The sequence below is a fragment of the Helicoverpa zea genome, chromosome 9 (assembly GCF_022581195.2).
Source record: "Helicoverpa zea isolate HzStark_Cry1AcR chromosome 9, ilHelZeax1.1, whole genome shotgun sequence".
NCBI classification, from domain to species: domain Eukaryota; kingdom Metazoa; phylum Arthropoda; class Insecta; order Lepidoptera; family Noctuidae; genus Helicoverpa; species Helicoverpa zea.
This window is the reverse complement of record NC_061460.1, coordinates 3,340,856-3,756,756: the sequence shown is the minus strand read 5'-3', so window position 1 is coordinate 3,756,756 and position 415,901 is coordinate 3,340,856. Positions and strand designations below refer to the sequence as shown.

The 415,901-nt window shown below is 36.6% G+C and overlaps 10 protein-coding genes and 1 non-coding gene across 19 annotated transcripts; 7 read left to right on the top strand and 4 right to left on the bottom strand.

Annotated features, from left to right (window-relative positions):
- Positions 1 to 2,418: 2,418 nt before the first annotated feature.
- On the bottom strand, positions 2,419 to 8,933 carry LOC124633049. The gene is made up of 8 exons (XM_047168144.1): positions 8,797 to 8,933; positions 7,555 to 7,719; positions 7,020 to 7,167; positions 5,831 to 6,719; positions 5,655 to 5,741; positions 5,204 to 5,290; positions 3,309 to 5,121; positions 2,419 to 3,013 (listed from the first exon to the last, which is right to left on the bottom strand). Exons 1-8 carry the CDS (start codon positions 8,817 to 8,819, stop codon positions 2,848 to 2,850), a joined length of 3,378 nt encoding a protein of 1,125 aa, XP_047024100.1. The 5' UTR covers positions 8,820 to 8,933; the 3' UTR covers positions 2,419 to 2,847.
- Positions 8,934 to 13,872: 4,939 nt separating this feature from the next.
- On the top strand, positions 13,873 to 288,725 carry LOC124632966 (caskin-1). 5 transcript variants are annotated; one of them, XM_047168012.1, is made up of 11 exons: positions 14,718 to 15,011; positions 168,637 to 169,202; positions 280,615 to 280,812; positions 281,292 to 281,488; positions 281,872 to 282,051; positions 282,397 to 282,609; positions 282,984 to 283,091; positions 283,484 to 283,627; positions 284,813 to 284,938; positions 285,423 to 285,986; positions 286,374 to 288,725. In XM_047168012.1, exons 2-11 carry the CDS (start codon positions 168,662 to 168,664, stop codon positions 286,659 to 286,661), a joined length of 2,559 nt encoding a protein of 852 aa, XP_047023968.1. In that variant the 5' UTR covers positions 14,718 to 15,011; positions 168,637 to 168,661; the 3' UTR covers positions 286,662 to 288,725. The 5 variants fall into 5 exon arrangements, with proteins under 5 accessions (XP_047023971.1, XP_047023968.1, XP_047023969.1 ...); XM_047168011.1 differs by lacking the exon at positions 14,718 to 15,011 and adding an exon at positions 149,960 to 150,216; XM_047168015.1 differs by lacking the exons at positions 14,718 to 15,011; positions 168,637 to 169,202 and adding an exon at positions 13,873 to 14,385.
- Positions 132,519 to 132,598, top strand: Trnal-uag. The gene has a single exon. It is a non-coding gene; the product is annotated as a tRNA-Leu (tRNA).
- Positions 288,726 to 289,519: 794 nt separating the features above from the next.
- On the top strand, positions 289,520 to 305,163 carry LOC124633225 (synaptogyrin). The gene is made up of 5 exons (XM_047168398.1): positions 289,520 to 289,780; positions 291,729 to 291,963; positions 300,235 to 300,371; positions 300,895 to 301,072; positions 301,477 to 305,163. Exons 1-5 carry the CDS (start codon positions 289,679 to 289,681, stop codon positions 301,506 to 301,508), a joined length of 684 nt encoding a protein of 227 aa, XP_047024354.1. The 5' UTR covers positions 289,520 to 289,678; the 3' UTR covers positions 301,509 to 305,163.
- A 1,606-nt stretch (positions 305,164 to 306,769) lies between these two features.
- LOC124633222 (histone acetyltransferase KAT8-like) lies at positions 306,770 to 310,737 on the bottom strand. The gene has a single exon (XM_047168394.1). The coding sequence runs from the start codon at positions 310,664 to 310,666 to the stop codon at positions 309,338 to 309,340; it is 1,329 nt and encodes a 442-aa protein (XP_047024350.1). The 5' UTR covers positions 310,667 to 310,737; the 3' UTR covers positions 306,770 to 309,337.
- A 617-nt stretch (positions 310,738 to 311,354) lies between these two features.
- LOC124632986 (ras-related protein Rac1) lies at positions 311,355 to 343,543 on the top strand. Its single transcript, XM_047168042.1, has 6 exons — positions 311,355 to 311,681; positions 336,368 to 336,439; positions 337,110 to 337,290; positions 337,955 to 338,089; positions 340,002 to 340,183; positions 340,657 to 343,543. The coding sequence occupies exons 1-5, from the start codon at positions 311,647 to 311,649 to the stop codon at positions 340,155 to 340,157; spliced, it is 579 nt and encodes a 192-aa protein (XP_047023998.1). The 5' UTR covers positions 311,355 to 311,646; the 3' UTR covers positions 340,158 to 340,183; positions 340,657 to 343,543.
- Positions 343,544 to 344,247: 704 nt separating this feature from the next.
- Positions 344,248 to 360,312, top strand: LOC124633524 (dihydropyrimidine dehydrogenase [NADP(+)]). The gene is made up of 22 exons (XM_047168776.1): positions 344,248 to 344,411; positions 346,073 to 346,183; positions 347,818 to 347,988; positions 348,768 to 348,929; positions 349,317 to 349,504; positions 349,880 to 350,006; positions 350,604 to 350,754; positions 351,139 to 351,308; positions 351,573 to 351,650; positions 351,943 to 352,075; positions 352,493 to 352,680; positions 353,142 to 353,348; positions 353,826 to 353,990; positions 354,429 to 354,581; positions 356,653 to 356,773; positions 357,150 to 357,233; positions 357,828 to 358,006; positions 358,378 to 358,554; positions 358,880 to 359,122; positions 359,405 to 359,469; positions 359,713 to 359,805; positions 360,123 to 360,312. Exons 1-22 carry the CDS (start codon positions 344,370 to 344,372, stop codon positions 360,211 to 360,213), a joined length of 3,099 nt encoding a protein of 1,032 aa, XP_047024732.1. The 5' UTR covers positions 344,248 to 344,369; the 3' UTR covers positions 360,214 to 360,312.
- LOC124633527 (alpha-(1,3)-fucosyltransferase 10) lies at positions 360,228 to 364,294 on the bottom strand. Of its 4 annotated transcripts, none has more exons than XM_047168783.1 (3): positions 364,277 to 364,294; positions 363,588 to 363,661; positions 360,228 to 362,078 (listed from the first exon to the last, which is right to left on the bottom strand). In XM_047168783.1, the coding sequence occupies exon 3, from the start codon at positions 361,619 to 361,621 to the stop codon at positions 360,296 to 360,298; it is 1,326 nt and encodes a 441-aa protein (XP_047024739.1). In that variant the 5' UTR covers positions 361,622 to 362,078; positions 363,588 to 363,661; positions 364,277 to 364,294; the 3' UTR covers positions 360,228 to 360,295. The 4 variants fall into 4 exon arrangements, with proteins under 4 accessions (XP_047024739.1, XP_047024738.1, XP_047024737.1 ...); XM_047168782.1 differs by lacking the exon at positions 364,277 to 364,294 and adding an exon at positions 363,860 to 364,149; XM_047168784.1 differs by lacking the exon at positions 364,277 to 364,294 and adding an exon at positions 363,860 to 364,224 and having other exon boundaries at positions 361,738 to 362,078.
- Positions 364,295 to 364,348: 54 nt separating this feature from the next.
- Positions 364,349 to 371,508, top strand: LOC124633525. Of its 2 annotated transcripts, none has more exons than XM_047168778.1 (8): positions 364,349 to 364,518; positions 364,625 to 364,843; positions 364,982 to 365,141; positions 365,800 to 365,912; positions 366,337 to 366,477; positions 366,877 to 367,048; positions 367,439 to 369,201; positions 369,538 to 371,508. In XM_047168778.1, exons 1-8 carry the CDS (start codon positions 364,489 to 364,491, stop codon positions 369,973 to 369,975), a joined length of 3,036 nt encoding a protein of 1,011 aa, XP_047024734.1. In that variant the 5' UTR covers positions 364,349 to 364,488; the 3' UTR covers positions 369,976 to 371,508. The 2 variants fall into 2 exon arrangements, with proteins under 2 accessions (XP_047024734.1, XP_047024735.1); XM_047168779.1 differs by having other exon boundaries at positions 364,350 to 364,518; positions 367,439 to 369,114.
- A 1,567-nt stretch (positions 371,509 to 373,075) lies between these two features.
- LOC124633526 (multiple inositol polyphosphate phosphatase 1-like) lies at positions 373,076 to 391,539 on the bottom strand. Its single transcript, XM_047168780.1, has 10 exons — positions 391,409 to 391,539; positions 390,332 to 390,491; positions 383,151 to 383,296; positions 382,342 to 382,518; positions 380,046 to 380,165; positions 379,744 to 379,842; positions 378,997 to 379,125; positions 378,511 to 378,661; positions 375,012 to 375,216; positions 373,076 to 374,598 (listed from the first exon to the last, which is right to left on the bottom strand). Exons 2-10 carry the CDS (start codon positions 390,486 to 390,488, stop codon positions 374,346 to 374,348), a joined length of 1,437 nt encoding a protein of 478 aa, XP_047024736.1. The 5' UTR covers positions 390,489 to 390,491; positions 391,409 to 391,539; the 3' UTR covers positions 373,076 to 374,345.
- A 4,621-nt stretch (positions 391,540 to 396,160) lies between these two features.
- Positions 396,161 to 403,511, top strand: LOC124633172 (eukaryotic translation initiation factor 3 subunit B). Its single transcript, XM_047168309.1, has 10 exons — positions 396,161 to 396,343; positions 396,551 to 396,866; positions 397,396 to 397,582; positions 397,895 to 398,121; positions 399,787 to 399,963; positions 400,280 to 400,859; positions 400,960 to 401,078; positions 401,476 to 401,629; positions 402,061 to 402,169; positions 403,075 to 403,511. The coding sequence occupies exons 1-10, from the start codon at positions 396,217 to 396,219 to the stop codon at positions 403,167 to 403,169; spliced, it is 2,091 nt and encodes a 696-aa protein (XP_047024265.1). The 5' UTR covers positions 396,161 to 396,216; the 3' UTR covers positions 403,170 to 403,511.
- The last annotated feature ends 12,390 nt before the right edge of the window (positions 403,512 to 415,901 follow it).

The following is a 415,901-nucleotide window of genomic DNA, read 5'->3' as shown; positions in this document are numbered from 1 at the left end:
CTAAGATAGTATTATTTAGATGCTCGACGCTTTATTAATTGTGGCTGACTTAGTAATTTAGAAGGCAACATACATTTTTGGGGGCGAATAATGATATTAAAAAGAAGCCTGTTTAATTAGCACCCCTTTTATTTTATTTTTAAATATTAGTTTGTATTTGAAGACAAAATACCTAACTGTATTTTTATAAGAGTTATTTTTATATAAATTTAATACTTGAAGAATTTTTGAAGAGCATTTATTTTATTTAACTGACACCTCTATTTCATTCCTAACTCTACGGGAACTCCATGGGAACAGAACGGCTGGTCGTGATTGGTCGATCTTACAAAAAGACTGACCAATCAGAGAGAGCTTTCGGACAGTTGACAATTTGACAATTTCTCATCGATAGATTATAATGCTCCTGCTCCACCTGCGTCTTAACGCGTAAAATTTTGGCGTTACGCAGATGTGGCCAACGTTTTAATGGCATTTTATACAAATGGCATTATTAATAGCATTAAACGTTAAGCGATAACTCGGGTGTCGGTTTTTTGGACACATCAAAGGGTTTTAGTGCGTAGCTTAGCGCGCTCAGTGATGTTGGCTACATTAATGCCATCTCATTGCACGCATGCAAGGACGAGTGTAGATACTTTGTTTAAGCGGTAACTGCATTTTACGAGCACGATAATGGAATGGTCAAATGAGAAAGCTTTAGTTTTTAGAATTATTTTGTGTGCCTAAGTTTAACCTCTTTAATGAGTGTTAACGCGTTACTTCATGAGGGATTAACTCTTGCGGCATTGTAACCTAAGTGTAGCCAACACTCATTTTTAATGCAATAAGTAACGTGTAGTTGGCCATTGACATTAACGTTAACGCTAACGCAGGTGGAGCAGGAGCATAATATAGCGAAAAATAATGCGTTAAATTGCAATCAGATGTTACGGTTCACAATAATTCGACAGTTTGCAATCTTTCGAGATAGATTGTAATCTAACGATGTTTGTAATCTTACGGTAACATATATAACATATTGATATACATAACTCAGTGAAAACAAAATTATTTTGAATACTTATACGTATAATAATTAACAATTTAATATTTTTGCGCTTTGTCAGTGATAAATATTCGACCTCATATACTCGATCCTACAGTCCATGTGATACCTATTGTTAATTTTAAATAACATAATTAATATGAATGAATATGTATTTTTTTTATTTTTCGTCATGGCTAAGTAGTATTGTTATGTTAAGTTTTTAAAATATTTTATTCCATTGCGAGTTACCAAAAATAATATTGCATAGGTATTTTATTCAAAGCTATGTTTTATTCGGGTAGTTGCAAACTAGTCTAGTTCTAGTTCCTAGTCAACATTCCTTACAAGTGTTCCATTTAATATCATTTATTAATCGCTTCATAATTTATACGATTGTGAAGTTGTATCCTTATTTGTATGTATGGTTAGCAAGCTTAATTAAGTAGATACCTAAAATGTATGAGATGTGACTGCTGAAGAAAGGCTTAGTTAAGACGCATCTGCCTAAACTTGAAATACAAACAAAAGCGGAGGGGAGAAGTTTTTAAACAACGTTTTAACTTTCGTCTGCGGCCACTCAGTACCCTCCCCTGGGCTAAGCAATTCTATTGGTTGTTTATGATCCTCTCCACTCCGCTTTGATGGTTCAAATATTCCCGATTGTAAGTCATTTTTGTTTAAAACTGGTATACTTAGATATTAATTTATTTTTAAGTAAGTGGTCAAATATTGATCATCATTATCATGAATTACGCCAAACAAAAGTGAAAAGCTTTTAAAAATATCATGTATCTATATACTTATTTAAAGTCTTACCATTAATGTAATGCATACGAAGGTTGTGTATAATGAACGAATGAGAGACAGAGTAATATATAAACGTGCCATATATCGTAGGTAGAATAATTTATGCTAATATAAGATAAAAACTTTGTAAACAAAGTAAGATATAATGCACTCTCATTATTTAACTGTGTTGTTTTTAGTTTTTTACCTACTTATCTTTTAAATTGATATCAATGTTGAGTTTGATAATAATTTTATTGACAAAAAGATACATTATTTCAAAGAAATTGTATATATTTACCGATTTCAGCAAATTATTTAGCCCTATTTCGCAAAGTGAAAACTCATAGTCGACAAAACAAGCTAAACAGATTCCAATGCATTATTTTAAACAGGTCTCAAATACCAATTATTTTAGTTTAATTTATTTGAGTTAGGAAATCTAAAGATTAAAATAAATAATTTGTATTTAAGTATTAGTTCTAGGTATATTTGCACCGAGCCCTCCAAATCACTTGTGCCATATAGCTGCTTAGTAGAATAGATAGCTACAATATCTAATCATAAGGCTGTTTTAAATTTATTTAAATAAAATACACATATAAACAATCAACTGGTTTTATTGGAAGTTTTAAATGACATCTTCAATATTTAAATTATTTTGTGAATATTGTTTACTGGTTACTAACATTATAGAGAAAATAATCTATGATGGGTTTGATTTCAAAAAATGTTGGTAATAGTGATTGGCTTTTTTCGTAACCAAAAGATACAGATTACAATATTGTACTCAGAAACCAAACTGAAATTTTTGAAGATATACTATTTTTATTTTTTCAGTATAATGCCTTAATTTATAAACAGTCTTAAAACAATTAACTTTTATTCAGTTTTTAAAAGCAATGATAGATAAAATAAACCATAACATTGACTTAAATTATGCACGAAATATTTTTAATATTTTACGGCTACATATTTCTTTATGTATAATAGAATGTTTGTACAAAATATACAACTTACCGCTAAATAGTTTATACAACATCGCTATTTGGAACATATATGGGTAAGTCTATGGGATTTATTTGTAGGTAGGAAATGGATCCTGTATCAACTATGGCGAAAACTATTGCTACGTTATCTTCATATTTTGAGTGAAGGGCCATTACATCCACTGCCGAAGGGAGACCCGATGATATACTGAAAATGGAAAAAGTATAAATTAATTTTCTATAGGAAAAAATATACTTATGTGTCAACTTGTAAAACTATCTTACTATTACTGGTTTAAGTTCTGTGTTTTTCGCACCATCTGAACCTTCTTGGCCAATATACAATTATTATTAATAACTAAAAGAAGAAGGAGGATTCTCTATTTTTAACACATGGTGGGGTCATACTTAAAAGTGCTATCAGCCAATTTAGTCTTTAGGACCATAATTTGCAGATAGCAAAATAACAATGCTGTGTTTAAAATGAATTAAAATCAACTTACTCAATACAAATAATTCTGAAATGCGGTTTTGGCGGACTCCTCTTCCTAAAGTTCTGTACATCTCTGTTGTACACATCGAAATCTATTCTTAGACTAGTTTCTGAATCAATATCTTTGTTATTACTTATGATTCGTAATTTTTCTAGCACAGAGGGCATATCGGAACTGTCGTCAAAATCGATTAACGGTTTCAACCCTGAATCACACAATTCGGAATCAGCCAGAATTTGCGCCTGTTCTTTTTTAAATGCATTACTACTTTCTTCTAAATATTTCAAAAATGATATTTTAACTTCAGCCCAATTTTCATGATGTTCTAAATGGTCCCTCAGAAAGTCAAACAAGTATTGTTCTTTATTGTTATGTATAAGTCGAGAATTCATGTAAGCTTTTGGTACGATTTCTGCTCTTCCAAAATCATTTTCGTTTGGAAGCCAAGTCTCATCAAAGACTTTATTTAGACATTCATTATACTTCTTGTGATCTTCTTCAGAAATAACTTGGTCAGATACAACTTTATTACTTTCTGAATTGCTATCGTCTTTGCTTGTACCAGGGTTATTTAATGACTTCAATCTCTCTGACCTACGTTTAAGAATATTGAATGGATTCCTTAATCTTTTTCCTTTCTTTTTATTTGCCTCCGCTTCTTCTTCGACTATGCAATCGGATTCTGAACTGGAATCTAGTGTAATACATCTTCTGTCTATAACTTCATAGCTATCTTCATCTAAATATACATCAGCATTGTAAGACTTGTTGAATGTTTTGATTGCTTTAGAAAATGCTCTTCTATGAGTAGCCGTTGCTTTGTCCTTAGTTTCAAGATCTCGTAATCTTAATGCTAGCTTTTTAAGCCTATACATATTTTCATCAAACTTATCTTCTTCTTGTTCCAACCTAGGTTTTTTGCTCTTAGATTCTTCATCATCATCCAGTTCAATAGTTTCAACAATCTTTTCTTCATTTATCACATCGAAGTTTTCAGTTAACCTCAGTCTAGATTTGTATCTCAAATTGTAAGAATGTAGTAGAGCGTGAAGAGATTCTAGGTTTCGCATATCAGTGTTGCCAGATATGAGAGATTGTTTCAATCTGACAGCTAGATTTTTAATGCCTTGAAAATGAGCGGTTTTACCACTCCTCATTCTTTTTCTGGCGTTATTGCTAATGTTAGGATTATTTGGATTGAAATTATAGGAAGACGGCCTTAAAAATGGATGTGCCCTTTGATGGAACTGAACACGGGTTTGGAAGAACATTAGTTGATAAAAGTTCATGTTGTTTTGTGGACGCCAAAATCCATATGGTCGGAATTGGCTGGTTCTAGGAAACCGTATGTTCGGAAAGAAGGTTGGATTTTGAGGAAATTCAGTGCCTGAGCTACTTCTTATTCTCCTTATGTTAGCTCCATTAACTTCGTCGGAACTTGTGTAAGAGGCTGCATCAGATGAGGCAGACCTTATTGATCTCTTTTTGATATTGTGCAAATTTAACACATAGTTAGAATTATGCACAAATATATTTTTCGGTATAAATTGTTGATCTGGTACATTTACAGTGACCACACATTCTTTGGAAAAATCTGATATATTTTTAAAATGTTCCTCTATTTTTTTAGGATCACTTGGTTTTATCTGTCTTTTTGTTATTTTGTCTATTTTTCTCAAATAGCTGTAGTCCGTGTTATTATCTTTAGGGTAACATACTGGTGATACTTTTTCTGGTGATGTGCAATTGTTTTCACCAGTTTGGTCTTTGTTTGTTTCATCTTCTAAAGATTTATCGCCGTCTTCTTCTATATTCTTAGCATCTGAAGGAACAATCATATTTTTATGTAATCAAATATTAACAAATACTCTAGATAGGTATAATTATAAAATTTAAATTAGTACCAGCATCAACAACTGCATCGCCTGCCATTTGTACATCCACATCAGAGCTGACATCTTTATTTGTGTCATCAGTAATGACTTCAGTCACTGAAAAATTAAATACAAAAAATGTATATATATGTTAAAGCCTGAAGCGAGGTTTCACCTAAGTTTAGTCGGCTACAGCTGGGTGTGACCGTCCATATGCAGCAAAACTTAGTTATATCCTCTTCGGGTGTGCGACTGCACATTGTATAACTGTTATGATGAAGGCTACACCAAGCTCTAACCGGAGATAAAAGGATGTCACTAAGTTTAGCCGGTTTCACCCAGCTGTTGCCGCCTAAACCTTAATATCTGTGAAATATACAGTTCCACACCTAAATTTATATATCACACTTGTAACTAATCTTTTGTATTTGAAAGTACTTAAAAAAAAAATAAATACATACAATAAAATTAAAATACTTACCAGCATCCATAACGTCTGACGTAACTTCTGCAGATGCTGTAACCTCAACATCTTCATTCCCATCACATTCATTCATTGCTACAGGCTCTGAAATAATCAAACGAAAAAGGTTAGATCCAATTTTTGTTTCATGCCCTTCACAATAAAGTTCAAATTACCTTGTTCATGTTTCGTACCTGAACTAGCAGCTTCCCGAATTTCAGAGCATATCTCCATATTATTACTTTCAACAATTTCTGTAACTGTTGACGATACTTCTTCAATACTCTCATTATTGTTATTTGCAATCTTTGAATTAACAACTTCATCCACTTCCATTATATTAGCTGTATCATTTTCTTTTGTTGAAGAATCTTGTCCATTTGTATTTTCTACATTCTCATCAATGTTCTTATCGTCACTTGTTTCAATATCATTCTCAGCCATTTCAAGTCCAATATCTTCACTTACTTTCTCTTTATCAGTTTTTATATCTATTTCCGAACTGACGTTTTTATTTTCATCAACTGTACCTTTGGAAGCATCAATATGTTCTGATGCAACAACTGTATCTTCTAATGGAATAGGAATATTTGCATCACTAACAATATTTGCTGCTGGTGAACTGATATTCTCTACAACTTTATCGTCGCTTTTAGTTACTTGAGAATCTACACTTTCAGTAGCATTTACATCAGTTACCGCTGATTCAATTTCTTCAGATTTATTTACTGTTTGAACTACAGGAGAATCAGTATTCTCAGACTCATTTCCTGTACTAATATTTGGCGAATCTAAATAATCAGATTTATTTGTGTAAGCAGCAGGTGAATCAACATTTTCAGATTCATTATCAGTACTTGTGATTGGTGAGTCAATATTCTTCAGTTCAGTAAGTCTGCTGAGTTTTGGCAAGTGTCTATTGCCGTTGGTTTTAGGACCTTTGTGGCGAAATACTTTGTACCCGAGTCTACTGAGTGAGGCATAGACTTTGTATTGAATCATTGTTGTAGGCGGTTGAAGGAGCAAAGAGTAAGCTTTTTGTAATGATACTGTGACTTCATTGTGTTTTAATAGAAGGCAGTTCTGAAAGGTGAACAATACACAATTATTTTCATTATTTCTTGAGGATGCAGCTAACATTTTAACGTTGTTACTTTAAAGTCATCAACATTGTCTATGAAGCCTTTTAGGAACTATCTTGAAGTTGGTGTTCAGTATAGCTAGATCTAGCTGGGTAGCTAGCCAGTAGTTAAGAAATGATATTTTATCTATTTGTGCCTGGGCATATAAAAGGCTTATAAAACATCTAGCATCTGTAAGCTAAATTAATGATGAATGAATATTTTTATATGATATACAAGAATTACATAAAGTTCTACTTACAACTTCCATTAAGAACAATGCCTCTTCAGGTTGAAGATACAAAGTCTTGCCAACATTGTGGCCAAGGTATTGCCAATATCCACCAACCTTCTGTGTCACTTCAGCTAGCATCAGGTCATCTCGCCATTCAGCATGACTTAGTGTGCCACTAGAAAATATAATAAGATTTCTTTGAACATAAAAAGGATATTGATTTAGAAATTCATTAATAAACAACAAAGAAAGACGTTATTGCAGTCTGGTGGTATTCTATTAATACCATTATTGGTATGTCATCTAATACCTTTGTGGACTGGACAAGTTTTAATTACATAATAGAAGCTGAATTACATGAGAAAAAAAGTTTTTTTTTTAGGTAATCTATTTGTTTCCATTTTGTATCAGAGAACTATTCATAATACATTTGTACTAACAAAATTATGAGTTAACCTGTTGTATTTTGTTGCACAGATACAAGCACTCAAGACACTTGATTTTCTATTGTCTTATAATAGCTGGCACACAAGAGATTAAAGTGTTACTCAGTTGTACATACCATTTCTCAATCCTCTCAACCTCAATCAGGTACTTGCGAGCTTCCAATGCGGCTTGAATCTGCTTCTGTTCCAGCCAGGAGCCATTTGGTGCGACATCCTTCAAGCCCACCTCGGGTAGAGAAGCATCTATCTTGGTGATGCCTTTTGCTACTAGAGCGTGTCCACTGAAAATGACAACAATAGTTTTGTTTTATTGTGATTTGACAATATGTAACACACTAATGCCCTGTCTTTCTCAGAAGAGTTGTGTTCTAGCATGCAGATATATATATATATATATGTATATGAAATAGACTAAAAACAATGTAGTATCTTAGAACATAAAGGGTATTCTTATACATTTGCTTTTCCTGCATCAAGTATAGTTACATATCTTGCACTTGCACTATTGTCTGCACTATGCTTTTACAGTAAAGCCAATATTGATTGAAATTAACTATTTAGATAAAAAGCTCCCTTTGCTAGCGAGAAATAACTTCTAATTTGTGAACTGTCAAGTCTGGTTCAAAAATGAAAATTATGATTTTATATGATATGAGGATAATTATTAGCAGGTAAAGGAGTATATATAGGGCTGCCATCCGTCCGGGTTTCCCCGGATTTGTCCTCGTTTGGAGGCCGTCCGGGGGCCGTCCGGGCGGGGTTTCAAGAAGTGTCCGGGGAAAACCCGGACACTTTTCATGTAAGGAAGCACCTCATTGGATTTAAGTATGTGTTAATAGTAAATGGATTACAAATTAGGTATTATTTTGTTTAAAAAAATCGTACTCCTTCGGGGAAAAAATGCGATTTACGCCAAATGTCCGGGTTTTTTTAATGTTTGTCCGGGTTTGGTGAAATTCGAGATGGCAGCCCTAAGTATATATGAAGGACGGAGATAGGACGTAAAGAAAACATTGCAGCGAACTCGAGTGTAGGTACTTGACTAGTGTAAGGATATGAAAATGATGAATGCTTTCTGACTTGTATCAGCTGATTATTTCTTTCTTTGTCAATATGTTGCAAAATAAATTTTAGAGGAGTAGGTAGGTAAATTGAGAAAATATGAATTTTCTTTTCATACCAGTGTATGTACCATAGTTATGTTACGATATTTTGCACGAATGACAACTACTTTTCCATGAAAAGTAAGCGGTATCGGAAACCTGCACCGCAATATGGAAAACAGAATAATTATGGTGTAAACAAGTAAATTGAACGGTATTATCTGCGTGGATTAGTTCCGACATATTTGTACTTACGACAACACTCTCGGTGTCTCCATAATTAGTTTAAAAACAGCACAAAGTAAGCATTTTCATAATTCACTGCAATTCCCGAAAACACAAGTCGTGTTTTTTCTCAAATTGATTTTTGACGTTTGATTGAAGCTTTCCGTTTGACACTGACAGCGCGATGAATGAAGTTGTAAAAAAGCTGAGATACTTGCTAGCAGTAACGGAATGGTGTGAAATATAATAGAAATCAGAAATCAGAAATTTTATTTGCTAGAAACATGGTATGGTATTACAAGATGTTACAGTAGGTATGTGTTTCACATGTCTCGCCGTTTAACCGGCATGCAAATATTGTTATGACCATTATCATAATGTGGAATTAAAATTTAAAAAAAAAAATAAAATAATGTTGAATATTAAAACAAAGTCTCTAGGCATATTTGACAAACCAAATTATATGTATATAAATAAATGCGATTTAACAACAAAAGATTACAAATAACGTTCTACATTTCTCGACGTACAAGACATGAATTCAGCTATTGAATAAAAACATTTGTCAATAGGCATGATGACAGTAATCAAAAATCATTAAAATAATATATTTATTAAATTAAACTTGAAGCTTGGAATATAAAACGCGCATTGTTTTCTTTATTAATAATGTGATTAATATGTATTTTAATAAAATAAAATTACGAAATAAGGCAATCCGCCATGATATCTTGAACACCAATCAGAGCTCGTGACGTCATTTCTCAAAACAACTCGCGCGAAAGCGCGCGAACGTCACATTTCGTTATTGTGAACTTCCACTGCGATCTTTGTTTTTAATTAATTAATTGTTTATAACACGAGTTATGGAGCCCGGATTTATCAAGGCAAACAGCGCTAATTTGCCTAGAATTGATATCATAATGCTGGGAAAGTTTTTGGCATCAAATAAAGATTTTTGTTCAGCTGAATTTAGAAATGTTAAAACTTCCATGTAAGTATACTAGTTTAATTAAAAAACAATGAGAGATGAAACCTAACCTCGAAATAGTTATTTACATTATAAACTATGCTAGAATCTAGAGAACTATGTAATAACTTACATCAAAGTGATCTTCACAAAAATAAAGTTGTACCCTGGGCAATATTGCTTTTGAATCTCGCCTTGCAAGTTTAAGCCACTTGTTTCGTATTTTTTTATTGTGAGGAACGTACACAAATAACTCATCAGGAGTTGTTTTGGATGTGTTCTTACACTGGGGGACCCCACAACACCTATGCCCTTTCGAATTCATATTTAATAACACAAAAAACTTAATTATTGCACGAGCGTTGTTTACTTGCGTCTTATAATTTCAGTCGTGACGTCACAAGTGACGACATGACACTGACAAGCGTTTTCGCGCCGGATTCAAAGTGGACAGAGAAAAATGCAATTATTTGATAAAAAAACTTCGCATTTTCTTAAAATTAATAATTTTTCATATAAAATAGACGTATACCTACATCATACAAAGGAATTTAAAAATTTGTCATCATGCCTATTAGCCATTTCTTAAATTTAATTTTAAATTTTGCAAGTGTCATCCGTCATCTCTCGGAAATGTCTGTGAATTTTATTATAAATCTGAACTGCCATGCAACTGCAATTTTTTTTAACAGAGTTGTGGATTTACCTGGGACCATCAATCTGGTGGGATCCCTTGATGAATATTTTTTATTAAGACTCGCTTTCTCAAAAAGATGGCCATGTTTTTTAACAAACACAGCGATTTCATAAATGTATAGACCAACAACAGTCTGAACTTTTAGTTATTTAAATAAGGGCCTGCAAGAGTCTAGTGGTGAAAAAAGTCGTGGTGGCCTAGTGGGTAAAGGACCAATCTCTCAAGTATGAGGGCGCGGGTTCGATCCCAGGTTAGGCAAGTACCAATGCAACTTTTCTAAGTCTGTATGTACTTTCTAAGTATATCTTAGACACCATTGGCTGTGTTTCGGATGACACGTTTAACTGTAGGTCCCGGCTGTCATTGAACATCCTTGGCAGTCGTTACGGGTAGTCAGAAGCCAGTAAGTCTGACACCAGTCTAACCAAGGGGTATCGGGTTGCCCGGGTAACTGGGTTGAGGAGGTCAGATAGGCAGTCGCTTCTTGTAAAGCACTGGTACTCAGCTGAATCCGGTTAGACTGGAAGCCGACCCCAACATGATTGGGAAAAAGGCTCGGAGGATGATGAAGAGTCTAGTGGCCCCACCCCATATATTGCTCGTATGCATTTTTTCTGAGAGATCAAAACCCTATTTATGTCCGTCGAATTACCCCATAACAAAATACCGTAATTTAAAACAGAGCCCACATATCCATGATATATGCCAACAAAGCCGTTTTGTCACTTGCCAATTTTCTTATTTTTCTAAGGGCATAGACAAATCTGTTTATTCGTGTACACACATTATTAACCCGGGCTTTCCAATTGCAATTTTTGTCTAATAATATACCCAAAAATTTTGTTTCATTTACTTCTTCTATACCTTGCCCACAGTGATCTATTGTTAAACTTTGATGTGTACTTTTGTAGTTACGGAATTGTATAAATTTTGTTTTATGTATATTTACGGTTAGGTTATTTTCAGCAAGCCATTTTGTTAATATGTTTTCTACTGCACTTTTTAATATTAGTTTATAGTTATCGATGTCATTGTAAGGATCGGGTATAATGACTGATATGTCGTCTGCAAATAACGTATATTTGTATTTAGTTAATTTTGGAATGTCATTTATGTAGATCAAGAAAAGGAGTGGCCCCAACACACTCCCCTGGGGAACTCCAAATCTGTTAAATTCGTAGGTTGATCCATTTGAAGTACAGTTCAAGTTACTATTAATGCCAGTAATCTCCACACATTGTTTCCGGTTACTTAAGTAGCTCTCAATCCACTGTAGAGCATTTCCTCTAATCCCATAACATTCACATTTTTGTATTAAATATGATCTACGAAATCGAACGCGCTGGACATATCAAAGAATATTGCTGAAACACGCATCTTTTTATCGATCGATTCGATTACACTTTTTATAAGCGAAAATGCGGCCAGCGTGGTAGACTTATTTTTCTGGAATCCATTCTGTTAAATAAAAACAACACTTGCAAAAATAAGCATAGCTGGATTTGAAATATATTCAACAAATCACTCTTACGAGAACTAGTTAATTAATCTCGTTCTTTCTGGAACTGACTGGCAACGGTAAACTAATTATTGATTTATTAAACAATCAATAATTTAGCATGGAGCATTCCTCGATAGTCATAAGAGCAAACAGGAAATGGTAATTAGTTATAGGTAGGTATTTCAGTGTCTTTGTACATAATATGTACGATGTTACACTTTAAAGTTTTTACAACTACTGTCACTAGATGGCGTCCATAGTCACGTAGAAAAATGTGTGTTTGAAAGAATTTTTGTTAGTCAAATTTTTAATTCTCACTAGATAATATTTTTTAATAGACTTCTTTTGATGCCGACCAGAATTAATGTCTACTTGCGATAAAAGTTTCTTGTGCAGATCCTATCGCTGGAAAAGTGATACCTAGGTACTTAGGTAAGTACCTAGCCACCTAGGTACCCTAGTAAGTAGACTAGAAATGTAGGTAGCGGTTCTTCGATAGTTCTGGAATCGACTATCCTGTGTTTACAACAGCATTTAAAATAGGTAGGTACCTACCTATGTTAATAATTTAGTTACTAGAATATACGATAGGTACCTACTAATTATAACGTAAATGAAAGTCTCTCATGTATTAGCGAATAGAATATCCTAGAATAACTAAAAAGTAAAATTGATTAGGTAACTTATTTGTATAATCCAAACTGCCTAAACTTCTTCTATAATTCAAAATCGTTTAAAAAAATGATTCATCTAAGTAAGAATGAAAACAAAATGAAATGAAACGATGAATAAAGGAACCCATCCTCAATTAAAAACTAATGACCAGAAACTGATTTCGAAATCAGGCCAGATTGCAATTAAATACGACGGCTGAAGCTGTGCAGATGAATCAACGTTCAATTGCCATGAACAATTCAATTGAAAACTGTTCACATCAGCAATAACTAAAAGGGAACGTGAACTCAATTCCCAACGCCGTTTACAATCACAGTTCATCAACTAAAATGTATTATACATCTGCATTGGTGCAACTGCGCAGCGCTACGACATCGGCCGACTGCAAAAACAATTAACCGGAACAACACCACCTAAAGATGTACGGCCCGACAACCCCACTCGTAGAGTCAAGTTCGCTGACTTTTTAATTTAGTTGGGTAACAACAACACAACCGTAGCGTAAGCTACAAAGTTGTAGACTCGCGTAGTAGCTACGTTGTATCGTAGCACGTCGGTAGCATGCCTAACGCGTATCGATTAGTCTCCCGGAATTACCCGACGACAGACGAGCGCAGCCGAACGCTTCCGACTTCGCCCGAGATCTACGTCCATACATAGCGGAAGTAATGAAATGTACAGAAAGATATGAACCGGAAAAATTGTCGCTCTCTTTTTCTTCACGTCGCGTCTTATCCGGATCCCTAAAAAGGCTTCCTTTGTCGGTTTTCCCTTTCAGCGCATTTCGCCTCCGGGCTGTAACGAATGGATATTTATATCAAAGATGACAGAGGAGTGATGACATTGCATTTAAATTCCATAAGTTATTTACTTTCTGAATTCAGAAAAATAGAATAAAAGATTAACATAATAATTAGGGAGGCAGGTTTGAACTTTTCTCTTTCGAATATCAATAGACAAGAACAAGTCTTGTAAAATTTAAAATTCCCTTTCATACTATAACAAAGACAGTCTATTATAACTGCCAAAGCTACCCAAGTTCTTTAATGGAAAAGCGTCATTAAAGTTGTAGTTAATTGGCTGTATGGTGAGAGCCTAGTCGGGATGTCGCCGGGAAGTTCCCGTCGCGTTACGACCGCAGTCGGCGAGGGCTGGAGGCGATTTAACGTATTGTAATGTGAGTTTATACGACGTTCCTCCCCCTCGGCCCGACGCCTTGCAGCTAATACCATAGCTCAATGATAGTCGCCAGTACTCGCACGCTCAACTCCGGCCGGCATCGATTTAAAGAATTTAAAATTTGAACTTTCAATATTCGAATCGAAACCGAACCTTCTGTTTACAGACGATCGAAGGGCGGGGATGGGGTGGCGCACCCCAAATACGTACCATGTTATTTATGGTATATTTTGACGTGCTCGCTCGCTGCTAACTTCAAGTCGCGTAGGATAATGGGGTGATGGATAGTGTTATCGGTTGCTATTCATGGTGTTCCGTGTTTGACTCGTGCATTTATTATTACAGTGTTTGTGGAAAACCCCATATTTGACTGGAAATGTGTCGCACGGTGTTTTTACAGTGATTTTATAGGTTGTAGTGGTTAGCGACCGGCATCTCTCTCAATGCGGATTTTAGAACGGGATAAGCTGAAACTATTGGCGTACAGTCTTCTGTTAGTTCTTAGTAGAATTAAAGTGGATCTTGTGACAAGTGCGGTGGAGAAATAGAAATCTTTTCTACCCCTGAATATTACACATCATTATTGATATCATTAAGGTAAGTTTTAACCTCATCTTTAAAAATGCTATAACTTATATTTCAGGAAAGCTATGAAATTCTTGTTTTTACTATTAAATAAGTTGTTATATGTAGGAAACATTAAAAGTATTAGACTCTATGTAATCATGGCAAAAATCTTATATATAAAAATGAACATGTGTTTGTTTACTATTTCAAGTACTGTTGTAATGGTGAAAATTCTATCGTCGTTCGTAGGTAAACACAGTGTAATTTTCACTATTTGAGTACAGCGCCATCTGTGGGCGGAATTAGCTAACTACTGTTAGTTCACGCTCCTGCCGTCACTGGTGGCGCCAAAGTGTCAACCGGCGACACGCCTCCAGTCACGCGGCGTTGACGCGCGTCGCAACATGTTTGCGTGGGTGTAGATCGCATCGTGATAAACAATTTGTGTGTTTTCTTCCTTATCAACTAATCAAAATAGTGCACTCAAGTTGTGTGTGTTGCCAGTAAAACAAAATTGATCTACGAATGTTTACAAGAGTGTATTGTGGAGTTTTTGTTAGTGTTTCGTATGTGTGTGTGTTTTGTTGTTGCCGATACCGAGGGCAGGATTTTGGCCGTGCGGTGAAGGTCTAGGGCCGGCATGAGGAAAATAAACGGTGAGGACACTAATTTTCAAGACGCTTTGAAGCATGCTAGCAACGCATAAGCACAACCAACTGGACTAATAAATAGAGATAAGAACCATGTGGAAATGTCACCGGCTTGCGTCCGACGATAACGATAAATAAATTAAAGATCAAAGAAAAATCAGTTTGATTTAATATTCAGAACTAATAAGAAAATTTAATTTTTAAACTTTATCGCAGTACACTGTCGTCCGTAGCCATTATGTCAAGAACATGGGGTGCTTGTAATTTAATAGGGGACCGGTGTGCTGCCGTAATAATAATAACTGTAGGGTTCGCACTTTTGCCCTTGAATTTATCATCACCCAACATTAACTTTCATAAAAGTACTTAATTTAAAATTACCAATTCCGTCTTAGTCCATGAATATTTCGTAATGCAGAAGAATGAGGCAAAGAAATGATCATGATGCCTTAAAAAGTTATTAAGTATCTGTCCCGAAATAGAATTGCACAAGAGACGGAGGAACGACCGAAAATCATTAACCGTAGCAGATCCCATACAAATGGTCCATAAACGTAATCCGACAATGTTTGATGGGTTGCCGGGCCGGGCGGGCGTTCGATTGTGAAACCGGCGTTCTGTGACTCTTCCTAGACAAAACTTGTGTGGCCAACACGCATTGATCAGAACTTTATTAAAGAATTAATAGCCTGATATTTCCTACGATTGATTGTAAATTCGTAAAACAAAATTCAATCCCCAGACATGCGTGGTCAAGGTCGGAACGCGCAGATCGTTAAAAGATCATCTATCGAGGACATAACCGATGATGTAATGGCCAGAGCCTCAAAGGAAACCAATAGCATTGAGCTGTTTACTTAATATTCCATGCAGAATCAAATTTAAATTTTCATACATAATTTACAGTTTCATTTTGTGAATGTGACACATTGTGAGGTCTGCGTTAGACGCGCTGCGAGATTTATCGTTTAATGATTGCGACACAGACGCTGCAGAACATCTATTTGTTTTAATAACATGCTACAGCGGAGACACATTTATGTAACATGACAACTTGATGGCCCCCAGTCGTTCAGACGGAGCTATAAAGGCAGTTCCAACTGATGTAATGGCTAATTAAACAGAATCCATCAAACTTTACCTGCCAATGAACAGAATTCGGACCGAGTTAATTACATCGCAACCTTACAGTAACGTGGTGCGAACATCAAACTTGCGGCAGTTTTACGAGCACAAGGAATGATATAGCAGAGGGGTCGTTGACCGAACCTTAGTTAATATGCTTGCATGTACGGCACAAAACCAAATAAACAGTCGCTTTCATCTCCGGTTTATCGGCGATGCACTTGGTAGCCTTGCACTTTGTGTGTGAACAACTGTTCAGTCGCGACCATTACTCAGACATTCGAGGTTGCCGACTCAATATGCAAATATCGATTATTTAATTTGCATTGCCTGCCGACCATAAAAAGCGTACACTTCACTGGCATTTCCCTCAGGGCTTGATTAAAGTTTTAATTCCTTTAATTGTTGAGCAGTTATCTTGTTTACCTTTAATGAGCTGGGGTTAATTTCTTAAGGTAATAAAAGCTCGCAATGAGTTACTGGAGTTTCATGTAAGACTACAATTGTGCTGCGTCGTTCTTACCGCCCATGTGATTAATAAGAGTCTATCTATTGTCTTCCGAGTGCACTGTATTCAAGAACATGTATTGTTTGTTATTCATTAGCTCATAAAACAATTTCTAGCCATCATTCGTCTAATAACCGATAATGCCTCTATTGATTTTGCCAGTGGCTCGGAACAGCACTCCAATATTGACAATGAGCGGTAGTTTAGACGCCACTACGTGCTTTGGGAGTTGATGAGAATGGTACGTGATTCCCAGTTCATTGCTCCAGTTTTTTTTGTTTCTTGATCTTGTGAATGAGTTTGCAGACCTTGGCTCGAAGACAAGGATCTTAGGCGGCAGGATTTATAGCTGCAAAAACACTTTACGAGTGCCCGGACTAGCTCTGTGCATACCTACTCACTGCCTACTTATTCAGGGAAATAAACGTTTTAGTGGCACTACAGTGTAGCTGAGCGCTGGCCTCACATTATAATACAATTGGCGTTATTGCGGAACGATCATGAAACGTTGATGAGTTTGTGTGATAACGTTGTCAAAACGAGTTATCACTTTCGGCGACATGATGTAATGCTGTGAAATCAATGAGTGTAACTAGGCGCGTTAGTGCGGTGTCGACGCCATGAATGCTGATTTTCAATAGCATCGCATTAGGAGTAGTTGTGGTGGCGCCGCGCGTGATTGCCATGTTGATTGAGATCACACGTATGTTACAAATTGTCGCTCCAATTCGCGTGTGACGAGAATACGCACTTATGCACACAAAGTTCAACATAACCCCAGATCTTCATGAATTCGAGATTATTATTTCTGTACAGTTTTAATATTGTGTATTACTTGTTAATGAAGATACCGTTATTTACGTGCTCAATCTAGAGCGCAGGTAAACGAGTCTACTTGGCTCGTTTACCTCGAGAGGGTGGTGTGATATATTCAGGGCCCATTTAAATATTCCCAGGGGTGATAAGGGGAAGGGATGTGCGCCGGTTAATCAAGTAACGTGATCCATTTATCTGGAGAGCACTCTTGATATGGTGCCGGTGAACTTTAGAATATTGTAGGCTCATTTTGGGGTTAAGATTGAAAACAAAGGAGATAGGTTGCTCGTACAAGTACACAAATTATATAACAGAGTCTGTCTCTTATAGAATGCAGTAATTTTCAGTGAAACTTAGCTGCACGTAGTTACTTTACAAGGCAAGTCACATTCGCATTAGCATCTAGCTTTACTCTCACATTGTTGCTCAGGAACAAGACTTTTAATAGCTTAATTAACGAGTGGAAAGTTTTCTAACAAATGACCAGACCAGCCCCAGTTACAGTCAGTAGATAAGTGCTACAGGTATTGAAATATTTCCTTTATTTCTTGCCGTAATTACTTACGATCCGGACGCAACCGTTTTCTACGCCGTCTGGTGCTTATTGACATCGGATTTATAAAGTTGTCTGTATGAGCTTATTATGATTTTCTATTAGGTTATCAGTTATTGTTCGAAGAGTAAGATTAACGTATGAACCAAATTTTATTGTTTCAATTTCAGTAGTGGAAGTAATTAATTGAAGTGTAGTGCTATAGTTTCTCTCTCCAGAAAATCAGGATATCCGAAGCTTTGCATTTTCTCCAGCAGACAGAACATTTATTGGTATCATTTAGGTAGTATCTCGGCGATATCGATTGAATTCCATTGATCGCACTGCAGTGAAATTGGAAACAGACGTACGGTGGGCCCAGTGTGTGCAACGTTCTCGGTTTTACTGCATTCGATCTATTTACGGGTTTATGAACGTCGATAAACTTGTGGCGCGTTGAACCGTGCACCCGTCAGCCCAGTGCCCAATAGATACGTCGGCATACAAATTGGCTTCATGTTACTATCATGGCCAATAGAACAATCGATGCTCGATAGTACTTCACTTACGCTCTGTGGGCATCGATCTACGACTTTGATCTATCTTATATTGGACGTATCTATGTTCCATTTTACTCGATATTGTTTATCTTCCGTATATTTATTTGGTTTTCTATAATTTCTTTTTTTTAGAACGGGACCTTAACAAACTGTCTCCCTTTTGCACCAAACCGCCTTTAAAATACATGTTTATTCCCAAGGCAGTCTTCCGATTTTTAATCATTCCTGCGGAATACAAAACAGCGAAAGAAACTATTTTTTCGCAATGCAGTCAAAGTTATGGCAAACTTTATGTTAATTCAATTTGCGATAAAGGCGAAAGTTGAATGCAAATGCAGGGTACACGTCTGCGACCAACAGTATCGATCTTCCGCGATCCAGCGTTGATGGTGGAACTGGTTATAAAATTCACAATAAAGAAGGGCACTTAAAACTCTCGTTTCGTACGCCCACATTGACCTTTAGAAAATTGGAAAGCATTAAACTTTGTTCCCTCCATGATCCCGAAGGAATGCGATCGGCTTCGGTGTTAAAATTAGTACGTTAATCGTTGAAACATTAACTTATGTACCAGTTTACACTGCTAGTTATCGCGTCGAGTGCCTTAGCATAATGTAAGGCGTTCATCGGCCCAGGAAGTGACGTCACCGTGCGGCCTCACACACGTTTCCTGCCCGTCTTCTCGACCTTCACCTAAAAGCCTTAGAATAGCCTTGTCTCTTTTGTTCAAAGGGCTTTGATTTGAAACTTGTCACTGTGACACGCGTTTTGAGGTCGAGATGTCACTTTGACATAGCCAACATTATTTTCTACACAGACTCTATTTTCCGTTCAAGAATTTGCAAAGCCTCTTCACACGTCCAATATCTATATCTACACACTCATTGCTCTCCGGTCACGTCCATGTAAGTATTAGATGGAGCGACTTTCTGTCCACCGCAATACTTCAAGCTATTAATCCTCTTCATGCATCCACCTACGCATCCTCCGAAGTTGATGTATTTAGCAGATTTCTATTGTGTTGCTTAACAAAAATCAATGTCACTTGGAACAATGACACCATAGTTCACAGTCTAGCCTTAGGGCATCCTTGGGGTCATGTTCGACAAATAAATAAACATTTTGTATGACTTTCTTCGCTGATTAAGCGTAGGTCGTGAGTCACGAGGTTGTCTGAAGCCATCTTGCTACTGAGTTCACAATGCGATGTTTGGTTCCCGAGTCTAACAATGTGTGTTTGGACTTTCGACAAGGAAATGTCCGTTGTGGCGACATTGACTTCATAATATTTCATTGAGAGACGATGGTCGCAGTCGACTGTGTCTTGTACGAGATGTTTGCATAAATACTGCAGAGCTACTGTTTGCTGCTACATAATTTGAGTTGCATCTCTTTGGGAAATGTTTGAACTTTCCGAATATTCATACGGCAAATAGAAATATGTAGGTATGGAATTAACCTCCAATGTAAATATTAATAATATTGTGTAAAATTATAAATAATGATATCATCTATATATAACAGCAAGAAGGATATAACAATAGCCACGACATAAATCACAACGTCTACTGGAAAAACTAGACAGATCATGGTGAGAACTATACTTTATACTTAAATAATAAAGACCAGTAGAAACTTGTAATCCTAGGAAATATCGTTTGTTTCTACGTAATAAAGCCGACTACGCGTTTGCTAAACAGGTTTAGCTAAGCTTTGTTGACAAACTCACTCCTGCCAGGTGCAAGGATCGCCCACAAACCACGTCATATTAAATGTACGATGAAATTATCGTACTTTGTTGCATAAACGTAACTTTAAAGAAAGTTTTGGTGGGCCTTTGTGATGATATTGTGAAGAAACAAAAGCTGTTGATAAAATAAATTAAGTAAATGTTTAAATCATCACCCCTACCCATCATCTGGCAAGATAATGAAATGAGTGTAAAGTACAACAATTTATAGAATTTGCAACAATTTCTTTGTATATGGACGTCAGCTTTGGCAGTTGGTTCACAGTTTCAATGATAATGAGAGAGAGCTGGTCTGTCACGTATATTTCAAGCGACAGCCCACGTGGTACTGCCGGCACGGTGGGAATCGCAACACAGCCCCACTCACATAACCGCACCATACCTCACTACAACTCCACAAAATCATTGTGTTCCTATCTTAATAACCTATGGATCCTTACATTATAAATGGCGGCGTTTCGAAGCTCTGTTCCACGTTTCGTAACATTATAATCTCAGAAGTTTACTGGAAAGACTATTCTGTAAATCTTAGGATTAAATGATTATGTAGCAGAGATTGTATTACTCAAAAGTAAGGAATAATAATCTGTTTAGTGTTATTTGAGTAAAAATAGGTTGAATAACACATTCAGCGGTAGCAGTTAATCTTATTTGATCCACGCGTCATGAGTTGAAAGAGTGTTATTTATCGGCCGTATCGAGGTTTCGTAATAGTTATAATTAGGTGTTATGTATTTGCACAGAGATCCGTATTGATCTTGCCCAATGAGCATGATCAAGGATCAGGCCATTGTCGAAGTTAATGATATTCCAAATTTGAATCTACGTAGAACCTTCTGCACGTTGGTAAACTACGAATTAAAACTGGCCGCCAATTCGAAGTCTTCTATTTTCAAAAGCAGGGACCACAGCGAAGTCATTCAAAGTAGTAGTCAATGAGACAATGGCAGCCCCCGGTTCAAGATCACGACCGCTGCGCACGGTGGCGCGCCGTCATCGTTGTCTTACGTAAAGGCGCAGGAAATTTTAAATTCAGCCTTATGAAAGTCCGTGTAGACCACTTGATAGGTTGTATGTCGCTGACCTTTGCTTTTATTTGGAACGCCACAGGATTATCGTATTACGCTTTAGTGTATTCTATTACGTCGTTTTTATTCCTTTGAGAATCGATTGACGTTAAAATGAAGAGAGATGACGTGAAAATAGCTTCTAATACAAATGCAAAATAATCATGTGCTAGGAATTTAAAACTGTCATACATGACAATATGAAAAACAATACTGGTTGTTTACACATACACATGCTTTATTATACTCTAAGAGTAAAAAAATAAAACTAAGAACGGCAAAAACTAACTTAAAGCAAGTTTATTCAACAAGTAGTTAAAGTAAGATAAGTTATCTACAGTTCTGTCTTCAGACTTTATTTATCTCTGAGCAGTCGAAAAAGGCAAAGGGGCAGCTCAGTTGCATCATCTCACTTACGAAAAGTGGTGACCCGAATGACAATGTCATTCCGAATGACTTACGAAGTACAATAATACTGGCTGAATGTAACCTCCGTGGTTCCATTATAGCCTCGTTGGAGACTAAAAAATAAATGTTCTAATTTTGAACAATATGTTTTGTAACTATTGCTTAGCTCAGCTTATCAAAATGTTGTGACATTCACGAAATTGCTTTGGGTCCCACTGGTAGACTAGGCACCACTGAAATCCCTCATAGGTTTTGTCTGTAGTCTAAAAAAATGAAACGTACCTATGACCAAAATAGTGTTGCGTCATCCCAATATAATTGAACCTTTCAAACAAAAGAAATCGAAAGTACCGTGATTAAATCGATACAATTTATTTTGAAAGAAAAAATAAAGAACAATGGGTGCCCATTACAACAATGTCATCCGGTCATTGAAAGAGATGTTTCTAAATAGATTAACGTTACCGTCAAGTTATGTCGACGGAGCCTAACAAGAAGCATCAAAAGTGACATTAAATAATTTTGATACGGATAATGGCGTAGGTAACAACGTAAAAGTACACCCGAGAACAGTCTATTCGAAATAAATTGGAGCAATGGGAATTGGAACGGAAACACAAATATTTTGTATTCCGTCATGGTGGATGATTTTCAAAGAAATACTATGATTAATGTTGAAATAGTGAAGTTTCATCCATCCAGAAACTGTTTAGATCGTTGAAACGAAATTGTTGGCATCCGAAGAGCCGCTAACAGAAGGCTATCAATACAATGTCACACGTCATTATCGTTCACGGGGACTTGTTAAATTGAATGTTTCCAGGTTTTACAGCCGGATGCAATTTGCACTTTTATCTCCGTCTGTACGTGTAAGTTGTCACTTTCGAGTCGTGACTCACGAAGACAACAACGAGCTTTCGTTGCCTCCATCTAATGCTAGGGTCACTTTGCTGTCATAAATTGCGAATAGTTAGCATTTAATATTCTAGCACCCGTGTCTTAAGGTACAAATCGTATCGTTTCAATTAGCTGCGGTTTCGTTTCTTGATGTATTGTGCAAGTGCTCTAATTAATAGCAATCTGTGAGTGTTCACATCAATATTCATACTGCTGATGTAATGCTTAGTGTTCATACGTTTTGTTTATGTATGCGTGTGTAAAATTCTGCGAGTTACAATGTAAAGATGGTCTATTTTATTCTGAGTGACGAAATAATTGTGAATGTTATTAACGTTGGATGATGAGTTTTGAGCAACGTTGCAAAGTATCGATCGGTTTGAGCAACATTGATTTCATTCGGTTTGAAGAAAAGAATGAAATTATTCAATTCATTCAGTTCAATGAATGGAGACCTAATGACGAACTGCGTAGTATTAATATTGAAATATTGATCTGTTTGTCGATGTTTATTGATTCGTTCCATACGATTTATTGACTCTCAAAACTGATTTGTTAGCAATGCAAAAGTTGTAACGAGCAATTTCGGTCACGTTTTTATCGAAACGATGTTTGTCCCCCAGTATGCCGAGTTATAAAACTTTCTTAATCAGTACCTTCTTTGCGCGGAGTGCGAAATAAGAGTTTTCCGTAAATAATTTCCAAATTCTATCTTTGACTTCGTAATCATTTCGTCGCCATTATAATGTGACACCAATTCTTTGGAAATAAGGTTCGATATCCCGACTAGGGACAGTCGAAATCCGTAAAGTACTTAATGTTTTCAATTCCGTATAATCGGTTTAGAATTTCCGGAGTTCCGCGCCAGTAATTGGATTGGACGAAGTTGGCTGCTCCTGGGGTGAATTTTTCAACGGTTTTAACCGCAAAGCTTACTTAGGAATCAATGGTAGGCAGATTGCGTCTAATCAGTATTTGTATTTATGTATTAATGGTTATTAAAAATTGTTTCTGCTGATTGTACGGTAGCTCGGTGGAGAACGAAAGTTCTCAAAAAAAATACGCAGACAATACGTTCATTAAAAACGTAGTTCATTCGCAAAGCTAATGTGGCATTTCTGCTAAGCGCTACTGTTTTGTCTATCGATTCCTTTATCGCTTCTCCGTTCTCCGGGAAAGAAATGTTATTCTTCAGGTTTCTTCTATTTGATCTGGTATCTAGGTAAATGCAAATAATATAATTCTATTTGAATTTCTTACTATTCTTTCTCGTTAATAATAGAGCCAGATTTTAGAGACAAACGATCTACCATATGAAGGTATTACCAGTGTACATTAGTGAATAGTAAATACATTATAAGGTATGAGCTCATTGCCATCTACATATTTTACTATATTTACCTCTGTTCGGAAGGAAACATAATAAACAGTAAGCTGTTTAGAATTTGGCGCGTGACTTGTACTCGACATGAAGATGGCAAATATCTCGTACAAGGATTATTGCTCACGAGCAAAGAGTGCGTATCACTTTCAATACACATTCATAGATTCAAAACCGTCATATTTGCCGCCAGACGACGCTTTTTTATAAACTCGCACTTTGAACAACTTTTAATATTGTAGGGGGAGCAGATGTTGAAAACCTTTTATACGTTTCGGGCTCGCTCACACGTCACAAGGGTACGGCCTAATGCACGCGCCACGCGTTCTACGACAAAATGTTGAGAGCACCACTCCATATAAACGTTTTAGAAGAACGTTTTTCTTGATTTCCACTCACCGACGATCAGTCGAAAATGTATTATCCCATTTCTGAATTTAATATAAGTTCTGGGAATAGGGTTAGAGATCAAATATACTGTGATAATTCTTTTGCCACTTTGAGGGCTCTGCTTTCACACATTATTTTCGGAAATACCAATATACAGGCTTGGTACGGCTTTACATCTTTAAAGGTTACCAATATTTCCCTCTTGGTAACAAAACCGTATCTAATTCGCATTCATACGGAAACTAGGTTAGGTACAAATATTTTCTTATTCATGTAACACAAGCGATATGAAAAGGCTGAAATGGTGTAGCCAATGTTGCGTCCCCGATACCCATTCTAGCCTCGCCGAATGTGCTTGAACCGCGGCTCGCGACCTTTAGCTTGACATTCAGCACTTTAGCCGTTCAGTTTATAGGCTCTTAACATTGACAATGGTGTATAGAATAGCACAGAATTTAAACTATGGCGAGAAACAGCCCGAGTGGTTTATGGGTGCTTACTAATGTAATATGTATGCTCGACTAACGGCTCTGTCAGATGTAAATTGTAAAGGAGTTGTAAAAGGCCGTTTTATGCCACCTGGGTCTGTAACAAAATTGCGCTTTAAATGGCAGGATAGCTTAAAGTTTCACGACTGGTATAGCCAAACAAATACTAGGTATTGAGGTTTCCTCATTTTAAGTCATTACCTAACGTGACGCATTCACCAAAACTCCGTTAGCTATGTTTGCCCTATATTAACATTGATTTCATGGAAAGAAAAATCTATCAATGAAAAATGTGTAGGTCTAGTTGTCACTCGTAGTGAAACATTTCACACTCGAAGATATTGTTATCGATTGGTCGCAGGAAGCGGAAACGTCGCGAGAAATGCTCAGGGAGCCGTTTGCGGCTGTCGTACGTTCACCTCGCGACACTTTGTTGAAAGGAGTATGATCATGTACTTATTTGTCTGTCTGTACTTTGTTTTTTGTAGTTCTATCTCGGATATCGCGAAAGTTTTTGTAGTTGTTATGTAATTTGTGTTCAATAAAAGTAATGAGAAAGAAATCGAATGTTTTTGATCAAAAGATATGAACAACGACTTTTTTTAATCGTTCTCAGTTTGAAACCCTACATAAAGTAACAATTTTAATCGATACGCATAATCACTTTACAAAAGAAGCCTACCTAGTTTGAGGCTATCAAAAATTTACGCTCACTTAAGCCCCAAGAGATAATAGCGCCTACTACAAAGTCTGGAAAGTTTGACGCAACTGTACACGACCCCTCAAAACACGGATCTATAGTTCTAGGCCTTCTTACCCTCAAGAGCTACTCAGAGTTCCAAGCCTTTTGAAATATTACCGTCTAATTATAGTTGGTGATAACCTTCAAAAGGGCAATTGTACTACGCTCCAGGCAGCACGTTTGAAATATTCAGAAGTATCCCAACTTAATTAGGCCGGGTACTTTTGCACAGGAAGGGAATTTATGACTGAAGGGGGATGTCGTCAGGCGAAAGTCATGGGCGATACAACTCGGCCGAATCGAGTGAGAAGTGTAATGTATGTAAGGGCTCAGCAATAAGTGTTCTCCCTTCTTGACCGGATTGAATTACTGGCGCCATGCCATCTAGTGCTGACCGCACCTGCTTATCGATTTTCGGGACACCCTCATGTGAATTCGTGTAATTAGAATTGAACGAACACGCGAGCGTTTCAAATTCGTGCGAATGAAATTTAATTAATATGAACAAGGGCAGGTGTAGGTACCAGGTAGTGTTAAATGTTAATTGTTTGAGATATCTCTAAGGCTCGACTTGTTCGTGTTATTCGCTTGATAATGCTTTCGTAACGCCGAAATGTAGTATTTCGCTTTTATTAAAAGCGATTAGAACTAAATAGGTGCTTTCGTAGAAGTGTCCCACTTTTAATTAAGTATCAGCAGCTGTCTTACAGTTACGAGATAATAAAATCTCCTTTTGTCTAGTTTATTGAAATTGGAATTAGTACCTAGTCTTAAATTTAATTTAACTGGACGTGCCATAAACTCTGGCTCTAATAATGTCAAGCGTTGAAAAAACGTAGAAGTTTATTAAATGTTTGTTGACCCGAGAAAATTGGTACGTTCAGTCAGATCAATTTATCGACATCGTATAGATGTTGCCCAACACTAATAAGAGCAAATGTCCTCTGGTCTGAGTTATACGGTCCTGAGCGACTGCCCGTCGCAGGCTATTTCCTCTTGATCCACTCAACTATGGCTGCGGTTTCTATTCCGAATATTTTCCTCCCCTCTTTGCAAATGTTTTGGATTTTACGACAATTTCTTCCATTACTGCTAGTAGTACTGCTCCTTGCAGAAAATTAAAGGCGTTTTTCTTTTTGCTTGTTTTGGAAAAAGATGTATGATCTTCATTAGCTGAAAATGTGTTACATATTATTTGCCTTCAATCAATCAAGACGCGGCTAAGCGAAAACATAGCACCTTGAAACGCTTCATTGAAACTAATATCTGAGGTAATCAGAGATCTTTAGCATTAATAGGTACTCGATCGTAACAGAAACATCTTAGAAGTGATATCAGTTTCAATCAGGATTTGCTTTCATTACAGAGAAAGCCTATTGGTAAGATAGACGTAGTTGATGTTTAAAAGAATTAAGCCTCTATAAATCTTCGTTAAGCACATAAAATATCGCTAGAACATTTAAATTCCTACAATGTTCGTGAGATGTTTGACATAAAAAAAACACGTCAGAATGTGTACCTACAACATGTAAAGCAAAGTTGCAAGCGACACCAATTCACATTTATGGCATGTACTTTAACTTGAACATATGTTAAGTGGACACCCTAATGAAACCGGCTTGGCAAACATGAGTGAAATCTCACTTATTTGTAGTTGGCAAGAGCCATCCTGCGAACCAATATGGACGTCAAATATCGACTGGATAATTGACAAGTTCTCGACATTTTAAGCCCTTAGGATTGGCTTTTCGCAAGAGATTAGGGGCCTTGTTAAAACCTGTCAAGGATTATGGTATTGGCGAAAATAAAATGGCTGTCTAAACAGCGCAGGGATGAAATGCGGATCATTGTCGAATTTTTGACATCAAGCAAAATATTTTATGACGCCTTGACCTTTCCATACAGAAAAGAAGGAGGAATAAGTATATTTCGTAAAAATATTCTTCTTGATTATTGTTTTTCTATTTTTAACTGGGGAATCAAATATCCAGAACCTTCCCTTTGGTGTTATTGTATCCGAATGTCTGCTCATCTGTTAATACCTGAACTCCTTGTTGCTTTTACGCTCGAGTTATGTTGTGACCTCACAAAAAATTCTTATTTCCATGAATTATTTACTGAGTTATCAAGGACTAGAAGTTGAGACGTGACTACGGTAGAGGTTTTGACTCAAATCAAGATTAAGGGGAGCACTAATTGAAGATATCCGTTGCTTTAACACTAATTATACTTGATGAGGTACTTAGACAAGGTTCTTTTGGCACGATCATTCTGAAAAAACTGTGAAGAGGGTCTGATTCAATTAGGCAGAGCGATTGTTGTCTGGAATAAGTTCGTAAAGACTTAGGATTATAATGCTGTTGTTACAGATAGATACTGTATCAAATCATCAAATGAAAGCTTTTGTTGTTTAAAACAAACGGCTAAAGACTTTTAATCCCAATATAGATAGCATCGAACAATGGTCCTAACACGAATAAAAAATAAGTATTTTAGCGCAACAAAAAAGCGTAGACAACAATCGAATTTATTTTTAATGTCTGGGAACTCTTTTGTGTATGAAAAAAAGTTGTTTGGAAATAGTAAAACGACGAAAAAAAAATCAGCACGCGTTCACTTTCAAACAATGGTTGGCGCACAATATTTGCTATAGGATTAGTGTGTTTGTGGTTCTCAGGCCGTTCAGTCGGTCAACCGATGTGTCTTAAGCCAATATAATCCTTAAACATTGTACAAGGTTCATTGTAACAATACAGAGCCAAGAAATATTTATTTTAGAGCATATATGTAATAAAAATACTACTAAATCGTTTTTTGTCAATCGGTTCTATGCAAAAATGCTATTCATATTTGAATTTCATTTAAAATGCTATCAAGTTTTTATTTAAGCTGCAACGGTATTCTAGTCATTACTCAGTTGGCTAAAATGTGGATTGATGACATTTTTGCATGTTTATCAATACGAAATTTATGAGTTTTGGTTGATATATTTGGTAACGTTATAAAAAGTTAAGCGAAGTCAGTGGACTCCTTTTACATTAAGCTCTCTCTAGAGTAGGACAAATGTTATGAAGTGATTTGCTTAAGATTAAATTTTTTTTTAATATGATTCTGATAATGAAAATTAACAGTTAAATGCGCCAAAAACAAGGGGAGACAGACACAACAAACATCATCTCGTTGCTACGCAGAATGACGTACCTAAAAGGCGGTTGTGTGAGGTACTTCTATTTATGTAGCCTCGGAGCGTAGCTTAAGTCTGAGATCCGCCTCAGCACCTATTTCAAGTCTTACAAGCCATATCCCTTCATCACATCCTCAATACGAAGTGCGTGCTCGTTCCTCACGCGACATCTTATTAATGGGCGACAACATTATCTTCAGCATCTTGCAGGCCGGTACCTGTCTGACACGATCAGTATCTTCTGACACCTGCGTCTAGCTGGTGGCGCATTTGTATGTGCCACATCTGAGTGGTGAAGGCTCGTTTAATTACTGCATCGCTGGTATTTGTTTGTGGTTCTACCGGTTTTTAATTTATGGATATTGGTTGGGTTTTATAAGTCTATCTGATGATTCATTTTTGGGTTCGAATTCTTTTACTGTAAGTTGAATCAGTGCCGAAAAGTTCTAATTTTACATCAGGTGTAAAGTTATGGTGCCAAGGAATTCAAAAAGGGTATAATAAAAGTAATCATAAAACAGAGGCGGCTAACGATAATGATGATTGCAACGACATTTGTTATATAAAATTACTTAATTTTTAAGAGCTGACTCGTTGTAATAAGTTATTATAGTAATATAAGTTGTAATAGTTTATTATGGAGTTCACCTGTTGTTGTAACTTCCGAAAATGCTTCTGTCAGCACGTAATTATTGTTGTCGAAATCAATTCCATCTGTCAGGTCGGCCATTTTACGTTTTGCACATTGCGTGTCCACCGGTACTTCTGTGACACGATTCCTATCTGCTGACACCTGCGTTTACTTCATTTAGCTTGATTCGTTCTTATTTCTTTCCGAAAGTTGCTGTTTTTGCAATTAGCGCCGCTAATTATAATTAAAAAGCGTTTTTGTATAAGGAAAAATATGCTCTCATGTCATGAATGAAAGTTGGGGTTTGAGCGTTTTTTTATTCACATGTTTTTATTAAGACCTAGATTTGAGGATTCATTAACACCATAAGTGTGCAATACATGCATGCCATGTTTTGGTCATACACCCACTTGAAGCCCAGCTTTCAATTACGATTACATTTTATCTTATCAATGAACGATTGTTGGCCAAAATTGCCTCTGTTATCTTGAATTTCATCTGAATACAAACACTTACAGAGGTTCACGGAGCTCTAAAAAGCTGGCAGTACAAAGTGGGCAAAAATTAAAAAAAAAAAGCTCAAAATTTGTTGCTAATTTGTTGCTAATTAGTTGCCAAATAATCGATTTTTTTGCTTTTGCCGATTTCGAGAAATCGTCTACAATGCTAACTTCACCATAAGCTGGCATGGATTATAAGATAAAAGTAAAGGTAAAATAAACAAAATCACTACAAATTTGTTGCTAATTTGTTGCTGTATAACCAAAATAAATTTGAGGTGCAAAAAATTTTTTTTTTTCAAATAGAAAATTTTTATTTGCTTTGCGCGCTTGAATGTCAATTGTTTCATGAAAAAAATATGAAATAAATTTGTTGCTCGTCACAGAACTGTTCCTTGTCACTTAGAGAACCAGCAACTAAATAGACACCCGACGATCGGGTGTCTTGAACTTCGGTGACTAACAAACCGGCCATGCTGGCTTGAATGTCGATTTTTCCGGTGAAAAACGTTGAAATGAATTTGTTGCTCGTCACAGAGGTGATTAATGTCTCTCAGAGAACCAGCAACTAAATAGACACCCGACGATCGGGTGTCTTGAACTTCGGTGACTAACAAACCGGCCATGCTGGCTTGAATGTCGATTTTTCCGGTGAAAAACGTGGAAATAAATTTGTTGCTCTTCGCAGAACTATTAGGCATCGATCGGAGAACCAGCAACTAAATAGACACCCGTTGATCGGGTGTCTTGAACTTCGGTGACTAACAAACCGGCCATGCTGGCTTGAATGTCGATTTTTCCGGTGAAAAACGTTGAAATGAATTTGTTGCTCGTCACAGAGGTGATTAATGTCTCTCAGAGAACCAGCAACTAAATAGACACCCGACGATCGGGTGTCTTGAACTTCGGTGACTAACAAACCGGCCATGCTGGCTTGAATGTCGATTTTTCCGGTGAAAAACGTGGAAATAAATTTGTTGCTCGTCACAGAGGTGATTAATGTCTCTCAGAGAACCAGCAACTAAATAGACACCCGTTGATCGGGTGTCTTGAACTTCGGTGACTAACAAACCGGCCATGCTGGCTTGAATGTCGATTTTTCCGGTGAAAAACGTTGAAATGAATTTGTTGCTCGTCACAGAGGTGATTAATGTCACTTAGAGAACCAGCAACTAAATAAATAGGAGAGCTCAAAATAACACACAAGTCAAATTGTTGAGCTCTCATGAATTGACGAGCTCAAAAACATCGCAACAAACGGCAACATTCAAACGCTTAATGTATCTAGCGGGAAGTTACAGGAATGGCCTTTTAGGGTCATCCGATTTCGAAACAAACATTCAAGGAAACATAGCCTGTTTGATAATCATCAGCTTAAAGGAGACTTGGTGATTGGATGTTTATTTAGTTGCTGGTTCTCCGATCGATGCCTAACAGTTCTACGGAGAGCAACAAATTTATTTCCACGTTTTTCACCGGAAAAATCGACATTCAAGCCAGCATGGCCGGTTTGTTAGTCACCGAAGTTCAAGACACCCGATCGTTGGGTGTCTATTTAGTTGCTGGTTCTCTGAGAGACATTAATCACCTCTGTGACGAGCAACAAATTCATTTCCACGTTTTTCACCGGAAAAATCGACATTCAAGCCAGCATGGCCGGTTTGTTAGTCACCGAAGTTCAAGACACCCGATCATAGGGTGTCTATTTAGTTGCTGGTTCTCTGAGAGACATTAATCACCTCTGTGACGAGCAACAAATTCATTTCCACGTTTTTCACCGGAAAAATCGACATTCAAGCCAGCATGGCCGGTTTGTTAGTCACCGAAGTTCAAGACACCCGATCATCGGGTGTCTATTTAGTTGCTGGTTCTCTGAGAGACATTAATCACCTCTGTGACGAGCAACAAATTCATTTCCACGTTTTTCACCGGAAAAATCGACATTCAAGCCAGCATGGCCGGTTTGTTAGTCACCGAAGTTCAAGACACCCGATCGTCGGGTGTCTATTTAGTTGCTGGTTCTCTAAGTGACAAGGAACAGTTCTGTGACGAGCAACAAATTTATTTCATTTTTTTTTCATGAAACAATTGACATTCAAGCGCGCAAAGCAAATAAAAATTTTCTATTTGAAAAAAAAAATATTTTTGCACCTCAAATTTATTTTGGTTATACAGCAACAAATTAGCAACAAATTTGTAGTGATTTTGTTTATTTTACCTTTACTTTTATCTTATAATCCATGCCAGCTTATGGTGAAGCTAGCATTGTTGACGATTTCTCGAAATCGGCAAAAGCAAAAAAAACGATTATTTGGCAACTAATTAGCAACAAATTAGCAACAAATTTTGAGCTTTTTTTTTAATTTTTGCCCACTTTGTACTGCCAGCTTTTTAGAGCTGGTTCACGGAACATGTTTATTCACAGTATGCAAAATTAATTACAGAGACTTAACTCAAATAACTCTCTCTGTAGTTCATTGTTAGCTCCAAAAGCTTATTTTCCGCCTCCTAGGCTTTATTCTGATGAAGATATTTTAGTAGGACGTCGAACAAAGCGTGGACTACTAATGTGAAGATTATGTAGATATCTCAGTGCGTTCATTTGGAAGATTTGCTGTAATTTCTGGTTTTAGCCAATATAGCGCTTTCATATCTTTCACCGTAATTACAAAACCTGTTTTAAAAAGTTTCTGAGCGTTCTCGGAATCGAATAGAGGGATCACTTTTTCGTTTTGCGAGTACATAGCAACCCTTCAGTTCTGGGAAGAATGGCGAGCTCGTGACAGTTGAGTCGAGCGCTTCCAAAAATGGTAAGACGACGTCTGCGCACTGCGATAGATCCGCAAACACTTTCAGGCCACAACTCTTCGCATTACTTACAAACTTTTAATCTAATCTCAAGAAGTCTGTTAACGGTCTTGACATAGCGCGATTGATCGCTTCGGCCGGCAACAACTTAATCCAAGTTCTTAACTTTCGATTTAGTTAAACATTGTTAACGGAAAGTAAGACAGCGATGAAAATATTGTGACAACAACGCTTGAGAAACAAAATATCAAGTGACGTCACATCATCCGTGTACACTTATTTGGACAAGTGCGTGAATGTAGTTCACAGCTTGCGTATGTTTGTGACATAGTTGTTTTAATTGTATTGTTTTAATCTTGTACAAATATCAACTGTTTGTCTGGCTTTTCTAGGTATACTGTGAGCGAAGTATCGTCTGCTATAGTACATAGAAACAAAAACTTCAATTAGGGTCAAGAGGAGATTACAAAAACAGCAAAAATATAAACACGATTTTTGTTACCATTACTCTCCAAAGACTGGGTCTCAGAAGAGTAAATGACTGGACATTTCATCATACATAACTTCTTGCAGTATATTTGATCTGTCTCCATAAAAAGACTAGCAGTAACATCTTAATGATGTTCCCCGTTCAATTAGTTTATGCTCCCGAGAGGTCTTGCGTGTTAGTTTTACAATTTACTGTCTTGCATCGGGGCTGCGAGCAAAGTGTACAATAACATAAAATTCAAGAAGCAAATTACTGCCTGGCATTGCTCTAGTGGCCTGAACATAAGATCCTAGATTCATGCGCGAGGAAGGAAACAGATGGCTTATTCTATGTAGAATTTTTCAGGTTGCAGCTCTGTTTGGGTTAACGTCCGACAGAAACAGAATCGAGTCGACACGAGATTTTTTAATATAAATGACAAAATGGATTTATGTTATAATTATGGTTTTCCAAAAGAGTAGTTATTATCAAAAAGTAGCGCGGGAAATATACAAGACAGCAGGTCCCGTGATCCGCAGCAATAATCGAGGATGCTACCTAGATTAATGCGTAGATGATAAAATAAGAGTACTTACATACAATTTCTTTGCTTGCTTTTCGAAAAATGCATTTTGTTATAAATAAGTAGGAAATATTCCGATTCATAAATTAAATTATCAAAGAATAGGACTTAAAATATCAAACACAGTACATAAACGTACCAGTACCTTAACCTGCGGTCACGGCTTGCGCGTACGCAGCGCCTTTCCGTGTCAGTGTCGCCTTAAAAAATATTGCCTAGCAGAAAATCTAGTTCAGGTTCGACCCAGTTTATAGGCTTACATTGTAGTGGTCCTATCGGGGGCTAGTTAGCAGCAACTTGAAAATGTTAAATTAAATGCTACAAATTGTTACGCTTGTTTTGTTTTTAGGTTCCTGTTTATTTTGTTGCTTTATAAATTAGATGTTGTGTATTGCTTGGTATTCATTGTAGGAAGTGAAACTATACTTTTCAGACTTCTTTTTGACCTGCCAAGGAATTGGAAGGTGGTTAATAATCCAGGATACTTGTATGTGGAAGAATTTCATCTGTCTTGAACTTCTAACCTGAAGCAATATTTATATGGGTGTCACAAAAACCACGTTCACTAACACATGTTTGAGCATAATAGAGTATGTAATAACTTAAAAGGTTATTTCCTTATCTATTAACCATACATATCATCTTCTAACTTTCTAATGTCTTTTACCATTATTTAGTCAGGAATTCTAAAGTTAGTTTTCTTATGTCCCAGTTCCGACACCGTTGTCTTATCATAGTGAGATAAGAAATTTGACATGCCTAATCTCTCTTGACAAGAAACGCTTATGAAAACAGAAACTTAGTTATGTTAGACGATAGTACGTCTAGAGTTCAATTAGTCCTTTGAGTATTAGAGAGTATTGTTTTAAATTGAGTTAGAAATTATCTGAAAGCTTTCTAGTCTTTGACAGAAATATTGATAGGCTTTTTAGTCACAGACATCGAGATGTCTTTGTAAGTTTTGACACGAACAAAGTCATAGATAATGACTGAAAGACAGTCTGATAGTCTGCTATTATTGTTAATGATGTAATTAAATGTTGAAGACACGATGACGGCTGAAAACGATTTAGGGATAATGAGATCAGCTGACACTGTAATTGTACAAATTAGTCGTTGTCCGTCAAAAGATTTGGGTCCTACTTTTTTATATTCTTTTGGAAACAAATGACTATTCGATCGAGACGCACGTTGATGAATTTACAGACTTTCTTCTTCAGTTTCATAGCCGTCATTTTCTCTTCTCTACTCTGTTATGTTCACACTTTGTCGGCATTTTCTTAACGTCTGTGACCCTCAATAACGTACGAAGATAATGAGACAGCGTATATGAGTCTGGTATTTTCTACCATTAAATTCAATGAGTAACTTTATACATACATTAATTTTGTTCGAATATTTATGTCGTTAATAACTTCTTTGTGTTGAAAAATTAATGGTCAATATAATATAAAGTGATAATTAAACTTCAACGAATATAATGGTATGTTGTCGATGCCCCATTACGGGCTAGTTGTCAATGATTGATGTCGGCTCAATGTCCCACGGTATTAATTTCCCTCAACCATACGATTCTATTTAAAGGAACCTTTCATGTCATTCCAATTTCACTTTTATATTTATGAGGCTAAGGTATAAACTTGACCGTAAGACTCAAGTACCTAGTTAACACATGTTAAGACGGTATTTTTTAAGTATTTTAAAGATTTTTCTGTATAGTACTTAACTGTAAGTGGAATGTAGTGGGAACTTTAAGTGTTAATGGGTAAATTGTTATTGATATGGTTTTCGAAACTTTATCTTCAAGTTAACGGTTCACGCTTGTTAACACTGCAATGATAATGTGCGAAGTGTAATTAATTGATGATTTATTATACTCGTATCGGCTGCTGTTATTTTATGATAATTTACAACGAAAATGTAAGCAGCTGTCAAAAATATTTTTCGTATGGCATCACTAACAAGCGAGATGAAGTGTCCAAGAGTGTAAAAAGTTTAGCTACTAATGTGGCTCTAATAAACGCTAACATCTATACAAAGCCTCCACGTTTGAGACTTGACCTACTAAACGGAACATTAAATAAAACACGGCGCAAATCCCCCTCATGACAGCGTTATCACGCATATTACGGCTATGATGTATACAAAACAGATATTTCAAATCGTGCGTGCATTGTTTGTGCGAAAACAGTGTCTCGTTTGCAAGTTCGTCACGCAATTTTCCCCCTTCACGTAAAAATAAGGGAGCTGCCAACGTGCGTCGCCATCCTTGCGATCGTACACGTAACACGTCATTGCGGTGACGTGTTACCCGTTCATATAAAAATTTACGACTGTACCTCACATGTTAATATGTGTGCTGATGGCGTTCCCTCGTATAAAAGGGAAGGTATTTTGTGTATCGCTAACAACGAGATACTATAGGGACCTGCGTTCGGAACGAGAGATGCTCGTGTTCCACTTAGCGGTGCCGCGTTGACAGAATTTTCTAATTTCTTTTGTGCCAGTATCCGAATTTAAAACCTCTTTTAAAAAGCTGCTTTTAAAATTGGGCGGTGTTCGATCTATGCTCGAGTTGGCAAAGGAATGATATCTGGCAAGTGAGACTTGACATGATCTGGAAAACGTTGGCGAATTTCATGCTGACCAGTTCGATTTCAAGCCAAGTTGGAGTAAAGAAAAGAAACTTAAAGTTTAGGAAATAAAGGACCTCTTAGCTTGGAAAAGTTTATGCATTTTAAAAAGTTGAAATTACAGATAGTTGAGTTGCAAAAACAAGTAAAAATCGTTGTAGTAGTGGCATTTCATCTTAACCCGAGCAATACGCGGCATTGATTAGGCTCAACTTCACTCGCTCAAAATTCCTGCCCCAAACCTGGGCATACAAATAAAATTGTGAGTGAAAACACTGAATGAAAACATCAATCAAGAGCGTACGTAGTTGAACTGAGGTGCACCGCTATCGCTATTGAATGGGATTGGGACCGTACGACTTGTGAATTGAACGTGATTGAAGCCAGATGAACCGAGATCATTACGTACTGTTGCTTCGTCGCTGTGTGCTGCAGTTTGATTGCTTGCCGCTTTGTGATGCCTTGCTTGAATTCAGATAGAACTGTATTATGGTGTTTAGTATGCTATGTTACTTCTCTCTGGTGTAGTCATTGGCAGAGGTAACTATCCTCATGTTTTGTTTAGGGTACAGTAAAAATACTGCATAAATTACCTCAAAAATCACGCGGACCGTAAGCTGAACTATAAGCTGTTGAATTGGTCCTGATTTCATCGTTTCCTCGAGTAAAATAATTAATTAGCTAAAAGAGATTTCCTTGATTAAATAAAACTCTTACATCATAACCAGAAATAGACTTAAAGTGGAATAAATTCTCGCTTCTGCCATTACAGTCATTATAACGCCTGTCACGTCGTCCTATGCTTCAAGTATAACAGTACTTCAACACAAGTTTCTACAATAAATAAGGCTTTTACGAGCAATGCTTAGAGGCACCTTGGTGGCGTTAGGCCTTGGAGTAGTTAACCAACCGGAGCTGCCATGAACACAAAGCCCTACACGATAATCCGCTAATTTACACCCAGAGGGCGAGGCAATGCAAGAAATTGTGATACTTAGCCCGCTCAAGCATTTTGGCTCACAGACAATAAAATTTTCAAACACAATCATCGGCTAGACGGAATAGTATGAGCGGTGGTTTCCTCCCTTTGCCGTAGGGGACACGGCAGTAACGGCGTCTCCAGCTACTTATGTTCTAAGTTCATAGCCCGTATTCGCTTCCGCATCTCGCATTATCGAGAGAGCTTTACCAAAACGGTGTTAGCATTCGCGCGGCGGCGTTTTTGCGGTCGTCTGTAGGTGCACTTATAATGTGTCATGCATTATGTATTTTGTGTCTCTTGTCCGTTTGTTACTTGATACTGTGAGAATTGAACGCGATTATTGTGCGGAGATTGTCGCTAGTTAATATTTTATGGTTCACAGTTTCACAGCAATTTTTATTGTTTTTGTTCTAAAATGGATTGGGTGCTTTGGTGATCAGTTTTCTCTCTAAAGTAAATTTCTTAATAGTCAGTACCTATGGCATATTTGTTTGCACTACGTAAAGATTTTAAAATTAAAATTTTAATATTGATTTCTGACCCTTACGCGAATAAACGTCGGGATTAAAAATATCCGCTATAAAATCCGTAAAAGTAGTTTTATTTAAAATTTTCATTTTCAACAGCGAGACTTTTTGCGTCACTTTCCTCTTCCCACATATGTAAGGTAAGTACAGTTTTAAGCCATATTTATTAGGATATAAGATCATCCTTCCACTTTGTCGGTTCAGCGCTATTATTAGAAGCAGGAAGGCAGTAGGTAACTTAACTTCCTTACCCCCACTTAAAGTTCCCTAAGTTTTATGAGTTGTGCAGGCGATAAAAACCCGAAGTACTAAGTTTAAAGTTTTTAACTTCTCTCAAACGTCCTTTGTGATTTCAGTGCCAAATGTGCTGATTGAAATAATGGAGAATTTCTGGGTACGATAAATAAAAATAGAAAGTGTGCAGCATATATCAGGTGTGTCGTTCACAATCACATTAAATTAAATGCGTTAATGTACTGGTTAAAATATGACGATTAACACAAAGAAAACAGAAAAATACGTAAGAATAAAAAAATGAATTTTTCAAACAAAGTAAATACAATAAAAATGTGCGAAAATTAGAACACCATATAAAAGTCAGTCACTACAAACAACTGAAATTCTCCCTTGAAAACTGACAGCTGTCAACTGATCAAAACATTCGATATTCCTAACTTTATCTCTGCTTTACACATGATGTTGTAAATTATAAAAACGAAAAATGAATCCTGTGGTTAAACCACTGAATGGATTAGGTTATTTTTTTTTACAATTCGCCATAGAATATCATAACGTATATGCGATAGGATTTAATGTGATTGTGAACGACACACCCGATATAATCTTAAATATGAAAAGTAAATTAGAAGCGATAAAATTTTTGGTTTTTGTGATAGATAGATTTGGGTACGTGTTTAGAATGGATGTTGTGAAGACGTTGAAATTTTTTTGTCATAATGACGAGCGTGCTTATCGACCGTTTGACTAAATTAACTTTATGCAATTTATGCCATTCTACCATTTTTTTAAATAATATTTTTTTTAATCTCCCTAATGCTAAATTACAATGCATAAAATCCTTTCATATTTTCCTGCTAACCAGGCCTTGATTCAGATCCGTGATCCAGATCTTACTATTTACATAAAGCAATCGTCAATTTTCACTTCCCCACAATACACATGATATACTGCTCGCATTGTAGTCTTCACAAAAACTATCTCCGAAGAAAAATAAACCAGAATTTTTCGGTTTGCCAGAAAACTTTATCTAGAACGTTCGAAGTGTTACAGAAATAGAATTTTCTTCTATTCACTAAGTTTCCACCCGTATAAGTTCTAGCCGCGATTGTGAAGGAGTATGTGGGCCAAACTGGGTTATAAACTGTTTATTGTAGAAGCCGTGGCACATTTTCACAGCCCGCATGCATCAATTAACTTTCAATAAAATAGCGATATGTGAGCTGTCAGTGGCTCTCAACTGTGATGGATCGTATTTCTTGTTTATCTGATGAGTTGGCGTTAGTATTGTTTGTGATAATTTTGGTAGTTTCATTGACCGGTTCAACATTAGTCAGAGGCTCAGAAATTTTTTGGCGTTTCCCCTCTCTTGACTAACATTAGATAATCTGATATGCACATATTTGCACATACCAAGAGACCCGAAAAAAAAATTGTACTGACACCCACCACTAGGCCAATCTTCATTCTACAACTTTTCTTACTCCCTCAGATTTGCATTCAATCAGCCATGCAACCTTTTAACCCGAAAGCTACACTCAAGGCTGTAAAGCTAACACGTGTCCAAGCGGGGTATAAATAAATAATCAAATGACGCTACTTCTGAACTTGCGGTAAGCGAATCAGTTACTGGTTCCTCGTGTTTCCACCATCATAAGTAAAAGGTCGTAAGTGCTACTTGCACCTGTATGACGATACGCCCTTTTAACTTCGGAAGGTAGGGTCTCATAAAGAACGCTGTCTATAAGTTCTATCCAGCTGATTTCAACCAGCTTCCTCCACTTGACGCTTACAGCTTTCTCGAACGATTATCATCTAATACATGCTGTTTTTCTTTAATTAATGGCCAATGTAAGTGTCGGACTATGTTTTATAAGTCGTAACAACACTTTATTCGCAATTTTCCGAGTCGGTATAACGGATTCCTGTAGTTTATGATGTTTGATTAATAGTTTAATCTTAAGTAGTGGTTTGGAACAAAATTATCATATAATCTTTATTAATACTTTGGCTAAAAAACATTTTTCTAATATTAAAATTTACTTCGAGAATCCATTTGTGGTCGTAATAGTAAATCCAAAATTGATATTCTTTGAGTCGTAAAACCTGCATTAGTGAGACTACTAGATCATCAAGCGTGGTCTAGATTTGCTTCTGCACCTATCTTTATTGCTCTTGTTATTACTTCAATTAGCTTCTTAGAAATATCTTCTTGATGTGTTTTTAGTGTACTTGTATGGGTTAGTTTGATGAACCTGAGTTTATTGAGAACGTTCATACATTATGAATTTGTTAGCGGTGATGCTAATGCTTTTAACACGCTTATTAATAATTTAATTATAAGATCGAATAGAGAGCAGATGCTGAGAAAAGTAAAATTAAATTTGTGAAAATATATTAATAGGATATCCTGGTGCATGAAATAATTTCCTCAGAACGCTGGTAAAACGACGACTGTTTCTCTCATAGATTTGGAAAATAGGTTTATGATACAGTTTTGATTACTTTGGTGTATACTTGTATAATTAAGCTTAAAATAGTGTAAGTACATGTGTTTGATGTTGAAAATTAACATAGAGGTTATGCTGATTTCTAAACAGCTGGCTGAAGATAACTAGGATGAGGAGATATATCTAAGTATTCTGCTTTAAGGCTAACGATATTATCCAACAGATGTTGAGGATTAACTTCCAATTAATTTTGAAGTACAGGTAATAAATAAAGATTAAGAGGTCCTAAATCCGAGTACTACGAAATATCATCAGATTTGAGAACTTTAGTGTACTGAGCCCGTAAACGCCCACAAAATGTTAAATTATTGTCCCGCCCTCGTGAGAATTATCGGTAAACCTCGATTTCACTTATTTTAATATGTTCTAAGAATGATTGGCCAATAGTGCTGTTCCATGAAAAACTTTCAGTCTTTTATTACTTTTCTTTATCACGTCTTCTGAGGATCACAGCACTAAAATACTTGGAAATAAATTATTGTAGAAAGTCCTCAGTCATTGGATTTATTGGAATTTTAATCATCTGCTATGCCATTTCCCGGATTTTACCGAATGCAGCTGAGTACTAGTGTTTTACATGGAACGAGTCTGATCTAATCAAAGCAGTTACTTAGAAAACCCTCAACAAGATAGGTTGTTAGTTTTCAGGCTTCTGAATACTAATTGTCAAAGATGTTCAAAAAGAAAGACGAAGCATTGTCCTCTAATCTTTAACACATGGATGGGTTTCCATAAGGCCCATTTCTTAATCAGTCTGGCTCAATAACGCACAGTTGAGATAAAACAAGAACTCAAACTACTCAACCGACTAACAGTAAGCGTGATAACAAATGACCTTCTAATTTGAAAGCAGATATTAAAGTCACGAATACTAGTGTAATTGCAGAAGCACCTCATGAGATTTATAGCTGGCTCCACGAGTAGCGTTCGAAGTTTGAACGTTTGAACGGCACTATCGGGTGTTCGATCGGAATGATTGATCAACTCACGCGCAGCCACTGGTGTGGTCCGCTGCCGTGACGCAATAGCACAATGATGGGAATGTTGAACGCTGATGCTGCTACAATTCTAATGATCGGTTGCCATCTTTGTTGGGTGTCAGTCACGAATTTGCATCTTTTTTGCAGGACAGAAAAAATGGTAACGAAAGCTTATTTTAGAGTCTATTGTAGTAGTTATCGGTAATAATACTTTCAGAGCACTTGAGAAGCTATTAACCTCCTTACATATTTTTTAAATATAAGTACGTGCAGAAATAATTGGACACGAGTGCAAACCATTTACTCTTTTTTACCAACGATACTGGCTAGTGGCTATGCCTTGATAAGTTTTCTTCGAATTCCAGTAAACTGAATCGTAACCACCGTTACGAATTATTTTGAATACAAAACTCCTTTAAACGATAACGAGTTCTCACACAACTCAAACGACTCGTACGCACTTGACGTCATAATTTCCTCCCGCTGCGATCTACTGTTGTTCTGTAAAAGCGGTTCTGTTCGATTTATGTGCACACCGCGTTCCCTTTATATACTCAAATGGCTGTAGTTTCAAAGAAACTATTTACATGTGAGTACGGTCAAGGGGTCCGAAGTTACCAACTGTGGGCAGACTGTTAGTTATTCTGAACCCGAACTAACCGCAACTGTTATTAACTTCATAAGTTGAACGCTTATTTGATGTCATTATGTTGGTTCACTTTTGTGAGATTGAAAGGAGTTGGGGTTTAATCGGTTGGTTGAGTGTTGTCGGATTGGTCAGCCCATTTGATGTTTGGCATATTTTATTGTCATTATGAGGCTATTTGGACCCTAAACTTTAGCTTTTCCATTAGTTTTCATTCGAGAGAAACGTTTAAAGTTGTAGCACATAAAACGACTTTTACTAAGTCTCTAATGGATAAAACTGCAAAAACATTTTGCATATTTGAAATCATGAAAGAGCAAACAATTATTACTTTCAAACCGTTCAAAAACGTGCGCTCAGCAAAATTAATAGGCAACACGGCGTTTTTTTATGTAAAATAAAAGTACCTTGTCACCGCCGATTCAATTTCGGGGGTAAAAAAACTGCACTACAAAATGGTTTTGTGCGAAAATTGTAAAATTAAATGTGTAACAGGAGTCGGGTTTGTGATACTGGTAAAAAAACTGTCGTTGGACAGACGGTGTTGCCAGATTTACCGGCTGCCAGGATTAGTTCAATGGTCGTATGTCGCTGTTCGATTGAAATCGTACTCGGGTGCAGACGTTAATTCGAAGCGTCGGATTGTGATCTTTTTACTTAGTACCAGTATTAGTTTCTTGGAATTGTAGTTGTGTTACTGTTTATGGCTAGTTGAATATTAGAATCGGAATATATTGTTATGTGAAGGGTTTTACATAACAATATATTCCGAGAAGATTCACTTCAACAACAGTTTTGCTTTGCCTATTCTTATGAATAGACACCAATCTGCTACTGAATATCGTAGGACAACTCTTATACTTTAACCAACCAGGAAATTGAATTCAAAACAAATGGAGCCTACCTATGGTAGGGTCAGTGTGTGTGTTATAACTAGACGGACAAGATAGCAAGAGAAATCTGAAATATTCCGAAATGAATGTTAAAAAGACAAAGATTGTCAGTCACGGTCTATTTAATATTAAAGTTCGTTACAAAAGGCGACCTCGAGTTGAATTTAAATTTATTATTCCATCGCAATTTATCCAGGTTCCGTCTAGACTCGCTAATACGTGTGTATTCAGCGGACAAAGAGTAAAGTTACCCTGCGAAGTTAATAAAGAACCTGTGCCGCGTACCGTGACCCATAGACAAAGGGAAGTTTGTTTTATATGCGCGTCATACGCTGCTTATTGTTGCCAGAGTAAAAATATATTCCCAGTAAACAGAGCGGAAAATATCATTATGATATTTTTGTTTATTGCATTTTTGTATCGCCAAGGGATGGATCGTCCGTTTTGGGATCATACGTAATTCTGTTTTTCTATTAAATTTTATTAAGCGAATCATTTTGTTGATAAGTTCATGTAATATTCATATTATATACTTTTTTCCTCCTTGAGAAATATTTCTGCGTTATTTTTTATGGTTGCGTTAAACGACGAAACATTAAGCTTTATATTATTTTATTTTATTTCTTTCAAATACTTACTTGAAGCCTTGGTAAGCTTAAGCATTTTGTAGGATACTTAAGTTATAGAAAAATTACAATTATTTATGAAGGAATCTGCAATGTCAAAAACGATAGAGGCGTAACTTTTTTATTGTTTCACAAACGTAAATATCAAATACATTCATTCAAAAATAGTTACGTAAATCTATCAACAAATGATCAATCCACAGGCTTCGTTCGTGTGGTCATCACATCGACACTCAAGTTACTTCAAGTGTGGTCTGAGGTTTTACACCGATATTTATTTTTGATTACGTATTTACTATACGTACTTTGAAATCGATACTTTCTTATACTTATTTGTTTAATGAAATGGAATTAGTTACCTGAGTTTTAATTTTAAAGTCTTTAATGTGTGTTGAGAATATTAAAACATGGTAATATTGGGGTAACTACGATGGAGATCTGATAGATAGTGTCTATGGTAATAGTTTTCGTGTTAGGTATGTGGTAGTCATGTGAGGTTAGACAAGTAATTTGATTGGGATCTATTGACATAATGGTCTGTTTAACTGTGGTCCTTCTGAATACCTTATGTATCAAAGCTGTTAATAGCGATCGATTTTTTTCAGTAAATCAAACCTATATTATATTTTTTGTTATGACACATTATTTCTGACACCTTTCGTGTTTATTTTTAACATATTTGCATATCTACACAATCCTAAAAGCAATAAATCAAACTTTTTACGTAACAAAAAGGTTTGCAATCATGCAGCCATCGCCTTCTTTCTCAAGTTTTTTTTTCTTTTATTACCAGCTAACGTATTCTGCCATCAAATTATGGCGTGTCAGCGCCCAATTACGGGCTTAATATCGGTATTTTGTTACGTTATAAATATTTTAACATAATATTAATATGAGGTATCGTCCAATTTGTCATCTTTTTATATAAAAAGGTACTTAATACCCCGATATGCTGTTAATGTAAACTGATTGTGACAGAAATGGACCTTCGATCATTTTCAATGTCAGACCAGTGTTTGTATCGAACGTATTCATATTAAAATGAGATAATATTATATGAATATGTTGTCTGCTTTTGTTTTCTATTGTTTGAACTTCGTAATTAATGTAGACTATTAAGTTCCAGATCTGACAGAATTCAAATACCAAGTTATTTTAATATGCCTTAGTGAAATCGACCCTAGTTATCAATATCGTGTAAAATTAATTTTGATTAAAACCTTTAATTAATAGTTACACGAGGCGCACTTCTAAAAGCTAATATTAAGCATTCATCTAGTCATTAGTTGTGGGATGTAATGACAGTCCCCCATTCATGCAAAATTTATCTCTTAACTAAGCAAATAATTCAAGCCAAACCTTCCCTTTGTGAGAAATTCAACGGCAGAACAGATTGTATGTCTATGACATTTATAATTCAGACGAGGCGTCATGCTGGGTAATATCCAGTGTGACCATAAAGTGGAATTGCTCCGATGACTTCAAACCAGCCTACTGCATATTGTAATAGAAACAGCTGGAGAGCCACTTGATATACGCTCCGATGAAATTCCACAAGTTTCTCACTCTATCTAGAACTTGCATTAAAACATAGTCTATTTTCCTTGGGTACATTTGAATATTATTTACAACAGTAGCGTAGGGAAAACAGTGAATAATTTTCTAATCTGTGTAAATCTGTTCGGATCTGCAGTCTGCAAGACTGGTGGTACTGGAAATGCCGCCTTGCTAACCCATATAGTGATAATTGTGAATTTATTTGCATGTTTTATAAATCTTAGCAGGAGTTCCATTTCGATTAATTTGTTCGGTAGAAAGGGATACTTAATGAATTTTCTCCCGGAGTTGGTGTTGGAAGTTATCTGAACGCGTTCAGTGATGATTGATACTTGCAAGATTAGTTCAATGGCTCTGAAGTGAACAAGAAAGTTTATAAAGAACAGATTATAAATGGAAATCACTTTGATTCACTATTATGTAGTTTACACTGTCATACAGAGCGTCTACATTTCAATACCGTAGCTAAAGTCGTGATCTCAAAAAAAAAAGCAGCTGTATTTTATTTTTGCATTTTCATTTGTTTCAGGTCAGTACAAACTTGCGAAAAACAATCCGAAAATTGCATTTACAAACTAAAAATCGCAGAAGAAACAATTTTCTCGATCGGTAAGTTATTTTTTGTCATAATTGCCTTATTACTTACTGGAGCATATCGTTTGACGGCAGACATATTTTTTCATCACCACAAACCAATTGGTAATACAAAGAATTGATCGGACCACTTCGACCGATTAACAAAAACTTATGTCATTGTACGTTTGCAGCTGATCGTTTTTGCTAGTATTTCGCGTCCGGTATGTTTCAAGCTAGACTGAAATTACTAGGCTGAATTTGATTCGGTTTCTAAAAGATGTTTTGTGATATTTTTTTGTTGGATGGTTTGGCAAACAGTTTCCTTATTTGCGGTCTTTATGTCGCAAGGACAGTATTTGTTTTAGCAGGAATATCTTTCAAAATAGGTTGACAAATTATATATCATACCTTCGTACATAAGCTTATATATTTAAGAAAAAACCGGCCAAGTGCGAGTCGGACTCGCGCACCGAGGGTTCCGTACAAATCCTGTATAGATAAAAAGCGAGTCTCGCGCCAGCCGCAACTTTCCACATAGATAGGTTTGACTGCCATTGTGGGATCGATAGCAAAGATCAGATATAGTTATGGGAACTCCTTTACAATTTATAACGTAACCTTGTGTTGGAGCTTATTTTATTTTAGGTGATGAGAATTCACTACTAATGGGATCTTTTATTTTTGAGGGATTAATCACCTAACGAGCCCCAGTTTCAGGTTTTTTTCGAAACTGCCTGACGACTTGTAACTGTCGAATTGTAACAACGACTGCTAGAGAGTAGGATTCGGGGCTGCTGGCTTTATGTTTCTAGAGCCTTGACAAAAGTGTAATTCTGTCCCTTTCTTTGTTTTATAAAGTCGGCTTTATTTTATTTTGTAGCATTTTACAAACAAATCCAACTTCAAACATATAAAAAAGCAACAAGAAAACAAAAGCAAGAAAGAAATTAAAAAGATGTTAGGTGCATCGGTCTAGAAGTCGGTGTCTAGAGGATGCATTATATTTATTTTAGCACCGAGATCTAGACCGATGCATATAAACAGTTTTCTTGTTGATTTTAGAAGTTGTTTTTTTTTTTGTAAAAAGTTTTTATTTTTAACTTTTGTGAAAAGTTCTCGTCAATACGAATAATATAAGCCCAAACACGACGTTACTAAATCATACCGTTGAGGAGTTCTCTCGACTTTCTCACGTCTCCATCATCAAGAAAGCTCTAAACCTTCACTGTTTGATAGTATCACCAGACATACATCTGAGAATCAAGTTTTAATCCTATGCATGCCTACAATTTCTGATAGTTGCCCTCGATTTCTCAGGATTTCCATCATCAGATCCTGACCGAATGACAATGGAAATAAACGACGAGTATACTCTTTTACTAAAAAGAAATGATTTCTCAAATCCGTCAAACTTGGTCGTTTAAATTCCCCATTAAAATGAGGAAAATATTTGATTTGATTTGATAATATTTTAATATTTTATGTAACTTCAAATTTATCATTTTCGCAATTTTTCCTTTATCTGTACTATATAACGTTGCTTCTTGCCGAATTTCAAGATTCTGAGTTCACGGGAAGTACCTTGTAGGTTTTGATTCCCTAGCGTGTGACGGAAATTCGTCCAAGGTGTCGGTATAACTGCTGTATCTTTTGATCGCGTTAACTTAGATGTTTGATTTTTTCACTGCCTAAAGGGACAATAGACCTAGGTATTTGGTATAAATTTCAATTTGATACCTTTATTCGTTCGTGAGAAATAAGGTAGTAAGTTTCATTTTATTAAAATATTTTTTTTAACATTATATAACTGAAAAAATGAGATTTTCGTAATTTTTCCTATATTTGCATTATATGACAATACTTCATGCCAAATTTCAAGACTCTGAGTTTACGGGAAGTATCCTGTAGGTTTTGATTCCTTTGCGAGTGTCGAAAATTTGTTGAAAATATCGACATAATCGGCTGTATCTTTTGATTGGCTTGGCTTAGAAGTTTGATATTTTCACAGCTTAAAGGGACAATAGACCTGAGTACTTCATGTGAATTTCAGCTTGATACGTCCACGCGTTCTTGAGATAAAGGGTCTTGACAGACAGACAGACAGACAGACAGACAGACAGACAGACAGACAGACAGACGGACAACAAAGTGATCCTATAAGGGTTCCGTTTTTTCCTTTTGAGGTACGGAACCCTAAAAAAACGTTATAAACAACCTAAAATGCCTAGCAAAGTTAAGATTCTCCAAAACGTTTTCTAATTAAACGGTTTTATTTAGCTCACCCCGTTTGTTTTTTAATTACAAATATTAGACTACACATGTTTCCAATTAGGCGAATTCTCAATATTTCACCATTGACCCGGTCAACCTCATCAGTCGTGTTTTATATTTACACGTCATTATCATAATTAGAAGTCATTAATCGATACATTTGTATAAACAGCTATTTTTAATGAGAATTTAAGAGTATTTCTAGGCTGTCTTTCAAAGATGAAGTTCAGTTAGTTTTAGAAGCTGGATTCTACAACGTTCATGAAACCTTTGAAAATTAAAATAAAGTCGATCTGTACTTTGAAATAATTATCTTTCAATACAAGCATCTAAGCAGCCGGCTTTTTAGGTATCGATCAATAATCATCGATATTTAATTGCTATGCCTTCAACTAGAAACGCAAACGTTCGTCTTCGAACAGAACTAAAGTTAAAATAAAGTAGTTCTGTAGTTTCGAATATCTTTCAATACGAGTATATACATACCACCTCTTTGATACATCGATCAGTAATCATCCGTATGCCTTCAACTAGAGGCGCGCCTCGGATCATCTTGGGACAGTCGTCGGTTTGACAAATGTGTCAATTGCCAGCACCGGATGTTGGGTCAAGCGATGTCCGACAAATCGCATGTGTCAGCCCTGACAGCCGCTCGTTTGTGACCGTGAAGGGATACCGTTTGTACTAGAATCTGTTTAAGGGTTGGCACTTTGTGAAAAGATGAAGAAATTTTATTTTTGGCGCCATATAAGTTTTTCAGCTACAAAAAAAAATGATATAGGCATTACGTTAAAACTAATTTCTCTATTATATTGAGCTCTCGGCGGAAGAGTGGGGATCGCTTTGCGCACTGTACACATAAGGCAATAAACCAATAAATCGTTTCTGCGTAGGTGAAGGTCAGGGCTCAATATCCGTGCCGATAACTATACCTATTGCCTACAACATCCTACCAAAATCCGAGACATTCGGAGATATCATTGGCATATCAAACGCACAGTTTTCCTAAAGAGTGCACCAAGGAAAAACCCCTTTTTACTAAGAAACTCGGATGATTCAAAGTGTTTGTTCACTTGTCAATAAGCTACACAGTCACGCAAAAAGTATTCGGCACATACTCGACACACAATGACATTCTTCAATATTGTTCCTGGGAACATAACGGAGATTAGCAAATATTATTTTTACACACAAGTATGATTATTTTCCTCTATGGTATGTGCATTTTGTTTATCCACTAGTTACGTAAGTAATAGAAGAAAAGTCCGCCTTAGGAAAAACAATTGACAATAGAGAATAGAATTTGTGACAGTAGAGTGACATTGCACAAATTGACTGTCGATATTTTTTGGTATATCAAACACAAATAACTAAAGGAAATACATATCTTTAAGGTCAGCTTCTTGAAAATTTGGATGGATTGACATTAATCGATCCAGACTTCTTAACACGAATTTCCGCATTCAAAGTATTTAAACCAATTCCATCATCTCCTTTTTACTCTTCATTATTTCTATCACTAGCTACAAATGATGGGACTTTCTTTTACATCTTAATTTTTTACTCTGAGCAGCCCTAAAAACTTCATCATCAGCGCTGTCAGGGTGTTTACGGCCGGTTTATTACGAGACGGATGTGTCAAATGGAGGGCACACAGTTCACACGATTATAGGACCCCGCTGATCGCCAATGTATAGATTTTTGTGTGAAGCTGTTGGGGCCAATATTTGTACCAAGCCTGAGGTAGTTAAATTGTCCAGATTCAGTTTTATCAAATCTTAGCTTCTGTCATTGCATATGAGCTACTTTTCAGATTAATTAAAGTTAAAATCAATGCTGTCATTTGATTCCCCTATGTGCTTTAATTAGAGTCGGGGGATGATTTTGTTCCAACGTTGGCCCTGTATTAACTTCCTGTGCCACTAGAAGGACGAACAAAGTTGGGCCAACATGATGTCTCTCGAATTTGTCACCCCTATGGAACGAATTGATATTAATTACAGCTCGTTACTGATTTGTGCTTAGAAATAAGTATGTTATTGAGATCATTTAGGATTTTTAAATGTTTTGTTTGTGCGTTGTGTTCACTTTCGATAGGTATAATATGTGTAGCACATTTGTGTTTAATCCACAATTTATTTTTCTTTGCTCTGTCAGAATATTTTGCCTTATCTTCTATACATAATATTTTCAAATATCAGGTTGCCTTATACCTAACCAGGTCTTCGGAGAAAACTTGTGTGATGTGGGAGATGATGAACTGTTTTCTAAAGCTGTAGTTAATCTAACAAATTCTACTTTGATTAGATTCGCTTGGCTAGTTAGGTATAATCTGACATTTCCTTAGATAACTGGCCATCTAAGCTCTCGCGGTGTTTCTCTCTCATTAACTTAAGCAAATAAGCATGCTTTACATCAATTAAGATTTACCGTAACTAATCAGTTTCCTGATCATAATATTCTAATGGAAAAATTTCCATAAGTTCCTTCGAAACGTATCAAATGAACGATGTTTAGACTCCACTATGATGCATTCTTGTTGGCGCCATTATATCTTGACACTTTTCTATAGCATTGCGTATTACAATTTGTATGTCCTTTACAGGAATTTTAAATAGCTCTTTTAGCTAGCATAGTTCAAGATAAACTGGTTACAGTAAATAAGCCCCGTATCACTCAGCAACTGTGTTGTTCGTAATTGATCCCTTCATACACCATTTCACTGCTTCACTAACACTTAAACTGGTCAATCGATTTTCTACTTTATCTTGTTTGTGTAAAGATTATTTTTCATTTGGCGCTATTGCTTTTTTGGGTCCTTTGCTTTCGAATTTCTATGATTCTAAAAAGTTGCGTTTATTACTTTTACGTGCTTATTGGGAATAGTAATAGGGGATTTTTAGTTATGGGAATGTTCTTAAAAAGCTTTTGAAGTTTGAACACGCTTTTCGAACATAAGCAATTGATAAACTTACTAACGCTCCCTTCTAGTGCTCTTATAGGCTTATAGTTATGATATGTCATAAATAAAGTTGGTCGGTAATATTATTGTAATTTTAGAGTGGTCTCTTCTTACCCTATATGCCTTTATACATTATCAACAAACTTCATATAAAAATGGTTCACAAACATTTTCCAAGCACGTCTTTCATACGAAATTGAGCGTACAAACATTACATATCTAGACACACGGCAGTGTGTCCGCCAAGTTCGAGCAAAAAAGCGACACACCGGCCGTGGGTTATATTACACGAACCATTTCGGGCCAAATTCGACCCCCCTGTAACTCAAAATCTATTTTATTTACGCATATCAAATTTCTAGTATCTGTTGAGACCCCCTCACTTATCTAAAATACAAAATTTCATTAATATACCTATTATAGGTCTTGAGATATTGACGTCAGAAAATCGCTATTTTTACTATACACTTATTCACTTATTCACTGACTCACTCATCAAAAACCTAGACCACTTCCAATGGTCGTATTGACTTGAAATTTGGCATGGAGGTAGGTCTTTATGTCAAGTTAAAGGGAAAAATCTGAAAATGGCCAAGTGTGAGTCGGTTTCAAAATAATGAAGGTGTTTTATACCCGGTGTAAATTTATTCCCCTAAGGAACTAAAACGAACTAAATTTATCTATATTTATATAATATATCTTCGAATGGTACAAAGGTTTGTATTTAGTCAAAGTAAAGTAAAAATCTGAAAACGGCCAAGTGTGAATTACTTTCGAAAATAACGAATGTGTAACTTTGATCCACGAACATAATATATGATAACATGTCATGTCAGTCAGTTGGTAAATCTAGTCCATTTAGTTAATCTAGTTCATTTCTTTGTAAGAAACATAGTGCATATTAAAAAATCTAAAAAATAGTATAAATGAGACATTTCTTTAACTAACTTCATCATAAGAAAAAAATAAAATAAACAACCTTACAAAAATAAATGAAATCCCACCCAAAACAAAAATGTGAAAGACTGCCAAGTTCGATAATATGGGAATGCTTCGCCTATAAAAGAAGTGAGATCTGAATAAGTACCAAGTTCCATACACATACCTCAGTTAAAAATAGTTACTTTTTAATGATGATTACTTGGCAAGTTTTAATAGAAAATTAAATACTTGATTCATTGCGTTTAGTAGGTTTATAACAAGGTGTATGAAAACTTGCCAAGTAACATCATTAAAAAAGTAACTATTTTTAACTGAGGTATGTGTATGGAACTTGGTACTTATTCAGATCTCACTTCTTTTATAGGCGAAGAATTCCCATATTATCGAACTTGGCAGTCTTTCACATTTTTGTTTTGGGTGGGATTACTCGATTACGGCATCATACTCGTATAATTCGATAAATTGACGTTTGTATCTTGTGTCTAATTTGACAGGTGAAGCCATCTTGTTGATTCAATAAAGTCGCATATGACAGCTAGATGTCGTATCGTCAATATGCGCTGTTTTGTTGCTCCTGCCTTTTAATGGAAGAATTTGTGGGAAGAGTTAATTTAATTAATTCTTGAGTGGAATAACATTGTTTTGGATCGATATAGAAAAGGTTTTTAATCTAGTTGATGGTAAAAATGTATCAAAAAGTTATTAGCATTTTGGTACTGTTTACCCTTTAATTTCTTATTGTGTCACTAATAATAATGATTAGATGTACGCTCAGTAGTTTTTCGTTCATCTCGAAGATAATTCCGTAGGCATAGAATGAAATTCGTTCCTTTGGTTTGAACCCTTGGCTGTTTATTTATGCATGTGCCTATATTAAATAATATCTGCTTAGTAATGTGTTTGTTGTCTGATATCCGTCACTTGGAACCCTTATTTTATATTCATCGCGCAAATCTGCGGTGTCAATGAATAACAATAGGCCATTATGGCCGTTTTAAAACAGTCTCCGCTGTTTAGACAATAAATCTGCCAACATTATCATATACATATCTTATTCATAATCCATACTGCTATAATAAAGAGGAAACATTTTATTGTCTGTTTGTACCTACCCTAAAAGCTCTAAAACTACTTAACCGATAATACTATTAATACTATACTATACCGATCTGAAAAATTATTTCACTGTTGGAAAGCTACTCTACACTCTTGCCGAGTAACATAGGCTATATTTTCTCCCGGTACGGGCAGTAGTTTCCACGGGACGCGGGTGCAACCGCGGGAAAACGGCTAGTTTACAGTAATGTGTTAATATTATACATGTGTCTAAAGAGGTAGTGTCAGCTAGAGTTATATAAGAATACATAACTTTATTGGTATGACAATAATTATTTTTCTTGCGTCTTGTAAATTTACATACAATGCGATTGACGTACATACGCCAAAATTCCGAAGACCTTCATATGCACATTATCAGTTAGAAAAGAAAATGGCTGCTAGACACTCGAAGCAGCCAATTTTGTCAACCAATAGCTGTAGTATGACTGTGCTCAGGATCGCTTTGTGAGCTAGGCTTTTTAGCTCTAAACGAAGAAAACTGTTGAGAAGCATTGGTACATATAATATAATAAGTACCTTTTCAGACATTAATTGCTAGCTGACATGTAATTTATGAAAATCTTTGAACTCACTTATTCAGTGAGTAAACGTTCGCACAGTTACAACATTACACCCGTCTAATCCCACAATATGCAAAGACTTAAATGGTGTTCATCAGTATGAATGCGCGTAAATTAATTTAGTATGTAAATTCGACTCCATTCCTTCATTCTTCTGGCATTACGTATCAGACTGCGAGGTCGGTATCATACATTTTGTTTGTTTATTGTCTATGTGTTTAATACAATGTATGTTTATGCTGCAGATAATCAGGATTTGCATATTACATTAAAATTGTAACAAGATTTCACTGGGAATTTATCTAGATAAATCTAAAGAAAGCTGTTTGGTATCTCTGACGCGATGTATATTGGAATATTACTGTTTAATACTATGTAGTCTTTCTACAATGAAAGTACGTGTTAATATAGACATTGAATTTCAAAAAGAGACATTGTTAGTTTATCTAGCTGCAAAATATAAGCCCTGTATATTTAGACCCCTATTTTCACGGTGAGAGCTCATTAACTTTACTATACCGAAATAAAACATAACTTTTACGAGGGGTTAATTACGAAATAATGACGACCTAATTGCGATGGCCATAAAGTTCAGAATAGCCATGTGAAAATGATTTATTGTTAATCAAACAGAATTTACATATGTGCGGCTATTAATCATGTTTTCTCTTGTTTTAAGTGTTGACGTAAAATGAATTATGCTCATAATACCAATTTATATTTATGTGGACAGTATTTCCAATGTTTGGATGATGGGATATTCCTTTGTACTTTGTATAGGTATAGGCTGCTTCTGCAGTGACCTGAAAAAAAAAAAAAATTTTTTTTTTATTTCAGCTAATGTTACACTTGTACCTATTCGAAGTTTTCCCTCTTAAGCCGTTGATATAGACAAGTAACCAAAGCAAATATGAAGAAAATAAACCACAATATTTTTTATTTTTTATTTTTTTTTTATTTTGATTTTGAACAATTTTATCAGATCGCGATGTTGCTTAAATCCAATTGGAAATACAAGAATACAAGACAGATAAATGTTTTCAGTTCTTTAAAAACGACTCAAAACTACAACGCTCATACCGTGGATGTGTTCGCCTAGCGTACCAACATAAATGGTAGTTGACAGACTTCCTATTCCAGACATAATTTTTGCTATATGTCTCTTTCTAACATATTGAAAAATCACCTGAGTGAAAAGGATAGCGGCGTTGCACTACCTATTTGTTATGCATCGTAAGAGTACCCTACACACTACGAACTTTTGGTCGGCCGATAGTTTGTTTGGGCTCATAAATCAGTATGAAGATGAATGGTAGAACGCACATTACAATTATCGGATGTTTTGTCGGCATCAGGCCGACTGAAAACATTGATTGGATTCAAGACTTACTTACTTTAAAAAAAATGACAGCCGTCTGGTCGACTGTTTAGTCTGCAGTGTGTGACTACTCTAAGAGTCCTGCCTCACTAAGACGCCATGGCGACGTCGCCAGCGGCGCAGGCCTGGCTGCTTTTGGCATCCAAAGGTCGCCAATTCGAGTGGCCATAGCGTCTTGGCAGTCAATTGTTTACGTCGTCGCTGAAGAAATCGCACGCTGACTGGCGACCACACTGGCGACTGAGTGAGGGAGGTGCACTTGTACATATTAGTGGCAACGTCGCCAAGCTGCCAGAGTAGCCAGTAGCCACGTAGGGAACTGTAGCTCGTGGCCACGCTTCCAATTTGGCGACGTTGCCAAACCGTCGCCAAGTGAGTTAGGTTCCATACATTTCAATACTAACTGCTTGGATACGTAGCCGGCGACGTCGCCATTGGCGTCCTAATGAGGCAGGGCTCTTAGAGAAACATTGTATTTCTTTGTTGTATACTTTTATGTATGTGCTATCATGGCGGTATTTAATATAAAATATTAATAGCTTTATTAATTTTGATAGCGGTTGTTTTATGCACTTGCCTTGTATAGAACTGTGTTTGTTTACAGTTCATATAAAACTTTATGTTTCGTTAGCGTACACATAAAACTTATGTAGGCTTCATGGTTATTCATCATGAAAGCTTTAATAACTGAAATGGCTTAATTTTATTGTAAAGATAAAGTAAGAATAGGTACCTTTCTCATCACTCAATTTCAAAGATAATTCGTAAAAGATAAAAATGTTAGTTGTTTCATGTCTTAAAGCTTTTAGAGTACCAGCCTTATATTTTTACTTCTCTTTAACCTCGTTCTACTTCGTTCTTTAACTATCTTCTAGAAAGTTAGTCATGTTCTTCAATAAACCTTGAAGTTACCTTCATCATCCTTCTTCACCACCTACACAATGACTTACCTTTACTTTTCTGCATCACCATTCTTATCTGCCAAACACAGTGACGCACCTTGCCTCGGTACAGTCGATCACGAAAGTGTTCAGTGTAACAGTGTACAGTGTATCAGTGAAACGCATGCCGTGACCTCACCAGCCGTCATTCATACTTTGTTTTGCACTAATATAGTGAAGCGGTATGTTTCAAGTAGGTACTACTAGGAACTGCTACTACTGTTACTGTTTACTGCCTCGTTGGTCTAGTTGTCGCAAGTGCGGCTGCTGAGCACGAGGTCTCGGGTTCGATTCCCGAGTCGGGCCGAAATCGCTTTGTGGGTTTTAGAAGACTTTCACAAAGCAGCCCGGAGCCTGGAAGTTGGTGATTGATACACCCGTGCATCGGAGAGCACGTAAATGTCGGTCCTGCGCCTGATCTCTCTCCGGTCGTGTCGGATTGCCGTCCCATCGGGCTATGAGAGTGAAGGAATAGGGAGTGCACCTGTGTCTGCGCAAATGCTTGTTCACTATAATATGTCCTGCGCAGTTGGCTAATCTCCTTACATGAGAACAGCCGCCGTAGCCGATAATCGGCTAGGAGGACATCATCACTAGGAACTTATTGTGTTTAAAGTAGGAGCGAGTGTATGCCAACTTTTTATTCATGCTTAGTTTAACTTAACTTTAACCCCTTCCGGTTATATCATTTTTTGGGACTTGTGTTAGTTCGACTACATGTCTAAATAAAATGTGTTTAGCATAACACAAAGGCACACTAATAGATCCTTTTCCCCAATATTCTTTATTTAAATAATTCAAAATCAATATTATAAAATCTGTTCGAATGTCCCGAACATCTCGATTCGTCGTCCAAGTTTACAGTTCTAAACTCAAACATAAACTTCACCAACTTATTAAGTGTAGCCAATTAAATCACAGCATGACGATCTTAAGAATACATGCCAAATAATATTCCAGACCAAGCTAATAGTAAACGCTACCTCTCTAAAATTGTGCCTTCTCGTCGTCAGACGGGAGTACCAAGGATAATTTGCTATTTGCGTCGCCTCACGCCACTTTCACGAAGAAGCCGTGATACAATTTCAGAGCACGATGCTAGAATAAAAATATAATATGTTTCCACAATATTGAATGAGACACCTGTAACTAAAGTTCCTAACATTCTTAGAAATTCTTCAAGTTTAGCTCGAGTATATCTTTGTCATAAGTTGTCTTCGCATTTTTACTTATGTTCCATTTTTAAATTCAGAGGTTAGGTTTCTGTTGCTTTTGTTGGCTGTATTGAAAATAGGAAGAAAAAATATTGACATATAAAGAAGCCCACAGAGTGTTTTGAAATTAGAACTGTCATATCAGCCAGCTGTAACCTTGAATGAAACCTTATTGGTTCATCAATTATTAGCGAATTGATGAAAGTTGACTAAAGCTTTCCGTTTAATATAGAAGTGTAGCACCACCGAACGCACGCCGCGCGCGTGCGCACTCACACTGTGTCGGGACGGGACACAGACGCACACTAGCTCGCCGCGCCACCTTTATAAGGAGCCACCGAGCCATCGATCGGCAGTCTCTGCGCTAGCGCGCCGCTGTATCCACGCATTGGAAGAGCCCGCCTAGCCTGAGCCGCCCCTGCCCGCTCGCCCGTGGTGACGTATCCTGCTTGTTTCGTGACGTCACGACACGAACTGGCCGGGACCGTACCGCGCGTCGATTCGTATAGAGTTAGTGTAGTCATACGAGTGTAGAATTAATGTTTACACATTTGTTAGCAAATAAATTGCCTTGAAGTTTCACCCCAAGTTTTTTTATTGAAGACCTTAACAATCTTACAATCTGGCGCCCAACGTGGGGCCCGGAAGCTGGCTAGCCCAAAACAAGGAACACGTAGAAGAATAAAAGAAGAACTGCTGAACACCATGAGTTTGTCAACCGAGCAATTTGAAAAGTTACTGTCAGTAATTGGTAGTAATCAACAGCGACGGGGTTCTTTTACCACCTGTAAGGTTACATTTAATGGTGCTAGGGACACAGAAACTGTGGAATCTTTTCTGGCTGCGGTTTCAGTGTTCAAGTCTGTGGAACAAATCCCTGATGAAGATGCCATTATGAGCGTTCCCTTAATTTTGAGAGAAGAGGCAGCTACCTGGTGGAATGGCATAAAGGAACAGGTAAAAACCTGGGAAGAATTTATTTCAAGAGTTCGCCACGCCTTTGCCCCCAAGAGACCTGGGTACCAATTATACCAGAACGTGGTGAACATTAAGCAAGGTGAAGATGAACTCACAGAGGTGTTTGTTGCAAAGAAGAGGGCGCTTATCGCACAAATGCCAGAACCACACTCGGAAACTCAACAAATCGATATGATTTACGGGCAGTTACGGTACAAAATCAGGGTAAAAATGCCACGCGACACCGTCAATACCCTTGACGCCTTAGTGAAGGCAGCCAGGGGTATAGAACAGCTCTTGGTTGAGAAGAAGATCCCAGAAGAAGGGACAAAGAAGGAGGAAGAAACAGGGAAGGTGCCATTTAAAAAGAAGCGCTGCACATACTGTCGATTGCCTGGGCATTCAATCGAGACATGTCGGAAGAAGGAAAAGAAGGATCTCGCTTCTGGTACTTCTGATGCTTCTGTCGCGAAACCTGCGCCTAAAAATGTTGCCATGGGTACTCAAGCACCATCGCCCTCCACACCAACGTTTGCATGCTACGGATGTGGTACACCAGGAGTGGTCCGTTCAAAATGCACCACCTGTGCCAACGCTAAGCCGAAGGTGGGAAGAGCTGAAGTAAGTTTCTGCTCAATCAACACGGCAGATGTACGCGCTCGGCCAATTGTGGGTATTGCTATAGGCAAAATAACAGGGAACGCCTACGTGGACACTTGCGCGAAGACAAGCGTTGCCTCATACGCGCTGTACAAATGCCTGCGTAGACTTGGCTTTGCGTTCCAGACACAACAGCTGATGGTGAAACTGGCTGATGGCACCACTACTCAGAGAGACGTATTAACGGTGGAGGCCCCCGTTAGTATCTGCTATCGTGTTGTACCGACGACTTTTATCGTCTTCCCAGAAGCTCGTGAGTCTCGCACACTGTTGGGTATTGGGTTTATCGAGGATGCCAAAATGGTACTCAACGTACCTCAGAAGACATGGTATTTTGAGGATCACCCTGGAGATGTCTTCGACCTCCAAGACGAAGATGCTGAGGAGATATCACTGGCCAAGATGGAAGCTACGCCTATTCATTTTAATCCTCGGTTACGTCCTATACTAAAGGATGTCGAGATGCCTGAATTTATTTCCCCTCTGTCAATAACTCCAAGATACAATAGCATACGAGAACCGGCGCTGCCACGATCCAGTATATGCACACCAACAACTGACTACCCATCCAGCGGTGAACCAGCACTACCAGAAACAAGTGCCTGCTCCACACATGCAATGTCATATCGCGTAGTGCCAATTGCGCTGTCTCCCATTAAAAGGAAGCGAACATTCGATGGGTATTCACCAAGATTCGTCGACTTTATGATCCGTGATGCCCAGATACAACTTCACGGTGCTACGTGTGAACTATCTCCACATTCCAAGGCACTTTTTCCTAGCGACCATAGTCATAGTAGCACTGATGATGAAATTGGATCTTTGGAAGTGGTTGAGGTCTCATCGGATACCCTAGACAGAACTCAAAAGCAGTTTTAGTGCAGGGGGAGTCCGTTTCTACACAGTGTATCAGTGGTCAGAGGGCCCTGCGGCGAGTCCACTTCCGCCGCCAATACGCCCACTGAAGAAACGCGGGCGTCCGCCTAAGGCCAGGCCTACTGAGGACTCCACTCCGCCCTCTCGCAGACGGGGACGGCCACGGCGACACGCTTCGTCCTGCCCAACATCGTCAGTGCAACATTAATTGTGACTGGCTACTCGTCGGGGCGCCTTCGCATCCAGAGGGGGAGCCTGTAGCACCACCGAACGCACGCCGCGCGCGTGCGCACTCACACTGTGTCGGGACGGGACACAGACGCACACTAGCTCGCCGCGCCACCTTTATAAGGAGCCACCGAGCCATCGATCGGCAGTCTCTGCGCTAGCGCGCCGCTGTATCCACGCATTGGAAGAGCCCGCCTAGCCTGAGCCGCCCCTGCCCGCTCGCCCGTGGTGACGTATCCTGCTTGTTTCGTGACGTCACGACACGAACTGGCCGGGACCGTACCGCGCGTCGATTCGTATAGAGTTAGTGTAGTCATACGAGTGTAGAATTAATGTTTACACATTTGTTAGCAAATAAATTGCCTTGAAGTTTCACCCCAAGTTTTTTTATTGAAGACCTTAACAATCTTACAGAAGACTTTTCTCTCATTCTTTTTAGATTGTGATTTTATAAGTAGTAAAATAACTCTTCATTCTAATAGGATTTGTTGATACGACAAAACGCTTTCTAAATGCAATAATAAACTTAACAGTTATACATTAGTTCTCCATGAACAACAAACATAAACAGCAATCGATACAAATAAACTGGAAGCGGCTACCAGCTCGTATTTCTACACATAATTAGCTATAAACCACACTGCTTTACTATACTGATTACTGAAGAGATACAATTCGTGTTATGAGCTCTCACAACTATTTATTTAAATCAATTTACGTTTAACAGTTATGCATTGTTTACATTTAAGTACTGTAGGTCCCGGCTGTGTTAACATCCTTGGCAGTTGTTACGGGTAGTCAGAAGCCAGTAAGTCTGACACCAGTCTAACCAAGGGGTATTGGGTAGCCCGGGTAACTGGGTTGAGGAGGTCCGATAGGCAGTCGCTCCTTGTAAAACACTGGTACTCAGCCGCATGCTGGTAGACTGGAAGCTGACCTCAACATAGCTGGGAAAAGGCTCGGGATATGATGATATTATTTACATTTAAGTAGGCAAAGAATGATTATTATTATACTCTTTGTGGGATTGTTTGAAAAAAATAATGAGACCCTGAAAAACAATGGGCTCTAGAAGGAGGTCTGTATGTATAATATGTACCTAAAAATGACGGTAAATAAATGTGTGCGAAGTCACGTACGCACGATGTATGTTATTTATTAGATATTTACGAATCATCAATTTTGCTAAGCGAAAAGTTTGCAGACGAAAGTCTTGTCATGAAATATTATTGTTGGTATTCATACTATATTTATTGTTGATACTCGATAGATATAGATTTGATTACTTTAGACAACTTGCTTATGTTGAAATAAGGTTTACCTATACAGGGTGTGTCGTTTTCAAATAATTTTCAGTTCATTGTACAAAACAAAGATTTTTTTTTCATAAAATCTTTAGACAAAAATGGTTTTAAAAAATCCTCGGTGGTATTATATTATATATTTTCAAGCAATTTGCCAAGGCAAATACAAAATTGTATAGTAAATATGTTGCAAGTTAAGCCAGGATTGTAGCTACGAAATTCTGCGAAGCAGGCAGGGTTCAAATTCTCATGCAATCCGGAGTGGAGTCGGATTTCGGATGAAATTCTACGAGTCTAATACTATGTATATACTTACTATACCTATAGTAAATACTCCACATTGACTATGCTACAAATGTAAATCTGACATTATCAAGTTGAAGAGTTTCTTTATTTGAACGCGTTATTGTCATAGAAACTACTGGATTTGAACTTATTTGACTTATTTCAATGTTACGTAACCCATGTATTTAAGAAGACTGTAAAATTTTAGCAGGGTGCGTGGTATAGTTCCCACGGGACACGAAAAGTAGTGGAAATTATAAAGTTACTTCGTAAGTAAATAGTTGAATCATAACTTTAAATATAAGTAGAGGTTTGTTATCTTGAAACGATATCCGTTCCAAATCAGCTCGCAGCATAAATAAAATATATTAATGTCCGATGCAAAATAGATGGCCATAATGGCATAAAACCAAGTACCCTACTGACTTTCCCTCAACGAACCGTGTCCGTACAATTGGCTTCGCTCCTGAACTAAACAGCTTTCCTATTCTGCCGTAAACTATAGCAAAGTACACGCAACTGTATAAAGAACCAGCTACTAGTTTTCCCGCGGTTTCACTCGCGTCCTGGAGAAGGGAAAGTTCTTCCCGTATCCGGGTAGAACCGGGTAGAACGTAACCCATGTTCAGCAGATAGTGTAGCTTCCAAACGGTGAAAGAATTATTGAATTCGATTCTGTAGTTTCGGAGCCTATTCGAGTCAAACAAACAGACAAACAATCTATTATTTCTTCTTTATATATAAGTATAAATACAGGTAAGTAGGAGTATAGGTATCTTGTGTATATTTTCATTTAAATGAAGTCCACTTTCTATAGTTAAGGATAATATTGATAAATGTGTGCTATTGGTTGCTTGCTACCGAGAACCGTGAAAGTTTATAGGAAAATGGATTCTTGTTTTTCCCCTATACGTGTTTTTTATTATTCCTCTGTCCTTATCTCATTTTTTTGTATGTGTACAATTGTACACACTATTATTATATTACTTGTTCTTAGAATATTAAAAGAAAATCACTTCAGCTGAAAGATATTGCTATAACTGAGCTCAAAAGGGCAGAACAGATCATTAATTATCACACTCATGCATTCGTACAATGCAAAATATTTACGTATCTTGCAGTAAACACCACATACCACCAGTTGTCTTCCTTCATTCTCAACTCAATTTAACATACCTATATAGTCTAAACCAAATCGTACCAAGGCATCATAATTTACAATTGTTGTATATTTCTGAGGCCTTTGTACCCAGAAATATATGTAATGCAATCTTCCGACTTCGTATTATTATCCTGCCATAGAACAATTAAAATTAAACTATGGATTTAGAATGTAGGAAAATTACTGTTTTCCTGTATTTCTTTAATAATTATAGCATTATTGGAGTATTCATAGATGTTATTTTTATCTTTATAAACATTAATAGTTTATCCAAAGCAGACGTGGGAAGTAGCTAATACATTCTTAGTCAGTATATAACGTCTAAACATAAACTTAAAGGAAACATTTACTTTATTCTTTTTATAGATGAAATGAATGATGATTGAACACAGCTTTCAATGGATAAGTTATTTTGTTTACGAATTCATTCAATGGTGTTTATGTTCGATTCAAAGGAGCAAAAAACGAAGTGCAGAGAAAACTATGGAGCGGCATGAATTCAAAAGGCCGGAGTGTTATGTTATTTACTTTTAAAAATAATTTCAATATTTTCTGTCTGTAGTTTACTATGTACTATTGTTGATGTTACAGCTTCCTTTGCAGGTGCTTTATGATTTTTTCCTTCTGCACATAAAACTATCTAACATTCGGACATAACTAGTCTTTCACGGTAAAGAAAGCTTGGGTATACAACAACCGTGGGACTTTTGCAATCTTTGTTTTTAATCAATCAACCATAGACCATGTTTAGTGCAGAATAACTTTCCTAACAATTGATTGACACGTCCTTTACTGACGAAACTCGTAAAACAGATTTCTATAGAAAACATTTTACAACTGAAATTAATCTTACCGCAGATTCCATTAACAAAAGGCGAATTGAATTCACCATTATCCAAGGGTTATCGTGATGGATTACAACGATTAATACTTAGGCCACAATGAGATTTATACGGTATAAATCACTAATGTATTCAATTAATGTGGTGGTGCCATGTAAACCAGTCGATTTACTAACTTAGGTAGGTTGTGGCCTTGCTAAGCCGAATTTGATCTTCATTTTAGAATGTTTTCTTAGTCAGCTAGTAGAGTTTAGTGTTACATTTTATTGTTTAAGTACTTTGAGAGTAGGTATTTTGTTGTATGTACTCAGAAGTAATTTGAAGCAAGTATAGACGTAGGTAGGTACGTATGGCATTTTTTTTTACATTCAATTGATTACGGTACGGTGTGATTACACAGTAATTGGAGAATCGGATTTTTTTGATTAAGATGCATCGACAACAGACTGTACAATCTATTATCTCGTACATTGAGAGATTTATTTCAAAATTTTATAAAATGTTACTTATTAAAAGCTTAATTAAATCAAATTAGAAGCTTTGAACTAAAAAGACCGGATCGCGGTCTATCGCATTCAATTCTAACGACAAAACAGCCAATGAGTAACATAGGTAACCGGATATTATATACAAGACCGAACATTCCTATATGTATTTATTTAATTGACCAGCCATATTGTAGACAGGAACCAATGAATATGGATCGATAATAAAACTGTTCCGCTATTAAACATTAATTGATTTTCTTTCAATGTGTATGTATGTGACAACGCAGCAGAATACCTGTTTTTTAAAGCAGGTGAATTGTATGTTTATTTATTACGCGATTAATTTAAGATTTATATTTGTTTGACTGAAAAATTCATTTACTGTTTTTGTCTTTCGGTTCTGAAAGGGTGTAAAAAGTTGAACGGGTGTAGAACACATAATAATCGTATATTCATCGTATATTTGAAATAATTGATTATACAGTATCGATCTTGAATCGTCATGCATATAGTTTATAAGAATATTTGAATAACACAATAATTTATCATTTAAATCTGATGAGAAATATTAGTACTAAGAACCTAAAAGTGCAACACCCTTTACGCACATTCGTCAATCATAGTCCGCACTTATCAACTGCCCATGTCAACAGGTCAACTAATCAGCAGTCTTAAGGGCTTGTAATTAAGTTATTATTTCCTTGGCCTCGGCTTCCAGCTTTCCTTCAAAAGCTATGATATATTGTTCCTGAATGCTAGCGCAGTGAAATTAATAATATTGTGCTCGGTTGCGCGGTCACTGACTGTGTGACCTTGCCCTTAACGTAATTTATGGAAATGGGAAAGTATGATCGTTTCAAGTTTTCTTTCTTTTGTTTTACTTTTTCGCTAGTGTAGCCTGACACGATAATTTTAGAACTCCCTTGCATAAAAGACAATAGAGTACCTACATACCTACAATAAAATTGCAATTAAGTTGTAAATTGTAAGATACCGCCTAAGTGGGGCCGTAATTATTTCATTACTAAATCAGAACGAGTTATTGTATCGACAATAATACAATCATTATTAATAGTCGATAAACGCCTTGTACGGGAAATTGCACTCATAAAGTATGAGGCTCACTGACGTCATTTGAGAGTACAGTCGGAACGAATATACGATTGTAATGGATAAAACATATCGATATGGCACTACAGTTGTGGTATGCACTATCTTTGCTGAATCTCCATTTATCGAAAGTGAATTCTTATCATAAAGGCGTGTCGACTGTCGATGATTGGATGATCTTAAGGAATATCACTAGAACATTTTGGGTCAAGCGTGATAAATCTCACGTACGCAGGAAATATTTGGCGGGAGACGTCATGGAGACTTGAATGACGTCATAGTACTGGTCTTACAAGTTAGAATCTAGATATGTGCTAACCTTGTAAGGCCAACGATAATAATGAATATAAAGTTTATTTAAATGTCTATAGCTATATATGCCATGGCGATTGTTATGCAGGTACCACGGCTATAAATGTGACTATAAACCATAAAATAAATTATAATGTTAAGATAGCTATATGGTCTGCATAGGTAAGCATAGCTGGTAACACTCGGTAATAATAAACATATCAATGAGAGATTTTCTCAAATCATGACTCTGAGATTATCTCCTACGAATAATCTCACTTACAAATCCATCAAATCACCCTTTCACTCTAAGGTTGACTGTAAGAGAACCCAACACTGGGTTAAGCTCGCCGTTGTACACAATCTCTCTGTTATCTGTGTGTCAAAATGTGTTTATGTGTACCTAAGTATGTTTAAAAAATATTGTTAATTGAACATAGACACAACATAGATATAAAGTTTCCCAGTTCATGCATAGACATACCGATTCCACGTGACTATCAAGCCGAGCCTGTGGGTGTCATATTAGAAGAATTCAATAATGTAACATTGTATCCCATGGTTGTTAGTAATTATGAAACAAAGCCTTATTCAAGTAACGGTCGGTTTCTGCACGTTCGCAAACATGAGGTTGATGGCATATACATCCTCCTTTCTTATGTACCTATTCACGGTGTGTCCATAGAGTATTCTAGAAACTATATCCAAAATTACAGGCTTGGGTTTTGTACCGTATGTATAAATAGGAAACTAACTGATAATAATAAACTAGGTATAATAGCGAAATTAAAAATAATATCATCATTTTTAAAATAAAGACGATCAATCAATTGAATCAAGATCATAACAACAAGCAATTATCAACATATTTTCACACGATTAATTAAGACCGTCTTGTTCCAATTGATAAAATTGCAATCTTGCTACATTTATTTTGGTTGCACTTGCCGATAAGAGAAAGCGAAACCGATAATGTTTTATTGCAAAAAACCTAGAGGATGTTATTAACCAGAATTTCTATTGAAAAAAAAAAACTTAAATCTTCGATTTGCAAGAATATCTCATATTATCGAAATTATTTTTCTAAAATGGCTGCTTAAAACACGATCAAATCTTTTATGCCTTTCGCCAAATACAAAAAATAGGTGCAAACTCGTACACTTCTTAATAGCTAAACAAAACAGAACAACATACAACAAGACCTACATAAAGAATCTGTATCACACCTCAATTTTCGTAATACAAAACAAACGTGACACGACATCAAAATAACTGGTCTATAGCTATACCATCACGAAAATGGCTTAAATAAATAGTGATATTTAGCCAGCTTATTACAATGGTACGCTGCAAGTCCCCTGCAGCGAGGTAATTTGCACAAAAAGCTAAGTTCTACGATCGCTACACCGGTTGAGACTGATCCTTGGTGTACCTAGTGGTAGTTCGTGGTATGTTGGTTATTTTGTTATAATCGTGATTAAAGTTGTGGATATCGGGTATTGTGTGAGTTACTGGACAAGGCTTTCTTTCCTAACAGGTTTTTACGTGAAAACCTATGTATGTACCTCTTAGGGTCAATATCATAAAAGTTTCTTTAAAACAAAACAAAATTCTTCTAATCCATTGACTATAGGTATCAGGGTGGTGTTGGCTAGTTGAGAAAAGGTGAGACATTCCATACAGTACGTACTGAAAAGACATATTTTCCAATATTCATCTTTTTGTTATCCTTGTAACCTAAGATCAAATCTCAAGATCCGCGTGTCTGCAAACACATCTCAAATACGTAAGCTTTTGAAAATTTTACCCACAATACATTCTCAAACTTGGCAAAGAACTTAAAGTTACTATGTGTGGTCTTGTCTGCCCATAGACTATCGCCATAGACCACCCATCACTTGCCGTTACCGTCTAACTGATGGCAACGTACCAGGAAGATAGGGAGAAACCTCCTTGCGTACTAATCAGATGTTAGTGCGAACGCAAATCCTGGCAAGATGTGATTATGGCAACACTGGGATATTCATTGTCCACCTTAATGGTTATCTCTCCATCTATGGGAGTCCCATGTTCTGTAGACCTCTGTATTTATGGGCTGTTAAAGTATGGCGGTTGTGTTACGTTGTCTTTGATTTACTACATTTAATGTCACTCGCTTTCAATAACCGTTCCTCTAGTTAATTAGTATTTGATTGAAAAAGATGATGTATTGACTTATACTTTAACCTCATAGAAAAGGTGACAAAACACTTGACTGCCTTCACTTTCTGTTTTCAAACTGATTGCGTTGCTTACTTGAATCGTACATCGCCCGTGGCGAATCTATTTGTAGTTGTCGCACTAAAATCTCAGTTTTAATTGCCTCGTACTAGCAATAAGTTAAAAGTTAATGTAGTTCAATTTCTGAATATGCTGAATAGATGCTATCGTTAAAGGAAACTAGTATATTCACGACATTGCAGAGAAGTCAGATCTTGAGAGTCTGTGTGAAATCTTGTAGTCACGTAGGTATTCATCTTCAAACGATTTGTTCAATGGTTAAACGAAAACAAAAGATAGTTTATCCAATTCTAAAGCAATATTCTAAGCAAACGAGACGGAAAAACACACGAGTTGTTTTTCAATTATTCTCACGCAACCGTTTGAAAAATCTAACGTTTACTTAGCAAGTCAAATAAATCTAGTCGACCCCAATAACTACACTCCCGTTAAATTAATAAAACATAGCGTAGACCAATCTTGGTTGGTCGTACATTTGTCCATTGCAGACAAATCGCCCCCTAATGGCCGTGTCGTGATAGAGCAGCGTTACGTCACACCAATCGACTGATAATACCGCCGATTTATCGATTCATTTGCAACATAATCGAGTATAAACGTTTTGTCGATCGGCCACTAACTTTGTTATCGTCGGCAGGATGTTGTGACATCTCTGTAATAGTTTGAAATGCACGTTTATTTTAATATCTTCTTGTTTATGCAAAGGAATTATAAGTGCCCATTAAACTGGGAAATTCTTCATGAGAAGCAATTAAGGTCGATTTGAAGTCTTAACTAAATAACACTAGACGATATTCTAATTCGTATTCAAATCACGACTAAACCGTTGCAGAAGCAACGTTCCTAAACAAATCTTTAACAATAAAGCTCCCAAAACAAATGACTCGCTACATTAGATGAATTATAAATATAACTTAAATCGCACCTGAACCCGAGATTAATTCCTTGGGGTAGAACAAAGTTCCCTATATCTGTTCTTGGTCCTTCGGGACGCCGAGCCGGGCGGCCCATAGCGGCATGTTGATCAAAGCTAACAAGATTTACAACCAAGACGATATATAAACCAAATGTGCGGAAGAACTGGCCCGCCTAAAGCCGTGAAATTCAGAACGAGTTAAAATTGGTCTTCAAATGAAACGCTTTGAAATTTGTAGACATGGTAATAAAATTATTTGTTGGACTAAAGTCTGGGATGTTACAATTTGCTGGTCTCCTATAATGGTTTGTGTGGGATTAACGACCGTGTCATTGCTGTTAAGGTTGACTAGCGAATAATTTGAATAGTTTTCTGCGTATTTAGAACTTTATAAATGCTTGGCCTCTGTAGTGTTTGGAACTGCTCGTGACATAGGCGCCTTTAAAATTAGATGACTTAGCTTAACCCTTAGAGCTTTTTAGTTTAGATTGTAAGATATGCATTCTGAACTAATTTAACCGCATAGTTTGAACTACGAAGTATGCGAACAAGTCGAAGGTTAAGACTATAATACGCTTACACTTTTGTTGCTCTCAATTCCAAAGCATTCCATTAAAATGTTCCCTCATTTTATATATCACTTTACAAGCTATTATCAAGTACTTTTATTAAAAATTCTTCGAACTTCTAACAAAAGAGAATCTTATAGAAAATGCAAAATTGTTTTAGATGTGCATGAGATTAAAACTCGTCTTGACTTTGTAATAATTTACCAAAGTAATGCTATTATGAGCACAAGTGGAACAGAAGGTCCTCACGTTAACGCAATAAATAATAAGCGAGGCGACGCCGACGCCACAAAATTCCCTATAATATTTATTAAACTATGGCCAAGTTCGAGTGGAGTCGATGAAAGGAGGTTTAAAAACAAAACCCCTTGTGAAAGTAAACTTATGCTGTGATCGCCAATATACCCTTCCCGAGCTTCTATTATATTTTCAAGAGCGTTTTTTCCTCGTCTTTGTTATAGATTTTGTGGACCAGAATTTTTACGTCCATTGGCATTTGGGGTCTTTTCATCTAAAGTTGAATACCTATATGTATTTCACATGCGAGCGGTGAAAATATTTCAGGTATTCTCTGCTAGCGAAATATTTTCTGATTGATAGACGAAATTCTAAAGAAGCGATTGTGTTATCATGATTATATTTCGAATCTGAATAGTTGAAGTCTTACCACAGACTTTTAAGATAACGTATAGGTAAATAAGGTTGTGTTTAAAAACATGTATAAAATCTCGTTCACTATTTTCAAAACACCGGGCGGTGCTTGATATAAGATTAGCATAACAGTTGGTATATCAGGAGCAATGTTTTGCTTCCAGTTAGTAACAATCATAACTTAATTTGTAGGCCATGTCAACCGCATTGTCGGAACATAATTAGCAATTACAATTCAGTGGATACTAACATGATTGATTCATGTCGCAACTTGTTTTAAGATTCCCACTCCCTCTGCTGTAACTGCGCATTGGGAATTCAACGTAATGAATAGCAAATCAAAGCAAATCTTGCATAGTAATTAGTAAAAACTAGAATGTCTGACAGTATCGTTTTTATTCAATTAGAATGCTTTAACAGAAGTACACAGACTCGTGTTTGAATTGAAATGTTTTTTCTTTTATAAACATTTTTGTTTATCAAGCGGATTGTTTCCAAATAGAAGAAATGAACTTCATAGCAGTGTCGGAAAATGTGAGACCCCCGAGGGAAATCAGTATAACCGCGTAACAATGAGTGGCCATCGGTCACTCGTAAATCACGAGACCGAAATGTGAATTTGAAACGGAATCCGAAAATATTCGCGTCATCATAAATAAAACTTCTATGGAAAGTCATATAAAAAAATAATAAATTGCAAACATGGTGCATAGCCAAAACCGTTTTGCGCGTAATATGTAGAGCAGGAGCCCTGATCGCTGACGCATCGGAAAAGGTGTTTGGAACAATCAATAACACAACCACTTTCCCAGACCCCTCCTTCAAACTCCGCTTTAATAATAAATTCAGCACTTGAGGAGTTCGTGAGGAGTATCGGAGATCTCCGTCGTCTGGTCCTCAGCCAGTTCTCGCACGTCACTTGCTATAATCCGGTCAATAACATAAATTTCTTGGAGGCACGCTTCTTTATTGGATTTGTCGTTGGCGGCGAGCCGTTGAGCCCCGCTCATAACCTATTCGTGTAAGGAACTATCGAAAATAAAATTTCGGTCGAAAGCAGGGAAATCTGTAGACGAAATTGGGGTGAATTATTGCAGGCTTTTGGCAGGTGAAAACTTCATTCTAGCTTGTACGGTTATGTTACTTTGTGTAGGTAGTAAGTATACATATATGTTCGCAATTCGATGAACCTTGCAATTATTGGTACCAGATCAATAGTCGGTCGTCAATTGTCGTCACATTAGTTACGCAAATCTTTCACGTGGTCGGAGCGTGTGATTGTTAATGGAACTGATGTGTCTAGTTTATATGCCCTTGTTATGTGTGGGCCATCGATTTATTGAACGATTGTTTCGTAATTAATATTGATATAGTTCGGCCATTCAGAGAATGCGTTCCTGACACGTCGCGATTGAACTGACGACGTAACTACATTCATTGATTATTGATATAATAATGTTGTTTTAATGCTCCTCAATTGTTAAAACGGTAAACAACCAGCAAAAATATTTTTATCGTAACTGCAACGCCATTGCAAAGTTACGTCGTCAGTTCAATCGCGACGTGTCAGGAACGCATTCTCTGAATGGCCGAACTATAGTGATTTCAATAATTATATGTTTGGACATTAAATATTAGGGGCGCGAATAATACATGGAATATAACGTAACAGGTTCTTTGAATGCAAAATGCCACAGAAGTTTGAATTGTGTCAAAAGCACGCAGCAAGGTGTATATTTTACAACTCTTTTGTCAAAACCATGAATGTGAAAACTTGGTGGAAGTTTGACAAATTGTATGCACTGGAGAAATGTACAAGGAACATTTCAACACATGTCTCAGGAACTCATGCAAAGCACCTCACTCGCTGTGAGCGTTTTGTCTAGACGAATGTTCAACATAAATGTTAGATATTTTGTTCCTGTCCCGACCGGGAGAAGTTGCCGCGTCGGGGACTTGCATGCCTTTCAGTACAAAACTTTGCAGACCGCCATGACAAATTTCCAATTAAATGTTTCTTTGCTGATATCTAAAGAGGTTTTAAGAGAAGTTTATCTCGAAGGTTCCCATTCCCCGAAGCAATATCTGTTTCTTTTAGTGTTTCTTTCGCATGCGAATTGTTACAGCTTCCTTGACATCGGCCGTTAACGGCACATGTGTGGCTTAATTACGTCCATATATCAATACGCATATTTAGTAAGACAGTATACGAGATCGGCGTCTCATCCGACGCCCGGTTGCCGTAAAAGGATCGTCAACATTTTTCTTCGTCGGGAGAAAGTTTTTGTATGCGCGCCGGCGACTCGGTCATCCCTGGCCTTTTAAAATATTTGCATTTCTTTTGCATACACCGTGCAGATAGGTTTTTAAGATTCTTTACCCAGGTGGGTATAGTTCGAGCACCGTCTAGCATACTAATACAGGGGTCGATATCACACAAATCTTTTGTTAGTTTAGTGAAGAGAAAATTCTTCGATTAAGAGCTTTGGATGTCAGCCAAAGATCATAGCGGGATTAATGGCCAGACAAGATATAAACCGAACTGTTTTCACAAGGTTTTTATTTTTATTTATATTCTATCTGTGGTTTTTCTTATAGATGTCTGTTGTTTGTATAACTTTACATATATTTTGTGACAATAAATGTTTGATTTACGTATGCCCAATTTAATTCTAGAGCATTTTCAAAACCAACCTTTCCCGTCTTTTTACGTCACCTACATTTCAGCGGTTCAGAGGCACGTCGTACACGACAGGACTATTATAATATCTACAAAGTGAAGACAGCACCCGTGTCACGTCAGCGCCTACCTGCGCCGGGAACAATTAAAATTCATCCATTGTGGTCCAACACGCATTGTCTCCACCCTTTATCCGTTACGTCATAACCCTCCACTCACTATAGAACGGTCTAATTAAACCCTCTTTAATATAACCGGTGCTGTGACGCCGTTGATTGGATTTTAAGGTGCTAAGGAAACGCCGATTGAAATTGAATGGCTGTCCTAGAAAGTGTTGAAGCCTTGAAAAGATAAGGATTTTCAGGATAATTAATTCTGGATCCGCTTTCAGTGAATCGGTATTCATTATTAAATGAGCTCTTAATTTTTTTGAGTAACTACCTAGTACTTCACAAGGTTATTCATTATTGTTGATGAACTGTTAAATTATTTAATCTACAAGACAAAAATTGGTAGCTGTTATAAATCAAAAAGCTTTCTGAAAGTTGTATGATACTTGTCAAGTGTTGTTACAAATCCTTATATAGCAACAATTTCACACCTATCAAAGTGCCACTTACAAAGGTAAGTCAACAAAATCGAGTAACTAACAAAGTAAGGAACTAAGCGAGTTTTATAGTGTACCCCGTAAACGGAGCAAATGTGAACTGTTAGCAAACTGACGCGTTTGTCATACACTGTAACCAGTAGATAATTACTTTAGACCAGTGGCACTCAACCTTTCAATTGCCGAAAATAAATAGTGATTTAGTTTTTAACCTAAAAGATTTTAATATGAACTGAAATTGACATTTTAGTGTTTTTATGAGTATCTAATCTACTTATGAATTGTGATGTTAAGTTTTTTACTTTTAGTAACCCAATGTTTCATTATTTTTTGGATTGAAAAAAACTACGACAACATTTTTCGAATTAACTTGATCTCAATTTAAAACTGTATTGAAATTGTAATAATTAGATTTTTTTAATAAGAAATACAGACATGTGTTGCCTTTGGGCCACTTCTTCCCAAAAATAACACGTTTTTGGGACTGTCTCATGTAATTCTAATGTGTGAAAAGTGCTATTTTTTAGCCTACTTTGAATGAACGATGTTTGCTTGATTTTATAAAATTTCCTGACTTCCTGAGCTAAGCTTAATTTAATTCCCCGTACAAGAAAGTTTGAGCCCCACTGTCCTATACTCGTATATAGGTCGACTATATAGTCTGTTGTCAGTTTATTGTTGTTTAACGAGTCAATTGCAACAAGCGAGCTGTTTCGTCAGGAATTAATGGGGGGCTCCAGTAATTGCATACCGATGACGATTCAGATTTTGTGGCTCATCATTTTACATTGTAAAGGTGACTGTAATATGTATTTTCGATTGGTATATTATGTAGTAATTGCAGTAGCAAGTGTCCACCTTGCCTGACTGCGCACTGGTATAATCTTTTCCTTCTCGTCTCAATCCATTCTACGGTTGTCTAGAAGAGATCGCTCTTAGCGATAAGATCACCCATTATGTCACCTAATATAATTAGGTCTAAGAGCTGTACTTAATAAAGCATATATTAGTAAAACATATATCTATCTAAGTATGTACATATTTAAAAGCTCTAATTTTGATGGTATCTCTTGTGTAATGAAGCATAATTTCACAGTACAGCCTGCTGCGAGTTACCCTGTATATTATGTTCACTTCTTAGAGCAATCCATTAAATACAATTTCAACGCTCAATATTTATAGCCTGTTACATGTATTATAATGTTTCCAGCCTAATAAATGATGATAACAGTATTACCACCCAATTAATTCCAAATGATACATTAGTATCAAGCAATTGCTAGATTCATTGAAAGAAGCCGGGGGCGTGTGTCGATAAATTTCAAAAGGTTCATTGACTGCAATATTAGAGCACTTAACTAACTGGAGACACCTTCGCCAAAGATACGAGACCGCCCGCCTGTCATATATAGTCAATTTCGTCAGGTGCGTGAGTAATGCGATCGAAAATGCATGAGTGCGCTATCACTATTTGTAGCGTTGTCTTGCCCCTCAATGGGCAGACATTCGCATAAAGATTTGTGCCCAAGGCAGATCCAGTTGGTTAAGCACTCTAAGACTGCAATAGAATTCCCGGGACACTAGATAGAGTTAGTTTAAAAACACGTTACGTTCACTAATTGTCGGTAAAGTGAGTGATCGGCAACTCGTCGCCTTAGGCCATCAGTTATTCCTAGGAGATTTACTGGTTTCCTGGTCTCTTGAGTAAATGTTCGTGTGGAGCTGAAGGTGTTTCAATCGGAATTAGAATGTGCTTTGCCAATGCAAATTGTAATGCGATTTTTCAGTTTGAAGATTGCATAATAATTAAGTTCCTTGTATACCTAATATATTCCCAAAATATTCGCAATAAAACAACAAACAAGTTCGTTTATGCAAATCACATCATCACAAGCATTTAGGTAACTTTTCACTCCACGTCTAGTTTCAGACGCTGAAAATCAAAAGACAAACAAGATCGATAATAACATGCACGAATAATACACCAAACTGTGAGCCAACATTGTTTCTAAAGCCGAGAACAGATTAGGCAGTCGGGTGCGGCTAAAAACCGCAACTCTCAATACGGAAATACGCTTATACGCTTAAATGATGGAGGCGTCTCGGCGGGGTCGTCGATCTTATACGTCATATCTAAAGCGCGACACACATGGGGCGACACGCGAACTCGCGCGTAAACGAATTTCGGGTTATCGGGTTCATAAGGTGCGATGTTTCCGTATGGACGGTAGTTGTATCGACTGATAGGGTAAACTGTGGTGCATAGTAGATTAAGGGAGGGTTGTGGATGCGAAAAAGGTGTCTCGTATGAAAAATATTAGATACCTGAAGTACCGTTTGCTTTCAGCAAGGGACGTGTGATGTGAACTTGACTATACATAATTATGGCAAAGAGGTAATATTGTAAGTGACAAAGAATAAAATAATACATTATTATATTATTGAAACAAATTCTAAATTGAAAACATAAGAATTTTACAAGATGCAGTAAACTTTATTAGACGGTGTTTTGAATTTTGTGTCTTTAAACTTTATCGCCACACTCTCAAAATGCAGTACAAGCTCTTACATTGAAAAAAGCAAACCGCCTGTTTCACAAATAACCCTTCATATTATTCAATATCGCCTGTCCCTCAATGTGTGATCTGCCTAATACACGGCGGGTGCAAGATGATAAATAGAGCCAACGTATCCATACCCACGTGTTTACTGCATATTGATAGCTCCTGAATAATTAGGAAGCCGACTAATTAACGGCCATACTTAATAATGCATGCTTATGAATTAATTACTTGTTTTATCAAGCTCCGAAAGGTTGTTACGTGGGCGTGAGATCGGATAAAGTGTTCCATATTGTTAAGTTAATTGATAAAAAAAGAACAATGTTGAGGGAACTAATTATGACAGTAACTTAATTATGTTTGAAAGGTCTTGTCGGTTGACATTATCTTTTACTTATTTTTAATTAGTGTCCTAATTAAGCACAGATGTGAGGGTAAAATCTGTATTTATTATTTTGAATATCGAATGTCTTCCTTATTCATATACAATGATCCACAAATATTTGATATTCAAGACTCTTATCGAACAAAGAGGACGAAACAGTAAATCATAGACTATATAAGTATTTTTCTGATCAGCCAGTTTTATTATTATGTAACTAAGTACATACTTTTTTCTTGTCAAAGAGCTATCGATTTTCTTCTTCCTGGCTACACTCCAATCTTTTTCCTTTGCCTAATATATTTGTGAATAAAACTGCGAGGTATTGCGTAACGAGATGGCGACCTATGGGTTTTGCTGGCCATGTATTTTTTCGCCCTAAATTAGAGTAACGGTCTGGGGAAATAGTGATTGATGATCTACTATCTAGGCTATGCTGGCCTATCGGAAATAATTTTACTTAAGCGGTATTGTTTAAGTGTAATAAATTTGGAGATAGTAGGAGGAGCGTGAAGTCGTGGTGGCCTAGTGGGTAAAAGACCAACCTCCCAAGTATGAGGGCGCGGGTTCGATCCCAGGTCAGGCAAGTACCTATGCAACTTTTCTAAGTTTGTATGTACTTTCTTTTAATTTTAAGTTTAAGTACCTTTCTTTCTTTCTTTTAAATTTAAGTACCTATATCTTAGACACCATTGGCTGTGTTTCGGATGGCACGTTAAACTGTAGGTCCCGGCTGTCATTGAACATCCTTGGCAGTCGTTACGGGTAGTCAGAAGCCAGTAAGTCTAACACCAGTCTAACCAAGGGGGTATCGGGTTGCCCGGGTAACTGAGTTGAGGAGGTCAGATAGGCAGTCGCTTCTTGTAAAGCACTGGTACTCAGCTGAATCCGGTTAGACTGGAAGCCGACCCCAACATGATTGGGAAAAGGCTCGGAGGATGATGATAGTAGGAGGAGCGTGTGGTAATTTAGGGAAGTTAGCAATATTTTTGCTAGTGAAATATCTTATAATTTAAAAATAGAAACGTTGAGTTGACAGTCTACAAAAGTGTAACACATTTTCAACAACTTTTTTTCGGTTTACACGCAGTAAAAAACTAAAATAAATGAAGGTGCTATGTGCTAATAAAAACAGGGGATTTATTCCATACAAACGTGAGTAGGAGTAAGAAACAAAGCGGAAAGTTTGGAAGACTGCGGTCAAATCATAGCCCTCTTGGGACCATAGTTTCCTGGAAGTTTCCTATCGCATCGGATTCACCTTAAGGGCCGGGCCCTTCGGTAGCGGACAGCGAGTAATGAGACGGGAAATATGAGATTTATTCCCTTTTTTGGGGCGCTCATAAGCAATAGGATTCATACTTTTTTATTGGAACTTTTATTCACGACTTGGTTACGTGGACTTGGGATATTGGTGTCCGTAGTTCTATTGTTTTTAATATCAATTCTGCTTTTTGGATAATCCAGGTAATAAAATCGACCAACCATATTTAAATGAAAAAGTCGCAATAAAATAAAAACGTGTAAGTTTGCCTCAGGCATGTCCGAAATAGCTCAAAAATCAAGCTAAAATTTTCCGAACCGAAATAAAAAGAGTTTCAATATGTTTTTCCGCATGGCAATATAATAACTTGTGGTATTTAAAACGCTTTCGCCTGTTACATAGCCAAACACCTAGATCGGCGATTCGATACGATCCTGATGTAGCTTTGCAATAAAAGTCTGAAATAAGTTCGAGTAGTACGTCCGGCCCGACCACGATACACATTTATTTTGTTTGAATATTTCACCGCTACCATTCCGTTTAAATTTATTTAGTCTGGCAACTTCATTTGCTAAATTAAAAAGCTTGTGATTTGGTTCTATATTTAAAATTTGCTGTGAAAGATCTTGTTTATGCCTATCCATTGTTTGTAATTAACTTCCTTTGAAAAGGTACTCGTTAAGTTGCAAACAGACGAATTTTATTTGAAAAGTAAGTTAAAAACAGTTTTCTTAAACAAATAGTGCACTCAGTTAATTAGTTGAGAAAGTATTTTCATCAGGTTTACAACTCCTTACTTAAATTACTCCAATTAGTCAATAACAAATGCTTTATTGAATTCTGAACGATTTACTCCGATAAAACATTCATATCACTGTCGCCACAACTTTGTCGTCGATGAATCCACAATTTTTTCAAAGATCCCACCCCGCGGAATACTTGCAATAATCTTCAACATAAGTTTAAGGTATCCGCATGCCTTTACTCTAAGGTCCCTTGAGACTTGGGGCCAAGATGTTGGTTTTTAATTTTCAAGTCTCATCGTGAATCCGGTGGAAGGGAAGAAGTACCCGGGGAATAAACTCGACGACTTTTCGGACGCTCAAAGGGAAATTTTGAAGGTATAAAATATTGTAGGTAAAGGTATTTGTGATGATGTTAAAAGCTGCCTTTCAGTTTTTGTTTAAAGGATAATGTTGAAGATTGATTTCTTCTGGGAATTTGTATTTTAATGCTATGTTGTTAAACACCTTACAACAATGTTGTAAGGTGTTTTATAATGATGATGAGGAGCGATTCCTGGTTTAGAATCCTTACGAGAACCTAATTGTAGCTATATATTGACGTCTGTCCAACTTATTTTCAGTTTATGTAAAAAGCTGTAACTGAGAATAAAACTTATTTATTATGTTTGTTTTGTTGCAGGTAATTAATATTTTCATTATTGGGTGGAACAAGTTGGTAAAGGAGTTTTAAGGTAAGTTTATACCGAAAACGCTGTTAGGGAATTAGGTAAGCCGCTGAAATTCAATATTAATATGAATATAATCAATATTAATATGAATATTCAATATTAATATGAACCTACGGAAAGAAGAACTACAGCCACAGTTATCGAAATTACTTAAAGTCGTGATACTATATTTACGCTTGTTAAATCCTCTTAAGCTTTACGCATTCCTGTCAAAAACTAGCGGTAACGACATCAATTTGTCACATTATGATAATGTTCGTCATTAGTGACAAACTGCCAACCTAACCTCGCTAATCCAAGGCGACAACTGTTCGCAAACTTCACCGTAACAACATTAGCAGTAGCTATTACAGTTAACTTGTTCAAGAGTTGGCATATTGATTTTATCTTTAGACCACGTAACAAACAGGAGACGCCATTGCCTTGCCTTCTCCTTTACCGAAGGTACAGACACAAGCACATCATGCTATCAATCTGTCAGGTTTCCTTTAATACATTTTCAACTCTATCTGTAAACCAATCAAGGTTTAATGTTGATTGAGGAAATTTGAGCTTTCTTGAAGTGTAGCGTCTATACGAGAGTGCCGCTCTTTCTATCTATTTACATGTGTGCGTTATGGTTATGCTTATGTTTGTCAATTTTATTGCGTTAGTGCGTGAAAATGTGATCGAAAAAGCACGAGTGTGCTATCACAATTTTTTGCGTTGTCCTGGCTAACTTTTTCACACAGAGGTTTATGCTCATGCCAGACCCCGGTCAGTTTAATGCTCTAAGATTTTACCCATAAATACGAGTAACAACGACTCGTCTCGTCCAATTCCTGTCAGTGAGATGTCAGACTTATTTAACACGACAATAAACGAAGGTGATGATGTGAAGACCTTTGTTGAGGAAAATACGATGAATTGTTAATGCAGTTTATTTTGAAATAACGGTATAGCTTCGTAAGATGTCAATGTTTGCAAAAATCTGGGTCAGGTTATTGACAAATTGTTATTCTGACTATGCTAACATCATCAACTTAAGGGTTATGAGCATTTACTTATTTACTAACTTAGGTACAACAATTAACTGTTTACATAAAATGCCATTATGATATATTTAAAAAACTTACCTTAAATGTTCGATTACAATTTTAACTTTGATAATTTGATATAATTTCTACTTACAAGTATTTTGTGGGAATTACAAAAGTTTATGTAATGACAATTCTCGCCTTAGCTACTTAAATCTCATGAGGTAATTTTAACCTTGTCCAATAAAAATGTAGATGAATTGCTTCTAGAAGTGGCTGCGACGACGTAAAGAAAGAACGCTCATACACATGACACAGAAACTATAACTGTGTGACTTGACATTGACATAGTTGACAATAATACGCCATTGTTCGACTGGCAGTCCGTTACAGACATTGTTGGAGAATAACGTTTCTAGTTATGTCTAGCTCTGTGTTTATAGAGAAATGTTAGTGTAGGTCAGGACTGTGATAATAATCATGAGCTCGTTATGAACATGCACATGTGATGGTCATTATCATTTCATTATGTTTCATCATACAACTGTCATTAAAACTATCCTTTGCAATCGGTTTCGACCGTTTCCCGAAGGAACTACTAAAAGTAGCTTATAGCCTCCCTCATGCCTCATGCTACAAAAAAAATATGATTAGAGTGCAACCTGACAGGATTGTCATGTCATTGGTGAATGCTTCAAATGGCAGCGGGAAATTCAAATTAAAATGGTTTTTGGATGTTTACCTAAGTTAACATTTGAACGCGGACATTATATGTATGTACTATACATACCTCAATCAAAGCATTTTTTGATATCCTTTTGACGTGACAACGTCTTATAAATCGATGAAGCCGGCTGCACGCACGAAAAAACATGACTCATGCGGCGTTACCACGCTCTGAGGCGTTCCGTTTAAGGCTTGAAGTGCAAGCGAGAGCACGCAACGAGCGACAAAGAGGCACGATCGGCCTCCGCTTTCGGCAGCGTTCGACATCTGACGATCAATTTCTTATGACGTTGTCACGTTCGACTATCGTCAGTAAACCGATTTTACAGACAACCGTTTTTTTTACTCAGAAAGTTCTTACAATTAAAATGGAATCTGCTATCGATAAAAGTTATCATGAAAAATCATAAAAAAAAAAATGCATAAACCAGAAAATAATTCCGACTACATTGTAAATACTAAGCTTTTAACTTTAAAGTATAGCCGCCATGCACTTCGACAAGCACGGTTGAGTTTGAAGAGCAATAAGAAGAACCACTGAAGTGTTTGTTCGGATACTCAAGTCAATTAGACATAAGTTTTAAGAAAGTAAATAGTTTGGTCATACACATGCACTACAAACTCGTATGTAGGTAACTTTATGTTTAGTTTTTAGAGCGGCTACCTAACTTTCGGAAGTACATTAACTAAGACAAACTTAATGTTGCCTGCGACATTCAAAGTTCATCCATCTATATGTAATCTGCTCTAGTCACTTTAGACGAAATTAGAATTAAAGACCGGATCTGCCCAAAAAATATTTTTGTAAGTTCAGTAAAAAACCTTTCATGTTATTGCAGACAGGTTGTTCAAAAAGACACAAAAGAAATATATGATCGTAAGTGAAATGCTCTAGTCCCCAATTTATCCAGTTGATGTCTCGTATCTGAAATCTAGAATAGGCGGTACATAAATCTAAAGAGCCCTTAGACATAAGTAGCTCTTTTTATTCGGGTCAAAGTCTATTTTAGGCCGGATTTCTTTTTATGATATGCTCTCTCAACGGATATTATGGACCAAAAGGCTTTGCTGTCTGTTTCTGAATGTAGTTTTATGTCTGCATTATATGTCAATCTTTTTGTACTTTTGTTATGAGCTTGAAATGAGCTAGAGTGCTGCATTTCAGTAGTGAAACATTATGTCTACTCTAATGCACGTCTTGTACGTAATTCAAGAAGAATTCGTTTGCTGCAGTTTTCTCAAATCAGCCTGATCTTCATATACACAAATTACATTGAAATTCTCGTTAAGCTATAGGTATCATACACCTCAGAATATAAGTCACTAGGCAATGAAGAGTTATTAAACAATGTTAAGAATACCTTCGTAAGCACATTTCTTGCGTTCCAAGCAAGAAATACATCAAAGTGTACAAGTGCCACTGAACCGCCTGAAACCGGTGAACATCAAAAAAGATTTGAAACTCAATAAGCCTCAATAATCTTGTGGATTATAAGCCTCAATTCACTTGGGAGCTTTTGAGAAAATAAAACAATTCTTGGTATGAACATAAATGAAATAGGTAAACACAGTTGTTATAAATGAACTTGGAATTTACTAGGATAAGGTGAAGTGCGGCAGGGGTAGGATTTTGTACCTAAGCACTAAAACAAGTAATCCAGGTCTAGTGGATTTAAAGACTACATTAGGTTCGACCATCATGCAGTAATACGATGATAAAGTAGTCCAAACTCTGGTCCTAATTAGTATTTGTGTTAAACTTTTAGTAAGCTTTAATAATACGCAATAGCTTATTGAACTTCTGCAATAACGTTAAAGAATATCCATCATGAGTTTAGAACAATTGAAACCATTAGAACGGATTGCAGAGTTTCAATCTTATTACCAACTTTGGTTTAAACATCATTTCTCATAAAAGCTGTTATTTGTGACCTATAATTTCTTGGACATAGACTTTGTATTAAATAATAGGTATTCTTATTTACGACCTTTTTCTTTTGTGGTTTTATAGACTTATATCGTCAGCATTCTTTTATGGTTCAATTAAGAATATTTTATTAAAAAAATCTAAGCAATTTGGTACAATTATGCTATTATTTGGTATTATTTAAAAAAAAAATATATATACTTGCAAAGCATTATACGAATGTCAAGTTGCAATATGGCTACCACAGTCTTTTACTTTCTTTCACTACTTTGTTGTTGTTATCACATCACTTCCTATGAAAATAAACAGCACCTTTCTGTCACTACTTAGCTAAGCACGGTAGGAGGCACATTAGAATTTTACAACAGCCAGTTCTTAAAATAACTTCATCAAAGCCAGACTGTTTAGAACCTACTTTACGCATTTCATAACTCCTTTATACATAGTTAGCTGAATAAAACAGGCTGCATCTCGTACAATTAAATTTTCCGCCAATTCAGCGCCTATCGTCAAGTTCGTAAACCTTGAAAAGTTTTTATAGCAGCCTAGAATTAGTGTTTAAGTGGAATCGTAAAAAAGTTATTTAATGATCCAGCTCGGCCCAGTTTAGGTACCAATTATTGCTAGAATAATCTAGAATTGTCTTAGAAAGCATTAAACTTGCCTAAGACCTGCTCATTAACTATGTTAACCAAGGCGAAGGGTATAACACAATAAAAACAGAAAGAAATTGGAGGGACAAAATAAAAATAACCACATTGTTACGTTAGAAGTCGATTAAAATGACCACTAGCTAGGCACCGATTTCCAACAAAATTTAGGTTTAATAGAATTATGACAGAGTATCCTTCCTGTAACCACCGCTCCAACCAGACAATCTCGAACTTTATTAATGTTCTATCTGTTTATTACAAAAGCATAACGACCTAACATTGTTTAGTATGCTCCAACATCTTGAACATGTCACAAAGTCGCTTACATCACTTAGAACGTGGGTTAAGCAGTTAGAATTATGACATTTCTCTCCGTTACCCAACCACAGCACAATAGTGGGTACCTAAATAATGTGGCTGGTATAACTTACAGCTTGAGTGCACCACGACATTTTAACTATTACAACCGACAGGGTATTGGACGCGGAACAACTCAATATCCTCAATAAACGTCAGTGTTCCATCCAGGTGTAGTCACACGGAAATCAATCGCTTCGACATTTGAACTCAGCGGCATTTTCATTACTAATTAAACTCAAATGTGCCTGTATGTTCACAGAACACAAATTACCTATAGAAAATTGGTTCACTTTTGAATACAAATGTAGCGTTTTATTGTTTGGATCGTAACTATAAAAACGTCGGAGCTCGGTGTTACGTTGATAGAAGTCTGGTGTTTAGGGCTGATACAATATCGCTTTGTGACTATAAAATACGTGGAGTGATATATGTAGATGTGTAGCTTGGTTGGGTTATCGAGATGTGGACCAATCAAAAAGAAAGTGTTAAAATCCTACAAACAGGCTTATTCGGGTTACTGTCATACCCGAATCTTACTTACGGCGTTTCACTAGCCCTCCTTAAAAGGGATCTTTTCCTTTTGAGTGTCACTTTTCCGGCCATTCTGTACACTGTCATAAACTGTGTTCCATTTAATAAAACATTAGAGAGAACTGACCACCAAGGGAGTCGCAAGAATATCTTTTGAACTAAATATTTCTTCAAGTTTTAGCTCATCTTTATTAACCATAAAGTTCATAATAGCATTAAGCCGTGTTGAAATCCACATATAGGCGTTGTGTATTCTACATTTCCTTGGTAAATGGGTCTTATTTACACTATGATATATTAGTTTTCATAATGGATCAAGTAAGATTTAATGGCGTTTCTAAATCCATCATTATTGCTCTCTCCGACGCTTCCTATTTCCTATCATTAGCTAAGCAAATGTAAATATTAGTTTTGTTGTCTATCATCGTGATGGACACTTATGTTTAAGTACTCTAGTTATGCATTTTACAAACAAGCAAACAATTGACGAGTGATTGATTGATGAAAACGATCTCACAACGATTTGGTTAATTTTTGGAATATTCGTCATAAGTCCTCTTCAGAGATCGTAACACAAAAAATATATGTAATATTATATACGCCCATTTTTTACTGACAAAATTCTCAGAAGATGGACAACTTTTAGGTACTTGTCCAAACACTTTTTGGAGTACTTCACTTGAAGACTCTGACTTTTTTCTTGTTTGGTGCAAAGTTGAGCTAAGCTGACAACTTGAAATAATTGCAGAGAAACTTTAAATAAGAGGCACAAGTTTCTACGTTAAATACGTACTCAAATGTACAAAAAAGAACAAAAAACCTTATACCTCATCGATCGTTTATTTTATTACTTACAATTACAGATTAACTCGAAAGCTATGAAACCGTTTTATCACTGAATTAAAATGTAATCTTTTGTCTGACGCAGTTTCGGATCTGCACCTTTTACTCTATTTTCGCGTTTTATGGGGTACACTGACAGTTTGTTGCGTATGCAAGTAGGACAATGCCATTAAGAATGCCAGTAAGAATAAATATAGCTACTTGTTTAGTCTTATAGTTCTCTCAAAACTCAATGGCGGTCCGCTACTAAATTCACAGCACAAGAAAGCATTTGTGGCTATACTCCTACCTACCCTACCTTCGTCACTATAAAAGAGACGACAACAATTTTGGCGAGGTTTGAAAAGGTCCTTTATCTGAGAAATAAGGAGAAGCAATTGAAACATAAGTTACCTATGTATAGGTGAAGCTACATTAAAAGTAAGTTTTCACTTTCAATAATATTTCTCAGTTTTCATAAGTTTTCCCTCTTTTTACACTTCTTATTTATGCCATTTTTTTCAATTTCCAGCAATTTGAAGTCCATTTTTATTACTATATGGATACTTCTTGGATGGCACACGTTGTATGTGTGACACATAGTGCGTCTTCAAAGAATTATCGTGGGCGTGTTTTTATAGGTTCTCAACTACACAGATTGTATGAAGTGCGGTGAATTTGTGACCATTTTTATGACTTCGCTATCTTTTAATACCTTTGAGATATAGGTTATTTCAAGTCTTTTGACCCTGAATGCAATTTGAACTTATTTCCAACATCAACAATATAATAGTACAATATGCTTTTCACGTAAGAAATTGTCCAAATTCTGAAGGTTCATTTTCCCAAAAAATATCTCTATCGATCTATCATGCACTCAAATATGATGTTAATGTTCAAACATCAGTTGGTCCATCGATACCCTCATAAATCGACGTTTGACGGGAGCAATCTTACAATAAATTGAATACCGTCCGGCACATAAGCCTATCCTATAACATGTACCCGCTGTGCAAATAGCCAATTTATACATCGACAGTTACAACTTAAGGCGATCTTATACTAGCGTTTTTTTTCAAACGTTTTTTCGCGCGTTTTAGGTGCTATGTTTCTTAATAAAAAAAAAACCCGATAGGCGTTGCTACGTTGTAATTTTCTGTCGTCTTCTCTATTTTGTGTCAACCTGTTAGGAAGTCTTGGTACTTTTCTTACTTTGTTCAGATTAGAAAAAAACTACTGTCAAGTAGGTATAGGAGAGTCAATTATTTGTAAATTGAATTACAATAAAACACAAGAGTGCAAAATAAAGATGAATTCAATTAAGACTTGATACTCAACGTCTTCACATATCGGGTGTGTCGTTAATAATCACATTAAATTCTATCACTTGTACTTCATTATATTCTATAGCGAATTGTAAAAAAATAACATAATCCATTCAGTGGTTTAGCCACAGGACTCATTTTTCGTTTTCATAATTTACAACATCATGTGTAAAGCAGAGATAAAGTTAGGAGTATCGAATGTTTTGATCAGTTGACAGCTGTCAGTTTTCAAGGGAGAATTTCAGCTGTTTGTAATGACTGACTTCTATATGGTGTTCTAATTTTCGCACATTTTTATTCTATTTACTTTGTTTGAAAAATGCATTTTTTTATTTTCACGTATTTTTCTTTTTTCTTTGTGTTAATCGACATATATTAACCAGTACATTAACGCATTTCATTTAATGTGATTATGAACGACACACCCGATATATGTACCTAGGTATTTATTCCAAGAAACAAGATCATCAGACATCAAGTAATCTTATACATCACTATAATTACTGTATATGACATACCACATCGCTATTAGCCCACTAATTTAGCTTCCTCCATTACCCCACTAAGGGCTAATAGGTACGCATGCACCGGTAATTAATCCACTTCGGCCGCTCCTCCCACAGATTAATTAGACTAAAAACTTATGCTTTTTAAGTAGTAAATCCTACGCCTCAACGTGCTGGCGAAACTTTGATGGTGTGCTGCGAAAACGCTATTTTAAAGTGCAAGGTTTTAGTAAGTGTAAGAAGTGTACAAAATGTTGCATTATAAAATCGTGTAAAAATATTCATTAACTAGCTATATGTATAACAATAAACTTGAAGTCAGTTTCATGCTTGCTTTTTCGCTGGTTTTATAAATTACACCACCTCTTTATGAATTATTGTTAAAAAAGTATATGAAAGATCTCAAGTACTCATCTACTGCTACAAAAACTTCTTAGGATAAGTTGTTCTTTCGAGAGCGGCATTTAAACAAACACTTCTCAATTACCGCATTACTTTAGGACAATAACTAGTAGATCATCATCATCCTCCGAGCCTTTTTCCCAATCATGTTGGGGTCGGCTTCCAGTCTAACTGGATTCAGCTGAGTACCAGTGCTTTACAAGAAGCGACTGCCTATCTGACCTCCTCAACCCAGTTACCCGGGCAACCCGATACCCCTTGGTTAGACTGGTGTCAGACTTACTGGCTTCTGACTACCCGTAACGACTGCCAAGGATGTTCAATGACAGCCGGGACCTACAGTTTAACGTGCCATCCGAAACACAGCCAATGGTGTCTAAGATATACTTAGAAAGTAACAATAACTAGTAGATCGAGGTTTCAAAAGTCGCCCCACCTTTGTTCCTTGTAGAGTCTTCGGTGTTCCAGGGCCGCGACAACTCTTTCGAACAATCTTACAACCACGGCAGGTCATAAACTATTCCAGCTTCAACATGACCAATTCCATCTCTTTACATCATCATTCTTTATATTCCAAACTTATTCTCCCAAACATCGACCGTATAAACTTTACTAGACAATAGTAGGCCACTATTGTTACACCAAGATTGACTGGCCATTACGCATAAATTCCAGGTCAATCCGCAAAACACTCAAATGGCCAGCAAATAAGTTCCCAGCCAAGTTTATAGCTTTGCATTATTTAAATAGCATTGCTGTTTGTGAAGATTATAAGTAGGATATAAATCTTCGGTTTAAGTTCTCGTCCACAATAGATACTAGGCAGTAAAAATGGCGCTCGTAATGAGAAATGTCGTTGAGATTATAGTGGTTTATATTCGACTGGGTATATTATTATGTTTTTGATATTACCAGTTTTTATTGTCGTGTATTCCTTTGTAAAAACTCTTTCATTTTCGTAATCTTTGAAACATTTTGCTCATAACAATCACATACCAATGACATGCTTTGTGAAATAGTGTTCATTTCATTTTAAAATTAGTACAAAAAAAAAACACTCAAATTCAAATATAGAACTCCAAATAACTCAGATGGAACGAGTCCCGATCCTGATATCAAAATCGTGTGGGCAAGTTAGAGGACAGCTTTATAGAAAGCAGTTAGCTATACAGAGTGGCTCCGATAGTGCTGCGGGTGCAAGAATCCAGTCACAGTCAGTGTTGCCAGCATCCGCTCACAAATCACTCGACGCTTAATTGAACACCGACCGGTCTGGACACGCGACTATTGTCAGTGGAGACGATTATGAAAGGAGGTTTGAGGATTCTATTAGACGTCATTTGTCTATGACTGGAAAAGGCGCCATTTTGATGAATAAAGAAATGCGGATAATAAAGCACTGAATAGAAAATATAGTATTCATGCGACATGCAATGCTATCTGTATTTAATGGAAATACATTTAAATCGTAAATACCGATAGATTTAAAGCCCAACTAGCGCCATTTATCCAAAGGAATTTCTCAGAGGCATCACTGTATTCAAAACTAAAGTTAATGTAGAGGAATACATGTCATTCCGTACATGAAGTGTTATTGTTCCAACTACTTATGGGCTTTGTCGCTCGTTTCACTTCTCTGTGGCCAATTTATTGCTTCTGCGTCGAATAACATCGTCTGTTTATGTAAATGAGGACCATCTACAGTGTTTAGAATCTCCAGCGTCGTATTAGAATTAGGTTCCCTATTAACAGTAAAACTTGCTGGTTTCCCTCAATCAAGATAGTTCGGATTGGTAGAAAGTTGAATAGAAGTAGTGGGCAGTTAAGCTATGTTATTGCTAATTTTAAAAGCTACTCTGGTTATAAATATTGGAAACTATTCGCGTACAGCAGATAAATTGCCCTCGCATCCTTTTCCGTTATTAAAAATACCAGCAAGGAGATGTTACAAAAATGCAAGTTGGCTTGTAAAAGTTCCACATTTTTGATAACCGGTTGGGATGAAAAAAGTTCAATAAAATAAGAATTCCGCGCGGTCTCCCGGAGCATCAACCGAATATTGTAATAAAGTTTTTGTCTCTAAACAAGGCTATGTAAAATACTCGTCGTCTGACACAATTCTTGTTTGAAGTCGTGTATTCAGGTGAGTGGTATCGCAGTGAGCCAGAGTTTCACCGCGTGGGCTTCCACTTTACGGTCCTCTTGGACGCATTACCGATTTGTGTTCGAACCATGTCACTGTTACAACACGTCCCGACGTCTATCTATGAGAAAACGTTAAGTAGACCAGAAATGGAACACGTTCTTGATTGGTTGTCGTTTATGGCACGGTTCGAGTTCAAATTGTTGACAGCAAGTATGCCGAGTTTTGGAATGCGATGCTGGATGTGCGGAATGTTTTTCGTAAGCTCTTTGTACGGTAGGAATTAGGAGAAAACGCAAAGGACTTTACATACGCATTTTTGACTACGTTCGCGGAGGTAAAAGTTTTTTTTTTTTGAAAAACATTACATTTTGGTGGGTTTTGTAAACAACTTTAAGCCAACCCATTTACCAGTTACTTATAACGCAATGGTTTTAGATGTCATTCCGATTCCCAGTTGTATGAGCAATCTTTTCAGTAATAAAACAATGGAAGCTATAAACCGTGTAACAACGCGGCAATATCGTTTAGCCTCACAAGATCGCTTCACCAAGAAAAATGTTCAAACTTCACGTAACGTCGACGGAATTTGGCGCGAACTGAAACCGATTTTTCGAACAATCGGCTTTGGAGGAAGATTTTATCGTTTATTGGGATGATAAAATGATAAAATCACTTTATTTCATAAGCTCACCTAGAACGTTTAATAATTTCATCCATTGTAGCGATAACCCGGCAAGTTGGGCCGTTGGCGGAGATATTCCATGCGCTGATGATATACGAGCCATTTCGCGACAATCCCGACCAGGGTTACCAAGTTTTGTTATTAAGAGATTACCGGTAACCTTTAGTGCAGAAAATGTTCCTTAACTTATCAAGTAATTTGGTTAAAATTCTAGAAATTCCGAAATTAGTTTTTGTGTTTAATCTAATTAAGTTATGTTTTGTTTTGAGTACTGTCCACGCTGTGTGGTCGTGGTAAATAATAATTGACATGCTTTTGTCGACCCCCGATAACTTGGCATAAGTTCATCACCTTATCACACCTAAGTTATGTTATGACGTCAAAGCAATTTAAAACATTAAAAAGCTCAATGACATTTATTTTTAAATCTGCACATCACGCCATCATATGTAGCTGTTGCCATATTAAAACTGGCATGAACAAAAAGAATGTTCCATACTTTTTAGACACTAGAAATGAGGGTAAACACTAGTGCCTAATTGCAAGGCGTTCTATCAAAGGATTGTGTTACGGGAAAATGACGTAACACTTTACAGGCAGCCCTAGTTTCCCCCTCCTCTTACCAACCTCCTCTCGTCTGTGACACTCCCATGTCTCAGCACTTGATTTTATGAACTAGCACTCTCTTTTGTAATTTGAATATATCTCTGATGGAAGGAAGTGCTTTAAACACTTAGGCTGCGAAACTTTGCATCATTAATTTGGTAGACTGATGACATTTAGAACTATAGGCAAGCCTATTTGTTGAGAAACGCGTATTGTTTGCAGGTGATAAATGTCCGCAGTAACGCAACATTGGAGAATATAGTGGTCTTAAAGTTTTGATGATCAAAAGATTTCTTTTAGGTTTCTCGTCATAAATAACTGATTTCGAAAAAGATTTCTTGAGTTTCGCTTTGAAATGGAGAACAATATCGAAGAGTAAATTGACAGTCGATCGTAAGAACAGAATTTCATGTCTTTGTGATAGAAACTCCGTCGGCAATTGAATTTGTTTTTGATATGGTCCATAAACTAGACATTGACAGGTTTAGTGCATCAGACTGAAACAACATTCCTAAGTTAATTGAATTCTATGAATAATATAATTAGAAGACCTTAATTGTTCAAAAGAATCTAAGGTGTAGACTTAAGCCGAGTTCGTATTATATTTTAAGGTCGCTTATGTTTCTAACGTTCTTTGTAAAATAAAATTTTATACAATATTATAGTTTCTTAGTTTGTCGAATACACATTGGGTACTTCAATGAATCAAAGAATTCGACTGAACACAGTTCGAAATTATTCATAATGCCGAAATTTTATTTAGGGCATACAACGCTTTGCACTTAATCAAACATTGTAATTACTCACTAACGATGCAAATAAGAACAAGCACTTACCTTAGCTGTTTACAAAACGTACTCCAAATATTTTGATAAACCACGTGTTTGGTTTTCATAGGATTAGATTATAAATAAGTATAAACCAATATTGAATCATGTTGGAAAACGTAATGACATAGATAAGCGGCCATGTTTACATTTGCGCGGGAAATGTGACAGCTGTCACTTGTCACTTGCAGTTAACATGGCGCCGATGAAATAGTTTTACTTTTTATTGTAAGAAAATGAAAATGTGGGACATCAAAATAGCGCGATTCAAAATATAAGTATTAAAGAATGGTCAGACTTGCGATTGTGCGAATAAACACAACATATAATTTTTGAGATTGAATTATGGTGATTCGGCTATTCTATTTATCGAATGGCTCTGGCATTGAGTCTTTAAATGCACAATATTTAATTCAATTCACTAAATTTTTTATTGACTAATTTTTATATAGAGTTTATTATTTGTTTTTTTTATTTAATTTGTGTTAAACCTTACGAGGCTGGCATAACGCAGCAGCGTTTAAGCCTCTACAAATAAAAGATAAAAAAAAATACATTCTTTATGTAAGAATTCTTGATTGCTGGATTTTATGTAGGTTCTACTTTTCTTCTTGATACTGTGTATATTTAAACTGTTTTTTTTTTTTAATCCATATATTAAGACATTGACTAAAGTCGTGGTGGCCTAGTGGGTAAAGGACCAACCTCTCAGGTATGAGGGCGCGGGTTCGATCCCAGGTCAGGCAAGTACCAATGCAACTTTTCTAAGTTTGTATGTACTTTCTAAGTATATCTTAGACACCACTGACTGTGTTTCGGATGGCACGTTAAACTGTAGGTCCCGGCTGTCATTGAACATCCTTGGCAGTCGTTACGGGTAGTCAGAAGCCAGTAAGTCTGACACCAGTCTAACCAAGGGGTATCGGGTTGCCCGGGTAACTGGGTTAAGGAGGTCAGATAGGCAGTCGCTTCTTGTAAAGCACTGGTACTCAGCTGAATCCGGTTAGACTGGAAGCCGACCCCAACATGATTGGGAAAAAGGCTCGGAGGATGATGATATTAAGACATTGACTTTTTAAAATTCCATAGATTTACTACCTCTAAAAAACAACGATTAAAAACTCATCAGTATCATCAAAATTGCTCTTCGAATCCAAAATTCCTGAGACGGTTACCAGATAAGGTATAAGTAAGTACTTTAGGTAATAAGATAAGGGTCTGTAGTCACACGCCCGTCAAACAGATAGCTTGCTCTCATGATGTATTTTGTACCTGCCTGATAACAGATCGTTGAACTTATTGGCGATAAACTTTAGACGTAAATTAAGGGCCTATATTCTTCGTATTACTTGGGTTGGGGTGGAACAAATTGTCGCCTAATCTTTAATATTTTTAACAAGATGAACTTGAGGACCTACTGGAGAGTAAATTTTAATGTACTGGTTGTCTACCTATTGTTCTTTACGGTTGAGAGTCAGGACAATTATGAGCATGCCACAAAAATCCATGAAGTACTGTAGGGAATATTTTTCTGAATTTTAGGGTTCGATGTTCTTAAGCCTGATTAAGAATTACGTTTTCATACGTTCAATGCAACAGGTTTACGTAATTTCCTACAAACATCATCAACGTAATAATCTTTGATTGATGCTAAGACTTTAATGATTGACATGAACATTATCAATCCAATCGTTTCACGGTTAAATATTTTCCTCATTAGTTGTTACAGAATACATAAATTATATTGCCCAAAAAGTGAGCTTATAAGCGTAATATTTTTTTAATAGACCACCTATCAAAGTATGATTAATGAGTTGTTATTTATTTATTAAAAGAAGATCTTCATTTTATTTGTAGTCATAAATGTGTTTTTTGGGTTTTAAGTATGACAGAGACGTCACACGCTGACTTGTTAAAATTGTGACTTGTATTTTTGACCAACTTCGCCAGAAGGAGGTTTACGTTGTAAGCTGATTTTCTAGGAAATACTTAGTTACAGTTCTTACATAAAGATAAAAAAAATGTAGCTGTCGTTGCTTTATTTTGCTACAATAGTAGAAGCTGGGCTACCCAGACACCCCAATATTAAACAGCGATATCCGATCCGTCCCGTGCCTATATATTATCATTTTGATTATTTTGATTTTGATAATGATAAGTGATAAGTGCATAATACACGCACATAAATTAAACAGTAGGTAAACCCAGCTTACTAGCGAAAGTCAATAAATAAACATCAGCAAATACTAGTTCCTGCTACCGACGCTCGATACAAAATTAATCATACCTACGAACAGAGGTATGTGTCCGCCTCTAAACTGATTAAAATTACACCAGTTGCTTATACCGCAATTACACAATCGCATATTGATCATTAAAACTAGAGGCCGATGACAGCAAATTAATATGTTGCTATCGTTGTTAATTATAAACCTCGGCTTTATTGATATTTGCAGTAATTGAGCAATTTTTTTATCAATTTTGTTGTTTGGGATGTTCAATTATTTTGAGTCTGTTTGTGTAATCTGATGGCTGATGTTTCTAGTTTGTTTTGAGTTAGCCTGTTAGACGAAACACTTAATTGTACCAAGAAGCAGACTAGACAATGGATAAATGATCCTTCAGTGTCTGTTGACTTTCAGTGAAGATTCCCCTTACTGAAAACTCGGTTCTGATTTTAATGAACAGATTTGTAATAAAAATAGTAGACAAAACTAAAAAGCTTGAAAATAAAATCAATTTCCCACAAAAACACCGCAACTACAAATAATAATACTCATTTTTCATAAACACGATCAAAACATTAAAACCGAGTTCCGAACAACCTGAATGCATTAATACCAGTAGACTGAATAAATTATTTTCAGAACAGCGCTTTACAAAGCCAAAGAGAATAGAAAAATTCTCGCTTACAAATTAATCTTCCGCAAAAACTTGACTAGGAAGAATGCGTCCACCCTAACCCTATAAAACGCAGGCGGGTCGTATCTACCCGAGGCACGCGACGATAAATCAGAATTTAATAACGCGTTACGCTGCACTAATACTGCAACGTATTTGTAGAAATATTACTATTTATTTCCGCATGTGTGCCAAGACATAACATAATAGTATCATAGTTTATGGAACTTGTTTTGTATTCATTAGAAGAATTAACATCGTTAAAACTTTCATGCAGCTTTGTGCGTCATACCTTTACGTGTAGTGCATTTGTTGCCGTTGGTTTATATAAAATAAGACCTACTTATAGCTTAAACCTTTCACACGATTGTTTAAGTCTTGGTTACGTTGAAATGGGTATCCTATTTCATAGAAGCGTTCAGAGGAACGGCATACAAGGCAATTTGTAAAATGAAAATTAGCATGAACAAGACTGCGGAGGTGCTTCAGACAAATAGTTGTTCCCGTGTTCTCGAGACGATGCCCGTTTCAAGTGTACCGGTGGGTACGTATTTATTATGCTAATGAACGTCTGACTCCAGTGCTCTTGCCAGATTCTCTCAATTGTTACTCGATGTCTTGTGTTTTCTTTTGTCATTCATCGTTTAATTTATTGAGATTTTTGTATAAATGACATTAAAGATAATGGATAATGAGAACAAATTACTTATGTGTAAGTCATTCTTTTACTATACACCCCACAAAAGATTGCTTAACAAACCAAATGTTTTCCCGGGAACAAATAATGATCTCAATACACGAAAATAGTGTACCACTTAAAACGACATCATTATTCTTCAAAAGAAACGACCCCAAAGCGTTTACACATGAAAGAAAAATTTACCCTACGACACACACAAAGATATTACTGCCTTCGTAAGACGTAACAACTCCATTCGAATTTGTCTGAGAAGAAAAATTGTAAGCACCTGCAACTAAATGCATTGGTGGGGTGTTGGGGGCCCCGTTTGAAGTGCGCTCATTTCACACGCGTCTGGGGGGTTGACATGTCGTATCATTACGGACATGTGTCGAGGGTGGCAACTTTGTGAGGATAATTCGGATGTTTTTAGTGCCTCGTGCATCTTTGTGTCGTAGTGAGCACTCTGAGGGTTAAATTGCACGCAGCTGTGCGAAACACATTGTCAATATTATTATGTACTATTTAATTGAGTCGGGTTAATTGTTTTGTGAAAACAGCTTAAACTTGTAACTAAAATATTTGAAATGTAAAGTTAACCTAAGTTAATGTGGCTATAACCATAGAATAAAATTTCTCTCCTCTTTAATAAAGTAATGAACATACCATAACAAGTAATTAGCCTCACAACACTAAACCCTAGTCACGATTTATCTTAACGAGATGATTAAACAACATTACTTTCAGAGTGCTAAAATAATTAAACTCGCTAATATCTTTAGACAAAGAGTTTATCCAACGAATTAATATGACATTATGCTAAAAGTTGGGCGGTTGTTACGGTTATGACGATGCAAGTTAGCAGGAAACTCAATGGAGTTTACCCCAGTGTTTTATTGGCGTTGTCGGCTAGACTGGCCGGAGAGGCCGCTAAATTGTTTCGCAACATTCAAACGATCAACTTTTCCGTACATTCTTATCCTACACATGTTTACTGTGAATTCCTTTGTCTGCAGCACCAAAGCTCGGAATTCATGCACTTGTTTTCAGAATTTAATCGAAATTCAAAATTTTATCTTTATGAAGCAGATTGCACAGCGGGTATGCAGCGACCGTAAAACAAGAATAATGTCCAATTGAAGACAATTGAGGACAAACATTATTTTTATCAATCATTTTACTTATGTGACAAATGATTTTGTTTTGAGAGCTGACGTACCACAGTGCACAGAATTAAAGGTTAAACAATTGAGCAAAAAGCTAATAGAAAAAATACCGGTATCGGATTTCGGAGTTTCCATTTCTGCGATCCCTTTCGTAACACATAGTCCCGAATCCTTTTTTATCTCCCTCCAATGATATAACGGACAATGGGCTGCACAAATACGAGTGAACAGCTAGTGCCGTCAGTGCACATGTGACGTATGACTGGGGTGCTCAGAGTCCCGGGGTCTCGTCGCACCCCACACTAAGTAGTCGCTTCTTATTGTTATTTACTTTTTCCCACTCGAAACACGTCACTACAGTGTTTGTTTTTCCCGTTTGTTTTGATTTAGAGTAGTGGGAGCGAGGTTTGTTATTTTTTTAAGTAAAATACGCCTCGAATAATGAAAATAGGAAAATAAACAGTTTTTCATTGTAGGGAACTAAATATTTGCTCTTTTGTTAGATTTGGAAAACATTGTAAAGCCTGATTGATTGTAGCACAGTATAGACCTGATATAAACATACCACTGTAGTATTAATATTGTTTGTTAAACAAACGCAGTATAGCACAATACACATTTTTCCTCAACTTTCAGCTAGGATATAAACCATAAAAGCTTACCTAGGCATCGCAAGCAATAAATAATTTTGTGACGAGACACGGAAGCCATCTTTAGTACATGTCCTCAAAACTTTAGATTTATAGGGAGTCTTACGAGATTTATAGAGATTTTTAAAGTGCAAAAAACTCGCAATTCGTATTCCATATCGATTTTGACATTAGTCGCGGCAGAGCGCGTACATTTAACGTTTCCTTCGGCTTTGCTCGCAATAATCTTCTTTAGAGGAATAATTTTGCTCGTTTCATTTCGGTTATTGGATTTTCCGTAGAGTCCCGAATTCGGCTCCAAGTTGATATTTGTAATAAATTTTTATATTCCCTTTAACGTGGTCTTTAGTTTTTATTGTTCGCTTCATTTGCATTTATTTTATAAAGATTTGACCTCTTTTGTATTAGCTTTAAAATATTAGTTGATTATCCTTTAAATGTTGTGTTAAAGTTCAACAGACCGCCATTGTTAATCCAGATTTAAATAAGAAAAGGGATTTTCTCATTTAGTCGTTCCAGTTAAAAGTCCTACGACTTTAATATTTGTAATTGGTAAATATCACACGATATTTGTTTTAAAACTTTTATGTGCCTATAGAACTGGTAGATAACCTCAGTGAACGCAAGCTTAACCTTCATCAAACTGCGTAATATTTCAAACTTATTAGTACCTATTGTAATGTGATGTAAAATTAATTTAAGTATCTCAGAAAGGTTATGATGAATTTCAAAAGATGTCAAGGTTATAAATATTAGTAAATAGCTCCTGCTGAAAGCGAAACGTCTAGAACAAGTCTATTTATTAACAATTAGGACAGTATATGTATGTAAAAGTTTCAGTGCGGGTGTGATTCGCAGGCAAAAATTGACACTATTATTAAAGTGAAATGAGTGGAAGTACAGGTCAAGTCAAGTCAAGTCAAAATCGTTTATTGAAAATAGGCTAGATTCTAGCACTTTTTCACGTCAAAAAATACAAAATGACAGCACCCCCAAAACGCCCCCCTTTCACCACTTCCTAGTGTTATGGCTGGGAAGAAGAAGTGGTGAAGAACAAACTTCCCAGCAACACAGCTGTCTATTACAATTTAATTATAATTAAATTACAATTATACAATTCAGTATTAGTCACAAAAAATATATATATATATAAAACACTTGTTGTCCACTTCAGAGCTGCCATCTGCGTGTATCTGTGAAATAATCATTAATGTCATAATAAGCCTTTTTAATCAGAATATCCTTAATTTTTATTTTAAAAGAACTGTCCGTTAGTTCTAGCAAATGAACTGGGATTCTATTATAAATGCGTATACAAAGGCCCACAAACGAACCGTGCACTTTATGCAATCGATAGTTAGATGCGGTTAATTTATGTTTATTTCTAGTGTTGAAATTGTGCACGTCACTCTTTTTACTAAATAACTCTATGTTTTGCCTTACATATATTATATTGGCATAAATATATTGAGACGCCACAGTCAGAACACCAATATCTTTAACAATAACTTTTACAGTAGGTAATAGTGCAGTAAAAATAACTTAACTTTAAAAAATATGATTTTGTTTGATTAGTTAATCGAATTAACTGCTACAAAGACAGCTATCCTAAAAACGATTCTAATCAAATCGAACCTACTCGATATTCGAGAAACAAATAACTACCGCCACCAGGAACACATTTCCTCGTTCATAAAGCAACTCATTAGGTGCTAACCTGGGTCAGCACGCGACTTTCCCTGCTGATCTAATATCAATTAATTCTGACTCTTACTTTATGTTTATCGAACGTGTAATTGAGCTCGGTAATTATCGACTACCGTAATACGCGCCACGCCTGTACACTTGCGTGCATAGTTATTAGCTGTTTAGTTTAATTTTGATAGTAAATTGGCGATTTGTTTGTTTTGGTGCTAATAATATTTTTTGATCGTTTTTTCTTGGGTGGGGATTTCACAGCAGTGGGATATTCACCTGCCTAGCCTTTTCCAAACTATGTTGGGGTCGGCTTCCAGTCTAACTGGATGCAGCTAAGTAGTGTTTTACAAGGACATACTGCCTATCTGACCTATTCAATCCAAGTTTTTTTTCTTTGTTTTCTTTTTTTTGTTACGATTAATACTTAGAATTCGTAATGAAATGTAAAAAAATATTAAAAAAAGATTTATCGCTTATTATCGAAACGATAAGAGTTGTGTGATTCCCGACAAAGTAAAAATATAAGGGCCATCAATTTATTATAAACGTGTCTAATGTTCCGTCGTTAATTATAATGAACTACTGAAGTGAGAGAATTTGAATAACATGAGATAGGTAACTATCCGAAATCACTTCACTATCAGAAACTCATCCACTATCGACCAATAAAAATCGTGAATAAATTAAAATAAATTATTATTTAACGATTATTAATAAAGTACAGTCCACAAATTACACGAAAAATGTTAATGTAATTACGTTTTATAGAATTTATGGATATTGGACACTTTATTTTTGAAAACGATTTCAAAATTGAAATGTGGTGTAGGATTTTTTTTTTTAATAAAAAATAGACTGTTATTGTAATAATTTTGTCACTTCACATGATAATTGATTCGTCACGTTATTGAAATGTAGAATAGTTTATTACATATTAAAAATAATGAAAAGTCTTACACACTAAGAGTGGATGGAAAGCTTTTGCTAAAACTTTTCGTTGCTTCATAAAGAATGAAACGCCAACTTAAATTTCGTTCCGTTAACCTCAATTATGTTTCACATTGCAGTGTTGCGGTATTTTCACGGCACAGAAAAGCTTTGTTTACCCGCTACTAACAATTTATAGGCAGTGGCTCTCGTTGCATGCACTGTAGTGTACTTCTCTTTGGGCATATTATGTCCACAATGGAAACTCAATACATTAGGTTTCGAGTACCGTTTCACTTCACTGCTTCTCATATACCTGTGTGTTCATTTGTTTTAGTTAAACTGTAAACTGTTTCAAAGATGTGATAAAGGCTGATGTTTATCTTTTTAAATATCCTCGTGAAATCCAATTCTTGAATAACAGACATCCTCATTTTTACTCGAGTGAGTGCCGCAAAAGAGTCTATGTATGTACTTGTACCTTTGAAACACTATGGAGACTAAACGCCTTTGCCGATTTTTTAATGACGTGATGACGATCATTGACATTTGCAGCCCTTTTATTTTAAACTCAGATTATGCTTAACAGTAAAAATCGATTAGCATCACCGTTACTGCTATAAAACTCTTCAACATAAAGCAATCTGATCTCCAAATCATTAATCTCAGCATCAAAAATTAATCAATGATGTATTCTTCCCCTAATTATTATTAACTTCCACAAGAAAAGACTGAACATCAATCTGTCTGCAAAATACCTCGGTGAATGGAAAAATGTGATTCTCATATAACTCTTTTAGGTCGGGTCTTGAGATTTATGTTCAAGGAAATCGGTTGCTTTTCCTTCTTCGACTACGTAAATCATTTTCACATCGCAACGCTGGGCGCGGTACTATTCGCTACACATATTTTGTACACTTTCTGCCTGAGAAAGTGTGGTACAAGTACAGCACTAAACGGATAAAGGGCCGACAGATTAAATTAATACTGGTTTCGTTCGTTATCTAGAGTGGGATAGTGAGTTTGTTTTGGGGGAACATTTTTCTTATGAGTACCTACGTTAATTAATTGATTAGCAAAAGATTATGAATAAAAAATGGTCTGAAAAATGCTACTTTTTCGTGCGAGTTTATTTTGGGGTAAATTTTTTAAAATTTTTTTAGTTTTTATATTTGTTATTAATATGTTAATTAATTGATTAGGAATGCTGAATAAAAAGAAAATCATATTTTTAAATAAATTAAATTGATCCTAAAACTGTGCTACTTTTTCGTGCAAGTTTTTTTTGGAACATAATATTTTGTTTTTTTTTTTTTTTTTTTTGTTAATTAATTGATTAGCAATGCTAAAGAAATCACCACATTATTTAAAATAAATTAATTCTATCCAAAAATGTGCCACTTTTCCGTGCAAGATTTGCACACGAACACGTCCACGGGACTTATTTGCCAATTTAACGTCTGTTTCGCTAGAAAAATCTAGACGATTTGCCTTGCTGCCTGCAAAAGGTCGTGCATCAAGTACGAGAATTACGTTACTTTGATTTTATTTTTATTTTCTTGTAAACTGGTTCTTGTATGGATCGTTAGCACCAGATTTCTGAGATTTGAAATTCGTACCTAAATACTGAACGGTGGGTAAATATATTTGTAAGATTGTGTAATGGCGTGTTTTGGTATATGACTTTAGAAGAAATATAAGTTTAAAAGAGTTTTTTTTTAATGGGCGTTGTGAAAAAGAGTAATAGCGTCAGCTGGGTAGGTCCAGCTGCCTCGAGGTAAGCCAGAACTCGTCGACCTGGTCTGAATTGACGATCTGTCAGATGTACCAACTTTATCCGTTGGTAATAAGAACACCAAACTAATATTGTTAATATTATTGTTCATGAGATGTATATAATATTATGTTATTTTGATATTGAAAGACCACACAAAAGTTTCGGTGTCTAATAATAATTTCTTAGTTATTATTGAAAATACTTTGAAAGTATTTTGTGATCCATCTTATTCAACCTAACATAATTTCGAAGTTGAGACCTCGACACTAATTACGTCTGCTTTTTCATTAATTTGAGCAGTTTAGAATTTCAATTTAATTAAACTTAAGATTTCTGTATCGTCGGTACAAATTACTTGAGCGAGAATTTAATATAAAAGATTGATTATAAGAAACACAATGAATGTGTTATTATTTTTCATGAATTAATTAATTAGTCTCGTAAACAAGATGAATTTTGAAATAATTACATATTTCAAAACGTATTTGTATATGTATGTTCTTATATGCAAAGTATTTAATTTGTAATTTCTAACCAATACATACTATTAGAAATGATAGATTATTCCGATCAAACAAAAATTTTCTTCCCTGAGTATTATTATTTAGTACATACTTTCTTATCCAGACTTTCCTATACTAAAAGAATCTCACAAATTGATAAGGGATTAATTAGGATAATCCGATTAGAGATGATAGCGCTAAACTAGTATTTATTACGATTAGCCATTTGGGATATTCTCGTGGGTTATGACAACTCTTATAAAGATAAGAACTGACAGATAGGTAAGTAATGATAAGATTCTTTTGACCTCTTTTGGAGAAATAATGTTTTGATAATTTTCTATATCTACTGGGCCAGTGTCAGAAAAGATGTTTATTTTATTTCTTTATATTATTTATTTTTTATTTAATTCATTTTTATTAAGATATTTGGTCAACATTTTTGCAACAAAGTGTGACGATGAAGATTTAACATTTTATACCTCCGGTATGATTAAGTCTACTCAAAACACTACATTCCTTACTTTCCTCTTAAATGGCATCACTATCAAATGATGATGTCCTAAATAAAAACCTGATCATTTACTTACTGCGCCCAACTCGAAGTTCGCATGACTGTCACCTTCAGACTATTGTCACTAAATTATGACTTAATAATATAATTTGTCGACGTTAAAACCGGCAGGATGTGCGGTCCCTTGATTTATGTTATTATCATATATTTTTTATTATGTATATTATATCTTTATGATACCTTTGAACGCCGTTACTCAGTGTAAAATATCGCCAATATGAATTTATTGTTGTAAGCTTTATTAAATTAAGCTTTCTGGTGGCCTGTTGGAGGTGAACTGTGACTAAATTGTATTTTGGGGGGTCCCGTGCAAGTTTGAAACGATTTTAGATTTGCCATAAGTTTTTGATTATATTCGGATGTCATTTGTTTACTTAATGTTTTTCACCTTATCCTTCATTGAAATAATATCTTATTACAACTTAAAATGCCAGCGATTTAGAATGATCTATCGACAATCTATTTTCTTAAACCGCTGTAGTATCTTTTACAAATAATATTGACCTGCAATCTCAATGTTCCATTAAATAAAACATCCTATACAAGAGGTCTAGAATTCTGATTACGTCATAATTCACAGCTCCAGCACAGACTCTCGTAAAATGCTGGCAAGATACAAATGGCTATAGGATTATACGCCAGAAATATGTTGCTAGCATGGAGAACAAAATGACTAGCGGAGGTGCCATAGCTGAAAATCTCCTAAGAAAGCAGCGTGCCAAAATGCGGGTGTGCAAGGAACGAGGCACGTTACGGTCTTCACCCTCACGCCTTTGGACCCGATCATTTTTTGTAGAACCAAAATTTGTTGACAGATGTTTCAAAGAACCCGAACGCCTCTTTAGTTCAATCGTTCAGTCGTCTTGGTCATGCCCACCGTACGTGTTTGACCTAGAAGAAGGCGCTTGACCTATTTGCATTATGGCATCTCTGCTCATATTTCCTTACTCCATGGTTGCTAGCCTCTTGTGAGGCTATTATGCTAGCTTTATTATTAAAAGAGGATCTACCTGTATTAATTGCGTTATATAATTCAAATTTATAGAATAGCCTTAAGTTTGTGCTACATGTTGTTTAAGTTTAATAATAATTTTATAGTTAGCGTTTATTGGGATGTTAACTGGTAATAGGTGTTGTTATTACAGATAGTAGAAAATTTGTGGCGTGGGAACTTTAGGAAGAGTGTTAGGCGTTTCTGCCATAAATAGATATTTGCAATTTTTCTAATAGGTACTGTTAATTAAGAAATTAAATCAGGATTTGATTTACTTTCGTTCATTGTGGTCATTCAAATGTTTTTTTGTAGTAATGGTTGTGACTTATTATTAAACGCCTTTACGTTTTTATTTAGATTCTTAACGAAGAAAGCAGCCTTATCTCTTGCCCTTTTTAAAATTTTAACGAAAATATTGCGAATGATGTAATAAACTCTTTTTATGTGTTCAAATTATTACACATTATTTAAAAAACTTGATCTTTTCTTCATTATTAAAAATTAAATTAAAAATTCATGCCCTTTATTTCACAACCAAATATTTTTTTATTAAGTAATTAAGGTTGAAAAATAGTGTTCATTTTAAAATCGGTGTGAAATATTGTTAAGCCTTTTCTCGAGTTACACATAAAATGTTAATATTAATAATTATTATTAATCTGTTGCAGGTAAGTCACGTCAAGCGGCGAAACGCGTCGTGTTTGTGAACACAATGTTCATAAATCGAACGCTACGTGAGTCCATCGTTTAAATCCGCGTACGCTTCAAAAGGATTGAAAACTTAACTGAGGTTTGTTTAAGACCAACATTAAGTTGATTGCAGTTTATATGATTTTTTTTTTTTATATATAAGATAAAACGCTTTAGAAGATAATGCGGGGCTGTACCTACTTTCTAAAATGGTGCCTGATTCAATTTAAAAAGAGATGGATTTTATGACTTTTTCAACTGTATACCGGCTATACCATATGTTAGGTACAGGTGAGAAAGTCATAAAATATAGAACCTAGTCTCTCAATAAAGATTTATTTGAAAACATTTACCAATGTTTTGCCATTTAATTGTCAGTTACATTTTCCCACACTCATAAACCGAGATACGGTGATCATTATTTTCTCTGGCCACGATTATTGCGCCAACTTACTTATTACAAAAACTTTTAATATAAAATTCTGTTAAACGATTTGATTGCTGTACTTAACCGCAAATACATCGAAAGTGGTATTAACAGCTTCACGCTGATTACTTCGTCAATATATCGGTCTCACAACTCTTGTAATTAGCTGTGATCATGGAGGACGGAAAGATAGCGGAGATGCCATAAGGAAGATAGGTCTCTTGTAGGTCACAGTAACGTACGGTAGGCGTGATCGTATACGAAAACTAACACGCCGTTCGGGTTCCTTGTCAAATCAAAATCAATCTGTCAAGGATTGGTCATGATTGATTGGTGATCTTTTATTTTGAAAATAATGGGCGGGTTACATAGAGGGCGTGTAAGATGCTAGTTAAGTTCTTCTTTCCCTGAACACCCGCATTAAGGCGTGCTGCTTTCTTAGGAGATTTTGCGTTATGACATCTCCGTTAGTAGTTTTATTCTCCGTGGCTGTGATCAATTAAGAAGACTTACTTGAGCAACGAAGATATTACCTGATAATAGGGCTGGCGGTTACCTACTATTTATATCTATCTATAGATAGCAGTTGTAGGTTATCTGGATATATTTGATGGTTGCTTTATCACGATAAAGCAACCATCAAATATATCCAGTAGGACAGGTAAAGTCACGACTTTATCGTAGGCATTCTTAGAGACATGCAGACAAATATTTTGATGCTCATAGAAAGTGACTATTATATGATACTTTTCATGATTACTTTAATTAAAGTATTTAATGATGTTTTATAAAGAAATAGAATGGGAAGACATGTCAACGCCCAGAACATTTTTAACGCTGAAAGTTTAATGCTAATTTATTCACTTCCATACGGGAAAAATACTTTATTCGTACTTTTGAAAGAACAATTAGTTAAGAGCTTCATCTAAACTAACCTGTCTTGATCAGCTGACCAATAAAACTGTGAAAATCAAGTTTGTCTAATTTATAGCCAGTGGTTAAAGTTGACAGAATAGATAAAATTAGAATTATTGCAGACATTTTAATGTTTCTTTGCTATTTCTAGATTTTACGCCAGCTTGTCTTTTAAACGGCTTGGGTTAGGAAAAAATGTGGGACAGTAAACAGTACCGGTACCTATTAATTTATTTCCCAGCTAGATAAAATCGAAGGATAAAAATATCTATGAAGAAAGTTTTATATTATACCCTATAGTATTGAATCTTCCAACTTGCGTAATTGAAATCATCTGGATCGAAAATAGAATAATCACTTGAAGCCTTCAATAGATAGCAAATGAAAGCCAAGTTCATATATAATTTCATTGTCCAGAAACAGCCCCGTCCTAAATCATTATGGCCACAATAAAATCTTGATATACCAAAAACAAAAGACGGCTACACAAATACCGCTCTGAACTTAGACACAGCCCTAAATGGTCAACAATTGAAGGGAAACGAGCATATGGCAGCCCTGCGCAGCCAATATATTTCGAAATAAAACCCGCCACCACCATATTCGTTAGCGAAAGTTGACTCTCTCGCGATGCAAAATTTCGCTATATTTGTATTAAGAGCTTGGCGTGTCATAAACTTTATATCGACACAAAGTGTTCATAAAACATGCGCCTGTTGATAAAACTGTAATATAAAATTTTCGATGCGGTTACTCGATTGTTATGGTACCTCATTTTCATGCAACTGGATTGAAGTGGTGAAATAATGACTCCATCTCCAGTCTGAACCGAAATAAAACTTATTCTCGAGACGCTTTTGAAGTCCACATTTGAATAAGCATTTAGTTCTCAGTATATTCGCTGATAGCTGAAGTAACGACTATTATTATACATGAGGTCAATGATAATCGCGTTAACCTCTGCTGTATCGCATGATAGATAAACTTTCGTGAACTTGCTACCATAACCGACTAGGTAAAGTATGGCGTTGACTGGCGATCGAGTGTCGTGAGCTAAACCCTGCTCCATTAAACTGTTATGGCGATCCTAGAACTAGCATATTCATCTTAGTTGGAGAGCTTGATAGGAATATTAATAATGTGCACCAGCCGTAGCATGAGATTGGAACTGTGCCCAATAAATGACAAATAACTCTCCCTCTTCATTATTCAAGCCATCTTTGACCTTACATTCGGGAATATTAGTCGTTAATATTTTATTATCTTCAGTGATACAGAATGATCGTGTAATAGCAATTCATCAACCATTAACTACATTATTGACGGCCATTGTCGGATAGCAATTATGTTATAATTACTATCATAAACTTACCATAAATTATAAATCGAACTTTTACAATCTATAGTAAAGGGGAAATTCATGCCAGCTCCGTGAAAGTTTCCCGCCATTTCCACTAGGCTGTATGCTGCTTTCCTTTGGCGCACATTTTTCAATTGACGCAGATTTGTTTATGCGGATTTCGTTCGGATACAAGTTTTTGAATGGTTTTTGTGCGGCCGAAGTTGGCTCGGGGATGAATAATGATTTTGTCGCTGCTGTATTGGTCTCAGGTGTGAGCTGCATATGTGTGGGTCTCGTAGGAGTGCCAACTTTTGTTAATATGAATGCGGGACGCGGACCTTTTGAAATATTAACAGCGAAAGCCCGCAACAATTACATGTTCGGCTTACTGCATTGCCATTGAAATAGGGGATTTGAGGAAATAAATACGGCTTCATTTTTGGGTTTATTTTTGTTGATAATCCAAAGCGACTAAAACTTTATTGAACGTGGCATTTTGTACTGTAACCGTCATCCATATTTTTAGATTAGATTTTAGGCTTTAGCAGCTAATTGAGCTTAGTTTTATAAATTAACTACTTACGTCAAACTTATATCCGAAGATTATCCACGATATCACTAAACGCTTGGCGTCCCCACTGGGTATATTCGTGGACACGTCCCTTTAGGTTTTTTATCGAGTCTAAATAAATAAGGCACGCAGCAGCCGCGCCGAAGAGAGCCCTTTTTGATTTATTTATACTTTTGCTTGGAGGGGAACGATTTCCTGATTCAATTATTGTAATTGTACCGGGTCGGTGGCTCATTCGAGAACTCGAGAACTCGAGATGTCGATGACTGCTTGCTTTACGATTATTATCGATTATTGGCGTTTTCTTCCGCTTGCCTCTTGTTCGCACGGTGAGTGTTGACGAGAGCACTTACTCTTACGTCACAAGAACTACATTATTTATTATCAACATAACCTTGTTTCTGAACGTAGCCAATTTATTACGTTGAAGGATCAACGGACTGTATATTTCGACTTATGAGACTTATTCTTCTCTTATTCCGAGGTCTTTTATTTTAAATTATGTCTGGGATCCTCTGGTATAAAGGTGCATCAACGAGCAGTGGGAAGATGGACTTTAATGCATTACTTTACGTGTAGACAAGATCTCGTCCATATTACTCTGATCAAAAAAGCAATGCGCGCGAAAAGACCACGCTTCATTTCATTAGTCAAGAAAACAGATGGATTCATGAATATAAATTATTTGGCACTGTAAGTGAATAAATAAATTCAGGTTTTGTTTAAAACTAACATTCAGAGAAGCTGTATGAATAGAAGCTCTTTGTATTTGCTCTTAGTTTCACTTCTAGGAGCATTTGTTTTAAGTTGTGGGCCTCTGTTCGAAGTATGTATTTCCAACAGCTTTGTGAAAGCCTAACAGAAATATACTTAGTGAATGAAAGTTCAGAAAAGGTGACAATAATTTATTTCAAGAAAATATTCATTACAAACAAAAACAGTCTAAAATGATTTTAGTAACCTTCCACATGACACAGTTTTAAACCATAGCGCACTTCGGAACTAACAATGCCTTTACCTAGTAGTTCCGAATGCAGCATTGGCAATTTGTTGACACAATGGTCTAATTCAGGTTTAATATAGGTATTCTGGGTACCGACTGACAGACTGATTTCAAATGAAAATAGCCTACAGTTTACGTAGATTTCTGAAAACGGGAAATGAGTATTGGAATTAGACTTCAATGATGATACCAATCCGTATACGATAATGATATTACATGATGGTAATTTGTTTTATTATGAATGCTATTAGTAGCTTCCTGTTTTTAAGGTTACTGTACAACAAAAGGTTGAATCGGGTAACGCTTACTTATAGGCCTCTGTGTCCGTTTTTCTGTCTATCAACTGGCTGTAACTCATGAACCATGATTTTAACTGATCACTTGTGATGTATTTCCAGCACACAAAAAATCCTCATGGAAAAGTCCTATATTATTTTACATTAAAATCAATAAAATATATATTTTTTTTCATGTTGTTTATCTAGCTCGTACGAATATTACCAAGATAAACATGTTTTTCTCCATCCCAACTTACGTAAACCGCTTAGCAGTTTCTATAAGTCATTTTCATACAAGTTTTTATCAGCTACTTACTCGCAATAAACACCATGTTTATTGGTAAACCCCCATTCATATTATATGCCGTCTACAAAGTTTACTGCTTCGTCTAGACTGAAATCCTTCAGCCTTTGTGCCACTGACTTTGGCTTACGGCAGTTACGGCACTACGCTGAATGTTGAACTAATGCCGTTCAACCACGGAGTATGGAAAGGTGAACGAAGATACCATAATGAAGATAGATCAGGCGTCTTGTTCTAAGTCAAATATGTACGGTGGACATGACCGAAACGATCAGTTAAGAGTGTACTAACGAGGCGTTTGGGTCGTTGAGACATCTGTCTACGATTTTTGGTATTACAAAAAGTTATCGGGTCCAAAGAAGGCATATAAGGGTGAAGACAGTAACGTTCATCATCCTCCGCATTTTGCGGAGCGCGCTATTTTCGTAGGAGATTTTCTGTTATGTCATCTCCGCTAGTCATTTGGTTCTCCATGCCGTTTGACCTTACGGCAATGTTTGCGTGAAATGCCTCTAATACTTCTGTTAAGTTTACTTTTGTTAAGTTGTATTTGCTGAATGGACTAAGCTTTCTATGTGTGTGTGTGTATAGTGTGTAAAGGTTGCGGTGTATGGTCACGGACAATTTTTCTGGGTTCGTTTTCCAGTAATGAAAAAGCTTATGCTATTTGGTATAAACCCATCAATAACCACGACTCTCTCTATAAAGAAATAAAGTTCTTGATATTCAGTTTTTGTTCTGTGTAAATGAGCATAAATGCCCATAAAATAATTCGATACCTCCCACGTAAGTTGTTGTAACCCACAATATGCATGTTTTACGTTTTTTAAACCAAACCGCCTATTTTTGCCTACTTTAAGCGTTAAGAGTAAAAAAAAAATAAAAAAAAATTTTTAACTATATTTACCAGACGTATTAAGTTGTATCATTATTACAACGGCGGCGTGTAACATTGTATCTACCTCCGCAACGGTTTACGCAGGCGAGAGCGCGGGGCGCGTTGCGCGCTCGCGCCGCGTATGTATGACATGCGACAGTTCACGCCGGACTTCATGAAGAGTGGAGGTCGCGCGCCTATGATCGTCGATTTTTACGTAATTAATAATTTATAACGATATTTTAGAATTATGTAGTTTTATAACGACAACAACCTAAACTGTTTTAAAGATTACTTACAACAACTTACGTCGCTTAGAAGATACCAAATCAGCGTTGTTTAATCACATAAAACACTTTACGTTGTTGAATAATAACAAATTATATGTGAAGTAATACATACAACAGTTTACGTCTGAATTACATACACAAATAATTATTGGATGTTGACATAGTATATTTTACGTTGCGAAGATATTTCTTTTTTTAATGACATACAACAACATAGGTAAAGGGCTATTGAATAACACCGTGGATTTTAGTCAGTACAAGTCTGACAGTCCCTCCCACTCTGCTCTGGATGCTTTTGATGATTTTACCACGCTCTAAAAATTTTTGATTTAAAGTTCTGATGATCATGGGCCGAATTTAGTTCAGTAATCAATAGATAATTATGAAATTGATACCATTACATTTTATTAGAGATTCTCCGTTGCCAGTTACTTTTAATGAATCTGAGATGAATGAATTAGCGAATATGATATCAGATGTTGACATTTTTGAAAATCTGGAGATAACAAACACTACAAATTCTAATGACTCCATAATTCTTGAAACAGCTCATCCTTCACCTACCTGTAGCATTAATCATTTGGACTATGATTGTGACAATAACTTCTGCCCGTACTACATAGAAAAAGAAAAGCCTTTTTCCCAATCAAGTTGGGGTCGGCTTCCAGTCTAACCGGATTCAGCTGAGTACCAGTGCTTTACAAGAAGCGACTGTCTATCTGACCTCCTCAACCCAGTTACCCGGGCAACCCGATACCCCTTGGTTAGACTGGTATCAGACTTACTGGCTTCTGACTACCCGTAACGACTGCCAAGGATGTTCAATGACAGCCGGGACCTACAGTTTTAACGTGTCATCCGAAACACAGTCCATGGTGTCTGAGATATACTTAGAAAGTACATACAAACTTAGAAAAGTTGCATTGGTACTTGCCTGACCCGCGCCCTTATACTTGAGAGGTTGGTCCTTTACCCACTAGGCCACCACGACTCCGACCACACGACGAGAAAAAGAAAATTCATCAGTGTTGGATATTGTACCTCAACTATCACCAACAGCTACTTGCATAAAGTAGCTGCTCAACTCCACAAGCAAATAGTCCACCGTCCGTAATATCAAATAGTCCGCAATCTATAAACTTGATGGATCTTTGTAACAGTGGGCTTATCCCAGCTACATATCATGACTTCTTCAGGAGTCTGCCAGTTGTGGTAGCAACGCGTTCCGATAGTGAAACTTCTGATTCGGAGTAGTAGAGTTTCTTAAGTTTTTTTTATTATTATGTATGTCTTTGCCAGACCTCGGGACTAAAGAGTCCCGGATTTTTGGGAGGCGAACGTGGGGCCGAAGCCAACACGCTGAAGCCCTTTTGAGACAACTTTAATGAAATGGTGACACAAAACCGACGATTATCCCTGTATACACTATAGAAATGTACCCAAGGACAATCCCCGGTTCTGTGCTAAACTATTGCTAACTATGGATGAAAACTACTTGAGCTATTGTGATGGGATGCTAATAGACTAGGAATGGGAAAACTACGGGAACTATGGTACCTGCCGATGACAATGTATTAAATACATGTAAAAATGGCAGGTGGAGACTCGCCACCTCACTTACTGGGCCCCCGGGAATCAGTCGCTAAATCGCAACAAGAGGGCAACGGGTATTATTATTATCTTGTATGTCTCTACTCGACCACGGGACTACAAAGTCCCGGATTTTTGGAAGGCGAACGTGGGGCCGAAGCCAACACGCTGAAGCCCTTTTGAGACAACTTTAATGAAATGGCGACACAAAACCGACGATTATCCCTGTATACTATATAAAAACGTACCCAAAGACAATCCCCGGTTCTGTGCTAAACTATTGCTAATTATGGAATAAAACTACTAGGGCTATTGTGATGGGATGCTAATGTAATGGACTGGGAATGGGGATAACTATGGGAACTATGGCACCTGCCGTTTTGTATACGTAAAAATGGCAGGTGCAGACTCGCCAACTCACTTACTGGGCCCCCGGGAATCAGTCGCTAAATGGTAACAAGAGGGCAACAGTTACATGAGCGGCTGAAGGGTGAGGATACCTCGGCGGACTTTAAACGCAGATCACGCGCTCCCTGTGGGTCCAGCATCACCGGCCCACTCGCCACTTACCACGAGGCACCTACCCTCCGAGCAGAGCTGCTAACCCTGCTCTAGCGAGGCGGGAGACCTATCCCCCGCCATGCTTCACTCCGGCAGGCCGGAGATGGGGGACAGTATACTCTCCCTGGAGCATTCGGATATATAGCCCCGCGGGTTCGCTACTCCCCGTCATCCACCTCTACAGTCAGTATTCTTATTTTAATACTTCGTTTTCAATTTATTTATTTTTTACTGTTTAAAGACTGTTGTGACAGGAGGTATCACACAGTATTTCATCGATACCTTATTTCTTTTTATGTTTAAGTAACTTTAACGGAATATAGGTATCAAGGTTTTAATAAATAAAAGACTGGAATAATTAATCTTACTAATAATTAACCTAGAATCTTGATTGTTATTTGATGTCAGAAGAAACTGTTTTTTTTAGATTTTTTAATTATGTTGCATTGTTACTATTTCAGAGTTACTTAAGAGGATTAAATATGGTTTTTTACTAAGCCCTAATTATATGGAAGTACACATACTGCTACAAAATATTAAATTTATATCAACGTACACTATAGTATTTAGCACATACAGTTAAATGCAAATATTGTTTTCCACTGTAAATGGTTGTAAGTATCCTGTACAACATTTATGTAAGGTAACACTACAGTCTAGAATGTTGTATGAACAAAATCTCAAAAACTAAAACTATTGAACAAAAAAATCGTAGGCAAACATTGAAAGCACTTTAAAATATATGTGTATGCAAAATTTGAAAAGAATATATTGAAGCAAGACTATTTGACGCGAGTGTTCCTCTTTAAAACGCTGTAGTGTAAAATTACAATTTTGAAGATACAACAACTTACGTGGGAGGTATCGAATTATCAGACACAAACAATAACACAATACACATGAAATCTTAATTTCCCCACCACAACAAACATACCTCACAATTTCCACCAGGTTTTCTATTTCATACCAAGCTCACCACCATTTTCAATGGCGGAGGACATTACAAATTGCATCTGGCGCGAAATCCGGAAGCCGGGGCGAGTGCGGGGGGGGGGAGCGACGCCGGTAGCCTGACCGCGGTGTGCGAGCGCGCCCTAATGTTCTAAGCTATTGTGAAGCCAGACGTTATGCGTGGTCAAAATTGGCGCCATTATTTTGGTTTGTAATGCTATTTTAATTTAGGTAATTTTTCAGTAGGTTTTCAGGGGCTTTCCGTTAAAATAGGATCGTGCTTCTCAGTAAGTAAATATAATTTCTTCACACGCATCTTTCATGTAATTTGGCATTATTGACTGAAAGTGACGGAAGCGTAGTAAAGCGGGTCCTATTTATGTTATGAATGGCTCATCTTCAAAGTCGTCATTTCAGAGTCCTTACAACATCTTAATAAGTGATGATGATGATGATGATGATGTCCTCCTAGCCGATTATCGGCTACGGCGGCTGTTCTCATGTAAGGAGATTAGCCAACTGCGCAGGACATATTATAGTGAACAAGCATTTGCGCAGACACAGGTGCACTCCCTATTCCTTCACTCTCATAGCCCGATGGGACGGCAATCCGACACGACCGGAGAGAGATCAGGCGCAGGACCGACATTTACGTGCTCTCCGATGCACGGGTGTATCAATCACCAACTTCCAGGCTCCGGGCTGCTTTGTGAAAGTCTTCTAAAACCCACAAAGCGATTTCGGCCCGACTCGGGAATCGAACCCGAGACCTCGTGCTCAGCAGCCGCACTTGCGACAACTAGACCAACGAGGCAGTTAAATTCTTAATAAGTAAATAGGTATTCGCAATTATATATGTAGTTCAACAATAAAAAGATTTGAGTGATGAATTCTAATTTCTTACTTGTCGTTTTTTCGCATTACATTGTCTAGCAGGCGTCTGGCACAAGATTGATTGCTTGTTTGACAATCATTCGTATGCGTTCGCGTTTTTATGACGTAAATACCAGCCAGCTTCATCTGGGGCAAATAAACTGTGCCAAGTGAGCCAAATGAGTAATCTTCCTTGTTTCAAAGCCATTAAACCGTTTAAAAAAAGAAGCAATTTGAACTGTTTGAAAAAGGAACGAAGAACGTACCTAATTAAAACTTGAAATAGGAACAGTTGACCAACTAAAACAAAGACAAAATAATACGAAACATCCTTTAGTTATACTCGTCGTTGAAAAATGTTGAGTTAGGAACATCACAAACCGTCAAATAAAGGAACAACATTATTATAAGCTCTCGTTTTTTGCGTCACGGCGTCTGAATACCTAAGCTAATTCGCCCTTACGTCGCCGGTAATCACAGGCAAAAAGCTGAGCTATGTTAAATTACCTAATAAAACCTTTGTAGAGGTTTCGTGACAAACTCTAATATACCTTCGTCCTAAAGGCTGTATGCTTTATCCTTAATTGGATGGCGTTGTCCGTTAAAAGAAAAAAAAACAACGTTTGTAAAAAGAACGCTTGACTAAATGACTGTTGATTATATTAATGAAAACTTTGTTCGTCAGCGGCGATGCAAAAAGTCTTAATTCTTTTAACATAAAATGTTTATCATTATAATTCTGGTTCATTAAGGCAGAGCAGGAATAAGCCGCAATTAAAAACTATGTAAATATGCGTGTAAGAGCCTTGTACCTCAGTATCGAGTAGTTTTATATTCCGACGCCTACAAATAGCTTGACTCAGGGATTATTTCTGTTCATTCGAACAGTTATAGTGCATCGTCGCTCATATAAACTCATTTCCGTTCGCAATTGCTTTTCGTACAATAAAACTCTGTGGAGGTTTTAAATAACTGTAAGCAGACACACCTTTGCCTGTAAATTCATTAATCATCATCAGTCAAAATGAATTTATTCTGCACATCGCCACATGCGACTTTGTTCCGACAGACTTTATTTTACGTATGTGTTATTCAGCGACATTAAATATTTTCAATAATTATTGAATATTTCAAACTGCTTAAGGCAGAATCATAGTATACACCTTACGATTTGCTTCTAACAATCTGTCTTTCAATTCTGATTCAGTGTTACGTACATAGATTAAAAATATCATATAAGAATCAACATTAAAGAAATTTTGGTCCTTTGGACGCATTGGTCCTTTTAACAACCGTTTTGCAAAAGTATGAAGTTCCAATGATTTCTCAAAATTAGAATATTAACTTGATCTGTGATTCCCACCTCCTAGTTCAATGCCTCTATTTCCCCCTTTATCTCTTGTTTTTGTTCTCGCAGTAATTTGGCTCATGTCAAGACTCCAATAAGCGTCTGTAGGAAGGTTGGTGCCACATTAGCATCACAAAGTCGTCGTCGGAATGAACTACACCCATAGGACTTTTGATGTACCTCTGCGTGTGTCGTACTTATGTTGTGTTAATTATTACGTTGATGAGAAAGATATGCAAACAAATGTAATGAAAACGTGAATTTTTCAATTTAACTGTGGCAATTTTTATATAAAAAAAGTTTTCATTCCTAATTTTATTGTGGGCTCGATATCGGCGCTTAACAATTGTAGAGCCTATTCACATGTTATAAAATTAAAGTTAAACGGAATTTAATCATATTCAATATCCATAATTGTATTATTCAACTATCTCTGTAACAATCCGACGTAATAGCGTGGAAATTATACTAAAATCATTGTAACAATTTGCAGCGTTTAAGCCGATTAGTAGCGATTCAGATCGCATTAGCCAAATTAATATCTGACACCAAACACAATTAGTATAAACTCGTCAAAATGATATTATAATTTTATTCAAACAATCGTTTCAAAGTTTACTCCGTCACGAATGAAATTTCTCAAATTTCCTAACAGCAAAATGCAATTTATAAAATCGGCCATTTTAAACCATATTGTGTTAATGGGTTTTAGGCGTGGTGACGTGAGAAAGTCATCTAAGTCTGTTTAGAAGTCAATTTATTATTTAAAAGGCTACGGAGGGTATGTACTTAGAAGGGTACGTGTCACTTAGTTATCTCAGACGGATTACATTATAGAGATGAAAGCTGTTTTTACAGGCATGAATTTTAAATTGCGTTTACGTAATGCGGTGTACCTTGACAACGCCGCCATTTTGGTTTTGTAAACAACGCTGTTTGGAAAATTTGGGCGAGGCGGTGCACCCAAATTAATTACAAGAAAATAATTTATTGTCACCATTTATTGATCACGGAAATTAAAATAGTGGACGACACGGCACTGTTTTTAATTTTGAATAAAATGGTTGATGGTATGTTGTTTTGGGAACAACAGTACTTTAAACACGAATTGAGCTAATCTTAGGTACATACTGAGGTTTAAATAATGAAGAATGAACGTATGATATGTACTTGCCTATGAAGGTAACTGACATTGGTACATTGGTAAATGACTTGTAACCTAAAAGACGATAATGAATGAATTTTTGCAAATTTTTATAAACACTTAAACAAAAGGTGCTTATCCAGTAGGCATAAGATTTCACTTGTTTTTCTTTATGCATACCTATGTCATTTAATTAAAAAAACCGCTGTTAATTATGTAAAGTCAATAATTACATGTAGATAAATGTCAGTGTATTGTTGGCACTCATTTAAATTGATGTTTTTTTTTTAATTGTGACAACTAGGTCTTAATTGAACTAAATGATACCATAATTATTTAGATTAATTGTAATTATTATAGTATTTTTTTATTGTCTTAGAAACATCTAAATTACCACAATTAGATAATATAAGGTGCTTTAATCTGCCAGGACTTGAATGGGGGGTAGTATTGCGTTTATAGATTACAATAGTGAAGAAATTTCGTTCCCCGGATCAGTCAATTCAATTTGAGACATTACGCGTACTCAAAAAGACGCCAAAACAACGACACGATCAATAAACAAAACATCTATGTTTAAAGGGACTACTCCAAATGGCGCCAATGTTGGTGCCAATGTTAATATCACAAGTTTGGCCCAACGAATATTTGCTTGGTTTTTTCTGTTAGTTGGTGGTCTGGCAAATATTTTGACCATGTAACAAACTATGGGTGGCTTTGTTTTTTAAGTACTTGAGTTATTGCATTTTGTCTGAAAGGTAACCGCACACACGCCTTTTCTTTCTTTTCAAATTGTAGAGGGTCCAATAGCTATCACATGTGTAGTCTAGTCGCTTAAAAAGTATTGTGCAACAAACCGACGATTTAAACTTAGTCTTATAAAAATACCAGACGTCGAATATTTAATAAGTATTCTTAATTCGACATATGAATTAGACAATTTTCACAGATCATCCTAGAGTGTTATACAGTCTCCTTCCGTTAATCTAGTAACACAATCCTATCAGGTAGACTGCTAAGTAACCAAACTTAACTGGTATTATCTGGATGCTCCTAATTCGCCTGTTTCCAAATCTGGCTTAAAGCCAAGGTCAATAAACCCTTTTGTTTATCCGTGCATACCTTAAACTTACACAGCCTCTGTGCCGCAGCATATGAGAACCGATTGCAATCGAATTTGAAACTTGCGCTCGAACAATTAAAGTTCGTTTTGGGGTGTAACCGTGTGTATGTAAATAAAGAGGGATGTATCCTAAGCAAATATACAGGGTGTCGCGCGGTAGCTATCTGCGACTGCGATTGTGGGCTAACCAATTTGAATTGGTCTGCGGAACCCCTCTCGTGTTCCTTTCGAAGCGTGCATTACAAGCACACCCAGGCCTAATTACACTGGTTACAAACAAAGGTTATGATTTTTTAAACAGAACGTTCGGATTAAATGAGGGTGTACCTGAATATCTATGTTTGTTATAAATCTGTGTGAACAGCCTGATAGCTGAAATTAGCTCTTGCTCTCCAAGCTTTAATTATTTTTTTAGTCAGACCAACTATTGTCATGTTAACAATATTCTGAAGGGTATTTGTGGATAAACAAGATATTGTTGTACAAGCTAACTTTAGCTGGCAGCGCTTGCATGCAAGACAATACCCAACGGGCGATGTGCATGAAGCTATTAGATACGATCTTCAGATAATTGTGTAGGAACATCGCTTCTTGCAATTTAGGTTTCGGAGAGTCGACTCCACTTCTCCCGGGAGTTTGTGGTAGCTCTAGAATAGGGTAGTACCTATTAAAGATACTGTTACCAAAGTTTGACCTGGTTCAATATCCATTCCTTATAAGAATTTGTGTGTATTACAAACTCAAATTAACTTCAATTTACTTTATACGTAATAACTTTGTTATCACAACGATATCACGGTTCTTATAGCATATAAAATTGAATAATTATCGGCTGCTAAGTGTGTGAAAAACAACGACCTTCATTTTACAATAAAGATCAATTCGATAAGGAACACCATACACAATGGCCCTAAGTAGTAGATTCCTCCAAGCAAATATCAACCACTGCGCCAGGGCTCAGGATCTATTGCTCCAGAGCATGGCGGAGTGGATGATCGACGTCGCAGTCGTCGCCGAGCCGTATTATGTGCCACCTAGGGATGACTGGGTGTGCGACAGCAACAGTTCGGTGGCGCTCATAGCAAGAATTGCTGTGGACACACCATCCTTTGAGGACGTCACCCGGGGGCGGGGCTATGTCACGGCAGTGTGGGGTGAATTATTAATCGCGGGGGTGTACTTTGCCCCCAGCCTTTCTCTCGCCGACCTCGAGGTGATCATGCTAGAGTTGAGCACGGTTATAAGTCGTAGTCGCCCGCGACCCGTTCTCGTTTTGGGGGACTTCAATGCAAAGTCCACTGCCTGGGGTTCCCCGACTACAAATGTGCGGGGAGAGTTAATGGAGGAGTGGGCGGTCGAGCAAGACCTGCTTCTCCTGAACCGGGGTTGCGTGCAGACGTGCGTGCGACAACGGGGTGGGTCTATAGTGGACCTCACTTTCGCAAGTCCTGTGCTCGCATGCCGCGTCCAGGGTTGGCACGTGTTGGAGGGGGTGGAGACGCTGTCTGACCATAGGTACATCCGTTTCAGTATCTCCGCTCATACCTCAAGCAGGCCGGTTCAAGCGGCACCGGTGGGCGCTGGAGAGGGCCCGCGCTGGGCACTTAAACGACTGGACCGGGATGCTCTCGTGGAAGCTGCTATCGTTAAGGCCTGGCTGGACCATCCGGACAGGCCTGCTAACATCGAAGAAGAAGCGGAGTGGTTACAGGAGAGTATGTCGCAGATTTGCGACAGTGCCATGCCCCGAGTCCATCCGACACCATCTAGGCGCCAGGTATACTGGTGGTCACAGGAGATTGCACAGTTGCGCATCACATGTGTGGAAGTGCGCCGCCAGTATGCCAGGTACCGAAGAAGACGCCGTCGCCCCTTTACAGCGACGGCCGAAGAGGCGGACCTCTATGAGGCCTACAGGGAGGCAAAGAGCGCTCTCCAGCTGGCCATCGGGAAGGCCAAAGCAGAGGCTCAAAGGGAACTACTGGCGACACTAGACCGTGACCCTTGGGGTCGCCCCTACCGTATGGTCAGGGGTAAGTTGCGCCAGTGGGCTCCCCCACTGACTCAGACTCTGCAGCCACAACTTTTGGAGGATGTGGTTGGCGCTCTATTCCCCCTAAGACCGGAGCATAACCCACCCGCCATGGTTCCGCCTTGGAGCATGCCCAACGCAGAGGTCGACAACGACGACGTGCCTGAAGTGACCCAGGTAGAGTTGAGAGTGGCGGTCGCTCGTATTAAAAACACCGCCCCAGGGCCCGATGGCATTCCAGGACGAGTATGGGCTCTGGCCATAAAGGCTCTCGGGCCCCGACTTGCAGGACTCTTGAGCGCATGTCTGCAGCAGGGTCAGTTTCCCCACCAGTGGAAGATCGGAAAGCTGGTCCTGCTCAAGAAGGAGGGACGCCCCGCAGACTCACCATCTGCCTACAGGCCCATTGTGTTGCTGAATGAGGTGGGAAAAATCTTTGAGCGAATCATCGCCGACCGCCTTATTCAGCACATAACCGGAGAGGGGCCGGATCTGGCCAACAACCAGTATGGTTTCCGCAAGGGGCGTTCAACAGTTGACGCGATCATGCGCGTGAGGGTCCTGGCGGAGGAAGCAGTCGCCCGGGGCGAGGTGGTCTTGGCGGTGTCGCTCGACATCGCCAACGCGTTCAACACCCTGCCCTGGAATACCATAAAGGAAGCGCTCCGTTATCACGGAGTGCCAGGGTACCTCCGTCGCATAATCGGGGCCTATTTGTCCGAAAGGGCTATCGTGTACCCGGGTCGAGAAGGATGGGGTCGTCGTGAGATGACGTGCGGTGTTCCTCAGGGGTCGGTTCTCGGCCCTCTCCTGTGGAACATTGGATACGATTGGGTCCTGCGCGGTGCGCTTCTCCACGGCGTCAGCGTGATATGCTACGCTGACGACACGCTAGTAACAGCACGTGGGAAGACGTACCGACAGGCGGCCATTCGGGCCACAGCCAGTGTCGCGCAGGTCGTGGGTAGGATCCGGCGTCTTGGCCTCGAGGTGGCCTTGCACAAGTCTGAGGCCCTCTGCTTCCATGGGCCGAGGAAGAAGCCACCTCCGGGGTCTAGCATCGTAGTAGGAGGGGTCACCATCGCTGTCGAATCGACGATGAAATACCTCGGTCTCGTTCTCGACAGTCGGTGGGACTTCGGGCCGCATTTCCAACGTCTCGCTCCCCGATTGTTGGCCGCAGCTTCTGCGCTCTCACGCCTGCTGCCCAACCTCAGGGGACCCAATACCTCCTGCCGGAGGCTCTATATGGGGGTCGTGCGGGCGATGGCGCTCTACGCAGCGCCAGTGTGGGCGAACACCCTGATGGCCCGCAATCTTGCAGTGCTGCGAAGACCTCAGCGAGCGATGGCCATCAGGGTCATAAGGGGATACCGTACGATATCCTTTGAAGCGGCATGCCTCCTAGCCGGATCCCCACCATGGGACCTAGACGGGAAAGTCCTCGCGTCACTCTATACATGGCGCGAGGAAGCAGTGCAGCGGGGTGAGTGCCTCGTGCCTCGACAAGTCGAGGCGCGCAGAGCAGAGCTCCGCCAGGTGTTAATGGTGGAATGGGAGCAGCGACTTGCGCGACCCACGGCAGGGCACGCCGTTGTCGCGGCGGTCAGGCCCGTTATGAAGGAGTGGCTGGAGAGAAGCCACGGCGCCCTCAGCTTCCGCCTGACACAGGTTCTTACCGGACATGGGTGTTTCGGAAAGTTCCTGTGTCGCATAGGCCGGGAGCCCACGCCCAAGTGCCACCACTGTGGGATCTGCAGCGAGGACTCGGCGTTGCACACGTTGGTGGAGTGCCCAGCATGGGCAACGCAGCGCCGTGACCTCGCGGCAGCAGTAGATGCTGCGGGAAGTCTTTCGCTGCCGGCTGTTGTGTCCTGCATGGTCGGCAGCGAAGAAGGGTGGAACGCCGTCGCCTCCTTTTGTGAGGATGTGATGGTTTTAAAGGAGGCGGCGGAAAGGGAGAGAGAAACTGCTTCCTCTCTCCCCGCCCGCAGCAGACGTGGTGGGCGTCGCAGGGTGGCTGATCTCCGGCCACCATAGGGCGCGGCCTGCGGGCGACAGACTAGGGGCGTCTGTCGTCCGATCAGAAACAGGCCTCGAGACGGTGGCGTTGTGTTGCGCGCGCCTCTCTTAGTGGAGTTTGCTGTGGCCGCTGGGTGACGGCCACAGAGGTTGACGGGGCCCGCCTTTGAACATCTGGCGGGTCAATACCTCGTGTGTCGGGGGTGCGGAAGAATGCTTTGGCGATACCCGTGCCCTCGACAATAGGTAAGGTAGAAGGCAACACTGGGTGGGTTTTTAGCCGGTAAGAGTCCGGCACACCCCCTCCACCGACCCCAGGTGGAGGGAAGTCCATGAGGATTTTCCCCCTGCCAAAAAAAAAAAAAAAAAAAAAAAAAAAATATGCATTCGATATTTATAAACCCGTGTTTAGGCATTTCGGGGTGAACGTCACCTAACATACACGGATAATGCACGCTAAAAGCACCCTTATATCAAAGCAATAAAGGTCGATATATCATGCAATTTATCACCGTAGTTTTACAGTAAGTGAAGCATAAAGAGGACCATTCACGGGCCGTGAAAGCCTGTCGCATAGACAAGGGAGGCACAGACGCCGTAAAAATGATTTATGCCCGTCTACAGGGCTTATCTATGGTTGTCGAACTTTCAAAAATGGGTTGATCGGGCTTTAAGATAAAAAGCAGTGGTGTTAAATTTTGGTGCGCTTATAAAATTTATACGGTCGTCTGGAGAACGAGGAGAAAATTGAAGAGTATCTTATTTAGATAGTAAAATAACAAAAGGTCTATAACTTGAAGAAGAACAAACAGGAGTTTTTTTATAGGAAGTGCATGCATAAAAAGTAGAAGTAAATTACTAGAACATGTTTTGTTTCTAAGGAGCACTGGATCAATTTATTTAAATAAAGATTCGGTATGAGAATAAATAAACTACGGAGCAACCGCTCTAGTCTACTTTATTCTGTTGAATAGGGACCGAGCAAAGGATATCTTTTATCTTTGAAACCATGAGAGAACCTCTTTTGAGATACTTACGGTTGAATCTTGATTAACAGTATAAAATCAGTAAGCCAGTGTAAGTAAATGCGAATAGTTTATAAAATATATAATTGTTATAAAAATACATTACAACTTACTTTATTTCTTATATTAGGTATACGTAAGGATTTATCCTTGTAGTCTATTACTATCTTTGATATGGTCGAAGCACTGAAAAGCTGCCAAAATAGATGATAAAGTCCGTAAAAACTACAAAGAAAATGAAGATACCCCTTATCCTAGCAGTAGTGTTATGTTCAAGTATTTTTATCTTCATGAGAATATGAGATAAAACGTAAATCTTACCCACAAGCACAATAAGAAAATAAACTTTTATTAATATCCCTTATCTTTGTAATTTATATAGTATGTTAAAGGGTGTAAGAATTTCCGAATAAATTCCGATAAATCATAGCAATATAACAAATTGTCGTGTATATTTTGTGTCGTGAATGTTTTATAATTTTTTACCTGTCTGTTATGACTATATATTTGTTTTACAAACGTGAGAACCAGTCAATGATGTGTTCATTATGTTGTAAAAATATGAATAACTTGTCGTATGGTGAATTTATTCACAATCATTTTGAAGATTTCACCACTGCCTTAAAGGAAGACTATATACCAATGCTTAGTAATGCCACATTAATTATGTTTTACTGACCGGCTTTTACGCCAAAATTACAGGACTGATTTGGCTGAAATATGGTAAACAGATAGTCTAGAGCCTGAAAAAGGACATAGGTTAGTATGTATCCGGTTGCGGGAAGTAGGTTATTCTCTCGGGGCGCGGTTGGAATTGCGGTGCGAGAAACATCCTTTAGCGTTCTTAATACAGCCATAGCTTCTGCAACCTTTCACATTTCTGAGACTAGATCTTCAATAACTTCTCAAAGATGGCTTGAAAATAAAGCTGTCCGATGTCCCGTCAGTTTCAGTCCATATTTGGCTATTTGGGTCCGTATTCCGGCTAGCAAGACTGCAGATATCGAACAACTAATAGGTCCCTAAACTGTTCGCTATATCTACCGACAGATTTGTTTAAGTAATCACACGGGAATGTCGATCACAGATACGCGTGCTACAATGTGGACACACCGACTGTTTGTTTGGCGAATAAGTTGGTTTCTCTGTACAAAATAGTACGTTTTTAATAGGTAAGTTTCACTATAAAGCTGATGTTATATTTATAGTTAGATTTTGGTATTAATGAAATGCTGACCATGTAGCTTAACTATTTAAATTGTGAAAAAATAAATTGTGTCCATGTTGCAAGCGGTGAAGTGAATAAACACACATCATGATAAAACATTGAGAACGGTCATGTATTTGGGATATACCTATTTATGTAATACATAGTATGACCTACTTGACCCAAGCTCACGTCGGATTATTTTGAAAAAAAAAGTATTTTATACATCACCTTCTCGTTAGGTTTCGAAGGCTCGAGTCGAGACGTTTAGATTTCAGACACAAAATGGCGTGGCCAGCAGTAAAAGAAACCGACGAAAAACAACCCGACTTGCTCATCAACCTTTTCACCCGTATATCAAGAAGGGGCGGTCGAACAGTACCGATGTGATTAATGACGGTGACCCCACGGCATCGCCAGATATCAGTATCTACGTGAGCCGCGATCACTCTTGATTGCCCCGCATTGTTTGAGCTTATACTTAGCTACTGTATCTGTGGGTTTGTATGGATGTGGGACTTTGTGTAGATAGTGAAAGAGTGTTTTTATTATCACTGGATGTAAACTTGTGTAGCTGATTAGACAAATCCTTAATTTCTACTTACGAGTAAGTTCAACTTGCAGGTGCAGTCAAATTGAATGCACCAGAAGGCAAATGTGCGTAAAAGCTGTTTGCTGTACGATTTGAATAAGAATTTTAACATGACTGTAATATCAAGGAAATAATGTCTAAGCGCGATATGTGTCGCACGCAGACGCTCGGTTTTTAAGTGTATCAGTCAGAATGCATGCAAATGCCTCTTGTGTAGTTACAATACACAGAAACAAAACACTATCATCAGAACTAAAACCAGACAAAACACACCATAATCTGCAACTTACAACTTCAAGTAAAATTAGCGAAAACGGTAACAAAGTCGAATGCAAGCCAATTACCTCTATATACGAACTAGATGAAGCAACGCTACTCAGTTCTTTGAGATCCTTGTCTACAAGTGGTAACTGAGGTAATACTAACGTATTCTCGTATGAAATGGTGCGCTGATGAGATTTTGTACCGAAATTGTGTTTTGTTTGTGCAAATTAACTTAACTACTTTAAATGCAGAAAAAGTGTTCGTAATTATCTGCAAAGCCTGTCTTATGATAACACGGAAGACCTACTTAAAGTGTGTAAATGAAACTGCAAACGCAAACAATAATAAATAAGTATTAGGTATAAGCAAAGTATGTATTTTAATCGATGTTTAGCTATTTAATTTTTTGTATATTAGATTGTCAATTTATGTTGTCAAATTAGCAAATAAGGTCTCTTTTCGCTTGAGACACAGGTTTAACCTAGTTCAAGCAATTATAATGTTAGCACATATGTTTAGATTTTAAGAAATAATGTTGTTTAATGTGAACTTCGAAAAATGAATAAATGATTTGATTTGATTTGATTTGAATTATGGTTGAGATGGAATATTTTTAGTAGAACTGGCTGTGAGCTTTGAGTTTTGTGTGCTTCTAGTTATACAATCAGGGGCCCGATTCTCCTAAGTTAATAATGTCAAAATCGAGTAGAAATCGACCAATCGTATTCGATTAACATTTGATTGGTGTGCGATTGGTCTGCTATTTTGGTGATTTTGGTCCATACGGTAGTTTGCTGTACAATCATTTTGCAATCGTAAATCATTTGCAGACATTATTGAATGACAGAAAAGGATAAAAACGTTTATTTCAAAGAAAAAAATAGCGGAATGCCACATACGCTTCAATCGTAATCGAGTCGGGATCGGATCTCAGTCGAATTGAGTCGAACGTGAATCGTATGACGCTTAAGTAAAATTAGGAGAATCGGGGCCCTGATATAAATAAACTAGCTTCCGCCAGCGGTTTAATTGAAATCTCATGGGAACTACTACGCGTACTGGAAGCCGACCCCAACATTGTTGGGAAAAGGCTTAGGAGATGATGATGGGAACTACTACGCGTACCCGGTAAAAAAGTAGCTTTCCTCGATCAATGGGCTATGTAACACACACATTTTTTTTTTAATCGGACTGACAGTTCCTCTGACAGGCGCGTTCAAACGAACAAACTCTTGAGCTTTATAAGATTTATTTAAAGAAATTTGAATGAAGCCAAAGCTCAGCCATTAGTACACTTGACAAAATACGTTTTAATGTAAATTTCATAAATACAAGCAATTTAATTTAATTTATTGTTGCTTTATTCGAAAACTGGCTTATTTATAACCTGACCTTTAAAAAACACTTATCTAAAATTAAGCATCCTTGGCACTTTAATTAAAATAAAATGGCAATAAAATAACAATGACAACAAACCTCTTTCACTGAATCTCACGCATAATTTTTCTATTTTTTACTCGTGCAACACTCGAGTTGGTTTGTCAACGTTGGCAGAATAGGATATTCCGTTGCGTCGGGGTGTGCTAATGATTTTTTAACGTAATAAAAATGGCGACGCTTTTGTTGGCACTGTGAATGAAGATGAGCACAGTGAAACGTTGCGCGGAAAAAACTTAGTACGAGAAATGTTTTCAGGGATTTTCGTGACGTATTGTTAGGAGATAAAGTTAGACATTGAATAGACATGCAGCTTTTCTGTTTAACTGTTTTAATAAGCAGGCATTGTATTAAGTGTTCTTCGAATCGTCATTAACTTAAGGGTTAACTTAAAAACAAATGACTCCCTGAAAACCCTGGAATGACGTTACACGTTTGTGTTCAAATGACGTCGTCATGTTGTTAAATCTATCTCTTTCATTCTCCTGAATGCACGAGGGACAGGAATACTTCTACTAATGTAGTTACCACAAAACATTGAAGTGAAGTTCGTCAGGTCAACCCGGGGCGTGGTAGTCCCCATTAGGGTAGCCGCACCTAAATCCGTACTTATTTTAATCACTTGTACCCCGCTGGCTTTTATCATGCGTGTTGTTGATGGCCTGTTCGAAACACAACCAATAAACAACCTTTTAACTTAGAAATAAGGTTCCTTTTGAACTGAGGCGACCACCCCTATCTACAGTTGAAGGAGGAAAATAAGGATATAATGTGGATAGCAAGAAAAGCTACATCATGAGGCGAATTGTTCTTGTAGATTTTTGCGAAGAAATTGTCTAAGCGTCGTTTTCCGCTGCGTTTTTTCTTTGATTTATGAAAACATTTAATACAAGACATTTATGTGAAAACATAAACATTTTGTTTAAATAAACTTTTTCATTTATTTTCTTAAGTCTTATAATTAAAGATGTAAATGTACTACTCAGTTGTAGCAAACTGTTCGCCAACGCTTGAATTACACGTACCTTAACCATGTGAAGTACTATAACGTTCTCAATAAAAGGCAATTCTTAATTGAAAATTTTGAACTGATTCATTAAAGCCCACTAAGCATCCTAGAGCACGATTTCTATACCCATATTCCTTAGAATTTGACATAGAAATCTGGAAGTCAACTTTATAGAACTTAGAGGAAATATTCGTCATACTAACACCCTTGGAAAGGGCAAATACAGAACTCGGAAGTGAATATAATAAGGGGCAATATATCGCAAGGGTCCCTTTACTGTTCAAGTAAATGACTTATTGCAAAAGTTACTGCCGATATGATTCAGACGGCATCATCAGCGAAAGATGTAGAAAGAAGGTTCACTGATTCAATGCATTAGAAAAAGGTTACTGTCCTTTGGGTTACATATGCTATTCTTGATAATGGAAATGATTGCTATAATCTATATACGTAATCCTTCTAGGCAGACCGGTAAAGATATGTACTGTAGGACCGGGAGACAATTAGATTGCTCAAAATGAAAAACTGATTCAATATCACGACGTTTATTGTTCGGGCTCGAGAGGTGAAGTCACATACTTCAATATAAAAATCCTAATCTACTATTTTTCATAGAACGCATTTAAAATGATTGTCCGGGCAGTATCAATTATAATGAATAAAACCTTACCATATATATGAAAAAGTTTCTAACTAACTACATTACAGTACCATTTATATAAAATTATCTGGCAAATGAGTTTACTGGTCAACTTGTTTCTTGTAAAGAGCTGGTGTAAATATAATTGGTAGCAGAGCGGTTGTCTTTTGTTATGAACTGGAGCCGAGCTCTCTGGATTACTGCCCTTTCTCTCTTGTACAGGGTGTAATCCTGAAGTTAATGTTGTCTTGTCAAGCAATTGTTTCTAGCTTTTCCTAAATAACAAGCGACTTTTTCCCAGATCAAGATGCATCGAGTAACATAATCGTTATTAATTTTATCATCTACTAGCCTAGGAAAGCAGATTTATCCGCGACATGTAGGTAGGATCCGAATATGTAGCACTGAAATAGTTTTTCGGACTTTGGTAAACGCGTCAGCTATATCATACGAGTATCAGATTATTCTATGGCTGGTCATAATTTTATATATTTATATGGTGCTTCTGCCTCGTCTCCTGCAACATGATCCATCTGGTTAATGCAGTGATTTGCGTAAGACGTGGTGTGTGTTTAGGCGTTAATATTATTTCACATAATTGACTGTCATTATCCACGTTTACCGCCTAGTTTTTGCTTAATCAATCATGATATGTTGTGCTTAACGCGTGTTGCTTAAGGGTCAGTTTACTGTACTTAGTCACTTGATTGACTATGTGTAAATAATGTCGGAAATAAATTGCCTTAGAAAAGTGGCGCCGTGGTTTTTGCTGGCACTGCTATCTGGTTATCTATTCTGGGGCGTTGAAGCTTGATGGTCTGTAGATATATGGCCTTCTTTATGTCTTATATTAATATTCTCAACTGTTATCGACAAAATGCTCGTCCAAACATTGCGATATCTCAAGCGGAAATCTTGATTGGATGAAATCCTCATTTTCCTTTGTTACTTCCATTATATCAAAACCATTTAACTAGAAACAACTTCACACGCCATTCAGACAAATTCAGCGAATCATCAAACAGATCGGTAAACAATCGCCGTAGAAATACCCCGTCCGGCTAGTTTATAAGCCGGTGGTTAGCGGGGATTATCGCGCGATTCGGAACGCACCCTTTCGGGGCGTCGACCCTCGTTACTACCCACGGCCTGTTAGACGAATCTTTCCTCCAAAAGATATCTTTGCAAAGTTACGGAGGTACCCGCTGAATGACAGTAGGTTTTCCATTGTATTTGTGTAAAGGTTGCCTCCATATACGACGTCATTTGGGATGACAATGAGAATAGAATGGTTTCGTATGGAATACGATTTATTTTTGGTTGACAATGCCTGACCTGGACGGAGCAAAAAAAATCACTTTGCGTAAAAGATGATTGATATTTTGGGTCTGTAAGAGCTGTGATAGTTTGAGAATACTTCAAAGGTACGTAGTATTATTTGCCTTCAATTTCCTCTATGCCGTTTTATGAGGACACATCACCCTATCCTTTAAAATAGAACAAAAACATAGCGTCCTCAATTTAAGTCAGCACGCCAAGTTGACAGTGCAATTTTTACAATCCCCTAAAAAGTCACGGTGCTCATAACTCGTAGAAACTGCTTAACTAAACAAATGGGCACCACGGGTGGTAAGAATTTTTTACGAGCAGCTCGGACTGTCACAAAAATTCGCCCCCGCTGTTCATTCCTAATTCGCGTATCTCGGTCAAGTCTACACAGAGGAATTTATTTAAATATCAGTCACCAATATGTTATCGATTTTATTTCTTTTCGCCGTTAGCCGATTTTTTATAATGCGTTTAGTGGGCATAGGTGATCAACTAAATTTTAATGACGAGTAATTTGGGTTGAAATATTATCTATATTGTAAATCATTTGATACATTTCGGTAATTAAGTGTTCGCATTTCATTTCAAACATCAATTATTTTAATGTCTAAATTAAGAAGTGAGTTTAAAACACCTGAGTCTATAAGTAGCGTGTGGCGTTAAGTATATTAATTACCATAAAACTGAACATGTTTACATTTTAAGGCAACATTATGAACATGATATAAACTCCTCGAATATTAAAAAGTAATCAATTCTTCGAATTGGACCTTTCCGGTTATTGTGTTATAAACTTCTATGATCAACGGAAAAATGAATAATAAAATCTCATCGTTTTGGCGCGAATGAATACTTTGGACTTTTTTCATACTTCACCATTGAATTTTCTTCGACAAGACAAGACGACTCAGCTTAATCAATTTTTCTGAGTTCGTTCAACTGTCTGAGATTTTCCAATCAAGTTGATTGTTCTTAAGATAAAATGATATTCCACTTTCATACTGGAAGGACTCGTCTTAATTTTTGCATGCATTTCGTTACTGATAACGCATTCGATACAAAAAAAGTCGATTTAATTTCGATTGAATACCAAATAAATTAAGATACACTATAAATCACACCGTTAATTATTTTATACGATCATATTTTATTAATTGAAACCAATCGAAAACAATTCACGAAACATGATTTAAGTCACCGTCGTTAAAAATGTTCAAAATGGTATCCTTTATACGCACTTAAATAACTTTGATGATATTGCATGTTTACAGTGTCGTAAATCTGCTGACATTCGAGATTTATTGTTATAGGATGCTGAGGCCACAAATTATGTTCGACACATTTCGGCTTTTGTCTGAATGGAACGATTTTTCTGATTGCTTTTGGAGGCGGGCGTTATAAGTTAGGCTAAGTGTATTGTTCTAAGAATTGTCTTAGATATACCTCCTATAAGACTTTATAGTGGTTTCGTGGCACAAAGACATGCTTAGCTACAAAATGTAATAGAGTACCCATGTAAGAAAAGTACGTTTGGTGAATTTAGTAACAAGTTACCAAACGAATCAATAACTTTCGCGATAAATTCTTAACGATCGATTTGATAAAACACAGAACATAATTAAATTAATATCCGATGCTAAGATAACGAGCTAGCTTGATCTGTCATCTTCAAACAACGCAAGTGCTTAAACAGCTAATAACAGTCGTAAATAACAAACGATTTATACATCAGATCCTGATGGGCGTACGTAGGAAGAAGATTCTAGGAGTTTCGTAGCGTTACTAAATGGCACTGACTCATCACACGTACAAGGTGAAGATGTATTCCGTACAATAAGACAAAGAATAACTAGTGAAACCCTGTATTCATAGGGCTAAATTGTCCTATTGTACAAAAATTGAAAAACATAACCTCCCTAAGAACCAACTAAAGTCCACACAATAATTCACATCTCTCGTGGTAAGGATTGGAGTCAAGTGAAAATATCTATGTTTTATTGCAATTTATTTTACTTACTTCTTCTTTAGCAGCTTCAAAATAACTACCAGAGTTCGAAAATCATGTTCCTGGATTCAAAATCTCCATAATACATAAAATCCGAATCATTTCAGGCAGTTTACTTCGAAGGCAAGCAAGTACAGACGAGAGTAATTTTAGTATTTATACCAGACTAAGTACAAACTAAATAAGCCAGTAATTTGGAAAATTAACATTTAAAGAGCAGGATGTCAAGCCTATACTCAACTCAACACAAATTAACTATAGTAAATCGATAATGGCGGATAAAAAAAAAGAAAAAAACATACAGCCCATGCATATCCTTGGCGTTTAAACCACGTAAGTTTGTAGGCGTACCCAGGCTAGGGCCAAGTTATTATCGTGCATAAATCCATAATGATTGGCCGTCTCGCGAGATAACTGCCTATTACAAGTGATCGGTGCAAATGAGGTGCGTCACTCGGATTTAGACCTCGTTCAGTGTCTAATGCGTTGGCAGTAATGAGAGTGCTGAACTTCGTCAGATTAACGTTTTTAAAAACACGGAGGAAGTAATGCAGCGATGCCATAACCAAGGTAGGTCAGGTGCCTGCTTGTAGGTCAAAGTAACGTACGGTTGGGCGGTATCAAAACGATCAGTACAACTAACGAGGCGTTCGGGTTTCTTGTCAAATCAAAACCAATCTTTCAAAAAAATGTTTATTTTTTTTAAGAGGAATTCATTTTTAAAAAATGGGCTGCTTCCGTATACTATAAGGCGTATGAGGGCAGAACTAGTAACATTCCACGTACCCCGAACACACTTCTTGGTCTTAGAAGATTTTGCGTTATGACATCTCCTCGTCATTTTGTTCTCCGTGTTAAAATCTCATACTGTTTATAATTGTTTCTGTATTGCTTTAGAAATGGTTTGTAAATATAGTGTGTGAAGTAATGTATGCAATTGATGGTATTAGCGAAATGATGGCTGTGACTGGCTGTCTGTGTTGTCAACTAAGTATGGGAAACAGGTTAATGTGGTATGGGCTAGTGAGCATACTAATTGATCTTTAGTACTTTCTTATTATAGTACTACCAAGTTACAAGTGAAAAACTAAATAAAACGTTCAACTATTATAAACACATCATTTTCTCAAGGTTTCAATCGATTTTTGCTAATGTGCCCAGTCTCTCAGATTAAGTTTAAGTTTTTCGGTACCTCCTATGACATACATGTACCAATTCACACTACTTATGTATGAAGCTACGTACGCCTAGTAAATAGGTCGCTAATTTCGGTTGCTCTCACAGAAGGCAGCGTGGCCGAGTGGTCTAAGGCGCTGGTTTTAGGCACCAGTCCGAGAGGGCGTGGGTTCGAATCCCACCGCTGTCACATAACCTTTTGTATTTTTTTGGTTTATTTAAAAAAAAGTATCTTTTCTCCTTTTATATATTGTTTGTTCTAGTTGTATTGTTTCGAATTATCCCATTACTAACAATGTTTTTATTTTTTACAGGTACGGTGTTTTTACTTAAGGCAGCGGAGATTTAGGTGGTAAAGTATAATAATATTCATTTCTCCAACGGCCCTAACCACATGACATTAAAAGAAAAAGAAAAAAACTGCGGTCACTGAAGGGAATTTCCCAAATACCATAGATAAAGCTTGCCATTTTGCATACTGTATTTTAAGCAAGGAAAAATGTGTTCTATTGCCTAGTAGATAAGGGGTAGGTTGAGAGCACAATTAAAGTTGTCGCAGCAAAAAACGGGGCCAGAAATCTGTCATTGCATTTGTCAGTGGCATGCCATGGACAGGGTGAATCGATGGGGTTCCACCATTCCGTAATGGTATTATTTTTTGCTCTGTTTCAATATTTATCTTGTTTTCGGAAGCGTCTAATTATTAGCTCTTATTGTTGTTATTTTATGACTATTAAGTTTTTGTAGTAACAGTTTTTTTCGTGACAAACAATATCGTATTATTTAAGTTTGGGAGTGTCAACTTTGTGCGTTTAAGGTTATCAAAATTAAACGATAACGAAATAATTTCATAACATTGTGAACCATATTTTTTTAAGGTAGTCATTTAAATTCTTATTTACATTATTTATAAATACCACAGATGATACTGTATGTTAACATTTAGGCACATTACGAAACATCGCATTACATTTAATTCCAAAAACAGACGCTTATTTTAGGTTGTCCCATCATACACGCTGTACCAAGTTCAGCAAAATAGGAAGTCAATGTCACACAACTACTCGACCAACCATAATTAATGATAAAACAGCTAAGTACCGTCTACATCATCAATTCCCAGCACATTCTCAAGAGGTTGTATATTATTCAGCAGTTGTCGCGTTTTTCAAGGGCTTAATACAAGAGCCGTTGTTTCATGCCTGTTAGGCCCAAGAGTGTTGACATTGACGACCTCTTCATATGAAATTCAAATTCCTTGAATATGGTGGGGTTAGGATCGTTCGGCGTATGTAAATGTGCACTACACTACACATAATGAATTTGGTTTGGCAGTTCATCGGGTCTTGATGGATAATTAATTGGATTTTCGAAGTTATGGGGAGCGTTTTTGGGTTGCAAGACATTGATCTTGTAAAGTATAAATCGAAAATAGGTAACTATGAAATAGGAGTCGTTCCTTGTAAATCTCTGGTAATCAGTTACATCCGGTTAGACTGGAAGCCGACCCCAACATAGTTGGAAAAATGCTCGGAGGATGATGATGGATAACTATGAATAGAAGTTAAACCAAGTGAGTGGTACCAAAATGATTATGTTGGCATTTGTTAACGAGCTTAATCAAATAAGAACAATTGTAACAAGAATATTTTAAAAGAAAAGGAATCCCAAAAAAAAATGAATCTGAAATAGGCCTAAGAAATATTATCGGAGACATAAAAAAAGAAAAATTCCAACGATCATCCATAGATTAACACTAACAGAAATCCATCGCGTTGTCACAGCAACACCGATCGGTCTCACGGCGAGCCCGTCAGCCATTGATTTGCGCCAAACTATTTGTATGCGAAGTACGAAGCGGCGCTCTATCAGTCAGATGCAGCAGAATACAAGGAATTCATAGTGCGTACTGTGTTAAGCTGAGGAAATACAACTCATTATGTGCTGACTTACAGAAGGGAATGGAGACGAACTTGAGAAGACAAAATTATCGTTTTTGAATAAAGGATTCAAAAGAAAAATTTTAATGATGAAGGTATGCCTAATCGTCGTATTAGCCATGCTATAATTGACGGAAAAAGTAAAGAATTCAGAATGCAATCAAATAACATAACTTAAGAACGTTGTTAAACTGATCAGACAGGTAAAGCATACTCATGGTTTTAAGACAATTCTGCTATGAAAAATAATCCACCATTGAGCATATTCACCAAGCCGTATGCAGTTACAAACTAACCGTACAAGCCAAGTATCAACAAGTCATAGATCTTTGTTCAAATCCATTAGACATTCTACTTGCAAACAACATGTTTGTTGATACCCAAAACAGTGTGCAGCTAAGCTAAGGAAATACAAGCCATTACGAGGACTCTATATATAGCGGCGACGTTCGTCCGTCGGTCACGTTCGTACCCCATTAATACTTGTAACTAAGACCGGGCAAACACTGAACTTGGGCTTGTTCAACACTGTGAAACGTTAAAATTAATATGTGTGCTCAAAGTAATGCCGTTTGTGCGAATTGTAGTTTCGATTTCAATATTGAATTGCGAAGCTTTGAGGCTAAATAATCTCTTATTCAGCGTGTTGTGGGAGTATTGTTGACTACACACGAGTGTTTGCTTTATAAACCGAGACGGTCCTTTACTGAATTTGGTTAGAATCGTACTTACGAGTAGTTTAATGGTAGTACTCTTACTGTAAAAGATTTGTATAAGACCAAGTAACTTCTTGGGCTTGGAATATCTTTAAAAATTTATTATATTCAATCCTATACTATATTTGAAAATTTTCTTGACAGTGTTTACTTTATAATTCTCTCTGCATGTTATAGGGAATTCTTTCTGTGTGGTCCAGTGTGCCCCAAGACTTGCACGCACATTTCAAGATCTACATGTCGCCACTGTGAGAGATGAATGTGGCAAAATATTGGGCTTTTAAAATAGTTCGATTGCCATCGGCTCCCAAAAAATAAGAAGGGCTTCGGCTACCATCTTGTTACCGAACCACAAAAACTTCACAGCCGTCAAACCATTTCATAGCTTATTAACCCCAAACTTACCATAAGGAATCACCATTAACCCATCAAATAGCTTAACTACACCTTATTAGTCTTCGTTATCTCGTCACTCGACTGTCGTCATTTATAATAATAAAACGAAGCTGTCGGCTGTAAAACAGACTCGTGTGAACTGCAATCAGTGCTTCATGTAAACATGAGATCCTTGCCACATGTGTTGATATAACTTTAGAGGCTGTCGAACGATCAGAAATAGACGCAATGTGGTCGGATTTGGCGGACCTTTTGATTGTTTGAACCATCGCTGAGGTTCTCGCAGATTGAGAAGTTCAATGGTAAGAGAGTAAGTATTTATTAGCTCTTAATCACTTTCTTTACTTGGCAAATCAGTTGCATGCACAAATTGTTCATAACATTACATAGATACGAGTGGATGCCGAAAAATAAGGCCCTGCCAAAGTCAGGTAGCATACCAGCAATTTAGTTAAAATGTACATTGAATATAAATGATTCACTAAATAGTAACCACATGCTCGTGTCAATCATAAAACCAATAAAGCTAACGGTGTATAAATATTTCCTTACGAATGTACATATACCTCAAGGTAAAGTATCAATTAAAACAATTCCTTCTAAAGGTAGTTTTTCTTCATATCAATGTCGTGTTCAGTTCATATTAATTCGATAAGAGACAATACCTTGGGTGGACAAGCTGTCAGAACTATTGGCGGTAGGTGATGGATTGACATGACACTATGCTGAGAATTTAAATTATTCAACTTGTGTTATTCAAGTTTGTAAGGTATTTACTACCTTTTACTGATTGTGTATGCAAGAATCAAAATTAGGCACATTATTTAAATCTGGACACCTGGTTACGGTATTTGTCAGTACTAAGATGTCTCTCTTAAAAATGTTCTTCACATTCTTGCTTCGTATTCATTTGTTTCACAGTAATTGTTGTTATTCGACCTTCAGTTTTTTGCCTCCATAAAAATATATCTGTATACAAATCAATTACCTGTTAAAGTTTAGCAACACGCACGGAGCCATCCATCTTTCTCAAATCAACAATTAAGCCCCGCATTCTTTTGCGAACAAACAACGGTTTTTCGTAGTCCTCCATTTTGCAAACGAGTTCCCACTGAATTAATGTTTTGGGCAATTAAAATTTTAACTCCGCCGACCTTCAGGTGAATGTATAAAAAAGCAACAATTATGGAAGGCCGTACGTTTGCAGCCTTTGGTCTGTATTCCGGCGATGCATACCGTTTTAACAGCACCGAATTTTGTGTTTTAAGCTTTGATCACTTTGTAATTAGTCTTTTTGTCTGTTCGTGTCGTCTTTGTGTTGTTAGACACGGCTTTTATAATTGCTGTTTTATAATGCTGTTGGTATTTTTGCTGTGGTCTGTGTCCGCCATGACAGATTGGGTTTTCACAGGCATTCTGTTATGCAAGATGTTTATTTCTTTTAGAAAGAAAATTAACCCTAACAATCTTAATTTGTTCTGTACAATCTAGATCTTAGCAGCTGTAACATAAAAAAATATTCACATATTGAACACGTGCGAAGTACACATGCTATTGAAATTCTATATTGCTCTAAGGAAGTAAAAGTAAAAAACACATTAGCTTGACGTCAAGTCAAATTAAGGGAAAGGTGCTGTTTAATGAGGTTCTCTGATGACGCACTAGTGTAGGCACCTGCTTCTGCATAATGCATTGTTACCTTATTACTCAGTGTTATTATTGCTACCACAAGATTTTCAAATAAACAGGGTACTTACATATGAAAAAAGTTCATGACATCAAAAAAGTTTTTGAATTCTTTGGTGGAGTTTATAGTCAACTTTTTTGGGAATGACATTATTTTTGTAGGTTAATAATTATATTCACATCATCTACCATCTGTTTGTTACTAACACACTTAACGTATCCTGATTATCCTCATAATGTCCAGATACCAGCAGCATTTGCAACCATTTGCACAAAAGCAGCAGCTAACATTACAAAAACAAAAAAAAATCTATTAATTATCAAGACAAATTTAATTTAGACCACAGTTGGTACTAAATAAAACGTTCCAAGACTCCAACTACGCTTATACCCCGGCTTCATTCAGCACGTAACATTTATTTTGTCTTCATTTACCGGTGTTTTATTTCTATTTCCTTCGTAGGAAACGGGGAATGTTCGTTTGGTGTCGTAAAAATAATATCCATTATTATAATTGGGTAGCCCACGTGCTGCCTCTATAGTTTTACGTCTTGTGTCGGATTCTTGCTTGCTTCCTCGTAATGGTTTTCCTTTGTACGAAGTTAATTGAGAGCATTTTTGGGGAATTTTATTAGTCGTCCTTTTGATTGGTTTGACTTTCTATTTGTTTGTGCCTTTTTATCTTTAGTTTTGTTGTTTAAGTAAATTAGAAGTTTGTGTAATACATGATTAAGTTCTAAAATCTGTAACAACTCATTTTTGATTTGACAAATAGGAGTGATTATTATGGTTAATACTGTAGGACATTATGTTTGCTATTTAATTAAAAACTTTCTTGCTGTAGTTTTAGTTTTTTCGATAAAACGTGTTAGCTAATTACTGTTAATTTAATGTTGCAGGAAAACATTGTTGAGACCCTCCATGTAGTTTTATTGCCCCTTCAAGTTTTTATTCTCTTGAAGTTTCGTAGTTAAGCGGGCTATGTATCTTATTTCTTGACAGGAATGCAATTTTCTTTCCTCTTAAATTAAATTGTTAATTTGCAACAATGTAAGTATTAGAAAAAGATGAACTGATGCTTTGGCATAGTAGGTCTCTTTAGCTAAATAAAGTCTTTCTGTCAATTTACTTTGTCGTAATAATCTTTGATATTAAGCGATGGGGAAAGTTTAACGAACTACGATCATTAACTTTACGATACGATTATTAACAGAAAGCATGTGTGATTCCCGTTATACTTAGACCATTATAGATAGCTTCAATAGACTTTATGAATAACTTCTTCTTCTTAACGGTTTATCCTCGTCTTGTAAAGGGGTCCTTCTGTATCTTCTTCTTCCACTTCGCTCTATCCAGGACATCTTCCTCTTCCAGGAATATGTAATATGAATACCTTATAAATAACTAACTACGAGTATTCATTTCCCTGTTTCATTATGGTAGAAATCTGTGCTAATATTATAAACCTCATTTGTTTGTTTCTCAGGAATTTCTGGTCCGATTTGAAAAATTCTTCCATATAGCCCATTTCTCGAGGAACGCTATGGGCTAAATAGTTTTCACGGTAAACTTGAAAAAACCGCTGTCTGGAGCTATTGCTAATTATGAGTTGAAAGTATACCGATCGGATACCAATAAGTTTATAATAAGGAAGTACAATCGTTGAGATACAAACAATTCCATAGAACCCTACAATAAAGTATTTTCCTGGAAAATCTAAAGTACGCACATAACAGTAGAATATGACTAGTTGTAGTGCTCATCTGAAGGGGTTTTATCAGGAGTGCATTAAGTACTCCATTTATCTATGCACCTCGAATGGTATCAAATACTTAGGGGAATTTACTCAGTTCATAACAAAGAACTTAGTCATCTAGGGCTAAATACACGTGAGAGCTAGCTCATAGACCTCGCTAAATACTTCATCCTAATAAAAGTAGATAAACACAAAACAAACTTTTAGCCGGCCGATAGTTTGTTTGGGCTCATAAATCAGTATGAAGATGAATGTTAGCAAGCACATACCAAAGACCAGGTATTTTGCCGGCATCAGACCAACTAAAAGCTTTAAATGTATTCAAGATTTTCTCAAAAAAAAAAAAAACCCACCATCGATGCAACTGTCGGTTGACTGTTTACCTCTAGTGGGCGGTTAGGCTTTCTATGAAACCAAAACACATCATATTGTGTACAGCTTCTAAAGCTATAAGCTTCTCTGTTACTTATCTCTGATGAAAACTTTTTCATAATTCGCTTGCGTCAAAACCTATGGTATGATTACTTGTGTTTTGTATTACAGCCTATCTGTAACTTGTATATCCTAATTAACACCTTAGATTAGCCAACCTAAATCCTCAACTTACAACTACCACCATCAAAGAGTCACCCAAACTTCCTTTCGTTCCGCCCATCCAAATACCGGAATAATTGCTGTTATTTTTATCACAAACACGGTCATAAATAATTCATTCAACACAAGCCATATGCCACGAACACATTAATTATAAATTTAGATTCGGCATTATACGCTTTAGAAGTAAACGCGCCAGCGAAACGTGAAATTATAGGTCGGTAAGCGAACTCGCGTATCTTTTATCTCTGTCGTTTGTTATAGTGGTAGAAAAAGAGGTGTAATGTCGAGTGTGGTGTTGTCACGGTGTGTTGGGCAGTAGGGAGTAGATAGAGGTGATTGTTAATGATACACTATGATAGACAATACGATAAATTTTAGTTAGGGATCGTGGATCTATAGAGTTATTTTCTATACCCGCGTCCCGTGGAATTACTGTCCTTACCTGGATAAAATATAGCTTATGCCACTCGTGACTCTTCTGCAGTCAGGCTAGCCAGTGGCGGGGAGATGGCTAGGCCGAGTGCCGAAAGCCGACCGCGTAGCTTTTATCTCTATCGTTTTTTATAGTGGTAGAAAAAGATGTGTGATGTCGAGTGTGGTGTTGTCACGGTGTGTTGGGCAGTAGGGAGTAGATAGAGGTGATTGTTAATGATAGACTATGATAGACAATACGATAAATTTTAGTTAGGGATCGTGGATCTATAGAGTTATTTTCTATACCCGCGTCTCGTGTAACTACTGTCCTTACCCGGATAAAATATAGCTTTTGCCACTCGTGACTCTTCTGCAGCCAGGCTAGCCAGTGGCGGGGAGATGGCTAGGCCGATTGCCGAAAGCCAACCGCGACCCAGCAATGATTCTCGTCGCAATCAATTGCTGCAGCATGACGAGACGAGAAATTATCCAGCAGTAGACCAGGTGTGCGCTAGAATTCTGGAAGATACAGTATGATCCATAATATAATTAATGTTAGGTAATTCCATAATATTTCTACTTTTTCATTCAAAATTCAGCAGTCGACGACTTTTCAGAACTTGTTAGTAGTTTTCATAAGACTGCATATTATGAGTGCAGCTACGTGCATGCAGTCATGTCCGTTCATTAACCACGGAAGTGTGACATATTTTTAAATAGATAAAAATCTAATTAACATAAAATTATAATTTTACGTAAGTAGTCCAGGTTTATCACTCAATGTTGGCTGTCGATATCTACTATAGTTCGGCCATTCAGAGAATGCGTTCCTGACACGTCGCGATTGAACTGACGACGTAACTTTGCAATGGCGTTGCAGTTACGATAAAAATATTTTTGCTGGTTGTTTACCGTTTTAACAATTGAGGAGCATTAAAACAACATTATTATATCAATAATCAATGAATGTTATTACGTCGTCAGTTCAATCGCGACGTGTCAGGAACGCATTCTCTGAATGGCCGAACTATAGATAAATGATCTACATAATTACTATAATTAGATAAAATCATCAATCTTGATACATATTACCGAGATATCTGATCTTTTAAATTAAACTGTAATGCTAGAAAACTATCTTTAAGTCCATTTACTTAACAAGTTGAGATGTAAGGAGATAATGTTATCAATAAATGCTACCCTGATATAATTATTGAAGGTCGATAAAGTCTACACATAACTTCAATGGAATTTGAATACCTTTATCAATTTATAGTAGGTATAAATATATTACGGTAGATTGGGCCCTTCCCCAAATTAATAGGCCCCTATCAATTGAGCGTTAAAATATGCAAATAAAATTGACGAAAATAGCCCCACGCTGGCAGAATGACACGCTGTAGGAACACCACGAGTTATGGCATTTTCTTTGTTTTTATGTGATCGTCAATGTTTCTTACCTCGTGAGGGTAGAAAGGTTACATTCCACTCCAAAGCACTTTTTTACATTAATCTAAAATACATGTTCTTACACAAATATAGTTTTGTAAGGTTGTGTTTTATGTTACTACTTAGTAATAATGGCGCCCAGACTGATTTTCGGCAACGGCGACTGATTCCCAAGGAGATCAGCCAGCTATACAGGACTTATCAAGCACAGGTTCACTTTCTATTCCTTCTATGTCAAAGTCCAATGGCATCTAAGTAATTAAAAAGACAAAAGACAGTAAACACATAAAGAAGTGCTCCAGTAGGACAATCGTCCACAAAAACGTTGCAAAATTCACAAAAACCATTGTCATCCTACTCCGTAATCCTATACTGAAGCGTTCAGGCAATTAGCGGGCTCGGGAAACCCGGTGTCTAGTTGCGGAGTTTTTGTGTCAAATGAGATGGAACGCCATACCACAGCTACACTGCAACAGTATTGGGTGACGTTGAGGAAATTTACATTTAAATGCTGATACTTTTGAGTTCCTGGACTATGTTGTAATTGGCGATGCTGGGAACTGGAAGGAAGGGTCTCGTCAAATGACTTTCGTTTATTCTAGTGGTATACGGTACCGAAACGGTGTTCCTAGTTAAATACTGTGTAAAAATGTATGACCCAAATATAATAATTTATTACGGTTACACGATAAAACAAATGGCTGACTAAGCGATAAAACAAATGAGTGAAAGCTACTTGAAGAGGGCTATCGTGTATTTTTATTTCAAGTCTTTATAATTATTGGTAATGTTTTTTATTAGACCAAAGCTAATTTACAAGTTCGAAGTTATTTTACTGCTAATTTGAATCTGAAATCTGACAGGCAAAAGCTTTACCTATTAGCACTTTGTGGCCGACGAAACAAAACTTAAAAACCTTTCTGTTGTTAAGCCTTGGTTCTCGTTAAGTGGTAAGTGGGTTACTGACCGCGGTATAATAATGATAACAGAATGTAAATAACAAATAACGATGTCGTAAACTGGACACATACTCGTAATGAAGTCACCTTTAACTTCACTACAAAGAATTTATTTATCAAAGGCGTAAATAGCGTGGAAAGAATTCCAATAAATTATCGATGCGACTATCAAAACAATGATAACGATGTAGGTATCGATCAATCATGAGTATCGATTGTTGCTTAATGCAAACAATCGTTTGTTTGCAGACAGGACGGCACCGAGGACTTGCTTATCTGTCCTACTGTTATGAAATGTTTTGTTTTTATCGAGTGTGATATGTCGCAGTAAGACAAAGTCCAAAATGAAGTCTACTGTCAGTAGTGTGAAATATTTTCTTCGACTTTGGAGTAGTTGATGTTAGCTTTGACATAATGAGGTAGAAGATAGACAAGAAGGAATTCGAACTATTGATGTTCAGATTATATTCCGTGCGTTATTGATACTTAATATAATTTTCGGTTCATGCAATTTTATAAATTTTTAGATTAGTTAACATTGTTATCCATTTTTGGGTGTAAAGACAGGTGTTTTAATTCAATATTAAAAACAACGTAAAACTTTCACCTGCTCTAAAATCACTTGAAACAAAAAACAGGCAGTCAAATCTGAGTAGGTACCATTATCACTTATCTTTGGGCTTACACATGTAATTGGCCGGTGGCAGGAAGGCCGCATTTACATATAAAATACCTCCCAGTTCGTAATGTAAGTGTAGCGGAGTAATTACCTGCGCAGGAGTGGCCACGTGAATGGACGGGTGCGTAAAATTAGGCACGGAAACAGTTGGAGTTTTTATGGTAGCCTGAGTAAGGTTAGGGTATCTTTTACTTTAATTAGAGGTGTAGAATGACAGTTTTGAATAACCGTTACTTACTTAATTTTTGGAGACCGAAAAAGTAGCTACTTACTTGTTTTTATATTTGTGTTTCAATGTCACTCTTCGATTTGTGCTCTAAAGTAACCAATTCTGGTATCACTAACACAAGAGCTAGTTGCTTTTGATTCTGGGCGTAAATCAAATTAGGTACTTCATTACAAAACCCTGATTGGCTGACACAAGAAGGCTTTATTAGTTCAGATTTCTACGTATAAGGTTCCACAGTCCACATAAGGAGTTTCGAAACGAGCATCCAATCCACGACGATACGTCATTTTCACTGAAAAACATGACAGATGCCACTTGGATTTCCACAAAAAAGGAGAAACTGGGATTAAATGGAATCAATTTAATAGCTTATTTTAGACCCAAAAGGGCATAACAGGGTTCAGGTCTAACTAGGCTGCAGACTGGTTTGTTAACCATTCATAAGTCAAACGTAGGTGGAAGGAGCAACGCCAAAAATAAATTCCTTTGACCGCAGAAAACAAAAATAAAACACACATCACAAGCAATAACAACCCCTATTTCTTACCACATAAAGATAGATTTACTAGTCCTAGTAAGAAGTTTGGTGTAAGTCATTATTTCTTTGAATTAACTGTTTACTTCGTACCGTTTTGCCAGACAGTAAAGAAATAATTAGAACCTAGAAACTGAAAAATGCACGGTTAATCACCGTTTATTTAATTAAGTTGGTAACAAATTCTGTTAAGTCTGTACATCATTCTTACAGTGTTACAGTTATGCGGAATTTCTACTTTCAGAATTATTACTTTTTCAAAAAGACGACTAAGTACCTACTAACAAATCTTATCAAAATAAATCCTGTAATTGTGTCAAAAGGAATGTGCAGATTAGATTAATTATAAATGCACTTCGTGACTGACAAATCACGATCATGACTGCAATGAATGCTGAGACACCTTTTTTTTGGACCCTTAAAGCTCCAGAAATACATAAACGACTTGAAAAATTCTTATTATTGAAAATTGAAATCTTTGAAAAGCTACACTTTTCCCGAGTAAAGAGGCTATATTTTATGTCGGTTCGGACAGTAGTTACGAGACAAACGTAAAAAAACGCCATTTTAAATTCTGAATTCACCCGAAGGACCTACTCAAAGTACGAACGTCATTAGTAACCAACTAGAGATTACAAACGTATCAGTAGATAAATCGTTCTTGATATGAAACATGTGTGTTATGATATCATGTTTAATAATATGTATGATGGGGTCTTGCTCGTTAAATTCATCATAAATAACAATAGTTTTCAACTGTTAAAAATGCACTAAAATCTACACACTCAGAAAGGAACAAGACGCAAGATAGACTTTATCAGGTAAGTACATCTTTTTCGCTTTCAAGAGTAAACAAAAATTTGGTCCATGCAACACCAAAAATCTTCGCAATGATATCTCAGCATACAATCTCGACACTATCCGATAATGTTACTAGGGAATGCACCTATTTGCCCATTTTAAGTCGCCTGTAATTAAATAAATGAGGTTGTAAGTCAATCCATTACGGACAATCAGCTGAATGAGAGATCAATTAAAAAAAAGGCCGAATAAAAAATATGTGGAAAAAGTCTTGTTAATGAACACGCCGAGTCGTACATTACGGACGAACTTGACGTTTTAATTATTATTTAATTTATATCTATAGTCGGCTTACACTATCGTTGCTGAAAGAGACATTTTATAGCCAGATTGTCTCTTGTTTTGGTTTGTTTATCCCACTCGTGCCTCGATAATAACCGAACAGATGTTTTATTTGCGTTAATAACTTAGCTGTCGTACCTTTTTTTTGACCACGTAGGTTGTACTTTGTTTTAAGCACGATTGCAATATCTGTCTGGCTGGAGAATAATTGCAGTTTACGAAACAGTCGTGCAGCACATTTTAAACGTATATCAATATTAAATCAGTGTAAACTACATGGAGGCCATGTCGAATTCGTTCTTAAAAAAAAATGAATTTGTAATTAGAATTCGAATCTTTAAATAACGTATCCGGTATAAATATAGACGATGCGCCGTCGTCATTTATTGGTCCTTTATTTTCGCAATATCGAGTCCAAAAAAATGTTAATGCAAAGGGAATTGCCGATGGCGACAAAATGGTTGCGATTATGATCTGAATCTCCGTAACCTGTTTGTATAATGAATTAAGATACAACTCCTCCGAAACCTGCGAGTCGATCGATTTCAGGATTTGTGTTTTAAAATTGAAAAACTAAAAGTAAACCTGCTTAAGAAATTTTGAATTTGAATAACTATCCTCTTTGCGGAAGATATATTTTTGTAACATATCCGATAAACATCCACAATTTAAAACTATAAATTAAAATGAAAATACCTAAATAGATAAAATCAATATCAATGCTGCTGTAGGTCATCATAAATTTTAATACAATAAGCATAACATTTTACATAAACTATCAATTATGAGATTACCGATAAGTAGTGTTGCCCAAATTCAGTCTTGGTCTTGCAGTCTTGGTCTTGTTCTTGCGTTTTTGCAAGACCAAGACCAAGAACAAGACCGCGTATTTTTAGCAAGACCAAGACCAAGACTGACCGTGCAAGACTTGAGCAAGAACAAGACATAGCCTGCAAGACTCTTGCGTCTTGCAGCTAGGACTTAGCGCTATTTCACTGAGTAGTTAGGTGTAACAGTTCGGTGTATAGGTAGGTACGCTTAGGAATTCTATGAGACGCAAAAAACTGTATCAAAGAATATGAAAAACTGGACCTATGCGCATTACGACTAATACCATAAACATAGCGAATAAAAAAATATCTATTAAAATCAAACTGAGTGCATGCATAGTTATGTTTTAACCATCAGCACTTTGATAATGCGGCATCAAAGGTTTTGTACTTACTTCTCAAAGAAATTTGCCGCTTTTCGGAAGTACATGGTTATGATACACGCGCCGGCGGCTTCTTTTGAAATCTACAACAATCGTTGCCGCCACGCCGAAATCATAACATTTGACACTATTTGATTGCCGCCATAGGGCGTAGGTATACTCATGCAAAATAATTTCCTAGTAGAGTACCTACAGGTGTTCCAAAGAATAAATAAGTTTCAGAGTGCTTAGAATGAAAATGAATACATTATACTGATCACGCAAGTAGTATTATGATTAGGATAAAATGGTAAGGATAGGTAGTAGATGTCATATTAATTCATTCTAGTAAGTATATATTATAATATTGATTACTTATATGGTTTTAAACTAATTACTTAGGTACTATTATTGTACATTTAGTCATTATATTTCTTACATTTTTTACATGTTTTAGCAAATGTAAGCTTATAAATCATAAAAGTTTATTAAGAAACAGTTACTTCCATGGAAAACGACATATAGGTCAGTTGATTTTTCGAATTTCTTATCAAATCTTCAGTTATTTATTAATCTGCTTGATCTTTACTATGGCTATGTTAATTCAAGCTCACAATGTTCCAATTCTAATACGTTTTTCTAAGATTTAAAGTAAACTTTAATAAATAGTAATAGACTAATAGGTAATTGCAAGACTTGCAAGACTCTTGCTGCAAGACCAAGACCAAGACCAAGACTGGGAGCGCAAGACCAAGACCAAGACCAAGACCAGGTGTATTGGCGCAAGACCAAGACCAAGACTGGCTAAGTCTCGTCTTGTTCTTGCATTTGGGCAACACTACCGATAAGCCCCAGAGATTACAGATTTTGACTTTTAACAGCAGCAACGTCATCAAGCTTGAAAAAAAAAATAACAAAAACAAGAAGGATCCCGCAATTCAAGTCTTTAGAATTATGTCCTAAGATCCGCGAACTAAAAACACTTAACAGGACTTAACTCTTCAAAACAAACACAGAATCCAGTAGAAAGTAGGACACCCAGTACTAGTACACCATACGTCAACAAAAGGAACGGTGCAGACGGAATGCGTGGCCACATGACAACTGGGGCTCCCAGGAGCGTAGGTAGACGATTATGAAGCCAGACGATGAAATATTGTTGCGCCACCATGAATATTGTAAGAGGAAAAAGCTAAAAGCTCTTTCAATTTGTACTTTCTTGCTGAAAGTGTTGAAGAAGAATGGATGGTGAAATCTGGTAACATTTTTAAAGGACTTCGTAAAACCTATCAAAAAGTGAATTGATGATAGTGTACTTTTTGATCAACAGTATGAAGTAGATCTCCTCAAATGGGAATATAAATTTTAACTAGCCGATCCAGCAGCTGGTAAATAAATGTCTACGAGACAACATATTTGCTACCAACATACTTAATCAACTTGATATACGAGTATCATATCCATATAAATAATTATGTTCTAAAACTTAACGAAGCAAAGATTAGTATCTGAAGGGAACGGAAATTAAATGTCATATTCGTATTTACCTTACATCAATAACGTTATTATTATAGAATATTTTACAATGCTCTAGTCAATTAATTTAATATTTCACTGAGCTTATAATTTTGATTTCTGAAAGTACAGATTCTTAAGTATAATTTTCCATACGAACGCAATTAAGCCACTCATTATATCATTCTTTCAAGTGTTTAACTCGATAAATTGCGAAAATTTTACAATTCTGTCTTTCCAAGTTTCTTTTCCATTCTCCATCGCAATATGTAGTTTGAAAGTAACTTCAAGTTGCAAAAAATTCGATCCAATCTCAAATTCTTGAAACGCGTGTCTCGGTCCCTTTCGACTGAGTGCAACGACCAACGACACCGGTTTTATTAGCTAATTATCAGTTTTCGAAAAGATATTCCTAATTACGCGATCAGAACTGAAGCTTCACTTTCCATTCGCTCAGGTCCCAAGCAGCCTTCATTCATTGGCGAGCGTAAGATTAATAAGATTAATTGCAAAAGTTAAACTTTAAAGAACAACTTGCTGAACTAATTAGAACTCGTTTCTGTTAATCCCACACAAAACGCGAAGTTTTAATATGAACGTCTAACTGCCATCTACTAATGTTAATAATAACGGGCGAGGTAGGATCGTGACCCGTCAGACGTCCTTGAGGTCCGACCTTCCCAGAACTTATTCAGAAAATAAAACTAAAAGTATAGAGCCCCGAGCTGATAGACGGCTCCGATCCCAAACTAGTTTCACAATTTATCGCTCCTGTACAATCTCCACGTCGAGATGGGATTATGTATCTAATTACAAAGTGAAAGATTCCCTTTTTGTGAGAGGTAACATTTTGGGCGAGAGATTCCTCTTAAAATTTAATTAAATTTGAAATCTGAAACATAGGGTACGCTTTGATTTGATTCGCAAAGAAAGGATTATGATAGATGAACGCGTGAGGTTATAATAACAGTCTGAGTGAAAGCTCTTGAATAATGAATCTGCGAGCAGGTACCTACAAGCTTTGTTAAATAAATCTTCATAAAAAAGCTACTAATCTTAAAACCCATGAGGCTAACAAATAAGTCAAAACTTATTTACAATGAAACGAACTTATTAAGTATTCGCCGCCTTTACATAAAAGCTGCTATCTGTCTTACACATAAACAAATATTAAAATCTGAATCTTACAACAAACTGCTGACAAATAGAATATTTAGAATCCCGGTACCCACAGTTAATACTTCCTTTGCACAAAGATTCTCAAATTTTTTATTTCCTTATTTATACAACAAAATCTGTAAAATCTGTAAATTTAAAGACGACACGGCGCGCGTAATTCAATCAAAGGTTACAAAATATTTAAATGATTTAACATATAACGAAGTAGAACAGCTACTAAAACCCACACGGTAAGAGGATGTCAATTTTTTGCACATTATACACACACACACACACACACACACACACACACACCCTCAAACTCACACACCTCGCACACAAACACACACATTGTCTGTTTGTTATAATTACTTTTAGTCTTGTACTTGTATTTTGATCTCACTAGTCCTTAAGGAAACCGTATTGTTGATAGCCGCGATACAGGCTTTGCCTAGTGCGGTTGTCATTGTAAATTATTACTGTATACTCTGGGATGCCTAATAAAGATTTATTATTTATTATTATTATTTTAAAACAATCTAATTAAACAAAATATAACATTCTCTAGTGATATGCAATAAGTCATCTACGATTGATGATCTCTAGATTCCGTCATGATTTATAGATTGGACCTTTCAACTTAAAAATGTAATCAATCTTTATTTATCTGAGTACACAATTTATAAGTTCAAGTATTTCTTTGTACATGGTAATAATGTTGTATAATAATCACATCTGGAAAAGTATTATGATTGTTGTTACGAGTGGTCCACATAGTATCTATGAGATCATCTTTCACGGTGTTATGGTCGAGTGTGGTTGTGTCATTGTGTCACATCGTTATCGATGCGCTCGACGCTGCCGCTGCACCGCCGAGTGCCACACGCCAGATAACGGGCTCGCATCGTAGCTTAGATAAATTTTACAATTTCAGTTTATTATATTACCAAACTGGCTTTGCAACGGCATGGCAGTGCAGCCCACACGAGCGTATCGCACCTCCGTCAAATCACGACCTACTCAAACGAAATCCCCGCGTAAAAACGAGAAGAAATTTCATACAAAGGCAGGTTTCGAGTCACGACAGTTCCATCGAGCCATCGTCGGATTTGTTGGATGCAGTGTTCGGGTTCGGCGAGAGCGCGGGAAGGGGGAGCCACCGCACGGCAACGCCGCCGGCCGCGTCGCACCGCGCGTCGCCCGGCCAGTCTGCCAATCGCTCAGCGCAAGGACGGACGCGCGTTCGGTAGTGCTACTTTCAGACGAGTGTTTAATAACTTGTGACCAAACTTAGTGCACTCCGATTACGAGTGGATCGGATTATCTGCAGTGTTTGTGACGTTCGACTACAATGAATGTGTGTTTCTAGTGCTGGAACTATTTAATAAAAAAGTTCTATAAACCGAGCCGATGGTCCTCTTGAATAGTAACATGAAAATTAATGGTAAATAAAGTCTTCCAATAAGTTTTTGCATGTGTTCTTATGGATATGTTCACTGTCACTGTTGGTATGCTGTTATTTACCTGGATGATCTGATGATCTTGGCTTGCACGACGCACACCCCATTCGTTCACATTACGTGGTGGCAGCACACGGGAGATCTGGCACGGGATAAAGGATTCGGAGAGGAGCCAGGGTTTATTTATTAAAATATTCAAATGAGCGCGGTGATATTCCATCCGGACCACCAAAACGGCCAAAACAATAGCAGACCTTGTGTCTGTCAGGCGACATTGACTCTCCGAATGTAAATTCGAGTTAGCGCGAACAATCGAACCTAGTGAGTTTAGAAGTCGATATATTATGAATAACAGCTAGTGTGTGTGACCGTGGTGCGCCTACGGGACCAGCCGCTGTGGGTGGACGGCATAGTTCCGAACCGCCGAGAACGACAGTGGGTGTTTGAATGGAGCCAGTTAATAATAATGGTGAGATTTAATCACCGCCGTAGAGGTTACACAACAAAGCTATAAGCATGCCCATGGCTCAATTTGTAGATGAAAAGCCCTTTATAACATATTCTGAATAGTCACTAACAAAGCTTTCGATAAAGTAGCAAATTTTGGCTTGTAGTTTACATAGGTACTAATCATTAATCCGAACTTAATGTTTACTTGATAAAGGTATCTCAATACACTTCAATGCAACATCTCTAAGAGACTGTTCTTGAGATGCGACCGATAAATAAATTAATCTTTGTGACGTGCAGCATTAATAAAGCTATAAAAACGTCCGACGTTGAATAGACCAGGAATCCTTACAATCTCCAACATCCTGTTGCTGTTGACGAGGGACATAAATTTCGCACATGTTACGGAATAGACCTCAGATGTCGACTGACAAAAAACAGACACCGTTCCGCACATGTGTGGCCCAAATTGAGCCAAAAGAGACTCACACGACAGCACAACCTTCCTAAATGGAATGGAAGTTTCAAAAATAAAAATAATTCAAATGATAAACAAACCAAATGACGCCTACGTAACGCAATCAAAACAAAGGGGAGAAGAAATTTAATTAAAGACTGAATTACCCAAGGTAACTATGTTATTACTGTATGCATCTGCCCGTGAATGATGAATGCGTTCGTTGAGAAAATAACAAAAAAGCTTAAGAGAAACCTGCGCGGGCGAGGGTGGCACGTGGGCAGGCAGATGTGCAAGCGCATCCCGAGGCCTGTCATACATACGGTTCTTTATCTCACAATCTCGCCGGGTTTGCTTGCAGCTGAGATTTAAGATCCATTATTCTGCAGTTAATACTGTTAAGGGCTTCGATACAATCTCACAAAAGAAACTGCCATGGGTCACGTTTCTCCTCCTAAAAGAACTTGACACTCACCAAAAAATACGATAAGTATCTTTTTTGTAAATCATGGTACAGAAGCTTGATTTGAAGTAATGGGTGTCTAAGTTCCAAAGAGGTCAAGTCCGGCTCGTAGGACCGAGTTTTTCCATCGATTATGATCGCCTGTATCTCGTAGACGGTCGTCGCCTTTTACGGCAACCTGCGCTCGCGCCGACTTAGTACTGACAACTGTGGGATAGTCGACATCACTATCTAAGATAACTATCGACTCTCTAGGTGTTTTCATAATTTCTCTATCCTTACTCGAGGCACGGCTGTTGAGAATATCGACGGTGACTATGCGCTTGATAAAGATACCCCAGCGGTTAATACGGAAGATTGGAAAGCTCATAATTCTTAGATGCATGTGGTACATGGTGACACATAGAATTGCTTGGTCATTAAAGTTTTGTCTTACACTGAGAAAACGATCCCGTGTTATGTCTAGTTACAACTCTTTGTGCAGTAAGCAGTGAGTCGTTATGGTTGCGTTAAGCAAAAAAAAGTGAGAACAAAAGTGTACAGACGAAAGCGATGTTATTGTTGGTCATAATAACAAGCTCTTTCAAAAAGAAAACAAGCAAAGCAATAAAGTATAACAATTTTACGGATCACTGGAACATAGCAACGAGCTTAAACATAGTTTGTAAGTGGTAAAATGTAATACAATACTTCCATTTGTTTCTGTAGTGGCTGTAACTTGGTACGGCAAACACATTGTGGACTTAAGCAGTTCTTAGGCAAAATGTATCGAGTAAACTCGACTCGAAATAATGGCTGAGAACGTTTTTGGAATATTAATTTGAGGCAAATGTGTGAGCAGAAAATTATAACAGATGCCATTCGTCTTAGAATACGTTTTGGCATAAGAGGAATGTAAATGCTCTTAAAACAAGCTTCGTAAGTAATTATTTTGAGCATGTTTCTAACGAGAATCTGCTTTGAATAAATTATTAAACGTAATGTTTTTCTTGGGTGCAAAATTAATGACAAAATATCCTACTTGTGATGTAACAAATATGAATTCAGTACATAATTTTAAGGCACTAAATAAGTTCTTGTACTGGAGTAAGAATTACATTTTAAGATCTGTACAAGATAAAAAAAGTTACCATTAAAGACAGATACACAAACAACTGAAACGAATGCATTTGTTAATCAAAACAACAAAACTGAGTACAATAAAGATGTAATCCTTCAATAGCGGGCACGTACCAACCACCTGCTCAACAGCTGCTCGAATTTACATCTGACTGTGAAAAGTGACCCTCAAGCACACCCCAACAAGTTAGCAGATGTTTTAAAATCATGCTGTTCAAACCACACGGGCAATTTAGGGATTTCACTAGAATGCTGCTTGGGTGAAATGTAGTCTGAACCGAGGAAACTCGTTTTGATAATTGTAATAATTGACGGTAGGGAATTGATCGCAGTATCGATATTAGAGATTAGAGACGATTTAGAAAGCGCATGAAAGTTGATATGAATAATTGTATCAAATTGTTTTGATTCGATAATTACTATTGTTGAACAAATATAAGAGATGATAAATCATACCTATCATTATATCTTTGAAAGTAATAAAACGAACTCGAAAAAGATTTTATACTGACAAAGAACATTAAAAACACCAAAAAGGTAAAATTCGCAATAAGCTTTTCAAGAGTTGCGAACAAAAATAAGTATCGTAAAAACTTGATAAGAAAATAAAAATTAATAAATTTCGACCTCAGCAAAGCTTTTGACAATGTAAAGCGTCTCCATTACCCACGGTCATAAAAAAACATTCCACCTTAATTTACTTCAAGAATCTTGACGGATTCATTTATAAAATTAATTCCTTGAAACGCACCCTAAGAACCTCTTAACCGAAAGTGCGAAAGACGAGCGAAGTCTTACACAATTAATTTTATCCCTCCCTTAATCCGCTATTTCGAGCTTTATATTATGTGGACCAGTTCTATCATTTTCTTCACCGTTTACATCGAAACCTTGCGTACCTCTATTAGGCTCGTCCATGTGACTACTACTTTTGTTTTCATTTACATACATATGTGTTACTCAATTCAATGAACATGTTTTTGCCTATCGTATACTAACCAAACATACTATATTCGTCCTACGCCTAACACCCACATTAACGACTAAGCGACGTATCTGTTCAGTAAAAGTGGTATCACATCTCCGCCGTTGCGCCTGGAAAGGAAATTGAGCTCAAAATAAATCGCCCTTACAACGAACTTATACTAAAATAGTCGAACATTCGACGGCTTCCATTTCTCTGCCACCATTACCATATCCTGTGTTCCGATGTGTTTGGCTGAGTGCGCGAGCCCATAACACTAAGTTTTGAACATTTTTATATTGCTTTATATTCTAGAGAAGTACCTAGCATCGATGTTTGAACTCTTTAAAAGTTGAATTCTCGAAAGAACTCGAAAAACGTGTCCATTGACTTACTCTCTTTACGTATTATGGTTTAAACAGTTTACTATATCTATTTAGTGATTTAGATACTGCGCGATTTCTCCGACCTTATGTAATAACGGTTAATTATGGCATGGAAAGTAATTTACTTCACACCAAAGCATTACAATATTGCTATTATATAGCATGACTTGGACATTGTGGGCTGACGAGGGGCGGTCCCGGTGACATTACATCGTTAATCACTCTCATTCTTCATAAAGAAAATTTTGATTTTCAATTTGAATGGCCCACAGTGATTACCAAATCCAATACTTGTTGATAAATGACATTGGTTAATTAAAACTTGCCGATAGGTGCCGCTTTCTTTTATTGTTACAAGTTTATTAATGGGTGAATTGAATGTCGGTATAAAAATACAGTTACACATTTCAAGTTCTGCTTCTCTGCATTTAAGCGAAAACTATCGCTGTCACTGCACGAACCTATTTATTTAAATAATATCAACAACACATGCATCTTTAGACTTCCCGAACACGTGAGATACCTCGTTACTTTTTTTCTCTACTAGTTCACCTTCAATCACCGTTGCTCTTCCAAATTCTAAATTAAAATATGTTTCAAGGTCCGGATGTGAATGTTTTTTTTTCCTTACTTTCCCATAGGGTTGTGCTTTTTATCATCCTGTTTGAACACAATTAGGTCGGATTTGGTATTAGCTACAGATGTCAGTTTTTTTTTCTTTTGCTTTTGTTTTGACAGTTTGGGGTGGTTTTTTGTGTGTCATTTGTATTTTTCCTAAGTCACTTTTGGTTAAAGCATGTTTGTTTGTTTGAATCAATATTGATTCAATGTGTTTGTCTTGTCCTGGCTGCATCTTCATGTTGCTCTTTTTAACCCTACAATAAGAATGCACTGTTCCAAAACCCTTACTATTTCCCATACAAAAGAATTAAGACCGCAGATTCAACAAGTCCATTAAACCTGATTCCGTACTACAATATGTATTTTCTTTTTCATCTTTTAATACAAGCTCATCTAAATGAGTAGACATAAAAACATTTTTTGTGAAACAAGATGCCATTACATCTGCGTACATTTTTACGTTGCTTTTCATCTTGCGACTGTAGAATGACTTCATTTCACAATAATTCTTCGTACTCTTGTATCATCGTGACTCAATTGTTTTATTTTGCGATGCGGTAGTTTTGTGAACTTAGAATTGAGCACAACTATTGTATTCTATAGTAGGTCGATTTATCCTACAATTAACGTTATTTATATTAAAATTCATTGATCAAAGACACATAATAATAAACAAGATAAAGTCACGACTTAAAAGGATTATATTAAGAAAAACGGATGTTATACGTCGTCAGTTCAATCGCGACGTGTCAGGAACGCATTCTCTGAATGGCCGAACTATAAGTAAAACGACCTTGTAATAAATAAGTTAATTCTTTTTGCACTACAGTTGCGTAACAATCTGACATTTACTTAAACCTAATAAATATTACACTTTATGGTACCAAGTTTAAAAGGGACATGGGAGTTACCAATGATGATTGTGATACTGTCAATACAATTTTAGTTACATTATTATCCTCTGTGGCTTAAGAAAGTGGTGTTGTTTCTTGTGAAGAGACAGAGCTCTAGTCTAATACCCTTCTCAGTGTCATCTCGTACAGTGCTCGGCTTGAAGATCTCACACCTGACGAGATGAGTGTAAATTGCAGGTGCCTCACTCTGATTAATGTCCTGGCACGCCGCCAGACCAGCTTGCAACAAGTCTGCTCTGTCTCCAATAGATTTTTACTTGGAACTATCGTGTTTTGTAAACAATCTTGGTAGAAATAAAAGAAATGGACTTTAAACTCGATAAATTGAGATCATCGTTTCAAAGAAAGCAATGTAGATATTATGTTGGCACATTGCTGCTGCTTTCATATTATTCTTAGAGTGCCTGTGGAGCAAATAAATTGCTGTTTATCTTCAAAGGAAGTGTGTGAATCACTTCAAAACTGATTATTATCTGTAATTTCATGAAAAACGTTATCTTTGCCAATAACTAGGCTCTTTGAATCATTATTACTATTACTGCAACCAAATATTTTTAGTGCTAACACTTTTGTCCCGTCGCTAAGTAGAGCCACATTCTTACCATTGTTGTAACAAAAATAAATATCATCATAGAACAGCTTTCTAATGTCTAAACACACAGACACTAATAGTACACTTGTACCATCACTCAGACATTTTATCTCCCCGCCAAATCCGAAGACGTTTCTTTTAGATTAAATCTCAGATAAAAACCTTGTCCATTTGCGTAGCACCTAAATTAAAAAAGAAAAGATGAGGTGTTTGATGGCTGATTATTATCTACACCACGGAATTTTATTGTATTAGGATGAAATGTTTTTATAATGTTTGTCGTTAAAATGTTGTAATTTTGCTTAATTATCATTGGCCGCGCCGTTTTCCTTTGTTCCTCTCGATACTTTATCACGGTTTATTTTCTTGGTGCTGGCAGGTTGCCGAAAGACATTGAAAATGATGGCAAACTTTGCGGTTGCTATAAAAAAATATAAAACCAAAAAATGTTATGCAACCACTGGCAGTTTGGCTGAAATATTTTACAATAATAAGTTCATTGAAGTGGCAAAAATGTCGTATAAAATAAGTGGATGTCATCACTGGATAAACGCTACACGAATTCACGTCCATGTCACAGGTGGCGTGTAAAACGTTTTTGGATATTCAAGAAATGTTTTTAACTTTTTTATGGTCTTGTAAAGTTAACGCATGTAAATGTCGCTGCCTCACGTTCTCAACAAAAGTGCATGTGTCTGAAGAACTTCGGCCCATTTGTTGTGTCGTGTCGCGATTAGTCAAGGTGTCCATTCCAGGCCGCATCGCTCTCATATTAAGCAAAGACACTTGGTGTAATCTGTGTGCCATATTTGGCACCACAATTAGCTGTCTTTTCATTTTCTTTGCGCACGCTTTATCTGTGTAATTGTATGACGGATGTTTTGGATTTCTTTTATGCTTCGTGCGTGATTGTATGTTCCATTTATGTAAAGTTCTGTATGCACTTGTTTGTTTACGATAGTTTATCCATCAGCATGAGTAAGGCCTAAATGATTAACACCATTTCTCTTACTCACTTTAATTAAATTTATTAAATTCTCTCTCGTATCTAAAACGCTCTTGATATATGATGCCGGTTAGCTTATCTTTACCATGAGAATTGACGGCACCATAAATACTGTTAACAACTCCTTTGAAGGGAATAGAAAAAGAAACAAAAGCAATCGATTAATTCAACCCACGATTATTCATTCGAACCTTTCGAAATATAAGACAAGATCTCCAAACGATTTGTCAATAATAAAATAATAAATCAAGTGCATTCGTCGAATTTAAATGAGCTTCGATTAAACTGCTTCACCTGTACGATATTTATCTCAAAATATGTAAATATGTTGTTCGCTTTGTGTATGATAACTTCGTAAATTAGATATAATATTACCGTTCGTTATGATGCAAATAAGCCGACCAATCGCTTGAATAAATCGTCAAAACCATGAATTAAGCATTCGTTACATGATTGATCTGACAAGTTTAATTTCTGTGATAATTCACAGAAATTCCTTATAATGCGATGCGGAACCAAAATATTTAAAGCACAAAGAGCTTCAGTGAATTCACGCGTCGACCCCGGCTTCCCGGTTCGTCAACTACCAACTCAAGACCGTCATAAAAACTAATTAAACTGTTACGAACAAAGGATACGAGAGAGCACATATAACTATAGAGTTATCAGCCGAACAAAGGGCCGATGTGTCTAAGAAAGCCGTTTTAATGACTCCATAAGCTATACGAAGCGTAAACAATGACAACGGGAAGGTAGAAACATACTTAGATGACGGTACTCCTTTTAGGGCAAATAGCTATCGAATCTAAATAGTGGAATGTTTGGTGCGGCTGGAAATGTTTTAAGCTGTGAAACAACGCAACAAGTTTATCATAGAAATGGATCCATTATTTACAGAAATGGAAAGATAACAATAGTCTTTGCTCCTGGCTCATATCTAGAAGTCTCAAAGGCGAATTAATAATAACACTTAATTAAATTAACAGCTAGAAGCACCAGACAGCGACATCCGCTGCAAACAATTATCGATGTCAACAGCTGTGACGTGTTCATCAGCGCAAGTTTGTGTGTCGCACCTATCACCGCATTGTATACTTCCAACGATTTATATTCCCCGTGTGACGCCGTGAATACTCAATTTATTTCCACCGATAATGTCAACCGCTAATCAATGATTATCATCAGCGGTATCAGTAACCCCGCGGTAACGCGATACAACTATCTGTCATCGGGGACACAATTGATTTTGGTTTGTTCAACCTCGGTCACCAACGTATTTGTCATTTGGTGGAATTCTTAACACATTTCTATGTTCTCACGGAGCTATACATGCATTTGTCAAGTTTTCTTGCCTTGTTAGGACGGAATTCGTATTAGAATTTATTATCAGTGTTTGTTTCTAGTTTAGCAGTATTGATTATTCTAACTCTAGCACTAATATTTAGTGGTGTAATAACGTTATTATTACAGCAATCACTATTTGCTGTTTCTAAATATTAACAGCGCTATTACGATATGAGTTTTACCAATTTCCTATAATGAGTTTCTGATCGTTCGCATAACCAAACATGATCATTAATTGAAACCCATAATAAAAATTAAATTTTAGAAATTGGACAACGATACAATAGAAACGGAGGTGACTACGCTTGACAGGCCAATCCATCATACGACGCTTGTACTATGGGTACAGTTAAACCACCTCCGGTCCAATCAGAGTTTTTATTTGATGTCAACGGCCGTTCAATAACGAGACGCGAACATAGAATCATGCCATAGACACACACAATCAAAGCAAATAAAAATTATATTAATCACTATCTTGTACAATAGAGGTTGTGAAGCGAAAACGTTTTTTTACCACAACTAGAACTAGTTCGTTTTTGCATGATACGCAATTATGACTAACGACTCTAATATAAGTTCAATACGTTTTCGCCACGTGTCCATTGAACGCATTTAACGGTATTAAGTATCCAGCTTTCTAATGCGAGCATTGTCGTGAGGCTTTGCATTTGGCCTAACATTCGATATGTTTATCAGATTTATCGATACAATAATTATGAGCATGTCATGACGGTTCACAAATTTCGAAACTGCATAATCATCTCTGACCTAAAGTGCGTTCGTGGAAATACAAATCGATAATGTCTCCCGTGTATGGTCGGTGTTCCGTTACGTATTGATGATCGGTGTAGCGTCACTACGTTAACAACTGTTAACAAGCTTCACATCACCACATCGTCGTGTTATTATGACTTCCTCGTGAAATTCCACGTAACACCTTAAAAATACATCTGACAAGTCAAAATATACATCTTCAAGTTTTTAAGAGGTCCTGCCGCGACCTCACGTATGGCGCCCAAAATAACAGAATACATTCACAAAGAACAAGAGAATGTTTAAATAACTGTCAGAGCTATCGTGTTTTTGTCAGGGAAATCTCGTTAAAAATTGAGAGGAATGCATAAAAACTGGCTTTCATTTAAACAGCTGTCCGGTCAAAAGATAAACTAAAGGCCCTCCCAACGTCTGTGCACTCGAAATGCAAACGAGACGACAGAGATTGGCAAAATTTTGCCACAACGTGCGGTGCGCCTGACATTCCCAATTTACGTCCCCGCTCCACTTTATATTCCAGAAGTGAAGTTGTACATTTTGACGACGATAACTGCATTTGTATTTAGTTCTGTGGCATTATGTCATCGTACAATAAATTGGATGCAAGCAGCCGCCCATCAATCTCGTTAGCTTCAGTAACCTGTATCTACGTCAATGTCAATGGCTCGACAAGGTGAGGTCGTTTACTATCCATTGACGAATGATTTGCAATTTCGTCGGCGGTTCCTATATTTTGTCGAGTCTTTATAGCCGGCCGAGTAACGATGGCCTTACTCGTGGCCCGGGGTAATTTAGGACTATCAGTTGGCCCCGCTTTCACTACTGATGAATGACCCGGGTCTCGCGTCCCTTCACACTTCATGACGTGCTATTGAGCGGCACAAATCGCTTCCCTTTCATCGCTCTCGCTGTCTTGTTTACAAGAAATTACATTTTAAAGGCTCTCGTTAAGGTGTCAACAGCTGCGGCGTCTGCTAGGAGGTTCCAATATGAATTTCGCTCGGCAGTATCAATTTCGCAACCGGCAATTGCTCTGTCAGTCGCGAATTATCAATGCAACAATTACGGCTTTCGATGTTGATCTGTTATTACCATACGTCTGGTATCCAATGCCCGGGGGACTCGGCAGATTAATCGATTGGATTGTCACTTTCTCTCGTGCCGGGGTCAGGTATTGTTGGCGCTAATGTGACTGGCGATCGGCGATGGTCACCACGCGAGTGGGCTTGTTGTTTACTACATTATCTGATTGTGAATTTCTTCACCGTATAATAGATGAGTAGGAAACGCAATACCTATGTCCCTTTCGCTGTCCAATTAAACGGATGCATTAGCACAATAGGATATGTTTTTTGCCTCCCAATTCGAAGCTTACGTGATCGTATGCTAAAATATTTAGAGTAGCTGGTCACACTTCTAAGTCATGCGATATTTTAGCGAACAGACCGTAACAGTTTAGTTCAACACGGCTGTTTATTTAATCAATTATTATGGAGCTTATTTTATCACTAGCCGGCCGACGTCTCGCTTGCGCGGTTGATGTAATGCAAATTCGATTTGTAAGCACTGAAGCAGGTGTTGATAAATACTTTAGTAATTAGAATTATTAAATATAACTACCTGGTATTACAATGTATCGACATCGTTTAATGCACTTATTTGAGTTTCCTAGAAGTTTTCCATAATATAAAGCGTACAGAGGAAAAATGTTTCTTCATATAGTTTTATCGCTACACGTGCAGTATCTATGAAAACTTTAGCCATTTAGTTTCTCGCGAGATAAAGGAAATACGACTTGTTATGAAACTAGGTAATCTCGAAAAGGCAACGAAGAAAAAGCAACATCCTACTGAGTTTAATACCGTGGTGTTAGTAATCGCTTCTATTTTCTTCTAATTAGAGTTGTTAATTAGACAGCAATTGTGGGCTAAGCTTTCTGAGTGCTTTCTCTGGTTTAATTAGCACTATCAATTGTGAGAAGATTGGTTCTTCTTGTTAGTTTCAGGCACAATATAAACTGGACAAAGCTTTCAAGGTATCCAATAGACTGGAATTGAAATTTTCTAGCGCTATTTGCTCTACACATTACATATCTACACATGGCATATGCTTTTTTATAAAACTCCACAAATCTCAGTAATGTTTTTCGTACTCGTGTGCATATTACGTTCATTGATAGCAACTGCTGAATTCGGTTTGCTATTACACGTATCGTGGATTCAGTCCATTTGGGACCTAATAAAATTTTGCCTACAAAGTTCATTAATATGAAGTAGATACTTAAATATTTGGGTCATACTTATACTGTTAGCATGTAAATTGATATTTGAACATCAAAATACAAGAAGGTAAGGCGCCCGCAATTCTGACCTTGAGAATTAATTCAAATTATTACATTAGCCTGTCAAATATTTTAACTATAAGTATAAAACACTAATTTATGCTAAAGATCTTATCGTATATTTTACGACAGATACAATCCATTTCATTTGCAAAAACGGCCATTCCTATTTTGGGAGTCGGAGACACTTCGAACAATGTTTCCGAAAGAAATTTTATTTGCATTTCAAATACTTGTGTTGCCTTGTAAGTTTCCTTTGTACTAACCGACGCGATAACTTAGTTTACTAACAACTATTATTGCATTAATTATATTATTTATTATTTAAAAGATAAATGTTGTCAACACGGGCTTTGTACGGTGATGTAATTTACGTTCGAATGTGCTAATTATCAGTGACTTACACCTACATACATGAGGCTGCTCTCGATAGCTCAGTGAAGGTCATTGACCATAGATAATTGAATTCTTAGACTGTTTGATGTCGTAGTGGGAAGTCCGGCGTTTTCCTCCTTTTTTCTTGAGGCTTTATTGTGTTTTTATGGCTGAAAGTAGTTATTAAACGACAAAGACATTAGTGCTTTCTTGAGTAACGGTTTCAGGGTATCATCGTAAAAAAAAATAGTTTAGATTGATAGCCTGACAAAATTGTAGGACGATGAGCCGGAAAATTACTATAGAACTACTACATGTCCAGATTACAAAAACAAAAGTTTCTTTTTCTTTCACACACAATGAGTCCACACCAAATAGGTTACAACCACAATAACCAAAAACTATAAACAGTGTGCCAATGACGCCGATCTTGAAATATACAGAGGGCGAACGGTTATATTGCACAGGGTGTAGCCATAAGCCGCAGAAGCCAATTAGCAATTCTAATAAAAGCTGAGGCAAGCTATCGCAGCACTAGCTCGGGTGCATCGACTATCGATCTTGCTAGTAGGCTGCAAAATTATATTATGATCATACCTTTATTGTACCTTGCAGCAAGAGTTATCCTTTCTTAAACACTTTATGGATAGCGTTCTGATTTTTTAATTAATTTTAGAGCAGTGATCTATGGTTTTACTAGTACCTAGTATAAAAAGAGTAGATACGTTTCTATGGATTTTAATTTGTCTACAATCAATTGCCGAGAATTCGTCTTTTTACTATCTAAAAGACTGCAAAACCTGAGTGCTCTAACTGCCAGAACACTCCCTTTTCTAGAAAATTCTATCTCGGTATGTTTCAGTATTCACCTCCTTTCTAGATCTTAGTATCTTTAACACAATCTATCGTTGTCTAAGTCTGTGATCTATAAGCGGTCGATAGCACAAAAACTTTTACATTTCTTTTGTTGACAATGACAACTAATCAACAGATACAATATGGAAAATAAACCGCGTTATCAATCCCGGATTGGGTGTGGCTGTCTAGATAGGTACCTATTGCATGATGCATAAATATTATCATATAAATTGATCTTAGATTGTGAAAGTATATTTAGTATATCACCTACAATTTTGCGTAAACCAACGTAAGTAAAGATATCAGCACAGTCTTTTGTTTTAGTACAGAAGGATTTCGCAATAAATAAAAGCGCTCCATAATATGAATTATTTAACCTTTTATACGTGTGCCGATAATCTCTCCATTACACCATCTTACATATCAGGTAATACATAATATTTATAAACAACTAGCCGTTTTCCCGCGGTTTCACCCGCGTCCCGTGGGACCTACTGCCCGCAACGGGATGAAATATAGCCTATGTTACTCGCAAATAATATGGCTTTCTAATGGTGAAAGAATATTCAAAATCGGTCCAGTATTTTTTGAGTTTATTCATTACAACCAAACAAACAAACAAAGTTTTCCTCTTTATAATATTAGTATAGATTAGTATAGATTTACAAACGAGTAGATTATAATATGTATGTAAACACACCAATTTTAAGATAGGCAAGTGTACTAACATTGAGTAATTTAGTTGCAAACAGACTGCATATCATATGTCATTTCATATATCTAATGTTTAATTTGAAATCCTCTCAGCTAATGTTTCTATTCTAGGAAGCTTGATAGATTAGCATTTGTTATTTAGTGATGTCATGACTAAAGTGGGCATTTGATGACAGAATAAATGCAATATTTTTAAAGAATATGTACCGTGTAATCATGCTTGAGAGTCCTAGAGGTTCGTTTCTCACTTCTGATTTGGTTTCCATTTGTTTTGAGTGCACTTCGTGTTACACGCTACTCCTTGACTGCATTATTGCATCTACCTGAGTCTGTTATTTCTCACCATACATGCATGACCCATCAAGTGCATAACTGTGACCGAACATTATTGTAAAGCCAATTTTTTTTTTCTTTATTTATCAATCAATGAACATCTATATTTTGTCACGCACTTTACTATTGACTACAACGCAGTACCATGAAAAAATCTATCATATTCCGGGTGTTATTCCTCTCCCGTTGTCCCATATTTGGACCATGTTACCCAACCTGCATGCATCATAATATATTACTGTCTTGTGTATGTCGTAATAGCATGGCGTGTTTTACTCCATTAACTGACCAGACCATTTACGACTGTTCATTAAAATGCTTAAATAATCCTCAATTTAAATAGTTTTTTCTTTTTTCGATTATTGAATCCTCAATTGCTTCGAAGTGCTCTGTCGACAGTATTGACGTTTAATTGACAGTTAAGATTTATTTGTCTCGATAAGTGGCGAAGAACAGAAAGTATCGTAACTTGTCAATATGTTTGTTTATTAAGAAATGTCATTCGAACAGCGAAATTAATATGTTAAAACGTTGTAATGGATGCAATAAATTTTAAGATAACTCACTTTACTCTCAAGGGTATCCGACTGATATTTTACTTGACTAAAACCCTTTTCGCGGGAATATTTATACAATATTGTTTTAAGACCTTGGACTAAATTACAAAACTAAATGGGCGATCAACATCTGCAAACTAAACAATACAGTATTAAAAACATGGTTCCTATTACGCTTCACACAGTTGTAAACACAATTAAAATTACAAAAGAACATTTTAGAACTACATAATCAATGGGTTTCGTAAGCGACGCGACGGTTTCCGGCGCCCAAATCTTTAAACCTCATTCATTTAAGAGTCGGGTAAGTGCCTCTTACACTTTAAAAACTATTTTTAACGCCAACCGATTTCGAGTGGCACTCCGAATTGCCGGTAGTTACTGTACAACGTTTTTTGCTTTAACTACTGATTATATTTTGCGATAAACAGTCTTAAAAACAAAGAGATTACTCGAGTTTTTTTAAGTTTCCATACTTATGATTATAGCGTATTAAAATATTCACGATATTCTCAGCGATGTTTGCAAAAAAATTGTGTTGAAAAGTTTTTTTCTAAATTGTTGTTTTTTTAGAACTCACATCCGCAATGAGTGGCGTGAACTAGATTAAATTATACATGAAGTTTCTGAAAATATCTGAAAGTTTGCAAATTATTATTGCAATTTTTCTTTACCCGTCACTACTTCGTACGCTCATATAATTTGCCATTTTGATACAAGGTCAAAGGTCACTGACTACTCTTATAGAAGATAGTGACTATGACGCAGCAATTAGTTATCTAGAAGAGCTATAATAGACTTTACGGAGCCGTAAAAGTATTCGCACTACTTACTGCAAAGCGTTGCAGAAAGATTTGCGACCTCTTTATTTAGCGGCCTATTTTAGAAGGAAACGAAAGAAATTGTTCTTTTGTTTTATCACTACATTCTTATTTATGGTTTAGTTTCTGAAAATTGGCGAATATTTCAATTAATTCCATAATAAATAAAAATGAAGTCAGTTTGAAATTCCAATTGAAATTCCAACTGCAGTTCCAATCCCAATAAAAAATTCCAATTCCCAATTACAACTTAGTTTTTGTCATATAACGTATCAAAACGTCTTGTGAAATAATAGTGTTATTTTCATTATCAGTGTTCGCGGTTCATTTCACGCGCGAGCGGCTACTGTGGTTCGTTATAAAATATCTCCAGGCTACCAGTGGTAGTAACTAGCCGTGATAGGTGAAAGATGTTACTTTCATAAATTGTGAAATGCTTCATTAAATTCTGTCTTAACTGGTGTTAGGATTACTAAAACTATTCGAAATGTTAAGCCTCTCTACGCTAGGTTAATTGTTTGAAGGTATTCGAAAGTGGAAGATGTAAAGTTTAAATATATTTTCATCTAAAACAATGATGTTAAAACTAGAACTATAAAGAACAAGATACAAGAACTGATTCCATAACTAATATTTATTTGCTGCCTTTATCGTTCTCTCGCTATGAGGTGAATAAAGATTCAAGATAGAAGTGGACCGCCCGAAGGCTCACAAGTATTTAGCATTGAGTTATTGAAATATTGAACATTAATATTCAAAATGTTGTTCCAAAGGCAATTTCTAATTGCTCTGAATATTGGCAAAAGTGGATAGAATTAATGGCTCCGCCCGCAGCGATACACACGTGGTTTTCGCCGTTGAATAATCTTTTAATTGCCACTGAATTCACAAAATCGTGTCCCTATACAATTATCTAGTAGCAATTTCAAAAGTGAAAGCCCTCATTATCTAATTCAATAAAGGTTTTGTTACTTTCCAAATAATTGGTATCAAAATCAAGTTTTGAGATCCGAATCAAAATTCTATTGATTTACTTTTCAAAGAAGATAAGTAACACAGGAGCATTGAATTGTCTGGTAAACAAAACAGAAGCAAGTTTCGTCCAATCATAAATGAAACAAGCCGAATGAAAAATGAACGATGAAAAAACTGGTATTATTCAGTTAAAGTAAGATAAATTATATGAGGAAGACCACGTAGGCGAATGATGCAATCTTTTAATTTTTATCTGTTCTATGCTTTAATAATGATAAATGCATTCAACTTTATGCTGCATATGTGTTATTAATGACTGTGAAGTATCTGGTTCATTTGTTGGAACCAAAACCGGAGAAAGTTCGTCAATCATATGTTGAAACTTTGATGATTCATCTGTGACTTCTGAAACAATTTATATAGTTATTTTAGTATTTATCTCAATCTACACTTCTAATAATGAATTTTTTAAACAGTGATGCCCAAAATATTCTATACTGATTAATCAACTGACACTCAATCAGCTTTCTCCATCAACCCTTATTGAATTCATACAGTCCAATCATCACTATTAATCTCCTCTTTCTCTTCAATTACAAAGTCCTTTTCAAATGAAAAAGAGACAGCAACATCGTTAAGAGTTCATTAATGAGACTAATTGACATCACTTCATTCAGAAGCTTGATTGCCTCGTCGGGTCCGTTAATTGGTATCAAGGCAATTACAATTTATCTATCATTTACTTACATAATCATCAGATACACTTCAATGAAGATATGTCAAGTGCTTTATGCTTTTTTACAAGGAGTTGCAAAATGTTGTGTATTGAGTAAATATCTTGCCAATTTTGTGTTAAACTTCTTCAGTTAGTTTTTGGAAGCACTTGACTTGCTTTTGACGTTAATTTTTTATGCAAATTAAACATACTTTTTGATCACTTGACCTCAATTATGAAATAAATTTCGACATCCGCGAAACGTATTCCGTAGTTTGCTGTATACGCTCAAAAGTGCGTATACAGCAAACTACGGAATACGTTTCGCGGATGTCGAAATTTATTACACTTAAATTCGGGACACACTCGTTCAATAAGGATCTACTCTATGTCAAGTGTCCAGAAGCAGGAAATGGTACCTAATTCGATAATTGTTCGAATTCCGTCTCACTAATCGGATAGTTTCCGTGGACAGTACTGGCCGCCAGTAGGCAGGCGAGTGCAATTGTTGGTAATTACGTGTCGGTCATTAGCCACTTGAATTGGCGGTCGAGTTCCACTAGCTCCCAGTGTGTTTATCACTTGAGACAGTCGACGTATGTTAACGTTTCTAGGCGAGACTAAACAAGTTTTTAAATGTTTGGATTAATGTGGAATGAATGAGATTTTATTGACAATCTCTTCATTCTTGTTTGTGCGAACGTGTTCTTTTAAGGTCAAAGCCAATGCTTTTACGATAAATTATTTAACAGTGCTTGATTTAGGTAAACTTTTACAGCTGTATGAAATATGTTTTACCAAAAATAAAATACGACCAAAAACTTTGGTAGTAAGGAAAGTAAGCATAAACTGAACAAATGATTACCCGTAACAAACGTAATAGTTAGTAAAAGAAGTTTTTTTTTCCATGAAAATTAGGCCTGGTAAGGCTACCGGCGCATAAACGTTCCGTGATAGTATCAATAGATTTGAGTTCACCGGCGTCGGGGATGGTAAACAAATTTTATGGGCATGTAGCTCCCGAGGTGCGCTAGTCACGGCATTGTTCAACTGCTGCCTTACACGCACTTAACACTATGTGGCCCATCGCTTGTACTTGCTCGAATAAACCAAACGCAAAACATTGTCTCATAAAAAAGTTTAAAGAAATAAAACTAAAATGCTTTCTTTTTTAGTTCTAATTGTTGATTTTTAATTTTGATTGATCAATTCAAGTCATCAATGTAATGTCCAAAATGAGATTCACAAGGCTGCATGAACAGTTCTTTGACCTATGACGAACTATTTTAAAATATTTACGAGAAAACCTCTTTAACAGACACTCGTGTTAATTATATTACCACAATATAAATAAACCATTATATGGCGTCTTATAATGAGTTCCCCAATTAATTTACAGCCAGCATAACTTCTGACACTACATGTAATCATTAACATAGTCGTGATGTGTACACGTTGTCTGATTGTGTGACTGCCGCGCTCACTGTATCTGTTGCTTGTAAACTGTGTGCTGCACCAGTGTTGTCTTCACCGAAATCATCTTCACCTGTGTGAAAAGCTTCGTCGTGCAAACCAGGATCACAATTTGAACACGATATTCAAATTGGTCGTTTCTTCGTCAGGTCGCTAATTGGACATCAGGTTAAAATGACGATTGACAGAGCCGGCCGGCCACCAGCGCCCAGGCGTGCTTCCTCAACTTACAGAAGCTATGATGAACTAGGAGTCATCGACCGCGCGAAACCATTGAAGTACAGACACGGAGGCATTGAAGACCTCACTGGAATAGAACAGATTAGAACTTACAGGACATACGAACCGCAGGATATGGACGACATAACTGTTATTAGTTCTGAGGAAGTTCCGAAGCCAAAAAAGAAAATAGCTGAAGGTTTAGCTAATGGTTTTAGAAGAACGTTTTCTGTGAGAAGCCGAAGGGAAGAACCTGAAGGGATACCTTTGGACACTTTCAATATGAATTGTGAGGAGAACTTTGCTACTGTTAGAGGAGCGCCTTTCGGAAGGCGTCGGTCGTTGTCGAGAGATAGAGGCTCGTCCCTGCTAGGCAGGAGCTCTTCGGAAGGAGACGTGAGGATGGTTCCCCCCCGCGCCCCGCCCGCCACCCCCGCGCCGCGCCTGCACCGCTGTCTGCGAGCTCTTGGCGGCAGCTGGAAGAACCTTTTACTATGTGAGTTCTCGAGATATGTGGTTTCACTGCTTCCTTGATTAATTCTGTATATTACTGGCGACGGAGGATTAACCGCTAAGCAGCCACAGACCACTGTAATTAACATCATCTATTAACCGTGTCTAAAAACGTAACCAATGCGTAAACATAACTCTTAACCTTTACGAATCCGGTTTCTTCTCTCATTATTTTGTTATTTAAATGGTAGTTAACCGTTTACTGCTCTCGCCTTGTCTGGGTTAATTATTGGTGTGACGGGTACAAATGACCACTAGGAGCTTAGTTAGTTTAAACCTGTGATTAACCGCGTAGCTTAACCGAATTAAACGCTTTCTTTTATGTAAATTAACTGATTGTTTGTACTGCCAGGTAGGGTGGTAATTAATCTCGGATTAGACAGTGTGGCTATATTTTATTGGGAAATGATACCGGTTTATTAAGTTCGACATAATAGCCGAATTATATCGATGCTTCATTAAAGTTTATTGTGATTCATGGCCCCCATGGCGATGGCGCCTGCCTTGACTAATTGACCATAAAATTTACTACTGAAAAGAACTAATTAGGAGATTAATCTTAATTTTGGTAAACAAACTATTATCGAGTTTATAATTTTAGGCCATCAAATGAAAGAACAAGTTATGAAACTCCAAACATTGAGCATGTTCGCTCACATAATCGTTATCTTGACTCCGCGACGCTAGGGCATAACTTCCTTTAGCCTTGACACTAAGTGTGCTCTCCACAATGTTTACTTAGCTTTATCGTCGCCATTTAACTTACAAAGTATTCCTTATGCCATGTCCCACGTAGGTGGCACTCTTGAATCTAATTAAAAATTCAGAAGCCTTGACTTTACACATACTTAACATTATCACGTTAATGTACCAATATCCTGACCATATTTTGACTTCAAATTGAGGTTTACGCCTCCAACATCGCCTACATAACCAGTGAAGGAAGCATATATCACTTACAAAATTGTATATAAATGGTTTTATGTGGAAATTATTGTTTTATAAGCCTATAAGGCGGATTGGGTGGTAATTTTATTACTATTTTGACATTTTATGAATGCCCAATGACGGTTCAATACAAAATTCTTCCTTTATGGTTGTGCAGCAGTCTATGAAATAGTGAACTATAAAATACGTATAATTTTAAACAGTTTATCATATCATATTACGTATCAGTTTTTAACATAAGTACCGGATACAATCATTGACATTACTAAAAACTTTCTTAACATAATTACATTGCAAACAAGCTTTCACTAGTTTATGTGTTTTAATTTAAGTTTAATTATATAGTCTGTTAAAACATCTGTTACCAGTGAAAATAGAGCAAAAAATGCATCATAAAAGCCAGGCAATAAAAATAGTACAACATGTATGAACATAAGCTATTTCTACATGTAATCGGTTGTTATCTCGCGTAGCGTCGCGTAAGCTACCAACCCCACACTGCGTGGTCTCATTAAGAAAATTGCCTTTTTAATTTTCCGTTAGGCTGGCCTTATAGGCCCCCTGTCGAATAGCACGGTTAAATAACAACACTATAACACTTTAGTTTTGTTGTAAACATGTACAGAAATGTGTGAAAAATAATTATGATTTTCGAAACTAATAATTTCCGCCGAAACACATGCTGCTCAAAAGACGCTAATTGTATCTAAATAATAAAGCACTATATATAAAGTTAAAGTAGAGGTAGTAAAATATTATATTGATATTTTTCCTACAATTTCTATTGTAAAATATCAAATTAGAAATAGCCATTAACAGCAATATTCGTAACCCATTACCCTCAAATAACGATTGCTTGCTGTGTGTCAAAATATGGCATTAGGCATAATAAATGTGTAATTATTCTTTAGACGACTTAGTTGCTGAGAGAAAAATACCTGATTTCTATAAATCTCGTTAAAAATTATTGCGTACTAAAGTTTCTCGTAAACCGAATAACGTCAATTGCAATATTCATAACTGTTGTAAAATTGCAACAAGAAATAATTTGACTACAGCTTTTAAATGACGTGAGAAATCAAATGTAATTTGAATGTCTACCATCAATAACAGAAACACTCCACACATACATTCTCTAATAAATATATGTAATAATGAGCTTTTATATTATTTCTGATATCACATATCAGGGACATTTGGCAACGGAAAACACTATCCGTATGTCAACTATACGAATAAAAAAATATTAATGTCGTCTATGTAATCTGGCAGAGTTACAAATATAGGTACCTTGTTTACCCAAATCATTGGGAGCGAATCTTACAATAGGTCCAGCTAGATACTTGAAAGGCGCACCAACTTTTGCCATACCTTTCTATTTGATTAGTACCATTTATTTATACAATTCCATTCGTCTTGTTTCGTTCGCTCATCTGGCCAAAATAATCTAACTAATAGGCACCAAAGATGACATTGAAGGGGACAATTCAATAAAAACAATTGCAGATCTACAATGCCAAAGTAATTAATCTTCTTGTCTACATCCGGCTACAATACGATTAGCGAAGTATCCCTTTGTGGCCGAATTCTAAATATCCGTCTGACTAATATCACGGATAGTACGAGGGGGTTGTCAACCGAGACTATCCCTTCGGACAACGCTTGCTCGCGGCATTTTAGCGAAATTACTTTTTTCGTATGTTATGTACATCGGTTGTGTATTTTAATTGATGGTGTATTTTCTTTTAATGATTAATTTGCATATGTTTTAGTTTAATTTAATGCATTCTTGTTGAAAGAAAGCACAGATCTGCATACTTGGACCGTGCGTTTAGATAAGCTAGCGCGCGCCATTTTGGAATTCTCTTTTAAATTCGAAATTATACTTTAGTTTGTTTATTTTTTTTTTGGGTCAAAATAACCTTATGATAAAAACGTGTAATGATTGACCTTTAGCGAAGCGTAAACATCTATGGCCTTACTACAAAAACTTTAACCCCTGTTTTAACTCTTGTCTAAAAAAATTGTGGCTGCAAAATGAACCATATGTCAACGTCATAATTTGACATTTTTTTAGACGAGTCTTAAACTGACGTTTAAGTTTTTGTGGTAAGACGGTTAGCGTAAACAAACACGTAGCGTAAAACCTATTCCTCTCAAACTTTTCCATCATCATCATCATCCTCCGAGCCTTTTCCCAATCATGTTGGGGTCGGCTTCCAGTCTAACCGGATTCAGCTGAGTACCAGTGCTTTACAAGAAGCGACTGCCTATCTGACCTCTTCAACCCAGTTACCCGGGCAACCCGATACCCCTTGGTTAGACTGGTGTCAGACTTACTGGCTTCTGACTACCCGTAACGACTGCCAAGGATGTTCAATGACAGCCGATACCTTCAGTTTAATGTGCCATCCGAAACACAGTCATTGGTGTCTAAGATATACTTAGAAAGTACATACAAACTTAGAAAAGTTGCATTGGTACTTACCTGACCTGGGATCGAACCCGCGCCCTCATACTTGAGAGGTTGGTCCTTTACCCACTAGGCCACCACGACTTCTCAAACTTTTCCACACCTTAATTTTCTCAGATAAATAAACTAGATTTTCCTAAACCAATTATCTTTATTGATAACTACAAATAGCTAACTATTCGCCACTCCCACCATACTATTAACATGATAATTATCCATATTAACACCCGTTAACAACACGGAAGCCAGTCACAAGCTCATAAAGTAATAAGTTGCACAAATAATAAATATAAAAATAAAAATTAGCTTAACCGACACGCCAACAACAAGAGTATTAAGACTACCCTCAGATTATTAGGTCAGTGCAAACGACACTGAGATTGTACGGTGTCGTACTGCCGGTAATAGGCCGCATGGTCGGTAATAGGCCATATGGCCGGTAATCGGCCGTAAATGCGGCCAATAACCGTCCAACAGGACCGCTAGGGTACGTGCTGCAATCTTCAGCATGGTGTGATGGATATTATGAAGTAGTCAGAGGCGAAACTGGTTTTATTTAATGTAATTTTTCAATTTACTGTTAGGTTAGCTTAATGTGATAAATAAGAGTGAGTACGTAAGTTTATAATCATAACACTAAAAAAAAATTGCTGTTCGACATTTATCTCTAATTTAATTCACTAAACACTTTTGATCGATAGACGATTACGATAGAGATACAAATAAATTGATCAATTTTAAAAAAATGTTTGCAAATGACTCAATTCATATTTTTCTCAGCACTTCTACCATCATATCACTTAAGTATATAAAAGATTAACTTAGGAAAACATTGTCTAAACCCCTTACAACCGCAATCCTTCATTAAAACAATAGCAAACCCATTTCTCGTATCAAATTCCAACCAGAGCGGTTAGAGAGGCCTAAATTCATAACGATACCAATATAGTTGAACTCTGAACGCTAGTAATTAATAATAACAACCGTGGCAGGCTTGCTCCTAATTTCCGTCTTACTAGTAACATGAATTTCATCTCGAAATACATCAATTATAGTCCTAGGTTGAGGGAAACCTGGAATTCATCAAGTCAAGTCAAATATTAGGTATATTTAAGATTTGGTAGGCAGGTGACTAGGTAAATTGTGATTAGTGCAACACTTGGAACGTCAATTGTTAGCTTATTCTAATTTAAGTTTCTAACCTAACCTAACTTTCGACAAGATTATGCACTAAAACTTGTATTTTTAAGTCCACGTTTTATAACAGTGTGGTAAATGTTTTAAAGAATGCATATAAAGTACTACTTAAGACAAAAAACAATCTCTTTTTTTAAATTAGTAATCCCATATTTGCAGAAACTGCACTAAAGTCAAACTATCCCGTATCATATAGATCTTCATTTGTTTGAAGCATAACGAAAGGTCACCTTGTAAACAATAAGTAGACCATTAGGTACAAGCACCCATATGAGGTCAATCATTTTACACGTATCTAACAACAAACAATTACCAACATCAACAACATCATTAGCTTATGCACTTGGTATGCAACGCAGTCTATGTACTCGTAATAAGAACGAACGCGATCAATTGCCCGCTGGTCGGCAAATGTCAATTACAAAGCAATCAGATATGAATAGCATGTAATAACGGTAAATCACTGGCTTGTTACTTTACAAGGATTTATTTATATTTATTTACTATGTGCACAGGCTGTTTAATAATTTCAGCTGAATATTGTCCAACGTTGGGTTAGAAATACACCTGTTTGAGAGGACCTCATGGCGTTTGAATTATCGATTTTACAGTACCGACTCTGATAGTAGCTTAATGCTTAATTTATTTACCAACCATAACCTGTTTTATTTTCTCTGTATCATAATTTAAAATAACATCAAAATCTTAAAATAATTTACACATTTTCTAATAGACACGTTCTAAAATGAACCATTAAAACGAAGTAACAAATCATAATTATTCTGAACCACCCTATATCTCTTTACCTAACTGTATGACGTAACGACCAGCCATGTTTTGGACATTTCGACTAAGGGCCGGTATACACTGTTGTAGTGTTTATGCCCCACAGTGTGAATGAAGCCGTAAATTGTGCACACTGGGAGTAATATCGGGTTTTCCGTTTATGGGCAAAAAGACACCGTTAATCTAGTTATGGTGAGTTAGAGCTACATATTGTGTCCATGTAGGTTATATACAGTGTGGTTTAGAGTTGTATTGAAATTGACATGTATGATCTATGTGTATGGCAACATTTCAATACAGCTCAGAATGAATGGTCTTATTACGAGAGGGAATGTCAGACTTACTGACGAAAAGCAGTACGTTCCTTCTTGAGCCCTTTAATTTAGTGCATTGCATAGCATACATATGTAGAGTTAACAACTTATATATACACATATGTAGTTGTATATTTAGCATATTAAAATGTATGAATAAAAGCTGTACGAAAATACATACTCGTTCATTAGACAGAGGAAAGTCGACAGAAACGGTATAAATTAATCGAATGCCCCGTTCTCAATATCCCAAAACGTAATCTTGCAATCGCTAAAGTGTCCACACAGTGCATTGTCTTCAGATGTTTATCTCTTGTCCCACTTACAATTTCATGTAATTTCACACTCATGAAATGTACAGGTCCTATTGTTCTCACACACGTATAAACTGAAGTTAATTGACATACAGTATGAAAGTAACGGGTGACTTCCAATTATATGCTGACGATATATTTCGGTAAGCTTCAGTAAGATATTGGAACCGAAATAAAGCGATTATTTTTGATTATGTGCATTTTAAAATTTAATCAATTTATTTCGCCCCTTACGTACGTTATCAATAGGTAGTTAAATAGGTAATTCATCTGTAAGAAAAAGTTTTGCCATATTTGTATATGAATAATGACTGGCTATTTCCAATGCTTTATGTATTTTTAAATTAGAATCTTTATTAGGCTTTGGATAAGCATTGCTTAGATCAAACAATTATTTGATTAAAAAACCGACTCGAATTAACATTTTTAACTTCAACATAAACATCCAAACACAAACACTAATAATTTCATCAAGCCCCCCGTCTATTACAAAGAGACATCTCAAGCAACAAAAAGTTGACAATAGTTTAATAAATGCCCGCTTTTGTCCTAAAAACCGCCCCTCGTTGCGCTCCAGACGGACAAAGCATTCGTGCAAACGTTTATAAAAAGTTAAGCATTTCGTTTTTCTCGGCACGATTGTCCCATTTAGGGCGTAACAAGAGGGCATTTGCATGTAATGGATAGTCTAGAGATATCATTTCTGGACTGCAATAGGTTTAAATAAGCGAAATAAGTTTTTTTTTTACGCAATGCTAACGAACAGGATGATTTAAGTTAAATTTGGCGCCCGTATTAAGTTTGGCCAATTTAGACTAAAATAAAAACAAGTCACTATCCCTCTTATTATAAAACGCGGTATCAAATAAGTATCGGCTTTTGTACTACCTTTAATCCACCTTTAAGTACGACCTTGAAAAAACGTTATTACAAAACGCAGTTTATCGCAAGTCCTATTACTATCTGTAGTACAAAAGATAAACCATCGAGCCCCCTAGTTTAACTGCAGTACTTAGTCGACAAACGTCAAATTCCGACATTATTTACTTTTGAGGTTATTTGTTTTGTGATGAAAAAAACGAAAGTGGATATAAATATGTGTGATTTGGAATACTTGGATGTGTTAGAATACTATTGAGAGTGTCCGGGGACCCAACAGAATGCGTCATCGACAAAATCTCTTCAAATTACCTGACGACAATTTTCGATATAAATATCGATTTACGTTTTTCGAAATAATAGTCAATTGAATGCATGATGATAATCCAGGATGATCCTATGATGCTCAACTGGGCTCGCCATAAAGTAAGTAGCCTTTACAGTGCAAGTAGGTTGCCAAAACATCCTAATTAATTGTATAAGCAGCGGCGGCCCTAGCCATTGCGAGGCTACGTGCGGCAGGTCTATGCGAGGCCCTTTGTCTTACGTGAAAAGTATGTGTTGCGAGAGTAAGCTGGTGTTTTGATTTAGCTAAACGTCATGTTTGAGGAGAAATGCTCAAGTTTAAACAAATTAATACAATTTTATTTTTACTACAGTTTATATGTCTTGTGTCATCGAATTCCTTAAACATGTTGTAATATTTTTAAGCCTCGAAGAACTGCTTTTTCGATATTATTATTTTATTATTCGAATTCTCAAGACTATTTCGGTAGTGGGATAAATTTCAGTTAAATTATTTTCTAATATATATTTCAGCACCGAGATAATATTCAGCTCTTCGTATTTCTGATTCAGGGCCGACAAAATAAATTAAAGTACTTAAAAATCGTGTACATATGATTCATGATGCTTTTTTCTAGGTTTACCATAAAGAAACCGGAGACAGATCACTGCAAACTTTTAAAGCGCTAGCGAAGCGAGCCCGTAATTTTTGAGTTTTGGAACAGTATCTAAAGTACCAAAACGAATTTAAAAGAGGTCGCCGTAGGTAAAGAAAAAAGGCGCGAGCGTAGCGAGCGCGAAAATACATATTTTGGGACGCAATGATACCTAAAGATTTAAGAAAAAAGTTACTGAAAAGCGCGAGCGCAAAATTTTTGAGTCTTGGAACACAAAAATACTCAAACAAGTTTGAAAAAAAACCCGTGGAAAGTTCGGTGCTTTAACTTTTTATTAGCTTGAGGACTCAAAGAGTAAGCGCAGAATAAATGAGAAATTATGAAAAAACCGCGAGCGAAGCTAGCGGTTTTTTTTTATAAACTTTGAGGAGTTAATTTAAGTAATCATATAAAAACAAAAATAAACAAGAAAGAGATGGGTGACAGCCGGACCGCTCCCTCCGCCCTTACGCCGCTACTGCCCGCCCGCGAGCATAGCGACCGCAAAAATTTTTGAGCTTTGGGTCACTAAACCACCTAAAGTTGTATAATAAACAACAGTGCAGGGTGAAGTCGCGAGCGTAGCGAGCGCGAATTTTTTTAAATAGTTTGTTTAAGGACTCTCAAATTAAACTCGGAATTAAGCAAAAATAAAAGAATCCGTGACTGGACCGAGAGCCAGTTGTTTTTGTTACTTTGGTGTTTCAAGTTTTTGTTAAATTGAGGACTTAAAAAGTAAACGCAGAATGAATTAGAAATAAAGAAAAAATGCAATTTTTTTTTCTTGGACCAGATGTATATACACATTATATTTTTTTATATTAGTGTGGGTTGTAGCGCGAGGCCCCCCCAAGCGCGAGGCCCTGTGCGATGGCACAGTTCGCACACCCCTAGGGCCGCCACTGTGTATAAGAGTCAAAGTTTTTATTATGGATGTTTGTTTATGTTCCACGCATAAACTACCACATAGATTTTGATGAAACTCTGAAAATATATCAGATTATCATACAGTCTATTGTTTATTTACAGATTCAAGACTATTTTGGCGTTTTGCACGCCGTATCTCTGCAATATGCAATGTTTGTAAAAGACTGGAAGCTTGCTAAAATGTAGAAAAATGCCTAGATGAGAAAGGGAACAAGATTGTGTGATGAAGAACAGTGTCCAACATGTATCAGTGCATTTGACTGTATAAATAGACATCGGAATAAAATATAATTTTCTACTTTTATGTTGTTTCAAATGTTTCATTTTCTTTTGGTAATTTAATGCACACGATATTCTGTGTGTAAGTTATTGTGCACTTAATTTTGAAGAGGTTCTAATTAGATGCACAACGTCTTATTTAATCATTTAAATCGGGATGAAAATAATCCAAATTATTTCTAACCTAAAAACAAAACATAACTCGGAAACGCGCGCTGACGTTCCGTTATACGCGCAAACTCGATAGTTGTTTAAAAGAGAATAATTGGATCATATGTATATCGTTAAAAGATACTAGAAATATAAAATTACCTTTAAATAATAAAAAGTAATATTTTCAACTGCAGAGATATTTTTTTTATTATCATAGTTATTTATTTTTCATCAAAATAGACTTAACAAAATAATGTAAAAAGGAACTGCGCATAGAATTCGGAACGATTGAACGAATGATTTAAATATTTGTTGTTTATAATCTGTGGATATTATTTGAACCATAGACAAATCGAAGTACTAAACAGTCTTCTCTTAGTCTACGTTTTGTAATAAGGATGTGAAGACTATCGTAAGTACCGTAACAAACCAAGACGTCTTCAGTCGGGTTTAAACCACTACTTGCGGCAGTTTTTATAATAAGAGGGTATATGTTTTCTGCTTAGATATACTAAATATGTCCGATTAGATATTCGTATCTCCATAATTAATATGCTGTTTCCTCAACAACGATAAGAATCAATTAAATCAAGACTCTCACGTGAAATATGGTCATAAAAATAATAATAGTTTATAGAATCGTTTCTCAAATAAAACATTCGATCTAAGTATATGAGAAGGTCGCTTTCAATATCAGCTATTCAAATGGCCGCTGCTTTTACTTTTTTTATCGAAAAAATCAAACGGTTTGTTTCGCAAGACGACAAGACCTTACAAAAAGTGGGACCTCGTATAAATTCTTTGGGTACGTCGACTCGGATTCTCTGAGCTATTATTTGAAAGCATGTGCCCTTTCCAGACTGCCTTCAATACCTTTATTGTTCGTCCCTATACGTGCTGGCCCTTTGTACCTACCAAGTGGCGGGCAAACAGCAGAACTGCTTAACTACATATTTCAATTTCGAGATATAGCGTTTCCAACAAAAGAATAAATGTCAGCTTTGAAATAGTAAATAGTGAAAATACAGATGAATGTCATTATGTGATTTCACAGTTCAGAGAATAATAATATTCTTTTCATCACCCTTTTCCTCGAGGAATCTTCCACAACATTCGTTAAGGAAACACTTGTCGATATTTTTTCTAAGAAATACTTTATACTGTTAGATGTCAAACACATTTTCTCTAAATGGCAACGAATGATTTCACGACCTGGTAACAAAATATAACAAGAAACTTCCACGAAAAATAAGTGAGTACGCAACAAAGTGACGATATTTGATTTACCTCATTCTGACTGTCAGCCGTTGCTTTGTGTGCGCTGGAAAAGTGGTTTTCTGCTTTACTGTGTGTGAATAGGGTTGATTTTCCTTTGTGCTGGTTTGAATACGGTTATTAGGCAGAATTAGCCGAAGTTTCGCGACACACGTGCGAGCGATTACAATGGATTAAGAACCTCATCCTCTCTATACAAAATTTGATCTATTGAAGTGTGGAGTTGGGAAGTTTGATAAATTGACCTATTAAAAGTGGATAATAATATAAAGTTTGTGTAGAACGGTTTATTTATTGTTGTTTTGTTTTTGTTTCAGGTGAGTACTTCGAGCAGTTAACCCATTTCCTCTTCAGTACGTAAGTGGAGTTTTAGAGCGAGTGTTTAGACGTTACTCGTTTGCCAAGTTTCCAAGTGCTTCTAAATTTGATTCGGTCTTCGGAAAATTATGTGAAACAAATTCGCGTGTCGGGGAGTCGGAGTGCTAGAGCGAATTCGCACGTTAACTGTTGTTGATGTGCGAACTAAAGCTCGACTAAATTAAATAGTGTGAGTACTTCTATACGGCATACTTGTTTACCTAATGCTCAAACTACTTCGGGTATTTTCAGTTAGGATAACACAAAGCTACGCATATCCAACTGAATGAAATGAAAATGGGGCTCAATTTAGACGCTAAATCTGTTCCTATCAACAGCACTAAACCCATGCTGTGGCTTCAACAATTTATACACAGCATCCGGATGTATTACCCAGATAAGGCTAACTAATCGAAAGTGATTTAGAAAACAATTATTTGAGATGTGGGCCGCGATACCTGCAATATCGGCCGTCAATCGCTGCCACCTGACCCGAGACGTAATCACTGTAATTATTGTCTGTTTAAACATTGTTTATAGGCAGGTTATCGACCCATCTAGTGTTTAGGAGATGTAGGCGCCGGATATGATGATCGAGGATGGTGTAAGATATAAGAACTTATCCTTGGCCTGTATAGTTGATGTGCGTCCAAGGTCGTTGACAGATCTGGCAGATGGCCCATGGTGACGGATAATGACGTCATGGAAGACTGTGTGTTCAAAATAAAAAGAAACGATGAAAAGACAACCTATCACAAGCTTGAACAAAGAATGAAATATGTATTTTTAAATAAAAAAAATAATATCTCGCCTTTCTAATTTATCGTATCCAATCAATTCGGAAACAATATAACACAGCAATTTCCTCAAAGATAATATTTTGTTTCTTTTTTTAGAATCGCTTGACCGTCAAACATGTTTGAGTCTATGGTTTGCCCAATTCTATTTCTTTAATGGTTTATAATATCGCTCTTAGCTTATATCTTTGCCCGTAACTACAATGCTTGGGGCGAGAGTACCCTCCCGACTCTGACGAGCTCCAAAGATGGATCCGACCAGATAAACATGTCCAGTCTATGAAAACTGTTTACTTTGACGCCATTTGGGCGCGTTTGGTCCCATGGCCTATAATTCGTGGGGCCCGAATATATCGGCACTGACGTGTTATGTAGTATTGAATATGGATGTAGGATACTATTGATCAATAATATCGTGTATGAGTAGAAGAGTAATTCTAAGTATATTAGACACCTTTGACTGTGTTTCGGATGGCACGTTAAACTGTAGGTCCCGGCTGTCATTGAACATCCTTGGCAGTCGTTACGGGCAGTCAGAAGCCAGTAAGTCTGACACCAGTCTAACCAAGGGGTATCAGGTTGCCCGGGTAACTGGGTTGAGGAGGTCAGATAGGCAGTCGCTTCTTGTAAAGCACTGGTACTTAGCTGAATCCAGTTAGACTGGAAGCCGACCCCAACATGATTGGGAAAAAGGCTCGGAGGATGATGAGTAGAAGAGTAATGTTACGTTGTGATGAATAACATTAGAAGTGCATACAATCTTATGAATGAGACTGACTTCATCTAAATGCTAGTAACATAGTGTGAGGTAATTTGTAGACGTTGCCAAGCAAATATAGTAGGACAGATTGTAATCTTGAACTTTTCTTTATTTATCACACACTGCAATGCTAAATGTTGCCTACTAACGGCTAGAAAACACAACCATAAATAAGTTAAAGTGATCATAACTTAAGTAATACATAAACAACAGATAAATATCGTTGTCTACAAGACAGCGTAATGCTATGTTGCTAAACTGCGTATATTTGAAAAGCGCCGAAAGACTATAACAGATATAATCTGGCTATTACATCGGTCTTGTATGTCAGACAATACGAAATAAGCAAACGTAACTTTCCTTTGTTTGGTGCAGTCCTAATGACGGGTAATCCTGCCAATCTCTTATAAAAAGGAAACGGTTCCCTAATTCCTTCCAACGCAAGTAATCCACCAAGACTTGTTAGTAGTGAATGGAGAGGAAAAATGTACGTCCAGCTTTTCTTAACATACGTGAGATGAAGGAAAACGCCAGTGGTAATGTTTATGTGGATTTAATGGCGTTACAGGAAATAAAGTATTCAGCTATTGTCCGTATTAATTAATATTTTGGGTTTGATGCTATAATTGAGCTGTCAGATACATTGCATGGTTATGAAACTGTAACAGCTACATACAATATTTTATCGTTGAATGGTTTCCGTATTTGAAAATAGCGATAGAACTTACTCCATTAAAACCCATTTTAATGAAACCTGCTCATTGAACTCGTCAATAATATTAATAGAGAAAGTCCAGCAAGTGCAAGAAATGATTAAGAGAAATCGTAACTGGAAAAGAGATTCACAAACAAATTTGCACTAACCTACAGATAGGTACTGAATGATTTTATGACCAATTAGCGCACTGGAAACCGCCATAGCAGATTAAGTTTGAAATTCAAAGTTGTAAAGTGGACTAGTTTTTAATCTTAGTGTCTGTGGAGTTTATCGCCGTGTAATTCTATATCTCCTGCTTTGTAAATGTCAACGGCGTATAAGCGTTTAGTTTTACCTGTTACGGTTGTTGAATCAGCTGTCTTAGGTTTTACTTCATCAGTTTCTTCTCTTTTATTATTTTTCACTTCAACTAAGTTAGAAATGTTAAGTAAACTATCTTCTTTCTTTGGCAGTTATAATGTATTTCAAGTTTTCTTACCAATGTCAGTTAAAAATCTCACGATGTCCAAAAAAGTAATATTTATTTAAATGTATTCAATATTTGCTTTCATGTTTAATACCATATGTAAGTCTTATCTTTATGTTTGCCAACCCTAGGAAGATACCGACCGTGAGAAAGTTAACTTTACGATCGAAAATTTGTTATAAAAGTGTGCTAAATTACATTTTAATATTTTCGTTTATAGGCGTGAAGTGATGTCTTATTCGATTTTATTACTTACTGCAAATGTGGGAATGTCGGAGATTTTAGGCAAATTGGTACTTGAAGTACTACCGTTATTTATGATAGTTACAACAACGTTCTAATTTTACATTTCAGTTGGAAATTGTTGTAGGACTTCTTTAAGATGTTAACCTCAAAGTTAAAAGTTTATTTACTTCCCTAGCCCACGGGTCATATGTGATACACATCGATTGTTTAACCATTGTGTCTGCATCGTGGTCAGTGAAGTGGTTAAATATATCTTCTATACCTAGAACAATCCTTTCTATTATACAATGCTTATAAAAGTTGATTTTATATAACTCCCTACACTATCCAGTTCGGTTTCCACATTTTATTAAAAAAGCGCATTACTTACAATATCACCGTTGCCTTAATTACGAGAAACCAAAAGATCTCCTTATAAAGAATATCAACCTGCAGTTGCAACATTGATTGCAACACAAATTACTGACTGACGAATGTCCATCACGTATGGGAAGTTTTAATTTCTTAATTTAAGTTTAATTTGGCTTCAATTTCCGATGTTTTTGGGTGAAGTGCGAAAGTGTCACAGAATTTATTGGTTCCTTCATCTTGATCAAAATGTGAACTGCTTCGTTTGGTGTAAGTATTATTCTGTTTGGTTACAAACCTAAAAGCCTATTCCGGTAGGCTTTTTTACTTATAACTGAGTATATTCGTCATGAAATTTTGACTGTATCTTTATCCTTCAAGCAGTTTCTATAGCATAGACATCTTTCTTATTGTCCCTTGTTTCAGTCGAAGCTTATTTTCTCAAAAATCGCTATCGCTGGCGTCCCCATCTTAAACCTTGTCTTTACCTGAAATCACGACGACAGGCGCTCAGATTTCTCATCAAGTAATTACATAACGTGAATCAGTACTGAGTTATGACTCTGTAATTGCAATTTTATCGATGTACTACCGAATCCATCAGGTTTCGACCCCGCCAATAATTATAGCCCAAGTCGAAATTATGTATTCTTTGTTTATTTTAAAGGTCTTAATTAAATTTTATTTGTGTCGTAAATCTGGAATGTAATGGAGAGCCCTACAGTCGCAGATGAAGAAACGGGTGTTTAATGGCCTGTGATGATTGGGCTAATAGGTGTTTGCAATAAAGTGGCGCCTACATCTTGAGCTAGATTTTATGCTTTATTACCTTTTGTATGTACCGTTTGAAAATTCTTAGCTGTTTTTACATTAGTATCTATACACCACCATATATAAACCATATGCCATAAAGCACTTATGTGTCCAAAACAACCTAGTTTTTCAACAACATGCCGACCAAATATTCAGTGCATAATCTCATGCCTAAATCTAAATAGTTCCCACCCAAATGATTGCTGGTTCAATCATAGTTTGACACTTTAATATCTGTTTCATATCAGATGCCAATATGGCTGTAGTATTAAAACATTCATAGGATACAGTTACAACCTTGTTGATACGATAACTCTGGCTGATAAAGAGGATGGTGAATTAATTTTTATATCGAAAGATTAAGTATGATTAGAATCCCTTGAAAATTAAGACTAAATTATGATTAAGAAATCCAGCCTGCGGTAGCCAATCCAGCGAATAATATTGCTTACCTGGGACCTCAACTAAACCTGAAGTCTCACTGATAAAATTTGCGAAAACAAAACAATTTTTTCTTCCCAAATTCGTCCCATTTTCAACCCTTCACCAAACATCAGTGGGCCACCTGATTTGTTTATCGTAAACCAATAAAAAGCGTTCGTACCTCCCTTATTGTCACAAATTCTGTTTCTACTAAACGACAAACACAATTTTGTGTCCCTCCCGTTACTAGTACACTTGTATCTACTTGTTTATATCAAACAGCCTTGCACACGTGCTTTATCTACATATATCTCGGAATAAAATGTGTACAAACAAAAGTTGTTTTCAATCTTTTGTGGGAAGTAGGTTGATCTAGAATCGAAGGTTATTGAGATTGAGAATAGGACAAAATGATTGTTTAACTTGTAAGTCAAGAGGACTCTGATATAGATGATATGATATGGCGAAATGGAAATACTGCTTTACATCAACCATCAACGTCGTACTGATCCTTATAGAAAATCTGTTGTACATTGTGCTCTTTGCGATGTCCTGAAATACAAATAGCTTACCCAAAGGTGCCAAGAATAGGACAACCGCGGAAATCGGTGAAGTGACTCACACACAAAACGCAACGATGAAAGAGCTTCGCAGGCTCGCACCCACTCTAAAATCAAATAGGCAAATATTGATAAAATGCAAAGCCGATAAACTTGGCAGATGTCTCAGTGTTCAGAAGGCACCCTCCCGTATAATTTAATGTCGTAGGGGGATCACAATAGCTATCGATTCCTTTGTGCCCGAGGGAAATCGCTTCTTCATCCACGTTTTTACAATGTCACCGCAAAACAAGCGAGCATTGTACAGCCGGCTGGAGGTAAACTGTACATTATTATGCATTAAGAAGCTAGCGAGATAAATTACTGGAATATTTACTTACGCACATACATATTTATAACATTTGGTTTTACGATTTTCTGTTTTTGCTGAGGTTTGCTCAGTTTCAGTCCGCACTCGGTGAATAATTGCTTGTTTTGTTTTTCTTTCTCCTGGCACAGCTAGCAGCGTACAACTCTTTTTTAAACTCCAAAGATTTATAGCGTTGCATGGAATAATTAAAAAGTGGTCAACATTTTAAAAACCAAAAATTGTACCTACAAGTTCTCCTAAAATATGACCTGCGTAATTAACATACATTTCTGGGTCCCATTCAACCGTTAACATAAATCTTTCAGTTGCCCACCTGAAAGACAAAAGCAATAAATTAAAGTTGGTTACATCGAATCATCACGTTCCCAAACCACATTGTTTCCACCTTCATAATTCTAATTTAGGAAGGGAAACACTTGGGGCTGATTCACAGGGAATCGGTGCTGAATAATTAATGGAGTTCTGGGGAACCGGCCCGCCTGAATGATCGTTCATGGCAGATCTATTGGCCCTACTATAGAAAACCAACTCGATAAATTCTAGAACAAGTGATATACTTGTGAGATGACATAAGTCCTATAGCATTAGTTGCAAAGGCTACTACTGAACTCGATTTTTTAAGAGTGCAGAGTTTTTCAAGTCATAAAGATATACATTTCCGAGAAACAGTAGTTGCTGCTGAACTTTGGTTCCATAAAGTGTGAGTTACTAAATGTCGCAGTGATATTTGGTATTATTGTCGATGAAATTATAGATTTAATAGCATCATTGTAAGTAATTTTCAAGGAATAAAGTTGTTAAACAAAATTACGTATCGGATCTTTCTGATCATTGTTTTGATTGCGAAAATTCCCTAGAGCTGTTTCGATGTAGTTTTGAACTTTACGAATAAGAAAATATTATCAGAATGTATTTTATACAGGAAAATTACTGGATTATATAGGAGACTATGTAAACGTGTTGCTCGCGACTCAGGTACAAATAACTTGCCAATTTGGTTCATAGTACAAAATAAACGGTTTCAACGCAAAGCTGAAGCGAAGGGGTTAAATTAGTATTTCCGCCAACCTTTGTCGTACTCCACGCGTGCGGCTGGAATACTAAAGTTTTTCCACGTTTTATAGAGCCGATTGTGGAACAAGCGAGATTCGAGACAATCTCTTCCACGCCTCAGTATATTTTCTCAGTTTGTCGACTACCTTACCGTGTTATTTGTCGACCGACTCGCAAATCTCTGCATAATATAAAATGCAAAACCTTTAGAACTCATTTTGAACGTGAGAAGCGGAGGAGCCGTTTTGTGGTGTTTACATTTTGTGTTCTGCTTTTGTTTTTCTTAAGTTCTGTTTGTTAAGTACTTACCCTAACTGAATATAGATGCTTCTTAAACATTTTCGTTGAAACCTTTGTCAATATTTTGAAGAGAACAAAACAGTTTATGATAAACCAACAGTACTAAAACGACAATGAGTAGGGGCGATAGTAGAATGGACACGTTGTTACCCACTAATTTAATCAGCAGCCGTCCACAAAATCTCTTACTATGATTGATCTGCCTTCAATATGATTGTACCCGCAGCGGCATTTTCTGTCCATCTTCATTCATCATTGACATCATCAATATGTATTAGATTTGCTTTCATTCCTCTCAAAATATGTATAAATGTAACATCTGGAGCAAAAATAAGTACGCAACAACGCAGACACAAAATATTGGAATTTCCAAACAATCCAGACAAAGTAATTTAGGCTGCTTCATTACGAATTACGAACAAATTTTTCCAACTTGTCCCCACATATTTTGGATTTTCAACGGCGAATAATCGGAATATTTTTCCTTAATTTTTCATTCAGCTCAGTGGGGCGCCGAATCCCTCGGGTTTGCTTTTACTTAACGGAAACCTTATTTAAAATAAACAGGCTGGTGTAAACGGCCGACGTGCCTAAAATTCTGAACGCGTCGATACCGGTGTATTATTTTCACTGGCAATAAAATGAACGCGACCTAAAATGCGTTTTTTATTTGTTTTAACTTCTTTTTATTTATTTTGCGGTGGTGATATTTAGACATGTCGATTGTATCTATCGTGTGTCGGTTAAATATTGAGTTGTCTTTTTGCTTGGCATGATATCAAGTTGGCGGCACTTGTTGATACAGCTCGTGTCACTTTCATTTTATATTTCAGTATTAATTGAATGTAAGACGTTAATTTCTCTTTATGCCCCAAATATTGAAGTTGATGTTGAATGCGAATGGCGTATGATAGTGTTGTGTAAGAACTTCAAGTAACACCAGGTGCCGTTCACAATTCTGTGAGCAAGCTTAAGCAAATTGATCTAATTCAATAATTCCTTTACGAGGTTTCAGACATAATAAAGTCGATCGATCGGTCGCTGGTTGCTGACGCGAACATTATCTGGACGCAGTAAATGACGCCTACTGGCAATTGAGGCGAGCAAATCCCGGTTTATGAGATTGTAACGAGAGAAATATTTAATTTTACAACACGGTTTATGATAATAAAGACGTAACCAGACTAATTTATTGGGAACACGTTAAAGATTGGTCCTTTAAGTTTGGGTCGGCAGTACTAACTGTACATACATATGTTTTGCTTCAAGGGTGATATTATACATTCGTCTTTAGTTATAGCATATAGATATCTTATCAATAATATCTTATACAAGTAAAACTACTATTTGCCCCAGAATCGCTATTAAAAACGCAATATCCAGATAATTTAAATTTTATTACTAAAGTTAGTTATTAGTAGACCTTCATCCTAAAAATAGGTGTTAAATCAATATTCAAATTTGTTCAACAATCACTGACAGCTGTTAACTATTCAATAATTGCTATAGTTTCAAGAACAAATATTTATCAATCTCGACCATCAAGTGTTTGGCATTTGCAATGCACTTGCTGACTACAACAACGTTATTAAGATTGTATATCTAATAGTACTTAAAAATGGAGTCTTTGATATTAATAAGTAAGGTCAACAAGCATTTAATAATCTGTAATACTAAATTGAATTAACAAGTTCTAGTGTTAATCAAATAATTACTGTTCCAAAGAATTTGTGCTTATATATCGAAAGCCCTAACTTATAACAATAACGTTATAGATTGATTAACCTTATTCACTTCCAGTTTTCCAAAAGCCATTATAATTTGAATGAACTTTAGTTGCATCCATAAATCTCTATTACGTGTCACTATAGTAGCTTATACCAAACTTATTATTCGTGTGGGTAACCAGACTGAAGTTAGAAATGACTGAGTTGTTCTATTTAATAGTTCTAAAGCAGCTTTAAGTCCATTAGACTCTCGGTAACATGTCAGTGCCATCAGTCATGAATTACAAATCGCTGATAGAATTAAACATTAGACGCTCAGTCTGAATGATTGTCAGTCAAGCAATATACTTTGCTGAGAATAAAACTGCTTCGATAGAAAAGCTAAGATTTATAGAAGGAACTAGTTTTGTTCATTCTGCTTTCGATATCTTCAGAAAAGTTGTATAAATAAAGCGTCTATAAAAATTGTCGTTACAAAAGGCTGTGGCACTGGCCATCATTTTCTGTGCTGCTGATTTCAATTTGTGTGCTGCGATTTTCGGGATCCCAAAATACAAATTATTATGATTGTCTTCAGCACCTATTTTATGCACCAATTTCATACGTTACTTCTCCATACAATTATTCAGCTTCGATTAAACTTCAGTCCAAGCACAGCCTTAGCTAGCCAACAAGTGGAGCTAAGCGAGGAATGACACAGCTGACCATTCGCATTATATGTAAAGTTATTCGTAGCAAGCGCAGGTAGTTCATCCCACACAGCGTCATGGCGGCGCCGGCGCACGAACCTATACACTTGATCTAAACCAATCTAAATGCTCATTAAAATTGATGAATTCTCTAAACTCTTGTTTTGAGGTTACCATATTTATGTTTTAACATAAATTCCGTGGCTTATTTGTTGATAGAAGTTTCTTGGCGATTTTAATTCAATGTTTACATCTTGTTCCTCGTTAAAGCTTTTGTTTATGTCTAGAACGAAATTTATGAATATGATGTCATAACTTTTATCGAAGTTTTATGTTTTGATTTCACTGTTCTTTATTTGGCATCCTTTAAGTCTTAAGTCATCGACTGCTATTGTATCTTCAACCATACCATCATCTCTCTCACCATCATTTTTATGCAGAGCACATTTTTCCGTCTTAAAATCCCAGACCAATAGATTCCAATCTTCATATCCGCATTGATAGGAAAAAATCTAGTAGCAATTTAGAATTCCTAAGCAAACTACCGTGTGCCGTGTCTTTGTTCCAATATATTATTGGCGTCTACCGTCCTTTGGCGAGCCATTAAGTGGACAAGCAATGTACCTCAGTGCTACCTAGTTAGCAATAGACGTCGACCGACAGACGCCATCGGCTGACACGTCGCGTCGTATCAATCATGTTGCGCCGGTGTTGCCATGATTATAACATTTTATAGCTTTAGAGTTTTTAGAATTCTTGTGTCGTCTGAGAAAAGTTGATCTGTTAGTTGATGTTAGAGAGGATAGGTTTTTTGTCGTGGACAAACCTCGGCATGTACCTAATTTATTTTAAGCTAAACTCCTTTTTAGATTTATGAAAACTATTGCAATCTGTATTCTCGTCATAGCGCTGGACAGTTTTAAATGTCTCGTGTTTATATTTTTAAACAAGATGCTTTACACTACTTTATTGTTTCCGTTTGTTTATGTAAGATGTATTTATACTCATAAATCACACAATATTTCTGGCAACTCAGAGCGCATGCGCGGCCTCAATAGCAACTTATCGAGCCAATAGCCGACGATAATTGAGTCACCGGAGCCATATAAATGGCGCCTTTTTATTTAATAACACACCGCGTAATTGTAACCAGGCTATGACGGTGACTACTAATGAAAAATGGGGAAATAATTGTAATGGCAACAATTTAAATCATTTTCTTTACAGGCAACAATTTAATTTACAGTAGCTAGACAAGCGAGCGAGTAGCGAGACTATCAAAATGGCGAACATAGCTTTGTTAAATTGGATTAGAAATCAGTTGCAACTGCAATGAGCAATAACAGGTTGAATTGAGTTCGCATGCAAGCTGTGTGCCTTAGTTGACGGTAATGATTTGCAGAACGCAACGCTATGAGATCATTCATGAAAAGATGTTGTAACTAAAAGACAACTTGCATGTTAGAGACTTTCAGAAGATAGATACAAAAATGCTGATGGACGTGGCTCTCGCAATTTCAATTAAAAGTAAAAGCGTAATGTACACACGGCAAAATTATTAGCTGGGCAGGCAAGTGGCTCCACCCGGCGCGGCGCGGTGATATTGAGAAAAACATACATGTTAGTGTGCGTAAAGCAAAACGTGTTTAACTTCGCCTATTCATAAGTCGCCGCGCCAGTGGCTCCACCCGGCGCGGCGCGGCGTGGTGATATTGAGTATGTGACTCAATAGTTTTGCTTCATAATAACACGGTGTCCCCACTCAAACATTTGCAATATCTTATGCCTCTAATGATGCAGGGAATATGACGCATAAATTTGGCGTTCATAACTATCGTTTCTATAGCGCGTTGGTCGAGCGGACAGAAATTAAAATTCTACGCCGCTGGGGCCGTAGGATCGTATCTCGCTTACGGCACAGCGATTTTTGTATGTTTTAAAAATAAATATTTTACATTTGTTTGTTGAATTCATTGCTTTAAGTAATAGTAAGTCTGCGTTGTATTTTGGATGGAATATATTTACCGTCTACCCTCTAAAAATAACAAACCATATCTAAGCTAATTATTAGTTTAAGTTCACCGTCATAAATTCATAATGCTATTGACTAGCGGGCTTTCGATACGTTTTTAGACATTATACCAACTATTATAATAATCTGTGATTATACTTTGCGTTTATTGAGAGAAGAGTGCTTTTGTTTGTCAAATCAACATGAATCATTTGACTACACTTTTAAGAGCAGAAATCATTGTTTTGCATGAGCCAAATGTATCAATTAGTGAAATTGCCAGACGTTTAAAGTTATCGGTGAGTAATTTTATTTTATTATTATACTAATATGTAATTTAATAATATTAAATGTCATATTAACATAATATATTTATATATACTGTGATTATTGTTATGTGATTATAATATGAAGTTTAATATTATTAACTTACATATTATATATATGTAATATATATATACAATGACCATTATATATATTATATACATATAATATATATATTATTATATATATATATATAATATTATGTTACTTTGATTTAGATTTGTATGTAATGTAATCGATTGCTGTTATTTATATCAATATTTAATTATTGTTCACAGAGAAGTACTGTGCAATTGTGGGTTCATCGATATGCCGATACGGGAAACATTGATCCTCGCCGACCGGGACCGAAGGCTGGATTTGCATACACAGAAGCCAATGCGCGGCACCGTGATATAGTTTCTGCGCATATGGCTGAGCCTTTCCTCAGCACTCGTTCCATGGCGACTAAACATGATGTGACACTACAAACTATAAGGAACCACTTGCATGCAGCTGGTGTGAAATGTCGTAGGCCAGCTAAGAAAATTTTACTATCCGACATTCACAAACAAAACCGGGTACGCTTCGCAAAAGAATATTTGGATTTTGATTGGTGCAATAATATATTTAGCGATGAAAAATGTTATAAGTCGGACAAGGATGGTCGCAAAATACTTTGGCGAAAGGATGGTGACCGCTATAACTCAAAAAATTTTCTTCCATACAGGTCTAGTGGCGCACCAATTGGCTATTAATAAAAATATCAGGGGGTAATGAAATTTGTTTTATGTGAGTGATGTTATTGTTAGTAAGATTACAATTTAAGATACTTGCATCTTAATAATTATCTAACTTACTAACATGTTTATTCATATCACTAATAAATTAATAATTACCCACTGAATATGAAAAATAACGCTAATTCTTGTCCGACTTAGAATAGTTTTGTCATACATAAAACTTATTAATTTGTGATTATAATATAAATAAACCTAGTCAATAAATATTGTTGCTTTCTTAATACAAATGTTGTTGTTTAATTTATACTTCCTTATTAAAATCTAGATTAATATTCGTATTTTATTTACAATAATAAAAAAATACATAATGAAAATAAAAAATGGTTTTAGTTATGAAAAAAGTCTATGCAGATGTGAGACTCGAACATAAAACTTCCGAATCGCTAGACGAACGCTTCTACGCCTCGGCTACGAGCCTTCATAGTCTTGTCATTAAATTTTAACTTCATATTCTCATCAGCATAATAGTGAAAAGAAATTGCAAGTGTGTGCGTGCACAACGGGTTATTGAGGTTTGTATCCAATAACCCGTTGTGTACGCACATTAATAAACAGGCGAAGTAATACACGCGTGAACTTTACGCACACTAACATGTATGTTTCTCTTAATACCACCGCGCCGCGCTGGGTGGAGCCACTTGCCTGCCCAGCTAATTATTTTGCAGAGTGTACCAATGTATCTTCACGGTAAAGAACGCTGGATAACCACAAATAAATTTCACAAAAGAGTCCAAAAGCGCTGGCATTTATCCCGTAAGGCTTACCGCTTTTGAAGCCTGTGTCTTACAAAAAATCGACTTTTATAGTTCTTTATTCTCCTCAGACTAACCGTAGTCATTTCCAAGCCATAAATTGCTATTTATAGACATTTCGTCCATTTTCTTGTCGACTCGCGTATTTATTCTCAAATGGATTGATCGTAAATTGTGACAAATTACATATTTGTGTCAAATGTTTTGTTTAGGTGAAACCACCGAGGTTCGCTGTTGAAATTCATTCAATACGAGCTTTCCACTGACGTTTAAGTTAAGAAGAATATAGGGAGATAAAGATTACGCATTCAATGGATGAAGAACTCAAATAAAATCCATCCATAACATAAGTATGATCGTAGCGATGGTATGTAACGCAGTCATAAATATAACATGGACGGCGGTACAATGCGTGAATTTTACATCGTTTTTATTTTACGATGTTCACTATAACATTTCGGTCTCTTCAATAAAATAGTCCGTGTTTTTACGACACCTGAACGTGAATGCGCGTTTCAAAGTGATTTTCGACCAATACGGTGGAGTGTGGTGTGTTAGTTGCCAAGTCTATTACTTATAAATCTGGACACGTAACTAGCTGGCGGTGTTAAAGGTTATGGCAAGCGAGATCAGCATTGTTTACAGCCATTAAAATTGGACTAACTTCTGCCAACGAGGTCATGATGTTTAAGACTGGTGTTTCGTCATGTTGGACATTATTTAGATCTGCTTTCTGAGCAAGTACATCATTGTGGGTGTTCTGTGCAGAATTTTAACTCTGGCTTTTAACCGTGATCTAATTTCCACCAGAATTTCCAAACGAGTATTTATTCAAATATCATAAATCTATCTGAACCACAACTCCGCAACAGTAATGGTTGTTCCATGTCCGTAATACGCGTCAATAAATAAGCTCCGCAGTGTAATGTTACCATTATTTCATATAAACCTTACATTCACATCCTGCGGTTCAAATTGTTGCCACTTCCAATAAGTAAGCCTTCCTGTTTAGACACAATTGACTAGTTAAAACTATTTCGCTTCCTTGTTCAAAGTTTCATTCAGGTTACCAAAAAACCATCCATGTAGAGTTAAGAAACTTGATACCAACTCATTTATTCTTTTCTGATAACTGTAACCCAGTTGCAATTCTTTCTGTATCATGAATACTCTCATACATTCCATATCATGTGATCTATGTTTTTAAAATATATTTTTTGTTTTTTTTTTATATGCGTAATTACTTAGATTGAGAACAATGAGGTGAGGTTTTTTCAATCAGCAATGCGGGATATAAGTAAATTATCCTCAGAAGGACTGCAAACATATCTTTGGATAACTACATATTTTAGTGACGACGACTTGAAGTTTTCAGTAAGTGAAACCATAACACGTGTAACACTCCGCCTCACTTCGCCAATAGATTCACTACCTTAAGAGCCTGCATCATGTACTTAGGATATTAAACAGCTCTGAAAGCTATAAAGCAATCCTACTACTGGTCTGATATCAATATATTTGTCAACGGTATCAGAAATAGCACGGAGGATTATGAAACTTGATGTTTTGTTGTATTAAATTACGAGGTGGCGTAGGTAGCGCATTCCGGGTGTAGGCCCGAATGGCATCTATTATATTGTCTCCACATTCCGAACTGAGGTTAGGTTAGGTTAGGTAAGATATTTATTGCCACATGTGTCACTTGTCCTTTTGAATTGTAATTTGATTCCTGTGGCTTCCTGACCTGTCTCATTTTTTCTTTATGTGAGCTTGCCTTTATTTTGCATAGTATTGTAAAGAGGTTGAATATTCTTTGCACTTTCTACGTGAAGGGGAGTGTCTGTCACTTTTTGTGTCTCTGAAACTTATCAGGTTTCAATTCGTATTATACTGAAGATCCGGCTATATCGTTTTTGTCATGCAGATAAAGAGATCTTAACAATCTGATTTAAATTACTTTGCACACACTAATTTAGTTCTCATTTCAACTAACACTATCTGGCCGGTAACTGATCGTATTTTATTTAGGTAATTAGCTTAAGTGGCTTTAATTTTATTCTTAAAACACGGAACTTCCTCAAAGTTGATTGGACTACAGCAACTTTCTAAAAGGCAAAAAAACGTCTCTGAAGGAAACGTCCAGTATACATTATCTGTAGCAAAAAACTGTTTTCAAAATGCTCATTGTTGTGGCAGGCAGTTTATTTAGAAGTCTTTTGTGACGTAATAATAGGATCTTCTAAAGCGGATTGTAGTGGACTACAACTAGGTGTTAAAGTCTTCGTAATCGGTTTATGTTCTTGATGTCACGTGTCAGTATCTAGTGCTTAGAAGATTCTAGGTGACCTGATCATCTTAATGAATAGATATGAGGAATATGAAGGAGAATAGGAGGTTCTTCCAGTGTCCAAGTACTGCAAATTCTTATTATTCTATTCTGAACATACCTAGACGATTAGGACCGAATAGAAAAGAGGGCAACCTTTGTCAAATGCGTTGTACCATGTTATATTTGACTTCAGATTTTTGCAGTCTAACCCTTCCAAGAAGATGTAACTCTTATGCAATATTTCGCTGACCCAGCGTATGAAAAATAAAACAAAAGCCTTATTCCCTATAAATCTTACAATACTTTTTTCTCTCCTTAATCTACCGCCGAAACTTATTGTGGACATTCTCGGCTTTTAAGTTTAAGAAAAAAAAGAGAACCTTTTGTGGGACAATGTCGGTTAGTGCCGTCGTCGCCGCGATGTCGGCTGATAGCAGGTTCGAGTCCCGGCTGCGAATATTTGCGTCTAATTACCTTCGCTTTGGCTGAAGGGATTAAGGCTTAGTATGGATAGATAAGCGCTGCTGTTTTATTTGCGTATTTAGAATTAACTGCTAATTCCTTTTATTTAGAAGCTGTGATTTTGTTACTTCCAGTTACAGCAATAGATGTCAAATAAATAATTTTAAACCAAAGGATGGTTATTTATTTATTTATTTTGTTTTAAAGAAAGCTTACAGACTAATTACACCAATTATTTAACAAAGTATATAAAATAATTGCTAATGACAAGCTTCCACATGTTTACAGAATTATATTTTTAACAAACAAACGTGTTTCACTTGCTTCACTTTTATACTTAATTCAAGTAGGAATAGGAGGATGGGAACATTTTAGCAGGAAACAGGTAAATGAACTACATGCGTCTCCCATCAAAATAGTCCGTATTCAAAAATTTTCTTATTTTTTGTGCGCTAGTGCAGAATAGATCAATATCCAGGTGAGATGGCAATTTATTAAAAGCTGTAACGCTGCGTATGCAGAAGGCATTACCCCTATAATTTGTTGATGCGTGTGGTGCCTGTAGTAGAAGCCGTTTTCGTAATTTGTTTTGATTGGTACGAATAAATATTTTGCTCAGCAGTTCGGGGCAGTCAACAGAGCCATTTGCGATATTTGTTAAATAACATATGTCATTAATATTACGCCTTAATTCAAATGGTAAAAAGTGGTATCGCTTACAACGGTGCTCATAGTCGTCAGAAAATTGCTTGGCTTTGTAATCTAAGTAAAGTAAAAAAAAAATTTGTAGTTATAACGAAAATTGTGATAATACCTTTAAAATGTCATGCGATTAAGAACAAGAAAATGCAACAGTGTACTAGAAATACAAATACCTCTATGTGATATAGTTTCAAACATCACAAAAAAATTACTGTAAATGCCAATATCCGCCAAAAATGACATAAAAAGTATTATTTCAGTTACAGTAAAACATAACCAAGGTGATATAACTGCACATTGGTCGTAAATAAAGCTATTGAATAATAAATAACAATAAAACAAGTTAACGTTATACTAACACGACATTCTTGACGAATAGCCTCCGAACTTTATGTCTAAGTAGTGTTTTGCTCCCGGCTTTATATCCAAAAAGAACAGTTGGCTGACCTTCAAAATGTTATTGGGTTTTCGTGTTTGAATCTTTATAAAATTCCTCAATTCCGTTTCGGGTAAAAACTAACTTGAGGTGATTGTATGAATTTTATTAATCTTGTATTTTTTCTGTCTTTTCAGGTAAGTTTCTTGCTGTAGTACCTTCGTAAACATCTGATGTAGATACTGTAACATGTAAGGGTAAGACATCATCATCATTTTGGCTAAAGATATTTTCAAAAATAGTTTTTAACTGTCCATATAAATAAAACTTCGTGAAGTACTCTCGATAAGAACATCTCGTTTGCCTCTCATCTTCATAAAAACAATGACAAACAAGTTACCTACACTAAAACATCATCGCTATTTGTTTAACTATTTAGCAGAAGCAAAGCTCACGTCATTTCTAATTAAGGCTGATAGTCCAACCGGTGTGACCAGTCTAACCCGTGACGTGAGCTTCTAAAGACCAGAATGTCTTGACCTTCCAAACCCCCCTCGGTTGCCATGATGTGGAACATTGTCAGATGTGTAGACTGGAGTTCAGGGGTCTTTTAAAAGTGGTAGTTCATAAGTGCAACATGTGTCAAGGTTAGGTTTCTGTTTGTAAACTTGATATGGATCATCGTTTAAAAAGCTGGACGTGTGTCAATCAATGGAGATTTTTGCAAAAAGGTACATATTGTAGTCCGTCTTCTTATTCTACTAAATAATACTGTACTATCATATAAGACAGCAAGGCACATATTACAAATGGTGTTTAAATGATGAAAAGTAATGGCAGATAAAACATGTGTATGTTGACATCACTTTAATGATACCTCTGACGTCAGCTTACAATGACCTCACGAAACCATACGTAACTTTTTATTTTGTAGTGTAAGTATATTAAATACCACTTTTATGTTCCTTTTAATGACAATACTGATTATAAAAGTGGGATAATGCGATGCAAGTAACACGAGACTTGTTTGTTTTTGTATTTAAAAAGCAAACTTGCTCCAACCAACTTTCTGTCTCGACTTGCGACAAATTGATCGCATACTGCTCCGAGCTTCCTGATTTAACCCGAGCATCCAAATATGTCGATACATTGCAAAATATTCACAACAATTAATATGTAAAAATACTTTAGTGGAGTCAAATAGCCGCCATTATCCGGTTCCTTAGCCGTCACACCAACATTCCCAATTTGTCGCCTTTCGCGTTTCATCTTAAGACCATTTACTTAATTTTAATTCTTATTACGAAGTGGTAGAGCTTTAATTCGCTTGGAGTTTGTTTCGTTATATTGTAGTTAAGTCTGCGAGTGTATAACGGTGCCGCGCCATGGAGGGAAACGCCAAATATGGCGTGTTCCTGACATTCGATTTGTTGCAGTTTTATCTCGCCTCTTCCTCGTATGTTACTATGCTGCTCGGATCTTCATTCTGATAAAATCTTACTCTTTTAAAGCTTCTTTGGCAAACTTTTGGTGTGAAAATTTTTATGCTCCATTTTTAATTAATACTCTGTATTCATGAACTTATACGAATATCGATTGCACACGAAAACAATCGACTCAAATGAGGTTCATTATATTCAATAATTTAATAATAATTGCAGCATTTAATAATCTCATTGTCAAACTAAATTAAAACGGTGTTGATCAGCGAGTTCTCGGCACGAATCGGTTTCATTTCGATTAAGCGACATACGAATACCGAGTGAATCGATATCTCGTTTTATAGTTCCGTACAATATATGAGAGCAGGTTTTATGACAGGCCGTAAGCAACTCTATCACGTAATTGGCTTTAAAAAAGTAATCCATGTTAGCGGTCAGTATTTGATTATTGAGTTCACTATTTAGTTTATCTCTGGCCATCTTATTATAGGTACGATTAGAATAAATTAAGTATTCAATTATTTTGGCCTCTTGTTAGAGTTCCTGCAGCTTTATATTATGTCTAGCTATTATTTGCGTTGGCAATAAATAATTCAGTGCAAGTTATTAAAAAGTATACTTACTGATCTAAAATTATAATTGCATGTCAGCGAGTCAAACAAAGAACAAACGGAATTCTAAACTTAAATTCGGACATGTTATGACACAATGACAGGGTAACTATTACATAATAATAATAAGCTGTCATTCATTCGGATACACACCACGATCACTTTGCAATACCAATTGTTCCGTCTCAAGGCTGTGCGCCGGGATCTTTGCCAATTTAGATAAAAAATAGAATTGTTATTTATGAATGAACAGAAACTGGTTTGAAGCGAGACATCCTGATGTAACTCGCTGACTGCTTTTATGATTTTAGAATTTGTTTAACGTCGCTATAAAAACTTGAAGATGATGAATGATTAGGTAGCTAGTTTTTGTGTTCCAAATTTGAATAAATGAGGTTTAATATGTTAGAGTACTCACGATAATTACCGTAACAAATTATACTGGAACTATTTCATTGATAAGTGTAATGGCATCCTCTGAATCTCGACTCGCGTCTCGCTTCAAGTAAAAGTAGTACTCCAATTTGCGTATTCCACGCAAACGAAGTGGTTTGCAGTTATATGATACCAACTTAGAAAGTCCGTGCTGATTAAATCAAATTGCTTCATCAAGTTCTAAGATTACAACAATCATCAACGTTATTAACCCGCGTCTTATACATGAATCATATTAAGCTCTCGAGTAAAGCATTCCTAGCTTATCTTAGCGGAACTTTATTAATTTCTTTAAGAAACTTGTTCAGGAAGTTGGATGCTTCATCTTATTACGCCTTGTTACTGAAAAAGAAGGTTTTTGTTCATTTAAAAGTTATAGTCTATGGTGCGTTCTAAAAATGGTGAATCCTGACACGTCAGAGAATTTGAATTGAGAACGATTATCATAGAAAGAGGTTGTAGTTACGCATAAAGTCGTGTTGTATTGGAAACAGGACTTATTCTAAGGAGTATTGCTGATCACGTTTCAGTTTTCTTGCCTGTCTCCGATCTGTTGGGTTCTCGGAACTGCTCTTATGTCAGCCGGCGTTTTTGCACCATTATGGAGGGCCGTGACTGCGCGTGTGATTGTGTTTGCATCTCACGTCAAACGCAAGCGTGTGGTTGCACCATATGCAGACTACACTTGGAGAAAATGGATGGAAAACGTGTAGCGGGAAGTTGTTCAGCTTTTTAAGTATTTGTAGTACTGTACATATACCTTAGTAGATGCGTAATTGATAGAAACAAGAAAATATGTAATAAAAAAATCGTATTGCCAAAAAAATTAGTGATGACTGTAAAACAATACTCTCTGTGAAAGCGTCCTTTAATCAACGTAACCAGCAAAATTCAATACACATAACGACTTCAGGAAACAAAAGGCCTGAAAAAGCTCTGAGTAAATTCAGTATTGTGTACGTGAGCATTTGTGACCTAGGCATAGCCCACAGACTGCGGAACAAATTAAGCAAATAGACTATCATCATAAATTAATATTCATGGCTTCCTCAACAAATACTACAATAAACTACAGTTAAATTAACAGTTATAAATATAAACAACAGTAATGAAAGGTCTGAGATTTAACTGGCCAGCTTTTGTGTTAAGTTATAGTAATTGCTATTTTATAGTGATTTACAGTTGTCTTTTGTTAGCATCTTTGATTGTATAATCCTAACTATAATATTATAAATGTGAAAGTAACTCTGTCTGTCTGTCTGTCTGTCTGTCTGTCTTTTCTTCACGCCTAAACTACTGAACCGATTTGTGTGAAATTTGGTACAGACATAGTTTGGAACTTGAGAAAGGACATAGGATAGTTTTTATTTCAAAAAAAATAAAAAATAAAATTTATTCCGGAAATATAGCGCCATCTATTGGTCAAACCAAAAATATGCCGGAAGTCACTATTCCATGCGAACGAAGTCGCGGGCAAAAGCTAGTATTCTATATATTATCAACTATAGTATACTCATAATGAAAAGCTATATAATACATGTTATACCAATAATCAAAAGCAATAAAGTTTCATTGCCAAACTTAACACAGTCAGCCATTTAATTATTTCAGACTGCAGCGGTTAGATCAAAGCGACCGCTAGTCCTGTCTATATGTTCGTGTGTCAATGTCTAGGCTAAATAGTTTAGATTCTAACGTTGATTACTTCCTTTAACAAACGTTTGAATGGAAGCCATTATTTATCTTTACACAAGGCTTGTTGTTATTAACTAACTATTGCTTCGAAATCAATTTTTGTTTATTGCCTATAAAATATTATTTTATTGTGCACTAACTTTACTTTTAAGTTGTATGTAGTAATCAAAAGGGCAATTTGCTTTGTTACCTATGTTAGGGGAGTCTCAAACTTTCATATAAAACTATTCGATAATATTGTATTTATTGTATCTAAATATAAAAATAAATTTATGAAAAAAAAAAACTAATTTACTATATACCATCCGGGATCGGGAAAAAGTTAGTATAAAAAAATTAAGGTTACTGACAAAATCAACCCAAAATAGTACATTTTCCGTCTTATATACTCGAAACTGCAAACCATCTTATGATTACCAGCCATCAAACTTATTCACAAAGTTCATATTACTTTGCACATAATACAGTCGACATAAAGTGTTCGTTTTCAATAGCGGGAGATACCCATAACTCTTGGAAGACAAGCCATACGGAATTGCAATGTCAATGGTTGAATACTGAACTGCCTTCTGCAAGACGAAGATTTATTCCGATATTGATGTTTGAGTAATTGCTTTAAGGGTACGTCAGAGGAAATTAACGTGTTCATCTTTTAAGTGTAGGTGCATACTGTAGACTAAACTGTCAGCCGACTTCTGGCCCAAGTACTTGAAAAACATATTTCTGAAAATCGCGAATTCAATCAAAGTTTTTTGTCGGTCTGAATCCAGCAAAAACCTGATCGTTGTTACGTGTGTATTTCTATTCGGCTGCGTTCAAACCAAACTGACTGTCAGCCGCCGAAAATCAGCGTCTATGCGTATAACTTACGGCATTATTTTATAGTTTATCTTCGGTTAGATGTTAACGATAAAGTGAATGTGTATGGAAATACAATAAACTGCGTAACAGTCTGACAGTCAGTTTGGTTTGAACGCAGCCCTCATCTTCATACTGATTTATGAGTCCAAACCAACTATCGGCCGACTTAAAGTTTGAAGTGTGCGCGCTTTCTAAAGGATGGTTAGCAAGCATTGTGTTGATATGGGTCAGGATGCCTGATTGTTTCGCTTAGTTCCTACCTCATTGTTTGTGATTGAATGATTGTTTCAGGAGAAAGTTCTGGATTCGTGGATTTGAAATTCGAACGATTGATGGAATTGTTGTGGAATTGCGGATTTGAAATTGGAATTGATGAGAATGTTGGCTTGATTTGATTGGAGCTTCCGTGATTCCGTGATGGTTTGATTTCTTGCTTCATCTCGACACGTGCCCTCTAGTTTTCAGAAAAGAGTGTTTCAATGTGAAAGTTTACGTAATTAATAGCTTACAAGGCAGTACATTCTACTATAAGTACTATACAGTACTATAAGTTAGAAAAATGGAAATAAACAGAGGAATAGTTCAATTTTGTTGTTCCACAAGTCAAAATATCACACAACATAGTAACAGCAATTCCGTCTGAAACAATCAAGTTTGTGTAAAACAGCTCAGTTTACGACCTCGAAGAAGCGACAATAACGCATTGTATTGTCTACATTGACAGGCAGGAGCGATCAGTTCAAAGCGACTGACAATGTAAGCGCGCAATGGATAAACTGCAAATTGAATAGACAATGTTATTTATGATCGAGTTGTGAATGCCACAACTTTGATGTTCGTGGAGTTTGTACGGAGGTTCCAATTGTTACAAGTTTCGTGTCAGTGTTTATGAATTTAGCTTGGGGTTTAGGATCTGTTTAGCGTTTATGCAGCCGGTTTGATAACGGTTTTGGTCAGATGTTAAGCTAGGCTACGTACGAAATATACCAAAAAGACGACATTATTTATCGTCAACAACCTTCTGTGAAGTCTCTATAGCTATTTGGTCTGATCTAAATAAGTTAACTGTATCTACTTCTATCGAAATTTCATTCATAACGTTATTACTCCCATTCATAAACACACCTACACTCAAACCAATTTCAAGCACCTCCATTGATATAACACCTCTTTTTGATAATCTTCACCTTAAACCTCAATTGCCCAATCTTAAACACGGCACTTAAACTAAGTGTCACCTTTCTCACGATATCTTAGGGTGCGTCCACATCTGGCGAATGCGCCGCGAATGCGCAGCACGCGAGCCGATCGCGAGCTGTCCGCGAGCTGCGCGCGTGCATTTTTGTTCGTGCGCCGCTTCTGCGCCGCACGCGCGCAGCTCGCGCGCGACCTAAGCGCCGCACGCGAGCGGCGCGCAGGCGGCGCGCGACGTCTGCCATCTTCGATAGTACTGAGCCAATATACGGAACTGTAAGGGCGAGAACTGATTGCGCGCAGATCGCGCGCAGATCGCGCGCCGCTCGCGCGCTCTATACGAGCCTTGCGTGAGTTGCGCTAAAGAGGCGCACCGAACTATTGCAGTGACTGCACGCGCGCAGCTCGCGGACAGCTCGCGATCGGCTCGCGTGCTGCGCATTCGCGGCGCATTCGCCAGATGTGGACGCACCCTTACACGAGCGGACTATGTAATGACAATAATTTGACGTTAAACTACAATGTTGTGGATACCTGGTCACCTGTGGTCAGCAATGTCGATTAAAGTAGGTATGTTATGTGTGTCCTCACCCTAAATTGAATGTTACTTGTAAATGGATATTTTGACACTTTCTGTAACTTTTTGGGGCTTTAGAAAGAGCGCGTTAGAAAACTGCAGCAAGTTAACAGATTGCTTGATATGTCAGTAGTATAATTTGATGAAAGTGCATTGCAGAGGGTCTGATTGCTTGATATATCAGAAGTCTAATTTGATGAAAGTACGATGTGCTAATCTTTGTGAATGTCTAAGATATGTAACAAAACCATATTTCATATTGGTTATTCCATAACACGATGTTTATGTTTTCAAATTATATAAGACGTTATAATATACCTACTATGGTAATCCAAAAACTGTGTCGTCTCAACAGAAGTTCGTTTAAGATTTTTGTGTCATCTACATCAGCATTTGGCTATCGCTCAGCAATCATCGCTTTCTTAGTGGCCAGCAAATATGGAGCGCTATGTAATTCGTACTTTTCCTTAATGTCTCAATATGGACACCAAAATCCAAGATTATGAAGATAAAATTAAACTGGTACTGTTAACACGATTCTTGAGTATTCTCACATCAAAATGTGTGAAAGAGAAAATAAAACGCTTCAAAGTAGCAAAATTACCGGTTTATTAAGCAAAATATTGTGTTAAATGTCCATAATTTCGGATTAAGAAAATGCGTCTTTAACATTACATGACTTGTAAATGAGGTAGGTATATTAAACAAAACAAAAGTAAACATTTCAAAACCAAGAGATGTAAGATTAAGGTATCCTGTTCTGTAGGTACTCAAACTGTAGAGACATAACCTCCTCCTTTTTGGGAAGTCGGTTAAAAAGCTTCTTATTGTAAACAATGGCCCAGAAACATTTTTCAGACAGAAATAAGGTTTTAAACCTCTATGGCTACTTCAACAAAAGCAGAGCTTCCTAACACAGCTTTTCGCATTCCAAATTCGAAAGTCCCGTAAACCGACTGCGTGTTTCAGTGACATGAAGTAGTTATCAGTACAAATGGGTCACTGTTCTCAATTCGCTTATCACCACGATTGAGATCTACTCGGCCAGCCATCGACTCTCTTAATCTTATCAGTCAATGCTCTCGTCATAAATTTACTCACGTAGTTAGTTTTACTGTGTCATTTTATATGTCTCAGTACTTTTGTAAAAAGCTGACTGCTCAGTGATTCTCATCGTGTATGATTATAATGCTTTCTGCAGTAAAAAATGTATTTCTCTCTTTCCCAGGTTTCAATTTGTTTTCAACCTTCATCATTTGTACCTTATTCCGTCATAAGTAAGTCAGTTCATCATTTCAATCCAGAGACTTTTATTACCACACTTTTTGTCTGTTAATGACCTCCCAAGAAAGTTCCCAGCATCTCATAAAACAATCATCCAGTTCCTCTCGCGGTGTTTCCAAAGGAACAAGAGTAAACATGCAGGCATTTCCTCGAAGATAAACCACTCATAAACGCTCTCATTAAGATAAGCAGTGTTAATTTCTTAAGAAACTATTAAGCGGCGTCTGTGATATTAAAACTTTTAAACCTGACCTTTGTAGAGTTTATGGTCGGTGAAGATTTTTTTTTTGATGTTTTGCCTGTCAACTTTGACGTTGACGTGTCATGTGTCAAAGTAGCCTAGCCGATGGTAGTAGTTCAAAAACGCCATAAAGATTTCAAAGATTTTAGAGCTGTTTTGGGGGCTTTAAAGCAAAACAATAAATCTCGTTTTCGGACGAAACAACAATTAAATTATTCAGTTCACAGATAAAACAAAAAAGAGAAGGAGCGACATTCTGGTTGCGCAACTGATCACTATCCTGTCATGTTACATCACAGCGAGCATGTTGTATGTAAAATGCAAAAATAGAGCCAACCTCTTTATATGGCAATGGCAGGTTAACATGACCGTCACTGGTCAGGTCGGTAGCTGCTATGATTTTCTATCAAGTCACATAGGAATGAGGATAAAATAAGGATACTCGCATTACCAATTGCTTATTTTAATTTCTCAGAGGAACAAGGGACATTGACACATGACAGGTTGTAAAAACACCACTATTCTGCTGGACTGTTTAGTCTGTGGCTCGTTCATGAAATGAAATACCAAACAATTATTTAAATACTAGCTTCTGCCCGCGACTTCGTACGCGGATCCTGTCCCTTATGCCAGCGACTACGGGGTCAGCAAAATCAAAGATCTGAATCGTCTGATATTGAATTTAAGGGAGCGTTGGCTTGAAAACAACGGAATACGCATAGCCATTAGAAACGTTCCATATATTTAATTTTTGTACTTCAACGGCAAAAGCACAGCAGACTAAACAAAACGCCAAGAACTGAACCGCAATAGACGTGACCATAGCGATAAATAAAAGTAGTGATTCTAATTAGTCCGCATTTAAGTTGTGTGTGGCAAAAATATTACACGTATTATTACGTAAAAAAACATTAAATGTTACTGAGATGACAAAGTCGTGATGACTTAGTGGAAGTCGTGGTGGTTTAGTGGGTAGAGAACCAATCTCTCAAGTATGAGCGTGCGTCTTTGATTCCAGATCTGGCAAGTACCTGCCAATGCAACTTTTCTAAGTTCGTATGTACTTTCTACGTATATTTTGGATACCAATGACCGTTATTTGGAGGGGATGTTAAACTGTGGGTTGTCATTGAACATTCTTGGCAGTCGTTATGAGTAGTCAGAAGCCAGTAAGTCTAACCAGTTTTACCAAGGGGTGTTGGGTTGAGCGGTTAACCGGGTTGTGGAGGTCAGATAGGGAGTCGCTCCTTGTAAAACACTGGTACTCAGTTGCATCGTGACTGGAAGTCGACCCTAACATAATTGGGACAAAGGCTCTTGAGATAATAACGACAATAATAATGAGATATAAGCTCCGCAGGACATCTGAGGCTGATGACGGGGAGTAGCGACCCCGCGGGGCATATATACTGAGTTCTCCAGGGAGAGTATACTGTCCCCCATCTCCGGCCGGTCGGAGTGAACCATGACGGGGGTAGGTCTCAACCCTCTGGCTTGGCTTGACCGTCAGACTGACAGAGTGGAGTCGCTAGAGCAGGGTTAGTAGCCCTGCTCGGAGGATAGGTGCCTCGTGGTAAGTGACCCACAGGGAGCGCGTAATCTGCGTCTAAAATCCGCCGAGGTATCCTCACACTTCTTGTTGCCCTCTTGTTGCTATTCAGTGACTGATTCCCGGGGGCCCAGTAAGTGAGCTGGCGAGTCTCCACCTGCCATTTTTACATGTATCTAATACATTGTCATCGGCAGGTGCCATAGTTCCCGTAGTTTCCCCATTCCTAGTCCAATAGCATCCCATCACAATAGGCCCAAGTAGTATTCATTCACAGTTAGCAATGGTATAACACAGAACCGGGGATTGTTTTTTCTTTTTAACGACGCCCACCGGGGATTGTCCTTGGGTTCATTTCTATAGTGTATAAAGGGATAATCGTCGGTTTTGTGTCACCATTTCATTAAAGTTGTCTCAAAAGGGCTTCAGCGTGTTGGCTTCGGCCCCACGTTTTCCTCCCGAAAATTCGGAACTCTGCAGTCCCGAGGTCTGGAAGAGACATACAAAATAATAATGAGATATATATAACGCAACAAATTCGGAGAGTGACTCGTGACAGAGGGGCTCGTGACGCCACGTCTAGGTATGTAATTTGTACTAAGCAGTGACTTAACACAAAATTTAAGCGTGTTATATCTTCCTTATTATTTGTTAGTGAGAAGGAGAAAAGAAAAAATACGTGTCCATTATTTTAGGGTTATCTAAAAGACGGACTTTTTTGATTCACCATACCTATTTCATAACATTCATTTCTATACATTTCAAGTGTAGTATTGCTCTTGAAGTTCCACATCAGGTGTTCCAGATCTTCGATGTTTATACGTCAATAGAGAGTGCTTATCAGATTGAACCACTTTTGCTAAAACGTTATACCTCTATATGCTATAGTCTTACTGGGCCCCTGGAGTTCCACATCAGGTGTTTTAGATCTTCAATTTGTATAAGTCAATAGAAAGTGCTTATCAAATTGAACAACTTTTGCTAAAACGTCATACCTGTATATGGTACAGAAAAACTGGGCTCTTGGGGTTCCACATCAGGTGTTCCAGATCTTAAAATTTATTATCTCAGCTGAAAATGCTCATCAAATGAAACAATTTTTGCCACGGCACCATATTTGTATCTTTTATAGTTTTATTGGTCTGTTGGAGTTCTGCATCAGGTCTTCAAGTTTCGAAGATAAATTATAGCCTATATGTTGACCAGGCCTAATACTGATACAACAAAGAAAAAATCATTGAAATCCGTTCAGTAGTTCGGAAGATTAGCGTGTACAAACAAACAGACATACAGACATACAGACATACAGACAAACAGACATAATTTTTTTTTTGGATTTGTGCTCCATTACTGTTTCTAAACCCCACCCAATTATTATTTTTTAAATATATTCAATGTACAGACACAGTTTTTTTACAGATTTATTATATGTATAGATAAATTGAACAACGTAAAATATTCAAAGGAAATAAATCTTTACACGGCAATAAAGCCTGCGTAGTTATTGTAATAACAACAGAAAGTTTTATGGGCGACTAATGAATATTCCCAATTCAATTAACACCTACATAAAATAATAACGTTAACAAACTGTTGAATAACAAATCTTAATATAATAAACTATGTTGGCGCCATTAGTTACGGCATTGACCAACCCCTGCTGAGCATAACCGACCGAAACCACTATCATATATATTCTGTTATGAATTAATTGACATTTACAACCTTTTTGTATTTATTCGTATTGTTAAAATAATCGGGTGTATCCGAAATTATGGCCATTGTCACGGAATTCTATTTTGAATTTGGAAACCATGCCAGACGGCAGACATTCACGGTTCTCGTTATGTCAATATATCGCGCCATTTTATTCAATTTATTTGAAAATGGAAATGGTACATTCTGTTTTGAAATCTTATTTTTAATGATTTTTAATTTAAAATTTTACGACGCATTTAATTGCTTAATGAGCAATTAAATGCAGCACCATCCAGCACCTCTCGAGTATGAGAGCGCGGGTTCGATTCCAAGACAGGCAAGTACCAATGCAACTTTTCTAAGTTTGTATGTACTTTCTAAGTGTAGCTTAGACACCAAATGACTGTGTTTCGGATGGCACGTTAAACTGTAGGTCCCGGCTGTCATTGAACATCCTTGGCAGTCGTTACGGGTAGTCAGAAGCCAGTAAGTCTGACACCAGTCTAATCAAGGGGTATCGGGTTGCCTGGGTAACTGGGTTGAGGAGGTCAGATAGGCAGTCGCTTCTTGTAAAGCACTGGTACTCAGCTGAATCCGGTTAGACTGGAAGCCGACCCCAACATAGTTGGGAAAAGGCTCGGAGGATGGATTTAATTGCTTAATGGAAAATGTGTGTAAAACTTGAGTTTATTGCATTTATTTTGTATCAAGAGCGACAGTATGCTACTGTACATTATTGACATAATAATCTACATACTAGAAGCGAGGACTTAAAATAATGTAGCGCATTTTATTGCCCAATATAAGAGCAGGTGCATACTTAAGTACCTAATTACTTTGAATATAATTTTTGCGTTTACCATAACTAACTTGTATGTAATTTGACTCTAGCACAATTCCACAGAAGTCAATATTGCTGTATATTTTAACATTATTGTAGAATATTGGTTTACAAAATGAACACATACCACAATAATTTAAATAATTGCGCTGTCTGTCAGTTCATTGTAGCGTGAAATATGATAATAAACATTGTTCTAACCTTCGGCCATAGAGATTAACACCTGAGAATGAGTCTATGCCTGCAGCTACACAATTGTTGTCACCAAGTCCGCGTAATAAATATAAGATAATATAAATTTTCCTGTGGTCACATTCTTGAAATTGACATCCTATCAAATAATGATAAAGCTACTAAAATGTAATGGACAATTTCGCCACCTTCAAAAAGTACCTATATATATAGTTGTCAAAGTACCAGATTCTCCTATTAGAAGTACGTCAAAACTATTTTCATCAATCAGGATCAACATAGGCCGTATAATAATTCCCATAAAGAAATACAAATATGTCACAGGCATAAAAAAACAATCCTCATTTTGTTTTTCGAACACAATAACTCCACTCAAATAAAGCCAGTCCCACACTACTGCACAATCAGAGTATTGAACTCGAGAGATGCGCTCACACCGCGTTATTAGCGAAACGAGAATTAAAAATAAAAGAAGTAGAAACCAGTCTACACGCCCACACCGCCATCGGCTGGTCAGACCAGACCTTTATATCTAGAATTGCTTATTTATTGCCTGCTTACGAAGCTGTATCGGCATCGTTTTCAATCATTCTGATTTTCAAGGATAAAGGAACAATAAGTCTCGCACTGTTGTTTTTAAAAATGGAATGAAAGTGAAGGTTTGCATGACTGTCAAAATTAGTCCGCCATATTGACTATAGTTTCGGCTTTTTCCTTAACTGAATTACCTATTACTGTTCTCTCATTTTATCAATAACTAGCTTCCGCCAGCGGCTTCGCCCGCGTGGTATGTTGATAAAAAGTAGCCTATGTGTTAATCCAGGGTATCACCTGTCTTCATACCAAATTTCAATCAAATCGGTCCAGCCGTTTTTGTGTGATTGAATAACAAACATACATCCATACATTCTCACAAACTTTCACATTTATAATATAAGTAGGATATATTTTGACACGTGTTTGCGGTACTATTAAATGAAATACTAATTTTCTTTGTAAGTTTTGGACGATTCTCATTGGTTTGATCATAAGTTCGATTCGACACACATTTCACAACGTGTAACGTCAATAAAATAGAATTGTTCGTTCCATTTTTAAAACAATTTTCGGTTGATTTGGTTTCATTTGATACAGCATGTTGCTAGCGATATCAGTTGTATTATTGAAAGAGTTTTAATTCATACGCGTAGATTAAAAAAAATCACAATATGTACGGTTCATTACAAGTTCTAAAAATATAAACATTTTAAGATAATTCTATAGGAAATGGATACAATAAAATAGCCAAGTTTTGTTTCCGTGTTTTCATCTAAATATTAAGTAACATTTAAAAATAAAAGATAAACCTCAGGCAAAAGTGTTCTAAAATCTAACATAAATCAGAAAATAGTAGTAATAGAATTCTTAAAAGATCTTTTTCTAAAGTCACTTAACAGCATCCTCGGTTTCACATCCCATCATTAAATCATTATCATTGAAGTGTAATTCATTAATGTAATGGTTATACGTATTAAACGGAACTTGTTTGAAAGCAAATTATTTAATTCGCCCACTCGTCATGTAGGCGAGATAACTGAGGACGCAAGATTATCTAATATCCGGCCATAAACACTTTTGAATAAAACCTTGAACTTCAAGAAGAGCTGTGATGTCAAAAATGTATTTTTACGATGTCATTGTGCAAAGACCAGTTATTTTGAAGCTTGCATCATATCTGCAATTAAACAGTCAAAATATAAACTGATGTAATTACTTTAAGTTGGATTAAAATTCCAACTTTTTTTGTCACAAGCTTGAAGTGACAGATAAACCGAAACATAATACCGCCGTTTCATACTGAGAGTGACAGTAAGTAAGTACGATAAAATAAAGTCTGCGAAGTAATATTAGGTTTTGATAAGGTTACATTTTTTCTATTATTATTTCTGTATATGTCTAATTTTAAGTTTGTGTATGCGTCTTTTGTTGCGATTATAAAATTATTATTTATAAAATTTATTTTCTTTCTTTCTTTTTCTTTCAAACGAAAACTTCAGACGAACTGACCACCCTACAAACTATAAGTACCACAAAATTGCACACATTCATCTTGGCTTGCATTTTGCGGATATCCTGTAGGTGACGTCTTAACGTACGTAAAGTTATAAATCATACCGTATGTTATGGTGATAATGACCCCCTGGGCCGCGTCGCGGGGCCCCCAGTTATGGGCCCAAACCCGCTGGGCGCAAACCTCGCTATTATGAACAGGTGAATCGAGAGTAAGCTACCGAATCTTTAAGAGCTATTAAATATAATGATCATGTGTAAAGAATTTGTAATTAAAATACCGTTTGATGAAGTCGTTAATGTGTGTAGTCAAGTTTATGTTGTAGGTAAGATGTTTCTATCTTTGTGGTTACATACAAATGCCACAATCGTCATATAACTTGACAATTAAAGAAAATTGAATTCACCAGAATATGATGACATGGAAATACCAGAAAACAGAGCAGTAAACTTTAATTTGAGGAACAATATTTGAGACGATAGAAACGATGTTAAATCTAGACTTACAACTAAAAGTACACTTACAATTAATATTAATAAGCACAAATAAAACCCACACAAACAAACAGCTTTAACAACACAAAACGACAAAGGCTATCAACTGAACATCCATATAACAACTGCAGAGGTTTTATTACAAGTCCAAAGGTTGTTCAAACAAATATGTAATTGCATTAAGTGCATGTTAGCTAAGTTTATACGAAACTAACAAGAACCGCTCGAAGCTGGGCTTCGCAATTTCTATTAACAATAATTTGCATGCGTGTCTGTTCGGTCTAATCGAATGACTTTTAAGCTTTTCGTAACACAGGATTAGTATTCCAGAATGTTCAGTCTTTGGATCTACGTACTTAGTTGTAGACGCTAAGACAGATAAAATGTTGACAAGAGGTAGGATTTTTTTACACATTATTTCTGAACTTGCTTCAAAATTGCAGCTCTGTAAAAGCTGACCTGTGGAAGCAAAGTGAATTATTCCATTCTTTTGGGGTCCACTCTTAGTGCTTTGTCAAAATCACAGTTGAAGAATGGGAATTCTCATATAGTACATAGTAAAAATTTCCCACAGATGTCAGTCCCACTATAGGTGGCACACCAATACAGATTGTGCCCAGATGGCCAACTGACAATCTGGTTGTAATCCGATACCATTCTATGCAGCAGGACTCAATAGAATGACTTATGTACGACCTTTACTCAACCATTGTTGTTTGGCTAGACAAAACTTGATCTGCAACAATAGCCTGTCACAAATTAATGATGTTGAATCATTGTGCCAATTATTCTGTGTTGGTATTAAATTGTGATCTACCTACGCCTGCTGTGTTCAATAGTCATAACATACCACATACCTTAATGTCATTGAATGCATCTGCAACTCATTTACAACCTGTATATATCAAAACAACACAGTAAAACGTATGTCTGAGGTTGTCATGATCGTTTGCACGCTCATCCTCATAATTATATTACTGCTTAAACGGGTTTAAATATAATCTTCTTGGTAACTTTTTATTCTTCTGCACTATTGCCTAATTACAAAGAACTGTTGTGACTAACTTGTAAGTGGAAGAGTTTGTTTGTTTAAGCTCGCTAATGTCTAATGAAATTTTTGGTATGATTTGAATTATTTCTGTTTTAGATAGCCCATTTATCAGAGAAGGCAATATTTTTTTTCCGTTAGAATGCCGGTAAAAACTCTAGTATAAGCTTTCTTCATAACCAAAGCCCTTCATCCTCCTTCATCCTGACTAAATACAGATTGCATCGACAAAGTTCTAAATACCTATCGATCGTTTCATCGAGAGTGTGACACGAGATAATTCCCGTGTCCCGTGTCCGTCCCGTATACTGCCCGATTATGCAAATGACACGATATCAGTTCACTAACTGGCAAGCTGTAGGTAGTGTTGTGTTAGGCTGTGTTTATATAACGTATGGTCAATGGTTTAGGCTTCATGAAAGGTAAAATTGTCGTCCAGGTGATATTAGGAGGGATCTCAGTATCAATAACATTTGTGTTAATGGCCAGTAATGATGTATTTAAAGAAACCTTGATTTTTGCCATGTTCCCGAAGAGTTTGTAATTGAAGATCCATATTCTGCATTCAATTTTGAGTCAGATAGTCAAAAACAAAAGAATAACATTGGTGATTTTTCTTGAGGATATTACCCTTAATAATTAAAGCTTACAACTATTTCTCTTTCGAAGTTCTAAATTGAATAATCCGTTACAATAAAGGTGTCTAATCATATTACCGTAAACACAGCTTACGTCCACGAAGCATGTACGCCACGGGTTTAATCGTGAAATTATATAATAATATGAAATAGCCCGGTTGTACTAGAAGCGTAATTGGCTCAGCAATGGACAAGTGATAGCCGTGGTAAGTGCGAATAAGCTACCTACTGCTTGCATTTTTAATAAGCTTCATAATACTGAGGTCCTGGGAACGGGATCTTGTAATGGTGCAAATATTTGCTGGGTAGAAACTAGGTAATGGTTAATGTTCATCAAATTATTGATACCATGGTTGTCGACAATACCAGACTTGCTTCCTCGGGAACGATGAAACACGTTGGATATTTTGGTCCTTTGTGTATATTTAAAAACTGTACTTACCTCGAAAAAGGTTGAAGCCTCAACGTTCTTCAATAAAGATTGTAAGCCTCTAGTCCTGTCGTCTTCTGTAGCCAAAATCATGTCCTATATACCTTCCTATGTCGTCTACGTTCGTGTAGATAATGTTCTACAGCTGCCAGTAATTTGCGGTGACCACTGCTGTATGGAACGGCTTACATAGTCATACCACACTTGATGGTGTTGGTTATTACTGCTAATAAAGTTAGTACCTGTAGTTCAGAGGTCAAACAAAATCTTGACTAACGGTGGTTGTAGTGGTTTATCAACCTATGACGGTGTTGCTACTGCAATGGCTGTCTAAGAGATTTTGACGATGATCTTTTGTTTTAAAATATAATTTCAGTAGCTCAGGCTAAAGTTGTACATTGACAGAATGAAGTTAAACTTCGTTGCTGTTGTAATCCTTTTGCAAAATATTTAACCAATGTGAAAAACATTAATCAGCATTTCGTTTTAAAACGAATTTAAATTCCACATATTTCCATTCACAATCTCATAAAAATATATTCACCACAATACTCGAACACCACAATTAATATTTAAAACATTTATTTCAATAATTTCCAATTAAAATGCTGCGTTTCTGAAAATGCACAATGTATTCTCATTTCATATAAACGCTTTGCTATAAAACGGTTGGTCGCGTCGAGTGATTCGATAATAACAACGTAACATGCAATAATCTTCTATTAAAAGGTTTTAATAATATTATGTAGCGGGTAACATGGACTCAAGGGCTGCCACTATTGATAATGGTTATGGATTTGAAAGAAATATAGGTAGGTAATGGATGAAATGACATATTCGAAATAACTGTTTTGGTATGAATAAAAAACATTGAATGTCCCTCGAAGTCCAATATATTCTAAAATCGTTACTAAGTACATATAAACAAAAAGGACCATACGTGCTTACATAGGTATATTACCTACTAACAATGTAACATTTGAAAGACCTCTAAGCTTCTAAAAACATTACACACCCAACATAAGTGTGTCATCTCACAGGATCCTTTCACATAACCCTTACGGCATTAAAATCTAGCTGCTGTCGCGTCTGATTGGTTAATTTCATCGTTATGGCATAAAGCGCACCCGGCTAGCATACACACGGCCCGATTATGCAAATTTGCGGATAACCGCCGCTCCCGCCGGCCTACGGTATCCATGACAGTTTAGACAGGTGCAGAAAAAACTGCTAAACCATTAATTGCCTTCGTAATTAGAATTAGTCTCTCGGATCCTGTTCGTCAATGAAGCAACATCGCATTTGCATGAACTAATTAGCGAGGAATGTTTTCTACATCATGCTTAATTGAAGAACATACCTGCGCTTCGCAAGCTCCCTTCAATTTCGTCAATAGTACTCATGCAACTGCATATGAGAAGAACTTCAGTTCCGCATATGACATCATCCGCATACCAGACCTCCATAAAGATAACCAGTGTAGCAATGACGTGTTAAACTTGCCAACACATCCACGCAACCAGAAGCAATCAAAACAATCACTTCCCTCTCGTCTTGAAATAACCGCGGAAGATTTCGATCTCTAGATAATCCGTAGACTTGAGAATCATATCTGTAGTATCGCTAAGCACTCGCTTGGAACATCGTTGTCTCAGCGTCGGGAAGGCTCCGTACAATTCGCACTTTGCATTGAAAGCGGCTCCCAGCGGCCTATAGGATTAGGGCATCATAAATAGTAGTAACAATAGCATTAACTCGCCAGCCTCCGTGTTACGCCTAGCCCTATTGTATTTTAAGTAGATAAAAGACTCGGATTGTGGTAATCGATTAGACTGTAGCAGTGGTTTATTTGTTGAGCAATTGTGGGATGCTTGTTTGTATAATTTGTGATTGGATCGAGGAAGATGATTGTGAATTATCAGAGATGGGTTTAAAAAAGGAAATACCAAAAGGTCTCCTTAAATATTTAATAGTCATTGCAGTATTTCGAATTGTAACATTGACATATAAATTCAGATAACAAACTAAAGCACGACGAATCGTGGATCGTAAATAAAGGCAAATATTTGCCAGTCTTTCACAATGAATACCTACTCTGATCTTAAAGGAGATTTGCAATCACACTCCGGGCCATTCATAACACGTGCTAGCTCGTAAATTCTAAACTGTTCTTCCCAATAAAGTGAAACAAAAACATTCCGAAGTTGATCAGTGAGACAACATCGATGACCGTATGGTAATGAGGTCTATTGAGGTCCAAATAGGTAACATAATTATGCGCGGCCCGTCGGCGGCTGAATGCGCATCCACCTGACTGCGGGCTATTCAAGTGAGTGGACGTCTTAGAGGAAAGGTGCAAGATGTGGGTGAAAGCGGGGCCAATGTGTTACTGAAAACTTTGAATATGTATATCACACTAGCTTCTGCCAGCGGTTTCACCCGCATCCCGTGGGAACCTCTGCACGAACCCGGATAAAAAGTAGCCTATAGCCTTCCTCGATAAATGGGCTATCTAACACCGAAAGAATTGTTCAAATCGGACCAGTAGTTCCCGAGATTAGCGCGTTCAAACAAACAAACTCTTCAGCTTTATAATGTTAGTATAGATTTAAACGTGGAGTACAAGGAACGAAAGTGCAGTGATTGCCCGCTCGCTTGACATTGCCAGGCTCATCTGCGGTAACAAACCATCAATTAGTAATTAGCTTAGCCACTACAAAACTCGGTCATTACTGTGGCAAGTCAGCATACTTTTAGAAACAGGAGAAAGGAAGAAAAAAGGGTTCATTGCTTGATAAACGCATAACATACCTAACAATAAAAATATAAAAGGAATATATGCTTCACAAATTTCTCGTTACTTGGGCCATCCGGGAAGATTTCAACGATTCAGTGGACAATGGAGGACAAACATTGAGCAATGTGTCAGTTGTCACTCACAACTGGGAACTAAATTGTAATTCTAAACATATGCCTGATCTTACAGAATGGAATATATCTGGGAATGTTACGATCAATAAGCATAACTGTTTTCTACTTTTATGGAGACGCGGAGTTTGTGTTTGTCAAATGTTTGTGTGACGAAACATTTTGGTAGAAAGTTTCAATATTATTTATTTGTGGACACCATAATGTTAATTTTATGGTTAATATATAAATAGTATTGAGTTTTTATATTATATTCGTTCTTTAGATGAGCGCGTCGATGGTATTTGGTCATCAGTAACAAGAGGTAGGAACGTAAAATATATAGATACTACTTCATATCACCAAATCAGAAACATACAATAAATATTTCCAAACTTACATACTTCCCACAGACCTTACACTTAACTTGACTACTTTCACAGAACATTACTCTTTATAATGTTGAGTGTTATAACAAAAGCGATACACTATACCAGTGACGTTCCCACAATTTTAAGCTGAGCGCAATAGCGTCCCAAAATATATGACGTTAAATTAACTAGTTGAAGCTAATATGCCCAAAAAAATTGATATATTTTTTTAAGTACTCGTAGTTTAACTTCAATATGTACTTATCTAAGAAATGCTGTAAAAGAATATTTAAAAGGACATAATCTCATAATCCCACAGTGGCAAGTTTCGTGGTTCAATTCCCACAGACAGCAAATATTTGTATGGTCTACAGTAAAGTGTTTTAGGTGTAACTAGGAAAAATCAAATACACACTCAAGATATTTGTATTTGTACACCCACGATTTAAAGGAAGTTCCTTTTGTCCCATACCATTTCTTTACTGATGGAATTTCCTCGATAATCCCTTAAAATATTACTACGAAAATAAGTTAATAAAATAATATAATATTTTGTGGTATATTAATCAACGTTGAAAGGATAACCGCCTAACCGATTACTGCTGTTTTTCACACGGATTTTTTCTACCACATTCCATTTGAAATATAAAAATAAATAATTAAGCTTCAAAGGTAACCTGAGACCATTAATTATATATGTTTTGGCACATTCTGGGCCTAAAATCGTATTTTGTTGAGCCAGCCGAGTTCACCGCTGGCTTTGTGACCCGCTCCCACAATCCGTCGTGTTATCCATTTGTAACCACGCTAATCTCTTGAACAGATTATTCCGTTACATCATACATTAATTATGTCAAATGTTTAATTAATAAAGGAGCTCAGTCGGTTTTCGAGTTCGTTTGATGCTTCAGAATTCGGTAAGTCTGAGGTTAATTATCACTTTGTAATCAATTAGATCTCAGTGGCGTGCACTTGGAGAGGCCTATGTCCAGCAGTGGACTGCGATGGGCTGATGATGATGATGATGATGAAGCTTAAACCCTGTCTGATGAAATTGTGTTAAATGAAAATCTTTTAACGAATGTAGGTGGGACCGAATTTACAACTGAATTTTAAATTCGTAATTAACTGATTGAGTCTCTTGCGAAAAGTAATGGAATAATCCTGAATGATATACAGTACTTTTGGGTTTACCTTACTTTTGTGAAGTGTAATTCGGAAAATAATAGGGCTTATCATAATAGTCTTGAACTTTTTGATAAGGAATAATCTTGGCTTAACCCCTCACTTCTCTTGTCCATATAGGTACATCATAAAAAAAGGTGTATATTTAGCCGCGAATAAATTAATTCCAACAAAACACTGTCGCCGTTTCAAACAACACTGTGCCATTTACAGAAAATCAAATCAAATCGTACCGTCAAAGGCTACGCGCGCGCATACATAATTCAAAGGACGTTTCAACTAGTCCCTGTAATTACGATGTTGAATATATTACGGAGCACTCGAGGATCTCCTTAAATATATTATGTGCTATAAATAAGAACGGGTCGTTTGACAAATTGTATAAGAAAGTCGCAAGGATTTTGCGTTGACGGACATGAGGGGAATTTTAATTCTGGAATGCATGAAGGTAATGAGTGGGTTTGGTTCTTCTTTTTACGTGAACTAAAATAGATATTTAGTGTTCCTTTGTTTTGCCATTAAGAGGACAAAAACGATAGATTACCTAAAGTAGAGCTTTTAGTGTTTTCAACTATGAGAAAATGGCACTACTTTTTGTTTCCATGTTTATGTTTATGAGCACTTTTCACAAAGCAAAATGTGTGCCAAATAATTATACATCAGCTGAGTTTTTCTCGGTCATAATTAGACGTTGTAAGAACTAGCACTAATTTGAAAATAAATAAATCCCGTAAAATATCTTAGTTCCTGACTATTTCATAAATAAATACAATTTCCATTCTATGTACAGAAAACCTGTTGCACTGAACAAATTGATCTACATAAATATTAATTTCCGATGGCTAATCGTCCAGCTCATAAAATTAATTAGAGTCGACCATAAAACAGATTAATTACAATAATTGTAAAGTGCTTTCTAATTTCAGTTCAACATAAAAATTATCATCAGTGTAATATCGGTCTCATTAATCCAATTACAGTAGATTATACATTGAATAATTAGCTAATTGCGGTATATAAATATTCATAAAGTAAAACATTATTTCTGAACCGATATCGCGAATTATGAAATAATTATTCGGAATAAATCAAGGGTATAAAAATGTACCTTTGCGTAGGAGTGGGTTAAAATCGTTGAGTTTCGTGCGTGGGTTGTAAAATTTTATTGATGGAAAGGGTTATTAAAACGAAAGGTGTTCTGGGCTTTTAATATTGAGTAGCTCGTGTCTATGTGCTAAAATATAATATATATAGGCGATCGTGGGAAAATTAACTTTTACTATTGTTTTAATGGATCTATGGAAAAAATGAAGATCAGACAGATGATATGTGAATAGCACCTTAATGTCTAAAAACTTATGAGTTTTATCTTATTTGGAGAGGAAGTATTAATAAACAAATTAATTGCACCTACCCATGTATTTCTAAATATTCAGTCCTCTGTACCAACCGTTTTGGCTAACGCTCAAATTACTTCGATCACTTTAAATACTAGACCAGGTTAGTCCCAAAATGTGTGGGCGAAATAGTCGTGAGAGCGATCTCTTGGCGCCCAACGGTTATCAGAACCATTCACACCTTATTAACCACTTAAACACCTACGCAATAAGGGTCATTTTCGCTTATCATAGTAACAAAAATTGTTATAGATTAGGCAAATAACCGCCGTCGTTTATCCAGTCCATATCTGTATGTTTATCTGTGTGTTTGATGTTTATTACATGTTACATCCTTACATAGGTTACCCGGGGTATCGCTTAGTAAAATATGGATGAAGATATTTTAATACTACTTCAAGACTTTTATATGGGTCCCGTATGAAATTGTTAAGTTCTCTGTGTGGTCGTAATCTTTCATAAGAATAATAACTTTTTATTGGTTTCTGTATGGTTGTTTACTTTGTTGTTTTCATGTAGGTGTCGTTTTTAATTTATGGAAGGATCAAATTACTCGAATTAAACTTTTCTTATTTGTGTTTTATGATTAATTTCCAAAATACAACAATTTTAATAAAGCAAAATATTGAAAACAACATTAAGTAATTCTTAAACAGAATGCCCGTGTAATGTAAGCAATAATCTTAACTTAACTACAGTTAAAATGACAATGTCTGAATGTTTCTAAACATTAAAACTTTGGGTAATACTAAACCATTCATAAAACATGCGTATAACGACATAGGTACATAACAATATGACACAGGGTTAAGCAATCAACTTAGACTAAGAGACGATACCTTCAATCTATACCAACTAATATTATAAAGCTGAAGAGTTTGTTTGCTCGAACATCCGATTTGAAAAATATTTAACTGTTAGATAGCCCATTTATCCGGGCAAATTCTCACGGCGGGCGGTTACAACCACTGGCTGAAATTAGTGCCTATATAACATTGTTTTTTTTTCTCCAGAATATCGTTAATATCTGTCAATTTTCCACTTCTGAAGAAGAAGAGCACACTCTAGCTGTAACTCCTTCTTACTCAGCCTATTTTAGTACGCTCAGTCCATACTCTACGATCCTCTAAGCAACCACAGAGTAAACAAACCAGCAGGTGAACTGGCTGGTTTTTCTATAAATACGACCGATTCCTTTCACTGACTCGCCCACGTGGTGTTGGCGCCACTATACTCGTGGGTGCGACAATCCCCCGATATGCTGCGAATGTCAAATCCTAGATAAAGCTTGACTGGTGATTAAACTGGACAACGATTGTGATTTATAGTGTTAGTTGCACACGGCAAACTTTATTCGGCCGATAGATAAATAAAGATAGTCATTTTTTCAAAGAAGGCTGAAAATCAGAACTTTTTGAAAGTCAGGTTTACAAAATACAGCCCCCAAAATGCTCGCCCTTTACCACTTCCTATGTGTTTTTACTGGGACTAAGAAATGGTAGACCAAACTTCACAGCAACACAATTCTGTCTGTATGGTTTGAAGAACCAATGTACAAAATATTAGAAACGTTATTTAAAAAAAAAAAGTGGTACAAAATATTATTTTTCAAGAAGTATTATTTGGGCTCATAAATCAGTGTGTAGATGAATGGTAGAACGCAAATTACAAAGATCAGGTGTTTAGCCGGTATCAAATCGACTGAAAACTTTGAATGGACTCAAGATTTTCTTTAGATTTATAGATTTTTTCTTTACATTGGTAAGCATCGGGTCAACTGTCGGCCAACTGTTTAGTCTGAAGTTTGCACTCTTAAGGTTCGCTCGTGTTTTCGTGATGCGAACTTTAGAATAGACGAGTTTAGCGCTAAGTGTGTCGTCGGCTTTATTTATTGCTGATTTATCGGCGCCATAATGCATTTTAGTACAATGTTTCTAGACCATATTAAAGTGAATTGGTGAAGGTTTATTTGTCCATGTTTATTATAAAATTTACTATCTTAATAACAGTTAATTTTCCTTCAAGTCATCTGCGATAACGTAATCTTCATTACTCCGTATCGAAGAACAAACCGCATTTATGAGACAACAACATTATGTAATAATTCAATAAAAAATCTGTTTACTTACATTCATCACGGATTTATTTTCCTTTTCTTACATTGTACTCTCGAGTACATAAACAACGGTCTCTCTTTGAATCTGCCCCAGTTTTGTAATACATTATATTTTATAAAAAAAATAAAAAAATCTGGATCAATGCGTCACGAACAAAATATTCTGACACTGTTTATGCTTTGTGTCACAATTTATTAAAAAGTTTCAACTCCACGCTTCGTTAACAAAGATATATAGGTTCCTCAAACTTATGAGACTTACAAATATATTTGAATTATATCCAGTGGTATGTTAAAATAGGTTTTATTGCCTGTCTCTAGTAGGTCAGGGCTCTGGTGCTTCGCCCACGACAACACCGGCGCCCCGCCTCACTCAAATATTCCTAAGATTTGCACAAATCAACATAAACGCATAATCCTGGCCATAAAACAACTGAACTGGGTTTTGCGAGGCCACTTGACCATTCATGGTGTTAAAAAAATATAAGTAGCCATTTTGGGGATCGACTGAGAATTAAGATAAGAATCTGTCATGGGAACCATGTAAATGGAAGATGTCGCTTTCCATTTTCTGGTATTACGACTTGGAAATTTACGACTAATACTAGTTAATTACAAGAAAGTAAATGTCCTGAATAATACTGACACAATAGCTAAATAAGTTCTTCTGACACTGGCCCAAAAGAACCATTTCAATTGTCTATGTGTACGCGAAACAAACATGGCCGAACCAGCCAGTATTTTACGAGCAATTAACTTTATTTTAGTGCATCGAGGCGTCTGGCTTTATGGATCTTATTAGCTGCCAACCTTCTTGCTAAACTAGCAATTTTAAACCGAATTGCTTCTCTGTATATGGACTTAGTAATATGAGCTATTGTAAAATGAAATCGTGAGTTCCTTCGTATATGGTAAAATGGTTACATAAGTATGGGAAAACTGGAAAGCTAGTACCTATGTTTATGTCTCAATTTTGGCTCTTATGAGCAGAAGTCGGGCGAAACATCTGTTGATAGATTTTTTTTTTAGTTTTAAGCCAATCATTCGTTCGATAAAAATGAGTTGAGAAACATTGAGTTGGTATAGGTATCTGCGCGATTTCACCCACTATTTTTTATGGATTAATGACCAAGTGTTTCCCCCATTCTAAACAGGATATCGAACAACATAATAAGCCAGTAACTTTTGCGTATTAAAGCATTTCACTTGATCAACATTTACGAATAAGAACTAATTAAAACTAGGCAATAAATTGCTTGAGTTTCTAACACTTGAGAGAGGAGTGATGTTTGGAGGAGTGACATAATGAGGGGAGCGGGTAATGTGAGGATCGTAGGCGGGTAAGCTCTGACACATTTTAATATGTACTTTCATTTCCTCGAACTCTTGAAAACATACGCGCAGCTATAGATGTCAATGTATGACAGAATGATCAACAAATAATGCACTTGCCTTTTCCACATCTTCGGAAAACTCTTGTGCGGGAATGAAAAGTAGTGTACCACAACGTACGAATAACAGACAAGACTTATTTGGCCTTACTACAAAAACTTTAACAACTGTTTTACACTTGTCTAAAAAAAATATGCCAAAATGAACCTTATGTCAACGTCGTAATTTGACATTTTTTTAGACAAGTCTTAAACTGACGTTAAAAAGTTTTTGTGGTAAGACGGATTATCTTTAGGTTTCGTATGGGCTTTTGTTGATGTCAGAAAGAACACTCTGTACGATATCGAAATTCTATGAAGAATCTATAAAATATCTGCGAGAATTTCATCATCTTCCACTATTTAGTATTCAATGTTTCCACTGAATATCCTTTGAAGGCCCAAATTCAGTAATGTCAGAAAGAAGTCAGAATGTTATAAATTAATTAAGTATACCAAACCCGTGGTCTTAACATACAAGTTCCATCCATCTTTTGCTCGCAATTTTTAATCCAATATTAGTGATACAAGTAAGTTTAAACCCCACATATCTTGTTAATTGAAATTCCCTTCTCTTTTAGGAAAATAAATTGTAGATACATACATTAGCGGTTATTTAAGCTCAGTAATTACCTAATTCTTTGACATGCATGTTCGCATGTCCGTATGTTAGTTAGCTGGTCGTCAGTCTATCAAAGAGCTGGCTATCGGCTAATAGAAGCCGATTTATAGGCATGCCTCGTAAACCATGGAAGATAGACTCGCTAAATACACATAGAATAAGCAATTATCAGATGGGCACAATTAATCAAATTGTTCCACTTATTGAAAACTACCTCTGCAGTGTTATTTGCGTATTTCATATAAATAAAAGCTTCAGCAACTTAAATCGATTCATTATGAAATGGTGTTATCTGGCAATTTCAGTTTCAGAATCGGATTTAAAGATTAATTCAGGAGAGTTGATTGGAATGCCATGACATTTAAAAACTTTTTTTAAACCGTAGCCAGCTGCTCGTACATTCCTTTAATAATGCAAATACATAATTAATATGTGCTTAATCCGGAGAGCATAACAAGCCAGCTTACGCACGTAAGATTAATAGTGTGTCATCAAAATGTGCTTAATACAAATTTATGTTCGAGACAATTAGCATATAACCGTAATTTACGATTATTTAAAGATTTTCATCAAATATTTTAATTATATGAGATTTTTAGCATTTTTGCAAATCGTCGTCGTATCTCAGCGATCTAATCTATGATGGAGTGCGAAGTGTGCGTGTTGTGCTTGCGCAAGCGCGTCTCAGTGGCGCCGTCTACCGTGATCTATTGGCGCCGGCAACCGCCCGGCTCATTATACTCTTATCGCCTCAATGCAAATCCGACAACATTTTAATCTTAGAAAAGTCCGTTTTCGTGTAAATACTCCGCGTATTTTAAAGGCTCGGGCGGAGTGTGGGCGGTCAGGATTGTGAAATTCTGTACGCTTTTTCCTTTGCGCGTGGGCAGCTAATTATACGTCTGAATATAAATTTATGTTGGATAATATCGTCGAAATTAATGGTGTACTGTTTGTGTGCTCTAGCTTGATAAGGGGACGAAAATTCTTACCGTAGACGTAGATACGGTCACTTTAGTTCACTTTAGTGTAAGTTCACCACGTTTTGGGAACATTAAGATTTGTATCACACTCTTTATTAAATGTGTATTTCTTTTTGTTTACAGGTAAGTACGAGAGTTTTCTTGGCAGCTTAGATTTAGCCGTCATATTTAAAGTAGGTAAGCGTAGAAATACGGGGTTAATATCAAGCTTGCTACCTCCCGCAGTTTCATAAAGCTAGACCTTTATACAGCGCAGCACATCTCGGAGCCATAAACCCTCCTACTAAAATTCCCCGCCTAAATCCTATTAATGAATAAATAACTTCAGTAAAAGAAGATATAGTTTTATATCTTCAAGACGCGATACAGCCGTACACAGTATTCAATTTAATAATTCAGAAATAGGCAGGGTACTTCGAAACCATAAAAGCAATTCTAAAACTCGTACTTGACTCGTAAAATCGAAACGGAACGGGGAAAAACGTTTACAAGCCGTTCGGGGAACCATACATGCGATCCAAAAGGTTAAATTAAGGAGAACGCGCATTGTGTTTGTGTAAAATCGGAAAAATGAGACGCTTGTAAAGTTACAGGGGAATGATGAGACGACAGGGAACTGAGACAAGTGTTACGGGCTTAGGGGACAAAGATATTTATCCTTAAAACCCTAAACGGAATAAAATTGTAATTTCAATTTGGTGCGATCTACTTTTCTTAATTTTATCATTTAAGATCCCTTTCAGGCGTAAGCTTTCGTTTAATTAAAGATAACCACAATTTTTATGCTGGCCCTAAGTTATTACGGAAACCGTACTCTAAAATTGTATACCCTTCTCTTACGTTCACCTTTAAAAATATTATAATCCCCGCAACGAAATGTGTAGGTGTTCTCTAATAAGCACCGAGCCCGCCTGATTGCTAACTTCGTCGTATTTTATTTTCACTTTTAGTCCTTCATGCAGTATATTTTACTTTGCAAAAAGAATATTCAGTATGTGAGAATATACATGGTGGATTAAAATGGAAATATGAAAGGATTTACTTTATCAGGCCAGAAATCAGCGCTTAAATATAAATTTCATTCTACTGTTCGTCGCGCTATCTGACAGATTGACATTAATCTACTATCAGACAATAGACTCTCATAATCAATAACGGTGCATAACGTCAACCATGCATTCAGGCTTTGTTCGCTAAAGCGGACATTATTATGCGTATACGCAGATAATATTAAATTCGCGCATTCTCAGAACCGCGCATAGTCGCGTAGGAGGCGTGTGGGTACATAGGTTTTGTATTTTCAATATTTACGACGTTTTTACGCTTGTCAGATTTCTAATAAAATATTGAATTATTAATGTACACACTATACATATATACAAACTTAAGCTACTTATCTTTATACAAAACTATATACAAAATGTATATAAACATAAAACATAATATAAAAGAGCATCGATCAGGCGTCGAAGTATTCCTCCGCATCACTGTCCTCCGGAAACGTGCCCAGAAGACTGGCTGCATTGCCACGTTGAATGGCAATGCTAATTCTTTGTCCAAAGAATAAGCCAGCCCTCTGGTCACGCGAAGCGTCGACAAGCTTTTTCGCGATGTCCTTGTAAAGTAACCGCGAACTCGGGCCCCACGGTCCGAGCGTTTCGACCCCAAACGGCTCAAAACTATAATTTCCAATAAGGTTATTATATTTGCGCCGCTTGGTGGTCTCTGCAGAAGCTGCAGCCGCCCCAGCACAGACTGCCGTGCTAGGAAGATGTGATGGCGCCAGGGTGTCGACGCATGTTGCGTCCCACACCAAGGGCCTACCCATCTTCCATGGCAACAACGTCATACCATCTGGCCTCTTTCCATCGTCACGTACCAGTCCATTAGGCTCTAAAACAGCTGGTACGCCGGCGGTGGAAAGAGCACGACGGATAATGTCGTTAATGCTGGCATGCCGTGCAATACGACCAGCACTTCTGCAGCACGACAGACCATGGTGCCCGAGGCTGTCGACAGCTTCACCGCAATGGCAGCGATGCGGAGCAACACAGGGAGCGCCTAATCGAAGGCATGTAGCTATCCGGAAGGTGTTATCATCCAGCATAGTGCCTATGCTGGTTGACGGAATAACCTGCAACCATAGTCCAGATTCCCATACTCCCACAGCCAGCAGGCGAGCACGCTCGGCAGCACCATTACACGTATTAAGAAGATCATTCCGTGTGATGCTGCAGAGCGGCCCATCCCACTGCCTCTGAGAGGAGGGGTCACTGGGCATAACCGTATTTGGGCAAGTCATTTTCCAAGCATTCAACGCATCGGCCAAACACGGCACCCCAAAGTCCACCAGTGAGGAAGATAGAATTTTCCTAGTGAGACTTGCGGTGCTGTGGACCGAGGAGAGGAATGCCGGTAAACTAAGACTGGAAATTTTGCGGACGCCGAGGCCTCCCAAGCGAATAGGCAGTGAGGCCTGTTGCCAGGCTCGGTCGTCCAGGGCCACATTTAATATTAGAGAAAGGGTGTTCCTGATAATTTTGTCAACTTTATCTAATAGGTTCGGATGTTTCCACAAATGAGAAGAGCGAAGGATATAAGTAAATTTTGGTCCGAAACAACAATATCGAATAAGGGTATATGCCGAATGTACATTAATTTTAAGTAACCTGTCCGAAATGTCATTGAAGTTTTGAATTTTTTCCTCTATAAAAGAGGAAAAAGAGTCGTCATAGATCGGAGACCCTAGTAGGCGAAGAGAGGCTTTCTCAATGATTTTTAATTGCGGAGCTATGGTATGAAATTTTGAAATAATCGTTTGCCTATGAATGTTGGTGTCAGGAATGAAAATTTCGCATTTCGAAAAGTTGAGTGTGAGACCGATTGATTTGAATTTTTCTTTTAATAGTGTAAGATCATTGAGAACAGTCTCTACATCGCCTCCTAGGGTGCCATCATCTAAATACCAGACGTTAAATTTTGAATTTAGCTGACGAATAATTGGATTTATAGCTAAACTAAAAATGACTGGCCCAAGAGGGTCACCCTGTTGACATCCAGCAGCAGATTCGAGAAGATGGTCTTTATATAATAATTTGGAAGGGTATCTATAACATTGCCAAAGGAATTTAAAAACTTTAGGAATTTCTTTTTTTGCTTCTGTCAACAGAATGTCCCTGTTTACGGAGTTGAAGGCATTCATGACGTCAACCTTTAAAATGACCTCCCCTTCATTACTATGGAGGAAAGTCGTTAATGCGTGTACCGCAGCCTCACAGCCCCCTTTAGAACCGAAACCTAACTGTAGGGGCTGGAACTTGCTGGCCAAAGATTCGTTGTAATAGGCACAGCTTATTTTGGCTACGATACGTCGGTAGGTGCTACCTACGGCAATGGGACGAATGCCGCCATCCTTCTTGCGTAGGGCGCATAAGTTAGCCCCATACAAGACATCGATGACGGCATCGTGCACATTGCCGGCGAGCATTAAATTTATAAGAGCTGTCAGCTCCCTCAAAAGCGACTCACCAGCCTCCCCGGCGCTTGCACTCGTTAAGTCTTTTAAATGTTGCGGCGTCAAGCCATCGAGGCCCCCGGCGGAGCCGCTCCTGAAGGAGTTGACAGCCGAGCGCAATTGGATAGCTGTAATGTACAATGGATCTGTATCATTGGGGTCGGGGAAGGAGAGGTCATTTGCTGCGGCCGGGTGTTTACTCTCCAGGGCTGTAAAAGTCTCTGGAGAGTATGGCGCGACCACATCGCTGCTAAAAAGTACCCTAGCAGCCCCACTTATGTCACCTTCCCCTAATTTGGATTCCACATGATGTAGAAGCCCTTTGTGGGGTAGACGTGCCGGTAATTTAGGGTCAAAAGAAGAAATAGTACTCATACAGTTTTCTTTAATTTGGGCTGTTAAAGTTTTTTTAGATGCCAAACTTTTTTGAACATGTAGAACCCTATAAGGGAAGGTTAATAACTGTTCCCAGGCACGTTCAGAGTTCTCTCGGGCAGCAAGGGATATGCATCGTGCTAAACTTTTTGCAACCGACGGTCTTGCGCCACGAGGAACTCTCTTCAGAATGGGCACTGAATGTTTTAATTTGGAAAGTTGTTGCCAAAGTGGGGTAAGTGTTGTAGCTGTCGATGTGGTAGGTACAGTTTGAGAGGCTGAGGGTACACCGCGGGCTTTATGTACTTTGCCATAGTGCACCCTCAAGCCTCGTTCACCTTTAAAAAAACGTGCCTGTGAACAGTGGGGACATCTCACTGAGGTATCCAACGATGTGGTAGGTTGACTGTCTTCCGCATCACTACAGCCGTTTATGCTGTTCATATAAAAATATAGGTACTTACGAATATAAAATATGTACACTTATTTATTACTTAAAAATAAAACAACACAAAAAACTTCACAAAAAAAAACAACTTGTCAGATTAAGTTCTTGGAACATTTCCCGTGACTAATATAAAATGTTCGTATATTATGATTTTATGTCCAACTTGTGTAATTCGAAATAAACTAGGTGTTTAAAGTTCGCGTTTTAGTAAACTGATAGCGATCTGCCCCTAAGGCCTTCTATATTAGCTAGATGAAACCCGAATAGGTCATATTTATTGTAAACATTACTTAACTTGAAACTTTTGTAAAATATGCTTTGGGAATGTTGCTTAAACCCCTCAGGTATCTTAGGTTTCAATACCGCTTTTCAACTAAGTTTAACTTTAATCGTTCGCTTGTTTTAAACTAAATGTTACGCAGAACTGCAGTATTAATAAATCCTGACATAACGCGATCGTCCCAAAAAGAGTACAAAATATATTTCATTTAGATTGAGGATTCCAAAAATGTTGATGTTAACATTTAAGTTATTCACCAAGAAATATGGTTGTATACATAAACCTTCATTTAAATCTGCATTCATTTGATTCCCCAGCGCCTATCTAAACGTTGCTTCTCCGCCGAAATTTCAAATCCTTTTCAATCCAGGCTCGATACACAACAAATATTCCTTCTCTCGCTTGTAATGCGTATGTTAGAAAGAGACCTGTGTATTTCAGAGGCCGTTTTAGAAGCCCCCATGGAAAATCAACAAGAGTACGTAAACAGGGGGAGCATTCTTTTTCTCTGTGTAAATTATTCAGGATCCCCCGACCGCCTGTTTGGACGACGATTTCATCAGCTGACTTACCCGCTTTGTATTCACCCTGTACATAAAAACGGTTTTTTGTATAACACGCGAAGGGCTGAATGATTTTTTTCTCGTTTTCAAATGGAAAATTAAGGGTTAACTTTCACGTCGCTTCATTTTCTGCTCTAGTGCTTCGCTTTACGCGTTTTGAAGTGTTGATTAGGTGCCTGTTTTAAGATAAAAATATGGCGGAATAAATTGTTCCCTTGTTAAAAGAAATCCGTGTTAATTCGGCAAACATAGCAGCAAAATTCATTTGCAAGCAAATCTGTACAAATCAGGTAACTGAAACATTCATAAATCACATCAATATTTACTCTTAACAAACCAGGTAGAATATTAAAAATATAATTTACATTAACCACTTTCCCGTCAATGAGAAATGTGTTCGGTAGTTCAAATGAATGTTCGAATATGTCTGTTATCGACATTCGCACGGAAAGCAAAGCTGAATCAACTTAGCGACGGCTTTTTATCCAACTAAGTGATCAATGGTTCATGCTTATCGAATTATTTGCAAAAATACTCTTTGCTCACTTGATCGAGTGCTGTTATTTTTTTTTTGCTCTTTGTTGGAATTCGTGTCGATGTTTCGTTAAGGTCAACTTTCCGCTTTTGAATTGAGAACATTCGGAGTGCGCGTTCTGAAAACGATTTGTATGTTTTACGCGAATTTGTGCAAATACACTTAGGTACTTTTAGAATATGTTTTGCCATACGGAGCAATCGCAATAATCAACAAACAAAACGTACACATCACAATTTAATTAACAACGGGTTGACAAACATAAATATCGGTATGTCAATATGACCGACTTCATTTAGACAGAAATTCACATTTAAAATCTTATTACTACGCTTGCGACCGAGAGATCTATCCACAATCTCATTCCCCTGCAATGTCTCTCAAATTACGAGGGAACAACGCTTTGTGAATTTATCCTTCCAGCAAATGAATTATTTTGTAAAATAAATTGGTGTTTCTAATAATGCTGAAGCATCTATTCTGCTTTATGAAGTGAAAATCAGAGAAATTGGAAAATTTTGTAAGAGTCAGTCCCCTGTCCTTGCCCGCTTTTTTCAATTTAATTTTATTTGCGAAAGACCATTCGGACTTCAAGGGATTTTCTTGAATTTTCTTCTATAATGAGAACTCGCTGTGTTAACACTTTGAACAAAGAAGTTTTACTCAGTTCAACCTATTCAATGTACGAGTAAAATAATACTGAATTTCACACCTAGGTTTTCGTAATAAAACGGTTTAAATAAATACGAAATTAGATATATACGTTCACGAAACTCGTACCTAATACTGAAAATGAAATGTCCCAGCTAACAGGCTTGCCATTGAGTTTCCACAGTACTTTTTTACAAGTGCAGAGCATCCAAAAGTTAATTTCGTCGAAATGAAAGTGGCGACTGTACAAAGGCTGGCGCGTGTAATTTTTCTTTCATTACATGTCAAAACGGGACTCCCTCCCGTCCTCTGACGAAGTAATATTTCACGAAGCACTCTCCCTTTTCAACGTTTTTGTGCTCCGCGACAGTTACTATAAATAAGGTTTTAATTTAAAGAAAACTTTTTCTTTTAATTCAGAACAATAAGTCGCGTGATGACGGTTATAAAACTCTAGACAGCGCATTCACTTTCGGCTTTTTAGAGTCACACGCTTTTAGCTTCGTGCGAATACTAAATTCGTTCTAACCGACTTCTTCGAATCTAGGAATAGAACTATGCAGGTACGAGCATAAATAATTTATATGGCAGTTCTTATTTATTAGCAATGCACGCGGTGAATTAATGAACGGTTTAACACTTCATAATGTACGGTGTTGTTTGAAGGGATGACTAATTGCTTCATTTATTTTAATTATAACACGCGCTCATTGAACATTTAAAACAATGATTTGCAAATATTTTGAATATATTGTAAATGGAATGACAGCCATCTGACCACAACTCGACTACTTGTACTGGAAATTCTAATTGCGTTACCCAGTTGTCGACTTTTCAGCTTTTGATTTGTAATTACTGATTTATATTTGTGACAGACTTGTGTGACTTTACTTTTGTGACTTTTACGCGAATGGATAGAGTGAGGAATGAGTATATAAGAGGAAGTTTGAAAGTAGCGCCGGTATCAGAAAAACTGCGTGGAAACCGGCTGTCGTGGTATGGGCATGTGATGCGGAGGGATGAGAGTCATGTTGTGAGGAAGGTGATGAGTATGAACGTGGACGGATATAGTGGAAGAGGAAGACCAAAGAAACGATGGATGGATTGTGTGAAAGTAGATATGGTAAGAAAGAATGTTACTTGTGAGATGACGGCAGATAGAAGAGTATGGAAGAAGAAAACATGCTGCGCCGACCCCAAATAAAATTGGGATAAGGGCAGGAGGATGATGATTTGTGACAAGCGGAAATATTTCCTCAACGTGATTACTGAGACATGCATGAGACATACACCTATCTTAAGACTATAAGTAGATACATAATAAAGTTTAAGGCGTAGTTTGGTACCATTATTGTGACCACCTAACTCTCTCGAACTTAGTATTAATGGCCCAGAAATACCGAAGTTTCATCCAACGTTCACAAAAGCAGTCAAGAGGCAAACGTTTCAATTTAGCGCTGTCCACGCTTCGCTCCAGTATTGTTGTCTCAAAAATTTAATTTCCGTACACAAGTTGGATTAGGTGAGCGTCGTGTTACGAACATCGATTGGCGCCAAGCCAAGCGATCTGTCACGTCGAGTCCCTGCTAATGTCGCTATACGTTTTGCTAAATGACATTTGCGATTACAATCTCATCACGGCGTTTAATTAATTCATTATTATTTGATCGCTGAAGGTTGGTAGCGTCTTGTGCGGCCAGTGCGCGGCAAACAAGTTTCAAATGTAGAATGAAATGAGTGAATATTCTTTATGGTCTTAGCTGCTTCCATATTTTTTCCTTATGTTCAAAATCTACATGGGTTGTATGGCAACCTTTGCATGGTCGCTTAAAATTCGTTTTTTAATCCAATTTATTGTGTACCGTACCGATTTAAATGCGATTTTATTAACTAAGTCAGGTCGTTACTACACCGTTTTAAATAGCAGGATATGGAGTCAATTTCCACGTCGCAGATTACAATCTTTTTATTTATGTAGTATGGAGAATTATTGTCAGTGCATAGTATAATTATTTCCATATATATCTTATTGACAATAATCTTTGTAAAGGTCGGTTGTTAGATGCAGGGATATTGACAACGATGCTGCTTGACACTTCGTTTATGGGTGTGAGAACGATTGACGATCGGGAGATTTGAATGAACATTCTAGAATTCCTTTTGTGATGTGTCGATCAAGATTTTATTATCAGTTTATTTGATACACACGCTCTAGGCAGCTGTATATGTGAATACATTGACGGATGGAGAGATGAATGGTACAACGTTTTGTTTATGTTAAATACAGAGTCTGTAAAGTTAAAGGAGCCTGGTCAAAACTGCTCAAGTATTTGTACTGCGTTTAACTAAACATTCCATCTCCAAGTTCTTTGGAAAACTGTTCTGCCTATAGTTAGATTTACTAACTTTCAGATTATAATAGGCAAGAACATAGTTACCCGTGTCACCATCTTATCCCACAACTTGTTAGGCTAAGGGAAACTAGTTATTGTTGTAGGAACGTAGGCGATGCCTGCCAGCTTTCTCTAGTTATGCGCTCTTACTCAACAGAACCTGATGTTTAACAGTTTTCACGACACAAAAGCGTAACGGAACGTAGAGACTTCAATTGCTTTTGTTTTCATGCAAATTTTGAAAAAAGAATTACGAATTATTTTAAATTATGAAAAGTCAGGCACAAAAGAATTTAAATTTGAATTTACGTTCTATGTTGTTTATTTAGAAAACAAAAGAAGCTCAAGGCGTTCTTTATGATTTGTTCTGACATCATTGAACCTAGTTTTTGTAATAAAATTTCTCATTGATCTACTTTTTAAAGCCGCAAGGACATGCAAACCCGATTATTTTATGCCATCGTCCTACTTAATGTTCTATATTTTGTGCTAGTTTTGAAATAAATCGGTCGTTGCTGTAATTAATTAAACCATGATACGTTAGCGGTGGGCCGAGCCGCAAAATGTTGCCATGAGTAAATAACTTTAGTATATAATGTTACAGCAAAACGGTTTTACTGCTTCCTGATTACGTTAAGTTAGGTTTTAAATAGATGGAGCGCATTTGCTTAATCGGTATAAGTAGTATGAGGATTTTATGTAGGGGCAAGATACCGACTGAATGTTTCACTTTTAATGTTAATATAGGTGCCTTATTATACTGTAAACAGGTAACAACATCCGTAAATAATAATATTCAGTGTAAGTTATTTGTAAATGCCATTTTTTTAATATTTTAATTACGTCTCGAAATCCTTTGAGCATTGACAAATGGCTTCAAAAAAAGACCACCCACTACCAGGGTCACAGAAGACATGAGCATCCATCCTCATATATTAACACATAGGTAGTTAATCACTAATAATAACTATCAGTAACCTATTTGCAAAACTATTACCGGTTATCAGTAGGTAAAGTCTGTGTTCTAATTAGAACTTATAAATCATATCAGATATCTGACCTCTTCTGACCTCTGACGCCTCCGCAAACGATTTGAAACAAGCTCTGCGAGCGGTTACGTCTATCTAGTAAATGTCATTTGTTACAAATTACAATGGTATTTTAGATTAATTTAAATTGAGAGTATTATTTGGATTTAGAATACAGTAATTTGTTTGTGCAATTTGAATATAAACTCTTCATGTTTTTGCGTCTTTTAAAGACATATTTTTTTTCTAAATAATTACTTAAATTGTAGCATCATGAATTTTATAAAAAATATTGTTTAAAAAATCCACCCCAAAAGTACTCGCTAAAACTACGACCTCACTGAGCCTCACTAAAGCTAAAGCTACTGACCGTACCTGTCAAAATATAATATAAATATTTCTCCTGGCAACACCTAAACCATAACTAACAGACATTGTACGCCCATTCGCGTTACAAATGTGCCGACGCCAAGCATTGATATTACAAATTGGTGTCGTGAACCTTAATTAAATAACACACTTCATTTATTAATAAATTATATTAATATAGCCCACGCACAGTAGCCCTTCGGTATTTATTACTAGTTAAATTATTATATTTAATTAATAATAAACGCCACTTAAATGTCGGATTATTTCAAAATGGCGACGTTCTTGTCACTTTTACGATCGGACGCAACGTTTAATTTCATCTGGTAATAAAACGATAATTTCTAAGAAATCGTGAATAGTTTATTTAATTGGTTTTATTTAGGTATCCATATCTATAAATTAAATTGAAACCTGTCACTGATGCGTCACGTTTTCTGAGGAAATATAAAATTCTGTATTCAGTAAACCTAGGATACCTAAAGTTTTATTAAAAAATAAATAAAAATGAGATGCCAGTAACATACGGCATGATTTTTTATTTTTTAGATTTTCAAAAAAGCAATAGGGTTCCATGTTCTACTATGTACGAGTATTTTAGTCCTAAAGTCATAAAATGTTTTAGAATATTTCCCTCACGAGTACTTACACAATAACACGCATCCCTCCGATCAAGGAACACTCACACCTTTCAAAGCATATTACAGACTAATTATAATATTCAATGTCAGGACGGCTGATTTATTATAAGACATTTGACCCAATTGACGATCACGTACCGACACTAATAGAAAACAATTAGTCACGCCTTACATGCTCCCCTTTCATTTAATACGCTATTTATCCATAACGAATAAACATATCACCTGGTATAAATAAATCACCTTTAAAAGTGGAGAAAGCTAACATCAAATGTCGCTAAAGCTAAAATAGGAATAAAAAGTTACTACCGAACGGTTCCGATATATCTTTTCAGCCATTAAAATCGTAAAAGGAAGCGCAAATAAATCAAAGAGTGAATTCATACATTTTTATGTCTCTATCAAGCCATGTGAGGAAAGTAGCCATATTTGATTTTTTATTTTTTCCCGCGTGAATAACGACATCTGTCGTCAATTAGAGCAGAATCAATTTAACAGTTCCATATTTAATTTATGGTGTCGTAAATTTTTTAATCGGTAAGAATAGAGTATAAAATATATAGTACCAAAATATATAAAGCCTACATTTTAGACATAGTGGCTTTGATTTATTGCAATAAATTATTTACTTAATAAAAAACCGTATCTTCCATGTATTAGCTTTAAAAGGAACCAATGAAAATTTAAGTAACACCCGTTTGATACAAAATAGCTTAAAATCTAAAGGTAATCAGAGGCTGGTAATGAAAATTAGTTATTTAGTTAAATCCCAAACGTTTAACAATTAAAGATTATTTATTTCTTTAGCTCAAGATTTGGTAATAAATTATTCAGCGTTCAATAAAGATACTCTCGCTTCTAAAATAACTGTTATTTCGGTAATGAGCACTCTTGTTAACGAGTTCCGGTATTTACGTGAAATAATAATAATTTCGAAATCAGCTATTAAGACTTTGGCAAGATTATTATTTATATTTGGGAGTTCCCGCAGAAGAAAATATCGTAAAAATTACAAGAATAGATGTCTAACAAGATATTCAAATAAAATTACGAATTGTTATTAAAATGAGTAGTTTTATCTAAGCCTCTTAATAATTTAAGTTATCTCCCATCTCGTTGGATTAACTGAATCATAAAAGATAATCTGTACTATCTGTCTTAATAAGCTGTATGTAAAGCAAACAAATTAATTTTAATAACTTGATGCAATCCAGGTTACCGTGTCGACTTGTACCTATTACTGTTTTTATGGTTCTACGTGCACTGCTAACCAATTCAATGTAGTTAGGTTCTAATTTAGGTAGATTTATCGTTGAGCTAGCAAAAAGTATGTAGTACAATCAATCATGGGACATTGAAATGAGTTTGTAGTTGGAAGGAAAATTGTCTGTGGTATAGAACGATTCCAAATTCAATTTTTGAATTCGATAAGTCATATCATGTGCACAATGTCTATTTTTTTCCCACTTCGTTTTGAAATAATATGACTTTATAAAACTGATCTGACCTTTAGAAGTCACAATCGTGACAAGACACTAAAATTGAATAAAGCATGCATCACATAAAACATGCTTTCCCATTCCTCCATAGTTTTAATAATCCGGGGTACAAGTTCACATAAAACCTTATGGAGTCTCGACCTCTATGGTGAATTGCCATGGGGTCCCATAGCGTGCTAATGTTGTAATTTATACCCCATTGTCTGCCACCATGTGACAAGGGACGTGACGAGAACGCCAAAACTGCATGTTTTGTATGGGAAATAAGTTTTTAAAGTTTTTTAGTTACGTTAAATGGTCGTTCGTGGGCGGAAAGCTACAATTGTGTTGCGGGGGTAACGTAGAATTGGCGTTTATGTTCCTAGAAACTAAATGTTTCGCTTTATTTACCACTTTCTAGTAATATTCAAGTTGTACTGTAGGCATGTATTCGTCATTGGCTTCATTATTTATTACCCTTTATGAGCATAGACACGTATATGATTTATACTTCATAATGAATACATTTAAATCACAAGAATGTCGTAAAACGACAATTAATCCAGTTTAGTAGTAAAGCAAAGGAAATCATTAAAATAATTATGTATGATGATATCACAATTTCATAATTCTTTCCTTCATTAGTCGACCATAAACTAAAATTAAAACAACGGTTCTTTTTATAACAAACCATAGAGTAATAGAGCAGAGACAACGATCAAAATATCAACACTTATTTTTAAAAGTTAGTGATGTAATAATTAGCCGTTAAAGAGTTAACGAGTGTTGTGCTATTAACGTTATTAACGTGATCACAACAGTTTTAACGGTTAAGGGAAGTCGTTTTGAAAAGCGTTACAAAAAAGTTTTTATGACAAGAGTATTTATTTGACAACTTTTTCCGTTAGACTTTGTTTCTTGGAATTCCGATGAAAGTTTCAGTATCAGTTTACGAATTAATGTAATTATTAATCATTGGAAGTGGTAGCTAGAAAAAGCTTTGAAGTTTATGGAGTAGAATTCCGAGTTTATTGCTCGAGATGAAAGCTCTTTGCTACCGTTTTTCCAACTGAAAAACTTAGTAGCAAAGACATTAAACTGCTTGTCCCTGGAGAGTTTTATCCCTTTTTTTGTTATCCGTCGCAACATTTTAACCGACTTAAAAAATAGGAGGTTCTCAATTCGTCAATTTTTCGACTTCTTTTTATATTCACCGATTACTCATTGTACAGTCAACTTCAGGTCAGTGGTAATTAATAGTTTTGTAGGAAAATCGTACTTATTACTATTGAGTTAAGGTGCATGACAGTTACCACTGAAGTGCAGTCTACCGTACAGCATCACATAGAATTGACTTTCATCAGATAGAGAAAAGTTTAACTGCAACTACTGTAAAAATGGTACTGGATGGATTGTGTGAAAGTAGATATGGTAAGAAAGAATGTTTCTTGTGAGATGACGGCAGATAGAAGAGTATGGAAGAAGAAAACATGCTGCGCCGACCCCAAATAAAATTGGGATAAGGGCAGGAGGATGATGACTGTAAAAATGGTACTGTCTTTTAACCCTACGCGGCAAAATCAAAACACCTAATTTTCATGTTCATTTCCTGCCTCACGCTGCATGTATATGGAGTTTTAATCTTAAACATGTGTTCGTTAAAGCCGAAAGCCGAACGCCGAAAAGGAAGTTCCACTCACGATGTCATTTCACGGTTCCTGTTATTTTTTGTATGTATGTACATATGTTTATTCATAAGTTGACGGGTTAAGCTGCGGTAGGTAGCTTGTAAGTGTGTAGGTATAATGTAGGATTTCCTTTCCTTCATTACTTACTTGAAGTGATGAAATTGAAGAGTAATGGCGTGTAATGAGGCAGGCACTACCGCCATTGTTCACAAATGCTGTCATATTCATTTGACATTTCATCCAGTATCCAGTATCATGTAGTAGGTATGTTATCTGTGTGTGTACGTGCGTGGGCGCATGTAGATTAAAAAATGTATTTTATTAGATATTAAATTGGTAATGAAACTTATAGGTGTCCAAATAATCATAAACGTAGTTTTTACGACGAAAGGTAATGACAAGATTTTATAACGCCAAGAAATAAATAAAATAAAACCTGAGATAACCAATTTCGTTTCGAAATCCAAACAAAATATTATTTGTTTTAATAATACCACTAATGCTTCCTTATTTTCATTGGCTGTTCAAATATTATCGCTTTGTATAATCAACTGTCACAATAAAGTCTATTTTTATAAGTCTAAAGTCATTTGAAGTCTCGACACGTGAGCGATCAGAGCGAGGCGCCCGCGCCGTAAAAATCATTGTTTGTATTATTTATAAGTAGAAATATGACATAACTTTGCACAGTTTATGTTTTGCTCATCTGTACTATCTTTACTTCTATATCTGTACTTAATCACTGATAAAATAAAGAGGAAACAATTTTGTTTGTTTGTACCCTAAAGGCTCCGAAAATACTGACCCGATTTGAAAAATTCTTTCACTGTTGAAAAACTACACTCCTACCGAATAACATAGGCTATATTTTATCCCGGTAGCTTCTACGGAACGCGGGTGAAATTGCGTAAAAACTCTACACTAAGTTAGAATGTATTCACAAGTCTTTTTGTGTCTTTAAATAAATAAATAAACTATTATTTTAAGTGGGGTCACACACCTGCTACTAATCAACGCTAGTTAATGCCAAAATGGCTGCCTCATAATGCTCAAACATTAGCGCCATTAGTAAAGGCGTAGACAGACGATAGACAATTACCGAAATGTTTCTACAATCAACACAGTACCTACACCTATATTCATCAATAAACACACTGATGAAATAATAAGAAATTATAAAATTATTGTTTGACTTTTCAAATTACCATAGCATAAGATGCGGATTTCATGCAAACAGATTTTTTCAAGCGTTGTATTCTTTTTTTGCAACATTTACTTTTTTATCGTACAGTGTGGATGCGGCATTACATTACGATTATTAATATTCGTCCAATCGTCGTAAGTTCGGGCATCGTGTCGCTCGTTTGAATAAGGAACACAAAACAAATATCACGATGACTTGAACGCCTTTTGTATGATAATGCAAACGTTACTTTAATATTTTGACTGTATTTATTTTGGTTTTTATTATATTGAAGTTGATTTTCAAGGAGCTAAAAACCTAAGTGACAATTTGTTTTATGTTTGCCAATATTTTATTTCGGTAGCTCTTTTTTGAATGGGTTTGAAGGTTCCTAATTTTTTTGCAAAATGTTCGTTTATTTAAATGTAAATTGCTATATTTCATGCGTCAGTCCTTAAGTTCGTATAATATAAACGCAATTTATTTCAATTCCGTGTAAATACTTTTTGGACCGCGTGTTTGGAAAAAAATAAACATCATTGAAATGTAAGGGTGCGTCCACATCTGGCGAATGCGCCGCGAATGCGCAGCACGCGAGCCGATCGCGAGCTGTCCGCGAGCTGCGCGCGTGCAGTCACTGCAATAGTTCGGTGCGCCTCTTTAGCGCAACTCACACAAGGCTCGTATAGAGCGCGCGAGCGGCGCGCGATCTGCGCGCAATCAGTTCTCGCCCTTACAGTTCCGTATATTGGCTCAGTACTATCGAAGATGGCAGACGTCGCGCGCCGCCTGCGCGCCGCTCGCGTGCGGCGCTTAGGTCGCGCGCGAGCTGCGCGCGGGCGGCGCAGAAGCGGCGCACGAACAAAAATGCACGCGCGCAGCTCGCGGACAGCTCGCGATCGGCTCGCGTGCTGCGCATTCGCGGCGCATTCGCCAGATGTGGACGCACCCTAAGAACAAAATATTTTGAATTAGGAATGTGATTGTTGCTTCAATGAGTCGCAAAGTGGAGTATTGTATTACAAAAGAAGTAAAAATCCCGTGACTCCGTTCCACGAAACAAAATGTAATCGATGCATTATTAAGACGTCGAGTAAACACTGGCCGTTTGCGGCCACTTGTGCGGTCGAAATTCGGCCTAACGATGCATAAATATCGAGCGTACAAACTGGCAACACTGACGTTTACTGCAGCCTAAAATTGTGCATTTCGTAGGTGTGCTGCTTCTAAATTACGCATAATTTGTTATGGTAAACATATATTCCGAAAAATTACGGTTACAATGTTGAAGTTGAGATTCAAATCGGATGTTGCTCTTTTAAACCATTTTTTGTGATTGTCACCGACCACTCCTTCAAAAAGTTTTTGCAACATTTGCATTTTAAGGAAAAACATAAAGTAACGCATTATGCGCGATGAATATTATTGTGCATATTGCCGGCGTGAGCACGTCTAAATTTCGGCGCGTCGCATAAATCCGAGACGCCCACGACCCTATATTTTGATAGGGCTGCCGAAAAATGCAATTTAAGATACATAATAAACATAGAACATAGGCCGGAAAAGACATATTTTAAAATGATGAATAAAATTTGAAGATTTGCGACGGAAATTGATTACAAAAGATCATCGTCTCTGTACTTAATAAAAACGCGAAAAGGTATCAAATTACAAGTGCGCAGACAACAATACATTTACTTTCAAAATAAATCGATAGCAATCAACCGCCAATGTCAAACACTTCCGTTGACAAGACCTTAAAAAAGCACCATTTAATTCACTCAACTTAGAGACAATTACACAGCAAAAAGATCTTCAAGAACAATCAAAACGTAGCATAAAACCTGCTTGGTCGTTCTTCGAAATCATAAAAAACTGGCAACCCTGTATCTCCGAATAGGGTTGTGCCAACTCGTTTTATTTACGACGAAGAAGATTACGAATTCTGCGTGTGGGTCGATGTGTTGCATCGCATCCCTGTTGCACAATGATGCATAAAAGAATACGTGATGCTTTTGAGATGAGCCGATTTGTCGACGCTCAGACGGCGTTGACAACACTGTTAGTTAGTTGGGTATATCTGATTGTACGGACGAAGTTACTTAGGTTCTATAGGAAGATGGTTATATGTGTACGGTTCTGCGAACCTGTATTCGTCTTACGCTTGCAGTTTGAAGATGCTCTTTGTTAAAGCTTGGGACGGTCAAAAATATAAGCATTGACTTTAATTACCAACAATCGCAAATACTTTTCTTTTCTAGCATAATGCACGTTTAATGGTTGTGTAGAATTTGGAATTCAATCAAACCCTGTAGGTTCAATTCGCGCCAAACATTCACTTTCCTCATACGATCTGAGAAACGAACGCCTCCCAAATTACATACAATCAACATTCCCCAAAATAACCCTTTTCGATACACAAGAAAAAAAACATATAAATACGAAAAGTTAGAAGAAGTTCCGCGCTCCGGGCCGCACATGACAGCTTGATATATGCGCAGATATGATTTGTTTCACATTGTTACATGTTACCTTTTGATTTGTTACACTTGTAACACGCTTGTATTTCTTTTAACGAGCTCACAAAAATGCACTTTCTATAATATCACGCCCTACATGTTTCCTTCAAGTGGTAAAGACGTAACTGTCACTAATTAATGCGTGCGGTCTTCAGAATGGATTTCAAAGTGCCATAAATATGCAATGATGAGTAACAACCAATTTGGCTGAACGGACACGTGAAGAAAAATTGCCCGCAATTTTGAAGATGAGTGGAAAATTAAATTAACTGTATATAAGAAACGTTTACATGCCTCGATGTCTGGAATTGTTAAAGTTGAGTCTTTTTTGCAATTATATTGAAAATCGACAGAATTCACAAGAAAGTGAGACTGTAAAAACTTCTTCTTCTTCTTCGGGTGACTCTCCACTACTGGAGGTTAGCCGTCAGCTCAGCAAATTTTTTCCTATCTTGTGCCAAGCGAAACAGGTCTTCAACGCTGGCAATACTCGTCCACTCTCGGATGTTCCGCAGCCAAGATTTCTTGCGCCTTCCAACGCGTCTTTTACCCTTTATTTTGCCCATCATTATTAGTTGCAACAGTTGGTATTTATCGTTTCTCAGTACATGACCAAGATAGGCAACTTAATTAAACTAATTAAAAACTTTTTATGATTTCTCTTAACACATGACTATTTTGAAAAAGGTAAATTACAAGCGTTGGAACTAACAATTTACTTTCTCACAGATCGATTTTTGAGCGAAAGTGTCCTATTGACATTTTGTTCGTGTAACGAGGCGCGCTAACAAGCGAGCGTACTTTGACGAAATATCGACGACTTAATCAAATTACGCACGAATTGTCACAAAGGTTAGATACGGACGCACGACGTATACACAATTCATGCATGACAGCTTTGAGTTAGGGTAACCTACTTTTGGATAAATATTTGCTTGGTATCTAATTTTGGCAAGTAAAAAACTGTTTTGATGTTAACCCGATATTTAGTAATGACTAACGAAAATTATGCTGTTATGTACCCCAGTACCTCTATATTTGACTGTTATGTATCCAGGGAAAAAATATATTATCAAATTTTAGGACTTGTCATTTAACGAAACAATGACCCCAGATACATTAAGACCTTTGAGTTCAACGACCACTTAGCCGTCCAAGGACACGCAGATACCCCAAAATATCCCAATCTGCGAATATTAATAGCAGCCCTAAGTTATCCAAAAGTCAATGGTGTGTAATGGGCACGGTCCAATCAATTAAGACACGGCCCCGTGTAGAGACAACGCCACCCGCGCCGATGTAATCGCGGCTTTACGCCTCAATTACTTGCTGCAAGTGTGTGCACGCCTTTATAATTTTGCTGGACGAGTTTGCATGGTATGACTGGCTGGGTATGTATAAGTGACCTATAAAGTTGAGGTTAAATGTGACTACTTTTATACGTAACATGTTGTGAATTTGAATTCATAACAATTCATTCGTCCATTGTGACAACAGCCCAAACACCCTCTAATCTTTTAAAGCTATTTTTCAGCTCCAACTTGAGGTTTTCTAGATGCAGTAGATGGTCCATCATACACATAATTTTCTTAGTAGTGCATAACTTACATATCTGTCTCAAAATGCCATCAACGAACACTTACAAAATAAATACAAAGCAAAGGGCATCAATTCGAATAGTCCCATTAACACCTGAACATCACCTAGCGATAGTTTAATTTAAACCATTTCGGATAACGTAGTTCAATACAAATGTCTTCAACAACATATGAAAACATCCTACACTATACCGCAGTAGATAATAGTCGTAAAAGTTACACATTTTCAAATGAAAATTGCTTTCAACCCATATAACTTAAACTCAATTACATATAACGTGGAAATTCTAAATAAAATGGGATCGAAAACCCTTCAACGATGCGATAACAATTATTTTTTATCATCCATTACTTGTTTGGTATTGGTATGTTCGGGGAACATGCGAGCGTTTGATGTTAAAGGACAAATGCAATACGAACGTGTACTTTTGATCGCTTGACGTAATTGTAGCCGATGGTATCAATCGTGGACAGTTATGAAATTGCAAGGGGTACCTAACATTGTCAGTAGATAAAACTTTTTGTGTTAAATTAGTAGAAAGAAAATAATTTTGTATCGAGAAATAGGTACATAATCCTTCTTGGCGGTCTTGTAAAATGAAGAAGAAAAAAATCTTTTCATTCACACAGTCACTCAAAAAAACGCCAGAAACATTTTTCATCCAACTTCGTACCAAAAACAAAATTCCGCAACCGTCATATATTCCCGTGAAAAATCACGCACTGAAACGGGTTATAAGAGAGCGGCAGATGGGCGAACATGACGAAATTGTAAGAACTCCACTCGCCAGCATTTATATTAACTCTTTGAAACCCTGGATATGAAACTAGGTTTTATTACATTTATATCTGCTAGCCAAGCTAAAGGAAAAATCTTTTCAAGCGGAGTATGAGAACTCTTTGTAGGATTAGGTTAGCTAGCAATCAGTTTTTCGCTTTGAAATGTCCAAGAAATATTCTGTTTCTATTTAATTTATCTGTTGAACATTAGTAACATTGTCCAAGCCAAACCTTTTGCGACAATACAAACTTTAATTGTGAAACCTAAACGAGAACAAATGCTTTAATGTTTGTACTAAATTATGTAAACATAGACAAAATATAAAGGGACAATTAACAGCTAACATTGTCAGTATTTAGGGTTATTACTGACTAAGTATATTTATTTGTATTGCGGAGCACAACTGCTCAATTATAGTCGGACCCGCAGTGTTTCAGTCACCGATTTCTATCATAATGACGATTTACGCGGCTCGTGCCAATAATTATAGCTTTAAGCCACTGCGGTGGTTGGAGGGGTTTATTCGCGTTTTATTAGTTCTATTGCATATTATCACGTCACTGGTTATGACGATTCAATTTTTAGTGCATGAAATGTATTTTAGTTCGTGTCTGTAACATTATTTTAGGCTAAACTCGCAGGAAATCAACATTTTGTGTACAGTCATTTAAGAGCCATTTTAACCGACAAACTGAACACCAAATAATGAAAAACTCTTTACTTTACCATACTTAGCTCATTATTACCATAAAAAACAATAGACAGTCGTCACAATCAGTGTAGAATCTAAGAATCTCTCACATAGACTCAAATACGATATTTCCTGTAGACAAAATATCTTCGACGGTCTAAATTGTTGGCGCCCGACACTAAGTTCTATTTAGCATTCATTTACAAATACTATTGGATACTGTACTGATGTTTGTTATTCTTTAGCAAGTTGTAAACTATTATGGGTTTACGAAACCGTGAAGGTTTTAGTCAGATTGCAGGCTAGTAAGACAGTAGAAAGATTGTACCAAAGATGATATAGTATCATAGAAAACTTGGCTTCAAAGTTAAGCTTGCTGAAATCATTTGCTGTTTTAATTGGTGAAACGAAATGGCAAGACGAGATGTTCAATACTACATCAGACCAAAAATTTGAACTAAATTCCTTCTAAAAGATGAACGAGGAATATGTTCTCAATGCACCAAAAACTGTTCAAACATTGCAAAAATGTACTAATGAATCAAAATGTATTGATCAAGCGCCAAAGAAGTTACCAACACGAATCTAAATTGATTTACAAGTAAATCAATACCACACATAGGTGTCCATAATGAATTAATTTACATACTCAAGTGAGAACTTTTTCTACCTAACCTTATTTAAATATCTAGACACTTTCTATGCCTCACCTTCGCTTTACGTAAACCTAGTAAGGTATAATTGAATGTAGGCAGTTTTTGTACCAGACACTTCTAGGGATAACATTATCAAGACAAGTCAATTGGCGTCGAAGGAAATTTAAATTACGCTGGTAACATTCAAATAAGTGTACCAATATGTTTTGGTTTGAATACATGTACTGCCAAATTTGAAGGAGTGAAGAAACTTATGTAGGTTAGTGTGAGATAAATTAAGGCAAGCTTTTGATGTGATCCTGTAGCAGCTTGGGTGTGAAGACAAGATTTTCGAAAGTATAGTCTTCTAAACTGAATGCATCTCAGAGAATACACTAATACTACTTAATGGTTATTCTAATTCATATTCATCGCATTCAGAATGAAGAATAGTATGATCGAGAAAGCAAAGATTTATTTGAAAATCGTGCAATTATCTGTCTTAATAACAGGTTGACACACTAAAACTGCCACATAAACGCATTAAAATTACAATAAATCATGAAATATAAATATTTAACTACATTTTCCAAAATATAAACCGTACAGTACAATATTCGTACAGTAAATCTCCGCTTTCTCTGAATAAACAAATCATACATCATTGTAACGAAAAGCCATTAGATTGAAAGATGTTAACTTGATAGAACTGCGAGTCGGAACTTAGATCGCAAGAACTACTTTATCAGAAGAGATATGACGCCCACGTACGCCGCGACGATACTGGCAATAAATCAGTTATTCACTCGCGTTATATACGCCCCCCCCCCCCACCACTGGTGATGGCTGAAGTTCAATACAAACTTTTTAAAAAGAAATTAGAGATAGGTGAGGTGACATGATATGGAGCAGAGCAAGCCACGCTTCCAAAGGTACAAGGCACGATATGTAACTAACACGATATATAAAACGTTACCTAATTGCTACTCTTCATTTAATTTAGGGCTTGCATAAACGCATGGTTGGATGTCAAAATATTACTACCCATACGAATGTCTATAGTTTGTTAGAATTCGTAAATAACATTCTACCTAGGTATATCTTTATTACCATGCTATTACTGTAGGAGCTGACCATTTCTCTAAACAGCGACACATTTACTATTTCTCTTAGATAATTCGTTCAGTTACAACCTTAATTCCCTTCAGGTCTTCTGTTGAAATTACAACCAGACTACCAACGGTGTAGTCAGATACCTCGTTTTATTACCAGCCGCTTAGAATTGGAAAAGCTCTATTCAGGAGACCAGGTGTTTGCCAATACCAACCGTTATAAATGACAATAAACCCTTGATCTATCGTGTGCTCACTTTTGTTTTCAAATAAAAGCATTGATATACAGCACCGACAACAAGCGACTGATCATAACATAATTCATATCGTTTAATGGCAAGGCGGTGTAGATATAACTTATTTTTAATAAAGCATTCGATTAAATTCGTACGTTTGTCGATTGAGTGCAGAACTAATAAAATGGAGGCAGGGATCATAAATCGTTGGTATATCGGTTATCGAGTGGGCTGGCGCCAAGAGGTAACATACGCCCGCCATCTTGGTGAAAAATGCGCGCGAGTTGCCTGAACGCGCTAACAAGCTGCGTACGGCGCGCCGGCGCACGACTCCGTGCGACGCACTCCCACCATATTGAAATACGGCGCCTATACGGCAATTTATCAAAATTAATACGGTTCCCGTCGTATGTTTACTTTGGTGACATAGTTATTTCCTCGACACACTACAAACCTGTTGTGTTGGCAAGACTTGTTCTATAAATAAATCTCCAATAACTAAATTAACACCTTAAAGTGCGAATAAATGGTAATTTTGTAACACCATTGACAGTAATTGCTTATAAGACATTTAGATGCAGAACATTATCGAAAGCATTATAATGAGACCTAGGCGGCTGACGACCGCCTAATCAGATCTCACATGTATAAACATTAGGACGGTTTATTAGACAGTCATCGACAGCCCAGGAAGGAGTTAATTAAACTTTAATCTATCTACTAGTTACAGCGGATACATAAAAAGCCCAACTGCATTTCGATTAATGGTATTTGATCGTAATTAAACAAATGAGTTTGACATTTTGTAATTCCCTGATGCACCGATATGTGTGACAGTGAAACACGAGTAAAAAATGACTGGAAGCCATCACCTACGCTCCAGAAATGAATGCCCTTGAGACGGCGACACCAATTTAAATGTTGAACATTTAGTGGCGAAGCTTATATAAGCGGGACCAGCCGGCCAGTTCGTCCCACGTCTATGGAACCTGTCCCTCTTTCATACCGGCTTGTGATAAAATTTCGCCGTAAATACCCTCAGATAGGGAGAGGAATGCCGATAGCAATCACGTGACACGTTTTATGGCCGGACCACATAAACGGACGATGGTATTCAATCTACGCTGAAAGAAGAAGGAATTCGTCTTTTTGCAAGCGATTTCTTGCGGTGGCATTGAAATTGTGAAGTGTTTTATTGAATCGTGAAATAAGGAAGTTGTGGGCGCATCTTTTGGGACCGTTAGCTTTCCACCGTTATTGTTTCAAAATAAGAACAGCAAATCTTTAAAACAAAATGGCATTTATTGTCAAAGCTTCTTTAATCCGTGTTCTTAGTTCAAACTTTTCCTTTAAAACCAGTCATATAATTCGATCTCACGGTAACACGACCTCCATTATCAAATTCTCGTAGACCACCCATAGTTCCGAATCTGTTGACGAAAAACAATGATATCTCGTGTACGGAATATTGTTAGATATAATACCGGTGCAGATAGTGGTATCATTAATAACTTCATGTCAACGGCCAGTCGATAACATTTGTTAACATCGGCCAATACCACGGCGGAACGCGGCTAACATGGACGTGGACCTTAAAATGTGCTTGTTATGGAAATGGAGAAAAATCTGGCTTACAACTGTTATTTGCTTCATATGAATATACAATGGGTTGCCCTGGAAAGGCACAAATATTTTACTAATTAGTTATTTCGCTATTGTACATAAAATTATGGGCATCTCCTAAGATCTAACAAATCAATTACCTTATATCCCGAGTCGAAAGTCAGAAAATCTTCTACAGAATAAAATGTTAGGGTCTAAATGATATCGTAACAAAAGATAAAAACAGTAGAAAGTCAGTAAGACCCTTGTTTTCCTCTTCTAACTAACATTACACCTCTATTTATTCTGCTAGGGTCGCTAAAACGTATTCTGTCTGCGTAACTCGCGTGCCTAAAATAGTGCTGGTACCTAAGAACATACTCCTAAAGACTATCACAATTTAAATCGTAACAAGCTACAAAGTTTAAATGGAACAATCTTGTTCATGCTACATTTTAGAGCTCCGAAGACGAAGGTAGGATGCATACTGTTTTCGTAATGCAAAACTGCATCGGACCATGCTTTGTTGGGATACAAACGACGATCCGGTTTTACGATTGTCAGATAGCTTTTTGACCCCTGCTGTGTGCCATCTAGCGAACAAAACACTAATCCCTATACTTATGTTGTTACAAGTATACTTTGCTGTTCACACGCAGAATATCTTTGTAACATAAATACGACCCAATTCTCAGTGGCATTGCACCTTTTGTGTGTGGGTCGTGAGTTCCTCTATTTGTGAGATATACCTATATTTCTAAGGCCAACTGTTTCTCTAATGTCACCAGCTCTTTCCCATAAAATGTCACCCGGATAGTGTAGTTTCTTTACAGTAAAAGACTTTCCAAATCTTTTTCAGCAGTTTCGGAACCTTTGAGATTTTTTCCTTTTATAATTACCAGTTACCCTTCTACTATCACTTCTTAATTCCTTTGATTGCAATAGACATCAATAATCCAGCTACAGTATCGTACCCTTAACGATAAGAAACTCGCAAATGCCATAAAACGATATTATTTAATGTTTAATTTACCGAGGAAATTATATCAATTTCCTAAACCAATCATAAGTCATCAATTCATAATTACGCATTTTTCTCTATCAATGTATTTTCAACCTGTTTAATGGTAAACGCTTTCCTTGATGCAGCAGAGGCTGATTTCTCTCTATTTGCTAATAGGCACCGGAGAACATGTATCATTCAATATCATAAATAAATAATATGGGTAATAAACGTAGTAAATCAGTGGGCAGTGGTTACCAACTGATTGATAGATGAACATATCGAGATATCTGTTTGAATATCTATCAGCTAAATGGTTATTTATTTAATTTATATTTGCCATCTTCTGTTAAATTTATTTCCTGTAAGTCTTCGTTTGAGTGATGCAAATCTTGTTTGTGTGAGGTTCATGTTATAAATGTTATATCAGTCGTGTTATTGATTTATTTGCAATTGTTATTTCTGGTTTATGCACATTTGATAGCTCAATAAATTACCTACATTAAAAAAATCTGACACATCATTAGAAGATAAAGTACCGACCGAAGCATTGACATTTGACAATCGCAGAGACACTAATACAAACCAAATAAAAGGTAAAGAGGTAAGCTAATGCAAATGAACACAATACTGAGAATTCGCAGTACCTAGAAGTGAAGCAAAGCAGCCTTGTGATAGGTGAATTCACTATGGTCTTACAGTCTTACGTGACTCCAACGTAGGCACAAGATGATGTCAGAACAAAACTGGTTCGCGGTTCACTGACGCATAACGTTGCAATTTTTCGAAAAAACACGAAACGGAAATTGGTATCGTACGATGCAGGATTCGATAGCGTCACACAAACCGATTTTAGGATAATTTATGTTTATTCTAAATGTTTCGTAAAAGGATGTGGATATTGTTTATGATATTTGAGGGTTTCCATATTGGATTATCCTCAATTTTTAACACGTTGTTTCTTGATAAAGTTTTTAATAAATTGAATTTGAATATCTTTGATATATTTACAATGATAGAAACAACAGAGTTCCCACCAATGGTAAACGAAATAGAATCATCACAAGACTCATAATTTCACAAGAAATTCCACAATAAAACGATAATCCTTAAATTTACGGGCAGTAAATGTTATTTCCGTACTAATCCTATGTCATAGGCTATCAGCAGCCTTTTACTGGTAGCTTAACCCGCTACCAGTTACAAGCACATGTTTACTTACGTAGGAAAACGTGGTGTAACCACTAACAGGTTAATACTTCCCGAAAGTAATCAAATAAAACGAATTGAAATTTGATACGAATTGAAATGGCTTCTCGATTATGGCCGGTGACATTAGGAAAACTAGTGAACAGCACTTTATAGTAATCACTACTGTTAGTAATACACCAAAATGTAAACCTTATTATTATAACAAAATCTTATAGTTACATTTAATCTATACTTGTATTATAAAGCTGAAGTTTGTTTGTACGCGTTAATCTCAGGAAGGTCCGATTTGAAAAATGCTTTCCGTGTTATATAGCCCATTTATCGAGAAAGGCTACTTTTTATACGGGTTAGTGCAAACGTTTCCACGGGATACGGGTGAAACCGCTGGCAGAAGCTAGTCAAGGATATGTTCATGACATGTGAAGTACTTACTTAAAATGATACGATCAAACTTGAAAACAGTACAAAATAATGAAACTGAGAGAATAGCGACGAATGTAATACCTAACCAAGAAAATAATAAATCAATTTATGGAAGCAACACATGCAGTAGTAAAACACGTTAGTACTACCTAAAGCAGCTACCGAAAGGGTCAGTAGGTTAAACCCAATGAGTAAATGCAACGATATTCACGACATTTATCACTAGCTTTACCTCAAATATTAAAATATGATCAATAATTAAACATCTGACACGTGCGTTGTGAATATTAATCAGTCTGTACATAAGGAGGTTACATAAATAATGGAACCTGTTTCTTTGGCGCCAGACGGCGTTACCAGAGACAAGTGTGCCGCGGAAATAAAAACTGCTTTGTTGAGTTTTGGATCTTGACGTCTTTTGTTTTCTTTTTTTAAATATTTCTATGTCAAATTATTTGATGAGTCATCATTTAAAGCTAACTAATGACTGTGTGTGTGACTTTTTGCTTTTCCAAGAACTTTTGCAAAAAGCCGGACGCTGTCACTTTCGACTTTTGTTGTCTATTGCGAATATGCAATACTAAAGATTTAATTACTATTCAAATATCTCATGTAAAAGAACCTCGCGTAGATCTGAACATAAATAAACCAATAAGGAAACTATGAAGAGTGAGTCACTCTCACTACTTTAACACATAACCTTTTACACGAATTCAATCTTAGAAACGTAATTCGGAACACAAAATGTGTCTCAGACTGTCACAAAGCTGAGTTTCATAAACAAATAGGTTCAATTTGCTGCAGCAATTGGCACCATTTATCCGACTGGCCGAATGCACAATGATACATTCATCTGAGATTATAATCTGCCACGGACAAATCGCTATGTTACTCGTATTTGCATTTTGATATAACTTCCATTTATTTTGGGAGGAACGACCCGCTAATGTTTGTATGGTCACTAGTTGGTGCTCGACCATAATCTTCTTCACGGATATTTCATGTTCTTAATTTAAATAAGTATTGATTGATGCAAATGGCGATTCCTGTGAAAAAAAAACGTTTCGTTTTCGCTTATAGGTTATGGATTTGTTACACACCTAAGATTCATAGAATAAATGTAATAAACTACTATGCATGATTTCAGGCATTGATTGATTTCTTTCGCTACACATTTGCAGCTTAATAATTCCTAAATAACATTTCTAATAGACATGTTTGCCTTTCACAAGCAATTACGTTTGAAAGAAAAAATCGACACAACTGACAGCCAATAATGAGACGTCTTGTCTTGGCATTTTAATACCACATAACTTAAGTTTAAATTATTGTTAAACGACAAACGGTGCAATCCATCATTTCTAATGTAGGTAAATGAACTGTAACGCAAATAGAACTTCTAACAATTAAAACGTCGATAATGATGCTTTAATCAGGATTTATTAACTTTTAGAAGTTTAAAGTTGTAGGCTCAATAAATCTTTTTTTACTACATTCGGAAAAACGACCTCTACACTTGTTGATATGGCATGCGAGTACACGATTTAAAAAGCTGTCCAGCATCAAATTTAAAATTACAATTGCAATAAATTAATAGTTTCATCAAACAATGTAAGTAATAAAACTAAGATTTTATGGTTTATTTCATACTGTTAACAATTACAACTGATTTCTAACTGGTCTGCATCTGCAATTGCAATTTGACAATGACATTGACAGCATATTCACAAATCAAAACATTTTATTTTGTATACGTCTCCTCGAGCACTGACACCGATCTATTCTGCCTCAGGGTCGAGACGGCACGCTTTCCCCATATATCGTTTGGCGCCAAAATTCCTAACCTAAGATTTTGACAGCCGTGTTTGAATGTGACATTCGAAGTAGGTATTGCATTTATTGTTTTAAATAAAGGGAAACAGCAATAAAACGATAAATAACACGTTTTATGTTTCATAAACGGGTTATTGAAACTGTCGTTTTAACGCGATACGCTTTAAAACATGTTCAGACAAGCGTAGAATTAGCAGCTAACTGAGAGACAAAATATCTGTGTAAGTAGGGATAGCAATGAAGCGGGTTATTGCATACGACACGTTGACGTATTGCGCGGCACTGAGATAAAATATAAACGTAATGAAATCTTATTCTAATTTAACATAGCGTTGGTAAGTGAGGAAGTATGAAATGACACGCCGTATTACATTTATTGGTCGACTGAATGAGGACGAGTTTTCAACCACTTCAGTTTTAGAAGCATTATAAGTAGTGGAGTCTAGACTTACAAGTTATTTCCGTATGTCCTTGGCATTTATCAATTGCTTAGTTAGACTATGCTAATTTACCTACTTCTGGTCTTCTGATATACTCAGGTAGATACCTAATTGTGGTTTTCAAACCAAACATCTCAGAAAAGATTAAGTATTAAAAACAGAAAGTATTTAATAATTAAGCGTCACATTTGTCAAAAACTGAATTAAATCTGGGTAAGCGCGAGTCGGGCTCGCACATGAAGGTTCCGTGCAATTTATATACCGAAAAAAATCATATTGGTATTTTATATGCAAACTTATTAATATTTATTTTTGCTACCTTAACTGCGTACACAAAGTCCATCTCTCAAACATGGAACAGTAGACATCCCATTACCGGCGACAGTCGTCCCCTCGACACATTTGATCAGTTGTTCGAAGATCGACAAGTACGTGGTTGTCCAACAGTAAAGCATTACCATTTAATAGACCGACTTGACCCACTGGCTAGTCACGATTGTTGAACTCACGTATGCAGATGCACGAGTCATTGCAAGTCATTGTGGCTTTTTTGTAATTGCGATTTATTGTTGTGTGTTTTGTTTTGTTGATAAGATATTTAGAATCCTTACTTTTAATATTATAAATGAGAATTTAACTGCCTGTCTGTCTGTCGCTCTATCACGCCAAAACTAGGTACTGAAAAATACCATAAGCTACTTTTAAATTCGGCTGCTTGAAGTAGTTCCCTCTGATCATGAGTGTAATATTATTTACAACTAGACTCTGTTGATATTTTTTGATATTATATTTTTACTAATCAGTGTTTTCTGTTTCTTTGCAGGTAAGACCACAATTTCACAAACAACACAGCTAAGTTTGACGACAAATTAACCTTGCATAATTTAACTTATTAATAACAATTCAAGTGCCTGATATAGGTGCGTATGGTAGGTATGCGTTTAAAATAATTCAAATCAAATTGGACAGCCACATAAATTCGCAAATCACAAGCACTCTTTAGTGCTATTAATACGCATAACTAAATGAACTCGCCAAATCATTGCGATCGGTTAATTTGCTATAGAGTGATTTCATTGAATTCAATAGGCTAGAGTTGTTTAATCATTGTTTATAGGCGTCCATAATTCACGCGATTGCCGCAAACGTTCGCAATAAAATAATAATTTACTGTTTCGTGTTAATTAGCTACAATAGATATGTTTCAATATCTGTGGAATTATTTGTGATGACGTCAGCGTCAGATTGAGTTATATATTTTAATCTGTGCGTGAATTACCATAGAGTTTAACAGCTAAAAGTTTGTTTATGTTCATCACAAGTTTTATAAAGGCCAAGCGATTGAAAATCTCATCATTCGATATGGCTTTCACAACTTGCCTACAGAAACCTAAAAATAATAAAGAATGTCCTGCAAATTAGCCAACGAAAAACAAGTGTACGTTTCAAAGAGGCGACTTTTTACGGCCGCATTTAATTTAGCCCCCAACAATATAATGAATAAGACCATTTACAAAATTGCTAATTACCTGACCGTTTAATGAGGTCGGCCCGCCCCAAGCCAACCGGCAATTTTAATTACATTTTAAATTTTGTCGTATATTGTTACATGAATTTATGAACATCCCAGTAGTAGGTACAGAAGCGTAATTTGGGTGGGTATTAATAAAAAAATATTAGTAATTAATTAATACTGTTATTGATGGTTATTGTAAGTGGTATGGGACCACGGAGGAGAAAAGACTAGCGGAGGTGCCCTAACGTAAAATCTCCTAAGAAAGCAGCGCGCCAAAATTCGGGTGAGCGGGGGACGAGGAACGTTACTGGCTCCACCCGTGCTCCACCCTTACACGCCTTTTAAAGGAAGCCACCCAGTTTTTGTAAATCCATCTAGCGTGGAATAAGATGATTAAAATCTAACCCTAAACTAACATCGACCACTAGTGACATACTCAAAAGTAAAGTAAATACTTACTCAAAATTAATAATTCTTTTAAAATAGTAATTGAATTAGAAAGTTTGAAGAAGCATTCATTTGAAATGAACGAAGAAAAAGAGAGAGATAAAAAAGTTAGAAAATTAATTCTTATATAAGTATTATTTTGTGCAGAGAACTTGCCCCACAACAATTTATTTACTCCCCCAGAATTGAAATAGGTATAATTCTACTAGGAACCATTAAACCGAGATTCGATGAAAAATCATTTTTATTCACCACGGGTTTAAAATACCCCCATGGTGTAATTTAAGTATCAACTATTTGTCATTGTGTTAGTTCGTCTACTAGCCACTATGGCATCACAAGCACGAAAATTCGTTCTATTTGTTCTAGAACCGTGCTGCGATGACTGTTGTTATTTTCGATGTTACCATATTACGAAATTCACCAAGAAAAATGGGAATTAAAATTATAGGGACACTGTTTATCAAATTAGAGTTTTCACAACTGTATCATAACGGCGCATCCACTAAATAGCAGACTTTATGTGAGTCGGATGTTGCTCTGATTAAAGGTACATTCCAAAAGTATGTACTTACTTAAGATAATTGCACATGATTGCACAGACTATCACTGTTTGAGCTCATGCCGATCTCTCTTAAGAACAGATGAAATAAAATATCTAGGCGTTACAGTTGATCAGACCCTAACTTTCAAACGGCACTTAGATATACTTGTTGCCAGAATGCGGAAGCTTATATATATATTCAGGAATCTCAGAAACATTGCCGACCGACGAACTATCAAGATGGTTTATTATGCTCTGTGTCAATCAGTCATTGATTACTGCATAACATCGTGGGGCGGTGCCAGTAAATCCTATCTTATAGAAGTAGAAAGGGCCCAGCGTGCCATTCTCAAGGTCGCTTCTGGACTCCCTTTCCGTTTTCCGTCTCATGAACTTTATAAAGAATGGGACATCCTGTCTGTTAGGCAATCCTTCATTTTACATACCATTCCTAGGAAACATGCCCAATTGCAGTTTGACCCAAACTTAAACTCTAACAAACGGCGGAAAGATAGGGTCTGTCCAACTACTAGATTCCGCTCCTCACACGCGCAGAATTTTTTCTGTTTTCTTGGCTCTTACCTATATAATAAACTTAATTTAACCCTAAACCTATATCCCCTTCCCAGATCAAAGTGTAAAATATCTGTAAGCACCTATCTAAAAACGTTAAACTATACGGATACCGAAAATATTTTAGCCCCTCCTAGATAGCTCGTTTTCTCCTAATGCCTTTAATTCATACTTAATCTTTCCATTTAAATGTAATGATTTTTTTGACATAACCCACGCTAGCATACAAACACATCTTCACTTTATTCACACATACATACATATACATACACACACACATCTTCACTCTATTCACACATACATATACATACACACACACATCTTCACTCTATTCACACATACATATACATACACACACACACATCTTCACTCTATTTACACATACATATACATACACACACACATCTTCACTCTATTCACACATACATATACATACACACACACATCTTCACTCTATTCACACATACATATACATACACACACACATCTTCACTCTATTCACACATACATATGCATACATACATACGTAGACTTGCTCTCGGCTTACACGCCATTTTATTCATTTATTCATACATACATTATTATCAACATAGTCAAACCACTATTCATGTCACTCATGTGCTTCACAAACCTAATTTTTAATTTTGTTTCGCTTTTTTTAATAGGTATTAGTATAATGCTTTATCACTCTTCGTTACCATCTTGCTTGCCATGTAACAAATATTGTATAAATTGGATGCTAGCACCGGGGAGAGGCCTGGTGACCTGTAATACAGGTATTTACATACCTACCATAGGCACCAGTCTCTCACAATGTTACGTTCATATCTATACTGTAAGCAACTGTGTTTTGTTTTTAAGGTAACTTTGTGATGAGAAAATAAAGAGTTATATTATTATATTATTATTATGTACGGCAAGAGGGATATACCTATGTAGAACATTGCTGATGATGAATGTAAATAATTCTACGCTAATTTTCGTCACATCTTATATTTGTTATTTTTTGGCGCCATTGCAAAAATACTGTTTTTATAAAATGTAGTCTTAGATCTTATTACATGTAACTGATCACAACGATGCTGACTGGTTACTAAAAGAAATACATAGTTAGAGTTATGATTAGTGTTAAGATAATTGCAGCTTTTTTAAATAAGACCTTTTTTAAGAATGGGTGATTGCATTTTCGATGTCTGGTAGCACTTAATTTTGTAACGGGTCTCTCTGTCTTGATGAACACAATTTTACTTCAAATTTACGTAAGTCGACTACTTACCGTAAGATGGTGTTTTTATAATTTTAAAATTTCATGATAATATATCATATGTTTTGGTTTGTAAATAATCTATAAAAAAAAACTTGCAGGATGCAAGGAAACATGAAGCTGCTTTTTAAGGCAAAAATTGGTACCAATAATATACATTGATACAAGATTCATACGAAAATAATACAAATTCACTTAGAGGTTCTAGAAATGCAGCTATTGGACGACAGATGTCTCTAGGAAAAATATGTTTTAAAGTTAAAATATTACCTACACGTGAAATGTTATCCTATGGTATGTTTGAGTTTGGATCCTGAGCAATTTCTACAATTAATGATAGCGCATTTCATCGTTTTAATCGAGTAACAAATAAAATTTGTTGAAATTGTGGTAAAAATACAACTATGACAAGATGTCAGTTTGATGTGAAGGACGGTATATGGGCGGTGTCCAGCCACGCCTGTCGTGACGTAGTCGTGACGTATTTGACCTACCTGAAGGCGCGTGACCTACCTGCGTTAGGGCATCTCCGCTAGTCTTTTCTCCTCCGTGTATGGGACTTTAATTGGACATGAATTTTGTGTTTTGACTTCACAGCCTTATCAGGTAGATTTGGTAAAAAATCATCCTTTTGCTCACTCGTTAACTTCATTCAGATCTTTAATTAAAATTAATAAAGATATATCAATCATTATTTAACAGTATCATATATCAGTTTAGCTATAATTTTGTCAATAGTAAAATCAATTGAAACAGTAAATTTCGTTGCGCTTAAAACCGAATTTATATTGATTGATTCTATTAGGAAATTCAATTTAGTGTTCTTATAGTCACGGATAAACCATAAACAAATGTGGCATTGTCGTTTTACTATCTGTATTTTTAACTGTTGATTATAAATTTTATTTTACTGCCAAACTTGAACGAAACTAAAATATTACAAAATTGAATTACACGGTAGTATCATAGGAATTATAGTTTAATTTTACACAAAATTAATATTCTAAATCTGTTGCGACACTAAACTTTGGCTTATGTTTAACTGATCACCAGATAAAAATAGTAAATGATCACCAAAGTGAAACTCGCATTTTAATGTAAAACTATAACCAAAGTTTTAACACTTTGCTATCCTATTTAAGTGAAATTACTCCAAAATAAATCATGCGTAAGCCAAAAATAGTAAATGATCACCAAAATTAAACCACCATTTTAAAGTAAGATTATAACCAAAGTTTTTAAATTCTGCTATCCTATTTAAGCAAAATGAGTCCAAATAAATCATTGTTATCCCAAAAGTAGTAAATGATCACCAAAAGTAGTAAATGATCATCAAAATTATATCAGCGTTTTAATATAAAATGATAATCGAAGTTTTTACATCTTGCTATCCTGTTTAAGTAAACTGACTCCAAAAAAATAAGTTCGGCCTAATACAATAAATGTAATAACATTATGGGGACCCTTTTCCTGCACTAGGGTGGAAAATTGTCTATTGCATGCCTCTAAACAGTGCGATAAGAGTGTTTTCGAGGGAGTGTATTGAGAAACACATTCTTCTTCTTCTTTCTCCTGCCCTGTTCCCAATTTTACTTGGGGTCGGCACAATATGTCATTTTCTTCCATTTTCCCCTGTCACTCGTCATACTGACACTCACGCATGCATTACAAGCCGGACACATAACTTAATATGGCATCATAATACTTTATTTGGTAATAATCCTACATTTTATGGCAATCACAGTGACTTATTTAGGCAAAAATAATACATTAATTTGGTCGTCAAGAGTTGGTGATCATTTACTAAATTTGGTGGTCGAATACAATTTAAAGTGAAGTCGTGACTAAAATAGCTGGTACTATTACATTTTTAGACTTTATTTTTCTGGTGTTCAGTAGATATTTCTGGTTACAAAACTAAGGGTATCAAAGCATTTATGGTGGTCATTATATTTGTTCCCCTAAACTTTTAACAAAACGGTCGTGTTCAGGGTAATATGTAAAATGTCCACGTTTTCATAGTTTAAACTACGCATTCGTGTTCGCTCGAAAACGAAATTCTCGAGCAGTTTTACTGTCTGAAGTAGATATGTACCTATTACTTATTTTCTTCGATACTGTTTTTTAGTAATTAATTGGGATACAATTTAGCCATTAAAAACATAATATGTTGTTAGAATAAAATCAGTAAAATAACTGATTTATTGTTATAAGGGACCAGGTTTTCGAAAACCTAAAAATAAATGAACAATTTGTACATTATTAAAATAAAGTTGGAACATATGCAGGTAATCATACCCGGTATCTATAAATTATAGCTTATCTAAGTACTGAAGAGTTTTTTTCATAGAAAACGTGACAAAAGTTATAAAAGCTTTCAATACGAGTTTGTAACTGGTGACATTTCAGTTTTTCGGTTATGCTCCTTCCCTAGGGGTGAACGGGGAGTGGTTACGGTAAACAAAACCGTAACTTTAACCGATCGTTTTATGTTTGTTGTTTTGTACGCCGCCATGAAATGTTAAAAGGCAATTTTTGCCTATATTTTATAGATCATATTTCGGTTGATAAGGCTTTGTTTTATATTATATACATAGATACTCCGTAGACAATACTTAGCCGCAATATTCAGAAGCCTACAAAATTACATCCCACTTTTGAAGAACATTGTCTTCCATCTGATTAATTCCCCTACATTAAAACTAAAAGGTGATTAAATTGTAAAACAATAGCCGCTTACAAAGCGCACAATAGCCCACAGGTAGCTTAAGCCCTAAAAGAGCCGCGCCTCGGTGTTACCCCAGCAATAAATAAAATAAAGCAATATTTCAGTATTACATGGCAACATAAAAACGGCCCGGATCGATGCGAGGATCCACAAATTTAATAACATCAGTTCCCCAGAAGCAATTAGAGATGAAACGAAGGGCTTCAATGGCCGTTTCTTCGAAATAATCCCGTTACTGAAGTCGGTATTATACCTACTCATTTTTGCGGGTTACCTCCCCTCAATTTTGCACCTTACGCCCCTGTAATAAAATCTCTTTTAAGACGTTAAATCAATTTACCTATCTTCCGGATACTTGTGATATTTATTATTTGATGTAAGAAAGTGGTGAAATCGTGTGTAATGTCAGGAGACAAGCAATTATTGCGTCCACAACAGGGCTCGTTACTGACCACATGGACGAGACATATCTCAGATAGTATCCATTGAACTGTGTCAGTCCCGATAAAAATGTTACGAAATATATATCGAGTAATGGATAATGTATGAAATCTCTCCATTTCAGTTACGGATTTTCATTTATGGATGTACATATTTTTTACTGTATTGGAAAGTACTTATTAAATGACAGATTTATTTAGTGGCAAAAATAAAAAATATTCTTAACTTACGATGTCCTTAATTCAAACATTGACGCAAAAGAGAAATCTATCCAGCAAGAACAATTTATTTATCTCAAATCTGATGATTTCTTATTAAGTACCGTAAAACTAGGCATCAAGTTCCCTAAAGTTTCCGTAACCATAGCTTCAATCTCTTAATGAGTCTTTGGTTCATCCTAATCTGTCTGCATTCTTTGTACCTATGCCATGACCTTCATAACATAATTTCAGCAAAAACGTGCCCTTCACACACGTCTCCGTACATCCACTTCCCAGGGTCGAAAGATGATAAATACCGTCAAGCAGATCCAATAACGCGCCACTGGTGTTCGACATCAAGACATTTGATTGGCGGAACTCCGACTGCTTGTGTTACGTGGGAAATATACAGCAATACGAGAAACTTATTTTGTATGTAGAGCATTTTTTGTCGATATCCGATATGTAGGTAGGTATGTTTTTTTGGAGTACATATTCTGTTACGGAATTTCTTGTCGCTTCTCTTAGTTGGTAACTGTTTTTTCGCGTATTTTTTTTTTGCTTCCATCATCTACATGTTTTAGTTTGAAGCTTGAAGTACATAAAACTATCCAGAACCATAGAATGTTAAACTATTCATTTATAATCATCATTATCTCCTGAGCCTTTTCCCAACTATGTTGGGGTCGGCTTCCAGTCTAACCGTCAGAATGTTAAACTATTGCGGGTACGTAAAGGATATCGAATATCCAATACAGTCTAAACGTTTGACTAGATAGTTTAACTGTAAGCACAGCGCAACTGCTTTCATTCTTAAACCAAATGACAGTTATTACAACCAGCTGTTAGTACTTAAAAGCTTTATAGACTTAAGCAAAGTATTTTATTACAAAAGCACGTTTGTAATAGTTATTACTGATTGACTGATTAAACTCTATCGATTTGTTATCAAAACCACGTGTCACTACGCTGCAGAACTGGGAAACGTCAAATGTATTAGTCCTAATTCATTTTTTTACGCAAACAAATTGAACTATCCTGAGGTTGCTTCGAGCAACTTACACAGCATAAGATATAATATTATACAGTCCATACTTCAATATAACAGCACAGAAATATAGATATCGATACAGGCTTACCACCTGATGCGTTAGTAACTAGTTATTACTAATCATAACTCCGGTAGAGAGCGAAAGTGGATGCCATGGCTCAGGCTCGACGGACGTCGCGTCCGGCGTCTGGCCAGCAAATGCACTGTTTCACTTCCTCCACTATAAGTCTCACGGTTATCAATAGATCGCGAATGCCGACATTGTGAGACCGTGTCCGATACCACTTTCAGTATATTCCTGTATAAGGAGTTATGAGCACGGAATAGTTAAATGTATGGAGGAAGTTGTGAAGGTGGCAAATGGTTGAATATTAACACTTACTATGTTGAATACAACACGTTGAATATTAATAATAAATATTAACACTGCCTAGAACTGCACTCTATACGAAAGAATGCTTAGAGTATTTTCTATTTTCTTGGCCTTCTGAAATTGTCACTATAAGATTTTTAGTACTTTACAACGTCAACAGATGGCGCTGTTATCAACGCGTCGAAACAGAACCTATATTTGCGCTTCGATTTTATTCGTTGTTTGGTGTCGTGGATAGGGCGTCCGCTTCCCGCGCTAGAGTGCGCGAGTTCGAATCTGAGTTTCGTCATTATTCCCATTGATATTGCTGCGTTGCTATTTCATGTAGTAGTGCTAATATTGGTGGGATAGAACGAAAGGGTGAAGAGCAACAAGCAGGTATGGCCCAATGAGGCTCCGGCTTCTGTAGCAGCCCGACATTTTTAGTTACCTAATCAATGATTTTAATTTTAAAAGAAAACTGTGATATTTTAGTGTAGGTTAAAGTTATGTGAATGTCTATACATAAGTACTTCGAACAATTATTCCCGTTCATAAACTATTGAGACAAATTATTTTTTGTCTCATTACGAATAATCAATTAAGTAAATATCGACATCTCATAAATTAAATAAATAACGCTAAGCATTCAATCATAATTCTTATCTCAATTACATTAAACTCAAGTGGTTACAAAAAATGTTAACGATTCTTAATAGTGAATCAATCAATTAAAAAAAAAATAATGTCGCATAACTTATTCTGCCAAATAAAATTACCGTAAACCGTTATCTTAAATAAATGAATAAACATTATAAAATACACTATAGTTAAATAAATTGGATACGCGAAATTAAATTTACTTTAAAATTAGTTATGATTTGTTTAATTAAAAACATCACAAAATGGTTGATATATCGCTTGGGGCGCCTTCTATCATGACATTGCAACAATTAGGGTGTCTATTCTCAGAACTTTTTTGTTCAGACTTTTAATTAATAGTCTAGACGGCTATAATCTGTGGTAGGTAATTGAAAATGTTTACAGATTTTAAAACCTTTAAAGGCAGAGATTTTTTGGATACTACAGGTATTTCACACAGAAAAAAAAATTGCTGAGATTTTTTCGTATTTCGCTGTTTTTTTTTTGTTGTTAACGACCTTGAGTCAGTTCAAAAACCCTAACAAAAACAATTTAACCATTTCGACCGAAACTAAATTGCTCTATAAAAAGTTAACAGCACTGATTTAATTCACAGCAACGTTGCATAGAACAGAGAATTTAGCGTGAAATGTGAATTAGCGTTCATACATTTGTGTGAGTGAAGCAAGCGAAGTTAATAGGCGTCGGTTAAGCCATTAGCGTACAATGCCCCCTGGCCCTAATTGTGGCCTAATGAGTGATAATAGTGCCCTTTGTTTTCAGTTAACGAAGGTTTTTTGATAATTTTTACGAAATTGCTTTCTCTTGGGTGCAATTACTTAGTACCTATTGCATGATGTTCGCGTTTAAAAGCCTACATATTAGTTTAATTGGTCCAGTTTTGAATATGTTTAAATCATATTGTTTTTGGCAATATGTTACTGCCTCGAGGAAGTTTAAGACTTTGAGTAATGGATGCGCAAACTTCATTACATCTTGACTTAATTTTATTAATATTCATTCAATCGAAAGACGTCCATATCTGGACATACAACTAATGAAGATGATGAATAAGGTACCAAACTTAATACACGCAAAGATCTAGATAGCGTCACTTAGGCAAAAAACAATCAATCAATCAGTTACCGTGATTGATAGCTTAAAGAAACAATTTGGATAGTAAAACACTTTCATAATTCCTTGACGTTCGTTCCCAATATTCGATCTATCGGTGGTTTTACTTACTGGAGATAGAATTTTTACATAAGCCCCATACGAGTAATGTCAAATCCTATCTCTAGATATAATATTGGGAAAGGCGGTAAGTTGAGATAATAGCAATCTTGTGCGTCCAAAACACAATTACAAACGATCACTTTCATTGATTGATCATAATAAAAGTAAATCGAGATAGAGTATTGATTTACGTAATAGGACCCTAAAAGTGAAAGCGCCTGATTACGAAGGAGTTTCCATTACGGTTACTGCCCAGAGACATTGCGATTCCATTTAAATGAACTTGATAGCTTTGTATGAGAGAATGTAGTTAATAAGTATTTACGTAGATGGATTTTTTAAACGTTATTTTTTACTGTCATGTACTTAATTTTATATCTTGATTGGAATCTGTGACAGTGATGTTACCAGCTAAAATTTTTTTTTCAATTACACAGAATTTCAGTTCGTTGTTTTTGTAAAATCAAAAATTAGAGCTCCATAAACAAATTGCAGCGATTTGCACTCCATTATTTTACAAATAATGTATTAGTTGAAAACACGAATTCCTTTAGCGATCACCATTAGTATTCCGAGCCGCTAGCTTTGTAACCCGATCCTAGAACAATAGTTGTAACTTATTGTTACTTCTTATACCACGGAGTAGGGAAAAATGAGAGGAGGTTCCACAATGCTGGTAGGCCAGGCGCCTTCATCTTGGTCAAATACGTACGGTGAACATGACCAACACGATCGACTGAACCAACGAGGCATTCGGATTCTTTAAGACACCTGTCAACGATTTGTGCTATTACAAAAAAATGACCGGGTCCACGGAAGGCATATCACCGGAGACGGTAAAGTTCCTCATACCCCGAACACCCGCAATTTGTCGCGCTACTTTCTTAGGAGATTTTCCGTTATGACACCTCTGCTAGTCATTTTGTTCTCCATGGTTATAACTTACTACTTATGCCGATAGAAACAGTGTCCGCGCCTAAAAGTTTATTGTTACGCAAATAGTGACATTAAGATAACTTAAACTTATTGGTGTGGTCTAATTTTGTGAACGCAGCGATAAGCTAGTTCAGCGAGATTGTTATTGGAAATAAATTAACCAATTTGGAACGATGGAATGGAATGTTTGACGTTCGTGGTCAATTTTAGAGATTATTTTGAATTAATTTTATTGTATTGTAATATTAAACCTATTGTGGTGGAAAATCGAAACAACAAATTCGGTTTTCTGCAAACGTCTATAATAAACACTCATTCATGTATTTTAATTCGTTCACATACCTTATGATAAATAAACTAGGTATGTCCTTACAATCTGTCTCTTAACATTATCAAAGTCAATTATAAAATATATTGCATTTTGAACGTATCGACAAGTCGCTGCCAAAGCCACGCTCATAAGTCGTGTTTGTGACAGTATTTATATCAAACTTTATATCTAAACATAGGATTACTATTTACGACTTCGTTCAAGTGGTTAATCTTAGGTCCTTTCTAATCGTGCATCGTAAATTCAACAGTTGAATATCTAGATCAAAATCAAAATCAAAATCAAAATCAAAAGTCATTTATTCAAACTTGGCTGCAAAACAGCACTTTTCGAACGTCAAAAAAAAAAAATTTACAAAAGACAGCCCCCAAAACGCCCACCCTTCACCACTTCCTATGTGTTTTTGCTGGGAAGAAGAAGTGGCGCAACAAACTCCCCAGCAACACATGTCTGTCTGTTCGGTTAGAAGAACCTTAAACATTGTTTGATATGTACATTTGTATACAATTTAATTTGTATATTACAAAAGAGGACAATACAGTAAAAATAATGTATACACCACATGCTAGCTAGCACTCACCCTACATACCTTAACTAACTCAAGCATTGAATATGTTTGATGAACAGAAAATTATAGCCTCCAAATATTTACACTTAATAGAATATCAGGGAGTGCCCACCTACATGTGCTATTCTTTTGTAAACTAGTAAATTAGACCGCTCAGCCAGAACATATGTAAAATAAAAAGAGTTTACAAATAAAAACAAAAAACTAATAGATAGTCAGTAAGACGACCTGGCACCACAAGCAGCACCCGTTCACGAGCATAACGCGAGGATCAGCCATCGCCCCCCTCGCACATTTTTGAGGGAGGGAGGCAACCCGACCGCCGACGCTACCGCAAGCAGTGCCGTCTAAGGGAGCATGACTAACGTGACCAGACGTCCCGTTTTGAACGGGACTGTCCCTTTTTACAATTACGAGTCCCGGTGTCCCCGAAATGGACTGTGGGACGCACAATTGTCCCGTTTTCAGAAACCGCGCGAAAATTTGAACAGCCGACGGCCGGCCACCGCCCGCCCGCCGCCGCGATGTGACGCCCGCACCAATCGGACGCGAGCTAGCGGTGTGCGAGAGCGAGACCGCGTCGTCGTCGACGCAGCGACAGCCGATAGTGGCCAAGACGTCAACTCATAATAATTATCGCTCGTGTTTTGTTGACTTATTGACTATTGCTTGAAAAACTTTCATTTGCCCATTTCTCGCTATTTGTTTTGTTATTGTTTGGTGCTTGTGTAGTAAATAATTTAAATTTCTTTTGGTTTGGAATCACAAGTTAAAATGCCGAAACGCAAGTGTTCGTTCAATGTTAGCTTACAAGCAAAATATCCGTTTATCAAGCAAATAAATACTCCATCAGATGTTAGATGTGAAAAGTGTCGTACAGAATTTAGTGTTGCCCACAGCGGTGGCGGTGATATTGAACAGCATTTAAAGTCTGACAAACATAAAAATGCCGATCGTGCCGCGGCTTCGAGTTCTACGATGTTAAACTTTTTCAAGAAATCGGACGCGCCAACTTTGAAGGACTTGGATATCGCCGCGGCAGAAGGCGTCTGGGCTTATCACACGGTACAAGAAAACCACAGTTTTCGTTCTAATGATTGTGCATCGAAATTGATTCAATCATGTTTTGATCCCAAATTTACATGCGCGCGTACGAAATCAGAAGCTATTGTAGTAAATGTTTTGACGCCTACAGCAATGAAAGAATTAAAAGATGACCTTGATAAGTGCAATTGCATTACAATACTAAACGACGCGTCAAACCACGGTAACAAGAAAATATACCCCATTGTAGTGCGCTTTTTTCAACCTTACGTAGGTGTGCAAGTAAAAATTTTAGATTTACAAGACCAACCCGGTGAAACGTCTGACATCATTGTCAATTATTTAAGCCAAGTGTTGACAGATAATAATTTGACAGCAAAAGTCGTAGCATTTTGCGGGGACAATGCCAACGTCAATTTCGGAGGTGCAGCTAGGCGAGGAACTAACAATGTATTAACGAAATTACAATCATCTCTGAAAAAAGAATTAATAGGTATTGGATGTGGAGCCCATGTTATTCACAATGCAGTAAAATCCGCTGCAGATGGACTACCCGTAGATTACGAAAGCGTTATTGTGAAGATATATTCATTTTTTTATATCTATACGATTCGAGTTGAAGCTCTAAAAGAGTTTTGTGCCGAAACTGAAACGGAATATCAACAAATGCTCGGCTATAGCAAAACCAGATGGCTTGCTCTTATGCCTGCTTTAGAGAGGGTTTTAAAAATGTATCAGCCGTTAAAAAACTACTTTTTGAGTATTGAAAAATGTCCCCAGTTACTAAAAATCTTTTTTGAAGATCCCACATCAGAATTGTGGTTTTATTTTTTACACGCCCAGTCAGCAAGTTTTCATCAAGCTGTCTTGAAACTTGAAGGTCAGACTGTATCGGCAATAGAAGCTGCAAAAGAAATCAATCAATTAAAAGACAATTTAATTCAGAAACAGACCAATCAGTTTCTTCCATTTATGGTCCGTCAATTAATATTAAAATTGAAAGATAGTGGTACTAATATTGATGAAGAATTTGTGAAAAGGACGGCTACAGAATTTTATAAAACAAGCCGTGAATATCTGGAGCAGTGGACTTCCTTTCTTACCAAAGAAATGGAGATATTTTATTGGGCAGATTTAAAAAAGGTTCCCACATGGGAAGACATTCAAAAATCTCTGGATTTATTAATTGAAAAGCAATATATTGACTGTAATAAAGATACTGAAGTTTTTGACGAATTTTCCTTAATTTCAAATTACATTACATCACAAAAAATAACGGAATGGAATAATTTAAATGTTTCCACAGAAACCCGTTGGGTGGAAATATTCAAACACTTTCGCGCCAATAATCTTCAGCATGAAAACTTTTGTATTGTTATTGAATATATTTTATGTTTGCCTGCTACAAATGCTCCAGTAGAAAGAGTATTTTCTATTATGAATAAATTGTGGACATCTGAGAAAACTCAGTTACAAATTTCAGTTCTAAAGGCGATGTTGATAATTAAGGTGAATATAAAAAAAACATGCCAGGAGTTTCATTCTTATTTGAAATCGTCACCAGATATATTAAAAAAAATTTGTTCTTCCGATAAATATAAATATAACTAAACATTTTGGGTACCTACATATATTTTGTGATTCGTAACTTTTAAGCCAACTAACTTTTTCTCAATAAATAACATTACAAAAGTGTCTTTTTTTTCTCTACCTATGATTTGACCTAAATAAAACAATGTCCCGTTTTGAGTCAAAAAATAAACGGTCACGTTAAGCATGACGTACTCACTGCTGCACAACTCAATATCAAGATTAAATTATCAGTTCCCGCTAAGTAGTATTATTTACTAAAATCCAAAACAGAAAATTAATACAAAGAATGTATCTTGTCAATAATGTAAAAACATTAAAAAATAATAATTAAATAATAAATCAAAATAAAATAAATGTCATTGAGTCAAGAGATTGAATGGGAGAAATTTAAATTATCTAAATAATATAGCTAATATAGCTGTCTTGCGTTCATCATGGCGACCAACTATTTTTATCATTCAAATAATCATTGATGGTGTAATATGCCTTTTTTATAAGAACAGCCTTAATTTGTTCTTTGAATTTATTAAACGGCAGTTCTTGTAAGGTCAAAGGAAGCTTATTATAAAAACGAATACCTAAACCCAGAAATGTGTCATGCACTTTATGAAGCCGGTGATAGGGTACACACAGTTTATGCTTATTTCTAGTATTAATGCTATGGACTTCACTTTTTTTGGTATATAAATGTAGGTTCTGTCTAATATACATAATGTTGGCAAAGATGAACTGTGATGCTACAGTGAGAATACCAATTTCTTTAAACAACTCTCTGAGGGAAGTTCTGGTACCTAATTTGTATATAGCACGAATAGCACGTTTTTGTATAATAAATATATTCTCTATATCAACGGCTTTGCCCCACAACAAAATACCGTAGGACATGACGCAGTGAAAATAGCTGAAATACACTAATCGCGCAGTGTCGACGTCAGTGAACTGTCTAACTTTTCTGACGGCATAGGCAGCAGAACTAAGCCTTCCCGCGAGGCTAGAAATATGTGAACCCCACTGAAGTTTTGTATCAACTGTTATACCCAAAAACACGGTAGATGCAACGGTTTGAAGAACCTCGTTGTTTAGGATAACATTAGGACCTAGGTTTTTTACATTAGGCAAAGTGAACTTAATGCATTTTGTTTTTTTAGCATTTAGTACTAAATTGTTTGTTGTAAACCAGTGCGTAACTGTTGAGAGTGCACTGTTTACGTCGTCAAATTGCTCTCTATTTCTGTCAACTTTGAAGATAAGAGATGTGTCATCTGCAAATAATACAACATCGCAGATATTTTTGAGGTGGTAAGGTAAATCATTAATGTACACTAAGAATAAGAATGGACCTAATATTGAGCCTTGTGGCACACCTAGCTGAACTGGAAGGCCCGATGATTTAGCACCATTTACATCTACACATTGCAATCTATGTTGGAGATAAGATTCTATTACGTTTAGAGCTCCGTTTTGGACTCCGTAACAGCGTAATTTGCGTAAAAGTGTATCGTGATGGACGCAATCAAAAGCTTTGGAAAGGTCACAGAAGACCCCAATAGCATTTTGAGAATTTTCCCATGCATTATAAATGTGTTTTAAAAGGGCAACACCAGCATCTGAGGTTGAACGACCTTTTGTAAAGCCATATTGTTCTGTATGAAGGAGGCTATTTACATTGAAATATCGTAGCAGCTGCTTGAGTATCAACTTTTCAAAAATTTTACTAAACGCAGGTAAGATGGAAATAGGTCTGAAATTAGTAATGTCCGTCTTGTTTCCTGATTTAAATAGAGGTATGACTTTACTGTGTTTCATGAGGTCAGGAAAAACACCAGTGTCAATGCACTTGTTGAATGTAATCGCAAGGTAGGGAGCAATAACGTCAATTATATTACCTAACAGCTTGATCGAAATATCCCAAAAATCACCCGTATTTTTTAATTTAAGAGTTTTAAAAACATTTAGTACATCAATTGGAGTAACGTGTTCAAAACTAAACAAAGAATTACATTGAGGCACACTAGCACGCATAAGCTGTTCAGCGTCTGTCGTGGATGAGTTTAAGGAGCGAGTCGTGGTTACAGGTATATCCGCAAAGAACTCATTAAAAGCTTTAGCTACATCAGCCGCATTACTAACAAGTTTGTCATCTAATTTAATTTCCAACTTATTTCTATTGTTCACTGACTTGCCAGTTTCATTATTTATGATTCTCCAGGTTGTTTTAATTTTATTTGAGGAGTTTTTAATTGATTCACTTAAAAACTTTGATTTTGCAAAGTTACAGACCTTTTTAAATATTTTTGAATATTGTCTAACATAGTCTACAAAATTATCATCAAATTGACAAGTTTTCATACCGTATAACTCATATAGTCTCGCTCTACTTTTATAAATACCTGGAGTGGCCCATTGGTTGAATTTGGCCGAGGTACCTTTAATATTTAAGGTTTTGGTCTTGAACGTAGAATTGAACTCTTTCTGTATAACACCAAATAGAGATCCGTAAATGGCGTTAGGGTCATCGTTATCAAGAACAGAAGGTTCCAGATTTTTTGTAACGTTACTTTTAAATCTAACACAACGACTAGCTGAATAGGGTCTACATTCTATTTTAAGTGGCTTAGTGTGAACTAACATGGGAAAACTAACTTTTTGTCCACAGTGGTCAGACGAGAGATGGTTGATGACTAAATCATTGGAGGCCTCAGTGTCGCTAAATATGTTATCCAAACATGTAGAAGAAGTTGCGGTAATGCGAGTTGGTTCAAAAAATAAGTTAACCAGGTTAAACGACTTGAATAAGTTTAAAAGTCTTATAGTTAAAGGAGAATATTCCAAAATGTTAACATTAAAATCTCCACATATAATTTTACCCTTGGTGCTTGATTTTAATTTATTAAGTAAATCATCAAAAACTGATTCGAATTTATTATAGTCACCTAAGGGGGGCCGGTAAACGCAAACAATAATATAGCGCTCAAGTTCCACGCAAGACAGCTCAATAGTGCGCTCGATAGAAAGATTATCTAAATCAGGGCGTTGTTTACATTTTAACAAGTTTGAAACTAAAACTAAAGACCCGCCTCGAATAGCATTCCTTCTTACAAACGCACTTTGCACAGTGTAATTATTATTATTAATAAATGAAACTTCATGTTCTTTTAGCCAGTGTTCAGTTAAGCATAGAACATGAACATTATGGTTCTCCAAGAATAAACTTAACTCTAATTCTTTGCCAGACAAGCCCTGCATATTTTGATGTACAACATTCAATAAATGAGGCCCATCCTTTGTCGCGCCTAATAGTTTAAACTACTGGGCGAATCAATAATTATGTTAGTATTACTACTAACAATATCCTTAGATACATTAGACATACCTGTGTCAGATTGTATAATATATGCTAAAAGATTAGCAATGAGTCTCCTACACCTAGCTGGTAAATACATTGAGTACTCTGTCAATTTAAAATCAAAGATATACTCGTTTATGTCAAAATATAAAATGGCGTTAACTAGTTGTAAAGTCCTATTATAAAGGAGCATATTCAAATCAAATATGTGCCTACTTTGTTCAGTCGATAACCTATAAGAATAAGGTAGTGCACATAATATGAAATTAATTTCATTTAAATTTACTATCAAATTTACATAGTCTAATATGTCTTTTTTAGTTACTGCTAAGCTATCACCATAAATTAATATAACAGTTGAACCTGGGATAAGCTTAGACAACTTAATGTTTTGAACTAAGTGACTAAAACTGGCACCAGGTACACAGTGATTTAAAACATATTGCTGCGAACACTGATTGAAAATACTACCAATGCCTTGACCAAACTTATCTGAAAAAATATATGTTATATTGCTATTACTGCTATCACTCACACTTGTAACCTTGTCAGAAGATTCTTCACATTGAGTGGCCAGGGTTGTGACAGACTGGGGCTCTTGTGAGGGTGGCACACACTGTGACACTTGTGTGGGTGTCACACGGTGGGCCTCAGATGTTGGGAGGCAAGAACAGTTACAAGAGATATTTGTAAGCAAGTCATATTTCTCTGCATTATGTATGACTAAATCAACCAGCTCACAGGCCTCCTGCAAACGCTTTGTCAAGTCCTGCTGTGAAGCTTCATACTTATGGAAAATGTCCTTAATGGAATTTTCTTTAATACAAAGTTCTTCCTGCAAACGTTGGATGTCACTGTCATACAAGGTCCTACAAATGTCCAATTGATGTTCATAACTATTTAAGTCTTTAACTAAATTAATGTTCTTTCTTCTTAATATATTATTTTTCTTAATATTTTATCTTAAGATATATAGGACATCTTGTTTTGAGTCCAATGTCTGATTATGCTGAGCTAGCCTTAGGACAAATATGAGAATATCCGCGCTTAGATTTTGTTTTAGCATTAGTTTGTATTTAATGTTGCTTGAAGCTCTTTTCGTTGCGCAAATGGCTATCGGTAACTAAACAGAACGATTCTAAAACCATAGTGACTAACAAACAACACAGGTGAATTACAAGTGTCATTTTCTGTACCAACACTGTAGGTAGGTACTCCTTTCTGACGGGAAATATGTTGTATGGTTTATTTTCATAATTAAGTACTTATTTATTGAAGTTTTACTGATGTAGACAAAAAGAAAAAGAACGTCAGCTCTTGTTACCGATGACGATGCCTTTAGATTTCCACGGCACAGTGAGTTCCTGAATACTTCCTCCAGTGTCCAAGTGAATAGATTAGGGGAGAGCGAATCACTCTATTTTACTCCTTTTTCAGGGTCCATCATTTAAGAAGGCAGTTTATTCGATGCTGTGTTGTACTTATTTACATACGTCATCAATTTTGTCGTACCATATAGATAGTTTGTTGAAAACATTCCTTATTCTAGTTACATCAAAGTTTACCTAATAGCGGATATAGCGTGTCTGTCACATAATGAGTGTCAGCCAGTGTTAGTGCGATTGAGTAACCATCCTCCTTAGTCTATGCTCAGTCTGACAGACGAAAGTATTATCTGTAGCCTGGCTACAGGCATAAATGTAGGAATTTCTGCTATTGGTCATTTAGTTTCTTACATCGTTTTTGATGCTGTGAGAATGGTTCCAACTTGATATTTGTGTTGCGACTGACAATTATTAGTACGAATAATTGGCTCCTGTAGTTTTTGAGGGTCAGAAACTTTAGGAACCTCGATGTTGTTTAAAATATTTAAATTCATAATTCACTCAGCCACGCTTTTCATAAAAAATGAAGTATATACACTGTAGATACTAATTAATAAGAGATGGTAAAGAAATCAAGTTATTGCAGGTATAGGTGATTCACGGTTATTCACAGAAAGTGCATTGTACATGCACTGAATAAAATAATAAACAAACCACGATTTATGTTAACGCCTGCATTTCCTCATGTTCTGTTTTACTTCATATTGTAATAAACTTTTATATTTATATGGCAAATATTTGGGTTACTGAAAACAAGAACATTTAATATGAAATATGAATGAATAATACTGAAATGAATTATATTGACTTTGAAATAAACCATGCACTGAAAAGGCTTTGTCTTTCAGAAAGAAGCGATAGTACCTTTTGTCATCGATACAAAAAACAATTAATTGATACTATTCGCATAAATCCTTGATTCATAACAAAACTGATCATTATTTATTACATCAACCAAGCAAACTTGTAGATTCTGTAATAACTTTACTTACTTGCATTCAAAATAAAGAAACTTTAATTACTTCGTCGATATAAAATGCAACCTCCTTTTCACTGTTTCACATAGCCATCATTCTTTTTTAAAACTAATTTACTACCACAAAAACAGCAGCCTATCATTGTTCTAAAAATGTCAGAACTGATAGAATGTAGTCACTATCAGGAACAGTAATTTCTAAAAACCCATTTCGGAGCTGTTAGCTGTTAACGCGGTGAAAGTCAAAACATGTTCCGATATCTTTACACACTGGCTATTGTTCGTTAGGCAATTAGTCAAACGGTTGATAACCGACCTCTTAGGCTGAACGCGTAAATTCCTTTGACACGTACAAGGGCACGTTTTCTGACAGTTCCTTTTGGCGGGAATGTGAAAACTATTTTTCTGTAATTATTTACTAAATAAGATCATGAGAAAACTGGATATCGAAGCTAGGTATGTTACTAAGTTAATATTTAGTTAGACATTTAAAGTGGTTGGAATTCTTTATATTTATTTATCAATGATTTCCACCAGTCAAGTTTTTTGTTATAAAAATAGTTCGATTGATATAATACGCAATTCTTAATTCTACTTATTATAAAAAAAAATGGAACATAAAGTTTCGATCAACTTATAGGTAACTAAGTACTACTTTTTCAACAAATTGCATCGCCAAGTTCGTATCCATGATTCTTAGTTTAAAGTTTCATTCTTAGATACTAAAACAACCTAACTAAGTCGTACGCCATTATTGCAATTAGCATTTTCATGTCTTACATAAGTACAATGTTTATTTCTAATATACTGCTGTAATGAGCGGATATTACGAGTCGTTGTTATGACAAAACTGTTATTATGCTGTAAATATTTAGCACAAGTTTGTAATTAATCCCTTTTAGTAAGTTAAGTAAGTATTTTGTGCAGTTAGTGTCCGCGACAATAGTTATTATAATTTATTATTTATATTATTGTCGAGTCTGTACATATTTTCGTAAATGGTGAGTTTGGGGTGTAGCTAAATCCTTCGGTTATTTTATAATTCAGACTTGGGCAGATAGATGCTTCAACAAAACTTATTATTTTTTAAGTCCTGGCCCCGTAAAATTAAATATTACGTCTGTAGGATTTCTTTTATAAATACAGTTTGATTCGAAAATCTGAATGAAATATGAAACCATTTCTCAATGTTTGAACTCAGCAAATATTCTCAGGATACCAATTTTTAATTATAGAGTGAAAAAAGGAAACGATATTTCACGACAAGTGTTCACAACATTTGAACGTTATTTCAAAATTTAAATGAGTAGGTACCTGAAACTGTATTGACTCCCAATAAATATCCATTAATAACCTACAATCCATCCTATCAAGTTTTGAATTTTATGACTCTAAATATGTACTATTCGTTTCAATTTCCCGTGAGAAATAACCTGCCAATGGTAATTTTCTGTTTTATTCTGTTTATTGCATGCCTAACTTATCGTGTTTACGACTAGGCTTATCAAACTCATCGGGCCTTTAAAATTATCCTTCATTGGCAGGCATGCGGCCATATAACTAATATGGGCTTCTAAAAATAAACAGCGCATTGATGTCGGCGCCGCATAATAGGCATGATGACAGTAATCAAAAATCATTAAAATAATATATTTATTAAATTAAACTTGAAGCTTGGAATATAAAACGCGCATTGTTTTCTTTATTAATAATGTGATTAATATGTATTTTTATAAAATAAAATTACGAAATAAGGCAATCCGCCATGATATCTTGAACACCAATCAGAGCTCGTGACGTCATCTCTGAAAACAACTCGCGCGAAAGCGCGAGAACGTCACATTTCGTTATTGTGAACTTCCACTGCGATCTTTGTTTTTAATTAATTAATTGTTTATAACACGAGTTATGGAGCCCGGATTTATCAAGGCAAACAGCGCTAATTTGCCTAGAATTGATATCATAATGCTGGGAAAGTTTTTGGCATCAAATAAAGATTTTTGTTCAGCTGAATTTAGAAATGTTAAAACTTCCATGTAAGTATACTAGTTTAATTAAAAAACAATGAGAGATGAAACCTAACCTCGAAATAGTTATTTACATTATAAACTATGCTAGAATCTAGAGAACTATGTAATAACTTACATCAAAGTGATCTTCACAAAAATAAAGTTGTACCCTGGGCAATATTGCTTTTGAATCTCGTTTTGCAAGTTTAAGCCACTTGTTTCGTATTTTTTTATTGTGAGGAACGTACACAAATAACTTATCAGGAGTTGTTTTGGATGTGTTCTTACACTGGGGGACCCCACAACACCTATGCCCTTTCGAATTCATATTTAATAACACAAAAAACTTAATTATTGCACGAGCGTTGTTTACTTGCGTCTTGTAATTTCAGTCGTGACGTCACAAGTGACGACATGACACTGACAAGCGTTTTCGCGCCGGATTCAAAGTGGACAGAGAAAAATGCAATTATTTGATAAAAAAACTTCGCATTTTCTTAAAATTAATAATTTTTCATATAAAATAGACGTATACCTACATCATACAAAGGAATTTAAAAATTTGTCATCATGCCTATTGTTAATAATGTCGGCTCGGTTGCGTATGTCAATAGATACCAACATTACCGACTCGCTTGATTCCGCAGATACGTCTAATTAATTCCATACGACGTTACTAGATGGCGTCAGTTGCGTGTTACATAGTCCGACAGCCTCTTCTTGATACTTTAACACTTAAGGTAAGCACATAAGGTGTACATCAAAATGGAGATCAATAAACCAATCGCAATAACGTTGTCCTAGCTGGCAATAGTGGCTTAATCACTGGCTTAATCGTCGGGAATTAGCAGATACACACTTATTTATTGCAAGACAGAAGTGCTACCGTTTTGCTTATTGGCAATTATTGTAGCTCCGTGTTGAGGAGCTATTGCCCCGATAGCCTGATAACTACTATTTACTACCTTGCTTATATCTGTTTGTATGTCAATTATTAAACTAATAATCTTGTAAACATAATGATCAAATTTTATAGACCTTCTTTATTAACTTGTCTTTAATAATTATAAGAAAGTCGCTGTCAATTTGATTAAACGTAATGGTAGGCTTAATTTAATGAGCACCTCGGTTTCTTGCGTTTATTTTTACTTTATAATTGACACATTTTAATATTCTGTGAGACGTTGAGCACTCAAGTTTATTTTACCTCTATAAAATTACAATAACGTCCATACAAGACTTGACAATTTCGCCATTGGTCGTTCGCTCAAACGGTTATAAAATCAGTTATAAACAGACCATTTTCGAGGACCTTTAATCGAAAGCTTTGCACAATCATTTTATCGACAAAGAAGTCTTGATCGACAAAGGCACATACAGATTTGGCTCCGTCAAATAGCAAGGTACAAAAAGCATACTTCTTTTTGATTCGAGACGTCTAAATGATCAATCAAAGTTTAAGCCAGCCATGTGGGTAATCTGCCACAAGCCAATGTAATGACAGGGTAATAAAACGTAAAGTGGGTGGCAATGCTTACGGGATTACCAGCCAGGCCTCCGGATCATTATCTAAGATTCTTTACTTAAGTTTTGAGTAGTTAAGCCTCTTTAATTCTTGTTTTATTGCTTCAGGAAAAATAAACGAGATAAAAATGTAATAAAGCTGCGCGTTTTTTGCGAACTTTTATGTGCACTGCCATGCACCTTTACCAATGGTAAATTGAGAAAGCTATATTTAAGGTAGCATTATTTTTGATCAATAAATTACAGTTGACCAAATAAGTAATATTTTCTCTAAACTTGAACATTTTTTAATCTTCAGCAATTTCGCACGGTGTTGAATGTTCCAAGAGTTTTATTTATTTCTTGATTGAACCTTTAATATTCCAATATAGCGTGCGTGTAATTGAAGCTATAACTTTTATTACCAAGGAATGGCGGGGGATAAAATATTATATTTACGCTATTAAAAGCATCTGAACATGTTCTGAGAACATACTCCATTTAGCTTTCTTTTCAAAACAACCGCGTTAAATTATTGTATAATCGATGTGCCTGCCAATCAACAAAGATGTACCTAATTAACTGTTTACAAAACAAAAAGTGTTTTCATCAACACCAACCTTATTATTCAAGGAAGAAATTGTTTTTAAACACTAAATTTTCGCATAAATTCGCTGCGATTTCCTATCAGGGGTTTGCATCGCAATTAATTCCTTGTCGATTTTTCCCACCCATTAGTTAACGTTATCGATTCGAAACAAGCAATTAGGCGGTCGATCCGATCCGGGCCGTCCGATCTCCGCGATGGCCCAAACATGATTGATGACGTTTTTACCTTATTACGAAGCCATCCCCTCCACGACTTATCAGCTTACAGCGGCGGAGTGGGGGGAGCTTCTCATTACGAGATTGCGGTTACGTCGTGTTCAAGCCTGATAACAGCGTTTGAACTCTTTGAAGGGTTTCATTTATTTCACTAACATCCCTTTGGGTTCCTTTGCGTATTCATTATATTGGGTTTTAAGGGTCTAAAGGCGAACCCTTTATTTGAGAGATGAGATTTCGTTCTGTGCAAACATTGTACAAAGGTTTAGCAAACAAAGTGAGGTAAAGTTAAATGAAATAGTATTTTGGATTTAATTTAATAGACACTGTCCCTGCCCTAAGGGTATTTTATCTACTGATGAGAAAAACCCACCTGAACCTCTTGTTAACGATTAAGTACCTACTTTATATTACTAAAATGAGTCTTTAGCTTTATCAACCTTATTCCACAAACCCTTACAACTACTTAAGACTAACGACAGTTCCACTAATTTCGTTCCTTCTTTCCTCAGTGGGCGGGATGTCTCGCGGCGGGAGCGGCGCCGGCAAGACGGCGACCGCGAAGCGAGTGCCGCCGCCAGCAGTGCCCGGTGATGCCTTCGGGACTCCACAGCACCGACACTCGGGCTCCAGCTTCGGCTCGCAAGGGTACGCCTCCTGCGAGGAACAGCCGTACCCACAGCCGCCTGATACGCCGTCACATACCAGAGGTAAGATGAAAGTTCATATACCTATAGTGTAACGTAGATCAAAATGGTTCAGTAGGACGTCAAATTTCTACAGCTCCAGCTACATGATGGATGATCTGCTGTAGCTAAGCAATAACCCTGATGATGACTTACAGTTTTATATAACTTGATCAAAATTCTGCTTCACAGTAGGTTCCATACAAAATAAGGATAAATACATACCTATACGAATAGGTGTCTGCATCATCTGTAGGCACAGAACTAGCGATAAACATCTTGGTTGGTTTGCGATCACATTTTAACATGTCATGAGATACCCTGCGACGACACAGCAGAACCGTTGAATACTTTTCTGAAAAGCAATTCATTGACAACAAATTAGAAAGACAATTGTATCCTAACTTATTTTGTTTTACCACCTTTTGTATTTACCATCTACCTGCGAATAAAGATTTTAATTTTCACTTTCATTTTCTAAATTTCCACTATCGCCATTCCAGATGACCACTCAGACTACGGCAGCACGGTGTCGGGCGTGTCGGGCTTGTCGGGCGCGAGCGGCAGCCTCGGCAAGAGTCCGGCGGGCGGCGGCACCTTCACCTTCCCGCCGCCCGCGCAGCCGCTCACGCATAAGGCTGCCGTGTATTACCATCATCAGCTAGCCTTGAGTGATGATCAGGGGATTGATATGACACAGGTGAGGGAGCTTTTAATTTTTGGGACAATAAGTAAATCTTATGTTATCCAGAAGTCCAGGTTTTTTTAAATCTTCATCAGAAATACATTAAATGATAGAAAACTTCCAATTTTGATCTTCAATAGAGTCAAAATCCAATCCAACAAACAATCCACTTTGTTTTGTCGTATGTGCTTTTCAATTTCTGTGGCTAACGTAGCAAAATTAACTGTCAATTTTAAATCAAAATTTTCGTTTGCACCATTATTTCCTACACTAATATCATTCCACCAAAAATAACTGTAACTGTCATAAAAAAAAATCTCACCAGCATCAACATCTCCTTTACACTAGTTTCATTCCATCATATTTACTAACTACCCAACTTCCATGTCACATTCCAGAGCCCCGGCCGCGACAGCCCCGGCTCGTCCTCAGGCTCCGCCGGCTCGGGGTCCCGCCACTCGTCCGCGTCACTAGACAGCGGCCGGGCTTCAGGCCGCATGCCCCACCACCACCACGCCGCGTGTCACTGCGGCGATCTCGCTGATAGGGTCAGAGCTATGATTGCGCAGGGTCTTCCGGTGAGTTTGTGAAGGTTTTACCAGTAACCTGATTTGTTTGATGTTTAGTGATCTTATCTTTAGAACATTAAATTGTGATAGGCGTATTATGTGGTGGATGTTCAAATTAAAGAGTAAGCTTTAAGATACTTTCATGGGTGATACTTTTTTGCTTATCTATCTTACATCGGTATTTGCGAAACTCAAAAAAAGGGAACAAAAAAACTTTGCCAAAAAGCACGTGACAGTTTTAAAAGAATAGAACAGTAAAGCATAATAAATAATAAACAATGGAGTCCAGATATAATAAAACTGACTACACAGTGAAATGCCGACTTAACATGAATTTCTCCACTCATATTTCAGGACACAGACATAATCCACGCGTGCCTAGCAGACCTTCAAATGGAGGAGTACGCCCGTCTCTTCATTGAGGCCGGGTATGACCTGCCCACAGTCACACGGATGACTCCCGAAGACTTAACCGCTGTGGGGATCAAAAAGCCAAACCATCGCAAGAGGTTAAAGGCGGAACTGGCCAATTTGAATGTACCGGATAACCTGCCTGATTATATACCGGTATGTATTGGTTTTTAGGATATGGAAAGTCAGCTAAGGCATTTTTGTCATTTATGAGATAAACACTAGCCGTTTTTCCTCGCGCAGTTTTACTCGCGTACCATGGGAACTGCTAAAATGTAACCTATGTTACTAGGGAAGAGTATATCTTTCCAACTTCAGATGATTCAAATCGGTTCATTGTTTTCGGAACCTTAACCTTTGTTTGTATAGATAAGTAATGTCTTACCTGGTATCAAATTTTGGCAAAAGCGGTTTCAAAACTTTTAATATTTCTTCAATTCTCTTCAGATCATTCCTTAAGTACAATTTCGCAACCTTAGAAACCAACTCTGATATCCCCAAATTAATATAATTGTGTCTTCCAATTCCAGGGTTCGTTAGAGGAATGGCTGCGACTGCTGCGACTGGAGGAGTACGGGCCGGCGCTGGTGGCGCAGGGCTACCGCACCGTGCATGACGTCACGCAACTAGCTTGGGAGGTAAGCATACGTCGCAATAGACTTAAGTGCCAAAATTACCCCAGAAGTCTTTGAAGAAAATAATATGGGCATGGCAATTTTGAAAACTTTATTTGGACCTCTTACCATTCTAATTGACTTTATGTAATATATAATATAATCATACATACATATGTTCCTATGTTTTTTTAGCTATGGCCAGTGGTCAGTTACATTGTTTGGCCTCCATTATGGACCGAATATTATGTGATGTAGTTCTATGTAAAGAAGTTGAAACTCTTACTTTCAATACTCAATTCTTTACTTTTCATTCCAATTCTGATTGTCTTTTTTAAGGACCTTAACAATTGTTTCAAAAATCTTATCTATAAGTCTCCAAAATCTGATCTAACATATCTCTGTACCATTTCTAGGATCTAGAAGACATGGGCATAGTCCGTTTGGGCCACCAAAAGAAAATCCTCCTTGCTATCAAAAGAGTGAAAGACATTAGGGCAGGCAAGAGAAGCATTAGCAACCAAGGATCTTTGGACTTTACGAGAATACAACCGGGACAGGTCAGTTTTATTAAATTATTAATATTAATGTCATTGTGTTTGTAGTGATGTTTTAGAATTTAGACTCTTGATAGATGATGGCCTTTTTTGTAGCCGACTGTACAAAAAGAAAAAAAAAGTTGTCTATGGTAATTAAAAAATGAGCATAAATTAAAAAGGTTTTGCTTCAAATTAAATACAGTCTGCTACAAAAACAGCCCTTTTATGACAGCGGATAAAATAAAGAAAAAAAATACAATAATTTATGAAAATCCGCTCTCATAATACTCTAATAGACCGTGCAATAGAGAGCAAATTAGATTTCTATTCTGTCAAACAAAAGATAATTTTCAAAGCATCACTCCAAATCAATATTGTTTAGTATTATTTTGTCATAATTTTTTTTTATGATTTCATTATTTTTTTCACATCACATTACATCTCATTTCATACATCGGCCATCTTGATTTTTTGCCGCCAAATCTAACAGAACCGAAGCTATTATAATAAAAAGTCTAATACTGTTTTTCTTTTTATACTAACTGCGTTAATTTAACAAAAAGCGTTTTAATAGCTTCAATATATTTCCTTTATTTTAACTAATTAAATATATCTGTTAAGCCGACATAGGCTTTTGTTGTTAGTTCCATATTGTGTGACCCTAGCACAAAAAAAATGGCTGCAAAGCTTTGCCGAGCCGAAAGCTGACACATTATGGGAAATATATACCTACTTTTTAATTAACATATTATCAATTTATTTAATAACAATATATAATAAATGTGTGTCGTGTTAAATTTTGTGATTTTTCCCCAATGCGTTCAGAAACGTCGTAATATAATTTCGCTTAGATATTAGGTGTTCGTCCATCGCCATCGCCTTCGCTGGTCGGATGTCCAACAGTCCTGCGAACATAATGTTTCCTCTCATTATTTATATTTATTTCTGCATTTAACTATGACTAAAATGTAACCTTAACAATAAAGTGAACAGTTTCGGAAGAAAATGTTTTCCTTATATTACCTTCTAGCCGGACGGCATATCTTCTTAGTATATAAAGCGAGTGAGTCGCAGGGTTGTATCCGCCAGCATACACGTCCATCCGCTGCATCCACCTCATACCACTAGCCCGAAGCAGCATGTGAATGTTTTGTTTTCTTTTCTTTTTCCAAACACAAACCGCACCTTGGACATAATCGGCTAAAGGATTTATATCCTCGGGAGCTACATTACCAGCCTTGGGAGCGACAGCGGAGTTACCATAAACCCCCCGACCTAAACTTTGACGCCATAGCGACGCCCCTTTGTGCCACAGACTTGGTCCCCATTCAGGTATGAGACAACCGCATTGGCACAGGTCTTGTCAGTTTGTTCTCAGCACCGGCACCCGGCTTGTATGTGCACAATGATCGTATAGTGAACGCAGTGTTTTCCATGTGTGTGTTATTTTGTACCAGTTTATGCCTCTCTCCCCACTACCGTAGAAACCGCTGTGATTGATCTATCCTGCACGGTAGTTAGCTGTTTCACTTTACTTTTAATTATTATTATATGAATTAATTATAATATTATACTAATCGCGCATGGTTTTAATAATGCTAACATCTATAAAAATATTTTCATTATTAATTATTAATGATTAACGAGACAAAATCTTAAACAGACAGCATGGTAAGACGAGCGACATTAACATGAATTGTTCAATAAGTTGTTGTAAATGTTCTTTGAAAATTTTATATGTAAATTAACTTTCAAAATGGAATTTCACATTTATTACAATCAGAATAGATTTAAAACTGTTAACAAACGCCAACAGATACGTCATCCGCGCGGGAAATCGCTAGAAAGTCTAGAGGACCCATCGGAAAGAGCATCGCATACAACGTTCTCGCCTGAAGCCGGGTTCTATTACGGCGGGGGGCAGTGGCGACGCTCATACGACGACGGCGACATCACTCCCACTAACGACGGGGGCTATGAGGGCGGGGGGACTCTACCGCGACCGCGGGGGCTGGTGCGGCCGCGGCCTGTGGCTAAGATAGCCGCTACGCCACAATACGCGTACGACGAGCTGGCGTACTCTGCGCGTTTGCAGCGCGTGGCGTACGGCGCCAGTCCGCACGTGGCTCGGAAGCCTCCTCCCGAGCCGCCGAAGCGTCAGAGCTCTCAGTACGCGCCGTTCTCTCGCTTCGGTCAGACGACGGTGGAGATCCACCCGGAGAAGTCACTGCCGCTGTCGCTGCCGGCGTACCCGAGCTCGGACTCGCTGTCGGTGTCGCTGGACAGCACGGGGCTGCTGCCGCCGCCGCCCGCGCCCGCCTCGCCGCCCAGGCGATACGACGACGACAAGCTGCGCACTGGATCTGATGCTAGCTTTAAGGTAAGTGTCCCTATTTTACTGTTAGGTTAAGTTAAGATTTCGAATACTAAGCTTACCTCTCAATACCATTCTCGGTACGTTGTGATAATCAGAATCTTTTCTATAACCATCATCCTGCCGTTTTGAGCAGTTCATACAAAATTATAGTCTTCTACAAATCACATTTTTAGGATTCAAAAATTTGCATCACTGCCCCGTCGGCAGTTTGCTCCCGAGCAACTACGTTACGTTACAGCCTTTTTATCATCCCACTGCTGGGCACAGGCCTCTTCTCCTCTTGCTCAATGCGGGTTGGTGATTTTGTCACCCATTGGTGTCTAAGATATACTTACCGAGCAACTGCAAAAATAATTTTCCCACTAACGTTTACCATTCCCTTCTTTACAGTCAAGCTCCAGCACGGAATCGGACAGCATTCCATTTGCAAACGAAAACGCCGGGACCATAAAGCAGAACCGCGGCCAAATAGGCGGGAGACCGCATACGGTAGACTATGGCCGCGCCGGCATCGGGCTCGCGGGGCTGCCGCCGCGGCCCGAGCACAAGCCCGACAGTGACGACAAGCCCGAACCCGTCGACGTGCTCAACGACATCGGCAACATGCTCGCCAACCTCACCGACGAACTCGACGCCATGTTGGAAGAAGAAAAGCGCCAAGGACTTACAGATTCCTAAAATCCATAGACTAAAATATTTGTACTCGAATACATTTCTTTTTTTTAAATGAACTTGTCAAAAATTCCAAAGAATTGGACTCGGCAAAGACTTCCACTAATTTTATGGTGTGCTGACATTTTTGTAACGCGATGCTGTAGGCAACATTGATTTAGGAGTCTAGCAATATGATAAACACTTTTTGTGTAGGTACATCATATTGCATTGTTATAACGGTTATGAATTCTGGATAATGATTGAGCGGGTAAAGCGTTTTATTGAAAAGCTATTCGATTTGAAACAAATGAGTTTTTATACAAAATATACAATCAAAACCGAGCTGTGTAAGCATTTCTTCCATTGCATAATTATATTTACCTCTATGTCAAAGGACTGACTATAGTAGAATGTGATGTTACTTCGATATTTGATTACTAGGGGATTGAACTTCCCTAAACCGTAATGTGACTAAAGTATATGACTACCGACGCTTCTGCGTGTGACCATTCCATAGCTGAGCTACACAAGAAGCATATATTCGTCACTTGCCATCTAACTATTCCTACAAACGGATAATGTACGTACTATATAATAGTTTTGTAGCATTTTGTACCGACGTAGTACATTTTATACATACTTGTAATTTTAAACATATACCTAGTTTGCTAATACCCTCTGTTATTTAATTAGTGAGCTGTGTAATTTTGTTATTACAAATAATTAGTTCCTTGTAATATTAAAATTGAGTGTTTTTATTGGGATAGTAAAGGAATTAGATGTTAGTCGGATCCAAAAATCAGACAAAAATGGCTATTTTTGTAAATATTGTTTTACTTAAATTATGTCATAGATAAAATATATCCCAGTAGTTAGTTTTTCATGTACAATAATTGTAGATTATCTGATTATGATGTAGAGATTAATGTAGCTAGAATTTATACAGAACATTAGTCTAGTGATAGTGTGAAAAACTAGGGTTTACATATTAATGTATCATAGACAATTATAAAGTTAGCTATAGACCTCATAGAACTTGTATGTTAACATTCTTGTAACGCATTAAGGACATGGCGTTTGCCCCATCATCGGAAACAATACAAAGTTATGCTTCTACTTAATATTCCTCCATTTAAACGCTTGGCAACACTTTCACCTTGCTTGCAAAGGAACACAGAATCGCCCTCGCTAAAAATATTGAAGATGTTAAATAATTACATGAAAAATACCCCTTTGATACTTGATATTATTTACATTTGAATAAAATTCACAAAATGTGGTCTCTGATTTATTTTTCAATTTCCAACGCATGTCCACTTACAACGTGATATCGAGCGGCCATAAAGTATACAACTATTATTTTGTGATGGCAATGTTATGTAAAATGTACGTGCCCATAGACAACAGCAACAAAAATTCTATGTTATTTACCTACTTACTTTCTATTTAATTACTGTTAAAAAAAATAATACCAGTGGGAAATATTTAATTAAATTAGGATTAATAGTAAACTTAAATTATTTTAATTTAATAACTGGCTTGCAATTATTTTACCTAACATTGTTTTCAAAATAACGCCCATAATAAACTATAATTTAACAAATCCGTTACTAACCGAATGTAATTACAAACATAACATCTTATTAAACGTAGAACAGTATAATTAAGCTTAACTTTGTAAATATCTTGATAGAAATCAGTGTTTCTATACAGTTTTCATTGATATTCACTCTCAAATGTAAACTTTTTGTATACCTACATGTTAATACTATTATAAAAACAATTTAAGCCGCCACTCTTCTTTGTAACATTGAGGTATATTGTACTTTTGTAAGGTGCTAGAAAAATAAAGCAAAATAATTTACCCTTCAAACTATATTTTACTTTTATTTACTTATAGTTAAGTAATGTTCTATCAACTAGTCAAAATTTTATTTGTTTTTGAGTGGCGGCAAATAAAAGCAATTTTATACTTATCTTAATTAATAATCAGAAATTGTTTAAAAATGTAATTTAATATTATTGAACAGCTTATGATCCTCATTTAGTTCGTTTCTTATTTCAATAAATATATTTGTAATATCTTAAGTGAGTTTTTCTTTTCCCCTTATATTCATCAGTCACTGAAATTAATGAACGCATTAATCTAACCTATACCTATGAGACGAGCCCTCATGCACTGGGTAAAATCCCCCATCAGTTTGTAGATGCCATAAATACGGCTCTTCAACTCTGTTTAGCCAAATAGTTTTGAACTCATTTTTGATGAAAATGTAAGAAAACTCGTTGAATTACGAAAATATAGTACGAATTCTACACAGTAACCACAATAAACCAACGTATATTTTTAAAATTCTATTCTATAGAAGTTAAACGCAAGTCTTCGTTAATTAGGCATAATTTTCCATTATTAGCACTGAAAGCATTATCTTATCAATGGCACACAATGTGAAACCTACATAAATATAAAATTAGCGCGCCATATTCAAGAGTTCATTTCCGCTTTCCTCAAAAACAGGAAGTTATGTGCGACGCGCCATCCCTAACCTACTTAGCCAAAACAAAAGAGTTCCCTTACAATTGCCACTGCATAAAGCTACCTTAAGCATTCTCTATTCATAAAATGGTAAATAGTAAAACCTATTTGCATAATACAATAAACATGTAAATGCAATAAGAACTGTACATAAAATAAATACAATGCCAATATTATATAGGTATTTAAGTTGACAGCCAGTTTTCTAATGTCTGTGGCACATTTTCCTGAAAGCCGAGTTTTCCCGAAGCTCATTGGCAAGTCTACTCGTGTCGCAACGTTTCGACCAATCAGAGCGCGCTTCAGCAGATCGATGCGCACGCCGGCCGTAGAGAACGCCCAAATGTCAGATTTCCCTGTTGTCATCTGTGAATTTGGTCTGCGCGATCGATAACACGAATTGGCTATTCGAAGTTACAGAGGTTGAATACTTATTGAGCCGTGTATGGATAGATAGTTAACGTCGGTGCTTCAAGTAGCATAATTTTCATTGTAAAGTGGCGAAATGGATACGAGCGGGGCGTACGGCGGCGGCAAGGCTGGGGGAGCCTTCGATCCCCAGCAATTCATCCAGAGACCTCCCGTGATCGTGAGGGCGGTCTGTTGGGTAAGATACTTTACATGCAACCCACTCACATCATGTAATGCGGCGAAATAGTCTTTTTCCAATACAGAAAGATCGAGTTACGTCAGCGTTCTTAATTCTAATAAAAACATTAAAATTAAAATTGATTAAAGTTAGATCTATGTACTTGCCTTAATTTGTTAAAATCGATGTTTATGTGGTTTTCCTATTTCCAACTTTACGTTGACATAAACATAATTAAAATTGAATTGATCGGTGAAAGTATGTCAATGCATCTCTCAACAAATTGAATTTGTTTTTCGAATTACGCACATTCGAATTACGAATATCTTTATACTTTTTTTCTGTGAGTCTTTTTGAAACGCAGCATGTAGGTTCTATATAGCATGTGACTGGCCTTGGGTTAAGTAAAGAGCTATGTAACCTAGAATAGACAATTATTCACAATCTGTGCATATTGATAGTAGTAATTGAGCCTTGTGTAACGCTGCACGCTGCATTGATTGCATGGTGCTGCTTTTAAATCTACTCATAAAATATTTATAGATATTACAACTGGGTCACATCGGATCATTATTAATCCGGTAGAAAGATTGGCTATCTTTAACAAGGTTACTCTAAATAGTCTGTAGAAAATTCTTTCATCGCGTCTTTAAAAATAGAGCAGTAGTAGGTATGCTCTAAAGTACCCACTAACTGGTATCTTACATAGACCGCATTTACCTACCTACTATCAGAAAATAAACACACAAGAACATATAAAACAAAATAGTTTAGCCCTGAAAAAATACTAATCATCCTGTTACACCCTGATAAATCCATAGCATTACATTTACGAAAATAAAGTTCCAATAAAACGAAAGTTTCGAAAAGAGGTGTACCTAATATTCAAATGGTATTTTAATGTCACCACGATAATATGAGATGGGTAATTGACAGCTGAGTAAGGATAGTATAATATTGAAATACTATTTGTTAGAGGTCAAGGCTTTCTGATCAATAAAGGTCGTATCAACCACCGTAGAAATAGGTTTTATTTACGCACTGCAACTTAGGATGGACTCAATGTGGATGGATATAGTCGAAGTGGATGACCAGAGAAACGATGGATAGATTGTGTGAAAGTCGACATGGCTAGAAAGAATGTTACTTATGAGATGACGGCAGACAGAAGAGTATGGAAGAAGAAAACATGTTCCGCCGACACCAAATAAAAAAATGGTATAAAGGCAAAAGGATAATGAGGAAAATACGTAAAAACAGCTTTTTGTTTGAGCTTGACTACGACTAAACAATAAACTTAACAGGACGTTGTGTCTAACGTTAATTATTGATGATCCATGTTGAATTAGGTCAGGAAACTAGACCATGCGACTTACGAAGTATTTGTAAAGTATAGAGTGATGCACTCTATTAAGTAGTTGGAACATCAACTCGAATGCAGCATGAATTGAAAAGAGCGTTAGAATTGTCAGTAATGGAACGTTAGAAATGACATAAATTAGATATTTCCTAGCATGAAATAATAACTGGTCCTTATTTGGAGTTGTTACTTAAATAGTAATTAGAGTTCTCCTGTTTATATGTTAAGTCAGTCTAATCCAAATATGGGGTTACGTTTATATGCCATTACGATGCGATGACATTTCCCCGTAGCGATAATAATTACGGTTTATAGGCGGTCCAAGGCATAATGGATAACTAGTCTTCCCAACTTTATTTCAAGAAATACATCCGTGTGACTTTAGAAACAATCAAGACGCAAAAGTACACTCAACACGCTCAGTATACAAAAAACCTTCCATTAGTTAAGTAGGTCAATTAAAATATTACCTACTAAAATTAACTATTGCGGTATTTCCTAAAATAGATAAGTATCTCTTGAGGCAATGTTTAAAATTACGTCACATATTTACCAGCACCCTCAATCTCCTTAATTTGCTCTAAAAACCCCCTCTATCTTCCCCAGCTATTCAGCGTGATCGTAATGGGCTGCATATCAGCTAAAGGCTGGCGCACAGCAGACGACGGCAAAGAATACTGCGTGTACAACAACGACACGAATGCCTGCAACTATGGCGTCGGCATCTCCGTCATCGCTTTCGTAGCCTCCATAGGTTTCATCGCGGGAGAATACCTCTTTGAACAAATGTCATCTGTCAAAACTAGGAAGCATTACGTACTGGCTGATATGGGATTCTCTGGTGAGTGTTTTTTTTTTTGTTTGAATTCGGAATGTAGTTTGCAGCTTTTTTGATTTTAGGTACGGTACGATCATTCGAACTGTAATGATGACCTTGTTTGTAAATTCTTAGATGCATTTATTGTAGCGCGTTTCATACGTTCAGTCATCGATAAAATATTAAAATAAAGATGCCTTAAATTAGACATAAACTGATCCATTACGGAAAAAAACTCGTGAAACTTACATAAAGGGCAGATATTATCTAATGTAAACCTATAATTATAGACATGCGTGGACATAATACCAATTCTTTTTACCTTTTAAGTAACAATGGCCGCACAGTTAACAGTTCATAATACGCCTCCTCATAATTAACCTACACCAGAAGTACTAATTACCACTACAAAACTACAAAGTCAGTACAGTCATCAAGTTTAAACTATTCCGCCTTTACTACCTACATAATTGCACTACTTGACATGTGTTACGCGAAGTTTAAAGTCGAGATTTATTCACCCTTACTTACCTAAGCCTGACAATCAGTCTTACCAAAGGATATCGGGTTGGCCGGGTAAATGGGTTGAGGGGGTCAGAGAGGCAGTCACTCCCAGTAGTCCGGAAATAAATAGTCGGGGAAAAGGCTAGACAGATACAAGAATACATGACCAATAGGATACACAATTATTAGGTAATACACTTAGGTACAAAATTAAAATGCCCAGAGGTCTTCCCTAAGACTCATGAAAACGACTTTCAAGCCGATAAGTCAATAAACTTGTGAGGATCTAAATTGAATTTGAGGTCAAATTAATTGCCCTCATCAATGGCGGGCAGATTTATATGTATAATGCATGCCGTGTCAGGGGTCAAGGGACTGCCATGATGCGCTCGTGTAATTGCAGTTAGAGGTACTGTAGTGTTCGCCCTACCTGTGTCTCTGTAATTACCATCCGATAATTAGGATATCGGCTCGCTTGCCCACATAACGTCTTACTCCCGTGCCACACACTCTCCCGGTTTCCCGCCAACTGGCCATAGAGTATAGTGTGCACTCTCCGCGTCTATGCGACAACGAGACGACAGATATCGGTGATAATACAGTACACTACATCCCTTCCTTTGTTTAGTAAAAACAAATTAAACTCCGTCACTTTGCCGACATCAATAACCAGTCTGGTGATCAGTCGATGGACACCGATATCCCGCCTGTTAGTCCATGTGGAATCAAACAGTCTCAAATATTGCTGCACGTTCAGCCAACGAGCACTCATCTTGCACTAGCGGCAAAATCAAAATGAATATAAAAATAGATAAAACCAAACTGTACCTGCCTATTAATGGAATATAATAAATCTTCATACTCCCAGTGGTTTCCTCACATTTTACTCTAGCTACCTACTCCTTTCCCTTTTCCTTCAAATGACCAAGTATTGCCTTTGCCCTTGTCGGGCTTTGACTGAATAATTTTACTTCACTTACTTGTAAAACAGTTTCAGAATGCATTGTCCCAATGTAAGAATTTTATTTCTAGCTTCAGAGTTGAAACAATAATGATGAAATGAAGTTTTTCCTGACGCTTCGTACTTGCGATTAAAGCCCCGTAATGACTTTTACGTGCATTTTACTAGCGTAGCGTTTGCTAGTGTTTTATAAACAACCGGACAACTTTGAAATGTCACTACAGTCGAATCGTTTTACACTGACGATTTATGGAAATTATTACCTTTACCTTTTACTCACACATTACCTTACCATTACCACTTTCAATAACCTTACCAACAAGTTACCGCCGCGCCGTTTAAAGCAACCTTTGAGTGTTACTCAAGGACTCCACGACAGTGGAACGTGACTTTTAAGTCCATGCCAGGCCCTGCCATTTTATACTTGCACACAACTTATACGAATCCTCGCGAACCTTGCTGTTCGCACCTCGTAAAGCTGTACAAGACTTGCACACAACATATACGAATCCTCGCGAACCTTGCTGTTCACACCTCGTAAAGCTGTACAAGACTTGCACACAACATATACGAATCCTCGTGAACCTTGCTGTTCGCACCTCGTAAAGCTGTACAAGACTTGCACACAACATATACGAATCCTCGCGAACCTTGCTGTTCGCACCTCGTAAAGCTGTACAAGACTTGCACACAACATATACGAATCCTCGCGAACCTTGCTGTTCACACCTCGTAAAGCTGTACAAGACTTGCACACAACATATACGAATCCTCGCGAACCTTGCTGGTCGCACCTCGTAAAGCTGTACAAGTTCTCGCCTCTCAGGCATATAGGTACATATGATAGTTTTACTATCTAATACTTTCGCGCAACCTTACGATTTCTCACGGACCTTACTGTTAGCAACAGTGGAACGTGCCTCGCAAAGCTTTACGAATATAAATATAATAGTTCTACTATTTAATACTTTCGCGCAACTTTACGATTTCTCACGGACCTTACTGTTAGCAACAGTGGAACGTGCCTCGCAAAGCTTTACGAATATAAATATAATAGTTCTACTATTTAATACTTTCGCGCAACTTTACGATTTCTCACGGACCTTACTGTTAGCAACAGTGGAACGTGCCTCGCAAAGCTTTACGAATACAAATATAATAGTTCTACTATTTAGTACTGCCGTACGATCTCTAGTTTTTCAAACATGTACATAAATACATAGTAATTATGATCACACAAACGTACGTACCCGGTTGACTTCCGCAGTGGGCCCGTGAACTAGCAGATTTCTGCCAGTACCTACACATACATAATGACTAAAAGTAGAATTATAGTTCAGAAGTTTTTTTTTATTGATAACAACATAACACAATAATTTATACGGTTGTACCTAAGTGGTAAATTGTGTCTACAAATGAAATACCTTTGTATTTCCAATCTGCTTTTCAACGTGTCTAGGTGCCAGTATACCTATTATACCTACAATGTTTAAAACTTAAACGGTCGAAACGCAGCTCTCCTGACGGAAAAGATATCTCGTTTACTCATGTTGTATCGTTAACTATTCTAAAAATTGTACTACTAGGGGAATTACATTTAATCTCGATGACAACAGAGCACTAACAGTTTAGTGCACTACTAATGTGTTAAGGTAGGTATTCCTATCAGACTCGGAACCAACCTACCTAGCAATCATGTTTACATAGTTACAGATCGCTTAGACCAGCCACCGTTCACATCTAATTTGACACCCCATTGCAAAATTATTTAAATTATTACAAATGAAATTAATAGCAAATGCTTAAAGCATAATATGAATCAAACTCAACTAATTTTGGTAACAGTTTCCTTTTATTAATTGAGAGTGGAATATTTCAAAGCTTTATTCCTTATCTCAGCATTGCAACAAGTAATCTGGTTTTCAACCGTATGGATCAGCGCTGGCACTTGCATGCTTCTGCAGATACACTCTCTAAAAGAATTCTGATATACCTAAGCTTCGAGCGTTCATGAGTGTCCAGGGGCGCAATTCTACAAATTTAACTTTAGTGCTATGTGTACGTTACGATTATAACGTAGGCACCTATAAAGCCGTTGCTTTATAGTTACGTTCAACTTATCAGATTTTAGGATTTTAGTTAACAACTACGTCGTGCAACGAAACGCGCTTTGACAGGTGTCATCAGCTTTGTAATCTGTAGCTGTGACATTCAGTGAAACGACAAAACACAAACAAACACCTTAACATAGAATAGAATCCATCAATAGAGACTCTCAACTACTGTTCCTCCTCCTTTCATCAAAGTGAACAGCAACTCACAAACAGCGCTCCCGTCGATGCACAATTCCCCCTGTAGAAACGATCGCCGACCCCTCTACAACGTCCGTCCACCTATAGATTGGCCGCAGGATTCCCAATTCATGCGCCCACCAACGCCGAATAGAAACCTAGAACCTATGAAGTAGGTACCTACTTAGTGAACAACCAAGCGCCGCAGATAAAATGCAGGTGCCACAGGACCCAGGCAGCTCGGTGCCGCTGCTTTGAAAATTTCAAGAAACTGTTCGGTCAGCAGGCATCTCCAGGTTTCACAAGTGGGTGGCAAAGCAACAACAACAATCAGTATGCCAAGAACATTTGTAGCCAACAACTGAGAAGGCTACACATTGTACCTACTTCAAAAGATAGATGTATTAATCTCAAATCAATAAATGGATTCTATTTCATGTCTTGGTTATGTTATTCTCCCAACAACTTTCTATGTAAGTTTATTTAGTTTACACTTATAATTCTTGTTGGGCACTGCAATACTGTAAAGTATAATTTACAAATAAATAGCAATATTACAATGAGGGCTACTCTGTTAAACTGCACCAATGTCAGTCAATTGTGATACCAATTAAAATCCACTCGAGCCTGAATCTTGAAGGTTATATTTTAGAAGCACAAGCAATCACCAAATTATGAAATCTAAATCATTAGACAGTACCCAGAGTAAGTATCTATATTGAAACTCCTTCCATGTTTCATTCTTATAAGATTTTGTCACAGATGTGAAACCCCTGTTAGGTAAATAAAGCAGCATTGTCCCAACAAATCTTAATGGGAATTAATTAAAGTACAAAAATGCTCCATTGCTTAGTTCCTTAAACTTTTGGTCTAAGAGTTTCATATTCACCTAAAATACTCAAATTAGGATTATGAGTTAGGATGTTTACCAAAGATTCTATCTATTGAATACTAAAAGTTTTGATCCACATTTTCCATCTAATATTGCTGTTTGGTACTGTTTTCCTGTTCTGCATCTTCTGAGATATCTCTGTTGTAACATAACAACCTCTTTAATACTGCAAAACAAACTAAATTAAAAGGATTAGAATTATATTCAGGGTGACTGAGCAACCGTTATAATTAACATTAACTAGATAGGCAACCCACTGGAAGCGTTGACGGGTTGGAATGTTGTACATATGTGCATACATACCAGTACAACTGGGTAAGTACTTCAACATGCATAGTCCAACTTACAATGGTCCTTCAATGTGCTATTTGTTTAACTAAATACCTAGCACATGTTTGTCATTTATAGAACAGTTGACTAAAGGTACAAAACCACCAGTTTGTTCTTGTAATATCCACTATATTGTAAGCAAGTCTCTTGAAGTAAGTTGGTACCAGAACAATGTAGCAAGTAAGTAGTTAACTAGACTCTGGGAGGGAAGCTAGGTTTGGAAGCTTATATTATCCAAACCACCAGCACAGAAAATCTGAAATTAATCAAGATTTAAAGAAGGTACTCGTCCAGATTAACTTTCAAATACTTAAAATTACTCAATTCAAAACAGATTATTTAGTAGAAATAACTACTTAATTATTGTAGTAGGGAGTCGCTTACAAACTCAAGGTACTTATAATATTATGCACTCAGTTCACCAAATATTTCACTATATTACAAGTTACAAATTAATTTGAAACTTTCAGTCATAATTGCATTCCCAGTTATTATTTCTTTTGCTTTATATAACTTGGTTTGTTTAATTTATTAACTTCTTAAAATAGTTTGTATAATAATTTTCTCTTATAACTTCCTAGTTCAACTTGCATTGTATAACTTTCTCAAAGTCAACCCAAAAAATATTGTAAACATTTCTTTTTCATGTTATTATCGTATGTATCAATACATACAAATTGTAACACCTATTATGTTTTTAAAAAGAGTAACCATGGAGTTTCTTGCCCGTTCTTCTCCATAGGAAGCTACTTTTGGAATGGGCAACTAGAAGCAAACTTATTTATAATTTTGATGTTCGTAAGTGCTTGTAAAGGCCTACATGAAATAAATGATTTGATTACTTTTCACACTTTTATAGTCAATGGGAACCAAAGATTATTTACTTTATGATAGGAACTAGGAACACAATGTAATTTATCTTTCATAAAGGAAATTACTCCCACGACAGATGTTTGGCTGTATGCTGTAATCATAGCCATCATGTAGCATCACAGCATTAAAACGATTTACTGATTCGCACCAATCTTAAAACAAATGAATGTTCTATGTTCAATTGGTGAAAAATACATGAATTTCATACGCAATGTGATATTATGATACAGGCTTTCTGGAAAACCCTTATGTGATGAATATACAGTACAATTACTAACGTACAACTTACTTATATGCTTCAAAGAACACACAATTAAACTTTCCAAGTAAAACCTAGACATGAGCACTGGTGTGAGATTCTTTAAAGTCTCATACAATAATTTATAGTCGAGTCGGTGACTGGATACCATACTAGCATCCTTACTAGAAACTTTAACTTGCACGTTCTTTGGACAGACGGCCAATTTGTTCAGATTTCGGCTGTTTAGGGGGACTTCTAATCCGCAAACTGAACTTACCATACCTGCCCCTTCCTTTCTTTTCAATTCAAAAGAAATAATGTTCGCTACTTACAGACACGCCGCCAATATCATATTTTCACTCGTCGCCAAATGTAGTGTTCGCCCTACCTGTGTCTCTGTAATTACCATCCGATAATTAGGATATCGGCTCGCTTGCCCACATAACGTCTTACTCCCGTGCCACACACTCTCCCGGTTTCCCGCCAACTGGCCATAGAGTATAGTGTGCACTCTCCGCGTCTATGCGACAACGAGACGACAGATATCGGTGATAATACAGTACACTACAGGTACCTACTGCATATGATGGTATTTGAGCTTGAAAACAAAAGAGTGGAAGAACCACAGGAGATTGCATTGCAGTTCAATACGAGAGATGCCAACGCAATTTTTTGCAGTTTTAAAAATATTACCTATCTTCCAAAGGATACCTATGTATTGTACTTATATATGGAGTTCCTTTCTGACTTGCAAAGCTTGGCAGTCAGCATATTTCTGGCAATCCTCGGTGACGTGAAACAGTTCAGCCAAATTCGAAATTAATGCCCATTATCTGACGTTTCTCAGCCACGATTTTTCCTACAAGGGATAGTTCATTAGGCCAATACTTTGAAATATTCTAGCTAAAGATTTCCATCAATAGATTAACTTCAAAACACAACATTGAGTCAAAGCGTGAGCTATTATAACATTTTGTTTAACTTTCTTTATTAACGCATAGCACCTGGCAGTTATTGTTTGAATAACATTAAGTAAGTACCTCATAAATCTATGGAAATTCTATTCTTTCTGGAAAGGCAAACTTAGAGTACCTATTACTAGACTACGTTATTGTTAAAAAAGAGCCTCGTGGATTTTCATCTAGGGCGTTACCCCTTAATCTCTTATGGTCAATTAAACGTTAAATTGAAGCTTGTGCTTCTAGAAATCAAACAGACTTCAGCAAACACATAGTAGGTACCCTATTTATTTAATAGGTGCATTGGAAATTCGACTCCTTCGTAACCGTCGACGCAAAAAGTGGAATGTTTTAATAAAGTCAACTAATTAGCCCCAGCTTTTAAAAGAACAATCTAGAATTAACGATGGCCGAGGGACCACTTACCTACGAGTCTACAGTGCAAGACAAATGTTACCCCTTAACATATAAACAAAGCTTAATTTCTGTTCAGAGATTATGTACTTATTCCTTATCTCCCTATATTAATTACAAACCATAAAATAAAAGTAAGATGCGTCCATATTTTTTTAAGTACTCCCATTAATGTCAGGTCATTCAATCTTTATTACTCGAACAACGTAATTCTTAGCGCGCATCGATCGGACAGCATTCACTCTCAGTGGGTGTAAAATTTTATAGATCGTAAAATTCACCCTAATTTGTTACTTATCGTGTGAAAACGGATTCACGTTTACGAGGGCGATTGTGCCCACCTTACAGGGAAAGTCACTTTGTTTGCGCATTATGAAAATTTCCTGACGAGTCGAAATTGTAGTCGACGTAGAACAAACCACGGGCTGTGAAAAAATCTCCATGGAACCAACACACTCAATTATTATTATGTAGGTAGTTAATTAAAAAATATGCTAACTTTATTAAAAACTAAAATAACTGAATTCCTTGTAATAATAATTTTCAGGAAAAATTGTAGTAGTTTTCAGTAAACAGCAGTAAAAATAATTTATTACGATCATAATAAGACACATTGTCACGAATATAGGTAGCTACGTAATTGGTTTGTGTTTATTTAATTGTCTCATTTCACGACATTAGGTACTATGTACCTATCTACTTTATAGTGATATCGCGTAACATTTTACAGGAATATTCGTAGCTTATAAGTTTGCAAGGACTTCTGCCGTTAATTATCTAAAGAGACTACCTTTAAAACAAAAATGAACGATCTTTACAATAATTTCCAGCATTCTGGGCGTTCCTGTACTTCGTGGGTTTCTGCTACCTGTCTAACGCGTGGGGCAAGACTGACAACCCTCCCGTGGGCACAGCTAACAACATGCAGGGCGCCATCGCTTTCTGCTTCTTCTCCATCTTTGCTTGGGTGAGTACTGGTTTATTGCGTAAAGATAATAAGAGTTACCTATATAGTAATACTTTTTTGTGGAATGGGGAAGACAATCTTTGTGAAGCTTTGAGATCCAGCTTGAACTGCGATTATGTTGCTTACCTACGGCAATAGTCATGGCTATTAAAATAGTGCTATTTTCTTAATACTCTTTTGGTGGAAAAAAAAATTTAGATCTACTATCGGGGACCGTCCAACTACCAAAGTCTTCTCCGTATTGATGTGAGAGAGGCTTAGGGCGACAGCCTCAGAGGTTAAAACTTCAGACCCATTTTCTAGTTTTAAATACACTTTTAGAATAAATAAAAAACAGCAATGCTGGCGTTCCGATGGACTAATGCACAGCATGGTGGATGGACGAATGCACGCCACTTCTTCCAAACAAACATATACGATTTGTAGAGAAGTGTGAACGCATACTTACGTAGTTTTTTGGGTTTGAATTGAAGATGCTTATGATTTCGCAGATATAAAAATGATTCCTTATCATGGTTTCCAGGTGGCGTGCGCATTCTTCGCGTTCCAGCGGTTCCGTGTAGGCGCCGACGCGGCGTTCGCGCCGGCGTACGAGGTGGAGGGCGCAGTCGGCAGCCCCGGCGCCTTCCCCGCCTACCCCGCCGCGCCCGACCCCGAGCCCGCCTACAGCGAGCCGCCCTTCTCGCAGAACCATGGCACAGGTTAGTCACATAATATGTGTTAGACCCTCTACGTACCTGGCGAACTTGACCACGAGTCAGCTTGCTTACAAAACCATGGCACCGTTCAATCACAACAATATAAAGTGTAATAAACGCTGGATGACTATATTGGTGTCAAGACCAATGTCAGCCACGAAGGCTGTTCTGATCTACAGGTACCAGCATTTGCGCTAACACGTATGCCCTCCCTATTGACCAGGCGCGACACAGGTCACGTTATATGAAAGAGAATATGCCATTCGTCGTGCCATATTTAAGTGCCTACTTATGCCATATCTAACTCTAACTAGAGCCTTCCTATATAAAGCCACTACTTAGGTATTCTTGGTTCTGTGATTCAAAGTAAGAATACTAAAACAGTATATTGCCTTTTAAAATTTCAGGAAACATCGACTACACAGCCCCAACTTACTAAGCTGTTTCGCGGCATCGGAATGGTTGATTTTATCAAGTTTTATTTGCAAGCTAACGTCACGACTGGGAGTACGTAATAATGATTATTACTACTCGGATCACACCTACAATACAATTGCTACCGAAAATCGACTAAATATATCCTTCAAACGATTCAGACCAGTCGATTTAAATCGATAAAAACCATAGTGTTACCAACCAAAAAACCAAAGATCTACCAAACAAATCCGAACATACAAAAAGTATGTAAAAACTTAATTGATTATTATTAATTGTTGAGTGATAGCTAATCATGTCCATTTATTTTAGTGAAGCTTATTTTTTTATTTATTTACTAAGTGTAGCCATAATCAGTCATTACATTAAAATTATACCAAAGTTCATGTACATTGTAATCAGATGATATATACATAAATATTATATATATTCAAGTATATGAAAACGTGTATCGCTTCACAGTACCTGCTTGTAGGTATATTCGACAATATTCACGTATATAATGTAATATAACATCATATATTATATGTAAATAACAATGTATTCTAAACAGATATTAAAATACTATACATATTGTAGATGGGTCTCAGACGACTATGTAAAAACAAGGCTACATATGTTATTTCTAAATTCTGAATAGCTGAATAATGCCCCTTTAATGTTTCAAATGAATAAAAAAGTTGCTTACATACAAAGTGCTGCCATCTAGTCGTTTGAGATCGCAAACCCCCTTTATATGATATTTATTTTTAAATTACTTCTCCACTATCATCGTGCCATGTCTTTGAGCTATATTGAAAGTTTATTTTTTTAATAGAAATGTTATTTTGTCCTAATCAGAATGTTTCAAAATCATACCTCATTTTAGCTATGTCGTATAGGATAATACAATATTATGATGTATTTAAGAGCAAACCCTGAAGACAGAGTGGTTGCTTAGGAAAATAGGTAAACAAATATAATATTATGTATAACTTCTCTAGAAATCCTGCAATTTTCACAGTCAGTGCTTTTGATCATAAATCGAACCCATGAAAAATAAAACTGTATTTTGACGTGACAACGTCTTATAAATCGATGAAGCCGGCTGCACGCACGAAAAAACATGACTCATGCGGCGTTACCACGCTCTGAGGCGTTCCGTTTAAGGCTTGAAGTGCAAGCGAGAGCACGCAACGAGCGACAAAGAGGCACGATCGGCCTCCGCTTTCGGCAGCGTTCGACATCTGACGATCAATTTCTTATGACGTTGTCACGTTCGACTATCGTCAGTAAACCAACTTTACAGACAACCGTTTTTTCATTTAAATTACAATACTTCATGTTGAATTATTTATCAAAGTAACCACTCTGTTTAATGTACAATATAACCCGTAACCAAGCTTGAATATAATAATATATTGAAAAAAAAATCTTAAAACTAGGACGAAATATTAATTACATTAGTTAATATTTACTCGTAAACAGCATATCGTCATTATTTAATTTTATATGTAACGCGTTACTGCAACACTACGCGAAACATGTTGTCTGTAACATGTTGCGTCACATAATGTTGTTTCTTGTTCGGTACATGTATTGTTACTATTTAGATATTAAATGCTTCTGAAGTGCGTAGTTTTAGTCAACCTTGGGATATGTCTTGGCAGATATTGGAAAAAGAAATCACTTAATAAAACTTATTAAATGTTTTTGTCTCCAGTGCGAACTACTGTTGTATGGGCCTGTTGTGCCCAGATTGTGTGCTATTTTACCTGATTGCTATGAAAATATTTTCTTCAGAAACCTAACATCACACTTTGGGTGTGCTATGGGTACCTCGAATATCTACAATGACATAGTCTAAGAAATTGTAAACTTTAATCTCAATAACTCCTAAGAAGTGTTAGGGTCAATTCCCACTGAAAGAGCAGCGGCCGGCAGCGGCCGTAAGAGCACGGACAATGTAAGAGCGCGGCCCGCCGCGCTCGCGCTCAATCACTTGCATTTAAGGCCGCTGCTCTTTCAGTGGGGATTGACCCTTACAGTCTCGTCTAAGATAGTGTATATTTGTCTCTCAATACCCACAAAATGTACCTTATGGATCTAATACATTCAGTATTAATAAATAGTTAAATATTATATCTATGACTAAGCGCTTTACCCAAATCATAGTATTTTTTTAATATAAAAAAATATATTCTAGGTAATGCTCTTATTAGAATACTTACATTTAATTTCTGGGCACATTTTTATTATTACTCTCGCGTAGTTTTATTAGTCTTACTGTAATAAGCTGTCGATGTAATTTGAGCTCTATTGAAGTGCTGTTAAGGTCTAAAATTGAGTACAAAACAGTTGACCCCAGGGTAAATAATTGAAATGTGTCCTATTAGGACTTGGAAAAGTCGGCTTGCTGATAGTTTGATGTTTAATGGAAAAGTTATAAGTGTGTTTGTTGTACTCACTATGTATAGGAAAGTACATTCTGTGTATAAATAATATATATGTTAGTTGGACAAAATAAATGTTAACTCCTTACAAAACTGACATCTTGAAAAATATATATCAAAATATTTTTCTGTTTAACGTGTGTTTATATCGTGCGAAAACTAATTTCGCATTCTAATCATAGGATATATAACGTGTGCAATAATGGTTCTAAACTTCATTATTTCAAGTATATAAATGAATATTACCTAACTGTATAAATAGCGTGATATTTATGAGTGTTGGCTTAAATCGTCAGCAAGCCTGTAGATGTCTTTATCACTTCCATAGCTTGCACTATTGTTTATAAAATCTTAGCAATAATAAGTATTCAGATGCATTCATTACTCAAAAATGTATTTATTCACGGTTAATGTTGCCAGCACATCGATTTTTTAAGCTTGCAAGCTTTACTGAGTAAAGAGTACATCTGAATTGTGTGAAATTCATATCAGTCTTATGTGTTAGGGGCATCGTCGTAATATATATAATAAAAATCATTTCGATGAAAGTACTCATTATATATTTAGGTAAATATTTAAATGATGCAATGATAAATCGAATCGTTTTTCTGCATATAGGTACCAACAAATCCTAAAATTGCCTACATTCCATTGCAATCTCTATAACTTATCGTATATTTTTTTAAACTTATAGGTACCTACGTTTATTTGATACCCTATTGAATACCCTTCAGAGATAAATATTTTGACATGGTATCAGAATTCGTCCTTACCATCCTGATGCTGGTAGACGAGGAAACTCAAGTCCAGTAGAACTCATAACGAAGAAAATAAATATTAACGGTTTTCTCAGATTTAAAATTGATATCATTCTGTAAATTATTGTCACCTTACAACATTTTTTTTCATATGCCCTTCATGCACATGATTGATAAAAAGTAAATCTAACGAAGATTAAACTATTGTTACTTTGTTTTCGTGATCACTAAAATGTAAACATTGATCTGTACACTATATTATGTAGTTATTATTAGCCGTAGACATGTACCTTGTATGTTGGTTAGTATGTTCTGACGATAATAAAAAAAATCTAATAAACAGTAAAAAAATATTGTAATAAGTGTTGAGTATTTTAATGCTAAAGTCGTTCAGTGTTCGGTAAATACCTACCTACTTAATGTTAAGACGAGTGTATAAAAACTTAAAAGAGGTTTTATTTAATTCCTATTTATTTTGTATTTGTTTTATCTTATTGTACTTATTTAAGTAATCAAAGACACGCTTTCTGTGAAATGGGATGCAGTGCAACATTTTCTCTATATAACATTTCATAGTTGTACGTTGGCAACACACGAAAAAAGACCGCGTAATTTAAAGTAAAAATTGTAAGTGTAGGGTAAACCTTCATATAAAATGTGTCCATCGCAAAGTGTCACTAATATTCAGTTAAGTTTTACTATCTAATTTATTCAGGTCGGTACCTTTCGAGGTACCTATTTAAAAGCATCTGCATCTCATATCTCGGAATAAATTAAAGACATTTTTGTGTATTAATTTTTATCGGATTTTCAGCCGACTGTTCGTTGTTTTGCACATTTTGAATGTAATTATCGAATTGGGTATCAAGTGTAACCTTTGTCTGTTTCATAAAAAATCCGAATGGCAGTACTTAAGTTTTAAAAAGCCACATGCCTAAATCCTGTCATGCTCCAAATCGTCATTACAATAACAGGGCCCCGATTCTCCTAATTTTACTTAAGCGTCATACGATTCACGTTCGACTCGATTCGACTGAGATCCAATCCCGACTCGATTACGATTGAAGCGTATGTGGCATTCCGCTATTTTTTCTTTGAAATAAACATTTTTATCCTTTTCTGTCATTCAATAATGAATCATTTTGTCTGCAAATGATTTACGATTGCAAAATGATTGTACAGCAAACTACCGTATAGACCAAAATCACCAAAATAGCAGACCAATCGCACACCAATCAAATGTCAATCGAATACGATTGGTCTTTTATTAGTAGCAGAATGCCCGATATGGTTAAAACTGCTATTGCGATCATATTCGATTCGATTTCTATTCGATTTTGACAATATTAACTTAGGAGAATCGGGCCCCTGTAATCGGCCATGACTCGTAAGATTAGCGTGTGATTTTGATAACATAGTGCGGAATTTAGTCTTATCAAAAACAGTGACCTGATTTCTGTTGATAAGCTTATAAACGAAGCGAGACACATTTTCATTACGAGTGTGTCTGTGCCATAATGTGAGTCACCACGGCATGCGATGCCGTTGATGTTTGACCGGGTTTTCTAATCCGCCAGAAGATCACTGATTATAATCAAAAAATCAATAATTATTGATTTTTAATGTTGACCCTTGCTGTTAATTTTGCTACTTTAAGTAGACTTGAGTTAGGTTCTCATATAAGTTTCATAGTACATAAAATAAAGGTACAACCTTACCAAGAATAGTATAAATAGGTGAATGGAACCGGTGTTGTGTTTCGGAAAATCGATTAGTGTTCTACGAGTTTTCAATATAATATTACACTGTAGCGTTAAATTGTACCCTAAACGCACAAACCTGGGTGTACCCAATTCGATGATTATATTCAACGTGCACCTCATGTGTATCGTGTTTAGATGTTCGATAATAATGTGCAAATGAAATAATGGTAAATAAAAATTAATTGGAATAATAGATATTGTGGATGGAGTGTTTTATTTACTACCCAAGTTCTTTTCAGTTAGTGTATCAACCTGCGGTGGAGTCGCGGTTTTTTTTCTGTGGGATAGGGTCTGTAAAATAAATGATACAAGTTTGCTTTCTGCATTCATTTTATTGGACACTTTTACTTACAATTAAAAATTATCACAAATAAACAGTGAAAATTACTGATGATTCACAGAATCTAATAAAAACGGCAACGGGTAGACCTTTAAATTTCTAATGCAACTTGACACAACATTAGTGGCAAATTGTTATCAACTAAAGATGCTTACATTGCAAATTAACATTACGGAATTAAAATCAAGCTTAACCTAAAAGAATTTCGCATTGTTCAGTACTATTTCAGAAGTATTTCACAATAATTTCAGTGTGTTCACCTCAGTAGGGTGATGTAATAGTCACGAGCCGCACTATTTCGAGGGCAGTTCATTCAACTGACATGTCCTCAGCAGCTGTTGCGAGGGTACCTAATTAGCGTACTAGTTCATACTCTAACTATGCAGCATATTAACCATTGTTACATTTTGAAAGCAATCAAGGAGTTCTGATGCTTTGTTCCGAAATACCGAAGCAGTTATTCAAATAGTGGAATAGCAAAACCGATAAAAACACGTTTCTATCAAATGTTAAACATAAAAAAAAACATTTACTATGCTTAGATACTGAATACGGAACTAACGAATTCATAGCATTGAAACCATTTTTTTTGTAAATCAGTTTTAAACATTTCCTAATGTCATGAAAAAATTCGGAACAAGCTTGTTTAAAAATGATATTCTGACAATAATGGCCTGCCTACGCGGGCCGACTTTTAGGACTTCGCATAAATTAACATTTTAATCATAGAATCATTTTTACATGTAGGTTGAACATAATTGGATTCAAATATTTATGACATTTTGATTTCAACTATTCAAATTCTAATTTAACAAGGTCATAATATTAATTATAACAATTGTTATGAATTATAATCCTTATACAATTTCTGCATAATACTTTAAATATCAATACCATCTTTTGAATGGACTTCAGAGGCATAGAGTGATGAATTTTTTTAACAATGAATAACATTACATTTTTTAGATATTTTCAGGCAAATTTGAAATGGAAAAACTGCGCAAAATTGCCAGTTGCGCTACTTTATCACTACACCTAAACACATCTACTTATAACTAAGTTTTTGTAACATCCGTGTTACAGAAATAGTCGTAAAACATATAAACGACGATAGTTTACTTAAAGCTAAATTAAAGATGCATACTGTCAGACAGTTTCAATCATCACTGTAGAAACTTAATTAAATCTTAACCATTAGTATCACTGTTGCCAGTATAAAAAGGAACTGAACAAGTTGTAGAATACAGATCTAATTTACAGTTAAAACTTTGGGATGAGAGAGGTAACAAGAGTTTATTTCATTTGAATTCTGCTTCCAAACCACAAGTTCTGATGTCACACTGGAGAAAAATCAAAATGGAAGGTCAATGGCATTCTAATTAGAATATTATCTCATCATGTTTACACAATGTGTGGATAAAACGAGTTTAAAATACTTGAATCAGTTATTCATGTTGATATCAAATGAAACCAACTCTTATTACCTAACACTGAAGTTTTCATTTGACTTCTGGCAACTCTAAGATTCATGAATTTTGTACCTATCTTATCATAATTATCTATAATGTAAATGACCTGCTTAATAAGTAAATTTTAGCTTATTTATTTGAATATCTGCAGTATAAACAACAATAATACTTATTTTATCCCACAATTATGACAAGACATTAAGAGTTACCAGTCTACAACATTATAAAAATAATCATTAATGAATATAAAAAATACAACTGGCAAAAATGGACAGCTAATAGACTGTTTGCAGTTTTTAAATTAAGAAATAGGTACAAACTATGATTTGTTACAATCTACCACTTACAAAAGTGCAATTATGAATACAAATAGTGACATAATAAGTGGTTTGAGTCAACTACATACATAATGCATGTAATTGGTCATTAACATGATATTATATGATATACACATATTTTATAGTCACATTACAATGGTCCAATGAGCTATATTTACAATGTTATTCATGCTTTAACCAAAACATACTGGAGAACTGAGACTTAAAGCCAAATCTACTAATAAGACTTTATCATGCACTTAAATCCTTTTTTTTTGTTTACAATAATATAATTTTTTTCTTAATTTTCTATATTATGACTACTCTACTGTTACTTCCAAATGCTTTGTTATTCCTTCACTGGTATTTCTTTATAGCAATTTTAATTCTATATCTTCTTCAACAAATGCCACAGAACATTTGATTTCCTTAAAACCAAAAATGATTTGTAACTTACCAATAATACTCTAGCAATGATCTATACACTGCATACAGCTTCAGATGTATTTTTAACATCAAAAAGAAAATGACAATCACATACCTGAAAATACTTAAGTCTGAAAAAATTCACATTCCATGCATTTGGAAATATGCATACAAATTATTGATATTAAAATTACATCATAGCGCATTAAATATTATTTATTGGTTACCTATTTCCTTGTATTTTTTGAACAGGCCAGCATTTAGAGAAAAGTCCTTTGGTGGTGACTTATTTTTTAAGTATTCTCTAAGCTGTGCCTGTTAGCCTGTACTACTTTTTGGCTTTCGCTGAGTTCCCTTGCTTGTGCGGAGGAGTCCATCTCAATGCGGTAGGGTCTACAGTCAAGCGGGGCTTCTTGAAATGAGAGCTAGCTAACTGCTCAGCTACTATCTTCGGTGTAACACATATTACATGCTGCCCCTTCCAATATTTCACCATATTCATAGATTGGAGTGTAGATATAATATCTGTTTGTGATATTCCTGTCATAGAACTCAGATCTTTGATACTCAAGGTACCTCTGCTCACACTTAACACTTCTAGCAATACATATGACCAGTAGGACCTGTAACTTAGCTTGCCCAAGTCTGACAACGGCTTCTCAGGACTACCCACAACATGTTCAAGCCGGGACAACTCGTAACTGAATGCTATAAGCAGCTTACCATAGCCTTGTCTCTGGTATGGAGGTAGCGTCAATATACAAGCAACATTGTTACCCTCCGGAGAGTCCTTCTCTTTAGAAAAGTAGCCAACAAGATGTGCTCCTTGCTTATCAACTTCACACAGAATGTAAAATAGAAACTGCTCTATATCAAAATATAATGTTTTGTGATCTAAGAACAATTTAGCGATTAAACAAAGATTTTGACAGTAGATTTTGTGTTCCTTGCCATCTGCCTCAAATATAGCTATTGTTCCTTTCCTGTATATCTCACTACCTAACGGTTGTCGCGCCGTGCACTCGCTTAGATGGTACCTGTATGTTTTCTCCATTCTCATGTATTTGAGGCAGTACTCACATATCCAAAGCTTTGATTGTTTGCCATATTCGTCAGGGTAGGGGCTGAAGTACCACGTATCTATCTCGTATTTGCCAAACTGGATCCTGTCGATGTATTTAACTTTAGTGATAGCTTCGTGTTCCTTCTCGAGCGCCGCTGTTGTGGGGTCCATCTCCGCGTAAGACTTCTGAACATGATTGATTTCATCGTGTTTACGTTTCTGGTTCCTTGTTATCTTCCGGCCGGACTTATCGGTCAGCAGGTGATCACAGTTTATGTTGTTGTTCGACTGTTCGCACATGTCGAATCTATCTGACATAACCCTGTGGCGGGATACCCATTCATCGAGCCTTCTATCGTAGCCCACATAGTGCACATAATACTCGTAGCAGCCCTCCGCGGCATTGTATCGCGTCTGTATAATCTCAGCCGGGTGCCATGACTCATCCGAACGCCGCACCAAATAATGCTCTCCGATGTCGAGAGGCTGCTCCTGTGTCGACTCCGAGTCTTCATGGTCCGTGCTCCGACACTCCGGATTAGGTAGTTCATTATTCACTATTGGTTTTTCTAACTCTTTATCACCTTTTGCCATATTCTAACGGGAATCAATCGTATCACGCAATACCGCGCAACGCGATCTATCGAAGTCGCCATAATAGCATAGATAATAGAAAATCAAGCGCGCAAAAACGTGCTGGAGTAGGGTGGTTCCCAAAAACCGTAACTTTACCAAAGTATCGATATTTCTATAGACCAAGTAAAATCTAATTTAAATAAACATTCAATAATTTTATTTCGAAACATTTCGACACAATATTTTTTCATGAAAGCAAAAATTTTACTAAAATAGTTTTAATTACATAAAAAAAATTGGGAAGTGTTTATGGTCGAATGTGACCAAAGCAAAAAAAAGAAACTTTATTGGGGAGCCTAAATATATTAAAATGTAAGGCACCAACAAAAATCACATAATTTTATTGGAATACTTATGAATGATTTCAGCTCAAAATATTATATTGTATTAACATGTTTTTTTTTAATAAGTTGAGACGCTTACTAAAATTATTATATCTGAGACAGGATGCTTACTCACTCTTGAATAAGATCAATAAACACTTTGAACATAGTTAATCCAGCAGCCAATTAAACACTGGTCCCCATCGTCGTCAATTTTTGTTAAAATTAAACTTAACCAAACTTAGTGGTCAAAAGGATTCTTCAATCGTCCGGTACTCTAAAAATGTAAAAAATGGGTACTGTCATTTTCTAACATTGCAACATTGCTATTAATGCCGTAATCGGCGAGTGAAACGTCTCCAACCAAAGTGAACGAAACGGAGGATTCGTGAACAAATTACCTTATCGCCAGGGAAGAGATATGAAATTAATATTTTTATCTAAAAACTGTGCAGTTCACTCATACAAGTGTTGATTGTGATGCGGATGTGTATTGATTGCAACTAGACGTGGATACCAGTGCAGTTTTAGCAAATCCCGAGTTATTCGAGATATCTGAAGCCACCCTTGATAAATTGTGCTTTATTAGTGACAACCGTCGAGTAGAACGCAAAAATGCAGGCGATTAAATGTGTAGTCGTCGGTGACGGGTAAGTTCTATAAATTAACTCGAAATGCATGCTTTCCTAACGTAACAATTATTGGTAAACGGTCTGACGTCATATTTTAAATTGAATCCTCGTCAATCGACGTTGGTTTGTGGCTTATCCAGCGCGTTGGTGGTGGTTATACAACGATAACACACGTTGTATTTACTATTGCCATTGTCCTATTGTGTTCTCTGACTACGCGGATAGTCTAAAAAGTATGAGTAATAAGGTGATAAAAAAAATCACACGCCAAGTATCTAGCCAGCCAGAAACGTGTAGGTTATTGTTCTCAGCCTTAGCGACCTACGTTTGGAACATATTGTTCATTGCTAGGGTCAATAATAAACAGCCAGATGTTGAACTACATAAAAAAGAATCTGTCCAACATTATTTGCAAGTTTTCTGTTGTCTATGTTTAGCTAAAAGATGTAGTACCTTCATTTCAACTTAACTAATTTGTTTATGTGAAAAAACAATCATACTAGTAGTTATTGTCAATTATTATAGTAGAAACAGTCTCGTTATTAGTAGGAAGACGGTGTCCCAAAGCTTTTGGTAATTTTTAAGTAATTTTACAATTTATCCTTCAATTTACTTACATCAATTTCTAAAATTGACTGATGTGGTTTAATATAGTTAAATACTCATGATGTATTTCCTCAGGGAAATCCATTGGTCAATTTTATTACAACAATATCAAAATTTACTTAAAAGTACTAATTTTAAGAGGCAAAATAATTAATTGAAACTTCATAAAATGACGTTACTCTAACTATTAATTTAGATATGTGTAGCACACATCTGTTTTTCAGATATTTAGTGCAAATCCAAACTACAATATGATTAAGTAATGTTATCATTTACATATTTTGTTTAAACTGCTACTAACTGCTTCCTTTCTCCAAATGAGGCCATCAACTGTACTCTTTCCATAGACCACAATTTGAATATGTAACCTTTTTACATTAGTAGAAAAGGAAGTCACATTATGAAAATCTTACATGCCAGGAATACAAATTGTAGCAAAGAGTATCAAGTTCATTTTTAAATAAATCAAAATTTTTACCTTTCATTGTACCATTTACAAAAGTATTGTTGATATCTTATCAATAAAGTTATGGCGAGCAGATAAGGCAAGTGATAAATGTGATAAAAAGCTAAACCTACTGATATTTTTTTGTTTTAGTAAACATAAATCTAAACAAGTGGAATTTTAACTTGAATATTTTAACGTAAAATACAATACAATTTGTGTTCAAACGTGTAAGTAATTATTAATATTATGCAGAGACGGTAGTTAATAGATTTGCCATAAATATTTGAAATCTATTGACTCAGTATTTCATATTTTATAAATGGGATCTACCTATTTATTTATACCACTGACCAAGTATTTCACATAACTCATATTTTGAAAGTGTATAAAAGTGTCACTCATTTATTATTGAAATGAAATAATAACTCAAAGGTCAAAAGTAATTTAATACATGACATTATTAAAGTATTTAAAACTGGTCACATTTTCGATACCTATTCTATGCTCTATGTCTATGACCTAGGTCTACAATCTCAGATTGCATCGTAACTCGCACAGATGCTGAGTAATATGAGATACTAAGCTAATTGACACCGTGATATATTGCTTTGCAATTTAAACCTGCCCTTACTGAGTCATGTGTAGGGCTCTATGAGATCATAAACTGTGAACGATTCATTATAATGCTGTATTGAAGAAATTTTTATGCTGGAATTTAACTTACATCATAAGTCTGTGTAGGTAAATTTAGCTTAAGATTTGTCTGTGCCTCAAGGGAATTATGTCCCTTGACCAATAGTCGCTTATCCAGGATATATGCAATATCATCTGTCTCGCTTTTTCCCAACTATGTTGGGTCAGCTTCCAGTCTAAGCGGATACATCTTGGAATCAGTGTTTTACAAGGAGTGACTGCCTATCTCCTCCTCCTTCTCAACCCAGTAACCTGGTCAACCCAGTACTCCTAGGTAAGACTGGTTGTCAGACTTACTGGCTTCTGTCTACCTGTAATAACATACAACCTGGCTGCATAAGTACATTATTTTACAATTCAGTATAAAAGTATCATGCAGCAAATATTGCAAGTAGGACAGTCTCAATGGCCGCTAATGTTGACTTCCTCTTAGTGTCTAATCTCCTTACCTAGAAATGCATTCTGCATTGCTTATTCACTTAAACAGCTGTTTACATTTTCCTATTTGAATAACCATGTTTAATTAAGTAGCCTGGCATTTTAACTACTTTATTTTTAAAACTACAGATGTACTTGAGTATGGTGGCTAATTATATTCTTCATTACCATTAGGAATCTTAAATGTAATCAATCAGCTCTGGAATAAATAAAAACGATGCCATTAAGAGTATTCTAAAAGCCCATCAAACGCAATATGTATCATTTTTAATGCATCCGAATCTTTGCGATGCAGATAAATCTGAGGAGAGTGGGAAAACTAGGCTAGTAGTCAAGTACGCACTAATAATAACAATCTATTTTTGTTTGTCACACAAACACATGTTTTTACGAATTCGCGCGAATCTTGAAGGTCGTTACACGTAGAATTGGAAGCATGTCTCATTTTTTATACTTTTTTACCGAACAGTATGGGTTGGTGTCCATTATTTCCGGATTGAACATTTCTTGTCTCTTCTCACTGAAAACGGAATTTTTATATTGGTTTTATGCTTCTTTTATAAGGCTTTTTCATATTCAACAGCTTGGGGCAAGAACAATAAAGGGATGCGAACTGTAGCTTCAGAAATAAACTAAGCCAAGTATTTTTATTGCTGAACTTTCAAACCAGTTCTCGCGTGCTCGTACGCTTTAGATTTATTTTGCGGAGCGTCCTACCAGACCATCGAGTTTCCGAACGACTTTGTGAGCGTCTTACTCAGCACTTACAAGAAAGGGATCGTGAACTCCTTTCTAAAAGTGCACGATCACAACGTTCGTTAGGTTTACATAACGTTAACATCTAATCAATCACGTTTAATCTTAGCCTGTAGAAACTTAGAAAGTGTCGTTGACATTTTTATTATTTATGCGGCCCTTGTCTTGTTTTTCGCCGAGATTTTTCGGGAACAAAGATAAACCCTGTCACTGGTAAACCTTTAAATAAAATTCTATCTACAAAATAAAGCTGGTTTGATGCCCCATTGTTCCTTAAAACTGACTGACCACCATAATAGAATTTCTATAAACGACACCACTTATTCATAATGTCAAAGTACTTACTTAACATATGGTTAGGTAGGAGGGTAGCTATTGACAAATATTTCGCCAATAGATGGATCAGATAATACACAGCCTTGATCCCAAAGGGCAGAGGTGTATTGTTGAACCCATAGATAGCCGATGACGGGGCGAACCGTTCTATCATATGGTGACACGACAAGGTGGGGCTAGTTCGATGCTAAGTGTATGAAAAAGGTGTGTATCGACAGCTGTTTATCTCACTGCAAATTGCTATTACGATCGGCCATAGGTAGGCCATTCTCTCGTGCCTGATCTGATGTATCCCAGAATTTGTTTGGTTTTCTTCAGATAAATAAGACATTTACTGAGCATTTTATGTGGTAGGGCATTTTTTTTTTGTTAGATTTTTTCCTTTTTATACAACAAACAATAGATAGACAACCTATACCAAAGGTAAAGTTTTCGAAAATTGCAGTTTCTGCTTATCCAATTTTAAGCTCAACCTACTTGCTTTGAATGTTCACCAACATTCCGAAAAGGCTTTCTATTTTTTGGCAACCTTTCCTGTCATTGTAAATAGAAGGCGAAACAATGGCTTTTGGTTTGTACTACAAATAGGGCACGGATAATACAGGGCTTTCTAAAAACAGTGTTTATAGCAGCTAAGTATGTTGTAGAATTCGCTTTTCCAAAAGTTTTTTAGCTTTTGAACGGTGTGCTTAGAACTAAGGGAAATAGCTACCTAAAAATCGTAACAAATATTTATTTATGAATGGAGAAAGCAAGTAATTACCGAAAAGAATCAACAATTATCCAAAGTAATATTGCTCATTGTAAAATCCAACTCATAACGTAGTACCCAGTACCTATCAGAATTTCATATTAACCTATCGAATTTTCACCTTATCATGAACAATCTACTATTGATCGAGTCATTTATTAGTATCGATAACGATAACATTCATAAATTCATTTGTGTTCTTAGAAATTATCTGCGTTTTTACTATCGTTTATAGCCCAAGTCTAGATAACCTTTGCCGACACAAACTTGTACTAATTAAAACTTATTGATCGTTTGAATTTAACTCGTTTTATGTTTATCTTTACGCCGCAATTATTAGTCATTATAAACTTTACAGTACCTATTATTAGAGATCTCAGTTTCTTCCATAGAAAGTAAATAGTAATAGCGGTTTTAAAAAATTATCTCTCGTAATATTGCCAATTAACAACAATGAGTGCCATTAGGCTGACAGTTGAAACTGACGCAGCAGTCTACTTTCGTTTGTATTGTGTAATCAATGGAATTAGACAGCCCGCGGCCACGGTTGCAAACGTTAGACCGTATGTCCCCACGACAATAGTCGCCCGCATACAAAACCGCTTTTTACGTAATCAAATTAGTGTACCAGCCGTACAAATCCCTTTTTGCCACGGCCTCCACTTGGACAATCTGATTGCTTTTATTAAGTGATTGATGCTAGCGGCAACGAGACAGATGTTTGTTTGATGAACTATTGGAACCCTCTTCTAGGATTATGAAAGTCGTCATGGTTGCACTCTTTTATGTTTTGTGTCGTCTAAGCATTAGTGTGAACTGTGAAGGCGAGATTACGACGGGATCAGAGTATCAGACGTTGACCTTGCGTTCTAAAAATAGTTGTTAAAACAAGATATGATGTTTCATATAAATGTTGGATTTTAAAGCGAATCTCCGTTCGCATAAACGCAGCCTGTACTAGCTTCTAATTAAGTCTGTCCTTGCTAAAACGTTCACAACCAGTTTCTATAAGTAAAGCGAACCTTGGCAATAGACTGAAACGCTTGAACGGTGAAGAGGAACGCAAGTATCGGGTTCTTTTGAATTGGATATGATTCATTCGTCAAGTGCCTCAAAATATAGCATATATCTACGTTCCTGAGTGCGTATGCATTGCTAAATCTTCAATCTAATTAAGGAGAAACACTCGTGTCTGGTTCGTATTTTTAATCGCGGGCCTAATTGGGTTCACAGTATTTTGTTATTAAGATTTTTGGAGAGCCCCAGTTCTCTTGAGCTGAGCCTGGAGATCTTTCCCGTTGCTCCTTAATTGCCTTTTAATGATTGAGGTTTTACTTAAGAGTTTTTATTCCTGTTATGGTCGGCTTATTTTGAATAATATAATTCTGAACCAGTAATCTAGGAGACTTTAAAAGATTTTCAATATAAATGCTTAATGTTGGAGAGTAGGACAAACTAAGGTTGTCGACGCGATTATTCCAAAAATACATGATATCGAGATAAATACTTACCTATTTATTATACTAAAATAACCACCATTTGCTCTTAATTTATAATTATGTTAGATTTCTCATTGATTTTCCTTCCGTTCTGATTCTGTTCGTAGCTAGCGTATCCAAACAGAAAATATTTAAATGTAGTAATATTATCAGTGTTCTATTTATGAGTATAGGAAAATTATAACACATGATATAAATCGATGAAATGTAGTTTGATTACCGCTCACATTCATCACATGGGATTTTAAATTAACGTTTGCATACGTTCAGAACCACTGGAAGTTCGAAGCGTTTGGATAATTAATGTTCCCAAACATTTTTTGTTTTATCGCTGTCAGTCTACCAGCTCCGTTACTCATAAAAAGTCGTAAATTCCGTTTGAAATTTAATTTTTCTCTTCTGTTTTCTGTCTCGGTTGGACATGGGTTCCTGTCTCGTGTATCGTTTCATTTTTCAAATGCCTCTTTTTATCCCAGCCACTTCAGTCTCTAATTGAGTCTCCATATTGCGAGCCCTCGCACGCTTCCTGGGTTATCGAATTTAAGAGAAGCGGGAATGTAATTTAAACCTCTTCCCACTTTGACCTGTATAATGTAATCCAAAACTCCGTGTCAATACACACGAAGTACCATGTTCCTTATCTGAAATGAGGGTAATTTTAAACTCTGTAAAACTTTATGATGCGTCAGACAATTCGAATTTGTGGGAACAGAACCGTTGTTATGTAATCTATGTACAGTTATTGTATAGATAGTATTTCTTTACGGTTATTGTGCTATCTGTGGTAATGCTTTCTGTACTGTTGATAGAGAGTCCATGTATTATCATGAAACGAAAACAAGAACAGACAAGTGATCAGCGCCGTGTCTAGTAATGTGCCTGCAGTTTAACATTAACCTTTGGAGGCCATTACTGCCAGTCAAGACGGTCGTGGGAAACCCGCGCCAGCTACCCATAAATTATGTTTGATGACATAAGCTCTCACTACTCGATTGGTGTTAGCTGTATGAGAAGATTCAAAAATTTCCAATCTTTGTTTTAAGAGACAAGTGCTGCGAGCGAAAATATGAAATTGGGACGCGGTTTCGATCCCAGAGTAAGTATTGCGTCGCACGTGCGTGCTAAATAACGCGTAACCTTGCTCTCCCCTCGTCCTGCAGGAACCGGTCGATCCGGCGTGTACCGGAATTTCACTCGGAGACAATAGTGGATCCAGTCGACCGAACTCTCCCGACCCCCTGCAGATACAATTCGCGACTGTTTGCAGACGGGAAAATAAATAATGGTCAGGGATCAAGAGATCTGGGCCCCGATTCTCCTAATTTTACTTAAGCGTCATACGATTCACGTTCGACTCGATTCGACTGATATCCGATCCCGACTCGATTACGATTGAAGCGTATGTGGCATTCCGCTATTTTTTCTTTGAAATAAACGTTTTTATCCTTTTCTGTCATTCAATAATGAATCATTTTGTCTGCAAATGATTTACGATTGCAAAATGATTGTACAGCAAACTTCCGTATAGACCAAAGTTAAAAAAAAAGCAGACCAATCGCACACCAATCAAATGTCAATCGAATACGATTGGTCTTTTATTAGTAGCAGAATGCCCGATATGGTTAAAACTGCTATTGCGATCATATTGCGATTCAATTTCTACTCGATTTTGACATTATTAACTTAGGAGAATCGGGCCCCTGGTCAGCTCTGTGCAGCCAGTTCGCTTTACGAACTACAGTAGATATGTTCGATTTATCGACATGTTAGCCACGGGCGAAGTCGCCTACGCTTCTTACTACAAACTATAATCTGAACAGTCTTTGTCTCCTAGGTTGCTATTAATCAAAATGAAATACTATAAATGTTCCTAAATGCCCAAGTTGCCATGGCAATGAGATTGGAAATAATATAAACCTTGAAAGTTGGCCAGAGGATGCCATGATTCCATCTGAATTTTGGTTATTGAGAACACTCAAATGTTTATGAAATGACTGCAAAACCGTAAAATTGTAGCTTAAGAAAATCCTGCAATTGTTACACAATATGTACAAATTGGAATCGGAACACTAACAATATGATAATTTTGAGTTACAAAACATATATAGTTTCTTTTTTAGAAACCTATAGTAAGTATATAAATACGCGTGGGTTCGATCAAGGCTAGACCGACGAGTCGCAATATAATGATGTAGTACTACAATGCGCTAAAATTAAATATCCATATTGTTTCTCTTCTCTGACTAAGTGATCTTGCTGTGCTGTACTCGGTCGCATATTGTAAACAAACAAAAGAAAACTGCACAAAGCATATAATTCTACTTTCCGTGAAAGTGATTGCGAAGCACTTGTTTTGATTGGGACTACTTAGCCATTCGACGATAATGGCTTTATTGATGGCCGTTTGAATCCTATAGTGAATCACAAAGTAGAAAACTACTTTCTAAATTCTATAGGATGCTGTCAAGTCGATAATAAAAGAATGCAAAATAAAACAGTCGTGGCCACAGAGAAGCGAGCGATAAACAAACAAAGGATTTTCAAGTTAACCCACTTCCGTTTTACCGAGTGGCCGAGATGGTTCGAAATGCTCAACAAGCCGTAACAAGAGACTATTTCCCTCACAAAGCCCTTTCAGGTCTGCCGGTTCGACCCTAGGCCGCTGAGCGTGTAAGTAATTACTGCTTTGCCCTAATTCCTGGTGCCTCTGATCCCGGCTAGTCAGTCGACTGACCTGTTTGCTTCCAATGCAAGTTGCATCGGTTTGTTGAATCGATGAGTTTCATTCGCAACCGATTTATTCATAACTTTAGTAACTACGTGTAACTGGGTTCCTATAGATTGGAAGTCTGAGGATATTTAGAAATTGAAAACATAGGATATCGTAAGAATGAACTTCAATACAAATACTCAATATATGGTATAACTTCTTCGGTAGTGCGCAGTTACGTGACGGATGCGAGTAACACAATTATTGTACGTTATCCCTCTTATTATAAAACGCGGTATCAAATAAGTATCGGCTTTTGTACTACCTTTAATCCAGCTTTAAGTACGACCTTGAAAAAACGTTATTACAAAACGCAGTTTATCGCAAGTCCTATTACTATCTGTAGTACAAAAGATAAACCATCGAGCCCCCTAGTTTAACTGCAGTACTTAGTCGACAAACGTCAAATTCCGACATTATTTACTTTTGAGGTTATTTGTTTTGTGATGAAAAAAACGAAAGTGGATATAAATATGTGTGATTTGGAATACTTGGATGTGTTAGAATACTATTGAGAGTGTCCGGGGACCCAACAGAGTGCGTCATCGAGAAAATCTCTTCAAATTACCTGACGACAATTTTCGATGTAAATATCGATTTATGTTTTTCGAAATAATAGTCAATTGAATGCATGATGATAATCCATGATGATCCAGGATGATGATATGATGCTCAACTGGGCTCGCCATAAAGTAAGTAGCCTTTACAGTGCAAGTAGGTTGCCAAAACATCCTAATTAATTGTATAAGAGTGGAAGTTTTTATTATGGATGTTTGTTTATGTTCCACGCATAAACTACCACATGGATTTTGATGAAACTCCGAAAATATATCAGATTATCATACAGTCTACTGTTTATTTACAGATTCAAGACTATTTTGGCGTTTTACACGCCGTATCTCTGCCAGTAATATGCAATGTTTGTAAAAGACTGGAAGCTTGCTAAAATTTACAAAAATGCCAAGATGAGAAAGGGAACAAGATTGTGTGATGAAGAACAGTGTCCAACATGTATCAGTGCGTTTAACTGTATAAATAGACATCGGAATAAAATATAATTTTCTACTTTTATGTTGTTTCATTTTCTTTTGGTAATTTAATGCACACGATATTCTGTGTGTAAGTTATTGTGCACTTAATTTTGAAGAGGTTCTAATGAGATGCACAACGTCTTATTTAATCATTTAAATCGGGATGAAAATAATCCAAGTTATTTCTAACCTAAAAACAAAACATAACTCGGATACGCGCGCTGACGTTCCGTTATAGGCGCAAACTCGATAGTTGTTTAAAAGAGAATAATTGGATCATGTATATCGTTAAAAGATACTAGAAATATAAAATTGCCTTTAAATAATAAAAAGTAATCTTTTCAACTGCAGAGATATTTTTTTTATTATCATAGTTAATTATTTTTCATCAAAATAGACTTAACAAAATAATGTAAAAAGGAACGGCGCATAGAATCCGGAACGATTGAACGAATGATTTAAATATTTGTTGCTTATAATCTGTGGATTTTATTTCAACCACAGACAAATCGAAGTACCAAACAGTCTTCTCTTAGTCTACGTTTTGTAATAAGGATGTAAAGACTATCGTAAGTACCGTAACAAACCAAGACGTCTTCAGTCTGGTTTAAACCACTACTTGCGGCAGTTTTTATAATAAGAGGGTTTATGTCCAAACAATGGGGTCAAATTAATTACGCTATCAATGCCGGCAACAATTACGAATAAGAAATAGCACCGTGAGTCCAAACAATAAAGTTATTGTTGCCTACCGCTGACAAACACGTATTAGTTGCGTCATCGAGTTTGCCGCGTGTTGGGATCATAATCGTAACATTGCTTGGGTTATTTATACATGGATGATCCCATGTTGGTTACATCAAAAGGATCGATCGGCCCAGTATCGCAAAATATTATTTAATTTGGAACTAAATCACGTCCCCGAAAATCTGAATCGACAATTTCTTGCAGAGAAAATTGAGTTAGCACCAGGCTCGCAAATTAGGTTTCTTGAAATTTTCTCAGTATCGTCAAAATTCGTTCCAACATGAAACGTTCTGCTTATGAAAATTCATAGCTTGGAACTAACTAATACCCTGTCAAGACCGTTTTTAGCGAGAAGTGCTTTTGTAAATCAATGAGCTGCTGCGTTTCAGAACGTGCTTTGATTTATAAAACAGTCTTACTATGCAGTTTGGAGTATTGTTTGGCAAAACGGTTTGTTACTGTTACGCTTAAAAATTTCACACACGTGTGTCGAAGCAAACCCTTGGCTTCAAAACTGCAGCACATTAGCGTCTCTGGCCCTAAATAGTAAATGAGTTTACTGTGCATCGCGGTCTGTTTGTTCATCAAACAGATTCCCTTTGTTTGGTGGCCACACTCAAAATAGATGAGCCTTTTGTGTAACCTGCCGTGGAGACCTAGTTTCTATGCATTTTACTACCGATAAATTCAACGAAATTGCTCCAACCTGAGGTGGAAGATTATTTTTCTATCCCAAACGGTGTAGATCTATGAAGCTATTTGCATATCTGATATACATTAGAAAGGATTGAAATGAACTGTTGAACTCTCGATTGGAAATCAAAAACATAGTCGTTATAAGGTCACTATGCATATCAAATGTGATAGTTATTTTTTGAATATTAATTTGAATATTTTGTATCCCAATCTACTTCAAGTTTGAGATAACATTCACTAATGAAGTACGATGAACTGCGGGTTTTAAACTGCCTCAAAATATGAACCTGGCATTTCCTTAGATCTATATGAATGTTAACGTTAGTACTATAGCATAAATGCATTACGCATTAATTCATCTCCTAATGTGCTTTAAACATTTCCACAATGGAGGACCTAGTAAATGGTGCTTTGAAAACTGTAACGCTGCAGGAGTAAAATGAATTGCTTTCAGAATAGAGTACAAAGTACATAGATGTGACTGCTTTTAGGCCCCGAGTGCTGTACCAGAGTAATAGGGCTGCGATTTACTGAGCTTTAGTTGTTAGTACTTGTTAGTTCCGGGATTTAGTGGGTGTAACTCGGTTGTGGCTTAACTGCGAGTTTACAGACTTAGCGGAATCCAGCTGTCGTGTAAGCTGGTTTAGTTGGAGTAATTTGAACTTACGCTTTAAACAACTTTAGAATAAATTACGTTTTTAGTTTTTTTATGATCATTTTGAATACGTATTGTGTTTGATGTTACCTCATTTATTGATCCAATTGGACTCTTTTTTATGTTCGGCAACCCTGGTCAGGATATTCGTTTACCCCTTTTGCATATCACTTTCTGCATCCGTGCTTTGCACTCTGTTCGAACCTGCACTATGGTAAAAGCTTACCCATAAACATGCATTTGTTTCTAAAGTTATGCGAAGGTGGATTTTACGGCATATCTTCAGTTGTAATATTGCAAGCGTATGATTTGTATGTTCCTCTCCGTGTTTATCTTTCATAAGATTTACCTATGTAATAATACATATTGTGTGTAAGTGTTGTTTTTACAATCTATTCATAGTCAATCTATACGAAATTTTCAGCCATATTTCAGTGCAATTGTTTAGGAAATGTTTGAAAACGAAATGTATATTGTTATTGCAATATAGCACGCGTGGGTTTCTGTTCTGTGTCACGAATGTGTGAAATACTATGCTGTTGTGTTTTGAATTATATTAATTTCCTATTGTTACCAAATTATTACTGGAGGCTTTGTGTAATTCAGTTAGAGACATTATGTAACCAATGTCCAGCTTTTTATCTCGAATTATATAAAACAGCTATTGTGTTCTTATGAATCGTAGCCAATCCGATCCTATTTTAGTTGTAGGTGAAACCCTGATCTATTAATGTTATTGGTAACAAAAATGCCTTGCCACCAAATATAGGTTTTTTTGGTCGATATCGATGACCTCTAGAAATTGAATCATAGACAACACTTCTGTGATGCTTTAAAAGTAAATTTATTTTTCAGTGGTCTGGAAGTTTCCTTTTTTTTAATTAGTTAATTATGGCTAAAAGCTTTTTTCTATGGCTATGTTACCTTGTGCGGGTAGACACTTACAAATAAATGATTAAATCGACGAAAAGTATAAACTTTTAGTGGCTTAAAGCATAAGGTAAATTTTTCCTGTACCACAACTACCAACATAGTGTGAACGTCATTACAGAATATCATGAAATTCAAATATGTATACTAAATGTTACTAATAGTAATGACTGAATCACGCTTCAAGGATTATAATACAGTTTTCCGTCATTGAAGTATGATTTTTGCAATCAAACGTATTTAGTTTACTCACCAACACACGTCCTAGGACGTCACAATTCTACAAATCATGTTTGTCCTCTTTTACTACACACAATTTGCAAAGCATACAAACTTATCTATGCTGTTGGTATACAGCTTATCACGTTAACATAAAGCATAATTTTCTTTGTTTCTCGATCTTTCTCTATGTAAAGCAGGGTTTCCCTTTCAGGGAGTTAGTGGTCCCTAGTGCCCGCTTTGCTTTGTCCTATTTACGCGCCTGAAAATGGGATGCGGTTTGTGTGATGCCTTCAAACAAAACTGGGGTATTTATGGGAAACTTAATTTGCCACAATTTTGCTTTTTGCTTAATCAATGTGGTAGGTTGAATTAATTGGCCACCTAGCTTTTATCTGGTCGAATCAGGTGGCTATATTTTATTTATCATGGCAGATAACCTGTAATTATCCATTCTTGCTGTCAAGGCGTGCGAAATACTCACCTTCGAAATATCCTCATCGAAAAAAAAATACAATTTTAACCCTTAAAACTTTACCTTCAGGACAACCCCAAAAAAATGTAGGTCAAATCGGTGATTCCAAATTCACGAAATAAAAACAGTAAACTTTGGACACTGAGAGCGTCGCTTCCGCTGCGATACGCCAAAATACGACGTAATGTTATTGAAAAACAAATGGCAAATATAAGAGGAATGTTATGGGTTATTGCGTTATTTTTTGTGCATATTTACTCTTCGTACCTCTTCTTTTGCTTTCCATTGGGAATCGAAAGTACGTTTTTGTAATGCCTGTTACGCGCCATTTTCCGTTTTATTGGTAAAAGTTCCCGGGTTAATGGTAAAACCATTGAGTATGTGGTTGAATGTTTATTGTAATATGTAATAAGTTACAATAATAACATATTTTGTATACTCTTAGGCGGTACCTATTGCTGATTCATTTAAAGGTCTATTTATAACTTAAATCCAGAAAAACATTTCTTTGACGCACAGAAGGATAGCTCTGTTGTTATTAACGGAATAATTCTAATTTATCTATACTAATATTATAAAGCTGAAGAGTTTGTTTGTTTGAATGCGCTAATCTCAGGAACTACTGGTCCGATTTGAACAATTCTTTCGGTGTTAGATAGCCCATTTATCGAGGAAGGCTATAGGCTACTTTTTATCCGGGTTCGTGTAGAGGTTCCCACGGGATGCGGGTGAAACCGCTGGCAGAAGCTAGTTATTTATATATTTTGTTCTATATTTGTGGAATAATGCCTACTTTTGACATTATTCTTTAGAATTGTATGTTTATTTCTGGCAAAAGGACGACACGTTGCAAATACATGAATCAAATTACACAAATTCAGCGAAAAGCGTAGACTTGCAACGATAGCATCAATTACGTATTTCACTCTCCCTGTATCATAGAAGAAGTTTCGGGGAACAGGTACGATTCATCTTGATAAACCAATATTGACACAACTGTCACAGAGATACCACATTTTGGTTCTGTTCAATTTATCTTGTCGTTGAGCTGTGTAGCCTTTTATCAATAATTTCGTATTCAGATTGTTTGACAACTCCAGAACTTCTTCTTATAGGTAGAGAGAGAAGATAGCACTTGTTTCATTGAATATGTATCTGTGCACATTCTAATAGTTTATAACTCTGTGGGATAGAAACCTTACTACGAACCAGGAACTGGTTTATGTACTTACTAAACTCCTATTTACTTGGTACATTTCAGGTATTCCAATGTATATTTTCCGGGAAATACTTATAATTTTTATTGCCACTTTCTGGAAGCCTTTGTAGAGTCGTATTTAAGAATTGAAGGTTTTACAATGCAAAGTTGGACTGTGTCCATAGTAACTGAAAGTTTTTCGAACTTATAATAAAATGGTAACGTTTTAGTAGTCCAATGCGAGTTTGTATACTCGTTCCTAATTTAGTTTGATGGCAGTCAAAGTAAACAACGAACATCTAAAAAGATATCATAAGATTAATTTTGATGACTGCCATAAAAATATTCCTGTCGTGATATGGGATAACATCGACGTATAATCGTAAAAGTTATTAAGCATTTAGCATCGTGAATGCATCATTAGGATGAGCTGAGCTTGAATGCAGTAATTATCTTGCCTTTAGTGATCATGATTATCTCGTAAAGGTAAACAATGCCCGATTATTTCTACCTTCTGAACACTTGGATATGAATCGCTATTGCAGATATTCTGTTCTGCTCATATTATAAAAGCGAAAGTTGGATGGATGTTTGTTCCTCTTTCACGAAAATACTACCGTTAGAGGTTGATGAAACTAAGCAGTAATATGCATAGCTTATATATCAGAGTAGAGTAACATATAGGATATTTACCCCGGTGCGGGAAGTAGTTCTCTCGGGAAACCAGCGAAACAGAGCCCAGAGACTAGTTTAGCATATTTAAGTACGTAAGTCAACAATGCAGATACGACGATATAACATTGAGATTAATATGACAACAAAACAAACGTTTGCAGATTAAATTGCTTCCACGAATGAAACCGCTTCCCCGTACAAGGGACTGAGTAATAACATTAATGTTTGAGATTCATCTCGAGAATACCTGACGTATCAGGGTGCACCATGGAGAACAAAATGACTAGCAGAGGTGCCACAACGGAAAATCTCCCAAGAATGCTCGGGTGACGAGGAACGTTACTATCTTATTCTGCGCCCTTATTCGCCTTCTTTGGACCGAAGGTATCGTTAGTTCTAACAACTGGTAGTTTTGATCATGCTTATCTTACCTTTTCCTACATGAAAGCGCCTGACTTATCTTCCTTACGGCATCTCCGCTATCCTTTCCTTACTCGGTGGGGTGCACAAACACGTGGACGGACGTTTGTGATGCCGGAGATATTTGCGGGACCAAAGCATTTCTAGCTTTTAACTATATCATCTTTCTCCACTATGAAATTTTGCTGTGAATTGTCGGAATTGTATTTTGCTGGCTTTCGCTGATGGACGGAAAATATTGGTTTAAGAATCTTGTGCGATTTGCTTTGGTATCTTGCGCAGCTGATTTATTGGGTGACCACGGCTTTCTGCCGTGTCCATTAGAATAGAACCTTCGGTCTTCCCCCTTATTACCCCTCGAAATACCTAGAAAGTCGCATCTTATTGCTACCGTCGTGGTTCTGAAAATAATCATCTTTTAAAGGTTCATACTGTATTTATCCCGCTATTTCATGCTGCATGCTATTGCATGCATTAATCTAAAGAACTGCAGCATTCACTCTTTTACACCGCCCAATTAAAACGATATCTCCACTAACTAATTTATCACCATACTAACAGCCTGCACTCAAATTTCACTTCAGTGGAAATCAATTTGGACCAATAGCCGGGCTATTAAGCGATACCAGTCGTAGTGAGTGGCTGGCTAATGAAATTAGCATAGTGCCCGTACATCATACGAGGCGAGGGGAGTAAGGGCGCGGTGCACTGGCTGGTACTAACTATACTGAAACTACTAGCTTGAAATATTATGACATGTTGTAACTAGGGGTGTTTAAGTTTTATGAGTGAGGAGAAGTGCTTAGGAGTCTTATGTTGAAGACGTCTTAACAAATGACATTCTAAAAGTATGTTCTTGTAGGTCTGGAATGTAAACAGACTTTGCAAGAGTTGCAGCTTTAGCAGCTTGGTCATCTTGATCACAGGAGAGGAACTAGTTTTGAGGAATATTGTAGTTTTTAATAAACTAAATTATTTTAATAACAACGGAACAGGATCCGTGCTACGAATACAAAGCGCTTTCCTTGAACAGACATCCAGTTGAGATGCTGTACAGAATTCGAAATAAGTCCGTTAGATATGACGTAGTCGAATGCATCACAATTCAAATTAAACGAATAGACGCGTACGCATGATTACGCATCGTTTCTCACTTGTACGTAACGGTAAAGTGCACGTTATTGCACTTAATGGTATTTTAACGTTCTTGACTCATATAGGTGTCCCGTTTATTTAATTTCGTTGGTCGACGCACAAGTTAATGAGAACCACAAGTGAGTCACGCATTATTCACGCTAGCTGTACGAAGGTACTTAAAGTGCTAAATAGATTTAGTGGGTACTTATAGATTATGTCCGCAACCGAAGCATTCTTTGGCTAGACAAGGTTTATAGATGAATTCTCGGATGCAATCATAGTGTTTGCCAAGTTTTCTCATATTCTGGGACTATCTCTGAGAAACAGGTCTGCTTATAATCGGCCTCGACATTTTTGTTTATAATTTTGCTTGCAGTCTTAACAAATGAATGTAGTATTACGTTAGAAGCTGTGGGTGATGCAAACATATAGCTTTACTTCCATTTAAAAGTCAATGTTAAATCTAAGTTATTCATCCGTTTCCCATCCCAGGGCCAAGGCTTTATTCAAATCATCTTTTATTAAAATTGGTTAGAAAACATTACATTATCATATCAACATTGTACTTATGGCAAGTACATAATAGCAACATATTAGTATTAGATTCATACACGTCTAGTCCTTATAAGCAGATCAAATGCAACATGTTAATTGCTTTAATTATGATTGATTAATTGCACGTGCACACATTAAATAAACAAAACATTACTGTACACTTTGTTCATACACTTCCCATGCTTATAATTTACCAGGTGTTACGACTATGTCGCAATAAGTATACAGAATACAGACTGCAAAATATATGACTAAAAGCTTGCCTGTAAAGTCGTTAACATAGATTTTGTAAGAAAACAATAACTTATTTTATATGCCGTGTCGAACTGTTGTAGTCTTGCAATATTCATATGTTCTTAAATACAAACATGGTAATGCTCTGATACATTTCAAAAGAAATAATAATCTTTGGCAGCAGACTGCGATATGTAAAGGTATCGTACCTCTTCTATTTCGAAGACGAAACTGAAATTCTTCTCGTGCTTTTAATCATTGCAACGCCTTTCTTTGCTGCGAAGAAAGGTATCGTTATATGCCGTAGTATCCCAGTTTATTGTCAGAATGTTCTTCTGAAATGGGAATGCCCCAAATAATGTTATATGTACAAAATTGTTAATTATGTCATTGGTTAATGATGTAAACAATTTATTTATATGATGCATGTAAGCGGGAAGGCCCCTTTATACATGAATGGAAATGTATGATATATTGTAATGTAATTGAAAATACTAATCGCCTTATTCACTATGACGTATGTATGATTCCTGTTACCTTTATACGGTTATAAGTACGTGACTTCAATCACACTATAAAAGAAATGACATAATAATGTTCCATTGCAAATGAATTCGCCTAACCCCAAAATCTCGAAAACGCTGAAGAAGCATATTCCCAACAGGAAAATCTGATTCGAAGTTTAAAAATATTGGGTTAAGGTACGATTTCAAAACTAACTGCCGACTGCAACTGCGGACTGCATGAAATCTTCCGCTGGAGCAGTGTGCACTACTGGTTTGTATCGAAACGGCAGCAGCATGTGGAGTCGCTCTCAAATATCGACCAATCATGCAGTGCAAGTGCGATCGGCAGCTAGCATTCAAAACGCACTTTTACATAATATATCTGGTGAGACTTGTCAACACTAGCCTTTTAGAAAACATATCTTTCTTCACCAACAACATAAGAAACTGTACAGCTATGTTCTAATCAGACATAAAGGCACAGTTAACTCTTATCACAAGTAATAATTACCGCACTGCAACGTAACGTTATCAACTAAGTACAGTTAGTTTGTGCATCGAATAACGATAACGGCCATTAGATAATGAAATAAGTTTAACAACTTTTACGTAGATTTGCTTTGTTTGCTCTAGTTTTCAAGTCGTAAAGATAACGAGGTAGAACCAAAGAGTAATAATTATAATAAAGACTATAATTATGATATTAGTGGGGAATTAAAAAATATATGTATTAGAATATTATATGTACATCCATAACACCGATGATTGACGTTCACGCAATATAAAAGGAATAAAATAAATCACTATTTCAACCACATTCCGGTATGCCTAATATCAATTTACAAATCGTAAACCAATTACTCATTTTATGTTAGACACATGTTGATTTTCCGGCAATTTAACCTACATTCTAAACTATGTTCGTAGCGTTATCATAATGTTAGTAGCTTTATCCGAATAAACAAAACGCGCCCGGGTCGTTGACCTCCAGCCTTGCACAGTGCATGTGGTCTCAAACGCATACAAGTCACTTGTAAAAATACAATTTAATAATAAAATGCTTGAATATATATGCAGCGTCAGTTCATTGACTTACAAAGAAAATGAATGGGGTCATACAAGAATTATTGACTCTATTATGTTCGATAAGTCTCGGTAGCTATAGTATGTGTCATTTCAAAGGAAACTGTAATAATTTACTACCATCGACAGCGAACTTTTCCTTTAAAACCAAGCGTAAATTATTTAAACTAAACCACTGATTCACAGAAAACCGACAAACAGCAAGTTCTAGATTTAATGACGTTAATAAATAGAAAGAGTTTCATCGTCAAAATAAACGCCAAACTAAATCAACGATAGTGAAAAATAGATTCTCTTTCTAATGAATAGTTTCTTGTAAATAAAAGAGCAAAGATCGTCTGAGTCAGCTGTGCCAACGAAACATGCAACTGCCTATGCGTCATACTATACTACTTTGTTTTATAAGGAAGTATATCTGTTATTTGTATCGTGGCATAGTTAATGAGTTCATACGACAAAACGTAGGTCAATCACTACCTTACTTAGATGTGTGGTTGGTAATAACCCGTACTAACATTCATAAAAAGATTTATACAAAAGAAAATTTCCCGTTATGTATTTCTGTTTCAATTCATATTTTTATATCATCACCAGGAATTTAAAATACCTAGACTTTCAGTCAAACAAGGATATTTGCAGACGTGATGATAATGCATGTACGGGGAGGGGACATACATTGTCGTCATATAGTCTCCATATTGGATTCCCCTCACGCATTCCTGTACTAATACCATGAAATGTTCGTTGCAATCAACCTCTAGTATTATCGGCACAGGTATTTTACTCGCACCCTGGAAAAGTATTACCAGAGAGAGTCCTTTCTTTTACCAAATGGATGGAATATCTTTTAGCTTGGGAAAAATGCAGTATGGTTTTCCATCATCTTATCATGCTTTCAAATACTTGAAAACTTAAAACAGTACCAGATATGGTTTTATGCTGAATATTATTATGTAGTGAAAACATTTTAGTCGACGCTTCTAAGCGTTGAGGTAAAACCGCAATTTTGAATGAAGCAACGCGAAATGCTAAGACTTCTACGTAGCAAAAACTTAAACAGTTTTGAAGAATCTCAAAACCACAAGACGTGAGATCTAAAACAACTGCGTTGATGCTATCACAACTGTGCTTGGAAGCTACAAAACACTTGTCTCAACTAACCGTTTTACTAGGAAAACATTGAGAAACGAAACGAAGGCTATCTTAACGTCATCGTTACAAAAAATACTATTTGCTACACTTCCGATTCAGAATTAAGTGGAAGAATGTTTCTATACGCGTCATTCCAGTGAAACACGATTTAATCTTTCTCAATAATAATAAATCTGAATACGTTTCATGTGTGTGTAAACTAACTGTCGCCATAAAATCTTGAAGCTATCCAATACTTCAAACTCATTTACAGTCCCTTCACTGTGAGTGAAAACATGACAACGTTATAATATTCCCGTCTAGACAGATAAAATACAATATTTCTCGGTCGGCCATTACGATGAATGACTTCACGTATTTATACAGTCATAAGTCGTTAGATACCCAGTTTATTTATAAAGTTCGAGTAAGTCTCCCGCGGTGTTTTGATTTCGCGACAGCCCTACACTTCACCTCAAGTAACTCGACTTCGTTTCGATATGAAACTCATATTTTCGTGCGGGATTATCCTTGCAAATTTTCTGTAATACAGGAAATTGTGTCAGATTCTGAAGGCTTCGTGCTTCCTCGCTTTCGTGCCTACCGTAGTATTATTTGTTGGAATGAACGCCGTTTTTTCGGTCTGTTGCACGTAACTAGTTTCTATGATATTGGCAACGGAGAATTCGCAATGACCTTACCTCGAGTTATCTAATTTTGAATTCAGCAATTCAAACATACGTAAAGCGCTATTATTTCACAACGGAAACAATGACTCCCGGGTGAGTTAAAGCGATAATTAAGCGAGTTCCACACATGGTTAACGTGTCACCAGCTACGTATAATGGAACACGTGTTTTAAACGATTCATGACGTTATCTGTCGACCAGTGGCTGCTTTGAGAGAAACAGAAGCAAGTCAGTAGTGTGGGAGAGACTAATCTACTCGGTCATAGCTACTACCATATTTAATTCGACATTCTTACTCAATATGCTCTCTCTCGATGTCTTTAGAATAAAACAGTCTAAACTATTTAAACTGAAGCTGTAGAATTGTCTACTTCTGCTGCAATAGAGCACAGAGATATCAACAAAACCGGGCAAAATAGAAAGATGAATTCCCAGAGGGTGAATTCCAAACCGATGAATCTAGAGATCCGTAGGAATCAAAAAACATCCACATCCATACCCAAGGACCCATTGTGGAAGGTAACAAAAGAACTATCACTGATACAACCACATAATGTTACGTCTATTTTACAAATACATGAGCCCGAGACCGGAAAGATTAATTCGATTGTCACTTCGCCCCAGTTTTGACAAACTACTCGTTGAGTCGAGAGAGGCGAGAAAACAAACACCGATATTTCAGCCGAGGCGACGACGTCCCGCGGTCATTATTTGGGGGAAAAAATTGTACGAAATAAATCTTGACACAGCAAACACTTCTATTTACCGTATAATGTTTGCTTTCTTAACCTTCGTTGAGTCATGGATGATGAGTCAGTCCCGAAGCGATATTATCGAATCGTTATGCGAGTATTGACGCATCGCGTTCATTTGTTTGATATCGTGTCATGTTCTTTGTGATGTTTTGGGACTAAAGTTTTGTTGTTTTAATTATACCATCTACAATTGTTTCCTGTGCGTAAACGTGAGTTGGCGTTGATGAGTCTTGTTATAAGTCAAAACAGAACTTTAATCGTAAGCAATCAAGTTTGATTGTAAATTGCTTTCAATCGTCAGCGAGCAGCCGTAGTACGTAGTGGTATATGTTAATCAAGCGAAGCTAATGCTAATATTAAAGATTTTGTTTTAAAGTTGTTGAAACACCGCATCGTCTGGCCCTGAAAATGCGTCACCTTTCGCCATAAATCTTAACTCAGCCATTGATTCAGATAACGTCTATCAAATGCTGATAGGAATCTTCTAGAATAATGTAAATACAGCAAAATGTTCTTTATTTCTGTCATGACATTTAATGAATCATACGGATATGGCAATAGTGATTTATTTTTCTTTTTCTATTCGTCGGTGACTATACTTCGGCCGTTCAGAGAATGCGTTCCTGACACCTATCAGTTAGTCACGACTAGTGATGGGCACAACATAACACTGAGTTCGTTACCGTTCCTTCAAAATGAACCGCCGCATTATTTTAAGATTATTTTCGTTTTAAATTGGCGGAATCATTTGTTTTATATTTTAGTTATTTAAGTGGAAACCAAAAAAAGGTAATATTCATATAATAAAATTGTTTTATTTATTCTTTGTTACAAGTACATTGAATTGAATGTGCGAACAGAATATTAATCAGACTCCGATTTGCTTGAGGAGGTGGTGTCTTCATCATCATCTTCGCCTACATGTATAATTATATTATTATCAATAACAGAATCAATCCTGATATCTCGGTCTAACAAAAGCCGGGTAATCAAATAAAAACAGATCGAAAACACTTGAAAAACGTGGTCTATGCGCACGAAACGACAACGGACGACTGTTTTAGCGTCACAAAATGGCGGCCCATAACGCCATTTGGGGTTACCATTTTTAATCTAAGTATAAAAATGCGGTTTGGTCATAGTTTTATTTTTATATTTCATAAACGTTATAATTAAGTCTTATAGTCCATTATTTTCCAATTCTTAAAAAGAAAATCAAAACGTATTATTTTATATTATAACAGATTACGATACTTGCCTGTTATTTTTAGCACAGCACTACAAAATATAAACCGCTGACATAACCTTGTAATAGCGCAGTATAGATTTAGAAAAATATTGTTTACCAAGTTATTTGACACTCAGTTTGGCACAAAATTATAACATTCATTGATTATTGATATAATAATGTTGTTTTAATGCTCCTCAATTGTTAAAACGGTAAACAACCAGCAAAAATATTTTTATCGTAACTGCAACGCCATTGCAAAGTTACGTCGTCAGTTCAATCGCGACGTGTCAGGAACGCATTCTCTGAATGGCCGAACTATAACAGTCTCAAGTCAGATGTTCCCATGTTGAGTATTTCCTTCATGCAGGTTGTTATGCAACGTGATTCATTTGTGGAATGAAGAGCGATCGCTGTAGAGATGCGTACGCTCGGGTCGAGGGTTATGGGCGGTCAGTCGATGATTGTTCCTTCTTTATATTTGTTAGGGTTTACACTGGTGCATTCTTCTTTGTTATTTTTTGTGGCCATGGGTAAATTCAATAGAGTTTCGATTATAATTAATGACGATAACACGACTCTTAACTAGGCTAGTTATGACGTTTACATAAGTCGAGATCGTTATCATTTGCAGCTATGTAATTGGAGCAAATAAAGAAATTGAAACTACTCGGTTAGATAGCCTACGATGCAAAAAAATCACAACATTAACCAATGATCTGCATATTAAAAACAAAAACGAGTTTATCGACATCGACATTCCCTAGCCAGGAGTATCTGACAGGATGTCGTGCTCGACGATACGAGGGCGGAATATTAGCCATCGTTATTACACGACCAATTTATGTTGTGCACTTGTGACCTCTAGACGTGGCCGAGAATAGAGGACAACGCAGTGTTGTTTAAAACAGAGGGTTTATATTTATACAAGGTGTTGATTTGCATTTGTGCCATAGTTTAGGAGGAGGACATACAATACGTAAATAATCGATTGGAATTACAGTAGATGGGAAATAACTAATATGCACTGCTTTTTTGTCATTGTAATGTCGTGGTATTTCCGAAGTAATCCAATTTTATGAATGAAATTTATGAGTGATCGTTGTGTATGCTTTGTGTTTGCGTTTGTGTGAGGGTACAGCACGGTTTTAACACCAGTAACATACGCGCCATGTTTAAATAAGGCTAGATGACATTTACGGAATTCCGAAAAAAAATTAAAGAAAAAATATTACGTACCAATTTTTTTATTGATTTGGGTCGAGAATCATTAGCATAATTACCTCCTTGAATATGGCACGGATGCAAATCACCAGCTTGTATATGTATGTATGCACGCGGGGTATACTGTAGGTGGCGAAAATAGTGTGAGCTATTTATACCGGTGTTACACCAGATACTATTATTGTTCTGCGGTATTTATAATCTGAATTATGATACTGACTAACTGGATTGTAATTTTAATGCTGTTATATTGTACTTTTATTACTGTTTGCCTAATAAATGTTGCGCTGTATGTACATTTACAGTTTACACTAAATCCTTTAATAGCTTCGACGCGCTCAAACAAACATTTTAAACTAACAATGTTCTATGTTCCACCTCGATTTTATAAAATATGCATCATAAAACTAGATTTTTTGTGTTTTTTGCTGTGGCAAGCGCATGGTGTCCACTTATCACATCCTTCATCCTTAGCACGCAAGAACGTGCTCAAGTGTTGTTTTTTCTTTGGGTCAGTGTAATGCTACACTGCCTTATAATTTTTAAATTACAAAGAAAATCACGAACGGCCCATGAATTTAAACCGAGCGTATTAATTTAAATTCTATGCTCCTTATGTAAAAATAAATTAAAATTCAAAATGAGGTTGCAGTTTCCGCATAAACTTTTTGTTGGCCTTTGTTCCTCTTTATAATCTGTCCTATTAGCGAGATTTATTATGACAGCTGTATCAACGGAATTGGAACTCGAAACTTTATATCTGACTTTCTTTCTGTCAGTGGGAGCTATGTTTAATGTTTTTCTTTTCTTTGTCTACAGTGCCGTCGGTAAAACATGCCTGCTCATCAGTTACACCACAAATGCCTTCCCAGGAGAGTACATACCCACAGTGTAAGTACCTACAAATTATTGGACTTCAAAACAAACATAATTATTCGCTCGTTAACTATGTTTACCTTAGGGCTGATTGTTCAATCATCAGTTAACCTCTATCTGAGGAATAAATATGGCGGTTTGACATATCTTCTATACAAAAGCTGTCAAAACTTCAAACTTATTCGTCAGATAAAAGTTATCTGGTGATTGAAAAATCAGCCCTTAATCAAACAAAATGTAACGAGATGAGTATACTTTATAGTTGTTTGACCCATTTCGAGCTCAATCCAGAGCTTTATGAATTAATCCGTCAGACAACGGTCCAATTTCACTCGGTTGTTGTGATATTTGCATTACTAAAAGCTTTTCAAGTTTCTGCTGCAACAGAAAATATATCTTGCATTAATTATCTGTGATACAATTGGCATTGAAACTGTTGTAATTTGAATTAAGAATAGTTCATCTCTTGTTGTGTTTTTTTTTTTTTGCATCAATGCCATTGCCAATCAATGCAAAGTCTTATTTTATGTCAAGAACATTCAAACAGATTTTAATTAGTTTTTCTGATGAAGCATCCTTATGAAAACCGTGACCCAAATTGAGACAGTTTAATAAATCTAACATCAAAGCAAGTTTACCTTCAATATTAAAATTAAAACCTATTTATTTGTGACCTTTTTCATAGATTTGACAACTATTCGGCGAACGTGATGGTAGATGGCAAGCCAATCAACCTGGGTCTATGGGATACGGCTGGTCAGGAAGATTACGATAGGCTGCGACCACTGTCCTACCCACAGACCGATGTGTTCCTTATATGCTTCTCGCTTGTCAACCCAGCGTCGTTCGAAAACGTTCGGGCTAAGGTATGTAGCTGCTGGAGTGATATTTTGTTATAACATCTTATTCTTTGGTTTGGAGAAGTGCATATTATGTGTAAGCCTGTGTGCATGGTTTTTATGGGCAAGAGTTTCCACTGAATACAGATTTTTTGTTTTGAATCTTCTCTATGGAATAATACAAGCCTCGTAATTTTATACTCGTTATCTATATGTCAAAGCTTCACTATGTAGGAAGTCGTAAAATCTCGACTTGATAACAGAGAAAATATGATTATGTTACTGTGAGTTTACAAAGAACACTCCTTCTTTATACTCGACTTGATTGATGTCGCCAATTCAATATGTGTTTCTAAGAAATTACTCGTATCTGCGCGATAAATTCTCTCAGTTGGATTTCCTGATTGCGAAATTGACTTGGGGTTCAAAACGTAGGAGCATTTATGACAAACTCTTTTGGACTCGCTTCAATTAGTACCAAATACCTTCACAAGCCGGCTATGTGAAAAAGAGATACTGACTATAGCATACTTGGTTCATTTAAATATCCATGAATAGCTTCTAACCAGAGCATCATGTATCACCATAAGTTTCTAGTCCAGAATCCAGAACATCTTCTTTATTTAAAGTCGTTTAAAATAACACTGTGTTAAAAACAGACTCATATAACTCTTTTTTCCAAACATTCCAGTGGTTCCCCGAAGTGAGGCATCACTGCCCGTCAACACCCATCATCCTGGTCGGCACCAAGCTCGATCTCCGCGAAGACAAGGACACCATTGAGAAGCTGAAGGACAAGAAACTCGCGCCTATCACCTACACACAGGTAGGTTTTATGAGACTACAGATATATTTTAGTCAGCGGGGCCCAGCAGGGCTAAGGCCTGCCGGGGCTGCGGATTGTTCGAAAGAGTTACCACGGCCCCGGCACATAAAAGGCCTACGACGGAACACGAGGGTTTTTAGTCAGTAAAAGTCTGACACTCCCTCACCGCTGCTAACCCACAGCGAAAGGGTCATTTGATGATTTTTGTCGTCGTTAAAAAAAATATATATATTTTAGTACTAAATTGTTGAGGAAACCAGGAATTGATGACCACTGGTTTCTACAGTCTTCTTCGAAAATATAACTAAACAACCCTTATGGTGGCCAGCCGAGTCCGTAGTTCTGTGTTCGGGTATTATTGGAGAGGCAGTGGACAAGTTTTCAGAAGCTTGAATGCCTCAAATACTCAAAAGTGTCTACTAGCTCTCCAGCAAAAGATATTTTAGAGGTAGAACAGGTATTCAGGAAGCACCTATGGCTCAGAATTTCGTATTGGATAGCTATGAAAATAATTCGAACTTTAGCAGAATATCATACAATTTACCTTTGATTGATACCTCACTACGTAAACTAAACCTCACAGAACGTGCGTCTGACAGTTGACGTATTCTCGTAACCGCTAGAGCCGGCACATACGAGGGAGAACCAAGAGCAATTTTCACTGTGAAACTGTTCTCGACTTTGTTCTCATGGAAGTTAAATGTAACATAGTCTAACTCAACTGTGACATAAAGAGTAAACTTTAATATTATTTCAATGAGAATAGTAACCTCCTCCTCTTTTCTAGAAGCCAGACAATCTGACAACCAGTCTTCAAAGTCATAAATCTTATAAAATTCAAACATTAACATAGGGTTTACCAGGGTAACTGGTCTGATAAAGTCAGACAGGCTGTCATCATATTATGTAAAAAGGTGGTATTTTGCGGCCATTTATTTATATTTTAAGCCGACCCCAATATAGTTGGGATCTGGGCAGTTCATGATGAAGTACCTCCATAGTTTCACTGTGAAGTATTATACTTTACACTGAGCTCAGTAAATGTGCACCGTTCGCTAGTTATATTCGAGGTGGGAAGCAAGCTGCCCGCAGCCAGGATATTGCAAATTTACGCGTCTGTATTACAACTACTATTGTCGAGAGTTCCTGCATTGTGCACTGGAATGTACCAATTTATTTCTTGATTGATAGTACTGAGTATGTACTCTTAAAGTTTATTTATACCTGTGGTTTATTCTTGCTTAAGGAAGTATAAACCACAAGCTTTACCACCACCTTTAATATAAGCTAGTATTAAAACTCTCCACCTTCTTTAAGCTGTGCCCTATAGGGTCCATATTGTCACTAATCTAAATGTACCACCTGTTATAACATATGGAATGCTAATAAAGAATTGAGTATTGAGTATAGTCGGGAGTTGTTATAACCACTTCTTGTGTATGATAGTTGGTTTTTGCGAAATAGTTTATGACCGTACCAGTTTGGACTAATTTGGGTAAAATTCTAAAATGGCTACTTCAGCCGCGCCAATAATGGAATGCCGATTGTATGATATCTACTCGGCGTTTGTTTTTAGGTTTACAAAACGGTGGCACATGTCTATATTATTTATATTAATTTCTTGTAGTAAGATCTATTGGGCCAATCCATATAAGACCACCTGTACCAATATTATTAAGCTGAAGAGTTTTGGTTATTGTTTTAACGCGCTTAATCTCAGGAGAAAACCAATGGACCGATTTAGAAAATTCTTTCAATCTTACACAGCCCATTTATTCAGAAAGTTCCCACGAGAATGAGAGAAACTAATTTGTCTGTTACTGCCTTTTTACTGTCCCACTGCTGGGCACAGGCCTCCTCTCACACGGAGAAGGATTGAGCGTTAATAGTAATGTTTTTTTTGCGTGTCCAGGGTCTCGGCATGTCGAAAGAGATCAGCGCGGTGAAGTACCTGGAGTGCTCGGCGCTGACGCAGAAGGGCCTGAAGACGGTGTTCGACGAGGCGATCCGAGCCGTCCTCTGTCCCGTGCAGCCGATCAAGCCGCGGCGGAAGTGTACGCTGCTTTAAGGATTTGTGTACCACTGTCAGATAAGGTATGGAAACTTTTTGGTGGTCATTTTTCGTGTGCCGATATCGGTGTTATTAATTTGACTTTAGAATGGCATTCAAATATGCTAGCCTCTAAAGCGAATGTGAATCAAAGTAAATTAGTTTCATGAGTCAAATGATTGTGAACGAGGATACTGTTTGAATTTGCAGAAGCCATTTGTGAAGCTTTAATTGAATCATTTTTGTATTTTCGAAAAGTTCTTATTGTGCAATTGGTGATAAAATACATTTCAAGAAAAATCTAGAACGCTATAATTATTTATCTTACTTTTAGGGCCGATTATACAATCGCCGCATAACTTTTATCTGAAGAATATGTTTGACGTTTTGGCAGCTTTTGTATGGAAAATATGTCAAACCGTTGTATTTATTTCTCAGATAGAAGTTTCTGATGTTTAAAAAATTGACCCTTAATTAAATAAAATATTTATTTATCCAGTTTTTATTTTCTCCACAGATAGCGTAGTACAGACGTCGATGCCAGTGTATACAGCATAGCTTACAATAGAGCGCACCAACATCAGTATAAATGTGCATAAACACACGCTCTATAACTGAATGGACTGCAATAAATGCATACATAGATGTTAATTTTTACTGTTAAAGTACGCATTATTAATTAATTAATATGTAACGTGGGTTGGTGTGAGTGAGGTCCGTTTAATGTATAACGCTTTTTTATATCGACCGGGTATTCTTGTCACTGGCAGTTTGTATGCTGCAAAGAGGTTTACCTATGCCTAGCTTTGAATATTGTCTATGGACGTCACTGGAATCTTTTTTCAAATGTTCTTTTTGTGAATCATGTGCCACTATGTTCTTTATTGGTTATTATTTGTACACTATTTCACATTATACCACCGCCTGTCAGTGACTGTTAGGTAATCCGAGTTCTAACTCATATTTGGGTGCTTTACTAAAATCTAGAACATCGCTATTACGAAAGTGTAATTACATTCCTACATCTATGATAATTTCGGGTACAAATTGTTTAAACATACTTCACCGTCGCTACTGAGCGGTTGTTTTAAAAATGGAATTGTTGAAATTTGTGTTTGCCAGAGATTATATTTTTCGATTTATTATTGCTTTTTATTTGTTTCCACATTGTTGTATATCAGTGTTGGTCGACTCTTGCTCGTATACATTTTCGTCCTTATTTCTATTGCGTTAAAGTTCAATTTGTATACGAGTTACAACGTCGGCTAGGATAGTGGCGTAATAAGTACAGCATTCGTTCGTAAGGAAATGGTTAATCATAAAAGTTTCGTATTCATTGTATATTTAATTAATAAAAAAGGTTATATGTACCCATGTATGATGTAAACTGTATTTCGTTTTAATACGCTACGCAGATTCCAGTATAAATTGACTTCGATGTGATTTGTAGGTTAATAATGTCTTAAATAAGAACCCACTGTACTGTACAAAACTTTGAACCCGAGCACACAATCCTGCATTTAATAATTGGTAACTTTAACGTCAAGTAACTCATGCTGAAGTCGACTTTCATTGGAGTCGGAAACTAAATGAACGGTCATTTAGTCAATAATATGCCATTTCATGAAAATATAGCTACTACATTTTAGCAAACCGTGGACGATGCAATTTTAATCTTAATGTTACGACCATAAGTGCTAAATTGCAGTAACTATATTAAGACATTTCTTGCGTATTATTTCTCTAAATCGGCTAAAAGCTTAAGAGTATAAACGCGTGAATGGTCAATACTTAGATACATATCGTTGGTAAAGTGTAGCTATGCTATCGTGACGTCTTTGTAATACTAGCGGCGATAGTTCTGCGATTTTCAACCTTATTCTTATGTGTTAAGTATCAATTTGCACTGAGTAAAGAAAAAATCTTTGCTAGATTGGAATTTTGAGTGTTGTGGTTAAAATTGCAGAACTAGGGCCGCTAGCGCAGTTTTCAATAAGCAACAAGATTGTATCGCAATTGTTTAGTCTTCTAGGGCTAATGTAAAATACCGCACAACTACTTTTAGCATTACCCGACCGAGTTGAGATGGACATAACTCTTTCTACGACCTCTAGCTCGCTCACCATCTCAATTCGGCCGCATTACTGTCACGGGAGGCATTTTTCGCTAAAATGTGATAAACGGGTTTAGGCTCTAATTGACTATCTAGACATTTTTCACGGCCTCTAGATATGGGACGCTTTTTTTACCTTATACGCCTAACTTCACGATTGTCGTAGTCTCTACAGATCGTTTCTTTAGTAAATAAAAATGGCACTAAGTTAATTACTGTCTAAATCCACTCCTAAAATATAAATGTTATAATAAGAAAGCAGTACATGTAAGTTTGTGTTAAGTGTGCAATTGTTGTTGCTTGTCACCGAACGCGGCACGCTGTTTATAAACTAGTGGCCATAGAGTTTTATTCATTTAAAAAAGTTATTTTACTTACGAGTTTTCTCTACCGTTTCTAAATTTAAAAAAGCTCGAACAATTGCACAGAACATCCCTAGCAGTAAGATTTTAATGTATGTATTGTTCAGATGCAAATATTTAGAAGAATCAGCATGTAAATACCGGTAATTTAGTATTAAAGTATACAAAAACTAAAATACACACGCCATTTTCTTTGGTGTAACATTTTTTATACTAGATCCATTTTTCCACATCTGATGCTAATTGAAAAATAAATAGTTTCCACTGTGTAGTTTTATGTATTCATGTATTGTAATGCGTTTATGGTTGAATGGACTAACTATATTATGTCTAGTTATAAAATATATAATTTAAATAATAGGTCAACAATATAATATACCTGTTGAGGCAGCGATAGGACGAGATCGAATCAAATGATATTTTTTAAACTTGAAACAGATAAGATACTATTATTTTGTCAAGAAATATAACGATAAATATTTGTCGATATTTTTCATAATGGAGACGAGTCAATATATCTGCTATGACTATATCAAATGCACGAAAATCTTAAAACAATTGACTGGGTTCTTATAAAAACTTGAATTGAATTTATTTAGTAAATCTAGTAGATCCGTTAGTCCAAATTTTCCATTTATTATAATTATATAATTTGTATTTGTAGTGTATGTTAGACGCGTTTATTTGTATTGATGTTATGTTGTCATCTTGTTGTATTGTTGGTAGTCACGTATGCCATGTACTGCATTTGCTTTCATTTAAATAACAGCTTGTATAATATTATTTTTATACAAAATTGTATATGTATAGATATGCGCTGTGTCTATAATTCGATTGATATGATAGTTAGATAACGCTCTCGAGTAATTCTTCCAAATATTGTAAAGCCTCTGAATAATTCAAAATATATTTATATTAACTGTTCAAAATAATGTGTTTTATTTATGTATCCTATTGTATATGTAGACTTCTTACTATAAGACAGTATTTCTTTCTGTACAAAAATATTAATGAATATAATTTAACCTTGTACAAAGAATTGCAGTAGATAAAACAATCATAGATCTCTGTACTCACTTACTCAGTGGTACCTACTATAAACAGCTCAAATGATAAAAATTACGCCTTAATTATTACCTTAGCAACAGATATCAAACTTGGGCAAAGATAAAAAATAGTGAAAGAAAACAACTATTGTATCTAAGCGCAAGGCAAGGATGACTCGACATGTCGACATATTCGCGTTTATTGATAGCAGTGAACTAGGAAAATTAAAGATAGTTTTAAAATAAAAAAATTTGGTACACATCAGCCAACTGCATATTGCACTAAACGAAACAGCTGAATTGAAGGTCTTATGAACCTCTCAGCTGAACCAATAACGAACCTAAAAATGGACACATTATGTGACCAATATCTAAACAAATGCATCACCGAACTACAAAATAATTGATCATTAAACTATTGCGTATTGTTTTAGTTTCAACTCTATAACCATTTTAAGTTGACCTTCCCCTCTCCCTGTGCTAACAGAGAAACAAAACCAAAATGTGGTTTGTAGCGAAAAACAGAGTTCATGTTATATTGGTTACGAGTGATAGTACCGATTCACGAGACGTTCTCTAATCAGTCGCTTGAGTAGCGCTGCCAGTGAGCAGTCCCCTGCGTCTGTCCAATTTAAAAAGAAAAATACAACAAAAACGTGAAAATAAAATCTTCACTTTGTTACCAAAGAAATAAAGATCATTTTTGAAAATGTCGAAAGTGCTTCTGAGCAAGGAGTTGCCGGATATTGAGGTTAGTTTCAGCTATTTTTATGTTTACGTAGAATGTTTTGGTTTTAGATAATATAACACGTTTATGTTAAGACACAGTTTGGCGTACCGTGAACTGGTTTTCTCAGATTATTTAATATCGTAGTGCCTATCTTATTGTTATCAAAATATTGCTGGGGGGGAATTACCTACTTTAATAGTCAAGGTAACATTTTAAGCACGTACACTGATAAATCTACTATCCTACAAATAAATTAACATAAAATTAACAAACGAGACAAAGACTTGAGTTCTTAATTCCGTATTATCACATCATTTAGTACATAGTAATTAACACTTGGACTTGTATGACTGGTTTTAATTTTGAATATAAACAACACATTTTCCTCCGCCGAGCTCCGCTCTATTCGCTAATTTGACCGAGGCCGATAGCTTATTACTTAGGAGGAACAACAAACAAAGGATCTCTATTTACTTTGACTTATTATAGGCAGGTATTTAATTAATTGCTTATAGAAAGGCTCTTTAATGAATGGCCTCCTCTTATGGGACGGACCACCTATCTATCTACACTTCTACAGCGTTATTAGACCATAACGTTCCTATATGGCTCTGGTACCGTATTAGCTACATTGGTACATCGAGCTAGTTAAGTACATAATTACTTGATGAGTAACGAGTTAACAGGGTATTTAATTACTAGCGTTTCCTATGTTTTCATCTATTTAAACGGAACGTTCATTTATGTATTCGAGACTTAATCCCGTACTGAAGTGGTTTATTACTTATATTCTAAATTTGTTAGATTAAAAAAAATAGAATTGAGAATCTCCTCCATTTTGGGAAAATTAAAAGAGGTACAGAAAACAAACTTTAATTAAAGCATAATTTTTTTAATACTGTGTGCAGTAATAGTTTTTTTATTAAAAAAATGCTGAAGTTATACAAATGTTAAAATGAGGCACTGAAATTAGGTAACTATATGATTAACTCCCTCGTACGTTACACATGTGGACCTACAGTTCTCTCAATTTAAAAACAATTGATAAGGGGTGTGTCAGATAAATTGTTAAAATCATAACGAAAAACAGATAAAACGATGATTTTACATCACAGTGGGACTAACTGTCAGGGGTTATCTTCTATTACATACGTGTGAAATATTCTTTATGTAATCTACGCGTTTATGAATCAAGGTTAACGTTCACAGTAGATATTTACAATGATTACACACTGTCAACATGATATGTTAAAACTTAAAACAATTGCTTTTGTTTGACCACGTACGAGTCCCGATAAACTTAAGTTTTTTTTTTTTTTCTATAGCCGACGTAATAGGTCTGCGATAAATAGCTCGCATGTTATCGGCACCAATTTTTTCGTCGCTACGTTCTCAGGATAGAAGACTGGAGGCCTTAGGTACTTCAGTTATTACATGTATACTTTGTCAAATTTTACCAAGCGATCATTAACCTTCCACTATTGTGATAAGGTTGAAAATGTATTGAAGAAATTTGACACATTTAGGTAGCTTGGTGTGCCGTCGTTTAACACTGATATTGTTAAATCACCTAAATAAACAAGATTTATGTAAAAATAAATGTCGTAGATATGGTTAGAATATTAAATAAATAATGATACCTATTTATAAATAATTGAAATAATCCTTTGTTTTTTTGACAGAACCTGTTAAGGCTCAATCCGACGGTAAAGCCCTTCACTAACTTGGTCCCTTCAGCTCAAACCAAGAGGAATAAGCAGCATTGGAAGAGGAATGAAGATAGGAAATGTACTGTAAGTATTGACAACATATTTCTAGCACCTACCTATTTCTATTTAGGTAGTTCTACTTATTTCTATCTAACAAAATAAAATAATGTAACTAGAAATGACGAAGAAACCTGAAATCTAAAATAGTAGGTATATTTACCTTGTACACATACTTCTCTTTTTAACAGGCTTAAATTAGCTTCACTTGTAACTATGTATGTAAGAAAATCTTGGAATCTTAGTTTGACCCACTTCCCGGCCTTCAATTAGGATGAAATTTTGCACACGTTCTGAGTTCTGATGACAATACATGACTAACTAAGAAACGTTGAAATAAGAGTGTTTTTTAGTTTTTTAAACTATTTCTTGGAGTCTTTCTCATGTAGTCTTTTTAAGTACTATCCTTCAATGGCACAAAGCTGCTGACTTATGTATGATGATAGTCTGATGGATTTGAGATTTATGCAGTTAGAATCGGGTCGGGCACTTTAGATTGATTCACCGACACTTCACCTATAGGTAGATATATTTACTATCTGTTATCTCGGACCTAATCAAAGTGTAACACGTGAATGTAAACGTTTAAGTATTCTATTACCTATCATCGATATTTGATGGATGCATTTTTAAGAGGACGAATTGGAATTTTTGGCGCCAAGGATCTCAATTTTTCTCAGTAAATACAAAACGGATCAAAATACAACTTGGTTACCTGAAAGTTCATGATATAAACCTTATTTTGTTAGACGTAGAAACATGATTAGGTAACTTTTATAACAGAGAAAAATATATCAAACATACCTCTTTTTAAAAAGAGATTCACATATTATGGGCAAACGGGACCGATTTAAGCCTCTTAACTTTTTTAGTAGTTGAGTATATACATACTCTTTAAAATTGTAGAAGGATTTTTTATCAAATTATCATTTCTAAATAATAAAATTGTGTGCTAAGTATGAATGTAGATGGATGGAGAGGAAGAGGAAGACCTAAGAAAAGATGGATGGATTGCCTGAAAGATGATATGAATAGGAAGGGAGTGAGCGTCAGTATGACGAGTGACAGGGGAAAATGGAAGAAAATGACATATTGCGCCGACCCCAAGTAATATTTGGGAACAGGGCAGGAGAAAGAAGAAATAATAAAATTACAAAACCATTTTGTCGCTTACGACTTTTAGTTATAAGCTAGCGCGCGTATTGTTATCCTCGCCCCGCTCAGACGCTCCGACCCCTTTTGGCGCCTTAGATGCGCGTGCCGGTTATGGAATTATTGTTGACCAATTCGTCGCCTTAATACCACCTATATTTTGAGACGATATAAAAACATCATTCATATACAAGTACCTAATGATATAAACGCTAATAAAGTGAGTTTGTTGGTTTTGGTTTCATTTACGGTAGACCGCTGATCAAAGGCATACATTCATCCGGGTTTTAGGAGAATTCATGCGGGAATTAGGCCCCAGTTCTCTGACAACATAAACGCCCGTTTTTCTTAAAACAACTAATTTATTTAATTTTAAAATTCATAGTAAGCCTTTGTTCTAAGAAAACTGACCCTTATGTTGTGGGTAAAAATTAGTCTAAGATTGCTTTATACCTAAGGCCAATTATTTTTAAGGCACGAAAAGTTTACTATAACAAAACCTCTTTCAGGCCTGTCCAACTCTAACAAAGAACTTCGATGACATCAAGCACACGACACTATCGGAACGTGGAGCGCTAAAAGAGGCGGCTCGCTGCCTCAAGTGCGCAGACGCACCTTGTCAGAAGTCCTGCCCCACTCAGATCGATGTCAAGAGCTTTATCAGCAGTATTGCTACTAAGGTTTGTGGTTATTATCGATTATCGTCAAGAATGTTTATCGTGTCATTGATCTTGTAATCTGTACAAGAATTTCATGGTCTGCTATATTGTAATCGGGTGGGATGGTTAGTACGGAATCGATTATCTATATGGCAACTATCGAAACCAAAAATTAATTATGATATATAGTCCTATCTTGAAGATAGAACTGTAGTATAATTAAATATGATGCATAGTCATTAATGTCACAACAATGAAAATTGATAATTTAGTCAGGGTCTCCAAACTTATTTATACAACATGTAACGTAATTAACGCACACCCTCAAACACGCTAATTAGAATATTATGTTAAAATCATAATACATACACTGAATTTTTAATTTAACATGTATATGCATTGTTATTTACTAAATTAATATCAATTCTTGGAGAACATAACGAAACTACGGAAAAAGCCGACAATACACGAAGTCTTATTACTTTGAGTTACGGTCTATTTGAATTTGTTTTGACTGTACAGGGTTAATATGACAATAATTTCCGTAGTTTTAATTATTTTTGGGATAAAAAATTATCTATATTTAAAATGATATAAATCGATTCAGTAAACGATTCTGAACAAACTAATTTCAGGATGTGCGTTAATTAAGTTACATGTTGTATATACTTAATGTAGGTACTACCTATACACGATGGCCACAGCGTATTTACCTCTATTCTTTTTTAGCGCGTCATTTTATTTCGTTTGGAACTGAATTTCTACCATTTGGGACTGATTTAGGATTCACTAATTTCTAGAACTACTATGGAGCGGCTAAAGCGATTCTGTCGGACAATCCCCTCGGCCTTACTTGCGGTATGGTGTGTCCCACTAGCGACCTCTGTGTGGGAGGCTGTAACTTGCACGCTAGCGAGGAGGGCGCTATCAATATCGGTGGATTACAACATTTCGCTGTGGATGTGAGTATCAAGGGTTTTTTATCTGATATTTGAAATGAATGTACCATATTTTGCGACTGTTTGCAAATAGTCTACCAGTATCCAATAATGATGATGATGGTGACATTCTATTGTCCCTTATGACGAACAAAGTAGCTTGCAAAAGGCTTTTCCTCTGCAGTGCGAAACCCACTAGGATATATGGGGAAATATTTTTTGGTTTATTGCTATGTTGGCAGTATTTGTTCCCAATTATTTGGAGTGTAAACATATATCCTGACCCTATCTGCCAAACAGATTTTCAGCAGCATTTAATTAGACTCGATACCTACCTATTAACAAAATACTAAAATAAAGACTATAATAATCATTGCTTCTTGCCACTACAAAATTCACCAAATATTCCAGGTATTCATGAAGATGGGTATCCCCCAAACCCTGGACCCTAACACGAAGCCACTACCAAAGGGTGGTGACCAGAAGATCGCTTTAATCGGAGGCGGACCGGCCAGCATCAGTTGTGCTTGCTTCCTAGCTAGGCTGGGGTATAAGGACATCACTGTGTATGAGAAGGAGAAGTACTTGGGTGGATTGAGGTGGGTACCAAGAATTGAATTGCTTTACAAATATCTATGTTTACATTTTAATACATGTGTTTAAAAGTCCAAGGATTGTCATAAAAAGTCACAGTAGAAGGTCTCAAAAATCTTCAGAAGGCCCATGGCGGGGTTTGAAACTCAAAAGTTATTTTAACGTTTGGCCACCAAATACTTTTCCCTCAAAAATCGTAATCTTTAATTTCCGTTAGCACTTAACAAAAATATGGCTCAAGCGCTGTACCGTACTGCCATTTAATGCATAATTCAACATCCACTTCTAAACTAGCCTAGACACAACAAACCATAACTAAATGCATTTATTTTATTGGTCCTCTTATTATGTAATTAATTAATCTTCCTTAAAATTTCCAGTTCAGCAGAAATCCCTCAATACCGTCTGCCATACGATGTTGTACAGTTCGAGGTGGACCTCGTGAAGAACCTCGGAGTCAAGTTCGTCACCGGCAGGAAGCTGTCCACTAAGGATATTACTGTAAATGTAAGTACCTATATCAAAATTATGAAGGTTTTAGTGTAGAATGGGAAGATATAGACCTAGGATAGCAAGGTTGCGTTGCGGTCTATTTATAGAATGCTACCTATTTATCATTTCAATGGTTCCAGTTAGACAGTAAAGTAAGGACTAGGAAGGGACCGGGTTAGAGAGGAATATATAAAAAAATATTAAGGAATAAGAGTAAAAGTATCGCCTCTCCTAATCTAATACTAATTACACAATACTTTCCTACCATTCTCATCTTTGAAGTATATAATTTCATCCTCCGAGCCATTTCCCAAACTATGTTGGGGTCGGCTTCCAGTCTAACCGGATTCAGCTGAGTACCAGTGCTTTACAAGAAGCGACTGCCTATCTGACCTCCTCAACCCAGTTACCCGGGCAACCCGATACCCCTTGGTTAGACTGGTGTCAGACTTTCTGGCTTCTGACTACCCGTAACGACTGCCAAGGATGTTTAATGACAGCCGGAACCTACAGTTTAACGTGCCATCCGAAACACAGTCATTGGTGTTTGAAGTATATAATTTACAAGAGCTTAAACCATTAATACAACATGTTGTTTTGTTATATTTCTAGGGCCTGCTGGAAGACGGTCACGCAGCCGTGTTCCTTGGTATCGGTCTCCCAGAACCGAAGAGCATTCCTATCTTCAAAGGGTTGAACCAAGAAATGGGTTTCTACACCAGCAAGGACTTCTTGCCTCTTGTGGCTAAGGGTAGTAAGAAAGGTATGTTTACGAACCATTTTAGTAAATATTTGTGTGTAAACATAAACCTTTGGCAGTCGTTACGGGTAGTGAGAAGCCAGTAAGTCTGACACCAGTCTAACCAAGGGGTGGTCGCTCCTTGTGTGTTCACTGATACTCAGCTGAATCCGGTTAGACTGGAAGCCGACCCCAACATAGTTGGAAAAAGGCTCGGAGGATGATGATACATAAACTTTTGCTATATTAAAATAAGCATGGTAGTGTACTCTGAAGTATCAAATTGTCTTTATTGGTTTTTAAGAAAACACATTTTTCTATTACAAACTCGAAATTCCGTACATAACTTTAGCTACTATTTTTCTAAAATATATCAGTTACCCAAATAATTTTTGCGCTAATTTCCAGGTCTGTGCGCTTGCAAATCTGCGCTACCCGCCCTCCACGGCCACGTGATAGTGCTGGGCGCGGGCGACACGGCGTTCGACTGCGCCACCTCTGCGCTGCGCTGTGGCGCTAGACGAGTCTACGTCGTGTTTAGGAAGGGAGTCACTAATATTAGGGCTGTGCCTGAAGAGGTAAGGAATTAAGAAGTTTAACTTTTTGAGCTTACAAACAACGTTAACTGGTAAACGTACACAATTAGGTTTTCTGATAGTGAACTCAAGAATAGAATATGCCTGGGGCAAAATTTACAAATTAATTACATTTCTGTAACGTTCTAATATCAACCTTATTCATAAATCCATAAGAGATTTTTTGTCTTGTCCTTAATCTGCAATTATATTATAAGCTTTTTTTCCTATGGCTTGACTTGACTTAGGTATAATTTTTGTTTTCAGGTCGACTTAGCAAAGGAAGAGAAATGCGAGTTTGTGCCGTTCATGTCTCCTAGAGAAGTCATAGTGAAGAATGGCAAGGTATGTTTCAATTCAGAAAATATAATATTTAATGTCATACTTCGTACAAAAGTGAATCATTTTTCTTCAGGATAGATCCTGAAGAAAAATGATTCACTTTGTGGTGACACGATGTTCTAACATAACCAACCACCGGCCATTTGCTCACGAAAGAACTGGCTAAGTTTGCATCTGATTAACACACAAAAAGTCCCGTTTTTCCACTTTGGGAACCCTACAAAATTATTTTCAATCTTAAACCATATCATTTTGAGACTCCTCATTTAATATTTTTTGTAATTTTATTTAACAGATAGCAGCATTAAAGATGTGTCGCACTGAACAACTGGACGACGGAGAGTGGATAGAGGATGAAGATCAAGTGATGCAGCTCAAAGCTAACTTTATTATCTCCGCCTTTGGCTCCGGACTTTATGAAACTGACGGTAAGGTTCATTTTCAATTAGGTTTTACCCACTACCTGATGGTACTACTTCCTGCATCTGGTTAATGAGTGGTCTCTATGTAAAATCCATAAGGTAGTTCTAGTGTAAAAATGGAACAAACTTCTATGTATAGGTACATACAAACTTTCGCTTTTAATATATTAGTAGGATTTTCCCTGAGTGCGGAAAGAGGGTTTCCTGCCTATATTTCTAGAATTAGCAACTGACCTTTTGAAGAGACTTATCTATAATTTTTAAACAGTCGTATGTCTTTATTCGTTAAAACAGTAACTAATGAGCTCAAATTAAAAGTGCCTAAAAAGACCCTAACAATTAGAGAGGTAGATATTTCTAAATATTATCTTTTTATATGCAATTGATTCTTATTATGTAATATTGTATATTAATATTTTCTAGTAAAAGACGCGATGGCCGGCGTTAAACTCAACCGCTGGGGTTTGCCAGAGGTTGATGAAGCAACCATGCAGAGTGCCAGCAACCCCAAAGTGTTTGTGGGCGGAGACTTGGCCGGGGTTGCGGAAACCACGGTCGAGTCGGTCAACGATGGCAAAACTGCTGCTTGGTATATGCATTGTTATTTACAGGTAAGTTTCTTATTATTTTTTGGGATTCTATAGGATTTCAGAAGGATAAGTTTGGGTAAATGCCAAAACCCAGCTTTTCAAAGCCAAGTCACTTATTTCCGAGCTCTCAAGGTAGTTGAAAAAATATTTCCCAGAGCTTTCCAAAGTAAAAAAGTGTCCTTGATTTCTTTCAATGCTAGTTTTTTCTCATACGGCATATATCTTTTCTTCTCTTAAGGCTCAAGTTCGCCAACAACGTTAACATCCTCTTTTCCTAAGACAATTGTTCACTTTGTTAATTGAAGTTGAAAAGTCATAATATACAGTTGTTTTAAGAGAACTTGTGTATGTCATTGATAAACTTGGGCCGAAAAAAGTTGTTGATTTGAGTACTATCGCAAACATTAAATTATTTAACCAGAAAAATCATTATTTTTGCCTCATAACGCCTTAAAATATTTATCATTCAAACTGCTTTCCAGGGCATACCATTCTCAGCACCAATCGAACTACCGAAGTTCCACACTCCCATCGATGACGTGGACCTCTCCGTGGAAGTATGCGGCATCAAGTTCGAGAACCCGTTCGGTCTGGCCAGCGCCCCCCCCACTACCAGCACTGCCATGATCCGCCGAGCCTTCCAGCAGGGCTGGGGGTTCGCTGTTACTAAGACTTTTGGACTTGATAAGGTGAATATGAAGGGATAGTGGAACATATTTGTATATTTTTGGATGTTGCTATATAATTTCTATATATTTTTTATATTCTGGGTCTAACATCTGAGTAGAAGTTATTACGTTTTATTGTGAACCTGTGTTGAATAACAAGGCTCATTGTTGTAGGTATCATAATTCGTTGCGTCTGCTTTCGATTTTACTGCAGTGTATAGAAGTATAGGTCACATGATTGGGACCAACAATTGTACCTAACCTTCTGACTATCATTATTAGAGACTAACTGATACCCGCATCTCAAGGGAACTTCTTCCCGTACTCAGACAAAATTTAACCTATGTCATCGGGAATAGTGTAGCTTTCTTCAAGTCGTTTCGGACACCTTAGGGTACAAAAACATCTTTAAATCTTAGGTACTGATATTTAAAGATATGTTTTACCTATATAATTCTCGAATCTATTTCCCCTACTAAATTTTCCACCTTATCCCAGGACCTGGTAACCAACGTGTCCCCCCGCATAGTCCGCGGCGTAACGTCAGGCGAGAACTACGGCCCCGGGCAGGGCTGCTTCCTCAACATCGAGCTGATCTCCGAGAAGTGTGCCGACTACTGGTGCCAGAGCATCACTGAGCTGAAGAAGGATTTCCCACATAAAGTACGTAGATATAGGAGTAAATCCTTACCAAAATGTTTACCTAAAATATAAACTTTAATGTAGAGGTGCATAATGTGACTTGGCTACTAAATGTGAGCTTTAATAATGTATTTAGGGATTAATAGTATTTTTAGTGAGACCCTAACTCATTTCGTAATATCTTTTTTTTTTAATTTGTTGTAAATAACTTTGATTTGATTAGTCATATTTCTTTACTACGTAATGGTTTCTATAAATTGTCACATAATTTTTATTTAGTTTCAAAAGAATTTTACAATCCATATTCACACAGAAGTTTGATAGACCGCCTGCCAATCGCAACTGCCTATCAAGGATCTAATCGAAGTTTTCACAGCATTTTTAGAATACCCCGTTAATGGATGATCATTTGTCCAAGTTTTTTTACGTCCATTTCAATATTTTTTCTGCAAATTCCAGGTAATAATAGCATCAATAATGTGCTCATACAACGAGTCTGACTGGACGGAGCTAGCTCAGAAGGCGGAAGCTTCGGGCGCCGACGCTCTGGAGCTGAACTTGTCGTGTCCGCACGGCATGGGCGAGTCCGGCATGGGGCTAGCTTGTGGACAGGTAGGATTTCATCTTATGGCTATGTGATAGAGTTGAAAATTGTATGGCAGTAGGATTTTTTTTAATGTTGCTATGAGAGATGAGATTAAACTTTATATCAAGGTGTTAGAGTTAAAAATTGGATGTTATGTGATTTTTTAGTTTTGTCGTGTGGTCGCTTATAGAAGATGAGATTCATTCCTTTAAACTTTATGTGTGTGTGGTAAAGGACAATGCTCAAAAAAAACCCAAGCCCGGCGCAAACGAAAAGTAACTCAAATTATAGGTAATAATAAGTAATGAAATACTGCATAGGAGGTAGGGAATGCAATCCCGACTCGAGATTGCAAATTCGGGATCCCGCGGGATTAGAAATATCAATCCCGCGGGATCCCGGAATTTTCGGGATCCCGTCTAATTAAAAAAAAAATGAATTCAGATGACTGAAAAAGCTAATAACTGCTTGTTTGTGATAGTGAGGTTAATTAAAATAACATTTTACTCGAAAGAAAATAAAAACCTTTATTCTTTAATCTTTCCGACTAAATAATCAGGTTGTAAGGAAATTAACGTAGGTAAATTAGGTAATCAAAACAATAAGCTTATTTCAATTGAATTAGGAAAAAGAGTGATTTTGAAAAAGACTCCTTAAAAAACAAAGGGTAGGTATTAATAGTTTCATCTGCTAAACGGTATCTAATGTTTGTTGCAATGTACACCGCTGCTGAGAATGCCCTCCTCTCCGACTCAACGCTCGCGCTGGTTGGCAACAGCGTGGCGAAGCAATTATATGCAAACTGCAAAAATCGCCCCCTTGTTCCTCCACACTCGAACAAATCCATTTCTTTTTTAATGGTAGATTCTAATTTGTCTAGGTTCGTGGCCGTGGATATACGTGCAAAAGGACTTTTAGAAGCTCGCAGAGTTTCTTCTAATTCCTCTTGAAGTGTTGTGTGTGTGTGGTTGTGTGTGTGTTGCGTAGCTGACCACTGCCGCCCAATCCCGTCAATCTCAACGGGATCTCGTCATATGATGCGTCGGGATTGATCCCGAAAAATTACACGAGATCTCGCGAGATCGGGATCCCGCGGGATCGGGATTGCATTCCCTAATAGGAGGCATCATCGAAATCAATGGCTAAATGTATGAAATTGCTATTTGATTTTTTAAAGGGGAACATGAGCAGCTGGGGCTTATAGTTTAATTAAAGTGCTATCTGAGACAACAAACAAGTAATATGGCAAGTAGTTAATAAGCTTCTCCAAAAAGATAAATCAATACCGAAATACAGGCTGCAGCGCCCACGTCATCGCGTCATGAGCGTTTTACATTACTTAGGGTGGGCTAGACATGAGGAACAGTTCGCGCATCCCGCAACATTTTTGGATCTCGTCGTGTTAGAAATAAAGAATCGATGACTTTTAAGCGTTATTAGATATTAAAATGAAAAGTGCAGTCATATCCTGTTTTAGTTCTATCATCCTATTATTTTGTAAAAGTAGGTAGAATAGTGGAGAAGTTGCTATAAACATGTCATTATGTTGCTCTTAAACCACAACTGTATCTGTTTGCTGTTCCTTTTACTAATACCTACATTATGTTACCTCTAAAATCTTGAGTAGCAATGTACCGCAGATGTTAAAATTCGAATAGCAATTTCACGCATATAGCCACTGATTTCGATAATGCCCCCTATGTAATATTTAATTACTTATTTTTACCTATATTTTGAGTTACATTTCTTTTGCGCCGGGCCTGGGTTTTTTTCTCATACTTCATGAGCATTGTCCTTTGAAACTTGTTAGTCATTTAGTTATGATAATATAGTTTTGTCGTATGGTCGCTTGGAGATACGATGAAATTGAACTTTATATCTGACTCTTAGAGTTGAAAATTGTATGACATTTCGTCTTGCTGCTTAGAAGCGTCAGAGGTTTAATTCATTAACAAGATTGCCAGATTTTAAACAAATCCGTTTAGCCTTTCAGGTCAAATTATAAAAACTATTAAGTATTATTAAGTCCTAGGTAAAAGTATGGCTAAAACAATAGATATGTACGTATATCACAGCTATTTTTATTTATATTGACAGGATCCAGTCCTAGTGAAGGGTATCTCCCAGTGGGTACACAAAGCTGTCAAGATCCCGTTCTTCGTGAAGCTGACGCCCAACATCACTGACATTGTCAGCATCGCTGTCGCTGCTCATGAAGGTAACTAACCTTTATTACCTTTTTTTGTGGGAAATCATCAAATGACCTCCTCCCTTGTGGGTCAAGCTTGGCAGTGTCAGACAGTTACTGACTAATACCCATACTTGTTGCTTCTTGTGCCCTTTGTGACCAAAGTCGCGGTAACTCTTTCAAACAACTCGCAACCTCAATTTTTTTTATCTAACGTAGCATAATAAAATGGAATTTGCAAGCGAGTTACAATTGTCATCAAATTATCTTGCTCGACCGAACTGTCGGAAAATCAAAGTTATTTGACCCTTGCCTCAGTTATTTAACATTTTGCATGATTGATCAAAGAAACCTTTTTACAATTACTTTTTACAATTACTTCCATTTATACTCCATTTCTGTTCAGGTGGTGCGGATGGTGTGTCAGCTATCAACACAGTGTCAGGTCTGATGTCAGTCAGAGCTGACGCTACGCCTTGGCCAGCTGTGGGTAAGTGGCAGTGGCATGCCCACACTGAAATAATTTATGAGTGACGTTATAGTTATCGGCACGAATCTTGAGCTCTGACCTTCACCTGCGCAGAAGTAATTTATTGAGTCCCTTTTGTGGTATGAAGTGAGGCGCTGGGGCGGGCTAAAGCGGCGATTGGCCCGCAGTGCATCGCGTCATAGCCGTCACTAGGGATTGGTTCTTTGCTAATAAATCACTTCTGCGCAGATGTAGGTCACAGCTCAAGATTCGTGCCGATAATTATACACTTATTTTGTTCTTTTTATATACCTGTATACCCTATATGTATTATGTACCATTTCTAGTACCTAACTCCTTTATGTAATCTTTCTATATATTTCCTTATGTAAACTACGTTCTACCCGTGCCCTGTAAACTCCATTGTATACTCTTTCCATATACTCCCTTATGAACGAGTCCTACTCCTCTACTTATGCATACTTGCTTATTTTATTGATATGTCGTTTTCCTATGTGCTACGGACTACCATATACTCTTTTGTGTATTCCCTCCATGTACTACCGAAGACGTTATCGTTAAAAAAACTGTTCACATTTCATTTTCATTCCCCAGGTGTAGAGAAGCACACGACATACGGCGGCGTGTCGGGCAACGCGACGCGGCCCATGGGGCTCCGCGCCGTGTCCGCCATCGCCAACAAGCTGCCCGCCTTCCCCATACTCGGCATCGGCGGCATCGACTCCGCCGACTCCGCGCTGCAGTTCATCATGTGCGGGGCTCCGGTTGTGCAGGTAAAGGAAATATATACTAGCTGTCCTGTGGGAACACACACACACAGTCTTGGACACCAATGACTGGGATGGGACGTTAAACTGCAGGTCCCGGCTGTCATAAAACATCCTTGGCAGTCGTTACGGGTAGAAAGAAGTCAGTATGTCTGACGCCAGTCTAACCAAGAGGTATTGGGTTGCCCGGGTAACTGGGTTGAGGAGGTCAGATAGGCAGTCGCTTCTTGTAAAACACTGGTACTCAGCTACATCCGGTTAGACTGGAAGCCAACCCCAACATAGTTGAAAAAAAAGGCTCGGAGGATGGATAGGATGGCATGTAATTGCTCCCATATGCTTAACATGCTCATATTCCTTACATTATTTCATTCCAGATTTGCAGCGCAGTCCAAAACCAAGACTTCACCGTAGTAGAAGACTATATAACAGGCCTTAAAGCCCTACTGTACTTACGTACTAAAGGCCTACACGGCTGGATGGGACAGTCGCCGCCCACCTTCAAACATCAGAAGGGAAAACCCGTGAAAACTTTGTATGATGAAAATGGCAAGGTAAAGTCGATCTTATATGTGATTTGTTATAGAGCTTATTTTTTATTTTATTCTTCAAAAGAGTTTGTTGTTCGGAGTTGATAATATCTAATGTTTCTGTCGACAACTTATTGTGAAAATTATATAAGAAACGTATAAATGGTTCCTTCCCATTTTTAACTGAATACAAAAAAAAAGGAAGACCTCAGTTATCTCATATTTGGATGAACCGATTTTGATGCGGTTTTCAGCTTAGTATTTGCCAGATTTAGGAGAAGATTTTAGTTTACAAAGTCGGTTTTTCTTTTAGAAAAAACGATTGTAATAATTTGTATGTTCATTCCAGGTACTAGCCCACTTTGGGCCATACAACAAAAAGCGAGAAGAGTTACTGCACGAGGCCAGACTAAAATCAGACTTACTAGCCGACAATAAGGTTCAAACTTACCTGTCTAACGGCATCAATGGTGACCATGAAGAAAGTGTGGATATTCCTAAGATTAAAGATGTGTTGGGCGAAGCATTGCCAAGAGTCGGGACTTATAAACATCTGGATAATACGAAGCAAGTTGTAGCTCTTATTGATGATGTAAGTACACTTGCTTTGTACTATTTTCGGCTGGTTTAGTAAATTTTTAGGGCAATAATAGATCCACTGGTACTCAGCTGCACCCGGTTAGACTGGAAGCCGACCTCAATATACTTGGGAAAAGGCTAAACAGATGATGAATAGCTCCACTCAAATGTATAAAAGATTTCCAGCTTTGCTACATGGCAAATTGTTTTATGTAGGCACTGAATAGATGATGTTTATATGGAACGTCGAATTATCGGTTTGTACTAAGACTAAAACGTTTATGTTTTGTTCCAGGACATGTGCATAAACTGCGGAAAATGCTACATGGCGTGCGCAGATTCCGGCTACCAGGCTATCGAGTAAGCTAAATTAACAGTTTGCTTGAAAATATGGCAATTGAATAAAAATAACCCATTGGAAATTTCTTACTGCACAGTAAAAAACAGCCTATGGCTTTCGAATTAGTTTCAAATTAGTTTTCAAATATTGACGAATTTTGTTTCTGTGTTGGGAGTAAAATTGCGCACATTTCATTATTCTATACTTTCTTATTGTTGCATTCTTTTTCTTATTGATTTCAAGCAAATTGCTTTTTGTTTCAGATTTGACCCCAAGACTCATATACCACACGTAACCGAGGACTGCACTGGATGCACCTTATGTCTGTCTGTTTGTCCCATTATCGACTGCATATCGTAAGTATATTTGTTTTTACGCAGATTTTAACACTTCTTATAATAAGAAATCAGTGCCTGTTATAAGTATGTAGGTACGTGCCTAATCTTGTAGGAAGTAATAGGAAACAAACCTATTAATATTATCTAAGTTATTTTAAATGCATCCAAGAAAATATCAGTCATGGGTGTGTTAAAAATATTATACCTACAAAATACAGGTGTAAAGTTTTGTTCAAGAGTGTGAAAATGGCTTATTTTACTTATGTATCCAAATCAGTATGTTAACTTATAATATTTTTTATGTAATAATTAAAACACATTTTTTTACTTTGCAGCATGGTGCCTAAAACTATTCCTCACGTTATCAAGAGGGGGATTCGCTACGATATACATCCGATTTCACCTCTAGACGGAGTGTGCCAATAAATAAAACAAGAACCTGTATCAAAAATGTATATAATATTATGCGTAAAAAACAGTAATAAAATAAAAATAATACAAAATAATATCAATCTCCGTTAAAAACATTGTTGTATATTTTCTTAGCATTATCTCCTGCATTTTCCCAAGAAAACACCCAACTATTTTCAGGATTTACGCCTAAAGTTAAAGCTGAAATTGGTTTGGGACAATCATAGTGACTTTTGTTTACAACATTCACTTCTATTTTCCCATTCATTTTATCATGTAACTTCTGACAAATGAAGCATTCAAATTCATCAATAATTTTGATCCCATCTGATTGGTATGGCCTAGTATTGTACTCCAGTAATACCTTCTCATTGCTAATGAATTGTCTAGTCTTATGCTCTAAATGGGCTTCATATAAACTGTCGTTACTCAACAATAGCTTGATATGCTCAGACATGATCTTTGGAGTCGGATAATCTTGTAGAAGTACCGCCGACTTTTCGTTTGGTAACCAATCTTTGATCGTGGGTGAACCAAAATATATGGGGACTGTGCCCACTTTGATCGCTCGCCAAAACTTCTCGGTTATGTAATCATTACATACACCATTCTCTATAGCTATAACAAATTTGTACCTCGCAACGAATTTCAAAAATTCGTCTTCATCTAAATTGTTTAGGTAGTCATTCTGGAATTTTGCTGGCATATCTTTATTCTTAAGGCAAGTTCCGTAAGAGTCTATTTTGATATATTTCATCAGATCCTTAACATATGCATCTCTTTCGCTTGAAGTTTCACAATCACTCTGTAAGTACATTATAGGAGCAATCTCCTTTAGCAACTCATTTTTCTTAGATGTCTCAACAAAGTACTTTAGGGTCTTAATATCTTCTAATGAATGCAAATATTGCAAGGGAAAAGGAATGTTACTATATCTACTAAAAGTAGTTGAAAAATTAAACAAGTTTAGTGCTGATTCATGTAAGAATTCTTCCACATTTCTTGGTGATTCTTCATGATATAAGCCCCAGATGATGTCTTTCGGCTGTCTTGGTAAGGGCAGTGCTTTAAAATCTATAGTTGTTCCATAAAACAAGTATGCTCCCACCTCATAAAGTTGGTCCTTCTTTTTATCGCTGTAGACATGACACTGCACATTATTAGGGCAATGTTTAAGGCTCGAAGTGCCTGGAAACTCCATAGTCCACCAGAGTATCACAGGATACTGAGAAGCTGCTTTTGCGACACTTGTTTCATCCACAGAATGAATCATCTGATGTAAGAAGAATAACACTAAAAATACTAGCAAGAACCACATTAACACACGCAACCGCACCAGCATTATTCTTTTAAATATATAATTTAACATAGTGAATATACAATATACCAGAGTCCATGTATATTTGGTTAATCTTTTGCACATTATAGTGGTACACTGAAGGCTCGTTTTAACTATCAATAACTCACAGATAGCTGTTGCAACAGGAAGCCGTTATCAGCCATCCTAAACTTGAACTGTTATTAAAAATAATACAATAGTAAAGATAACAACAAATTTAATATTCATATTAAAAGGTCAAGCCTCTCTCTTTACGCATGTAATATAAGTCCATTGAGAATGCAATTATTAAATCAGCATAAAACAATCCATAAATGGCTCCTACTAGTCTACCAACAATAAAAAGGTTGATGAATGCTAGTACTGTTATTGTTAGCTCAATGATGACGTAATACAATTCTGCCTCAAACTGTACTTGGTCCACAACATACAGCACCATTAAAAGCGTGGAGCACATGACAGTGGGTGCGGCCACCAGGCAATGCAATGATTCCACAGGTTCCACTACGTGAGGCAGTATATTGAGGAGCAGTGCCACTACCTAAAAGTAAGAGATGGACCCACTTGTACACTTTCATTTATACAACAACTAATCTAAAACTAGATGAGAAATTATTCCCTCCCTCTTGGTCTAAATTTCAAAGGTATGATATATGTAGTCATCATATGTAGTCATGAAATCTTTTAGTCTTAAAACTATACAATAATACGAATTCATATGCCTTCTGAAGCATTTTATTTATTTTAACATTCAAGTTTTTCTTGTCATTGCAAAACCTCTTTCTTTGATCACATAGAACAGATCTATGCACAATGCAATGAGCAGATGACAATAAAATAGTCCGTACAGAGCCCCAGTGGCGCTCCCAGTTACTATTACGAAAATAAATGCAAGGACATTAAAAAATATTTGAAATATTAAGTATAGTTGTTCGGCCAGGTCATGCACTTGGTCCACTACATATAGCACGATGAACATTACCGACAGGACGAGGGTCGGAGCGACGGCCAGGCAGTGCATTGTGTTGGGCTCCGTCAAAACGAACGGGATTATCATGAGGAGCATTGATAAAACCTAAAAGTAACAACTTCATGACATTCGTCTCGTATGTGTTTTGGAACTTACCTAATACATCTAAGCGCAGGTAAATTGTTATTTGTTTCGAATCGAAATAAAGGAAGCCCTTTTAATTTTCTCATTTTGTGTTTCTTTTGGAGTATACGAATTATTTGCGAGTTGAAATAAAAACGTTTCATTTACAAAGCAACAATTCCAAGAATACTGTACAGCCCATTGAATCAGCCTTGTTTTGTCTTAAGTAATATTTTATCCGAAGGCCTGGTGTTTCGTTAAACTTTATTAACATATTTTCTGCTATCTTTTCAGGATTTAAGAATTTTGTTGTGTAGGTTATGTTTATCAATAAACCAATGTCATTTCATTTGAAAGGTCAAGGTCGAAACTGTAAGGCTGTACTAAGTTATATATTTGGTAAGTATCGACTAAATTTCAACAAGTTTTGATTTTTTAATTGTAGTGTAGGTTGAATCAAAACACATTTTATTAAATGAATATTGTATTAAAATACTAATTATGCCTGGTACACGTAAACTGATAAGTTTATAATTATTATTATGCACAACTAAAAGTACACCCTCTTTCATTAGCGATCAGAAATAGATCAAGTGATAATGCTGTTAACAATGCAAAATAAAATACGCCGTAAATTAACCATAGCCAAACTCTTACAAGATTCAGTAGAAAACATTGAATAAAAGCACCAAATGTAAACAGAATTTGAAAAAATAAGTACATTTTTTCCATGAATAATGGAACTTTTCTTCGTAAATACAAGATAATGAATAACAACGATATAACTAGAGTAGGACCAGTAGATATGCAGTACATATGCCCTTGTGGCCTTGGAATTATCATCGGCAATACGGTAATTACTAGTGAAATCACCTACAAGGAATGAAATAGTAATAAAAATATGTTCAAATTGCAGTACAATAATTGTAGTACCTACGCGAAAAGGTAAATACTTACAAATTCGACCAGTTTCATAATAAAAATATTGTATCTGATTAGTTCGCTCCATTTTTTATCAACTGGTACTGAATCTAAAACAAATAGAACGTTGCAAACTGTTAGATGACTTTTCCATATCTGGTTTGAACAGTTTCAAGTTAAAAAATGCTACAGAGACATCAAATCAATTGCTGAAAAAGAGATAAGGCACAGGGCCTAATGTTGTATTGCTAAGAAGATTCAATCAATGAAAAACATTTAAACACTGTATGTGTGCAATGTGTCTTTACCATTTATTATCATGTCCGACATTTTTGAGGTTTGTAAATTATTTCTTTTCTTTCAATAATTATATAACATTTGTTGTATGGCCCTAACAACTGGTTTAAAAATCATACATATTTACAAAATATAATTATAGTAAAATATATCTTCAAAAAATATATTTGAGACTATCTGATAGACGTCCGTCAGTCATAAGGTTTTTTTATAATTTCTAGATGCCATTTGTTTGCCAGAATGGCATTGGCAATATAAAATGTTTTAGAACACAAACTTGATCTCGTTTTATTATCGTGTACTCAGAATATTTATTTAGCTAAAATCGTTACAAAAAGAAGATGCATCAATGCTTGAAGAACAAGTTCTATAGTAATTTTTATCAGTGTTGTGAAAGCGCAACACTAAAATAAATTATTACCACTTACTAAACCCACTGTCGACTACAAGATGGCGACGTCGATTAGTTCCGCCCTGTACCACGCAGTGTTTGCATAGGGGCGCTGTTGATTACCATTGAAAACTGTCAAAAAATGGTGGATTTGTGCTGTCACATTGGCGTTGCGGTGTGATTTTTATAAATTTCGTTTATAAATTCCAGTCATGTTATAGCTTTGTTTGCAAGATATACATAGCAATAATGGAGGAAGAAGATCCAGTAGTACAGGAGGTAAAACTATCAGTTAAAACTAACTAACAACGTGGTAATTCATTAGGTTATGTTGTTGTGCGAAAACGTAGCTTTTGTGGTTTAATTGGCTATTTATTCGTTCTAGATACCTGTGTTCCTGTCGCAGGCATTATCTCAGAACCTGTATATATACCAATATCCAGTGAGACCTGCAAATAGGGACTGGAAAGACGTTAAAGTTGTGAATGCGTCTGTGAAACCTAGGAACAAGATGGTGAAGCTAGAAGTTGGCTTGGACACGTACAGTGACAAGTATTGTTCGTCTAAAGGCGAACAGATCGCTCTCAATACAGATGGCCAACAGGTAAAAATTATAACTTTGCAATATGTTCAACTGATTTGGCAGGGATTTGATTGACAGCTGTAGCTTGATGCAAAAGTGTAAGCAAATTGTGCAAAGAACTGGAGATGTTCTTAACATGTACTTATTTATTTGTAACAGGAATCATCATGGCACATTAAAGAGAAGGACAAATCACAGTACTTTAGACATGGCATTATGGATAAGATTGTCTATGAGAGCAGTGTGCCGTGCACAGAGACGCAGCACTATGCTGTTGCTATACTGCAGGATAAGGAGTTACACTGTACACCTATACAAGGTATGGAGTTTTTAAATAAAGAGGATAGATAAAAACAACAAAGAAAGAAAGAAAATAATTTTTACAACAGTTATTTACTGAGTTTTTCTAGTTAGAAAAATATTAATTTGATTGTAAATAAAATATAAACCTGCCTTCTTTATAAAATTCTTATTATAAAAAGCTTCTGTCTGTATGTGGTTTGCCCACATCATGTAGGAAATATTGTAAGCATAATAAGCATAAGCAGATATTATAATAGTAGCCTGTTTCAATAAATAGTCTCGTCTATCTGTAAACATATTATTATGTTAGGGTTGGATCAGCAGTTTCTGTACGTAAAACTCTGGTACTGCTTCTGGTCTAACTGGAACCAACTCCAACATAGTTGGAAAATGGCTTGACACATTTTAAAATGGACGTAGTTATGCAGAAACGTTCCAACCCACAAGTCACCCGAAATCGAGTTATTGTGATTGAACAGCCTAAAATTTAGCATATGGTTATCTAAACTCAATATAATTCAACAATAAAACCTCTAGTACCTTTACTAGTTAGAATAAAAAAGAATACAACTGAAACGCATTTACGCATACAGTGGGTTGGAACGTTTCTGCATAACTACGTCCAAATATTAGTTATAAAGTACATAAAATCATTTAAAAAAATTTTTTTTTAGGTATCATCCAAATGAGGCCTGCCTACTCCTATTTTGATAAGCAAGACAAGCGCAAGAATGACAAGAGTAAAGCAGAGTCTGATGATGAAGACAAAGAGCCTGAAGCACAGCAGGTAATTTAATTAAAAAATAAAACCATAAACAAACCATCTCCACACTAAGGTTTGTTAACCTTTTACATGCCATAGAGTATGGTATGATACTATAGAAAATAAACTGTTTCTTCCGAATCCACATTTTCAGTATACCTACAACAGTTTGAAGTAGATACTTATTTGTAGATTTTAAGGCTCCCTAGGATGCATCTCAGAGTTTCTTGCAGAAATATACAATAAGTTTATCAAGTCAAGAATTACTGCTAGGTCTCGAAAATATCCCATTTTCAAATCTTTAATGTAAATATGATTCAACATTTTGTTCTTGCATGATATTCCCTACAGCAGATTTATTTAATAAGTCTATTTTGTTGACATGACAAGTTAAGCTTCATGAATAAATATTTTTCATTAAATAATCTCATAAAAATATTTTTTACAGGTTACAGTAAAATTCGCGCGTCAAGAAACCGAGGTATCTAAGAAAGCGCGAGAGAAATCTTTTGAAACAATATCGCAGCGAATTAACGATGAGCCATGGTATGACGCGCTATGGAAATCCTCGGAAACCGATCATGCTGAGGTCAGTTGCTATATTTTTTATCATAATCATGTCTATCTATAGTGTACATAACATATTTTACTGCCTTATGCATTCTCTCTTTATGGACCACCCCTAAGTACTATGCCTCTGTACTGTTTTATGTACATATTTGCTCTATAAATTACCTCATTTACTACCCATATAAACTTGCTGTGATATTATTAACTCCTTTATGTACTCATGTTATTAAAATACAGAGGGGTACATCTCGTCATGTATCTGAATTTTTGAATTAATAGTTAATCAAATTAACTATCTACCATGGAGAGAATTTTTCAAATCCTTTAACAAACCATGTCATTCATGACTACCTTTAACCAAAGTAACCTATCAGCTTTATACTATCAGTATCGTTTGTAACCCACTGAACATCGACAGCTGGAGCGCTTGAAGCTATTTAGCGCCACATCATCGGATGGGTCGGCGCTGACGGTGAGCGCGCGGGAGTACGTGCGAGCGTTAGTGCCCGCGCCGCCGGAGGACGAGGCCGATATAGCGCCCACCAAGCTGCCCTCACCTCAGGAACAGTTGAAGGAAATACTTATAAGAGGTAAGTTGTATCTTGGGTCTTGCCAAAGTTTTTGTCGTCATGGAAAACTGTTCAGAATCCATTTTAGGTTTTACGTTACATGCTTGTTCTCCAAATTAAATTGCTGGTACCCACTACCTCCCCACCACATTAGTGAAAACTGAACATTGCCATGTTTTTTTCATTATATGAATATAGTATTCATATAAATATAGTATGATGTTTGATGAATGCCATACTTCGTGTATTTTGCGAGCCAGTGGGACCAAAACCGTTTGTTTTTATGATACATCTATCTATCTGTTTAGAGATATGTAATTGATACTTACTGGTCATTTCACAATGCTATGGCATATAGTTGATTCTGAAAATTAGTTTTTTTCATAACACAAAATTTTTTCGTTTCCCCAGCAAAACTGATGACATTCAAGGATCTATCGGAGCGTATCCGCACGGAGTCGGGCCCGCTGAGCGAGGCGGCGCTGCTGTCGGCGCTGAGCGGCGCCGCGTGCTGCGTGCGCGGGCTGTGGGCGCCGCGCTCGCCCGACCTCTACACCCGCGCCGCGCCCGTGCCCGCCCGCCTCATGTGTGCCGCCAGGGACCATGTGGTGAGTAGTCAGCACATCTCCGCCGACCTCTACACCCGCGCCGCGCCCGTGCCCGCCCGCCTCATGTGTGCCGCCAGGGACCATGTGGTGAGTAGTCAGCACATCTCCGCCGACCTCTACACCCGCGCCGCGCCCGTGCCCGCCCGCCTCATGTGTGCCGCCAGGGACCATGTGGTGAGTAGTCAGCACATCTCCGCCGACCTCTACACCCGCGCCGCGCCCGTGCCCGCCCGCCTCATGTGTGCCGCCAGGGACCATGTGGTGAGTAGTCAGCACATCTCCGCCGACCTCTACACCCGCGCCGCGCCCGTGCCCGCCCGCCTCATGTGTGCCGCCAGGGACCATGTGGTGAGTAGTCAGCACATCTCCGCCGACCTCTACACCCGCGCCGCGCCCGTGCCCGCCCGCCTCATGTGTGCCGCCAGGGACCATGTGGTGAGTAGTCAGCACATCTCCGCCGACCTCTACACCCGCGCCGCGCCCGTGCCCGCCCGCCTCATGTGTGCCGCCAGGGACCATGTGGTGAGTAGTCAGCACATCTCCGCCGACCTCTACACCCGCGCCGCGCCCGTGCCCGCCCGCCTCATGTGTGCCGCCAGGGACCATGTGGTGAGTAGTCAGCACATCTCCGCCGACCTCTACACCCGCGCCGCGCCCGTGCCCGCCCGCCTCATGTGTGCCGCCAGGGACCATGTGGTGAGTAGTCAGCACATCTCCGCCGACCTCTACACCCGCGCCGCGCCCGTGCCCGCCCGCCTCATGTGTGCCGCCAGGGACCATGTGGTGAGTAGTCAGCACATCTCCGCCGACCTCTACACCCGCGCCGCGCCCGTGCCCGCCCGCCTCATGTGTGCCGCCAGGGACCATGTGGTGAGTAGTCAGCACATCTCCGCCGACCTCTACACCCGCGCCGCGCCCGTGCCCGCCCGCCTCATGTGTGCCGCCAGGGACCATGTGGTGAGTAGTCAGCACATCTCCGCCGACCTCTACACCCGCGCCGCGCCCGTGCCCGCCCGCCTCATGTGTGCCGCCAGGGACCATGTGGTGAGTAGTCAGCACATCTCCGCCGACCTCTACACCCGCGCCGCGCCCGTGCCCGCCCGCCTCATGTGTGCCGCCAGGGACCATGTGGTGAGTAGTCAGCACATCTCCGCCGACCTCTACACCCGCGCCGCGCCCGTGCCCGCCCGCCTCATGTGTGCCGCCAGGGACCATGTGGTGAGTAGTCAGCACATCTCCGCCGACCTCTACACCCGCGCCGCGCCCGTGCCCGCCCGCCTCATGTGTGCCGCCAGGGACCATGTGGTGAGTAGTCAGCACATCTCCGCCGACCTCTACACCCGCGCCGCGCCCGTGCCCGCCCGCCTCATGTGTGCCGCCAGGGACCATGTGGTGAGTAGTCAGCACATCTCCGCCGACCTCTACACCCGCGCCGCGCCCGTGCCCGCCCGCCTCATGTGTGCCGCCAGGGACCATGTGGTGAGTAGTCAGCACATCTCCGCCGACCTCTACACCCGCGCCGCGCCCGTGCCTGCTAGGCTTATGTGTGCTGCTAGAGATCATGTGGTCAGTTTACTATAATAATAATAATGTCCTCCTAGCCGATTATCGGCTACGGCGGCTGTTCTCATCTAAGGGGATTTGCCAACTGCGCAGGACATATAGATAGAGCACAAGCAAGCACAGACACATGTGTTCTCTCTATTCCTTCACTCTCATAGCCCCATGGGACGGCAACCCCACACGACCGGAGAGAGATCGGGCGCAGGACCGACATTTAAGTGCTCTACGATGCACGGGTGAATCAATCGCTAACTTCCAATCTCTATGCTGCACTGTTATTTAATTTCATTCTTATTCATAATTTTCCAGCAACTAAATATTTTTTTTTTCTCGTCACAGCTGTATCTCTTCACACAACACTCGTACATTGATCGGCGGAAGGTAGCCGCAGCAGTTCGCCTCCCCCCCACAGAGGTGTTAGAGATCATCCGATCCGTCGCCAAGTTCAACCCCAAGACTGGCTGGGAACTCATCATACCACCCGACGTCGGCTTCGAAATGAAATACCCCGAAGTTGTTCAGCGACAAAACTTATACTGGGAGGCTAGGCAAAGATTATTCAATGAAATGTTGATCGGAGAAAATCTGCCCAAGAGGCAGAGGAAGAAATCTCAACGAGATTCAGTGTCGTCCGACACCATGATGAGCCCAAAACCTCGATGCAACAGTGTTACCGAAGACGACAGTGATCGAAAGAGACACAAAAATAAATCCGCTACCGGTAGTGGGAAAAGGACTAGGAATATAAGTTCAAGCAGTGGTCAGGACGCCACGTGATTCTCGCCCTAGCTAGGTTATCAAATTGTAGAGTATACCCACCAGTGCTTAGTGAACATAAGTGAACTGTGACATGTCAATCATCATTATTAACGTTTTGGTGCTGCTAATCAATGTGCGTAAATGGATTTTTAACATATTATCATCAATGGACTTCCAAACATTTTGAGTTATCATGGAAAATATTAATTCACGACCCAAAACTGTTGTTTTATATTTAAAGTCAAGTTATTTCACTGTTCTTACGCATTATGTTGCTTGCACTCGTTGAAATAATGTTTGTTTGTATAGTAGTTGTTGACTAGCAAATCTTATGAAATATCGTTTTTAGCATTAATTGTGTAAATCTTGAGTTCCCAGTGTTTTGTGTTATTGGTTCATAGTTCACGCGGTATTTTATGACAATTATCAGTGATTAAACTGTAGACTGTATAAATTATTATTGTTTTGTTGTTAATGGTATATCTAGGAGAAAACTTCTTATAAAATATTGTATGGACTTTTTCTCTCCTAGATATTAAATTGACAGATATTTAGATGGCTTGTAATATTGTAATCAAGTAACAAAGTTACGAATACGTTATGAAGTTTCAGCTAGACCTAAATTCATAGATTTTTACATTTTGCATGACTACAATTGTTAAATTTTATATCGAAATATCTGTATTATATTAAATAATTATGTTATAAACGCTTACATTTGTTGTAAGTTTTGCTGCATGGCAGTAACAAGGTTATTTATTGATATGTCATAAACAACTAGCTTGTTTAATATAACGGTAGTTGTTCTGTTCATATTAGGAAATCCACATCATAGTCCTAAATAGATATCAAGTGTATGCAAAAATGTGCCTAATTAGCTTTTATCGGATCTAAGATAATAATATAATGTTATATTATAATTTATATATAAAATATGGCATTGATAAACCGCTAGTAACTAACCCATTACAAACACTGCCGAAATATTAGAAATCAAATAGCCTGTAAAAATAAGAAAATCATGCAAGCAAATAATAGTCTGAAAATAAGTACATTGCCTTTAACTAAAGCAAGCAATCACAATGATCATTTAGGTATATCGTTTTATACATTTATATTTGAGAAGAAGCAATTAATATAAACAAGTAATAATATAGCATACGTAGTTGATCTGAAACTAAGAAAAGTAATAAAAAACTATCGTAAATTTTCCATATTTCTACATCATGTCATCGAAATGTATCATTTATGTATTCATATATTGTGTTAGCCAAACAATATGTCGAGACCACGCTAGGCAAGCTTATACTTAAGATGAAATACGAAATAATATACACCATGTAGCCCTAGATAACAATATCTTCCATAGATAATCCTGAAAAAGTGCGTTTATATACTCCAAAGTGAATGAAAACCGTTTATAAGTCCTTTCATAAAATAAGCTGCTAACTATACTGACTCCATTTGAGTAGGTACAGGTAAAGGAAAACAATCTTGATATAATAAAAAAAAACATCTATACTAATATTATAAAGAGGGAAACTTTGTTTGTTTGGTTGTAATGGATAAACTCAAAAACTACTGGACCGATTTTAAATATTCTTTCACCATTAGAAAGCTATGTTGTCTGAGAGTAACATAGGCTATATTTTATCCCGGTGCAGACAGTAGCTCCCACGGGATGCGGGTGAAACTGCGGGAAAACGGCTAGTATTAAATAAACTATTGCTTCTGCTTGAAATATTGTTTTAATTGTTATTAAAGTTATTGTTATTTACTGTAGTTATATAGAATTGTAGCCACATTTTATTTTAAAACTGTTTTAATTCAAATATCAAGTTTGTTTATCTATGGATGGTGCGTACTCAAATGGAGTATAGGTGAAATTAATATATAGTATAGTTCGGCCATTCAGAGAATGCGTTCCTGACACGTCGCGATTGAACTGACGACGTAACTTTGCAATGGCGTTGCAGTTACGATAAAAATATTTTTGCTGGTTGTTTACCGTTTTAACAATTGAGGAGCATTAAAACAACATTATTATATCAATAATCAATGAATGTTATAATTTTGTGCCAAACTGAGTGTCAAATAACTTGGTAAGCAATATTTTTCTAAATCTATACTGCGCTATTACAAGGTTATGTCAGCGGTTTATATTTTGTAGTGCTGTGCTAAAAATAACAGGCAAGTATCGTAATCTGTTCTTATACAGTTATAATATAAAATAATACGTTTTGATTTTCTTTTTAAGAATTGGAAAATAATGGACTATAAGACTTAATTATAACGTTTATGAAATATAAAAATAAAACTATGACCAAACCGCATTTTTATACTTAGATTAAAAATGGTAACCCCAAATGGCGTTATGGGCCGCCATTTTGTGACGCTAAAACAGTCGTCCGTTGTCGTTTCGTGCGCATAGACCACGTTTTTCAAGTGTTTTCGATCTGTTTTTATTTGATTACCCGGCTTTTGTTAGACCGAGATATCAGGATTGATTCTGTTATTGATAATAATATAATTATACATGTAGGCGAAGATGATGATGAAGACACCACCTCCTCAAGCAAATCGGAGTCTGATTAATATTCTGTTCGCACATTCAATTCAATGTACTTGTAACAAAGAATAAATAAAACAATTTTATTATATGAATATTACCTTTTTTTGGTTTCCACTTAAATAATTAAAATATAAAACAAATGATTCCGCCAATTTAAAACGAAAATAATCTTAAAATAATGCGGCGGTTCATTTTGAAGGAACGGTAACGAACTCAGTGTTATGTTGTGCCCATCACTAGTCGTGACTAACTGATAGGTGTCAGGAACGCATTCTCTGAACGGCCGAAGTATAATTGTATATAAATATTATTTGTACATAAAGCGATTGTATGCTACCATAATGTAAAATTGTGTATGAGCAATTTGTGATTTTATCGATAAGTTGTTAATTTTTGTAAACGAAATAAAGAACGTTTATTATTTAAATGGTTTATTATGGTTACAGACCTTTTCATTATTTATAAGGTAGGTTCACTAAGAGTTCACTATTGTTTTTTACAGATTTTTCTTCATGGATCACATAAATGGATAAAATAAAATCAGAATAGATTTGAAAACATTTTATTTCAACTATTACATAGTTCTATTTGGTGCGAGTTACAACAACAATAATAATATCAAACATCAACATTTAAGCGTTCTATTAACAACTTGTGTAAAAATATTGTGCTTAAAACATTTGTTAAAAACAGTTACTATTTAGTATATAGAAAAATAAGTACATCATTTAGTCTAGGTACATGTTATTAAAATTTATAAGATAAAGGTACTCAAGGTAATTTTGGTAAATAATATTAAGAAATCATGATTGAAGCTATTTAAGGGTGGGCTACACAAGAGGCATAATTTGACGTCATAGTGTAGCGCAGCCTATATTGAAAAAATATTTTAAGTATCCAAGAGAGAATACTTTTTATTTAGTAATCAATTAGTTCTGAAAGCACAATTGAAGACGACTCTATTTACAAAACAGAAATTATTATTTTCTTTAAATTAAAGTAGTTAAACATTATTAATTAGTTCAAAAGCAAAATACATTTGTATAAGAATGATAGCGACTATTATTTTGTACACTTATGGTGCAATAATGTTTAAGAATTTGTACCAAAAGTTAATTCTGAATCTCCGAATTACAGCAACATTTATTTCTTATTTCTAAGCTCTAATAGGTAATAGCAGGTAAACCATATAAATACTATTAAAAATATCTAAACTATGACTGAACGTGAAAATCTATTTAAAACATTGTGTAAACTATTGCATTAATTAATCAACCATTACTTCTAAGTTGTAAATGCATCTGTTATCAATGCACCTGTAATACTCTAATGCTGGGTTCAGACTAGGCGATCCCAAGACACGTAGTTACGCGTGCATAGAGAATGACCTACAATTTGATGACTTGTGTCGAAAACGCATGCATGAGAACGCCTAGTAAGACCTGCGTAGCATAAAACTATTGCTCTGCCTTGTTTCAAATTAATCATGACTTCTTTAGCTTATAAGTCATAATAACATAAGTGTTCTTTTCTACCATGAATTCATGATAAGCAGGACTTAACATAGTAACTATATTGAAGACCGAAAGACGCATTAAACATTAAGGCCCAGTCTACGTAAGTAAAACTTTTTACTTTGAAAATTCAGAGTAAATAGTGGTTTTAAGGAAACTGACTTTTATGTCGCCAATGATAACTTGGGCATTGAATGGGAGCAAAGTTACAATGCTAACGGTCTAAAATTAAATGAATCGAACTTCATCAGTCCCGCTTACTAAGACCTCATGGCATTAAACTGACTATCTTAACAAGTCGCCTATATCCTGATCACAGCATACCTAACAAAAAACGCTACAAACGTAAATAAAATAACATTAACACTACTTATCTTGGTAGCTGAGTTACAGAAGTCCAGATTACAATTCTTCACGAGTTCTCCGAAGCGGTTTTTGACGAGAGACCAATCGCAGAGTCCGACTCTACACCCTGGCAGAGATAGGGGATGTTCGTTCTCTAGGAACAGAACTTGGTATTCTTCGTTTACTTGGAAATTACCGTTTTGAGTGCACCTGAAAAAAATGTGAAGATTGAAGATAGTTTTCCAGGAGTAGGTACTTAAGTAATATGGTTAAGAATAATTTAAGTTAAATAACAAATTAAATTTTTAAAGCAGGGGTAGATCCTACTGCTTCTCTGATTCTGTTGCTAATTCAATTCACATTTATTAAATTAAGGTACCTATGAGAAGGAGTAGGTACTTGCCTATAATTCTGCATAGTACATAAGGCAGTGTACTGCATAGGGAGTACAAGGGAGAATATAGGGGTAGTACACAAAGGAGTATACGAGGAATTAGAAGTAAGGCAGTTTATAGGGAGAGTACACAAGCGATTTTGCAAAGTAAGGAGGCGTTATTAGATGAATTCATAGACTTCAGGACGTAGTCAATACCTTGAAAAACAGTTAACTTTACCAAACTTACTTGTACAAAACAGCAGCAAGATTTCCATTGAAAGGAGCCATTTTGGAGGCAGTCCACTTCCTAGACTGTACATTAGCCGAGTGGTAGTTATCTCCAGTGAGAGGGGCGGTGTCCTGGTGAGCTCCCATAGCCGTGAGGGTCATGAGAAGCATGGCGGCTTCAGTGAACTGGATCATGGCACGGGGCTGCTGTTGGGGAATTTCGTCTGGAAAGTTGGAGAAGGTATGTTAATTTTAAATCTTGCATTTGCAAAAACAGCAGGGCTTATGTTAATATGAATTTTTAAATGAGATTTTTCTAGTCAGATTGGGATGGGTCTGTCAAATGATTAGGGCTACTCGTCATATTTCAAATGTTGCAAACCTTTTCCCAAATATTGGGGTCGGCTTCCAGTGTAACCAGATGCACCTGAGTGCCAGTTTTTAAATGGAGTGATCGCCTATCTGATCTCCTCAAGCAACCTACCCGGGAATCCCCTTGATAAGACTGGTTGTTAGACTAAATGACTCCCTCCCTACTCATAAGAACTGCTAAAGATGTAAGGACTATTTTGTCCTTTAACGTTAAATAAAACTTAAGTGTTGTCCATGCTTTCGTAGATCAGCAATACTAGGAGATTTGCTACGAAATTCTTGCACACTATTTAAAATTCTAATATCTCAATTTTATCGGGCCTACCTCAAAGGAAGCCAATAGGTATCACGTACAATCATGTGAAACGTTGTTTATGTTTTGCCACATAACACCACGTATTAATTAAATGTAAGCATATCAAATGCCCAGTGCAATATTTCAATAACAACCTGACTCACTGATTTTTCAATATTATTGTAAGAAAAATGTTATAAACTGAATGAATCACTGTTCCTGCTGAACTCAGAACATATCTGCAGGTTCTGCTGTATTCAAAGTTCTCGCCAAACTTTATAGCGGCTCGCAATAAATCGAGGAAGTACCTAGAATAAGTAGGTACATAACGTAGCCCATACATTTCCTGCACCTTCTCTGATTGATGCCTAAAATCGCTTTCTGACCAGTCTTGAGATTTTCCGAAAAACTTCAACTTAACTAAACCTAGATCATATAGTGTCAAATCGTCCTATCCTATTTCTATCGTAGTCAAAATGTAAAGGCACGCAGGATTGTTCGTGCGAGTTACCGCGGCCCTAGTACATGAAGGGCTTAAGAAGGAACATGATGGGTTTTAGTCAGTAAGAGTCTGACACTCCCTCACGCTGTTAACCCACAGCGGGAAGAGTCATTTGATCAAGGATTGAGATCCAAATCGTGGATCTAGAAACAGTAGAAACCCTTGAACCTTGAGCGAAAATTATAAAGACCTACATTATAATTAGTGCCCTTATGTAAACAAAGTGCTCTGTGGTCATATCCGTAATTAGAATACAGGATGTTATTAAGGTTTAGCCACGTAATGTTAATAAACTTGACCTTCTAAAGGAAAACAAACAATTAATATTTTCATTAATGAGTCAACACAGTAATGTAGGGCAAATAGGGCTATGAAGTAAATAGAATTACTCATAGCATCCTTAGTTAGTACTTAAAAAATAACGATCTTAGGCGATTATCACACTGCCCCGCATGATGCAGCGTAGTGCGTGGATGCGTTTTTTTCCGTTGTATGGAAATATCTCCGTTTGTATGGAAAACACGCATAGTCCAACACACTGAAAATGCATCTACGCGCGTTCATGCGGATCACGCACATACATGCGGAGAAACACGCACCCCCGCGCGTAGGTGCGGGGCGAGACGCAAGGTATGGCACACTGAATCCCGCAATGCCGCGCGTGATTTTGAATGGGCGTGACGTGTATATTTGAAAATGGAACTCGCTGTGCGTGAATTTACAAAACGCACCTACGCGCGTGAGTGCGTGAAAAACCCGCACGATGATGCAGATCTGCACTCCCGCAGGAACGCGCGTAGGTGCGTCGACACGCAAGATGCAGCGTGATGCGGGGCAGTGTGAAGATCACCTTAACCACAATTGCTCACAGAAGTTTTCTACAGTTTATTTATTTATTTATTTGTTTATTTGGTTTATCAACAGATGTTACAGCAATACAAACATAAAATAATACACAATGGATCTTAGTTCTACTGCACATCCAATTACAGATAAACACAACATGCACATTTTATTTTGCAAAGCACACTAATTTTACAATAGGCATGATGACAGTAATCAAAAATCATTAAAATAATATATTTATTAAATTAAACTTGAAGCTTGGAATATAAAACGCGCATTGTTTTCTTTATTAATAATGTGATTAATATGTATTTTTATAAAATAAAATTACCGAAATAAGGCAATCCGCCATGATATCTTGAACACCAATCAGAGCTCGTGACGTCATCTCTCAAAACAACTCGCGCGAAAGCGCGCGAACGCCACATTTCGTTATTGTGAACTTCCACTGCGATCTTTGTTTTTAATTAATTAATTGTTTATAACACGAGTTATGGAGCCCGGATTTATCAAGGCAAACAGCGCTAAATTACCTAGAATTGATATCATAATGCTGGGAAAGTTTTTGGCATCAAATAAAGATTTTTGTTCAGCTGAATTTAGAAATGTTAAAACTTCCATGTAAGTATACTAGTTTAATTAAAAAACAATGAGAGATTAAACCTAACCTCGAAATAGTTATTTACATTATAAACTATGATAGAATCTAGAGAACTACGTAATAACTTACATCAAAGTGATCTTCACAAAAATAAAGTTGTACCCTGGGTAATATTGCTTTTGAATCTCGCCTTGCAAGTTTAAGCCACTTGTTTCGTATTTTTTTATTGTGAGGAACGTACACAAATAACTTATCAGGAGTTGTTTTGGATGAGTTCTTACTTGGTCCCCCAGTGACCCCACAACACCTATGCCCTTTCGAATTCATATTTAATAACACAAAAAACTTAATTATTGCACGAGCGTTGTTTACTTGCGTCTTGTAATTTCAGTCGTGACGTCACAAGTGACGACATGACACTGACAAGCGTTTTCGCACCGGATTCAAAGTGGACAGAGAAAAATGCAATTATTTGATAAAAAATCTTCGCATTTTCTTAAAATTAATAATTTTTCATATAAAATAGACGTATACCTACATCATACAAAGGAATTTAAAAATTTGTCATCATGCCTATTCAAAAAGACCACCAGTTAGGTCATCAATGTTGCAATATTATACCAATGGCATCCATAGCATAAAGATCTCGTCAAATACCGTTTTGCCTCTCTAAAGTTTACCACTATACATTCACTAGAGTCAAAATGTGTAAAAAAAAATATTTGCAATCAAGAGATTTGCAAGCATGAAGAGCCAATGGTTCACTTCTGAAGAGGAATTTAAGTTATTTGACAAGATCTGTAGATCCATAAATAGAGAAAAAACAGCTGTTGACCAGTTAATAAATCTTAGCGAGAAACTTCCATAGGCTATCAATCTGCCATAATAAGTTAACGACATACCTTTCCCAACATAGTTTTCGAAGAAGTTCATCATATCTTTAACGTGTGTGCAGCCGACATCCTTGTTGAGAGCTGATCCGTAGCCGTACTTGTAGTATGTCTCCAAGTCTTCAGCGTACTCTAGGCGTTTTAGATCCTCGCGGGTGAAAGCCTGGAAAAAGTATATTTTACATGTGGTACTTGAGAAACTTCTGTCTAGTGTCTTCCCAACTATGTTGGATGCCGGAGAAGGCTTCCTGTCTACCTGGATGGAGTAGAGTATCATTTTGATCTCCCCAATTCTGTTACCTGGGTAAGTCCTTTCGTAAGTCTGGTTATCAGACTTTCTATCTACTGAATACCCGCAATGATTGCTAAAGTTCTTTAAATGACCCCCGAAGGTGCACAAATGTCAGTCGCTTATCTATTATGCAAACGAGTCTTTAAAATTTTGAAGTAGACCAACAGGGTGCTTTTGCCAAATCTATAGGATTACCAGGTACTTACAGAACACCAGGGCGATATCTTGACGACGTCCCAGGCCTTGTTGTAGCGACACAGTTGGTACATGCGCAGGATTATCTCCTTCTGCACGTCGTAGTTGAAGCCCAGCCGCAGGGAGATGTTGCTGATCATCTGTCCAAGGAAATAAAGTTTTGATTAAAACTACGTCCGTCCCAAAGATGGGCAAACCCTTCTATTAAAATGTTGTAACTATTATCGTCGGAAACACTGTCAAAAGAACTAACATGACGTTATTTGGAAACCAAATGGGTTGAAACCAAAATAGAAGTCTATGTGTGAATCTGGAAAAAAATAATACTGGAAAAGCTGTGAAATAAACAGGTTAGCCTGTAACGTGTTAAGTTGAACTTTAGTACAGGTGAACAAGGAGACTAAATTAGAGCAAAAACGATTGTTCATTCTTAGTCAGCTAATTATATTATTAACAAAAAATCCTCGAAGCTTCCGCGAAATCTGATCTACTTACTTACCTTCGCAATTAAAACAACGAACAAGATCATTGTGATGATGTTAAATCTGTTCTCATTAGATCAATTTGCGCCTACTGTACCTACTAAGGTCTTTATAATTAGCAAATTGTAAGTAGGTCCCTTTATTTTGGGCAAAGGGAATCATTAACAAAACCTTTTAAACTTGAATATTATGTCGCTTCTATTCGGTTTTCTTCGCAAAAGAACCGCGATAATCGAAAGTTGAAATTATTTGAAACAAAAAAAAAATTACGCTCACCTCTTGATATTCTCTCTTGGACTCGAAGATGTGCAGTTGAGATAAAGTGTCGTTATTGTCCCCAACATCTTTCGTCCATGCTGGACAGAATTTGAAAGGCTGAAAAAAGTTTCATATGCAATCAATGTTTTATCATATGACCTTAAATACTTTCCGCTAGGTAGAGATTTGCAAGTATTCGTAATCTGGATACTTGTAAGTTGAGTACAATAAAATATCCTTTTTACTTCAGTTGGCTCTCAGAACAGAAAGATCTTATCAGTAGCAAAATTTTGATAAAGAGAACATGAAAAATGTCTTACCCGAACAATTTTTTCATCGTTCTCCTTAGGTATATCGAAGCTCTCTGCCTGGTCTCCGAACAGTCCCTCAGTGAACGCCTTGAAAGTGTTGCTCGACAGCTGGTCATTCACGTACTTGAACTGTGATGAAAAATCAGACAAACAAGTCTTTACTAGTTATTGCGCATTTTATTGCAGACATGGAAATGAATGAACATTTTTTAATGCATTAGGAATATTTTTCAGACTGTTCATGAAGTCGGTAACTATATCTATGATGACTTTAGGATACAAAACTATGAAATGAAAAATCTCAACAAACGAACTGAAAAGGCAGAAACTTACAAGTTTAACAATCGCTGTTTGGGGACCTCCTAGATAGAAAAGCAAGTCTCATAGAACCGTCCCCCAATATCTGTAAAGTGTTGTCCACCAAATTTTGATTGTTTACTTGTTTCTGCCTCTTCAGTACTTATGTTAATTAAGATTTTTCATGCAGGCGGCTTTTTATTAATCGAGGTTTTTTCATAGGAAGAGTCATTATACCTGCTAGGTTACGATAGCCTTAACCCATTACATGCCACTTTAGACACAGGTGTTCGATCGTAAAATTTTCATTTTCACCTTCGTCTTCAACCTCGAAGAAAATTATATATTTTTTTTATTATTGTTACTTATTAATTGAATTCTAGTTCTCAGTACAAGTCATGTAGAGGTAGGTACCTAGAGGTTCGTATATAATATGAATGAGTGTTCTGACGTCAGAATGCACCATCGGAGCGTGACTCACTGCAGAATACGTAATGTCACTGAAAATGTTATGTTCCTTGAAACTAATGGCTTATGGAGCGAGGACGGTCGACATCTAGGACAAATGCATAGGAATTATGCCTAGGATGATAATGTAGGTATTTATTTATGTATGATATTTATTCAAAAGTTGTATTAAGTACATAGGTCTGTATACCTCAATGGCGCAATGGTCATCATGCCGGACCGCCGAACCTGAGGTCCCGGGTTCGATTCCCGGTTCGGTCGACATTTGTGTGATGAGAATGCTTGTTGGCTGTGGTCTGGGTGTTATGATATCTATTTATAAATATGTATATATGTAGCTATATGTAGTTTATCAGTTGTGTTAGCACCCATAACACAAGTTAATAAATAACTTACCATGGGGCTAACCGACCGTGTGTGAAAAAGGTGTCCCGACATTATTTATTATTGTCCCGACATTATTTTGATGACTGCACTAACATAATTAAATCTTGGTGTTTCGCTTCCAAAAGTCACAATATTTACGAAAAAAACTTCTTGTTTTGAAGTAATTAGAAGCTTGATTGGGTACCTACACGATTTCAGTGGATTGTGAATTAGGTACCTTATTAGCCCGCATGCCATTCCTATCAATTTCCTCAAAATTTATGTTTTATTTAACAACAGTTTCAAAGTAGGGCTAACTTAAGTAATCTGCATGAGATGTTTAGAAGTCAGGAAATATATCTACTGACGTTACATACGTTAGCTCCGAAGTAGATAGTTCTTAAACTATCTAGTACTCTTAAGCATAGGTAGCTACCATTTACGTTATAGAGCGAAGGTATCAATTGGTTTTCTTCCATCCGGATACGAAAGGCACCGCATTGTCTTACTATACCTACTTGTAGGTGGAATGAGCCAGCTGTCGTAGGTAGGTACTCGAGGTATTGAGCAATCAACACCCGTAGGTTTGATGAGCATTGAGACACCGATCACGTACACAATAGCGTTATCTTTTGGATATTTATGAATGGAGTTTTAGATAGGTAGGTGTCTATTGGCAAGAACGTGAAGCATTGTGCCTTCAAAATACTTAGAGGCAATGCGGGCACGTAATATCCGAATTCGTTTCATTATGTAACCCAAATTCTTGGATGAATTAAAATTAGGCTTTTAGAGAAGTTATTAAAAGGAGACGTTCTTTGTAGAAAATGGGTTTATAGCTATTGGTCACAAGTAAATCGTCCGAGCATGACTTCCTGTACAACCGGTTCAATATTTATCAACATGAGAAAAAGTAGTCCCTCCAATTTTTTTATGAATGGGGGCTTCTTAGACACATGTGTCACAGACACACGATACAACTTTTTGGATCGTGTGACTACTGTGACCTTTAATAAGAGCCTTCAAAGGTCTTTTTGAAACCTAAACATTTGCTTTTGACATGAAATCATATTGGCGTAACTTACCTAATATTTCAGTATTCTTAATTCTAGTTCGTGTCCAAAAAATTTCGCGACTGTAAAATAGGGAGGAACCCTTAAAACCTCCAACTTACCAAATAATGATGTCGACTGGAAGTGAGGAGTCCAGGGAACCTCTGCCTCCAAGCTTGAGCCAGCTGCTGGGTTGTCATGTACCCGTCCGCTGTCAAGTCTCCGGCAAATGTCACGTTGAGCCGCGGGTTCCATTGCCATTGTTCCAGAAGATTTAGGTCTGAAGTGCAGATGCGTTGCTGGGAATGGAAACGAAGAAGATTGATATATATGAGTTGGTCAAAATAGTAAGGTTTCGAATCAAAGATCCAAACTTCTGTAATCTGCTGCTAAATTAGGGATAATGACAGCCTCGGGCCAATTAAGTGGCCCGAGGCTCGATTCATTATCATCTACCCAAGCTTTTCCCCTTTTGGTTGGCTTCGAGTCTAAACGGACCCAGGGCCCAGCTGAAAAAGTTTTCACTTATAATACCACAAGAGCTTCAAAATTATCCTTTTTCCTGAAAAACTTGACGACTTTATTTGTTTGCAGGGAACCTTGAGGGAAATGCCAGATAATTATGAAGCTCGTGTGGTATTCGGGAGATTATTTTTCCGTCCCAAATGTCGGCCACAACCTGTCAGTTTGACGTAGCAACGACCAGAGAAAATATTCAAAAAATTTTCAGTATAATACCATGTAGGTTGTACCACGTGACGTCGAATGGTGCAATTCTATTGGTCGATATTTGGGTCGGAAAAATAATCTAAGTAATTCTTCTTAATTGATGTCTCGAAATAAGTGTGTTGAAAACGATTATAATCAAGTCATCTTACGAGTGTGTTTTTAACATTGTTCAATCCACTTATTTTTATATCCGTTTACTTACATTGGTGTTCCTAAAGTTGCCATTCTTGTAGTTGGTAACAATGTTGTTTCTGAAGTCTCCGAGTTTCTGCAGTTCCACAATGTCATTGGCTTCAGGATTGTTAGAACCATGTCGACTTAACAGCCAGAAGGCTATGGGCTGACAACCTGACAAAAAAATAACCTAATTTAAGTATAGATATAAATTATACCTAATTAAAGGGAAATGGAAAGCAACTCTGTCTGTTTGTCCATGATATGTGTACAAATAGGTGTCTATTTTTAAATACGTCTTTACATCAATACGTCCGGTACTGTGTACCAACATTGCATCCATAAAACTAAATCAAGGTGCAGTTGCATCTTCCCTGCCATACAACGTTCCCGGAACAAAACGGTAACGTGCCGTGGTGCCCAGGCACAATATTAAAAATAGATTAGGTACCATGTAGGTAACATTCCCATACATCGTGTATTATTTATATTGCTTGTCATTATGTTTGTTGTGGTATTGAATAACATAGAGGTCTTTAGTGTTTTAGTTGCTGTTTTTCACACGTGCATTATTGGTCTTTCGTGACAGCAGACAATAGGATGTATAATAGTATAGCCCTTTCAAACAATTATGTATGTTCTATAAACTGATTTTGCACGTACAGGAATTTTACACTTTGCAAATTGTGGACTTGACAAAATAAATATTGATAGCTTATGTCTGCCTATTTATATGTTTAACTTTCTCATGAGCAGATAGTACTTTTCATCTCAGTCTAGATTGTTCAGGTCTTGACCCGATGGCCTATAGTAATTGCTTTGATTAAGCAACGAGGTGCAAGGAGTTCGTCCGGCCTACAATGCAGTTCGCGATAAGGGTCTTCAAATAATGTCAATCAATGAATCATGAGGTCAGAGATATGTCCCAAGATTGTATAACAGTTTGTGTTACGATTTTACGAATGTATTCTTTAAATTCTTCTTCTACTCAAGTCCTCTTTCTGGCAGTCAATCCATATTTTCCTCGATCTACCTCTTCCTCTACACCCTTCCACGTTCTTTAATGTATTCTAAATAACCCAAACATACTCTACAGGCGATTTAAATCAACTGGGCAATCTTTCGTAAATCAAAGTAGTTTCGTCTGCATTTTGATGTAATTTTCTGTAACTAGCTACTGACCAATTAATAATGCCAATAACTCACAATGATCATGACTCAAATGGCAGGTCGCCTTCATTCATAAATACGGTTCGATCAATCATATTTACGAGGCATATTAGTGGTAATTTGTCAGTTGAGCGTGCCCGCCTTAAATATCGACATTTACCACTATGCTATTGTCCGACTTCATTAAGATTAAAGGCATTCGTTAGCGGGTCAAATTACGTTATATAGGTCAAATCGGTGGCGAAAAATTGCACTTGGAGACATGCTTTTGTTTCTTATTAGTGGAAATGAATGACTTTCGAAGTATTTTTCTGATTTACGTTTAGTTTACCAAATTCCACTACATTCCTTTAGCTCTCTTAAGTTCTTTTCCGTTAATTGAAAATTGTATCTTCCATTCTTATTATAAGCATCTTAATTTGCAAACCTCAGTAAGGGTCTTACTTAAGTAAGATTATTCTCATATAGAACCTGTGTAAAGCTTAAGATTCCAGTCACACGTTTACCTACTTTCATCCTACAATAGCACCCTTCATCTAGATCCCTATATCTAACAATAGCCTAGAAAACTGTGTCAGGTAACATACCTACACCCCTTTGTGATCCCACTGAGCATCGGGTGTCGGGGAAACTTAGATGCAGCCTTGTTCCAGCTTTCTAACCCTGAATAGCTTTATAGAAACGTTTCATGATAACTTTGCCGAAGCTATTTTATTTAACAGTCTATTGCATTTCTCGGATCTTTGATCCTACTCAGAGGTGATTGGCGACCTATTACATTATTGCAATGAAGAAGTACCAAAAGTGGACTGTTTCCGATACTCATAATCATTATTTTGACGCTATGAAAGAGTTTTAAGCAGTATTCAAACAGAGCTCATGATAACAAAAAACAGCAATGTCTAGGCCTCATGGTTCATCTTTTATTCCTTCCTGATTAAGGCACTGGAATTTTTGAAAATAGTTAATCAGTACATCCGCACAACTGACAAAATTACTGTATTTGCCAGCGGATATCCAGGCCGATAATTGTTGACATGACGCTACAAATCCGATAATAAAGCTGAACCAGTTACATCATACCACATAAATATTCTAGGTAAACGGTCCACGCGGTATTAACTTTCAAAGGCCCATCGTTCCTCCACAGCGAGGCGAAGGTACTGTGACGTAGTTGGACCGCATCCAAATATTACAAATTAAAATTAAAATAGGACATGATGTTATAGATAGACAATACATAGAGTAATGTATCAATAAAAATGGATGCAAGATTAAAGAGATCGGAAGCAGAGAGAATGCAGTTGGGGAACTAAATGTTCTGGCACGAAAGTGATGGTAATGAAATGAAGTGATAATGCTATGTATTGGATATCTGGCGATGAAAATTATAGAGGCCAATGTCATTTTTGCGGTCACACGTCGATTCGAATTCTTAATGACCATGCAGGTAAACCAACAATGTTAAGCTAACCTAAATTCAAGGCCTGTGCTATAGAATGCAGAAGTATCATAAAAACATAACTTAGTACTTTTAGGTATTGGTGTACCCATAGGTACGATAGCTAGCGTTACTAGGCGAAGATTTCAAAAACAATAGGCAAATCAAACAGGAGTCGGAGAACTTATTGCAATTAGTAGCAATTTGGGGTTAGGGGGAAACTCGCCTCTGGGCCGCGGCCCAGATTACACGGTATAATAACAGTCGGGAAAACTGGTCCGAATGTGCGGGCCAGATTACTATGTGAAAAAAGTGACGGAGGTAAGTCGACCCATTGGGACTTAATTTCATAAAATCCGATAGTTGTGAAATTTTTCACAGCTCAAAATCGTCAGGAGGCAAAAAGACTTAGATCTTTTTCATAATTTTCATCATAAATATAATACTTTGTCTAGATACTGGACTCCTAGTACGTAATATAAACTTCGTTAAAGAATGAAGCTCCTATAGATATTTGATACATAGTTTTTATTTTTCCTTTTTTTTTAATATCTAGATTAGGTGGGATATTTACATATGTAGAATATGTGTGTATAAGTAGGATATAATATTTATTTTTATTTACTTACAGCATGTTAAAAAACCCCATTAAAGTTTTTGTTGCATATTTAGTTCCTATACCTATATATTTAATAATAGCAAAATCGTCAGGAGCTAAAAAAATACAGATCTTTTTCATAATTTTATCGAAAATATTGATGTCAGTATATCCAATATCAACATAAATGAGTGTTACAAAAATACTCTTGTTGCCAAAAGGGGATTTGTTTTTTCTTGTAACACTCGAACAAAATTTTGATAAAAAGAAACAATGTTTCTATATTTACGTTTTACTTATAAATTGAGATTATTAATTAAGTATCTATAGAAGCTCCATTATTTAACGAAGTTTATATTACGTACTAGGAGTCCAGTATCTAGACAAAGTATTATATTTATGATGAAAATTATGAAAAAGATCTAAGTCTTTTTGCCTCCTGACGATTTTGAGCTGTGAAAAATTTCACAACTATCGGATTTTTTGAAATTAAGTCCCAATGGGTCGACTTACCTCCGTCACTTTTTTCACATAGTAATCTGGCCCGCACATTGGGACCAGTTTTCCCGACTGTTATTATACCGTGTAATCTGGGCCGCGGCCCAGAGGCGAGTTTCCCCCTAACCCGCAATTTGGCAATGATTTTCGCATTTTAATCGCAATGTTACAAATCCGTGATGATATCTGTTATAGGCACTTTATGTAAGGTTATCGCACTCTGTTTTTGTATGAAGTGTTACACAATGCACGCTGCTATGAGAACAAATCACATATTGTGTTACGGGGGTGAATGCACTAACTGCGCATATGGTTTGTGCGAGAAAAAATATTAAATAGAAAAGTAGTCATTTGCATAACTAGTTTGGTACTACACATTGTAAAAGCGAAGTTCAAAATTTCCGGACTCCCTACAGGGCTATATGAAGACTAAAATCCAAATGAAAAAGAAACGATGTCATTAAAAATCGGAGACATAACGAAGATCTTGCAGATGGTTTATTTCAAAAGAAATTATGGCAAGGGTAGGGAAAGACGAAAAACGATAGTCAAGACAAAAGCAAACTAGTACAAACGATTGAAATCTAAATAATTCAAACTAAATCCTTCAACAAACTGATTCTAACAGACACTAGATCTTAGATAAAGTAAATAATTGACCATCCCACGAAGTCACGTAAGACTTAAGACCATCGATACACGTAACACTTTTATTTAACAAATCTAGTCACACCGCAGTCGTGAGGCTTAGGACTGGAAACAAAGATACCGACAAAGATGATGAGTATGATGAGCTATTGAGTGAGAATTATCAAGTAATCGTGGGAGTTGAAAGTATTTGCTAGTCATTCATTAGGAAGGTGTTAGGTGTAAAATTGTAAACAAGTTACTCCAAAGGCGTTATTCTCATGTTTTTTGAGTGGGTTAGTAACTTTTCCTCTTTATAATTTAACATTTTGCTCTGTGTAATTCTTAGGTTAATATTTTCCTTTCAATTAATTTTGCGCCTCTGCTGTGTAGGTAACTGATGTATTTTAACTCCACAGTTATCCCGGCCAGCTTAATCCACAGATACGAGAGAGACTACAATGTAGATAGATTAGATTAAATTCTTCATTTGGGAATTTTATTCTGGTCTGGTGCATTCGGCTTCAGATCCTTCACCTATTTTATCAGTATCTGAATCATGTTCGGGCAATTATTTCGTTGTTCTTTTACTATATGTATATAAGGTTTCCATTAAATAAGGCGGCCAACCGTCCCGCATTCTGCGGGACCGTCCCGCAATGCTTGACGAAATCCCGTTTTGAAATTATTAGTAAAATAGTCCCGCAAAACGTTGTATGCGTCCCGCATGTCCCGCATCCCTATTTTTCTACCACGCTTCTACACAACACCCACCTGCGCGCACGCTCAACAGTGCAGGAACACAGATTACCTATAATATAATCTCGTTCTCTTTATTTCTACTGAACTCGTGAGGCCTAATGATTTTGAAAATAAGACATTAGTGCATGCTGTGACACGATATTGATAGATTAAATTATAGCTTTTTGCTTAAGCCGCGTACGCACGTACGAACAAATTTGTTGCGTTACATGATATGCAACAACTTGGTTCGCACGTGCGTACCACTATCGAACATCGAACACTCTGTTCGTCAAACATGTTCGCGGCGATCCTTGTAGTGTGTTCTATATGGACGGTGTTCGAAGAGATTTAATAAATGTTACGCTACAAAACTGTTCGTATACCTAGATCTGGGCGGGGTGCGGGCGCGGCAGAGGGCCTACCCGTACCTCAGTTCTCGACGAGTAGCCGTCAAGGTTATTCGCGTGCTATGTTTATTATTAAAAACATCCCTAAGTTTTCCAGTCATGGCCGACGAAGAAAATTTTCAACGGCGCCGTCATGGCTACTAAGATAGAGTTCACGACTGTTGTTCACGAACTCGACTCGAACTATGTTTGCGTTCGTGTTCGAATATGCCGTCCATACGTACGAACCAAATGTTCGGGTCTGGTGTTTGTGTTCGCTATGTTCGTGTTCGTACGTGCGTACGCGCCTTTACGGTTTTTATTTTATCAGTTCCGTCCGATCATTTTTCAATGATCTGATGAATTTCTTTTCACGAAAGGTTAAGTCCCGCATTCAGTTTTCGGAAAGTTGGCCGCCTTACAATTAAATAATTGTCGGGCTAAATGAATAGGAATTAGTAGTATTTTTTTACAAATGGGATTTTAAAAAAAATCTGTTTCCGGTTGGCCTGTGTTTGATAAAAAATAGATAGGAACTACAAATTGACCGCAAGCCGCAGTTTTCATTTTGATACCGTTAGGAATTACGCCTACTTACGTCGTGTGAATCTTTTGTATTACCAACACATCATAAAACAATTCATTCCTATTTTTTAATTCGGATGTAACATTGGAGGTACCAAATGAACTTCAGATGCACAGTACATTATGCCGATGCGCACATTTTTCTATGAAGCCCATAACATACATTGTTTGAATGTAATTATAAAAACCTGTGCGCACACGTTGAAAAGCAGTCTTAAGCGTATCTAGATTTCCATATTTTATGATGAATATTATTAGATAGGTATATTGTCGACTATTTATCATTTATGTAGATTATAATCGTTTGATTAATGCATGGTGTATGAAGTTAATGGAAGAATAATCATTATGCACGTAGATACGCTTTAAAGTTTACTTAATACTGCGGTATGGTATTTGCTAGTTACCCATTATATTAATAAGCCATACACGATTATGGAAGATGTTTCATGAACTTAACTTGGTGATAAGATCAGCATAGCAATGGGGATTTATTTGACTTACTAATAATGTTTTTCTTGATTCGATATTTTCTTTAGGAGGAATTAAGTTTACTGCAGTTAAGATGATTTTTTTGATTGAATATTTTGATCTGTTTTTCAAATTTTTAAATGAAACCTTCAACAAAATTAATCCTAAAATATATTTCGGTAAAACTGGTTATCTGTAATCTTAAACTAATGTGTTTCACTAATGCTACAACATGTTAGGCTTTTAACTGTTAAGCTTTCTCTTGAAAGTCTGAAAACATTAGTCTTTAGTTTATTGACAGTTAATAACGAAGAGATTTTATCGTTAAATGTTTGTTATAGTAGGGAAAGCAACACTTTACAGACTTTTTTCAAAGACTGGCTTCTAACCATGGGGTAACCATTTTTTGTTCCAATGATGGAATTTTAGACCTCAAACCTCAGATTGACTAAAAAAGTTCACAGATCAGAGACACAAAACAGAGACAGACAGAGTTACTTACTTTCATTTATCATCTGCCTAGCCTTTTCCCAACTATGCTGGGGTCGGTTTCAAGTCTAACCTAATGCAGCTGAGTACCAGTGTTTTACATCGTCACCAGCCTTTCTATCGTCCCAGGGCTCCGGCCTCCTCTCGAACTATCTCGAAGAATTAATAGATTAAAAAAAATAGATGTTTTACCAACTTACCAGGCACATCATGAGCTCTCGTCGAAGGGACGCCCAAATTTGCAAAAATGTATGCTGTCTTCGTGCCAAATAGGAGGTAGGGATCGTCTTCCACGGATAGACAGGTTTCCTGCCCCTTGGCCACGGCCAGCGCCAATAGAAGGTACAGCCAAATCATCTTCTAGAAATGTGGAAATAATGGGAAAACTTTTTACTACTTTTTTAACAGTTGGGCTGATTTTTAAAGTGTTGTGTATGTATTTTGTCGATGTTAAAGTTCCCTATCTATATTTCGTAGATATAGTCATTCGTAGAATAGTGTGTGCATTTGATTTTTTTAAAGATTTTCAACTTTTTGAAGTTTTCAATATGCTAGGAAGTTATCTACTTAATTGCATTATCTAAGTACACGTGTAGTAAGTTATGTTTAATATGTTTATAATGTAATAAATTATTCATATTTATAATGCATGTTCCTATAACTAGGTATTTATGTTAATCAGTAATTTTATTGTTCTCATTTTCATACTAATATGTAAGTATGTAAAATGTAGGAAAGAACGTAGATACTCGAGAAAAACGTCTTGACTCGATAAACAAAAAAAGTTATAAAACTTGCTAAACTTGTTATTAACCAACACTATGTAACTGTCAACATATTGAATAAATTGGACTTAACGCACTGGTACAAAATATAGAACGGCAAGATTAAATTAAGGAATTATTTTTTTAACTTTACTAAGAAAATAGCTTTTCATTTCGTTTCAGTTTCCGTTAGATAGTACTACTGAAACGAAAAGAAAAAAAAAACAGAAAAACACCGGCCGCTTTACGCTTTCGACCAATCAAGACGCTATAATTTCATTAAGTACGATTAGGATTAAGTCATACTTAACGTTACTTGGGGTACCCACTGCTGCTACAGAGAGATGTACTCTCTGTATACACAGCACAGAGTACGGGCACAAGTTTGAACTAAACAAACAAATAACAAAAGCAGCACAATGGGCGTGAACCTGCACTAATGTGACACACTTGAACACATCACAAGAATTTAAACACGGAATAAATTAAAACCAACGGTAGTACGGTGATTACCTTTGCGCGGGAGTATTCGGGATACACTATGTTGTCCGTGGTTCGGTTACGCGGGAAACGCGGCGGCCCGCGGGCGCAATGAGGCACTGACTGGTCTGACGGGGCTTGGCATTCGCGTGCACGAGCACCGAACGCCTCGATTGCTTAATACCTCAATACTACGGGCCCTCGCGTAAACGCGTGTGCTTACAACCTCAAAGGTACCGTCTCATGTTTTGATCAAGTCAATAAGTAAAAGAATTTCAATTAGAGTCAGTGTTTAAACAGCTGACTGTTTATTATGCAACTGTAGAAAAATATTTTCTGCTTACGTTACGTGCGAATAACGCACTATCAGTAAATAAATGACAAGTAACGAGAGTAAATATTTGACCCACTCGGACATAGAGCCTGCATGGCGTTTAAACTTTCTGCTAGCAATTGAAAGAAAGTTTTATGTCGTTTCTAGGCTTACTTAAATTAGGCTCTACCTGCCAAGTTTGCCGTTTTAAGTTTACACAGGTGCAACCTGTACCTACATTTTTTTATGGAGTCCTTTTTTAGTCTCTCTGGAAAATGCATCTACGCTATATTTTCTCAGATGGTGTAAAAATAGTTTAATTAAAGGTATTGATGGTTTTTGTGTCACACATGGTCCAGCGTGGTGACATCATGGTTTGTAAGAAAATAGCACGTGAGGTAACGAAATAAACGTAAATAAAATTGTAAACTATGATCTTTAACTAAATTAAACACTCTAGTTCGGTCCGAATCTCAAATACGAAGTGTTGAATGAAAATTAGATATAAAGGAATAGTTTATTAGTAAATAAACTTTAAATTTATACCCAATTTTACTAAAAACAACACAGAAGAAACAGTTTCTTTTTTATTAATGGTGATTAATGTGTCATTTGCAAATGTAATTTTAAATGGGCCATCCTTTATAATAATGGATCCCCCTATTAGTAGTCTTAAAAAAAATGATAGGTATAGTTTGGACTTTTTTCTTGGTCAGTTGAAACTTACGCGCTTCTAGTCCAAAGTTTTCCTAGCTTACCGCGAAACCACAGTAAGAAAATGACGTAAACCGTACGCCCTATTTTCCGTGCATTTGTCTTGTTAAATTTGATTGTTCCGAGAGAATAATCGCATGGGAACCATTTCTCTGTTACGCATCATTGTTTGTAAGCCAATTGAGCGAAGATCATTCTGCCTATTTGTCGTCGATAACTGCAAAGGAGATTGATATGAAAATAGTTTTCTTACACACTGTACATTTTATGTTATTCACTCTATGCTCTTGGAAGAACGCTCTTTGACACAGATATAGACCAATCATTTATTTAGCATTTTTTATTTTAGAAGGATCAGGATAGTAAATATCAGGTGTACCTAATTACAGTCTTTGTCAACATCATGATTTTGTCTGTTTTTCACTGATCTGGCTAGGCTGTTAGTTAGTCTTACTGAACCATTCTTATCTTTTTCTTTCCTCTATTTATGGATATTTCTGACCAACATGAGGGAGGATACCTATAAGATATAAGGTTACATCAACATCTAGCTACGTATGATCAAAGGCGAGTTGTCGCAATGTTGTGTGCAAGCATTAATCACCAGTTTATTTCAGTGTAGGACTGTAGGAAATGTTTGTTGTGGATGTGTAAATAATAACACGTGTGCCTGTGCCAGTAGGTGATGGTCGTAAAAACATTTTAGATAGTTATGTATCTGCCTATGTAGGTGTCCAATGTACTGAACTTTGTGGAAACTTTTGTCTCCATAATGCGAATTGAAGAATATTGGGTCGAAAATATAGGTAGAGACTATCGAGCAACTTAATATGATGGGCAAAGTTTCGGGCAAACTTGGTACCACTGCTGAAATTTACAAGAATAAAAAACAACACTAAAATTCCTGGCTTCCACCAACTTTGAAGCAAAGGAGTAATTTGCTAAAAAAAATAGGAAAGTTTAGGAGAAAAGTTTAGGAAAGTACAGACACCCACTTACTTGCACCCTAGGTACACCTTTCAAAGCACTGTCCGTGCAAAACAAGCGAAAAAATCTGCTAGAAAAAGAACAAACACCATAATCACAGTATTACAATGCTGAGCCGCAATCAACATCGGTCAGCGGCACCGGCTGTGACGAAAGAGGTAAGTAGTGGCTAAGTATTAAACCCATAGAGGAAGCAAAGATGAGTGGAGGTGCCACAAGGCGTACAGTGAGCATGATCAAAACGACCCCAGACGTAAACTATGGAGGCATTCAGGTTTCCTGAGACATGTTCAACGATTTTTGCTTTAACAAAACATGGGCGGGCAAAGAATGCGTAAAAGGGCGGAGACAGTAATGTTCCTCGTCACCCGCATCTTTTTTTTATAGCAAATTATCCAATGACTCCTCCCACTATGGGTTAGCACCGTAAGAGAGTGTCGTCTGACACTCTTACTGTCTAAAACCTATCATGTCCCTTCGTAGGCCTTTTATGTAGTAGGGCCGCGGTAACTTAGCGCTACTTTCTAAGGAGATTGTCTCTTATGGCATCTCCGGTCGTCATTTTGTTCTCCATGATTAAATAAAAACTCTGCTGATCGACCTCCTTGCAAGCTGCAAGTTAGAAAGCGATGCCGAGCCTGTATGCACTCGAGCTTTAGATAAGAGTTATGAAATGGCCTGATAAGGGGGGTACGTGATGTTTGCTATTTATGGAATGTAAGATGCTGCGCTCTTAAATGGCTCTATTAAGAGTGTAGTATGTTGTGTTGAATGCAGGTGGGATATATTTAACTGGTGTATTTGTGTAGGTATAACATTAACTGGTAAGAATTCTATCTGTATCAATTAAATAACTGTTTGTCTTAATTTCGTGAAACAAAAACGCTCAAATTTTTGTTCTAGTTCCTGTCTAAGGTCACCTATGTCCAAATTGTCCAACTATCTTGATTAATTCCTATATCTAAGTAAAAGTCTTTAAGTAGAGTTCTTCAATAGTACAGAACATTCAATTTCGGATTTAACCCATTATTTACCTATTAGGTACCTATTGATTATGTTATTGTTAAATTGCTGTCGACATTATCCGTGGTAAATAGGTACGGATAATGTCGACAGCTTTAGACTTTTGATTACCAGACATTGTACCGATGCGAGACTAACAAAAATGGTTCTATAGGTTGATATGTAACGCCGACTTGTCATTCAAGAATAACGGTGTTTTGAGCAAGTATTGACTGGAGTATATTATTACCAACCACATAGACCAGATTAATATGCTTACTAAGTATAGGTAGATAGAAGTTGGTAATTCTAGCTTGTGATTTTTAAAAAATATGATCTGTGAGTTAAAATGCCACGTGGTGACGTGGATGCCAATCTTTGTCCAATGAATCGAACTGTATTTGTAAACACCAACATTTTAGTTAAAAACGTGATTTATCAATATGATGGGACATCGAGAAAGCCAACACAAATCTCGTCTAGAACTATTGCTTATTGCTTAGTCGTCGAAAATCAGGAACATTGTTAACTAGACAGAAATTGTCAATCAAAGAAAACACGTCTGGATCGCATACCTTCGCGTTTACTGTACAAATGTACCTCTACGTCTTAGAGCACTTAACCAACATGAACCACCATGAGTAGGTAAACAGACTAAGTATAGAAGACACTTCAAGCTGCGGAATGGTTCGCAAAGTTCGAAAGAGTTATCGCGGCCTTGGTACATAAAGGGCTCCAAAAGAAACAAACTGGGTCTAGTCAATAAGAATCTGAATTCTGACACTCCTTCACGCTGCACGCTGTACCCACAGTGGGGGTTTGATGATTTTCCTCCACAAAAAAGAAACAAAAGCATTTCAATGCAAACGTCTCCCATCTGTTATACGATCTAAACTTTACGTACTACACATACAAGTAGATATAGTGCAGCCACAAGCGATGCATGCGGTGCGACCTCAATTTTCATGTGCGGTGACCCGTCCGCCGCATAATGCCACCTCATCTGTGAGAATGAGATGCGTGGCGAGTAGCTCGGCCAATTTAAAAACATTGGCTGGCTTCATGGATGAGTGAAAACTAATGTCAAAATTAAACGTGGTATTTGAATAGGTGATAGGTTTATTTCATTATAATAAGATTGTTTAATTTTATGATGATGTGAAGTCTTATGATTAATGATTATTGCTTTTGCTGGGTAGGAATAAGTACCACATGAATACCGCTACATAGTATTCTCCACCACAGGCTATTTATAAGCTATCGGAATAGGATTTTATTATTTAGGTACAAAATTATTGCAGTATTTAGATGCAACAACTTATGGAAATACTTAAGTACTTATGGAAATACTTAACTTACTATAAAATTGACTTGACGTCACCTAACTCACCTGTAGCGAAATAAATGAATATTTTGAGGGTTGGTGTAAAATCAGCTTGTACTTGTACTTCCATTTTCTCGGGCGAAAACATTTTTTTTATATACTTTTGTACACTTTCAAACTTTTTAATTTTCCCGCCATGCTTAAAATTGTCTATGAATCAACGTTTGGTTATTCCATGCACTGATACTTTTAATGAAATATCATAATCGATTGTTAAGAGTCTCAGTTTTTATTATTGTATTTTATGTCTAACAAATAATATTTTTAACTGCATAATTCTGCTATTAAAGTTTATTTATGCTTTTAAAATCATATATTTCATGCTATTTGTCAAGTGATAACAAAACGTAACTTCACCATTTCGAGTGAAAGTCAAAAATTTGTGCTCTATGCTCAGTCACTAATGGCGTGTCTTCCTGTTACACACGTTAAATCGTCAAAATGGCTAAGAAAAAAGGCGACGAAAAAGTGAACCAAACACCTCATAGTGATAATGAGGAGGCCAATTTTGACGAGGAGCCCGATTTCGAGGATCCAGAGGGTTTCGTTGACGATATTCCCGATGAAGGTGGGCAATTTTCTGTAACAAGTTTGACCGGCCATATGCGTCACCCACGCATTTTACAAGTTTTCATTCATGTTGTTACTATTTTTAACGTTATTGTGAGCCTTAGTGTGTGTTAAGGAGTGCGATTCGTTTAAATCTTGAACTTTATCAGTGAGTTTAACAGTGTAACAAAAGTCATAAAAACCTAACCTAACTTTGACGTTGCAGAGTTGCTGGCCGACCTTTTAGAGCAGAAACCGAAGGAATCTGACAGTTATGAGAACGTGGTCGTGGTCGATGGGTGCCCGCAGGTCGGGCCCGAGCGCCTGGAGAAGCTCCAGAGCGTCATAAACAAGATATTCAGCAAGTTCGGCAAGATCGTCAACGAGTATTACCCAACCAGCGAGAATGGAATGACCACTGGTTACATTTTCCTGGAGTACAGCAACCCTCAGAACGCCGCCGAAGCCGTAAAGGCAACAAATAACTGTAAATTAGATAAGCAGCACACATTCTTGGTGAATTTGTTCACTGATTTTAAGAAGTAAGTGGTCTTTTCATCTGTTCAGAACTTCCCAAGTGCTAATTGTTCAAGGTTATCATACAAAGTTCATTGAGCCCTTTATTACTCTTGTCTTTGGCATTGGGAGGTATTATTTAGAATTATGGTTTTCCTGCTACATTTGTAGAAGTTACAGTAGTTAGAACATGAAAACTAAGAGTCAGTTGACTACAATATGTACAGACTTTATGACTAGTTCCTAATGCTGAACATCATACTTGTTAAGTCATTTTCCTTATGCTATTCATAGATCATCATCATCATTTATCTACATTGTATGTAATTAAACTTCCTAGCCTTCTTTTGCTGTGGCCTAACAGGGTCCATAATATGTACCTAGCTTTAAGCCCCTTGTAACATTATGAATATGATACCTAAATACCTAACAGACTACCAGTAATTCCCCCCACACATACAATGCTCACACATCATGTTTTCATTGCACTTTGACATGTAATCAACACTTTTATCAAAACAAAAACAAAACTAACAATAACATTTGTCTGCTCAGATATTCAGACATCCCTAAAGAATGGGAGCCCCCAGCACCTCAGCCGTTCAAGGTCCAATCCGACTTACAATGGTACCTGATGGACCCGGATGCCTACGATCAGTTCCTGGTCGGTATTGGTACCGGTGTTGCACTCCAAGTTTGGCAGAATGCCCTTCCTGAGCCTACACTTATGCAGGAGAGGCCGGTAAGTTGAGAATTCTTTATTAAGTTGATTTTTGACATAAGGCATTCTATGAGTATTTGAATGTGGGTCTTATCTTGCTAGTATCTTCTAATAGCTTAAATTTTTGTAACTTGAATCAATTCAACATTATTCAAGTTGTGTTAAATGTTCTCAAACTTTGTTGTACACAATAAGTCATTATATCTAAAGCACAAACTAAAACATTCCACAACAGCCTTTGCAGATGCTACCAAGTTTTTTTTACCATAAACACTTGACACTTGAAAGTTCATATATCAAGAGTGAATCATCATAATTTGTCCTCCCCCTCAGAATTGGACAGAGACCTATGCAGTGTGGTCACCGCTGGGTACCTACCTAGCAACGTTCCACTGGAGGGGCGTGGCCCTATGGGCTGGCCCCAAGTTCTCCCAGTTCCAGAAGTTCTTCCACCCGGAAGCTCGGTTCATCTCCTTCTCACCGTGTGAAAACTATGTAGTTACGTTCTCACCTACTGGTGACAGGGGTGAAGATAAGAAACTCATTATTTGGGATATCAGGTTAGTAGGATAATTTTAGACTTTTTTTACTGTACTAATATTATTGTTTTGTTAATCTTCTGCTGCTTGATTGCACAATATTGAGTAATTTGAATATGAAAGTCATGGTCCAAAGAATCATGGTCCATTTTATGTTTTGAATTTGGGAAAAGGAAAACTTAAAACTATAACTTCTTAACATTTGTATCATGTTAGCATTTTGGTCCAGGATCCACTATAGTTCGGCCATTCAGAGAATGCGTTCCTGACACGTCGCGATTGAACTGACGACGTAACTACATTCATTGATTATTGATATAATAATGTTGTTTTAATGCTCCTCAATTGTTAAAACGGTAAACAACCAGCAAAAATATTTTTATCGTAACTGCAACGCCATTGCAAAGCTACGTCGTCAGTTCAATCGCGACGTGTAGGAACGCATTCTCTGAATGGCCGAACTATAGTGTCACAAGGGTACTGCCTATATCGAAAATAAAAGACAGCTTATTCAGGATTAATGTTGCATTACACTGGTGCCAAATGTTATTGAAATCAGTCCAGTAGTCTTGGAGTGAACCAATAACAAACATAAAATCAGAGATCTCTCTGTAAAAGCATTTAAGCATATCATTTAAGTTACCATTAGCCTATATCTCTGTATCAAATGTAATCAAGCAAGATAAAACGAGAATCTAATGAAGTGGCATGTTTGCACATCATTGGTGCACTTAGCACACTTTAGCTGCATAGTAAGCAGGTTTATACCACATACTAGCCAAATGCTCTACTTAGGATGAACAACTTTTACTCTGAGTGGCATTCCATTCACAAAGTTGTGAACTGATAACTTTATTGAAATCCTTGTTATCTTTTACCTACACTAAATAACACTATTTTGTTTATTTACACGAATATAACAAAAAAGCAAACATTATTTTGTTTGTTTACTCCTATACCAAAGAGGCTCCAAAAGTAAACTGATTTAAAAAATATTTGTGTTCGGTAGTTACGTTTGCTAAAACAGCTAGTTATGAAAAACCATAAGTTATTGAAATATGTATGGTCTCTTATTTTTAACTTTACACTTCTCTTCTATTGTGTGAAGTGAACATTTTGGTGTATTGTTCCAAGTCACGAAAACAGGTTTTCTATTACGTATGCGACGCGCGACTAAGACATGAGACAGTTAGAATACAGACTGCTACTACAGATTTGCATATAAACAAAAAGTTTTTTGAATGCCTTTGTTTTTTTAATGCTTTTTAAAAAGCAGTTATGAAATATTTTTTTATAGAATATATATTAGAAACTAACTATTATTAGTTTGACTGTAGTTTTCTGAATACAAACATAGTCACGTTATAATGTTTGTAGCTTTGTAAGGCCCAAGTTAGAATGGGGTTCATTATAATTTTAGTTAAGTTTTGAATCATTTATTACAAAATGCTTCAAATGATATGTAAAGCATATAATATAATATAATAATAATAATATAATTCAGCATACAAATAAGAATTAGCGACACTTAGCAGGACACTGTACTTCATATACTCAAGCATGGATTATTTGTGTTTATACATATTTATCCTTTGATTCGGATGTAAATTAGTCCTTATAGTTTAGTAATTAGTCCTAACATTTTTGACATTACTATTTATTTTTAAAACACATTTTCTCACACAGGACAGGCCAAGAGAAGCGTAGTTTCCCGCCCCCGGAGGAATACGTGACGTGGCCAGTGTTCCGCTGGAGCAAGGACGACCGGTACTTCGCGAGGCTCGGCCAGGATGTGCTCTCTGTATACGAGACACCCAGCTTCGGGCTGCTCGACAAGAAGTCTATCAAGATACCTGGAATTAGGTAAGAGTTTATCATTTATGCGTGTTGGAGAATTAAAGTGGAAGTTCTTGGATCTGATTTAATTTTAAGGTTCGAAAATTTTCCAGCTCAGTCAATCATTTGCAGTGTGACAAATTAATTCTGATTTATTCTGCTATAATTTCCATGGCATAACTTTTTAGTTTCACTTAGACAAACAATAGAAATTGCAGAGTAAAAACATTACAAACATTTTTTTTGTATTTTTCTGATCTACTTGTTTAACGTCACATGCAAGTTTCCTATTTCAACAAATCCCTAGCTTTGCAGGCACCTTATTTTCTTAAAACATTCACAGAGACTTCAGCTGGTCGCCGACTGACAACATCGTAGCGTATTGGGTGGCGGAAGACAAAGACGTACCCGCAAGAGTTACCCTCCTTGAACTCCCCAACCGTACCGAAATACGTTCCAAGAACTTGTTCTCCGTCGCCGACTGCAAGATCCACTGGCAGAAGAGCGGAGACTACCTCTGTGTCAAAGTAGACCGCTACTCCAAAGTCAAGAAGGACAAGAACGAAATCAAGTACTCCGGAATGTACTACAACTTTGAAATATTCCACATGAGAGAGAAGGAAATCCCTGTTGACTCTGTAGAAATTAAGGAACCCATTCAAGCGTTTGCTTGGGAGCCTGTAGGTTCTAAGTTCGCCATCATCCATGGTGACCCTGCTAACATCTGTATTAGTTTCTACCAAGTGAACACTGGTCAGGCCCCGACTTTGTTGAAGAAGTTCGAGAGGCAGCCATTCAATCACTTGTTCTGGTCTCCATCGGGACAGTTCATCGTGTTGGCTAACCTTGGGCTGACTGGTGGCGCTCTGGAGTTCTTGGACACCAATGATTTCACTATCATGAATGTTTCTGACCATTACCAGGTGTGTACTACTTTTATTTATTTGTTAATACTATCCCGTATATTTTAATGCCTTGGGACTCCCTATATGGTCTATTTAACTGACTAATATTTTTTCTCAGATGTCTGGTATTGAATGGGACCCGACCGGCCGCTTCGTGGTGACTGGTGTGTCCTCTCTCAAGAGCAAGATCGATACTGGTTACTACATCTGGTCATTCCAGGGCAAGATATTAAGAAGGTAGGAATTATTCATAGATAGAAGATCATAGAGATTCATAGATCATCAATAGAAATTCTTTACTAGCCTTGATACAAATAATAGGTAAAAATGTTGGGAATATACATTGTGATTCCTTATAACATACAGAAAACCATTAGTTTGAATATGCTGAAACTAATGGGAATGGTATGGTTCCGCTCGGTAATTACGCACAACTGCGACTCCAAACAACCGATTACTTACAACTACTTCTACGAGCGATGACTCGCGCCATTAATGCGCGTAGACCTAACCGCGTAGTTTTTTGATGAAACATGTTTTTTAAGCATCTGTAACTCCTTATCCAAATAAGATTAGATTATTAAGAATTCCCATCATATGATAATTATAATAAATCTAATGCTTTTTGTTATAGAGTAATGAAGGAAGGTTTCGCGCAATTCAACTGGCGGCCCAGGCCCCCGACGTTGTTGTCCGAGAAACAACAGAAGGACATCAAGAAGAACCTCAAGAAATATTACTCACAGTTCGAGTCTAAGGATCGCATGCGCAGTAGCAAAGCTAGCAAGGTAAGACTGACGTTATTATTTGTATAAAACTTTTTTTTAAGGGAATTTGGACTTTTATTACAAAATAATAGCATAATGACATCAAACAAGCATTAACTCAACTTACAGTGGTAATTTTAACGATTGATGAATTGAAAGTCCAGGTTTTGATCCGAAGATCGGGAAGTGGGTCATATTAAGATTCCAAGATTTTCTTACATAGTTACAAGTGAAGCTAATATAAGCGTGTTAAAATAAACTTTGAACTGCCCCATTAGTCTAGTTGTCGCATAGTGCATGAGGTCTCGGGTTCGATTCCCGGGTCGAGCCGATATAGCTTTCTGGGTTTTAGAACGTTTCACGAAGCAGTCCTGAGTCTCGAAGCTGGTGGATGTATATTCAATTTAAATTATTGAGTTAATTTGTTTACGAATATGTATGTTGTTTTGTAGGAATTGGTAGCCAAGCGCACTGAGCAGATGAAGAAGCACATGGAGTACCGCGAGGCCAAGTTGCAGGAGTGGAACGAGCAGAAGCCGCGCCGGCTTGAGCTCAGGAATTGTACGTATTACTCAATTTAAAGACAATTATATTCCATATTCCCAGAATTTTGTATTGGGAGGAGCCTTTTCTTCTATTCATTATTTTACTGTCATCGTGACTTGTTAGTAATTTTTTTATCGTGGGAATCGGAAGAAAGTGTGTAATGAAATGTTTGATACAGTTGGTATCGAGGTGTAGGTCTTTCTTTCTAAGGAAGGAAAGCAAAGTAGGCCAGTTTTTCCAGTTGTGGTCAGTTTTCACCTGGTATTTGCAGTTAGTTATAGATAGTTCAACTCAGATTTGCGCGCGGCCCTATGTGTGCGTCGGCTTGTAAATATACAACTTTCGTTCGTGTGACAGTGACGTCGTCCGAGCATGACGTGTTCTTATCGCTTTTTCTTATGGGTACAGTCGTTTACAAAAATGTCTAGTTCTTCACGGAGAAAATGTTTAAGGAGTCAGGTAGCGTTTCAAAAAATGAAACAACATTCAAAGCTTTTTATTATTACATTTTACAGTTTTTCATTATTTTCTCATACGTTTTTTCAAATTGACATTGACAGTACCTAAGAAATAAATGAGGTGAAATATCTAAGATGAATTAAATACTTCTTACATATTTTCTTGCTCGGGGTACGAGGACAATAAATAAAAGTGTGGACTAAAAATGCAAAATTCATCATTTGATTTTTCAAGGAGCGATTCAGAATCATTATAAATAAATAAACATTAAATTACGTAATAACTGTTTTCTTTAAACAGCCGTAACCCCTAAATAACTGTATTTGTACCCGACTGTACCTCTTGTCACGCACACAAAGTCACTGTATATGTACAAGGGTTACCCACACATAAGGCCGCGCGCAAGACTGAGTTGAACTTACTATACAAGAACGATTGTATAACATATTTTCTTCCCCCAGATGTTGACACTGACGGTATTGACACCGACACAACAACGACGGTAGAAGAAGTAGTAGAATTTTTCGTGAAAGAGGAACAAACGGTCATCGAGTAGTCACCATTCCGCTCAAACGTTAGAGGTCGGCGTGCGAACTCCGACCTCCTTCGAAGTCCGGCGAACGGATTCACATTTTTAATAAACCAACCACAGACTATAAAGTTTTTTTATACCTTCATCCCGCTAAAGTCACAAAAGCATTTTATACGCGACAGTTGCATTATGTTCAGTGTAAGATTTCGGTTTATAAATTATACAATAGGTAATGTTTATAGAAATCATATTAAATTGATATGTTTCAAATGGAAAACGGCCTTTTAATACCTGTTTGTATTTTATTTTGTTACATTTATTTATAAGATGATGGTATGAAATAAACTTTTGATAAACATCCGAAAAGGGAGAATTATTTATGAACACAGCCAACTGAAGTTTGCAAGAGGGAGCGAAGTTTAGCCAAGAATAATTTAAATGAAAGAAGTGTACCTAAACAAAAAAGTATCTAACAGTAAGGCCCAGCGCACACCACTGGAAGCGCGTCGGAGCGCAATTGACATACGGTCTACAAAATAATAAATTCGAAATGAGCCGCTCGCGGGACCATCGAAGAGCATGGGCGCGCATCTTTTGTAGACCGTATGTCAAGGTAGTTAAGGTTTATATTACATTGTTGTCTTCAAATGCGCTCCGACGCGCTTCCAGCGGTTATACGCTGGACCCGAGACGGGATTTACTTCTAAACATGATAAACGAGTGGGTGCGTCAAAAAATTTGAAGGGTTACAAAATCGGTCTCCTGGAAGTATTCAGGAGATTAGGTTAACGTTATTAGGTAAACGTGTGATGGACAGGCAAGTCTTTGGCCAGTTGCACGGAGTTGATCCAGAGGGAAGCGGGTGAAACCGTTGGTTTAACTAGGTACTGAAAACCTATCCCATATACTCCCTTATATACTTACCCCATCCCCATTAACTCCCTTATGTACAGTCCATATATACTCCCTTATGTACTGTCCTCATATACTCCCTTATGTACTTTCCCTATAAACACCCTTATGTTCTTACCCCATATATTCCCTTATGTACTGTAAAGACTACCTTATATACTTACCCCAAATACTCCCTTATGTACTTACCCCATATACTCCTTTATGTACCGTGCTCATATACTACCTTATATACTGTTCTCATATACTCCCTTATGTACTTACCCCATATACTCTCTTATGTACTTACCCCATATACTCTCTTATGTACTTACCCCATATACTCCCTTATGTACTGTCCTCATATACTCCCTTATGTACTGTCCTCATATACTCCCTTATGTACTCTCCCCATATACTCCCTTATGTACTGTAAAGACTACCTTATATACTTACCCCAAATACTCCCTTATGTACTTCCCCATATACTCCTTTATGTACCGTGCTCATATACTCCCTTATGTACTGTCCTCATATACTCCCTTATATACTGTCCTCATATACTCCCTTATATACTGTCCTCATATACTCCCTTATATACTGTCCTCATATACTCCCTTATGTACTGTCCTCATATACTCCCTTATGTACTGTTCTCATATACTCCCTTATGTACTGTAAAGACTACCTTATATACTTACCCCAAATACTCCCTTATGTACTGGCCTCATATACTCCCTTATGTACTGTCCTCATATACTCCCTTATGTACTGTCCTCATATACTCCCTTATGTACTGTAAAGACTACCTTATATACTTACCCCAAATACTCCCTTATGTACTGGCCTCATATACTCCCTTATGTTCTTACCCCATATATTCCCTTATGTACTGTTCTCCCTTATGTACTGTCCTCATATACTACCTTATGTACTTACCCCATATACTCCCTTATGTACTGTCCTCATATACTCCCTTATGTACTGTTCTCATATACTCCCTTATGTACTTACCCCATATACTCCCTTATGTACTGTCCTTATATACTCCCTTATGTACTGTCCTCATATACTCCCTTCTGTACTGTTCTCATATACTCCCTTATGTACTGTCCTCATATACTCCCTTATGTAGTCCTCATATACTACCTTATGTACTTACCCCATATACTCCCTTATGTACTGTCCTCATATACTCCCTTATGTACTGTCTTCATATACTCCCTTCTGTACTGTTCTCATATACTCCCTTATGTACTGTCCTCATATACTCCCTTATGTAGTCCTCATATACTACCTTATGTACTTACCCCATATACTCCCTTATGTACTGTCCTCATATACTCCCTTATGTACTGTCTTCATATACTCCCTTATGTACTTACCCCAAATACTCCCTTATGTACTGGCCTCATATACTCCCTTATGTACTTATCCCACATACTCCCTTATGTACTGTTCTCCCTTATGTACTGTCCTCATATACTCCCTTATGTTCTTACCCCATATATTCCCTTATGTACTGTTCTCCCTTATGTACTGTCCTCATATACTCCCTTATGTACTGTCTTCATATACTCCCTTATGTACTTACCCCAAATACTCCCTTATGTACTGGCCTCATATACTCCCTTATGTACTTATTCCACATACTCCCTTATGTACTGTTCTCCCTTATGTACTGTCCTCATATACTCCCTTATGTTCTTACCCCATATATTCCCTTATGTACTGTCCTCATATACTCCCTTATGTACTGTAAAGACTACCTTATATACTTACCCCGAATACTCCCTTATGTACTGGCCTCATATACTCCCTTATGTACTTACCCCATATACTCCCTTATGTACTGTTCTCCCTTATGTACTGTCCTTATATACTCCCTTATGTACTGTCCTCATATACTCCCTTATGTACTTACCCCATATACTCCCTTATGTACTGTCCTCATATACTCCCTTATGTACTGTCCTCATATACTCCCTTATGTACTGTAAAGACTACCTTATATACTTACCCCAAATACTCCCTTATGTACTGGCCTCATATACTCCCTTATGTACTTACCCCATATACTCCCTTATGTACTGTTCTCCCTTATGTACTGTCCTCATATACTCTCTTATGTACTGTCCTCATATACTCCCTTATTTACTGTCCTTATATACTCCCTTATGTACTGGCCTCATATACTCCCTTATGTTCTTACCCCATATATTCCCTTATGTACTGTTCTCCCTTATGTACTGTCCTTATATACTACCTTATATACTGTCCTCATATACTCTCTTATGTACTGTCCTCATATACTCCCTTATTTACTGTCCTTATATACTCCCTTATATACTGTCCTTATATACTACGTTATATACTGTCCTCATATACTCTCTTATGTACTGTCCTCATATACTCCCTTATTTACTGTCCTTATATACTCCCTTATGTACTGGCCTCATATACTCCCTTATGTTCTTACCCCATATATTCCCTTATGTACTGTCCTTATATACTACCTTATATACTGTCCTTATATACTCTCTTATGTACTGTCCTCATAAACTCCCTTATTTACTGTCCTTATATACTCCCTTATGTACTGTCCTCATATACTCCCTTATGTACTGTCCTCATATACTCCCTTATGTACAGTCCTCATATACTCCCTTATGTACTGTCCTCATATACTACCTTATGTACTTACCCCATATACTCCCTTATGTACTGTCCTCATATACTCCCTTATGTACTGTCCTCATATACTCCCTTATGTACAGTCCTCATATACTCCCTTAAGTTCAGTCCTCATATACTCCCTTATGTACTGTCCTCATATACTCCCTTATGTACTGGCCTCATATACTCCCTTATGTTCTTACCCCATATATTCCCTTATGTATTCCCCCCATATACTCCCTTATGTACTGTCCTCATATACTCCCTTATGTACTTACCCCATGTACTCCCTTATGTACTGTCCTCATATACTCCTGTATGTATTCTCTCCATATACTCCCTTATGTACTCTCCCCATATATTTCCTTATGTATTTTCTCCAGAGACTCACCAACCCCATATGCTCCCTTATGTACTTATCGCTTAAAATTGTAACAAAATAGCGAACCACTTCATACCCTTTGGTTTACTTTAACAATACACATGTTGTATTGTATGACACCATTCATTCAATGCACGTCCTTATAGTCTATATGGTTTTCATTTTATTCACTTATTCAATACTTTGTTTGAAAATTAAACCAAAAATCATTACTTCGCGTCCAGTAGGTTAACGAAGCAACTACCGACACCGAACTAAAAAAAGTACAGCTATAGTTTAGTAAACATATAGACAAAAACTTTTAAAATCAAAACAAAAAAAAAAATGCTACAAAGGTACGCGTACGTTTACAGGTCAACCGGATTATCGTATCCGATCCCAACATCACTATTTGACGCAAAAACTGACCCATTTTCACGGCCCGGTCAGCGGGGCTCACAAAAAGATCGTATATTTTCAATTTCATATAGATAAGGGTGGTATTCGTTTATCAAATACCATAGAAGTTCGCTTTTCATATCTTCCTTAAGCATTTACTGAATCCTAGCTGTTTCTCCCGGTTTCACCCGCCACATGAAGGAACCACTTTTCACGACCAGCTGAAAACTACTAAAAAGTACCACCTTTCTTAGTCTAGCTGAACTTTAAACTGAATCAGAAGTTTTGGATTGAAAGCCCGACAGACAGTCACCTGGTACAATTTTAGATATTCAAGTTGTCCACGACAATGCAAGAAGTCAATTTATTTGACTGGATCTTTGTGAATCAAATCTTGGTATTTTCAGTACCTAGGTGGTATATTTGATAATATTAAAAAGTTATTTATTTTGGATATTTGATAGGGTAAAGGTGCATTTTAAAGCTAGCTGCCAGCTGCAACTGCAGCGACTGCATGAATTCGATACATATCTGAGAGCAACTGCACGTGCTACTGCCGTTTCGACCTAAATCGGTTTCATGTAAACAGACAAAGCAGTAGGTACCTACCTAGTGCAGCTGCGGTCGATTTGGTGCAGTTAGCGGCATGTGCAGTCGGCAGCTAGGATAGAAAACGTACCTTGCCTGTACCTAATACCATTCACCAAAATCATTGCTTGATATACTCGTAGGTCAGAGTATAGCGTCCTAAACACCTTCTGGAAAAAGGTTTAATTACGTGTCCAAAGCTGGCAGTAAGACGATTTATCTTATCCCCAACGAAAGTAATTAGACCTGTCAGTTTTTGTAACGCCAATGTTATGCTTCGGGTTTCGGATTAAGATCTTTTAGGATTAGGATATTACTGCCTGTAATTACTGAGATGGTAGCTTAGACTAAGTTCATTATTGATGAAAATTCGCGTAAGAATCATTATAGAGTACTTTAGAAACTATTTGACTTTCAAGAAAGAGTTTATTCCAGTCTTTTCCAGACCACCAAATTCAGTGATTGTTTTAAAATATGGTAGCTATCAATTGTCACAACTGTCCTTTGCAATGGTCCCTTAAAAAATATCTTAAAATTAAAAAAAAAAAAACTGATTCCTTATTTTTTGTACGTACATATAATAAATCTTGTTTAAAGTTAAGTAAAGTTTTTGCTTTAGGGAATTTTATAACAGTGTGTGCGGGAATCGAACTCGCTACTATTGACACATTGCTTATATGTCGAAGAGCCTTCACTAAGAGTAAATTCCATGCCTTCATGTACAGACACTCGATAAGAATGAAAACACATTACATCATTATTTTTAAATAAGTAATAAATTGACGCATGCTGTTTACTTCGAGTTACTTTCAGGAAACTGCAGAGAGCGTTGACACAAGAATAAAAACTTTACCCATACGGAAACAAAGTAGCATCGAGATTGCAGCTTGTTTTATTTCAGGAGTTTCTTTACAAAGAAAAAATTAAAATAGAATAGACAGTACACCATAAAATGTATTCATACAAGAATGGGTGAACGGAGATGTAAATAATAACAGAACAGCAAGAGATTACAAGTTTGCCTTACGATGGAGCGTACAGAATTTTCCTCGCTTTTAGAACAAACCCCCGGGCGCCCAGTGCACTTAAAGACGAAAATATATTTTCCAGCAAAAGCGTGAAAAAGCTTAGAGTCCGCTGGAAAAACATTTGCTGTAGCTAACATGAGCGCGCATGATCGTGGTCGCGACGATGCGTCCATTCACAAGCGCCGCCCTTCAGTTCGACTCAAATTTTCTTCTGAACGCACGCCCGGGGACAATTTCCCGCGCTTTCCGAACCCCGAACTAATTTGAATTCAAATTGTTAAGTTCGCGCGCCTGTGTGGCCAGTTATTTGTGAAAAAGTGTAGTACGTGAAAAAGTTTGAATATCTGGCAAGTTTAAATTATTTATTGAGTGTTGGTTACGGTAATAAGAAAGTTTTATTTTTTGTTTTGCGGATTTATTTTGTTGGTGCGTTCTCCGTTTTTATTAGGTAAGTTAATATATAGTACGTATACACATACTTAGGTACTTACAAAGGTTTTTAAGTCTACACAACTACTAAAAATTAGAATATAACTAAAAATTATACCTATATATAGTTCGGCCATTCAGAGAATGCGTTCCTGACACGTCGCGATTGAACTGACGACGTAATAACATTCATTGATTATTGATATAATAATGTTGTTTTAATGCTCCTCAATTGTTAAAACGGTAAACAACCAGCAAAAATATTTTTATCGTAACTGCAACGCCATTGCAAAGTTACGTCGTCAGTTCAATCGCGACGTGTCAGGAACGCATTCTCTGAATGGCCGAACTATAATAATTAATGCTTTAATCAAGACGAAATTTTCTTTAACCTTATTTCGTAAGATGTATCTTTTACTTGTAGTGGTAGAAAGATTAGTGCTCAAGTCTACACAACTACTAAAGAATATAACTAAAAATAAAAATTTGTGCCTTATTAAAGACGAAATTTTCTTTAACCTAATTTCGTAAGATGTCTCTTCTACTTGTGGTGGTAGAAAGATTTTTACGGTCAGTAGCGTGTTTAATTAAAAGGAAACTATCCGTCCGTCCATCACACGCCAGGGCATAGCGACGGACGCCAAATGAATTTATTTCACAATGTTGTTAACTAGAACCTATGTGAGTAGTTGGGAAATCAGTTTCAGTATGGGACTCTTATAATATTATTGAATTATTTTATAATCCTTCATGTAAGACGTGGAATTGCCTAGGTTCAAAAGGCCAATTTTAGCTACATAGATTTATGTATTTCCGACAGTTATTGTAGTAAAAGATTCACTAAAATATGTTGGAACCTAATTCTTGAGTTTTCATCTTGAACGTCAACATTCCATTTTTCTTCACTAACATAGGTATTTTTACAAAATCCAGTAATAAACTTCTAAAAATCGTAAATATTTGCATAACTTCAAAGCTTGCCTTTTAAACAATAATATTTATCGATCTAATTTAAAATTACATTGATCGATTTTTTTTAAATAAATAAATGTTTAGCAAACATTGCTTGCACAACGTCATTTTAGCAAAAAATAAAAGATTCCGACGACTTGAGAAACTCCTATTTTTGAAATCGGTTACGGAGAATTCAAAACAAATTATCTTTATAGAAGACTGATACAATGAAAATTAGGTAATTATCACTTTAAACTTGATTTATTTCAACACAAACATGGAAAATCGCGGTATTCCTACTAAGATTTTTAGATACAAAATTCACAAGTAGGTACCTACGTATTGCAAAATAGGTTCGTAGGTAATAAAGGTAGGTACAATTTTTCAGTCCGGGTTTCCCGTGAGTATAAAGGACGTGGCACATTACAGCAGCACCGCAACAGCACGGCTCCACACCAGCATTTAAGTTGTCATTCAATTTAGAGCATTAAATCGTGTATATTATAATATATTTCGTAATGTCAATATGAAAAAGCCAACGGCGAGCAGTCAGCGTGCTTGCCGCTTCCACACAACTCGACTCGCCGCCCGCGTGCTGCAAGCGAGCGGTCCTCATGCGTACAGCGCGCCGACGGCGTGCTAATTGCCCGCCGACTCCGAGCCGGCAGCGAAACAACGTCATTACGTCGTGTTCAATCATAACATCAATCATAATCGTCTTAAAATAATATTGAGTTTGCGGTGACAGCAAGCTTACACCTCGCGGCCGGCGCGCGGACGGCGCGCCGACGGCGAGCGGACGGCGCGCCGACGGCGAGCGGACAGCGCGTGGTTGGCGCGCTGTCCGCTCGCCGTAGTCTTAATTCGAGGCGACGCCGTGCTGCAGCCGTGCTGTTGCCGTGCTGCTATAATGTGCCACAAGCTTAAACCAGTTTTCAGTTTTTCCTTGCCAAGTATTTAGCTACTTCATTATAATAAAGTGGATCTTAGCATTTCTAATTAACTTTTGACCTTTCAACACTCGTAGTTAATTTTCTTTTACGGATTTTATAAAATATGTAGGTAGTAAGTACAACGTTTCGAAAAAAGGGTGGTTGGGTTCCTACCTATATTTAGGCCCAATTTCACTGACAACATAAACGTCAGTTTTTTTTTAAATAACTGAAAATTCAAATTAAATACGTAAGGCAAGGGTTGTAGGAAACCTGTACCGTATCATGGGAGAAATTCCAGTCCCATGAATGGATTAACATAGACTGATGATGACAATAATATATTCAAATAATTAATTAATTACAGCTAGTTTTGTTTTATTACTTTCGGCCATGACTCTAGAAATGGAACCTTTACATCTAATAAACCTATTTTAATTCAAATTAACGACAATTTATACGATAACACAAAACCATAGTTTAACAGTTTCCAATTATACAATCAAAAGCTTAGGCTATAATGCGTACTATTAATCACACAGATTAACCTAGCTTTGATATCGGACAATAACATAATGTTACCAATCCGATAATTGATATACCTAATTACTCGTACATAAACAGTAGTTAAATAGTATTCTCATTAGTAATTTTCGTATCTCATACCTATTACTTTTTCTATAATTAAGTACCTAAATTCTTTTGACCAATAATGCTGTGAATCGGATTTAGATGTAGAAATTAGTCGAGAGATCTTTACACATGAAATTTGTTCAAAGCGTCCTAATAGGAATAGGTTCCCCTTTAGATAAATAATTTGGCAATATATGATATAAGTTAGAAGGTGCAAGGTACATGAATAATAAAAGTGCATAAGTATTTAGTAGCGGCTTGCCAAAAGAGGTTTGGATAGTTGCGTACATGAAAGCATACGAACCAATACATTGGGATTCTTACAATTATTGGATTTCGAAAATCCTGCTACTAATTAACACCTACCAGTGGCACGTTCTGGTAAGAAATTACAATTAATTCTTTGTACCGCGAAAACCAATTTAAACTTCAATCTTGATTTATTGGTGAGAGAAAGTCTATCAATTAATGGTAGCCTGTGACGGTGGGATTATAGTCTGTAATCAGGACAGTCGTATTCAATCGTATTGCGGCGCCAAACAAGATGGCGACCGAGCTGTAATTACCAATGTCTTTCAATTTGATTGATTAAAATTACTTTCATTAGGTTTAGTTTTAATAGTTTGTAGGAAACCTTGTGAGTTGGCTTACGTATTTAAATGACGTGAATAAAGATAGTGCTCCTTATAATTCATTCTTTCTGTTTTCTTCTCAGTATATTTTTTCCCACAAAATTGTGTTGACTGTATTAAGTGATATTTATAAATAGAACATCAGATGAGTATTGACGACTAAAAACAATCATAGAGTATTGTCATTCGTTTAGCATAAAATACTAGACAAGTTAAAAACATTTCAGACAAAGTCAAGTAAAAAATAAAAGTAGGTAGATGTCTTTACGTATAATGACGTTGTTCGTTGAACGCGCACCAAAATTTTCCTTAAAGTGCTATCCAATTTACCTCAAAATCTTGTGATGTTAAATTGGGTATCTTTGTACTAAATATACTACGTTAATTAACCTTTCCTTTTAATTAGATTCTTGACCTTAAACTCAAAAAATGCTCCATTGGCGGAGTCAGGTGTTGGGCAAATCAACTAATTTATTCAATCAATTGATCAATCATGATTGATCTAATCATGATTATTTTAGTCATGACTAATATAATCATAACTAACGAGATCAATCATTAGTCATGACTAAATTCGTTAATCGCAAATCGTCAATCATTAGTTTTAATCATTAATGTATGACTAAGCTCAATGCACAGGTGTTGGTACACTACACATACAGGGTGTAAGGATCAGCTGATCGAAGACTCAGGCCATCATCTTGAGTAAAGCATTGAAGGAATTAGGTTCGGAAAAAAAAATTGACTCTGCAGCCAGAAAAAATTTAGTCATATGCGACTCGGCAGCCAATTTTGTATGGAGATGTCAAAAATTCTTTTAATTTCCGAGAACAATTTCTTTGTGGACTTTGCTCAGGAGCATTATCTGAGTCAGTTTTCAGGGGCTGTACCGTACACCCTGTATCAAACGATTGATTTTCTCTTAGTGCCTTACGAGTATTTTACCGGGGCATGTATTTATCTGACCACCAAAAAATACTGTATTTAACTAAAACACTAAAGTCTAACCTAACCTACTGTAACGTTTTGTGTGCAATTCAGTATTTTTTTAAGATGCAGAAAAAAATACTTTACCCGGAATTAAAAAATATCAATCATAAATAAATAATCATGATTATTTGATTAAGATTAAAACTAATCAATCGTTAGTCATCACCTTGTGATTAAACTAAATAATCATTAGTCTTCAATCATATCTAACACATTCAATCATTAGTCATCAATCATTAGTTAACTAAATTTTGCCCAACACTGAGACACACAAGTACCTAAAGTGTGTTAAAAAATAAGCATTTTCCCGGTAAAATGGCAGGAGGTTTGACTTCTATTCTGGATTTTTATTCAATAACCCTAGGTTTGTAATTAGCTAGAGTAGATATTATTTACATTTTGGGAAATAATGTGATGTGACATCGTGTATCGACACATCACTAGTTTTAGGTAGTCGGTAGCACCGGTAGGGATTTTCTTTCGTAGGGATTTTAATGTGCAAGGTATAGTACATTTTTGTTTATTTATTTAATTCATATGGTATAGGTATATATTAAACGTTTTATATAATAAATAAATAAATGTCTCTTATATTCCAAGCACACAAAATAACTTTAAATCTACATAAAGGTAAGTTTGAATAAGGATTAATAAATTTTCCCGCATTTTCAAGCACCATTAGTGTTGCTACAAGGTAGGCAGTGTACATTTAATCGATTATTATGAATTAATCCGATCATTCGAATTCATTTACGATCGTTAAGTTTCGCAATCAATGTTAAATCCGTTGTTATTAACGTGCCATTGAATTTAATGGTATTCGATGAACGGTTATCAAATTGTAAAGTTACCGATTCGATTTGCCAAAGTTTGGGGATAAATAAGGTAGGTAGGTACATATTTATGTTTTGATATTAGTGTTAATATTGGCGTCCCGAGAATTTTTGTTGGTCTGTTTATGTGCTGTAACACTGTGCACATTAATTTTAAATGTTAAATGTTGTAAAAAATGCTATGATATTATATTTAGTTTTTTTTAACATTTTGTCGTTGATACAATGAGGTATAGATTACCTCATAATATCATAATAGATAGGTACACGCATTTTATTATTAAGATAATAATAGATGAATAAATCATTCGTGAATAAAGGACTTTTAAGACCTTACAAAAAAATTGGATACATTACTAATAAATATATTTTGGGATGAAAAAATCGACTAACACTTTCCCAACTCTAAATTGTGCCAACGGAGTAACAAGTAAACGTACTTGAATACATAATTTATGTACTAGAGAGATAGACACTCTGAACTACAGAGCAAAACACTCTATACTTAATCTATATGACATAGCTTTGCAGAAATTCTGATTACTTTTTGAGAGTCCTATTCTGAACCAGACTGTTTCCGAAAAAGCTATTTCGAGTTCGCTTCTGTGTTCAGCGGTCGGTCCAATAAATCATGTTTACACTGCAGATGCAATCGTGGTTTTAAAGTGCGTTTTTACAGGATATTACAGAATTTTGGCAGTTATAGTGGCTTAATAGTTGGTACAGAATGTGGTGTTGATTTTTGGTGTTCCGTGTCCAAAGGGAAATAGAGGATCCTATTGCTAAAACTTCGTTATAAGTCTGGCAACAGGCTGTATCATATGAACTGTGATATCAAGACTGCCTCGTTGGTCTAGCTGTCGCAAGTGCGGCTGCTGAGCACGAGGTCTCGGGTTCGATTCCCGAGTCGGGCCGAAATCGCTTTGTGGGTTTTAGAAGACTTTCACAAAGCAGCCCGGAGCCTGGAAGCTGGTGATTGATACACCCGTGCATCGGAGAGCACGTAAATGTCGGTCCTGCGCCTGATCTCTCGGTCTTCGGTTGTGTCGGATTACCATACCATCGGGCTATGAGAGTTAAGGAATAGTGAGTGCACCTGTGTCTGCGCAAATGCTTGTGCACTATAATATGTCCTGCGTAGTTGGCTAATCTCCTTACATGAGAACAGCCGCCGTAGTCGATAATCGGCTAGGAGGACATCAGATATCAAGACAGTTTGAATTTTTATACCTAAATGATGAATTAACGTGGCCGCTACATCAACTGAAACTAAACCCATACAACAAACATGATTCTATTGGCCGGTTCTTTATGTATATTTTTTGACAATTTTATATAGCAACAGCAACCATGCGTAATTTCGCATATACTTAGGTAACGTAGCTTTCCATTACTTACCCGTATACTTGT

Coding starts and splice junctions, on each gene's coding strand:
- LOC124633225 (XM_047168398.1), top strand. CDS start 289,679: ATGGATACGAGCGGGGCGTACGGCGGCGGCAAGGCTGGGGGAGCCTTC. Junction 300,372..300,894: donor TCTTCTCCATCTTTGCTTGG/GTGAGTACTGGT, acceptor CATGGTTTCCAG/GTGGCGTGCGCATTCTTCGC. Junction 301,073..301,476: donor CTCGCAGAACCATGGCACAG/GTTAGTCACATA, acceptor TTAAAATTTCAG/GAAACATCGACTACACAGCC.
- LOC124633049 (XM_047168144.1), bottom strand. CDS start 8,819: ATGGAGACACCGAGAGTGTTGTC. Junction 7,720..8,796: donor GAGACACCGAGAGTGTTGTC/GTAAGTACAAAT, acceptor TGTCATTTTCAG/TGGACACGCTCTAGTAGCAA. Junction 6,720..7,019: donor CATTGTTCTTAATGGAAGTT/GTAAGTAGAACT, acceptor TTCACCTTTCAG/AACTGCCTTCTATTAAAACA.
- LOC124633525 (XM_047168778.1), top strand. CDS start 364,489: ATGGAGGAAGAAGATCCAGTAGTACAGGAG. Junction 364,519..364,624: donor AAGATCCAGTAGTACAGGAG/GTAAAACTATCA, acceptor TATTCGTTCTAG/ATACCTGTGTTCCTGTCGCA. Junction 366,478..366,876: donor CGGAAACCGATCATGCTGAG/GTCAGTTGCTAT, acceptor GAACATCGACAG/CTGGAGCGCTTGAAGCTATT.
- LOC124633526 (XM_047168780.1), bottom strand. CDS start 390,488: ATGATTTGGCTGTACCTTCTATTGGCGCTGGCCGTGGCCAAGGGGCAG. Junction 379,843..380,045: donor ACGATGAAAAAATTGTTCGG/GTAAGACATTTT, acceptor AACTTTTTTCAG/CCTTTCAAATTCTGTCCAGC. Junction 378,662..378,996: donor AGATATCGCCCTGGTGTTCT/GTAAGTACCTGG, acceptor TACTTTTTCCAG/GCTTTCACCCGCGAGGATCT.
- LOC124633524 (XM_047168776.1), top strand. CDS start 344,370: ATGTCGAAAGTGCTTCTGAGCAAGGAGTTGCCGGATATTGAG. Junction 349,505..349,879: donor AAGTACTTGGGTGGATTGAG/GTGGGTACCAAG, acceptor TAAAATTTCCAG/TTCAGCAGAAATCCCTCAAT. Junction 358,007..358,377: donor GCGGGGCTCCGGTTGTGCAG/GTAAAGGAAATA, acceptor ATTTCATTCCAG/ATTTGCAGCGCAGTCCAAAA.
- LOC124632966 (XM_047168012.1), top strand. CDS start 168,662: ATGACGATTGACAGAGCCGGCCGGCCACCAGCGCCCAGGCGTGCTTCC. Junction 169,203..280,614: donor CTGGAAGAACCTTTTACTAT/GTGAGTTCTCGA, acceptor TTCTTTCCTCAG/TGGGCGGGATGTCTCGCGGC. Junction 280,813..281,291: donor TACGCCGTCACATACCAGAG/GTAAGATGAAAG, acceptor TCGCCATTCCAG/ATGACCACTCAGACTACGGC.
- LOC124633222 (XM_047168394.1), bottom strand. CDS start 310,666: ATGGCAAAAGGTGATAAAGAGTTAGAAAAACCAATAGTGAATAATGAA.
- LOC124633527 (XM_047168783.1), bottom strand. CDS start 361,621: ATGTGCAAAAGATTAACCAAATATACATGGACTCTGGTATATTGTATA.
- LOC124633172 (XM_047168309.1), top strand. CDS start 396,217: ATGGCTAAGAAAAAAGGCGACGAAAAAGTGAACCAAACACCTCATAGT. Junction 397,583..397,894: donor CACTTATGCAGGAGAGGCCG/GTAAGTTGAGAA, acceptor CCTCCCCCTCAG/AATTGGACAGAGACCTATGC. Junction 401,630..402,060: donor GCAGTAGCAAAGCTAGCAAG/GTAAGACTGACG, acceptor GTTGTTTTGTAG/GAATTGGTAGCCAAGCGCAC.
- LOC124632986 (XM_047168042.1), top strand. CDS start 311,647: ATGCAGGCGATTAAATGTGTAGTCGTCGGTGACGG. Junction 337,291..337,954: donor TCGAAAACGTTCGGGCTAAG/GTATGTAGCTGC, acceptor CAAACATTCCAG/TGGTTCCCCGAAGTGAGGCA. Junction 338,090..340,001: donor CGCCTATCACCTACACACAG/GTAGGTTTTATG, acceptor TTGCGTGTCCAG/GGTCTCGGCATGTCGAAAGA.